Source organism: Apodemus sylvaticus, chromosome 18 (assembly GCF_947179515.1).
Source record: "Apodemus sylvaticus chromosome 18, mApoSyl1.1, whole genome shotgun sequence".
Classification (NCBI taxonomy): Eukaryota; Metazoa; Chordata; class Mammalia; order Rodentia; family Muridae; genus Apodemus; species Apodemus sylvaticus.
The window spans coordinates 44,468,672-44,873,671 of NC_067489.1; the positions used below are offsets into that span (position 1 = coordinate 44,468,672).

Below are 405,000 nucleotides of genomic sequence, written 5' to 3' on the forward strand. Positions count from 1 at the left end.
CTCCCAGGCCCCCTGCATGGCTTCTCCCCTTCAAAATGACTCAATGAAGAGCCATCATTGGTCCACTTACTGTGTCCCTCCAACACTTTGCTCTACTCTGGTTTCTTTTGATCCCTGCTGACAATGCTCTCAAGGCATTTTTTTCCTGTGTCAAGGATCAAGCTCTGTGGCAGGAGACTCCCCACTGTCAGACCAGGGAACCAAGGCTGATGAATTAAGTCTTGTTTTAAAACAAGAAACAGAGTAAGTGTTAGGAGATCTCTTGGGAGTGGGGTATGGTGCACACATACCTAAGTTTAAGACTGCTGCTCTCCAGGGGACTCCTAGGTATTTAGGATGGGAAGCTATTCTTGTTAACATTTTTAAAAAGCAGTGATAGGCTCTCTTTGCTCTCTCTCTGCTCTCCCACATACTCTCACCTCTCTGCCCCTTGGGCTCTCCCCCCCCCCTTCCACATGGTCATGGCTGGCCTCCACTCCACTTCTCTACTCTCTCTCTCTCTCTCTCTCTCTCTCTCTCTCTCTCTCTCTCTCTCTGCCTTTCTCTACCATTAACTCCCATCCTCTACCCTGAATAAACTCTCTTCTATACAAAAAAGGCAGTAATATAAAAACTAAAGAAATGGTTCTGTGTGACTGTCTTAGTTTGGGTTTTACTGCTGTGAAGAGACACCATGACCAAGGCAACTCTTATAAAGACAACATTTAATTGGGGCTGACTTACAGGTTCAGAGGTTCAGTCTATTAAGATCAAGGTGGGAGTATGGCAGCATCCAGGTAGATGTAGGACTGAAGGAGCTGAAGAGTTCTTCATCTTCATCCAAAGGCAGACAGAAGACTGGCTTCCAGGCAGCTAGGACTAGGGTCTTAAAGCCCATGCCCATAGTGGCACACCTACTCCGAAAGACCACACCCCCAAATAGTGCCACTCCCTGGGTCAAACATATTCAAACCACCACAGTGACTTTTCCTCAGATATGAAAAAAAAAATGCCTCTTCATCTCAGACAGGGCCCTGAAAACAGACCAAAGCGAATAATTCCATGAACCATCCAGTTTGTTGATGGTGCTGACGTTAATTACATAGCACATGTAACTCAAGACAGCCTGGAAAGCCCACCCCAGTTTGAGTCAGAGCTCACAGTATCTCTGGAGCCCCATGGACCACTCACAGTCAACTGAGCCCCACCAACAATCTCCACTGACTTGGTAGTCATCATCTGCTTCTACCACCAACCTCTCTGAGCTTCTTAGCCTTGTAAGTGTGGGTAGCTTCTTGAGTCTTACCAGTTCCACTCTTCCCTCTAGGAAGAAATGTTTCAATTTTGTAGCAGTTGTTACAGAATTGTTACAAGGTTAATAAGAGAAAGTATAACTCCTTCTCAATCTTATCACAGGTCGGAGAGTGTGAAACTGCTTGGACTTGGACATCATTATTTCTCTTCTTCTGTTGGAGATGGCACTATGTAACTCTAGTTTCCCTCAGTCCTCAGAAGACACCAGCCTAGGAAAAGATATTATGTTGGTTTTTTATTAGAGTTCTAATGCACCTTAAGTAGGTTTCATATTTTATTTATTTTAATTTAATTTCTATAGCATCCTTCTCCCTACACCAAGATTTTGTTTTCAATAACTTGAGGAGAAAATTTTACACTTGTAGTGGTTTTGTTAGTCTTCTTTCTGCTACTATGGCAAAATAACTGAGTCTATCAACTATAAAAGACAAAAAGGTTTACTTTGGCTCCTGGGAAAGCTGACTGTTGGGTTGTTCCATTGGCTCAAAGCTGATGCTTGATTATGCCATTGGTGAAGGTTTGTGGGCTTTCTGGGAAGGGCTTTCTCAAGCTGTACCCAGAGCCACATGGAAAACACATGATCTGACCTTGGGATGGTAGTCAATACAAACAAGACCTGTCCTCCTGAAATGATAAACTACCGTTTAATGATGCTGGGTGAATGGGCTCCAGTATGGGGAAGATCATTCCCTGATGCACCTACAGAATGCAGGCATCTAAGAGTGGGATACAGGACATGTTCAGGGGAGTCTATATCCAGCCTGGCTTCAGAGCCACTAGTATGAATAGTGAATGTTCCCTTCTAAAGTTGGGAACCACAGCTGTGGCCTCCATGGGAAGGAAAACATACAACCATCAACCAGGAGGAGGATACAGTGAGGCCCCCACTTCAGACCCTCTGGTCAGAGAGAGAATCCATCCTGATAACAGTTCCACATCCTCAGAATTCATTCTCTAATACAGGGCTGGACATAAAAGTCAGATGTCACGCCCTCAACCACTCACCTTCTGCCTCCTCAGGGATATGCTTCTCTGAGACTCAGCAATCAGTCGGGAGAAATGGGAGCAAACAGGTGAGATCCAGATCCTCATGCATCCCAAAACCACAATGGTGAACGAGTGAAAGGAATTCATCAGAGCAAGAATCCCGCCTGTGTGCAAGCAGAAAACAACAAATACACGCTGCTAGGGCTTCTTGTTCTTGTTCTTGTTCTTGTTCTTGTTCTTGTTCTTGTTCTTGTTCTTGTTCTTGTTCTTGTTCTTGTTCTTGTTCTTGTTCTTGTTCTTGTTCTTGTTCTTGTTCTTGTTCTTGTTCTTCTTCTTGTTCTTCTTCTTCTTCTTCTTCTTCTTCTTCTTCTTCTTCTTCTTCTTGTTCTTCTTCTTCTTCTTCTTCTTCTTCTTCTTCTTCTTCTTCTTCTTCTTCTTGTTCTTCTTCTTGTTGTTGTTCTTCTTCTTGTTCTTCTTCTTGTTCTTCTTCTTGTTCTTCTTGTTCTTCTTCTTGTTCTTCTTCTTCTTGTTCTTCTTGTTTGTTCTTCTTGTTCTTGTTGTTCTTCTTGTTCTTCTTGTTCTTGTTCTTCTTGTTCTTGTTCTTGCTCTTCTTGTTCTTCTTGTTCTTCTTGTTCTTCTCGTTCTTCTTCTTCTTGTTCTTCTTGTTCTTCTTGTTCTTCTTGTTCTTCTTGTTCTTCTTGTTCTTGTTCTTCTTGTTCTTCTTGTTCTTCTTCTTGTTCTTGTTCTTGTTGTTGTTGTTGTTCTTCTTGTTCTTCTTCTTGTTCTTCTTCTTGTTGTTCTTCTTCTTCTTCTTCTCCTCCTCCTCCTTCTTCTTGTTTTTGTTGTTGTTGTTCTTCTTCTTCTTCTGCTCCTCCTCCTCCTCTTTCTTCTCCTTCTCTTTCTTCCCCTCCTCCTCCTCCTCTCCCTCCTCCTCTCCTGCTCCTCCTTCTCCTCCTTCTCCTCTTTCATTTCTCCTTCCACCTTTATGGTCACTCCCAGCCTGGCATTTCTAGCCATTCGTTTAGTCCATTGGAGATTAACACCAAGGAGTCCCAAACATTGCCAGTCCTGAACTGGCAAGGCCTGAACAAACCTCCCTTACTGGTTTCTGATTTAAATGTTACTTTTTCTTATTACACTAAGGATGGTTGAGACGAAGCCCTATCTAGAAACCACAAGTCTGATCACTTTTCCTCTGGTACCCCAAATTAAAGTCAGCATCACTTAGCTGTCAGGATGGTGGGCTAGAAACAGAGTACAGGCACCAATGGAAGAAACCAAGTTCAAATCTAAAACCCTCACCCATTTTTTTCCTGAGGCTCCCTTGCAGGGTACTGGCAACTTCTAGTTCCTCCCCACTGGAAATGGTCAGAGGGCTGAGTGGTGTGTGACAGAAAGCTTGGGAGCCTTCCTGTCCATTGCAGCTACCCACGTGCAAGGCAGGGGATGGTGGGGGTTGGGAGGGGGAGAAGTACTGAGGAGATCACACTGTGTGAGGACATTTGACTTTCACACATAGTGTTAAATGCAGAGCCACCAACTGGCCCTGGTTTGCCTGCAGTTGGTCCAGTTTTAAAACCAAAGTCTTGAATCTTACAAGTCCCCCCATGGCTGCCAATTGGGACAGCTGGTGGCCTTCCTGGATTGGCGCTTCCCTGGATGAAAGGAGAACGCCCTATTCCTGGTGCGCTGTGCAGTCTGCTTTCTTCTGGTCTTGTTCTATATGAAGTGAGCAGTGTAGCCATGCTAGTGTGTGTGTGTGTGTGTGTGTGTGTGTGTGTGTGTGTGTGTGTGTATGTGTTTGTGTGTGTGTGTGTGTGTGTTTCTCACCTTTGGCCAGATCTAAAGGATCTGGTTACGTCACTAGGGTGTCACTAAGTGGTACTGTGTGGCAGTCCGCGGTAGAGGTGTGAATAGGATCAACTACTCAACCAGAAGCCTGAAGACCCCAAGACTAGAATGTCCCATTCTGGAATCAGAGAGCTGTGATATACCCTTCCTACTCATAGTTCTGCATATGCGCCTTGAGAAAAGGATGCGGATATAATACGAGGATGCCAAAAGTCACCATTTTGAAATTAAAGGTGTGTTTACATGTCATCTGGTCCACCCATTTCCTTTAAAGAATTAGTTCCCTCCTTACACAATCAGTTCCTTATTATTATTTATATCAGTAAAAAGGGCTTTTGGTTGGGGGGGGCAGTTTCCCATCTCTGGGCAACTTGTCACTTTAATAAATGATGGTGATTTATTTGTGATTTGGCAATTCCCCAGTTACCTCCAGGTCTGAGATTAATGTTGTATTTCTTTGTGCAATAAGAAATGGTAGCCTTTTAGAATGTAGTTTTTAAGTTAAATAGTCTATCTTCATTCCTTGGCTGTGGGGGATAGACACACCACGGGGCCCATCGAAGAATAGAAGTGTTCCACTTAGGGCTCCAGATCCCTGCCTTGAAGACAGAAAACAGGAAAAGCAATGGATTAAGTTTGCTGATGAGGCTAAATTGGAATGTGTTGTGTTCCTCGCCACAGCCTGCTAAAAAAAATAAAACCCCAAAGAGTAGTATGAAGAGCTAGTAAGTTCATAAAGTATGTCCGTGGCAAAATACAAGCTCCAGCTGGAGGAGGAGGGAAAGGGATGACGGAAAGCCAGAAAACAGAGAGTCAATGAAAAAGCGGTCTCTAGACAGCAGAAAGGCCCGGGAGCAATTTATGGGGTGAGAGCGGATGAGGGCGCCATGAGCTACAGCTACACTAGCCAAGGAGGCTCCAATCTCACAACCAGAGTGCCTCACGCCACAGCTGGTAGCATCTGGTGACCAGACCAGCAACTTACTGTGTGCTGGATACTTAGCACACAGTCATCTTATCCTTCCAAACTCCACGAGGTGAGTATCAAGTATCCCCGCATCCCCCCACCCCCCCAGGGACGTGAACTGCAAAGAAGATACAAACATCTAACTGGGATCAGAGACCTGGAGAGGAGAAAGTTAACTTCAGCTCCATAGTCAATCCAAGCTCAGACTCACCTCTTTCTACCCAGTATGGTGGGTGATGAAGACCCGGGGCATGAGAAGACGCTACACGGTCGAGTTTCTCCAGGAGCGCTGCGGCTGTGGGCTGGTAGAACTTGTATGATGATTGGCAGATGGACTCAAGTTCCAGGTCTGGCACTGCCTCCTAATAGCTGTGTGACTCTGAGAGCTTCTTTCTGTGCCATAGTGCTTTAATTACAAATAATAAAGGAGAGATCACAAATAATCGTCCTATCTTTTATCCACTCGCTTGCCAGGTACAAGCCCTACCTCCCCTTGATTTGCCTGATTCAGCTGGATTCTCACTATTTGACTTAAGTTCATTTGGATGAATCCTAGGATTTAGGAACGTGCTGTACTTCTTTCTGTGCTGTAGGATTTGAATTGCAAATGATAAGAGACAGGTTTGCCCATGGTAAGATGTACTGATGATTGTAAACATCAAGACTGGCCCTGTAAATACATACTATATATTAGTTTTGGGGATCAACCCATATATGACTGGTAATTGTGCCGTTTTTTATTTTATTCCTGTGTCTGATATATTTGCAGTGCTGAACCATCAAAAGCACACGTCTGTCTGCGGGGAAGGGGTTAGTGTTGTGTTCAGCAGGCTGTAGGCTCTGCGGGACCCACAAGAGCTTTAAGATCCCTTTCCACCTTGCCTGAGCGTCTGGAGCCTAAGGAAATATAGTCTAGAAATTAATGGGAAAACAGTGGCCTTGACGCTTCCCAGATGAAGAGAGATTGAAGGGAATGAAGCTGTGGGAGACCTGGGAGCCATCTTTAAATGGCTAAATGCAGGGAGCCAAGAAGACTGGGTTTGCTCCTGAGGGTGAGCCTGGAAGGATGGCTAGTGTGTGTGTGTGTGTGTGTGTGTGTTGTGGAAGGGGAGAGACTGTGGAGGTGGGTCTAAGTGGACCTTGCTTTACTACAAAATGAAGTGACTCTATGCATGTCATAATCGCCAACAACCCTTCAACATTTGAGTACCTGAACTTTCAGTTTCATCCCATACCTGGAGTTAGAGCATACATCACAGGCTAAGGAATTCAGTGCTTGCATGAGTCCGCTCGTTTACCAGGTGCAAGTCCTGGCTCCCCCGGCCTCCCACCAACACTCGTGCCTGCTTTGGCTAGGATTCTCACCATCTGACTGACTTTAGTTCCTTAGAATGGATCCTAGGACTCAGGAAAGTGTCATCCTTGTGATTATGGTTTTGTTAAGAAGAACTTGGGAACAGCCAGATGGACACAACTGTGTGGGGCTTGAGGGGCACAAAGCTTTTTTGCCCCCCTTGGAAGGTCTCTGAACCGTGCACAGCAGGCTTGAATCTGGGATGTCATTTGGTGGGGGTGAAATATTGTATTGGTTACATGACAGGACTCCAGAGCCAGCACCTTCACGCTTCCAGTGGTTGGGGATGGGAAACAAACACTTAAACCTAATCAGGAGATTTCCTACTTAGGTGATCCCCCACCCCCACCCTAAAGCTATCTAGTTCCTCAATCCAGTGGCTGTCTCTGCAGAGACTGTGGTATGGGAGACATGGGCTCATTATGAATAACCAAAGTCCCTCTTGTCATCCAGGAAATTCCGAGGGTTTTGAGAGCTCTATGGCAGGAACCTAGGATAAAAAACAAATCTCCTTTGATGCCACAGACAAGTTCTAACATCCTTTCTATTGTTAACATGCTGTGTTTAGTGGTTCTAAACCTTATCACATGATAGAATCCAGCTCAGGTTAAGAAAATGCACCCTTAACTGGAGATATTCGGGAATTTAGGAGGTGTTGCCAAGGGTCAGAGCTGCCGGAAGTAGGAAGTGGTCCAGCTGAAGCTGGATGACTCCAGTCGGTGATACGGATGAGGAAATTGCCACACCGCAGTCACTTTGCCCAGGGGTTACACCTGTCCGGGAGCAATGCGATATCATGGCCATTCTTGATTTCAGAGTCGAGAGATGCTTCCATTTTGGATGAACAGCACGGGCAAGCGTGAAGGCTGGCAGCGAGGATGGCACGGATATGACAATGAGCTCATGGACATGAGAGGCATCTTCCTGGCCATCGGACCTGGTAGGCAAGGAGATGACTGGACACTCGTAGGCAGCGTTCCAAGGAAGCAGCTCTAATAGGGATGGACTGGGCTCACACAAGCTGGAGCCGTTTCTTTATGGACTCTCCTTACGAGCCAAGCTAAGCAAATCCAGCCGCTCTCAGTGAAATATCTTCTGCTGGCTTCCTTTCAAATGCTTCTTTGGCTTGGCAATTGTAGCCAAATAGTTCTCCTTGTAAATTTTAAATCCTGAGTACAGTGAAGAAAATGTATCCCACATGTCTGTGATTCATTTTTTACTTAATTCATTGAAGCGTTTTTTTTCCCCCACAGCTAGCTGATGTCTACCCAGTAAGGTTTATCAGACAGCAGTTTGCTGACAGCTGTGAGTCTCAGGGTTGACACAATTGCTTCCTGGGGGCCGACTCTTAAATGGCCCTACTTTGTCTAGAAATATCCACCCATGTGGGGTCCATTTAAAGTCCAACTAGAAGCTAGGCTTTCAAGGTCAGGCTTGAAATTGACCTAGAAATTGACTTTGAGAATGAGCTAGAATGAGGGGAGATATTTGTATAAGGGTAAATGTACAGAGCCTTCCTTGGTTAGATTATATTCCTCCAAAGGTCTGGAATAAAAGGCAGATGAAGACAGTCTCTTCAGTGGTTTAACGTAATCAACAGGGCACTATGAATCTATACACTGGAAAAATTTCCCTAGTAGTCGAATGAGCACATTTCTAGAAATATACCATTAAACACGGGGGGGGGGGGGACATCAGGGATGAGGGATATGGGAGGGGACTTTCACAGCTATCGGCAGCCATCAGGTGACCAGGTCACAGCCATCCTATCCATTGCTGTCCATCCCTTTATGAAACATAATCATCATGACATTGGTATTCCAAAGGCACATTTCTGCATGTCGATCAAAAAATACTTTTGCTCAAGAAAGTCCACACTTTTATTTCTAATTGTGTGTTGAGTAATCTACTTGTGAGATCCACTTTTCTCATCCATGTGGCAAGATCAATGATGTCACCTCACTCTTATTATTGTGTCTGACTTGGTTTACCCCACTTACCGTGAAATAACTATTAAGAGGCTGAGCTTGGGAAAAGACATTGGTCCAAATCCTTTTCCACATGTGACCCCACAAGTGATTTTCAAACTCCAAAGTCAGTATCAGAATCAGTGAGAACAAATGTTTAAAAAACACTGGAGGGGCTCCTGACACAGGTGTAAGATTAGAGGTGTCAAAGTACGTTACCATTGGCCAGTGAAAGTTAGGAGCATTACCATTGGCCAGAGAAAGTTAGGAGCGTTACCATTGGCCAGTGAAAGTTAGGAACGTTACCATTGGGCAGTAAAAGTTAGGAGCATTACCATTGGCCAGTGAAAGTTAGGAACATTACCATTGGACAGTAAAAGTTAGGAGCGCTCCCTGTTTGCCAAACCCAGGACTTTCAGAGCATCAATGCAAAGGGAATTAAGAATGGGGCTTTTAGGATTATGCTGAAGCCTGTTGTAGATCAGAGAGAAGATATACCGAGGTCATGGCCTTTGTATGGGATAACGTCAATCATCAGGATTTTCAGTCAATAATACCACCACTTTCTTCCCCAGAAGAGGAAAGTTAGGTCAAGAAGGCCAAACAGTTGTTTGTTGGACTGTATGAGGAAGAGTCTCATGTGTGTTTTAAAGCATCAGCCAGTCTAGCCCTGCATCAAAAGTTCTAAACAAAATACTCAGCACTGTGCTTAGAGTTAAATTCACTAGGGATGTTTTGTCCATTAACAGAAGCCTCTGTCATTAGCTCCCTTCAAATGGAAAGGCCTCACTATTTTACAGATAGAGGGACAACCGCTGATGAAAACGGACTGGGCTAATTGTGAAATGTTTCCTTGAGAGCCTCCTGTAAGCCATCACATCCCTGGCTCCAAGTCTCATGAAAGATTAAATAGCTTTACAGACTGACTGTTTACTCAGAAGAAAATTTAAGAGCGAGTCCTTTAATAGCTATCTAGCTGCACTTCGGGGGCGGGGGGTGGGGGGAAGCCATCTCCTTCCTGATCTATTTGTTGCCTGTGCTCCTGGCTTAGGGAGGAAGCTGGGCATCGTTGCGGCTGCCCAGATACCAGCCTTGCAAGCCAGTGAGTCTGACCCAGCAGAGAGGAAGGAATAGAGTTGGGAAGACAGCCTCTCTGTGCTTAATCCCAGTTTCTAAATTCAACCACCTAATCTTGTCCTGGAGAACTCTGCAGAGGCAGGAGTCAGTGGGACGTCACAAGCCAGCAAGTCTCTCTCCGAGCTGCAGCTAGGCACAGCGTGAGCCGTCAGAGCCTTTTCTTTTCGGTAGATACAGTATTAATACCCAAATACAATGATCATGTTTAGGCCCATGCGAGTAACTTGGGCTAAAAATCTTAGGCTCAAAATCTTGGGCTAGTGCAACCTCTACCTTTCCCATCAGACTAGATGTTGTTCAGATGCCTGGGAAGGTTCTAAACGCCTGCCGTTCCTTGACTTGGGCTCAAATTTCCATGCCTTTAGAGCAGAAGCCCTTGAACTACTAGATCAGAGAGAAATCTGAATTCTCCTTCCTGTTCGTAGTCATAGGACACAATTTGGTACTTTTGATCTTATTTCAAGTAAGATCACCCTCTCTAGGGCTTTTGTCAGAGCTTCATCTCCACTGGTCAGAGAAGGGCACCTTACTTGCTCCACCCACCACGCTGGGTGGGGGTGTGGCCTCGAGTGGTGGGGGTGTGGTCTTCATACACATGGCAAGTCAGGAGATGGGGAGTTGCTTAGTTGAGTCTCAGACTTTCCTTTGCTCTCTTAGGTTGTGGTGGGTTCATCTGATGGTGATGAGTTCATCATTCTCATCTAATTATATAATGTGCCTTGACATTGAGAAGTGTCTTCCTTATATTTTACCATGCAGCCATGTTTTCTCTCTCTCTCTCTCTCTCTCTCTCTCTCTCTTTACTTTGAAGCAATGCTGACCCCTATTCTCCCTTCCTCAAAAGAGAATGAGCCCTCTAAGCGATTTATATGGTGGATATTTTCAACCCCAATTTTTCTTGCAGCCACTTAAATATATTTCTTTATGTGTAATATGGCTGCTGGGTTTGGCAGTGTGGTTTGGGTGCTGTTTCCCAAACCTTCTCCCTGAAGAGTGCTGGTGCCTTCTCACACTGAATTCAACTTTAATTCTCCAGGGTAAACAAAACCCATTCCTTGAGACGTTGCTGTAGATCTCATATATTGAATAGCAGGGGCTTCTGTCTATAACAGAACTTTATATAACTCTCTTCCACAATTAGAATTCCAGAGAAAGGGCTAGTGTCAGCTCTGAACTTCCAGAAGATATTTCCTATATATTGTTTGTGTCTTTTTAAATTATGTGTATCTGATCATCGTAGCAAAACACGCGAAATGATTGTTTTCTGAGGTAGGAAGTCTGACTCGGCACCTCTCAAGTTCTCTGTCTCTCCTTTAAAAATCATACATGAGCATTAAAAGCACAGGTCTCTGTGGTTTACTCTGGATGAAAACTCAACCCTGAATTCAGTCATAACATAGCTTGGGGTATTTTGTTGGATGCTTAGGGAAGAGGGTAGAAGCAAAGTTGCCCATATATGTTGTGTTCCAATTGTCATTGTTAACGGATTGTCGTTGATGAAAACAGTGGTTCTCAACTTATGGGTTGAAGTCCCTTAGGGGGTCAAACAACCCTTTCACAGGGGTCACCTAACACCATCTGAAATATTAGAATTCACATCTCAATTCATAACTAGCAAATTTTACAGTTATAATGTAGCAATGGAAATGCTTTCATGGTTAGCGGGGTCACCACAGCGTGAGGAACTGTATTAAAGGGTCGCAGCATCAGGAAGGTTGAAAACCACTGCTCTGAAGGGAAAGGGCTTCATATCCATTGTCTGTCCCACCGAGAAGTAACAGGCATATTGGACTAAAATCCTTCCAACTGCTTAGATGGCAGATGGCTACTTTTTGTGGCCCTTGAGGATAGTACTGTGCCTTACCAGTCCCATGCTTTACACACCTGTGTTTGATACCCAAGGCCAGCACAGATCTGAGTAGAGACTCAATGTCCTGTCCCCCCTCTGTCCCCTGAAGTCTTTCCTGGGATCTCAACTCCAATACTAATCTTCTCATTTTCTCTGTGACTAAATTATTTTTCGGTCCTTGAAAGGCTCCTAAGCAATATTCAGTTAATTCTCTAGATATATTGAGGACAATACTGTCACTGCTGGTGAGCTATCAGTAGCTAAGAGATTATATAGCTTCATGAGCCATCGAGACCTTGCTACGGCAGGAAGAGATGTTTCTACGTTGTTGTGGGTGCTCTGGACAGCACCCTAGCTATGAGCCTTGGCTAGTTAGAAGTTCTAAATGATGTTCATGATGCTTTGAAGGAGCCTGGGGAAAGTCTATGTTCTCTGATCCCTAGTGTTTTAAAGAAACAGAACTGCTGGTGTTGGCCTATTTCTACAGGAGAGCTACATTGTAACATTGTAACAGATGCATAGGCGGCTGATCATGAAGAAAGTGTACCTGTTGACTTGTCTTTTGAAGAGTCTCATCTCTGTGCCCCACAGAAGCGTTCCTTCACAAGCTGTAACCTTCCACATACGCTACGCTACCTCGTTTTTAGCAACCTAGCCACAGTCTAGGATGGAGCTGCCTTTCCCAGAGTCTGTATGGCATTTCTCCATCGTTGAGTCATCAACCGTCCTTTTCTGAGTGACTGGCCATGACCATCTGCCTATCTGTTTTTGCCTTTCAGATTTCAAGTCCAACTTCAGAGCTGCTCCAATCAGATCCGTGGATGTCTACAACATCATGTGCAATGTCGTAGGCCTCACCCCACTGCCCAACAATGGGTCCTGGTCCAGGGTGGTATGCATGCTGAAGGGCCAGACCAGCTCGGCTGCACCCGCCCCGCTGACCAGTTGTGCACTGGTCCTGATTCTCCTCTTATACTTTGTATAGCTGGCTCTATGGCTCATTCCAAAGCACTGTTGCAGTAAAGCCTGTCTCCAACATGGGACAGTTTTCATTTTCTTTATTTTGCCTTATTAACACAATCATTAAAGTTGTGAATATATTATTCTTGGATGATTCTACCCACAAATTCCCTTCTGGAAAAAAAACCAAAAACGAAATTCTTATACTTTCTTTCACCTAAGAAGTTTGAAATTTTTATCTTCTCCTTCACTTCACTACATGGTTTTCTGCTTTATTCACACATCCTTCCTGAAGACGAATGGTGAGGGCCACGGTCTGCCCCTGCCACAGGCCAACATTAAATAGATATCCCATGAGTCGTCCTGGACCCCCTCATCCTGCCTTACCCTGCAAAGCTCTCTGTGATCTGTCCACATCTAAGGGCTCAGGCATGGGGATCTGCAGCCATAATTTTGTACTTTCTTTTCTATTCCAGATAGAGATGGTCTATCTACAGGAAAGCAATATGTGTTGTCTGATTCCACCCCAATGCATGGTGTTTTGTCGTTTTATTGTTTTTTTTTTTTAAATAATACAGTCTCAGAAAGCACACAGGCCAATAGAGATTTCAGCCAATTAAAGTATCAAAAACAATTAGACAACAGGTAGAACTGACAGAGGCCATGACTCCTCTCAAAATCTGAGCACAGAATAGCTTCTACCCCTCACTGAATGCCAAGTTTCAAGGTTCTATGCAACTTAACCCACACCCTCTCATGATATACAGTCTTGTGAACCACAGGCCCTGACCATTAACATCCACTAATCATCTGCCGGCCTGTGACCACTAACATCCCTCAGACATTGTCACTCTTTAGCTCATGAGTCAGGGTGCCTGGTCAGTAAAGACTTGGAAAGGAAGAGCTGTCTTAGCCATCATAATATGAACATCAGAAATTTAACTCATTGTTAGGAATGGTGATATATCAAATGCAAGTTTCATACTGCAGTAATTGAGAAGAAAACTTGTATAACAAGGGCTGATTGTAGTTTTAAACAATTAGAAGGGTACTTACATAAACATACATGCACATGCATACACATATACGCACATAAATAAACACATATACATATGAATATACACATGCACACACGCATATGCACATGCACATACACACATTTACACATAAACATACATACATATGTACACATGCATACACACATGCCATGTATACACACATGTACACACATGCACAGACACAAACATATACATACACATAAACATAAGCATATGCACACACACTTACAGAGTCCTCAACATATGATGGTTAGACTTAGAATTTTTTTATCTTTTTCATGGTGAGGAAGCAGACATACTCAAAAGAATTTGAACTTTGAATTTGTACATTTTCTCAGCTTCCTGCTACGCCATGTGACATTGTCTCAGGAGACTGGCCAGAAGCAGCCACAAGCCACAGCTCCCAGCCAGCCACCAGCCACAAGATCCAGGGTGAAAGCATCGATATCCTAGGGCACATTGCACTGCTAATGTATGAAACTCATGTTGACTAAATAATATTTTCAATTTATGATAGTTTTATTGGCATGCGACCCCGTCATAGATTGAGGAGATTTTGAATCCTGTTGCTTTGCATTTGAAATGAATTGTCACTAAATGGGTCACTAAAAGTGATACTGTGTCAGGAAAATACAAAACATCAGATGGTAAGGGGAAGCCTTCATTTGTTGCTTGCCCTGGAAATAAAAAAAAAAAACAAAAAACAAAAAAAAACTCTCAATAGCATCCCAGTTTGGTAAAGATGGAGTTGCTGTAGTGTCTTGAATTAAGAGAGCAAAAAATCACTGCTTAAAAAAAATGCTGAGTTTATCCTCACAAAAGATTTCTAAGGATTTAGGTAATGTGTCTTTAACCTCCGACAAACCATGGAATCAACCGGGAAGGAGCCGATCAGCCTTTGTTGTGTGGTTGAAAGCAAATTAGTGCTTTCCGAACACAGATAGGAGCTGTTGAAACAGACGGCTATTGTTCAAAGTTTTCTTTTCCCTTTAAGAACGGTGTTTTGTTGAATCCCAGGAAGCGGGCTTGACTTCCTCTTTAGAAGAAGGATTTCTAAGACACATTCAAGCGATTAAATTAAAAGCGAATCTTCAACATCTCGAGGGGATAAGATCAGACACAATGTTGCATCTTTCTTCTGGTTCTTTCCTTCACCCATGGTTAGGCATCCTTAAATTATATAATAAAACCTCAGCTGTCTACCTAACAAAGTATAATTTCTCCATAAATAATGTTAATTAAATGAACGAGAAAGACATGCAAAAGAATCTTGCATAGAGGCAAATAGTACAATTTAAGGTTAAAAAAAAAACCTTTTGCGAAAAAAATAATGCATAGAATCTGATGACATAATTTGTTGGCTGAAATTATCTTCCTTTCGGTTTTGCTTTAAAGTCTAATTCCCCCCAGTTAACATCTCCTATCCACTATTAACCCTGCATAGCCTCTGAGATTCAAGGAGAGACAGTGTGTTCCTAGTGCCATGGCTGTAGACTTTACTTTCTCTAAATGTGATGTGCTCAGTAGAAGTAAGGTGTGTTCGGGATATATGCACACACATGCTTCCTCTTTAAGTTTCCTGAGAATTTCCTGCTAAGCCCAGGAGGAAGATAACTGGGTGGACCTACTGCAGAGAAATGAACGAGATGGTCTTTAAATTAAAGATGAGACTAAGGGCTACTTTCTCTACCCATGTGCCTCATCTCCAGGATCCAATTTAATTAAGTTCTAAAGACCTAACCATAAACTACAAAAGGTCCAGGGAATTCTTGCAAGCCTAGAAGAGTCCTAAATTATAAAAGGCCCAATTCTCTTCACTTTAAAAGAAACTTTGGAAATCCATATCATCCACAGACAGTACCTTGCAACTCCTCCCAGAGTTGCAGAGACAGGGCCTCAGACACCACTTGTAAGTCCTAATAATGAAGGTTTGGGCTTGCTCCAAGGAGACGTGGGGTTTGCTTCAATCCTGGATTATCTGAATCCTCAGAACTCTATTTCATAATTCTCCAGTTCTTTTGGGGCTCATCAGCTGACACTGGCCACTGACCAACCCCATACGGATCAAGCTTCCATCCCTCCAACACCAAAGAAGAGGTCTCAAAGCTCTCGAGGAGGGCGGGTAACCTGCCTTCCACATGACCCTCTCTGCAGCTCTAGGAGTCCCCAAGGTGCTATCAAACCAACCTGGGCATTGGTCAAGAAGCACAGCTCCTCTGGGGAATTTTCTAAGTGTTTCACATTTGTGTGAATGTCAAGAGATTTCCAAGTGTGATTTGCATTTTTACCTTTATAAGCGACTTGTGATGGACCAGAGTCAGCTGCTGCTATAAATTATTTGCTACAGAAAATAAGAGCATTGCCAATGCCCACTGGCTGTTAAACATTTTTGAAACTTGGTTTTCAGTTTATACTAAGGAGAATACGTGTTGCTTAGAAATCATAAAATGTCACCTAGTATGATGTCTTCAATGTTTATATTTTGAATGAAAAAACAGAATAAATGTCAACAGGGAGACTTAAACTCTGACAATCTGTCTGTTTTTATCTGTGGTTATCCAGTTAAGTGAATTCTCCACATTTGTCTTGCTATCTCTTCTTATTTCCCAACTGACAATATCATTACTCCATAATTCAGGGACTAAAGGTGTTCTATCACATGTCTATAATTTAGGTGGAATGAAGGAAGGAGGGAAGGAAGAAGGGAGGGAGGAACAGAAGTGGGAGGGACAAAGAGAGGGAGGGAAGGAGGGAGAGAGGGAGGAAAATGTGACAGTAGGAAGGTAACAGACAGACAGACAAGAAGAAGCGAAGTAGGTAGGGGGCTCTAAAGTGCATTCAGCATATTAATTTTTCTTTGAAAAACATAACATTTTATTAATTCTTTGAGAACTTCATACATGCATACAAAGCATTTTCATCCTAATCACCTCTTAATCTGGTCAAGGTCTGCCCCTACGGCCCCTTCCTCTCCCAATTTCATGGTCTCTTTTTTCCTTTTCATTATGTTTTTAGCACACTGGGCTCAGTAGCTCTGCTCATATTCTTACAGGTGGGGGAATCCACTGAGTGTGATTGACCTATCACCAAGGATCACCTTGAAGAAAACAGTCTCCCTGCCCTAGAATCCATCAACTGTCAACTGCTCTTCAGCTAGGGCTGAGAACTCGTGATCCCTCTCCTTTTCACAGAACACTGACTTTGAAAAATAGATTATCTTTACTGAGATTGATTTCACTGAATGTACCCCTCATCTATTTGAAGCACACATTTCATTAGCTTTTTGGAGGTTCACAGAATTATGCAACTAGTTTTGTCTTTACCAATTAATGATTAGCATAGTGGTTAGCATAAAGATTAGCTCACTAGCATTCATTGCCAACTCATTTCCTGTCTTAGTTAAGGTTTCTGTTGTTATGATAAAACACATTGAGCAAAAGCAACTTGGAGGGTTTATCTAGTTTTATACTTTCAGCTAACAGTCCATCACTGTGGAAGGTAGGCCTGGAACACAGGCAGGAACCTGGAGGCAGAAACTGAAGCAGAAGGCAGGGAGGGATGCTGCTTACTGGCTTGCTCACCCTACTTTCTTAGATATCTCAGGACCACCTGCCTATGGTGGCCACATCACAGCAGGCTAGCTGCCCCCCCCCCCCGACTTATTAATCAAGAAAATGCCCAACAAATCTGCCTATAGGCCAATATTACCCAGGCAATTTCTCAATGGAAATCTCTCTTCCCAAATGACTCTGATTTGTATAAAGCTCACACAAAACCAAATGCTAATTTTGAATTCTTTATAAACAGACTTTGCTAATAGCTTCTTTCACTAAACATAATATTTTGTGGACTGAATCCATGCTTTTTTGTTGCATCTCCTACATACAACATTTCATTGTATGCATAGATACTATTTTATTTATTCATGTGTCCATTGACCAGTATGTTAATTCTCCTTACCATTTAGATATAAACAACACTGTTCTGGATAGCCCTGTGTATGTTTTATCTTCATCTATTTTCATTAGCTTAGAAATATACCTAGTGTTATATGGCAACTTTATGTTAAACTTCTGAGGAACTGTCACATTGTTTCTGAATTGACATCTCCATTTCAAATTCCCACCAATCATTTATAACTTTCTCTGTAGGCTGGTCAGCACTTGTCATTGCCAGTCTTTCAGAATTATAGACATCTTAATAAGTGAGCCATCTCACTGGGCTTATATTTGTGCCTCCTGAATGATGCAGCATGGCGAGTATTTTTTTATATGCGCCTTAGAGAAGTGTCTACTTATCTCTTATGCCTATTTTCCCATTGAATTATTTGTCTTCTTCATATTGAGCTGCAAGTATAACTTATATATTCCACATACCAATTTCCTATCAGATATTGTTTATAAGCCCTTGCTTTTCTAGTCTAGGGTTACACAAACACACACACAGTTCCTTGATGGCATCCCTTGCAGCATGAACATTTTTAATTTTTGGCTTTAGTCAACTGTGGGTTTTTTTTGTGTGTGTGTATTGTATCTAAGAAGGCTTTGTTCAGTCTCAGACTGTGAAGATTTCTTCCTTAAATTCTTCTATGAGTGATTAGTTTTAACCCTGACATTTAGCTCTAAAACCATGTTTAGTCCATGGTTATATATGATGGTGAGGAAGGAGTGCCCCCTCATTCTTTGTGTGCAGATTCAGTGCTGTGTCTTTGCTGCTGAGGATTATCTACTTTCTAGAGAAATGTTAAAGTGATTTTTCCTACTAAACAAAAATATGTATTCTTTTTAAAAGGCCTGAATAACTTCAGAAGTTTGATTAATTTTCTTTTATCTCTAGATGGCCAACCACTGGATATATAACCATTAAATAAATGTCCCATACATTTCAGGAGAGATATTTTCTGCAGAAAGTGAGCATCAGATACTCTGGAAAGCATACACTAGAAACATGTTAGAACAAACAAGTCAGAAAGAGCTTCTGATATCTTTTAGCTATGTCAGTATTGGACCCTGACGTCAATTGGGAAAAAAACAAAAAAAACCAAAAACAAACAAAAAACAAACACAAACAAAAAGCAAAACCCTCATCTCTATCAAGTATACCTTTCAAATCCACCCAATATTTTTGGGGGCACACTTATGGTTTAATAAAAAGAAAACAAAACAAAACAAAAAACAAAAAATCAGCAAGTCCTCCACACCTCTTGTCTCCACTGCCAGCAGTTCTCCTCGGGCAATATCTTCCTTTCACATTTCCTAAAAGCCTTTGAGCTCTTCCTCCTCAACAGCTTCCCAGTGTCTTAATTCAGTACTTCTAGTGTGGTTTATCTGCACCACCCTTAGGAGCCATGCTACCTGCTTGCTGACTCAGTGAATACACAGGAAATGTTCTTGCTTTTTATTGCACTTCCCATTCACCTTTATCTGCTTGTCCATCTCACCCCAGCTCTGATTTACAAAGCCCCTGCCTCTCTATTTGAATCTAATCTCCAGCATCTTCCTATAAACCCACTCCTGTTTATTTCTTCACTTTGTTCTCCTTTAGTGGTGAAAAGTGTTATACCTCACAATTATCTTTATTTCTATTTCTGTCTATTCATGAACAGTTTATTTTACATTAGCTTGTGTTGCCCAATAAATTTGCAAACAATGCACTTTCCTTTTCTAGCTCATCAGATTATAGTTTCCTTGGGAACAGAAGGCTCTCTCTCTCTCTCTCTCTCTCTCTCTCTCTCTCTCTCTCTGTTTAGAATTTTGGGGTCCAATGAATCTCCACACTCTGACTTTTGAACTCACTGAAATAGGCACAGGGTCCAGCAGATTCAGGACCAAAAAACAAAAAAACAAAAAACAAAAAAACAAAAAACAAACAAACAAACAAAAAAACAACAAAAAAACAACAAAAAAAAACCAGTTTATTTCAATAAGTCGGCTAGCTATTGGCAAATACATCTTTTAATGCGTTCGGTTAATCATACACAGTTGCTAAGAAAGGTTCACAGAGGAGCATAGCTTAGTGTACCCAGGTTTTGTGAAGGTGATCTCAAACTCACCAATTACAGAAGTTATTTCTCAGTATGGGGGTGGTGGTGCAAGGGTGCAGAGAAAGAGCGTTCAGATGAATTGGAACTGTTTTGCCTACAAATGGAAGGTGAGACATCTTGAATCATAGAAATATGGCCACACTACATATTTCTACCTGAAAGGGCTGGACATTCGAAGAAAAGATGAAACTATGGTCACAGTATGAGTTACTTTCTTCACTGGAGCAAATGAAGACAAGATGGCGTTCTTTTAGCTTGTGGTTTCAGTGTACTCTCGACAGGGAAGGAACATTTGTGGGAGGGGCTCTACTCAGTGTTGGCTGCATGGTAAGGCATCTGGTCACCAAATATCAGGCAGGGAACAGCAGGCAGGCTGAGCTCCATCTGTCGGAGGCCTGCCCTGCAGTGATTCATTTCCCCTAACTAGGCAACATTCACAAAAATTCCAGGATGTCCCCAAAGACCACCAACTGCTGTGGGCCAAGTGTTTAAACCCATGAGTCTGTGAGTAACCTTTTATATACAAACCCCAATAGTCATGGTGATACGTGTTATGGAAAGGTCAGTGACAGCAGAGTCTAGAGTAAGCTAGACTTCAGAGAGCTGATGGATGTGGGAAGAGCTAATTAGCCATCTATTGATGAATCACAAGTTCCTTCTGGAGGAGAACAACATGGTAGACATGCTTGCCCATCCTGGACACCAGAGGCTTGAAAAGACAAAGGTTTCAGTAGCACGTGTGGGATAGCTGCGGGTCTGTATTTACATGGTGAAACTGAATGTTTATTGTAGTGTTTATTAGGTATTCCCACTTTTTAAACAAAAGTTTCTCAAGGTAGATGAAGTAAAACACCTCCCGGGAGACTGCTAGACTCTCCATGTATATCCTGACTCTCCTGTAGCAGTTTGGTGCTTAAGTGTGTATGATGGCCACTTATGTAAAAGTAGCTTTTATTCTTCTGACGTAATTGTCTTCTTGAATGCTTACTGCATTTGAGTTTAGTACTCTGTCTACTAACCTAGGCTTCATCCTGAAAGCTTCTAGCCTCTGTATAATCTAATCTAGGCCTAGAATGTTTTTAGCCTCTGAGTCTTACTAATGAATAAGCTCACCCTTTCTAGCTCTTTCTGAACTCCAGCTGGCTGGTCAACTCAGCTGTTCTGGCTCAAAACTTTTCTCCACGCTAACTGATTCAATAATGACTACTCTCTCTTGGCCTCTCCTGAGTTTCTCTGCTTGGCCTCATACTAACTTTGGCAATTTGCTCTAATATTCTAGCTCCTTCTCATTCTCTGGCTCATTCTGTCTTTACCCGTGTCCAGCTGTCTAGCCTGTTGCCTCTCTGCAACCTGTATCTGTATAACTGTCCCAGTAAAACCGCCTCTGTCCTCTCTCTCTTTCTCTCTCCCTCTCTGTCCTTAAATAGCTTCCCTTTCCCCTCTCTTCTCGTGAGAGTTGGACAAATTGTATTCTGTCAAATCTTTCTCTGAGTCATCACTTTGTCACTCAATTAGATATCAATGTTCAAACACGGGTGCTTCCTTCTACAAACCAACTTTACCTTCATTGTTTGGGGTTAAAGGTGAATACTATTTCATTTATTGACTATTTATTTATTTCACTTATTTGATATTTACTCATTTCATTTATTGAATATTTAATTTTAACCTGCAGGTTACTGTAGAGATAATCTGCCATGCACTGTGTAAAGCCTCATCAATAGAAATTTGATAGCCAATAAGATGAGACAGGATTAAAAGGTGTGATATTCAGCAGAGAGAAAGAGGAACTCTGGGAGTTAGGCTCTCAGGACTTGGAGGAAGTTGGATGTATGAAACTGAGGAGAGGTAACCAGCCACATGGCAGACATTGAATAGCATAAACAGGTTAATACACGTTAAGAGCTAGTTGGGAAACAAGTCTATCTTAAGGCCTAGGAGTTGATTCATAAGTAAATAAGCCTCTGCATCATTATTCAGGAACTGGGGTGGCCATAGGGGAAAAAACCGAACAGTTACAGTGTAATGAAATCCTAATATGACGGAGGTAACATCTGAAACATTGGACAGGATTTTTTATTGTAAGCATAACATTAGGATAGTGCTTGTAAATTATCTCTAGGAAGCATGATCCCCCAAGAGGCCCCCCACACACACACACACCCCACCCCTACTTCACTGAGACATATTATGTGTCATGCTGTCTGTCTGCTGCATCCCAACTCTTGCCATTTACTGTGCCCTCTGATTGACTCTTCACCTCACCTGGGTAATCCCCTCTGTAAACAAAGGTGACTGTGCTGCTGGCCTTCTTAAACAACACTCTGGCCTTTGTTGTTTCTACAGAATTAAATTCCAAATTCTACCTCCAATATATTTCTTTGATTTGTTTTCTCCCTACGTCTCTCCTCATCCCATATCGAATTCTTCAGTTGCTTGTTGGGAGTGCCATTCTCAACTTCCTTGCCTTGTCCTGGGTGTTTCTTTTTAATCTGTTTAGCAAGCTCTTTTCTATCCTTCAAATTCTTGGTTCTCAAGAAGCTCAGTGGTAGAGTGCTTGCCTACGGTGCACAAGGCTCTGGGTTCAATTCCTACCACTGTACAAACAGAAAAGATCATAGGATCCTAGATTCCTATGAGTCCCTTATGTTTTTATATTCTCTTTATTGTTATGTTTATTACAAAGCAAGCCACACTGTTTTATAATAATTTGTTTTCCCAAACCAGGCTGTAAACTACAAAGAATGATGGCCTAGTGTCTGCTCATGTTGGGTTTGGTTTCAACAATCAGCAAAGTCTGCCACAAAATAGTTGGCAAGACCCATGGAATTTTCTAGTAGAATGCTGGTTAGCAGAGGCCGAGGCATGGACAAGGTGAATAAAGTCTAGGCAATAGGTGCTAAAGTTAGACAGAAGTAAGATTCTGGTGTCCTTGTGCTTTGCAGGACAGTACAAAGCTACTGTACTGAGAATTTTAAAAATGCTTAGAGAAAGAATTCTGAGTTCTCACCATAAAGAAATGATAAAATGTTGGATCAAAGAAATGTGTTTAACCTGGTTTAGATGTTATACTATAGGTACATGCATTGAAACATTACCCCATTAATTCCTACAATCTTCTTATTTGATTAGAAACAAATGATAAGCAACAGTAGTCTTTTGTATGGATGGATGGACAGTGGATGGACAGATGGACAATGGATGGACAGATGGACGGATGGATGGACAGATGGACAATGAATGGACAGATGGATGGATAGGTGGATGGATGATAGATGGATGGATAGATGGATAGACAGACAGACAGAAGGATGGATAGTAGATAGATGCTATGAGAAGATGAGGAGACTCTGAATGGAAAATAACCTGAGTAAGAACAGTGCTTCCTTGGGGAAGCAGTAGGCTGGAGAAGACATGGGCAGAAAATGCTTTATAGAAAGAACATAGAAGATTTGAGAAATGGTAAGCCATGTAACACAGAACAGAGAGCAGGAGGTTCTTCAGCATTTTAGCAGCTCCTCCTCATTAGTCATGTAAAGGAAGTGAAACAGTAGGGAGAAAGGAGGAGGTGATAAATTACCTCTGTCATCACCATATTTAACTCAGCTTTTCAACACATCTCTGGCACAAAGCTATACTGACATTTTCCCCTGACCCAGAGAAGAGACAGTGGAAAGGAGCCCAGAGGCCCAATCACCACATGAGACTTACATACAGAGAGACCCCTAATAGCCATCCCCTTTCTTCTAGGTCCCCAGGGGTAAGGTTTACCTTTAAGTCCCGTTAATAGTCAGAAGGAGTGGGGGTAGTAGTTTGAAGTCTCCTGGCTGTCTTACTACTCTGCTGGTTAGCAAAGTCTGTGATGTCAGCCAGAAGAGCAGGAAGCTAAACTTGCAGTCTATGCTTTCTTCCAGTGGTTGAGGTTGAACTGCAGAAAGAGACGAGAAAGAAGGAAGAAGCCGCTATGTTGCCTTTAAACTTGAAGGGGGAAAGCCAATTCTGGAAGCTCATCCTAGTCCCAGCCATTTCCACAGTGTGAACTGAGGACACAGCATTTCCCAGTAGACTCGGGGAGCTGCACAGTGTGTGTGTGTGTGTGAGGGGGGTGCTTCTGGGAGATCCGAACCTTCCAGAATCCAGGTGGATCTGGGCATCTGAAACTAAAAACTAGCAAAGAGCCCAATCCTCCACCTCACAGTTTCTCTTGCTCATCACAGGCAACGAAGAAGCTTGGCAACTAGAGGACTGACTTGAAGACAGATAGCCCCCAGAAGGGGCACAGAGTATTGACTCTGGGAATGAAAGGAAGCCTTGTAGTGTGGCCTGAAACCATCTCAGCCTCTCCAACCCACTGGCTTTCCCAGAATCTACTTCCCAAATCATCATGTAGAAGTACTAAATCTGAATGTTGATGTCCTTACCAGATGTGTATGTTGTAACTGGCATCAGTTACCCTGATGTTGCTGTGGTGGAGTAGCGTCATCGAGGCACCTTATATATGAAGGAGTTTACTATGGCCCAAGCTCCAGCGGGGTAAGGCTATACCAGGGCAGAGAGACAAGAGACAGGGAGCAGAATTTGTCATAGCAAAGGCCTCAAGTTCTCAAATCTATACCCCAACGGCATACTTCCTTCAGCAAGGCCATACCTCCTAAACCTCCCCAAACAGCACCAACTCAGACCAAATATCCAAACACTGGACCCTACTTATTGGGGAGCATTTCTCATTTAAGCTGTCACACAACCTAATACCTGTATGATCGTATTAAGAACTGGGTCCTTCAGGGAGTGATTTGGTCAAGAGTATTTTCCTCTTGAATGGATTGGTACCTTTATAAAATGTTGGCATTTTTTTGTGGTTATTTTGTTTGTTTGGTTGGTTTTTTTTAAAGCACCATCTATAAGAAATAGCTCATCCCCAAATACCAAACCTGTTATTGTTTTGATGTTAGACTTCCCTGTTTCCAGAAGCGGGAGTGATAAATAATATCCTCAATTATCAAAGCACCTAAAGTTTTGTGACAGCAACCCAAATGCACCGAGATGGGAAGCAGAAGCACGTGGCTTGCTCTGCACAGAGCTTTGGATACCAAACATACCCTTAACATCACCCCCATCCAGCAGTTACCCAAGTTCCTCTACACCGGCGGGTCTCAACTTTCCCAATGCTGTGACCCTTTAACACAGTTCCTCATGTCATGGTGACCCCATTCATAAAATTATTTCATTGCTACTTCATAACTGTAATTTTGCTACTGTTATAAATCATAATGTAAATATTTGTATGTGACCCCCCCTATAAAAGGGATGTTTGGCCACGAAAGGGGTTGTGGCTCAGGGGTTGAGAACCACTGGTCTACACTTTTGGGGGGAGGGTACCCAAAGATCACATGACTTCTATATAAGCTCCTGAGACATGTACTTTTTATTTATGGCATTGTATAGTATTTAAAACAAATCAAAGTATTTGTTTTTAAATTTATTTCTCAGTACCAAGAATTGAACCCTAGATCTAGTGCATGACAGTCAAATGATCTACCAAATTAAAATGTTTTATTTGAGTGCCTGAATGTCAGGACTGGATTTCAAAATGACCTGAGGGAATGGTTTCAAAGTATTGATGTTCAGGCTCCAGTTTACAAGAGTCTGGAGTTATCTAGAGAGGGTCTAGGTGTTACTGTTGCTCCAAAATCTCTCAGATTGTTCTAATGTCAAACAGAAACAAACTTCCTTATAGGGGAAGAAAAGTAATAAAAGAGAAACTAAGACTCATGGCAGAACATTAATAGCTAGTATATTTTTAATATTAGAATTTGTGTCTAGCAGAGACTGTGAGAGGTTTCCCATTTGGGTGCCCATTTGAAGATGAACACTGCGTCTTCACCAAATCAACTCAACTCTTTACTTGTTTGTAGTTCACAGCCTAGTTTGAAGAAACAAATTATCACAAAACAGTGTGGCTGCTTTGTAAATATAGCATAACAGAGATTACTAAGGGTCCTCCCCCAAGGACTATCAGCAAATCAACCTAGTTTAAATGTCCACTGGCCAATCAGAAAAACACTTCATTGGTATACACAAAAACAAAAGATTTGGGTAAAAGATGGGGGGGGGGGAGGGTTGGGTGTTTTCGTCCTGGGTCACAAGATGTGACTGGAGATTTGTCCTTGAGAAACCCTGCCACTTACTTTAAGTCACCAGTTGGACTAAGAAGGTAAATCCAGGACCTGGGAGTATATAGCTCAATACTTGAATACTTACCCAGCATGTTCAAGTCCTGGGTTCGGATTCTAGCACTGCATTAAAAAAAAAAATCTAGTAAATAAATTAGCATTGTCTAGTGTAGGCCAGTCGAGATCTGACAAATGTATAGGGGCTATACATTTTTTAAGTCCAAAGTATAAAAAGTTAAGAAAAATTAAATTAAATTGATTTCTAATTAGCAAAAGACTATATATACACATACACACATATACACATACACATATACATATATGATATATATCTTACTAAATGTTGAATATCCATAACCATCAAAAATGCATATGAAATAAAGGAGAAACTCATCAATGTCCCAATAAACATGTGAATAAAGAACATGGGTAACAATACACAAATATTTAATGATTTTTTTTATTGTACAACATTATGAGTGACCAAAATTATAAGTAAATAAGACTCTATCTGTAAAATTGTTGTAAGTTATTTAAATGGTTGTGGTGGAAGAAGCTAGGGCTATAGTCCAACAGAAACTGAGTGGCCAAAGGACAGGCCAAAAGGGAAAACATGGCCCTATTGAGCTTAAATTATGATCTCTGTTTGATTCTACACTTGATCTTAGCCAAAAGGTCAAGGAGCAATTGTACTCTGTTTGATGACAACTCAGCCTTGGAAAGTCAACATTATTTCAAAATGTTTTCATGAGTACTCATGAAGTAACCATGAACATAATTTCAAGTTCAAATAGAAAGATTAATAATGATAATAATAATAATAATAATAATGCAATATGCAATCCCATATTCTATTTTTTTCAGCCCTTTGGACTCGAAATGCTAACAGTATATTTTTAATATTTATCTCCAGCTTCTGTCCATACTCAGTGTGCTTCTGCCACCACAGGTTAGATGTTTGACAGTAATGGCTCATGTCTCCAGCACACAGCATCCATCTTTTCCTCTCCCCGTGGTGATTTCACAACTTTTAGCAATGCTAATCAGTAATTTAGATAGCACAGCTGTGCCAACATCGCTCACCTTGTCCTGACTATTTCTTCTATGACTATACAGGAGTTTTTCCTGAGTTAACAGTTCATCTGTTTTATTCACTCTTATAGTTGAAAATACTGATCTTTAATAATTTCCAAATGCTCTCTCCAATGTGCCATATGTGAAAACGTGCGGCTATTTCTGTCCTGAGGTCTGTTTTACCAAGAAATCCCCCTATTCCTTAATGTTATATACCAAACATCACAGAGCTCATAGGGAGAAAATGAGGTTGAAGGAGACCTCTCAAAATAGGTACAGTTTTGTAATCAAAACAGTGACCGAAATAACGACGGGCACCTTTAGACATCACCTGGGTCATCCAGGTGGGTAGCACAGTATCACTGGAGTTTGCTTTAAGGAGAGAAGATAAACACTGAGACACTACAGAGGAAGGTGGCGTTCTAAACCATAGAGGAAGAACTCTACAAGGTTAAAGACATGACCAATGGTTAGGCAGCACCCTCAGGTTCAAAGCTCATATTATGAATTTCTCAAAATACAGTTATTTAACAAGAACTCTGGGAGGATGAGTATGATCTCCAAAGCCTTGCATTAAAAGCATTGTCAAGTTGGCTCAGTGGGTAAAAGCCCCAAGTCTGACCAAACCTGAGTTTGGTCCCTGGGACTCACTTCATAAAAGGAGAGAACCTTTTTGTATAGATTATTTTCTGACCTCTACTTGTGTGTACCTCTCAATGAAAAAATAAAATGTAAGAGTTTTAATTGGTCTGCAGCTTTAATACTACATAGGCAACTCCACAGTGAAAACAGGTGTCCAAGTATCTACCAAGAACTGCAGGACACCAGTGGCAGTTGTTGACTATTGGAAGAGAGGAATGCAGCCATACTTCTCAACACTCCAGGTGTCTCTGTTAATGTTCTCACTGCCCAAGCCTTGTCTATTTGAATTCCATTGTTTCTGGACCTATCAAAACCACCCTCACTCTCATGCTCTTCCTCCAGCAGAACTGACATTATATATGACACCTTCATACAGAAACAGGTGCTTTCTTCCAGGACAAATTCAAGGCCAGTCTGTGTAACAGAGAGTTCATGACCATTATGACTAGAGCAGTGGTTCTCAACCTTCCTAAGGCTGCAACCCTTTAATACAGTTTCTGATGTTGTGGTGACTCCCACAAAGTTATTTTTGTTGCTACTTCATAAATGTTTTCCAATGGTATCAGGCAACCCCTGTGGAAAGGTTATTCAACTCTCAGAGGGGTTGCAGTCCACAGGTTGAGAACTGCTGGCCTAATAAATGAGTTTGAAACTAGCCTGGACTGTGGAGGATGACTTTGGGCCAGCACATAAAAAAGAAAAGAATGGTTATTGATCTCTGATATATATATATTACACACATCTGTAATTTTCCATGACTTCTTCACATCAATTTCTACCTGAAAGATGTACAAAATCATGACAGACAATGACATCTTGGCAAAGAATGTTAACTAGAAGTTGTTGACACTATTAACCTGCTTTATTTTCCCTATTTAGCCAGCAGACATGGCTCATAGCTTTAAATATTGTTAAAGTAAGAGGGTAAAGCAAGCAAAGTTTTCTAAAACTAAAAACAAAAATAAGCCTGATACTATATATTCTATGAACACTCTGTATACCTGAGACTGTCAACCAGAATAGTTAATGTAGAAACCAAAACATCCTGGATTTTAAAATGAAGAAAAACAATCCTTGTAAACATTTTAGTAAAAATAAGAAATGAAGTATAAGATTTTAAACACAATACTTTGTGGCAGAAGAACCTGACTAATTAATGTATTTAAAACACTGAAGGAAGGAAAATGTGAGCGAAAGATTTTATACCTAGCAAAACTGACTGTCTCAAATATGAATGTACAAACTACTAAAATTTAGGTAACATAGTTTTATGAGTCTTTCCTGATAAATTTAATAGAAAACAAGATTCATACACAAAGAAAAAACCCAGAGAAATATTATCATAGCTTTAGTAATGAATATAAAATACATGATCACTGTGTAACAAAAGATAGTACAGTATGTAAGGGCTATAGGTTTTGATGATGCAGGTATAACACCAATATTTTCTAATAGGAAGATGACAAAAACCACACATTATATTTTTAAAAAAACTATTTTTAGTGATTATATTGTTGTTATAAATACTTAGCTTAATATCTTCAGACTGTTGTGTAGTATAAAATAAAGCACACCCATTGATACAGGATTATATGGGTAGTGGGCTAAGCCATTTTGGCTCCTGGCAAGTCACACTTGCACACCCAACCAGGAGCTATCTGGATTCACAAATGGAACACACACACACACACACACACACAGAGAGAGAGAGAGAGAGAGAGAGAGAGAGAGAGAGAGAGAGAGAGAGAGAGCAGTTGATTTAAAAATGCCTTGGCTAACTCAAAGGCTGTGTGGTTCTACCTCCCCACAGCCAGCACACATTTCCATCCTGTAATCCTGGTTCAGCGCCCTCTAATTCTATATTTTATCTTTGTTGCTCGGGCTCCTCTGGGTGACTCCCTACTCTTTACTGCCAAAGACACTTTGGGGCAGCCCTTCGGGGGACCACATTCCTTCTCACCTACATTTTGGATGATTTTCCTTCTGCAGCTCTAAATCTGATCCATCTCCCACCAAATCATGGAGATTCTCTGTCTCCTTTATCCCAGTTCCTTGTCTTGGCAGGAATCTAAAGGTCCCCCTCTGTCCAGCCATTGGCTATATAGCAATTCATTATTACCAATCAGAGCCAGCTGAGGGCAGGCTTCCTTCAGCCCACGTGTGTGACACAGCAAACAGGTTTTTTGGTTAATGCAATTAGCACTGGCTAATTGTACAAACATACATAAGATATTGTAATTATTTCTTCTCTGTGTGTCTAAGAACCGATTCCTTGTTACACAAGACAGAAGACACGGATATACAAAATAAAAAGATACAGAAACCTCCTATATGATAACTTTTAAGTAGAAAAGATCAGCTTAAAACTTAGAGACTTTTATCTCTTTTTTCTAACTCAGTTCACAGAAAAGAAAGAAAGAAAGAAAGAAAGAAAGAAAGAAAGAAAGAAAGAAAGAAAGAAAGAAAGAAAGAGAGAAAGAGAGAAAGAGAGAGAGAGAGAGAGAGAAACTAGAACAAAATGTATGCTGTTAGCATTCCTGGTGTCCAGGTTGTGGTTTTCCTTGAAAGAAAACTAGGGCTTTGGGGGGTTGGGAGGGCTGATTTCAAGTCATTATAGTCATTTCAAATATTAAGGGAGGGGTAAAGAAAACACCCCCAAAGAGTTGTGGTTTATAGACAATTTAAAGCTTTTTAAATTTGCAATATTTTAAACATTTTCTACAGTGTATCCATTTGAAGAATTATAAGACCTTTAAACTAAAAAGATGGAGAACAGAAGCATATTATGAAAACACACATGTAAAAATAAATGTATTAAAGTATATCTTTGGAAGCATCATCAGTCACTAAAACAGCAGATTTGAAATACTCTTTAAAGGAATCCTTCTCTGAAGGAGCTGTGTACACATGCGTCTTTCTTGGCAGAGAGATTCTTCAAGACTACAGGCAGAAATGGCCTTGGGACCAAGTTAAGAAATTACAGCCCAGCACGGCCTGTGTGAGACATGAAGCCCTCCCTGAGCCCGCCGCAGCCAGGAATGAATCATATTCAGTCAGCTCTGTCGGAGAGCAAGGGCACACCGCAGAGGCGAGACCTCGGCTTTCATTTCAAATGTGTACCACACACGGCTCCAGGGATTTGGGAGCTATAGATAAATGTGTTCCAGAAGACAGTGTTCTAAGTACAAAATGGGAGAACATACCTCCCACCTGAAGCCTCCCAGCACAGCCACGGTGGAATCCTACCTTCCCCCTTCATCTGAACAGGAAATGGACAACCCACAGCGTCTGCAGTGAAAATGTTTTTACAGGAAGTACTTCCAAGTGGGTTTCAATAACCACAGCAGATTGCATGGTCAGGGCTGTAGAGGGACAGGTGGACAATGGCAAGACGAAGCGATCTAACTCTGCCTTCCACCCAAATTCTCTTTCCAAGTCAACGACTGGGAACCTCTATTTCCTTCCTATAAAAACGAAGCCCATCTCACTTGTGACCTTATTCAGGGGCACAGTGAAGATTAATGAGAGGATGTTTATAAATATCTTTAAAACCCCAGAGTGAAAAGTAGTTGTATACGTGTGAAGTATTGTGTATGGAGAGCTATCTCGGAATTCACAGAAATAGAGGGAAGGGGTTCAAAGAGAAATTTCAACTCTTTAAAATACAGCAGCACGGGTCGGTTTCTCAGTTGCTACCGGTGTTAAGTAGGTCTCTGACTGCAAGCGATTGAGAGGCCAGCAGTTATCAAATGTAGGGCAGGGGCTGATCCCAACCTTCCGGGAAGGTCTTGTCTGCCTTGTCTGCATGCAAATGTGCCTTTTCTGCCACCAGAAGCAGAGCCAAGGACCGAGCAAGTGAAACTCCAGGAGGCCCTCCATGGAGAAATGCTCTCAGTTACTTGAGGGTTCTGGGACGGTTCTCAAACCTAGAATTGCAAGGATATGAAGTTGGATGTGGATGCAAGCTGTAACTCACAAACTCACCTTCTGAAACTACCCTCAGTTGGACTGGAGTTCTACCAGGAAATCTGTATTGTAATATGTTGATTTTATTTGCCCTGGGCTCTAAGAACCAGTTTAAACTTTACAGTCTGGAGGTCGGTAGTGAACTGACAGATCGCGAGCAGAAGGCAAGGAAGCAAGGAGGCTGTCTGAATTTGAACCTCAGTTCTAAGTTTTGCCATACATAGATAGTGGGGAAATAAAATAATAGAAGGGAGAGAAACTAGGCTTCCTGGGACACACTCTGCTTAGTTTCTACACACAGTCATTCATGTACCCAGACTGCCAGATGTGAACCACCTGTGGCTGTGTGCTTAAGTGGCATAAATAAATATTCCATATTCAGGCTAATAGTGTATCCAGAAGACACATGTGGCTAGTGAACATTTAAAACATCACTAATGGGCTGAAGAGATGGCTCAGCAGTTAAGAGCATCAAATGCTCTTCCTAAGGTTCAGAGTTCAAATCCCAGCAACCTCATGATGGCGCACATCTATCCATAATGAGATCTGACACCCTCTTCTGGAGTGTCTGAAGATAGCTACAATGTACTTAGCTTTTATTATATTAACTTAGTATTTATTATACTTACATATAATAAATAAATCTTTAAAAAAATCACGAATTAGAAATATATTTGCACTGCTATATTAGATGATTTTATATAATATATGACATTATATTTTAGGATATTGTATACTACTTCATGTTTTTATATTAGCTACATATTGAAGTGAACATTTTGAAATTATTTTATTTGAGTTATTAAAATTAAATCTACCCATCTTTTTGTAAATATATCTACCTGAGGATTTTTAGTTACTTATGTGGTTTGTGTTGTATTTCTGTTGGAGTCCTGTTCTAGTACAGTATGCCGTCTGAGTCCTACTTTAGAAGACTCTGGATCTTAGAGCGCCCTTTGGTTTATACTAGTGTGCCAAGATCTGACATTGCCACTATCTTAGCAAGGTGACTTCATTGTAATGGGCCCTCAAGAGAGATAAAGAGCAAGGCAGATCATTCGCCAGTACAGAAAGCCTGCTGAATGCAAACTTGACTATAATATAGACAAAATCAAAGCGTGGGAACTGATTAATAACTGTAAAGATAATAAAAACCCAATAGTATCTGGAGCTTGTGATAACTCTGTATCATAGCCTCTGTCTCTCACTGTCTTGCTCCTTCCTACTCACGATGCAGAAGGGAGGAAGGGAAAGGAGTGGAGATAGGGACTGGACCAGGTTCGAACCCTCTGATTTTCTCTTTTACATCTGGGTCTGACAGAAACCTACCCTATCCTATCTGCAGTACCTTCAGAATACACTTTTGAAAAGTGTTCCTTTAACTCAAGGTGTCAAAACTCTGTGCTGTTTAGGTTCTTTTAATGACTGGCCTAGATACCAAGAAAGATACAATTAAAGCATTAGCAGACTTCTTTTTAAATCAGAACAAGTGGGGGAAAGCTTGTGGGTTGTTGAGAGTATGGTAAATTTTACACCTAGAGAGAGGTGTGGGAAAAGAAGGTTCTCACCTTGTTAACTGAGCTAGAACTGAAAATAAAGATTCAGATGAACTCCAGGTGCTTGGCTGCTTGTATGCAATGGTGCCCTAAAAATCCAAAAAAGACTAAAACACTTACCAGCCTCCATTCATCTGGTGGGTCCACTAAAACCACTCCTACTTATGATTTCTGACCCAGAAGTTCCGAGACACCCACAGGGACAGTATCAAGCTCTCTGCTTGAACCTCACAAATGATCAGTTCATCCATACTGAAGTCTTTAGTTAGTGGCCATAGCAACCTTGCTTCATGATCCAAATTAGAGAAGTATCTTTATGCCAAGCAGAGGATAAAATGTATGGTGGGGAAGTACAAAAGACTGACTCTTCAGACATCGTTTGGCTCAGTCACCCAACAGATGGAACTGGCCAAGACTAGAAATTGATATTAGATGATAGAGAGAGGTTTTGCCCGAATGACCTACCTCTCAGCATAGAACCCAAAGGAGCCATTGGGCCCTACTTTTACTATTGTCCTAAGCTGATTGTGGCAGCCTGGGGTAAGCAGAAATCAACAGGAAAAGTTGCAGTTATGTCCCCTAGCCACATAGGCTGTGCGGTGACAAGGTAATCCTCAGCTACACAGGTCAGAGGTCAAAACTCTTCCCCCATTCCGCCATTTTTGTTTTACTTATAGTGACTTTTTCTGACAGGAAATGGGAATTTGGTTGATAATTACCAGGCATACAGATAAGGTTTCCTCATTAAAGTCTCATAAAACCATGAAAATAAATCATTGCAAATGGGGAAAGAAAGACAATCTTCTGTTTAGACTTTTCCATGACCACTCAGACCAATTATTTTTCGTCTTGCAGCCAGCAATTTTATTCTCAGCTAGTGTAGGGTCTGATAATCATAGGAAAGAATTTAGAGACCTCACAGGACTTTTCTGATTTCAAGTTAATGGCTTGGTATGTCAAGGACATGCTGAGCCTGGCAGAATAAATTATGAGACCACAGCTGAAGAAACACAGAGAAGGAAGCCCATGCAATACACATCTGCAGATATGATAGAAACATAAATAAATATGACAGTTTTGAGAAAATCGACGGGGTCCATTTGGTCGGTCCTGGAAAGAAAAGCTGTTTGGAGCTACAGGCACACTGATGGTACCTAATAAGATGCACTTTTTCATTCTTTCTCCGGGGTGGGTTCCTTCCTTGAATAGCTCAGTATTAATACTCTTCATTACTGCCCAACCAAGCCACAGGGCAGGAGATTTCCAGTTTTCCTACTGGTCTAAGCATTACACCAAGTGTTGTTACAGTATCAACAAATATCAGCCATTTCCCTCAAGGTCTTCTGTGTAATCTCCAGAGAAATCCCTGAACCGAAGTATGTTGTGGGCATTCCCACAGGGCATGCCTAGAGCCACTTCCTCAAACTGAGGAGAGCAGGGACAGCAATATACAGTACAGTCGCTTCATAATGCAGAATAAAAGGAGCCGTGTTATTCATAGGAAGTTGTTCGAATGGAAATAACCAAGGCCCACTGGTGGGAGCAAAGGTGACCAAGTCTGCTCAGGACTGACGACTTTCCAGGTGGCAAAGCTTTCAGTACTAAGTCAGAACTGTGGGTGATGGGCAAGCAAGAAGACCAGACACGTCAACTGAGACTGGGCTATTTCTTAAACAGCGACTACAAAGTGCCTGAACATAGGTGTCTTAGGTAGGGTTTTACTGCGGTGAACAGACACCATGATCAAGGCAGCTCTTATAAGGATAACATTTAATTGAGGCTGGCTTACAGGTTCAGAGGTTCAGTCCATTATCATCAAGGTGGGAACATGGCAGCATCCAGGCAGGCATGGTGCAGGAGAAGCTGAGAGTTCTACATCTTCATCTGAAGGCTGCTAGCAGAATCCTGGCTTCCGGGCAGCTAAAATGAGGGTCAACGGTTCGCATCGATGCTTCCACGACACCTGCAACCTTTCTCTCAATACTCAGAGTCTCAATCAAATCATGATTAAAACATCAAATTCCCACAGTGAAGCCTGTTGGTGTTGTGTCTGGACTCCACCCCCCGCAGCTACCTGGTAACAGCCAGGTAGATGGCCCACTATAAGGGGGTTGCTTGCCCCCTCCTCTTTCTCTCTCTCTCCCTTTCCCTCTCTCTCTCTTTCCCTCTCTCTCTCTCTCTCCCTCTCTCTCTCCTTCCCTCTCTCCCTTCCTCTCTCTCTCTTTCCCTCTCTCTCCTTCCCTCTCTCTCCCTCCCTCTCTCCCTCCCTCTCTCTCCCTCCCTCTCTCTCTCTCTCTCTTACTCCTGTTTCCTGCTTGCTTCTCTCTTGCCATCTTGGGCTCTTCTCCCTTCCCCCCTCTCTCCACGTGGTCATGGCCAGCCTCTACTTCTCTCCTCTCTGCCTTTCTCTGCCTCTACTACTCTCTTAACTCCCCTCCCCGTGCCCTAAATAAACTCTATCCTACGTGTGGTTGGTCCCTCAAGGGGGAAAGGATGTCTTGGCATGGGCCCGCTGAGACACCTCCTTCCCCCACACCTTACCACACCCCTATAGAACATATTTTTATAACCGCTTCATCTTTTTATGATCACAACGAAGCCTCCTACAGTGTGTATCTGACCAGTGTTCCCTGGTTCTCCCTGCCCTTGGGGATTGTTGGCCTAGATGCTTTTTGAGGGCAAAAGAAGCAGAAGTGACTAACAGAGCTTTGGAAGCACTTTGAGTACCTATGGTGAAGAGTGACACCGGGACCAGCTGCAGGGAGGCAGAGCAACTTTACTTGGGATAATTCAAGGCTTATGTAATTGGGAGGGGAGGGGAATGGGGCCAAAATATCCAGGTTGAGCAAAGGTCACTGGCTGAAGGTTCAGGGCACTGGAAGGCCTCGTTAGCACAGAGAAGCATTTTAGGAATCTCAGGTACCAGCTGATATGGGCTCTTATTGGGAGAAAGGAAGTTGAAGCTGTGATCTAACCAGGGCTCAGTGACAGTCTGCAGGCCGAGGGTTTTGAATTCCTCAGACAAGGTCAGAGAAGGAGAAGCCATGCCAATGAAGCGAGTCCTCCACATTGCACTGGGCCCCAGAAGGCAGTCCAGTCAATGGTGGGCTTTAATCTTCACTAGCTGCGTTTTCCCACAGTGTTCCTCAAAACTGCCCGGGTCATCATAACAGCGAAAGTCTGAGAAAGTGTCACAGGTAAGAGGACCTTATAATGACAAGATGAATAAACGTAATGTGACATCTTAGAATGGGCAACATTTTAAAGAAAATTAGAATAAAGTATGAATTTAACTTAATAACAATGCATCGGTCTAGTTCATTAATACAACAAAAGTGACATACTGCTCTAAAGTATTAATAATAAGAAAAATTCTGTGAAGGGCTTAGGTATATACTAGGTGTTAGGGTTCTGTCTAAGCTCCGCCCCACAGTTACCTGGCAACAGCCAGGTATGCCCTGCCCTACAGTTACCTGGCAACAGCCAGGTAGGCCTGGCCTACTATAAAGAGGGCTGCTCAGCCCCTCCTCTCTCTCTTATCTCTCTCCTATCTCTCTCACTCTCTTGCCCCCTCTTAAGCTCTCCTCCCCTCCCCACTCTCTCCATGTGGTCATGGCCGGCCTCTCCTTCTCTACTCTCTCCCTCTCTCTGCCTTTCTCTGCCTCAACGACCCTCTTAAGTCCCCTCCTCATGCCCTGAATAAACTCTATTCTGTACTATGCTGGTGTGTCTGGTCCCTCAGGGGGAAGGGATACCTCGGCATGGGCCCACTGAGGCACTCCCTTCCCCCACCCCACCACAGAACATATTCTCTTAAACTCTTTCTCTTTTTATGATCACAACACTAGGATCTCTGAGTTATCTCCTTGATAACTTTCCTTGAACTATTCTGAAAATATTCTAATGATAAAAAGGCAAATACAAAGCACTAATACTAATATATTGAGTAGAAAGCGGCATCAAGAGTAATGTCTACACCCTTGAAACATGAAAACTGACTATTACAGTTAAATATAAATGTTCTCCCACACACTTGTGTATTAAATACTTTAGCCCTGGCTATGGTGATAATTAGGTAGGCTCTGGAAATTATGGCAGGTAGAACCAAGGAGGAGGGAGTGGCATACTTACTATGTGTGGTGAACTGGATAGGAATGACCTCCCCATAGGTTCATATATTTGAATGTTTAGTCACAAGGGAGTAGGACACTTTGGTAGGACTAGGAAGAGTTATGGTCTTGTTGGACGAAAAGTGCCAAGCCCAGTCTCTCTCTTTCTGCCTATAATCAAGATATAGCTCTCAATTACTTCTCTAGCACTATGCCTGCTACCATGTTCCCCACCATGATGATAATGGACTTAGCCTCTGTCACTGTAGGCAAGCCCTTTCTAAAATGGTCTCCTTTATAAGAGTTGCTATGGTCATGGTGCCTCTACATAGCAATAGAACAGTGAATAAGACACTAGGGATGTATAACTGATTCCTAGTCTTTCCCTCTCCCTCTCCCTCCCCAATCCTCCCCCTCCCTATCCCTCCCCCTCCCCCCCCTCCACATCCCTCTCCCTCCCTCTCCTTTTCCCCCTCCCCCTCTCCTTCCCTCTCCCTCTGCCCCTCCCCCATTCCTCTCCCTCTGCCCCTCCCCTTCCCTTTTCCCCTTCCGTCTGTCCCTCTCTCTGTCTCTAACAAGGTAAAGAAACTTACCTCCTTGTATATATTGGATATTAGCCTTCTGTTGGATGTAAGGTTATGTAGGATGAAGATCTTTTCCCAACTTGTTGGGTGCCATTTTGTCCTTTGCCCTACAGAAACTTTGTAATTTTATGAGGTTCCATTTGTCAATTCTTGATCTTAGAGCATAAGCTATTGGTATTCTGTTCAGGAAAATTTCCCCTGTGCCCATGTGCTCAATGCTCTTCCCCAGTTTCTTTTCTATTAGTTTCAGTGTATCTGGTTTTAAAGAACTCAAGAAGTTAGACTCCAGAGAGCCAAATAACCCTATTAAAAATGGGGTACAAAGCTAAACAAAGAATTTTCACCTGAAGAATTTCGAATGGCTGAGAAGCACCTTAAAAAATGTTCAACATCATTAGTCATTAGGGAAATGCAAATCAAAACAACCCTGAGATTTCACCTCACACCAGTCAGAATGGCTAAGATTAAAAACTCAAGAGACAGCAGGTGTTGGAGAGGGTGTGGAGAAAGAGGAAAACTCCTCCACTGCTGGTGAGATTGCAAGCTGGTACAACCACTCTGGAAATCAGTCTGGCAGTTCTCAGAAAACTGGGCAGGACACTTCCAGAGGACCCTGCTATACCATTCCTGGGCATAAAGCCAGAGAATTCTCCAGCATGCAATAAGGACACATGTTCCACTATGTTCATAGCAGCCTTATTTATAATAGCCAGAAGCTGGTAAGAACCCAGATGTCCCTCAATGGAGGAATGGATATAGAAAATGTTGTATATTACACAATGGAATACTACTCAGCAATTAGAAACAATGAATTCATGAAATTCTTAGGCAAATGGCTGGAACTGGAAAATATCATCCTAAGTGAGGTAACTCATTCACAAAAGAACACACATGGAATGCAATCACTGATAAGTGGATATTAGCTCAGAATCTCTGAATACCCAAGACACAATTATCATATCAAATCATTCCCAAGAAGGAAGGAAGGAGAGGGCCCTGGTTCTGGAAAGGCTTGATGTAGCATTGTAGGGGATTACCAGGACAGAGAAGTGAGGGGGGGAGGTTGATTGGGGAATGGGCAGAGGGAAGAGGGCTTATGGGACTTTGGGAGGGAGAACTGGGAAAGGGAAAATCATTTGGAATGTAAACGAAGAATATAGAAAAAAAAAAAAAAGAAGAAGAACCTTACCTCCCAGTCTCTGGCATGATTCTCTGCCAAAGCACATAGGGACAAGCCACCATGAAGTGGAGTGTCTTAAACTCTGAGTTGTAATAAACCCTTCCGCCTGTAACTTGTTTTCACCAGGTCTTTTGTTAGAGCAATGAAACAAAATAACTCACTCAGAAAACTCATACCATAGAAGCAGGGTCTCGGCTGCTATTAAACTGACCTCATGATTCTTAGGTCTTTAGAATTGATTCCTGAGAAGAATTTTAGAGAGTTTGGAGATAGAAGCCAGAGAAGCCCTAGAAATCTGCAAGCAGTGCTTATTAGGGGCTTCTAATAAGAGTTCAGGCGCCAACAGAAAGGCAGAAATTAAGGCTTGTATTCAGGAAGTTTCACTTAAGAACAAGCGCTCTAAGGGGGATAGGAGGAGCCATTTATGTTCCATTTTGAAGAATAACTTATCTATACTTTGTCCTCATCCTGAGAGAGTTTTATATGCGACTGAGTTTAATCTGATAGATGGGTTTTCAAGGGACTTCAGCATTCAGAGAAAAGCACAGTGATGCTACCTGTGTCGGGCCAGATTTATAGTAAGAATCAGGATCTAAAAGTAGAACAGAGAGACTTAAAAGACTTTTAGTTTGGTTAGAAAGTTAGAGCCATGTTGGGGCGAAGAAGGGCATAATTTCTGAAGTGCTTAGAACCATTTTTAAGGAGGTAAATAGTTTGCCAGGAGACAACAGTGAAGATTCTATGTAGTCACCCCAGGGTCTGCTCGGCAGGCTCGCAGCTATGAAGGGATGACACTGTTTCCAAAACAGATAAATCCCTAAAAATAGAAACTGAGGTGGCGTTGGTAGGGAACCACTTAATGGATACTGGTTTGCTTTTGGTGCTGATAAAATAAAATATTTGAGCCTCTGTAGAGAAGGCTGTACTCGTACTGGATGCATGACAGTTTCTAGGTGCTGTGTGGTTTTACCTCAGTTAAAAAATAACTGAAAATGAAATAATTTAATAAATAGAATATATTTATTATTTTTTAGTTGTGAATGAAATATATTCATTAATAATTTTCATTAATAATTTAATAAATAAAATATTTATCAAAATTTATTATATAAATTAAACCTTTATTTTTATTTTTTAATTAATTATTTTATTTATTTACATCCCAAATGTTGCCCCCTCCCTGTCCCCCTTTCCAGAGTTCTTTACCCCATCCCTACTCCCCTTCGTCTCTGAAAGGGTGCACCCTCCACCCTGATACAAGATTAGGTGCATCCTCTCTGACTGAAGCCAGACAAGGCAGCCCACTGCTACATTAGTGCTGGTGCCTTGGACCAGCCCATATATACTTTTTGGTTGGTGGCTCAGGCTCTGGGATCTCCCAGGGGTCCAGGGTAGTTGGGTTTTCTATGGGGTTGCCATGTCCTTCAGTTCCTTCAATCCTTCCCCTAATTCTTTCATAGGGGTCCCTGACCTCAGTCCAGTGATTGGTTCTAAGTATCTGTATCTGTCTGTCAGCTGCTGATAGGGCCTCTCAGAGGACAGCCATGCCAGGTTCCTATCTACAAGCACAACAGGGCATCAGCAATAGTGTCAGGGTTTGGTGCCTGCCCATGGGATGGGTCCCAAGTTAGACAGGTCACTGGATGGCCTTTCCTTCAGTCTCTGCTCCATGTTTGTCCCTGCATTTCTTTTGACAGGAACAATTTTGGGTTGAAAGTTTTCTAAGTAGGTTGATATCCCCATCCCTCCATTGTGGTTCCTGTCTGACTACCTGAGGTGGTTTCTTCAGATTCCATAGCCCCAGTGTTAGGCACTTTTGCTAAGGTCACCCACAATGAATCTTGGGATCCTTCCCTATCCCAGTTCTCTGGGACTTTTTAAAGGTTCCCCTACCCCCTGTGACTGCGTATTTCCATTCATTCTCCTGCCCCTCTGGGTCTCTCTCCTGTCTTCCCCAATACCTGGTCCTGCCCTCCTTATCCTCTAACCCTACCCTCTCCCACCCACATCCCTCCCTCCCTCTGCCTCCCATGACTAAGTTGATCCCCCTTCCAAGTGGGATTGAAACATCCTCAATTGGGCCTTCCTTCTTGCCTAACTTCTTATGGTCTGTGGGGTATATCTTGGGTATTCTGTGCTTTTTGGCTAATATCCACTTATCAGTGAGTACATACCATGCCTGTCTTTTTGGGTCTGGGCTACCTCACTCAGGATGATATTTTTTAGTTTGCCTGCATTGTCATCCATTTGCCTGCAAAATTCATGATGTTCTTGTTTTTAATAGCTGAGTACTATCCCATTGTGTAAATATACCACAACTTTTGTATCCATTCTTCAGTTGAGGGACATCCGGGTTATTTCCAGTTTCTGGCTGTTATAAATAGAGCTGCTATGTACATAGTGGAGCTTGTGTCCTTGTGATATGGTGGAGCATCTTTTGGGTGTGTGTCCAAGAGCAGTATGGCTGGGTCTTCAGGTAGAAGGATTTCAATTTTTCTTAGGAATTGCAAGATTGATTTCCAGAGTGATTGTACAAGTTTACAGTCCCACCAGCAATGGAGGCGTATTCATTCCCCTTGCTTCACATCCTTACCAGCATGTGCTATCACTTGAGTTTTTGATCTTGGCCATTCTGATTGGTGTAAGGCAGAATATCAGGGTTGTTTTGATTTGCATTTCTCTGATGACTAAAGATGTTGAACTTTATGTATATAATATATATATATATATAATTTATTATATAATAAAATTAATTTTTCCTAATAATAATAACAAGCTGATGACCTTTTTTCTGCTATCTTTTTCTCTTTGTCCGATTTCTGGATGTGGATCTTCTGAAGGAGGTAGTAGATGAGAAACTGCCCCCACGGGACCCAGGCAAGGAGAAGAGGCAGCACGAGGAAGAATGAGCTCATTCTGAAGAGACAGTGAGGAAGCCCTTTGGAAACTTGCAAAGGTGTTGGCCGAACATTGAGAAGGGCACAGTTAAGAAGGAATCACTCATCCTAGGGGTGAGTCAAGCCAAACACAACAGGGAGGGGTGGGTCCTGGCAGGGGAGGGGTGTGTCCTAGCAGGGGAGGGGTGGGTCCTGGCAGAGGAGGGGTGTGTCCTGGCAGGGGAGGGGTGAGTCCTGGCAGGAGAGGGGTGTGTCCTGGCAGGGGAGGGGTGTGTCCTGGCAGGGGAGGGGTGAGTCCTGGCAGGGGAGGGGTGAGTCTTGGCAGGGGAGGGGTGAGTCCTGGCAGGGGTGGGGTGAGTCCTGGCAGGGGAGGGGTGAATCCTGGCAGGGGAGGGGCGAGTCCTGGCAGGGGAGGGGAGGCTTCAACCAAAAGTAACATTTTTACTTTGTTGGATCAAAATTTTTTACATATTTATTTCTTTTTGTACACAGGTCTAATTTTGTTATGCATTAATTATTGGGCAAACATTTTCCCATTCATTTTCTATTTAAGTTTCCTTACCTCTTATGCTTCCCCAATTTTCTTCCTTTGGGCTACAGTTTTAGTTGAATGTCTACTTTATCTTCTTGGTTTTGTTTTTTTAAATCTCTTATGTTCATGTCTCTTATTCCTTTCTTTACATTTACCTTGTTTATATATATATAATTTTTTTTCTCATTATGGGAAATTTGGGGGGGCCGGGGTCGAGACAGGGTTTCTCTGTGTATCCCTGGCTGTCCTGGAACTCCCTCTGTAGACCAGACTGACCTGGAACTCAGAAATTTGCCTGCCTAAACCTCTTCTCTAAGATCATCGTCTTTTCTTTCCCCGTCCATAATGCTCTCCTCCGTTCCGTTCCTCTTATTCTCTTCTTCTGTTACTTAACCTGGCTTCTCTTCTATTTTTCTTCTTTCTCTGCCTCCTTCTATCTCAGTCATTCACGCTGTCCACGTTTGCCAGAGGTAATTTTGAACGTCATTACACGCTCTTCGTTTGCTTTGCCGTTTCCTGTTCTGTGCTCCCCGGTGGTGCCTTCGGGGTCTTTCCTCTGTCTGGGTGTATTTCTAGACCTTGTATGGCCGGATGCTCTTGCGGCTCCCATGGCGCTGCTCTCACGGCTGTTTCTCTCACTGGTGGCATTGCTGATCTGAGGAGCAGGCTGCTCAGTCAGGAGAACAGCACACAGGGAGACACCGACATCAACACATGGATGTGCAAATCCCAACACAGAAATGCAAGAAGCAGGAGGAGCAGGGTAACAGGGTTCCTCTAAAGTATCCTAAGTCCTCACTCAGTGATCCTCAACAGGTAAGATGCTGGGTGAAGACTTTAAAAAACTTACTAGTGCTGGGCGGTGGTGGCGCTGTAATCCCAGCACTCCAAGAGGCAGAGGCAGGCGGATTTCTGAGTTTGAGGCCAGCCTGGACTACAGAGTGAGTTCCAGGACAGCCAAGGCTATACAGAGAAACCCTGTCTCGAAAAAAACCAAATCCAAAAAATAAACAAACAAACAAACAAAAAGCTTGCTAGTAAAAATGATCAGTAGCTTCAGAGAAGATGCCAACATGCGTTAATTTAATCCAGGAATTAGAGACAAGTGCCAGAAAGATAGAGGGGAAAAATGGCAAAAATCGTTGAGGAAATTGACAATATAAATCCAATTTAAAAAAATTGGAAATTAAACCACAGTGAGTCAAGGAAAACATAGAATAACGCATCACCAATAAACAGAACTAAGCAGGAAAAGAAATTCAATGGGCGGAGGCAGGATCGAGGAAATGCTACATTATATTCAAGCTCAATAAAAAGTAATAAGAGAGCATGGGCAGTATCAACACTGCGATCCAACCAAGAGACCAAACCTAAGAACCCATAGGCTGTAAAGAACGGAGGTAAAGCACGAAAAACAGAGAATCTATTAAATACAGCAAAAAAAGGAAGCCCTAAAAACTGAGAGCCAAAGATGGAGATTAACTGTAAGCAAATAAAAGCTACCTTAATCAAGCTTGCTATTGCTGTGACGAAACATCACGACCAAGAAGCAATTTGGGGAGGAGAGGGGTTTATTCAGTTTACTCTTGATGTGCTTCATAAAAAAAGATGAAGAGAGGGGGATATGTTTTGATGGATGTGTGGCAAGGTGTGGGGGAAGGGGGAGCCTCAGCGGGTCCATGCCAAGGCATTCCTTCCCCTGAGGGACCAGCCACCGGACGACGGTGTAGTACACGATAGAATTTAGTATAGAAAAGAGATTATCTAGGGCATGGGAAGGGGAGTTGAAAGTGTTGTAGAAAGAGAGAGAGAGAGAGAAGACAGAGCAGGATCAAGTAGGCAAGTTGCCAGGTAACTGTGGGGCGGAGCTTAGACAAAATGCTAACAACTCTTTCAAGTTCATCACCAAAGGAAACAGGACAGGAACTCAAGCAGGGCAGGAACCTAGAGGCAGGAGCTGATGCAGAGGCCATGGAGGGGGGCTGCTTACTGGCTTGCTCTTCTTGGCCGCCTCAGCCTGCTTTCTTATAGAACCTGGGCCACCAGCCCAGGTGTGGTCACCAGGCACAACAGGCTGGGCCCTCCTCCATTGATCACTGATTGAGAAAATACCTTACAGCTGGGTCTTAGGGAGGCACGTTTCTCAACTGAGGCTCCTTCCTTTCTGATGACTCTAGCTTGTGTCAAGTTGACATAAAACCAGCCAGTACAGAAGCCATAGAAAGCTACTGTAGCTATTTCCATATCTAATAAAGGAGACGTCAGACCCAACTAGTCAGAAGGCATAAAGAATGTGAATACTTAAACGGGGAAAGCTCATCAAGAAGATATAACATTTTTCAATATTTATTTTTACTTATGGGTATGTGGGTGGATGTGTGCACATGAATGTGGAAGCCAAAGAAGACATCAGGATTCCTTTGAGCTGGAGTTTCAGGCCTTTGTAAGTCACCCACAGAAGTGCTAGAAAATGAACTCAGGTCATCTGGAGGAGCATTAAGAGCTCCTAACTGCTGAGTCATATCTCTAGTACCCTTAACAGGTTTTAGTTTGTTTAATATGTGCAAGTGTTTTGCTTCTATGTGCTTCTTGAATGCCTGGTTGCCCTGACAACCAAACGAGGGTGTTGAATCCCATCAGAAACTGCAGTTACGGACAGTTACAGTCACTCTCTAGGTGCTGGGAACTGAACTCAAGTCCTCTAGAAGAGCATTCAGTCCTCAAAACTACTGAGCCATCTGTCCAGTCCCAAGGTACAGCAATTTAGCTATTATAAACAGAGTCCTGGAGCTCCCGATTTAATACGACACACAAAGACATGAAAAGACAGGTCCAGGTCCAACTACAGTAGGAGACACTGTACTCTTTTGACACATCTTCAAACTAAAAATTAGCAGCAACAATGAAACTAAGACTTGAAGGAGTTTCTACTGTCATACTGGCAGGACAGACTCAAAGGCACACCTCTGTGGAAGTCACCTCTGCACATACAGGACTCATGGAAGGTGAGGTGCTCATCCTGAGGCCCGCCTACCCCTCTCAAGTTCCTCCTCTGTCCCCTAAAATGTGGAGAACCATCTGAGGCAGAAGTTGAAGGCCAATCGAGGCTTTTGTCTTAGTTTTCTTTCTACCGCTATGGTAAGCAACACATCCTAAAGGCACCTGGGGAGAAGTACGTTTATTTTTCTCAGGCTCGCAGCCCATCATAAGGGGAAATCTGGTCAAGAACTCAAGGCAGGAGCCCAGAAGCAGGAGCTGAATGTTGCTTGCTGGCTTGCTCCTCATGTCTAGCTCAGTCCACTTTTCCCCCACAACCCAGGGCCTCCTGCCTGTGGGAGGCCCTATGCACAGTGGACAGGACCCTTCTGCATCAATTATCAGTCAAGGAAATGTCCCAGTATCTTGTCTAGCAGCCAGCATGATAGGACATTTTCTGGATTGGGGTTTCCTCTTCCCAGATGACCCAGGCTTGTGTCAAGTTGACAAAAGACTAACCATCTCGGGGCTTCCCAACCAACAGCACTGAGTCAGAACTCCGTCGCCAGCATTCCTTCTAAGAACAAAGTTGAGATGGGAACAAGCAAATCCCAAATAAGCAAGCAGAGATTTCAAAGGTTAAGCAGCCCTCAACAAAACGGCCTTTCAGGATGGGTTTCCATCTCTGAGAAGAGGGACAGCCTTCCTAGTTGCCCAGGAATCGTTGATATTTTATAGACTCTGATCCGTGGACACATAGCCTTCCATGAGTGTGTTTAACGAGAAAGACCTTAGTGAGGAAGAAATATAAGAACAAATGAGGTTATTCATTTGTTATGAAGCTAACATAAAATATGTTCCATTTTAGAATTTAGCCTTAACATAGCCTTAATATTCCTCTTTCTGGGAGGAGGCATGTGGCATCCTACGTCCTTTATTTTAAGGAAGGACCATAATAGTAGATGACAAGGTTTTAAAATGCATTTTCTAGCTAAAATTAAGTGTGATAACTTCTGTCAAGCCTTCAGTTTTTACTTTGCCTTAATTGGTCAAGTTTTAGAATCTGAGAATCTTTACATTGTTACTTCCTTAGAAGTGGTAGTACATTAGACCTCCAGTTAAATTCTGGAGAACTTGGGGTGCATTCTCATGGGTGTTTACCAGAATGGGATTAATCTGTCATAGTAACAAATTAGGCTCAAAGTTTTATCACACACACATATATACATATATGTGTGTATATACATGTATATATATAAATGTGTGTGTCTGTATGCATACATATTTATGCATGTAAATATGTGTATATATACATATATGTATATACACAAACATACATACACAAATACATATATATATGAACACATAGACACAAACGCATAGACACAAATGCACAGACACAAAGATATATATATGTATGTATATACATACATACACGTATACACATATATACATATACACATATACACATATACACATATACACATATACACATATACACATATATACATATATATACACACAAATATACACATATACACATATATACATACATATATACACATATATACATATATATACACATCTATACATATATATACATATATACATATATACACATATATACACATATACACATATATATACACACATATACTTACATATATACACATATATACACATATATACATATATACATATACACATATATATACACACACATATATATACATATATATACATATACACATATATATACACACATATATACTTACATATATACACATATATACATATATACATATATACACATTTACACACATATATGCATACATATATGTGTATATGTATATGTATATACATGTATAAATACATGTATACACACATGTATATATAGCTATTCATAGGAAGCTGTACTGCACATAGTCACTCAGAGACTCTAGCTTATGAAGCCTCATCACTGTAGCTTCTTTCACAGAGACTTCATCCCCAAAGTGCTCTAAAGACATGGTGAAACATGAAAAGCCAGAGAGCCACTGAAGGGCCTTCAGGGCAGGGTCTCAAAACAACAAACTTTACTTGTATGTACATTTCTTTAGTTAGAACTTGATTGCCTAGGTCCAAACAGGAAAAACACTGGAAAACATACACAGGATGAATTCTGTGGGGAAGATCAGTTAACAGGTAAGGCAAAATGGTAAAGCACTTTGATATCTAGGTTCAAGTGTTAGCCTGTGACAATATGGACATCAGAGAAATATTAGCAGACCAGCAATATTAAAAGAACTACTCCAGAAAAAGATTAAACTGGTACCAGCAAGAGCAACAGACTAGGGGACGGAGCCAGAGGCAAGGAGGCCAGCCCGCAGATGTGGTCACAGTCTCGGCATTTGGTAATAAGATCTGATTTGAGCAAAGAGAATGAAAAGATGGATGGTAAAACTTCAGTATATTAGTAACATGGAATGTCAGAATTTTCAGTACATTAATTACATAGAATGCCAGGATTGGAAATCCAGATTTTGGAGTGGAGAGGGGTGAAATTGGATACCACGAGAACCCGACAAGGAAAGACAGAGCTGCCTAGTGTTGCTGAGGCTCAGCAGTCAGCAGGGATGGTGAGCAGTCGGCTCCCTAAAGGACAGGGAAGATAGGAAAGGCCAGGTAGCTCTGGCCAGACTGCTGCTTGGAAAGGACTTACACAGTCTCGTGATTAAGAAAAGGAAGGGACCAAAAAATTAAACATCCCTTTTTCTACCCAAGTTTGGGATTTTTTGCATTTTTAAATTTGTGTATAGTTAAGATATCTTATCTTTGTAAAAAGATTATAAAGTAATATTTCAATTTATGAAAAATAAAAGGATTTCTCTTCCTCATCAACTGTAAAAAGCAATATTGCCCCTGAAAATTATAAGGCTTCTAGATCTGTGTCTCCTGTCTCACACGCCTCTCTTGAGATGCAACATGCCACAAGAATTGCTCCTGCAGGTTTTCTGTGGGTAATTACCTACCTCATAGGACACCAATTCAGTGCCACAGCACGCGGCATTGCTCTGGGAAGCTCTCTGATGAATCTGTCAGTCTTTATGAAACCATTCTCTGATAAATCAAAAACTAATAAATTCTATTTATAATAAAAGATGCAGTCTTCTCTGAGTGATATAGGTTTTTTTTTCCCCCCTAAATCTCTTAGGACTCTAAATGCCAAAATTATTCAATGAAGCCACCCTTTAAGAGTAAGCATAACAAGATGTGATGTGATGTGATGTGATGTGATGTGATGTGATGTGATGTGTGTGTGTGTCTCTGTGTGTGTGTGTGTGTGTCTTGGTCAAGGGTAATTTGGGGGGGATGTAAATGAATAAGTACAAATCTCCTACAACCATTTTTAGCAAAATCTGCAAGTATGTATTGTGTGGCGGAAGGACGTTCCATCTGTGTATGAAGAATGACATCCTATTAAACACACACAGTATTTTCACATCTTGTTTGACAGCCACAATCCGCAGGTCACCGTAGTAATCTCCTACATCAACAATGTGATAAAAATTACTTGATTTTAAATATAGCCAGGGAGAACACAGCACGGAGCTTTGGAATTCACCAGATGAGGGTGCAGAAGTTGGGTCAGTCACTCACTCCTGAATGACTCTGGGTGTGTCACTGGGCTGCGTTTGTTCCTCTCCTGTGAAAAGTCACTGATTATTCTCACCTAAATGGATGCGGTGATGACTGACAGATATGAGCAGATATAAGATTTACCCTGTAACCATCTACAGGTCACATGGCTAAGAAGAGAAACTTCTTCAACAAACCAACCTTACAGACAGCAAAGTACAACTCAGATGTTTCTGTATCAGGAAGCAGGGGTGTCACACAGGCAAGGAACACCTCCTGCAGCCCTGAGCCCCAATTTTTTCACTCAGTCACCTCCATCTTGGAAATTCGGAAGGAGAATGACAGCGATTGTTGCAGCTGGTAGCCTTATAGTTTGGTTTTGGTGAGCCCTGGCAGAGAGGCCAGGGAGCAACCATTTTGGAGATGTCATCACCGGGGGCTCTGATGGGATTCACCCATCATGCCCTGCACCGAGAATCTGCCAGTCTGAGACCGTTCACCTTTCTGCCTCTGCATCCCTCCAAACACCCCACTGTCTACAGACTCTGCCACTGCCTCTATTTTGTGGACTTTAGAAGAGATCACTGGCATGAGACACACCCAAGGGCTTGTGCGAGTTGGCTTCATGAAGCAATTAACTTACATGTAGAAAAGGATTATCTAGCTCATAGGTCTACTGGTTGGTTCTTGGTCAAGAGTTACTGGCTCTGTCATTTTGTGCATCTGGTGAGAGCAGAATATGTCGGAACTAGAACACATTCACAGAGCAAACACCTTACACCCTGAGCCAGGAACTGGCAGGGAAGACAGAAGGTTAGCCATCTATAATCCTCTGAGGAACCTGTTCCCAGTAACCTGAGAGCTTCCCTTCAGTTCTGTCATCTCCCAACAGCATCACTCTGAGAAGATAACCTTTAACACACGGACCTGTGAGGGGACACCCATGGAACCACAGTTACATCATCAGTGTGTGGGATGCCCCGTCATCCCCAGACTGCAACCACCTTCCTCTTCCTGATGGTGGCAGGTAAGGGGATGGTTAATGATATGTGTTTTAAAGTGTGGGGCCCTAATAAGAGCCTGAAGTTTCCAAGACTTCCTCTATTCCTCAGTCTGAGGCCACTGATTCAGATGAGAAGATACTGTAAAATTAGCCCCTGACTTCTCATAGCTCACAACAAACAACACTAAATGCAGCAGATCAGAATGTTAACAATTAACCTATCTCAAATTCTGACCAAAGTATTCTTTATAGTTAGGTATGTGAAATAAGACTCTTTTGTAATATAAAATTTTAACAAATGCATGACCCCCTCCCCATGAAGTAAACAATACCTTAAAGATTTTGGAAACAGTCATCACTGGAATCTGGGGGTTTTTTTTCTTACATTTTTTCCACTTAATTTTTTTTTTCAGTTCCAAGACCATGTGCATACAATGTAATCGATCACTCAAGAAGATGAGTTTGAACACGTCTCTGGTATGATTCAAATCAATATGGGAAATCTCAAAGGTGAGGAATGGGGTCTGGGTTAAGGCACATGGAATCCTGTGTGGAGTTTTGACGGAAGAAAGGCAGCAGACCAAGTCTCGTCAGGTAAGAGCTCATTAAATGGTCTCGTGAACCAACTTGGTGAAGACACAGTCCCAGACTCAGACAGAAAGGGTTAGATGGGGGAAATGCAACCCATGCAGAGACATGGGTAAGAGAGAGTATCAGCTGTGGAGATAAGTACTGTGACTCCTTTTGTGGAATACAACCTCTCCAAAAAACAAAACAAAACAAAACAAAACAAAACAAAACAAAACAAAAAAAACCCAAAACCCAAAAAAAACCCTAAAACCCAAAGAACTCATGTATTTGTGCTCCAATTCCTTTGTTCATCAGACTATTACCTGCTTGCTTAAATCTTACTTACTTACTTATTTACTTACTTTGGACATCCTGCACTCACATAAAAGCCATGCAATCATGGTGGCTACTGGAACTGATCTCTTGAGAGGTAGAGACAGGGTGGCCCCCAGGACAAACAAGCTAGCTAGATTGGTAAACTCCTTGTTCCAAAAGATGCCAGGCCTCAGTAAAGTAAAGAGTGATGGCATATGTGCTCTCAGACAAGTGATCTGTCCCTATCCTTGTCTCTCTTCCTCCCCTTGCCCTCATCTCTCTCTCTCTCTCTCTCTCTCTCTCTCTCTCTCTCTCTCTCTCTCTCTCACACACACACACACACACACACACACGTATGTATATGCATTCCACTGCCTGGAGAACTTTATTTGGGGAAGGCTACCCAATGCTGCCCTTGAGAACCTTGTCTCCATTTCTGCTTTCTAGACCAGAGTCCCTGTTGGCTTCAGGACAGCTTGGAACCTTGGGATGCAGTTTGTAGAAGGAGGACCAGCAAGAACAGAAACTGACCCTCCCATCCGAGCCGTTCTTTAAACATTTTATGCTTCTTCTGATTATGGTACAACCTCCCTTAATTCAATTTAAAATCACAGTTTCCTCTCACTTTTCAAAGACTGTATGAACTGAGCATCTAAGCATGTGTGACTGTGTATTCCCGTCTTAAAGCCAAGTCTTGGTGAACAGGCTTCCCACTGTACGGTCGTCTAACTATCCTGTCCTCTGTAGGAGGTACCACAGTGCATATTGTCTTGTGCACTGCACACAGTCTGTCTCTGGTAGAACTTGAATCCCAGGCCATCTATGCGATATGTCATACATAGAGTTGTTGCTTTGGCCCCTTGGGGAGAGCACGAAATGAATTACCTTTCTTCTGGGGGGCTGGAAATGTGAGGAATCTGTGACACTTACAATTAATGCCTGAGATCACGGAACACAAGTTCAGACAGAGCTAATTTAGAAATTATTGTCAATCGCTTCTTGGCCTTTTGGCTAAGATCAAGTGTAGAAATTATTGTCAGAACTCACAGAGGACTGGCCGTAACGGGGGGAGAAAAAAAAGTCTCCAGCAGCAAAAACCCCACAGAGGGACCAAGTTCATGATCTCCACCCCCCCCCCCTTGGAAAATAAGCAGAAAGGTCAAGGGTGATGACTTTGTGTAAACTCAAAGTCGCAAAGATTCAAAGATGTCTATGGATAAGGAGAATTGGCAACAATAGAGCTGTTTGTAGCAATGAGGACCTATATCTTTTTAAAAAAAAATATTATGTGCGTTTTTGCCTGCGTGTATGTCTGAGTCTTTCATGTGTGCAGTGCCCTCAGAGGCCAGAGAGAATGTCAGATCTCCCGGGACTGGAATTACACACAGTTGTGTGGGCCACTGTGTGGGTGTGAGAATGGAGCCTGGGTTCAGGTTCTGTAAAGGAGCAGGACAAAACTTTACATTTCAGAGCTCCCCTCTAGCCATGTGTTTTGATGAAGAAGGAATGTGCCTCTCCCTAACTTCTTTGAATGCCCCGCTGCCATCGCGCCCCTCCCCCGCCCCAAGAAAATGAAATCAAGGCAGGGAATGGTAAAAGGTAAAGAGTCCCAGCTGAGGAAGAAACTAAGATGAATCCTAAAACATATGTGAACGTTCTTGGAGCCTCAAGGACAGACTATGCATCCTTAGTTAAGAAAACAAAAAAACACCAGAGAGGCTTACTAATTAAATGAAGATATTTCCTCCCACACAGCCAATTCAAAGTCCCCAAGCCATTTCAAAGCGAATGTCCGTGTCTATTTGAAATATTTGTATCTGGACCATGAATAACCTAAGTGCTTTTGAACGGGGCGTGACTGATTTGTAAAGCAAAGCAAAGGGGCCGAAAGGAAGATGAATATAAGAATATTGCGTGTGTGCATAAGGACAAACCTAAACAAGACCAGAACCAGACAAACATTCTTAAAGAAAACCATATGCATCGATTGCATCCACCGAGCTGAGATTTCAGTTCAGTAGCTCCCATTTGGACAGTGGGTGTGGTGTCAAAGGAGAAGTTGGTGGGGCTGGAGCGGGAGGGGGGTGGGTGTCGGAGAGGAAAATGTGAAACCGCTTGGCACCTGTGAGCTACTGACTTTTCCACAAAGGCATAGAAAAACAAACAAATAGATTTCCTGTGCAGCGGAAGACAGCCTTGTTTTTGTAGAGTTTTACGACACCAGCTCCCAAAAGAGAACAAAAGAACAGGATCTGATTGCTGTCTGGAGAAAGCTCTTCCTTTGCAGGCAGAAGAGGCGAAACCTGACTCGGGCACAAGGACACACAGGTAGGAGGGGTACTGGCTGGCTGCTTGCCCTTGGCGGGGAAAATCATTAAAATGAAGTTGCTACTAGTTTTTCAGGTACTTGGGAAACTTTCAGAACACAACCTCATGGTTTTTAGGCCTCAGTTTACCAACTCAAGTATCACAAACGCGGAGGACGCCCGGGGCAGTGGTGTGAAGCCATGAGACCACAGTTTCTTGGGTGGCCCACGATTTCTCTGAGGTTTGCCCCCCCCAACCCCATCTCAATCGCCACATTCGTTGATGTCAGTAGGTAATATGTGGAATTGTAGCGGTAACCCTCGTGTGCGTAAGTGATATGCTACGCTTAGCAGCTCCTGTCTTCACAGGGTATATGAGACATATATCATGTCTGGGGGTCAGAGACTCTTTAAGCATGGGAGCATTCAGGGTTCTTAGCCATCTGGGGAAGGAATTCATCGGTCACATTTGGAATTGAAATTTGGAGGGTGAACCTCAGAACATAGAAAGGGGCTTTGATTCTTTTGGCTTTCTCTTTGACAGATGAATGTTCCCTTTAAGAACAAACTAAGAGCTGAACCCCAGCTAAGATATCCTGATTGTACCAGGTCTTTGGCAATAGGAGGTCACTGGTTTAGTCTACACAGAGAGCAATTTTTTAACATAAGTTAAAATTGAATGGAAGAAATAAGACAGTATTCTACTGTGGTGGGATGAATCAGCCATACGTTATTTAGAGAACAAAATCCATTCTTCCCCCATTGGGGTAGTATTGGGGATCAAACCCAGGGCCTTACATATGCCAAGCTACAGCCCTGGCCTGTAGTCAAAACTAAAGTAGTGTTTATTGTGAAATGTGATGAAGAGAAATACGTAGATCCCACCAGGTCACAGCACGAGCAACCCCCAGCACACAAGCGTCCCACCTAGCCATGAGCTTGTATGTTCTGCGTGATAATTAAAAAGAAAGCACAACTTTACAAACAGTTCCGTCTCAATGTTCACACACTCCGTCATGTTCCTCGCCTGCCTCCCTCTCTGAGAGCCATGTTTGAAGAGCCTCCGCCTTCTTCTACAGAGTTTGAAAGCAGACTCGGGCAGGTCCTTTCATGAATGTCCAAGTGACCTTTGGAACCAGGGATCACAGCCAAGCCACAGCCAATGTAAAAACCCCAGGAGATGCTGAAACCCTTGTGTGGGACCATCTTAGAACTGACATTCTCTGTGCTTCTTGACCTTGAGTCTAAGTGTGAGATTCTGCGTTCAGGACTATGCTGGTCTTTGTACCCTCACCTCTTCCCCAATGTCTCTTTACAAAACCTGTGAAGGGGGCTTAAAAAGAGAGAAGGGGGGGGGGTGTTTAGAGAATGTGGCATGGCGGTGTGGGGGAAGGGGGTGCTTAGGCGGGCCGTGCCCAGGCACCTCTTCCCCCTGAGGGACCACACACACAGATATGGTATAGAATAGAGTTTATTCAGGGCAAAGAATGGGAGTTAATGGTATAGTGGAAGTAGAGAAAGGCAGAGAGAGAGAGTAGAGGAATGGAGGAGTGGAGGCCGGCCATGACCACGTGGAGAGAGGGGGGAGGGGAGGAGAGCCCAAGGGGCAGAGAGGTGAGAGTGGGATGAGAGAGTGATGAGAGAGAGGAGGGGCAAGTAGCCACTTTTATAGTGGGCCAGGTCTATGGGGCGGGGCATACCTGCTGATGCCAGGTAAGTGTGGGGTGGAGCTTAGACAGAATACCAACACCTGCTTTTCTCTCAGGCTCCTTTTTCATTGCTGTGACAGTGGCCCTGACAGGACAGAAACTTAAGGGAGGAAGGTTCTCGCTTGGCATACAGCTCTTCACAGCGGGGAAGGTCTGGCAACAGATCTTACCATGTCCATAGTTGGAAAACTGAGAGCAGTAGATGCTGGGGCCCAGGTCACTTTCTCCTTTATAATCATCCAAGGGCTCCAGCCTATGGAACAACGGTGCTGCCTACATTTAATGTGGTCTTTTTGCCTCAGTTAACCTAATCTAGAAAGCTCCCTATCGATATCCCAAAGGTTTGTCTCATAGATGAGTCTATATCCCATAAAGTTGACAATCAATATTAACCATCATCATAGGAAAGGAAAAAAATATCCTAGATCTACTTTTTCAGGAAACATGAGTTAAGGCTGGGGTGGTTCCAAGCTTTGGAAGCCACAAGGCAGATTCTCATTTGTCCTCACAAAGAGTGAGCTGCCTGCTCGGTCATGTTGCTCCCAGTTTCCAGACAGTGTCATCCTGACTGAATGAAGTTGGTTGTCTTCATTTAAAACTAAAGGATGTCACCTGCAGTTGTGTCTCAGTTTTCTGTGTCCTTAGATGTTTACATAGCCAGTTTTGGGTCTATATCTCAACTGTATATAGCCTTTTTCACTGACCGGGGCATGGATCAGGTGATATTATAGTCTGATACATTGACACATAATGACATCTGCTCACCTGTGAGTAATTTGCAAGCTGAAACTTGCCACACCCAACTGGCAGATCCCTCGATGCACTAGGGTAAATCTCCCACCAACTGGCTTCTCCTTTCTCAACTAATGGCCAATTTGCAGAGGGTCGCATAAACAGAAGGCACTTACACAGAGGTTTGGACTACATTAAATGACTTTCCTAGCTACCACAGGAAGGATGAACATGTTGATAAAGCCTGCTTTTCAGAGGAGGGCTAAAAAGTAACACTTCCCACAACCTGCTCTGTAAAGAGATACCCAGACAGGAAGAAAGAGGAAAGGCAGAATCAGGAAGCACAAAGGTATTATCACTAAAGATGCCCATCGAGAGACAGGATACTCCGTCATCCGGCAAGAAAACCTATTCTTCCTTCACTGTCCTCCCTTGACTGTTCTCTACACTAGCCACCATCGATACCCTTCTAGATTTAGACTGAGGGAGTTTCAGGGCTTACAAAATGCTGAGAAACCACAAGAAGAACGTATCAAACTCAAAAGTGAAATGCACTAATTACAACCAATTCAGGATTGTCTCTATATCTGAGATATTAGTTTGGTGGGGCCGGCATACAGAGTACTGCAGAATGAGGAACAAAATGTATTTGTTCTTCAAGTACAAAAATATATTTCTTTGCATATATTTGAAATAAGAAGTGTTAAGGGTGCCTCTCAACCCATGGCTCATGACCCCCAAAGACCATCTTTCACATTGCAGTTCATAACAGTAGCAAAAGTACAGCGGCTATGAAGTAGCAATGAGAGTAATTTTATGCTTGTGGTCACCACAGCACGAGGAACTGTATCCAAGGATCTCAGCATAAGGAAAGTTGAGAACTGTTGTGTTACAGGGTCAACATATGAATTGAGCACCGTCAAAATTCAGCCTACTACTACATGCAATCCTATAAATACAAATTCTATAAATACAAATATAAATTCTATTCTATAAAATAGAAATTTAAGATATATGTCACCTGGATTTCAGAATTTAGAACTCTATTTATAAAAACGATTTATAGGTTGCATTTTCTCAGTGTATAATGAGTTTTGGATGCTAGAAAGGATGACTGCAAATCTTACACTCCATTCTAAGTTAAATACATGACTTGTAGCTATAAGTCTACGGAAGCCATGTGCATATCTAGCCCACAGTTTTGTCTCCTATCCAGTGCATTTCCGCTCTGACTGTCTGCTCCAGACTCCACTGTCTGGCTAACGCCCTGAAGCACAGCAGATGCAAATTCTTTATATGTCCCTGCTTCCTCACTACACCTCTACAGTTATTTAGCCAGGGCAAAAACTGCTGTGTCCAGTTCTAGGATTTCTCAAAACTCCATACAGATAGGTACAAAAATTCTTCCATTCCCACCTTCAAAACATGGCCACGTCTGAACATCATCATTCCTGTGGTACAAGTCGTTGTTGTCTCTTCCCTGTTGTAGCTGAGCTCCCCTGGCCATCTTCCTCCTGCCTTTGGACCTCTGCTCTGTTTAGTAGCAACACTGACTCAGAGCTGGCTTTGTACATGTGAACCAGCCCATGTCCATCTCCATCCTTCATTTCCATCTAACTTGGAGGAAAAGCCAAGGCCTTACCCTAAGCCCACAAACCCCAGCACCTTTGGGCTTCCTTGTCCCCCTCAGGCTCAGAGATCACCCACCCTCCCTCCTGCCCGGTCACTCGGGCCTCCTGGATGCTATTCCTAAATGTCCAGTAAATTCTCCTTTGTCATTGACTTTCCTTGACACCAAAGTAGGGTGAATTCCCTGCTTCTTTCAAGTCCTGGTTCAGATCTAACCTTAACAGGATGACCTTGACCACTACACAGGAAGCAGCTGCTTGTTTTCATCTCTGCTCTGGAAAGTCCTGATTTCTGTTACTTAGTTTAAGACAGGCTGACTCCAGGACAGGCTTCAAATTGGCAGTTCAAGAGACTAGGCTTAAACCTCTGTTTCCAAGAACTGGGCAAGTCCAGGCAAGTCCAGGTCTCAGAATCTGACCTGCTACCTGATCTGAGGCAAGGAAAATAATGGGTTAGTAGCAGTTTCCAGACTTCCTCAGCAACAGTTTCCAGACTTCCCCAGCAACAGTTTCCAGCCCCCCACTCCCCAGCAATGGTTCTGGTGAGTCTCTAGAGATACAGCCAACAGAGTAAGAGGTCACCTACCCTTGCCCAGAATTCCCCTCATGTGCTTTAAAGTCTTCAGAGTCTCCATCTTGGGCTGGAGAGATGGCTCACTGGTTAAGAGCACCAACTGCTCTTCTGAAGGTCATGAGTTCAAATCCCAGCAACCACATGGTGGCTCACAACCATCCATAATGAGATCTGACTCCCTCTTCTGGTGTGTCTGAGGACAGCTACAGTGTACTTACACATAATACTAAACAAATTAAAAAAAAAAAAAAAAAGAACAGAGTCTCCATCTTTGTAGATGGTAGACCCCCAACATGTTGGACTTCTAAAGAATAAAACACTCATTGTGTTTACATACTATTTGAGTCTTGGGTATCATTATTTGATGACTGACTCATGGACCCTTACAGATTTGCATTTCCTCCTTCTGTAGAGCCTGACCTCCATTTGTGAGGCTTATTATTGCTATAGCTGCCCTCATCACCTCCTTGCTCCAGACAACCTTGTTGAGGTGAGAATGTTTTATTCACTGATGTATTTATTGTCTTTACCTAGACTTGAGTTTGTCATACAGTTGATACTCCGTGTATATCTATTAGAATGGGGCATGTTGGCACACAGCTGGCTGAGGCAGGATTTTGAGTTGGAGGCACAATCAGGGCTGCTCAGTACTGTCTCAACAATCAGTAAACGGTTGTCGCACAAATGACTAAATGGATGAATTCAAGTGCAACATTATTTTCATAGTACTGTACATCAGAAAGTGTTGTCAGATTTTGGAAGGGATGAGATTGTAACATGCTTGTGGGGGAGGGGAGGCTCTTCTAACTGGAGGAAAGCCCAGGCTCTTGGCATACTCTGATCTGATGTTTTCTTGTACACCCTACAAAGCTTTTACAAATCCCCAGAAAACTACCCATCATCTCCTGATTGCTGCATTTCCCTGTTCCCAACCTTCGCATCCCAACGCTCATTTCTCCTCATCAGGACCGAGGGTTTTCTGAACAATTTCTGTAAGTAAATAACTTTTTGTAAGAATTTCCACTTGATCTAAAACAATCTGGGTTAGTACTCAGGGCTTGCTTCCCTCATCTGTACAGAAAAGGCAGGGATTATAGATATCCCATGGAGTTACTTAATACAAATTCCAGGTCAGTGGATGTGTAGCAAGTCCTTTCTTTCTAAGTGCTGCCTGTTTTTATTCTGAATTGATTGTATCACAAACAAATATGTTTAATTTAGGTCTGTATTGTATTATTTCACTTTATAAATGGCATCTGTCAATATAATAAATAAAAGAATATTACATAATCACATCTGGATTGAAGAAAATGTGTGCATGTGTTTTCACCAAATTTAGAGTGATCGAACCTAAATATGGAATCAGTGGTGTGGTCAAAATCCACTTTGGAAAAGTTCAAAGAGAGCATCAAAATGATGGGCAGTGAATGCTCAGACCAGCCAAATCTTGAATACAACAAAAGACGTGTAGGAATTGGAACAGAGAGACACAACTTTTAAAATGTCAAAGAAAGGGAAACAGAGTCCTTTTGAACCTGAGTCCTGAGCTGTGAGTTACAAGGACCCACATCCCTTGCTACAGGAACCAACTTGCTCTCGAGTCATTTTTGTATGAGTGCCCTGCATAGGGTGACCCAGGTGAGAGGGGACAGGGAAACCATATTTGATACTGGTCAATGCCTCTTCCAACACCTCTAGCAGATCACGGAGCAGATAAAAACAAACTGGTGTTTTCAGAAGTCTGAAGATGTCTGCTGAGAACTTGTGATATAAAGTCAATTCATAAGGGTGGGAGTATTTAGAATAGACCCTAAACATTATAAACATACTTAGAAATCATTGTTTTACTGCTGAAAAAAACAGTATTGAGAGCTCCAGTTAAAAAAAAAAAGTCCCCTTTGAAATAGCATTCTAAACAAAAGGATGATGGAAGACTGAGACAGAGGAGGAGACAACACTGAGGGGCCCGGGGCCAAAGGACACGTGGGCATGCTCATACAGAAAAAAACAAGACTGCATACAGGTGGATTCCTTAAAGAAGTCACATAAGCAAGAAGGCCTAGTGCATACGAAGGTGATACCTAGCGCTTTAATATTTCCAAAGATGACCAGTCGGTTTCTCTTATTACAAATAAAATATCTACCTTTCCTTCAAAAAGATCTGTATATCTGGTGTTTTGTGGGCTCTCAACATCACCATTGCCTCAACATCACCATTGCTTCCCTGTCCGATTACCTTAAACAAAACCTCTTCAAGTATATGAATATTGCAATCTACTTGGAGAACTTTACTGTTAAGATGAATGGATATTCTGAGATAAATTTAAAAAGGTATAAATGTAGTTTCTATAGCAAGCAAAAGAGGTAATCCCAGAAGGGCTAACAGAGGAACTAAAGCTCAAGCCTCTTAGGCTCCCAGAAATCGAAAATATTGCATCTGCAAAATGCATGGAACACTGATCAGTCAGTAGGAAATAAGATCAGCACTCAAAAGTGTAAAATATGGAAGTCAAGGGCTAGGGGTCTGATTCAGTGGCACAGTGTGCACCTAGCCCAGGAGATGACAAAGGCTCACTATCCCCCAAGATGGAAGTCAAGACAAAACTCTCAACAGAATAATTTGAAGAATAGATCAGGGAAATCATTTCATGATTAAAATGGAAAAAAAAAAACAGATGGCATGGAAGAGACAATGAGAAGCACTAAAGGACAGATAGATCAAATAGCAGTTTGAAAAGAAAAATAGAAGAGCATGAACTTTCAAAGATGCCACGTTTCTGCTTTTGCATTGATGTGACCAAAATATGTTGTGTAAACAACTTAAAGAGAAGAACTATTATATTTGGATCACGGTTTCATCAGTGTCCATCCACCATGGTGGAGAGGAATCGTCAGGACAAAGCAGTTCCCATTACAGTCAGGAAGAGGAAGAAGCCACAGCAGACAGAGGTTCAGGTGTGACTGTCTTCCTGTGACCTCGTTTCTCCAGCTAGCCTCACTGATCTTGGTGGTTTGAATGGTCCCCAAAGAGACTTTGATGCTTAGTTGTCAGGTAGGGTCACTTTTATGAGGTGTGGCTTTGCTGGAGGAAGCATGTCACTGAGGGTGACTCTCTTCCTGCTGCCTGTCAATCTAAGTGTAGAACTCTCAGATCCTTCTCCAGCGCCATGTTGCCTGTGTTCCGCCATGTTCTCTGCCATGATGATAATATAGCCCCAATGAAATGTGTTCCTTGGTAAGAGTTGCTGTGTTCATCTCAGTAATAATAAAATAATATAGAATAAGCCTCTCAACTGTAAGCCAGCCCCAATGAAGTGTGTTCCTTGGTAAGAGTTGCTGTGTTCATCTCAGTAATAATAAAATAATATAGACTAAGCCTCTCAACTGTAAGCCAGCCCCAATGAAGTGTGTTCCTTGGTAAGAGTTGCTGTGTTCATCTCAGTAATAATAAAAACCCTAATCAAGACACCAATCAAAATCTATACAGCATCTCCAAAAAAGGATATCAAGGCATGAGCCTGTGTGTGTGTGTGTGTGTGTGTGTGTGTGTGTGTGTGTGTGTTGGGGGGAGCATTTAAATTTAAATCCTAAGGGATAAAAATATATGAACATTTTTGAACTGGAAAATAGAAATGTCCCCAACTAAAGAGTACACTCCCAAAATACACATGAGCAAATTAATAAGTTAAAAGGACCTAAATGCATCACAAAAGCCCTCAGAATACTAGGAATAATGAGAATTTAATAACATCTTGAGATGAAACTCAAGTACCACACAAAGCATCAGAAACCAAAGCTACACTTCAGCCTAGAAAGCAATGAAGAGGACGGCATTTGGGACTGGAATTGGGCAATGGAGAGTTGGGAGGGTGAACTGTAGATGTTTTAAGAGTACACAGTTACTTGAAGATATGCTACAGTTAAAGGAAAAGTGAAACGGCAGGAAACAGTGAAAGCTCCTGTCATAGTCAGGGTTTCTATTCCTGCACACACATCATGACCAAGAAGCAAGCTGGGGAGGAAAGGGTTTATTGAGCTTACACTTCCCATGTTGCAGTTCATCACTAAAGGAAGTCAGGACAGGAACTCAAGCAGGTCAGGAAGCAGGAGCTGATGCAGAGGCCATGGAGGGATGTTTCTTACTGGCTTGCTTCCCCTGGCTTGCTCAGCCTGCTCTCTTATAAAACCCAAAACTACCAGCCCAGGGCTGGTACCACCCACAAGGGACACTCCCACCTTGATCACTAATTGAGAAAAGGCCCCACAGCTGGATCTCATGGAGGCACTTCCCAAACTGAAGCTCCTTTCTCTGTGATAACTCCAGCCTGTGTCAAGTTGACACACGAAACCAGCCAGTACTTCTCCTTACAGGGAAGCTGCAGAAACACTAGCCCAGCATTTAATAGAATTGACTAAAAAGTTCCCTGGGAGGGCTGGAGAGATGGCTCAGTGGTTAAGATCACTGGCTGCTCTTCCAGAGATCCTGAGTTCTATTCCCAGCAAACACATGGTGGCTCACAACTATCTGTAATAGGATCCGTTGCCCTCCTCTGGTCAGCGACAGCGTACTCATATACAATTAAAACAAAAAGTTTCCTGGGAACATGGCCACAGTAGGATCTGCCGTGCGATAGCACACTTGAAACCTGGAGTTAGTAGAAATAACAACAAAAATTAACCATCACAATAATTGCAAGCCCCAGTAACAGACTGACCACAAGAAGTAGCATATGTGACTGTTGCTGACCTTGTTTTAAACTGTGGCAAACCGCAAAAACAAAATCCACATCTTTCTCATTTTTATTAGTTCTTTGAGAACTTTGTACGAGTTGATGGATCACATTCACACACACCCAGCTCCTTCCAAATCCATGCCGGATTCCCTAGCCAACCAACTTCACGACTTTTTCCCCCTTTACCCATCAAGCACAGTTTGTGTTACTCTTAAACTCTTGGATCTGTGGCCTTCCTGAAATGTCGTCCCCTCACCAGGTGCCCCGCCACAGCTATAACCATTTAAAGATACAATATCAAGTGTTACAATTACATTTTACCATTGAAGCAGGCTCTGTCTCTGACTCGGTTGCCTGGGATTGGATCCCCTGCCCCTAACTGGACTGCCGGGTTGGGCCTCAGTAGGAGAGGATGTGTTTAGTCCATGCTGGGACTGGTACTGTCCCAGGTACTGTGGTACCCAGGGGAGGTGCCCCTTCTGTAAGGAAGAGGAGAAGGTATATTTGTAAGGGTGGGACTTGGAGGAGAGGAGAAGGGAGGTTCAATCTGGATGTAAAGTGAAAACATAAATAAATAAAGGAGTAAAAATGAATAAATGAATAAATAAATAAAACAAACAAAAAGATCCACTGCATATAAAGAAAGGAAGCAATCCACTGAGAAGATGTAATGATTATAAAAATACACACACCAACTATTTGCAAACCCAATTTCATAAAACAAATACTAAGAGCATAAAGGGACAGATAGGTCCAGATACAATAGTAATGATAACTTATAATGACAAGTCTTATCAACAGATAAATAAGTTAAACAAAAAGATTATCAATGAAATCTCAAAATTAAATCGAGCTACAGATCAAATGGATTTAACAGAATATTCCACATGAGAGTCATGGCATATGAATTATTTTCAGCATCTCTTAGATCATTCTTTTTAAAAAAAATCACATTTTTGGCAATAAAGAAAATGTTGGCAATTAAAAGAAACTTTTCTTGTACTTTATCAGTTTATAATGGCATAAAACAGGAGAGCAGCAACAAGTGAAACTACACTAAGCATACAGATCCACAAATATTTAAAAAGTAGACTTGCAGCTTAAAGAAGTGTCTCAATAGTTAAGAGAAGTGGCTGCTCTTCTAGAGGACGAGTCCTAGCACCCACATAGCATTTGAAAGACATCCATAACTACAGTTCCATGCATCCAACACAGTTGTCAGGCCTCAGAGGGCACTACACACATACTATGCACAGATATACATGCAGGCAAAACATCTAGACATACAATTAATTATATATACATATACACAAACATATACACATATACATATACAACTTTTGAGCTCTGGATGTGAAAATTCTCACTTATTCTTTGGTTATTCATGATCTTTTGCAATCTAATACAAATTTTGAGATCGGGTTCTCTAGTTGTAGGAAGGCAATATCGTTTGGATTTTGCTAGGAATTGACTTGAATCCATCCTATTGAATAATACTGCCGTCTTCAGCAATATGAAGATTCCGGCGCATGTCTAAGTGGTCCTTTGGGTCTCCTTTGATTTATTTCAACAGGTTTGTTGTTGTTGTTGTTGTTGTTTTTGTTTTGTTTTTGTTTTTTTTTTGTTTGTTTGTTTTTTAGTGGACACATCTTTGGGCATCCTTAGTTAAACTCATTCTCAAGTATTTTTGTTCTATTTTTGTTATTATAGATGAAATTGTTCCTTAGCTTCCAGATTGTTCCGCAGCTGGTGTACAAACATATGATAGACTTTTATCTTGTTTTCTGTATCTTTGCTGAATCCATTTATTAGTTTTAATTGTAGTGGGGTGGGAGCATGAAAGGTTATGTAATCTGCTAATGGAGGATTTCTCTTTCTTCAATGCATGTGACCTGTGTTCTCCACACTTCTAATGTCTCTGGCCAGAACTCTGGAGACAATGTCAAATGGAAGTAATGAAAGAGCTCTGTCATTGTTTCCTGATAGAAGTTTTCAATGTATCATCATTGAATATGGCATTACTTGTGAATTCTTACAAATACCATTTATTATGTTAAGTAAGTTTGTTCCCTTTCCTTGTGTGCTGAGTGTTCTCTGTTTTGTTTTGTTTTTCCTTGATAGTATTAGAGACTGATTTTATGGTCTTCTGTACACTTGTGTTGCTTATCTAGGAACTGGTGGTCTGATAGAATGAATTAGGCCATTGTCCCCTTTCTGCAATATTTTGGAAGACTTTCAGAGGCACTGATGTAATTTTTCTTTAAATGTTTATTAAAAAAAAATCAGAGAAACCACCTGGACTGAACTCTTCTTTGTAGACAATTCAGCCTCTTTGCTGCAGGTCTGCCCACAGCTTCTATTTCTTTTTGAGTCAGTTTTGGACATTTATGTTCCCAACAATGTATGACTGTATCACTAAGGCTGTGATGTTCTTCATAGGATTAGGAAACATATCCTAAGATTCATATAAGAGCATAAAAGAACAAAAAAACTGTGACTGGAACCTCGAGCAAAACAGAATGCTAAACTGCCACAACACTTCACTTCAAACTATACTACAGAACCATAGTGACAAAAACAACAATGGCTCAGAAGTAACATGTATAAGCCAAATGAAATTGAAGACTCAGTTATAAATTCACACAGCTACAGCCATCTGATTCTTGACAACTGTACCAAAAATATCTGACAGAGAAAAGCATGCCGAGAAAGGTGCAGATTCACACATAGAAGAATAAAGTAAGGCCAAAAATGGGCCAAAATCCTAATTGTAACATTTGAAGCACTAGAATTGCCAGAGAAAACCACTTCAAGGTACAAGCACAGGCAGTATGTTTCCAAATATGACTCTAGTAGGTCAAGAACAGCAAAAGGTGAGTGTATCAGATTCTAAAGTTCACGCACAGCACAAGAGCCAGTGAGTAACCCAAAGAGTCAGTCCGTCTACAGAATGTGAGAAAAAATGTTTAAGCTATTCATTTGACATGGCGTTAGTATCCAGAATATATACAGACCTTAAAATTAAACAACAAAGGAGCCGATGATCAAATTAATAAAACCAAAAAATGAATTTGCCGACTACTTTCCAACAGAATACAAATGGCACATTGGCACATGGAGGATGTTTGACATTTTTAGCTAACAAGGAAATGCAAATCAAAACTACACCAAGGGCAGTGAGATGGCTCAATGGATAGAAGCATTTGCTGTCAGGCTAGATGACCTGAGTCTGCTACCTGGGCCCCACATGGTAGGAAGAATGGAGAGATTCCTCAGATTGTTCTCTGGTCTCCACTCCAGGCACTAACCCCACCTCCCACACACACACAAATAAATAAATAAAGCATAAAAGTATGATTTTAATTACATTGAGATTCTCGCCCAGACAGAATGTCAGTCTTTAAGAAAATAAAACTTATCAACTGCTGTGGAGAATATGGGGTACAAATGTTAACAACGTAAATTAATACAGCTGCTGGGACAGTATGTGAAGAAGGGTCTTTTTTTTTTTTTTATCCCATTTTGTCTCCACTCAGACACTAGGCCATAAGCTGTTTGCTACCCTTCCTGAGTGTCAGGTACTTTGCTTCCACAGCTGATCTGCCTGTCTTGGTTGCTCTGAGGCAAGAAGCTGCGGTCTCCAGTTTAGCACCTCATAGTAAAGCAGGAGGCTAGGTTAAGTGGCCTTTGCTCTGTAGCAGCAGGAATTCCGAGGCTCCATGCTGGAGTCTCAGGAAGAAGAGGGGAGGGAGGCCTGTGTCTGCTCTTTGTCCTCAGCACTATCTACACGTGGTATAAAGTTCACGATGAGTTTGCACATAAATTCAGGTCTTAACTTAAGTAAGAGGTTTGTAATAGAAAATGTCTACATGCATATCCACTAGGAGTAATTATGGCTAAACAGTCATCATTTGTTACCAACTTACAGGTTCATAGAAAGTTAAAAACCATAACTAAGTTGTCCTTGAAGTTTTGTATAGATAAACCCAATCAATATTTATCTCCTGTCCTTGCACCCGTGGTGTATATCTTTAGCTTCTTCTTCATGACCTTTGGTTAATGTTTTTTTATAACATTTTATAATGTGCTCTATGTTTTAGAAGTCTGTTGTTAGCCTGTTATGAAAGGGGCTAAAATGTCATTTGTGTCACTATTCTGAAGCCATGGTGACCCTAGCATGCTGGTTATTTCTGCATGATAAACATACTTTGTTCTTGCACACCGTTTGAGTCTGGGGTCTTCCTACAGTGATTTTTGAACCCTAACAGGAAGTTCTTCAAAACCTAGAAACAGAAATGCCAGCTATAAGTGAGCATATGACAGAGATAGCTACATAGCTAAAATGCAAAAAGAAATTTGGAGTGTCTACAAAATTGATTAAAGTGGAAGACAGATGAAAACAGGTGCTATCATACCCCTAACAAAGAAAAGAGAAACAAGATAGAATTCATCCTCAAAATGATCATCTAATAATAATGTCCAGATATAGAAGAACAATTGAATCTACATAATAAAGAACCTAGTGGTAAGGAAAGATTACCTAAATGACGGAGTCCAAAAGATTATTAGTTCATAAAGATAAGGAAAATGTTCTCAGGGCTTTCAAGTGGGTGAGGGAATAAAATACCTTCAAACCAAAAACAAAACAAAACAAACAAACAAAAAAACCCCAACAAAATAGTACCAAGCTTCAAACACAGACCAGAAAGAAATGGCATCGAGGGAACAGTATTTTCAAGAAACCCAGAAAAGAAACTTGAACGGAGGCTATGATACCTAAACAAGTTGTCCCCTGGGGTAAAGAGAGATAGAAAAGTGGCTTAAAGACACCAGGGTTCAGGAACTGCTGTGCATGGGTTCTTCCTGGGTAGCAAAACAGGGGCCTGCCCCAAGAACTGACAAGAGACAGCATGGGAAAGGCACCCACATGAGATTTCCAGTTAACGTAGACCTAAGGATATGAAAATCTGACAACGTGGATAAAATATAGAAAGTATACATCCTGATAAAGTAAGAAGAATGTAGCAAAAGGATGTCGAAAAACAGTGATACAAACGGCAAAGTAGAATAAAATGAAAGTTCAAGGATGCCGTTTGTCGTAAACAAATAAACAAATAAAAAATAGAGTCGTAAAGTTTTTACACACAGTAACAAGGAAAAGTGAACACTTGAGTAAGAAGATGAACATTCCTAAACATCTTCCACATAAATGAATGAAAATCAAATAAAGCAGATAAAATATAGCATTATAAGATAACATGTCAGAATTGAGATCAAACTTCAAAAAGGCTGATTTTTGGCTTATATTGAAAAATAGTCCCAAATTTTCTTATAATCAAAATTCAATTCCTGGATGTCTGAACAAGGTACTAAAGTACAATGACTCAAAACAATGGAGAGACTGGCTTCCATATATTGTGAATAAAAATAAGACAAGGGCTGGAGCAGCACAACGTTCAGCAGTTCAGAGCATTGCTGCTCTTGTGGAGGACCTGAGTCTGATCCAGGAGGGGTCTTGTGCCCTCTGCTGGTCGTTTCAGGAACTGCACACACTGCCCATGCAAAAGAAGCAGGCATGCACACATAAATAAGTTTAAGATTATACACATAAATAAGTTTAAGATTATTAAAGTAATTAAAGTCACGTCTACCAAAGATTAAACGATTAATAAAACAAAATTTCACTTTAGGTCAAGTGTGGATGAATTCTTTTATATCTTGGTTATTGGGTAAACCATTCTGTGATTAACTGCACACATGAACCTGAAGAAAGACTGATAAACTCATCTACAAATAATTTTAATAAGCATTATGGATGGAAAAAACTCAGAAGAAATATCAGTGACACACTGGGGAAAATAATGCAATACATGTTACAGTTTTGATAGCAAAAAACAAACAACAAAGAACCTTTGTAACCTGGGTGTGGGGGACAAAATCATAAATACGAATAGGAAGAAGACATGAACAAGCAATTTTTAAAAAAGATTTAAAACACCCTAAGCATATGAAAAGATGTATTTTACATGCCCAGTCTGTGAAGAAGCACATTTTCATCCATCACTGATGCTAAAGCAAATGAATATAAATGTTTCAGAAGGAGTTAAGGGAAGATGTAAATATCTAAACAGTTTCCTTCAAATCACCAGTCATACTTTTTAACTATTTATTCTGGAAACATACTTCCGGCAATATAAAAATGTTTGTGATTAAATTATCCACTGGGATAGTATTGGTTAATGGACATTTGAAAAACCCTAGAAGCTATGAGGGCCAGACCGTCATCACACGCCTCTAGCGAGATACTCTTTAAAGGCACACATCTTGGATGTGGCATTCCATCTAAGAATGAGTAACTTGTATTTAACCATCTGACATATCAGACTTTCTTAAAAAAAAAAGAAGATAAATGTTTATTTTAATGAGAAGGTAAGGGGTCTGTGCTCTTCAAAATATATTGATGTCACTAAAGATAACAAGTCTCAAAAGTCTTGAAATATTACTGAGAGACTGGCTATTAAGAGACAAAGAAACAAAACACATTGTGTGACCCTGGACTAGACACTGTAGGAGAGGAAAAATTTGTTAGAATTATTGGATCAACTAGAGACACTGGGAAATGAATGCTTATGTTAGATTGAAAAAAAAAAAACTTTTAAGAGCACTGACTACTCTCCCAGAGGTCCTGAGTTCAGTTCCCAGCAACCCCATGGTGGCTCACAACCATCTGAAATGGGATCCAGTGCCCTCTTCTCATGTGTCTGAAGACAGCTACAGTGTACTCATAGATATAAAGTAAATAAATCTTAAAAAGAAAGAAAGAAAAACGCTTTTCAATGTTAAATTTTAAAGAAGCTTAAAATGAACTCCCCAGTCTTAGACACTATATCCTGCCACGTTTACAGATAAAGGGTCATGACATGTGTAGCTTACATGTCTCAAAGAAACATGTGCTTGGGAATGGAGTAAGGAAGATGGGAAGGGTATCAACAGAGAAGGCGGAGGGAGAGAGAAGAGCCCACGGGATCCGAACCTGGGTAAAGGCTGCATGAGTGTTCTTCATGTTAACCTTTTCTTATAACTTTCTAAGTAAAATTTTATATTACTTTTTGAAAAATGTTAAAAATATTGTAAAATTCATCTAAGAAAGAAATGGATGTGGCATTCCATCTAAGAATGAGTAACTTGTATTCAACCATCTGACATATCAGACAATAAAAAAAAGATAAATGTTAATTTTAAAGAGAAGGTAATAATTCTTAGCTTCTTTAGTCACAGAAAGAGATGCTCCCACATTAAACAGCACTCGGGCCGGGCCAGCACTCTGACCTGGGATCATCCTTCCTGCCTCGCTCTCTCTGTCCCAGAACGGATGAGAAATAAGAATCTTAGAAGTCTGGGATAGTTTACTTGTGTTATAATAAATTTTATCTTCAGTCAAGTTACTTTTATTTGTGAAGACATTAGAAAACTTGTCTTTCCTAGGAAATTTTTTTCTATATATCCTTCAACTTTATCTAATGCTCTGTTACAGCAGATTATAGAGAGAATTATAGTACCATGTCCTGTATCAATGGCTGGTTAAAAAAAAAAACAACAACAACAAAAAACTATCTATTGTCATTAAAGCTGATTCATCTACCAAATCACAAAACACGCTAAGTATGTAAATGCAGATAAAACTTACATTTTAACATGTCAGAAAGATACACAATAGTCTATGATTTAGGAAGCTATAAACCAGAATTTCATGGACAAGGATAATTGCTAAAGTGGATAATGGTGGAGAGGAAACATAAATGAGTTGAATTCTTTCTTCATTTGGATACTGAGGAAATCAGAAAATTATGCACACTCTTGAGTTTGACACTTTGTGGAGGCTAATTAGGAAAATACAAAACAGCTTAAATAAATCTAATTAAACCCCTACCTTTCATGGTGCTATGATGCACTGCTGGCCTCAGGTGAGACGCAGAACCCAAAATGGCTGCTGGGAACCCAAAATGGCTGCTGGGAACCCAAAATGGCTGGCGGGATGGCCTCTGATGGCAAAGCAATAAACAGATGTTGCGGAAAGTAATGTCGTCAGTTAGGGCTTCATTGCTGTGAAAAAACAGCATGACCAAGGTCACTTTTATAAAGGACATTTATTTCAGTCTGGCTTACAGTTTCAGAGGTTCAGTCCCTTATTGTCATGGTGGGAAGCATGGCAGCGTCCAGGCAGATGTGGTGCAGGAGAAGGAGCTGAGAGTTTTAAATCTTGACACTACTCTCTGCAGCTACCCACACTGGGCAGAGCTTGAGCATAGAGATCTCAAAGGCCACCCCCACAGGTGACACACTTCCTCCAACAAGGCCACACCTCCTAACAGTGCCACTCCCCATGGGCTAAGCATTCAAATGCATGAGTCTCTGAGGGTGAACCTATTCAAACCACCACAAGCAAGTAAAAGACTTGGTTAGATCTTTTTCCTCAAAGAAAATATACAAATGTGGTACTGGGTGTGTAGTTCAGGTTGTAGAGTACTTGCCTTGCCTAGCATACACAGAGTCCTGAGTCATGTTCCCTGTGTCACATAAGCCGAATGGGGCGGCCCCCACCTGTAATCACAGTCAGGAGGACCAGACGGTCTAACAAATCATCATTAGTTATCTATACAGGGAGTTTGAGACTGGTCTGGGACACCTCAGATACCATTATTTTAAAAAAGAGAAACAAATGGCTACTAAGCACATCAAAAAAAAAAATGTTCAGTGCCACTAATCACTAGGAAACACAAGCCAAAACTCTAGCAAGGACTGAGGACACAGTTCGGTGGAAGCATGCTTGCCTATCATACACGAGGTCCTAGTTTTGACCTCCAGCCCTATAAAAGAAAGAACATTATAAATGATGGTGGTGTACTCCCCGACCCCACATGAGTGTCTACTCTCATTACAACAGAAAATAAGGTTTGAGAAGGATCTGGGGAAACTGGAATATTCGTGAGGGCTTCGGCGAGAATGTAAAGTGGATTTAGTCAATGCAGACACTGTGCAGCTACTGCTCAAGTAAAACAGGGAATAGCAGATGACTTAAGAATCTCACCTCCGTTATAAAATCCAAAGAATTGAAAGTGGAATTCATGAAGAGACATGTGGATACCCATACTCAAGATATCCAGAAATGGAAGCAACCCAGGCGTCCATCAGCACGCCCCCATACATGCGACAGATCCTTCAAAAAGGAAGGCGCTCTAACACAGGCTACGGCTTGGAGGGCACCGTGTTTCGTGAAATTAGCTGGTCACAGAGTGACACCCTAGGATTCCATTCATGTGTTTAAATCTAGAGACACAGAGCAGAGTGGCATGTGCTGTGGAGGGAGAATGGTGAATTGCTGTTGAATGTAGAGATTTTTCAGTTCTGTAAGATAACGCATTCTGAAAATGAGTGTGGCAGATGGCTATCTAAGACTATAGATGAACTGTTACTGTACATACTCAGGTGATTCAGAGTGGCAACTCTAATATATGTGTGTGTGTGTGTGTGTGTACATACATATACATGTATATACATACATACATACATATGTGTGTATATATATATATATATATATATATATATATATATATAGCCACAATAAAAATGTAAGTAAAAAAACCAGCTAAATACTTTTAAAATTTATGAGAAAACTCATGCTTCTCATGCCTGTCTCTTGAATCCTGGCTAGCTACCAGATCCTGGCTAGATAGATACCACTGCCCATGAAAAAGTTGGTGATGCCCAGTACTTACTGGTCAGAAATTTGGTGTGATCTCACCTATTTGACCATAAAGGTGGAAACCCCAAGAAGGGCTCAACCATTACAAAAGATGATACATGCAGGCCGATAGCTAACAGCCCTTCCAGACATTAAGAAGCACTGAGAGAAAGGCTCACAAGCCCAGAAAGCTACACACACACACACACACACACACACACACACACGCACACCAAGGCCTCATGGCAAACTCCTGGTGACAGGTTGACAAAGGAGACAAGTCTCTGAGGTCAGCTTTACAGATGATTCTGTACCAAGTGCCATGACCAACCCAAAATGAACGGCATGATACCGCCACTTAAGCAGAGCCCTAAACAGGAGAGCAAAGAAATCTTTCGTGTGGGGATATGGTGGTGTAAGAAAAAATGGTCTGAATTCCACAAAGTGATTGACACTTGGTCAGAGATAATGGAATAATTTTTAACTATACCTGTCACACATAAAATATATGTTACATATATGTTTAATGTTAACTTGATTTTATTTAAATACATACATACATGCATACATACATACATACATACAATCCTAAGATTGAAAGTATCAGTACCTTAACATCAGCCCTCTGGGAGTATGTCATTTTTTCCTTGTATTTACCTATGGCTTTTTCCTCTCTCTGATTAGGCATTATTTCTAGAATCAGGTACAACCTGGCAAATGTTATTTGGAAGCATCTTCTTTATGACTTGGAATCAATCTTAGACTCATGCTCAGCATGCTCTGCAGAGGGTGTTTGGCTCGAAAGTCTGCCTTCAGTAAGCAGTGCTGTGGGTGCTGCTCTGTGGACAGTCTGTTAGGCTCTCCCCTTTGAAGGGTGTGTGCCACAGACAGTGGAGTGATCTCTATTTCCTATTCAGTAAGATGATGAAATGCTGCGGGGAGGCTTTCTGCTGCATCGCATTGCACTATCACAGACACACAGGCTTGGGGATAAGATGATTCATGTCTGATCCCTCTCTGTCATCTTTTAGTCAAATGATATTGAGAAGTGCAGCTGACTTCCGAGTTCAAATGTCCTTTATTGGACAAGGGGACATTCCCAACTACCTTCAGTTGTCTTCAGAGTGTGCCCAGAGTTATTCAAAGTGATTCAAAGTCATAGCCAGGACAAAGCTCTTGGTGGGAGGTGCCCATGCATATCACGATCTGGAAGGGAGAGTGAACCACGAGAGTGGACCGAGGAGTTATTCAAATCTTCCCCTACACTGCAAGGCTGTTCAAAAAGAAAACCCAAGGTGTCCATTTATTATCTAGTTCCCATCAACCATGATCCTTGAGGGATGAAATCATGAACAGAGAACAGCTAGTGGAAAGAGAATCCTCTTCTCTGAGCCCCAATTCCTCCATAGGGCTCACTCAAATATGGACGTAATGAATCTCCAGCCATGCCCAAGATTCCTATAACTAGGTGAAAACCCGCAGAGTGGGGAATTAATGTTTCACTCTGGAATGCACTCAATTCCCTCTCAGGTCTCTATGTCACCCTTAATTGGGAATGATCAACTGAAGTGTTTTTAAGGGGGCCCAAGGCTTGAGTGCAAAGAGACAGTATTGGCCATCAGAAAAGGGTTTTTCTAAACTCCACGGCCATAGTAAGTTCAGCGGTCTATTCTGTTTCCACCCGTATTCTTCCCACACACCATAAGGAGTTCTGTGGAATCCAATGGTACATGGACACCCCTAGCCAGTGTCTTCAAACAGACAGATCCCATAGCTACAGTGCAGCCCTGGTGTCTACCCAGATTCACAGCACTGAGTGGTGTCTGGGGGAGAGCCAGAAACCAGCCACATGGGAATGCTGTCAGTCAACATGCTACAGAAGAAACACACACACACACACACAAACACACACACGCATGCAAACACAAATGTACACACACCATTTACACACACATGTGCACACACGCCATACACACAGACATGTATAAAGCACACATACCATACACACACACACCTATGCACACACACAGTACACATAGACACCCCACACATGCACACAAACATACCATATATACACACACATATGCACACACACACACACACACACACACATCAGATTGAGATTCATAGCCTGCTATTATCTTTTTTTTCAGCTACACACTAGTAGGACCAAATGCTGCCCACAACCTTAGGGTTTCTTTGAAGATCCTCTTGCTGGTCATTATCTCTACATTGTGCAAAGTAGGTTACCCTCTCTGCTTCTTGACTGCGGATTCAGGCTGACCAGTTGCCTCCTGATGCTTCCACTATGCCTTTCCCACTGCGATGAACTTACTTACACTACTCAGAACTTACTCTGAGTATCCCTGAAAAGGAGTATAAAAAAGAAGGCCAGACATGATTTAAGGGGGAAAATGGTACCAAAAAGAGGGAAGAAAAGATTTTTTTCTTGAATTCTCAAGTATCCTGGACACAAACGTTCTGATATATGACAAGTAACACCAAGGTGCTTCAAAGTCCAGAAGAGCAAAAGAACTGTTGACACAGTTCACACGTATGTTGAAACTGAGTCTGACCGATGTCACGTGGACATTGCAAGTGCATTTACTGAAAACAATCTGAGCCAAGGGAAACTCACTAGGATACTCCTAGTCTTACCCCTCTGCCAGTGTCAGGGTTCCCATTTCTAGAATGGTCCAAGTGTGTGTGTCAGCTGAAATAGGTCTACCTACCCTGTCGGAGTCCTGCCTTGAAAGCCAGTTGTAGTTACTAAACAGTGATGACTTACTCCATAAAATATGATGTCTGATCAACCCAGAAGGGAAGGGAGATGAGAAAGACAAAAGGAGAGTGGGAGAGAGGAGGGATGGGAGGAAGGACAGGAGGGAGGGGAGGAAGAAGAGGAGGGAGGGGAGGAAGGAGAAGAAGGGGAGGAAGGAGAATATTCAGTTCTGTCCCTTTTTCTCTGATGTAATAATCTATTATGTCTGGGATTGACAGATCCATAGAAACATCTGGGACCCATCGTATGACTTTAGCTGTAGCAGTGAAGGGCTGATTTCTGGGTATTAATCAAACACGGAGACACTCTATATACCCACCAAAGGGAAGCAGGATTTTTCAATATATTGTGTCAGAAGAGAGAATTCAGAAATGGGAGGGAAACATTTCCTTTCGAGGTCAAGGTAGGAGTCCTTGGAACTGTTGCTCATGGATAAACATGCATCCATCTTTTCAGGGACCATGCAAGCAGCAAGAAAACAAACTCCTATTGTATCCTGAACACAATCAAGTAAGCAACATCTCATGTCCTTGGAGCCTCTGGCAGCTAGGGTGAGGTCATCCTCCAGACTCAAGCAAGAATGATTCTCATCTGTAGACATCAGAGATTGCTCATAGCTTAAAAGAGTGTGATATAAAGAAGACCATCATGTGATTGAAGCCTGGCAGAAACAGGTGACTAAGTGGACAGTCACAGGTCAGAAATGGTGACAGGCTCAAGACCATGGTCTGATCATCTCTAATTCACCTCGGTCTCAAAAGATCATGGGGGCAGTCCGGAATGATTTGGACAGATGGGATCTGCAAGTTCAGCTTGCCATAAGGGACGGCCAATGCCATGCACACACACGCTCGATGAACAGTTTGAAACAACATCAGCATTGTTATCAAGAACAATAATATTTATTCCCCGTGTCTACAGAAAAGATGGGTCTGTGTCAAAAAGGCAGTCGAAATAAATGATCTGTTCTTTTTGATGGCTTATAAAAAGAAATATTTACAAGATTTTTAAAATGCAATCATTTGTTTATTGCCAAGAAATTCATCTAAGTGTTATTTTAAATTACGGAAAAAAAGACCCACGGTCTCCATCTTTCATGAGTTCAAAATTGTAACTGTTTATTGGGAGCAGGATGACTAAGACTTCCATTTTATTGCAGCTGATGATATATTCTCAGCTATTAACCTTGAGCAACAAAGCCAGACTGCTCCTCTCAGTTCTAGAATTCTTCAGAAATCTAAACATTTTCCCCCAATATTCTTTTATTACTAACAATTTCTGGTTCAGTAAAAGTGCACCCCATTACAAGACCGCGCTCAAAACTCTGAGAACCGTATTTTAATATCCTCCTGTGGGGTTTTCATTCTCTGTTGTCTGTTAATAAACCAAGAATAGCTTTCTGCGGGGACAGGCTCTTGATGAATAAATAGTCTGTGAACCAGAGCAGCTGGTCTTCATGATAGAGGAGAGTCCATCTTTTTTTTTGACAACCCCCTTTTCAGAAGGAGGTACATTTATACACTGGTACATGCTAAACACATTGCAGCCCAATCATCACCATGAAAGAAAATGTCAAGCAAAAAGCTCTCCTCAGTTTAAGGACCCTTGCTTTCTTCATTATGGACAAATTAGAAAGAAAGAAAGAAAGAAAGAAAGAAAGAAAGAAAGAAAGAAAGAAAGAAAGAAAGAAAGAAAGAAAAGAAAGAAACAGAAAGAAAGAAAGGAAGGAAGGAAGGAAGGAAGAAAGAAAGAAAGAAAGAAAGAAAGAAAGAAAGAAAGAAAGAAAGAAAGAAAGAAAGAAAGAAAGAAAAAGACTGAAATCCTGTTGCATCTTGGGAATTGAATGTAACTGATGGGGCAAACACTTGTCAAGTAGTCTGCAATGTTTCATTCGAGGCTCCAGGATCTTCATGGGAATTAGAGAGACCTTCACTCACCCCACACAGACAGGATGAAAGGGTTGTATTGTCTGTCAGTGCCTCCCTGGCACACTGGGTACCAAATCACACTTTGCATTGTGTTTGAACCTCTGAGAATGAAAATGTAGAAACAATTTTAAATTTGAATATGCTGTTTCTGGCTGCTCAGACCAAAACAAAAGTACATAAGAAAAATTAATTTGTCTCAAAATATCTACAACCAGAAATTCTTGGTTCAGTTTCCCATGGTATTTTCAGAAGTATGAAAGTCAAGAAATCTTTTGTTATAATCCTAGTTTATTAAAACTTAATAAGAGATATGATTTCTTCATGTGTAAATAATTAACACTCAAAATAATGTTTCACAGTATACAACAGCTTAGCCTTCAAATATTAATGGTAAGTGAATGGATACAATTGGTAAAATATCGATATGAAAGTGATCTTATGATCTGGTAGAAAATGTTAATTGCTGGTAAGAATATAGGTGAACCTAACAAATTATTCTGGGTACTTTGACAACATGTTTAAAAAGTCTGCATATGGACAACATTTACATAGCAATTCTAATTCTAGAGTACATTCTTACTTTTCTGGCAGTCTTTGTTGAAGAAAAATTCGACATCAGGGTATGCTTGAAGAAATACCCAGCACTGAGACCTGGAAGGAGAGTGGTCCAGAAGGCCTGGATAGGCAGCCACTGAGAATCCTGTGGTTGAAAGAATGCTTGCAATCAATCACAGGAAATGTCCAGGATGTGTGTGTGGGAGACATGGGTGTCAGGAGAGTTTGGACTTTGTAGTCCCAGTTTTGCTCTAAAGTATGTAAAACTGATCAAAGAAATAGACATACTTAGTCATCTTTGATTGACACAAGGATGGTTCTTTCTTGTTTTCTGGTCCGCTTACCTGTAATTTTCAGGAAGCGTGTAACAAACCAAGCAGCAGTCTTTGATAGAAGCTTTGGTCTCAGTGAAGCACACTTACTATTTTGGAAGTTTACTTCCACCTTGAGCAGTTCTCTGGTCCCTCCCCGTTCGGTGTACTCTTCCTGCATCTCCACATGTGCTTTGGAGCATGTCAGAGCATCTAGAACTCAATGGAAAGTGATCCAGGTGGTTAACAGTTTAAGGACAAGACTAAGACATTCCGGGATAAAATTACATTCTTAGATATGATATATGATATGTCCCAAGAATATAATACAGACAAAAATACAAGGAGATGGTGTTGCCTAAAAACATACAAAATTCTGAAAGTAGAAGCAGGGGACCATCTGGGAAGAGAAAAGGAGTTAGTGGGAGGTTAGTGGTGTCTACACGTGATCAAATATATTACATACATGTATGAAAGTATAATGAAACCTATTATGTATCATTAATATATGCTAGTGAAAAAGACTTAAAGTTCTGCCTCTGCTATTCTTGGTGAAAGTAAGTAGATGGTACATTATAATTTTTAAAGCTTATTCTTATTCTAATTTTGCTGCTCTAGTAGAATTTATGGTGATCCCAATTACAATAAAGCACTTGCTTTACCTACACTGTCTAAATTATCATACAAAGTGATGGGTCATTGGCACTTCCTCTTTACACATCACTATATTTTGTTCTTACTGGCACAAAACCTTGCTCTCCACCGCTGCTACCTCCCTGTCTTAGTTAGGGTTTTACTGCTATGAACAGACACCATGACCAAGGCAACTCTTATAAGGACAACATTTAATTGGGGCTGACTTACAGGTTCAGAGGTTCAGTCCATTATCATCAAGGTGGGAACATGGCAGCATCCAGGCAGGCATGGTGCAGGAGGAGCTGAGAGGTCTACATCTTCATCTGGAGGCTGCTAGCAGAAGACTGGCTTCCAGGCAGCTAGGATGAGGATCTTAAAGCCCACACCCACAGTGACACACCTACTCCAACAAGGCCACACCCTCGAATAGTGCCACTCCCTAGGCCAAGCATATATAAGCCACCACACATCCTAAGCATTAAGGAGAGGAAAAATAATTAATTATATGTACTCCTTCTTACAAAAGTTATCTTTATTGCTCTTTATTCAAAAACCTAATGTGTGTATGTCTGTGTATTTGTATATATGAGTGGGTGTATGCCAAGACATGCACGTGCCCCATAACATAGTCCATGTGGAGGTCAGGGGACAACCTCAGGCGTTGGTCTCCAGTTTCCTTCTCACCTAAGACAGGGTCTCTGTTGAATGTTGCATATGCTGGACTAGCTGGTCCAGAGTTTGGGGTGTGATCCTGTCTCACCTCTCATCCTAGTATAAGGTTTGCTCCTGCTTTTCATTGAACTGTCAAACTTCTCCATCATTGCCAATACCCTGCCTAGCCTGAATCCCAGATATCTGTAAGAACGCCCTTGTCACAATGCAACAAGGAGAGCTCCAATCCCCCCAACGCACACATCAGCACCTTATTTTGGTTTTGAGCCTTACCTGACATGTGTTTTTTCAGGGATATCTTGTGATCCTCCTGAGGGCATTGGGAGGCATAGGAGGCAGGGTCCACAGCTCTTTGGTAACAGGCATTTAGTTACAGCTCTGAGCTTCTGCAGCACAGTGAATGATGCTGGCTGCCAAATCCCTGTTGGAAAGCTAAGCAGGAAAGCTTCAGACTGGGATCGGGTCCAGGCAGGTGTGTTTTGAACACCACTTCACGCTCACCCGGATGGCCTTTTCTTCTGAGTCCCCTGAGAGGTAGTTACTGTATCTTTTACTTGGTTTTTGAAGAACCCACAGGTTCACTCTCTCCTAGGAGGAAAACACTGAACATCTGTTACTTTAAATAGTTATTGTATCAAAATTACTAGTCAAAGGAGGCCTGGTAGTGCATGCCCGTAATCCTAGCCCTTGGAAGACTGAGGCAGCGGGATCTCCAGTTTAAGGTCAATCTGGGTTACTCCTTCTTAAAAATCAAAGGATGTTCAAATTAAATTACAATACAGTACATGAAGCTACCTTTGTATAAACATCCTTCACAGACTGGATTATTCAATTCTAGATTTAGAAAAGCAGCATTCAAGTTACAAGTTGAACTTCTGCCTTGGTTACTTTTTCTACTGCCGAGCAGACACCATGACCTAGGCAACTTCAGGAGAGTTTATTGGGGCTTCCGGTTTCAGAGGGTGAGTCCATGACCGTCATGCCAGGGAGCACGGAAGCAGGCAGACAGGCAGGAGCTGAGAGCTTGCATATAGAAAGGCGACCTTAAGGCAGAGAGAACACTCTGGGAATACCATGGGCTTTTAAAACCCTCAAAGCCACTTCCAATGACATACCTTCTAATCCTTCCCAAAGAGTTCTACTAAGTGGGGATCAATTATTGAAGCAGATGAGTCTTGGGAGGTCCTCATTCAAACCACCATAGCATTCCTAGCCTGGGACCCCCAAATTCTCACGTTTGCTAGCCTCAAGCAATCAGGATAAAGGATATGCAGTTTAAATTATTTTACCTTTTTTTTTTTTTTTTTTTTTTTTTGTCTAGTGTTTGAAGAAAAACCTTAAAGACAAAACAAAACAAAACAAAAAAAACCCTTTGAAACCATTCTAAACATCTATAACCAGTCCCTAAATATTAGAAGGTACCTGTATTAGTGGCCTAGTTTTGGAAACTCTCGCTTTTGGTCAGTGTATTGTAAATTATGATAAGGACAAATTAAGCACAATACTGGTTGTTCAGCAGGTGTACTGGCTGATTTTGTGTATCAACTTGACACAGGCTGGAGTTACCACAAAGAAAGGAGTTCCAGTTGGGGAAGTGCCTCCATGAGATCCAGCTGTGGTGCATTTTCTCAATTAGTGATCAAGGGGGAGGGACCCTTGTGGGTGGTGCCACCACTGGGCTGGTGTTCTTGGGTTCTATAAGAGAGCAGGCTGAGCAAGCCAGGGGAAGCAAGCCAGTAAGAAACATCCCTCCATGGCCACTGCATCAGCTCCTGCTTCCTGACCTGCTTGAGTTCCAGTCCTGACTTCCTTTAGTGTTGAACAGCAACGTGGAAGTGTAAGCTCAATAAACCCTTTCCTCCCCAACTTGCTTCTTGGACATGATGTTTGTGCAGGAATAGAAACCCTGACTAAGAGAGCAGGTGTGTGAAGACAGTTGGAAGATTTTCATATGGACTCTGAGGGGAGATGAATGAGCTCTGACAAATCATTAGGAAAAGAAGTTTAAGCACTAAAGTAAAAACTGTAAAGGCTTTGGCACCATGCTGCACACCTGTAGCTAAAACTTCTCACATGACTTATGCATGAGAATTACTTGAACCCACAGTCTCGAAGCTCAGAGCCAGAGTGGGCAATACGGAAAGACCTTCCACATCAGATAAAGGGCCTCTAACCAACCCAAGGATGGCTCTGGCAGGCCATGCCCTTCTCCCTTATTTTCTCTGCCTTGCTAAAAACTGTTAGATTATATTCCTAAGCCTCTAAGGTCTACTCTCTTATGTGACTACTTCCTCTTCCTGAGGCTGACTACTAAGGTCCAGCTATCAAAGTACTGAAGTCCAGCAATCAAAAGTTCTCCCTGGCTCACCTAATTAACATGCTTAATTGAAATTAAATGCATTAGCCTAACACGGGTTTTTCCCTTTTATCATTATAAACTTTCCTGTGTGTTACTTCTCTATCCAGAGGCAGATTTAGCCTCTAGGACAAATTAAATGCCCCGCCTCCCTCCCCCTTATCCCTTCCTCTTCACCCTCATCCTCTCCTGTCTGTGTCTCTCACTCCCTGCCCTCTGTCCCTCTGGGGCAAAATAATCTCCTTTGTGCTAAGAACTTGGTCTTGGGGGGTTCTGAGCCAATACCAAATCACTTCATCAAACGAATAGATAAGAAAATAAAATTTAAAAAACAGTAAAAAGAGATGACAGGAGAGCATCTACTGGTTTATACTGATTATGAATGGTTCACCTTTCGTACACGGTAGTGTTTCCTCTGACTCTAAAAGAAGAAATATACTTATTTTCAGTCTAGTGTTCTCCCATCTACCTCATGCAGAAACTCTTGGATGACTACAGTTAAGACCATGTGAATGTTTTTGTTCTGTGAAAGAGGAGACGCATCAATTTGCAACTTGAAAAAGATAATCAGGTGGTTTATTTCTATAGTGCTACAGGAGGGTGGCTCCTACACACAGAACTACAAGTTAGCATCCTTTTTATGTGTTTTTATGTGTCTGTGCATGTGTGAATGGGTGTGTGTGTGCGCGTGTGTGCCTGTGTGTTTGTGTGTGTGTGTGTGTATGGGTGTGTGTGCCTGTGTGTGTGTATGTATGTGTGTGTGTGCCTGTGTGTGTGCCTGTGTGTGTGTGCCTGTGTATGTGTGTGTGTGCCTGTGTGTGTGTGCCTCTGTGTGTGTGTGTGCCTGTGTGTGTGTACCTGTGTATGTGTGTGTGTGCCTGTGTGTGTGTGTGCCTCTGTGTGTGTGTGCCTGTGTGTGTGTGTGCCTGTGTGTGTGCCTCTGTGTGTGTGTGCCTGTGTGTGTGTGCCTGTGTATGTGTGTGTGTGTGCCTGTGTGTGTGTGCCTGTGTGTGCCTGTGTGTGTGTGTGCCTGTGTGTGTGCCTGTGTGTGCCTGTGTGTGTGTGTGCCTGTGTGTGTGTGTGCCTCTGTGTGTGTGTGCCTGTGTGTGCCTCTGTGTGTGTGTGTGTGTGTGTGAATGTGGAACCCAGAAGTCAATCTCAGGCGCTGTCCCCACGGCTATTTTGATACAGGGTCTCTCACCAGGCTCACAGATTAGCCCCAACTCCAGGAATGCTCCTGCCTCAGCCTCCCAAGCAGCTGTGATTACAATCCAATGCCACCAAGCCCACAGTAAGCCTTTTTATACTTAAGAAAAGCCAACTCAGCCTTCACCGGGGTGAAGGACCCAGAACATCCGTGGAGAAGGACAGACTCACCAAGGGAAATGCTGTGGGGCTTGAGGACACTACAATAACACGCATGCACATTATCACCATGGCCTTCCTGGTGCCCTTGGTCCTGGAAACCTGACAGGGGTGAAGCTGGAAGGCAGAAATGGCAGAGATGTGCACAGAAAAGCTGGCATCTGGTGGGCTGTGTTCACTCTGATGGAGGGTCCCTACTACGCAACCCAGAGACCCAGCTTGTCTATCATGTTTGGCACAGGGGAAATGGGTGAGACAGTCTCGACTGGTGGGGGGGGGGGGTGCTCTGCAAGGGAGCAGTGCCATTTTGCAGTGTTGCCAATTTTTGCACAGTCTGTCAACATGTAGACACAGACCAGGGCTCCTTGTCTATGACAACAATACCTCCTATTCGACATTTTCTTTGTCCATGGTCTTCTGGCCTTAAAATAAACATGCTTAGTCAAAAATAGTAGCACACCAACAATTAAGCCAAGACTTTGATGAGGTGTGGACATGGATTCTCTCTTCCAAGTATCATTCAGGGATCTGGTCTCCCCCAGGGAACTTGTCACTGTAGACGCTGTCCCTTGACCCAGAAAACAAGCTCAGCGCAGGACAGGAACTATTGTGTCTGAAACCAGGGGTCACTTAAAATGACCTCTTTCTGGTAATGCCTCTAAATACTCCAAATCCAACAGCTCAGGTAAGGTGAAGAGTTGGGAGATCTCTGATAGCATACCAAAGCAAGCCCTAAATAGAGATGGCAGCTTTTTAATTAGAAAAAAGCGATTGAATTTTAGCTAACCTGAATGTCGGAGAGTAACTGCAAGTAATTTACAATAGCTGAACTCTCCGGTTAATCTCTAAAAATCTCCACATTATAGCTACAAAACCAGCTAGTGAGATGATACACACACACACACACACACACACACACACACACAGAGAGAGAGAGAGAGAGAGACAGAGAGAGAGAGAGAGAGAAATGGTTGGTGCAACTCAACTCTTGTAGGACAATAGGAAAAATGCCTTCAGGAAATCAGATTCAAGGACTTGTTTGAAACTGTGCAATGTTCGGAGAGAAATGGGACCATTAAGGTGAAATATTAGCTGGTGGCCAAACTCCCACAGACGCTTGAAGAGAAAGAGTGGGAGGTCAGGAGGAGAGATGACAAGAAACAGAAAGAGAAGCACGTGGCTGAGATGGGAGGGGTGAAATCAAGAGGGAGAGAATAAATTTTTGTTATACTTCTGTGGAGACTTCGCGTAAACAATAGTCAGATGTCTTTAGATGAAAGATACAGCTAAGAGGAGACACGCTGTGCCTGCGCTCATAAATACTCCAACCACGGGGAAGCCCCTCCCCCATCCAGTGCTGCGAATGTGCAGAGCCTTAGATTCCCCTCCCCACTCCACCCCTACACAACCAATGGTCTGCATGGTTCACTAAGCAACATTGGACCCTTCCACAAGTCAACAGCTTCTCTGAAACAGCTGGATCTGTGGGGCTTTGTCACTTTTATTTTATTTTATTCTATTTTATTTATTTTTTGTGTGAGGCAGAGGCTCGCATAGCCCAGGGTAAACCACTTGTGTAGCTGAAGATGATCTCGCATCTGAAGGACTCAGCATCTGCACCTTTGGATTACAAACCTAGTATATGTGGTGGGGGGTGTGGGGGAGTTGAACATTGGAATTGTGGGTAACTAGTGCAAGTGCTCCACCCACTGAGCCACATTCCAGAAATTTCTACATTTATGTTAACATGTCCCTTGCCTAGGTTGCATCACACCCTGCCTTACCCCACCACACACACACACACACACACACACACACTAAGCATAGTAAAATAGTTTTAAAGATCTACTTTAATAGTAATCATTAAAAAATAATTAGTGGTGATCTTTTAAGAGTGAGCAGTGTACCATATTAAAATGAAATGTAGTTAACAGGGAAACTGGACTCAGGACAAGAAAGGACTTTGTGTAATTCGTTTGCAATTCTATGAGCTTAAACTGTTATAAAGTGAAAGGTTTATTATTTTTTAGTACTTTGCTCTAAAACATTCTACAGTCTCTTGGCTGTTGAACTCAGGGAAGCCGCTCCTAACTGTTTATAGTTCTCTCAATTCACAAGAAAATGAACCAGTTGGAAAGCAGGTCCTCTCTCATGCCATTTGTTTGTCTTCTTATGTGGCCCCTTGGGAGGCTCCCTGGTCTACCTCTTTGGTCTCTTTCTAATGACAGAAGGACACATGGAAGGGATACCTGTCTCCAAGATTGGTGTCTTATTCTAGAGACTTTCTGGATTTACCCAGTCTGGATACTGACTCTGATATTCATCTCAGATGCTTCACACAAGCTGACTTCAGTGTCATACGAAGTCCGAAGCATGGGAAAGAAACACTTGTCTTCTCCAGGCTATTTGAAGTGTTCTTGTCCATCACACATGTGCTGCTAATAGTGATATGTGATATGATATTGTCCTGCGCCTGGAGACTGGTGATTTCCTCCATGCGATGACCACAGAGCTATTACTTTACTGTCAAGAAAGAGATAGGGTTCCACACTGATGCTAGGGTAAAGAATGGAAGATACTGGCTTGGAGCTCAGATATTTAAAAGTACAGAATAATTTCCCAAGGTGATGCATGTTTCAGAGTCAGTTATACAGACATCTTTTGTTTCACCACCATTTACAGGCAAAACACAGAGATGATAGACTGATAATAGATAATAGTTGCTACAAAATAGAGAGATATGTAGATAGACAGACAGACAGACAGACAGATAGATGATAGTAGATATACACAGACAGGTAGATAGATGATAGATAGATATATAGATATGATAGATAAATGATTGGTAGATAGATAGAGATGATAGATAAATGATTCATAGATATGATAGATAAATAAGATAGATAGATATGATAGATTGATAAATGAGATAGATAGATAGATGGATAGATAGATGATAGATAGATAGATGCATAGATAGATAGATTAGATAGATAGATAGATAGATAGATAGATTAGATAGATAGATAGATAGATAGATAGATAGATAGATAGATAGATAGATGATTGGCAGGTAAATAGAGGATAGACAAATAGATGATAGATAGTATAAAGAAAGGCAGGAAAGAAGTGACGGTGAGATGACGAAATTAAGGGGTTCATGGAAGAGAGAAGAAGGGAGGGAGGTAAGAAGAGAGAGAAGAAAGGAAGATTTTCTAATGGAAAAAATAATCCCTTCCTCTTGAAACCTTGAAATGCAAACAAATATAAAAATACATTGTTAGCAATTTTGCAGTAGAATTCCTGCTTGCTGATATGTTAAGGATGTCTCTGACTGGATATCCACAGGCCCAGGCTTGTGCTGGCCCAGCGCAGGCAAGTGCAGGGACTGTGCATTCATGATCCAACGGTCCTGTTACATCCCTAAGTCAGCATTCCACTGCCATCTCCGCCCTCCTCCTGTGCTCGTTCATTCTGTCCTCTCTTCCCCAATGTGCCCTAGGCCTTAGAGCATGGTTCCCAACCGTCCTAATGCTGTGACATTTTAATACAGTCCCTCACGCTGGGGTGACCTCCAGCCATACCATTATTCCATTGCTGCTTCATAACTGTGACGTTGCCAACGTTCTGAATCACACTGTAAAAATCTGATATACGTGGTGTCTGATATGTAACCCTACCCCCGAAGGGGTCATGACCTATGATTTTGAGAACTGCTACCTTGAAGGGAGTGATATAAATGTCCTGTTTAGGGCTGGGTCACAAAACAAAATCCAATGGAAAAGCATGAAAATGGGAGACTAATCAGAAGGAGGGGGGATGGGCAAGAGTGGGAGGAGCAAGAGCTCGGGATAGGATTGCAGTGCATTACACACGCCTATGAACTGCCAACGAGTAAGTTTAATATATATACTTTTAAAGGAATCTGTTTGATCTACTGCAATTACTTATCAGTAATCTACCCACATACCTATCTATACATACTTGCACATTGCCGATTAGTTATTGAACCCTTAGTGAACATAGATCGATGATTCCCATCGAAGAACTGGCGGTTAAAATGCTCTTAATGCAAAGGTTAGCAGAAAGAAGATGATTAGATTTGGGCTAAGGCACTATGAGTAGGAATTTTAAACTATAACTGTTCCATTATGGTTAGAAATAATTTAGACCAGTAACAAATTAACATTAACATTTTTTTCTTTTAAAAATGATTTTGGGGAGCTGGAGAGAGTGCTTCCTGCTCTTCCAAGAGACCTGTGTTCAGTTCCTAGTACCCATGTCAGACAGCAAGCAACCAGCTACAACTCTAGGTCCAGGGGTATCTGATGCCTTATTTTGGCCATTATAGGAACATGCACACTGGTACACAAGACACAGACACACACACACACACATACACCACCACCACCACCACCACCAACAACAACAACAACAATGACAATAAATAAATCTTTAAAAACAGTCTTACACATCATGTATTTGAATGTTTATGTGTGTGTGTACATCACATGTGTGGAGGTCAGTGGGCAATCTGCAGGAGTCAGTTCTCTCGGGTGGGTCTCAGGGACCAAGGTCAGGTCATTAGGCTTGGTGACAAAGGTCGTACCTGCTAAGCCATCTCTAGGCCCATGATCCAATTTTAATAGCACAACAGTAATTACAAAAATGCCCTTAGGCAGTCTAATAAAGTCAAAGAAATATGATAATAAAAAATAATGTGTGGAATTTTGCAAGAGAGAGAAACCATGGAGGGGCGTGGCCAAGAAGACACTCGTTTTATGAAACCTGGAGGCTAAAGAACTAATACACCAAGACTAATACACCACCTAAAAGTTCAACCCTGTTATTGAGCTGAGGCTGAACCTGAGGTTGTTCACCTGCTTTGGGGGCATTAGGTGCAGCCCTAAACTCTTAGATATGCCCAAGAAGGAAACAGCAGAGTCACTTTTGTCCTTACGGATCTGAGCTATCTTTCTCCATTTTCATATCTATTGGAAGTATATCTCACGCCGCACGACCTTCCTGGTGTGACTCTTCCAAGATGCATCAATAGCTCCACCCTGCCTATCCTGAGTGTAAACACGTCGATTTTCCTCACTGCCTGGGCCATGTGCTATGTGCACACATCTCACACACACCGCCCCACTGGTTACAAGATGAACTCCTAGCTCGGACAGTAAGAGTCTGGAGCCACTGGGCCTGAAAATAGGCCTATCAGTATATCCAAGTATTCCCACAGTAAGGCTAAGATTTCCCTGTTAAATAAGTTATGGAAGTCAGGTGAATAACTCCTTTTTATTATTCTGTGTTTCTCGAGTTCACAGCAGCCAATGGGGGTGTGAGGCACTTATATTCCACTTGAACTTTTTCTATGGAGAAAAAAAAAACAACTCCCCACTCTAAAATCATACCATTTCCTTTGGAATGAAAAGACGTTTATGAACTGTGACCATTTTTTCTAAAAGCCAAAAGCTTGCTATCAATCTTCTTATGAAATTCCCATATTTCCTCCATGCGTCCAGTTTGCTGGATCATGTTGAAGCACACAGATGGTGCCCTTCCCTGGACCACAGCAGCTGGCAATTCTAAAGCACAGAGAACACCGCACTGGCTCGATCCCATTTCGTGACTCAAAACGCTACTGTGGTGGCTGTGTAGACAAACCTGAAACAGGAGCAACAAAATGAGACTTGTCCCTTGAGGTCATCACCACTTAGGGCTCTTTGAATTAATTCAAAGGACAGGATCATTGTCCAAGGCAATTTTCAGAAGTCTGTGTTAGGTTCTGTTTTTTACAAGAAAATTGGTCCCAACTGTGCAGGTCTAGTTTCCGGGGGTTTATAGGCTGTTTCTTAGCTTAGGTGTTCATTTGACAGAATATCACTTTTAGTTTCAGAAGATGGACTTTATTCTCCAAAGACCCATCACCAAGGAGGGGACCTGTCACCAAGGGGACTCAAAAGAATTTAAAGGCATCTGTTCCAATCCCCAGGAATTGGCTGGCCTCAGGATCCCCATGGATACTCAAACCCTCAACTGTAACAGAAAATGCTTCCATGTTCACATGTAACCGATGCACATCTAAAGATAACATGCTTTAAGCCATATCTTAGTGACTACAATACCGACTGTAACATACGTATTGTGAAAATTATAGTTTGTTGTTTACAGGGAACTGACAAGGAAGAAGTCTATGCATGTTTAATGCAGACACAACTTCATCTGTGCATGTGAGATGTATGCATATATGTCCATGTTTGAGCACATATATGCATGCAGATGTGCTTGTATGTGGAGACTTAAAGTTAATGTAAGGTGTCTTTCTCAGTCCCTCTCTGCCATATTTTTCAAGAAAGACTCTCACTTAACTCAAGTGTTCAACAATTTAGCCAGACTGCTAGCCAGTAAACCCCAGGGATCTTACCTCTGATCCTGTAGACTCAGTACAGAGGAATACTACTACACCCTGAGCTCATGTGGGTGCTGGGAATTTGAACTCAGATCCTCATGTTTGCACAACAAACACTCTATTGAGTCATCTCCTCAACTCTAGGCGCAATTTTAATTTGTTTGAATGCTGTTAGATTCTATGTTAAATTCAAGGTTAAATCCATGGCTAGATCTTGAAGATCACTGTACATGTAGGCATTCCTCCCTTCTGACTACATGGACAAATGTCCCAGTACATGGACTACATGTACTGACTACATGTACAAACCTGAGAGACGTTTAGCTCATGTTACAAGTTTTTAAATGAATGGTTTTATAAGAGGAACCCCCCCCACTAAATAACCACACTGCTGTATAATTTCATACAACGTGAGACCACACACAGTAACCATTGCTCCGTGTTAAACCCACCCCTGAATGTGATCTTCTCCAAGTCCACAGGGAAAGAACTTTGATACAGGACCTCCATGTTTGGTTTTCAATTTAAAAACTGTGATTAAAAAACAAAGTGCAACAGAACTCTGCTACAAAAATCATATTAATCAGAGAGAGAAACTGACCTCGTCTCAATAACTTATCTCTCGAGCACCAAAAAAGAAAGAAATCCACTTACACATATAACCAAATGTTATTTAATATCTTAAAAAGTAACACAATCCAAAATGGATATTTCACACAACGCTACATAAACAACATGAACACAATATTACCATATGGAGGGACTTTCAAATATAGACTTACAAAAATCCCTGTCTCTTTTTTTTTTCCTTTTAACTTATTATACTAAGGATGACAAGGAATCATCATTTACAATATGGTACACAGACACAATAAAAACCATGTTACAAATGTGCTGTTAGAAATCAGTAACATTAGGGAAGACGGTTCATGAACTGCAGTTATTTCTTATGAAATACTATACAATATAAACAGAACATCCATCTTGGATGACCTTCACAGCAACCAGAGACCAAGTCATTTAAAGTTTATTTTTTTCAGTGCAAAAACAATTTTTTTCAAGGCAGTCTTGGCTGCAAAACTCCTTCCTAACATAGTGAATCCCACGCGTACTTCTTAGCTCATTGACCCTAATGTAATCGTCACAGTCAGCCACAGAGAGGGACACCTGCAGAGCCATGGTCCCATGGAACTTGGATGGTCAAAGTGAATTCTCTTCCAGAGAGTATCAATGTCACTGCTCTAAGGACTTTATGTTTGTAGCTGTTGACACTTAGATGAAAGTGACCCTCGGGCAGGTCTACTCCTAACTGGCATGCGTGCACAACACTACACAGTATTCTGTTCTTCCAATGTGGAAGCGGTGATGGTGGGGTAGGTATCTAGGTGGGGCTGGGGAAGGGTAAGGAGGCAGAGAGGTTAACCCTCAGAGGTGAGGAAGTCAGGGCTGCCAACAATGATCTATAGGATGAAGGTCCTGGAGCTGGAGAGGGCTGGGATTGTAGGGGAGTTCAGGTCTCAGATTTGGTACCTCTTTTGGGGAGAGAGCAGGGGAATGGGTAGGTACCAAGGTCAGCCTTTGGACAGGGAGGTAGGCGGGTGCACAAGGACCAGCCTGGCTCGAACCTTCCATTTCTGCCTTTCCAGAGCCATTGGTACCTCACTCGGAAATGCCCTTTTCCTAGTCGGAAGGGTGCGTGTGTTCACAAGTGAAGCCAACAATGGGCCATCAAAGGCCTCTGACTGCCTGCATACAATCACAAGACCGCTTAGTTCCCCTGGAGCTTTGCCGAATTCTCGGTTTTGCAACCGTTAAGCCTGTGCGCCACAATAAGGACACGGGCATATGTACTATAGAAGCTGTCACCGAAGAGCCCCTCTGCATTGCCGATGCAAGCTACAGGGACAGACCCCAATCGGGGAGAAGCCAGTGCCTTTTGCAAACACAGGAGATCTAGTAATAAAATGCCTCCTGTGTGTAATTTATGGAATATATCCTAAGGAAAACTCCATGGGAAAAGTATCACTTGCATCCTTCATACTATAAAACCTTCTTCAAGAAGGATGAGGTGACAGCTGATTCTATTTGTATTTCTTGGCAAAGCTCAGACAATAGCAATCCCTTTCTTCCGCCATGTTTAACTAGCCCAAAGAAAAACAATGCCCCCCATGGCTTTTGCATTAATTTTTCTTGTTTCTAATTTCCCCAAGCCTTAAACATGGGCCAAGGAGTCCCTCGCTCACAGGACGGTATTGGATGGCTTTGACGATGGGTGGGTGGGTGAGTGGGGGAGGGGAGGAAGCAGCATTTCTTGCGTCTACTGTGGTCTGCACTACAGTGCTAGCTGGATGTGGGATTTGTCTGTGGAAAGGAGAAAGCAGATGTCAAAGACCTTCTATCTCATAATGTGACAAAACTCTTGGAACTGGATCAGTTTCCCAGATCCTACAAAGCAGGGCTTGATATGGTGCAGTGAATGGTATATATCTGAGCACTGGGAAGAGTGCTTGATAAATATTTTAAAGGAAAATTAAAACAAAACTGTTTCAGCACCTTCCACTGCCTGGAGCAGCCTCTGTTCCTGGAGGTGGGGTTTTAGCACGGAAATGACAGGAAACCAATGAGAAACTGTAAACAAAGATGGATGTCTGGACTGGCCTCTCATGACAGTGGCACTGGTGTGGACCTGTTCATCTTCCATTTCATAACTCAATACCAGTTAGGGGTGCTGAGGTGCTGAGATTGCAAACACCCACACCTCTTTGAATGAAATGGACAAGGTGTTAAGCTGTAATGTTTTCTTTATTAGCACACATCATAAAAATAGCATTTTAGTGATTTCTCACCATGGCCTATCAAACAGATAGAAAATAGGTCACTGAGAGAGAGAGAGAGAGAGAGAGAGAGAGAGAGAGAGAGAGAGAGCTGCCTCCGTGTTTCTGGGTGATCTTGAGTCACCCCGTTTGTTTGCTCCTGTCGACATGGGTATGACAAATGGGACCTGCTCTGCAATTGTACAGCGAATGCTTTGGAAGCACTTTGAGATTCCCCGGTTGAGCTGCGGAACATTACCATTGGCTGTTAGCGCAAGCTCAGAACACTACCCTTCCCAAATGGTTTTGTGAGAACTGTGCCTATCACTGAAGTTACAAACTTTATCTTCAAATACACTTTGTCATGGCGAGTGGCAAATCCGAGGTCGAACTTTACAAAGCAATGCTAACTTAAAAGAGAAAGGATGCTTTTCTATGTATCGCCATTGCTGTCTTGGTGGTGGTCATAACAGAATTTCAATGTACACTGTAACAATATTGGTTGACTTTTCTGAAAGAGACGTTTAGGGACAGCTGGTGTTCAAATCACTGCTCCTCCACATTCCCTTTCCATTCGTGTTTCCTGAACGTGAATTCTCCAACATCAAATACTCGGGTACTTCTTATTTCTACCCAGCTACTCTCATTTCTGCTTTCCTATTGGTTTTCTTTATTGGGTGTGTAGACACCCTATTCTTGCACTCATTAAGGTCTCCTGAGATGTGTAAGATATATCAAATGGTAGATAAATTACTTAACAGACATCTCAGAATGCACGGCACAGTTCTTTTAATAAAAAGGAAATTTGGGCTCCATAGGATAGCATACGATAAAAGCAGAGAGGTCCAAAGTGCTTCAAAGCTGGCAGACCAAATTTTTCACGTCTTTTGTTACTGAGGGAAAAAAAAATCCTAGCAATCCAGTTCAAATTCTATAGGAATTAATAACTTGCCAAATGTTTACCGAGTAGCTCTTCAGGACTTTTCTCTCTCTCTAATAGCGGGAGTGGAGAAGTGGGGAATTTTAAAAGGTTCATTCATTTGTAACAAATCAAATGTGCTTTCATGGGGGAGAAGGGAGGAGGAAAGGGGACAACAGGCTTACAGTTGGAAGCCAAAGGATGTTGTGAAAGAAACACATGAGTCCAATGGGTAAGTCACCGACACACACGCAACACCATGGCCTACTGCTGAACCATGTTTGAAACATTGCTTTTTTTTTTCTGAAGAACACACTTTACCACTCTGCTGCCATTTCATCAGATTCATGGAGGTAGTTATATGTAAAAATAAAAATTACCATAAAGTAATATGCTGTATCATAATAATACATAAGTGTGCAAAATGCCGACAGATGTGTTGACCCTTTAAAGTTGAATGCCTCACAGAGATTCAACCAGACTCAGTTTTGTAAACCTTTCTGTTGATTAAACTCTAAAACTAGACACGCCGTCCCGGAACACAAAGCTATGGTTCCAGTGGAGAATAATATTGGCAAAGCCTGGAGAGAGCCTCAACCCAAGGCCGTGAGAGTAAGAGTCTCGCCATTTTGATGAGACCATCTTAGACACATGCGCATATCCTATCTGCCATGTGCTTCCCACCACCAATGTTTCCTCTGCTCACGAATCCAGATTAGATTCAGACAAGAGTGTGTCTCCACGGGATGTCTGTTTATGTGGTACATCATCTTTAAAGCCCACCATTCTATGCTAATGGTTGCTGGTCTGAGGGAGGTTCTCTGTCTATTTATTTTTTTAAATCATGTATTCCATAATGATTAGGCGAATAGTGTACACATTTTGTTTGAATAATGCCTTCTGTAAACGTGTTTCTTGTGAACTATCGAAAAATTCCTATTTTAAAGCTTCACTTAGACGTAATTATGTCCTACCTGCTCACACAGCGCTCAGCTCTTTTGATGGCTACGTTCAGAGGGTCAATCAGAGTTGAATGCAGTGTTTTAATGGTCCTATTATTTATGAACTGAGTATGCCAAAAGTTTCAGAGCAGGTTTTCTTTGGGGGGGGGGTGAGGGGATTAATTTAGACCAGATCGAGGAATCATATGGTATATGGCTCCTTAAGCAAACAGACTATGTAGTATACCAGATACATGGTTGCTCTTTCTTGACCTTACGTCATGAGATAAACAATGTGTTTCCGAGCAACTAAGGTGTGTCTGGGAGGAGCAAAGTATGAGAGTCAAAGCCAATTGCCTTAAGCATCTCAGCGATGTAGCAGTATACTGAGAATAGTGCTTGAGCTTTGTTACAATAAGCATAAAAAAAAGATATTTATACCAAACCTAAGGAGCCCAGTTTGAACCAACACAATTTGCAAATAGCAGGCAAAATATGAGTATACGTTTCCAACTATCCATATGATTGTGCTCCCTTAAACACACTGCCAGTGATTAAGCCCGACACGGAAAAAGATGTAGCTCACAAACTTAGGCTTTTTACTGAAATCTTGAGTGAAAATATTTTATATTGATTTTAAGTTGTTTATTTATGAATTCATTATAGTATATGGCTCCAAAACTCATCTGACACTCAACTGAACCTTTATTTCTTTATTTATGACCATTTCCTGGGGTCTGACCTAACCCTTGTGAAGATGGATTTCCAGTACCCACAGCTGTATGCAATGCTTCTCAGAAAATAGGGACTTTGGAAAAGCACCTTTCCTGTAGGAGTGAAGTGTAATGGCTAGTGCTCCCCGTCCTGCAAAGCCTATTGATACTAACCATGGCGTCATAAACCAAAGCATAGTGTGGAGAAATCATTGCAAAAGCTGATGAGCGGATGACCACACAATCCACCCAGAACGCGCCTCCTGAAATCATTACAAAGCATCTGTAAACATTACTCTGGCATAGCTCATGAATGCATAATTGTCATTCTGATAAGGGGAGTACAAATTAATATACCACACCAGCAGAATGAGGCCATTCCGCTGTTCATTATATGGGCCCATGTATATTTCTAATCAAAAGTTACTTTAAATGTTGTCTCTATAGATATCTTCCCAGGAATAAAAGGCCTGAAGTTCAACTCTCCCTAAATTTGCTCTTTCCTACAACCACTAAAAACCATCTCCCACAGCCTAATTTAGGCATTCTATTTAAAACTACATAAAATAGATTTATGTCCCTTCCATTAGAAAGAATAACACCCTCAGGCCACATTCTTCATTTGTATCATAAAGAACATTTTGCTTCCCAACAAACTAATCACTGCATCTAGTACAGTAAGTTCACGCATCCTAAGTGTCCCAAGGAGGAGGGCATCGTTCTCCAGGATCTCATGGTCATCCGAGCACCCTTGTCCAGCACTCAGGGCGGTGCCCCCCACCCCTGTGAGACTGCATTTCCCTTCCTTTGTCCACTTCAAAGGCCTATATTCCTGTTTGTCATTAGGGAAGGTTAAAAAAAAAAAACAAACCAACAAACAAACCTCAAGACAAGCATTGAGCTGGAAAACAGTGAGAACAAACACCCTGACGACTTCCATCCATCGGGACCTCTGACCTGCTTCCATGGGTTCCTGCAAGTGTGTCGTGAAAACTCACAGTGGAAAAATGACTGGTACTTTGAAGGACTCACACACAAAGGGCTGGGGGTCCCTTCTGCCCAGTTTGGCATCGATTTTCCTCACAATGGACACCCCTACATTTACATTTTGTGGCGACTTGGCTTTTTTTTTTGAGGGGGAGCAGGGCTATCAAGGATTAGTTCCTCGGCCCCATTCCCCATAGGCCGGCCGGGAGCAACACATCTCTGTGGCATTTCAGAATGGAATTGGCAACTGTATGACACTGAAAAATGCACGTTCCACTACAGTGTTTAGACTTTCCTATGTGTGCTGAGATACAGTTAGTGAAGCAGAAGAGTACATATCTTCCCTACTGCTATTCGGTTGCTACAGAGCCATACGTGTAAAAAGCAATATTCCGAAATGAAGATTTTTTTTTTTTGCCCTAGCCTACTTAGCAGCACAGTTCAAGTAACCCTCAGCCTGTGCTTGAGATGTTTGTCTTTGCAGAGATGTAAACATCAGTCCCAATCGTCGTAAACGTTGCTGTATCGGATGAGACAGAAGATCTGAGGCAGAAGGATGATCATACACTAGTAACAGAAGCTTGCAAGCAGTTGGAAGGTTTCTGTAATTTCTCAGCTTCGCTGGTCGGGGGATCCGCACTGGCACGGAAGTTGAAGGTTGGACCAGCCCCGCCATGGGCCGGACTCAAAGCAGGATTCTGACGGCGGTTGCTTTCAACAATGCTTGATGTGTTAGAAGCCAGGCTCTCCCGAGTGCTAAAAGAGTAAAAAGGGTTGGTTTTGGTTTTGCTTTGAACAAAAACAATTTTATGTTGATCCCCCGAAGGAAGACCAGGGGACGGAGCTAAGGGATCTCCTCCGTTGGTTGGTGATGTCATAGCAACGTGCATCTCCACGATTACCTGCACATAGCCATCCCGATTACCTGCACATAGCCATCCGGCCTAGCGCTGGGCCTCACAGGAGACGTGAGCCGCAGCTCGCCTGGTTTCTGACTACCAAATGTGGTTTGAAATGGCTTCCCCTGTCTGTTATTTTCAAGAAAACGACTTCAAAAGGTGATGCAGGAGATGCCTAACACACCGGCTTTAACCATGAACACGTGTGCCTGTGATTATTTCCCCAAAAGCTGGGAATTCATAGACACCGCGGCTCTTGACAAAGCTCCACAATTGTACCGAAAGATTCCATTCCTTCTGCTTGCTTTTAATTAGATGCTAATTTCAAGCAAGCCACTAGCTGACTTTGCCACACAAATAGGAATGAAACTACTTGTAAATACTTTATACCTCCGTGTCTATTTTAACACTTCAGTTAATACGTAATTGTATGTTCACATAAAGAACATTTTATTCCTCCTCTCCCATTTATTTGTGAAGCTGCAATTCATGCCTGCCTCCCTTTGGTAGAAATAATTTTATTTCTTAAGGATGAGGTGATTCTAAAACTTTATTACTTCCGTTTAAGTTTTCTAAATCAGAAATACTTGAATGGACTTCACTGCAATAGGAGATTTAAAACATTCGTGTTTGAAAAGTTCAGGACCATAGCAGAAACAAGATCACTCAGCTGGGCCAAAAGGGAGGTTCTATAGTCAAGGTCCTCAAAATGACTTTAAAATTTTTTACTTACTTACCTAGAGCAAAACAACCAGAATTATTCTCAAAATTCCCATCCCACTGGCACGATTCAAAGTTCAAAGCATTTGAAGAGTTGATCTTTATACCTAGTCTTCGCCAGCTAAACCTTGTTATCAGAGCAACAACCGTGATCTAGGCACTATCTCCCCTCTTAGCAGCAAATCCCAACTGGGTATCTAACCCTGATCCCTTAGGAACTTGAGTTTGCATCATCAGGAAGACAAGCAAGAATGAATTGTTTACATGGCAGTATGTTCAAACAAACAGCACAGCCTCCAACACTCCCTTCTGAATGCAGAGGGTCAATGTGCTGAAAGGGTTAAATCATGTTCTTCCATTGAGCCTCCGATAGCATGGACATATCTAAAGAATACTCCACAATGCCACTTAGGATAGAAAGCACTTGGCTTATCTACTTACCTGCCTGACCTCTTTTCCCAGAAAACCCATCAGTAGTTTTTCCAGAGCTGTGACTGAGGTGTGGGGTCAGTGGAGGAAGGCAAAGGACATGTTTCATCCCAAAGATTTTAAGGTACATTCCACTCACTGCACTTTTAATCATGGTAGCTATTTTAAAAAAATGTGTGTGTGTGTGTGTGTGTGTGTGTGTGTGTGTGTAGGTGCACACCATGATACATCTACAGAGATCAAAGGACAACGTGTGGAAGTCGTTTCTGGAAGTCGTCTACCATATGGATCCTGGGATCAACCCGAGGTGTCAGGCTTGGTGGCAAGTGTCTTTTACACAGTAAGCCGTCTCACTGGTCCACGGTAAGAACTCTGAACAGCATCTAACTTCCTCATGTCTGCAGTGGGAGAACTGTGCTATGACTTACCTACCCAAGAGTGGCTGTGAAGAAGAAATAAGCACGGACGTAGTAGCTCATTAAAAAGCTAGGAAGGCGCCATTTCCATTACACATCTGCGATATAACCAGCGAACCAACTACTGTAGACTAGGTTGGGATGCTATGCCTAGTGACGTTAGTCTATGGGAAAATGAACTGTAAGGGCCAAAGGATATATTTTTTAAAATAGCTCTTGAGGAATCAAGTTAACATTTATTGTATACCTGTTGTATTCCAGATAATGTGCTTCAAACTAGAAACAGAAACTGTTCCAACATGACACATTAGTTATGTCTTTGGAATAAGATAGCCTTGATCACCTCTGAGCTGCATTTAATGCATTCTTAGGGATAAACAGGCACAGTACTCCAATGTCTGCAAAGAATGGATTTCATTGCAGCTGTAACCATGAGCAGTTTGTGACATTCATATAGAGAGGTCTGGATATACTGATGAAAATCTAACAGAGATGGCACTTTTTAGTACTAAAAATATTTCTCAAATTTAATTTTGGAAAAAAGAAAGCAAATGGAATACAACCTTTAAAACGAGCTATTTAGGCCAGAAGTAGTGGCACCCAGCTTTAATCTCAGTACTTGGGAGGCAGAGCAGGTAGGTTTCATCAATTTGAGGCCACCCTGGTGTGCGTAGTGAGTTCCAGGGCAGTGGAAAGACTCTGTCTCGAAAGGGGGCCTGTTTAGGGCTTCCTAGGTGGGAGATGCACTAAGGGTTCTGCTGTTCATCCTCCTCCTGGAACAGGGTTTCCAGAGCACATGCCCATGGCCATCTGTGGTTTCTCTGGTAGTTGTGTAGATACTACTCAGCCACTCTGGGGAGGTCTCACATTCGAAACAGTGACCCTTTCTTGGCAAGAAATATTTTTATTTTAAATATTACTTTTCACAGCACAGTTCAAGTTGTGTGTGTGTGTGTGTGTGTGTGTGTGTGTGTGTGTGTGAGCACACGAGTGCACTTGTGTATGCATGCACATTTTAATATTCTTTAGTTTCCACAAACTGGACTGAAAACATGGCTAACCATAACTTCCGGGTAAGCACTAAAGCCTTCAAATGTAGAGCTAAAAACCATTTTTCTTGGTAGAATCATAATCGCTTAATGAGTTATTTCAAGGGAAGAGCCCCATAAGTGGTCTACTTCAAATGCACATTTCTCAGTGATGGTACAACAGACACATGATAGAATTCTCTCACTGGAATACCACTACAGTTGAAAACTCCAGAAGTTCAATAATCTCTTTTTGTACTCTTTCATGCATTAAGAAGGTGAACCTAGAGAGGTGTAGAGAAAGTAAGCTTTATCATCTCACTTCTAACCAAAGGGTCTTAAATATAAAACAGTAAAATTAGGAATTCTTGTATACATTTCCTGCCTAACTTTTTTGGGAGATCCACATGTTCCAGGAGAGGAAATCCAATCGGGTGTTAATAGAAGGACCGATGGTCAGCAGGGAAAAGGGTCTCACTCTTCAGAATGAACTTTTGCTTCTACAGTGACAAGGTAACTTTTAAGTACCTTACATAAAACATAAAAATAATTTTCTAAAAGTCATCCTACTTACAAATCCTATGTTACCCAGGCCATGTTTCATGATAATATATTCTGTGAAGATACTGGTTCAACTATCTCATAGATTATGTCTTTTTACTCCAGAACAAACAAAAGTTTTAATATTATATAAGGCTTTGGGTTAGAACCCACCCACTCCCGACATCTCCTTCAGAGTGGACTTGGGAGTACCACTGTTTACTGCCTACGTCCAGGCGCTGAGGGGACAACGCGAAGGGCTTGAAAATCAAGCAAGAAAGGCATTAGGCAAAGGAGTCTACATGATAATAAACACAAAGACACAGGCAAGTAAGCCATCTTTTCTACAAGCAATGGCTTTTAACTTTTGTCACAAACCATCAGTGATCTGGTTCCTCCTGCTAGGATTTTCAAGAGAGGAAAAAAATGTAGAACAGGAAAACAGATGGGTGAGGACAGAGAAAATTAATTGAAAAATAAAATCTAACTTGGGAAGGAAAAATGATTTGAACAAAATATTCTCTTTAAAAAGACCAGGGTCACTGCTCCCTGGGATTTCTCAAGGACCCTTAAGGTCCCAGGGTGGACGTGGGCTCCGGGACTCCCATGCAGTTTTCCAGAGTTCCAACTCTGATAGATGTCTGTTAAACATGAGAATGTCTCTTGGAAAACAAGGCTATATGACCAAAATAACAACAAATCAAGAGCTGGTCCTTTAAGAAATAGCAAATGCCTAATTGTGAAATTAACATTATAATAATCCCAGTGTCTGACTATGGGATGTGTCCCCAAGATATCCAGAAATGGAGTGAAATGACCACGAACTAAGATCATCGTAATTCTTAGTAACATAAATGAACGAATGAAGTACCTTATGTGGGTACTTATGTGATTATAAATATTATGACGTCTTGGGAACTGGAGATGAGGAGGCTATGTATGTCTGTCAGGAGCATTTCTACATCTTAAGAGTCACCAATCTGGAGCAGGATTTAGAAGCAAGATTTAGATCCCAAGTCGCTGTTAAATGAGAAGAAAAAGTTATGGAGAAAAGCAAGAAGTGTGACATCCCTGTGTGTGTGTGTGACCCCTAAACATTGTCAGTGCATGGAAGGACACCACTGGGTTTTCTACACTCAGAACTGTCATTACACTAAACTGTCAGGGACACTAAAGGGTAGAGTCCACTCAGACAGGATCAGGTCTACAGGTCAGGGGATAAAAGGCGGCCAACTGTTTTGATCCCAAAGAGTTGAGGTCGCTAATTTTTGTGACTGAAACAAGTTTTCATGTCTCTGTCCACACAGAGGTAGAATACATCTAAGCAAGTAGAACAGAGCACACACAGCATAGGAATTAACGTGGTATCAAGTTTCTGGATCCGTTGGAAAGATTGTAAAAATCCATTACTATTTCCTCATTAAACGGGTGGCCATTATCCTGGTACCAAACTCCTTTCCACCGCCTTCCTCCCACTGACTATATTCATCGTACTCAGAACATTACTTTTTTTTTTTTTTGAAGGACTTAAAAAAAAATCCCTTCTCCTGGTTGTCAATACAATAGAAGAAAATCACTGGGATGTGTTGGTCTTAGTCAGATTAGATTCTGATGCAAACTTTAGGGAAGGAACCAACCCACCAGTCCAGATTGGTGATCTCTACAGCTGCAGAAACATTTTTTTTTTCAATTCCTGAAAAAGAAGTTAGAAACAGGCTGTTAACAACACAAGTCACACAGCTCACAGCCCTCGTTCACAATCCGAGACTGTGAAACCAGCCATCTGCTTAAAGCCCCGGGCCCTGGCAGGTGTGTGTATAGACAGGAGGACAGCTCTCCCTACCGTGGAGAGTTGAATCCACTGTCCACCGTGATACTGCTGCTGTCCATGCTGTCCAGCCGGGCTGAGTGCGTGGCTCTCTGGTTGCTGCTGCTATCCGTTTCTTTTGGGGTGAGGAGGGTGAGGTTCTTCTCAAACTTCCTCTGCAAGTCTCTTTCCTTCTCCCTCTCGAGGAGCCACTGCACCGTACCCACATCATCTCTGTTTTTCTCCTCCTCTGTGTTTTTGTTGGCCCCCTCCTCGGAATCATCGTCGTCAGAGACGTTGTAATAGTCAAAAGAAGCCTCCTGGTTTCCTCCAGGCTCCTGTTGACGCTGGGACGGAGGCATGGCTTGGGCCGCGGATGTCCCAAGGGAAGGTTCCAGTTTCTCACATCGGCCCACCAGTGTGTCAACGGGTGACTTCGGGTGGGATTTGAGGAGGGACAAGCTAGATTTGTGATAGCTGTTTACAGACAGGGTGCTGTGGAGAGGTTTGAACAGTGTGTCTTTGCTGAATATTTCTTTCCTTTTGTCCAGGCTGCTGGGTTCTGCACTGTGATGTTGGACAAGGCGGCCATTGGCCAAGCCCTCTACCATACCACCAGAGGCTGCAGGGCCCCCACCTGGCCCTTTCGGTGACTCCTCCTTGTGCCCAACAGGTTCCCTGGAAGAATGGGGGGTCTGCCTCTCAGATGGAGACAGTTTTTTTACCCCCTCCACCAAGGTCAAAGTGTCATGGTCCTCTTTATTCTTCCCTAAAGGGGACGGTGCTGTGAGCACAGTCTCGCTCGAGGTGTTGCACTGAAAATAGTCATCCACAGCTGTTTTCGCCGGGCAAGGGCTGAGTTCCCCGTAGGACGGCACACTCTCAGGGGTTTTGCCTGGCTCCAAAAGGCTACAAGCACTGGAGGGTTCCTTGCTACCACCAACTATTTCTGGAATGCACACCTCTTTATAGCTGGCAGAAGGAATATGAGCCCTTTGATGACCAATCGTTTGCGCAGGCCTTAAAGTACTGTCGTCAATGTACGATTGGCTGGGTGTCTGGTCATCTTGGCTGCAGCCTTCAGCCAGGTCTTCCGGGGTCCCAAGTGAAGAAGCGCCCAGGGGGCCTTTGGAGTTATCCATCGACCTGGATCTCTCCTTGGCCTTGTTGGACCTCTCATTCCTGGACCTCCGGTCCTGGGTATGGCTGTGGCTTCGGTGCACTTTGGAGTGGGAGCTTCCCCTGGAAGGTTCCGGAAAGGGCATCTCCGTTCTCCTTTTGGCCAGTTCGCCAGACACATCCCATTCTGGCGTCATGGGGAAATGGGACTCGATCATGTTGGTGTTGCTGTGCATGATGAAGTTGTCTCCTTTGTGCTCAATGATGAAGCAGCCCTCTCTGGGGGCCCTGGTTAGAGGATCGCAAAATTCATACTCCCTCTCACCGGGGATATCCAGATGCGAGCCATCCGAAGGATCTCCCTTGGACACTCGCGTCTTGCTGTGCGACCGAGACTTCCCGTGGGACTTCCGGTGAGTCCGGCTCTTTTTACTCCTTCCACTGTGGTGGGCGGAGGACCCGGCTTTGCTGCGGTGAGCTTTTTCTTCTTCAAGTTTCTTCATCAGTGCAGTGTGCCTCATGACATTTTCCACCGTCAAGTCCGGGTTGATACGCCGGATGATCTCCATCTCCACTTCGCGAGGGATGGTGGTGGGCGTGTCCTCGTCTCGCAGAGGCCACTCCTCGGGAGGAAACTGGGCAGAGAAATTGGCCAGCTGTTTGGTCTTGTCTTTCTTAAAACTCAGCCGGAATAGCTTGAGGCCGAATTTTTTGGACTGCTTTTCACCATCTTTAGGTTTCGAGAGCGTTTCCGTCTTATAGGAGAAATTTATAGTACTTTTGCTTTTTTCAGTGGGTGGCACCTGGCACAGCGGAGGAGGGCAATAAGGGTCTTTGCAGTCCTTGGCGGGCTTCCTCTGCAGCGTGCAGGCATGCATGCTGTGCATGTCTTCTCGGCAGCAGTGGCAAATCTCGCAGTGCTTTCTGGGTAATGTCCTATCCCTGACACAGCCTGAGGCAGAGGGCGTTATGGTTCCTGGTTGCGGAGAGGTACACTGAGACCTGTCAGGTACCCTCTCGTCCAAGTGGTACCACTTACTGTTAGTTCTTATGAGGGAAGGGGTAATGAAATAAGTCTGTGGGGTCACAATGAAATAGCCATCCGGAGTCGGGTAGATTTTCCTCTCCCGCACCAGTGTGTTTAGGGTATGCCGTAGAATTTCTTGGCTTGGGGTTGGAACACCTAAAAAGCAAAAACAGAGATGCTGGTGAGAGGGAGGCAGAGGCAGGCTGTGGATCCCCAAATGTCCTATTAACATTGCCAAATTTGAAGAATCACCTCATGGCAATGTAAGCTAGCTTCAAAGGTGTTTATTAGGTTTAGTGTGAATCCCAGTTTTCTCTGCTGACTCCTACGAATATTACCACCTAGAGAGTGAAAAGGCGTTAAAACAGGAAGAGGCTTGGGGATGGGGTGGGTGGAAGGACTCTTTGCCCAGCCTGTGTGAGAACTTGTTTGGGTCCCATCCCCAACATTGGGGCAATTGCTGCAAGAGAGGGCTGGAAGTTAGGTAGGTACCTTTCTTGAGCATCATAAAAGAAAGATTGTTTTGTAAAGGACAGGAAAGTGACGAAAAGTGACAAAAAATTTCAGAACATTTTTTTTCCAATGAGATCACCAGAGAAGGGAGGTTAGAACAGCTCAATATCATATATCATATATGTATATATGTGTGTATATATATATGCATGTATGTATATGTGTGTGTATCTCTCTCTCTCTCTCTCTCTCTCTCTATATATATATATATATATATATATATATATATATATATCACAGGCTGAAACCTTTACATGGAATATGTAAACCTTAATATGGAATTACTTTGAAGTTAATTTTTACAAATTTTATAAAAGGGCAACTAGATTTGACCACTCCTTTTCAAAACTTCTTTTAAGTTTGAGATTATAATATATCATTTCCTCCTTTCCTTTCATCCCTCTAAGCCTTTCTGGATACCACACTTTGCTCATTTTTCAAATTCATGGCCTCCGTGGGGGCTTACAGAGATTGAATCACCAACCAAAGAGCACGCATGGGCTGGGCCTCCTCCACAGATGTAGCCGATGTGCACATGGGCTCCCTAACAAATGGAGCAGGGGGCTGACTCTGACTCTGTAGCTTTCTTTTGGATCTCTTTCTGCTAGCTGAGTTGTCTTGTCTGGTTTTAGTGGGAGAGGATGCGTCTAGTCCTGCTGTAACTTGATGTGTCAGGGTGGGTTGATACCCAACGGGGGGGGGGGGGGGGGGCTTCCCCTCTCAGAGAAGAACGGGAAGGGGGAAGAGGGGAGAAGAAGGGTTTGAAGGGTTTGAGGGTAGGACTGGGAGAAGAGGCGGGGCTGCAATCAGGATGTAAAGAGAATAAATAAACGGAGAAAAAGAAACAAACCCATGTCCTCTGTTTTCATCCATTGTTATTGTATATAAGTTTATGCATACTTAAACACTTACTGTAAGATTCCCAGTCTGTAAAATGTTGTCCATATGTATGTTTTCAGAGGTGACATTTAGTATTGGGTAAGCAAATGGTCCCTCTTCCCTTGGGGGACACCATTTCTACCATTCTCAACATTCTTTAGTTACCAGTAACTACACCCATAAGGTCTCACCACCATGCAGTATTACCACCATGTGGTAGCTACACCCGTAGGGTCTCACCACCATGACTACCTAGGCATGAGTTGAACCAACAATAGACATGCCAGAGTGGGTGGGGTAAAAACTACAAGGTCTCAACCCTACACAAAGAACCAGACCACTCCAACAAGCCTTATAACTTTGAAATCCACCACTTTGCATGTTGAAGCTGTCTACTGTGGTAGTAACAGTCAGATACAAACACTGTCCTTAGCAAAAGCCAGCTGATGGAGGTAGGTTTCACAGTGTCTAACTGTTGAGCCCTAATAAGTGTTCCCAATAAGTGTCCCCACATGAAGTGTCCACTAAGACACTATTAGTTTGATCACTAAGTCCCAAACATCTGTATTTGCTAGAACATAAATACAGGGTGGGACACATATCTCATTGCACCATTGTGTACATAGCTTTCTAGGGTATTTGTGTGAACGCTTAGGCCTTCCCGACCTGAACGGAGAGAATCAAGGAGAGAAATCCTCAGGAGAGTACAGATTCTCCAGGCTGCAGGCTACTTACTTTATTCTTTTGGTATTCCTCATGTGTCAGCGTCAGACAGATAGGCCAAGGGTGGTAATATTTACAGAAGTGACTGGAATGGTATAATTTAGAAAGACCAGATCAAATCATATAGATGCTGCCAATAATTGACCCACAGAAATGGTAGTTTACATGGCTCAACCATCACAGTCAAAGCAGTACAATGTGGAGACTGAATGCTTGGGTTCTGAGGCCAGACTGCCAGATCGGAAGCCCAGTCTATCTTCGTAATTGTGTTATTGGTTAGATTGTTCATTTCCCCACCGACCTTACTCCCTACTATGGTTTAGATCTAGAACGTTCCCTAAGACTCATGTATTAAAAGCTTCTTAATGGGAAGAAATGGTACTTTTATACAATGAAGCTTAATGGGAGGTCTTTAGGTCAGTGGGGCCCCTGAAGGGCAGGGTGTGACCCAGGCCCCTTCCTCTGTCTTTTGCTTTCAGGCTGTGAACTTACCATAAAAAGTAGACTCACCACCTTACCACACAGTCCTAAAGGTAATGGGTCTCCCTAACTGCAGGCTGAATCCTCTCCAGTGATGAACCTGAATGAACCTTTTCTTTCTGTAGGCTTTAATTGTAATGCACAGTTGATGCCTCTTCACACCTTAAAATTCTCACGCCCCCAGTGGTCCCCTCCAACTGACCTTTTCCTTTTTTGGAGACAGGGTCTCTGCAGGAGTAGTCAAGTTAAAATGAGGTCATTAGAGTGGGCCATAATCCATTGGGAGTAATGTCCTTCTGGAAAGGGGAAAATGACACAGAGAGAGGCATAGGTGGAAGAGAAGAAGTGAAGAGACACAGGTCAAAGATGGCCGTCTGCAAGTCAGGGAGAGATGCTTGGGTGTAGTCTTCACTCAGCTTTCAGAAGGAAACAGACACCACTGCAGACACCTTGACTTAGGATTTCTGGTTTGCAGAACTGTACACTACAACATTTTTGCTGTTCACCTTGTACTATTGTAGCATCCCCAGGATCTGGTAGCATTAAGGTAGCTGGAAACTTAATCACTGGGGCATCTACTCTCATAGAACTCCTTGGAGTTTACATGACCTTGGTGTATGTACAACAGCGTGTACCAGAGAGCACATGCTCAATAAAAACTAGCCATTAGTAGTCTCAACTTTGGGTCAGGACCTATGGAAACCCAGATTACCTTCCAATGATGTGGTGTAGCAACTGGAACATCTGGGTGCTCTGAGAAGTCTGTGCGCTCTAAGTCTCACCAAACAACGAAAGTTGGATCTAATGAAAGTTGGATCTAATGGTACTTTTATACAATGAAGCTTAATGGGAGGTCTTTAGGTCTCAGTGGGGTCCCTGAAGGGCAGGGTGTGACCCAGGCCCCTTAGCTCCAATAGAGCTAGTCTGACATTCTCAGAGAGAGGAAGTCTGGGCACAATAGAGCATCCACATCTGTTTGTGCTCCATCTTTGGAAGACATCCTAAGCAAGGTAGAAGAGTCTCTCACACACAGCATATTGCTTAATGTAGTTTCTTTTTGACCAACTAATTTACCTTGTGTTACTAAAGGAAGTTGAGCTACTTCTTTTTTTCAGAGAGAGAGAGAGAGAGAGAGAGAGAGAGAGAGAGAGAGAGAGAGAACACCAAGTGTGTAAGAATACCCACAGAGGCCAGAAGAGGACTTCAGATCTCCTGGGACTACATGGGAGGGGCCTAATGTGTGCGGAGAACCTAACTTGGGTCTTTTAGGAGAACAAGCATTTTCAACTGTCAAGCCATCTCCCTAGCCCATGACTCACATTAAGAATAGTCATTACTGTTGGTCTTGGAAAACTCACAGATTCATATATGATCACGAGCAGAACATAATATATACTACTTAGCATTAAGAAAAACATTTCTCTAGTTATTCCCAAATAAAGAGACAAGAACTATCTGTGTTTTATCTATTTTTGTTTTTCAGCTACATCAGTCAATCAACATTTACTTTGAAAACAACAATAACAAAAGCCCCACAAATATCTCCCCCTTGCGATCCAATCTATTTACACACTTCTCCCTTGACTTTTCTGGTTCAACTGAAAGTTGACAATATTTATACTTACGTTACTTTTAAGCCTTAGTATAGTAACTGATATTTCCAGTCATCTCGCTAACCCTGAGTTTGCTGGTTCTTCTGTTAGACACTTGCAGGGTTAACCTGACAAAGGGCTGATCACTTGCACGTGTTATCATTTCCAGATACTACACCTGTAGTTTATCATGAATCAGAGAGGGCCAAGAACAAAAATAAGCTCTGTAATCTACTAGAGCTAAAGCTGCACACACCTAATCTTCCCACACCTTTACAGCTTCCAAAGCCAAGGTGGATAGCTAAAGACACATTGTGACTACACGATATTTCTCAGAACCACATTTTGCTTTAAGCCTGCAAATCTGACTAACTCTCAGAACAGAGGACACACATATGTGTGCTTTAAGGGAAACAGTTCAGATTAAAAGGTGTTTTCATTTTGAGATAGGACCTGTGTCCATTGTTCTGACTGGCGTGGGAGCCATGGGCTCAAGCAATCTTCATCCATGACCTTCGAGAGCACCCGGGACACAGGCATGTGACGTCATGCCCAGCTATAGACTGACATGTTTAATGGCCTTCATTGTGTTATAATTCCTCATTTGTGAGAACACTGGCTGTGTAAGAATTCAGGAAGATGAATCAGAGAGAAAGACATGTTCTGCAGCCAAGGCTAAACCAGTTTCCACCCTGCATCCAGTCTCACGGTCCTCTGTCTGCCTGAAGTGAGTCAGCCTTGCTTCCAGAAAGACCCGACTCTAACAACTTAGCAAGGATTAGCCCAATGCCATTGAGCACTTATCCTGGATGAAAGGGTTCTTTAGAAATCTGAAAAACAAGTATTCTCTTAAGATCTTTATATATATATATATATATATATATATATATATATATATATATATATATATATATTCTTAGGTGGAAGGTGTAGTTCTGTGTTAACACAAGGCCCTGGTTTCAGTCTCCAGCAGGGTCATGTCTCTCACCACACACACACACACACACACACACCACATACACACCAACACATACACACTAACACACACACACACACACACACACACACAAGCAAACATGAACATGCAATTCTGTATTGGAAACTGGTGCATAGAATTTGTTGAATTTCAAAGTTCAGCTCATAGCAGTGGGGTGGGGGGAGGGGGATATGGAGCCTGAAGCGGCCACCTCCTATATCCAGGCAGGACTCCCAAAGGAGGGATGAGGACACCAAATTATGCAGAACCTTCAACCCAAAATTTCTCCTGCCTCAAGAAGTGCAGGGACAAAGATGGAGCAGAGACAGAAGGAATGGCCAACCTTGACTGGCACAACTTGAGATCCATCCCACGGGCAAGAACCAATCCCTAACCCTATTAATGATATTCTGGTTATAATGATATTCTGGTGTGCTTGTAGACATCTGCTATGCTTAGCATAGCTGTCCTCTGAGGCTCCACCCAGCAGCCAGCGGAAACAGAGACAGACAGAGATCCACAGCTAAACATTAGATGGAGCTCCACAGTGTTGGGGGAAGAGTTAGGGGGAGGATTAAGGACCTGGAGTGGATAGGGACTCCACAGGAAAATCAACAGAGTCACCAACCAAAGAACATACAAGGGATGGACTAAGGCAATCACCCAATCCCTGCACATATGTAGCAGATGTGCAGCTTAGTCTTCATGTGGGAACCCCAAAACTGGAGCAGAAGCCCACCCTGACTCTGCTGCCTGCCTTGTAGACTCTGTGCCCTAACTGGGCTGACTTCTCCGGCCTCCATAGGAGAGGATGTTCCTAGCCGTGCAGTGATTTGAGGAGCTAGGGTGAATTGGTACTGGGGGGAGGGGGGTCCTCTTTCTTGGAGGTGCAGGGGAAGAGAGGATAAGGGGAAGGGCCGTATGAAGTGGGGATTGGGAGGAGAGTGGGACTTTGAAAAACAGAAAAGAAACCGTATACTGTCATTTGTTTCAGTATACTGTTTTACTAGTAAACTTTACTCTTTGGAATACAGGCGTCCAAAGTACTGAAAGATTACATAACTATCCCTTTTATTTATTCATAAAACATGCATCAAATATAAGAATTCAAATACTTTAATAACAGTTTGTTAGACTTTAACCTGCCCCCCTTTTTTCAAATAGTGAACTACAAAAGAAGTAAACGGTCTTACCTTTAAAACAAAGAAGGTATTAAAAACCCTCCAAACTTCTAGTATTGTCACTGAAAATAGATTTTTCAAGGAGAATTTAAACAATGTTAAGTTCTCAATGATGTTTTGTCCTGACATAGCTAACTAAAAGCAACAAATGAAAGAAGGAGAAGAAAGAAAAGAGGGCAGGCAAGGTAAGAAAATTGTCATTTTTTTATGAAATACTAGTTATATGTTTAGAGCTATTATGTCATGTACAATGGTGTGCATCTGTATAGGCAGATGATTACGGACATTCAAGGCCAGCCCAGCCTACACAGTGAGACTGTGTCTCAAAAAACAAAAATTTAAAACAAAGCTAAATTTAAAAAAAAAAGATCTATTACTAAAGAAAATTTTAAATAATTATTACTGTGTCCTGGACCTGAGTTTGTCGATGTTCTTCTATGAAGAGCCAATTAGTAAATCTTGTAGACTTTGTGAGCCACGTGACCTCTGTTTGCAACTCCTCTGCTCTACCGCTATGTCCAAGGAGTCAAAAATAATACAGAGACAACTGTGTTCCAATAAAACTTTATTCACAAAGATAGGTGGTGCAGTCCTTCAAGGCCTGCAGGCTGTGCCTTGTAAAATCTACACGGTGTCCTTGCAAATGTCTAGTGTGTCCAATAGTCATCGGTGTGTTGCACGAAGGGAAAGGGTTGGTTGGTGCCTCTTTACCATAGAAGCTGGCACTATTTAAGCATCACTGATTCCTTTTTCTAGGATGTATTATAACTTTGTGGTACTGCTTGTTGCTCAACAGTCATGAGTATTTGACCATCACATACAAGCTCCGCGTTCTCGTCTATTTCTTAGCAATGGGAGGCATGGAACTGCTTCCGAGAAAGGCACGTGGTTTCCTGTGAAGCTGTATAACTAACAATGTGAAGACTTTAAAAGCAGCTGGACTGTTTGACATCTGAAGCAGTAGCTTAGGTATACTACAGGAAGAAGGGTTTTCGAATTCCAGAGGGCAGTGTTGGCTAAGAGCACCCCCCCCCTCTTCCCTGGGGATTGGTACATCTAGGTATCTCACTACCAGTGGGAAAAGGTGTCCGGCTGCTAGAAAAGGAAGAATGTTAGGGCATAATGAAATGCTACAACATGTAAGCTTACTCATAGGTTGAAAGGGTAGGTTGATATTAGTGTTTGAATAGCATAAATAATATAAAAAACAGTGACATTTAAAAAGTGGGGAGGGCATGGTGGTACACACCTTTAATCCCAACACTTGGAAGGCAGAAGCAGGAGGATCTGAGTTCAAGGCCAACCTGGTTTATAACATGAGTTCCAGGAAAGCCAGAGCTACATAGAAAAATCCTGTCCTGAAAAAAAAAAACAAAAAACCCGAAAACAAAACAAAACCAAAAAGAACAATAACAAACCAGGGAATGTAAGTGGGGGAAAAGGCCGGGGGTGGGGGTGGGGAATTAATGGAATGGAAGTGCAAAGTTTCTTTGAGGCAAAAGGTCAAGTATGGAGAGTAATGATGGAGGGCTATGCTATTACTCTTCATAGAGTTGGTTCTTCCACCCTGTGTGTGTGTGTGTGTGTTTGTGTGTGTGTGTGTGTGTGTGTGTGTGTGTGTGTGTGTGTGTGTGCTGGCGCTGCTTTCTACACTTTGACTTCAGCTCAAGGCAAGATTGCTATATCAATGCAATATTAGCAGATATGACCAAAAGGTCTTTTTCCAAGGACAGGCAGTATAGGTAGGATCAGGTCCACCTTCTAAGTCCCAGCTAACTCCAGAGACACCTTCAGACCTAGGACCTAAGTAAATGCTTACTGTTGCCTATCTCTGGCCTCTGGGGTCGCTTATCATGCAGTATTACTGTAGCCAACGCCACTTCAGTCAACAGCTTGTATGTCCTAGAGTCTCTGAAAAGCTGAATGAACATCGAATATACCGCACATTCATTTTTAATGTGATTCTTATTTTAATGTAGAAAGGGAGACAGACAGTAGTCATCGACCTGGCAAACCAGCAGCCCCATAAAGTGCACGCTGCCCATCTAACTATACAGGTGCACACATAGAAAATTGCTTGAGAAATTGCACATCTTATGGGACTCTGAGACTTTTTGTAACATTAGACTTCGCATCTCTGGCGGAGGGCTCTGTACCCAGTGGAATAATGAGGTACCCCCCCCACCCCTGAGCTGGGGCATGGGTTTTCAGTATATTCCACGCCAAACAATTTTCCCTACCGGGATTATCAATGACCAATTGTACTGAAATGGCACTATTGTCTTCGTTTTGTAATATTTAAGGGGGGGAAAGTGGAATAAGATGGCTCTATAGTTAAGAACATTGGCTGCTCATAGAGAGAGCCCAGGTTCGATTCCCAGCCCCCATATGGCAGCACACAACTGTATCCAAGATCTGATACTCTCTCTCACACAGACATAATATGCAGGCAAAACACCAATGCACATAAAATAAAAAATAAATTGAATAAAAAGGAAAAGAAGGATGTTTTTCCTTTTAAAACAAAGTCTCGATTCCTGAAGTAACATTTTATAAGGCTTATTGGTTCATAGCACAAACATGGGAGACATATTTATTTTTGACATTGTTCATTCCTGTAGTTGAACTCTTAGGGCTAAGCACTAAGAGTGCTGTTTCTGAGAACTGTGGGTTTATACATTTAAGGAAAGCTCAACTGAAAATGATGAGTAGATTCTTGGTCATTTTTACCAATTTCTCATGAAACTGACTTAATTTTTTCCCCTTAAGTATCAAGTTAAAAAGTATTATAGCAAATTATAAAAATAAGTTAAAATAAGATAAAAGGTACTATACCTAAGGTAAGATAAAAGATATTATAACTAAAGGACTGACACTGTTATTTTTTAAGTCATAGAAATAAGGTGTCTAGTCAGTTTGGGTGAAGATTTTTTCCCCCTAGTGTTCCTTTAAAGCCCTGGAGCCTACATCCACAGCCCATATTCACAGAACACACCAACAGCCTGCATCCCTAACCCACACCCAGAACCTGCATCCAACAGCCCACACCCACAGCCCACACCCACAGCCTGCATCCAACAGCCCACACCCACAGCCTGCAACCAACAGCCACACCCACAGCCTGCACCCAACAGCCCCCATCCCTTTGGAAAGAGCTCCGTTCTTTCTCCTTACCTGGGAAACACGTGGTCAGGTGTTCCATCAGCGCCTCCTGGGTGACAGGCTTTCTCGCAGAGTTCATTGCAGAGATGGCCAAGCAAAGGATTTCCCCGAGTGGAATAAACTGAGACTGACTGATGGGGGACATACTGATTGGTGACACATCACCTGCGGGAAGACAAATTTGCAAGTGAGCGGGTTCATTAGAACACGCCACCATTTGTCACACACAGGCCTTCACACATGCACGCCCTCCCATGCCTCTCCTCTATTCCTTGCATTAGGAAGTCAATCAGCTTTGAAGACTGAAACGTGCCAGGACCACAGCGCACTCCACTCGGCTGGAAAGACTTCCACACAGAGTGGATACGCAAATAATCCTGGCAAGCAAAACTCCCCTTTAAAAACATGAGATCTCGTAGTAAGGAGAATGCTAACATCTTGTAACAAATGAGGTTCTGAAAAATAATTTTTGACTTTATTAGCATGGGGATGATTTATGAAATGACAAGTGTTCACATTTCAAGAAATGCATTGGTGGTGAGTATCCATGACTTGTTCATTCAAATGTTGATGGTCTTCATGTGTCAGGCATCTGCCAAAGGAACTGGGAGCTCACACAGAAGGAGAAGCACCCCTTCCACAACTGTCTCTGCCTTGGAACAGTTCTATTTGAGTAGAGGAGGCAGCCACAGAGATCAAGGTCACGATGTGTGACAGACACACAGCAGCCAACTGCACAGCCAGCTCAGAAGAGAAGACAGATCAGCAGCATAGCCGCTAACAGCGGGACTCAGTTGTAGGAGGCGCTGGGCCTTCCCTAAGGCTTTGAGATCTGTGTCTGGTGTCAAGGGGCATGAGCTTGGTTGGTACCTGGGTAGTGGGGATGCACCCAGGGCTGCTATAAGCCAGTGCTTTTCTGGGGACCTGTTGAGATGGAGTACAGCTCTCTGGGGACAACCATGGGGCCACAGTTAAGGGCTCGGGACTTTCGTCCTGTGAGGAACAAGGGTCAGTGGAAGAAACTTAAAGAAGAACAAAGCAGATGTGAATTTAAGAAGGCTGTGGCTGCCCTGCAGATGATCCCCTGGATGAGGGCAGTTTACAGTGGAACAGACACCATGACCTTAGTACCTATGTGCCTGCTAGGAGGGATGGGGGAGACAGGGGAGGCTGAAGAGCTGGCACTCAAGGGTGACAGATGCTGATTCCTTAAGTATCAGCCAGTAACATAAACTCTAAAATCTTTACAGTTTGCAGATGGTCCCACTGGGTTCCAAGGATTCCTAGAATGTCCTGGACATTTCTGGGGTGGGGACTGTTTGGTTTTGGATCCAGAGACAAGGCTCTGAGGTGCATATTTTACATACCAAAGCAGACCTGGCCTCAGGGCTTTCCCAGCATCCCTCAGTCTCTACCTGGCATAGCCTGTCCCCAGCCCGGACCTTTCCAGCTCAGGGACTAGGCTGCTCTTCCTCAGAGGCTCTCTCCCCTTCTCCCCTCCCTCCCTTCCTCCCTCTGTCCCTCTGTCCCTCCTTCCCTCCTCCTTCTCTCTCTCTCTCTCTCTCTCTCTCTCTCTCTCTCTCTCTCTCTCTCTCTCTCTCCACCCCCTCCTCCGCCTCTCTTCTCAGTGCATGCAACCTTTCTCTCTCTTCCCCCTCCTCAACCCTTTCTACCCATGGTAACTCCCCTGGCCTCCATCTTTGGGGCCAGTGAACTCACCCTAGAGAAGTTTCCCAATAATCCTGCCTTTAATCTAATCTAATCTGGCTTGAACTAACTCATTTCACCAGCGGAGAAATAACCTATCAGGATGGCCTCGGAAGAGTAGGACACTGGAGAGCAGAGGGGCCAGGTATCTGCTCCTGACACCGGTGTTATACTTAACTCGGTAAGATTTTACCACAAAAGAAGTTCTACAAAAAGGATAAGAACCAGCAGAATAAACTTCCTGTAGCCTCCTAACTTCTGTTACTGATCATAGTCACATAATATGTCCTTTTTCTTTTTTTAAGACTTATTTTATGTATGTATGTGTGTATATGTGCATGCTTGTATATGTGCATGTATATATGCATGTGAGTGCAGCATCTGCAGAGGCCCCGGGAACTGGAGTTACAGGCCACTGTAACCCACTCACTGTGGGTTCTGGGAACAGAATCCAGATCTGCTGGAAGACATTTCCTCAGTCTTAACTGCTGAGCTATCTCTGCAGCCCCACCCTTTCTTTTTATGGTTGCTTCTTGAGCATGCGTTCTCAAGTAATAAGCTAACACAGCTGGCTGGCCCAAGCCAAAGCTCAGCTCAGCCTGTAACACTAAGCGCTAACCTCCCCAGAAGCTAGCTATCTGGGTGCTCGGAGGCAGACCAGCCTCCCCGCTGTCAGAGCGCTTAAAGTGGAGCTGAGCTACATCTTGGAGGTCGTAGAAGAGTACAGAGGACTCCGAGGGAAGAGCTTGACCCAACTTTGAAATAATGTAACGAATGAAATTTAGGCAACGGAGCTGGAGATCCCCGAGTGGGATCTCCAGCAACTGTATTGGTCAGGGCTGCAGAATTACAGTGTCTGACACTTGGGGCTCGTGTTCCTCCCCCAGCCCAGTCCAGTTCAGTCTCCCCTCCCTAGGGCATCACTAGGAGGCTCCATCAGCTTTGCTACGGCTTCAGACAGGCCCGAGAGGAGCAGGTGATAGTACTTACAGACTAAATCTAAATTTGGAAAAGGCCCAAGGAGACTTTTTTAAGAATCAGCAGAATCTAGGAACGGATCTAACATAGAACCCACAGACTCCAGAACTCTCCTAAACCCGAGCCCTCTGAAGAGCTTTTATAATTTCTGGTGGAGTAGCAGCAGTTAGAAACGAATGCAAGGGATTTACAGTTTCTACTAGGAAAGTCAGTTTTGGGCACTGGGTGGGCGGGGACGCTCAGACCACACCTCAGACTCAAAAACAAACAAACAAACAAACAACAAACAAGCCAAAGGCCAACTTGCGCTGAGACCGCAGAGCTTGGGTGGGGGCTGGGCACAGCCAGAGCCCTTCAGGCTCTCTTTAATCTGACTGACTCGAGGTGTTGAAGCTGGAGTGTTCTCAGAGTCTTCTGGAGTGAGTCTAACAGTTGGTGGTAAGGAAGATGGGGGTCTGCCACCACCAAAGGGAAAAAAAATTAAAAGCAGATTTGGCCATCTTTGCATCCTTCAAAAAGTAAAAACTTCTCAGCAGACCAAGCCAGAGAAACACTAAATGTGATTGCTGGAAATGTAGGTTGGAATACTCTGTGATTTTTGTGCAGATTTCGAAAGGCTTCGCTACAGATGCCAATTAGCAACAGCAACTAGTTCCTGCTTGCCCCTCAGCCTTTCAGTCTGTTCCTGTGCATCCTTAGGAGCCGCTTCTATTCGCTGAGTTCCGCCATGAGAGGCAGAAACTGTAAGCGTGCCTCAAGTATTTTTGCAAAAAAAAAAAAAAAGCTCATTTCACTATAACAGTGAATAAGTACAGTAACTTTTAAAGTGGAATACGGAAGAAAATGAAATGGGAAGTTCTAAACATCAGCCACCATCATCTCATCGAGAGCCTGCATTCAGAGCATCGCTCCCCTCTCCTCATCCATTCCCAGGTCAATCCACACCATCACCATCGGACCAGCGCTTCCTCGCCTGGGCCCCTGAACTCCAGCTGCAGAGCCGGCTCCCACATGCCCACTCCTGCTGAAACCTCGCATCCTCTCTCACCTGGTCTGTTATAATAGCTTCACGGTGTTCAGCCTTTCTGCCTTGGTTTTTAATAGCCCCCCCTTTCTACAGAGCAGCCAAGGTCCTCTCGTAAGAAATCATAAATCATGCCGTTGCCCTGCATTAGACCCCACAGTGCATTAAACCCTTTGACACTTGCAGAGAAATCTGATTTCTTATGTGTTCTACAGGATCTGCAGAGTTCCAGCTACCCACCTCTGTGGGATCAATCCTGTCCCCACCCCACCCCCATCCCAGTCATTCACTCACGACCTCCTTTCTCATGACAGGCTCATGACCTCTTGTTCTTGCATCCTGCCAGGGTGGTTCTGAACTCAGGCAAAGTCTCTCTCTCTCTCTCTCTCTCTCTCTCTCTCTCTCTCTCTCTGTGTGTGTGTGTGTGTGTGTGTATGTGTGTTTCTATGTGTCTCTATGTCTGTGTGATTGTGTGTGTGTCTGAGTCTGTATCTGTCTGTGTATCTGGGTATGTCTGTTGTCCGTGTCTATGTGATTGTGTGTATGTGTGTGTGTGTGTCTGTGTACGTTTGTATATGTATGTGTCTACATGTGTCTGTCTGTGTCTGTCTGTCTCTGTGTGTGTGTGTGCATGCATATATGTGTCTGTGTGTGTGTCTGTGTGGGTGTCTTGTGTCTCTATGTCTGTGTGATTGTGTGTGAGTCTGAGTCTGTATCTGTCTGTGTGTCTGTGTATGTGTCTGTGTGTGTATCTGTCTGTGTGTCTGTGTACGTTTGTATATGTATGTGCCTGCACATGTCTGTGTGTTTCTATGTGTGTGTGTGTGTGTGCGCATGCATGCATGTCTATATGTGTCTGTGTGGGTGTCTGTGTTAGCTCGTGCTCTTGACCACAGTTTTGGGGTGGACTTTTCCAGGACTTGCCTCTTGTCATCACATACATCACAAGTAAAAAGCCATCGCCTTGGGAGACCTGCTCAGACCACTCAAGGCAGTGCTGCCTTTGCTTTCTGAACGTGTGTGTGCTCATGTTTCCCGATTACTATCAGCCTCATCCACTAAATACAACTCCACAAGGAAGGAAACATGAACACCCCATTCCCAGTAGCTATAACAACGCATTGCTTACACTAGATGCCCACTACGTGATTAGTAAACCAATACTTATTTAAATAATATAATAGAAGGAGTACTTTTAAAAAAACCAATCTTAATTCGGCTTTTAGTAAGCAATTACAGAACAGAGACCAAATACACTAAACCATTGTTTATTAAGATGCTCCCTAATTAATTTCATGACGGATGGTCCCCAAAACACAGTATTTAATCATAGAAAAATATCATAGATTAGGTGAAGTTTAGAATACGCATTTAAAGAGATCATCAGATCTCAACACAGCAGAGCACCTTCCAAGTTATCAAGATTTTCTGGGGATCTCATATCAACATGATTGATGAGCTAACTAGTCATTCTTAAAATATGCCACTAGGAAATTCCTCCAAGTGCTGGAGAGAGAGAGAGCTTAGCAGTCGGGAGTGCTTGCAACCCTTGCAGTTGATCCAGCTATAATTCCAGACACCCATATGGTGGCTCACAACCATCTTTAACTCACGTTACAAGGGCTCTGACAGCCTCTTCTGTTCTCTGTGAGCACCAGATACATGTGTAGGGTACATTGATAGGTGCAGGCAAAGCACACATACACATAAAATAAAAATAAATCATATTTAAAGGAAAATTCTTTCAATAACTACGCCCCACTTATTTTTTCAAAGAAGACAAGAAACCACAAATACTGTTAAAATGCATGACTCAAAGATACCAGCATTTTGCATAAACTATGAATTGTAGCTTAGTTGTCTGTATTTTCATTTTTACTTTATGCTTTACTTTATTTATGCTTTATATTTCCTTTATTTATGTGTTTGTATGCTACATGAGTGGTTACCCTCAGAGGCCAGAAAAGTGTGTCAGCATCTATGGAGTTGTTAAAAGCAGTTGTGAGCCACCTGACTGGGTGCTAGGAATGGAACTTATATCCTCTGGAAGAGCAGTAAGGGCTCTCTTAACCACTGGGCCATCTCTCCAGAGCCCTACTCGCCTATAATTTGTAGGACAGATTTTTCTGCTATCAGAATGTGTTTGAACGTGTAAGTGAAAGTCAGCCATGAGCTCATTGGTACTTTGTGGGTTAAAGAATTCTTTCTGAGCAGCTACCATTGCACCTCACCATACCAGAAAAACGAAACAAAACAAATTGAGTAACTACGCTTTATCGTAGCTTTATTTTCTTTTTAAAAATAGCTACTTGCATATTTAAACAGTCCTTGGGAGTACAAATGCCCCAACTAGGATAATTCAGATAATATCAAACACAGAGTAAGCATTCAATGTATTTCTCCTAAGCGAACTGATGATGTGCAAAGACAGGAAAAGGTTCCAATAAGGGGAGAAGAGCATTTAACATTTATAGTGGGGTCAGTCAAATTGTGGGTGGTGTTTTCTAATGAATTACTCCGTGAGTTGGTAAGCATGAGAAAGATAAATTAGTGGGATGAATGAGGAGAATCAATAATGATCCCCCTACCATTAGAGACAAGAAAAAAAGCCTGCAGAGCATGAAGGGTCATGCTGACCAAGCATGGGGAGCAGGGGGCTTTGGGGCTCAGCTGAAACAGGCTGAAGCTGGATGAAGAGTAAAGCTGAAACCCGATCCTGGTAGACCAGAAGGCTCAGAACGTATCCTCACTAATCAAGGCAATTCTTGTGTTTCATGGGGTCCTATTGTTCCGTGCATGTGTGAGAGAGTCACTCTCAGGTAACTGCAGAATAAAGTGGTGCTTGACTTCACCCACCCCCACATCAACCAGAAAGGCCTGACACAACAAGACACCCTGGATGCAGGTAGGCTGTATCTTCCGGTTTACCCATCTGGTCTACCCATCTACATTCCTCACTTCTCCCTTGGAGAACATCACTAACTAGCACAGACACTTTTACTCTCTGGTTATCTTCCTACTTCTGGCCAGAAGTATTTTATTTTATTTTAGTTGGGATTATTCCCTCCCCCACCTCTGTCTCTCCTGGCAAGTAACCATCTATTCAAGAACTAAGCAGAGCCTATCAAATACCTTTAAGCACTCAAGCTCCAAAAGTGTTCCTATCAGGGGTTCTCTCTCAGGGGGAGGGGGTACACACTTAAAACTAATACATAACATACTACAATAAAGCCCTGTCTTTTGTGGATGGCATTTTCTTCTTTTGAGTCATTAAGTTTAGCCTTGCCTCACTCATGACCTCTGCATAGGAGAAAGACTACATAACTCTTGGGATATTTATGACAACTTACATTCACACACACCCCCCCACTGGGACAATAGAAAAGGCTTTCTAAAGAATATCTACACCAGAAGCATATACACCTATCTCAATACACCTTTAAAAACCCTTCTCCGTGCCTTTAAAATCCCTTCTCCATTCAACTGTGTAAGACAAGGAAAGTTGTAATTTTTCAAAGAGCATTGTACCATACTAAATGGAAACTTTAAAAATATATATACCAGCACCCATGTTTGTGTATAATCAGTTTGCCACCATGTGTACACTCACAAGTCTGCACATACTCTATTGAGCGCGCACACACACACACACACACACACACACACACACACTATCAATTATTCTGTTTCTCCATGCCCTATTTTTCAGTGTAAATGTTCATTTAATCTCTACTGTGGGTTGAAGCACTACTTCTATCCTTCACGTAATAATTCATATCCCAGATTCTAAATTCACATATCACATTCCAACTCTAAACCATTAGCTGGGAAGCTGGGCTGTTTAGAATTGTGACATTCCTACTTCCTGATGGCATCAGGAGATATACAACTAAGAACTCACTTGCTTTTTTCTTCTTAAATATCATGTGAGTTTTCCTATTTCTCTGATATATGTTGGGAGGGTATTTATGCCACAGTGTACATACACAGTGTACATACATGAGCACAGGACAAACCCCAGGAATCAGTTGTCAACCTTCCACCACGTGCTTCCTGGGATTGAACTCAGACTGGTGGCAAGGGCTTTTACCAACTGAGTCATTTTACTGGCCCAGAATCTAGTCTCTTAAGACCAATATAGTTAATTATCTAGGAACCTGTTTCCTTGTAAAATAAGGGTTGGTTGGAATTATAACAGTGATTTCTTCAGGCTCCAAAGGTCTATGATTCACTATTAATTCAGCAGGATTTTGGCAAAAAAAAAAAAAAAAAAAAATCAAATCACAATACAATTCTCATGCCCAGCTGTGTTTCAAGGTGTTGTAAAAATTACTTCCATACATATCTGACCTGGAAGAGGCTTTCATTCTTAAAGAAATGGCTAAACGTGTCAGCTATCATATTTTTCTCTTGCATAAGAAAGCTTTTATAGTTCTAACTCGGGTCTGACTTAGGTTTGCTCCTCAGGACTAACGTGCTTTCCCCCCACTCCTCCAGTCTGCCAAAATTAACACTGGAGTTAAAATTATGGGTACCAGTAAAATTACAACATGCAGCAGATACACCAGATCCTCATAAAACATTGGAAACGTGCTTCTGGGATGCTCAGAACCTCCAGGGATGAGACAGCTCAACTCCCTTCAGCAAAATGTGCTACCTTTGCCAAGTTTTATTCTAGATGCTCCTAGGTGTGGGGTGGGGTGGGATGGGGGGAATCATCTGCTCTCTGAGATTACAGTTAAGTAAGTGAACAATTTCTCTGATACCACAGCATCAGACAAATCTTGTGTTTTACAATTTAATTCAATTTATTAACTTCAATTTTATGTATAAACACTGCTTGGTTCTTTTAACAGAAGGTCTGCTACACTATTGTCCCCAAAGTTCTTCTGGGAAAACACATACCCCTTTCCTATGCTTGCTCTCAAAGGCCCCAAGCAGCCTTCAGAGGGGATGCACCATATGGCCTGTGATAGTTTGCAGGCTACTAAGAAAGTTTCTTTGAGATCAGATTACTAGACTTGACTTTTCAACTGTTTGTATTGAAATCTGAAAGAAAATGGGCACTGAAAGTGGTACTTTTACTAGTTTAGCCTAAGTTAATTTAAAAAATGCCACCAACTTCAAAACTGTGAGGCTGGGTCCTTCTTGGCAGTAGGCAAGGAAGGTAACTTGGCATTTAACAACAGGGAGAGGCTTAGAGTTTTTAGAACTTCTCTGACAGCCTCTCTAGGGGTTTCTGATGCTTAATTTCAACACTAATCGTTCTTTATTAGACACAAAATCCAAATCTAAGGTTTGAAGAACTCAAAAGGTAATGTAGGGAAGAGACTCCTTATCGCTAAGGCTGCCGTTAATCTTGCCACTGGCTATGACTTCCTTGGACACTTCTAATGAGAGCAGGGGTAGATGCAATCATGGTGACTTTAGAGCACACACACCAAAACGAGTTGATGTCCTCATGCTGCATCTGTCCTCGGAATGTTTGTGTCTCGTGTCTATATGACATAGAAAGTTGTAGTTGGCGGAGAAGATGAATTCAGAGAAACCATGGCCTTCCTGCTTTCTGAGTTTCCATTGGTTACCTTAGTTATCCTCTTGCTACTAAGGCTTGAGTATTGTTGGAAAACGGTCATAGGATACGGAGAGGTTACAGAGAAAGGCAACTAGGGGACAGCAGTGGGTGAAAGCCCTCTCTATATAATGAGAAGCAATGGCTGGCACCTGTCCTCATCCTAACACTTGGACCACTTGGCCATTTGCTACGTAGATTTATAGCCGAAGAACAGGAGCGATCAGAAGCACTCGCTACACGCTCCAGCACATCACATCTTTCTGAAGAGCCCATGCTGGAAGCCAACCACTGAGTACATGGGAGACATTAGGCAGTAGCAGCCGGCAGCCTGCCGCTTACATACCAGGGGCTTGAGTAGTTCGTGAATGAAAGGACCTGTGCGAAAACAAGATCCAGCCTGGTTCTGCTGTCCACCAAGACACTGGTGACAAGAGCCACTCTCCTGTTCTCTACTCCCTGACCCAGAATTAAATTAAAGCCACTCACCACCTGAGATAAAAATCACGCTAAGCTCGCTCACTCCTGCTTCCTGCTTGCTTTTCTCTTGCCCTCTTGGGCTCTTCTCTCTTTCCCCCCTCCTTTCCCCCCTCTCTCCACATGGTCATGGCCGGCCTCTACTTCTCTACTCTCCTTCTCTTTGCCTTTCTCTGCCTCTACTATCTCCTTAACACTCCTCCCCACTAAATAAACTATTCTATACTAAAAAAAAAAAAAAATCATGATAAAACACTAATTTTGGCCAACAATTAATCCATTCTCTTGGATATCATATAGCTCTGTAAGGCCCATAGTTAACGAGTGTCCCCCACAGGAGGTAGAGTCTGCCTCGAGTGACAGTACCTCAATTCCTAGTGGAAGTCACCATCTGTATTTCACCCATTTCCACCATCCAGCCAAACCCTGCCTGTTCATAAAGATAGATACATCAGATGTTCTAATTTCTACTGATGAAAATATTTCAATGATAATTTAATAAAGTGGCACGGCATTTGCAGGGCTGTTCTCAGAGTTAAAATCCCCAGGGCTGTGTCTTAGCCTCTGGCTTCTGGCTTCATCAGCTGAGGTATCAGGACTAAGCTGTGACTGATTTCTGTGAAATACAAGCATACCTCAACAGCCAAGCCTAATTAAATTAATACAGGTCAAATGTGGTCAGAGTAGCAGAACCCAGATTGTAACAACCTTTACTGACCAGCTGCCCGGGGAAACTCTTAAACTGTCACCCTACCACCCCTTCAACAGTCAGGGAGGTTGTTCTGAAGGAACTCTGTGAGAATTCGAGTGGACCTGAACAGCCTCACGAAGAACACTCCGACTTACTGTACTGTGAAGTCGCTCTCCTCCCCTGAATGTGACACGTCAGGACAGAGACAAAACCCAGCAACTTTGTTATTACACCACAAGGTTGAGACCCCCAGCTCTGCACTTCATTAGTGACATCACTGGGGAAAAACAGTTTAAATTTTTGCGTCTCAGTTTCTTCTCTTTGTTTTCATAGTGTCTACAGCAGTAATTCTCAGTCTTTTAAACGCTGCGATCCTCATATTATCGGGACCACCATTCACAAGATCATTTTGTTACTCCTTCATAAGTAATTTTTCTACTGTTATGAATTGTAAAGTAAATGTCTGATACATAGGCTGTCTGATATGTGACTCCCAAAGGTCGTGACCCACCAGTTGAGAACCACTGATCAATAATTATGTCGACCTTAGGGTGACTATGGGAATTAGGTGAGACCATGGATGTACAACATACTGCCTTTGGGACCTAATAGTTAATAAATAGTAGCTAGTATTTAAAATATATAGTCTCCGAGCCTGTCTAGATCCAATCCATTTCTTTTTTTACCAGTACTTAAATTTATTCCAACAGAAAATTTAGTTATAAAAATTATTTATTTAAAAAACTGAATTTAGTTATAAAAGGAAGCCATTTTAAAAAAAAATCTTAGCCCATACTGAGGAGGGAGGTTGTCCTCCTTATACTGGTGACATAGAGTGTCTTCCTGGTACTCAGCCAAGAGCCCCCTTCCCCGAAGGAATGGGATACTTCCATTGAGGTACAGGGGGACTTAACAATTTTGGGCTGAGAAACAAATGCTTTAAAACAGTCATGGATTTTACTGGGGCACTGGAAGATGGGAAAGGCTATGGACAAAGTTATAAGGAAAATTTAAAAAAAGCTGGCCTGGGTGCTCTGGGGGGGGTCTGGTCGGTTGATATTGTTTCTCCTATGGGGTTGCAAAACCCTTCAGCTCCTTCGGTCCTTTTTCTAAGTCCTCCACTGGGGACCCAGTGAGTCGTTCAATGGTTGGCTGCAAGCATCCACCTCTACTACCAACCGTGGCTTCATGGAAGGACCCATTGCTCCAGCTGCATATGTAGCAGAGGATGGCCTTGTCGGGCATTAATAGAAGGAACGGCCCTTGTCCTGTGAAGGCCCCAGTGTAGGGGAATGCCAGGGTGGTGAGGCGTGGATGGGTGGGTGGGTGGGTGGGTGGGAGGGGGAACACCCTTATAGAAGCAGGGAGGATGGGATAAGGGGTTTCTGGGTGGTGGGGACAGGGAAAGGGGATAACATTTTAAATGTAAATAAAGAAAATATCCAATAAAAGAAGAAAGAAAAAGAAAGCTGGCCTGTTTCAAAACTGTGACTGGGCTGTTTCTCACACACACTGCCTAAGAAACACCTCTTAGTACTAAAGAAAGGTAACGCTTATGAGTTAGGGTGATGGGCCCTGGGGTTCTCATTCCTAGGATGAGCATCTCAGGAAAAATGCTCTGCAGGAGCAACCCTAGCATTGGGAATTTTGTTCTCCCCTTACCTAAGGACAGCTTAAATATCCTTAACTATCCCGATAAAATCCAAGTGGGCTGCTACGAAGGCTTGCATTTAAGAGCCACGCGCTCACACTTATTCCTCATGGTAAGCGGACCCCGTGCCAGCAGGCCTGCTCGGCCATCGCAGCTATAACTGCAACTCAGTGTAAAAACAATCAGAATGTCCTGAGCCTCCCATAACCCCCGAGGTTTACCGTAGCACTCACATACCTTGTGAAGATTCATTTTAAAATGTAATCTTTAGACTGTACTGAGCTGTGCAGTCTTTTGAGCACACAGGAGGTTATGAATTTATAATGTGTGATGATCAAATGAAGGCGCTGATAAGCATCGCTTCGAGGCTGTGTCACGTGGATTCTTCTCTTCCAGTTATTTTAGATCTATCATAAAATGTTACGGACTATGTCTCCCAGTCTGTGCTGTAAACACCAGGAATGAGTCCCTTTAACAACTGTATTTTGGTATTTACTGTATGACCTTTCTCATATCCCCTCTCTCTCTCTGCCTTCTCGGTTTCTGGTGATTTTGAGTCCATTCTCTTTCTAAGAGATTGACTCTTTCAGCTTCTACTAATTTATTAGAACATATTTCATTTGTCCTTATGTGAGTGGCTTATTGCATTTAACAAGATTCTGGTTCTATTAAAATTAAGCAGTGTTATTATTTTACATACATGATAAATGAATGCTTTTCAATAAGTTCCCTACTCTCTATTGAGAGCTCTCTGCCTGTGAACAATTAAGAGGAGATGTGAAATACAAAAAAAAACCCCTATACATCTAGTTTTCAATGAGTACAGTTTAGACATAAAATGTGAAAAATTAATAATAAAATATTCCAGTTAATGTTCAAAGCATTCATTGAAAGATTATAGCAAAAAACGATAAACAGAAACACAAAACACATGACTAGCAGATTCCACAACAAGAGTCCAGCCAGGGCAGTGGGCACTCACGCTTGGGAGACAGAGGTAAAAGGTTAGAAGGAGCAGCCTCGGTTACATTGCAAGTTCAAGGCCAGCCTTGGATACATAGGGTGCTGTTTCAAAAGCAAAGAGAAAACAAAACCAAACCCCTCTAAATAAAGCTCCAGTTGCTGACGAAATGATAACTGACAAATGTGGGCCTCGTGATCTTAGAAGCTTCACCATGGCAAAGGGACATTAACGGAAGAAAGAATCATCAGGAAGAAAAGAAAAATCTTTGCTAGCTACACATGTAGCATGGGGTGACTCTCTTCAATATATAACCTCCCCCAAAAACTGAAACAACAAGAAATTAAACAAACTAATCAATAAACGGACCCAAGAGTTCCCCCAAAGAAAAGACACGAACAACCAGTAAACGGTTCCCCCCAAGCCATCAGAGAAATACAAATTAAAACCACATTGAGACTCCCTTTTATTCGATCCAAAATGGCAATTTTAAAAATGCTGGCAAGGCTGTGGACAAAAGTAACTCTTCTACACCACTGCTGGGAATGTAAGCTAGTCTAACTTCTATAGATAAAATAAAAAGAGTTCCTCAAAAAAAAAAAAAAAAAAAACAAAAAACCTAAAACTACTGCATAATTCAAATGTAGCTCCTCTGTGTATTTTTATTCACAGGACGCGAGTCCCACCACAGAGACACTTGCACGATGTTCTGTACCACAGCACTGTTCACTATAGCTAAGTCATGGACCTAAGCTAGGTGTGCAACAACAGAGGAATGGAAACAGAACACACACACACACACACACACACAAGGACATAGAGAATGAAGTTACATCATTTGCAGGAAAATGGATAGATACCCTTGGAGACAATCATATACAATTAAACCAACCTCTGAGAAACATATTTTTTCTCTTACATGGTGGCAAGATTTCATATAGACATGCGAAATCATATACGTGCGTATGACACGACACTAGAAGAAAAACCGAACAAGGACTAATGGTAGGAAGAAGGGTGAGGCTGAGAGAGGTAAGGGTGCACGCGGTGCGTGTAGATAGAGCACACTATTTACTTCTGTATGAAAGTGTCCTTGTGTGATACTGGGCCTGTACAATGACTATTTATAGTGGAAACCAAAAAGAAGGGCGATCAGGTAGAAGAACACACTTCCTGTTCCGATTTTCTCCCCTGGGAGAGAGATTTGCAAGTGGGGTCTCCAAGGATGCACAGTGGCAGTAGGGTGTGGGACTACGGTGACCACAACAGATTCAGCGTGGGCTTTTCCTGGCCTAGCATCCTTTGAAACTGACTTGGTACCCTCAAATGTAAAGTGGCAAAGTCCTATGGACACAATGGACGAAGGAGCTCTGTCCCACAGTGGAACGGGTGACTGTAAGTGTGGATGAAACCATAAAAGAGAGAAGAGGGGTTTGGGGGCCCTGCCAAGGTGGATCCGGAATTATTTTGAAATGCTCCAATTACGCAAATTGCTTGAAGGAGCCAATACTGAGAGATACTATTATTAAACAATACCGACAGTACACTGGGGGAGGTGGTAAAATTGGGGGAGGTGTTCAGATATGCCATTTTCATTTGAATGCAACCTCGACAAGTATTTTGACCATTTTATTATCAGTAAAAAAAGATTTTATGTTATGGATGGTATGATATGGTTTGGTATGGTATGGATGTTGAAAAAAAATTCTGTCATAATCAAAATCCTAGACCAGACCCTAATGAAACACACCTTTTCTTAGTTCACAGAAACAGCGTGCCTCAATGTGATACTCTTCTTAGAGAGTCTCTTACTGTGAGCATGTAAATCGGACACCTTCAGCCGTGAGTGTGACACACGTAGGTTCCCAGGTCAAATTACACGCATTTCATGGACTGTGTATTAATTGAGGAGAAAACAAGTCCAAGGAATACTTTTTCTCTTGGACAAGTGAAAGAGGCACACTGGCGATGGGAAGGCTCTGATTATGGCCTGGCCGTGGTTCTGCAGCTCCGCCCCAGGGCAGTAATGGTTGACGTGGTCACGTGCAATGGGCAGCCTCTACTGGAGCATTTAGACTGCCCGCAATACAGGCCAAGGGCACGCTAACAGCAAGGTCACATATCAAGGGTCCGCTCACCCTGGTGGCGGGTGGCACTGACATGTTTAACATATATATTTTTTTCATTCAACAATTTTTTTTGAAATAAAAGCAGGGGAAACCTACCTGACCCTTTCTGGACTGGCTCCATTCCCCAGATAGCTTTGATGCTAAAGCCTGGTGCATGCTAGGGGAATGCGCCCAAGCACAAGGAGGAGCCAGTAACAGAAATGGACGTCCTAGAATCTGTAATTAAGAAGAAAGAGTAAACGTTCGCGCAATAGTATTCTAAGTGAGCATTTCAGATAAGTTACTGCAGACCTGTGGAATAAAATGACAATCTGGGACTTTACCTCGTAGAAATATATAATATATATGTGTATAACTTAGTGTGTGTGTGTGTGTGTGTGTGTGTGTGCATGCACGCGCTAAGGAATTGCTCTTCTTACAAATCAAGATTTGTGACAATGACACAAGTTCTGTCCAAAGCACCTTAAAATGGCTCTGTGAATGTACTTTGCTAGTGAGCTAGCGATGATTTTACACACAGGGGTGGGGTGGGGTTGTTGTCTTCACCATCCTTTTATCCTGTTTTCAGGAAACATCTGGATCCCGATCACGCCTAGCCCATAGATCACAGCGACGAGGACTGAGCCGACATCCCACTGCAGTGTCTCGGGAATCTGCACCGTCACCCCCCTCCTTCTGATTCTTCTCTGCAAAGTGAAGTCACAGGGACCAATCAGCCAACCTGACTTCTCACTCCCCTGCCCAGAATCCTTTGTGAGACAAAATGAGTCATAGCTCCGAGAAAAGCCACTGCCTGTGTGTGTGTGTGTGTGTGTGTGTGTGTGTGTGTGTGTGTGTGTGTGAGCTCCTTTGTTTGTGCGGTGCGGAGACTTGCAGGGTAGGACAGACCCCAGATGTCGCTAAGGGACCAGGGCACAGTCACATGCATTAGTCCCCTCGCATACATACATATTTTTAAATCACCAAAAGAGTAAAAAGGGCACATACCTCCAAAATGCTTGAAGAAAGAACACACGTTAAATTTGATCTGGCAGCATACACACAAAGCACTGCAATCACAGACCTCATACATTTTCCTTCTTTGAGTTTGTTTTTTAAGGCTGGGCGTTTTATTGTCACGGAGGACGAAGCTCCCACCTACGTGTGGCAGGCAGTTCTAGAGCACACCGGATCAAAGTTTAGCTGCAGTGAGCTATTTATCATGGATGCCAGTTGCCGTGCAAGTCTTTGCAAGCCCAGGGCTCATCAGCCCATCAGGCTGGCATCCCTGGCAGCAGAACAGCCCAGCCACTGCCCGTAAAGGCAGTATGGGGAATGAGGTCACTGTGTCAGGAACTGGCTGTCAGCGTCAGGCTCTCCAGAGCTGATGGCACAACTGGTGGGAGTCACGGGATTTGTGGCTTTATGTTGATGCTTTGTGTGCTTTTTGAAATTTTAGAAAACAAATTCTAGGTCTAAGATCGGCCAGGGAAACAAACAAAAACAAACAAACAAACAAACAAACCAGTTACATATCTATGTAAAAATGTCTTGTTCATTGTACCATCTGTACCAGGCTCATTATTAGCCCACGCTGAACACATCCTACATTTATGTGTATATGTGTTGAATACAAACATACACGAGCACAAATACACACCACACACACACACACACACACACACACACACACACACACACACACACAGACTCCATAGGGCACAAGTACTCAGAAAACATTCAGCTTTGTATTGACAGATGAACCACCACGACATCCTCAGGAAGAAAAGGAAAGAAAGGTTGGCAGAAGACAGAAGACAGAAGACAGGAATGCTAACCATCTCAGAAAGCTGGGAGAAAGACAATAAGGGCGAAACGATTCTAGTGTATTTAAATAGAATCACCCAGTCGTCCCAAGGTAGCACCCAACAGGCAGCCTTACTCTCTCACACCCAAGACCAAACAGGCACACCCACCAGTGACCCACACTCAAACACCAGATAGATCTGGACAGCCGACGGTCTGTGTGCCGCAAGCTCACCACATCCTCCTGAACACTGCAGCCTAAGTCCAAGGGGAAGGCAGAACTGAAGCCAGTTACTATAAACCCAAGAAGATCCTCACCAGGGCTCTTCCTATTTGCAACCATCCTTCTGTAGCCCAGGCTGATCTCCTGCTTTCTGTAATCCTCCTGCCTCAGCCTCAAACATGCTGTGATGGTGAGAATGGTAAGCATCAGTCTCCACCTCTGGCAGCTCGTCTAAAACTGCTGTGTCCGAAGAACTCCTGAGTGGATTACCACCAGGCTCAGGTCTCGACATAGCTTTGACCTCATGCAATTCCTCTGGTTAAGCCTTTTCGAAGACGTGCCACCATGAAACTCAGGCTCTGTCCCAAGCCAGCCCCAGCCCTCTGGCGAGTCCCAATCACCTCCTCCCTGATAGCAATTCACGGTATGGCCTCAGGAAGCCATTAAAATGTCCAAGCACCTTTGGCCTGTCAACACATCCGATAGCCACAAATACACATTAACCTGGTCCCCACGTGCCAGATCACCTCAGCCCTAGAGGCGGGCAGCTTTAGATACCTGGCTAGTGTGCTGATTGTGCACGTGTTTGCTTTTTGATTGGTGGATATGTTTGATTCCAATGTTACAAAACAAAGAAAGACAAACAAACTCCCCTCCAAAACTACCTACAGCTGCTTGGTGCCTGTCATCTGGCTCCTTTCAGTCCCTCAGAACGTGTGTGTTTCTTCTTTTACTGACCTGGATCATCAAGCTCATGCTTGCCATGCTGTGGACACCAGGGTTCTCCTTGTCACACTACTCTGGCTATGTCATCGACTCTGTACCCACTAATCTATGAATGTAGTAGACATTAGCTATTATATATCACTGACGATCCCTCTGTAGCTATTACTAAACCAAGTAATGCTTTGAAAATCATGGCTTCATGCACTTAAAAAAAACAAACAAACAAAAAAAAAACCCAACCCTATAACTTATACCTTTTGTGCTTTTCAAGAAATGGCTTGGATGCGAATTTCCTTTCCAATGCATCCTTAGCTCTCTCCTCATAGTCGGTCATTGTAGAGTGAACTCGTGGCTCAGGAGTGGGGCCTTCTATCGATGCACCCCAAAACGAATCAATTCTCTTTCAATGTGGGCTGGATCCTTGATTATGAATCCACCTAGATCTACCCAATGCGTCCATGAAGGTCAGTCTTCGTTGTCTGGAATCACCTAGGAGACTGGGTGTGTCTGTGGGAGGTTTCCAAAGAGGTTCAACTGAGAAGGGAGGACCACTGAATACGGCAAGCCAGCTGAACGCCAGTATTTCTCTTTCCCCTTTGTGACTACAGATTTGATGTAGCTACCTTCCTTTCTGTCGCCATGACAATATTATTAGCCCTGGCAACTTAAGGCCCTCCAGGGAGGTGCCAGCTTATTGTACTACCTTTAACAGCTAAAGATTTCTGTTCCTCTCATGTATATTAAAGGTTAAATCACTGGATAGGAAGAAATGAAAGCTCAAACATTCAAAGGGCTGGAAAAATGGCAATTAAAGACGTGTCCAAAGTTTCCAATATTTAAACATGCACGTTTCTATCCTGAGACGGGCCTGTTCTATACACAGATACAAGTAGCTAATCCTCACAGTGAACCTCAAAGACAAGTCCCTGCTAAGATTCCCATTTTTAAAAGAATCAACCTTCCTTCGGATGTCACAGCCACTGAATTCAAGACAGGATCCGAATCCCAGAGAGTTGGCTCCATAGTTTGTGCTTAATGCGACACACACACACACACCTCCATCATAATCAACCATGGAAAATAAAAAAATTTAAGAAATAAACACCTCAAATTTTAAATTAATTCAACACCATATGATTACCTAGCACATGAGGCTAAACTGCTGTGGTTAATGCCACAGGTCACATCCCTATGGCACCAGATTGTGCTATCCCGATCTAGAGATTTTGATGAGCTGCCCTCTGCCCTCTGATGGCTAACTTTCATTGAATGCCCATGCAGAAGGATTCAACGCTATAAATACAAATTTCGCCTGCTGCCCTGCCATTAGCAGGATGAATCGTATGGAAGGCATCTACCTATAAGCCTATTCAGAAACAGGCAAGAGAGGAAGGCTGGGGTGGTAGCTCCTCAGAACAAGCACTTGCCTTGCAAACACAAGGCTCCAAGTTCAAGCCCCAGAACCCATTTTACTTTTTATGCTGTGCAAGGTGGTGCGGTCTTGCATCTCTGAAGAGGCAGACACAGGCAGATCTTTGGATTCACTGACCCACTAGCTTTCTTTGTGAACTCTAGACTAACAAACTCTGTCTTAAAAAAAAAATGTTGTTTTGTTAAAATTGCATTATGCCTGAACACAGACACACACACACACACACACACACACATGCACACAAAGAAAAATAACACAGGCAAGAAAGACATTCAAAGTTTTAGACAGCGGTGGGCATGAGGGTCAAAAGTCAGCCCCAGCCATGATGAGCAGTCCCCTCCTCTGCCTGCCTTCAGTTTCTTTCCTATCAGTTTTGGTGACAGGGAAGATTTACAAACATCATGCAGAGGATCCCACAGGTGACCGACCCGCTCAGCTGATGCGGTGTGAAAAAGAGGCTATGCTTGGCCCCCGGAGCGCTCCTTGGCAGAAGACTGGATTGCAGCGTGAGTGACAGAGCCATGCAGAATTGTAATAAATATTTGGATGACTAACAGTCTGGCAAAGTCTTTCGAACTGCTGCATTTGAAACCACAGAGAGCAGAGCCTGCCCTTGAGTCAATTAAAAAAAACATCTACTGGGTGCCTGACGGTAACGTTGTATGGTTACTTGGGATGATTTAAATATGTGTAAATAGTACACATCATTGATGGTGTGTACATGTGTGTGTGTGTGTGTGTGTTTTCCATAAGCAAATGAAATAACTGAATTCTACCTTCGAGAAGTTGAAAACACACAGGAGCATAAAGGGTACTCACACCCCAGTACAAAGAAATACAGGGTGGGGTCTGTGAGGGCGGGGCATCCAGAGAACTTGAGGAGAACTGGGCTTGGAGGAGAAGCGGATGATGTCCAAGGAGGGTGGGACTTCGTTTAGAACCTGACAGGCAAGAGAAGAAAGGTATCTACCCCAGACAAAAAGAAGAGGGATTTTTGAAGGCTTTGTGTTAAAAAGTGTGGTCCCGGGAAGGGCTAGCCCAAAAAGCCTGAGCAGCAGACACTGAAGGAAAGGACGGAGGATCTGGAGACAGGAAGAGGAGCCAAGAAGCAGAGTCACTCAGGGCTGAGGTATCCTTCTGGGGATGAGCATTCATTCTAAGAAGTAAAGATCAGACAGAAAGTGTGGTCCAAGGTCAGGGTAAGCATCCAACGGGGTCAGAAGAGGATTCACCTTACAGCTGCAGGGGCTTCCAGTCAGCCATCAGGCAGGTTTTATCCCTTAGTAATCTTTCACCTACTTGAACCTACATTCTTAAAACAAAATCGGTGCTAAGCATTCAGTTGACAACTGGCTAAAGATAAAGACGGTTGACAATCTCAAAGAGGCTTTCCTAGGGCCACCTTTGTTTCCCTTACCACCCAGGAGTCTTCCATGCCAACACCTGCTGCCTTATGCAAGACTATTCCAATAGGCTGGAAAGAAAACCCCTGGCCTACAATAGCAGTCTGGTTCAAGTCCAGTATTAGCTCAGTGGGGCCCACAAGACACAGTGCTTGTGGCTGAGGTCAACATGAGCTAGGTATAGAGTGCCTTGACTTACAGTTTGGTCATTCAAGAAAGAGGGAAACGGAGCCACGAAAATGAAGGATGGTGATCGCTTCTGATCTGAGAAGACAGCAAAGAAGCGTGGTGAGACCCGGCAAGACCTTCAGGGAGAGTGAGGTGGGAAGGGTGTGGCAGCACAGCAGGCAAGGAATGGGAGAAGAGGAAAGACAGGGATAGCTTACCAGGCAGCAAAGCAAAATTACAGAGGCAATGTGGTTAGAAGTATCATGGAGTTTCAGATAAAGGCTGGATACCTGTCTAGATTGGCTAAGATGGAGTGGTATTTATTCATTTACACATACATACATACATACATACATATATACATAAAAGCATGCATACATGCATGCATACATACATATACACAATTGTGAAAGAGAGATCAACAGAAAGGAGACAGAGAGACAGACAAACAGACAGATGGACAGACAGATGGATGGAAGGAGAGACAGAGACAGAGCCATGCTGCATTTACCTATGGAAGACATTAAACAGACTGATAAAGTCATTGCAGGTTTTTACAGGATTGGTGGAATTGGTGGCTAATGTCAAGGTTTCTTTGTCAGCAAGTAGAAGATATGTTCAAAGAAAGCAAATGACTACTGGGGCATGGCTTTTACTTTCACCTATTTCAAGAGAGCAGAGAAGATGCAGGCTGATTCCCAAAGGGAAAGAGAAACCAATGTATGTAAGAACTGATCTACATTTAATGAAAATATCCAGAATGAAGAAATTAGGAGCTATCAAAAATGAGATTGAACTGCAGTGCCGCTGAAGTGTTTGCCTAGGACGCATGAGGGTCTGGGCTGAGTCTACAGCTCCGGGAAGGAGGGACAGAAACACATTCCTGGAGGGTTTCCCACACACCTTAAAACCGATTGCCGAGACTCCATACAAAAGTCTGGGCCATGGTAGTGCCCAGATACTTGGAATATTGCCCAGAGTGGAATATTAGTCAAAAATATTAGTCAAAAAATGAGAGACAAGCATTACAGAAGAGCATCCTGCAAAGAGCAATAAATCAGATTTCCCTCGATGCACAAAAGCAGATAAAAGCCACAAAGCAAAACAAACAACAACAAACCCCAGAAACTTCCAGAGTTTACAGAGCCTCTCTAGCTCCAGATTTACTGAGTTAAGTTCATTCTAATAATGAGAGAAAAAAAATGTTTTCAATTAAAATCGGATTAGATGCAACAGAGGATGGGCCAGGCAATTAAATAGTTAAAGAACAAACACCCCTGGTGTGGCTCCAGGATGGAGAGGGCTTGACCTGAAGAAGGGGTGGGCACTGTGGTCCTCGCCCCCTCACTCAGCCCAGTGATTGCATTTTTTTCCTGTCTTGTCTTCTGACAGAGGTTAGAGGAACCAAGAGCAGGAAGAGAAAAAAAGAAATTGGCACGCACCATGCTGGACTTTGGAGTTTGCATGTTTTATTTGTATTTTCTTGTAGGACATCTGGAGAAGCCTCAGTGTATAGGTAATAGGTATTACATTTTTTTAAATGTATTTATAAAATAATAGAGTAATGTATGTTCAGGAGCCAGGGGAGCGGCTTAGGCTTAGCTCCTAGCTCTCACCGGACCAAGCCAGCTCTCCCATTTAGGCCGGCATCACCTCATCCAAAGACAATGCACGGAATGACTTCTGCTGTGCCCTAGCTCTGAGCCATCCTCACTCTGGTCTGATGCTGTAGGAACCATTCTGTTGACAGGCAGGCCTGCTGGAAGCAGAGGCAGGAGGATTCTAGGCTCGTGGATAGATGGCTACAAAGGCAAGTTCTGACAAAGAAAACACGGTTTAAAAAGCTAAGAGCCTGTACTTTTTTTTTTTAATTTTTATTTTTGGTGAAAAGGGGGGAAATTCAAGTTTTGTTTTATAATGAAATGTCAAGGAAACACTAGAAAGAGAGAGAAGTTGGACTGCCACTCATCGTGACACTATTACTATACAGGGCTTGGGTGTGTGGGGATTACACCTGTGACCAACTAGGCTAAAACACACCTGAGAATAACTCTCAGACACTCCTACCAACTGTTTCCAGCTGCAATGGGAGTAAGGGCATGGTTTTAGAAGCCTAAAATTTGTAGGGATAAATATGAGATTCTATTGATTTACTAGTGTGTGTGTGTGTGTGTAGGCCAGAGGTCCTGCCAGCCACCTTCCTTGATTCCTCTCCACTGTAACTACTGAGGCAAAATCTCTCACTGAATCTCAAGTTCACTGACTGAAGACTAACTGGCTAGGGCTATTAGCCTAGGAGTCCATGTGTAACGCCGGCACATCGCTGCCAGCTCTTTCTAGGGGGGTAGGGAGACCCTAATTGGAATCCTTATGCCTCCTACTCAGGAAGCGCTTGACCAACTGAGCCCTCTTTCAAGCCCCCAGATTCCATTCTGCAGACTCACTGCCCTTCATAACAGACAGCTGTCTGGATTACAAAATGTTTGAAATTGATTTACACTGGCTTCCAGAATGTGCAGGTGAGCTCCAGTCCGGGAAGCAGCTAAGTTTACCTTGAAGTTACAGCCAAAGCCAGTCCACGTATAATCCCAATCTTGGAGAATTATCCCCGCCCCCCAAATTTGACAAGCAGCAGACCCACCTGAAAGCAGACCTTAGAGAAGGGCGTTGCCCAATTAGTTTCTCTTGCTTTAAAGATATAGATAGCATCGAGGAGACGGGGAGCTCTTTTAGCTGGAATTAGTTATAAGGTCAAAGTACAGAGAGACTAAATTATTTTATCACTGGCTTATTTAATCACGGCTGAGTTACCGCTCCGTGGACGGCATTCCTCGGCTGTGGGGAAGCCGAGAGGGCGCAAAGGCTGCCACGCTTTTGAAAAGAAGACACAGCTATGGAAGCGACCTCTGACTTCAAGGTGCTTCCAATTAAGTGAGGAATGGAAAGTAAGCACTCGCTGAGGAGACATGGGACATTTTCCCACACAGCTCTGGCCAGTGGGGGAAAGAGCATGGGATACCAAGTCCAGGCTAAGAGTGAAGCGTACTGGCCAGAAGGTTCCATCACAAAGTTGAACTTAGCATGAATGGAGTATGCACACTGCATGTTGGTTTTGGGGTTTTTTTTGGTCTTGTTTTGTTTTGTTGTAATTGTATGTGTCTCTCTTCTAGGCAAGGCCTCTCATTGATCTCAGAGCTTGCTGATGGGTTTGTCTACCTGACTCCCCGTCTCTGAGTTCCAAGCATTAAAGGTGAACCCCAACCTGCCTGCATTTACAGGGATCCTGAAAATCCAAACCGCAGTCCCTACCTAGATTTGCACAGCACATGCTTTACCTACTGAGCCGTCTCCCCAAGCCCATGGGACTTCTCTTCGACATTTGTCAAGAAAAGCAAGCCACTATCCACACACTGTCACCTCAGGAGGCTTGAGGTGCCCTCAGCACACTGCCTTCCTCATGTCTCAAGATGCCCTGTGACTAGTGCCTAAAGTCTATCCAGACATTGTGTCTTCTACCTAGAATGACACAGGTTTGCACAGTTGTACCCACCCCTATGTTCTCGCCACCTACCAACAGCCAAAATAGTAGTTAGCATTTATCTTTCGTTTCTTCTTGGGGGTTTCAATTACAGTCAGTCATGATCTGAGAAGAGGAAGTGGAAAATTCCAGAAATGAATGATTTGTAAGTTTTACCCCTCATACTGTTTTATGTAATGTGATGATGTGTTCGCCTGGGATGTGAATCGTCTCTCCGTCTAGTGTTTCCATTCTGTACCTGCCTGTCAAGCACGTAACAGAGGTCTGTTACCAAGGTAATGGACTCTAGACTTGTGTTCAAACCTTGTTTACTTAATAAGTGACCCAAAGAATAAGAATAGGTAGTAATGACTCTTTTTTTTTTTTTCAGATGTGTTAAAGACAAGATGTAAATTGCTCCCTTTGGGTGAAAATACATTAAGATTTTTGAGAAAACCTATAACTGTTCAATCATTGTTGATAAAATATTAATTGTGTCTACCTTATAAATTAAATTTTAACACAGGTAATGTGTAGAAAAAATACAACGCTACCAATCATGTGAGTAGCTTCAATCATCCACTGGGTATCTTTGAAGAGTTCTCCCAGAGATAAGGGGAATCCATTACATTTGTTGACTTAAACTATTATCTGGGTTTGGGTCTGCTGTATGCCCTTGCTAAAACACAGATTACTCACCCAATAACATGTTATGCTGAGGCATTCTCTGTGTTTTCAGCACATACACAAACAAATAATTTAATCAGTTAACTGACTGATTCAAATAAAATTAAAAGCTAGGCATGGCGGTCTACTCAGGATACAGAGGCAGGGGCATCATGAGTTTAGGGCCAAACTAGGTTACTTACAGTAGAAACTTGTCTAAAAAATCCGATTAAATAAATAACAGAATTTCTTTGCTGTCTGGTCTGATGTTAGGATTTGTCTATATTTGTGCTGTCCAGTAGAAAAAGCTAGCGTTCATGTATGGCTAATGCCAACTTAAATATAGGAGATTAAATAGTTAATTCTCTGTTCAAATGCTCAATGGTCACAAGGGCTATTATTTGTAGTACTGGAACATTTTTATCATCTTAGACATTTCTGCTGAACAGCACTGATCTAGTTAATCAACAGGCGATCATAAGAAAACCAGAAACCATTTACTTTCCAACCATGAAAATCTGCATTGCCAAACATAATATTTAAAAAAATAACTGATACAAAATTGAGGTCTTTTGATGTTCGGAGTTCTGCAAATATAAACAAACAAATAGTTATATATACATAACATCACAGCCAAGGAAGGTGCAGTCAGCTATAAAATCATTCCATTACTTTCAAAAGCCTTCCTTATACCGTGTCTAATGCCCTTCTAATCCCTAGAAGCCACCAAGCCATTTTGCCTTTTCTAGAATGGCATATGGGTGTGGTCCTATCTCTTTCAGACTGGCTATTCCCATTGAGCACAGTATAGAAATTCATCCACAACATTGTGTGTAGTCAGAATGATATCTCTGGTTTTTATGGTATGGATACAGTTAGGCTCAAAGGAACTACTGAACTAGTCAGCACACTGAGAGTACAATTTTGTAGTCCAAATAGCAAAGTAGGTCTAGAAGTGTTTTGGTGGATTTCTTGTGAGGTGTCTTCCTAGTCCATCAAGCTATGTTTATATTAACTGTGTCTACCTTATAAATTAAATTTTATTCAGTTAAATTTATTCAGTTTAATTTATCAGTTTATTTAAATGTTCATCCCCTGACTTATTACAATGATTAGGGATTCCAGGACAATGTAGAACATAAGGCTATCTCTGCCCTGTTCTCAATCTTGAAAGTGGGGTATTGAGTCTTTCCTAGTAACTATTCCACTAGTCTCAAACTTGATTATCAAGTCAAGAAACCTGTCTTCTATTCACAAGTTTTTAAAAGCTATTAAATTAATTTTGTTGGTTGCTTTGTCTGGATCCATTATTTGAGTTTTTTCCTTTAGTGTGCTAATGTTTTCACTCGAGTTTTCAAGCACTGAAATAGCTTTCTTCTACTCTAAGGCTTAACCCACGTGGCATATATATATATTGGTATTAAATTTACTAATATTTTGTAGGGGTTTTTTTTCTACCTCTGTTCATAAAGGATATGCATCTATACTTCACAGTGCTGGCTTTGGTTCTGGCAAGAGGGTAGTGATGAGTTTGTAAAATGAGTTGGGACTGACTGCTCCCCCTTCTATTTTTAAAGGAGATCATGCTGAGCCGGCGTTAGTTCTATGAATGTTTATTAGGGTTCTCCAGTGATGTCATCTAGATGTCAGGATGTCTGGAACATCCTGACATCTGAACCTTCTTTAGACAGGAGTCCACTGAGATGACCTGGACGATTCAGGCAACACAGTTCTTCTCCGCTAAGTTTTGGCTGCTCGTTCCTTCTAGGATTTGCTTTGCTTGCTTGTGTTACTGAATTTACAGTTATAGAGCTATTTATTTGCTTATTAAGCTTTCGATGTCTGCGGAGACAGCAGTGTGCTGCCCTCTTTCAGCCCTGGTGTTGGTGATTTGTTTTGTCAGTGTGCCTGGCAATCTCTCAGCTTTATCAATACCTTTAAAGAATCAGCTTTTGATTCCATCAGTTTGTTTGCTCTTTTTGCTCGCAATTAAGCAATTCTTTGCCGTTATCACCTCCTTCCTCGGCTTACGTGGGTTTACTTAGCTCTTTATTTTTTCTGGTTATTTTAAGTGAGAGATTGAGTATCTTAGTTTCTTTCCTTCCCAATATGGGCATTCTGTTTACCTCTACATTTACATCTCCCTCTCTCTCTCCCCCTCCCTCCCTCTCTCTCTCTCTGTCCCCTCTTCCCCCTCCCCCCTTTCCCCCTCTCTCTCCTCCCCCCTCTCCTTCTCTCCCCTCTCCCTCTCTCTTCCTTCCTCCCTCCCTCCCTCCCTCTCTCTCCCTCCCTCTCTGCCTTACTTTGGCTATTCCCATGAATGATCACACAATGTATTTTCATTCCTGTTCATGTCAAAATATTGTCTACCATTCCCGTGACCTCCTCTCTCATCTAAGGGTTACAAAAAGAGTATATTCTAATTGATTTGAATCTGAAGACTTATCGATGACCTTCCTGTGGTTGACTTCAGGTTAAGCCCCATTATGGTAAGAAAACTATTTTGGATAATTTTCTCTCCTTTGTTTTCAGTTTGTTTTCATTTTGAGTTTATTATCGGCAGTCCTTGTGAGTGCTCCCTGAGGATCTGAAAGGGGGTGTGCGTCCTACTGTTCGGAGGAGGGAGCTCAGAGAAGTCACTGTGGTCTCAGAAGGCTGATGGTGTCCTTTGGTTTTCTACATCCTTTCTGGTTTTCTGTCCACTCATTCTTGCTGTCACAGAGGGAGAGTCATTCTGAAGTCCATGTCCTCCCTTCGGCGTTATCCACACGTATGAGTGTGCATGTATAAACCTGGTAAACATTGTTTCTCTGTAATGGTCCTTCATAACGTTTCATACCATGAAGTCTGCTTTTCTTTGACACTAACATGGTTGATCTAGCTTTCTGTTGCATTGTATTTTTAAAAATCTGATGCTTTAAAACTACTTATATAATTATATTTAGAAGATATTACTTATACACGGTGTGTTCAATCATTTAAGAGCAGCCTGATGATTTCTATGAACTGCTAAATAGATAATTAATATTTAATGTAATTAATTATATGATGAGATTTAGATAAACCATTTATTACTTTGGGTTTTTTCCCCCCTTGATTTTTATTACAGCCTATTTTCCTTTCATGGTTTCATCTGGATATCTGGAATGCTTTTATTATTCTATTTACTGAGGTTTTGATATTTTTTGGTACAGTGCTTTTGGTTGCTGCTCTTGACATTTTAATACATGCACTTAATTTTAACAGTTTTTCAGACTGAATATGAAATAGTCGGCGTCTGGTTGATGGCGTTACTTTAGTGTAGAGGCTTTAGAAGGAGAGGTCTGGCTGGAAGGAGGTCTCCCTGGGTGGGTTCTTGAGGATGTATTCTCTCTGACCGCTTTCTGTCTTGTTCACTGTTTTGTGTGCAGCCCCGTGAAAAGCCCTCCTACCACACCGCCATGATTGGGACCCTGTAACCACAATCCAAATTATCTGAAACCAGGAGGCGAAATGAGTTTTGTCTCTGTCAGGTATTATTTCAAAGCAACAGCGAAATGACTACAAGACCTTGTAGACTTAAGACTGGATTTCCGGAATTCCTTTGAGAGGTGAACCCTACGACCACACTTTATCCCTTCTCTCTATGATGGCCATGTGTGCACATAAAGATGGCTGTATTCAACAACACATGTGCTTCCTACTGATGACTCACATGTGAAAGAACCGAAGAACAATTGCATTTACAAAATACTTGCCACCGTTGGGTTTGTCTTCTTTTCGTGATAACCTGTATTATTTTCTGCCATCCATGTGTCTTCTAGAGCAAGTTTTCCCTTAGTGAGTAATTTTTTATTTTCAGAATCTAAGAACGTCATCATGCCGACTTCATGTTTGGAGAGTATGCATATCTCATTCCAGCCTCTGTGGTTTCCAATGAAAAATTCATGCACATGGTTTTCAGCTTGTTTTATTACATATAACTCTTCGTTTTCTATCTAGTTGCTTGTAAGACTGATTTTGTTTTGTTTTGAACCCAGGGATTCTTAAAATTTTTCCCATTCACAGACTTTTGCATGTAAGACATTTTTATATGAACCTAGATACATAAAATAAGTATGCAAATCAAATATGTTCTGAAAATAAGTTTTAGGGGTTGAAGCATCGGCTCAGTGGTGAAGAGCACTGGCTGTTCCCCCAGAGGACCCAGATTTGAGTCCCAAACCCCACAAAACTGTCCACAGTCATAAGTATCTATAAATCCAGATCTAGGGCATCTGACATCATCTTCTGTCCTTGGTAGGCACAATGCAGTGACAAACATGCAGGCAAAACACCTGTATGTGTTAAATTTAATAATGATGATGATGATACTACTACTACTACTACTAATAATAATAATAATAATAATAAATTTAAGGAAATTTATTTTAAAGCAATTAAATCAGTATACACATAATTTTTCATTATTAAGATGAAAACAAATTTGTGTACTAATAAGATGGATGTGCTCACTGATTTTTTAGAAGAAGAATTAAGTACTAGTTTAAGAAGTTGGATTTTAAGTGGTTTATCAAGGGGTCTGGTCCCGATTTCCTTGAGATTCCCCTATTTGAGTTTGTTCAGCTTCTTGAATCGTAAAGTTTATATGTTTTATCAAATTTAATTTTTGTGTATTATTCCTCCCAGTTATACTGTTCTGTCCAAAATGGTGGTCATTTGTTATGTTATCCAACATCTATCCATATCTGTGAGGAGACTCTGCTTACTTTTTAAAACTTTTTTATCTCTTTGGGTAAGCCTGGACAATTTCTATTTTCATATCCACCGTCTCTTTCATTAACTTCACTAGCATTGAGGTCATCCACACATTTCTAATTTTGATTATCATATAATCTCCACTTTGTTCTATTCCCACAGTCCTGGACAGTGGCTGTGATAACTGAGTCTTAATTTGAAAAAAATCCAGTACTGTGTCCCCGCCATGACTGTGACTGTCCACTGTCTCTTTCTATGTGAACAGAGATCATCGTGACTTCCTCAGATGACAAGCAACTGAGTTATGATTATTATAAGACTCTGAGCATTTAAATCCCAAGAGTAGTATTGAATTCATACCATATTTTTAGAAGCAGATGGTCAACATGGTTAAGTTCAGGGTGCAAAGACCCAGACACCTCGCTGGTGTAACTAGAAAGTTAGTTCAGGGCTAAAAGCCATTGTAGCACTGTTGATCCTACCCATGATGTCTATAGGACCCCATGGTCTGTCTAAGGCCTGTGCCGTGGGTCTAGCTCATGTTTCAGCTCTCAGAGTAGAATAACTACTTAGAGTACAGTCTTATCCAAATGAGCACGGTGCAGAAGTGAGGCCAGCCAGATACTCCAGTAACTGCATCCCAGTCTAGTGCCAAGTGATGAGAGAAAACAAAAAAATAAACAAGATGTGTTTCATTGGCACCATAATTGAGTTTATCGATCACAAGAAGCTTTTTAAATTAATTCATTTTTTAAAAAATTTTAGGTACATTGATGTTTTGCCTGCATATATGTCTATAGGAAGAAATCAGATCCCTGGAACAGGAGTTAGACAGTTGTGAGCTGCCATAAGGATGCTGGGAAGTGAACCCAGGTCTTACTGGAAGGGACAACCAGGGCTTTTAACCCCTGAGCACTTCTTCACCCCCCACGATTAGTTTCAATTGTCAACCTGACACAACTTGGAATCACCTGAGAGTCTTAAATGAAGAATTATCTAGATCCGGTTGGCCTGTGGGCATGTCTGTGGGGGATGGTCTCGATTGTTCATTGATGTAGGAAGATCCAGCCACGGCAAGAGGCATCATTTTATGGGCTGGGTCTTGAACTGTTTGTGAGAGCAGGGAGCTAGCTGAGAAGAAGCAGGTGAGCACTGGCTTTCCTGTCTGCTCTTGGCTGTAGATGTGCTACTGCAGGAGATCTAAAGCTACAGCTCTGTGACTTCCCTTCAAGGATGGAATATGGAATTGTAAGCCAAATGAGCCCGTTGTCCCTTAAAGCCAAGGTCTTTCATCATAGCAACAGAAAGGAAACTAAGACACCATCCTTAAGTGCCTGCAACAAGTCTGACCACCAATGTGAGGGAAAACACAGAGACAGACAGACAGACACACAAAGGAACGTGTGCACACACACACACACACACATGTACATGCACATACACAGAAGAACACAAGACACAGCTTGAGCTGGTTCAAAGGCAGTCGTCTCTTTTCCTGCTGTTCAGGTGTGAACCTGTAGGATCCGCTTGGAGATCACTCTGTCCACACCAGTGTGTCCTCTGGGCTTTCCACCTTTCAGTCTACTCTTCATGGAAAAACACTCCACACAAAACACAAGCTAGCTGGGCTGTGCTTCAGATTCTGATTCTCTACCCCACCCCCCACAGGCTAGCAACCACCCACTTTTCAGAAGCCTGGAGTGGCCCAGCACACACTCTGTCCAGGTTTACAGCTGCACTCAGTCACAGGGACAGGGCACAGTGAGCTTGCACTCCTGGACACAGCATCTGCAGGGCCTTTCCCACAGCCCTGTTACTGCTGAGGGGTGTGTGCTCGTCTTGGCCTTTATGTACAGTGAAGGTTAACTTTGACTTAGGGCCACCGTGGCTGAGAGCTCATTTTTGTCTGCTTGTTGAATTTTGTGTGCGTTTTAAAGACTCCACTGCAGTTCACCTGTTTCCCGCATACCAACTGCTTCTTTCCCTGCCTACGAGATGAGGTGGATAGTCCAGCTCACTAAATGTTACCTACTTTGCTGTGATTCTGGCTTCTTTTCCATAATGTGTTCTTTCACAAAACTGATGAGAAGGCCAGACTAATGAACAATATGCCAACCGCCCTGTCCCCGAGCCCAAGCACTGATGAGCTTTGTCATCGGTCGTCGGGTAAATCAGGGTCCCACAAACCTTATCATTAGCCACATCTGTAACCATGGAGCCCATCACATCCTGTCTTAACCTCCCCCTTTCATCTACAGGGCACAGGGGAGAGTCATGTGTGATTTCAAAAACTCCCACCTTCTCCTTCGCTGAGGCCAAGTAGAGGAGAAACAGGTAGGTGCCTAGACTTTCTCCTGGGGATTTCCTGGAGTTATAATGCAAGCAAAAACTCATTTCTAAATCAAAGTCAGGAAAAGGTTGGGTGAATGTATGGTGCATGTGCACATGTATACACAGACACAAACACACAACTCACACCATACAGAGACACAACTCTCACACACACAGGACTCACACACTGTAAACATCACACACACATACCCTCACACACACGCAACTCACACACCACACGCATACCCTTCACATAACTCACATTTCACACACAAAACCCTCAGACACATCCTTCACATACACACCCCTCACACATATAACTCACACCATACACACACACAACTCATCCCCCACACACATTCTACATACACAACCCACACCAGATACACACCCTCATACCACACTCACACATCACACACACAAACACACATCCCCCACACATCACACACCAGACACACACCACACCACACACAAACACACACACACACACACACATACACCATACACACATGCGCACACACACAGACACATCTCCCACACACACCACCCACATACCACCACCCCCCCCACACACACACAGCACACAGGAGTCATGAGTGAAATTCAAGAACCAACAGGAGGATGGAAAACATCTTTACCGGACTAGGAACAATGTGGCACTTAATTCTGCAAGGCGATTGGTCATTGATCTGCAGCCTTGGCTTGATCAGAACTATGGCCACCAATCAATAGTTCCCCAACACCAGATACATCAATTTAACATCCAAGAGCTGCAGACCTACATATTTCAAGACAAGGGTTAATACGAATTAGGAATGAGTACAGAGCACACTGAATTCTCAGAGTAAACTCGTGTAAATACTGAACTGATTCTAAATGTGGCCCAGCCACAGATGTTATGGGAAAGCATCGTATTAGATGGTTTTTCCTCCTAGTTTTATCTTTTGAGCCTTTCTTTGCTAAGTACCAGCCACACCAAGTTTTCAATGTCATTTCAAGCGGCCCATACATTGATGGAGAGACCACAATGGCCTGTGCCCATTAGTAAGTTTTTCTGTTACCTTCTCCAAACTCAGTATGTCTACCACATTCTTATTTTTAATAATAATCAGTCCTCTCTGGAATAACAAAACTGTCCCCTTGAAAGTTCCACACCTCATACGAGACTTGTTTTCAGAACAAACACTGATGAAGGACATTATTCCCAGCAGGATCCTCTATCCTATTTCTCTGTGCTAGAAACAAAACGCCCTTGCCTAATGGTTTAGTCATATGTACTTCTTCATTATACATGTGAGGATGCTCCACTTTCTTATGGTATACTTTTTGCCCTTTATCCCTCCACACCAAGCTACTCTCCAACAAGAAAAGAAGAGAAGAGAGGAGAGGAGAGGAGAGGAGAGGAGAAAAAAGAGAAGGGAGGGAGAGAGGGAGGGAGGGAGGAAGGGAGGGAGAGGGGAGGAGAGGGAGGGAGGGAGAGAGAGAGAGAGAGAGAGAGAGAGAGAGAGAGAGAGAGAAGGACAAGGACAAGGAAAAGGAAAGGGAAAAGGAAAAAGAAAAAGAAAAGAAAAAGTATCCCTATAAAAGATCCTTTCGATAAATTGGCTCTGGGCCACCAAGTGGTCCAGGAAAAAGAGTTGGCCTTTTCATCGCCAAGACTGTTGCATCAGAGGTGACAGGATTTCTGTCTCCTGAGCTGTCCTGTGCTGGCCACCTGGGAGCCAAACTAGAACTTCCCAAATTCTGGTGAATAGATCTGTGCTGTGTGCACAGTTATCTCACCAGTGGGAAAAGGAACCATACGGACAACATAAAAAGTCTTCTCCCAGTATTCCCACTCTTATAATTTTATGCAGGCATGTATGAGTGTATACATGGCTGTAGACGGCACTGTATATATATATATGAATGTATGTGTGTATGTATGTATGCGTGCACACATGCAACACCAGGAGTTGGGTACATGTTCATACATGTGTCATACAGCACTGTGAGCTTATGATGAGTCTCAAACAGCACCTTCAGTTGGATATATCTTGAGTCATACGGCACTATGAGTTAGGCCCACCTTGAGTGGCATTAGGTCATGTGTATCTTGAACATCAAGCATATAACTGATGTGAACCCCAACCCTTGGGTTGACAGTGTATGTTGGAAAGTCTCCTTTCCTTTTCTTCCTTCATCCTTATGGTTCCCCAATATATCCAGGATCCCTTACCACCTCTAACCACATACCCTCCCTTCTCATCCCTACCCAGAACCCGTCATGTCTCCTCCCCCACCATCCTGAACTGAGTGTCAGTGTAAACCAAGCATCGCCCAAGGGGATTGACTCATGCCATTTGCTACTCGGAACAACCTTGTGATGTTCATACCACTGATGCCACATTATGGATGAAATCTAGGCAATTCAGACACCTGTCCAACTCTATTAGCTGGGCACAGTTAACCAACAGTTTAATGGAAGGCTGCTATATCACTACGGTACTGACAGAGTTACGGCAAGGGGGAAAGTTGTCCAATCGAATTTCACAAAGAATAATTAGCTTTTGTGAGCCTCTCTCAAAAGGGCTTGGGGAGTTAAGTCAGATCTGTGTCCTGAGTCATCTCCTTTAATGACAAAATCATTTAAAGAAGTTGTTGGGGACGAAGAAACAACTATTTTCCACTTTGTTACACACACACACACACACACACACACACACACACACACAGCATCCGAGTGCAGAGCAGAGTACCCTTCTCCTACCATGTGGTCCCAGGGATAAACTCATGTCACCAGCCTTGGTAGCAGATGATTTCACTCATTGACCAATCCTGCCACCCTAGTAGCATCTATTTTTTTTAACTCCAGGTTTTTGTTTTGAAACCTATGCTGCTGTGTAGGGGCTGGAAATTGAGCCTGGGTTCTCTTGAGGAATAGTCAGTGAGCGCTCTTAAATGCTGAGCAACTTCTCCAGCTCCTATGGTGGAATCCATGACTAGTTAGAAGCAATGTGTGACACCTCACCTCCACGAAGGCATCCTCCAAAGAAACCGTTGCTAGAGGAGATTGGGAGTGGAAGGCTTTGGGGGACTGGACAGAGTCACCAGCCTGTCAATGAAACACAGAAGCAGGCATGGTACTGTCGTTCTTCTCAGGTAAGGCTCTGAATCCCAGACCATTGACTCACACATTTCTCTGGGGACTATCCATTTTGTATAGATTATGAAATGGACATTTGGAGTCTCCACTCCACACTGAGGTCTGAGTTTCCTCCTCCTGTAACTGTTACTCTGTTCTGCCTCTAAGAAGAAACACTCACAAGGGATCCAACATCAGCCCTGCTGAGCTCCTGAGCTGCGCTATCTTGCCAACTCTCCCGCCACAATCCCAGGTTTTGTCCTAAGCATTAGAGAATTGATGCCCATCGCTGTCTCCCTCCCACGGCCTCAGACTCAACATGTCCTAGGCCAAATTTCTCTTCGCCGTCTGTCCTGTCCCCTCTCCTATCTTCTGGTATGAGCCTGCAGCAGTCCCACCAAGGCGATGATGACAGGACCTACAGATGCAGGATTCCTGCTGTGTCAGCCACATCACTGCCCCTTGGCTTAGTACCTGGCTTTCTGAAAAGCTGTTTGCTAGTCTCTTCCATGGACCACGGTTTCATGGCTGGAATTAGCTCTTCTTCCAAGGCTCCTTTCAAATTGTTGCTGGCTTTCTCCTGGCCAAAACCCTCATGTTATAAATAGATGGACACCAACAGTACCCTTTTATTTCTTCTTAAAAGAGTATCACGTGATAGCCTAGGCTAGCTTCTCACTCACACCCCTCTTGCCTCAATCTCCCAAGTGTTATGATTATACTTGTATCTCATCAGTCTCAACTTACCACCACCACCACCACCATCATCATCATCATCATCATCATTTTGGTTTTTCAAGACAGGACCTCTTTGTGTAGCCCTGGCTGTTCTAGAACTAGCTCTGTAGACCAGGCTAGCCTTGAACTCACAGAGATCTGCCTGCCTCTGCCTCCCGAATGCTGGGATTAAAGGTGTGCACCACCACTGCTAAAGCTTGCACCCTTATTTGGGATCCAATAGAAACATGGCTATTATATGAGAACGGGTAACAAAATGCCCTAACTATATCAGAAAGAACCACCAGAGCTGAAAGAACATTACTCCTAAGCCATCAGTAAAGATATCTCAGGAAGGCTAAAGAATCCGGTTATGTTAGCAACAAAATACAAATGGGATCATCTATTGAACTGCTATCTCATGCCAGGCTCTGTAAAGAGGTCACCTGACTTGATGTCACTCACTCTGTGATGTAAATATAATTCTGATTTCTAGTAGACAGTTATTTGGTCTATGCCTCCAAGCAAGTAAATGACATATCTATGCTACTCAAATGTGACTCTGCTCGTATCCCAAACCCATGTCTCAGCACACTGAGAACATGCTCAACGTGCAAACACAGTGAACGGTCAAGAAAAAAAAAAAGACGAGAAGAACTGTTCAGAATACTAATCAGTCATAACACCTGCCCCCTTTATTTCCTTAATTTCAAATTTCAAGACTCAAATGCTTAGGTAAACCAAAAGAAAGAACGGATAAAAGGTAACACCATGACGTCACAGGGAACTTCAACAGACAACACATCTTAAGACGTCACAAAACACTTCCATTTAGTGTTTCTGAGATCAGAAATAGCTTTCAGGAAGTATTTCAAATAAAAAAGCCTCCTTTTAAAACGATCTATGCTACATATATCAGAATCTGGTTGGCAGTTAATGCTGGTCTCGATGCTTTGAGGACAAAAGAAAGACGAAGACAAGGCACTGTTGACCTAGGAACAAACTTCCAACTCAGTAAAGCACAGACAAAACCTATAATTGACAAAGACAGGACCCATGGGACCACTGTTATAGCATTATGAAATAAATACAACCCCATCATACTGATATAAATAAAATCAGCTCCAAATATAAAAGCACTTGACATATGAAAACCGCTTAAATATATAAGATATAGCATATCTAATGCTAGGTCACGGGGCTCTGGAGATGGGTTCTTTCCAAACCAGGACAATTGAATATTGACCAGCAGCCCAACTAAAATCCCATTCTTTACATTAAGTTCTCTTCCAAGTGTGTGTGAGTGTGTGTGTGTGTGTGTGTGTGTGTGTGTGTGTGAGAGAGAGAGAGAGAGAGAGAGAGAGAGAGAGAGAGAGAGAGAGAGTGTTTTCAGGTCATTCATCAACAACAAAAACAATTTAGAAAAATCCCTCCTTCACAAGTAAACAAGTCTTTCAAACTAGTTCCTGTCTCAATGATTAAGACTCTGGATTGGCACAAAAGTTTGTTTACATTATATCAGAAATATCTTAGCAACGCAGATGCAGATCCTCTTGTGGTGATAATCTAAATTTTTTAGTGTCACCTAAAAAATTCTTTTTTGTCCCACGCATGATGCCATAGGACCATACTCTGAGCATTTGAAAGGCTGAAGCAGGATTGCAAGTTTGGACTACATAATAAAAAACAGAACACACAAACAATCAAAAATACATTTTGCGAATGAAGTTCCCAAATCTGACCTTTGGGTGTCACAATAAAAGTCCATACAAAAATCACCATGATTTTCTCAATAGGGGGGACAGCCACTCTCTACTGCTTACCGCTGTCATGTAAAGGAACTGACTGTAGGGGAATAAATGGTGGGCACTCTGCCCCCAAGTCCCTAGCCACGCCTGAGGTGGTGACTGGAAGGAGAAGGGGAAGAGAGAAAAGGGGGAGGGGAAGGAAGGGGAGGGGGAGGAAAGAATGGGGAGGGGAGGAGGGGAAGGGGGAGAAGGAGGAGAAGGGGAAGAGGGAGAAGGGGAGAAGGGAGAGGGGGAGAAGGGGGAGGAGAGGACAGGAGGGCAGGGGGAGGCAGGGACTGGGGGAGGTGTGGCAGGGAGAGGAGGGGAAAGGGGAGGGGAGGAGGGGAGAAGGGATGGGGGAGAAGGGGGAGGAGAGGATGGGAGGGCAAGGGGAGGCAGGGACTGGGGGAGGTGGGGCAAGAAAAGGAGGGAGAAGGGGAGGGGAGGAGGGGGAAGGGGAGGGGAGGGGAGGAGGGGGAAGGAGAAGAGTTATTGTGGAAATGACAATCTAAAACCAACAAGTGGCCCAGAGCTACACCAAAGAACTTGAGAATTAGTATTTCTGTCTGCCCCCGACGCTTTAATGCTCTCGACATTCTGCCTTCCAGATTCCTTAAGTTTATTCTTTAATTCTCTTTTTTTCACTTTTGCATTTTCCAAAAAGCATTGACTATTACAGCTAAGCCCCTTTTGTAAACATAGGGCAAGGGCTGACACATGTTTCTAATGGGGAATTTGTCATGAAAGGCATTTTTAAAGTCTTGAACGACTCAAATTATCTACAATCCCCCTTTTTTTTTCCCTGCTCCAGACAGCCCTGAAGGATCATGTTTGGGGAGACTTCAGGGCAGAAGCATTAACAAGCATGCATTATCTCCTAGCAAAGCCCTGCACTAAGCTGCTGGGTTCACTTGATGATATTAGTGGGGAGAGAGAAACAGGGCAATGCCGTCTTTACGATTCATCTCCAGGCATCGGGCTCCACATCAATCACAAGTCACTCATTGTGGGACCTGTCACAAGGCATAATGGCTCACACCAGTTGGAACTTGCAGGAACTCCTCCTGAAGAGGGTTTTCAAAATAGTTAAGAACCTTAAAAAAAAAAAAATCCAATACAAGCAATGCAACCTTTCCTAGCCTTCTAGTTCCCTCTGTCTTTACCATATTAACTTTGCATATCTTAAAAGTGCTGGGTGGACTATATAATGACATTTTTTGAGAAGTCAACTGGGACCCACCAGTCATTCAAATATCAAATATTTGAATTGTGTCAGTTGATTAAGGACAACCAGTCAGCCTGTGGTACGAAATGGGACACACCTGCCTGCGATGATAAATATTACTTCTCAAGCTTAAAGCAAAGGAGACTGTGTAGTCTGCACAGGGGTGGACTTCAAGAAAAATCCTGCCTGTACTCACTGGAGTGTGCATTACATAGGATCCAATCTTACATAAACTGAATTATTAATAAACCTCAAAAGTGTTTAAATTAGCAGAACATGTCTGAGATTTGGAAATGCAACTGTCCTCTCCCTGGGGAAAGGCAGGTGACAGAATATTAACATGTTTATAATGTAGAAGGGCCGGTCTTGCCAACAGGTGGCTTTTTTTCCTCTCGAGGTCCCTGCATTCTGCTTTGTGTTAGACAAAGGACTCCAAGCTTGTGTAGCTCGAGGGACTCTCCTCGCCTCATCTAAGAACCTGCTGTCTGGTTCCAGTATCTATACCACTGGAGAGAATCAACACGTTGGGAAAAAAAGTCACATTGCAAGATGGTGCTCTTGCCACTGTATCTTGAATTAATTATTTAAAAAGCCAGTTACAGCATTCCCTCCACTTCTCCTTAGTAAGGTCTATATTTTCAAAGACACATAAACAGAGTGGAGATCAACCAGACTTTCAAGTCGTTAAATGCATAGAGAGGGTCAATATGAGGCACAGCAGAACCTTGTACCGACTGCTTATGGCTGTGAAGGCCCTGAGGTGACAGGCCCCGGTGGAGGATCACCTAGCTTCTGAGACACGCCTGTGACCTGACCTCAGATAAAGCTGGGTAATAGCAGAGTCCGCCATGCTCTGCAGGGGCAGAAAAAGCCATTCCTTGCTGCTGAGGTGGTTTTATTCTGTTCACTTCATTTAAAGACTTAGACCTTTTTTTTTTTTTTTTTTTTTTTTTTTTATGAACAGTTTGCAAGGTAAATACAATACAGCAGCAGCTCGGCCCAAACGCTCGCTCACACACTTCTCACTGGAGCTCGGATGAACCCCATCACCCAGTGCAGATCCCCCCACTAGCTAGGGACACCACCGATGCAGATGCGGCCCCGAGCATCCTATGGCACCAGTTTAGCACCAATGAATCTGACAAAACATTCCCAGACTACCTGAGCAGATCCTGGAGAGGATCTGAGTCATGGTACCACAGAGAAGCAGGCCTAGGGGTTGGCTCCTGTGTCTCGGTCACCAGCGGCCCCATGTTTCACAAACCACCCATCCACAGCCCTCCCTCTTTCCCGCCTGCAAACACGGCTTCCCTTTTTAGATTCCAGTTTGAACTGGTCAAAGCATTACTCAGTAGATCATTCTGAAGCAGTCAGATATTCCATCCGATTAATGAAAAGCCCTGTAGGATAATTATCAGGATAGTAACTGGCCGATCTCAAGGAATCAAAAATGAGCAGAGCTGGCACTTTCTGCAGCGATCATAAACACTAATCATACGAAAGACTTTAAAAAAGCAATCAATGCCAAAATAGTCTCCAGATAGGAACAAGTTTGCTTACCCAACACAAATGCACTTTAATATATCATTTATCCATCAAGAGATACTGTCACTGATGCCAGACATCAAATGAATGTTGACTCTATGCAGAATGAATAACATGGAGGGTTATTTCGTTCTTTGGAATACGCTTGAGATTCTATATGCCACGTCTGCACGTGTTATCTGTAACACACGCAAGCACATATAAAAGAACAAATGAAGGCAGCTGTAAAACTTCCTCACGGGTTACAGTCAGTAATTAACGCAAAGAAAGGAAAGCACTCTCAACTGCGGTCTTTTGGAGGCAGGAGCTCATAATCCCCAAAGATTCAGAAGCATTACCTCATTGCAGCCTTGAGACAAGCTGAGCGTTCACTCTGGGTCCTACCCAGCATCCACCGGTTCACACAAAGACAACAGAGGCGTGACCAATCACATTGTGGCTAGCAGGCACTGTTTCAAAGCCCTCTCCCAATATTACCCATTGACATGCTCGCTGGCAGCCTGCTGAACCTGTCGTCATGGCAACACATCCCAGCTGCTCACCGAGGCTTGTTATATTACTTTTTTTTTTCTTTTCACCGCTCACTTAGCTAATTAAAATTTTAGAACTATGTTTTGCATGTTGGACGCAAATTGAAACAATGCAGGGTCCTTCTCCTTTCTCCCACCCCACCCCACCCCCTTTTTTCTTCAATGGAGCTTTAAAAAATGCTGGGAAAAGCTAACTGAAGGACACTCCCATGAAGTCCCAATATAACCAATCAATGGAGAGACTGCATGTAGCTGTAGCCAGATGGAATTTGTCGTTAAACCTAATCTGCAGCAAAGCAAAACCAAACCATGAACATTGCTAATGACACTCTTCCTGTTTTGAAATCTGCAAGCCAATTTGGCATAGATTATTTATGTTGCAATATTTGCATTGTTCTCGGTCGAAATGTTCTCTTGAATGTTGTTGTTTAACATGGTTCTGACTTAAAACAGCTTTTTACCCAGAATTCCACGGTGCAAGCAGAGTGAGTAAACAAACAAACAAACAAACAACAACAGAGAGGATTGGGGGAGACACTTCCAATATGGCAAGTGCTTAGAGAAGTTCTGGCATGAATCACCACGCTGGCAACCTACCACATGGGTTCCAGTTGACCACCAAACCCTACCAAGGCTGCAGCCCCACCGCTGAGAACCCCGTGGAAAGAAACGCCGTCTTTTGTTTACCAGAGCAAAGAGAAATAAACCGTGCATCCCAAACTGCTTCCAGGATGATGGCTCCTCCCTTCAAGCGTCTTTGTGAAAATTCCCTCTGCGTCCTGAGCCAAACCTTTGTCACTGGGGATGATACCAAAGGCATCTTTGAAGGTAAACATCTCAAATTTGAAGGTATCTGAGCCTGCCACCGGCACAATTAGCTCTGGGCAGGGTGGATGTGCGGAGACTACAAACGTCGTAGTTCAGAAGGTGCGAGTGTCATTGCAAAGGAGGAAAGTCTGCACTGATTTGAATCAAATGGGAAAAGGGGGGAGATGTTCTCTCAACAACAGCCTGGGAACAGTGGCTTGGATTCTGTTTCCTCCGTGGTTGGGCTGTTCATTTTTCTCAGCGTGAAATAATCCACAATGCGGAGATTTGTAGCCCCCGAGTAACACAAAATAAATATCTAATCAGGAAAAAAAACGACGGGGTGGGGGGCGAGGACCTGGCGGGGTGGGGAGGGGTGGACTTGAAGAACCCTCTGCAGTCCGCATCCCTGAAGGTTTACTTCAGGGTCCACCAAAGCCCGGCCCACTGAGATAGCCAAGAAAGGTCAAGGACACTATATAAGCATCTACTTGGTCCTCTGCGAGGAGTAAGGGAGGGACGCAGGATGGGACATCGAGGCAGAGGTGACTGCTGGAGCCATTGCAGCCAGCAGGGGTGAAGGCTGTTTTCTTCCTTCCAAGCTTCGCATTAGCGGACTGTGGAGCTAACAGAAGGCGCACGTAGGACGGATTTCTCAGTTAGCCATGATAAAGTGCAAACAGAACCTCCCAACTCCCACCCAGATGACAGCACGAGGGGTTTTAAAGGGAGAAGAAAACAAAAGAGAAGACGAAAGCAGATGAGACAATCAAATAACTTTGGAGGTTGGGGAAGCAGATGGACGAGAAGGAACGGGAGCTTTAAATATTACAAGTGGAGTCACCGACCATGGGTGGCGGTGTGGGCGTGGCGCTTCTGAGAGAACTCCGTGTGTAAGGTGAAGCCGAGAAACTTAGTAAACACCTTGTGGGAAAGGAAAACAGATTGGGGAGGAGAGGCCTGTAGAGTCCAGATTTATCTCTAAATCCTAGGAACATTTGTGTCTATGCTCACAGTTCTGTCCCCGGAAACCTCAAGTAAAAGGACCCCAGGCAAGATGAACATAGATTACACTCGCCGTCTAGGGTCTTCAATAGTCTCTATTATACGAAACCAGATGTCCTCTGAGACATAAGGTCAGAAGTACAGACAGATGTAAGTGAACCTGGGACTTTATGGGGTGGGGGAGGGACAAAAATCTGGCAGGACCATCTGAAGAGGGTTTCTATGGCTGTGAAGAAACTGAACATAAGCAGGGTGCCTTCAGAAGACTCAGCATCTTGAAATACAAAGAACCCACAAATCCACTGTGGTGTAAAAATAAACAAGGCATCATACGGGCTGTGCTGAAATGGACGGCCCATCAAAAAAGTAGGCCAACAGCAATTCCGAACTTTAGATGAAACTGTGTGATTAGCGCATCCCGCGGAGAGCCAGCCTCTCAGTGAGTGGGACTTAGACGGGACTCACCGATGGATACATGGCTGAAGCAAGAGGTGGGAGATGCTCAGAGAGCAAGGCATCTTACAGACTCAGGACACCCACACATTTCCATTTTATATAAAAGGGAAAGGAATGGAGAAAGCAGGCCAACAGCAGTGCCATGGAATAATCACACTTAGTTACTGCCGGGGAAACAAAGAACCTCCTCAACCCTCCCCAGCAGCGCACCAAAAACTACATAGCATGGTCCCCGTGGTATTCTTATTTTAAGAGCGTTTATTCTAAGCCTAGACAGGAAACAACCACAGATCTTCAAACTGAGAGGGTATTCTATGAAATGACTGATACATTACGTCTGAGAGATCAGAATAATAAAAGACAAATGGGAAATGGGAGTTTGCTATTAAAAAAATTACCAACATGCAAGTGAATACAGTGTAAGACACAAGAGCTTTCTTTTAACTAGAGGATATTGGGATATCAGGAAATTTTATATTTGGACTTTATAGGTATTAGAACAATATTTATTTTCTGACTCTGGTTGCTCATGGGTTCACTATGTAAAGTAATGTCCTTGTCCTCAGGAAATGTACTGCTGACACAAGGATGGGTAGTGATGATGTTGGCCACCACTGTCTAGCGGGACGACATTAGTGAGACCAAGAGAAAGAGCCCACCAATCTGGCCATATGTCAACAGTAAATCTAGGCGCGCTGTCTACTGGTACCATTTTACTTGTGTTGCAAGAAGTAAAACATCAAAGGAGAAGAAACTGATAGCAAGCCTCTAAAATGTAGGTTTCTTTAAAAGTAAGGTATGAGTTGGGACTGGGAACCATATAATGATTGGGAAAAAAATGTGTGTGTGTGTGTGTGTGTGTGTGTGTGTGTGTGTGTGTGTGTGTGTGATGTAACTGTGCAGGTGTAGGCATCCATGGTCTCCCATGAGGAGGCCAGAGAGAGATATCTGATGTCTTCTTCTAACTTTTGTCTTATTCCCTGAAGATAGGGTCTTTTGTTGAATCACAAGCTCGCTGTTTTAAGTAGGCTGGCCAGTAGGCTCTCTGGCCAATCTCCCCCTTTCAGTGCTGAAGTTACAGGCATGTGGAGCGTTTTGTGTAGGCACTGGAGATTTAGATTCAAGTCTTTATGCCTGCAGAGCAACTGTCCTTATCTACTGAGCTTTCATCCTCAGCCCCCTACCCACCCAAAGAAATCATAAAAATGCTTTGCAGACAAACCCCCATTTCTCTACCACAGTGGCTCTCAACAGTCCTAATGCTACGACCCTTTAATACAGTCCCTCGCATTGTGGTGACCACAAGCATAAAATTATTTCATTGCTACTTCATAACTGTAACGTTGCCACTGTTATGAATCATAATGTAAATATCTTTAGAAATAGAGGATTGGTGAACGGGCCATTTTCTGCAGGTTGGGAACCCTTGCTCTAACATAACCACCATCCAACCAGCAAAGGACAGCTTACACTCTGGAGTGGAAATACCAGATAGACTTGGGAATGCCAAGCAGAATTGAAAGGGGAAACCAGGAACTCAGTAGGATTCTGTGAAAAACTAAAACTGCATTCAAACACCTCTTAGGGAAATAAGAGGTCCGGTTAGAACGTTCCCTGTATGAGAACAGAGCAAATTTCACTAGTCCATTAGTGAACTTCATTGAGAACGTCTGGCTCTCCTGCATGTACTAGCTGTGTTAATTTGAGCAACTTTTAAATCCCAAGTGTATGGGTTTTCTTGTATGCGAAATGTCACAATAAGAAAATGCATAGCTCAAAAATTACATGTGCCCTGAGGGGAGGGGGAGGCTCAATTCAGTTAACTATTATTCATACTGTGATTAGCGAGAGCCTAGGATTGCCCGTGAGGTACAGCAGGAGCAAGAGACAGGTTCTTCTCTGTACATAGGTCCTTCTCTCCAAAGCCTCTGGTGACGGGAAAAGATGGCGTAAGTAGATAGTTACAATGCAAAGACTTTTACAAGAGTAAAAGTATGGGGTTAGGAGATACCCAGCACCTGACTTTTCCCAACCTGTTTCACCAAAGAGTAGCATTTCCTAAGTACATTCCTCAAGCAAAAATGGTTCCAGGGACTGGAGAAACAACTCAGTGGTTAGAAGAGTAGTTATGACCTATACTCTTGCATATGACCTGTGCTCCATTCCAGCACCCGCATGACTCACAGCCTTCAATATGAGTTCCAGGGGAATCCAATGCTCTCTTCTGGCCTTTTTTTGGTACTGTACATTTGTGTGTGTGTGTGTGTGTGTATGTGTGTGTGTGTGTGTGTGTGTGTGTGTACATGCACGCATGCGTGGTGACAAAATACTCATGACTTTTTTTTTTTAAATTTAATAGTTCCATAAAATACTTCTTGTATAGTGAAACCAATCTGGAAAACACTCCATGTTTCACCCTCTCAGAGGGTCGCCCCCATGCCAGTGATGTAAGGCTCCTGTCCTGTAGTGAGACAGATGGATTCTGTTTGTGTGACCCAGCACCCCTCCCTAGTCATTTGACCATGAGCCTCCCTTTATGTTTATGAAGCCCAACATCACAAAGCCACTAACATGGTGTTTTCCAAGACTTCGGATATGGAGAGATGTATTTTCTCCCTACACCACAGTTCTTGAAATTCTTTTCCATTTACTCCAGTCAGCCTGACGATTTTAAGGGCCTCCACATTTTGTCAATGAAAATATTATCTAATGGAAAATTCACAACTAAATTACTCTGGTGAAAGGAAACCCAACATAGATGGATGAGATCTGTACGTACCTGTAACATGATCATACTTGATTCAAAACCATTAAATTAAAACTCGAAACTCAAGAATTTTAGGAATAAAAATAACATTAATAAAAGAGGTTTTTGGGTGGGTTTCTTGCTGTTGTTTTTGTTTTTTAAGGGAATACTCTGGACCATGGATAACTCATGGTATTATGGTCTTTAAGATATACCTGGCACACTCTCTCTCATAAGACCACTGTTAGAACACTGTCCTTCTGCAGCGGTGACAGATTCTGTGACATTCACTTGTTTCTTTTGCCTTTAGAGAAAACTCATAAATACATTCTGTATGGTAAAATTCTGAGAAAAAAAATGTCGGGAAGCTCAGTGTTTAGTAATTTGAGGACAAATAATATACATGTCGCTTCAAAATAATGTATTGGATTCTCCTTTTTGAAAAGAAATAAGACTTCATATACCCGCCAACCACCTCTCTCCCTAGCACTCAAAATAAAACAAAACAAACAAGCCAGTTTTGCATATACTAAGATTATCGCAGTCAACCTGCATGGGGACACAGGCTGGGACCACTGCGCTCTGTTTGAAGACTAGGGAAGCACAAGAGTGACAAGGAAGGTATCAGAAGGAGGAAGTAGAAAAGGCCTTCCAAGCCAGGAAACTAGAAAGCTAAGTGAGAAAGGGTGGGGGAGGGGTGGTGATAGAGGGGGAGGGGGATGGAGGGGATGAGGAGCACAGCACTTATTGAAAACTGAACAATGAAGCAGCCATTACTCTTTATCCTCGAGAGACATCTTATGCACTCTTCACAGACAGAACAACAGTGGGACAGAGAAGTCAACACTGGCAGAGGAGAGAAGAGCAGAGCTCTGCCCATAACCAAGGAGCCCACACAGGGCACACCTGGGAGTGTTTTCTCAGATAGGAACACAAGCTCCCCCAACTACTTAACAAATAAGCCAGGAAATGCTGACACCAATCCTTAAGGGTTACTGATTACCAGAGTCCTCCTAAGAGCCGGCACCTTCTGCACGCAAAATCACATTTATTCTTCGTTGGGGAAGTTACTACAAATGGTGGTTGACAAGTGAGAAAACTGAAGTTAAGAGAAATTATGTCATTTAAATAAATGACATTGTGAATGAAGGCTGGATGGGCAACCTGAATCCAAGTAAGTCTGGTGAGAAACTCCAGGATTTTAACCATGACTGTACCATGCTGCTACAGGGAAGTGTTTGAAGATTTGGTGCCCAGTGGGCGGAGCTGTTTTGGAAGGTTGTGGTACCTTTGGGAACAGGGTCTAGCTGATAGACCTTCTTCTAAAGAACAATGAGGGTTGACCTATTTCTTTTCGATCCAGTCTGCCTCTTGATCTACCAAGACTGGAAAAGCCACAGCTGAACATCGCCACCTCACTGAACCAAGGGACCACACCTTCCCACCATGGTGGGTCGTGGACTCTTAACTGTGAGTCAGTGTAAGACTCACCTCCCGTAAGATGATTGTGTCAGGCAATGGGTCAGAGTTACAAGAAAAGCAACTAGCACATCAAAGACTAAATGGCCATCTAAAACTATTAAACACGTGAGTGGGCTTGGGTCCCACCAATATCGTGTATTTCCTTGTTTTATACCAAGACTGGAAATTCCTAGGAAACAGTACCTGGTTCTCTCCAAAACTGACAACCCCAAGCACTCATTTACATTGAAAATGCTTTTTAAAAAAAAAATCAACCACTTAAAATGCTTGTGGGAACTGTTCGGCTACACTCAAAATCATTGTATTTGGATTTAGGACATTAAGCATTTCATGTCTGGAGTTGGTTTGTTTTTTTGTTTGTTTGTTTGGTTGGTTTGGTTTTCTTTTAAGAGTTTGAGGGAATCTCTTCTGCAGGGGGATGACTATAATTTTTTACCAAGAAAAGAGAAAATGTCGTGTCCTAGCGAAGCACACTGAGGAGAAAAGCCCGTTTTGAATGGGGACAAGCGACGTCTTAGTCAGAGCCCACCTGACAAGCATCCTTTGTCTCCAGTGGAATGGTGAGCTCTGGTCTCAAGAATGTAAAATAATGTTGCCATATAGCAGGCTAAATGGAATTGTTCCCTGCTTTATGACATGTATAATCCACCGAGAAAATGGAATTGTTTTGTTTTGTTTTCATTAAAAAAAAAAAAAAATCTTGTTCCCAGGGCTGGAGAGATGATGGCTCAGCAGTTAAGAGCACTGTCTGCTCTTCCAGAGGTCCTGAGTTCAATTCCCAGCCACGACATGGTGGCTCACAACCACTTGTAATAAGATCTGATGCCCTCTTCTGGTGTGTTTGAAGACAACTACAGTGTACTCATATGAACAAAATAAATAATATAAAACAAAAACAAAAACAACAAAAAAACCTCGTTCCCCTGGAGAAAGGCTAAGTCTCTCATACACAAATGTCACCTCCAGGCATTGACACAGACCCAAGCAGCACAGCTGAGTTTTGCTCCTATATGGAGTGGACCTGAAGACAATTCAGAAACTCTGAGGAACAGAGGATTTAGCGCTACAAAGCCAACCAACTGAATCGTGATGATTAATAAGCAGTCTACTTCTCCGTTTGCTTTCTCAGTGCTGAACGACTGTAGCATGGGCTCCTGACTCAAAATGACTGAATGCTAGGATGATGTCTGTCCACGCCTCTCCTAGCTCTGTCACCCAAATTCTACAACTGGGATTCTCATACGTGCTCCACATTTAGGAGAAAATACACAACTATAAAAGCATACAGAAGCCAGGCAGTGGTGCACGCCTTTAATCCTAGCACTTGGGAGGCAGAGGCAGGCGGATTTCTGAGTTCGAGGCCAGCCTGGTCTACAGAGTGAGTTCCAGGACAGCCAGGGCTACACAGAGAAACCCTGTATCAAAAAAAACCAAACAAACAAACAAACAAACAAAAAACAAAACAAACAAACAAACAAAGAACAAAAAAAAGCATACATGATTATTCATAGAAGACACCTGACTAGCCAGTCTGTCAAAACAATTACTGAAATATTTTAATTTTTTTTTATATTAGGAAATGAAAGCTTTGAGGTAAGGCACTGGCACTCACTTCCACAGCCAGAGTCAATCACGCTCGTGAAATGACTGTTGATCTTTCTCATACTTTTTTAAATACTCTGACATTTGCAAAATATGATGTACAAACCGCTTGTGGTGTTTTTATAGTGCACAGATCCAAATGCTAAACTAATGGCATGATATCACACATCCCTGTGTAACTGTAGCAATCTCTTTTTGTTGATGTAGTACTGAGCACAAGGCCTGGACATGGGAGATATTAGATAAATATTTGTTAAATGAATAAAAGATAGGTTTGTGATAGGGAGAAGTCCCATAATTTGCTGAATAAATATATTCCTCCAAATATTCTTTATTACTTGGCATCTTGAGGTGCCCAGATGCAAATAGAGAATTTAAACCCAGAGGGCATCTTCACCTGTATGTTTTAAATGTGTACTCAATAAATATGTGATGAGTAATGATATATTCTTAAGGGTGTGTTGGAATATGCTATTGGGTAGGGTTTGGAGGACTCTGCTACCAGCAAAGGATCCACTATTCCAGCTACAAAGCTGAAAGGCATGGATTGCAGGACATGGACGCTCGCACAGCCCTGTCTTCACTGTGCACCACGAGTATAACGCAATAAGAGTGGGTCGATAAAACAATTATAATTATAATCATACCTCGATTTAGGGCTGGCAACTTTTCTGTCACATGTTCCCAGTCTCCTGTAGAGGCTCACTTCTCTCTGCTTCCTGTATCTGCTTGGAATATATATATATTTAAGATGCACTCACATATTTGTGTTCTGTATATCAGCACATGGGTTTCTCAAGGATTTGAAATGACTTCGAATCTGTAATAGTACAGTGCTCTACAGAAGTAGCCCATGGATAGGGTAAGTGTGTGTGTGTGTGTGTGTGTGTGTGTGTGATGCGTGCACACACGTGTGTGTATGGGTGTATGCAGAAGCACACATGGGCGCTTGCACACTTGGAAGCCAAAGGCTGACATGGGGTATCTCCCTTAACTGCTTCTCCACTTATTTATTTTAGAAAGTATCAGTATCCCTCACTGTCCCTGGACTGTCGAATTTATAAACAGTCCTTATTATAAAATCTCCTACAGTCATAATGGCTGAATGATTTGCTAGTGTAAGATCAGCTTCTCTTCCTGTCTCTGTTTTCATCTGGATTACTGAATTTTAGTAGATTTGTAGTCTCATGGCTTCTCTCATTCTAAAAGCTGACTACATCTTAAAACAATGGTTCTCAACCTTCCTAATACTGCAACCCTTTAATACGGTTCCTAGCGTTGTGGTCACCCCCACAATAACATATGGCTACACATTATTTTTGCTGCTACAGAATAACTGTAATTTTGCTGTGATTTTTTTGATGGGCTTGAGCGACCCCTGTGAAAAGGGTCATGTGATCACCCCTAGGGGTCAAGACCCACAGGTTGAGAACCACTGGCAAACACCACTGTGGTGGCTGAAATTCAAGGGTCCGACAAGGTGATAGGCTGGTGAGTGATGCCTTCCGAGGCCTGCAGAGCACAGGATTCCTTTTCTTATGGCCAGGGGGAAAAGGAGCAAGAAAAACTTCTTACTTTAAATCATACAAGAATACATTTTTTTAAAAAAATTCACACAACAGGCAAAATCTTTGTGAGTGTGATGTATCTGGGTTCCCTATGAACTGGCCCTGGCTTTGCCCTTCTACAAAGGTCCTTTCTAATGGGTCATGTCAATACAGTAATTGTCCCAAATTGTGCAAACAACTACATCTTCCAACCTCTCTTGAGAGTGCCTGTTTACAAAGTACATCATACAACATGAAATGCTTTGTTTTTAAAAGAAAGAACACACCGAAGGGATCCCTAGGGGCCGGAGGAGCTATGTGAGCCTCACGGGAGTCTCCGGAGGGTCGGAGTTTGGACTGATACTTCCATTCCAGAAGGGACACAGAACTGACTTCAGATAACTGGGTGACAAGAGTTCCTCAATGACCCAAGTCTCTTTCTTATCTTCCCTTATTTTGGGTTTTTTCCCCTTCCTTAAGGTGGTCAAAGCAAGAAGCACTGCGCATGCGCATACCATGCATATATGAAATAAGTGTTGGAAATTCACTGGCTGATCAATCAACAGTAAATTGGATTGTGCCTTCGTTGACATGTGTGCACCAAGTGTCAAAGTTTATTTAACTGCTGGCTGCTGATCTCAGGGCTGTTAGCATTAAAATTGCATTGAACCCAAATCAAAGATCCCTCTGCTGTTTACACATTAGGCGTGGAGACTAATTACTTATCAATCCTTGATGGTTTTAAACACTTTTGATGCACTAAATACCCCTGGGACCAGCCATATTTTGTAACGGGTCGGGGACGGAGCATTCAACACATGCAACCTAATAACTTAAGAATAAGAATAGGTTGGTGGGCATCACGCTATACCAACTGTCAATAGGATTTTTCTCTCATCACAGAAATGTCGTACACCTCCCCTAACCAAAGTGTACAAGTGAAAATGCACAATACATTGGTTTACATGTCATCCCCACATTCTTTTCAATGGAGTTGGCATATAGAACATATAAACTTAATGATGCTAACATCACTTCCACATACCAATGGCTTTCTGTATAAAAGGTATTATGCAAATATTTTAACCACATAACACATGTATGATTAACACCTAGCTCATCACTATATCCCCAATCTCCTTAGTGTACCCCCTGGGACATAAATGTGGCATTCAAGAAATATCTTATGTTTCCAGAAGGGTATCACATGCTTTTAATGCCATTACTTCAGAAAAAGAGGCAGGCAGATCTCTGTGAGTTAGAGGCCAGCCTGGTCTACTTTCTACCATAGTGATTTCAGGTCCAGACATAGTCACCTGAAAAAAAAAATAACCTAAATCAATAAAGAAAAACAGAAAGGAAACAAAAAAAAGCAAAGAACTATATCCTATATCTTATGAGCTAATAAAGGACTGAAGAGTGAATTTGGGAATCTGAGGAATGAGTAAGAAGTGCTTATTATGAATGAACGAATGAATGAATGAATGAATGTGTATTACTCAAGACTCTGCCTGCACATGGAATCCCTAAATCAACCATGCCATCTTACATGGTAAAATGAGTTGGAACATGAAAAGATAAAGTAGACCGAATTATTTTTTAGCTAGCTCATTATCCTCATCCATTACCCACGTAGAATAAATTAGATCTAACTTTGTTTTATAAAGTGGCCCGTCAGCCATGCCAGAGACAACACACACACACACACACACACACACACACACATGAACAAGCTTATATCTCCATTTTTATCATTGTGTCAGCCCATGGAATGACATGAGGTTTCTTTGACATCAGCAAGTATTTATTAGATAATTATGAGGGGAAAAGTTGAAAGTATAAAACACTAAGATGAATAGGTTTGACAATTCAGAAAGAGTCGTGGATTTAGAGTAAGATCCAAATAAAAGGGTCTTCATTTTGTTTATTTCTAAGGAAAAAAAAAAGAGTAGCAGGTACTTCTCTTGGTGTGGCAACAAATATACCTAACAAAATCAGTTTAAGGGAGGAGGTGTTCATTTCTGGGAATGGTTTTTAAGGTCTAGTTTGTCATGGCAGGCAGGGCACGGCAGCAGGAACATGAAGCATCTGGTCACACTGTGTCTACCATCAGCAAACAAAAATCAGTGAATACATCCAAGGCAATGGATGCTGGTGCTCCACACACCTTCTTACCATCAGAACCTCAGCCATGGACCACGCCACCATGCTTAACCAGGACTCAGAACCTAATCCAGATAATCCATCACAGGCACACCTCGGCGCATGTCTCCTGGGTAATTCTGGATGCTGTCAGGTTGACGATATCAACCACCAAAAAAAGGGAACCTAGGCTTCTGAATCATTCTGATTAGGAGGTCAGTTAAGGACAAGTAAACCAGAAAAGGAGGTTTGGCCATTGTGTGGCATCAGGAGAATGACCGCCTTGGGTTACCCTGCAGTCTTAAGCACTACGATGAATAGTAGGTGTTTGGGAAGTGTTTGGGAAGAATACTGGGTATAGAGCCTCTTTTGATAGCAATGCCTTTGTGATGTTGGCTGTTAGTGTCTGGGTTAAAAATATACAAATAATTGGGTGGGACAGAGGCAAGGATGGCCATGAACCCTCTAACCCTACATCTGAGGGGCACTGTGTAAGGTGCACACATCCCCATAGTAGGTAATTTATGGACTGGTAACAAAATATTTTCCAAATTACTAGTGGGGAAAAAAGTACTTTTTTTTCATCATTTGGCATTCACTAATAATCAAACAGAGGAATTAAGTATTTCTTCTGTGCAAGTGGCATCATGGACAAAGTCAAAGAGGAGAGATGGATTGCAGAAACATGACATCAGGAATGATTGTAAATGCCCAAATTAGAGCTCATTCCTGATGAAGCCCGCATAGTGTTTTTAACATAATACCTCTTCACCATGATGTCTTTTTGCAAAAGAGGGAACTGAGCAGCCCAGAAACTAAGAAGCACACACGTCCTAGGCCACGGGACGGACGATGAGAAGAGTAGGACCTGAATCCAAGTCCAGGACCATTACTCTGCATGCGGAGTCTTCACACAGTCTATACCCTACCAGCAAGTACAACCGCACATCACAGATAACATTTCAAAGACACTCCGTAATTACACAGCACATGTTCATCCGCAGGGTCTCATAGTGGTGCTCAAATGGATTCCTCTTAAGTCTTAACTCCAGAACCTATGAATGAAGCCTTAACTCAAAGACGGGGTCTTTGCAGATAAGAGATCTCAAGATGGGGGTGTCATCCCAGGTTACCTGGCTAGCTAGGCTCTGGGTCCAGTGACAGTGAGAAGACACAGAAGAGAAACACAACGTGATCTCCCTCACTCAGTCATAATGGTCCTCAACCTTCCTAATGCTGTGACCCTTTAAGACCATAACCATAAATTATGCTGCTACTTCATAACTGTGATTTTGCTACTGTTATGAGGCATTATATAAAATCTGTGTTTTCTAATAGTCGAGCCCCCAAAGGGTCACGACCCACAGGTTGAGAACCTGTGCCCTAAGAGGGACACACCAGGAGCCACAGAAGCTGAGGGCACAGGAAGAATGCTCTCTTCAGGTTTGTTTCCAGAACATCAAGAAAATAAGAAAGCTCCGTGACTGCAGGCCACCTAGATAGCCTGTTATTTTGTCACTTCGTTACTGTGTTATTGTTTATGAAACAATACCCCACCCTTCTGTCCTGCCCACGAAACAAGTTTGTCATAAGTCACTTCAAAATCCAAATTTTCTGATTAACTACTGATGGCTTTTATAAGCCCCAAATGTGAAACCATTCTCTGCACAGTACATCCCAAGGAGCTGCATCATTTGATCAGTTTTCTCTCGTGGCTCTCTCTCTTTTTTTTTTTAAGATTTATTTATTATGAGTACACTGTAGCTGTCTTCAGACACTCCAGAAGAGGGCATCGGATCCCATCACAACCATCAGATGGTTGTGAGCCACCATGTGGTCGCTGGGAATAGAACTCAGGACCTCTGGAAGAGCAGTCAGTTCTTAACCACTGAGCCATCTCTCCAGCCCATGGCTCTCATTTTTAAAACAAGTCACTCAAAGGAAAAAAAAAAAATACTTGAAATGACCAAGTCCTCAGGACGATTGTTTTAATAAGAGCTGATTTCCTGTAACAACTGAGGTTAAAAGTTCAAGGCTAGAGAAAAGAAAGAAGGAAGGAAGGAAGGAAGGAAGGAAGGAAGGAAGGAAGGAAGGAAGGAAGGAAGGAAGGAAGGAAGGAAGGAAGGACCAACAAAGGAAGAATGCATTTAAATTCTGTGTGTGTGTGTGTGTGTGGGAGAGAGAGAGAGAGGGAGAGAGAGAGAGAGAGGGAAGGAGGGAGGGAGAAAGGGAGAGAGAGAGAGAGAGAGAGAGAGAGAGAGAGAGAGAGAGAGAGAGAGAGAACGCTACTCCTGTGGGGATCAAAGAACAACTTTCTGGAGTCAGCTTTGTCCTCCCATGTGGGCTCCAGGATCGAACTCAGCTTCTCAGATTTGGAAGCAAGCACCCTTACCCAGTGAGCCATCTCGCTGACCCAGAAAAGACATTTTTAGAATAATCACTCTGTTGTCTCCAAAACGAATCATGAGTTTAAAAAGACGAAATGATCACACAAAAGCTTTCACATTTGAAAAAGCAAACGTGGGGGGAGGGGGCAGCATAAGATACCTAAACAGCATGAGAGAAAAAGCACAATTTTTTTTCAAAAAAAGTGGAAAAGGGGGGATCATTAAAATCTGCGTATTCCACACAAAGAAATCCACAAGGCACGTACATGTGCTGAAAGCTCACAGCTAAGAAGTGTTTCTAGACTGAGCCTCCAGCCCGGTGGCTTCTTGCTTCATCAACTTTAGATGAAGTCATTTTTCCAACGCGCCTCAAACTGCATGTGAAGAAAGACGTCACTGTAAAATACAACAGAAACTACTCATTAAAGCAAAGATTGAAATGACAAGCCAAAAGAAAAGTGCTCCCCCTGCCCCCCGCTTTTATTTTTTACTATTATGACAATAATGAGCACCTTTAATCCCAGCACTTGAGAGGTAGAGGCAGGGAGATCTCCATGAGTTCAAGGCTAGCCTGGTCTACATAGCAAGTTCCAGCCTGGGTTAACAAAAAGGGAGGGAGGGGCTGGGCATGGTCACATGTTCTGGTAACCCTGGTGCACTGAGGAGACCAGAGGATAGCTAGGGCTTGCTAGTCACCAGACTAGCTCCAGGTTCAGGGAGGGAGGGAGGGAGGAAGGGAGGAAGGGAGGAAGGGAGGGAGGGAGGGAGGGAGGGAAGGAGGGAGGGTGTCTAGGAGCTCTGGGAAAACTTTGTTTGCCTAATCTTGAAGATACGCACACACTTACTGGTGGGTTCCTCATAAAACACTGGGTCACTGCAGTGAAGGTTCCAGATTAAAAGTTACCTACATGTGTATTGCTTGCAGGTCCTAGAATAAATTATTTATTGTGAATTTTTAAAACAGTACACCTTTGTCCTAGATTAAATGTTTCAAAATAGAACTGGACCTGGATCTCAAAGGTGACGGGGCTCATACCAACTGGGATCAGAAGGCACTGAATATAAAGTTTTCTACTTCAAAAACCAAGTACACAGAAGCTTCCCTGAGTTCTCTCCATCCTGACATACCCACATCATCATCATCATCATCATCTGACACACCCACACCATCATAACACAGTCTGTTTAGAAGGGAGAACAAAGCTGCCATTTTGAAGGGTAGTCTTAAGCCCACAATGGACAAGGTATTTAAAACACATCACCATTCCATCTATTTATATGACCCCACACATCAGGCATAAGTATTTATGTTTCCAGGTGAAGAAAGACTCCAAAGATTTAAAAGGCTTTATTCCAAGACCTAGAGGTACAGGGTTGCAACAGACATCGGGCTAGATTCAACATTTGGTCTAATTTCTTCACAGCACTGAATTATTCGTCCCGTGTCCTGTCTCTGATCCTCACAACCACCATCTACCCCGCTCACCTCAGTTTCCCTCCACTTCTGCCACAACAGGGACACAGGATATACCTTACACAGGGAGACAGATAGACCTTACCATTTTCTATTGAGCTGGTTCCCCAACACTACAGGGTAGGCCTAAGGGAAAGGTGACCCTACATAATGAGACTACAGTTAGTTGTATCACCTGCTCAAGGGTCAATGGGATGGCATGTTTTCCCTGAGACTTGGGTGAGCCTTGCCCAGCGTATGAGCCTTGCTTGAAGCTGTCACTAATACTCAGTAGCTCAGGCGCCCAGTTGCTTCAGGTTCTGTTTTGATGGGGACAGACTCATCACCCCTACCATGTGATTTCCTTCTGTTGTTTGCTGTTTGTTTGTTTGTTTGTTTGTTTGTTTGTTTGTTTGAATCCCACTATGCAGCACTGGCTGACCAAGAACTAGACCAAGCTGGCCTTGAACTCAGAGAGTTCCCTCTGCTTCTGACATCAGAGTGCTGGCGTTAAAGCCCCTCCTGTGTGGTTTCTAAGTGGGCTTGCCAGTGTCTTATTGGAAATCTGTGGTTCTCTGATCTTGGAATTCCATTTTCCAGATAAGCAGGAAACTGGCCTGGTTTCAAGGAAGCAGAGCTGTGTAGGGCGATGACTAAACTTGGAAAATGGTTCCTCAAGAGACAGCGCATTTCATCCACTAAAGCCACTAGCAGTAATGGAAAGGACAGGGTACATCCATAACACGTAGCTAGACCAATGCACATGAGCAGTGCTGCTAACAGGGTTACCACAAAGAAACCTCCTTATGACTCCTACGTAAAGTCCTGGCACACAACATGCTAACCGTCTCCAATCACGTGTGTAGGTCTGCTATATGTCAGAACAGGTCATAAGGTATTGCCAGAATGTTTCTGAAAAATAAAAGCTACTTTTTTAAAGGTTTGTTGAGGCCCTCCACACTCCTTCAGTTGAACAGTTAGTTGAATGGAGGCTGGCGAGTTTTTATTTAATTAACTGGCACTAACTGCTGCTGTATTACTGGAGAAGTCAGTGCAAGACACAAGAATAGAAGGCATATAAGGGATAGAAGTCAATGCATATAAAATATAGACTAAAAATGTTATATGTATAGATCAAGGTAGTTGAATGAGTCCTTTTCTCCTGATTTTGAAGACAGGGAAGCCAGCTAGTCAGGAGAAAAAAAGTATGTTCGGTAAAACATTTTATTTATATTTTAATCTTCTAGCTGAAGTCAGATACCTCCCAGTGATCTCTCCCAGCACGCTTTTTAAATGTTTTTGCTTGTTTCTGTTTTAGGACTAAGACTCTAACCTACAGCCTCAAGCATTCCACCGCACACCGCTTTCCAACTGGGTCAGACATGTAGCCCAGGCTGGCCTTTAACCTACTGTGTCTGCCTTCCCAATGCTACAATTACAAGTACTGCCCGTCAAGTCTGGTTCCTAGTTAAAATTATCATTATAATTATTATTTTGTCCTCCATTTTTCACTTAATGCTTGGATTATATAATATTTATGCATCTTTTCCTGAGACATCTTAAATCCTTTTGGAGAACGGACATTGAAGTAGCATATGAGTAAATCATGAATGCTCTTCCTAGCATAAAATACTGTAATTCTAATGACCACATTCAAAATGGAAACACCTGAGTTGGACAGTTATTATACATTGAACTGCCTTGGGGTTTGGGGTGTTTGTTTCATATGAATTTTTATCCAAAACCTTTGGTTTCTACAGAACTTAGACATAACGAAGAAAAGCCACTCCCAATTATGTCCTTTGCGTGACTGCAGTACCAAATTCAATCAGTATCATTGAAAACACTTTGGGGATAGGTATTAACATACTATTTGCATCTGTCCACAAACTCAAATAAACACCAAGTGTGAACCTGATAATCTGCTTGGAAAATTATCCAAGAGCTTAATGAGAATTACTTTCAATTGAACGCACATTAAAAATGTAAACAGTTGGGCTAATATAAACGCTAACTAATAAATCATTCAGAGAGTCATATTCTATTTCAATACTTCCTATTGCCAGTCAGAATAGGCCTCTTAGCCTCTTCCACATATGACCTAAAGGACGGTGGGAAGGCACAGGCTTTAGAATCAGTGTTTCATAAATACAAGCGATTTTCAAGCACTACTTTGCACAAATATTGTCGAGATGCGGAGCCCTCGTGTGGGACATTTCTTGAGGCCCGAAGCTGCAGATCCACCCACACCTTCCATGTTCTGACAAGGAGCCGGGAGACACTGCTGCTGTAGGAGGCTGGCTTCCCCAGAGTCAGAGCCAAATTTAAGCTGCTTCAGGAGAGGCAGCCATACTGCTTTCCCCCCCACACACCCCACCAGGCTCAAAACCGGTAGCTAATTATTCAAGATTGAGCCCTTCAGTGAATCGAAGCAAATCTTTATAGGGATTAAAAGTACTAAGTAACAGTATCGGTATGAGCAAGCAGATTTTCAGATTAACACATCAAGGGAAACAAAACAGCTGGCAGACAGCTCTACCTGTGGACCTGTGGACCTTCAGACTGCATATCCCCAGTGGAGCCCACCAAGGTCTGCCCCACCCCCGCCCCACCCCCCTCCCAGCTACCTACCCTCTCTATTCAGATAATCTGCTTCTCAGTAAATGACAGACTTCTCAGCCAGACTCCTCCCCCTGCCCCACCCCTCTACTAGAGAACTCTCTGTTCTAGAGAACACGTTGGTGTCCACTGTGCTCTCCACTGGTCGGTCACTCTCTCCTGCCCGGACTCCTGGATCTAACTCCTTACTTCTTCTGCACGTTACCTCCTTCTGCCCTCTCCAATTTGGCTGGACATCTACAATAAATCGCTATGTCACTCTCTAGATTTAAAACTTACTCTTTCTTGTTACCGCCCTTTGAGTAACAGGCCCCTGTAGGCAGAGCAATCATATGTCTACCTAAAGGCGCCTCCTGACCGGTCCTCTCCCAGTGCAATTCCAGTTTCCCCTTGCCCTGCACAGCATGACCTTCCAATCACAGTAAATCCCTTTCCAGATCTTTCCCCACTATATGCACACCGCACAGGAACAGAAGACCTTTGTCTTTCATTGTCCCTACAGCAGTGATTGCACACAGGGACCAGACAGCATCAGATCAATCATCAGAAACAAGCACTGCAGAGCTGGTATCTGCACCATGCATTGGTGGGATACAAAAGTCAAGATGCTTGAGAAGTTACAAGGGAAAGTTCCTTAGCAATCCGGAAGGTCGTGACAACTGCAACAGCAGTATCCTGTCATTTCTAGATGAATACCTGTATCAAGGGCTGTTCAGATACTAATAAAACACTTGTATTCACCCTCAAAAGAAAATTCTTCAGCTCATATGGTTTATGCTCAGTCTCTTCTGGGGGAAGACATCTACAGAAGCCACATAAGATGCTGGGATATCGCTGGGCGGTGCTGGCGCACGCCTGTAATCCCAGCACTCTGGGAGGCAGAGGCAGGGGGGTTTCTGAGTTGGAGGCCAGCCTGGTCTACAGAGTGAGTTCCAGAACAGCCAGGGCTATATAAAAAAAAAAAAAGAAAGAAAAGAAAAGATGCTGGGATATCAGGCAAGAAGGAATCAAAGCACTGTAGATCTAGTATTTTATCTAAACAACAGCTTCCCACAAGATAGGAGATGAAATTGCATATTATTCTGGGAAGGTGTGTGTGTGTGTGTGTGTGTGTGTGAGAGAGAGAGAGAGAGAGAGAGAGAGAGAGAGAGAGAGAGAGAGACCATGCATGCACCGGCCAGAGATCACATTTAGTCCCTTTATATTTAGTTCTATGCCCCCCTTTTTTTTGAGGCAGGGTCCCTTATTGGTCCAGAACTGGATTCTAGGACCCAAGAATGGCCCTGTCTCTATCTCTCCAGTGCTGGGATTACAAACCCTCCCATGTTCCCCGTTTCTTACATAGGTTCAAGGACACAAACTCAGGTCTTCATGCTGGGCTTGGGGTACACACATGGCCACTATGCCTGCCCTTCGGGTGTGGGTTCTAGGACTCACACTCAGGCTTCCCGCCAGTGCAGTGGGCACTTAACGTGCTGGGGGGGGGGCACTACCCCTGCTCCCTGCAGTGGGCATTTACACCCGGCATTAGGAAATCGTTTCCATCTTAATAACAGAAGTTACAATCCCTTGTAGCATCTTCTAGCTGTGAGACATAGTCCCAGAGCTCTGAGCCTAAACGCTCTGAGATCTGCTGGATCTCAGAAACACAGAGGACTGCTGCCTTGATCCCGTTTTTGCTTTTTAATATAATCACATCATTTCCCTCCATTCCCTTTCCTTCCTCCAAAGCCTCCCGTGCTCCCCACCCCCACCCCTCACCTCCATCTCCAGTTCTTGGCCTCCTCTTCTCCGTTATTTCGACTTATATCATCAATACAACCTGCTGAGTCCTCTCTCTCTCTCTCTCTCTCTGTGTGTGTGTGTGTGTGTGTGTGTGTGTGTGTGTTTGCATGCTCAGGGGTTCAGGGCTGACCACTTGATGTTGAGAAACCAATTAGGGGCTCCTTTCTTTGGGGAAAGACTACTTCTTGGTCTCTCAGCACCCCTTGGTTACCCACAGTTCTTCGTGTAGGGGTGGGGCCTTGTGAGATTTCTCCCTTTCTTGTTAGCATGCCTATTGTGTGGTCCTAATCTGGCCACACTGATGTGGTGTTATGAGTGAGGATTCCCTGTCATTTTTAGGAGATAGAATTTCACGGTATTCCTGGTCCCCTGTCTGCTATAATATAATCTTTCCATCCCCTCTCCCATGGAGCTCTTTGGGCCTCGGGTGAAGGAGTTGTGCTGCTGTATACAGATGAATCTAATTGATCCTGGATCATAATTAGTTTTTCTCTGTATTTTGACCTCGACCTCTTTTGGTGCTGTGTGAGGGCAGCTGCAGGGCCCGAGAGCTAGGAATTCTTCCAAGGGGCCTCTTTGCCCATTTGATTTTAATATTTATAGACGACTCAGAAGAACCTGGCAGGCTCTATGCCAAAACATCAATCACGTTCTCCGTTTCCCTTACAATACTTGAATTGTACCCAACGATTAATTGGTTATTGATATAAATGAAGTCCTTAAAACACTCAGCTATGGCAACTACCCAACACACAAAACTTTATGTACTATGAGGAGAGAACGTGTATTCCTTCCAAATTCAAAAGACAGATAACCACAATTCCTGAATTCCCAAGACATTTATCTAAATCTGTATCTGATTATTCAAGAGAAGGCCAATGAATCAAAAGTGGGGGGAGCATGCTATATTTGACTTAGCGATTGCTCTGAACGGACTTTGCAGGCAGCTCTAGACAGTCTGGTCCTCATCCTGTATGCAACACAAATCAAACAAGCCATTGGCAACGCAGAGGCCCCAATACCCCTGCCAACTTCTGTACTAGTGATTCTGGCAATATCCTATGGACCTGCCCCATAACTAAAATTTTGAGTTATCCTTTTAGATCTTCAAAGTCTGTGAATATGAAATTTATGACAGCAAGGCGATATATTCACCCGAGGACATTCGGGAAGGTAACATGTTCTCCGGTGGCCCCAGAACTGTCACCAGGTGTTATACTTCACACATTATCAAAGCTTTTTCCGCTCTGGATAAAAACCTAAGATTCTGTCAGGTTTCCTCATTGTCTCTTGGTTCCTATGACCGACAGCAGGAGTTAGTTGCCTTTTGGGGATCATTTTCCAAAAGAAAAACCACTTGACAAAGAAAATGTCCTCCTTTTTCAGAAACAGGCCCTGGGAGCCTCACTGTGTCACAGGCTCAGCGACCAACTGAGTCACTGACCTATGACCACATTGATGGGACACAGAATCAAAATCTTCCTCAGCCAAATTTCACATTTATCCCAGACCTCCTTCCCGGTCACACATAATAAATGAAGTCTCCATCGCATTCTTGAACACGGAGGCTCACGGCGTCCATTTTCTCCGTTGTCCTTTTGAAGTCAGAACAGGAAGAGGAATTCCTCAGGCATCTGGATGAGACAAACTCCTGGAGACACGGAAGTGCCCTTTCATGCATGTCCAGGTTTTGTTTGGTTTTGATCTCAACAACTTAATCTTCTGTCCGGAAAGGCAGCTGTTGAAGCTACACCAATTTGGTAGCTAAAGTGGTAGATTCAGAGATGACCTGGAGGGTAATACAAGACACAGTACTGTCCTAGCACTAGATCTGCCCTGCTTCCTAAGCTCGGTAACAGAAACACGTGCATTCCAGACTCTAGATGACCTGAACTGAAAAACCAACCTTAGAACCAATTAGAAGAAAGCTGCCACAAACCCAGTCAGCAAACTGCATAACAAAGTGACTGCGCTAATTAATACCCTCTGGGCTCCTGAGGACCTGGGAGTGGGTTTTCTCTTCTGTTCTGTCTTGCAGAACATCCTGGCTGCTCTGCTGGCCACCCCAGTGTCTGCAAGAACTTCAGTCTATAGCAAGGAGATGGGGCAGAGCCCCGTCCATACTCAGATGAAACCCAGGTCCTGCTGAGTTCTGCTCACTTCTCCATAGCTAGAAGAGCCTCTCTCTCCTGAAGAGGAGAGACAGCTGACTGATGGCAGCTCCTCACAGATCTAATGCCACAATCTGACTCAGAAAGGGCAAATCAAGACAATAAATTAGGATGGTTCACCAGCGCACACACTCCTACCTGCTCTCAAACACATTGGTTGGGAACCCCCAACTGTTAGTCTTAATTGCTACGTCCAGATCAGCAACACGTGCACTGAAAAATACCATGCCTACCCTGCAAAGCTCATCTATTTTAGACCACCTTTCCGATCCCTCCTCTAGGTCAGGGGCCATCATAATTACAGCCAGTTGAGTCCTAACTCTGAAAAAAAAAGGGGGTTCTCAGAAACAAGTGACCCCTTCTTAGAAACCTAAAACCTCCATTACCAACCTTGGATTATCAGCATATTAATAACAATAACTTTTGACTATGACTAAGCATAAATGGTGCACCAGTTAATGGTCGCAGGTTCTATCTGAAGGGGCTTAAAGAGAGAGCATTGGGGGTTAAGGGAGTGTGGCACGTGGTGTGGGGGAAGGGGGTGCCCAGGTGGGCCCTTGTCCAGGCACCTCTTCCCCCTGAGGGACCACACACACACAGGCATGGTATAGAATAGAGTTTATTCAGGATAAAGGTAGTGGAAGTAGAAAAAGGCAGAGAGAGAGAGAGAGAGAGAGACAGACAGACAGACAGAGGGAGAGAGTGTGTGTAGTGGAGGCCGGCCATAACCACATGGAGAGAGGGGGAGGGGAGGAGAGCCCATGGGGCAGAGAGGTGAGACTGGGATGGAAGAGAAGGGGGGCGGGAGAGAGAGAGGAGGGGCAAGTAGCCCTTTTTATACTGGGCCAGATCTATAGGGCAGGGCATACCTGGCTATTGCCAGGTAGGTGTGGGTTGGCGCTTAGACAGAATACCAACACTATCTACATTTGGGAAGTCATTTAACCATCCGAATAGTCTCATTAAGTAAGTTCTGTTATTGTCCTACTTGACACATGGGACACAGCAAAACCAGGGCTAGGTCAAGCTATAGAGTTGGCTATATGCAGAGCCTGGTACCCCAGCTAAGGTGACCTCCTCTCACATTCCCAGCCCTAGGCGAGGACTCAGCTGACTCAGCGGGGTTTCTGCTAGCAGAATACCAACAGAAGAGGTCTGCGCATGTGCAGAGGATTCATATGGAAGGGGCTGACCAAGCCACTCAAGCTATGAGTGCTGCCCGTGGAATGCACAGTTTGGATTCTCATGGCTTCCGGCTGCCTCCGGGACACCAGCCCTTTCTTCCATGCCGTCCACAGTCAGCCGATCTTTCTGTCACTCACAGCCCAGTTTCCAACCTCTACGATCTCTTAGGGAATCTAGTTAAAAACACCACCTACTCCATCCAAATTCTAAATCAGGGGATGAAGCGCGAACAGTTTATGATAAGAAAACTTAGTTGGCCTCAATTCCAATCCCCACTCCGCTGCGCATCAGAGACGTAAAGTATTCAACCAGAAACTCCTCATCCGTATCCGGACAGGAAGATACTAGCTAGCATCAGCTCCATACTTCTGATTGTGGGGCATATGAAGAAATGTAAATGTTGCCAAATTAGCCCTCTTTACATGGAAGGCGTCGTTACCACAAATTCTAAAATATTCCTTCAGTGGGGAGGGGGGGACCATTTATTAGTTACCTCAGAAACATCTATTATTTAGGGTGCTTATGTTGATTGATCCCTTTAATTATTTATTATTTTATCTTGGTGGTTTTATTATTTGTTTATTTACTTATTTATTCATTTTGTTTTTGAGGCAAGGCCTTCAAACTCTGCACATTGTCTTGAACTCCTAATACTCCTGCCTCCATTTCCTAAGTATGCGCCACCATACCAAGTTTCATATGGTGCTGGGGATCAAACCCAGGGCCCTGTGCATGCTGGGCAAGCACTCTACCAACACGCCATGTCCCCCAACCTGTCTCAAGAATTTTTTTCCTTAAATTTCAATTTTCATTTTGTAACTTACCGTGAATAGTTGGCCTGTTTGCCTTGGATATTTACATAGATATCGTTTCCTCTTAAATTTCAGAAGCGCATCTGTTCTCACACAGACGGTAGGGAACAAAAATATCATAGCCTTGTCTTTAAGAAGGATTACCTGATTGCCTGCAAAGGGTCTTCATATGCAACCTTCCATTTTTGAGTTTAGGGATTATGGGAGAGGGCCAGGCCAACGGTCACGTTTCCTTTGGTTAGTGCAATTAAGCGGTGTAAATAAAATCTGACAGGCCTATATCTATTATTGGGGATGGGAAAAAAAATAACCTGTTTTCAAATGCTAAGCAACTTCCACCACAGCAACAATTGATATGCTAATTATAAATAATTTATCCATTCGTTACATAGCCCAAAGACATAAAAGGAATGGCTTCCTTTCATTAAATATTCCATAACATTTAAATCTTTCACTTCCTTAGACAGGTCTTCCTCCCAATTATCTCAAATTAGAGCGGTTCAGTCCAAGTTAGATGGATTACACTGTCAGTGGAACATTTTATATCTACAGCTAGTCACGCCTGACAAAGGCTTAATTCAATGATCAATTTTTCTTGACTGCAGCTAGCAAGGAGTCCTGACTGTCCTAAAGAAATAACCCTTAGCGATGACAGAGTCTGATTCGAATTATTCTTAAGGCAACATAAGAAGTAAATTCAGGGTGATTTGGTTTGAGAATTTTTACCTTATGTAGATCTAAGTCAGACCCCCTTTCTGGGTATTCAGACTAACTCATACATAGCACCTTGATGATGTTTATCTACCAAGGACAAACCTCCAAAGATAATGTCCCAATGGCTTCATCTACAGGTCATACATTCGAGGAGAAGGACTGTCCATATTACTCGAGGTCCAGCGACATATCAAATGTCTGCTTTTCTACTTTGCCTTCAGGACACTGTGCAGAGATCAACATTCTATCAACACACCTGTTCTTGTCCCTGTCTTGAGAATGTCATAAAAACCCCTAAACTCATACAAGTTGGAGGCCACCAAAATCTCACTGTCTCTCTCTCTCTCTCTCTCTCTCTCTCTCTCTCTCTCTCTCACTCACTCACACACACACACACACACACACACATACGCACACACACACACCCTTAGCTGGCCACTGTCTTCACAGTGATTTTAACACCTTCTCCCGTCTCCGTCTCCTCTTCCCATTCTCCCAGTGGGTAGACATTTTGTGTTTCAGACGCACTGGGCATGGACTGTCCTGTCCTCACACTCATTCTCTGTCTATCAGTTTCTTCCTCTTGGCTATTTGACCTAGCTCCGCCTGCGCCGGGATTACCTTTCCTTAACTGCAAATCCCAGCACGCTATGCCCCTACTTAAAATTCTTGGGTGACATTTTATATTTAGAACAAAATTCCATCTCCCAGCTTAAAATACATGGTCCTCTCAATTCTGGCCTCTCCACCCTTGTGTCTTTCATCTCTCACCACACCTAGCTAGCTTCTGAAGAGACAGACCTGCTCATTGGGTCTCCTGCCCCTCTCCCGCCCTGCTCCGCCCTGACCCGCCCCGACCCACTACGATGCTGCCTCCGACTCCTCTGCACCCCTCCACATCTCTAGTTCTGTTGAGCGCTACAGATCCATGACATCACACGCTCCTAACTCTTCCTCACCCTCGTCCACAGCCCTGCAGTTGTGGGCTTCCAGAATCTAAGTGCAGAAGTTAACCCTCTGGAGGAATGCGCGCACACAAGTCAAGGTCCTCCCCTGCAGGCATTGATACTGGCTTATCCGAAGGTAAAGAAGTAATAAACAAAGACACTGGGAAGCCCGCAGTCTGAGACGATGGCAAAATCAGTGGCTCCCAGACCCAAAATTACCTAGAGAGTGTTTAAAAACATAAAGTTCTGGGCCTCATCCCAAACCTACAAACACTTGGAGAATGAGGCCAAGACGTGCGGCTGCTTTACAAGGTCCCTGGATGACTGTGCAAAAGGAACGAAGCCGACGCCGGTCCCCAGATGGTGTCTAGGAACTGCAGTCTACACACAATGTTCCTGCCACAGCTATTTCCTGCTGCGTGGAGCTAGGGAGGCAAGGACAGTGACAACTCAGTGCTGCCGAACAGAGCCTAAGGATGTCACACCACACCGCCTGAAGGCCCTGGGTGAGGCTTTGGGACTTTGCAGAGTGAAGCGTTTTCTTTTCTCCAGTATACTCTATGGTAATAAACCTATTTCAAGCAACTAGAAGGCAAGGGCTAAAGGAGTTCATATCCTTCCGGTACAACACCATCTCACAGTGCACTGTAAATGGGGATCAAAGTTGAATATTTATAAGTTAATTATGCCTATGGTGGTGTAGTGGCTATTCTTGGTTGTAAACTTGACTATATCTGGAATGAACTACAATCTAGAATTGGAAGGCTCACCTATGATCCTAATCTGGAGGCTCAGAGATATAAGTTTCTGACCTGGATCTTGGCATGGAGATCTTGAAGCATAGTGGCTATGAATTCCAGAAGATTAAGACAAGGAGATCTCCAAATTCAAGATCATCCGGGATTAAAGGCATGGAGCACACGCCTTTAATCTGGGCCACACCCTCTGCTGGAGACCCACAAGCCCGTAATCTGAGCCACACCCTCTGTTGGAGACCTACAGCCTTTAATCTGGGCTACACCCTCTACTGGAGATAAATAAGGACATTGGAAGAAGGAAGATTTACTCACTCTTCCTTGCCTGCTTGCCTCGTGGGACTGAGCAACTGCTAGATCCTTGGACTTCCATCCACAGCTGCTGCTGACCATTGCTGGGGAGTTGGACTAGAGACTATAAGTCATCGACAAATTCCCTAACTATATAAAGACTATCCATACGTTCTGTGACTCTAGAGAACACAAACTAATACAGGTGGTTTGAATAGAAATAACCCCCATAGACTCCATGTGTTTGAATGCTTGGCCCATAGGGAGTGGCACTATTAGGAGGTGTGGCCTTGTTGGTGTGGGTGTGGCCTTGTTGGTATGGGTGTGGCCTTGTTGAAGGATGTGTGTCACTGTGGGGAAGGGCTTTGTGGTCTCTTATACTCAAGCTACACCCAGTGTGGCACACAGTCCCCTTCTGCTGCCTGCAGATTGAGATGTGAAACTCTCAATTCCTTCTCCAGCGCCATGTCTGCCTGCATCCCCCCCCCCCCCCCGCAGCACATGTGAGGAGGTCAGAGGTCAACCTTGCATGTCAGTCCTTGCCTTCCAACTTGATTGAAATAGAGTCTCACCGTTGAGCCTACCAGGCCAGCTTCTGGGGACTTCTGTCTCTGTCTCCCACTCACGGCAGGAGCCCTAGAATCACAGACACTTATTCTACCCTTGTTCCTCCTTGGGTGGGCTCTTGGGATCTAAAGTCAGGTTCTCACATTTGCAGGGTAAAAGCATCCACTCAACCCCAGTCCAAGTATGCATCCTTAAGGTAAGTCTCTGAAACTACACCCCCATCGAAAACATCTAGAGAATATGAGGTACCCAGGTGCTGGAATCTGAATTGTGGATTCGAAGCTGTTGGCTGGAGTACAAAAGGACGCTATAGCTGCAAAAAGTTTGCTGATACCTCCACAAAGATGAAGAGTTTCCTAAGAGCCAACCTTTCTAAGCTATCTGAAAGAATTAGAAGCAAAGTCTTCATATATTACTTTCTTTTTTGTTTGTTTGGTTTTTGTTTTGTTCCGTTTTTTCGAGACAGGGTTTCTCCGTATAGCCCTGGCTGTCCTGGAACTCCCTCTGTAGACCAGGCTGGCCTGGAACTCAGAAATCAGCCTGCCTCTGCCTCCCAAGTGCTGGGATTAAAGGCATGCGCCACCACCGCCCGGCGATATAATACTGTCTTAATAAAAGTGTCTGAGTCAAAACGGTCCCTGGAAGATGAATATTGTGTGCATCCACAATGTAATATAATATGATTTATGCTGAAAAGAGAAAAAACAAAATCTGAGGATATATATAGTCTTTGGACTTTCGGGATATGACACGAAGTGATGTAAACCAGCCACAAATAAATGCTATATGATTCCACACAGAAGTGCTTCCTTCAGTGAGGTATCCAGTTATGCAAACTCACAAAGTCAGAACAGCAGTTGTTAGGGACCGGGAGGAAGAAATGATGGTTAAAAGCATGCTTAAAAATAGGTTTACAAAGGACTGGAGAGATGGCTTAGTGAACCTGGGTTCAGTTCCCGGCACCCGCATGGCAGCTCAGATCTGCCTGTAACTCCAGTTCCATCGGACCGAAACCCACACACAGGCAGACACACACATGCAGGCAAACCACCTATACACATAAAATAAAAATTTAAAACTAGGTTTACAGAATTAAGTATACTTTTACTTTAGGAACAAACTATTTTCTCAAAAGGCAGGGTACAGGGACTTTACATAGTCCTCCTGCTCACAGGGGGAGTTGTAGGTGGGAAGTGGTGGGCGGATATGACAAAATCACGTTGTATAAGGGCAGGGAATGTCCAAAGTGTACAGAAAATATTATTTCTTAAAAAGTGTTCTAATTTGAACATGAGGTGTCCCACACATTGTGTAACTCCCCACCTCACCTCACCCAGCTGAGCCTTGTAAATCACCAACTCCACCTTTTTTAAAAAATCTTTTTTTAGTATTATTTATTTAATGCCTATGAATACACTGTAGCTGGCTTCAGACACACCAGAAGAGGGCATCAGATCCCATTACAGAGGGTTGTGAGCCGCCATGTGGTTGCTGGGAATTGAACTCAGGACCTCTGGAAGAGGTATCTCTCCAACCTCCGGCCTTTCCTTTTTTTTTTTTTTTTTAAGACACAAATTACTAATCAGAGTAGCCCCAGCAAATCATTAGACATAAAATGATAACACAAAGTTCAATGAAGAAACATTTAGAATCTACTCTTGAGAAATGGAGCACAAGTGAAATTGACCTTTATACACAGTGACCCCTTGACCTTAAAGCGTAATTGTTACAAAAAAACTATAAATCACATTTTTCTAGTTAAGTCTTGTCAACTTTGTATTTTATTTCTCTAATATCTTTTGTTTCGAGAACTTAAATGTGAGTAGTAGAAATAAATAATTTCAACTACTTTTAGTAAAAATTTGAGGAATTTTTATTACTTAAAATTTGAAGAATTTTTAGAAAATATGGATTAAAACCTCGTGTCTGTTGTCAGGTTTGCTGAACAGTGGGGGTTTTCAGTATCTGGGTTTACTTTCAGTATTAAATAATTTTGGAGATCTTAAAGGTTCTAGATTTTGCAGAAGTTTTTACCAGTAGGAAAACTAAATAAAGATTATCTCCACACACACACCCATATCCTGTTCTCATTCACCCCGTTACCAAGGGAAACAGAACCCATCCTCCAATTGCAAGAAACTTGGGGGACTTTGAACTAAGAAGAGTTTTCTGTGATGGAATCACTCTCTTACGAAGAGTCACAGGCACAGCCCACCACCCCCCACCCCACCCCCACCCCACCCCCGCCCCAAGTGAGGATTTTATAATACACATTCAGTATAATATATTCTAAGCCAGTTAACTGATTGGCAAAGACATCGTTCATTTATCCAGTTTTAGCCATCTATAACGTTATCATCCTATATCATCTAGAATTCACTCAGATCCCTATTTTATTAACTTCTTGATTACGTTGGATTTAATCTTATCTTACACCTACAGGCCTACACAAGGCCTCCTTTGCCTGATAACGTCATCTTGAATTACAGCATCAGGTCCTGTCAGCTCCCTTAGTGATTTGGCCTGTGGTTATCTTCAGAGTCCTTCAGTCACAGTGCTTCCAAAAACACGCGGCAGAAGCTAAGGCTACGCTCAACCTTTTTCCTCAGTCATTTTCACAGGCAAAAGACTCAAGAAGAATACAGAGAAAAACTACGAAGTAGAGGAAAATGTGTTGCCCAGCCTCAGAAGATGATGGCTTAGAGGCTAAGGGGAACCTACCAGAGCTTAAATCCCCAGTCAGGAGACAGGAGGATCATGGGTGGGTGGGTGATAGTCACAGCTTAGCTCCAAACTCAGTGAAAGAGTCTGACAAAGGAACGAGGAGGAGTGAGAGGGAGCAGGGCGTCCCACCTCAGTGCCTCTTGACCTTCCTGACGCTGTGAGCCTCTCATATGGCCCCGCACGTTGTGGTGACCCTCAACCATGAAATCATTTTTGTTACTACTTCATAACTGCAATTCTGCTACTGTTACGATTCGATATTTAAATATCTGGTATGCTGGATGGTCGTAGGTGACCTCTGTGAAAGGGTCGTTTGACCCCTGATGGGGTACAACCCATAGGTTGAGAACCACTGCCTTACCTCTTCCTGTGGCCTCTGCATGCACACAGGCACAAGCGCTCACAAACAGGAGGGTACACAAACATAACACAACACACAAACACACCACATTCACACATACATACATACATACATATGATATCATATATAATATATAATGAATACAAAGAAGAAAATGCTTTGCGAATGAACAGGATTATGAGTTTACCCCAGAGTATACATTTACATGGAAATGGGAATTCCTTCAGTCAAAGTTGGACATGTGGCTGCCGGGCACCTTTGTGCTAAACGAGTTCAGACCTAGAACTCGAGTGAAGTGATCTCCCCTAAGAATCAGGGCTCTCCCTTGTGAGTGACAACTGTGAGAACATCAAGCTGATTAAGGCATCAGAGGAGCTCAGGAGGGTGTGAAGAAACCCACTCCGGGTGATAAGAAGAGGAAGGGCAAAAAGCAGCTCCCAGCCCACCCCTGACGGCTCTGCCTGGGCTCTGTTACTCTGAACAGAAGACACGATGACCCACAGAACTCCTGTGGGCTGGAGAAAGGTCATTCTCAAATAGGGTACATAATTATTTAAGTTAAAACTCATTAAGACAGGTACAGAACAACCATTTTTTTCTTTCTTTCTTTCTTTTTTTTTTTTTTTTTTTTTTTTTTTTGGTTTTCTTCAAGACGGGGTTTCTCTGTGTAGCCCTGGCTGTCCTGGAACTCACTCTGTAGACCACGCTGGCCTCAAACTCAGAAATCCGCCTGCCTCTACCTCCCAAGTGCTGGGATTACAGGCATGTGCCACCACCGCCCGGCTCAGAACAACCTTAAAATCTGTTCCTCTCAGTTCAACATGGGCTTCTTGAGTACCCCACTTCACCCACCTTAGAGGAAGTACAGAATAAAAAGCTTGGAGAATAAAAAGAGCTTTGTTTACAATAAAATAAATACTTAATTCCAGACTGGGAAGATGGCTCTTAGGGTAATGTGTATGTAGAACAACTAAGAAGACCTGAGTTCAGATCCCCAGAACCCACATAGGAAAGCCCGTGCCTATAGCACCATTGCTGGAATAGGGTGGAGACAGAGGTATCCCAGGGGCTAATCCAAAAGGTAGGTCCCAAATGCAACTAGAGACCTTGTCTCAAAAGAGATGGTGACAGGGCTAGAGAGATGGCTCAGAGTTAGGGGCACTCAGTGCTCTTGCAGAGGAGTAGAATCAGTCGCACCACACACGTCAGCTAACTCAGAACCTCCTGTATGGAACGCCCGCCCAGGGCATCTGATACTTTCTGGCCTCCAAGGGCATCCATATGTATATGTGCACACGTACAACACACATTCATGTGTGCATACACACACACACACACACACACACATACAAACATACACGGAGATATAAATAAATCTTTTTTTCAATATGTCAGATGATAAAGGATGATACTTTGTACCAACTAGCCTGCACATACATGCACAGGGAGGAGGGAACACACCTACACATACGTGGACATACGCACGTACCAAACAAACACACACACTCTTTGAAGTTAATTTTAGCATTGTTTAAACGTAAAGTCTCAGCTGGGCATTCACGATTAAGAGTGTGCTGTGGGCACACTGCAGAGTCGGCACACTATATGCATATGTACAAAGCCTCTCTCTCATTGGTCCTACTTAAAATAGTCACTGGTGGCTGCCGCGCAGGCCTGGTCTGAGGCCTCCATGAGGTAATGGAATTGTACTGCCTGGTGGATGTACGCTGTGCTGTAGACGGGGTAGCAGTAAAAAGTAGGTCACTGTCTTGGGAACAATGTGAATAAAACATGAGGAGTCTGTCTGGACACCTCAACTCCAGGAGCTCTGTTGTTTTATAAGGGATGACGTAGTCAGACTGAAGGAAACCAGAGGAGGCCTTCTGACCCCTGGTGCTGCCAAGACTAGCTATAGCTTCCAAGAACCTGTCTCCCAACAAACTGCCTCCAAGACACTTTGCAGCTGTTAGCCACACCTCTGATAAGCTGACAGCCAAAGGACCAATGCCTAGGAGCCTTCCACATATGTGGCTACAGTTGATGACCGCGGGCAGCCATGTTGTTTTGCCCATAAGGTTGGATGGCATATACCACTCAGCAGCATCTGTCATAGTTTGGATGAGAATGTCCCCCGAAGGTAGGTTCCTGTGTGTCAATACCTGGTCCTCAGCTGAGGCCCTGTTTGGTGAGTTCTCACGGAAGGAAGTAGGTCACTGGAGTAGGCCTTGATGTTTGATATATGACTGGCCCCACTCCCTCTCTTTCTCTGCCTTTTGGTTACTGAAACAAAATGGCCAGCTGCTGTATCCCATGCGAAGCCTTGCCCACTGCTGTGAAAGACTGTATCCCTCCAACTGTGAGACAAAGTAATTCTTCTTCCCTGAAGGTGTTTCTTGTCAGGTTTTTGATCACACAATGAGAAAGAAAATAGCCTAGCATCTCAAGTTCAGGCTCTGACTTCTCCCCCATGAGTAAGTCACACACACACACACACACACACACACACACACACACAGAGAGAGAGAGAGAGAGAGAGAGACTGAGAGGGGGGGGCATTGACACATAGAATGTAGTCTGTATTCTAGAGAAATTAAGCCTTTACTGGCAAAACCTAGACACATTGGCAGCTTCTGAAGTTTAACTACTTGGCCAGGAGCACAGAAAGTAGATTATTTCCATCCTCAGACTCTGCACATCATTCTCTCTGGGTTCGAAGGACAGGACCACTGGGGACCTGATCAGATGATGTACTGAAGGCGCATCGTGAATGGCTCAGGTCAATGCAAAGGGTCTGAAAACTGTACCACAGACAGTGGTTGTTGCATCAGCCTCACAGGCAGAGGCGCTGGCTGCCGTCATCTGGCCCCGAAACCACCCTTTGGTAGATTTCATACTGAACACACTACTTCCTGGTAGAGAATCGGCTGTGTGATTTCAGAGAGGCATCTGCCCAGAGCCAATGCACACACAAGACAGGGAGCTCTTAGGGAGCAAAGGCTGAGTCCTATTTATCTTTCCATACTGGTCAGAACTGGATTTGTCATTGAATTGAGATTTTCTTTCTTTCATTTTTCCTTTTTTTCTTTCTTTTTGTTTTGTTTTGTTTTGTTTTGTTTTGTTTTGTTTTGAGACAGGGTTTCTCTGTATAGCCCTGCTGTCCTGGAACTAACTCTATAGACCAGGCTGGCCTTGAACTCCCAGAGATCTCCACCTGCCTCTGCATCCTGAGTGCTCGGATAAGCTCCCAGACCCCTAGCTTGGAAAGCTAAGCAGGACAGCAAGCACTCACATCCGAGTTCCAAGTCAGGCTACCAACCCACGACTGTGACAAAGCCACAGAGATTCACCCGGGGAAGTGGGCCCAAGCTGTGCGCTACACGCCCAATTCCCCCGCACCATCTCTACTTTGTAAGATGCATCAAAAGTGAGAAAGTGAACTTGGTTTAAAGGAGGGATACCTCTAGACTTTCCCTCCAAGCAGGCCTTGGAAGATAATACCTTTATTTCCTTTTTCAGATTGAGTTTCAGTGAGACCTAATTTTGTTGCGCGCGCGCGTGCGCGCGCACACACACACACACACAGACACACACACACACAGAACCCAGCTCCCACCTCCAAAGAAGCTTTTGCTTGTTTGTTTGCTTGTTTCTTTCTTCTTTCTTTCTTTCTTTCTTTCTTTCTTTCTTTCTTTCTTTCTTTCTTTCTTTCTGTCTGTCTGTATTTATTTATTCGCCTTTAGCTTCTTCTAAAAAGTCATAATAAGCATCTCAGGTTAAACTGCATCTGATTGGATGATTATTAAGTGAAGTGAGTTCCCTTGGATTCGTATTTCACAGGAATGTGGTCTTCACTCTGGATCACTTTTTTCTAAGTTGGAAATCTGAGAACAAGGAGCCGCCTTAGGTAAGTGACTGGTGCTGCGGGCCTCCTCAGATCAGGTATCAAAAATCAATGAAAAATGGAATATTTGATTTCTGATTAAATGCATACTGGGTAAGAGGCTAAGAACCTGATTAAATAGGCCCCTGACCTTGGCCTGACCTTGGTCTGACCTTGGCCTGACCTTGGACACGTTAGCTGCTGTCATTCTCCTGCACCCTCAGTTGTGAAGAAGCAAGGAATTCTCAGGTCTGCATACCTACCTTCCAAAAGATAATCAACAGCAGACCTTACCCTGCACCAGGTTCCCTACCCCCCCTCTCCCATATATCTTCCCCTTTAATCCTCACAGAAACTCACTTAGATATCACTTTATAAATAAAAAGTAAATAAAATAAAAAAGGAAATAAAAAGTAATCTGAACACATACATTGCCAGTTCTATACAGCCAGCCAAGTAAGTGGATGGATACCAGGGCACCCTATGCAATTGTTTGACTTTCTTTTTTATTTCTTTCTCTTTGGTGTGTGCACACGTGTTTCTTTTCCCTCCAATTGGGCCTTGGAAGATAATAGCTTTGTTTCCTTTTTCAGAAGTAATGACTACTGATGAGGGCCTTTTCCTTCAGACACTTTAGGAGCTACAGGGACACAAACTACTAAGGGCCTCCATTACCTTGGGATTGCTACAGGGACACAAACTACTAAGGGCCTCCATTACCTTGGGATTGCTACAGGGACACAAACTACTAAGGGCCACCATTACCTTGGGATTGCTACAGGGACACAAACTACTAAGGGCCTCCATTACCTTGGGATTGCTACAGGGACACAAACTACTAAGGGCCACCATTACCTTGGGATTGCTACAGGGACACAAACTACTAAGGGCCTCCATTACCTTGGGATTGCTACAGGGACACAAACTACTAAGGGCCACCATTACCTTGGGATTGCTACAGGGACACAAACTACTAAGGGCCACCATTACCTTGGGATTGCTACAGGGACACAAACTACTAAGGGCCTCCATTACCTTGAGATTGCTACAGGGACACAAACTACTAAGGGCCACCATTACCTTGGGATTGCTACAGGGACACAAACTACTAAGGGCCTCCATTACCTTGGGATTGCTACAGGGACACAAACTACTAAGGGCCTCCATTACCTTGGGATTGCTACAGGGACACAAACTACTAAGGGCCACCATTACCTTGGGATTGCTACAGGGACACAAACTACTAAGGGCCTCCATTACCTTGGGATTGCTACAGGGACACAAACTACTAAGGGCCACCATTACCTTGGGATTGCTACAGGGACACAAACTACTAAGGGCCACCATTACCTTGGGATTGCTACAGGGACACAAACTACTAAGGGCCTCCATTACCTTGGGATTGCTACAGGGACACAAACTACTAAGGGCCACCATTACCTTGGGATTGCTACAGGGACACAAACTACTAAGGGCCTCCATTACCTTGGGATTGCTACAGGGACACAAACTACTAAGGGCTTCCATTACCTTGGGATTGCTACAGGGACACAAACTACTAAGGGCCTCCATTACCTTGGGATTGCTACAGGGACACAAACTACTAAGGGCCACCATTACCTTGGGATTGCTACAGGGACACAAACTACTAAGGGCCTCCATTACCTTGAGATTGCTACAGGGACACAAACTACTAAGGGCCACCATTACCTTGGGATTGCTACAGGGACACAAACTACTAAGGGCCTCCATTACCTTGGGATTGCTACAGGGACACAAACTACTAAGGGCCTCCATTACCTTGGGATTGCTACAGGGACACAAACTACTAAGGGCCTCCATTACCTTGGGATTGCTACAGGGACACAAACTACTAAGGGCCTCCATTACCTTGGGATTGCTACCCTACATCAAGCCCAATGACTGCATCTCACGGGCCCCACCAGTTTGTCCCAGCAGAGCACGACTCAAAGTCAGGAATGGAAAGGGTATGTGCAACTGGAAAAGAAAAGAAAGAAAAGAAAAGAAAACAAAAGAAAAGAAAAAGGGAGGGAAGTGGAGGGGAGGGAAGTGGAGGGGAGGGAAGTGGAGGGGAGGGAAGTGGAGGGGAGGGAAGTGGAGGGGAGGGAAGTGGAGGGGAGGGAAGTGGAGGGGAGGGAAGTGGAGGGGAGGGAAGTGGAGGGGAGGGAAGTGGAGGGGAAAGGCAGGAAGGGGAAGGGGATGGGGAGGAGAGGGGAAGGGAAGAGAGGGGAGGAGAAGGGAGGAAAGGGGAAAGGAAGGGGCGGGCAAGGGAGGGGAGAAGCAGGAAGGGGGAGGGGATGAAGGGGAGGGGAGGAGAGGGGAGGGGAGAGGAATCATGCAGCCAATGAGCATCTGCATAGAGAGGACAGACTCTGCCTCCCATCAATGGCCCAACCGTGGGAAGATCACATCCTAAAGCCCATCCATGTAACAAGTAACACAAACTGCAGTGCAGAGCAAGAGAAAAAGACTCTGATTACCAAAGTTGGATTACAGACATCTGTAAAGCTAATTCCTTCCAGGACACTGAGGAAGAATATATCCAGACCTCTTTCTAGCTTCCGATCGTGGCTAGCAATCACTTGGCTTATGGATACTCCTCCCTTGGCTTATGGATACTCCTCCCTTGGCTTATGGATACTCCTCCCTTGGCTTATAGATACTCCTCCCTTGACTTATGGATACTCCTCCCTTGGCTTATGGATACTCCTCCCTTGGCTTATGGATACTCCTCCCTTGACTTATGGATACTCCTTCCTTGGCTTATGGATACTCCTTCCTTGGCTTATGGATACTCCTCCCTTAACTTATGGATACTTCTCCCTTGGCTTATGGATACTTCTCCCTTGACTTATGGATACTCCTCCCTTGACTTATGGATACTCCTCCCTTGACTTATGGATACTCCTCCCTTGACTTATGGATACTCCTCCCTTGACTTATGGATACTCCCGCCCCTGCCCCTGGCGGCACACGATGCCCCCTCCCCCTAGAACTCTTTTCTTCTATTTACACATTGGATGCACATAGCCCATCCTGCTCGGGACCTCAACAAAACTACCCCCACGCCTTATCTCCAAATACAGTCATATCCACAGGCACCACAGGCTGGCTGGAGCCTGAATGGGTATTTTGGAGAGATTTGTCAAATGCATAACCACTGGGGGCTATGACAGAGCTGAAAGTGACAGCTCAAAAGCAGGGAAACAAAAATGGCCGATGCACCTGAGTCACCATGATAGGTGTCAGTCATGTCTCCTACTGAGCAAATCATCTCAAAGCAAAAGGTGGGGTGCAAAGCAGTGGAGTTGCTACTGGCCCTCCTAGAGAAAGAGAGCAGACAGGATGTGCATCGGGGCTGAGCTGGGATGTTAATTGCCAGACAGTCCCTCCCTGGGAAACTGTGGCCATCAGGAGGCTGAGGCCAGGCATCCCTCCTCTACCCGAATGCCTGCAGGCATCTGCCAAATATCTCTCTTTTATCTTCAAAAAGAGGAAACTTGGCCTGGAGGAGTCGTCTTGGATTAAAGTAGAAAGATGAATGGAGATTTTTTTTTAAACTGTGAGAGTGAGTTACCTAAGCCGTAATTTTTCCACTGAATAGGTATATGACAGATGTCTGAAACATACATTATTTACATAGCTGGTCTCTTCTTTTGTGCAGTTTCCTTGCGTGGTTCTCCTTCCTTCCAAACCTGCATTACAGATACCCAAGGCATGCTCCTGCTGCCAACAAAGCAGCTACTGGATGCGTGCAAACACCCATAACTCAAGCCTAAGAAGGACAGCAGACTTCAGCTCTTAAGGCCAGGGGAGAGACCTACAAGCAGTCCTAATGAAGATTCTCCAGGCTTTTGAAGAGCTAAGGAGAACTCAGTGTGTGAAAGTCAGTTGACCCTCCATCAGCTGGAAATAAAAATAACCCAAGCCACATAAAAATCAGACCAGAGTGTACACAAAAGCCAGGCTATTCTGGTGTTCTCAACTGCTCCTCGGCACGGGTGACCTCCAAGCCCTCTAACCTCCTCTAGGCGCAAGCGCGCCTGAAGGACCTCCTGGCTTCATGAACACATCTGTTCGTCCAAAATAGAACTCATCGTCTGTTCCACTTTCCCCAACTTCCTGATGGTTCCGATAGTCTTCAGAAACAACATCTCGACTCATCTTTTTAAATTGGTGTGGATTTGTTATACAAAGCAATGGGGGGGGGCGGGGTCTGTGACAGTTTTAATCAAGGATATCATGTTCTTGAACCACATTCGATCATGCTCCTCTCCTGTGACCCCTCTCTCGCTGGTTCCCCATTCCAAATAATCCTTCTATTCTCAGGCCATGTGTGTGTGGGGGGGGGGGGGGATGCGCGTGCTCGCAGAAATCTAGGCTCTACATGTGCCTTTCTAAGTCTGGCTTCTATCACTTATGAGGTAATCTCCAATTCCACCTGAGGTAATCTCCAATTCCACCCATTCTTCAGCAACCCCCTCTTTCTTTACAGCTAGATAAGCCCCCCCACTGCTGTGAGTCTACCTAGCACGTCTTTACCAGTCACGTTGCCAGACAGCTAGGTTGATCCTAGAACGTGGCTACTGTGGACAGTGCTGCACAGAGACAGCCGAGCAGATATCTCTGTGGTATGCTGATCTCGATTCTCTAGGAATGTTCTCAGAAGAGGTATAGTTGGATCATGGGGTTCCACTGCTGGATTTCTGATGGCCCTCCATACTCCTTTCCACAGTGGCTACATTGGTTTACATTCCCACCAGCAAGGTATCAGGTGCCTTTTATTTTCTTTTACTTCTTAAAACCAGCTAGTTCCAAAGAGTAATCCACTCCTCTGTCTGCCAGGTCCTGCCTTGTGTCTTCCTCCCATCCCTCCTCCCTCCTTGGTCTATACAAGGTCCGGTTCAAGTACACAGTTCCAGTGCCAGTCAGGCCTATGAGTTCTTTGCAGCTGGTTATCTGGTTACATGCTTTTAGCAAAATAATAATAATAATAATAATAATAATAATAATGAGGACTAGAAAAAACAAAATTATCAAGCAAAACCTGCAATTTTACAGAAAAGGTGTTTTCTTTTTAATTCACTTAACTAAAGAATGAGTCAAGTTGAAAGGGAGCATGGAAAGTCCAGGTGAGGTAGTTTTGACTGTGCTGAGAGCCGGTTCCCTGTTATAGCAGCACCGTGAGCTAGATAACTAGACAAAGGGGCGCTGCTCTGCAGAGGGGCTCGATGCCCGCTTGGAGGAAGGAAGTTTGGTCGGATGTAACTGGACCAGTTCTCACTACAATGAGCTGTTACACAGTTAAGGCCAGTCTGCATCTTCACTCCCTGCCGCATGTGACCAGCTGCACTGGAGCCCCTGGAAAATGGGGGGTGAAGGGGGTTGACCAATCCCACAAGGACATCTACATTTTTATCCAGACCTCACAGCCACTAGAACTGTGTGTCAAAAAAATAAAAAATAAAAAAAAGCCCCTCAGCCCCAGATAAAGCAGCCTAAGACAAGTTGTATATGGTTAAGACAAAAAAAAAAAAATGGATACAGTGTAGCATGCCAATGAAGGGAAACGTCTTTGATTGTCTACTGCAGGATCACAGCATTATCCCTTCCATGCAGATCTCCAAAGTACTAGACACGCATGGTATACATCTACACTCCCAGCCACCGCAAGGCACCCCTTCTTCAAATCCTTCTTCAGTAGCTCCCTCCAAAAGCCACAGAGCGATTACTTGCCTCATAAACTCAGGATTCACCCAAATTCCAGGCTCCTTCCTCTCCATTATTCACATCCCAAAGTTACAGCACGATCCGCTCCACACAGCTTTGTGCCTGGCTAATACTGTCTCCCCGCCCTTCCCCAATCCTTCTCCTTCTCTGTCTCCTGAAATCCTGGCTACTCCTCAAGACCCTAGCAAGCCCTCCCTCTAAGTGCTAACTGGGATCTTCCTCTTCTCTGTACCCTGGTCAGCCTCCACCAATCCAGACTAACTGTTCTACTTGGCTCCTGACTGCATATTCCATCTAGGGCTTTGTTGGATTTTTCCCCCCATAGAAGGAGATGACTCAAAGGCCAGATCTTAAGATTGTATAGTATATAACAAACATATTTGGTACAATAATATATAGTATATAGAATTCTAACCGTAGTAACTTCCCTGGTTATAAAAGGATGACTCACAACCAGACTTCCAGACATCCTTCCCTTCCTCCTCTTAAGAAAAATCATTCATCTAAAAGACATCCGAGTCCTGATGTGCCCCAAGCTCAAGGATGCTGGCACACGAGGGTTGTGAATGAAACAGGTGCTGTCAGTTAACAGCTGGCTGTCCGGTAGAGGGAGGGGCGGGGCGGGCTGGAGGCGTAGAGCAGAGCTGTTATGACACAAGCCAAAAGCAACTGTCACAGAAAGGATCTGGAGGAAGAGAATCAGAAGGGTGGCAGGCTGGGAAGGAGGCAAGATGGACACACTGGGGTGCCCCTGCACCCTCAGCTATGGTGGAGGCTGGGCCAGGAGGGTTGAATAGTCAAGCCAATCTGAGCTAGGAGACCTAATCCCAAAGCGAACGGGTCAGGCAAGACATGTTGACTCTGGAAGGGGGGGGGGGGGGGATGGAATTCTGCCAGACCGGAAGAGGTGGGGGCGGGGAGAGGGGGCGGGGCACGTTCTAAACAATGTTACAAAAAAGACTGAAACGTACAGAATGGCTGGAGGTGTGAGCTCCCAGGTGGACTGTGAAGCACCGGGTAAGGAGGAGGCTACAAGGATGTGACAACAGTCACGCCTTGAAGACTTCCTGGAGCATGCAGTCCACGCAGGACTCCAGGCCTCGCACGGCTCCACGCGCATGAGAAGCATTAAAAGGAGAAGCAACTTCTCCAGCTTTGCTTTGGGCCAAGTGAAAAAAAATTAACAAAAGTAAACATTTTCTGGGGTCCCAAGAAGAATGGATTGGCCTGGGAAGCTGGTCCCTTTGGACAATAATAGAGAAGAACAGAAGATCTAAAGCGCTGGGGTAAAGAGACAAATTTAAAATATTCAAGTAGGAGAAATAAATAGGACTTTCTGGCCAGTTGGTTACACATTCCAACATCACATAAAAATAGTTTGGGGATTTACTACTTAGGGAAAAGTTTATTACATCCTTTAAAAAAAAATTCACCCGCATCATTTCATTCTCATGTGACTGTGGCCAGAGTAAATTTACACATGAGTAGTCTCTCCTCTCACTACCACAAGAAACCTTCAGGGCCAAGACATCATGAGGTTTCCAGGCTGAGTCACCAAGGCTGCACTAAACTCCAATGTTTGTGTATAATCCCAATAGCAAGAACCTAGCCAGATTTTCCTCTCAAGTCATGCATTTAGCATAAACAATCTTGTACCAAAGAATGCACCATAGTCTAATCTACTCCAAATCTCTGGGGATACAGGGAATTTAAGGCCTCAAATGCCCAGAAGTTATAAACATTCTAAGGTTTGGTACAGCATACTCTTTTTCTTTCTTCTTTTTCTTTTTTTTTTTTTCAAATAAAAAATTTCCCAAAGACTGTAGAAGATATTGAAATACCAGGAGAGGTGGCCTTTGTAAACTGCCGACGTTCCCTTGGGAAACAATGAATAAAGTCATTCGTCTCCGAGTGTGCAAGCCCTCCCTTCCACTAACTTGATGAGAGCAGTCAATATGGGTAGCTGCAAATCAAAACCGTTGGAAGAGAAGAGCCAGAGAGAATGGGGGGGTGGGGAGGACAGGATGCTATTTATTAAAGCTTGTCACCTGGTCACAATGAGGCACACATTTAATGCAGGGCTGAAGGATAGCAGAAAGCAGGGCTCCAACATGAATACAGCTCCTACATGGAGAAGTCCGGGCTCCAGCGTCGGCCAAAGGCTCTCCTAACGATCAGGTGCTAAGTTCAGAAGTCTAGCGCTCACTTGCTCATTATAGGATCTCTATAATGGAGGCATAGGGCCCAAGGACTCATTACAAAGGGAGGCCATCTGACTCGCAGGGGCCACAGCTGGCTCAGGCAGGCCATGATTAGAACCTGCGTGTCTATCGGCCGCTCTCAGGTGTCCTACAATATGAGGGCATAAGGGACTGGTTCATATTAAAGAGCCCAGCCCTAGATTCTGCAAAATGGAAACCAATAAACTAATCAGGTGGTGTGCCAGCCCTGTCTCCCCGCTTAATTAAGACCACTAAATCATCCTCAGACAAAAACTAATCTACATGTTTGAGGGTGTCAGTTTATGCTTTTATTTTGTCTTTCTTTTCAAATTCCTTAGGGCCATAGAATGAAAAATACTGACCTTCTTCCTTAAAGGCATTACTTTAAAAAAAAAAAAAAAGCATAAGAATTGACCTAAAACCTGTCACCAGTCTGCTTTCTCATTTGCATGCAAAGTCTTTTATGGGCATGCTCAGTAGAGCCTGAAGACTAGCCAAGTTAGCTTGCAATCTTGATCAATGGGAACCTCACCACCAAAGTCCTGGCAGCATTATACAGGGAATCTGAAGCACCAGCTACCCTCAGCACGGCCAAGGGGAAAGCAAAAGAAGCAAGGCTTGGCATCACATGAACAAGTGGTTCAAAGATGCTCACACCATATGAACGAGTGGTTGAAAAATGCTCACACGCAAGTACAGAGAAGGCTCTAAAGGTTTCGCCCACAGAACGCTCAAAGCCCGCCAATCATTTCACAGAGGCCCCGGGATCATGGCTGCAAATGGATATTACAGAGTTCCTTTCTCATGGGGAGTTTGACTCCGCTCTCCAGTTAACGTCACAATGTCCAGTGCTAGGAAAAAGAGACAGAATGGTCCCACCGCCATTTGTCCCAACCTCCGTTCTTCTTGGAATGCTGTGCACATTTTATATTTAACTTGGTTTGAACAAAAGGCAAGATTCCCCCACTCCTGCCCAGAAGGCACTGTGGGGAAATGAATATGGAGGAGGAACAGTGAACTCTTGTGCAGCAGGCCTGTGAACTCCCTGGTTGCTAGGAGGCGGGGGACTCTTAGGATTACTTTAGATTTGATAACTGAAAAGAGACAGTGAAAGATCTTCACAACTGAAAGGCTCGGTTTTCTATGCAGCTGTCTTCTTGCAAGACCTGATCAGTACCTGTGTGTCTGCTCTGACCTTGGAAGCCTAAATTTTTCTCCTGGAGGAAGCAGAAAAAAACAAGGCCAAAGGTCAAGCCCCCTGCTATAAATCACATTCAACCCTGGTGATTACTTATTACAGGTGAAAAATGGGGCTGCCTCACCAAAACTTACAAAGGCCTACGCCTCTCCTTGAAGCTCCTACTGTGTGCTAGATAGCTGCACTAAACCTAGGATAGCTATCAGTGTGTGTTTTCTTTTAAAATGTCCTGGGATCATTCTTGTTTCCCAAATGTTAATTTTGTTTGTTTGTTTGGGGTTTTTCTTGTTTTTGTTTTTGTTTTCCGAGACAGGGTTTCTCTGTGTAGCCCTGGCTGTCCTGGGATTCATTCTGTACCTGGCCTCGAACTCAGAAATCCGCCTGCCTCTGCCTCCCAAGTGTTGGCATTAAAGGTGAGCGCCACCACCGCCTGGCTATTAATTTTTTCTAAATTATTTCCCTTAATTTCCATATTTTCAGGAGGGATTTCTAAAAGTCTCTCCAACCTGAAGTTACTGGATATTGTTTAGCACATTTTTTTTTTTGGAAGAGGCTTATCGTATCCTCTGAATTCAAATAATTTACCTACAACAGACTCTCCTTGACTGAAAATGGAGGATGGTAACAGGAAATGGTAAAGCCAATCACCGGGCTAACAGAAGGAAGTGTCAAGGGCCTCAGGTCCCTAAGCAGCTTCATTTCCTAGTTCACGCTATGAGACAGGAAACAAAGGCCCTGCATGCACCCAGGACAACCAACTTGATCCAAGTCCATCCCCTTCCATTTTGTAGGAGGACCCTCCTCCAAACAATCTCCAGGGGTCTCCCACACCGTCAGCCTCCCACATGCTGAAAGGAGCCAAGTTCAGGGAAGGAAATGATAAGATACTGGTCCTCTCATGAAATCAGCACCCCAAAAGTTACATGAGGAGAAATGGCCCACTCCCCTCTCGATGCTCAGAGAGACATTAAGGCGTGCTCAATGCCTTAGTATCCAGTATTTCTTTCAATGAACCCTAGGCCTGCATTTCATTCCATGGACTAGCTGACATTTACAATAAAACAATAAGTAACAGCTCTTCTTCCTAGACAAGGCCATGTTTCTGCCCAACCGTGCATCCTCACGAGAATCTAGCAAGACACTGGCCTCAGAGAACACTCCATCAAACACTGAACGAATGACGCAGCTCTCTCCTTGGGAACCCTCTGTGCTCAGCAGTAACCTGACAATGGATTCGACCACCAACTCAAAATACATCATCCCAGGAACACCACCTGACCATCTGTAGGTCACACAGGGGATGGAATGAGCGAATTGTGTAAAATTGGAAGCCTCTTCCTCGTGCCCTCAAAAAAAAAAAAAAATTGTCTCACAGCACTGGGTAATCATGGACTTCTTTTGCAAAGTCTGAAAATGTGATCACCAGGAAGCGAAGATGAGACAGATTAAAAATAGACTCCCCGGGAGTGTGCCTGACATTATTAAAGAGTCTTGCAGGCTTGTGGGAGAACTGATAGCCACCTGCCCTCCAACAGCTCTGCATTTAGTGTCAGTCCTGATTTCTGGGGTGGGGGGTGGGGGGGTGGAAAGAGAGGCTGGCTAAGGATGCAGTGAAGGCAACGAAAGCCCTAAGTGAGGGAAGCAAGCCTGGGATTAGTGGAACACTGCTGTGTATTCAGGGCTTATGGACCGCTGTTTCCAGGGCAGAGTTGGATCTAGGTGTACAGTGCATTGACTGCCATGAAAGAACAGAGCAAGCACAGCCACGACTGAAATTACTTAAGCATAAACTGTGGTTGTTACCTCCTTTCCAAATCTGGTTTGTCACGAGAGAGAATAGCAGGCGACATCCTCATATTGCCTGATTGTGCAATCAAAGGGGGCTTTTCTGGGAATGGAGACATGGTCACAGTACATTTTTAAAGTGTGAGATAGTGACCTCAATGTAAAAGGATTTGCTGTCTGGGGAGAGAGTAAAGCTTGACTCTTAAGTACCAACCACAAGCTTAAAACAATCTCCCCCAATTAAGACAGGGTTTACAGTGATTTGGTATAGGGACTTGGTTTTAGAATAAAGTCTCCACACTTCCATTACATTGCGTTTAAAAGCAAAGTCTTTCCAGAATGAAAACATTTTCACACCCTTCCTTGTAAGGAACACAGAAACGCAAGGTTCGCAGGATTTCTCCTTTCAGCACCTCCAGTACAGTATCACAAGCTAGTGAACGGCGATTCAAAGAGAACCAGCTCATTCGAGGATGCTCTGAACAATCAACGTCTTTTTCCGAAAGAAACCTATTTTGAAGCCCTCAATTCTAAGACCATTGTGTTCGTCCTTCCCATCCGGCATGCAAAACACGATACAGCCTCCATTCCATCCACAGCACTGAGGCAACCTATGCTAAGTCCACGCACAAGCGTGCGAGCGTTCCATATGCAAACACACCACGACCCCCTCCCCAAGCATTCAATGAGCTCCACATAGCTCCCGCGTACAAATTGAACCAGCCTCAGAGGGACATGGGCAGCGCTTTCCCCTGCCCTGAATCTCCACAACGAGGCAGAGAACCTGTTCCTTTTTTTAAAAAGGGGGGGAGGGGATTGTTTAAATACCCTCTAAGGTAACTAGCCACAATGCAGGCAGGCACAGGCGAACCTGGTACTGCGGGCAACCCTGGACGCAGGCTCGCCTTTCACAAAGCTCAGGGAAGGTTGCAGCCATCCTATCTCCCTGCAGACCAGATGCTCGGCTCGATCCCCCTCCCCGATTTTACCTAACGAATAGCTCTCCAACCCCATATTGAGAGGATCTGCTGTGGATCTTACTGAGGTACAAAATGGTGGATGGGAGCTAATTTTTCCCTGCTCTCCCCATAACTCGGCACATCCATCACCCATCACCGCAGATCCTCCACCCCAAGCCCCCAGCTGGCCGCGGCGCGCCGATCACAGGCGGAGGCTGAACCGTGCTTACCAACCTGATGTCATGTAGCCCCTAGAAGCCTGCGGCGCGAAGGCCGCGGGGAAGCGCTTGTGCAGGCGGTAGTCCTTCTCGCTGCGGGACCTCATGCGGTCCGAGGCCCGGTCCGAGAAATCCGAGCTAGGCCAGGCTCGCCGCAAGGTTGTGCTCCGGGTCTTCTTCATCGTGGGGAAGGGCGACCCTGGTGCCCCGAGAGTGGGGCCTCAGCGCCAGGGCGCAGCGCGCTGCTTCATCCGTCTACCGAGGCCACGACCCGGGAGGACTCTGCGCGCATTTTTTTGCCCCAGCCCCTCTTCTCGTCGGTGTCTACACCGCCGGCGGCAGGTCCGGCCCTCCCCACGCCCCCCCACACCCCCAAGGAGAAGGCTCGGATTTTACACTCGTCCCACAATGCATTCCACTTCATTTGCAATCCGCCGGGCTTCCAGCTTCCAGATTCCTGGGGGGGAAGGCACGTTGGGAGGCTCGGCGGCCGGGAGGGGGCGGCCGGGGTGGGGGCGCCGAGACTTGCAGCGTGGAAGCAATGGGAGCGCAGACAATGGCCCGATTCAGCGCAGGAGTGCTTAGCCAACTGTGCGCCACAGCACAAAAGACCCAAACAAATGAGGAAGCCGAGGCCTCCGGAGGCCGAGCCGGGATCGCACGCCCCGGCAGCTTGACCGGTGGGCGGCAGCCCCAACCGCACTAGGAGGCTTCAGCGCGAGGCGTGGGGATGACAGCGTCCGAGTCGCGTCCCCCCGGACCTCCCAGCTGCGAGGCCCGCAGTCCCCGGCGCCCTCTGCCTCTGCTTCTCTCTCGCAGTCCTCGGGAGGCAGTCTTCATTCCAGAGGCTCGAACGGGGGGCGCGCGGGAGCACCGGGACCGCCGCTGCGACAACGCAGGAAGAGTCCCGTTGGGTGCTGGCGACCGCGGCGCGGCGTCAAGCTTTCTCCTTCCGAGGCTGGCAGGGGCGCGGGAGTGTGGGGGCGCGTGCCGACACGCGTGGGTCCCCCGCCGCAGGCATACTCCTACTCACGGGCCGCGGCGGCTGCGGAGCCCGGCGATCGGCCCCCGCGCGGGGCCATCGCGGCTCGGGGGCTACTAGCGCGATGCGCTCTGGCACCGCCGGAAGCGGGACGGCTACCCAGGGTCATGCTAATCTCGGGGCTGCGCGGAGGCTCAGCGTGGATCCCCGCAGCAAAGCCCCAGCGGCGGCGGCGGCGGCGACGACGGCGGCGGCGGCGGCGGCGCGGGGCCTGGGCCCTGCGGATGACACCGCGCGGATCGTTCCACGTCTTTCCGATGGTCCCTCCCCCTCGCTCCGAGGGCTAGCCTTCGTGGGAACGCGCCGATCTGCGGCGCCCGGCCTGGCCCACCTGCGCCCAGCCGGAGACACGGGGCGCCGCGAACGCGCGGGGACGCCAGGCCCACACCGACTGCTACGCGCCAACGGCCTGCGCCCTCCGCGATCCTGAGTGGAAGTCACTCCCCAGTGGCCTGGCTGCGCTGGCGGGCCCGGGGCCTCTGCACCGCCGGGCCCTGCACAGCTGTTTATGGTCCAAGCACCAATCGCTGCAGGACAGCGGTGCGCGCGGAGGAGGGGGCGCGGGCCAGACGCGAGGTCACGCCGAGTTAAAGGCGCCCGGCCTGGCCGCCAGCCCCGCCACGCGCCGCCACTCCCATTCTTATCCGCCACTCTCACCTCCCCATTTGGGTTGCCAAAAAGGCGTTTTGAGCCATAAACAAGGAGAATAAACCTGATTGCCTCTGGAGGTGATCTGTCATTTCCCGTTTTGAGCTGTTTTTTTTTTTTTTTTTTTTTTTTTTTTTTAATGCATCTGTGACAACGAGACGTTCCCAATCATTTTAAAGGTGGCATTCCACGCTGATGGGTGACAAGATGCAGAGCCAGCAATAGGAAGCCTTCGTGGAGATGAGTGTTCAGCAGTCGGAGGGCCCTAAAGGGTTAAGATTCGGGAAGCCCTGGCATGACAGAAAGGAGATGAGATCTAGAAGAGATCTCCAGGATGCACCTTGGTAATGCACAGCCAGAATCACCTCTCTGTAGATACCAAGAGGGTGGGGATAAAAGGCCACGAGTCGCATATAAAACCTACAACGACATCAAGCAATATAAATTCCTAACTGCAAACCTATTAGCTAATGCTCAACAATCCCCTTTTACATTCAAGACAAGCCCTTAAAAGGTATCCTTTGCTAAAATGGCAAGGAACAGAAAAACGACTAGCTTAGAAGAATCAGTGGGTTAAGGGCCAGAGAGATGTTCACACAAATTTGAGTTATTGACGTTCAGAGAGCTTAAATCAACGAAACAACAATTCTCATGAAACTGGAATGACCACATAAATGTTTGCAGTAATTATGACTTAAGGGTGACTGTGATCATGTGACAACGTTGATATTCATTCACTGGGCAGATGAAGTAGGCAAAATACTAAATAGGCTCCCGTGCAATGAATGGTCTAGCAGAGAAGCAGAAAGCTGAGTTAAAGACAAGAGTTGCGCCACATTTTATGAAGGTGCAATAACCTCTATGGGGCAGGCCAGGAGCTGGGGCCTAGAGCATGAAGAGCCCCCCTCACAGCGCGAAGGATGGTGTCCGGGGCCATGGAAACGGTGCAAAGGTCCTGAAGTCGAAAGGAGTCTTGGCTTCTGTTGGAAGAAATGCAAGAAGGCCAGTACGGCTGGAGTCAGAGCTGAACAAGAAAGCCGTGGACGATGAGGTCAGAGAGAGAGGTAGAGTAGATCATGCTGGGACTTGCTGGTTGTGTTCAAGGTTTTATTTTCCACTCTTGATGGACTGAGGGGGAGGGCAGCCACAGAAGGACTCAAAGCAAAAATCCAGCCATAATTTTATAATTTCTATATAGAGGGTATACTATAAGGCAGGGAGGGCCTGGTTGGTAGTTACATGTAATATGTAAAAAAATAAAAATAAAAAAAAAAAAGGTGATCATGTTCACACTGTGAAAGGATGAGTGGACCGGTGTGTATTGGAGGAGGAGAGCTACCTCTCTGGTCGCAGCCGCTTGTGACAACAGACCTTGCAGGGAACTGAGAGAGCACCCAGTGGCCAAGCAGCCTGACCAGACGCATAAGAAGCAGGCAGTAAATATGCCAGGGCTCTCAGAACCCAGATGCATGAAGCAGGTATGGTGGTCACCGCCACCCACCCACCCCCACCACTGTCAGTCACAGACTCACCCACATCAGCTAACAACGTGTGATGGTCACCCCAGGGGAACTGATGAGCACAGCCACTGTGAAAGTCTGGTTCGGTACATCCATCCATCTGTGTTATGGAAGACACTGCTTTGTTCACGGGATCCCAAGCCACAACTCCTAATCTCCAAGCCCTCCTAAAGGAATAGCATATCCTAGTGATGAACTGTCCACTGTCCGCCAAGTCAGCCCATTCAATCTGGGAAATTCGCAACTAAAATTTAATTGCTGGGGAGACAGTTGGGTCACAAGAATGGGGAGCTGAGTTATACAACCCACAACCCATGTAAAAAGAAGCCAGGCGCATGCTTGTAAACCCAGCACTGGAGGCGCAGAGACTAGAGGATCCCTGTGGTACCCCAGTCAGCCAGTCTGAAATCATCAGAGATCTCCAGACACAGAGATTGTGTCAGATAGAATCCAGGTCAGACCAGAGACACTGTCAAAAAGAAAATCCACAGATAGCACCTGGGGAACAATAAATACCTAAAATGAACCTCTGGCCTCCACCCACATGTACACACTGCGTATGTACTTCCAACCACACACACACACACACAGAGAGAGAGAGACATACACAGACACATATACATAAACACACTGCATACCCAAACACATAGCAATGGCTAAGGAATCCATTTTCTAAAATTAAAGTTTTTAAATCAAGCTTAAGAAGCACTTGCATATTTAGCTTTATGTGTGAGATCATAAATACTAATGAGATCTGTTTTGTGACTTGACTCCGACTGTGTCATTGTTTTTAGACTTGTTAAGATGGAAAATTGTAAGAAGGTTGGCTGAGATTCTCCTTTAAAATTTAAATCATTTAAGATTGTCAGATTTTTTTGCTGTTGAGTGAATTTAAAAGGCACAGAGGTGTGCGCCCCAGACAGTAAAGACATCTTGTTCCAGCCATTGTTGCTCGGTGTTCTAACTAAGTGACTAGGAAAGGTGACTATTAAACACGTGGGAAGATTTGAGCTGAAGTTTTTCCCAGTACGATATGTCAACTGTTTTTAAAATTTTGAATATACCAAATATACAATATTAAAAATAAAAGGAAAAACTCAGATGAATTTTCTGACTTTATATCAAAAGCACTATTGACAGAAAAGAAAATGGCTTCTATTGAATGGGAGAAAAACGCAAACCATAAATCTAATAAGGGATTAATATCCCCAATACAGGGAGAATTGTTAAAACTTAAAGCAACAACAACACACACATACACACACACACATACACACAAACCAAATAACCTAATCCAAAAACGTCAAAGTAGACATACAGGTAGCCCATAAAAAAAAAAGCATGTAAGAGATGGCTCAGCTATTAAACACTAGACTCACAAACAAAAACATAACTATAATCACATAAAAATCCTCAACATCACTAATCATCAGAAAAATCCATGTATTTAGCAAAATACTTATCAAAAGTATTATAAGGTACCCCTTATAACCTTTAGGAAGGCCATTATCAAAAAGAGGCGGAGAGAAGGAAAGAAAGCACTCCAGTATGTAGAGACATTAGAGCCCCTATGTACGGTAGGCAAGATTGAATAAACAGTATATCAATACTTCAAAAAGTTGAAAACAGAATTAAATATGACCCAGTAATTCCACATCTGATTATGCGCCCAAATGAACTGAATGCAAGGTATGAGAAAGCTATTTGCGAGCAATGTACATATCAGCTTTATTCATCGATGTCAAATTGTCAAAGCAACTGGTTTTCCATCAGTGCACAACCAAAATGTAGCTAATCCATACAGTGGAATAGCACTCGGCCTCCAAAAGGAAGGGCATTTTAAATCTCCTATAACCCAGATGAATCTTGAGCACACCATGCTAAAAGATATGTTCAGTCACCACGAGACAAATACAGTCACCCACATACATGAAGTAGAACAATCTACAAACTCCCTAGATCGGATAGAAGGAGAGTGGCTTCTGGGGCTGAGGGGGCAGAGCTAGGGAGGCAGAGGGTTTCATCTTTACAAGAAGAAGATGCCCATGGAAATAGAAAGTGGTAATGATACTAACTCTCTGATGCACCCCATCTTACCGGGCACCTTACAATGGCTAAGATGGAACTTTTATATTACGTGTATCTAGCACAGTAATAATAATTTTATAATATATTTTCTATATTATTTTATAAAGATGCCTGAAAAAGCCACTGGGAGGGTCATATAAATTTATGTCTACCTGAAATTACATACATGTATACGCACATGTAGCGTGTGCGTGTGTGCGTTCGCGTGTTTAACGATGGCACCCAACTAGGGGTGTGTGTGTGTCTGTGTGTGTTTCTGTGTGTGTGTGTGTCTCTGTGTGTGTGTGTGTGTCTCTGTGTGTGTCTGTGTGTCTCTGTGTGTCTGTCTGTCTGTGTGTGTGTGTGTGTGTGCGCGCGTGTCTGTGTGTGTCACAATGGGATGGAAATCATGCCTGGTACTGTAAACCTAGGCAAATTCTCATGACAGGTGAAGCCATGGAACCTAGAGAAGAGCATGCTATAGTCATGGCCTTCAACCAGTGCAACCTCGACCTGCATTCTAAACAGTTATCTTCATGCCCACAGGAGTATGTAAAATGGCATCCTTTATCAAAGAAACCTGTCATGGCAGCAGATAGGGCCATCACAGAGGACCATAGCTGGTCAAAGTGCAGAGAATGAACATCATAGGGCGCACAGCCCCAGTAGAGAACATCCCAGAAAGGAAAGCTACACTCCTGAAATCTTAACAACGGCATTGTCTAAACAAGAGTCGAACAATGAGAACACCCTGACATCATCCCAACAAGGACAGCGGTGGAAGTCTTACAAAGCCCCACCCCTAGAGGAAGAGCCCTAGATAATGCCCGATGAGAGAGGAAGAGCACCAGTCTTCCCCAGGGACGAGCTCCCTAATTCGCTATCCAACACCAGGTGGTCGGACCCAAAACATATACATCCAAGCAGCACTAAATAGGCCCAGCAGGTTGTATTTATATGTTTACTAATTTATATAAATATATGTAATGATAATAACAAAAAAGATGCCAGAAATTTGAGAGGGGAAGACACAGAAAGCACTGGAGGGAAAGGGACAGTATATGGAATGTAATAAATTTAATAATTATTATTATTATTATTATTGTTATTATAACGATAATAATAATAATACTTTCTAATTAAATATACCAAATTTGAAGGTACAAATCAAGTTACAAAAGTGTATTTATTTACCTATGCCCCTACATGGGCCTAACTATTCAATAAAGGAAATTTAGATTTCGATTTAACTTGATCACTTACACCCATACCATTTCTCTCCATGTCATTACAAATGTATTAACCAAATGCTACCCTGAAAAACCAAAACGCACCAGCCATCTTAGAGAAGCAACAAACTCATAAAAACTTTAAAAACTTTAATACACTGTTACTTGATACACTACTATTTTTAAAAACAGAATTAAGTCCAAATCATCATTATCAGGTTTCATTTTTTTTTTAATGGCCCAAATCAAACTTTTCTCCACACTTGGTCAAATTCAACTTGAAAATTTGCGTATGAGGCCACACGTGACCTCTGCAGGTCCAATCAGGTTCTTGTCAAGATTTCACACAGATAAAAAGGGACCGGTGCTTTGCCCTATAAATGACCTCTGACCTGAAGAGGAAGCAGATAAATGACCTCTGACCTGAAGAGGAAGCAGATAAATGATCTCTGACCTGAAGAGGAAGGAGATAAATGACCTCTGACCTGAAGAGGAAGCAGTTCTCTGTGTGTGCCAAGGCTTCACTTCTGGTCAAGCTCTTGCCTTCTTTAGGAATTGTAGAAGTGCAACTCTTTGGGGTGCTAGATGATCCACTAGATGATCGGCTCACTGACGGGTCTCAGTTGGGGGTTCCCAGTGCTGTGAAGAGACACCATGACCACGGGCAACTCTTATAAAGGAAACCATTTAATTGGGGCTGGCTTACAGTTTCAGAGGTGTAGTCCATTATCACATGGCAGAGCACAGGCAGACACAGCACAAGAGAAGGAGCTGAGAGGTCTCTATCTTGATCTGCAGGCAGCAAAAGGAGACTGTGCTGTGTGTCACACTAGGTGTAGCTTGAGCATAGACCTCAAAGCCTACCCACACAGTGACACACTTCCTCCAACAAGGCCACACCTCCTAAGGTGTGGTATTCAACAAAGTCCCACCTCCTAAGAGTGTCACTCCCTATGGGCCAAGCATCCAAAATATGAGTCTATGGGTGTTGTTCCTATTCAAACTACCACATGAGGGGAGAAGAAAGTTGCCCCACCACAGACTTCAGAGAAGACATGGATTTCCATGTGCCAGCACAGAAAATAACAAAACAGAGAGGGCTGGTAAGCAAGGTGGCATCTATGATACCATGTAGCAGCTCCGACTGAGCTGGATAACCGTTATAACCAGGGTCCAGCATTGAAGCAAACTCACAACCTCAGTTCCTTACATGATTTCTTGTTGGCCAGTGTTGTCCACCTCTTCCTCGTGGGCTTGTCCCCATTGTTCCATTACCATTCTCCCCTGGCTCTCTGGCTCCCTGGTGTCACCTCATAATGGAGTGGCACACGCTACTCTCCAATTTTCTTCCAGTCCTTTCTGTAGTCGCAAGCTCACTGGCGGAGCCCAACAACCTCCTCCGCTTCCTTTGAGCCTCCGTAAGTGAATGTTTCCGGAAGCCCACCTTATCACCCCCTCCCTGCCTCCCCTGCCTACAAAAGCTGACATCCCGCTCTCAGGAAATGTCCTTGGATAGTCTGTGGATAACCAGCCCACACTACTCACTACACAAAGCCCACCGCTCTCGTCCTTACGCCCCCAATGCCTCGGGTTACTTTTGCTTTCTTTAAGCATTGTTGTGTGCATGTGTGCTACCTGTGCACGTATGTGGGCATGTGAGCACCCAGAGACCAGAGTAGGGTAGGGTGTCCTGCTCTATCACTCTTCACCTTATGACCTTGAAACAGAGTCTCTCCCTAAACCTGGAGGTAGGCATGGCAGCCAGTCAGCAACAGTGATCCTCCTGTCTCCACTCCTCACATTGCTGGGGGTACTATGTGTATGCACCACCAGTCCCCACTTTACAGGAGAGCAGGGAGATTCGAACGTAGGTACCAACCGCACTTGTAGCAAATGTTCTTACTAAACCATCTTTCCAGCCCCACCTCTACAGTCTTGGTGCATACTTCCAAGCCCGGTGACCATAGTCTTGCCATTGTCAACCTTGACAGGAACTGGGAAGCTGTCTCTGTTTCTTCTCTCTCCCATACTGACTGCTCTCTCCCCCACCTAGACTCCGCCCATAACTCCATTGGGTCACTAGATTCTATGCTTCTACCACTGTCTTATGCCCTGAAGGCTCAAGTCAAGGCTCTCTCTCTCTCTAGCAAAGGCAAGGAAATGGAAGACAGCGCATAAACTGAGAATCAGTTCACTTTCGAAAATATAAGCATTCAATAAAATAACACAATGTTGCAAAATCTAAAAGCTGAAACAAAATATATGAGAGATGGACATGGTGATTCACACCTATAATCCTGGAACTCAGGAATACGAAAGAAAAGAAAGGTCAGCCTGGGCACGGGTGCGCGCACGCGCGCAAACACACACACACACACCATGGGGGAGGGGGGTATGTGGCAAATTTCAGGTAATCATGGGACTAACGTATTTGTTAGAAGAGCTTCCAAACTGAACTTTTTAAATTTGAAAATCAAACTTGAGAATGAGTAATTTGGTTCAATATTAAATAGTTTAAAGCTATCTTTGGACTGTATAGCAAAATAATTAGATATTTTGGTTTGTATATTAACTAGCATGGAGCAGCCCCAATTCATTAGTGAATGCAGCCTGAGATAATGGAAAATATCGAGCCGTCTTCTCTGGCAAGGTTAGGCAGCAATAGCGAAAAGTCCTTAGTTTTGTTCAGTAAACTTTGTTACCAGGAGTTATTCTGCATGGGGCATGTATTTGATAACACCTACACATTCTCCTTTGAGAAAATACACCTAGGGGTTGTATCAAGCTTACTAAATGTTCTTCAACATTATTAACATATATTTTCACTACCAGCAAGATGGCTCAGGTGTAAAGGAGCTTGCCACCAAGCAAGTCTAAGGACACGAGTTCGATCCCTGGCAAAGAAAGAACTGAATCCCCAAAAGTTTCCTTCTCAATAGCACATGTATGCAGTACAGTGGTATGATCCCCTTGTGTCTTGCTCACACACAATAAATAAATGGGTTTTTTTATTTCTAATAAAACCTATAAAGTTCTTAACTATCTTTACTCAAAGACCACAAGCTAAACAAAATTCAGTGTGTGCCCTGTGAGTCCAAGTATAGTTTGATAGTTACTTTTATTTCTTCCAGTGTGTGTGTGTGTGTGTGTGTGTGTGTGTGTGTGTGTGTGTGTGCAGATGCACATGTATGTGTGGGTGCATGTGTATATGTACATACATACCTGTGGAGTCAGAGCTCGACCTCAGGCATTATTCCTCAAGAGTCTCATTTTTGACAAAGTGTCTCTCACTGGGCCCTGATGTTCACACTGGGTCACAGAGCCCCAAAGCTCCTTACCAGTAGTGGAATGTTAACATACCTCTACTCCCATTTTCCCCCCTTGGGTACTGAGGCTCAAACTTGCACAGCAAGCGTGCCATTGACTAAGTCATCATCCCTGCCCCATGAATCACCTTTAAAAAATCTGTCTTGTTTTGAAATATTGTTTTTGTATATTAGCTCACACTGCAGCTACCTCTGCATATTTGAAGAAGCAAAAGTTAACTCAAGCAAGCAAAACTAGCATACGATTTAATCTTTGACCACCCAGGACCCTCCGACGGAGAACAGAGAGCCGTGGTTCGCAACCTGTGGGTAGCAACCCCTTTGTGGGACGAGGGGCACACAACCTTTTCACAGGGGTCACCTACGACCATCCAGCATATCAGACGTTTGCATTACTATTCATAACAGTGGTGAAATTAGTTTCGAACTACCAACGAAAGTAATTTTATGCTTGGGAGGGATCGCCACAGCATGAGGAACTGTATTAAAGGGTTGAAGTGTTAGGAAGGTTGAGAACCACTGCTCTAGAGAGACGCAAAGTTTGTCTGAGACCCAAATGGCTGACACCAGTTCCTCCTGCATGAAATCGAAGCTTGAGAATGAGGCAGACGGAAGCAGAGGTCACGGGCTGGTGTTGGTAGAGGAGGAAGAAATTCAGTTACCCGACATACATGACTAACAATTTTTTTTTCGATTTGGTTTTTTCGAGACAGGGTTTCTCTGTGTAGCCCTGGCTGTCCTGGAACTCACTCTGTAGATCAGGCTGGCCTCAAACTCAGAAATCCACCTGCCTCTGCTTCTCAGAGTGCTGGGATTACAAGCATGCACCACCACCACCGCCCGGCCATGACTGACAATTTAAAAAATCTCCCCCTGCCCCATTTTCCACACACATCTCTGGCTTCTGCTGTGGAAATAAGAGAGATTAGCACTAGCTTCTCCTGCCAGGCTCGAAGAAGCAGAGCAGGACTTTCTCTATAGCCTCTTCACATGTTTCCTATGGCTGCTCACTCGCCAGACCTTCAAAGACTAGTTGAGCTCCCTGGGGTTCTGTGAGTCCCTTGGGCCATCATGACTGACACTGACCTTGATGCATTTAAAAATAAAAATAAGCATGTGTGTAACTCTCACCATCTTGGTTTTTTTTTTAAAAAAAAAATGCATACTTTATATTTATGTTCAGCAAATCCTTGACATATTTTGCTACAACACAGCCAGAGGATTTTTGTGTCGTAGAAAATATATTCATGGCCGCTTCCCTCTCTCATTAAAAAAATCATGACGGGACCTGTGAGATGGCTCAGCAGGTGAAGGAGCCTGCCACCAAGCCTGAAAATCTGAACTTGAGCCCTAGAACTCACAAGGCAGAAGGAGAAACTGACTTCTGAGAATTGACCTCTGACCTCCACTTTTGTCACATGACACATGAGCACTGCCCCCACCCCCCCCCACACACACCACAAACAGAGCTATAAATCCAGAAGTAAATACTGGCAAAACAATAATGGGAAACAGACCACTAAAGTACAAGACAACAATCGGCCCACACAGATACTCCCCAACTCTGTAGAGCACGCTGCCACCAAAGGCCCCTAGCCAGCACCTCTCCCAGTTTCTATTTCAGAGACTTCATGCTTTTTACTTAAAAGATCACTTTAAGCACAGGTTTCCACATGTTTCTTCTCCTGAGATCCCAAGGCAACATCAACCTGGGCTCCTATCACTATGGATACAAAACACAAAATACATCCATCTTCCAACACCGCTTCCTGTCTTTGGTTGCCTTGAAGTCAGAAGACATTGCTATCCTGGTCTATCACCACTCTGTCTTATTCCTTCAGGACGGGATCTCTTCAACGAACCTGACATTTACATCTTTTGGTTAGACTGGTTGGTAAGCAAAGTCCCAAATTCTTCCTGTCTACAGAAACACACACACACACACACACACAAGAATTGGAGGTATAGGCGCATGTGGCCACACCCAACATTTCACACTGCAAATCCAAATTCAGCTCCTCTTGCTCAGAGTAGTGAGTGATCTTACCCATCAACCCCTAAACCTTGTACTTAAGGAAAAAAAAATAACCCTTTATGAAAGCCCCTTGTGAGAGATAGGACAGCCCAGCTGAACAGAGCAGCAAAGGCAGGAGCTACAGCTTGAAGGCTCAGACACTAAACGACTGGTCCAGAGGTTGAAGAACAAGAATCCCTTTCTGGGGATCCCTATTCAGGATGTTTCTCTGCCCTGCCCCCACCGCCTCTGTAATATCTAATATGAGCCGTTACTATGCCCCGTGTGTAACAGGAAGTTCACACAGACCTTGGTCTCAGTAGACCACCTGTCAGTGTTGAAGCGATCTTATGAATGAGTACTTATGAGTACATACAGAGAAGGCTAGGAGATGGATTTACTCAGATGCCTCCAACCCCCACCCCGCCCCCACCCCAGCTTCCCTCCAACCCCCACGCATTTCCACATGTGGAGCACGAGGAAGGAGGAGTTAAGCAGGCATGTTTCCTTCAGACTGGTCAACCTTGAGCATTTTCTGTTCTCATCCTGTTTTTAGAACTCCAGGTGTAGGACAGCACAAGAGCTTCTTCCCTGGCCAACAAAAGCCCCAAACTACTGCTACACTCCTGGACTTGGAAGGACGGATCATCTCTCAGACACGTAGCTTCCAGTGACTGAGGAAGTATTTTTACAGGGACAATTTAAAAGAGGCAAGTTTCAAATACTCCCTGTCTCATCCAATTTCACACATAGTGTTTATGTTTTTGTTTGTTTGCTTGTTTTTAGAACTCCAGGTGTTTACATTTTTAAGACTCAATTATGTAAGAATTCCTAGGGCTGGAGAGGTGGCTCGGTGGTAAGAATGCAAGACCGAAGACATGAGATCGGATCCCCGACCCCCATGTAAAGGCCCAGCGTGGCCTGTAACCTCGGCACTGCTCTGTGGGGGACATAGACAGGAGGAGGCTCACTAGGGCTTGCTGACTGTCAGCTTAGCTGAAGAACAGCTAGCCCCAAGGTTGAGTGAAAGGCCCTGACTCAAGGGAATATGTGGGACAGTGACCTCCACCTGTGCACATCCATATACACACATAACACATATAACACAGACACAAAATAAAAGGGAAATAGAATTTCTTCATTAGTTCCAGTGATGTTCAGATGACGTGGTCATGGCTTTGACTGGCGGCTAACATCCCCACTGCTCACACAAAAAGAAAACTACACACACCATGATTGATAACATCTGCAGAGTTGACTAGAATGGCTTGTTTGAAACTTTGCCCCCATGTTTAACAGTTTAAGTATTAAGTTTCTAGAGTCATATGATATACAGAAGGCATGGTGGAACGTGGATTCTCTAATATTTTTACACAGAAAGTTACTAGTTAATAACGGTCTACAGGAGAATTTGTCAAGTGCCATATTACCACTTATTACTCAAACAGGATAAATAAATATATTTATTTATTTGCATGTGTCTGTATACGTGCAGGAAGACACAGGGCAAATGGTGAGGAATAGGTTTTCTCCTTCTGACATGCGAGTCATGGGATCAATTCAGGTGGTCGGGGCTGGCAGCAAGCACTTTCACATGCTTGTTCCCGACCATGAATGAAAATGAGTCAGATCTCCAGATCCTACATTAAGAACACCTAGAATAATAGTGAATACTACCTTGTGGTAATCCTACCACTAAGAGTGTAGGGCGAGGCAGAAGCTGGAGGATCTGCAGGCTTCTTGACCAGCTGGCCAAATAGGTGAGTTCCAAGAGATCCTATATCCGCAAAACAAGGAGGTTGACATTTGAGTAATGGCACCCAAGGTTGACCTCTGACCTCCACAAGCATGTATACACATAGACACATATATACAGAAACAGACCGAGAAACAGACACAGACACACACAGACACATACACACACACACACACACACACACACAGAGTGGGATGAAAAGACACAAGAGTTCAAAACATATCTTCTGTGAGATAAATACATACATTTAAGTTTTGGACATAAAAGAATGGAATCAGGTGTGTGTGTGTGTGTGTGTGTGTGTGTGTGTGTGTGTGTGTTTGGTAGGTGCATTAACTGCCTGCTGTCACCCCTAAGTAGGTCTCTCTTGTGTTCCTAGCTCCCCTAGGGAACCAGACAGTACAGGTGCAAAGAAGCCACCATCTCTTTTCAGTCCTCCAAGCTACAGGCTCTGGCAGAGCAGAAGAGCAGAGCAGAGAGGCAAGTCAGAACGGCCCTCACGTGAAGGAGCCTCAGCACACAAACCCAGCTAGGTCTGCAACCTATACCTCGCTTCAGCCTGTGAGCAGGTATCCCTGCGGTCACATTCTGCCAGCAAAAGACTGACACCTGCAGGTGTCAGCCTCAGTGGTGAGGAAATGGGAGGCCATAGCAGGAATGGGATAGGACCCAAGGCAACCAAGAAGTCACTAAGACAGGGGTTCTCAACATTGGGAGTTGCATATCACATATTTATATCACCATTCATAACAGTAGCAAAAGTACAGTTATGAAGTAGCAATGAAATAATTTTATGTTCGGAAGGTCACCATGACATGAGAAACTGTATTAAAGTGTTGAAGAATTAGGAAGGTTGAGAACTCCCTGCTCCAGAAAGAGACAGAAAGCAATAAAGGAAACAGAAAGTTGAACTCAGACATTTAATGGGACACAATTTTGTTCCAAAAGAATCTCAGAGAATAATTTCCAAACGATATCTGATCTGGCTTCCTGACTCTACAAAGTCTGTGTTCACACATCTCTAGCTCTCTGGAGGCAAGCTTCCCATAGATTTTTTTTTCCAGAGTCGTGATACATTTTTAAACTCAAACTATTTAAGTTATAGGAATAAGGGAATCCCTCATGGTGGGTTCTGACAAATCAATATATTCCTACAATACTTGGAAGATAGAGGCAGGAGATCAAAAGCTTGGACTATGGGAGACAGACAGTCTGTCTCAAAAATAAACAAATAAGCAGGTAAATAACAACTTAGATTCTGAATCGATCCAAACACAACTGACTAGTACGAGAAGTCCAAGTCTGTGTGGATTAGAGCATCCTTTTCTTGTTGTATTATTACATCTTATTACCCTACCACCAACCTTGGCAACTAAAATGTGAAAGTTTAGTGGAAAGTGACTTGATATACTTGTTGGAATCCATGTGATCGAGGTTGTAGAAAGTCAGGGCTAAGAGCTTCAGGCTTCCCAGAAGTGGCTCAGAACAAGAGAAAGGAACTCCTGAACTGCCCTGGATGGGCACACATCTCTTTAACAACACCTTCAGAATTTTGCTCAGCAAGGGTTGTTTTCTCTACAAAACCTTTGCTAATGCAGTGTAGCTTGGAAGATATAGGGAATGCATTAGAATTAGAATACACCTACCAACATATAAATCCAACTGGTCTACCTCCTAGCCAGATGACCTGGGGTCTGCCCACTCTCTTTTCTCAGCCCTTCTTCCCTGGCTCTAGAAGAAAAATAGTCAACACTTTTTAGGAAACAGTCCTGCTTGGAATAGTGGCCAGGCAATTAGTCCATACTCAGTAAATGGTAAGAAAATTGTTTTTAGGATCCGTGTTTACCTGGTCCAGGACTGAACGTACACCTTTCTGCCTGCCATGCTATCTCACTGAGTAAGTCAAACATTCTGTTTCTTTTCTACACCTGCTCCTCACTGTGCATCTCTCCATCGTTACCCTTCAGAAGCATTCTAACTTTCGAGAATGTAAAATCAAAGCTGGGGAGACAGCTTAGCAGGTGAAGGCACCCACAGTCAACCCTGGCAACCTGAGTGTGACCCCCGGGACCCACAGGGTAGAAGGAGAGAGCCAACTCCTGCAAGGTGTCCTCTGGCCTTGATTCCAGCGTGGTGGCACATGTGAACTCACACACATGCACATAGGGGCACATAATGAATAAACGAAATGTACAAAAAAATTAAAGGAAGTTTAATATTAATCATTATCTCTACAATCTCTCCAGAGTGTTTCAACACTGGGCATGCACACACAGTGCATCTCCGGTTTCAGGCGCCCGGGGTTGTCTTGCCTCTCCCTTTCTGCTTCTTTTCCTTTCTTTCTTCTCTCTTTATCAGTTGTTTTAAGTAGTCAAACCTTGATGTGATTTACCCAAGTTCCCCAGTTGCTTCATTCTGCCTACATAAGTCAGTTCCGATGTATAAAAGTTCACTCAAAAAATTAGTCTCTTTTTACAAATCAAGATGTATGTGGTCTGCTGTGTTGGTGGATAGACACAAACAGTGTGTGAAAGGAACGAGCAAGACTCCATTCACAAAGTGCCCCATTCATGAAGCACCCCATTCACAAGTCCGTTGAACTTGGCTAAGTTCATTACTTAGGTTTTTACAGTTTTGTTTGTTGCAAGTATCTGTGCAAGTTTGCTACGCGTGCTGTAACAAACACCCACAAACTAGAGCGATTCATCAACCGAAGGCATAGTCCAAGATCAAGGGATAATTCCCCTGCAGGTCGTGAGGGAGAATATGTTCACCACTGGCTTCTGGTGGCCACGGGAAGTCTCTGATGTCCACCTGGCCTCTGTTCTGTCGCCTTGCCTTCACATGGTCCTATCCTTGTGTATGTATTTTCATCCAAGTTTCGCCTTTAAGGATACCATTTTAATAGTAGTGACCACCCTTCTCTCCAAGGACTCATCATGATGCAGTTTATGTGCAGTGACCTTCTGCCCACAGAGCAACCTATTCAGAAATACTAAGGTCTAAGACAGCCACATTCAAATCTGCGAGGGATCCAATTCAAATCCCAGCAGTATTACTGAGGACTACCTGTTAGCTCTTCCAAATTCCTAAGGTTGGATTCATTAGAAGAAGAAAAGAAAAGATATTAAGGCCAGGATAGTAGTACTGACCTGGCGTGGCTGAGGTGGAAGGAGAGATCGGAAGTTTCAGGCTAGCCTGGGCTACACAGTACAACACTGTCTCAAAACAAAACTAGGAAATGAATGAACCAAATACCTCAGTAAACAGATGGCCTATCCATATATCAAGTACTTCTTAGCTAAGTCCAAAAAAGTGTAATGTCCCTTTTGGTGAATCTGTGCTTCCTCCATACAGGAGGCAGTCAGTTGGTGTCTGTGCCCAGGAAGAGACGAAGCCTCTACACAGGGTCCAGGAGCCGGTGGCACGGCAATTGTGCCTCATGGTGCTGGCATGGCCACATAGCTTGAGTGTTATCCAAAAGGACAGCATGGGGGAAGGGTAGACAAGAGTAGCGCTTGAGATGCTTAACTCTCATTAACAGGAGCAAGTCTGTCTCGACACTCTGCAGCAGTGTGAACCAACACGATCGCTCACCAAGCCCCGGGGCCCAGAAATCAGCAAGTCAGAATGAGACGCAGCCACAGAGCATGTGGGGACCAGGCAAGAAGATGTGTTCCCAACCCAATTACGCTGTGCTGTCTGAGCGTGGCTGATGGTCTCGCTTGCCCTCACAAGGTTTCCTCCTCCAGGCTGCTTCCAGGCCAGGAAGACATAGGGCAAGGGACTCTGGAGACTGGCCAGCGTTTAGGTGACCAATGTGTGGAGAATCTGCAGCCACGCCTACCCAAGTAAGACGCATGGGCCCTGGGTACCTGAGAGGTCAAGTTCCACAGGAGTGAAAGACAACAGGCCTCTGGGAGCCTCTCTAGTCTCAGTCAGGTTAGGCCTTGTAAACTGATCTTAAACAAAGCCTGGGAAAGAAGAACCATTGCAAATGGGAGCTGGTAGAGGTTGAGGGTTTGTAATCCAAACAAAAACAAAAAAACAAAAGCCCTAAAATCCAAGCAGTTACAAATTTCGAACATTTTTGCCTTCCAGCATTTACCTCCAGAGATGTTGTATGATGAAATTTTAATGCATAAAATTATTAAAAGATAATGTATAAAATGTCCACCCTGCCAAAGCATCTCAAATTCCCCAAATTTCCGGTCCCAAGCATTTGGGATAAGGGTTCTCAGCATTCACGTTCTTTAGGATCAAAGGCGCTTAGAGCCTTGAATGTTCATCCTTCGAAAAATGAAGTCTTATTCTCTCAGAGAATTAAAGACCGGGGTTTGGGGAGATAGCTCAGCCAATAAAGCCACTTTGCATCCATGAGAACCTAAGTCCAACCCACAGAACTCAGGTAGAAAAGATAGGGGTGGTAGAGAGGGCATGCTCGGCTCCCCAACTCCGGGCAGGCAGAGCTTGTCTAAGAGCTTGTCACGGAGCTTGTTACACAGCCGCCAACCTGACCACACAGCCGCCTAACCTGACCACACAGCCGCCTAACCTGACCACACAGCCGCCTAACCTGACCACACAGCCGCCAACCTGACCACACAGCCGCCTAACCTGACCTCATAGCTGCCTAACCTGACCACACAGCTGCCTAACCTGACCTCATAGCTGCCTAACCTGACCACACAGCCGCCTAACCTGACCACACAGCCGCCTAACCTGACCACACAGCCGCCTAACCTGACCTCATAGCTGCCTAACCTGACCACACAGCTGCCTAACCTAACTGGTGGATCCAGGTACCAGGAAAAAAGTCTATCTAAAAGAAACAAATAAACAAATGAAAACAAGCAAAACCAGAGGGCAAGGCTTGAAGATTAATACCTGAGGTTAACCTCTGGTCTACACACACACACACACACACACACACACACACACACTCCTCCCAACCCATACCAAAAACAAGCAAAGAAACAAAGAGTAGAAAAGAGAAGGCACGGAGATAAAACTGTGGTCTCTAGAACCGTATTTCCCTCCCATGAGGCAGGAGGATCTGGACGGGCCCCAGGTACTTGGCTGCTATTCTAGAGTACTTGTCTTAAAACACGGGCTTTGAAGCGTGGATGTACAACCTGGATAAAGCACTTATTAGATGCAAAACCTTGAGCAAAATCCAAAATCTCCATTAAGCCATCCTTCCCTCCAAGGTCAAATGGGGGAAGTGGCTGTCTCCTCACGCCATGTGAGGAATAAATCTGAGCATGAATGTTAGCTACTCAGCAGGGCGCCTGCTAACAATCATTCACTGTTCTATCATTAGTAAGAGCCACAGGATTACTAAGCGGGAAAGGCAGGTAGATGCAGGGCCTCGGGTAGCGAGCTCTTACAGGGCCCTTGTGATAATTAGGGGGAAGCACTGATTCCTTTGTAAGGATGTATTCGTTCCTCTCCACAATAATGATAGAGAAAAGTAAAGATCGACAGAGAAAGGTTTGTCATGAAGGGTGGTTTGTTCTGGCTTCAACCAATAGAATGGGCTGGGCTTTGATAGGAAGTATCTCCCGCAGGTCTGTGTACTGAATACTTGGTCACCATTTGGTATTGCGGTTTTTGAAAGGTTCTGGAAGCTTCAGAAGGTAGAACCTAGCGAGAGGAAGTGGGTCACTGGGACAGGTCCTTCTGAGTGTCCTGTGCCTGATTCTCTTTACCTCCTGCCCTCTATGAAGTGAAGAAGGCCATCCTCCAGAAACTTCCCCCACCATGATGTTTCCATCCAAGTACGCAGGGACAGGGACTGAACACTTCCTCCCTTAAGTTTCTGCTGAGTTTTCAGAGGTGATGATGGTCTGAATAAGGAATGTCCCTGACAGTTTAGGCATTTGTTATGTGGGCTTCCCAGTTGGTGGTGCTATTTAAGGAGGCTTAGGAGGTATGGCCTTGTTAGAAGAAGTACATCACTGGAAGCGGGAGTTAAGAGGTAAAAGATTTAGTTTGCTTTCTTATGAGAGACCCCAACTCAATGTTTTTAGACCCCTAAACAACTAGCCCAGCACAGAGTAACTTGTTTTTCTGCTTTCAGCTTGAAAAAGATAGCCCACCCTGTTCTAGTTCCAATGTTTAACTATACAAAGCCCCAAGGACGTTTGCTCCAGATAATCTCTAACCTCCCTTAAGGCATAAACTATTGCCTGACTTCCTCATTCTGTACTTCCCCATTCCAGTGCAGGTTTTGTCCTCCACCCCTTGCCTTGGGATTTTTATCCTCCACCCCTTGCTTTGTGACCCCTTTAAATACCCCTGACTTCAGTTGCATGGGGTCCCACAGTCCTCTACCCCTGCGCTGTGTATGAATGTGGACCCCAGAGCTCTGGAATAAAAAATCCTCTTGCTATTGCATCAAGACCATTTCTCGTGAGTGATATGGGTGTCGCCTTCCGAGGCGTGGGGCGCTGGGGCACTCTCGGTTTTGGGGAGTCTTACACTTTCTAGTTCATGATTGTGGTTCATGTTTGTGGTTCACGATGTGAGTTTTCAGTGTCTGCTCCAGCTGCTCATTCCTGCTCCTGCTGAATCTGCTTCACCATCATGGACCCACCCTCTGGAATCATGAACCTAAATGAACTCTTTCTTTTATAGCTTGTCTCAGTGATGATGTTTTCTCACATCAATAGAAGAGAAGGAAGCCAATACTTAAGGTCTCTAAGGGGATAGAGGGATTGGAAAGATGCTCAAAAGACAAGGCTGGCTGGGGCTTCTCTTTTCCTGTGGATCTTGCCCTGAAAATGCTTGCTTAGTTTCAGCCTGGAATCTTTTTAGATGCGCATAGAAAGAGCTACAACCATTCCCCATTCCGAGCGCTGCACACATACCCGCTCAAGAATCATCTCTCTCTACTTTCTCTTGTTGCTCTGAGAGTCTCAGTGGCCTCACACTCATGCAAACGGACTTAGTCTTAAGGTCTCTATTACTCAAAAGGTCCCTGTGGTAGGAACATCTTTACAAAGCACCACTTAAAGGCAGGACCTATTCAAGGGCTCCTCCCCTTCTTCCTGCCCGGTCTAGAGCATCTGATGACCGACCCGTGGTCTGAATGCCCTTTTGCTTTTAGACCCTGCAGGTACCTGCCTCTGCTTCCTGTTCTTTACCTCCCTCCAGAGTCCTCTATGTCCACCCTACCTTTATGCCTAAGTTCCTGGGGACACGTGGACTAGAATCCAGAAACAGTTCCTTCTCTCTGACCGGCAATACCACAGGACTGCTGACCCTGAACTCTGAAAGTAGTCATCCACATGAACACAAGTGAAGGGAGGGAAGGTTCTCTGATTCTTTTACACATTTGGCTATCACTCAATTGTAACAAATCAATCTGAAAACACGGGTTTGTTTGTTTTTTAATTTTCTTTTTGTTGTTGTTAATGATTTACTTTTCTTTTTTTAAAATATTTTTTTAAATATTTAATTATTATATGTGAATACACTGTAGATGTCTTCAGACACACCAGAAGAGGGCGTCAGATCTCCTTACAGATGGTCGTGAGTCACCATGTGGGTGCTGGGATTTGAACTCGGGACCTTTGGAAGAGCAGTCAGTGCTCTTAACTGCTGAGCCATCTCTCTAGCCCCATGATTTATTTTTCTAAATGTTATGTGCATTGGCTTTGCCTGCACATTTGTCTGTGTGAGGGTGTCAGATCCCCTGAAGGTGGAGTTACACACAAGACGGTTGTGAGCTGTCATGTGGGTGCTGGGAATTGAACCCACTTCCTCTAGACACAGAGTCAAAGAACAGATCCTAGAATGAATGTACTAATGGCAAAGGAATACACAGATATTAAAAACATCAGGCAGTATCTCCACAACGTATGGCTTCCAGATTTGAGGCATTTCCTCATCCTACTAAAGTATCACTGGCAAAGCAATGCAAGAGAGCTGTCTAGCATGGCCCTGCATGCTGGGGTCAGCTCCAGCAGGGTCAGGTACTGAGATAGGACACAACATGGAAGAAAGGACAAAGGCTGATGACCTCTGGCCTTTTAAATCTCTGACTGTCCTGGGGAGCCAGAAGCTGATGGCCTCTGGGAATTTAACTCTCTCTTCTCTCTCTCTCTCTCTCTCTCTCTCTCTCTCTCTCTCTCTCTCTCTCTCTCTCTCTCTCTCTCGCTATTCTGTGCCTAATAGCTGTTTACTTTAGGTAATTCTTCTGTCGTGAATTCTTTGCTATTCCCTGGCCAAAAGTTGTTGGCTTCTGGTAATTTGACTCCCACTAACAGCAATAGGAGAATTAGAAAAAAAAAAAAAGTGTAGTTTCTCTCTGGATCAACCAGGCACAGGGTTTGGAGTCTGTTAACTCTTCATGGGCCAGAGAGAAAAGAAGACGAAGAAAGGGAAAATTCAAGCATACACATAGACACATACACACACATACTTCAGTCAGGCCCGACCACATAACTCAACAGTTCCACAAGTGTTCATGCCTACTTATATACACATGTATGTATATACATACAATGTACATACATATAGACAGGCACACACACACACACACACACGCACACACACATACACACACACACACACACACACACACACATACACACACACACACACACACACACACACACATACACACACACACAAATTTGGTGGATGGCGCTGAGCCCCAAATGCCACACTTAATTTCTTCTCTCTGGACTTCTTATACCTTCTTAGACAAAAGGTCTTTACACAATTACCTCATAAATGAAATGTTACACAAAAGGGGAGTGACAGCAAGATGTTGATAGTAAATTCAAAGCAGTGCTTCATTCTATAGGCTCATTATAAGTTCAAAGCAACAGTCTCAGACACACACGGTCTTGCTTTATCATAGTGCTCACCTGTGGCTTCATCCTTGCATTTGACCTAGAATCAATGTCAGGCTCTACTCTGGAATTCAGCCTGACCTAGAGAACCAACCAATCCTAAACTGGTTTCCTACAGCATGCTCCTCACTCACTGTTTGAATCTCCAGGGAGCCTGATCACAAGGGAATAGCACACTGGCTATGTGTAGTCAACCCGTTCTCTGGTTCCCATGACAGGATACACTCACAGTATTACGTTCATTAGCAAACTTGAAGGAAAGGCCTCTTTCTCATTTCCAGGACCTACCTCTCTTTTCCTAAGTCTTGGAAGACAATGACAGACATGGCTGTGTTTATAAAAAGATAAAGAGAGAGGGAGATATGTTCTGGTGAATATGTAGTCAGGTGTGGGGGAAGGGGATGTCTCAGGAGGCCCATGTTGAGGCATCCCTGCTCCCTGAGGGACAGCCACATGACAGTGTAGTATAGAATAGAGTTTATTCAGGACATGGGGAGTTAAGAGGATAGTAGAGGCAGAGAAAGGCAGAGAGAGTCGGGTAGGGGAGAGAGTAGAGAAGTAGAAGCCGGCCATGAGCACTTGGAGAGAGAGGGCGATGGGATGAGAGGACAGAACAGGAGCAAGAAGGCAAGAGCAAGAAAGAGAGGAGGGGCAAGCAGCCCTTTTATAGTGTCAGGCCTGTTGCCAGGTAACTGTGGGGCGGAGCTTAAACTAAATGCTAACAGATGCCTGGGTGAACACTCTGCTTTCTGTCATCTTCACAAAGTGCAAAGCTTTCTCATTAAGTTGATGGAGAACAATAAAGTAGTTGATTGACAATGCTGTGGTCTAAAATGTCCCCTGCGGGTCCATCTTCTGAATGCTTGCTGGTCAGCCGGTGTCACCATCTTGGAAGGCTGTGTAACAGTTAGCAGATGTAGGTCACTGGGAACAGGCTCTAAACATCCAGTCTGAGGTCCTAAGGTTCTCTCTGCTTCCTACGCTGTGGCCCTGATAAAGGCAGACACTGCATCATGACCAAAGATGCTTTGCCATGCCTTCCAGACCACGATGCACTAGCTGAAATTCTCAAAACTGTGAGGTGCAATAAATCCTTCCTTAAGTTACTTCAGTCTGGTGTCACAAACACAGTGACACGAAAGTTACTGATGCAGATCCCCAATACTCAGCAGTGCAGAATCGGAAGTGACAGTCATCCACGGCCTGTTCCTGACTGTATTTCAAAAGCAACCAAGAAGGAGAAGTACAAGAGATGAAAACCGCATTACCCATCGTACTTCTTAAAAACGCAGGTTGGCCTTCTGCAAGATGAGTCCCTGGAATACAGAATCTAGTGATGAAACATGGCCCTGAGCACAAGAACTGGTGTTTCTTGTACCAGTGAGCCGGAGTCTAGGAGCATGGGACAGTCATGTCTCCTGGGACAATGAGAAACTCACCAAAGACATTAGAAACAAAAGTCATCTAACCTTTCTCCCTTTCTAGGGTGACAAGTTCTTTACTACATGGGTATGTGACCAACTTCAGGATATACAAAATTAATTAACTCTGGTATTTTACTGGTATGCTAAAACCTATCAAGAGCTGGCTGGTGCAAGGGCCCAGGTAGTAAAATTGCTTACCGGGCAGACTTAAGGACCTGAGTTCCATCCTTAGAAACCAGGGTTAAAGGAGGTAGGCCACTCCTGTTTTCTGTCCTACTTAGCTGTGTCAACTTGACACATTCTGAAACCATCTGAGAAGAAAGCCCCAACCGAGAGATTGCTTCTATCAGACTGAGCTGTGAGCATGTCTATGGGGAACTGTCGTAATTATTAGCTGACGTAGGAGTTCCCAACTCACCATGGCCTGTCCGGTCCCTGAGCAGGTAACTCTGGATTCTGTAAGAAAGCTAGCTAAGCCCGAGCTGGAGACCAAGCCGGGAGCATCGCTTCTCCATGGTTTCTGCTTCAAGCTCCTCTGAGGGTCTGTCTCGGCTTCTACCCTCAGTGATGGCCTTGTGACCTGGAAGTGTGAACCCAAGAAATCTTTCCTTCCCCTAAGCTGGTTTCAGGTAAAGTTTAGATAACTCTCCCCTAAGCAGCATTACCAAAGCAACAGAAAGAAGCCAGAAGTGTGACCGTCACCTCCATACTGGAGCAACGACACATACATACACACAAACTCAAAATATTCACTAATAATAATATTTTTAAATTTGAAAAAAAAATCAGTAAACTCCTTTTAAAAGATTTACCAGTTTAGGTAGAAAGAATTTAAATACTCCAAAACTAACTGATTTAAACTCCTGAGCAATTGTAAAGTTATGGCTTTAAAAAAAAAACTTTATGTTTTTTTTCTATTATACGTTTATTTCATCTTATGTGCATGGGTGTTTTCCTGTTTGTATAGCTGATACGAGTGCCTGGTGATAGAGAAGGCTAGAAGAGGGCATTGTACTTCCTAGGGCTTGAATTACAGGTGGTTGTGAGCCACGGTGCAAGTGCTGGTGCCCTGACCCAGTCCCCCTCAAGAGCAGCCAGCGTTCTTAGCCCTACATCATTCTAGCCCTACATTTGTTTAACTTTTAAGAAATCATGCTTCTGTGCTCATCTGCGTGCGTGGAGTGTGAGCATGCGTATCTGCATGCGTGGAGTGTGGCTGTGTGAATCTGTGTGCATGGAGTGTGGCTGTGTGAACCTGTGTGCATCTGCGGGCATCTGTGTGCATGGAGTGTATATGCATGTGCATACATCTGTGTGTAACCGACACGCGTCTGTGCATGTGCCGTAGCAGGTGTGTGGAGATCGGAGGACGTCCGGAGTTGGTTCTTTTCCTTGTCCTTTTATGTGGGCTCCAGACAAAGAACATATGACACCAGGCTCTCATGGCCTTCACCCACTGAACCACCTTGCCAGCTGGGAATGGATCATTTTACCCGTGATATTGAAAGTCCTTTGTGGAGTCCCCCCCTCTTCCCAGTGACCTAATCCCATCAACATTCTTAGTAGAGTTTGTTTTTCCTTCTACAGAGAAAACATATCTGAAAGTACAAGGACTATGTAATGTTAATATTAACACAAAGAGCAACTCTGGGATATTTAACACAACTGCTAATTTATTTGGGTTATTCAGTTACTAGTATTATGACTATTTTTTAAGTATAAAGATACATTTGGAGATACATGGTAAAATATTTGTGGAGCAAACAATATGACATCTGAGATAGCTTTAAAATTATTGTAGAGATGAGACGTGTGTGGGAATAGAGAGGAAACAGGACGAGTCATGAACTGATGGAGAATTGCTGGCTTTGAGATTGTTTTGCTCCTCGGTCTACTTCTAGGCATGTCAGAAATGGAGCCTAATAAAAAGAAAAAAAGTAATCGCTAAGGGAGGAAAAAATAACCTAAATTTTAAATACCCATAGTACTATAGAGTTCACTTGAAATGTTTCCACTAAGAATGTAGCCAGCCAGGAAGACTGCATAGAGTTCGTCCACAGCAAGATTTAGGTAACTGGGGTCCCCGCCTTGACTGTGCCCTCTCACCTTAAGCCTGTCCCCAAACCTCTATGGGATTCATTGTTTTACTAAAACAGACCAGATGTCCTCCAAGGTCTCGTCCAGCTGTGGGAGTTGATGAAATATGAAGCCTACTTAACCGTCAGCCGCAAAATAGGTCAGACAAGCAGGTTAAAGTCCAACCCAGGCGCAGTAAATCCGACAGCTGCTGAGACTCAACAGTGCAAGTCCTTCAGCTGCAACAACTGAGGGTTGCCCTAAGTGTTGAGGAAGTGCATTTATCTGACCTTGGTCAAGCTCGTGCCTTTGTTCCTCTTTATGAAGGGAGAGGTGTACCCCAGGGCTGGGACAGAATGAAGTGATAGAATTTAATTGAATTAAGCTTCACTGAACTTCTTGCAATAGCCCGACATGAGCTGGCCCGCCAGGAAATAAGAAACAGTTTGACATCTGCGAAGTGCCCTGCTTTCTCTTTGATAGCAGCTTTAAAAGGGGGGAACCCGATAGTTAGGAACCCATAAAGACCACTACATGTTTTAAGTCAAGGGTCAATTCCCAAAACACTCCATATACACAAAGGTAGGCAAGAGTCTCGCTGGGATCAAGGGGATGCCATTTTGTCTCACATATGAGCTTCCGGATTCCGTCTGGAATAACCTCATAAGACTGAGAGGTGGGAAGAAACTGAACAATGAATCCCAACAAACATTCCCACTGTGGAGTTTTTTCAAAAGAGGGAAGCATGTATTTACCTTTTCTAGACTCTAAGTGCTACTGGTTATAACACATACTTTGCAAAGCCTTTGGTTACGAAGCATATTACAGAGTGGTACTGCAGAAGAGACCCTCCTTACATGTAATTAATTCCGTTCTAAGTCAGTTCAAGTTCGAGCCAGTCAAAATAAGTCGTTGCTTCAAATTAATGCCCCTAGGAAAGAGAACACCCAAGGACACTTTGGTGGGCAGTAATTTCCTTCACTTTCTCTCTGTGTTACATACAAAGCCATAGAGATGAGGGCCCATGTACCTGGAAAAGAATTAAATCAGATGAGAAAACTTAAATAATGAATTGAAATAGACATGGGTGGGGTGAGACAGCACAATGAAATAAAGGTGTATAATTCCTTTTCCTGGACACCTCCATCTGAACAGAGGTGGCTAACTCTTTACCAGGAGTTTCTATGTGCTCCAGGTAACACTGCTGAACCATGCTAGGTAATACTGATGAACCATGCTGTCTTCCCCTTAGGCCTAAAGACAAACTTCCACTCATTCCTGTTTATCACTAAACCTTTGTTTCTCAAGGGTTGGGCTGTGCCCCATCTGTAATCCTAACTACAAATGGTTTTGAATCATCTCTTGATTCAAAAAAGGGATGGTTGCAAGAAATGGCAACCATCCCCTTGTTTTGAAAAGTTAATAACCATCTTATAGCCCTACCTTTGTTTCGAAAGGCTGTCATGACTACCTGCTGATATGACCACCTTGTTACAACCACCTCTCGTTCTTGTCTTTGTTTCAGAGGGTTGCTATGACTGTGCTCTGCTCCTGAAACCTCCTCTCTTTTGCCCAATAAGTTCCCCATTTGGATACCCCCTACCCCTAAGCTATAAAAACCTTGTCTTCCTCACATCCGGTGCTGATATATTAAATCCCACTTTTAGGAAGAGACATCCTATGTACTCGAATAAAAAAGCTTGCAATTACTTGCTTGTTTTAATTAATTAAACCAGAATGATTTGCATTGGTGGTCTTTCTCCTCACATCTTTGGAATTAAGCATACATGTTGATTTCTAGTTAAAAATAAAAACCAGGTGAGAGTACGGAAAGAGCCTAAAGCATGTCAGAGTGATGATCTGTTTTCAATGAACTGCCCAAATCTCTTCTTGTTCTCTGCGGTTGAGTCTACTGTTTTCTTGCTCACTTAATACTGAGATGGTACCTTCCTTCCCAGACAACATCTGAAGTTTATGGGTAACTTCAACAACCAATGCACTCTCAAAAAAAAAATTCTGCTGGGCAGTGGTGGCACACGTCTGTAATCCCAGCACTTGGGAGGCAGAGGCAGGCAGATTTCTGAGTTCGATGCCAGCCTGGGCCAACAGAGTGAGTTCCAGGACAGCCAGGGCTACACAGAGAAACCCTGTCTTGAAAAAACAAACAAACAAAGAAAGAAAATTCTATTTATTTGTATGGAAGCAGAAAGTGTCTGGAGACCTGAACCATCCTTTAGTCGTACATGCTGTTCCTATATGTGACTACTCATTCACCTAATATCTGCACCATGAACAAACAACACAGCCAATGAGACAATACTTAACAGCTATATGCGGTGAGCACACATGGAAGTCCGGGTTCAAGCCTCTGCACTACAGTTGCATGGCATGGTGTCTGACACACCCATAATGCTAGCGCTCAGATAAAAGGATCAAGGGGGCCCAGAGCTAGAGTTAAACTATGTAGCGACTGCAAGGCTAGCCTGTCTACATTTCTAAAAAAATAAGGTAAAACCCTCTTTTAGAGGTCTACACACAGGTAGGGAAGAGAAACCTTTAAGTCCTCTTCAAAAATAAACTGTTTTTAGTCAAAACTATTACATCACAATTTTCTCTATGTGTCCAAATTAAGATGCTAAAAGTTCACATGGTAGTTATTCAAGTTTTGAAAAGGAGAAATGCCATAGACTCTTTCCGCCATCTCTTTCACAGTATTATCCAAAGCCTTCTGCTCAGTCTCCCCTTTTAACAGACATAAGCCCCACATGAATCCTAGCCTACAAACTTCAGTCCCATCACCTCCATTTCCTTGACATATAAACAGATTTTTTCCAAACATGTTAAATGTACATTAAAGAGTTATTGCTATCCTTTACCTAACAATGACATCCTCTTTCTAGATTCCTAATAGTTTTGTTCAGTGACTCTGAAATACTAGCACAATGCTTTTAATTCTGAAATACTAGCACAATGCTTTTAATTCTGCACTCCAAGACCAGTTGACTGGTTACTTGATCTATTGCTTGGTTTGTGCTGAGCTAGCATTCTATTAGAAACAAATCCTGTGAGAACTACAAAAAAAAAAAAAGAAAAAAAAAGAAAGAAAGAAAAGGTTTTAAATCTACCTGCCCCTACACTCATATTACATGAATGAAAACCTGAGGCACACAATGGCTTTCTCCAGGCAATAGAGCTAGGACGCAGCACAAGTGGCCCAAGCCCTCCCTTGGTGTCCCACGGCTAAACAGGTGCTGCCTCCACGGTACCATTCCATTATGTTGGCACAGTCCTCATCCCTTCCACTAATCTCAAGTGTTCTTCATTCCTATCCCCTTGAGCAACCACCTGGCTTGTTGGAAATCGGTTATAATGCTTTGATTCAATCAGGAATCTGTGTGTCCAAACGCTGAAGGTCCTTGTCCCCAGTTGGTTTTTGATTGATCAATAAAGATGCCAGTGGTTGGGTAAAGGGAGATGGAGTGGGACCCTTAGAATTGCACAGGCGAGGACACAGAGGGAGGAGAAGGAGAAATCGCATGAAGCAGTGGGTTACAGATGGACATGGGAGCTGCGGGGGATAAAGCCAAGCAGCCATGTGAGATTTCAGATAAGAGGCCAGGGGCCACTTCCCCGATTGGACCTAGAGGAGCAGGCAGAGGATTAGAAGTGCCCAGCCTTTGAGGTAGCCCATGCATTTTAAAATTAACTGGTGTGTGTGTGTGTGTGTGTGTGTGTGTGTGTGTGTGTGTGTGTGTGTGTCTGTCTGACTGCCTGTCTGCCTGTCTGTCTTCCATTCGAGAATCCAAATAGCTCCTGGGCGGGCGCACCCGCTGGAAGACAAAGTGATGTAGCATTGAGGTAGTAATGCTACACTGGCTCCCATCTCAAAAGCTTTCCCTCAATAAATCAGCGGCCAATCAATGATGCCACCACAGGCAGCCAAACCTGCACTCCAGATTTCTCCTAGAAAGTGTAGAGAGGACTACCTACGTGCTGAGAAGTAGACGAAGATGCCACACAAGAGACCCCATGTCACCATGACACAGTATGTGAAAGAATAGAAAATACAGCCTAACTCCAGCCTTCTAAAGAGCCCCAAACACTTCCTATTCCAGAGCCCGCTCTTTGTGCTCTTTGTTAGAAACTAGGTAAAAGGTCACAGTCCAGAGTCTGCCCTTTAAGACCTAGGCAAAAAGGCCTTGAATAGGTGATGCTGGCCCCACAAGGTTGCTGGAAATGAGCTAAGCTTATCTTGCTTCTGTAAACTGCTTACGCCATTACCCCCATCCAGGAGTTCACGCAGCTATAGACTCCAAGAAAATAAGAAACTAATTGGTCCACTGAGCGCGTGCTCCAATAATTTAAACTGATTGGCCTAAAAACTATGGAGTGGTACAAATCGATTGACTCGAATTTCGCAGACTCTAGATACTAAGGAATGATTGGTTGGTGATTCGCGGGCTCTCGATGCTAAGGAATAATTGGTTGGTGATTCGCGGGCTTTGTTGTGAACTTATAAAAGCTGTCCTAATTCTGCACTTGGGTCCACAGTCCTCTAGCCCTGCACTGTGTACGGCTGTGGAACCCAGAATTCTGGAATGAAGAAATCCTCATGCTATTGCATCGAGACCGTTTCTTGAGAGTGATTTGGGTGCTGCCTTCTGGGGCATGGGGTGCTGGGGCATCCTCGGTTTTTGGGGGGTCTTACAGATGCAGCTGAGATGTATCTAACCTTAACTTGTCTGTCTGACCTCGGCAGACATTAGAAAAGAAAATTAGTTGTTCCTGCTCCTACTATTTTTGTTGGTGGTGGGTTTTTTTTTTTTTTTTTTTTTTGTTTTTTTTTTTTTCAGGACAAACTCTATGTCGCCCTGGCTGTCCTAGAACTTGCTGTATACACCACACTGGCCTCAACCTCAGAGATTTGAGTCCCTCTGCCTTCTGCATCCTGGGATTAAGGGAGTGAGTGGGTCACCAACACTTGGCTGCTCTTTCTGCCCACAGGTTCCATCTCAACCAACTGCAGGCTTTAACATGAAAAACTTCACATCCTTATTGACTATAGAGAGACTTCTTTCCCACTCTCCTCCCCTTCTCCTCTGAGAAGGGGGAGCCCCCCACCCCGGTACCAACCCACCCTGGCACATCAAGGAGAGCTTGTTCTTATTCCTGTTCCCTTGGGCAACCCCTTGGCTCCCACCTCAGAAGCCTTTCTTCAGTCAATCAGTAACCATGATACCACCATGGACCACCAAATCTACACTGCAGATTTCTTCTAGAAAGTGGTGTAGAGGATTACCTGCTATCTGTCATCAAAACGTACAGTTTAACTACGGTGTGGATATAAAAGGTAACCCCAAAGGCTCAGTAGATCCAGGCACTGATAGGTAACCTTGAGGGCTCTGACCTTTCAGTGGAACAGTTAGGGGCAGGCACTTCCAACTTGAAGGATTCTTCTTGGCAGGCAATAGAAGCTTTCAGCGTAGGGGTCTACGTGGATGAAGGAGGTTCCTTGAGGGGTGTGCAGCTACAACTCGTTATGGGCCCTTCTCTATCTTTCTCTCCGCCCTGCCTCACCATGAAGTTTTGCCTCACCACCCAGACACAACCAGCACTGACCAAAACCTTCCAAAGTAAGCTTTCCTCCTTTAAGTTGTGTTTGTCATATATTTGTGTGCCCATAATGACAAACATGATACCATAGTGATGTATAGCGCTCAAGAAAACATACGTGATGTGTGCAGATGACTTAAAATACAAGCAGAGAACCACATGGATTACCTGTGAATAATACATACACTTTTTGATAAGACATTTGACTGAGCATCCTCAAGGAGTGGTTCCTAGAGGGGCCTGGAGCACTCCTCTATAGATACAGAAGGATGACTAAACCATTTATATAGCGCTAACTAGCCACTGTCCTGACGCACACAAAATGTACAAGTACTTGGGAACCCCTCTACTGAGGCAGTTGTATGGCTTCCCCTTGGAGGGCTCTGGGAATTTTCTTCTGGATACTAAGGCATCCACATGTGGCCCCTCATCAGAGTAGGAAGGGGTTGTGGTGTCCTATGGAAGTGGGGGGAGGGGTGGTGAGGAAGAACTGAAAGCGGTCAGTCATCCCAGGGCCGTCCCTTAGCCAAGCACGGTAGCCTGCAGCTGCACGAGGTACAATCCACCCACCCCGACATTAAAACCATGGCACATGTCATATGACCTGGGTGAGCTTCCTGGCTCCTTATGTCTTACAGAAACAGGCTGTGGGCCCAGGAAGTTGATCTGTAACTGCCAAGTTCTCCCATTACTGCAGCTATTTCTTTTAATATTTCTTTTAACCGGGCGGTGGTGGCGCATGCCTTTAATCCCAGCACTTGGGAGGCAGAGGCAGGTGGATTTCTGAGTTCAAGGCCAGCCTGGTCTACAGAATGAGTTCCAGGACAGTCAGGGCTACACAGAGAAACCCTGTCTTGAAAAACCACAATAAATAAATAAATAAATAAATAAATAAATAATAAATAAATAAATAAATAAATAAATAAATAAATAAATAAATAAGAATCTATCAGTGGGTAAAAGACAATTCCAGGGAACAAGCTTGAACAGTAACTTTTCCCAGGAAAGAAAAACAAAGCAAAACAGACACACTCAGTTTATCCCCCGCCCTCCCCCAGGGGAGGCTGTCTTTTGTGTCTCTAATCTCAAAACAAAGGTTAGAATTAAAAAAAACCTTGGTATGAAAACAGCCCAAGGTTTTTGTTGTTGTTGTTCTGAAGACTAATGAAGCCTGGAGCTTAAAAATCTCCCTGACTTTAGAGAAGACAGAGTCCTTCAAAATCCTTAGAAATGTTAAATACCAAATTGAAGAGGTCATCTCTTGGGGGACCTTTATTGTGTGTTATTTTCCTGTGTGTCCCTAAAAGTCATGCCAGGAGCCTGCTTTTTAAAAGCACTCAACCCTTACATCTACGGTCTCAATTTGCTCGAGCCTGCAATTCAAAATCAAAATCAGGAACCAACACCCTGCACTAAGTACAGGAAACAACCGTTAAAACAGAATAATTGGCCCTTAGGATGTGACAAATATTTCCTTTTATAACTGCTCTTTCACGTGTGTGTGTGTGTGTGTGTGTGTGTGTGTGTGTGTGTGTGTGTGTGTGTGTGTGTGTATGTGTATGTGTGTGTCTGTGTGTGTGTGTGTGCAAAAAATCAGAATTGAATATCTAAAAGATAGCTATTCCGAAAGAAAAGACCAACCCCAAAACAAAACAAAATGAAGAAACTCCATCAAGTGTGAGTCCTTAGTGCCAGCCGTCAGGTTATTTTTCCTTCTCCTTTCGTGATACTGAGGATTAGAACACAGGACCTCGAGCTGGCAAAGCCCATGCTCCGCCACTGAGCTACAAACATTCTACAAGTAGCAACTTTACCAGTACCTCTTTCACTGTATTCAAAAATGTCCCCAGCCAAGACATGCCATGGCTGTTTTGAAAATGACAGAAAATGAAGAGGCTGGCTCTTCTGAGATCGCCCCCTCTGGAGTGTGAATCCCAGCCTTGCCCCTCTGCAGATGGGTTAACCTAGGCTTTGCCTAAACTGATTTTAAGCCGGATTTCCTCTTCTAAAATATTCAGACCGTAATTCTTACCTCAGAAGACAGCTGTCAGGACTTCAGTGTGCTGTGGGCTAGGTGCTTTAACGTTCTTCATAGCACGGACAAGTCTAGCTCTCACTCCACAGCTCAAGGCTTCCTTAGCCCCAGCTTGCTACGCAGAGAGTACAAACAATATTGAAATGGAAAGCACAGACCTGATTGTTCTCCGATCATCGAAATTAATCTCCATGCCTTCTGAACTAATCATGTTTTTTTTTTTGTTTTTTTTTTTGTTTTTTTTTTGTCTTTTTATTTGTCAGTGAACTGGTCTGAAGACGGGATATATACTAACATACAGCGGGGATTCACGTTGTCCAGTGTTCTGGAACATTCTGGTAGGGTCTGTTATGGAATGTTGGAGACCCTGCTGCCCTTCAGGTAGGTGCTGGAAGTCTATCTGGAGCCTAGAGTGGTTCCTTTCTCTCAGCTTGCAGAAGATGCTGACATGCTGGTCCATGGGTCACACAGTGAGGATGGGGTCTGCGGGTGGCGGCGGCTCTAGAAAGACCACACCAGGCCAAACAGTTCCACGTGAGGTTTATTGAGAAGGGAAAGGGCAAAGGTGAGGATGGAAAGAGAAGAAGAGAAGAGAGAGGTGTGGGGGTGTTCCTCTTATATATACACAGATGGTAATGTGGTCATAGGTAAAGGTGAGTCCAATGGATTCTGGGAATATGGTGGCTGTTGCCTTGGCAACAGGTGTACAAGTCGCAGCCTCACCTATGTGATGTCACAGGTTTTGGAGGTCCTAGTACCAACATTCTAGTTGGAGAACACACAAAAAAGAGACTTACAGAAGTTTACATTTTAAAAATGGGCTGGAGATAGGCCAGAAAGCCAAGTGTTTGCCATATAATCTTAAGGAGCTGCGTTAAAAACCCCAGGATACAGGTAAAACCAGACACCATACTAAATGTCTGTGTTCCCAACGCTTCTGTAGTGAGATTAGATGCAAAGGTAGGAGGGAGTCCTGCATGCACTGGCAAACGTGTGACCCCCACCTACATAAAATGAGAAGTGATACCCCCAAACCCATTTTGGTTTATTTTTGTCATTGTTGCTGCTGGTGGTTGCAGTGGTGACAGCTGCGGCGGTGGCAGAGGTGGCTGTTGCAGTGCTGGTAGTAAGTGTGTGTGTGTGTGTGTGTGTGTGCGCGCGCGCGCATACACGCTTTGGATCTATAATGGGCAGGACCACACCCCTTGACCAAAACGTCTTCATTGTGTGTGTCTCTCATCCTCTAAGTCAGAGGTTCTCAACCTTCCCAATACTTCGAGCCTTTAATACAGTTCCTCATGTCATAGTGACCCCCAACCATAAAATAATTTCCGTTGCTACTTCATAGCTGTAATTTTGCTACTGTTATGAATCATGATGCATTTATAAAAAGATAAAGAGGGGATATGTTCTAGTGGATGTGTGGTGAGGTGTGGGGGAGGAGATGTTTCAGGGGACCCATGCCAAGGCATCCCTTCCCCCTGAGGGACCAGCCACAGTATAGAATAAAGTTTATTTAGGGCATGGGGAGCAGAGTTAAGAGGGTAGTAGAGGCAGAGAAAAGTAGAAAGAGAGAGAGTAAAGGAGAAGAGGAGGAGAGGCCGGCCATGGGCACATGAAGAGAGATGGGGGAAGGGAATGGGAAGTGGGGGTAAGGGACAGAGCAAGAGAACAAGAGAGGGAGGAGGGGGCGAGCAGCCCCTTTTATAGTGGGTCAGGCACACCTGGCTGTTGCCAGGTAACTGTGGGGTAGAGTTTATATAGAATCCTAACAGATCACAATGTAGATAGCTGTTTCTTCCTGATGGTCTTAGGTGAAGAAAGGGTTGGTTGCTCACCATCCCCCACCCAAAGGCGTGAGTCCCACAGGTTGAGAACCACTGCTGTAAACTCTTGTGAGGACCCTAACCTAAATATGCTCACTGCACAGCCTTATTTGGTCCCCTTCCCCCATCAAATAATCTTTCTCTGCTTTCTATTTGTGTGTTCTTTGTTTCTCTTGAGACCTGGTCTCACTACATAGCCTTGGCTGGCCTGGAACTCACCCTGTTAACCAGACTTGAACACATAGGCATCCACCTGCTTCTGCTTCCTGATGCTGGGATTTGTGTGGTGTCAGACCCAGAGAGGGACTGAGGTTCATATGTTACATACCAAGCAGAGCTGGCTTCCATGTTCTCCCAGCATCCCTCAGTCCTACCTGGCTTACCCTGCGCCCAACCCTGAACTTTCCAGCTCAAGGGGCTGGGCTGCCCTTCCCCCTGAGGCTCCTCCCTATATAAGCCAAACATTGTGTGTTCTCTCCTCCTCCTCCTCCTCCTCCTCCTCCTCCTCCTCCTCCTCCTCCTCCTCTTCCTCCTCCTCTTCCTCCTCCTCCTCCTCCTCTTCCTCCTCTTCCTCTTCCTCCTTCTCCACCTCGTCTTCCCTCTCTCTTTGCCCCCCTTTGTCTCTCACTCCCTCCCCTCCCACCTCCACCTCTTTTCCCATGGCGACTTCCCTGGCCTTGGTCCTTGGGGTCAGTGAACTCGCCCAGTGCAATTTCTCAATAAACCTGCCTTTAATATAATCGAATCTGCTTTAGATTGGTTCATTTCACCGGAGGCGGAGAAATAACCTATCAGGATTAAAGGCGTGCACCACCATGCCCCGCCTTTCTCCGCTTTGTATTACCATGTATCCGTTCAGTTTGCCTGTGGGGAGCAGATGGATAAACCCTATAGGATAGTCAGGGCCCAGGCTCTCACCCTAACACTTCCAGTAACAATCTTACCATGAAAGCAGTCGCTCCTTTCCAGCTAAATCATGAACGCCGGAATGCGATGACTCAGCAGAGCCAATTAAACTAAGCATCGCCCTGGAGCTGCCTCCTAAACTCAGCTCTTCCCCTCAGCTGAACATCGGCCAGCCAGGACAGTCCTCATTTGCATGCTGGGAATTGCAAGGTGGGACCCCAGAAAGGAGGAGAGCTCCTGAATAAGACCCGTCACAGCCCACCTCAGAGCAGACAGCTCTTTTATGACTGCCTTGCCTGCTCCTCCCTCTGCGGGAGATGCAATAAACTTGTCTTCTTCTACTCAAGAAAATTCTTTACACCACCCCTCCACAGGCCTTTTTGTTGCTGTCTTCTGAAAGTCCATGAAAGGTGAAGCAACAGTGGCCATACAGAGGCAGCACAATCCGAGACTCCTCCCCCATACGTGCCCCACCCTCCTCATACGTGCTCCCCCCTCCCGCACACGGGCTCCACGATCCTCTCCACGGTCATTGCTTTTCTGCTCCGTCACTTTGAACACTTGTCATAAACTCACAGTTTCCAAGGGCTCATTTAGTCCCTCACAACAGAACAGACAGAGTAAGGAACTCATATCATGATAGGCAGGAAGCAGAGAGATGGAGGAATGCTCCGGTGGTGGTGGGGGGGGGGGTAGGGGGTAATAGGAGGGGTTGGGGGGGTACAGCCCAAAGGTCACACTTCCTAAGTCAACTGTCTGGGGACGCAGGCTTCACCTCAGAGCCTGTGAGTGCCCTCTCATCATCTACATCACTGTACTCAACACCGAGGCTGGGCCTGAGAGACGGAGCCTTCCCCAACAACAACACACACACACACACACACACACACACACACTTTTTTCTGACAGGAAAGTGTGAATGCAGTGGTCCAGTGACATAGCTCAGGTCTCAAGACCTATCCGTCTGAAGAAGGCAGGCTCTGGGCCTCAACAGCCCAGCAGATAAGGCATGTCCTTCAACATCTTTGAAATCACAAGAGGGTGGTGATGTCTCCTCCTAGTTTAACATGACTACATTCGTGTTAATTTGTAAAAATGTCCTTTATGGAGGCTGGAGAGATGGCAGTTAGGAGCACTGACTGCTCTTCCGAAGGTCCTGAGTTCAAATCCCAGCAATCACATGGTGGCTCACAACCATTCATAAAGAGATCCCGATGCCCTCCTCTGGTGTGTCTGAGGACAGCTACAGTGTACTTAGATATAATAAATAAATCTTTAAAAAATTTTTTTCCTTTCTGGTGAGGCTCTGTTTCTAGCTATTAAGATTATACTAAACCTAGAAGACTGTTAGTCATGGTCAGAGCCAACCAGGACACTGCACACACACACACACACACACACACACACACCACATGCACACACACTGCCTGAAGAAAACTCAGCCACGCAGACTTCCCAGGCCTGCTATGCACTCTTCAGACATCCACCATGCACAGCTTCACAGCCCACTGGGAGACTAGGGCCTCGCCAAGGTTGGGTCAGTGCACTAACCTGCTCAGGGTCTCCTCTCAAGTCCAGGTGCTGGACAAGAGTCTCTCTGTCAAAGAACAGTGTATGTCTGAGACAGAGCTCAGGTGTCCTCAGTATCTAGAACTTGAGTCCTGCAGAGATCTGGACGGTTTTGGGGGGGGGGGGTAACTCCTTGGTTCCCACATAAACATCAGCAAAATGCTGTCAACTGAAGCTGGTCCTCTGAGGCAACAGGGTTCAGGAGGAATGACTAGAAGCAGAATTTGGGCTGATGTCGATGATTGTTCAGTCAGTAAATTCTTCCCACGCAAGTACAAGGACCCAGGTTTGATCCTCAGAGCCCGTGTAAGAAGTCAGGTGTGGTGATGTGTGCTTACAGTGCCAGTACTAGGGAGACAGAGACCGGAGGATCTCTGTAGTTTTCTGGCCAGCCAGCCTAGCCTACTTGATGAACTCCAAGCAAAGCAAGAGAGTCAAACAAACAAACAAACAAACAGAAAAACAACAAGGCAGACAAGACCTTAGAAACCACACCTAAGACTGACCTCCGTCTCATGAGCATGCAGTAACTGCTTGAATGCACACACACACACACACTCCCCCATCTCTCTTAAGGGACAGGCTTTAAGTCCGCCCCATTCCTCACTTCACTTTTGAGGGTACGCATACACACACTGAATTTCTCAGAGGCCTTGCAGATGGAGACACTATCCCTACTGTGTGACAGGAAATGAGGCAAAGAGTTGTGGCTCTGACCCTGTGGCTTCAGAAAGGCTCTGGGTCCTACCCAGGTAACAAAAGTGACAGAGGGACTCCTAGGTGACAGAGGCCCCTGGTCATCTCTCCAAAGTGAAAGGGCCTCCTTAGTTTACCATAACTGTCCACTTAGCGTTGGCTTTATGGGAGCCACAGGAAAAGCATCCCAGACATCCAGCCCACGTCGGGAAAAGGGCTCACATTCATCCCAGGAAGGATGATGACAGTAGGTTTCCAGGAATCAGGGGGCACCACCTCCACCTCAAAAAAGGGAATCTCCCGCATCTCTCAGACTGAGTCATTGGGAAGAGCAGAGATTTCTTTGGTTTGTGGTCACAGGAGCCAGGAAGCCTAAGAATGTGAAGCTGGCCCGGAGCCAGACCCTTTTCTGCTGTTTAGTGAAAGCCAAAGGGGGAGGAGCCACACTCCCTCAGCAATGGCATTAAACATTCCTGAAGGTGGCTCTTTCCGATCCCAGCAACCACATAACACTCTGGGGCTTAATACCTTCCCAGTGGCAATCAAATCTCAACTTGACTTTTGGAGAGACCATTCCAACCACAGTCCACACCCGTCACTGTTTCTTCTTCCAGCTCTCGGCAATCTGTTTCCTGCTATCTGCTGGGATACCGCACAGCCACGTTTGAATCAAGATATCCTTTCTCACTGGGTACGAGGTTCTTAGTCGAATTAGAGTCCGTTCGCCATTGACCTCCTGGAGGTCACAACAAAGGTCCCTCCGATACCCAAAGAGCGGACTTCTGAGCGGCTACAGGACCCAGACTTTTGTGAGAGAAAAAAGCAGGTCTAGAGAGATGTTCATCTCTCCCGACTTTAAGGAGACCTCAGTGCACAGTAACCACAGGGCTCTGGAGCTCCTCTTGGAAAATCAATACTACTGACTTGTAGGGCAACCCTGGCAGCCTCATGCTGGTACAACCCCAACAATGCCTCCTGGATGATTTGCAATACCCTGAGGGTAATGGTGACGAGCTGATTATATGCCCCATGTAAATAGCTCCCTTCCAAAGAATGTCAAGCAACAAGGTCTCATAGACATTTCCAGCTCTCCTGTTAGCTAGTAAAAGTGACGCCACCGGCCTCACGGTACCTACAGCCAAAAGAGGTGGTTCAGTGGCAGACAATGTGCCTAGCATGTGTGAGGCCCTAGGTTCAATCTCTAGTCCTGAGAAAAGAAATTGAAACGAAAGAACAGTTCTCAAATCTTAATATTCCAAGAGCTTGACGGTACTGTGTGTTATCAGCACAGTCCGACATTTGCAAGTTGTCAAAGCACTTGTGAACACTCTGCTAAAAACCCTGAATACAACACCCAAGGATGTCCGCCAACCCTACACTTTCATATGTGTACAATAAAAAAGGGGAAAAAAAAAACCTTACAGGGACTTTAGACTATCTTTATATTAAAAACAAAGTGACGGCTTCTGAAAAATAGGTAACACTTTACAGATCTGAGACGTGTTATTCACAGCTTTTACCCAAGGCTCGGAACGTGACTTTGTGAAAACGTTCTGTCTCATTGATTCTACAGTCTTCGCGGTTTTTCACACTTTGACTAAGAAGCGAACAGGAGAAGCACAGAGAGGACTGAAGACGAATCCCTTACAGCTGATCTGAATTCCGAGTGTCAGATACATAGATAAGATGGGGTGAGAAAACACAGGATTAATTAAAAAAAAAATACCAATAAGCAGATGGCCAGCGTATTCTACCACCGAAGCCACCAATTTCTGTGGGTTTCTCCTGCTTGTTTATTCAGTTACTGTCACAGAGCAGCATACAACCCTAGCAACCACGATAGCATACACTTTTTAGGTTGCAACATAGCTGGCTTCTAATTTTAAGCTTCTTCCAACTTTACAATCTGCAAGAAGTCCTTGTGGTTATTGGTGTTAAATGGGCTATTTCAAGTCTTTGACACAGTAGGCTTATATTTCTTCCTCATATTTAAACCTTTTCACACATTTGTAACTTTTTTTTTAATACATGCGTTTGTATCCCTTTTGGAATCTGCCTATACTTTCCTTTCAAGTCTATGGCACAAGAGTGATTGTGAAAGGAAGGCACCTCAATGGAGCCCATCTTAAAATACGCCTGGCTCTGCCCCATGCCAGGATGTCTCGGGACAAGATTCCGTTTGTCCAGTGGTAGAACTTTGGTTAGTCGGTTGGTTTTAACGTCGGCTACGCTTCTTATTAAATGACTGCATTAATCTAGAAAGTACAAATTTTCATCCTCACAAAAATCAACTAACTTGGGTACACAGGAGCCACCATCTTTCTATTATAAATCCAGATCTCTGTTTTGAATTATTGCTGCAATATTTTTTTTCTTGCATTGAATGTTTTGTAAGACGTGCTCATGGCCTGTCAGAGAAATTTTCCAAACTATAACTTATTACATAAGGAATTCATAGCTTCCCCGTCCCACCACAAAAAAAAAAAAAAAAGAACTAGGCTCGAGGAGGTAGTTACAAGGCAAAATAATCACAAGCAGATGTAAAAGTACTCACACAATGCAGAAAAAATAATAATAAAATAAATTTCATGTGTTTTCCTCCCTTTTTAAAAAATCCAGAAACAGCTGGCAGGGAGCTGGACCCTGATTACTATTAATTACCGTTATTACGTGCTGTTGATGACTCGTAATGCACTAGTCTTCTGAGCAAAGGTTTTGTGTTATTTTTCTCGCACAAACACCCATTCACAAGTCAGACAATGTTCTCATACCAAAACTGAAGTGACTAAGAGATTAAAAGCAATTAGTGTCACTTAACTCGCAGCCCTTAGTGGCAAAAGCAGATCGAGGTATGTGCTTCATAAGGTTTAAAACCCGTCTCGAGCTCGGAGGGATTTGAAAACAGAACAGAAAATGCCTATTACAAAAAAGCAAAAAACAAACAAAAACCACTTTCTGAAGGCTGGCCAAAAAAGAATACAAAATAGTTACTTTCTGGAGAGACTTCTCAGTATTTAAAGAAAGAAGAGAAAAATGAGAGAGGGGCGTAGGGAAGGGAAGGGAAGGGAAAGGGAAAGGGAAAGGGAAAGGGAAAGGGAAAGGGAAAGGGAAAGGGAAAGGGAAAGGGAAGGAAAGGGAAAGGGAAGGGAAGGAAAGGAAAGGAAAGGGAAGGGAAAGGGAAAGGGAAAGGGAAAGGGAAGGAAAGGGAAAGGGAAGGGAAGGAAAGGAAAGGAAAGGGAAGGGAAGGGAAGGAAAGGGAAAGGGAAGGGAAGGGAAGGGAAAGGGAAGGGAAGGGAAGGGAAGGGAAGGAAAGGGGAAGGGAAGGGAAGGGAAGGGAAGGAAAGGGGAAGGGAGGGGAGGGGAGGGGAGGGGAGGGGAGGGGAAGGGAAGGGAAGGGAAGGGAAGGGAAGGGAAGGGGAGGGGAGGGGAGGGGAGGGAAGGGAAGGGAAGGGGAGGGAAGGGAAGGGAAAGGGAAGGAAAGGAAAGGAAAGGAAAGGAAAGGAAAGGAAAGGAAAGGAAAGGAAAGGAAAGGAAAGGAAAGGAAAGGAAAGGAAAGGAAAGGAAACAGGAATAGATCTGACCTCTGACCTCCCAGACATAGGACAAAGGTTCCCATGTAAAGATGGCATCCTTCTGCTGCCTCCAGAAGGCAGGATTCTTACCCACAAAAACAATCCCTGCTGTCCTCCATATCTCTTATATGTGGGAGTCAAAAAGAACCCCATAAATAACTACCACACAAGCCACACAGGACCAATATCTGCCGGATTTCTGAACCTCCTAAAGCTGAACTTTGTGGCTAGGAAAACATGATCTCACACAGGGCATCTTTCATGCTCCGTAGACCCTGTGCAGTGCAGACCGTGAAGAATTCTCTTAGCGGCACACATCCATCGCAGAGTTCTCTCAAAGGACAGGGTCCTCCAAGTACCACTTCTACCACGTTCAGTGTTGGAATAACTGGAGTTCCCACTACCCTCTTCAATGTGACAAAAGTTATAACTGTGACTCTAAAGCGCATCTGAGGACGGGCGTGCAGGAAAAATCAGCCAAAATGAGTTTTAGATATGAAGACCTTTATTACTAGCTACAGCTCACTCTTCCTTTTCCTGGTGGCTTATGTAAATGTCCCCTGGAGGACCCCTGTGCTGTAGGCACTATTGGGGGATAGACTGATGGATCCTTTGGGAACTGGGGTCTAGAGGGAGGATGAGAACTCACTGTGGATATACTTGGTTCTTTTTTTAAAGATTTATTTATTTTGTATATGTGAGTACACTGTCGCTGTCTTCAGACACACCAGAAGAAGACATCAGATCCCATTACAGATGGTTGTGAGCCACTGTGTGGTTGCTGGGAATTGAACTGAACTCAGGATCTCTGGAAGAGCAGTCAGTGCTCTTAACCACTGAGCCATCTCTCTTGTGGATATATTCTTAAAGGTGACATTTGAATACTGACACCCTCTCTCTCCTCTTTTTCCCCCTCTTTTCTGTCCCTGCTTTTTCTCCTCTCCCAACTCAGTGTGTGCTTTCTGGAGACCATGGACATCTTCTGCATTATATACTTATGTGTACCACAGACCCAAAGCAAGAGGGACAGACAGCCATAACCTAGAAGGACTGAATGAACTAAAATAAACCTTCCTTTCTTTCAAGTTGGTCTTTCTACAATATCTTGTAGCAATGACAGAAAGCTTACTAACAGTCTTATTTAAATTTATGGGGCTAGAGAGGTAGCTCAGAAGAGCACTTGTCTCTCTTGCAGAGGACCTGAGTTCCACTCCTAGCACCTACATGTTTCAGGGACCTGAGCCCCTCCTCTGGCCTCTGAAGGCACCAGGCATGCATATGACATGCATGCAGATACGTAGGCAAACATTTATATGCATAATAAATAAATATTTTTAAAGACTCGAATTTATACATAAGTTCTCTCAAACTAAAAGTTAGCAAGCCACATTCATTTGTAGAATACACTGCCCCAAGAAATGATATTATAAATGATAATCCACGTTGCACTCCAGGGTACAAAAAGCCAAGGCAAGACTTAATGTGGAGGAAATTAGTAACAGTACAAAATGATTAAAATATTAAAATGCTTTAAAACAATATCCTTGTAAACCATAACTTATGACTGGAAAGAAATGGAAAGACAGCTGCACATGCTTGTGGATAGTAAAACAGCCACTCACTCACAGATAACCCTTGGAAGCCAACCAGGCTTTATTCAGAACAGATGCACGCACACGCGGCCTTAAAGGTATTTATTATACATGTGCCCAAGGCAGCCCACCAAGGTCACTGTACGCATCCTAGAGCTTTACTACGTTAGTACTAGCGTGGAGGAACAAAAGGACAGTAAAAATAAGGAGACGCAGAAGGAGACAGGCACCCTCACCCCAGAATCCAGCAAAAGTCTCTTGCTAGCTGTAAAGCAAGGATCCCACCACACTGAAGAAGATTTGCTGTGAACCAGTAGAGTGACAGCATCCCTTTATATAGAAATGTTTCAAAAGGGAATTTTAAAGCAACGGTGAATCACACTCAAGACCTAAAGCATGTAATGACCAGGCAAGGGCGTTTTCTTCCCAGACATAAATCTACAGTTGTCTAGGAGTCTCACAAAACTCCACTTACACTAAAAGATGTATCTTAAACCCCTTCTGTGACTATGTGATCAATGGTTGTACTTTGATTATAACCTTGTGCAGGGCAAATCTAAATGACTATAGTCTGAATTATCAAAAAGAAGGGGGAAAGGGAAGGGGGAAAGATTCTTTAGGGACTGTTTGAGACAGTGGATCTCCACCTTCCTAATGCTGTGACCTTTTAATAAATAGAGTTCCTCATGTTGTAGACACCCCCCAACCATAAAGTTATTTTCATTCTACTTCATAACTGTAATTTTGCTGCTGTTATGATTCCCAGTATCTGTATTTTCCAGAAGACTTAGGCAACCCTTGTGAAAGGTAGTTTGACGCCACCTCTAGAGGGATGGTGACCTACAGATTGAGGGCCATAGTTTAACCTAAGAGCCACCAAAATTGCATGCATGGCTGCTGCTCCTACACTTAAACAGGCCTCTCTCTCAATATGCCCACAGCCACTCTTGGGTGTGTCCTACCCTTCCCCTTCCAACAGCTTTCTTCCTAATAATCCCCATGTTGTATCATTGCTAATATCGCTTCAATATAAACCCTGCCTCTGTCTTACTGTAAAATTTTAAGTAATCAACCCCATCATCATCTGTGTGTAGGTCACTACATCTGCCTTCGGAGAAGTTTCTAACACCTGCCTGGACTGGCCAAGGACTCAAGTAAGACCCACATTGTTTCCACCAGGCCACCCACAGAGCAGGTGTCCTTTGCCACCTGGAGATGTCACCAAGGCTCTCGAACCAATGGTTTCTCTGACTTCTTGAATCTGAGGTTCAAACATTTTCCTACCATCTGCCCTCAAATACCACCAAGAAGAGTCAACATTGGGGGTGGGGATGGGGGGTAAAGACTTACGAATCTTAGATTTAGAAAGGTCTGGGTTTAATTGGCATTTTAACATGCTTCCTTCTCATGTGAATTTGACACCACTCTGATCAAAAGCTAAAGGTGATTTCAATAAAAATGGTCCCCATAGGGAGTGGCACTATTAGGAGGCGTGACCTTATTGGAGTGGGTGTGGCCTTGTTGGAGTGGGTGTGGCCTTGTTGGAGTGGGTGTGGCCTTGGAGGAAGTATGTCACTGGGACATGGGCTTTGAGATTACAAATGCTCAAGCCAGGCCCAGCGTCTCTCTTTCACCCTCTCTGCCTGCTGCGTGCAGACCCGGATGTTGAACTCTCTCAGTTACTTCTCCAATTCTCCATCTGCCTTCGTGCCACCACGCTTCCTGCCAATATGATAATGAACTAAACCTCCGAACTGTAAGCCAGCCCTATCAAGTGCTTTGTTTTATATAAGAGTTGCCATGGTATAATGTCTCTTCATAGCAATAAAAACACTAAGACAAGGTCTGTCCCGCTGGACTCACGGCTCTTTGTCTGTCTGTCCCTAGCTCCCTCTCTGCTCTAGATCTGCTCTGATCCTCTGTGCTCTGGAAAGGGCTGGCAGGCTTGCTCACTTCCTGCCCCTCCCCCTTTACCCACTGTGGGAGATAAGTCACGCACCATCTAAAGAGAAGCCACCGACCTTCCTACCTGCTAAGCCCAGCGCAGAACCAACAGACCGTTCCGATGGATACCAAAAAGGAGCGACTGTGCGGGGCGAGCATCAATTACAGGACAGGCTGGCACGGGAAATGCATGTGAAGGCTCTAAAAGGAACACCTCCTCAGCACGCTATAAAAGGACAGAGTCACCATCTCTGTCCCATGTCCCGCAATAAAGCACCAGGGGAATAAGGCTGTCCTGAAAGACTACGACATTTTGTATATGCTTTTAATAACGAAGTGACCAAGACCAGGAGACTAAACACCCACTGGAGGTTCACATGTCACGACCTCCCCGGGTATCCCCGGGCATCCCCGGGCATCCCCAGGCGTCCCCGGACCAGAGCCCGCTTACCTGACCCTTCTCTGCTTTGCCCTTGTGCTGCAGACTTCCGGCTTTCTCGGTGCGATCCTTTTACCTCCCTCCTTGCAACATTTTTGATTATTGTTTTTATTCATTCCAATTTCATACATGTTATGCATAATGGATTGGGGGTTTTGTTTTTATATTTTAAAGATATCGATCTAACCCTGCCATCAAATAGTCTCAAGAGGGAGATCTGAGAGTGTCAAGGTTACAGCTGTCGTGAAATTTCCTAGACTTCTGTGAGCAAATGGAAATGGAGACTTTTGAGAAAGATCACACACACACACGCGCACGCACACGTTCCAGGCATTGTATACAATGGATGTAAGCAGCATACACACACCTGCTTCCATCTACTCTGAAACCTATCGGGCTGCTTTTCCTCCATCCTAGACCAGAAACAGTCACCAAAAGTCTAGCCACCAAAACAGGTGAAATAAGGCTTGCCCATAAAAAAATATAAACAAAAGAGGGGCTTTTTTCTCTAATGTGTACCAGAGTATAAAGACAAACTTCTTGTCATGTTAACTTACAAGATAGGAGTCACTGTTCCCCCCGTCTCTAATCACCTAATGTTTTACATACTCCAAGTGCAGAGTTTTGAATTTATCGAAAAGGCCACATTAAGAGTTTCATTGGTATATGATTAAACAAATAAGTTCAGCGATACCTATAACTGTACTTGAGTAGCACATCTTGTCCCAAAGCAGCCTCCCAACATCTATGAAAGTATAATGCCTAACCTAAGAGTGTACCTCTGTAACCAAGCAACTAGGTTTCAGCCAATCACAGCCGTCAAGCTTTTCCCAGTCCTCACTGCTGCTGATCAGGGCCATGCCCATATAAGGTGAAAGCTGTTTGTGGCCAATCAGGTTGCTTCTCTATGTCACTTCCTCTCTCTTGCTATAACTCTAACCTGTTCGGTGCTGACACAGAAGTGGGTTCCTCGGAAGCTTTCCAGCCCCCTCTGACGACGCTTGACAGCATCACAGAGGAGGGATTTGCATTTCTTTACTGTCGATTTTCTTCCCTCTGGGTGACAAACTGTATCTTAAGATAGCGCACTGGGCTGGATTGGTTCTGCCCAGTGTACAGAAGACAGGCTAGATCCTGCAGGACTAGGAAGCAAATATCTGCACAATCGATGCTTATCTGGTTGCTTAAAGCTACAGAAATAGCCTGAGCTTGGGGAGACAGCAAAAATCAGTAGATTGCCCTGGTGCGGAATACTCAGAAACATCTGGGAAGGTTTTGGTTCTACAGCCTTTCCTCTTCCTCCTCCCTGTCTTCCTCTTCCTCCTCCCTGTCTTCCCCTTCCTTTTCCTCCTCCCTGTCTTCCCCTTCCTCTTCCTCCTCCCTGTCTTCCCCTTCCTCTTCCTCTTCCCTCTCTTCCCCTTCGTCTTTCTCCTCCCTCTTCCCCCTCCTCACACACCTTCTCATTTCATTTTTTGATGATGTAGGTTTCTTTGATTTTATTTTGCTTTTGTTTTTCTCTGTCTGTCTATTGAATCAGCATCTCACTGTGCTGTATGAATGTCTAGAATTCTCTGTGTAGCCCAGGCTGGCCCTGAACTTTTGATCCTCACTGAATAATGAGAGTATAGCCTGTGCCTAGAACCTACTACGTGCTCAAGTAAAAAATTAACTTAAATCGGTCTCTGTTTCCCATCAATATGACAAAATTGCCCGTCCAGCTGCACAGGTAGGAAACAAACTATACGAGATGCCGCTGGTGTCACACAGAAGGCCAGGAGGATGAAAGGCTTCACACATGGCTAAATTTTACTCTAGTTCTAGACTCTTTAAACAAATATTAAAGAAATGTTAGTTTAAACTTTCAGCAAGAGGGATACAAAGGAGATCTCAAAGAAGATACTCGAAATGCCGTGATTCGTGCTTTTTTCCCAGGGAAAAAAAGCATCTTAGACCCCATATCCTTTCTGGGGAATAGAGTGTTGCATTAACAGATTTTTTAAAAGTTATTAAAATTTTTTAGTTGGAAGAGAAATAGAATTCTGCCTTAAGTACCAGTACTGAGCGAGTGAGCAAGCGAGCAAGCGAGGGAGACGGCCTGGAGGTCAGGAGCACCTGGTGCTCTTCCAGAGGACTGGAACTCGGTTCTCAAGACCCACAGCAGGCGGCTTACAAACACCTGCAGCTCAAGCTCCAGTCGATCCAATACTTCTGGCATCCTCAAGCACTAGCACATGAAACACACACACACACACACACACACTTTTTTAAAGTCAGAATTATAACAATACTGTCATAAAGCACAGTGAGTATTGCCTAACCCTGAGGTACAGTCAAGGTGCTGGGCTGCATTCAAATTTGGATTTCACAACAAAATTAATAAGTCAAACTGTGTGTGTGTGTGTGTGTGTGTGTGTGTGTGTGTGTGTGTGTGTACACCTGCGTGCAAGTGCCCTCAGAGGTCAGAAGATGCTAAAAATCTAACTCTCATCGGTGGCCCATGTCTTTAATCCCAGCACTTGGGAGGCAGAGGCAGGCAGATTTCTGAGTTCTAGGCCAGCCTGGTCTACAGAGTAAGTTCCCGGGCAGCCAGGTCTACACAGAGAAACCCTGGAGAGAGAGAGAGAGAGAGAGAGAGAGAGAGAGAGTTCTTAACTGCTGAGCCATCTCTCATCCCCTCCACCTAACCTTCTTTTAGGCAGGGTCTCTCTTTGAACCTGGAGCTTACTGATTGGCTAGACTAGCTAGCCAATGAGCTCCAGGAATTAGCTTGCCCCACCCCTCCTAGTACTGAGGTCATATCCTCCACTCCCAGCGTTTACTTGGGCTGGAGCTCAGACAGGTGCCCGTGTTTGCACAGAAGACACTTAACCGATAGAACTCTGTCCCCAGCCCCAATTTTTAAAACGCAAACTTCTTTTAACCTTTGTTCCTTCTGGGAGTGATGGCTCCAGTATTGCTAACAGGAAACAATTGACAAATCCAAATGGCAGTGGTTTAGAATCTGGGAAAGAAAATGCCATGACAGAAGGCAGGGATTGCCACAACGGTGATGTCTCCGAGCTATATTTTGTGGTCCCGGTGTTCTGCTCTCCTCTGGCGGTATCCAGACGCCATCCCTACACCAGCTCAGAGGACAGGTCAAAGTCTAAGACAGTGAGGGCAGGGAGGCCAGGGGTGGGCGGGTCCACATGTCCCTAGAGGCATCAGAGTGGGAACACATACCAGGTCAGAACCATCAGGATCCGGGTCTGGCTGGGAGTGAGCGCTGAGTGTCAGAGCGAGAGGAGAGAAGGCCTTCTTCTGGAGTATTAGTGTTCATGACTCATGTAGGAGAAGGCCTTCCCGGTGGCCATCTTTAATGAAACATCTCTCTCTGAAACAATCTTAGCTTATTGGTATTTCTTTATTGGGGAGAATTTGGATGCATACACTATATTGGGGTGAACTAGGCCACTTTTGAGAAGAGAGTGAGACTACTCAGGAAAGGAAGATCATTGCTGAAAGCTAGGGCTATTGAGATGCCTCATTAGCATGAAGAGGCGGTCCAGGTGCCTTGGTACAGGACTGACTGCCCGTGGTCACCTCAGCTGAGGGTCGTGGTTGTATGCTCCACAACAGCCCTACTCCCACTGTGATGGTTTGTAGGTGTGGCCCAGGGAGTGGCACTATTAGAAGATGTGGCTCTGTTGAAGTAGGTGTGTCCACTGTGGGTATGAGCTTGAAAACCCTCATCCTAGCTGCCTGGAAGCGAGTATTCTGCTATCAGCCTTCAGATGGAGATGTAGAACTCTCAGCTTGTCCTGCACCATGCCTGCCTGGATGCTGCCATGCTCCTGCCTTGATGATAATGGACTGAACCTCTGAACCTGTGAGCCAGCCCCAATTAAATGTGGTTCTTCTAAGAGTTGTCTTGGTCATGGTGTCTGTTCATGGCAGTAAACCCTAACTAAGAGACACACACCATCTCGGATCTCTGCAATTCCAGGGATTTGGGCATGTTCCACATCAGCAGTCCTATGCCCATCTAGTGGCACGATCCATATGCCCTGTAGTCTTTTGTTTGAAGGGTGTATTTAAATTTTTCTTGTGCATGTGTGTATGCCGTTTGTATGCTATAGGTTGCTTTCTTCAAACACACCAGAAGAAGCCTCTGGATCCCATTACAGATGGTTGTGAGCCGCCATGTGGTTGCTGGGAATTGAACTCAGGACCTCTGTTAGAGCTCTTAACTGCTGAGCCATCTCTCCAGCCCTTCATGACCTTTCTTTAAGCCTTGAGTCCTCATCTTCCCCACAGTCCACCAAGACTCCCTCCCTCCCTCCCTCCTTTCCTCTCTCCCTCCCTTCCTCTCTCCTTTCCCTCCCTTTCCCTTCTTCTTTTTCCTCCCCTCCCTCCACTCAGCAACATTAAAACCCAAGTCATTTTATACACGAGGAACAGACAGAATTTATAAGTAACTTGTGCAAGTCCAAGCACACCTTGCAACTTCTAGGTGGTCAGGGTTTGGGAGGAGAAGAATGAGGTAGTAAGGACAGAGCCTGAGCATAAGGCCGCCTGTAACAGACAAAGATACAAAGTATCTGTGTGCACAGCCTGTGTATCCAGACTTCAAGTCCGGCTCCCTATATTTTGATGCCAGGTGGATCATACCTGGCTCTATTACAGCTCAAATATGTGCAATCTGAAAACCTGAGATGCAAACTTCTCTAAAATCCAAAAGCTCGAATGTTTAAGCAACAAGTAGAAAACTCCATACCCAGCTTGCATGTCCCCAAACACAGGTGCTTTTTAAAGAATATGGCACAAAAATTGCATCATATAATACAGGTAAAACATGGGTTTATATTTGGTTCCCACTTCTAAGACACCTCATTTGTATAGATACATGTTTCCAAATATGATATCTAAGATACTTCTGGTAGGAAGCATGTTTTGTTGTTGCTTTGTTTTGTCTTGGCAAGTATTTTAAGTGGGTGTGTTTGTGTGTGCATGCGTGTGCCTGTGTGTTCATAGTTATATTTATATTTCTTCTTCCTACTGATACTAAAGTGATACTAATAACAGGACCTTCTTGGGTGGGTTACTAAAGAAATTAGTTGAATTTTCATATGCATGGTATGTAGAACAATTCCCAGAATACAGCAAATACTGTCAACTGATAACTATTTTTATCAGGTAAGGAAGTAGTAGTGTACAAAAAATATATAGATTTTTTTGTTTGTTTTTTTGTTTTTCAAGACAGGGTTTCTCTATATAGCTCCTGCTGTCCTGGAACTCACTCTGTAGAACAGGCTGGTCTCGAACTCAGAAATCCTCCTACCTCTGCCTCCCAAGTGCTGGGATTAAAGGCGAGCGCCACCACTGCACAGCAAATATACAGATTTTTAAATCCAGCAACTTTTATGTTTAGAAAGACCTGAACGTTTCAAAAATAAATGCTGTTAGTCTGCGAAACACTAACAAAAAGTTTTCATCTTGAGAGCAATTAGGAGAAACAATGACATCAAGTAATGCAACCCCTTCTGTGTCTGGGCCTGTGGCGCAATCATCCTGATCTAATGAGGTCAAGGTCACCCGGTCTACACTAGCTCTCTCCCACCATCTTCCTCCTCTTCATAAATCAGTTAAAACACCTCGAGAAAGCAAGTGCTCTTAGGTCAGACACTCCATAGCTGGGAAGGCTAAAGTGTCCCCATCTTCACGTGGGGAAACAGGATCTTCAGGGTGTCTGGGCCAGGTTTTGAGCAGGAGTCAGGGTGGGGCAGAATGGGGGGGGGGGCAAGGACATTGCTTCCTCGATGCTGATAATACAATGCCTAGAGGCTCCACCTAGAGAAACTAGAGAGAGAAAAAAAAAACAGAGCGGGGGGGGGGGGGGGGGGGGGGGTGAGGGGGTGGGGGGGGATCAACAAGCTGGCTCTCAGGCAACTAAGTTCCAGGTTTGGGGTCAGCTGATGTTTTTGAAACCAGTCCAGCATCTGCTGCCTGAAATCCCACAGTGCCAAGGTCTTTAGGGAAGGAGACCTAAGGGCACCAATCACTGTCTCTTTCATCAAAAGAAGCTAAATTTACATGGCAAGTCAGGAGTCACCACATAGAGTCTTCTAGTACCTTGTGGTTTCCTCTACATAAGCGGTTCGCAACCTGTGCATCAGGACCCCTTTGGGGGTCGAATGACCCTTCACAGGGGTCGCCTAAGAGCATCAGAAAACACGGAGATGTACATGATTATTCATAACAGTAGCAAAATTACAGTTATGAAGTAGTAACAAAAATCATCTTATGCTTGGGGGGAGTCACCACATGAGGCACTATATTAAAGGATCGCAGCCTTAGGAAAGGTGAGAACCTCTGCCCTCTATGCACCTGGGTCTGCTGGGAACAGTCCAGTCAGAGGGTCCAAGAGGAGCTCATGTCCCTGCTCAGGAGATAGCTCCCTCTTCCCTTTTCCTAAAGCATGAACTGCAACAGCATTCTTCACTGGCTTGAACATTAATGGGCCCTGAGTGATTCGGTAGCAAAAGTCCTGACCACCAAGTAAATTCCTGTCTGGTCTCTGCCCTGATTCCCCAAGAAATTTGTCTTGCCTTCAAGCCTCCGTCACACACTGTTTCTTTCTTCTGCTTACAACATCCTTTATTGCATCGCCCTCTTCCAAACTCCAGCTTCCATCTTCTTGCTGCCCCGCCCCCCATCACTCTCCTCTTTGGGAAGCTTTTCTTTTCAACCTTTTGATTCGTTCTATCAGCCGGCCTGCAGACCTCCACACTTAAATTAACCAGCCTCGTGTCTGGATTCTCTCAATGCCTTTGGACACTTCTAACGTGGCCTTTTTTATTAAACCGTATAGTAATATTTATCTCCCCAAACAGGCTGTAAGTTCATTTAGTGCAGATAAGAATGCCTTTTTATTCACAGGACCTGGTGCCCTCCGCATGCTGAATGTGTTGGTTTGGTGCAATTCTTACAGCAATTATTCAGTTGGCTTTGATACCCTGTGTCCACTTCAAGGACCAAATACTAGGTATACCCAGGACCCCGCCTGTCCCGGCCACTTTTCAAAGGAGACAGGGAACCAATTGTCAGTCTTCAAAGTGAGACATAGACTGTCCCCTCCCTCTTCATTCAGTGATGTTCCCATGGTGTGTGCGGAGCTCATCTAGAAAATGCACACATTGAGGTGGGCAGGGAATGCACACATAGGTTTTTAACTTTAAGTAACAAAGATGTATATATGTGATTAAAACACAAAAACACTGCAGCAAACAGGCATAACACTGTTACAATGTTACAACTTTTTTTGTTGTTTGTTTTTTTGGTTTTTTGGTTTTTTTGTTTTGATTTGGTTTTTTTCAAGACAGGGTTTCTCTGTGTAGCCCTGGCTGTCCTGGAACTAACTCACTCTGTAGACCAGGTTGGCCTCAAACTCAGAAATCCACCTGCCTCTGCCTCTCAGAGTGCTGGAATTACAGGCGTGTGCACCACCACCACCCGGCGCAATATTACTCCTAAAGACTCCTTGAAGGTTGGTGTAGCTGTGGGTCAGATAACAGCCCTAGGTTGGGGTTGCTGTGATAGAGCAAACAGCTCTAAGAGACAATCTTTAGGGGTCTTGATGGTCATGGCAACCTTTCTAGAGGAACTGGCAAATAGGTGCCGAGTCTTAGAGAAACATTCCAGGTATTTTCTGGGAAAGAAGCCCATCGTGAGAAAAGACACCAAGCAGGGAAAATGCAGAGTGATTTAGGTGTGTTATAAAAGGATCAGTTTTTCTGGGACAGTTAATGCGAGGGTAAAGAGACGGAGTGTTGGAGGAGTGACAAGAGAAATCCAGGCAGCCAGGCTCCCTGATCCTGCTGCAGCCTTCCCCAAAGAGGGCTTTACAGACCACCTATGCAGTTGCTCTGGAGGGAGGGGAGGCATCAAGGGGTTGAATCCATTTCAAAACCACTAACTGTTCTACACCTCCTGGGGAGTAACAATACCTATTGGAGCTTTAAATGCCCTGAGAAATTGCAGTAAAGAGCAAATTTTTTTTCCCCATATTCCATGATGAATCATTTTTAAAAGTTTGAAAAATGCAAAACTCCAGGCAACAGCATTTTAAAAAATAAAGTAAGCCGATCATTTTAAGAAGTGTGGACCACATGAAGAGGATGACAGAGGTAAGGCTGGAGCTGGGAGGGGTAGTGATGTAAACCCTTGAAGGGACGATACAGCTGGCGCTATAAACAAACCGTGTCTACAAACTTCGTCAAGAGTCCAGTAGGGTTTCTGTGAACATCTATCAAAAGCATCTCCTGCATGCTCAGATATGGCCACATAAATCTCAGTAAGAACAAGGTGGGTGTCGGGGCGGGGTGGGGGCAATCTGGATAGAAGCAGGCTAAGATCTCTAAAGGAACTCTGCCTTACGTGAGTGAAATAGTTCTTGGTACTGAATAATCCAGAATCAAGCCATGCCTAGTTTTGAACATTCATCTTTGTAGCCAGGTAAGCCTGGTCCTTGTTTGGAGATTTTGGAAGTCTGAGCCAGTCACTGGGCCTCTCTCATGGAAACGCTGTGAGTTCAAAGGGCACAGTAATTAACGCGTGTGTAGCAGAGTAGATGTACGGCTTTCAGCGCAGCGAGTCCCCATTCCTCCGGGTTCTTCCCTGTGCACATGTGGAAGCACTTTACAGACGGTTCAGCTCCCTTCACATGGGCAGAGTTTCAGGCTCAGAAAGCATGACCTCCTTCAAGACACCATTCCGTAAGCACTTAATCGCCACGCTCTGGGGCCCATATGCTCCAAATGGCATTCTGGAATTCTCCTTTCCTGAGAGGTCACTGGGAGCCTCGTCTGAAAGGAGGGCCTGCAGTGGGAATCATCAGCACTGACATATTTCTCCCCTGCCGAGTGTCTCCGAACCTTTGCAGTATTTGTCATGGGAACTTTCTAGGGCAGGGTGACAGCTATTTGTATATACTCGGCCCAGAACACCTTCTCTCCTGTGCACTGAGGATGCCCAGTTGTTGTTTCTCTCTCTCTCTCTCTCTCTCTCTCTCTCTCTCTCTCTCTCTCTCTCTCTCTCTGCTATAAGAAAATATCTAAGTTTGAACAACATGTTCAGGAAAAGGGTTCATTAGCTTACAGTTCCGAATGTGGAATGCCTATACACCATGGCCTCTGCTCTATCAGGCGCCCCACCCACCCCACCCGATTATATCACATCATGGTCCACAGCATTACAGAGGAAGCATGAATGACAGGGACGAAACGTGGGGTCACAAGCCAGAGAAAGGGAGGCGCAACTTTCAGTAAGACAAGAAGCCTGCACTCCTGTCTCAGCATTAATTCCCTCTGGGAGTCATATGTTATAAGTGAGCATGAATTCTCTTCTGGATCTTGTCTCAAAATGAATTAACATTTCCAGTCACAATCGAACAGTTCTACTCTGCTCTTCGTTTTATAGCACCCCCAGACCACGCCTACTGTGACCCATTTCACAGATGAGGACGTTGAGGCATCGAGAGTAAGCATCCTGTTCACAAACCAGTGAGCAAAACCAGGATCCAGAGCCAGATAGTGATCCTAACCCCAAAAAGCACATCTACCATACCATGTCAAAATGAATGGCAATTTAAACTGCTAACTCAGAGGAGGGGCTTGTGTTGTTTATAGGAGGATCAGGAGGATTGCAACAGGGTCTCATGTAACCTCCACTGGCCCCTAACTCAATATATAGCCATGGACGCTCTCCCTAATCTTGTACCACTATGTCTAGACCCAGCAGATGCTGGGAACCAGAACCAGGGCTTTCTGTGTGCTAGTCAAGAGCTCTACCAACTGAACCACATGCCCAGCACCTACTTTGAAGGGTTCTTTTCTGTCCCCATACTGTCCTTGAAATGGCACTGTCACCTGCTAAGCAACGCAATTCTGCCATTATGCTCCATCTGTTCCATACCAAGAACATCACAGTGGGATAAACCTCCCTGGTGCTGACAGGAAACACACAGACAAGAGCAGGGTAGCCTGGCAGGAAGACAGTGGGCACAAAGGCTGTCACCTGCTCTGAAGCATCAAGGCAGTGAGGTGGCCCCCTCCTCCCTGGGAGTTCTTCCTACTCCGTGAGGAGTCCAAAACTCACCCTATGCCATCCTCTGAAGGGGTGAGAGACTACTGTCTTTTACATTTGAAGTTTGACCAGGTTCAGGTTGGGTTTTTCCAAGTCAGTTAGAAATCTCTGGAAGAGCCCCCTCAGAGGACAGGGATGCTAGGTTCCTGCCTGTAAGCATGATGGACTTATATTAATAGGGTCAAGGATTGGTTCTTGTCCATGGGATGGGTCTCAATCTGGGGCAGTCCTCGGTTGGCCATTCCCTCAGTCTCTGCTCTATCTTTGTCCCTGCACCTCTCGTAGGCAGGACATGTTTTGGATTGAAGGCTTTGTAGGTGGTTTATTGTCCTTATCCTTCCGCTGGGAGTCCTCCCTGGTTACAGGAAGTGACCCCTTCAGCAGCCATAACCCCCACTGCTAGAATCTCAGCTAGAGTCACCCATACACCCAGCAGCCAATGGAAAGCGACGCAGAGACTCACACCCAAACATTAGATGGAGCTCTGGGAGTCTTACGGAAGGGTTGGGAGAAAGACTGAGGACTCCAAAGAGGACAGGGACTCCACAGGAAGACCAACAGAGGCACCTAACCTGGACCCCTGGGGACTCCCAGAGACTGAATCACCAACCAAAGAGCAAGAACGGACTAGACCTAGGCTCCCTGCACGTATGTAGCAGATGAGCAGTGTAGTCTTCATGAGGGTCCCCCAATTGCCTGCCTGCCTGTGGACCCCACCCCATGCCTCTAAATGGATAGCCTTGCCTGGCCTCAGTAGCAGAGGATGGGCCTAGTACCGCAGCAACTTAATGTGTGTGTGTGTGTGTGTGTTGGTGGGATGGGGTGGGGGTGGAGATAGGGGCTTGCCCCTTTCAAAAGAGAAGGGGGAACTAGAATGAGGACTTAGATGAGGGGGTACTGGGAGGAGAGGAAGAGGTAATATTGGGTTGTATAGAAAATTAATTCATTAGATTACAATTTTTCAAAAAAGTAAAAAAAAAAAATTCTTTTCTAGTTTCGATAAAGTATAATTGACAAAATGGAAAACTCTGAAAGAAACACTATTTCCAGTTCTAGAATGATCTGGAAGCAGTTGTGGAGAGAAATTTGCTTTATAATATCGCCCCCCCCCAAAAAAAAATATGACTTCCATGGTAGATTAGCACACCACAACAACAAATGAAAAGGATTTGTTTCTTGAAACAGGAGGTCACCTTAGAGTGATTGACATGGCTGCCAAAGTAAGTTCCCAATCCAGACAACCAGTAGTGGCAGGGACGAGTCTCCACAGGAGGAAGGCTGGCAGTCAAGAAAAGACCCATCTTCTACCCTAGGAGCCTGGGATAGCAATGAAAACCTCTGCTCCCTTCCAAGTGTCTGACAGGTTCCCCCAGTTTCCCCGGGGTTCATTATAGAAGTGTCAGAGCCTACCAGAAATGTGGTGGCAGCCACACATTATCAAATAAATAAAAAGAACACTCCTTTTATCCCACCTTTGAAGTTACTCTGAATAGTGTCGCCCTCTGCCAAGTTTCCAGTCTCCTGCATAATGAGATACTTTCCAATTAGCATATCACAAATATTCCCAGTCTTACTTTTCATCACTGCCCTAATACGTTTTTTAAATGTTTCCTTTATAGTACGCTGGGATTTTCCCTGCTCTATAACGAGATGTGAGAAGGAAGGCATTATGTCCCCCCCAAGCCCCTAAGTTTTTTTCTTTTTTTTTCAGTCTTCGCTCTTACCCCCTCCCCCCATTCTCTTTTTTTTTTCTTACAAACTAGCAGGCTGCGTGGGATGGTGGGAAGGTCACCGGAATGAAAGCCAGAAGTCCTGGATTTGAGTTTTGCCTGTGCCGCTAATTAGTTGTGTCATTTTAGGCAAATTGCTTCACCTTTGAGCGCCTCTGGGTCATTTTCTATATAATGATGAGGCCTGGCGGAATGGAAGGTCCCCCGTGGCTTCAAACACCGGGATACTGTTTGTGAAGCTTGAGTAATTCCTTGTGTCCTCATTCAAAGGCTGGAGCAAGTTATTTTCCCTGATTGGAAAGCACAGCCAAAGTGGGTGAAGACGTCAGCAAATAGGAATGTGGCTTTAAAGGGACACCAATATTTAATTGCAGAATTATAGACTATTCTTAAACAGCCAAAGGCTTCCACAATATCACCATACATACGCCATTACATTCAGTAGTGTTTTTAGTGGCTTCAAGGCATGCACACATAACAAATGAATACACGCATGCGCATTCAGGAATAGACGCATGCGCATACACTGGAGCTTGCAATTTTTGCCGGCACGAACTAATCCTGTCTGTGAAGAATACTCAGATGAGGAAAAGAAAGTTCTGGATATCAACAGGTTCAGAATATTTAAAAAAAAAAAGTCAGCTTAATAATTGGGATTGTCCCAATGACACCTGAGTTTTAAGATTTGCCTAGTAGTATCATAGGCATAAAAATGTGGAAATTGATTAGCGTTTCAACTGTGAATCCCTAGGGACAAAGGCCAAGCTAGTCATGTGGGCCCTGCCATTTAGTTTGCTTAACTGACTCTGTCTGAAGAAAAGGAAGGGGGCAGCCTTGTGAGGCCTTTGACCTGCGGACCTTCCAGTTTATCCCCCACTTTGAGCAACAGTGACAAAACTGCTTCTGCTTTCAGAGGACTTCTACCACATCACATCTTCTGTAAGGGGGAGGGGGAGGGGACGTGCGTACATGCTCGTCTGTGCATGTCCATAATGTGTATATGTGTATGTGCAGGTATGGGTGCATATGAAGACTAGGGAACAACTTTGGGGTTCATTCCTCAGACTCTCTCTTTCTCTCTCTCTCTCTCCATATATGTGTGTGTGTGTGTGTGTGTGTGTGTGTGTGTGAATACTATATACACATATACGTATGTGTATACATACAATATATATATTCATGTATATTCACAATACATATTCATATGAATATATACTATATATATGTATATGTGTATACACACAATATATATTCATATATATTCACATATATATTCACAATATACATTCATATATATTCACATATATATTCACAATATACATTCATATATTCATATATATATATGTATACACACACACACATGTATATGTGTATACACACAATATATATTCATATATATTCACACATATATTCACAATATACATTCATATATATTCACATATATATTCACAATATATATTCATATATATTCATATATATATGTATACACACACACACACACACACACATATATATATATACACACAGAGAGAGAGAAGTTCCTTTGGTAAACCTAGAGCCCAGCCAGTAGGTGGGCTGCCCCCCACTTCTCAGCTCTGGCTTGCAAGCATGAGCCCCTCACCTAGCTTTTTAAACTGTGGCTTCTGTGAACTAACCTCAGGACTCAGGCAACCCCGTTTGCTACCATGCAAGCTACCCCTCCCTGGCCATGCCCCCTCTTAAGACTTCAGTTCTGCTTCTCTGGTCTCCTCTGCCCCCGGGGCCACCCTGCACACATGCCCCTGGCAGGCTTCCCTACGGATCTTCAGCTAACCGTGGTGAATCTGAGCCGCTTGTCACACCGCACTCTGGGCTCTCTCACCACTTCTCTGGCTCTGGTGGCGGTGGGGACTGCAGGGAGACACTTAGGTCACATGGTAGCCCCGGGAGTAAGAGCACCCAGGACTCTTGGATGGGAATGAATCCGGGAGAGTGAGTTCAGGAGAGTCCCGCCACACCCCCACCTTCCTGAGCTATTGCAGTACCAGGGGAAGTAAGGGTAGCATAATTAGCAATTGTACACTAAGAATAGATTTTCTTCGGACTGAGCAAAGCCATGATGAAGACTGTTGAAGGTCAGCAGCGTCCTGCACAGGAGAGGCAAGGGAGCCGCCTACATTTGGTTTTTATTAGAAGAGAGGCAAGAATAATGAAGTTTTAAGACTCGCTGGCGCTGCTCTATAGAATACTCTGGAACAGCACACGGGTCAAGAGATCAAATCACCACACAGTCATGAAAAGCCATAACAATTACAGTTACAGAAGCAGACAAACAAAATCTAACAAAAGAAGACTACAAATAACATAGGAGACATAGGTTGCGGTTCCTAAGATTGTATATATGAGAATATAGAAGTAGGTAGATACCACGGAAAGGTCTAGAAGAATAACTATCAAAGCACCAACAGGATTTTATCTGAACTGTCAACTAGGTGATTTTTCCCTCCGGTCTCTTCCTCCTGCCCACCCTCCCTTCCATTCTTTCACTGTCACCCCTTTTCCTTTCTTCTTTTTTGTTTATCCGCACTTAACAATTTTTCCCCACCACTCCCATGAACATGAACTGCCTGGATAACTTTTAAAAAATCTCCCCTGAATAAGTAAACAGCCCATTTATAAATATTAAACGGTTTGGGAATGAAGCCGTGAGGATTAGGCCACAGGCAACGGTGGGAAGGGAGAGTAAGAGGCAGGACTGAAGGTAATTACAGAGGAAGAGGACAGAGGTGGGGGGCTGAGTGAGGAACTGAAGGGGAAATCAGAAATCCAGGGTACCGCCCAGCTGGAATGCAGGTCAGTGTGGGGAGTAATTAGCATGGAGGGGAAAAGCCTGCATACTCTACACCTGGCTTCTTAGACATAGCAACACATCACCAGGGTGCCAGAGAGAGGGGAGGGGCCAAAGGGGCTGAAGAGTCCGGTGCTAGGTTAGGCAACTGTCCACCAGTCTCCAGAGGAGGCCATACTTCACCTAGAGGGCCCCTTCAGCCTGTGCTGAGATGGTCCCTTGTCTCTGGTGGGAGGCAAGGACCTCCTTCCATCATGGTACTCCAACAGCCTGCATGGGTGGCACTCAGTCCTGATTGAGAACCGAGTTGCAGAACCCTCTCAGCAAGGACTGACACAGCAAGAGGAGATGGGTTGTCACCATCTGCGGCATACAACCCGGACGTAAGTGAGACTGAATCTGGGGAATAAAGATGTGTGGAAGTAACCAAACTGACAACGGTACAGATGCGAATGAGAAAAGTGTGACTTTCCTCAGGTCAGAGGAGGGGATCCTTGAAAGGGAAATAGATGGTACCGATAGCCACTGTGGAAGACAGGCTGGAGGAGGCAGGGCCAGGAAAACAGCTTATGATTTCAAGGGGTGTCCACAGGCAGGAGAGAACCATCAGAGGAGAATATCGCTCTCTAGCTCGGTGCCTAGAAGATTTAACAGAGTCGAGATGGATGAGAGAAAAAGTCGTCTTCAAGGTTGTGTGGTGAAGAGATAAGAAGCGGTATATATGTCTCAGAGAAGGTCAGTCAGGGCAAAGGTTAGTCAGGCTCCCAGCACTAGGGCAAGAAACCTGAGGCAAATGACTGGGAAGAAGAAAGAAACTGACCAGAACCCCAGAACCCCGGCTGGTGGTTTCAGGGTTCACATCACATTCAGTTGGTCCTCGATTGCTCTGGGGCCTGTGGTGAAGCAGAACGTCATGGCGGGAAATGTGAAATAAAGTGAAATAGTGTGAAATAAAGTCTGATGAAATAAAGTGCCCGGGAAACAAGCAAACAAGGAAAAACAGGAGAGGGAAGGGACAGGGGTCCTATTGCTTTTTTAGGGCGCGCCCCCAATGATCTAACTTCCTTCCCCAATGCTTCACTTCCCAAGCATCCTGCCACATGCCGGGAGCACCAGGGACTGATGACCAAGCCTTTAACAAGTAGGCCTTATCTAAAGCATGACCAGTCAGAACTCCAAACAAAGAAAGCAGTTACTAACAAGCCACTAACGAGGTCTTGAGGTTACAGCCCTTGTCTGGCTTGCACTGGCTACCACCAAAACGAGCAGAACTACTTCAGGGAGAGCAGCCTGTCTGTGCTCACTGTCCTCAGAGCTACAGAGTTCAGCTCTAATTACAGCCTCCTCTAATTACACTCTGTGCAGTTTAACCCCCACCTCCCTCAGGAGAACAAGGCCACTTCAGGACTTCCCATGGAAAATCCTTGATAAATATCGGTCTGATATTTTCCCTGTCAGCCTGACAGGGCTTAGGATCACCACCGAAGCAAACTTCCGGCTTGGCCTATGAGGATGTTTCTAGAAAATTTTAACTGAAAAGTGGCCTGTTGTGACCATGGGTGGCACCATTCCATGGGCTGGAGTCAAGACTAAGTAGCAAACGGGCAATGGAGCTGTGCAAAAGTGCGACCAGCAGGCTGGTGTTCCGCTGCTGCTGCTGCTGCTGCGGCGGCGCCTTCCCCGGCATGATGCGCCGTCTCTCCGTGATGTATGAGCTGAAATGTGTCCTTCCTCCCTTGAACTGCTACATGTCAGGGATTTTTGTCAGAGCCTAAAGAAACATCCTAGCTCCACCTTCCATTATTCTTAGGAATATCTCAATCCACAGCAGTCACCCCACCGTTAACCAGTGGGGGACAGGGATTGGGGTATTATGGATGGCTTTTAGACAAGGAATTTGCAGGGAGATAGATCCCCAGACTGTCCTTCAGTTGAGACGAAGGATGAGACCCGTGACTAGCCTGTGGGGATCCCCCGGGATTCACATTTAGGGTCTCTCCACGGGGTATATCCTTATAGCAAAACTCTCCTGAGTTTTGTCGGGGTGACGCGGTAAAGACCGAGGATGGACCCCGGGACTCGCGGCTGACTCACCGAAGCTGCCCCCAAAGCATCCCTAGGATGCGTGTGACAAGCTGAAGATTCATATCACAGCTGCACCAATAGACAGCTACAAGTGCCCCGTGTCACCTCAAGGAGGCCTCGGGATGGAGAGGAAGGGGCAGCGTCTGTTCCCTGTAAGACGACCCTGATCAGCACCTTCCGCTGCGCTTCTACAGACAATGTTTTCAAACATGTGAACACGTTCATTATAAACCGTGCGAAAGATTTTCCTGCGCTGAGGCAGGTTCATAATGGAATCCTGCAGATGTAAGCCACTCCATTTTCTACAAGAACGAGCTCGCATTTCCAAGATACTCTTACTTTAAATTTCCATTTCAGCAAGGAAAAACTGAATATGTGGAACTTACATGAATATTTTTAGCGCACGAGAGTCCATTTCATGCACTGAAGTAATAATTTATTCACTAGAACCCAAGTGTCCAGAGAGGGCCCAGGTACATCTGCACAATCTCCCCAGAGATTAGTCCATGAACTTGAAGGATCTGCATTGAGCATTAAGAAACCAGAATGGCTGCCTGAAGCCAGCAGATCCCCCCCCCCCCCCAACACAGGAGAGATTTGAATTCACAGTCGTGCGCATGCGCGGACCACTCCTTTACAGAATCAACCCCTTAAACCAAATGCATACGATTCAAGTCACAGTTCCACGGGAGGTGGGACTCCATTGTGATTCCCACCTCTCCTCATTGGTCACATCGTCTACGTCAGATTACATCGTAAAATCTGAGATGCCAGAAAACAACATTGTGGTTAAGCACTTCAAGCTTAAACTCTGAGATTCTTGGGTTCAGAGGCAGAGTGGATGTCTTCGGGAACACGCCGTACGCGGGAGCAAGTCAAACCACGGAAGGTCTCGGGCGTGCCAAGCAGGACACCGCGTTGACATCCGCTTTCAGAAGACACTCCCTGTTTATAAACCATCTCCAGTGTGCGTTGGACTGGAAAGCACGCTGACAGTTAACTAGCTGGCTTCTGCAACCTGCCATTAATTGCCCTTTTCAAGTGAAAATGGTTCCATTAGCTTTATGTGCCCGTCTCTACAGCAAACCCCCTTCCAAGAAAGTTTCCATTTCTCACCGAGCAGTCAAATAATTTACCTAAGAGTCCCATTCGCACAGGATTTAACTCTAATTTTATATAAACATCTTAGATAAATGGCCCTCTTTTATTTACTACTTTTAAATATACATTCACTTTTTATTTAAAAAAAAAAAAAGTAAGAAGCCCATTCCCTTGCCCCTCCCCCGCCCCACCTCCAGCTGTTGCTGCCAGTAATCTAGTTTTTCCAGGCTGAGTTTATAAATTCGGATCTAATATCTCCGAACAAATATAAGTCATGACAAACACAGGCAGGCAATCTAAAAGTCTTGCATTTTATATATCAACTTTAATCTATAGGACTCGACCACACAGAAACCAAGAATTGGCCCATGTTACATTGACAATCAGAGGACAAAAAAATAAAAAATAAATTAAAAAAAAATTTTAAAAAGCACCTAGTGACATTTATGCTGAGCTCAGCAAAAGAACTTTCTCTTGCATACTTAATAGAAAACAGACATGCTAAGTGACATACGACAGTTATTCACCAAGTCACTATTACAAATGATCCCTGTCACAGTGACCTTTCCAAACGTTTCTCCAACAAGCACAAAAACACACCCAAAACAGAATGCAACTGGAGAGCAACTTCCAAATAATTTTACATGTATCTGGAACGGTGAAAGCAGGGAAGCCCGGGTATAAACATTTATAAGCAACGATACCCTCACTCCACACGAGGCACAGAAATAATGCCTCCTGTTGTCCAGATAAAACATCAGTGCCCCTGTCACCAGCAAGGAAAGAGGGAGTGGGGGCAAGGAGGGGGTGGTTGTGAAGTATTATATTTAAATGGAGTCTCCTCTGTCTGGCAATTCACCCTAGAGTTCAATATACTCACTCGGAGGCCTCGGTCCAGGGTTTCTGGTTTTTGCAAGCGGTCTGTGAGATGTACAGATGGAAGTAATCTGAGGCTTACTCCGAATCCTGAGGAGGGACGCTTTTACTGCCCTGATTTCCTTCAGTGCTGCAGTCCTGGAATTACCGCACGTTGTTGCACGTTGGTTGTGACTGCTGTCAACATTTTATGACTCTCTGCTTTTCAGGTCTTCCGAGAGCTAATTGGAACATTCTAGAGAGCTGGGCTCAGTATAAGTCTCCATCCTGTTTCTATTCCCCAGCCCAGGAAAGGCTCCCGCTTTCCTTATGTAGTCCAGAGATTTAAAGTTGTTCTTTTCCGGAGTGCATGCAAATAAATCCTGAAGTAATTGGTTTCTACCTTCAGACAGCTTTCCCTCCCAGTTGCTTGGGCAGTCTTGCTTTTCCCACACACTTCTGGAGTGGTGAGCGGCTTGTCTGGACAAGTATGATAACGCTTGGCCAGGAGATGAAAAACCCACACTGAAGTCATTAAGGACCTGTAGGACTGGGCCCTGAATCTGCTTGGCACAGTCCCCAGGCCCCATCACCCCAGCCTGGAAAGAGGAACCATGAAGACAAGTTCATCGGGCCTTTCCAGGACCTACAACCCCCTGTGTTTTACAGAACAAAACAGCACTTCATCTTGGTCACCAGACCTCTCTCACCATCGACCCCCACACACAACCCCTCCAACCAAGGATCACTGGGGGCGGGGGTGTGTGTGTGTGGCAAGGACCTCAGTGATTGGCCTGAAATTCTGGTGTTTCCCCAGAATAATGCCAGTGTAGTTAGCATTATCAGTGCCCTCTCAGTAGTTCTCTGGCCTCATCAGTAAGCTACTTCATTACCTATCTAGAGCTTTTACCTAAGTTCTGGAGAGGTCTATGTATGTGTATTCTTGAAAGAACTATATGAGACCTAAACCCCAAATCAGAGTTTCAAACCATGACAGAGCAAGAGCTTTGGGCTTTCTCCTGCTCATGGGTTGCCTACACAATTTATAAGTCCATTCACTTTTCGAGAGACTTGAGTTCATTTGCTTCTGCTTTTGCGTATAAGTCATAAACATTCTATGTCCAAATCCAAGAGACAAAGAAGCGATCATAGCTTAAAGACATATTCCATCCAAGACACAGGGGGCGGGGATTGGATTATCCAATGGTAATATTTCTCCTGTTGTATTTCCCTTATGGCTCAAGAACAAAGGGGCAGCCATATTCATCTTTTAACTTTCTATTAAGGAAATTTCACTAAAGAACGCTGTTGGGCAGGCAGGCTGCAGATCGCAGGCAGAGCACCTGCCCAGCATATGTGAGTCTTCAGGTTCCATTGTTGGCACTGAGGAAAGCCCACCAGCGGATAGCCTGTAGGTTACCACAAACGGAAATCATATATAGTAGGCCGACATGTTTTTCTGGGGGATGAAGAAGGTAGAAAAAAATCACTTCAGGAATACTAAGAAAATGCGTATGTTTGGCAGAAACTCTGAGAAACCCAACAGAAAGATAAGAGAGCTGGGAAAATTACTCCTGGGCCTATAGCATGCATTGGAAGAAGGCATATGATTGGGGGGGGGGGTACAGCTTCTGCATTGTGGAGCACAGACAGACAGACAGACAGACAGAAGCACTATGCAGAGAGGGGCCTCCTGAGAGCCACTCCACCACTTACATTGTCCCCTGACCAGTGCTTTGGTCTCTCCAGCCACGCCCCATCTCCTGGGACCAGTCACTAACAGCCTCTTGTCCATATCTTTCTTATGTCCATCTCACACTCAAGACTTTAGCTTCAAAAATCATGGCCGCTTCAATAGTCCTTGTCTTTTTGCTGCTTTTGTTCTATACAAACATGTAGCCATGGCAGACTTGAAATGTTCCTTCTTCACCTACTAAGAGCTGGTATTACAGGTAGGAGCCACCACACTTGGTTAATATTCTTTTTTTTTTTAAAAACGGATTTCTCTGTGCAGCTCTGGATGTCCTGAAACTTGCTCTGTAGACAAGACTGGCCTCAAATTCACAGAGATGCCTCTGCCTCTCTGCCTCTCTGCCTCCCAAGTGCTGGGATTAAAGGCATGTGCCACCAGCAGAAGTTCTATTTTTTTAAAGATATATTAATTTTTGTTTAGGGTGTATGAATGTATGTATGGATACCATGTGCCTGTCTGATACCCTCAAAGGCCAGAAGGCAACATCACATCCTCTGGAATAGGAGTTATAGGCCATCTTAGAGCCACCTTCTGGGTGCTGAAGGCTGAACCCTAGACATCTCTACAAGATCAATGAGTGTTCTTACCCACCAACTGATCCATCTCTCCAGACTTAATAAGATCAACCACATAGGCTCAAAATGCAACATCTTATTTTGCCAAGTCCTATAAACTATCTCTCTCAGACAGTTCTTATAAGTAGCCCCTGAGAAATCATATCCCATCTTCTTCTGCCTGACACAGACCACAGGGTGTGTCTGTGGTTGGTTCAGTCTGACTTGATTCTCAAGACCAACCTATTCCCAGGCTAGAGGCCTTTAACCTGGACCAATTCTGCCCTGGGGTCCGACACCAAGTAGTTCTGGCTGTTCCTTATTCCCTAACACCCGAACTTTAATCAAAAGGCTGCCATTCCCTAATTCCAGCCTTCATTCAACCCTCAAATAACAGGGCTGAGCCTTGTTCCCAAGCTCCTGTTTTGGTAACTGCCCAGTAAATCTGGCTCCTCCTAGGCCTGGGACTCAGGCCAAATTCCTAACTTGGAATCAAAAGAATCTTCTCCAATCTCCAGCTTACTGTTAGAATCTGCTATCTCCCCACCCCAAACCCATCACGCCACATCCACACTTAACTAGCTGTCTAAGGTCTAGAGATGCCCATATCTACTCGAAGCTGCTGGCCAGCTCTCAATGAAACCTAAACTTCCACCAGGCCAGAACCGCAGCAAAAAAAAAAAAAAAAAAAAACAAAAAAAACTGCCCCTCAGGATCCCACAAGCTCCACACAGGGCCTGCCACAGGCTTGGGCTCCTGCTCCGGTATCAGCAGCTACTGGCTTCAGTTCACCTTGACTCTGAATTGACAGTTCTGGTTTAATCCCTACTGTGTGATGCTCCTACTATGCGCAACAACTGTTAGGACAGTCTGTACCTTCTTTAAAATGATACTACTTATTATTATCGGTGTGTGTGTGTGTGTGTGTGTGCGTGTGTGTGTGTGTGTGTTTGTAATGGGGGGGGTTGCCATAGCCTTTGAGTTGAGATCAGAGGACAATTTTGTGGAGTGGGCACCAAAGATTGAATTTAGGGTCTAACACTAGCATAGCCAGGCCCCTTGCCCACTGACTGAGCCATTTCACAGGCCCGAGGCCTGAGTTTTTATCATTATGTCGACTGTCTGGCTCTTGCAGATCCCCTCCCTGCCCCCACCCCCCGGGTTTCTTGTTGCATGAGTCACATGGAATCTCATTTGCATAAGCTGGAATTAATCAAGTAATTAATTGCCTACATTTTCTGTTATAGCCAGCCAAGCGCCAGCCTGTCAGGGAGTAGACAGGGAGCCGTATACCCTCTAGGAAGAGGTTTTACCCTCAGGCCTGAAACCGGATCACTTGGTATCATTCTGTTTTTTTAAAAAAACGGTTTTAAAAATTCTCTGTCTCTCTGCTCTGTGTGTGTGTGTGTGTGTGTGTGTGTGTTTGCATGTGTGTGTGCATGTGTATGCAGACAGAAAGGATTCTGAATTTTGTTGACCAGCCAGCCAGTCAGTACCTCTGTCTCTGTTTCGCTGTCTCTATTGTCTGTTTCTCTCTGTCTCTGTCTGTCTGTCTGTCTTTGTCTCTCTCTTTCTCTGTCTGTCTGTCTCTCTCTCTCTCTCTCTCTCTCTCTGTGTGTGTGTGTGTGTGTGTGTGTGTGTGTGTGTGTGTGTGTGTGTGTGTATGTTATATGCCAGTGTGGACAAGGTCTAGAAGAGAAGGTTGGGTCCCTGAGGCAGGAGTTACCATGTGAGTGCTGGGAATGAAACTGTCCCCGGGAGAGCAGAAATCACTCTTCACCAATGAGCCAACTGCCCAGCCCCACAACCCTTCCACTTTGACTCCCTTCTGCTCACTAGAGCTCTTTCTTGGAGCTGGAGAGGTGGCTCAGTGGTTAAGAGCACTGACTGCTCCTCCAGAGGTCCTGAGTTCAAATTGCAGCAACCACATGGTGGCTTGTAGCCATTTGTAATGGGATCTGATGCCCTCTTCTGGTGTGTCTAAGGACAATGACAGTGTATTCACATACATGAAATAAATAAATCTTTTTTTTTTAATGCTCTTTCTTCTGACTCCTTCCTCACAGCAGTTCCAGGAAGCTTCTGAGCTCTGTGCACATTTCCTTTTTATGCCTCGTGTTTTCTGAGGCACACACGGGGACAGCAATGAAAATCCAAACACAAAGTTCCAAACGCCAGTTCCGCCACAGAAACATCTAATAAGTGAGGGTTGTCTGTTAGAATCAACTTCATCTGAACTCTGGAACAACAACCAGATTCGCACACAGGAAGACGGTCAGCAATCTCAGTAGGCAAGACTTATGGAAGGTTAACCACCTCTGGCCCCACGCCCCCACTGCGGTTTTTCAGACAGCATCCTGTATCCTAGGAGGATTTCTGAGCCTGGAAGGATCAGAGCATGCTGTCTTCAAGCAACTGTGGTTGTTTGTTTTAAACTGTCTGATGACTCCCCGAAGGACTGGACGCAAAGGGCTTGTGTTTCTTTAGCCTAATTCCCAACTCTCCCTGGGTGGAAATAACGACCCAAGAATCATTTGTCTGGAATATTTAAAAGTACGGGCATCAGTTGGTGTCATCTGGGGCTTGGGATCCGGTACAGGCGAGTGGCAAACCAGCCAGGAGGGAAAGGTTAAGGAGTGAGGCTACCTTGTCAAAGACCGGAAACTCCCACACACTGGATTTCGGAGACTCTAGAAGCCCACGCACGTGCTAAAGGCAGGGGACAGGCTCAGAAGGTGTGCCGGACCCGAACTTATCGTCACTTCCGGGTGAGTCTCGGGCAGGGACTAAAGGAAAGGCGGGCGGTGGCATAGAACAGCACTGAAGGTGTCGGCCACGCTCACCCACCCATCCCTGGGGTTCATCTTTGGTCCTCTCTTCCTTCACTCCTTTAGGACTCCCTTCTCTCCGTCCTGTGTTCTCAGGGACGGAAAGAAACCTCTGCATCTGGTATATCCAAACTATATCCAGGAATATTTCTTAAGATTTGAATGTATAGGTATAGGTATATATACACATATATAACATATAAATATATATTTGTATAGTGTTATATGTAACAATTTCATTTAGGAAAGTAATGGCGATTGTACTGCAAAATTAATTTAAAAAATTAATTAAAGCTGGGCAGTGGTGGCGCCAGGTGGAGTTCGAGGCCAGCCTGGTCTACAGAGTGAGTTCCAGAACAGCCAGGGCTATATAGAGAAACCCTGTCTCGGAAAAAAAAAATCCAAAAATCCCCCCAAAAAATTAATTAATTAAAAAAATAAACTAACCGCTCACCACGGTTTTTCACGTACAAATGGCAAGAAGCTTAAAGACGGAACTGAGTTCCTGAGTTCGCTTTCCCAGCAAGTTTCTTTCCAGAAACTTCCCGTTGAGAAGACATTCAGTCAGACCCTGGGAACTCTCTGTGACAATTAGATGTCAGAGGAAAAAAATAATTATTCATGATGACGTCTCCGATTTGAGAAATTTGCATTGCAGAATACCAGCAAATACAGGTGCCCACATGGAAGAGTTTGTTTTATATTTTTACTCCTCATGTGTATGTATGCATGTTCACATGTGTACATATATGTCTGAGTGTTCGTGTGTGTACGTGTGTATGCATGTGCATGCATGTGTGCTTGTGAGTGCACGTGTGTGCGTGTGCGTGTGCATGTGAATATGTGTATGCATGTGTATGCGTGTGCCTGTGTGTAGTCCGGAGGCTGATGCTGGAGTCTTCTTCAGTCACTTCTGCTTTAGTTTTCGAGACAAGATCTCTTGCTAAATCTGGAACTCATTGATTCTGCCAGAGCTGCGGGCCAGTAGGGCCCAGAGATGCTCTGACCTGCACCTCCCTCCTGCTGGGATTACCAGTGCTCGAAGCCATGTCCAGGATGGACATGTGAACACCAGGATCCAAATTCAGGTCATGGTGCTTGCACAGCAGGGTTCTACCAGAACATCTATCCCCTCCCACCCCACCCACACATGATTTAGGGTTGTTGTTTTTTTTTTAATGGCATTGGTTTAAGATTTGAAATTAAGGTGAGGGTGTGAGAAAGCTGTGCATATATGAGTGTTTAAAAACTAACAATTTCTCCTCAGAACTCTATACCTATATTCTATAATTGTGATGTACATATCAAGAAATCAACCCAAAAGAATCTAAACAGAGAGCTGTGGGTCAGTTAAAATTGAAATTATTAGAAAATGCCCATATACACCAAGAAGAGAATATGAAATAATAGATTACAGAGTTTAAGGGGTTTTTTTTCTGTCAAAATATTCTCTCATGTTATCTTTAAAATAGAAACAACCCAGGGAATAAGGAAAATATAGGTGCTTTTACCAATTTCATTTTTAAAAATTAAAATCTGAAGCATCAGAGTTAGTTTCATCTGCTACCGATTTTGAGTACAAGCAAAACGAGGGTGTTTGTTGGGGACCATCACAAAGATCCCCGCTAATGCTGCAGTCAGCACTCAAGACTTATCTTCACTGTTTTTGTTTAAACTCTTCCTAAAACTGAAATTTAAAAAGTGTGAAAATAGCTGACAATTTGTGCATGCATGTGTGTGTGTGTCTGTGTGTTTAATCTGGAACAGAAAAATGCTTCAGCACCAAGTACCAATTTTGAAACAACTAAAAATTCCTGGTTTTGAAGTAGAATTTCAAATAAAACATTGGGCAATAAGTCTTTCAGGTTTTTAAATATTGATGTTTTTATACTTAAAAATAAAATATTATAAACGGGTTTTGCTTAAGCCCTCCCCCTGTCTAAGGTTACTCAAGGCTACAATGTGTGCTTGCTATAAATAGAAGAGAAAGATATTGATTGCTTTTATCACGGTTATGAGATTCTCAGTAGGCAATACCAACTAGTAAGAGATTCGGAACTTTCCTGTAACCTGCATAAACATCTCTCCCCAAGGCCCTCAAGAACCAGAAAAGACTGTTTTAGCTGTTAGCCTCACACTAATGTCCCGCGAGATTTCTCTGTCACTCAATATGTAATGGTTTCTATTGCATCCTTTACTTTAATACCAAAAAAGATGGTCAAAATTCAAAATGAACTCAGTGGTATCTCTCTGGGCTGTGTGAGTTTTGTCTTGTAGGTCTTTTGCTTGCTTTGAGTTTGATTGTTGTAGGATTCTCTCTCTCTCTCTCTTTCTCTCTCTCTCTCTCTCTCTCTCTCTCTCACACACACACACACACACACACACACAGCCCATTTTGAGTTTTTTGTTGTTTTTTGAAAGAGAGGAAAAGAAAACAGAGAGATCATAAAGTTGGGTGGGTAGAGAAATGGGGAGAGTTTGGCAAGACTTGACCAAACATATTGTATTTAAAAAAAAATGAATCAAAAAAGAAATTAAGAAAGAAAGAAAGAAACAATTGGTCAAAGTAGTCACAAATATCCAAATCCTAAAGACTCCCATAGGAAGAGGGGGACAAGGGGAAGAGACAGAGGAAAGGAGAGGAGGGGAAGGGGGAGAGGGAGAGAGGGAGAGAGAGAGAGAGAAAGGGAGAGAGAGACAGAGAGAGACAGAGAGAGAGGGGGAGAGAGAGAGAGAATGCTTCTACAAAACAGACAGTGACACGCTCTGGGCAAGGGTTCATTTTTCTCACGTTTAGTTTTCTCAGATCCCCACCCCCATGGAAGGGGACTTTATTTGGTCCCGGGGTCACAGGCCAGGTATGGCCCGAGCTTTATTTGGCCTTCTCCTTGGGGCGCAGGTGGTCGGTATGGCCGCACTTCTGCAGCAGTTGACTGCATGAGGATGCAGGCGTGCGCAGCACTTGTGGCTGATCACCTTGTCACAGTTGTACTTCCGGGCAAGCTGACGTGACGCAGGGACGGCTCGATGATGTCCCCGCGCAGACGCAGCACCAGGTGCAAGGTGGACTCTTTCCAGACGGACGGACGCTGTCACTGGGCTCGACCTCAAGAGCGATGGTCTTGCCCGGCAGCGTGTTCACGAAGATCTGCATGTCGGCGTCTGCCGCTCAGCCGCCTCGTTGGAGAGAGAGCCCTTTCTCAGATTTCCTGAAAATCACCTGAAAATTCACCTGCAGGCCAACTGGATGCACCGGATGCTTGTGCTTTCTGAAGCTAGGATTTTCTTTCTATTTATCCGATTTGTTTAATTATACTTTGTTTTTGTTTGTTTGTTTGTTTTGCCAGTGCAGAGGACTGAATATCCAGGATCTTTGGCATGCTAAGCAAACCTTCTACCACTGAGCTATATACCAAGCCCTTAAGAGAAAATCCTGGCTGGGCTGTGGTGGCGCACGCCTGTAATCCCAGCATTCTGGGAGGCAGAGGCAGGTGGATTTCTGAGTTCGAGGCCAGCCTGGTCTACAGAGTGAGTTCCAGGACAGCCAGGGCTGTACAGAGAAACCCTGTCTCGAAAAAACCAAATCCAAAAAACCAAAAAAAAAAAAAAAAAAAAAAGAATAGAGAGAGAAATCCTGTCAGTGAAACTGTGGGAAAATTTGAAATTACTGCACAATAATGAAACTTCCTTGAGGGCCAGGAAATTTCACAGTTCTGATCATTGCTGTATCTCTGGTTCACAGTATAATGCCTGGCACAGAGTTGGTACTCTATTAATAAATTATTATATTAATATATTTGTTGATACGTTACTAAATCTCCATCACCTATTGATTTGTTTTGATTTTACCGCTGTAACAGTTTTTGTTTCTGTGTGACCAACAGTGACTTAGGGAAGAAAAAGGTTATTTTGGCTTACAGTCCCAGAGGAAGGCTGTAAGAGTGTGGAGAGACAGAACAGCAGGCATCAGAAGCAATCAGGAGATGCGTGGACCGGAGGACACATCTTCAACCAGGAACGTGAAGCAAAGAGAAGCAGAACTTGAGACAGGGTTTCTCTGCATAGCCCTGGCTGTGCTGGAACTCGCGCTGTAGACCAGGCTGGCCTCGAACTCAGAAATCCGCCTGCCTCTGCCTCCCAAAGCCAGCTCCTAGTGATATGCTTCCTCCCGCAAGGCTCCCCGCCTATCCCCCACCTCATAAATAGCAGCCAAGTGGGGATCAAGTGTTCAGATACATGCGCCGATGGGGGACATCTCTCATGCGAACCGCCACAGTTGAGTTGGTTTTGCTCTTGTGGGTTTTTTGAGACAGCATCTCATGTAGACGGGGCCAGCCTGGAACTTTCTATGATCACTGATGTGCACCACCATATACTCTCCATGCCCGCCCCTTGTATGCCCGCCCCCACCATGCCACGCCCCCACCGTGCCACGCCCCCACCGTGCCACGCCCCCATCTGTTGGTTTTACAGAAAGAAATCATGGTCAAATAATTGTGGTTAGAAGCATTTCAGACTTGGCTCGAGAACAAAAACAACTAGTTTTCGTGACTCCGCTCAGATTTAAATATTTGCTCTGAGTTTTTTTAAAGTCCTACTAGAGCACACTTTAGTCGGGTGGGGCAGCTCGCCTTGTCGGTGTTGAGACGGCTGGGAGCACGATTTTCTTACCTGGTAGGGTCCATTTAGAAAATTGTCAGTTATCTGACTTAATGACAACCTGCTTACCTATGGGAGCGGTTTCTGAACAACAGTGCTCTCTCGCTCCTGGCTGGTAGAAATCAGTTCAAGCCGGGTGAGACCCGTTTACACTTCGGAATCCCCTCAGCTTGCACCCCGTGGCTGGGGCACTGGAGGTGCAGCTATGACTGCAGCCCTTGTGCCCCGTCTCAGTCTCTGCACACAATCCTTGCAGGTCCCACTTTAAACATCCTATATTCAGAGTCCTACCGTCTACCGTCCTATGGCCCTAACCCCAGTGGGACTCCAATGTCCCCAACTCTCCCTCCCTTCCCGGCATCTGTTTCCAGGGTTGGTCTGACAGATTAAAGAAAGCAAGTTCATTTTTTTAGCTCTGTACCCCACTTTTTTAATAGGGTTATTTGATTTTTCAGGGGTCTAACTTCTTGAGTTCTTTATATATATTGGATATTAGCCCTCTGTCAGATGTAGGGTTGGTGAAGATCTTTTCCCAATTTTGTTGGCTGCCGATTTGTCCTTTTGATGGTGTCCTTTGCCTTACATAAACTTTGCAATTTTATGAGGTCCCAGTTGTCAATTCTTGATCTTATAGCAAAAGCTATTGGTGTTCTGTTCAGGAACTTTTCCCCTGTGCCCATGTCCTCAAGGGTCTTCCCCAGTTTCTTTTCTATTAGTTTCAGTGTGTCTGGTTTTACATGGAGGTCCTTGATCCACTTGGAGTGGAGTTTAGTACAAGGAGATAAGAATGGATCAATTCGAATTCTTCTGCATGCTGACCTCCAATTGAACCAGCACCATTTGTTGAAAAGGCTAGCTTTTTTCCACTGGATGTTTTCAGCTCCTTTGTTGAAGATCAAGTGACCATAGGTGTGTGGGTTCATTTCTGGGTCTTCAGTCCTATTCCATTGATCCACCTGCCTGTCACTGCAAGCTCAAAACTCTTTATTTGGGGTAAATGAAACCCAGAGCAGGGAGAAGGTAAGAGGCCCTTAAAGTGTGTGCGCACCACCTCTCCAAGAAGACCTCTCATGCATGCGCCCCTTACCCAGGGCGGTGATCCCCCATCCTCACTACCCTCCTGCTGTGCATGTGCTAGGATGGTCAGGGTGTGGTGTGTGTGTGTGTGTGTGTGTGTGTGTGTGTGTATGAGAGAGACAGAGAAGAGACACAGTATGCTTAGGTTCCCTATCTGTATAAGAATCAAAGACACACCTGCACTTTGCAGATGTCTTTCTTACTGCTATTCCCTAAAGAACACAATCTAACTACTATTTACATGGCATTAGGTGTGCAAAAAAAATCTAGATATGATGTAAAGTACACAGAAGGATGTTTTGCAGGCTGAATGCAAATCCTGGGATGTCTGATATAAGTGGTTTGAATATCTATGGCTTTGGAATTCTACACAAAAGTTTTGGAATCATCTCTCCATGAATAGGAATGCTGAACCCTTCAGAGATTTGCAACAACAGCTGTCAGGGGGTATATTGACCCTCTGTTTGGATCCGGAATCTTCAAGAAAAGGGACACTGCACTCCTGCCTCCCAGCCCAGGAAGACTGAAAGGTGCTTATTCCCCTCTGCTACACACACACAGACACACACACACACACACACACAAGTATGCACACATATATATACACACACACATGCACCCACGCGCACACACAGACACTGCGCTAGAGGAGCCAGCATTGTCCCAGGTTCGGATGCTTGTATCCCTGTATCCCCTGGAGATAAGTGGATTTGCCAGAAGGAAGCCACTCTGCAATTAATTCCCAAACTCCAAGTGCCACCGGGAAGACAGAACTGAGGAACATGACTTTTCTTCATCCCTGGGAGAGAGTCCTGGGAGAACCACTGTGCTTATCCTGAAATTCACCAACACTAGGCAGCGAAGGTTCATTTCTTGTTTCATTGTTTGTGTGTGCCTAATCAGACAATTTCCCTTTTGTAGTGTTAAATAATTATAAAATTGTACCACCCCGCCAGGCCTCTGCTTCAAGTCCGGGCGCGACCAGCTAAGGGTGACTCTCACTGACGCCACTGAGCCAATCTCTTCCGGCTAGCTCTCACAGCATCCCAGCTGTGTTTCCTCCCCACCATAGACTCTGGAGTCCTGTGCACTCCGCTCTGCACCCAAATACCTGGTAAAGGATGGCTCTTAAACTTGAATAGTTAACCAAATATTTTTATGTATATAAACTCCCAATTACATAACTCCAATTTACAATGATAAAGTCTTATCCCAATATTTCTAACTTCTCCAAAATGCCAGAAATATGACTGAAGCCATCTGGATATCCGCATCTCCCTCTCACTGCTCAGCTAGTCCTGTCCTCTCCTGCGCTCTCTCTCTCTCTCTCTCTCTCTCTCTCTCCACCCCCTCTCTCTCTGCCCCTCACTTCTCTTAGCTCCTCCTCTCTCCCCTCCAATCACTGGCCTCTCAGTGTGAATGGATAGGAAATATCTTGCAACACCCTTCCACTATCTTGTTCAAGTTGCTGTTTCAAACTTCATTTCAAAGAAACAAAATTTACATTTTAGACACATTCAGCCAACACATTAAAGAACTGCCTTGTTTGCTTTTTTTAAATTTCCTAATCAATATCAGCTTGTCGCTAACATCCTAGAGGATTTAGTCTTAAGTGACAGTGACAGAAGGTGACACATCCCTAGAAAAGGGGAAAGGATACATGGGCCTTCTTCCCAAACTTTCTGAACACTTAAGAAGGTCGAACAGGCCAGGCACTGGCAGGACACAGGACACTGAGACAGGAAGCTCTGTCACGGGCCTTGGAGATAAGTTAGACAGCGCTGTTCACCACCCGGAGGCTGCAGAAAGCTGTATACTGCGACAGTTACACAAGCCGTCAGCCCTCAGCTACAGGCCTGGACTTCATCTTGGCTGCCGCTATGTTGTGATATGATATGGTCCTGGCCCACGCTCCCCAACTCAGCACAAGTCTGCTACTGCTCTCTAAAGTGGAGGTCACGGACAGCCACGTCTAACATGACAGGATTGCTGTAAGTGGTTATGAAGTGGGGGATGGTGTGTGTGTGTGTGTGTGTGTACATACCTATTGCCTGAGTTCTCATAAGTTTCCAAACTACGCATTCTGGAGAGAAGAGAGCTCTCATCTAACCTAGACATTTCTGTGTGCACTACATTTTATTATTATACGTGTGTCCACATATACACACATACACATATTAATGCATGCATGCACACACAGACATATACAGACACATACATGTACATGCATGCACATACACAGTACACCCATACACACATATGAACACACACTAATGCATGCATGCATGCATGCACACACATACATGCACACACATGCACACACACAAACATGAGGTATATAACTACCACCAGTTGTGAAATATTACATCATGTTTGGGGTGCGAAGGTGACAGGAACAGAGAGACACCACCTGTGCACTGCACCGAACTCACACCTCACCGCTTCAACCACATAGTGTCGAAAACACATAAAAAAAAAATAAGCTCACTGAACTGTGTGCCGTGACCCCTTAGAAACCGTGTGGCCTTTAGTGGGTTGGCGGTTAGCGATAATGAAGATCACCATGTGCACCCGTGTGCGGGATCCACGTGGACAGGTTCTCCCATCTCTAGACCATGATAAAGAGCAATCCGGACACTGGTGCCAAAGACACTGAAGTGACCCTAACTACAGTGCACCTCCCAACGCACTTGGGAGCCACTGCCTCCCCTGGCATCCCTTTCTCCCCACGCCCATCCCCTCTGTGGCTCAACTCGTTCAGGGACCCGCACTCAAGCCTTAGTGCCCCACCCCCACCCCCGTCTGAGGCCTTCGCCTGAGGCCTTCGACATTCCCGTTCCGCACGCCTCTGTGACTCTGCTACTCTGTACGTTGCAAGCACATAGCACCCGCCTTGCCACTGCTTGCCCACCCCCACAAACGTCAGCTCTCGTCAGCTCTCAGAGGGCAGCCCAGGCCCTGCTGCACCCCTCAGAGGTCCAGCCCTTATAACAGTGAGTGCTCTGAAAGCTTCCTGCCGGGTCTGTCTGGATGAGTGAATGAATGAATGAATGAATGAATGAACAAATGAACCACTTAAGGTCTGGGAAACCGTAGCAGAGACATTGTCCTAACTTCACAGACAAAGCCCCTTCTAGAAAGTTCAGCTGTTTCACTTAGAATAGAGAGCACCTTGGAATCACCCCAGGCCAGCTCCTCCTCCTCCTCCTCCTCCTCCTCCTCCTCCTCACTCAGCCCTGTCAGGTCAGTGTCTCTTGCCTATTTCCTCTCTAGCACCACAGACCACCTTCCTAATGTAGCTCTAGATGGTGGAAGTATCTTCCTCCATTTCCCACTCCCTGCTTTAGTTCTCCAATTTCCCCACCCAGTTTCTCACACTGCTTCCGCCCACACCGAGGAACCTGTAGCCCCACCTGTCAATCATTTCCACTCCAAAGTCCAAAACCCCCAGTCAGCATCCACCCGATTCCCCTCAGTCTACTCACTTCCGCCTGTCTTGGCTCGGGGAGTAAGTCCCCAAGGCAGGCACAAGCCTGTGGTCTATTTGGGGGCTGCCCCGCCCCAGGATCTCCAAGGGCACTGCACTGATCAATGCCCACCCCGTTCCCAGACTCTGATCAATGCCCACCCCTTTCCCAGACTCCTCTTTTCCAGAGCTAGCATCTGAACGACGAGGAGAAAGTGAGGAACATGAAGGAGGCTTGATAGGCTCTCCTCGGCTTGCCATCTCCCTCACAATTCTAAATCCAGGACAGGAGGCCAGGGATGGTGGAGAGGATGGCAGCAAGAGAAAGAGCGCCAGAGACGGCTCCTCTGGTGGGAAGATTTCCACATTAGTTGTTCTTATTTCTTTTTTTAGATTTCTTTTTTGTTTGTTTGTGTTTGTTTGTTTTGTTTTGTTTTGTTTTTCCAGACAGGGTTTCTCTGTGTAGCCCTGGCTGTCCTGGAATTCACTCTGTAGACCAGGCTGGCCTCAAACTCAGAAATCCACCTGCCTCTGCCTCCCAAGTGCTGGGATTATAGGTGTGCGCCACCACCGCCCGGCAGTTGGGCAGTTGTTCTTATTTCTTAGGCACCTGTTAACCATAACTCTGACACTTCTTCAACTCAGGTCATGGCATGAGTGGATGGGGCAGGCAGTGGAACCGCAACTCAAACGTGCACGTTTCCATGAACCGAGTTTGGCAGTCCTTAGAATCTGTCTTCCAGAAGGGACGACGACGAGGTGCTGGGGCAAAAGTCAAACATTGCGTCTGAAATGACAGCCGCCACGGCTTGAATATAAAATGCCTGCCCCCCGCCCCCAGCTTGTATATTTGAGACTTTTGGTTCCTAGCCGGTGGAATCTGTTGAGACTGAAGCTTAAGGCAGAAGTAGGTCTCTGGAGACAAGCTGGTGTCAGCCTGGCCTTGTTCCATCCCAGCCAACTGCTGTGCCACTAACTCCATAACTAACAGAGCCACCAAGGCCCCAAGCCACTCCAGATGCCGCAACTGCGAACCACGCCCATGACGGGCCACATTCCCTTAAGCCGTGAGCCAAAATCAGCCCTCCCTCCCTTAAGTTGCTTTTGTCAGATATTCTGCCCGAGCTCGGAGGGATGTAGCCAAGACAAAGACTTTGCAATCTTTCCCACTAGAACCTGTCCAGTTCGTAACCAAGGCCAGTCTGCATTTTACTGTCTTTGAGCACGGTTTACCTCGGGAAGCATTTGTGTCCAGGATGAACAGACTCTGCGACACAAGGCGGGCATAGTCAGCTGTGGCTGTGTCTTGAGAAAGGAAAAGACCTTGTCAGAGTAGCCAAAATGAATTTCAAAAGTCTTCTTCTGAAAACCAGAGAAGCACAGCCATTTACTTCATCTGCAAAAGTACTGCCCGCAGAGGCTAAAGCAAGAATCCCCAAACCATGGCCGCAGACCAAACCACACCCAGAAATTACAACCCATTTGCCCATTTTTAGACAACAAGCAAAACTCAGAACAATTGCTCACCCTGTAGAAAATAGTGGGAAATGCACATCGCGGCACCCACGGCTTCTATGGAAGGCACCAGGCCCTCTCAGTGCGGGTCCCACTGCCCACGGCAGAGCTGGCCAGTCATGTCTCAGACTGTCTGACCCAAAAAGCCAAAAACAGTCACTTTACTATCTGACCATTGTCAAGCTCTGTTCTAAATGTCAGTTCCCAGGATGTCACACATCTCTCCCTACAGGTGTGACAGCACAAGACTAAAGGGTGAAAACTTTAGAGAAATAAATATGAAAGCCATTTAATCTACCACTTTAATGGGTTTTTTTTTTTCATCCTAAATTCTGAGCATCCCTACAGGTTGATGTGACTTTGGGAGATAAATTGTTCTTAGTCCTCTGTCCTTAAAAAAAGCATTCTCATCCTCATAGGCTAAGATACCATATAAAATTGTATTTGAAAAACAAAGAAAGGGCTGGGCTATAGTGACTCATGCCTTCAATGCCAGCACTCAGGGGGCAGAGGCAGGTGGATCTCTGAGTTCAAGGCCAGTCTGGTCTACAGAATGAGTTTCAGGACAGTCAGGGATACACAGAGAAACACTGTCTCAAAAAACCATAATGAGGAGGAGGAAGAAGAGGAAGAGGAGGAAGAGAAGGAGGAGGAAGAGGAGGAGAAGAAGAAGGAAAAGGAAGAGGAGGGGAAGAGGAGGAGGAGGAAAAGGAGGAGGAGGAGAAGGAGAAGGAAGAAGAAGAAGAAGAAGAAGAAGAAGAAGAAGAAGAAGAAGAAGAAGAAGAAGAAGAAGAAGAAGAAGAAGAAGAAGAAGAAGAAGAAGAAGAAAGAAGAAGGAGGAGGAGGAGGAGAAGGAGGAGGAGGGAAGGAAGGAAGGAAGGAAGGAAGGAAGGAAGGAAGGAAGGAAGGAAGGAAGGAAGGAAGAAAGGAAGGAAGAAAACACATGGAAATATTTTTTCCTCCACTCTCCATCCCCCAAAATCTTGAAATTCACTGTGACCTGTTTCACCTACAAGCAGTGACACAGCCTCAAGTATGTTTCAGAAACCATGTCTGAAAAGAAGCCATCATGTATTTACAACCACACAGAACAGAACGGGGCTAGTTAGTTTTTGTCACCTGGACACAGACCACAGTCATGTAGGAAGAGGAAACCTCAGGTGACAAATTGTCTCCATTGGACTGGCCTATGGGAGTGTCTGTGGGCATTTTCTTGATTAATGACTGATGGAGAGGGCCTGGTCCTCAGTACCATCCCTGACTGATGGAGGAGGGCCTGGTCCTCAATACCACCCCTGACTGATGGAGAGGGCCTGGTCCTCAGTACCATCCCTGACTGATGGAGGAGGGCCTGGTCCACAGTACCAGCCCTGACTGATGGAGGAGGGCCTGGTCCTCAGTACCAGCCCTGACTGATGGAGGAGGGCCTGGTCCTCAGTATCACCCCTGACTGATGGAGGAGGGCCTGGTCCTCAGTACCAGTCCTGACTGATGGAGGAGGGCCTGGTCCACAGTACCAGCCCTGACTGATGGAGGAGGGCCTGGTCCTCAGTACCAGCCCTGACTGATGGAGGAGGGCCTGGTCCTCAGTACCAGCCCTGACTGATGGAGGAGGGCCTGGTCCTCAGTACCAGCCCTGACTGATGGAGGAGGGCCTGGTCCTCAGTACCAGCCCTGACTGATGGAGGAGGGCCTGGTCCTCAGTACCAGCCCTGACTGATGGAGGAGGGTCTGGTCCTCAGTACCAGCCCTGGGCAGGTGGACAGGCCTTGGCAAGCACACCACCAAGCTGCCTTTCCTCTCTGGCTCCTCTTGTCTCTGCTCCTGCTTGAGTTCCTGCCCTGACTTCCTCCAGTGATGGACTAGGGCCGGGACACATAAGGCAAATGGGCCCCTTTCTCCCCGAGTCACACTGCCTTGTGGTGTTCATCATAGCGACACAGAACAAACCAGCGCACAGACGGAGAACCTTCTCGTGGCTGATATGCAGTTTGCAACAGAATGCTTCTGTCCGCTCCGGACGCCACAAGAAGCCAAGATTTTTTTTTTTGTCCTAAAGCGACTCCCTCCATGCCAGCCTAACCCTGTTTAGACACAGCCTTGCTCTACCTTTATTAAATCTATAAAATTACCAGCAATTTGAGTCACACCACTGTTATACCCCCGCACGTACCTCTTCGCCTGGCGGTAGCCAGTTCAAAAGGTCAAAAGAAACTGCAAACGGAGTTAGAGAGTGCCTATAATTTATTTTTATAACTAATGAATCATTAACGGGTACTTCTGGAGGTAATTAAAGGGAAATGGATAGGCCTTGGCTCTAAGGTTGGGAGTTTGCACGTTTGCTCTTAACAGTGAAGCAATAGTCTGCTCTACGCCATTCACAGCATCTGAAAAATTAGTCCAGTCATGTCGCAGGGAGCTAGAAAGGCGATACAGCCCGGGCAGTTCTCGTACATGCTCGGGGAGGCTGGGTTTGGCTCAGCGCCTGCCTGAGGCAGCCAATAACCAAGTCAGATTCCTAAATACCCAAGTCAAGAAAGGCAGTAACAGCAAAGGAAGTGGGGAATTACCTGGGCCTGAGATTTTAATGACTATGTCTTGTAATGGGCACGAAAGGATCAAGTGGCTCCGTTAATCATCTATCTTCTTGAACAGGGATTACATAAGGAAATTAATTACCTAGGCTACATTCTGGCAAGCACGCAGCAAAAGCAGGCTGAGGGCAAAGCCAGGATTCATTTTCCCCGTAGAAATGGTTTCTTTGAGATGGTTCGACTCCATGGGAAACTGAAGCCAGCGCCACAGGAGCAGGGTTGCCTTACCCACTGCTGTCTCTCTCCCCAGGACTGCAGAGTGACATCGTCCGTCCGTCCGTCCGCCCTACGTCCTTAGCACAGCCCCGTCGCCCCGGTCACATGGGATGTGTTTCCAAATGTCTTTAAGATGGTCTTTGTTTTTCCTGCCTCCTTTTCTAAACATCTCTTGGACTCAGAAAAGTCATTGTGACAGCCAAACAAACTTCATTTTAAAAACAGAAGTAGACTGACATCAGAGGCGAGGCAGGGGCCTACAGACCGCAGACAGTTCCGATGATCTAATTACGCAAGGTGACTATTTCAAATCCAAAAATACAAAACCCCAAATGCTCTAAAATCCAAAACCTTCTGAACACTGAAAAGAAGCTGGGGGCTGGAGCGATGGCTCAGTGGTTAAGGGCACTGACTGCTCTTTCAGAGGTCCTGAGTTCAATTCCCAGCAACCACATGGTGGCTCACAACCAACTGTCATGAGATCCGATGCCCTCTTCTGGTGTGTCTAAGAGAGCAAAAGTGTACTCATATGAATAAAATAAATAAATCTTTTTAAAAAGAAAAGAAGCCACACATCTAAGACACCACACCTGACCTCATAAAAAGCATTGACATCCGGACAGAGGCACACTAAAAATACCATCTAAGATCACCTCCGGGCTACACACGTTAGTACAGGAAACACAGGTGAATTCCATGTTTAGATTTGGGTCCAGTCCTCAAGACATCTCATTATGTTTATTAAAATATTCCAAAGTCCAAAGACATCCAAAACTACAAGCATTTCTGGTCCCTAGCACTTGCAGTAGAGGACACTCAATACCAGGATAATGATGAAAACTCTCCGGGCCCCACGGCTGTGAGTCTCTCAGAGCAGAGTAACCACATTGGTAAGCGTTCACCTATATCAGACAAAGCAGAGCAAACTCAGCGGCGAGGAGAGGGTCTGGCCCGAGGTAGGCCTATCGTACTAAGTGCCCATTGACGTTACTTCTTGGGTTTTAATCATTGCCTGACGATTTGTATAGTCAACATACGGGAAATGGCCACCCGGCATGCAGTGCCCCAACTACAACCACAGGTGAGTGAGTCCTCAGCCTGCTGTCCCTGGAGCAGCAAATGGGCCTGCGAACCGGTTCTGCCTGTCTTCCATTGCCCCCTAGTGGGGAGACGACGCCTGAGGCGGCAGCTCAAAATGGGAAAATAGCCAGGAGAAGGGTGTCCTCTGACAGGGAGACTGGCTGCAACAGGAGAAAGGAAGGGTATTTAAGACAAAACTCGGCATTTTCCAAATTAAATGTAAATTTTTATTTTAAATTATACACGCATTCTCAAAAAAAAATTAGCCCTTCATCCATCCACCTGTTGGAACTAACGTGCTAGAGTTCTCAAATTTAGACTCGATTCCTAAATAAAAGGAACCAATTCTTTTTTTTTCCAATAGAACAAAGAAAAATTATATATGTTCTTTGATGGGACATCCTTTTCACCGAATACCCCAACACTGCCCGCCAACTAACACATAAGCACATCTCTCTCTCTCTCTCCCTCTTCCTCTCTCTCTCTCTCTCTCTCTCTCTCTCTCACACACACACACACACACTATGGAAAGATGTTTGCACACCCAGACTGTGTGTGCAGCAAGCCTCCCTGGTATCACGTGAAGCCAGTATTTTACAAAGCCAACTAAGAAAACCTTTAGCGTGTTCAGCCAACCCATTTCCGGGACAATACCAAGGAAGGGTGGGGGCTCTGAGCAGCTGCCCTGCCACCGTAGCTCCTGCTGACCGCTCCCGTAGACTCTGCACCTACACTGTTTTTACAAGAGGAGGCCTCTTCCTCTGATGTAGCTTATAACAAACAAAACAAGCCCCGCATTGCAAGCAACCGCCATTGAATCACTAACAAAACTGGGTGCGGCGGAAATCACGAGAAGCCAAGGCCAAAGGCCGTGGGTCTAACTCTAGCCTCGGACTTTAAATTTCCCGCATAGCCCTATAGTGTAGCTATTCATAAGGTCACAACTTTCCCAGCTACAAAAGTAGAGACTTGAATGGAAAGCAAAATTCCTGCCCTGGCTTTGGTTATCCTAAAAGAAAGTGAGGACACTGTGGCTGCCATTTCCTATGATCATGGTGCCCTCTAGTGGCTCACTGGAGAGATGACAGATGTAGGTCTTTTAGGTTTGTTTTTTCTTTTCTTTCTTTCTTTCTTTCTTTCTTTCTTTCTTTCTTTCTTTCTTTCTTTCTTTCTTTCTTTCTTTCTTTCTTTCTTTCTTCCTTCCTTCCTTCCTTCCTTCCTTCCTTCCTTCCTTCCTTTCTTTCTTTCTTTCTTTCTTTTCTTTTCTTTTCTTTTCTTTTTTCTTTTTCGAGACAGGGTTTCTCTGTGTAGCCCTGGCTGTCCTGGAACTCACTCTGTAGACCAGGCTGGCCTCGGACTCAGAAATCCTCCTGACTCTGCCTCCCAAGTGCTGGGATTAAAGTCGTGCACCACCAATGCCAGGCACATGTGTAGGTCTTAATGATTGCCCTTTTTCCCCCCCATGGGAGAATGGTACAACCTTTCTGTATGTCAACTTGTCTGACCATGGTAACCAGGCGTCTGGTCAAATATCCATCTAGATGCCATTGTGTGTGTTTTACATGAGAATAACACTCTTAACACTCAGTAAACTCTGAGTAAGGCAGAGTACTTTACAGATGGCCACGGGAACTCAGGGAGCCTTCAGAATCTCCAGCCCCAATCCTCACCCTGTCTACCGTCCAGTTTGGCCTGCTCTGGATGTGGCTGTGTGTCTGTGGAGGGGAAATATGTGTGGCGGGGAAGTTCATGGAGAGGGTGCACGTCAGTGGGTCTACATCCTAAGACTCTGGAGAACTTTAACAGGTAAAAACGATTCTGAGGGGTTCCTCAGAGAATTTCCGTGGGCTTCTGTCTCCAAAGTGATGAATTCTGCAAGGAATGAATCAGCCTAGGAAGGAGCGAGTGTAACTTGTGAGACAGAGGCGGTGGCGGATAAAGGACAGGAAGGCCCCCTGGTCCTACAGTTCACAGCCCCCCACCCATATTATCAGTCAGCTGCACCTCACCCACAACGGCAGCCCTCAGTGAGGCAGGCATCCTGCTCTGTATGTGCCTATGTGTCTGGGAAGGAGGAATATGTGTGGAGGGGGCATCTGCAGAGGGGCAGAGGGCAAACCTAGGACACTTTCCCGTGGACACAATGGCACTTGGATGGAGAGGTTCCCTCAGCTTTTCTGCCCTGGAGCGGGGACTATGGCACAGTTTTGAGAGAATTGCAAGGCCATTTTAACAAGTCAGGATCTCACACACGAGGCCTCGGCTGTGACAACGCTCCTATGAAATAAGTCGGCCACTCATGACAGACATACTGGGCTGCTCACAGCTATGAGGCAGTGATTTCAGCTCAACAAGAGATTTATCAGACTGATCAGCAAAAACTAGTATGTATATAGTCATCTCGATCTAATTTATGATAAATCTCAAGACGATCCAAAGGAGTAGTGAAACAAATTCCCATACATAAACATAACAAATTATCATACACAAATGTATTCTTCCTGGCCATCAAAAACACTTTAATAACTTTAATGACCATAAAAATTATATTAAAATAAAAATGACCCAAAATCTAGTATGTAGTTTCATTCATGTAAAAATTTTATCTAAATGTGAAAAGTGATTCTCTTTTAAAAGTGATTTTAGTTTTAATTTTGTGTGATCTGAAGGATCATAATTTAATTTAATCTCAAAATGTAAAGTAAAAATTTTAATGAAGATATGGACAGGTGTGGTGGGCCTTTAGCCCCAGTACTCTAGAGGCAGATGCATCTAGATCTCCGTGAGTTCAAAGCCAGCCTACTCTGCATAGTGAGTTCCAGGCTAGCCAAAGCTACACAGTGACAACTACCCTGTCTCAATTAATTAAAACATCAAACAGGTATTTGGATCTTAATTTTATGACAGCACTAGTTACAATAGCCACAGGTAGAATTAAACCAGGTAAACATTAGCAACAAATTCATAAACGAAGCATGCTCTAATCATATAAAGAACTATATTATTCAGCCACCAAATGAAATTTTGAATCTGCCACAACATGAGCATATCCTAAAATTATTATTTTGAAGACTTACTTTTACTTATATGAGTGGATTGCCTGAATGTTTGTACACCACATGCATGCATGTACTCTAGATATGTACCTGGTATCTATGAAGGCCAGAAGAAGGCATCAGATCCCTGAAACTAGAGTTGTGGGTGTTTGTGAACCACCATGTAGGTACTGAGAGCAGAAATTAAGTCCTCTGCTCTTAACTACCCAGACAACTCTCCAGGCCCCTGAAAACGTTATTCTTAATGAGATATGCTAGGTACAGAAAGATAATTATTTCGTGATAACGCTTATTAAAAAGGAACCAAAAGTAGACAAATGTGTAAAGACAGAAAGTAGAACAGAACCTAGCTGGGCTGGGGAAAGGGATTTACTACTTAGTAAGTTCAGAGTTTGAGGGCTTGATGAAAAATGTTTTGTTTCAGAAGGAGTGACAGTGGATGGTTACTGACCTGTGTGATCAAACCGATAAACGGTATGCATGTGGACCACAGTGTTAGAAGATGCTTTCTCCTTCTCTGTGAGGCACCCAGCCCTATTATCACGAGCCCTCCCTCTGCAGCTGAGGGACACAGACTTCCCTCAGAGTTGTGACTGACATCTGTACTCTATCTGTGTTGTACACAAGGAGTTGGGAGCTCTGGGTAATGTCATAGTCCCAGCACTTGGCACAACATTTGGCCCATAGTAAGAACTTTTTAAGGAATGATAATGAAGGCTATAAAAGCTGCCCCACCCAAAGTTTTAACTGAACCTGCTTGGTCAGGATAGAAGCACACATCCCAGGCCTGTTTACATCTCTCCAAGAAAACTGTGGGAGTTTGAACTATTAAAGTTTCTTGTTTTTTCCTTTGGCTTTTTGTTTGTTTGTTGGGGTTTTTGTTTGTTTATATGTTTGGTTGGATTGGTTTAGTTGGTTAGTTGATTGGGTTTTGGTATTTCAAAACAAAGTATCTCTGTGTAGCCCTGGCTGTCCTGGAACTCACTGTATAGACCAGGCTGGCCTCAGAGATCTGCCTGCCTCTGCCTCCCAAGTGCTGGATTAAAGGCTTGCGCCACCACGCCTGGAAAAGGATTGTAGTTTCAGGAAACAACTGAGGCATTCTCCTGAAGCACGAGAATGTCATGTTGACATCCATCTCAGGTTTCACACTCATGAGACTGTCACAGTGACACCCTGAGAGGTGTTGACTACGGCGGACATCCCTGGTGCTCTCTGAATCCTCCTCCATTACAAGGACCAGGTGACCAGGTCGTGCCAGCGACTGGCGCCATGACAATCCCCCTAACAACTTCTCAGCCATGCTCCTCATAGAAAACAGACAAGAGCCCTGGGCCGAAACATCCTCAGACAACGACGACAACGACGACGTTTATGTGACAAAGAAATAAGTTTCCATGTGCACAGCCACTGAGATGCATGGGCTGACTGATCAGGCTAGCTCAGTCCCGTTGGTCCAGGACACTGCCGCCGCTGGGAACTCCCATGCTGTCACCATATTCATTGATCTGAAGAACAGGAGCTGCCGTGCAGCTTCAGAGCGTAAAGGCATCAAAAGGTGTGGACCTTAAAAATGGGTAAAGGCGGGCTGCGGGCCGGCTCAACTCATGATGCGCTTCCCTTGCCAGCACGGGACCTCTGTTCAGTATCCAAAACGTTAAAAGGGGGTGAGTGGACAGAGTGTGTGTGTGTGTGTGTGTGTGTGTGTGTGTGTGTGTGTGTGTGTTGGGCAGGGTGGCACACTTGTACACCAAGCTCTGGAGAGGCAGAGTCAGGCAGATCCCTGGAGGTCACTGCCTGCAGGCCTGGGTGAGAAACCCTGCCTCAGGGTGGGGGAGGGGGGTGGATGGAACCTGAGGATGACACCTGGGGTTGAGGTTGACCTCTGACCTCCACCTGCACCTGCACCCCCCTCACACGTGTGCACACACACACACGCACACACACACATATACAGAAGAAAAAAAACGATGGGCAAAAGATTTGAATTAACATTTCTTCAGGGACTATACAGCTGATAAATATATTCAGCATCCTTTGCAGCGGGAGAAACGCAAATCAAGACCACAGGAAGTACTCCTTCATGCTGCTGAGATGGTTAAAATAAAAGGGAGGACAATAAGAAGTGTCAGTAAGGAGGAGGAAGGATCTGAACACACACACACACACACAGACACACACACACACACACACACACGCTGGGGAGATTAGAAAACGGTGCAGCCACTTTGCAAAATCCAGTCCAGCTGTTCTTCAAATGGTTAAAGGAAAGTTACCACATGACCCAGTAATTCTGCTTCTAGAATACACCCCGCAGAACACATGCAAACACAGGTCCACACAGACATGTACATGAGCGTTTAGAGCAGCATTACTCACGGGGAGCCAACAAGTAGAAACAGCTCAACTCAGATGTTGCCTGTCTGGGATCCCATATAAGGTCTACAGACGGGCATGGGTAGCCTCACCCCAGTGGCGCTTGGGAGGTTGGTGGCAGAGCCAGAACTGCTCATCCAAGGGATGCTCTGTCTAGACAATCCTTTGTCTCCAATAACAATGTAAAAAACAATAAGAGGAAGCAGTAGCTGATACATTGGAAACTGGTTGCTATGCATTGTGCCATGGGTTGGTTGGTTGGTTGGTGGATTGGTTAGTTGGTTGATGGGTGGATTGGTTGGTTGGTTGGTTGGTTGGTTGGTTGGTTGGTGGGTGGATTGTTTGGTTGGTTGGTGGGTGGGTTGATTGGTTGGTTGGTAGATTGGTTGGTTGGTTGGTTGGTTGGTTACTTAGTTTGTTGGTGGATTGGTTAGTTGGTTGATTGTTTGGTGGTTGGTTGGTTGATTGGTTGGTTGGTTGGTTGGTTAGCTGGTTGGTTGGTTGGTTGGTTGGTTGGTGGATTGGTTAGTTGGTTGGTTGGTTGGTTGGTTGGCTGGTTGGTAGATTGGTTAGTTGGTTGGTTTGGTCTGTGTATGCATGTACATTTGAGTGAGTTCATATGCATGACACAAGACAATAAGAGATCAAAGGACAACCCCAGGAACGAGTCCTCACCTTCTTCCTTATCCAAGACAGCCTTTACCCCAGCACACACCAGTCTAGAGGCCCATGACAATTGTTTCCTACTCCCATCTCACCATTACCGACAAGTACTACCATGTCCTCCTGCTTTTGCACAGATCCGAAATCAGGTCAGAAACCACTTTAACCACTAATCCATGTCCCTAGCCCTGTGCCAAGGTTTTTAGACACTATTTAGACTCTTTTAATACTCAGATGAAAAGTTGGAATTGAAAAAAAAAATCCCTTGCCTTGGGGCCACATAGTGGTCAGGGAAAGAGCTGGAATGAATGTTCTGTTCCAAGGCCACGGGCCTTCTCTCCCAAGCTTTGCTGCATCAGACGGTAAAGCTCATCTGCTCCATACCATGACCTGTGCATCAGAAGATTCATGGTCAGTCATGGTTCCCAGAGGCACCTGGCCTGCATCTCCCTGCCTCGGCAACTCTAGATCATAAGAATAATACATCCCAGGGCTGAAGAGATGGCTCAGCGGTTAAGAGCACTGACTGCTCTTCCAGAGGTCCTGAGTTCAATTCCCAGGAACCACATGTTGGCTCACAACCATCTGTAATTGGGTCCGATGCCCTCTTCTGGTGTGTCTGAAAACAGTTACAGTGTACTCATATAAAAAAATAAATTATTAAAAAAAAAAAAAGAATACTATATTCCTTCCACCAAGAGCTAAGAACACATCAAAACGATCATCCACCATGATCAAGTAGGCTTTATCCCGGGAATGCAGGGTTGGTTCAATATACGGAAATCCATCAATACAATCCACTACATAAACAAACTCAAAGAACAAAACCACATGGTCATTTCATTGGATGCTGAAAAAGCATTTGACAAAATTCAGCATCCTTTCATGCTTAAAGTCTTGGAGAGAACAGGAATTCAAGGCCCATACCTAAACATAGTAAAAGCAATATACAGCAAACCGGTAGCCAGCATCAAACTAAACGGAGAGAAACTTGAAGCAATCCCACTGAAATCAGGGACCAGACAAGGCTGCCCCCTTTCTCCTTATCTTTTCAATATTGTACTTGAGGTACTAGCTCGGGCAATTCGACAACATAAGGAGGTCAAAGGGATACAAATTGGAAAGGAGGAAGTCAAACTATCATTATTTGCAGACGACATGATCGTCTACCTAAGTGACCCAAAGAACTCCACTAGAGAGCTCCTACAGCTGATAAACAACTTCAGCAAAGTGGCAGGTTACAAAATCAACTCAAGCAAATCAGTGGCCTTCCTATACTCAAAGGATAAGCAGGCTGAGAAAGAAATTAGGGAAATGACCCCCTTCACAATAGCCACAAACAGTATAAAGTATCTTGGGGTGACTCTTACCAAACATGCGAAAGATCTGTATGGCAAGAACTTCAAGACTCTGAAGAAGGAAATGGAAGAAGACCTCAAAAAATGGGAAAACCTCCCATGCTCATGGATCGGTAGAATCAATATAGCTAAAATGGCCATTTTGCCTAAAGCACTATACAGATTCAATGCAATACCCATCAAAATCCCAACTCAATTCTTCACAGAGTTAGAAAGAGCAATTATCAAATTCATCTGGAACAACAAAAAACCCAGGATAGCTAAAACTATTCTCAGCAACAAAAGAAAATCTGGGGGAATCAGTATCCCTGACCTCAAGCAATACTACAGAGCAATAGTGTTAAAAACTGCATGGTATTGGTACAGTGACAGGCAGGAGGATCAATGGAACAGGATTGAAGATCCAGAAATGAACCCACACACCTATGGCCACTTGATCCTCGACAAAGAGGCTGAAAACATCCAATGGAAAAAAGATAGCCTTTTCAACAAATGGTGCTGGTTCAACTGGAGGTCAGCATGCAGAAGAATGCGAATTGATCCATCCTTGTCTCCTTGTACTAAGCTCAAATCCAAATGGATCAAGGACCTCCACATAAAGCCAGACACTCTGAAGCTAATAGAAAAGAAACTGGGGAAGACCCTTGAGGACATCGGTACAGGGAGAAAGTTTCTGAACAGAACACCAATAGCGTATGCTCTAAGAGCAAGAATTGACAAATGGGACCTCATAAGGTTACAGAGTTTCTGTAAGGCAAAGGACACCATCAAGAGGACAGATCGGCAACCAACAAATTGGGAAAAGATCTTCACCAATCCTACATCAGATAGAGGGCTAATATCCAATATATATAAAGAACTCAAGAAGTTAGACTCCAGAAAACCAAACAACCCTATTAAAAAATGGGGTACAGAGTTAAACAAAGAATTCTCACCTGAAGAACTTCGGATGGCGGAGAAGCATCTTAAAAAATGCTCCACTTCATTAGTCATTAGGGAAATGCAAATCAAAACAACCCTAAGATTTCATCTTACACCAGTCAGAATGGCTAAGATTAAAAATTCAGGAGACAGCAGGTGTTGGAGAGGGTGCGGAGAAAGAGGAACACTCCTCCACTGCTGGTGGGGTTGCAAATTGGTACAACCACTCTGGAAAGCAGTCTGGCGGTTCCTCCGAAAACTGGGCACCTCACTTCCAGAAGATCCTGCTATACCACTCCTGGGCATATACCCAGAGGATTCCCCACCATGTAATAAGGATACATGCTCTACTATGTTCATAGCAGCCCTATTTATAATTGCCAGATGCTGGAAAGAACCCAGGTATCCCTCAACAGAAGAGTGGATACAAAAAATGTGGTATATCTACACAATGGAGTACTATTCAGCCATTAGAAACAATGAATTCATGAAATTCTTAGGCAAATGGATGGAGCTAGAGAACATCATACTAAGTGAGGTAACCCAGACTCAAAAGGTGAATCATGGTATGCACTCACTAATAAGTGGTTATTAACCTAGAAAACTGGAATACCCAAAACATAATCCACACATCAAATGAGATACAAGAAGAAAGCAGGAGTGGTCCCTGGTTCTGGAAAGACTCAGTGAAACAGTATTTGGCAAAACCAGAACGGGGAACTGGGAAGGGGTGGGAGGGAGGACAGGGGAAGAGAAGGGGGCTTACGGGACTTTCGGGGAGTGGGGGGGGGGCTAGAAAAGGGGAAATCATTTGAAATGTAAATAAATTATATCAAATAAAAAAAAAAGACAAAAAAAAATAATGAGATACAATAAAAAAAAAAAAGAATACTATATTCCTTCCACCAAGAGCTAAAAGCTTCTTAAGAGAGAAGTAGTACCCAGCACAGAATAAAAGGTAAATGTGCTTGAATGAATGAATGAATGAATGAATGAATTGCTGCCTTAGTCAGTGTTAAAGTGTGGTGAAGAGGCACCATGACCATGACAACTCTTATAAATTGCCACATCTCCTAATCCTTCCAAATGGTACCACTCTCTAAGCATTCAAATATATGAACCTATTGGGTGGCGGTGGGGGGTGCTTTCTTACTCAAAGCACCACAATCTCAAATGGAAATACAAGGCAAGTAGCAAAGGACAGCATTTAGTGGGGGCTGGCTTACAGTTTCAGAGGTTTGGTCCACTGTCCTCATGCCAGGAAGCATGGCGGCTTGGGAGTAGACGTTGTACTAAAGGAGAAGGAGCTCTGCATCGGAATCCCCAGACAGCAGAAGAGAGACACCCACCGGGTCTGGCTTGAGCTTTTGAAACCTCAAAGCCGTGACACGCTTCCTCTAACAAGGCCACACCTCCTGATCCTTCCAGACAGTAGCACGGCCTAAGCATTCAATTATCTGAACCTATAGAGGCCATTCCTATTCAAACCACCACACTCTCAAGCCGAGAGTCAAAGCAAGCAGCAAATAAGTATGACTGGGTTTTCCTTACTTTGTATTAACGGATAGCATTAACCGCCTGCCACCAAATCTGACGACCTGAGTTCAATCCCAGGGCTCGCATGGTGATAGGAGAGAACCAGTTTCTGCAAGTTGACCTCTGACCGACCTCCACATGCATTTGGTAGTGCATGCACACACACAAAATAATAAATAAATAATATATTTAATATATAAATATTTAATAATATAAATAAAATTATAGATAAGTACATAAATAAAATGCGAAAGGAAATCTTTAAAACAACATTGTAAGAACACTGCCCTGATGTGGGTGTGGATCTTGGTGATGATTCTGAAAGACCTCTATTTTCCCAACTGCTCGCTTACGCATGGGAAGCTAGGAGTCTGGAGCAGTGTGGGCTCAACCATCTCTCCGCGCTCCATGTCACCCATCTGTGGGACTATAAGAAGCAAGTCAACAAGCCATCCCAAAGATGTCCACCTCTCAACTGACCCAGATTGTTCTAGCACAAAGCCACAAACGAGATGGTCACAGAGTGACCAACTGACCAACAGCTCTTACTGTCTAAGCCACGGGGATCCGAGCGGCCCCTGTGAAGTACCTCAGGTGCTAGAAAAGCAGCACATCCTGATGCACTATTCTACTGCCATGCTAGGCTGAGGCAGGGAAATTAATCCAAGACTGGGAACAGTCCGTGTCTCTCCCTGAAGCAAACAACACCCCCATCTTCCAGTTGTTGGTTCTCCATTTTGTCCACCTAGAATAATCTTGGCCTCGTTAGACCATTGAGTCTGCACTTCTCCAGATGATATCATCTGAAGCCGACTTCTTTGTTGTATGGTGTTTTGTTTTATTGAAGGATGGGTTAGGAATATTTGACATTTTCTTTGTTATAATATCCCTTCTATAAGATTCCCATGGAAACATCTTACTAATAATTTAACAAACCCCACTAGTTTAAAGAGTGTATTTAGAAACAATCCCAGAACTTGGGGAAGTAGAGACTGGAAAATCTCTGGGGTTCGATGATCAACTAGTCTAGAATACTTGGCATTTCGTGGCTTGACTGAGAAATGCACATGTATCTGGACGCTTGGTCTCCAGTTGGTGGCGCTGTTTGGGGAGGTGATGGCACCTTCAGGAAGTAGAGGTTTACTGGAGGCAGTGTGTCACTAGGATGAGCTTACAGCTTCATCCCACTTCCTGATATTGCCCCTCCCCCTGTGTGTGAAGGAAAGATGCGAGGGGCCAACTTCCTGTTCCTAGCGCACCAGGCTGTACCCGCCCATGTTGGATCTATCCCTCTGGCAGTGGAAACCAAAATAAACTCTCTTCCTTAAATTGCTTTTGGTCATGGTATTTTATCATAACAACAGAAGAGTTATTAATACAGAAATCACCCCCTTAACACCGGGTGCGGCGGGCAGGTTTTGCTCTCCCGGAGCTTGGAGGAGGTGGAGTCGGGAGGGTCCCTGAGACTCCTGGTCAAGCAGCTTCATGCCAGAGAGAGATTCTGTCTCAAAAAGAAAATGTTGGATGGCCCCTGAGAAATGAGATTTGGCCTCTACATACATGCAAATACATGAACATGCATGTGTATGCACATGCGCGTACACACACAGACACACACACACACACACCAGCATCATCATCACCAAGCAGAGTAGCATTCTGGACCCACTCTAAAGGCAAAGCACAAAAGTCCCCAGAAAATCAGCTGTAGACGCTAGACTTTTAGTCTGGACTAAACGTTTCTCTTTTGTTTTGAGCTACTGGTATGACACCCGTTTTTGTTTTTTGTTTTGTTTTGTTTTGTTTTTTGCTTTTGTCTTTTTTAATAGAGTTTCCTTATACTAGCATGGTCTTGAACTCCAGTTGTTTCTGCCTCTGGGGTTTCACACGTTCTGGATTACAAGCGTGTATTGCCATGCCCAGGTTGGATCAAACTACCTCCAGGCAGTTATTAGATATGGGGCGGGGGGGGGGGGGGGGGGCGGGGGGAGGCTGTAGGTAAATTTAGAAGGATTATTAAAAACTTTGCTCAACGATATTAAAATCTGACTGAATCATTCCTGCCCCAGGGGAGGAATCTGAGGGGAAGCAGTACCTTGGATAATCTAAATTCAGTAACAAGTTAGTGAAATACAGACAGACAGCTGATCCTCCAGGGTCGCTTAAGAGAGGTGCGTGCCATTACCCAAAGCTCTAAACTGCAGCGTGGGGCTGCAGAGGCCTCGGTGCAATGGGAGCATCCTGTCTGACATTTGACCTCATCCTCGTTTTAATTGAGGGAAGTACGGGGCGGGGGAGGGGGAAATTGCATAGAGACAAGTTGCAGAATCTAGTTTTCTGGAATTTTGAAGAGGCAGATAATATCTACTTGGATCTGACAATCTTCCCTAGATAATTTTAATCAAGTCCTTAATGAGATGTGATAAGGGTTGAAAAGGGAGCCAGGGTGGAGGATAATGGGAATATTTAAAAATCACCGCTCTTAGAAATGTACATGAACTAGGGCCAGGTCTGTGAAACCTCTGGATGGTGAGAGAACGGAACACACCTTGGAAAGGGGGCCGAGTGGCCCAAAGCTGTCGTAGTAAAGAAAATAGCAAGAGCTGGGTCCTGGAGACATGGGACAGAGGGTCTCAGGTTCCAGGCCTGCCTGCGCTGAAGACTGGGTTAAGACCAGCCGCAACATTGTAGCAAGGCTCCATATCCCCACCGCCAGGAAGAGCCAGTTGGTGCAGAATCAGCACTTAACAGAGTGGTTCTCACCCCGTGGGTCGGTGGGTCGTGACCCCCTTGGGATCTGAACATCTTTGTCACAAGAGTCGCACGCATATCAGACGCCCTGCATAGCAGATATTTACATTACAATTCATAACAGTAGCAAAATTACTTATGAAGTAGCGACAAAGTCACCTTCTGGTTGGGCATCGCCACAGCATGAGGAAATGCACCAAAGAGTCACAGTGTCAGGGAGGGTGAGAACCACTGTCCTAACACGCACAAACCACAAGTTCAGACCTCAGATGTCAAAAAAAAAAAAAAAAAAAAAAAAAAAAAACACAAAACAGAAAAACAAGAACAGGCAAGGAGACCAACGGAAACCACCAGAAGGCCTGATTTGAGTCACAGAAAAGAGTAGAGGGGGACAGGCTTAACGTGTTGTTTTAATTTTATGGTTTTTTAATGAATTCATAGATTAATTCTTTACTGCCTCACAAAATTCTGACAGCTCACAAAGAACGTGGAGGCTTTTCCTTCTCCCCCTATAATTAAGTCTCATAGTCACAAAACGTTTCCATATCTCCAAATTTTCCACCAGGGTTTTTTAACTGCTAATCCCCCCCGGGGAGTAGTATGTGCCTCTTCAGGAACTGTCTTAGCAACCTGTTTCCTGGCAGGAGCTGCAATATGCCAATACTGGGGAGGGCAGGTTCCAAGTTCAAGGCCAAATTAGGGGGTAGAGCAGTGAAGAAAGAGAGGGTGGGGCCTCTTTCCTGCCAAACATTTTCCTGCGCGCATGCGATTTCAGTGGGTGTGATTTTTGACAGGACAACCTTTTAAACTTCAGTATCCTGCCTTTCAAATTCTCTCCTGTCCCAGAGCCCTCCCACGGCAGCTCCAGCTGATGTTCCCACCCCCACATCCCCTACACCCCCACCCCCACCAACTGCCTACCCTCAGCAGGGAGGACAGATAAAGCCAGTCCCCAACTCCAGGCCTAAAGGTCAGCCTAGTCCCCAGACAGCTCTAGAAGGAGATTTGACTAAGCTATCAGGCCATACTCTAGACCTTAAAAAGAGGGTATAACCCTGAAATACAGAACGACCTTATTACACGCCACCAGCGACACAATTTTCTAAAAATGTTGCCCACCCTAAAACAAACTGCGAAGGATTCATATCCAGTCACCCTTGCTATTGTGAATTTCCCAGATGAACTAACAATGAATCAAATAATGTGAGAGCCATAACAAATTTCTTACCCTTGGAGGAGGCCCCCCTAATTATTGCTGTTGAGAGTGAAGTTCATGACTAATTTCTTGTCAACGAGTCACTCGACAATGGTAAATGATCTAGTTTCCGCCTCAACTGATTTCAGCGCACACACATACCCTGCATGACCCCGGTTAACCTCATCTAAGGTGACCGGTGGTGGACCAGCCTTTTCACATCAGGAAAGCAGGACAGGCAGGGAAGGGAAGTTGGCCCCTGTTCAGAGAGGGATGACCCTCCTTCCCAGACCCATGTTAGCGCTGGCCCCAGAGCCTCATTGGATACTGTGTTTTCTTTTTTTTCTTTTTCTTTTTTTAAAGGACCAGTGTCCATGGATACCAACCACCTCTTTGTTTTATTTTTTTCTTTTTAAGATTTATTTATTTATTATATATAAGTACACTGTAGCTGTCTTCAGACACTCCAGAAGGGGGGTCAGATCTCGTTATGGATGGTTGTGAGCCATCATGTGGTTGCTGGGATTTGAACTCAGGACCTTCGGAAGAGCAGTCGGTGCTCTTATCCACTGAGCCAACTCTCCAGCCCGGATACTGTGTTTTCTACAAAGGAAAAAGACTGTAGCATCACAGGATCCTGGGGATTCAGAAAACAACACATCCACCTTTGTTGTCTCTCGGCATCTGGAATGTAATACAGACAATTGTGCTAAAACTAAAGTCTCCTCAAATTTGTGAGGCATGAAAACTGAGTTTGCAAAATGGAGTCCTTTTTGTCACACACAAATAAAACATCCAGAGAAGAAAAAAGTCACAAACACTTGCTGTAAGAATCGTCTCCCAAGACCAATTCGAAACCTCAGTGGCCTGCTGTCACTTTAAGACGGGCTTTCCCTAGGAACTGCGGCCACTCGCCAGACTCCCAAGCTCCCACAGGACACTGCCAGCAACAGTTTCAAAACAGCCTGCACAACCTTTGTCTTTTCCTAACAGAACTTCAGGCTTTCTCTGGCTTCTGACACATTAAAAGTCACCCTGGTCTCTATGAGTCTCATATTGTGATTCTATTCTGTGTACGATTCCCAAATCAAACCTTAGCTTGGAGATCATCACATATATTTAAGCGATACTGACTTTTAATTAAGGCTAAAACAACAAAAATAAATCTTTTAATTAAATTACAGTTAGAGTGTGAAATTGCAGCTGAGCTGCAACAACAACAACAACAACAACAACAACAACAACAACAAAAAAAAACAGATCTGCAAAAAAAGCAAACAAGAAATCCTGGCCTCAGATCCTTCATTGGGGCAGAATGAGGTTAGTTCTCGGAAGGTGGGAACAGTAAAAACCCACTGAAACCCACACTAACCCACCCGCGCTTAGTGTGACGCCAGCACCGCCATATGTGACAGACACGGGTGGTGGTGTTGGCTAATCTTATTTCAATCATTTACGATTTGCACGAACTGGTTAAACGCACACAGTAGGTGCTCAATGGTTGCTCGTTCTTTTTCATGTCTCTTTGAGGGTACGTTTCTAAGAAGATCTGGTTCTGGTTGGTGTTTTTGTTTTTGTTTTTGAGGATTTCTCTGTATAGCCCTGACTGTCCTGGAACTCACTTTGTAGACCAGGCTGGCCTCGAACTCAGAAATCTGCCTGCCTCTGCCTCCCAAGTGCTGGGATTTTAAAGGCGTGCTCCACCACCACCAGGCAGAAGATCTGGTTCTAAAATCTATTTACAGTTAGGATCAGTTGGGTGCCTTTGGTTGCAACTAACACGATTCCCCCACATTAAGCTGGCTTAAAATTAAAGAGAATTTTATGGGCTCACATAACCACAAGAATTTCTAAAGTAGGACTAAATCTGCAGAGATTTGCCCCGGTGACTCAGAAAATATGATTCACACCTGGCTGGTTTTGATTTTTTTGTTTGTTTGTTTCTTTGTTTCATTTTGTTTTTCGAGACAGGTGGTGTTTGTCTGTGTCTCCCTGGCCATCCTGGAACTCGCTTTGTAGACCAGGCTGGCCTTGAACTCAGAGATCCGCCTGCCTCTGCCTCTCAAGTGCTGGGATTAAAGGCATGCACCTCCATGCCTACATCATATGAAATTTTAAATGTGTTATGTACTATACTTTATTTTATGCTATTATGACAAAATATATGAATCTGGATAATTTATAAAGGAAAGAGGTTTACTTAGCTTATAGTTTTGGAGGTAGAAAGTCCAAGCATCACAGATTGGGTTCTGTCAAAAGCCCTGTGGCTGAATCACCTCATGGTGGATGGCATCATGACAGTAGACAAATAGACAGACAGATAGATGATAGATAGATAGATAGATAGATAGATAGATAGATAGATAGATAGATATAGACAGATAATAGATAGATATAGACAGATGATAGATAGATAGATAGATAGACAGATAGATGATAGATAGATAGACAGATAGATAGATAGATGATAGATAGAGACAGACAGATAGATGCATAGAGACAGATATAGATATGAATGATATAGATATATAGATGCAGATATAGATGATATGGATGTAGACAGAGATGAGGAAGAGGCCGTGTGGTAAGAAAGGAAGCTGGCAGTGCTAGGGTCTCCTGAGCACAGCCATGATCTTCCCCAAGAGCACACCCCGCAATGATATAGCACAAGGAAGAGTCATCTCCACCACTCTTCCTTTCTAACTGACAGACAATAATTGTACATATTTGTGGAAGACAGTATAATTACTCAATATATATAACGTTATATGTAATATATATGTATATATGTATATATAATATTATTATGTGGTAGAAATTTTAGTAAATGGGGCCTGCGTTTTTAAAAATGCAATCCTGTTATTTACAGCAAAATGGGTGGAATTGTTAGACGCCGTATTAAGTAAAGGCAGACAAAGGAAGACTTTCTCCCACATGTGGGTGCTGAAGAAACTGACCTCAAATGTGCAACATTGGTCCCGGAGGCTGGAGAGGATGGGGAGGAGGGATGGAGGCAGGTTGGAGAATGGGGGTCAAGGTGTGAGCGGAGGAGGAGTAAGGCTCAGTTCTACAGCAGAGCAGAGTGACCGAGACCTCTACTCACAAAGAGGGAAGGCAGCTTGCCCTGACCAGGAAGGACTACAGTCGAACACAAGAACTTCCGGAAACCCGCCTTCTCTAAACCCCAGTCATCAGTCAGGACCCTGGGGAAGCCTGCCGTCAGATTCAAGCAGGTAGATGGATGCTAAATAACTGCTTAGTTACAGATGTTCTCCAGGAACACACAAACACACCGAGAAGCACAAGAGAAATAGTGCTGAGCTGAAAGCTTTGGCTGAAAAGAACGACAACTTCCTTTTCCCACGCTCTCCAACCTCTGGTAGTTACGTACATCACACAATTGCACCACCATTTAAAAGACTATTGAACAGAGGTTCATGCTTTTAATTTTTCAAAAAGAAATCAAAGTATGTTGGAAGACAAGTTTTAGAATGTAACAGACTCACAAAGTATCTCACCAAAGACAACGTTGTCAACTCCTGACTTGGTTTTGATAGTAGTTTGTAATGAGCATGAAAGTCATCAGGACAGGAATCAAGCTTAATTTCTGTCACCAAACAGAAAAATGAATACAGACTTAACAGAGGGTTACTACGTCTTTGGGCAAGACAAGAGTAAATGTTTATTTTTATAAAATCTCCCATTTCTTAATTCTAGCTGGCAGGATAAGTCTGGAGAGTTTCAGTCAGCTTTAGAAATGCCCTTAGAGAAGGGCGGAGTAAGCAGTGCTGTTCTAATCCTCTGGCTGGCTCCAAAGCAGAGCTGTTTCCCTTCTCAAGCCTGGTATAGATTAAATGAACGCGACGGAACTCATGTATGCAGTAGCAGATTGGGTTCCAGAGGTGTGTGTGTGTGTGTGTGTGTGTGTGTGATCTACCCAGGATTCTCTGTCTAGTTTTAAAAGGTAGTCTCAGTTAAATATAACATATATATATATATATATATATATATATATAATATATTATAAATATATATATATATTTATATGTCATAATATTATGTTATATATGTTATATATCATATGTTATATATCATATTATATATTGTACATGTGTGTGTATATATATGTATATATATATATATATATATATATATATATATATATATATACAATCCATTAAGATGAAGGCACATCCCAGTACTCTTCACTGAAACTTGCAAGCAAGATTCCCTCCCACAGAGTGTATGATCTTAAGGCAAGCAGAAATATCTCACTAAACTTCATTTTTCCAGTCATTGAACAACTGCTCAGTTGACAAGTTTTCAGTGTGTAGGGCCAGACTGAATAATAGACACACATATCAAAAAACTGAACTACTGGGGCTGGAGAAATAGATCAGTCCCTGTGATCCAGGGAACCCAACACCCTCTTCCGCTGTCTGTGCACCGGGTTCATGTGGTACACATACACAGGCAGGCAGACACTCATAAAATATAAATAAATAAGTCACTTAGAACAGCACCCTGAGACCTGTCAGCCATTGGGTTGTCTCCAGTGCATACACAGCTCACCGCACCACCCTCATTCCACTTAGGCAAAGAAATGGTCATCATCGTAGCACAACAAAGCACACTCTCGAGTTTCTATGACCCTTCCTTTAAAGGAACAAGTCAACAGGGTGCCGCTCCAGACGTCATTCAAAGAAGCAGCGAGTGGAAGGGGTGGAGACAATGAGAGAGGGGGAGAAAGAAGGCACCCATGACAGCTCAGCAAGAAGATGCCCAGCTCATGCCACACACCAGCCCCGGGCTCCTCCCTACAGCGGTTTCTTCCTCCTTCCCCATCTCCATCTCTCAGTAGTTTTATCTTGCGTCAATCACCTAGACATAACTTTAGAGATAAAAGGAGCCAGGAAAAGTTGTTTTTCTGAGTCCAATCAATCACCATAGCCAGATGACAGCACCTGGAAATTATCTCTCGCCACCCTCTGTGTCTTGCAAAACAGACACATGGGCTAAAGAATTAAATGGAGTACAATAACGCACAAAACCCCCAGGCACGCTGCTTTAAAAAACCACTGCTATGGGCTGGAGTGAGGGCTCCTTGTCTAAGAGTGCACACCGTTCTTCCATTAGATGGAGACAGGTTGCCAGCAGACGCATCGAGCCGCTCACAACTGCCTGTAGGACCAGCTCAAAGGGATCCAATTAACTCCTCAGGCCTCCACAGACACCTGCATCCGTGAGCCATCCGCTCACACAGACATACACACATGCACATCAATAAAACTAAGAAGAAATCTTTCGGGGTCTGTATGTTTGTTTCTGAGACGGTATCTCACTATGTACCCCTGACTGTCCTATGTATTCCAGACTGGCCTTGAACTCACAGAGATCTACCTGCCTAGTTCCAAAGTTCTGGAATAAAAGGCATGAACCCCTAACCCTGGCTCAAGCAAAAATCTCTTTTAAAAAAAAATTATGAGAATCAAATAGTGGTTATTGGTCAAACCAATCTACTTGGATAGTTTTTTGGGGTTTTTTTTGTTTTTGTTTTTTGTTTTGGTTTTTTTTTTTTTTTTTTTTTTTTGGATTTTGGTTTTTTCGAGACAGAGTTTCTCTGTGTAACCCTGGCTGTCCTGGAACTCACTCTGTAGACCAGGCTGGCCTTGAACTCAAAAATCCACCTGCCTCTGCCTCCCAGAGTGCTGGTATTACAGGCGTGTTTTTGTTTTTTAAGATTTATCTATTATATGTAAGTACTGTCTTAAGACACACCAGAAGAGGGCATCTGATCTCATGGTTGTGAGCTACCATGTGGTTGCTGGGACTTGAACTCAGGACCTCTGGAAGAGCAGCCAGTGCCCTTAACCACTGAGCTATCTCACCAACCCAATAGCTCAATTTTAATGCTTTTTAAAAACTATTTTTCGTACTGGAGAGATGTTCTAATTTGAACAAATAAACGACCAAAATAAATGTTTAAACACTGAATAGTTTATATTAAAGATAATACTTTTACGTGTAATGACAGCATGAACATGAAGTAAAAAGTTACATGGTATTTATGATTTTTTTTTAAGATTCATGAGACTAATTCTACTAAAGACTAAAGAATGGAGACAAAGGAATAGGAGGCAGTGCCTAGAACAAAGATGTGCGGTCCTGGAAAGTGAGGAAGGTGACACCGTGGAAGTTCGTTATGCTCTATGTCCATTTATCCTGGTTAGTTTTGTCGTCAACTCGATACCCCTTGGAAGAGGCACCCTCATTTGAGAACTGCCTATATCCTTGTCTGTGGGAGCAGTTTCTTCATGTAGGAGGACCTAGCCCACTGTGGGCGGTGCTATCCCTTAGGCAGGCGAGCCTGAGATGAATAAGAAAGGGAGGAGAGGGGAGTGGGGAGTATGTCTGGGAGCAAGCCAGTGAGCAGGGTTCCTGTGTTCCTGTCTCCAGCTCGCTCGCTGCTGCGCTCCTGCTGAGCTCCTGCACTGCCGCCGCGCGTGGGACTTGAACTCAGGACCTCTGGAAGAGCAGCCAGTGCCCTTAACCACTGAGCTATCTCACCAACCCAATAGCTCAATTTTAATGCTTTTTAAAAACTATTTTTCGTACTGGAGAGATGTTCTAATTTGAACAAATAAACGACCAAAATAAATGTTTAAACACTGAATAGTTTATATTAAAGATAATACTTTTACGTGTAATGACAGCATGAACATGAAGTAAAAAGTTACATGGTATTTATGATTTTTTTTTAAGATTCATGAGACTAATTCTACTAAAGACTAAAGAATGGAGACAAAGGAATAGGAGGCAGTGCCTAGAACAAAGATGTGCGGTCCTGGAAAGTGAGGAAGGTGACACCGTGGAAGTTCGTTATGCTCTATGTCCATTTATCCTGGTTAGTTTTGTCGTCAACTCGATACCCCTTGGAAGAGGCACCCTCATTTGAGAACTGCCTATATCCTTGTCTGTGGGAGCAGTTTCTTCATGTAGGAGGACCTAGCCCACTGTGGGCGGTGCTATCCCTTAGGCAGGCGAGCCTGAGATGAATAAGAAAGGGAGGAGAGGGGAGTGGGGAGTATGTCTGGGAGCAAGCCAGTGAGCAGGGTTCCTGTGTTCCTGTCTCCAGCTCGCTCGCTGCTGCGCTCCTGCTGAGCTCCTGCACTGCCGCCGCGCGTCCCCCCCTCCCCCCCCCACCCCCCCCACCCCCCCACCCCCCCACCCCCCCCACCCCCCCCACCCCCCCCCACCCCCCACCCCCCCCCACCCCCCCCCCCCGTAGAGGCAGCTTTTCACAAATTGAAAAAAACCCTTGCCTCCCGGAAGTTGGTTTTGATCGATGCTTCATCCCAGCAACGACAGGCAAACCTGCTCACAGTGATATTTCTCATAACAATGCACTATTTTTAGCATTAATTTAAAACAGATTTTTAATTTTAATGCAAGTACAGGTTGCGGCAGGCTTTCCATGCTCGAATGCCAGATGTGTGAGGAGGAATGAGGCGAGGCTTCCTTTACTACTCTGCCTCAGTTTCCGCTTCTGGTGCTGATCCTGGCACCTGCGCCAGCTTTGCTGAGAGGGCCAGACGAGTCGTGTCATCTGAAACTCCGGGTTGTTTGTAAACCACTGCCTCTCTTGCATTCCGGCACCACTACTGTGCTTGCTGAAAACTCAACACTAAGAACGCAGAGGGTTAGAAAGCATCCGTTCTCCTGCGACGATCTTTTGGTCCTGTTGCGGTATGCATCATTTGGGGGTTTCCACCCCATCTTAGATCATTTAGTTCCCAGTTAAAAAACACGACGTTTTTATACTTATAATAAGCCTTAAAGAATTAGGGCTTTAGAGAGTCAACCCTCTAGTCTGTGTTGGTTTCTGCGGCTGTTGGTTTCTGCGTTGACTTCTGTGGCTGCCGCTGCTGGCCGAGTCACACGTGCGCACCCCGGGCGCCGGGCCGCGGGCTGCGGTGGAACCGTGAACCGCAATGAGGCACGCTAGACCAAATAGCTCCACGTGGACTTTATTTAAGAAGGGGGGGGGGGGTAGCCGGCGGGAAAGGAAGTGGGACGAGAAAGAAAAAGAGAGAGGAAAGGAGCGCTGCCCAGTTATATATTGGTGGTGACGTAATTACAGGTAAAGGTGGGCTATGGAATTCTGGGTAGATGGCAGCCGTTGCCTAGGCAACAGACCTATACATTGCTTTGCATGGCGTCGCAGACCTCAGGTACCTACAGTCTGTCTGCTTCCCTGTCAGTGGGCTCAAGATAACACGCGCCACGCTCTGCCTGGGCCAGTCCTCCTCCTGCAGGCCGACCTCACGGCCACGCGCTCATGTGCCACCTATGTCATGGCGTCTTCTTCTTCCTCTCCCTCTCCCTCTCCTCAGACCACAAGCCCAGAACTGAAGCCCGAAAGTGCCATCTCCCTCTCTTCTTCAGCGTTACCAGCTACAGGCATTTTTATTAACCAATAGTTTTAAATTAAGGAGCAAAGTTTGCACAACAAAATTCTTGAGAATCCACTCCTCTTGAGGGCACTAGACCCTGGGGTACAGAATTTAGCATTACAATACATAGCAAACCTTAACATGGTCTATTGGTGAGCTACAAATAGGAAGGAGAAAAATAAAGTTGAGTTACGCAAATACTGAGTGGCCGGAAAGGCTGTCGGTTTTCAGCTCAGTCAAAGCCTCACTGTTTCACCTTCTACTATCTGAATTACTGCAATTCTTGCTCCCAGAGAATCTTCTAGAACAACTGTTCTCAACCCTGTGGGTCTCAACCCCAGTGGCAAATCTCCATCTCCAAAACGATTTACGTTATGATTCAGAACAGTAGCAAAATCACAGTCACAAAGTAACAACACAATAACTTCATGGTTGGGGTTCAGCACAGCATGCAGAACCGTAGTGAGGGGTCACAGCCTTAGGAAGGTTGAGACCCTTCTGCTCTAGCACAAGGCTTTGCTAAGGAGACCACAGCTTTCTGAGGCTTACTGCATCCAGCCCAACCCCCTCTGCCTACTTTCCTCCCGATGGCCTTGTGTCCCCATCCTACCTACTAAACCTGATGGAAGCAGCAGTTGGAGCTACACAGCCCCAGCCCTGGGGGGAGGGGAGACCAGGAGGATGGAGATAGCCATGCCCAGCCTGTGCTTGTGCAATAGAGAGCTTCTTATACGCACACTGATAAAATGCAAACAGTTGCCTAGAATCAGCTCCCTGCGAAAGCTGCGCTGGACTTGAGGTGACCCCCCCCCAATCCAAAGCTCAGTGTGAGCTCACTTGACTATCCCAGGGGTGCTAGGAAATGGGGTGATCTGAATGGTGTCCCGGGAGATGATGCAACCTTTAGGAGCAGGTCATTCTGAAAGGATAGAAAATAATACAGCCTAACTCTAATGACCCCAAGAAGTCAGAAGTTTAAAATGCTATCTCGCTTTGTTAGAAACTAGGTAAAAGGCCACATTCCAGAGCCCACCCTTTGTTTAGAGCTAGCAGAAAGGCCTTGAACAGGTGATCCTGGCCCCACAAGGTAACTGGAAATGGGCTAAGCTTATCTTGCTTCTGTAAATTGCTTACGCCATCCGTATGCAGGAGGAGTTCACACAGCTATAGACATTCAAGAAAATAGGAAACTAATTGGTCCATTGAGCGTGGGTTCTGATAATTTAAATTGATTGGCTCACATTTTGCGGGCTCTCCATGCTAAGAAATAATTGGTTTGTGATTCCAGGGCTTTGTTGTAAACTTATAAAAGCTGTCGCAATTCGGCACTCGTGGTCCACAGTCCTCTAGCCCTACACGGTGTACGGCTGTGGAACGCAGAATTCTGGAATAAAGAAACCCTCATGTTATTGCATCGAGACCGTTTCTCGAGAGTGATTTGGGTGTCGCCTTCCGGGACGTGGGGTGCTGGGGCACCCTCGATTTTGGGGGGTCATACAATTCGGGACTTGTCCCTGAAGGAGATACTGGGAGGCTCACCCTGTCCTTTCTCCCCTTACTTCCTGGACTCTAGGAGAGAAGCACCTTTGCCCCCATATTCGTCCCATTGTGATGTGCTGCCCCCACCGCAGGCCTAAAGCAGCGAAGAAGACGAAGAAGACGTGTGTCCATTTCACGCCTTTCACACGAGAGTCAGTTGAACTCTTTGCTCCTGACAAGATGCGCATCTCAGGTCCTCTATCACAGAAGCAGAAACCTAGCTTAGCTCTTAGTCCCTTCTGCCACTCCTTTTGATGTCCAACCACCTGCGACAGCCTACTGTTACCTGAGTTCCCAAGTGAAGCCACGCACACTGTGCTAGGCCCACATGCGTATAATATGCACTCAGTTGCTCCAGTACCTCAAATACTGTCACAGTCATAAAAAAAAACAAAAATGCACATTTCTACTCTCTCTCACACACACACACATACACACACACATACACACACATACACACACATACACACACATACACACACATATGTGCACACACACATATACATACAACACATACACACACATACACACACACATATACACACAACACATACACACACATACACACACATATACTCTCTCACATACACACACATACACATAAGAACATATACACACACATACACACATACATGCACACATACATACACACACGCATATATACACAACACACATACACACACATACACTCTCTCTCACACACATACACATATGCACACATACACACATACACACACATATACACACACACATACACATATACACTCTCTCTCACACACACACATACACACACATACACACACATATACACACATATACACACATACACACACACACATACACACACATACACACACACATACACCTGCATACAGGAACACAAACTCACACATGTGCATGCAGGAACACACACATGTACATACAGGAATGCATACACATGTGTGTATAAGGAACATACATGTGCATAAAGAAAAAGACACACATATGTGCATACAGGAACACAAACACATATACCCTAATCAGTTGATTAAAATTAAATGAGAGAAGCATTGGGAGATCAGAATATTTTATTTGCTCTGTGACCCAGAAAAAAATAAAGTCTTAGCTATGACAGGACCAACTGCTCAGTTCTCCTGTTCTAGCCAGTCTCGGTGCCGCGTCAGAATGCCCACGTTACAAAATGATGCTGACAGTTTATGTGATGGAGTCCAACGACATGGTTACATAAAGCTGCTAAATTACCTTAAGACTCAATGCTTTCCCCAGTTTGCTGAGCCACAGCAAAGAGGATCTTGTAAAAAGCACTCCCCATAGAAAGTCGGTAGCAGTTTTACAAGATGCATGGCCGTGCACGTCTGTCTGCCTATCTGGGAATGCAATCAAGTCCCAGGCAGGGCTGCATGTGAGGGACAATGGTGGATTAGTGTTACACCATTTTTAACATACAGCCTACATCATCCCATAGAGTCATTTAAAATATGCCCAGGGATTGATTGCATCCCTGTCTTAAAGCATCTAGACTCAAGAATTAAGGATGAGAAGGGCCAAGGAAAAGCCCAGGAGGTTCTGGAAGTCACAGGAATCTAAAAGCCTGATCCTTGGTGAAGACTCCTGCCAAGCTGTGTGCCAAGTGGACTGGGGAGGGGACATACCTCTGGGTGTGGCTGTCTCTGCTAAGACTCTAGACCTGCTTTCCTGTCTCCTCTTGTGGCCCCATGTGGTGACTCAGCACATCCATTCCTTTGCCTCTTTTCCTGAAGCTGTGGTGAAAGCAACTTAAGAGATAAGGCGATTGGTTCTGCATCCCAGTTCCAAGGTCCTCTGTCATGGAGAGGATGTCTAGGCAGCAGACATGCAAAGGAACAGGTCAGACTTCCTCCACAATCAGGAAACAGGGATGCATACACGCAAACCCTGATGGATTGTATATGCTTGACCCAGGGAGTGGCACTTTTAGAAGGTGTACCCCTGTTGGAGTGGGTGTGGCCTTGTTGGAGTGGGTGTGGCCTTGTTGGAGTGGGTGTGGCCTTGTTGGAGTAGGTGTGTCACTGTGGGTGTGGGCTTTAAGATCCTCATCCTAGCTACCTAGAAGCCAGTATTTTCCTAGCAGCCTTCAGATGAAGATGTAGAACTCTCAGCTCCTTCTGCACCATGTCTGCCTGGATGCTGCCATGCTCCTGCCTTGATGGTAATGGACTGAACCTCTGAACCTGTAAGCCAGCCCCAGTTAAATGTTGTCCTTATTAGAGTCGCCCTTGGTCGTGGTGTCTGTTCACAGTAGTGAAACCCTAACTAAGACACACGCCTGGGCTCAGCTCCCTTTCTCCATTAATACAGTGCAGGATCCCAGCCTGAGAAGGTGACGCTCACAATAGACAGGTCCTCCCACCTCAGTCAATGGCTTTAAGAAGATTCCCCATAGCCACGCCCAGCCTTCATGTCCACCAGGCAGCAAAAGACAGAGCAGAATTCCGTGTGCCTTGGTTTTCAGATTCTTGGACTAAAACATAAGGCAGGATGAGGGAGAGGAAGCTGTCCGTCACACAGTCTGTCTCGGATCACCCACTTCCGGACAGCCGTGGACTGCAGATGACAGTCTGTAAGAGGCAGAGCGCCATTGATGGGTCTTTGTAGTTACCTTTTCCTTCCAAGAGAAACACCAGACGTGAAGGTTGCCAGGGTCACGGGAGTGAAAGGACCAGATAAGGGGGCCACTTATGACCCCCCCCCATGGAAGGCAAAGCTGGGGCCTGGGCCAGGGGCTGTGGAGCAGGGTTATCTCCTCAGGACTATTCTGCTTAGCTCCCTGTGGATAAGAACCCTGTTCACTGCTGTTTCAGCTTCCCAGAAAATGGGGCTATGAGGAAGCCCACTAAATTGCAGCAAAGATTAAATACATCCTCAACAATCACCAGCAACCACTTCTGGCACTGTGCACACATCAGAGTGTACTTACATTAACCAAGATGGTGCAGGCTACGCGGCACACTCAGGCTGTGGGGACCTTCATCATCTGCGCAGTGTGGTGCTGACTGGAATCGCAGCTTATTGCTGCATAGGAACGGATCTAGCAGACTCAAGCACAGCCGCTATACTGTAAATGGCTTTCAGGGGCTCACTCTCAGGCAACAGTGGAAGGCAAAGACTGCTTCCAGGCTCGTGGTTTATGGGAGTTGGCTTTCCATGGCCAAGCAGTAGACAGATAAAATCTCCCAAGCTGTATTCTGGGCTGCGGACCCCAGCAGACACACTAAGCGAACCCAGAGGCAAAGATCAGACTGTAGCCCGGGATCAGACTGTAGCCCGGCAGTCGGAAGGGCAAGGGGCTTTGCTTCAAAGTGGGGAGTGGGAGCCCCCTGGGTGATAAGGGCTCCCGTTCTTCCTCCAGGCAGGGCACAGGCGGTGGAGAGGGGCAGGGAACCTGGAGCTCTCCCTGCAGAGCAGCCTCTGCAAAGCCACCTGCCCGCCCACCAGGGCTCGGTCAGGCGACATGACTTTTACAGAAGGTATTACCCATTTACTTAGGGTCACGCGTTAACATGTCCCGCCGAGAGCAGGAAGGACGGTGAGGTTTTCTGGAAAGAGTCCTGGGGCTGGCTGCGCTCTGGCACGAAGAACGGCGGCATAATGCTTTAGTTCGTCCGTTCGTACTTTATGGAAGGTCTACCTGCTTGCACAGGTTTCTGCTGATTAAAACACAGGAGGAAACGAAGCCATTATCTGCATTCCGGGAGGAGCCATTGGGTTCTGCTTAGGCATTCAGCCAAGGGAGGGTCCCAAGCCAGTCTCTGGGTACAATTCAAGGGCAAAATAAAGTCTTTAAACTACAATGAATTAACAGCAGGGAAGGAGGGCCAGGAAGGAATGAACAGATCCGTGACCGGGAGTTAAAAAAAAAAAAAAAAGAATCACACGTGAACTTCGGTGTTTTCTTTTCTGTTCACAGTTACCTTGGGTGTCTCAAACACCACACAGGCAATCCACCAGCTTGGTCTCGGCAGCCAGCCTACGGTGTTCAGTCAGCGTATTTTGAAACTAAGAAGAAAAATGCCAAGCCTTTATGAGACACACACCTAATACTATTCAATAACCGTACTCTGCCCGGCATATACAAACAGACCAAAAATAAACAAAAAGCAAGACAACCCGCTTCGTGTTTTCAGAATCCAAAGCTTTGACAGGCCTGAGGAGGGTGGGGTAATGGCTACATTTGGAATTTGTATTTCGCTGAAGCAGGGCACGCCGAGGCATGTCTAAGCCTGCAGAGCCGGCAGAGAGTGCCCACGTCCACAACGAGCGTTCCTGATGGGCAACCAGCTTTATTGGCAGGAGAATTAGAAGCAGGTGTCACAGAGGGACAGCCACAGCCAGTGACACCTGGAGTCTCTCTCTCTCCTCAGAAGTCAAGAACAAATGCTGAGGCGTGGAAGGGAGAGTGTGAATCCTCCCTACATAGGCCCCCCATAATAGGACCCCTCTGTACACAACAGAGTGGCATACATGCATACAGGGTTTCAGGCCTGCAGACACAGAACACTTCTGTCACAAAATAAAAAATATTCAAGGGCCAGGCAGATGCTCAGCTGATAAAAGACTCGGTGAGCACTATCAAGCCCGCCCACCTGAGATCAATTCCTAAGACCCACTGAAAGGATAGAAAATACAGCCTAACTCTCTAATGACCCCAAGAAGTCAGAAGTTTAAAACGCTATCTTACTCCAAAGAAGCTCTAACTCTAGCTTTCTAAGGAGCCCCAAACACTTCATATTCCAGAGCCAGCCCTTTGTTAGAAACTAGGCAAAAAGGCCTTGATTAGGTGATCCTGGCCCCGTAAGGTAACTGGAAATGAGATAATTATCTGCTTATCTTGCTTCTGTAAACTACTTATGCCATTACCCCCACCCAGGAGTTCACACAGCTATAGACCTCTACGAAAATAGGAAACTAATTGGTCCACAGAGATAGGGGTCTGATAATTTAAACTGATTGGCCTAAAAACTATGGAGAGGTACAAATCGATTGGCTCGCACTACGTGGGCTTTCGATGCTAAGGAATGATTGGTTTGTGCTTCTCGGGCTTTGTTGTAAACTTATAAAAGCAGTCCCAATTCTGCACTCGGGGTCCCACAGTCCTCTACCCCTGCGCAGTGTACGACTGTGGACCCCAGAGCCTCTGGAATAAAAATCCTCTTGCTTATTGCATCAAGAACGTTTCTCACAAATGATATGGGTGTCCTCGTTTATCGGGTCTTACACCACATGGTAGAAAAAGAGACTTGGCTAGCTGTCCTCCAACCTCCACACATATGCTACCTGTGAGTACCTGACCACACATGTTAATTAATTAGTTAATAAGGTAATTAAAAACTAAATGATCTGAAAAATGTAACCACCTGGATTTGAGATCTTTTTAAAACATTGAAACAAAGTCACACGTCAAATAAGAGGGCAAAAAATAACTACTTTAAACATTAATATCTAATGGTTTTCTTTAACATTGTGATAGAGGCTAGGTGTCTTGAAATGACTCGGTTTAGGGGTCCAGATCAAGTGCTTTTTCTCTGTCAGTCTGGGTGGTGGTGGTTCACTCAAGAGGCAGAGGCAGGGAGAATCTTTAAGTTCGAGGCCAGCCTGGTCTACAGAGTGAGTTCCAGGACAGCCAGGACTTCACAGAAAAACCCCATCTCAAAAAAGCATTTAAAGAATAAAATAATAGTAATATAATAGCAACAACAAAAACAACAATAAAGAACTAAAAGGCTGGACAAATCTGAATCACAACAGGTGGCACTGGAGAACTGTCAAATACCACGGACAGAATCAGCAGGTGAAGAAAGACGTTTCTTGGGGGTGTGAAGACACACACATGCAGCAGACACACACATGTGCCAGACACACACACACGTGCCAGACACACACATGCAGCAGACACACACATGTGCCAGACACACATGTGCCAGACATATACATGTAGCAGACATACACATGCAGCAGACACGCATGTAACAGACACATACATGTAGCAGACACATACATGCAGCAGACACATACATGTAGCAGACACACACATGTAGCAGACATACACATGCAGCACACATACACGCAGCACACACGCACGCAGCACACACATGCAGCAGACATACACATGCAGCAGACACACACATGTACCAGACACATGCATGCAACAGACACACATGCAACAGACACACATGGAGCAGATACACATGCAGCAGACACACAGAGAAAAAGACCCTTTGTAGCAATACTGAGGGGGGACTTGAGAAACCGAAAAATCCAGTCTCTTCTAGAGGCTGTGGGTTTTAAAGCTCCTGAAGAATTTTCCTCCCCTGGTTTAGGGTTGGTCAGCTTGAAGGAAGCTAGGGTGGTTGATTGGCCCAGATCAACATACACATTTTTATTTTAAAACTATTTTTAAAACTTTTGTTGCGGTATATGAGTGATTCGTCTACAAGTATTGTGTACACCACTTGCATGCCTGGTGCCCACAGAGACAAGCAGAGGGTGTCTGTCAGATCCCCTGGAACTGGAGTTACCGACAGTTCTGAGCTGCTACGCAGGTGCTGGGAACTGAACCCAGGTCCCTGGGAAGAGTGGCCAGTGATCTCAGCCACTGAGCCATCTCTCCAGCCCGGTCAGCATTTAAAAGGAAAAGTACTGTGAAGAATATTTTTATTGTTGACACGTGTATTTTCTCTTAAAGTATCGTCATTTTAATATTTGCCTCTGACACTTGTGTGTTTAAAACCTCAAGAAAAAGTAACCGAGGCCAGGAGACCTCGAAGAGCCAAACCCCAAGTGGGAAAGGAAGTGTTCTTCCTTGCTTGGCTTGCTGGTTCAGTGTGGTTTTTTCCCCCATGCAAAACACCTCTGGAAGAAAAGGTAGTGGCACCATGTTCTTAGAAGGGAATGTTCTAGATGGTTTACCTCGTCATTAGGGCTTGAAAGCTTAGAAGATGTGAATGATTTGTGGCATGAAACTTTTAGCAGAGAGCTCACACCTTCGAAAATCAGCATTCTCTTTCCTTCTAAAATGACATTAGGTGTACCCTACACCCAGACTGTCAGAACACAATTACAGTTTGTCATAACTAACAGCAAAAGCGCTAACTATTCCACAGCAACCCCGAATCAGCCCATGAGGGTAGAACTGAGGGTAGAACTCACCTCTAGGTGAAAGCTGGCCCCGTCTTATTGGTTAATCCAACAGGGCGGGGCGAGGAACCCCAGGGGTTCCTAGGGGTTTGACTAGGAACCACCCGAGATGGAGGGCCTGAAGGCAATTGGCTTCTTCCCAGAATTCCCAGCCCCTAGGGCAGTCCTTACCAGCTGAGTCACCTCGCGATCCTGCTGGATCTGCCAGTCTTCCTAAGGCCTGACTCAGAAAGACATAACTCTTTCTTCTCTCCCATCTTTTACTTTTGGATGCTGGCTAGAGCCTTTAATGTGCTTTTAAATGCCCTAATTAACATTTTGGGCTTCCTTACTCCCTTTCTAAAAGTTCCCCTTCCCGGCACGGGCATGTGGATGCCTGCCGCCTGGGGCTGGAGAGTTCACGGCTTGCCTGCCCTGGAGTTCTCTTTTTAAACTCTTATAAAGTGTTCCCAAGCTTCTGCTTGGGTTTGCTCTTGTCCCCCACCTCCCATGTGTGCCTGTTCTTAGGATTTTTTTATTAATGAGACTCGTCAAGGTTTGTTTGGGGTGTTTTATTTTGGTTTGGTTTGGTTTTGTTGCGTGTGTTCTGGGGTGTTTTGTTTTGTTTTGCATGCATGTTTATGTGTGTTTGAACGTGTGCAGGTTCACATGTATTCTGGTGCATATGCAGTTGTGTGCAGGCCAGAAATTAACACTGGGTTTCTTTCTCACCATCCATTTCATGTATTTAGATAGAGTCTCTCACTAAACCCAGACCTGGCCAATTCACCTAGTCAAGGGATCCACTATCTCTGCCTCTCCTCCATTGGAATTACAGATGGACGGCTGTACTGGCTGGTATTGTGTCCACTTGACACAGGCTGGAGTTATCACAGAGAAAGGAGCTTCAGTTGGGGAAGTGCCTCCATGAGATCCAGCTGTGGGGCATTTTCTCAATAAGTGACCAAGTCGGGAGGACCCCTTGTGGGCGGTGCCATCCCTGGGCTGGTAGTCTTGGGTTCTATAAGAAAGCAAGCTGAGCAAGCCAGGGGAAGCAAACCAGTAAGGAACATCCCTCCATGGCCTCTGCATTAGCCTCTGCTTCCTGCCCTGCTTGAGTTCCAGTCCTGACTTCCTTTGATGATGAACAGCAGCAGTATGGAAGTGTAAACTGAATAAACCCTTTCCTCCCCAACTTGCTTCTTGGTGATGTTTGTGCAGGACTAGAAACCCTGACTAAGACAGCTGGCTTACCTGCCCAGTTTTTTATGTGGGTACCGGAGATGCAGGCTTCTCATGATCACATGACAAATGCTCTTAATCTATGGTGTCATCTCCAGAGCCCCTCATGAGACTTATCTTAGTGGGGACATATTAACCTTTTCAATTAAAGAATAATGTAATGTAAAAATCTTCATAGGTTGTGTAGACTACTGGTGATGTGTCTTCATTCCATTGGAATTCATATACAAAAGAAAAGTGAATTTTCAGGAAAAATAAGTAATATTTTTAATATGTTTTAAAAAGTTGTCTAGTTTTCTGTTGTCTGTTTGTTTTGGCTGTGTACAGGGTTCTTGGGCCTTCGCCGCTAGACAATACCCACAGCTAAGAAGTCTCTATGATGGGGTGAACAGCAGCACTGCTCCGCTGTTATTTCACATCTTTTGGAGGGGACCTAAATTATGGCACATGTGCAGGGGTCAGGAAACAACGGCTAAGTACCCCTTCTCTCCCTCTGTTCTGGGTCCCTAAGCACCCGTCACCTGAGCCACCCCAGAGCCCGGTGGTGAACTTTTCAAACTAAATACGGTGTTCGTGCTTCCATTGCAATGTACACATGAGAATCCACGTGTGGCATAAACCTTGTGAAATTGCTCAAGAGTTCTGATGCTTGTCTGCCCTGAGCCAGAAGGTGTTGCTGTTGGATACTGGAGACCAATGATACCTCAGACATCCAATCAATTCAGAAAAAAAAAAAAAACAAAAACAAAAACAACTGATCATATGTCCAGAGATAGACAATAGAAGTGTGTTTCTGAACATCTGCATAACATATTATGGAAATTTTACATCTTCTTCTGTCTTCTCCCTACAAACAGAGATTTTTCAGTCTCTTATTTGTTCTACAGAAGGCTCCATGTTCCACTCCCCATCAGGGTGACACAAAGTGGCAACCTACAGTATCAAAGAGCACAATGGAAAGGATCCTGTGTTCGCTCCACTGAATGTCATTTGGTTCAGCATCAACAGCTGGACCCTGATGTCCTGTCACAATGTATCACTTCACCCCCTTTCCTCTCAATCATCAGAAAAATAACTTCCTCCTTAACAAAAATGCTGTGCAGCCACAGTGCAAAGGCAAGCTTGCCCACAGGAGAAACAGACTAGGCTCTCAGGCAGTCCTTAACTATCCACTATTTTACTTTTGATTAAGACATGATTCTAACACTGCTTAACTTACAAACCTACATCCCAAGTCTTACTTTCTAAAGCTATATTATAACACAGGCAGATTTATGACATGCTGGTCACAGTAACAGTTGGACTGATACACCCTGTAGAATTTTGCCAAGGCTAAGTCTCTTTCGGGTTTAATTCCATTTTCTCCACTTGGGGACCTTCCTGTGGGTTGTTTAAAAGCAGCATCCCAGGAGATAGCTCAGCTGGTAAAGGCACTTACTGCCAAGTCTGACAACTTAGAGTTCAGTCCCTGGCACTCACACAGTAGAGGGGGAACACAGATCGCCATGAGTGATCCTCTGACCCCACATGTGCACCATGGCATGGCACATGTATGTACACACACATGCAGACACACACACACACACACACAGAGAGAGAGAGAGAGAGAGAGAGAGAGAGAGACATACACACCATCACATATAAATAAGTGTATTTTTACCATTAAAAATTCTTTTGGGGGCTGGAGAGATGCCTCAGCGGTTAAAAGCACTGACTGTTCTTCCAGACGTCCTGAGTTCAAATCCCAGCAACCACATGGTGGCTCACAACCATCTGGAATGAGATCGGATGCCCTCCTCTGGTGTATCTGAAGACAGCTACAGTGCACTTGCATATAATAAATATTAAAGCTTAAAAAAACCTTTTAAAGTAACATAGGATGCCCCAAGAGAGCTCCTAAAATCTTTTATTTAACTGTTACTTGGTTGTATGCCCAAAGTGACATCACTTCTTGATAAAGAAAATCTGAGCCGGGCGGTGGTGGCACACGCCTGTAATCCCAGCACTCTGGGTGGCAGAGGCAGGCGGATTTCTGAGTTCGAGGCCAGCCTGGTCTACAGAGTGAGTTCCAGGACAGCCAGGGCTACACAGAGAAACCCTGTCTCGGAAAAAAAAAGAAAGAAAAAGAAAATCTGAAAAGTGGAGACAAAAAAAAAATCTTTATTTCTAACACCTACATCCAAGCATGATCAGCATCCGTGAGGGTGATAGCTGGTATGTATTTTGTGTTTATTTACTAAGAACATCAATGGGCTGTTGAACAGATCCTCAGTGTTGCCCACAGACTGACAACGGAGCCAGCCCCTGCATCTTTACCAGGTGACCGGAATCCAGAGGAGGCTGCTGGGTGCTTACTTATTTACGCAGTCTTCCCTATGTTTAAAGCTCTCCCGTGAGCCTGAGATGGACAAATCTGAGCCACCAGTCGCAGGCCTAGGGTCCCAGTCACACCACTCAACACAGCTGTACCTCTAGCTGGGGTACGTCATCTCAGAAAGATGCCTGGGGGTGGCCCAAAGCGCAAAAGTGGTGTGCAGTGGTGTGCTAGTGTCGTTGTTAATTCTTATGAACCTGATTTAAGTTCTGCGCTGATGAGATCAGCTACCAAATAGTAAATGCACCTCAAGGAACGTCATAGAACATAAGTATCTCTCAATGTTGCTTCATGATGTTTTTGAGACAGGGTCTCCCTATATAGCCCAGGGTGGCCTTGAACTTGCTATGTTGCCCAGGCTAAATTCTACTGCACAATCCTCCTGCCTCTGTCTCCAGAATCAGGATTTCGAGTGTGTATCATCACACTGACCCTCAGTGACATGTTCAAAACTACCAAGTATTCTACCCAACTCATAGAAACAGAATATCCATAACCAGTTCCCAGTCAGGGCATTTAGAGTGCAGGCAAGTATTTTTTTTTTCCATATACGTTGTATATGGAAAGGCCTAGGGCTGGAGAGATGGATCAGGGGTCAAGAGCACTGACTGACTGCTCTTCCAGAGGTCCTGAGTTCAATTCCCAGAAACCACAAGATGGCTAGCAACCATCTGTAATGGGATCTGACTCCCTCTTCTGGTGTGTCTGAAGATAGCAATGTACTCACATTAAATAAATAAATAAATAAATAAATAAATAAATAAATAAATCTTAAAAAAAAAAAAAGGAAAGGCCTACACACTACACAAAGGCCTTTATGGGATCCATTATTATTTTATATCTAGTCCTACAGATAAAATAACCACACCAAACCATGTGAACATCTGGGTGGCTTTTTGACACACATTGCAAAAATACTTTTGGAAAAAAAATTTGCAATATCACTGCCAGTGCATTAAGCCATCATACTTATTTCATCTTTACCCACATTCAGTTTTTTTTTCCCAGTCTAAAAATCATACTTTGGAGCTGCCACCGCTGCCGGCATCAGTTTAGTATTAACAATACTTTTAAGGGCGCCTACACTCCTACGCTGTACCTACACTGACGCTTATGTATCACCCCAGAAAAGTGAATTAGAAAATATAAACCAAAGTTTGCAATCTCTACCCTCAAAATGATTACAGTCTGATGGGAAAGAAAACACATTCAAAATAACCTGTTAACATGAGCAAGCAGGCCGGGTGGTGGTGGCGCACGCCTTTAATCCCAGCACTCTGGGAGGTAGAGGCAGTCGGATTTCTAAGCTCGAGGTCTTCTACAGAGTGAGTTCCAGGACAGCCAGGGCTACACAGAGAAACCAGAAACTGTGTCTCAAAAAAAAAAAAAAGCAAAAAACAAAACAAAACAAAACAAAAAAAAAGAGCAAGCCGGATATAATATAACTTAAACAAGGAGAATGAAAATGTAATAACAGACATATAAATGGGAATTTTTTGAAACTTTATGACTGGAGAAGGCAGAGTCTTAATTGAGATGCCTGGATGATCTCTCTTGGTATAAGTCAGCACAAAGGTGCTCTACTTGAGAAATTAAGTGTGTGTGTTCACAGTGCTGCAAGGAGCTCCCCACAACTCATGCTGTATCATCAGCGCTTATGAGAAGAATGTGAACTCTCTCTCTCTCCTGACACAGTCAGACTGGAAATCCCTTCCTTGAAAACAAAAGCACTTTCAGCGTAGGTCATGCTCTTGACCTTGGTTGGCCAGTGTAGACTCCCGTCGTGACAGAGGAGCTACCCTGAGGAACGTGAACGGGACGATTCACAGTCAACCGTTCTCGGAAGCAGCTAGGATCACTCTGCTGGCTGGAAACTGCTCTTCCACTATTAAACTTTCAGACAAGTTAATGGAAGGAAGAATATTTGCTTCAAAGTGCCATACTTAATTAACTTTTTTTTTTTTTGGTTTTCATTTCCAACTGACATTTTAAAAGGTATCACACACAAATGTGACTTTATGAAGCAATCTGAGTATGTAAGTTTCAGGTATGGCTTATTCGTACTGTATGTAAGTTTGCTGGCTAAACCCACTTCTGAATTCTCACCATGAACAGAAAGACACAGAGCTGGACCTTAGGAGGGCGAGCTCCGTTCCTTTTGGCCACACTCCTAAAAACAAAGGAATTCACGCTGTTTTAAGAATCTCAGTGTTAGCCGGGCGGTGGTGGCACATGCCTGTAATCCCAGCACTCTGGGAGGCAGAGGCAGGCGGATTTCTGAGTTCGAGGCCAGCCTGGTCTACAGAGTGAGTTCCAGGACAGCCAGGGCTACACAGAGAAACTCTGTCTCGAAAAAAAAACCAAATACAGACAAACAAACAAACAATCTCAGTGTTTTCTAAGGTTTTCTTATTTCACCCAAAGAAACTTGTTTATCAATGAGATATATTAAGGTTCTGTTTGTTTGGTTTGGTTTTGGTTTTGTTGCGACCCAGTCTCTTCACATAGCTCTGGTTGGCTATCCTGGTCTCGCTATGTAGACCAGGCTGGCCTCTGGCTCCAGGGCACTAAGATTAAAGGCATGCTCCACCGTGCCAAGCTATTCTCACCAAGCCCGGTTCTTACGTTAATTTTAAACGTGGAAAGTGATCATAGAAGGAATGTATCAAGTAAAGATTTCAGGGAAAGGGTGTCTAGGTGATCTGTTATCTATCGGTAGGTTAATCTCATCATCAGCCATGTGGCTCTCTCTCCATGGTGCTCTCTAAGCCAAAGATCCGCCTGTCCTGAGACACAGCTTCCCTGTCTCCATTTCCTTCTTGATTTGGAATCATTAGCAGTGTCTATGGTTACTGCTACACAGAGACAGAGGATGAGTTCAAATGAGAAGAAAGATAAGAACAAAAGCTTACCACCCACAGGGGCAGCACGCCACCCTGGACCTCAGGCCAGAATCAGGAAGCGGGGGTTACATCTCCCCAAGGTCTCTAGAATTCCTGGAGGAGTCTTATGGCTTTGAAACCAGGGTGATCCAGAAATAAGGCCGACATCCTCCTTACCCTGTGATGTGTGAGCCCTGCAACTAGATACTCAAACATTGGACGTCTTACAAACATTGGACATCTTATGCAGTATGAACTGGCAAAACAAGCAAAAACAATTCTGATCTCCAATAGCACTGACTGTGGCCCTCCTCCTATCAAATGGCTGCCTCTGCCCACGTGCCCTCCATTGCCCCACCCTGACCTGTGAGCCCTGATCAGTGCTTTGTTTTCTTGGCTTAGCCAGACTTTACTCAAGGTCCTGAACTGTATGCATTTCCATCTCTCTCTCTCTCTCTCTCTCTCTCTCTCTCTCTCTCTCTCTCTCTCTCTGTGTGTGTGTGTGTGTGTGTGTGTGTGCGTGTGCGCGCGCACACGCGCGCGCGTGTAGTTTCTACAGAGACTGATGCTAAGCTAGTTTAGCAGAATCCTCATCCTTGACAGCTGATCGGTTTCTCCTCCTCTACTATGCCCAAGTGAATCCAAGCAACCTGATCTGTGCACAGGGAGAACCCTGTGACAGGGATCTGTCCGGAGCCCCAATCTCCCCTCCACTTCCTTGAGTAATGCCCCATCCTTTCCCCTCCACTCTGATCCTCAGTTACCAATCTGCCGCTTGCTCAGGCCGTAAACCTCGGTATTCAACTCTGTGAGTCTGTTACACGTTCAGGTCAGAACCTGTGTCCTGGTCTCCCTAACAAACTAGGCTCAGGCACTAAACAGTAAGCTGGTTACAACGGTAAAGTAAAGCTGGCTGCAGTAGGGTGTGCTGTTAGCCCAGCCCAGGAGGCAGGGGGAGCTGGATTTTGTGAGCTGGAGACCAGGTTGGTCTACATGATGTGTTCTAGGCCAGCCGAGGCTACACAGTGAGGCAGAGAGAAGGAGACAGACAGACAGAGACAGAGACAGAGACAGAGACAGAGAGAGAATATATAGATGGCCACATCACATTGGAAAGAGGAACAAAGAAAGATCTCCAGGGTTCATCCCAAAGCTATCTTCAAAGTCCTAATATGATGTTAAAGTTTAAATAGACGACCATGAGGTATGCCTAACAAAGCAGTTCCAGTCCAGGTCCTGCCCATCCATCCTTCTCTCCGCTCCAGTCTCCGGCAACTGGGCTGACAAGTTGTCAGAACTATGTAAACCTCCTCCTCTGGCTGCTCCTGGCCACTGACATTCAGTCTTTTTCTTCTTCCAACGTGATAGATACTTCTAGAGCAATTCCACTTTCTTGGAGTCCCCTGTTTCAACAGTCTGACATCCAAAGTGATGGCATGCACTTTTCCCTAGAATATCTTATTCTAGGGAAACAAGGTTACAAGTTCAGCCCCTCCTCCCAACCCAGGGTACCATTGCCATGACCCCTATACCTACTGCACTGGTCCCCCAATAAAATTTCCTTCCTGCATCTTAATGATGTCACTGCATATTATCAAGCAGGAGAATGTTCCTAAGAATCTCTAATCCAAGGCCAGTAAGTGGTGGTGCACACCTTTAGTCCCAGCACTTGGGAGGCAGAGGCAGGCGGATTTCTGAGTTCGAGGCCAGCCTGGTCTACAGAGTGAGTTCCAGGACAGCTAGGACCAGGGCTATACAGAGAAAACCTGTCTCAGAAAACCAAAAGAAAAAAGAAAAAGGAAAAGAAAAAGAAAAAGAAAAAGGAAAAGGAAAAGGAAAAGAAAAAGAAAAAGAAAAAGGGAAAGGAAAAGGAAAAGAAAAAGAAAAGGGGAAAGGAAAAGGAAAAGGAAAAGGAAAAGGAAAAGAAAAAGAAAAAGAAAAAGGAAAAGAAAAAGAAAAAGGAAAAGAAAAAGAAAAAGGAAAAGAAAAAGAAAAAGGAAAAGGAAAAGGAAAAAGAAAAAGAGAATCTGTAGTCCAGGGCTGGGCAGTTGCAGCGGCTCGTGCCTTTAATCCCAGCACTCGGGAGGCAGCACTCACACCCACAGCTACGCTTTCCCTGCAGCTGTCGGTCAGCAGCTATTGGGGACCCCTCTCCCACCTCACTTCCTTACAACCCCTGACCCAGAGCTCAGTATCCAAGGAATAATCAGGTTTGCAAATCAACGCTGGAGTCGTGAGGTTAAAGGGGAAGAAATCAAAGATGGCATTTAAATGCTCCCTGGTTCGCATGGCCGTGGCCGGGAGGGCTGAGCTATTTCAGTTCAGCATGAATGATTTACAAAGAGCTGATGTTTGACTATCACCCATGGAAAAATCTATTACTTTTTGGAGGATAAAAGATGTTCAGGGGCTAGGACGATGGTTTGGTTGGCAAAGTATTTGCATCCTGAGTATGGCAAACCTGAGTTTGGATCCACGGAGCTGACATAACAGGTCAGGCTAGGGGTGGTAGTGTGTGCCTGTAATCCCAGTGACATCAAAGTGGACACACACACTTCTCTGAAAGCTCATGGGCCACTGGACCTGACCTATGTAGAGAGTGCCGGGTCAATTAGAAACCTGGTCTCAAAAAAAAAAAAAAAAGACGACTCACACCCGAGATTGCCGTATAGGCCTGTGCATATCCACAGAGACACAAATAATAGTACATTTTAGATGTATCTCAGAGAGAAAAAAGTGGTTAAAATGTCTTATCAACAGTGGTGAATGGAAAGTAAAGGTTCTGAAAGAAAAGGTATTTTTCCATTTTGCTTTCTAGAAAGTGAAGTTTGTATTATATCATTCTGTATAAACTATAGAAATGTATATTATATGCTTATATAAAAGGGAAAAATCTATACTATATGAATGAGGTGTTAAAATGTCAAAATATAGCTGGGCATGGTAGTGTATACCTTTAATTCCAGCACACAGGAGTCAGACAGGAGGTAATACAGAGAGGAGGTATAGTTTTTAGAAAATTACTTTAGTGCCCACATTCTTTAATAAAACATACAAAAATAAAAGTAGATTTGAATATAATATACTTAATATATAAACATTTAGTAAGAAAACGAATCCAATAAAATTACCATTTTTTCCCAGGTAATTTTGTAGAACATTGTGATGGTTTGAATATGTCATTGTGATGACTCATATGTCTGAATACCACATTGGACATATAGAGACAATGGTTTTCTTGGCTGTATTCCCTAAACAATACACTTGTACTGTGTGACTTTATTACACGAGTGATGTGTGTAGTTTACTATCCTGCTCAATCGGCAGGGGCTGGAGAGGTGGCTCAGTGGTTAAGAGCACTGACTGCTTTTCCAAAGGTCCTGAGTTCAAACCCCAGCAATCACGTGATGGCTCACAACCATCCATAATGAGATCTGATGCCCTCTTCTGGTGTGTCTGAAGACAGCAACAGTGTTTTTAGATATAATAAATAAATCTTTAAAAAAAATCAGCACGCTGGGCGGTGGTGGCACACGCCTGTAATTCCAGCACTCTGGGAGGCAGAGGTAGGTGGATTTCTGAGTTCGAGGCCAGCCGGTTTACAAAGTGAGTTCCAGGACAGCCAGGGCTACACAGAGAAACCCTGTCTCGAGAAAACCAAATCAAAAAAAAACAAAAAAAAAAAACAAAAAAAAAAAAACAAAAAAAACAACCCCCCCAAAAAAATCAGCACAAAGGACTTGATCGTCTGTAGGTGTCCATATTTACAGAAGATTCTAGAACCACTCCTCTGCCAGCATGGATGAAGACATGACTATTGCAGTGCTGCAATTTCTAAACGTTGATGCTAACAGTTTAGACTTGATGCTTTTCTCACTCTTAATTTTTGCTTCTCCTCTGCAATTACGGAATGTTACAGAGTCAACACTGACTCTGCAAAATAGGAATAACCAATGACGACAGTTTGTTTGAAGCATCAACTTCTAAGGGTGAGGTAAGAAAAACTAATCTAGGATAATTACTAGGTCAAAGAGGAAATCAAAACAGTAGTTATCCACCTAACAGAAACAATGCAAAGTGTGTAGGTCAGAGCTTATGGGGCTGACCCTACATATTATAGTATTTACACAATCTGTATGTGCTGAAGCGGTCATGAGACTAAAAAGATGCTTCATCAGTTAAGCCCACTTGCTGCTCTTGCAGAAGACCCAAGTTCAGTTCCCAGCACCCACGACAGGCTGCTCACGACTGCCTGTAACTCCAGCTCTAAGGGATCCGACGCCCTCTTCTGGCCTCCATGGGCACTGCACTCACATGCACATACCTACACACAGACTTACACATAAATAAATAAATGTTTTTTTTATTCCACTAAAGGAAGCCATACAGCCCAATGTATTCCTTTTGTAAAACCTGTATCTTCAGGTGTTATTTTACATATTCATGTGTCACTGTGCTGTAAATGAATTCTTTTTTAAATGAGAGAAATTATTTCACATCTTAAAGTTTTATACACGTTTACACAAATAATAATAATAATAATAATAATAAGGAAGTGGTGGCACACACCTTTAATCCCAGCACTTGGGAGGCAGAGGGAGGTGTATTTCTGAGTTCAAGGACAGCCTGGTCTACAGAGTGAGTTCCAGGACAGCCAGGGCTACACAGAGAAACCCTGTCTCAAAAAAAAACAAAATAAATAAATAAATAAATACACTAAACTAGGCACACCGCATTGGATAGCTCGGAACAGTTCGTAGCTCAAGCTCTGGGAGATCTGATGCTCTCTTCTGGCATCAGGCAGTGCACGCAAACGATAACAAAAAATTTTTAAAGCAAACCCCATCACCAATGCCTCTTTCAAGTTTAGACCAGACAAGGTATGCAAAGTGTCTGCAGCACTGACTGACACACAGGAACCATTGACAAGAGTCCATCTTTCTCCCCTCACCCTTTATTCCACTGTCGAGCAGGCCCACAACCACTCAACAAAATAAAGGCAGAAATGGTGACTGGCCTATCTTATAGAATATTCCTTTTTCCATGGAAGAAGAGATGTAGAAGATAGAGATGATGATGGTGATGATGATGATGATGGTGATGATGATGATGATCATCATCATCATCATAATAATAATAATACAAGGGGAGCCAAGATTATCTGGGGGCAGACACAGTTCCTAAGGTCTCCCTTTCATGTTCCCATATTCACATTTCACAGTTAACTATTAAAGACTTTTCCTTAAACCAAGATGTTTTAATAAATTAATAACTAGGCTGTGGTGAAAGGAAATCAACCTAGACAAATTAGACCATGAGACGTTGCTCACAGAGTCTCCGCTATCAACAAAAGTTACTCAAGTCTCCCCCAGTTCCATATTAACTCTAAAGTTGGCAGGCTTTCCAAGCTTACACAGACCAGAGGAAAAAAGAGGCAGGGGGAAGGAGTCACCATCGGAACCTGCAAGACAGTAAGTTTCCTTGGAGAAAGAGCCAAGAATCTGCATGAATACTGACAGTGGGGTACAACTGTAGGATCGATGTTACTGTGAGCAGTCAGATAAAGAATGTCTCTGTGTATACATGTTGTGTGTACATGTATACGTGGGTGCATGTTGTATTGGCTAGTTTCGTGTGTCAACTTGACACAGGCTGGAGTTATCACAGAGAAAGGAGCTTCAGTTGGGGAAGTGCCTCCATGAGATCCAGCTGTGGGGCATTTTCTCAATTAGTGATCAAGTGGGGAGGGCCTCTTGTGGGTGGTACCACCTTTGGGCTGGTGCTCTTGGGTTCTATAAGAGAGCAGGATGAGCAAGCCAGGGGAAGCAAGCCAGTAAGAAACATCCCTCCATGGCCTCTGCATCAGCTCCTGCTTCCTGACCTGCTTGAGTTCCAGTCCTGACTTCCTTTAGTGATGAACTGCAACGTGGCAGTGTAAGCCCAATAAACCCTTTCCTTCCCAACTTGCTTCTTGGTCATGATGTTTGTGCAGGAATAGAAACCCTGACTAAGACACATGTATACGTGTGTGCACATGTATGTAGACGCCAGAGGACAACCTGCGATGTCATCTCTTCTTATATCTATGTACCTTATTTCTTGAGACAAATTCTCTCGCTGGTACCCAAAGCTCACCAATTCTGCTAGATGGCCATGGAGTCCTAGATATGTTCCTGACTTTGCCTCCTAGGAGCTGGTGTTACAAGTACACATGCCACCACCACAAGGACACATGCCACCACCACAAGTACACATGCCACCACCACAAGGACATGCTACCACCATGCCCAGCTTTTGACATGAACTCTGGGAACCAACCTTGGCCATGCACTAAACACAAAGTCCTGCAGCCTATTCCATGAGGATACCAAGAGACGGACAGGTTAGCTCCCTTAACCTTCCTCGTTGCCTTGGAGACTGAGAAGGCACTTGGTTAGAAAGTCTGTGAAAACTGGAAAGGATCTGCCGGACTCATCTCTTCCAACCTGAAGTCCTCCTACAAGGTGACATAGCAGGGCACAGTTCCGCAGGCAGCTGGTGTCCCCTGCTCCCTCCTCCTCTCTGTCAATCTTCACCCTTGATGTTTTTCATAGTGTTACAGGGACACCATGACATCATAGGCCGCTCTAGCTCTCTCACCTCCCCCACCCCGCCCCACCCCTCACACCCTGTGTCTTAGGAACAGAGGGCACGAAGTATTTGCTTCTGCAGCAACCCAGCACCTTTTCCATTTTACAATCCCTCAACCATCCTAATGCTGCAACCCTTTAAATACAGTTCCTCATATCGTGGTAACAGCCCCCAATCATAAAGTTATTTTGTTGCTACTTCGTAACTGTAATTTTGCTACTGATCTGAATCATAATGTAAGAGCTGATATTCAGGATGCTTGATGTGCAACCTCAAAGGGGTCGTGACCTAAGGGTTGAGAACCACTTCCGTAAATTAAGTTAATAGTGACCAATAAGTTCTTCTCTCCATGCACTTTCTTTCCAAATTCAAAACAAACTCACAAGGAAACAAATGCATGCTTGAGATAGTAAGTAAACCACGGTATAATAATAAGTAAACAATAGGCACTAAAATGCACAAGACTTCATAAAAGTCTCTCGCTGATCCTAGGCACGGCCGGCAAGCTCAGAAGTTCACTTTAAGTTTTTCCTCCTATAGAAGCAGACACACCTCTGCTTAGAGGGTCAGGGAGCTTAAGCGAGATAGATGGCTCATAAAAAATGTTTTTATGACTGACTGGACGTTAATGAACCCTAAATTACATCACAGTTCCGTATTTAGACTAATCCTGACGTTTTAATATGACAGGTAAACATATTCAAGAAATAAGATTATATCTGAAATTCTTTTGGATTTTTTTACAAATCTAATCCAACATTCTGTACTTAAATATTCCTATGCCCTCACTGCAGATAGCCTCCACTGGGATAGCCTGGGCCAACCCCTCTGGCTTTCTCTTCTGTTTCTCAAGTATTTCAGGCTAACCTGTGTAACGCTGTCACTATTGCTTCTGCCTACCTGCCTCGTCATGCAAGCGTCGCCCACAATGAGGCGCTAGAGCAGAGAGACCTTGCGCACATGCGCTTTAGCATCCAGCCAGCCTTTCTGCACATGCGCCTTAGCATCTAGCTGCCCGGGCCAGGTTCTAGCTGCCATATTCCTATTTCAGTGACTGGGGATATGGCTCAGTGGCGGAGTACTAACCAAATCTACACAAGGTCCAGGGTTCAATCATTAACACAGCAAACCCAAAACCAAATGCATATTTTTCTCTTTAAATTTCTGAATGTTGGTCCAGAAGACTAGAACTGATTAAATCTGATTCATTCTTTACCTCCCCACTCAGAAACAGGTAAGAAAATATGTGTCCCAGTTGTTAGATGAATAAAAGAAAAATGTCCCCAGACTTTATTTATTTCTTTATTTACTTTTCTTTTATGTGTATTGGGTATTTTGCCTGCATTAATCTGCATGAGGCTGTCGGGTTCTCTTGGACATCGGACAGCTGGTAATGTGGGTGCTGGGAATTGAACCCGGATCATCTGGAAAAGCAAGCACTGCTCTTAACTAACCACTGAGCCAACTGAATCAAAGAAGTTTAAAGGAAGTGACTCGATTAATTAAGCAAATTTGAGTTGATCTAAAGCACTTGAGCTATGGATAGCTTCTATTTTGGTTTTCAAGCGTGTAAGCATTTTTTGGAGGATGCAACTTTTATCATTTATTTATGTACTTAATGCGCATGGTATTTTGTCTGCATATATATGCCTGTAGAGGGCATCAGATCCTCTGCAACTGGAGTTATAGACAGTTGTGAGCTACCCTTTGGGTGTTGGGAATTGAGCCCAGGTCCTCTGGAAGAGTAGCCAGTGCTCCTAACCACTGAGACACATCTCCAGTCCAGAGTATGCAACATTTAAAAACATATTTGTTAGGCTGGAACCCCTGCTCATCCCCAGTACAACCTGGGAAACCCTGGCTGCTTTCCTTCCCCAAACTCCCCCTGCACAGAGCAAAGTCCCCCTGCACAGAGCAAACTCCCCTACCCGATTGGAGAAAGCTCCAGGCTAACGTGTATCACCCTTCATCTCTGAGTTTCCAACAACCCACCCAAGAACGCTCGCCCAGGGGCTCAGCTTTTGACCATGCATGGACACAATCCCAGCTCCTGGCCCATCACTCCTCGTATAAGCTCTAGAAAAAACCCTACTTTAACCTGGATGTGGTACTTCACTGACCTCCACCTGTGAGATCATAGAACCTACCAGAGAACTGCCTCCTACTAAACCTGCCTTTATCTACTTTTAATCTGGTCTAACCTGGCCTATATCCCTGTCACCAGGGGAGAAAAAAATGCCTATCAATTTTATCTTGATAATTTACTTCTTGAAGTAGCTTCTTTAAGAAATCAACTCTTGGGGCTGGAGAGATAGCTCAGCAGTTAAGAGTTAAGAGTTAAGAGACTGCTCTTCTGAAGGTCCTGAGTTCAAATCCCAGAAACCACATGGCAGCTCACAAACATCCATAACAAGATCTGACGCCCTCTTCTGGTGTGTCTGAATACAGTCACAGTGTACTTACATATAATAAATAAATAAATCTTAAAAAGAAAGAAAGGAAGGAAGGAAGGAAGGAAAGAAAGAAAGAAAGAAAGAAAGAAAGAAAGAAAGAAAGAAAGAAAGAAAGAAAGAAAGAAAGAAAGAAAGAAAGAAAGAAAGAAAGAGAAAGAAAGAAAATCTTGGGGCTGGAGAGATGACTCGTGGTTAACAGCACAGACTGCTCTTCCAGAAGTCCTGAGTTCAATTCCCAGCAACCACATGGTGGCTCACAACCATCTGTAATGAGATCCGATGTCCTCTTCAGGTGTGTCTGAAGACAGCTACAGTGTACTGGTATACATAAAATATATAAATCTTTAAATTAAAAAAAAAGTAACTCTTAGCTGCCAGTCCTTGAACAAAATAATGACTAATTCAAGGCCACTGTCAGCTATGTAGCAAGTCTAAGGCTAGCCTGGGCTGCATAAAATGCAGTTTTGTAAAAGAAGGGAAAGAAGGAGGGCGGAAAAAAAATCTTCCTGAGATCACCAATTGAAATTTTCCAAATGAAATAACACCAGCATAGTCTAAACTTATTTAATGTGAAGGACTAGCCTTAACTACACTCTAAAATGTACATTTAGGTCTTAAAAGTCTACTTGATCACAACCATCTGAATATCTAAGAACCCAATGGAGCAGTGTAAGAAGTCACTGCAGAGGACAGGGACAGTAACTTGGCGTCCCTGGGGTCTGAAGTTAGAGGAACCCGTGAGCACTAACAGGTGGGGGAAACCCAGGAGCCCAGTGCCAGGGAATAGAGACCCAAAGTGGGCTCTACCCAAAGCTGCAAGAGTCTACAGCTAAGACAGACAGGTCCCTAGACTCAGACAGACTGATAGCAGGCATCTTTTTGAAGGCAAGGACTGTGGACAGTGCACCGTAAGAGAAATAATATGGGACCCGTTAGTCCCCATGACTGCAGGTAACAGTAAACATACCCGTTAATGCCCTCCAGCCCATCTGTCACCTCTGACTCTAGGAACTTTATTAACACATACATCAAACGGTATCACTCCTCTCGGCATAAAATCCCGTGCTTGCCCTTCCCACGCCTTACGACACTCTCCACCGCGAGCATCCACTTCCAAACAGAGCATGGATTCTGCAGCCCCTGCACCTGAGCTCCTGCAAGCCCCGGCTCCCAGCCGGCAGCTCTGAAGCTTTCCTAGGCCAGCACACCCCCCACACACACACACACAAAGCCTGGCCTCCTCTCACCCCAGGAAACCTCTCCTGCCTGCTTACAAAGCTAAGGTAACTTCTTGCTCATCGGAAGCACACAACAAAAGCCCCGGGAAGCACCCAGACTGCTCAGTGCCTGCAGTCGGAGCCCCAGCCCCCAAACTGCATGTCTTATCAGCCCTTGTATCTTCAGGAAGTGTCAAGGGATCCGTAATGGGAAACCCCAGAAAACATGTACGGAACTTAATGTAACGTGTTTTACAGGACGGTTTTAAAACATGTTATACATGTTTGAAATTCTCAGTCAGTTAAAAATAATTACTAGTTTCTTGCATACACATATAAGTCTCCTTTGAGGTGGGGGGGGGCGTGTCTTAGAGATAAAAGTGACCTTTCAATTCTATTTGCACGCCATGGGATATTTCTAAGAATATTCACGTGGGTTGTTTCTAAGTGGTGGATTTGGATATGCCAAATTGAAACTACGTGTCCTTTGAGCTATTTAATTCCCTCCTTTTTGGCTGATCCTGTAATCACCACTTGGGTGTCCAAACCCTCACCGGAAAATTTTACAGCTGGTGAGAACCGTATACTTTTGGGATTACTGACACCGAAACGATTGCAGTTCCCAATGTAGATGTTTTCCCACTTTCCAGTAAGCCATGAAATAAAATATGAACTCATGGGGTAGCCCCAACTATAGTGGGGCAAAGCTAGATAAAAGCTTCTAGGGACTGTCTAGGCAGTCTCTCATCCAGCGTGACACAGGAGCACTGGCCCAGGAGAGGAGCACCTGAGACTGACAACAAAGCCTTTCTTTCTGTTCTTCACTGGGAGAATCTGAGAGGACAAGTTCATTACAAGTTCACTGTCCCTGGTGGCATCTAAGGAACCATCTAGAAAACGATCCCTTGTGTGAACGTCATTAGGTACTACAAGAATAATAAACCGTGAGCTAGCAATCGGCTGTCGGATACTTCAGAGCCACGCCTGGCTCATGTTCAGCAAGTAGGAATTGCAGGCTCCCTGCAGCCTTCCCTGGTGTCTCTGCTTCCGTGGCTAACCCACGTGAAGTAATTAACTAAGATCACAAAAGAATGCAGGTATCTGACAACAGGCTTAAGTGCAAACTAGAAGACCAGACGAAGGCTCACTACAAGGTATGCATTAACATTAAAATATAAACCAAAAAAAAAATCAGATTACTAAAAGATCAAAGGCACTGTTTGCTCCCTAGTCTTGTACATAGGTTAAGTAAGTCTCGGGGTATTCCTAAAATGTCAATCAGACTTTTCAAAATAAAGTTTCACCTCTTATGGTGTGATTGTTTTTGTTTGTTTGTTTGTTTGTTTGGATTTGATCTGTCAGCAGTAGTAACATTGTGGTTCTGAATGAAAGGCTGTGAGCCAGTCCCCAGCCGCTCCAAGAAAATGAGGAGACCCGCCTCAGACATTGTCATTCCCTTAGAGAAAGAATTTTATAGTACATCCTAATCTCTCAAACAGCCCACCATTACAGCCACCCTTAGAGAAGAGAAAGTGAAGCACTAGCAGACATCTTGACCTCCAAGAGGGTTCAAAAGGCAGTTGCCACCTGCATATCAGCAGGCACCACCCCCACGCACTCCCCCCACCCGGGCTCTTTTATCCGATGCCTCCCGCTTTAAGAAGCCTCTGCCTCCAACCCACGGCCCTAAGTTAAGGGCTGAGCCCAGTCCTGCAGCGGCCATAGCAGACGGCCAGCTGGAGGAGGTCAGCCTGGGCAGGCAATATTCATAATTAGGGCAATAATCAAGCGTCTTCAGTAATGGATTTGGAACCTTTCAAATTTGTCAAAATGCTTCTCTTTGGTGAATATGACAGACCACAAGTTACTATCTGTTTATAAATTCTCATAAAATAAAATTTTAAAAAAATGAATATACTAAAATGTTTTCAAACGGAACTATGTTGCTGTTCATTAGATCCCACGGCCAAATTGTAATGGTGGGGCGGAAAGGGCTCTGAATGAAACAAGTACAGAGGCCATTGTCAAACTTTGGAGTTTTACGGGGGGAGGGGGCATTAGACTATAAAGTACATAGATGAAAACTCCAAATTAAAAAACAAAAACAGCCTGGGATCAAGTTTCAAAGGAAACTATCAAAATACTGAAGAAAAGTCTTGAAGGTGCGTGCATAAACTTAAGGATGACGATTGTCCTCCAAATGTTCAAGTCCTTCACTGTAAAAGACGTGAAGGCAAACCGACCCCTCAGAGGCGTTCATCTTGGCCCCTTCAGTAATGCAGGCAGCTTAATTACAGGGGCAGAGCTAGGGGGTTGCGGGCGCGGGGGGAGGGCGGGGAGGATCAAGATTGATCTTTGAGACACAGCAAGAAGCAAACTTTCACTGGATGTTTGTCTGCTCGGTTCAAAAGAACCTTCGCAAAAACAAATCTCTGCTACGTAAAATAAATAAATAAATAAATAAATAAATAAATAAATAAATAAATAAATAAAGCTATCTGTTTTCCAACCGTATAGAAAACACATTAGTAGGTAAAAGCTAACCAACCCTTCAGGGGAGGCGCCGGGACCACAGAAGGCCGCTTTACAGGCTTTTACAGTTTGAACTTTTGACCTCCTCCCAAAATGTCATAAAAGAATGTTTAAGCCCTGGAACTAGAAAGAATGCTTTCTTCATCGGATCGTTTCATAAAACATCGCGAAGTGCTGTATTTGCTCTTAGGCACCCGGCCCACGGTCCAAAACTAAAGTTTTCTAAGCGCGAGGTTGCCCGGGATTAAGAAAAACATATCAAGTAGGTTTTGCAATAAAAACACAAAGTCAATACAACGCTGAGTTTTGGCCACGAAAACCCCTCTCCAACTACTTTGCTCAGTATTTTCTTTTCTCCTTCGCCACCAACAAACTAAAAGATCAAGTTCCCTAGCTCCTCTCTGTTGTCTTTTTTTTTTTCTCTACCTTCGATCACATAATACTGTTTGGAAGTTGCCACAATCAAAAAAATTTTGTCTTGTACGGAAATGCGGGAGAGTGAGAACGGCGCCAACACACCTGAGCAGAGCGACGCGCCCCACGAGGTCGCCACCCTGGAAAAGGATGTCGCAGGGACTGAGGCGCAGCTGAAGGGCGGGCCACGCAGACCTGGTACCACTGGAATCCCGACTCTCCGCTCCTTCCCTCGGCCTGGCCGGCACTCCCCAGGCCCGCGAGGCGTGAAAAAGCTGACACCCGCAGCCACGACCGGTGCGCACCCCAGTGCTGCCGCGCCGCCTACCTGGCCAGCCCCAGGCGCCGCCCCGCAGGGCGCGCCACCGCCGCCGCCAGGAGGCTCCCCCTGACGCCTGGCCGCCCCTGACGCGCGTGGTGAAAGGCGCAGTCCACGTTCCAAGTGCCCTAAAGTCCCCCGATTCCACGCTCCCGACGCCCCGCGGACCCCTCCCCGACCGAGATGCGCGCGAGGATCTTGAGACCCCCCGGAACTCGGCCTAAGTGCGGGCTCAGCACCCTCCGGAGCCGGGGACAGGGCAGGGACCCCGCAGCTCGACGGGGTGGCGACACTCACCCAGGCAGCGGATCTGGAAGCCAGAAGGGGGTCGCAGAGCCCTGCGCGTCCAGCCCTCCCGCAGCGCCTCAAGATGCTCCTCCTTGCCCTGGATCAGCAAGACCTGCTCGTCGATCCAGCCTAGGAAAAAAGTCTCGGCAACCGCGGCTGTGACCTTCTTGTTCCAGAAGTGTTGCATGTTCTCCGCTTTGAAATCTGCGAAGATCTCGTACCCGATGTGGTGTCGGGCGAGCTGCCGGGGTTGGGTGGGAACTGGAGGCGAGGGCTGAACCGTCCCCGGCTTCTCCTCGGCAGGGCTTTCGGCCGGGCCCAGGACGATGGCCAAAGAGTGTGGCGCGATCTGCAGAAACTTCTCCATCTTACCAAAGGCATCCGCCGCGCGGACTGCACTCACCGGTGCCGCCGCTGCAGGCGGCTGGAGGGAACCGGCACCGGACAGTGGCTGTGGGACGAGCGGGGAGAGTCAGAGTCTCACCCGAGGTTGGGGGTCCGCACCCTTCCCCGCCCCGCCGGGCCCCCGCGGGAGCCGGGTAGTGCCAAGGTGCAGCCCGCGGGAGGGCGCAGCAGGTCACCGCGCGGTAGTGCCGGAAAGGGACAGCGACGCGACCAGTTACCTGCAGCCCCGGGCCACCCTCCGGGCACCGCTCATTTTCCAGCCGTGGCACCCAAGCCTCCCTTGGCACCCGGCAGCCCCAGCGGGGGCGGAGAGCCGGAGGAGGGGTGCCGAGGGGGCGGGCAGTTTGCCGCGATCCGGGGAATTCCCTTGGCTGGACGCGGCCGGAGGAATTCCAGGAAGGCCGGTACCGGAGACCGTGAAGGCGGCGGCGCCGGCTGGGAGAGTTGAGTTTAAGCGCCCAGCTCCGGGCCGATCCGGAGGGGGGAGGGGGACGCGCGGCGCCACTGTGCAGGCACCGATTCCGGAGCTGCGAAATGTCGCTCCGCCCCACGCTCCGCCCCCGCCCCCACCTCCCACCTCCCCTCAGAAACAAGTGGTTTCGCTGGCTTGGTTAATGTACCCTTAGAAGAGGCTTTTTAAAAAACCTAGTCAAGCACGAAAAATTGTCATCGGTCCCTCCTCCCAACTCCTGTGGACCCTCTTCTGTTTCCTCTCCAGCTTGTACGCGAGCCTATCCTGGAAGAAACCCAGCAATTCCTGAGGTTGGCTATGCAGCGGGGACGGAGATTATTATCCCCTTTGAAAAACTTTAACCTTGTTTCTATGCAAAGTTCTGACTTGCAGTCTTATCTAAAGAGACGATTGCCACGAGAAGCGTTAGGGTACAGTGAGTGAGCCTCAAGATCACCAGGAACACTTGTTTTAAAACCCAGATTATGGTCAAGATAAAGGCGTTTGCTGCCAAGCCTGACTTACTGGAGTCTGAGCTCTGGAACCTACATGGTGGAAGAAGAGAACTGACTTTCGAAATTTGTTCTCTGAGGCACACACACACACACACACACACACACACATCTTTTTTAAAATAGATAATTGGGCACCACCCCTAGGTTCTAACTCAAAAGATTGAGTTAGTGTGGAACTATAAATCTTACTCATTTGTAATTTTGTTTGTTTTTGTTTCTTGGATTTGGTTTTTTTGAGACAGGGTTTCTCTGTGTAGCCCTGGCTGTCCTGGAACTCACTCTGCAGACCAGGCTGGCCTTGAACTCAGAAATCTGCCTGCCTCTGCCTTTCATTTGTAACTTTTAAAAACATATTAATCACATGTACTTATTTTGTGTGGATGTGCAGGAACGTGGAAATCAGAAGGAATCAGAAGACAGCTTCCGCTCTCCACACAGGTCTGGAGAACTGAACCAGGTGATAGGCTTGTCCGCAAACACCCTTATCCACTGAGCTGTCACTAATTTCTAGGAACTATCTAGGCACTGCTGTTGTTGGTTCTGGACCATCCTCTTTAAAAACACTGACTTAGGAAAAAAAACACTCGGGTGAGGGAGGAAGGGGGGGTTCAGTTGGGGGTTGGGGACTAAACTGTTCTATGATGGCTTCCAAGAATTTAAATCAAGAATTTAAAAATCAATCGCAAGCGGGCTGTGGTGGCACATGCCTGTGATCCTAGCACTCTGGGAGGCATAGGCAGGCAGATTTCTGAGTTTGAGGCCAGCCTGGTCTACAGAGTGAGTTCCAAGACAGCCAGGGCTACACAGAGAAATCCTTACTCGAAAAAAACAAGTCCAGGGCTGGAGAGATGGCTCAGTGGTTGAGAGCACTGACTGCTCTTCCAAAGGTCCTGAGTTCAATTCCCAGCAACCACATGGTGGCTCACAGCCATCTGTAATAACACTCTTCTGATGTCTGAAGACAGCTACTCACAGAAATAAAATAAGTAAATAAATATTTAAAAAAGAAAAAACCAAATCCAAAAAAAAGACAATCAATCGCAAAAGTCACACACTTTGTCTAACTGAAGAACAGCCTTGGAAACCTCACTGAACCTTGGTTTCTTATGTGTATAATGGGGGTGTGTGCCACCTTGCCCTCACAGCTTGCCTGAGAAAAGACTCCAGCAAGGGGCTAGATCTTGTGTTTGCATTTAGCATGGTTCACAGGCTCCAGGTGCTCCTTGAACCCCAACAAGCCATCCATCCATCCAGGGACCGCAGCTGGGGCTCTGAATTCTCCCTCGGAGTTTCCCAGGCGCCCACTGCCTGGTGAGACCTATTATTTTCTTGCCTGGATGGTAATGTTCTTCTCTGAGCCTCAATTTGCTAAACTCTTCAGTCTGTTCTCTGGGCCTGGGTCTGGGTAGCAGCAGCTGGAAAACAAAGGACAGAAGGCACACTTGCGACTTTATTCTTGCTTTACATTTCTGCCTTTGTTATTTTTTGCATGGTTTCAAACAAAGCTGCAAGAATTATACAAAAAACAACAACAACAACAACATATTTTCAACCAGATTCTGAAATCATTAAAATTCTATTATCTCTGCATCCATCCAAGTTCTTTTTCTAAACTTTTAAAAATCTCTTTACTATTCCTATTTTATTCTTTGCAATTGGCAAGTATCTTCTTAAGAATTATTTTTAATCATGTGTAAGTGTGAGTGTCAGTATGTGGGTATAACACATAAGTGTAGGTGCCCACAGAGACCAGAAAAAAAATGGTTTCAGATTCTCTGGAGTTTGAGTTAACAGACAGCTATGTGTTGCCTAACATGAATTCTGGGAGTCAAACTCTGGACCTTTGCAAGAGCAGTCCACATCTCTGCAACCCCTGAAGTATCTTAAAAAGAAAAAGAAAAAAGAAAACAAAGATCTACTTTCTGGGTGCCGATGGTGCACACATTTAGTCCCTACTCTCGGGAGAACCAGGCAAGCGGAATTCTCTGTAACTCTGAGGCAAGCCTGGTCTACAAATCAAGTTCTAGGTCAGGCAAGGCTAGGCAGAGAAACCCTGTCTGGAAAACCCAAAAAGAAAAGAAAGATCGACCTACTTTATGTGTGTCGTTACTGGTCTGCATGTCTGCAGGTGTATATGCGTCAGATAAATGCCTAGTGACACAGAGACCAGGAAAACGTGTCAGATGCCCTACAACTAGAGTTATAAATGGCTGTGAGCATATGGATGCTGAGAACTGAACTCAGGTCCTCTGCAAGAGCAGCAAGTATTGACCACTGAGCTGTCTCTCCAGCTCCTCAAGAAGAGTATTTTTGAAAGACCCTTTGAGACTGTGTAAGCATCATGCCACTGCTCCCCAACATTATAACTCGGGCTATTGATTATGGATTGGTTATGACGATGCCTGCTAAGGCCTAGCATTGCAGGTTTAGGCCACCATTCCGATACTTTGCTTCCCTTTCTCCTCTGTTCAGTCTGGAGCCATAAGGACTACTGGAGCCTAGAAGACAAGGTGTGTACTACAAAGGGCAGAGCGAGAGAAGTGACCCAAGCCCTCGGAGGAGCCCAGAAGATCGTGAGTTGGATCCCAGACATTGAGCCACTGGAGTTTGAATTTTGCTTTTGATTGTGACTGTGCCCTGATATTTTTCCCTCTTGAAAGAAGAAAGCATTTTAGTGGAGCCCACAGTTAAGAGACTTTGAATTTTTAAAAGACTTTGAATTTTAAAAGATATTGGACATTTTTAAAGGGATTGAACTTTTAATATGTAAAGACTGTGGGACTTTTAAAGTTATTTAGAACTTGGTGATGAATAAGAAAGTAAGGGTTGAGGCTTAATAGTGATGTGTTTGTGTGCCAAGTTGACAAGGGGTCAATTATACTGGCCGGTTTTGTGTGTCAACTTGACACAGGCTGGAGTTATCACAGAGAAAGGAGCTTCAGTGGGGGAGGTGCCTCCATGAGATCCAGCTGTGGGGCATTTTCTCAATTAGTGATCAAGTGGGGAGTGCCCCTGGTGGGTGGTACCATCCCTGGGCTGGTGCTCTTGGGTTCTATAAGAGAGCAGGCTGAGCAAGCCAGGGGAAGCAAGCCAGTAAGGAACATCCATCCCTCCATGGCCTCTGCATCAGCTCCTGCTTTCTGCCCTGCTTGAGTTCCAGTCCTGACTTCTTTTAGTGATGAACAACAATGCAGAAGTGTAAACTGAATAAACCCTTTCCTCCCCAACTTGCTTCTTGGTCATGATGTTTGTGCAGGAATAGAAACCCTAAGACAACTGCACATTCTTACTTAGTAGATTATAAAACTTAACTCTCATAATATTTAGCTCATGCTCCACACAAAGCAAGACCACAGAATCCTCTAACGCTGGCCAGCTCCAGGGCCCTTTTATATTGAGCTTATCATTCCCTGAGAACTTTCTTACTTTTTGACATTTCCAGGATCTTTTTGCTCCAACCAAGGGACCAGCCATTTTTCCATGGAGTGCTGCTTCTTTTTAATGTAGAATGATAGTCGGGCCGGGCAGTGGTGGCACACGCCTGTAATCCCAGCACTCTGGGAGGCAGAGGCAGGTGGATTTCTGAGTTTGAGGCCAGCCTGCTCTACAGAGTGAGTTCCAGGACAGCCAGGGCTATACAGAGACACCCTGTCTTGAAAAAACCAAATCCAAAAAACCAAAAAAAAAAAAAAAAGAAAAGAAAAGATAATCAGGAACCAGCATCTTGCTACCAAATGTACTCATTGTTGTTGAGATAGTATTTGTCTTTGACTAGTCAACCTCTCAAGATTCTGAACTCCCTGCTTCATGCTATGATGCCCTTGTTCATCCATATTGCAGCAGTAGGCATAGTGGAGGGGCGCCTCTGTTCATTCAACCAACTGTTCATTCAAATAGTTGGTGTGGAGTGGAGCCTAAGATGGGTGCAGGATCTGAAGCAGGCAACCTCTCTGAAGCAAAGAACTGTTACAAGAAGAGGGATGTTGGGGTAAAGTGCCTGACACATGCTGGGGATACAGCAGAACATTTGTCCCCCACGCTCTCTAGTCCTACACGTGTGGATATAAGTACTATTGCCATGCACATACTGTCTGCTTCTTATAGAACCCGGAATAGGACTGTATTGTAATACTTAGCTTTTCCCCACCACTGAACAAAATAATCTACTACTAGATGTGTGGATTCCGATTCAGAACATTATCACATCTTGCTTTGCTTAAAATGTCTATTATCACAGGAAAGAAGGGATCTTAAAAGTCCCCTGAACACATTTTCCTTCCAGCAACTGACTCCCTTCCAGAACTTTCTGAAATGACTGCTGTGTACATCTAGACCACTCTGGGATCAGTCTTTTCCACCTGAGTACTTCCAAACTACTATGCTAGGAGAAGACACCATAGGCCTGGATAGGGTTTCCATCAGGGCTTCCCTCTGCCCTGATCCTTAGGCATGAGACCCCTTAGAGGCTGCCTGTCCACATCCTAAGTGTCTCTTGGGTCTCTCTAAATCTTAGCGTTTCCAGGTGCCAAAGAAAGCCATGTTCTGTGATTTCGGCCTTTGTCCTGCTTTGTTCTCTATTGCTGTGATAAAGGCCAGGACCCAAAGCAACTTGGGGAGAAATGAGTTTAATTTTCTCTTGTAGTCAGTCATGAAAAATAGCCAGAGCAGGAACTCAGGGCAGGAACCCCGAGGCAGGAACCAGGAGGCAGGAACCGAGAGGCAGGAACTGGGAGGCAGGAACTGGGAGGCAGGAACAGGAGGCAGGAACCCAGAGGCAGGAACCCAGAGGCAGGAACCAGGAGGCAGGAGCTGAAGCAGAGACCATGAGAGCTACAGGCTGCCTTGCTGTCCCTGCCTGTTTGCTTTCCCATACAACCTAGGAACACCAGTCCTTGGTGGTACCCTCCCATATCGATCACTGATCAGGAATTACCTAAGGGTCAATCTGATGCAAACATTTTCCCAATTGAGATTCCTCTTCCCAAATGTCCCTGACTTTGACCAAGTTGAAAAACAAACAAACAAACAAATCAAAACAAAACAAAAACAACCTTATCCAATATGGATTTCTTCACCCAGGGACACTTTTGGTCACCTTGCCTTAAAGCAGCCATATTTGTTCCCAGACTCTTGCACAGTGTGCACATATGGATGGCTTGGACACTAGACATAGAAAGTTTATTTTCAAAAAGAAAGGAAGGAAGGAAGGAAGGAAGGAAGGAAGGAAGGAAGGAAGGAAGGAAGGAAGGAAGTTAGTTTATTTTCTTTTTATTGTTGTTGCTTTTCTTCATTGGTGTTTTTTTTTTTTAAGGAAGATACTTTGTTTCATTCCAGGCCTTGAACTCGATACTAGACCAGGCTAACCTCCCACTCACAGGTCTCCTTGCTTCTGCCTCTCAAGTGCGGGGATTAAAGGCCTGTGCCACTGTGTTTCTTTTGCATAAGTGGTTTTTGAGCAAAAGTATTCTAACGTCCACTGTAAGTGAGATGCATGCTTTTCCCTGGAAAAATAAGTCCTGCTTTCAAGGCATGCTGCCTTCCTGCTCTGAACCAGATATTTCGTTTTGGAACTTCATTTCAAATATCTCCTATCCAAATGTAGGCTGGTGTGAATTTGTGTGACTCAATGACCTGTTTGAACGATTACCCCAAAGCAACAACAAAACAGCCATTTTCTAGACTGCTCAAAGAACCATGCTTTAAAACAGATGGTTCTTAAAAGCGGAATTCACTCGTTGAAAAAAAACTAATCAGAGTTTCTACATCCTACAGTTCCTATCAAGGCCCTGAGGTCTGCAAGCCATGTTTTAGGCAAGACTAACACTCCTCAACCTTGCCTCATCTGGTCCTAAGTCTTCAGAGAGGAAGACTTTCTCCAAAACAGATGACTCAGCCTTCAAGGTCTGGGTGAGTCTAATCCACATTCTATTTTACATCATGATCCAGATGTCTTTAATAGACTTTCTTCAGTAATATCTTTTATTATGATATAGTAAGATTTATTCCAGCATTTAAGGGTATGTAAAGGTTTTTCATTCTTGTAACTGTCCTTCAAGGTAATTACTAACCATTCCTGCTATGTTAGGGAGCCTGGGGCATAGAGAAGGTAAGTCATTTGTCTGAATTGCACAGCAATGAGGCTCTAAAGCTAGAATCTAAACCTACAGTCCTGTTCCATCCCACACCATACAGTCAGTTTAGCTGACCAACAGCCGGCAGGCTCTCTCCACAAAGATTCAACAGTGGCACATGAATAAGTTGTGTTTGACATCTGTGTAAGTTATCTGTTATTATGTGACAAATTACCTTCAACCTTTTGAGCTTAAACAGCAGATACTTATCATCCCTCAACATTGTTGGTCAGGAATCCAAGCCTGGCCTCCCTGGATGTGTTGGCTCACGGTCTCTCAGGAGGTTGCATTGAAGCCAGGGCTGTGGCCCCAGCTGAGGGCTCGCTAAGGTATGGGTTCACCTCCAGGCCACTCACGTGGTTGTTAGCAAGGTCTCAGGTAGGAAGTCCTCTCTGCTTCTGGTCACATGAACCTCCCTCCCTAGGGTACCAACAGCATGCCAAATGGCTTTCTTATCACACACTTCACCACTTTGCTGTGGATAGTTTCCAAGAAGGAAGCCACTAAATCCCAGGCCATACCCAAGAGAACTAAATGAAAGTATCAGTACCAAAAGGAGAAGCCATGGGGGGGGGGGGGGGATGTCTTATAAGATGTGTTTAACACTTAGAAATTGCCTATGGCATTCATAATGAACTATGTAGTCATAAATTAAAAGAACCTTCTAAACAGAATTGGCCACTCACAAGGTAAACCCCTGGTAGAATATTTGCAGGAGCTCTTGCTCCTGTCTTTCTGTTCTCACTCTGTCCTCTTGTCCCTGTCCCTTCCCCCCCTCTCCCCATTCCCCTCCCCCCTCTCTCTCCACATGCTCATACTGGCCTCTCCCCCCCCCTTCCTTTCTCTGTCTCTACTACCCCCTCCCCTCCCCTTCCCATGCCCCGAATAAACTCTATTCTACACACACACACACACACACAAGAATATGTAGAAGAAATTCAACAAAGAAAGTCCTGGAAAACCTAATCCCATAATCCTCAGAGCCATCACAAAAGCTTACAGAGAGCTTTTACCTCCCTGTTCTCAAGTTTGAGGTAACAAGATGTGGTTAATGAAATTGTCATCCTGCAGTCCACTGCAGTCTTGCTGGCAAAAGAAGGCTTCCCTGAAGTCCCGCCTTCTTCTTTTCCATGGTACTAGAACAGAAGTCCAAAGAATCTTCACTCAGGGAGGCACGTTCCAGCCAAGTGCCTTCAGTTTGGAGTTGATGGTGCAGGCTGATGCTGTTTTCTAAAGATGGCTGCCGCTCTATCTCCTGTTCGCATGCACTTCTGTGATAAAACCTCATCACCTCCATCAGGAGGTACAGTCTATCTCTTTGCTCCCTTCACTCTTTAGCCAACAGACTAGAGCTGATGGCACACTGACCCAGATCTGGGCACAGGCCTCCCACAGTGATTCCAGGGCTCTGGCTTGTCCTCCCTTAGAAGGCAGCTACCATGTAACAAGCAACCAGTATGAGACTACCAGGTAAGGATGCTCGAACCAGCCTTAAGGAGCCTGTGTTTAGACCGAGCCACTGGCTGTCCATGGCTGTTCTTACTGTCTTAGAGCAGGCACTAGATTCTTGAATGTAGAAGACATTCCAGCCCCAGCAGACACCTGATACAGAATTGTGCCTGAGATTGATTGGCCCCCAATGAACTTCCCCATAAACCTCCAGATAACCCACCCTGGCTAAAGCTTTGATACTGGAGTAGCAGAACTGAGCTGTCCTCTCTGTGTCTTGCGTAGATTCCTTTTCTACAGAATCATGATCATAATACAGTGGTGGCCATTATATATCACAAAGTTTATAGTGACTGGTTCCGTAGAAATCTATCACCAAGGCCTGGGGGAAAACAGCTCGGTTGGTAAAGTGTTGCCGTGTATGAGGATCTGAGGTTGAATCTCTAGAACCATATGAAAAACCTGGTGCACTGGTGTACACCCAGTGGTGGTAACAGCAGAGACAGAGACAGGAAGAAGCAAGAAGCCCACAAGTCACCTAACATGGTGAAACCCTAACCAACAAGAAACACTGTGTCAGCCAAGAGGCAGAAAGCACCTGAGGACCAACACCCAAGGCTGTCCTCTGATGACACATGCCCTATGCACGCTGGCGCCAGCACCCACCCACCTACACACTCAGACACTAAGAATTCCACTGTGCAACACTTTTGCCTTGGCAATATGTAAATGCCTCATGTAGAGCTACAACTTATGCAAATCCGGGCAGGAAGTAATATTTCAATGATACATTAATTATGGCATCTATGAAAAGTCAATTTTTTAGCAGTGGTGGCACACGCCTTTAATCCCAGCACTCTGGGAGGCAGAGGCAGGCAGATTTCTGAGTTTGAGGCCAACCTGGTCTACAGAGTGAGTTCCAGGACAGTCAGGGCTATACAGAGAAACCCTGTCTCAGAAAAAAAAGAAAAAAGAAAAAAAAGAAAGAAAGAAAGAAAGAAAAAAAAGAAAAAAAGAAAAGTCCATTTTTATAAAGAAAACTTATGGTGTGTGATAATGCTTTTATAACGCAAGCGTTTGAATCTGAATACCTATGTCTGTGATTCTAAGTACCATTTGAGTTTGCATCAAAAACAATGTTGTTCAAACAAACCACTCACTAAGATCTTACCACAGTAGGTGTCTTAGTCACTAATCTATTATGTGAAGAGACACCATGGTCATGGCAAGTCTTATAAAAGAAAGTATTTAAATGGGGGCTTGCTTACAGTTTTGGAGGGTTAGTTCATTAACATCACGATGGGGAGCACGATGGGGAGCACGGTACCAGGCTGTCAGGCATGGTGCTGGGGAAGTAGTTGAGAGTTCACAAGTTACAGGCTGATGATGGTGATTTGAATAAGTTTGGCCCCCATAGACTCACGTGTTCGAATGCTTGGTCCATGGGAAGTGGCATTATTAGGAAGTGTGGCCTTGTTAGAAGAAGTGTGTCACTGTGTACGTGGGCTTTGAGGTCTCCTCCCATGCTCAGGCTCCACCCAGTAAGGATGATAGTCTCCCTTCAGATCAGGATGTAGAATGCCCAGATCCTTCTCCAGCATCAAGTCTGCCTGCACGTTGCTACGCTCCTCACCGCGCCCAAGCAGATGAGTCCGGGTTCTATAACGAAGCTAGCAGAAAGAGAGAGCCACACAAGGATTCGAGACAGAGAACAATCCAAAGAGAAGGCCCAAAGCAGCTCTCCTCCGTGGTCTCTGCTCCCGTTCTTGCTAGCTCTCCTGCCCTGACTTCCTCAATGATGTATTGTGACCCGGAAGTAAAAACACCCAAACAGCCTCTTTCCCTATTCCTCTTTACCGCCATCCCCAACACAGTTGCTTTGGCTCAGAATTTTTTGTTGTTGTTATAGCAACAGAAATTAACCAGAACAGGACCAAATGCTTCACATAGGCCTTTGAAGAATAGCGACCTCTTCTGCCGTCTCCAGGCTGTGTGACTCTTGTCCGCCCCAGCACAAGGTTCACCCCAGACTACCATCAATCTCCAAAGAGCAGTGTACCAACTCTATCTTTCTTTGCCTCATTTTCTGTTATTGGTTTGCTCTCGTTCACTCCCTGACCTTTGCAAAACGATAACCTAGAGAAGAAAGCAGCATAGGGTAACACATTTCCCCCAAAAGTATTTCACTTTCTTTCTGCATGGTAGCATAAGCCTAATTCATGCTTCAGACTTTTATTTCAGTAAAAATGCCGCCAATTGGTAAAATACTCAGCATCCCTACAGTCACGTCCTTGGTTTGTCAACGATGTCTTGGGTGACGAGAAATGAGTAACTCTTGCCGCCGTTTATAAACAATCACAAGGTAAGCAACTGTTATCTTCTAACCTGTGTAGTATACCCTAGATATCTTAATGAATATGCTGTCTCTTATCTGCTGATCACTTAAGGAGAAGTCTTATTGTTTGTAAGAGAAGACTCACAAATACTCCTTCTAAGATGAAACCCAGCAGGCTGGAGAGATGGTTCAGAGGTTAAGAGTGCTGACTGCTCTTCTAGAGGTCCTGAGTTCAATTCCCAGAAACCACATGGTGGCTCACAACCATCTGTAATGAGATCTGATGCCCACTTCTGGGGTGTCTGAAGACAGCTACAGTGTACTCACATACATTAAATAAATAAATCTTTAAAAAAAAAAAAAAGAAAAGAAAAAGATGAAACCCAGCCTTAGTGTGGCCATCGTAGAAGCGTGTATATACTGTGGAAGGAAGAGAGAAGAAAGAGGGAGAGAAAAGAGAGGTGTAGTCAGTTAGAATGAGAAATAAGAAAGAGGAGGCTTCACACAGTGGGGGATGCCGGGCTGACCTGGGGTGGTAAATGGTTGTTGCTGCTGTGAACAGACACCATGACCGAAGCAACTCTTATAAGGAGTACCATATTTTTGTACTCCAAAATATTTAATCAGGGCTGGCTTACAGGTTCAGAGGTTCAGTCCATTCTCATCAAGATGGAAACATGGTAGTACCCAGGCGGGCAAGGTGCAGGAGGAGCTGAGAGTTCTACATCGTCATCTGGAGGCTGCTAGCCTCTGGGCTAGCTAGGACGAGGGTCTTAAAGCCCATACCCACAGTGACACAACTACTCCAACAAGGCTACACCTATTCAAACAGGGCCACACCTTCTAATCGTGCCACTCCCTGGGCCGAGCATATACAAACCATCACATGTCTAAGGTCCTGAAGTCATGGACTTGCTGTGAGATCATGTATAGCTATGCAGTCCAGTTGATTCCCAGCGAAGGGCTGTGAGGCCCCCACTGAAGAGTATATTTTAAAGAGTTAATAAGATGGGGCTGTCACATTGGCGGTTGGTGCTTTTTAAATGGGGGCAGATGTCAAGTTCTTCCCACTGACAATTCTGCTCTTTGTTCTTGTGTACATACTGCTTGGCTTCCTTAAGGAATAAACAAAGGAATAATGTGCAGCCACCATGTGTCATTGATAGTCCAACATGGCTGTGTCCTATCTAGGCTATTCAGGGAAGGAGGACTGACCTGGCTACTACTACAATCAATTTTACGCTGCTATCTTCTTCCCGGTTAGATAGATGGCAGTGTATGCTACCTCGGTGCTGCTTGGTGTGGAATAGCTGATAGAAACCACAGAGCCATCTGGTAGACCAAGCGCGACTCTCATAAATTTTCTTCTGCTCACTGCGACACCAACAGTTCACTTAGCTGTTCTGTTTTTAAGGCAGTTGCCAAATCCTTGATTATATTTCCCTCTAAAACCAAAGTCAACCCTGAATGTCCGAGATCTCCAACAGGGGAAATCATAGCCTGCCATCTTACCCTCAGCATATATTCCCCAGTAAAGGAGCCCTCCCTCCCCTGAGATCCCTGCACATGGCAGATTGCCAAGGAAAAGAATGGGCCTAAAGAAAATAGACTGATTTAGGAAAAATTCTATGGTTAATCAGATAACTGGCATCGGAAACATGCAGATATCAAAACATTCCAGAGGAAGAAACATAGTCATTCATAAAGGAACAGGGTCTCATTCATGACGATTTACTAGAAAATACAACTTCTGAAGCATTTGCACTGGATGTTCAAGTATAGAAAAAGCCAGAATCTCTTATGCTGTTCTAGGCAAGTACTCTACCACTAACTTCACCCTACACCCAACTCTCAAGAGGTTTTAGACTTTTAATTTATGTGTGACTGACAACATATACTTGCCCTGAAAATTGAGACAAAGTTATTAACTTCTAAATATTTATCACTTCTATTCTAGATGGAAAAACTAGTATGTCCAATTTCAAAATCAAAGTACTTGGTGCTAGAGAGATGGATCAAAGGTAAAAGGAACTTGCTGCTCTTGCAGACGACCCCAGTTGGTTCCCAGCCTCTTCGTGAAATGGGCTCACAATTGCCTCTAGCTCCAACTCCAGGGATCCAGCGCCTTGACTGTCCTTTATGAGCACAGGGCATACGTGTAGTGCACACACACATGCTTATAGGCGTTCACACATTCACATAAAATAAAAATAAATAAATCAAAGTGAAAGTAGTTTAATGTCTAATTTATTCATAGTTCTTTTATGCAATCCTTCCGAGCTGACTCTAAAGGTTTTGACATCGACTTAAGCCCAGAGAACAAGGAGAGAGGAGAGAAGGATAACAGTGCATCCCGAGTCAGAGTGCACTTCCTAGAGCCCCGCCTTCTGTGCGCCTCTAACGAGAACGTTTTGATAATCCAAGAATGAAAAATGAGGACAAGGGGCTGGAGAGATGGCTCAGAGGCTTAGCGCTCCTACTATTCTGTCAGAGGACATGAACTCGCTTCCCCGCACTCAGGTTGGATGGCTAACAACTGCCTGTGACTCCAGCTCCAGGGACTGGCATCCTGACTTCTGCAAGCACCTGAAATCATGCACAGATATACACAGAGAGAAGGTAAGATCTAAGACAAAGAAAGAAAAATGGGACAAAAAGGAAGATTTTATTTATTTATTTATTTATTTATTTATTTATTTATTTATTTATTTATCTTTTTATTTATAAAGAAAATGAATGGCGTGTGAGTGAGATTGGTCCACTCCTGGAAAAGGTGTTGCTACATCTACTTCATTCTATTTATATCAATTTAAATATTTTGAAAATCTTTCTTTTTTTCACTTTCTACTTAGATTGTTTCTTTTTGAGTTTTGAGCATATTGTCTTTTCCATATTGATCAGACACCACACGGTTTGCAAGTAATTTCTTACCTTTCCTCTTTTCTTTTCTTTTCTTTCTTTCTTTCTTCCTTTTTTTAAAAATTTATTTATTTATTTATTTATTTATTTATTTATTTTGGACAGAGTCCACTATGTCTCCTTGGTTTTCCTGTGGCTTGTGCTTCTGGGTAAAAGCTTGAGAATTTGTCTACCAGATGCCATATGATCTTTTCCTTAAGATTTTCCACCTTATATTTAAACCATCCTGTTTTGGGGTGCTTTAAATTTTTCTATTGTTGGCCTGTGGAGGGTCAGTTTGTCACAATGACTGTCCTTTCTTCATGGGATCACGTTCACACTTTGTCAAAATTAGTCAGACACATCGAGGGTTTGTTTCCAGTTTATCTTTTCTATTCCACTGATCTACATGCTTATCTTTTGTGGATACCATAGTATCTTGATTACTGTGCCTTTATATAGTACGTCTGAATATTCTGTAATTTGAGCTTTCCGGTTTCATCTTTGAAATTCATGTCATTGGATAAATTGAATGCCAGGTGTTTTCATCTGCCTTGATTTTTGTTCTGCTTTGTTCTAGGGAAGACGGCGCTATCATAAGGGTTTTGTTTTTTTTTGTTTGTTTGTTTGTTTTTGTTTTTTCATGTTGCAGATCCTGCAAATGCTGCTGGGTTTGCTCCGGTCTGTCCTCCAACCACTGCAGTAGAGGCCTACTGACTGCTGACACCAGATGCACAAGGCCTGATAAACACAGAGTCCCTGTGACGTCAACTTAGCTGAGTCCAGATGTGCAAGGCTGAGAGTCTCCTACATATTAGCTGAGTCCAGATGTGCAAGGCCGTGAGTCTCCTACATATCTCCTAGTCTTCCTGACACAGGATCCCTGAGTCCAGATGTGTGAGGCCATGAGTCTCCTACATATCTCCTAGTCTTCCTGACGCAGGGTTCCTGGCAGCTCAAGCACTCAAGACTTACATTTCCAATGGTGATTGGAGGTACAGTAGGGTTTGGGACTTCAATTCTCTCACACACCGAGCTCTTTTCAGTCTGTATGGTGTCTTAGGGTCCTATTGCTGTGAAGAGACACTATAACCATGGCAACTCTTCTAAAGGACAGCATTTAATTGGGACTGTCTCACAGTTTCAGAGGTTTAGTCCATTATTATCTTGGTAGGAAGCATGGCAGCTGGAGAAGGAGCTGAGAGTTCTACATCTAGATTGGCAGGGAGCAGGAAGAAACAGTGAGACACTAGGCCTGACTTCAGTTTCTGAGACCTCAAAGCCTGTTCCAGTGACATGCTTCCTCCAACAAGACCATGCCTATTCCAACAAGGCCACACCTCCTGATGGTGCCAACTCCTATGGGCCTATGGGGTATGGGGGACATTTTTATTCAAACCACCACATATAGATTAGAAACAAATGTAGGGTAGACAACCAGTCTTTGTGGTTGTGTCCTCTATTAAAAAAAAACAACAAAAAACAAGCCTGGTACATACCTTGGGTACAAACATTAACATGGCAAGACCATATAGTTATGTGACGGTAGAAATGAGCAGCTGACAAATCTCGTGGCACACTCGTTAGCCCCGCCAACCTTTCTATGTGGTTGAAGCTGCAGATAGCTGGCTCCTCTGTGAAGATTTCTTTTTTTCTTTTTTTTTTTTTTTTTGGCTTTTTCGAGACAGGGTTTCTCTGTGTAGCCCTGGCTGTACTGGAACTCACTCTGTAGACCAGGCTGGCCTTGAACTCAGAAATCCACCTGCCTCTGCCTCCCAGAGTGCTGGGATTGCAGGCATGTGCCACCGCTCAATCCTTTCTCTTGTCAGAATGCCTCAGACGATGACAGAATGAATGAGTGATTCTGATGGTTTCCACCTTTTCCTCCATGGTGTGCATGTCTGTCCTGGTATATGTAAATTGAGAGTCAATTCTTGTGTCATCGTTCAATTCCTCTACAGACCCATTGCCTCCCCCTTTTCTGCGCTCAGGGCAGGGTTGAGACAAAGCAGGAAAGCGTCAGACTCAGATGAGCTGCCTGTACCACCTGCACCCACTTGCTCTGCTTGTGCCTGCCTACACTGCATGCACCACCTGTACCTAACTGCACTGCCTGCACCTGCCTGTACCACCTGCACTGTTTGTACCACCTGTACTGCATGCATTGCCTGCACCACCTGTACCATTTGGAGCACTAGTACCATCTGCACTGCCTGCACCCTCTGCACCTGCATGCACCACCTGTCCTACATTCACCTCCTGCACTGCATGCACCTCCTGCACTGCATGCACCACTTGCACTGCATGTACCACCTGCACTGCATGCACCACCTGTACTGCATGCACCTCCCACAATGCATGCACCACCTGCACTGCATGCACCACCTGCACTGAATGTACCACCTGCACTACATGCACCACCTGTACTGCATGCACCTCCTACACTGCATGCACCACCTGCACTGCATGCACCACCTGCACTGCATGCACCTCCTACGCTGCATACACCTCCTGCACTACCTTCTTGGTCGGCTCCACTTTCGTCCTCCTTGGGCCCACTGCAGCATAGCCAAAGCTCAGACACAGGCCCCCTAGCCAGACACTCAGAGCTCCACCCAGGCCTGGCCTCAAGGCATGAGTTTATTTTGAGAATCTTTTTTTTTATTTCTTTTTTTTTTATTTATTTTCTATATTCTTAAAAACTTTCCCCTTTCCTAGTTCCCCCCTCTCCTATTTTGAGAATCTTAAACATAACTTGAAAAGGTAATTAGGCTCGTACTTTATGTCTAAAAACTGTATTTCTACCAGAATTAAACATATGTAGCTGGTAAAGGCAGCATGTTTTATAGGGAACAACAAGAAAAAATGTGCATTTTGACCTTCCATTTCTGACAACAGAGCACATTAGCTCTTAAAAGAAAATCTTGTCTTAATAAGCACTCAAAATCAAATATATGTGCTGAGGCTGGTGGGATGTTCCACAATCCCAGCACTCGGGACTCAGGCATGTAACGAGTCTCCAGCCAACCTAGATTAGGTAAGGATTCCAAGGCCATCGTGAGATACACCCAGAGGCTCTGTTTCAGAAGACAGTGGAAGGACAGAAGGAGGGAACCCTAGAACTGGCCGGGTGCTTCTAGATAGAAGGGAGTTACATATCAGACCCCTGTACTTCCAAGAACACCCAGGAAAGCTAGGTAAACTATAAACGTGTGCTGGAAGACGTCATACAGTTGCAAAGGAAGGAACAGAGAGAGAGGGTAATAAAAGCCAAAGGAGAGAACTGGAGAGATGGCTCAGCAGTTCAGAGCACTGGCTGCTCTTCTAGAGGTCCTGAGTTCAATTCCCAGCAACCACATGGTGGCTCACAACCACCTGTATTGGAATCTGATCCTCTCTACTGGTGTGTCTGAAGCTATAGTGTACTCAAATACATAAAATAAATCTTAAAAAAATAAAAAATTCAGAGGAGTGAAACATAAAGCAAGGGTCTGAACTTCTGTGTTCTTTGTGGGTGTGGGGAAGAGTGGGGGTGAGGGTGGGTGTGGGGAAGGATTAATCCTGACGGATCCAGCTTTTGCCTGAGGAGAGGGCTGTTTTTTTTGGATTGGTTTTTTCAAGACAGGGTTTCTCTGTGTAGCCCTGGCTGTCCTCCAGGACTCACTCTGTAGACCAGGCTGGCCTCGAACTCGGGAATCCGCCTGCCTCTGCCTCCCAGAGTGCTGGGATTACAGGCGTGCACCACCACTGCCTGGCTAACCAATAGTTTTAAATTAAGGAGCAAGGTTTGCCCAACAAAAGATGGCATGCATAAGAATTCTCGAAACTTGACCCTGGGATACAGAATTTAGCATTACAATACACAGCAATAGATCAAACCTCCACACTTATTAAGTACCATTTCAGGCTTGTCTGAATACCCAAAATAATATCCTGTTTTCCCACTAAAAGCAGAAGAAAGGTGACGAAAGAGGAAGTCGGAAGAGGCTGGAATGGGTTTGACAGATCTGCTAGGTGTGATAGCACACATCCTTATTCCCAGCAGAGGTTAGGGGATCATTGAGTACAACACCAGCCTGGCCTCATAGTGAGTTCTAAGACAGGCAAGGTTACTTGGTGAGACACTGTCTCAAAAGAAAATCAAATCTGATGGATTGTCGCAGCCCTGAACCTGTGAAACCCACATCCAAGAACCAGAGAAAAGGCTCTGGAATCTAAGGGCGGCTCCAGGGAGAGCTAGTGAGGACAGAGAATGTTTTTCTTATGACTGAGAACTGGGTTATCTGATGAACATGGAGAGTAACATTGTGAACTAAACCAGGGTGTCCAGGCCAGGTCCGGGGGGTACCGTTCAATATTCTAAGGCAAATGTCCAAGGGATCAAATGGTTCTAAATTAATAAATAGGCTATTTTTCAAAATAAAAAGATTTTATGTGTATATATGTATATTGTATAGCTACAATATATAATATATAAATATGTAATATATAAAAATATAGACACATATATATGCTAAAGTCATTAGGACTGTATTACTCAGAGATGAAAAGGCTTACTGCATGATAGAGAAAATTGGAAAACTCAGAGACAAACACTTTGACCAACGACCATAATAAAAAATACCTATAAATTAAAGTCGGCAAGAAGTAGTCCTTTGAATGACTAGTGCTGGCACAACTGGGTATGTACAAGGAAGACTCCCTCACATAGAGGGTTTGCAAAGACATACTGATCTAACTGGTCTAACCCACAGGTCAGTCAAAACTGTCCGTTCTTAAGAGAGTGATTAAAGTAAGCCTTCCCAATCTCAGACATGCCGCTGCAATCCAAAGACACTTTCAAGCCATTTGCACATGCCTGTGATCCCAGAACTAACCAGGCTGACACACCAAGACCCTGGATCCCAAGGCTGTAAAAATGCAACCAAAAACATAACTAACTAGGGGACATACGTTCAAATTACATACAGGATGAGGAACTTATATCCACAATATATAAAGAACTCCCAAAAGTCAATGATTCAAGCACAACTAACTTGTAAGACAAATCAAAATTAAAACAACAAAAAATATGTTTACAGAACTCATGTTAACTGCTGGTGGACTTGTCTGAAGGCTGTCTCTGTTTAGACACGCCCGGTGGTTCTCCATTTAGCCTGTATTGTCACTAGCAGGTGTGGACAAGGTGTTAGGTTCACACACAGAACTGACTCCAGAGCAGCAGGTGACAGACAGCTTGGTTACCCCAGGACAGCAGAGGAAATGTAGACCATCTAGAAAGGTTCTAATTATGCTCACACAGACTGTGTTACGCCTTACCACGGCAAAATGTTCAGGGCTATCATTTAGCCAACTTTCTTCTAATCACTACCCAGCTGAAAGAATCAACTCTAAACTGTAACATCTGGCAACAAATTTACTTCCTGTCACTGTCTTGAGGCCTCTTCTAAACCAGTGTGGATGTGTCGCCTCCAAAATTCAGGGCCAATGTGGAAGTATGAAGAGATGGGATTATATGTCCTTATGCAGGGGCTTCTGGGAATTCATTCCTTTACCCTTCTGTCCTCTCTGCCAGGAGAGGGCACAATGCCCTTCCCCTCTAGAGGATGCAGTGTTTAAAGCATTAGCTTGGAAACAGAGATCAGACCTTCATCAGGGAACCCACTGGTACCTTGACCTTGGGCTTCTCAGCCTTCGAAACTCTAATAAAGTAGGGCAGTGGTGGCCCATGGTGACCCATGCCTTTAATCCCAGCTCTTGAGAGGCAGGCAGATCTCTGGGAGTTTAAAGTCAGTCTGGTCTACAGGCTGAGTTTCAGGACAGCCAGGGCTATACAAAAAATCCTGTCTCGAAAAAACAAATCAATCAATCCACCCATCCATCCATCAATTAATAAATATTAACAACAAAACCTCTGATAAAGAAGTTTTAAAGATTTGTTCATTTTTAATGCTCTCTGTGTGCGTGTATGTGTGTGTGACAGAGAGACAGAGACAGAGACAGAGAGACAGAGTGATAGAGAGACAGAGGGAGGGAGGGAAGGAGGGAGGGGGAGAAAGAGGGAGAGAGAGAGAGAGACACAGAGAGACAGAGAGATAGAGAGAGGAGGAAAGGAGGGAGGGAGGGGGAGAAAGAGGGAGAGAGAGAAAGAGACAGAGACAGAGAGACAGAAACAGACACGGAGAGACAGAGGGAGAGGGAGAGACAGAGGGAGAGGGAGAGACGGAGAGGGAGAGGGAGAGGGAGAGGGAGATGAATTCTGGTGCCCAGAGGTCAAAAGACCCTGGAGTTGGAGGAACTGAACTCTAGTTTTCTGCAAGAACAGCAAGTGTAATTAACCGCTGAGCTAGCTCTCCAATCCCCCGACAAACAAACATTGTTATTCTTATGAATTATGTTTCTTATAGAAGAAACATATGTTTCTGCAGAAGATTTCAGGCAGAGTGTCACTCTCTCCTGAGGAGTCTGGTGCTTTTGACTGCAAAGCAGTTTCTCTGTGCCGCACGCACGGCTCTCCTAACTCCTAGCACTCAACCTCAGAGCTCTGTGGTCCACTCTGTAAATCTCTGGCCCCTGTGGGTCCACCCTAACCACTCCCGTGTCTAAACGTAAAGAACAATGAGCTGAAAACGCAAAACTCTCCAAAACTTACTTGGTCATAGTGTTTATATAATTCCATATCTTTTTGGTGGGTTGTTTGGTTGTTTGGTTGGAGGTTTGTTTTTTTGTTGTTTTGTTTCATTTTGTTTCCTTTTGTTTTGTTGTTTGTTTTTTTTTGTTTGTTTGTTTGGGGTGGAAGTTGGTTATTGGGAGTTGGCTTGGCTTTGGGGTTTTGGTTTGTTTGGGGGTTTTTGTTTTGTCTTGTGTATGTGGTTTTGTTTTTGTTTGTTTATTTTTGGTTGTTTTTATTTTTGAGACAGCATTTCTCTGTATAGCCCTGGCTGTCCTAGAACTCTCTGTAGACCAGGCTGGCCTTAAACATACAAAGATCCCCTTTGCCTCAGCCTCCCAAGTGCTGGGATTAAAGGTGTGTGCCAGGGCTGGAGAGATGGCTCAGCGGGTAAGAGCACCGACTGTTCTTCCAAAGGTCATGAGTTCAAATCCCAGCATCCACATGGTGGCTCACAACCATCCGTAAAGAGATCTGACACCCTATTCTGGTGTCTGAAGACAGCTACAGTGTACTTACATATAATAAATAAATAAATATTTAAAAAAAAAAAAGGTGTGTGCCAACACTTCTGGGCTATATTCAGTATTTTGCAACCCCAAACTTTGGCATATAAATGACTGTACTCAGTTTCCTGCTGTCTAACTAGTTGGTTAATTATCATCACACAATACAAGTTGGGGAAGGGCTTATGGCTGAACAATCCTGCAGTAGTGTGGGTTCGATATATGGTCAAAGTGCTGTATTTCCAGGAAGGAGGAATGCCTCTATGTGTTACCTTGCATTAATTAAGAGTGAGGTGTCCTTTCATAATAATCGGCTTGGTGGCCCAAGGAGCTAACTGATTACCACTTAGATTTCATGAGTCAGACTCAAAGTATTAAAGTGTCCCTCCAGGCCATGTCTGTCTCTTAGATCTGCCCTTTTGTGGTATCCTGGCTACAGAGAGCCATTGAGAGCCTCTTGCTGCTCCAGCGCTCCCCTTTAAGGGATCACCCTACACTGAGGCAGACAGACTTCTCTGACCTAAGAGGACAGCCAAGGAAACCTGCAAGTGACATGCGTTGTGGGCGACCTGATGATCAGAGACTGGAACCTCGGAGGCTGCAGGAGGACTGCCTGCCTGCCTACCTGGAGTTCTGCCATCTTTCTTCCCATCCCCCACTTTCCAGCTCTCCACCGAGGAGCTACCCTGCCAAGGACTGTACCAATCAGCTCTCCTGCCCTGTTCCAGCTGGATCTGGATGAAGGAGTTGTTAGAGGCCAGGAGGAGAGAGAGAGAGAGAGACAATGGGGTATTTACTCTCATGCTTTTCCTGGTTAGGCCAGCACTTGGCAGTTGTGGTGTTCCTATGCCTGAGACAGTGGCCTGTTTAGGGACTTTTTCTATGGTGGTTGCTCTTGCTGGGGGGATGGGAGTGGGGAAAGGTTGCCACTCATTTTTCTCTCTCCTTCAGGCCAGCGAGTGACAAGGGAGTATCTGCTGCTTCCATCCCCCTGTTTCTTGGCCTTGACCACACCTTTTAAAATATATACTCGATGAACAGTCTTCTGTGCCCCTTTTCTGGGTACCGTCCATTGCCTGCCAGGCCAAAAGCAATGGACAGTGGTGGCAGTCAGCCAGGGGAGCCAGCAGCATGGGCAAAGCATTTAATCTGCCATTCCATCCTGATCTGTGCTTTTATAATATTTAAAAATGTAATTAAACCCATCACACTGGTGCTCCCCCAAATTAAAAAAAGAGTAAAATTAAATAAACACATTATACACAATGAGACGTGTTCTACTCTCATTTTGTTGCTCGAATAACATATTCTTACCAAAAAAGCAAACTGAGGGGGGAAAGGGCGTTTACTTCAGCTTATAATGTCTGCTTGCAGTTCAGCATTATAGGGAAGTCATTGTCAGAGTTTAAAGCTGATAATTAGCTCATATCCACAGCCAAGAGCAGAGATTTAGAACGCATGAGACCCACAGACCCAGAATAAACAAAAAACAGCAACAGCAAAATTAAAGATGATGAAGTGGCCTCTCAATCAAGTGGAAGTGAGTTCTGCCATTTTGCAGTTTTTGAATAAGAGCAGTTAAGAGTTAACGTCACCAGAGAAGTGTCTGTAATAAAGAGAGATATTTACTGGCTGCTGGGATCTGAGAGTTGATATCTCCCAAAGTTCAAGTGCTAAAACCATAGATGCTAGTGTGGCAACATTTAAGAATATATTAGAAAATGGTTGGTCCATGAGCTGGGGAATGGATCCTCACCAGACAGTGATCTACTACCATAAACTGACCTGTAGCAGGAAATATTAAAAACTAAACCGGCATGTTCTTGTGCTTGTGCCTCTAACTCTTAGCCCCAGCAGCCTGGCTGGCCATGCACTGGTAGGCAATGGCCGACCTGTTTTTGTCTCGTGGAGATTCACTGGTCTGGAGCTTCCTAATCATCTACCCAGCTCGCTAGGTTCCCATTGGAGTGTACCTTTCTCTCTTGAACCCAGGTGAGACGCCACGTGAAGGAAAACGGAACACAAACTTAGTTCAGGAAACAATGGTAACTCAATCTCTGGGTGCAACAACTAAAACCTAATCTTGTAAGCCTTATTAAAATCTGATTCCTCCTGTGGCGAATCCTTGCAGATCCGCCATGATACCGTGAAACTCCAGCAGCTACATCTTACCCCTCTGCTGTCCCAGTTCTAAGGAACTCACTCTCTCCTGCTTCCTCTCTTCTGCCATTCAACCCGGAAGTGCCCCCTACTCGCCCAGTGATTGGCTCCTTTATTCATTAGTGAGTTGGTTCACAAGAACATCTCTGGGTCCATCCACAACATCGACCTTGGACTCCCGGTGACCAGAACTGTGAAAAGTCCTAGTGTTTATAGACACAGCCTCTGGGGTCCCATTCTAGAAACTCAGCAGACTGCTCACAGTGTGTAAGAGCAAGGCAATTTTCATAAAGGAGGAACAATAAATAGGAATGCTGCTCACTGCTGCCCGGATGAGGAGATGAGCTCATGGCGTTGGAGAACGAGCAACCCGTGCTATGCCTCTGCAATCGGCATACCCACCCAACACCCACCAGCACCTGGCAGTTTATAGACCTTAGCTAATGTGTTCCGAAACGTAACGCAAGCCAGGAATTACATTTGCAGCTACACTACAGAAGGTCTTGGAAGGCAGGTAGAAGATTCTAGAATCCATAAATACTTCATCAACTGGAACCGAATGATGTTCTGTGACTACAAACGATCTTTGGGGAAAGTCAGTCTACAACATTCTCACAAAACAGAAGGGGGAAACATCGCGGTAAAAACCACCCACCTACAGAGAGGCCTCTGCTGAAGTAAGCATCGGTAGAAAGGGGCAGGGAATCTACTCAGCACATGAACACAGCAGTTGCATGGAACTCACAGAGCATCCTCACCAGGGTCTCAGAGATCCTGAAGCCAGCGTTCTTCCATGGGCAGGAGCACAGTCGGTCCATGCTCACAGAATTACCAAAGCGCCCACCTATTATGAATGCTCCTATAGAGAAAGCAACTGTTTATCTTAAATTGTAAACATCTTCACTTGTGACAGAAATACCATGCTGTTTCTGATCGGTCAGATATTGGGAGTATTGACTGTACTGTATTTGTACTTTTTCCCTGGCAGCTTTTCATAACTACAATGAAATGGTCGATGCATGTTCAAACTCTATAACCTCTCCTGAGTGAGTCTAAGATTGTATAAGGCTCTTCTGGCTTGGGTGTCTGTCTGGTGACACACCTCTTCAGGTGTGAGAAGTTCTTGCCAGCATCTCTTTTTCCACCACCCTGAGAGGTTCAAGCATGACATCTGGGAGTGCTTCTAATTATATTGCCCAGACGCCTGTCTAACACAAGGTACTTTGTCGCTTCGAGACCTAATCATCAATCTCTAATTTGACAAAGTTACTCGAGGCTCCTTCAAAGTTATTCATGCTTCCTGCATGACAAGGGAACAGCCGTGGCAGAGATCCGTGCGCAGTAAACAGTTTCACCCGAGGCAGACCAGCTCACCGGCTTACAGATTCCAAAACATAAAACTGTTTTATTGTTGGTTTCGCTGTGTCTAACCAAATACTCAGGTCTTAACCGGCAGCACAAGACGGAAACAACTTTTGAACCTCTGAGTTCAGCTAACAGCTAACTTGAAGCCATGGCCAGTCCGGCCCTTGCTAATTGAACTTAAAGACATTTCGACCATGCATTTGACTCTGCAGGCTTTGGAGGCCTACCTTGTGTTCAGCTGGAAACCAGTCTGGGCTGCTCTCTGATGGCTGAAGGAACCTCAGCTAACTGGCTCCTTTTTAGTTCCTGAAATGGTAGAAACCCACCCACAAGTTTCTCATTCAGCCTTTGGCTGAGATTGTTGTATCTAGGATTTTGTGGAGGGAGCAGACTCAAGTGAATATTTGCAAATGAATAAGAGTGTCCTGAACGGGTGATGTCCAAAACAGATGAATAATACAGCGTGTGTCTTCCCATAATGTAAGAACTTACTAAATAGCAATAAATTCACAAGGTGCGTCAGCTTTGTGTGCCGTAATTTGCCAAATAGTCTCACTTTCCTTGCTAGCCCTGGCCAAGACAAACCCAATTTCTTACTAATCTTAATTAGTAATTAATGTTAGTTAATTATACACAAGTCACACAATGTTTATACTACATCAAGTAACATAATGACTGCAGAGACCCAAAGAGGCCACAGTGGAGTTCAAGAAGTTTTAAAGAACTCTGGGGATCAGAGAAGATGACCGAGATGCAAAGAGTCTCCTGGGGTTCCCAGGAGGCCCTGCTATCAAAGTCGAGCTTCAACATCAGCTATGTAGATCAAACCTAGAGCCTACTAATGCATTCGAGGCAAACCCTGTAGCACTGAGCCACACGCCAGCTTCCATGTTTCCAAAGTTCTAACGGATGTCTTCTTAGCATTGGTCAAGGGTTACCCTTCCAATTAGATATATTCATTTTTTTTCTGTTTGCCCAAAGGACAAGTTCATGCTTATCAGTGTGACAAATTCCAGCCACCTGTGTCCCATGCTCCGTGTGCACACACTTGAAAAAGAACAAGTAGACCGAAGAACTGTGCCTGGCATGACCAGTGTAGATTAAAGAGCAATAGCAGACAGGGAAATTCATGGTGCGTTGATGCTCATGTAGATAATTGCACAGAGGCCTGGGTAGGGGCATTCTTGGGATCAGGCTGGCCCCACCCAAAGTGACTCCATATTGTTTAAAATGGCGGTTTTCCTAACTGTGCCTGGCCATGAGAGACTCCACTTCACAAGCAGCTTTTGACTTCCTTTGGAGGATGGGGGATGGCTGTTCGGTCATGTAGTAGCTTCTGAACAGCACCACGCAATGGCACAGGCTGATAAGTGATTTATCCCTGGAGCTTAAAAGGTTCCACGCTATACATTTATCGGGGTAAACTGAGCTTACAAGCTCATGGCCATATTAACGTCTTAACATCTTCTCAAAAAAGCCAGGCCTGGGAACTTATCAGATGAAAGGAAAGGGTGCACCTCCTTCATCTGGACTCCATCAAGAGGAGGACACCTAACACCAATGACAATGACTGTGACCTGTTGGTCATGTGACCATTGAATGTGTATGTCAAGGGACTGGCAGTCAGAGACTCTCTGTTATAGGGGAACTCAGCTATTAATGGGCGGTTGCTCCCTGCTGTTAATGTGCCTGTTCATATTTCAGTCTATTTTTTACCCATACTTCCATCTGGGCCTGATGCCTATCTGTCTGTCTGTTCTTTGACCAGACCCAATCCTCTTGCCCTAAGCATGAAGTTCACTTCCTGTGGCTGCCGAGGCAGCAGTGGGGTTAGGTTCGTTTTCTGTTCCTGTCCCTGGCATCTCCCTCCAGCTGTTCTATTGCACCACGTTCCCAGGCTGACTACGGCAGAAGTCAATAAAGTCTTTGTTTGAAAAATTTCATATACTCTATCCTCAACACTGGGCCATCAGCTCTGCAAATATCCCCTTGGGCTGCCGTCCAACCTGCTTAAGTCTGTCTTAACGACATTGAAGTCTGTTTCTCCTAGCCCTCAGCACTGGCCAAACACTCTCACTTGCCTTAGAAAGTAAAGAAATCTCCAAATAAATAAATACAAAACAAAAACAAATCCCGGTGCATTTGATTCCGTGTGGATTTAAACCACATGGTCACAAGAAGTAAAAATTTCAAATCCTTTGAAGTTCATGTTGTCTGGTCATCCAACCAATATTATTGATCGCATGTTGACTAGTAACAGGGATGAATATTAGTGCTGAGGCTGCATGAAAGCTAGCAGGACCGGGCTGCAGTCATGGAGAAGTCTGTGCTCCAAGGAGAAAACAATAAGTGAGCAGGAAATTACAGCCCAGAGGGAAAAGAGCAGCTGCAGGAGAAAGATCTCGATGGGCTGGAGTATACAGGCTGGGGTGGGGTGAAGTATACAGGCTGGAGTATACAGGCTGGGGTGGGGTGAAGTATACAGGCTGGGGGTGGGGTGGAGTATACAGGCTGGGGGTGGGTGGAGTATACAGGCTGAGGGCAGATTTGGGTGCCTTCAGGAAGAAGCCGGGCGGTGGTGGCGCACGCCTGTAATCCCAGCACTCTGGGAGGCAAAGGCAGGCAAATTTCTGAGTTTAAGGCCAGCCTGGTCTACAAAGTGAGTTTCATGACAGGCAGGGCTATGGAGAAACCCTCTCTCAGGAAAAAAAAAATCCAAAAAACAAAACAAAAACAAAAAACAAAACAAAAAAAAAAATTTAGAAAGACAGGAAGAAGAATATTCCAGAAAGAACACAGTAGCATAGCGGAGACAGCTGTCAGAACTCAGACCAAGAGCCATTGGCGTTGCTCAAGACTCCCCTGCACGGAGAGGTGAGCCCGGACACCAGGCCAGTGCTTCGTGACTTTCCAGCCAGGCTGGCTCTTCCTTACAAGTCAAACTGAACACGAGAAAAGCACCGCCCAAGTTGGGGACCTCAGCTGCTTGGAAACGCTGTGCCTTCTGGTGCTGCCATTCCCTGTGGGGCCTCCCCTTCTGGGCCATTGTCCCTTCTCCTGAACTGTAGATGGGTGGCTGGAATACTATGCATCTTGTCAAAGCAACCTGAGCACTCAGTAGTGTGATGGGGACGTCAGGAGTGCACCTCCCAAAGCCAAGACTCACTGTGCAGGGCACACAACAGTCCGAGATCCTGCACACCTTGCGTCTCACTGTCTTCTCTGGCCTTGTGACTTGGAGCAAATCCTAATCTTCTTTCACTGGATCTTGTCACTTTCCCTTGTTAAACACTGGATCGTGACTATACACATGTGTAAACATACAAACATATACACACTCATATATGCAAGCATACATTGATGCACCTGTGGATACATGGTTCAAATGTGTGCACAGTTAAGTTTTTAATATAAATGACAGGTAAGTGTGGGATCAACACTGTGCGTGTGTGTGTGTGTGTGTGTGTGTGTGTGTGTCTGTCTGTCTGTCTGTCTGTCTGTCTATATGTATGTATGTGTCTGTGTGTCTGTGTGTCTGTCTTTCTGTGTGTGTGTGTCTGTCTGTGTCTCTTTGTGTATGTGTGTCCCTCTGTCTGTGTATCTGTGTGTTTGTGTATGTGTCTGTGTGTGTGTGTGTGTGGTTTCTTTCGAGACAGTCTCACTTTGCAGCTCTAGCTGGTGTTAAGTTTGCAGCAATCCTCCTGACTCTTGCTTCAGCCCTTGTACTACAGGCATAAACCACCACACCCAGCTTTTCTCCTTAACGAACACCAATTTCATACCATCCACTGTGATATTTTCATGCACGTATAAGATGAACTTGCACTTTAATTTAAATTTTGGGAGTGTTTAAAAATGCTCACAGTAAACCTAGTACACAATATTCCCGCCTTCTATCCACTCCCGAATCTGTAGTCTGTCTTCTCGTTCAGGCAGCTTTGGGGGCTCTGTGCAATTTCATGCCACCTGCCACCTCTTCCCGCCCTGGAGAAGCGTGCTCAGGACTGACGGCTGTTCACGATGGTGCTCAGCTCCGCGGCTTTGCGTGTAGCCTGTCGCCGCCCCGAGAAGCATTCACGTTGTCTCACCGTGACAGGTTCCGCATCAGTGAACTTCAAGACCAGTAAACAATCGAGGACTGGAAGGCGTGGGATGTCTCAGGGACACACGAAGGAAGCCACAGAAATAGCCCTTGAGCCACACAAAGTGAGCCACACAAAGAGAGCCACGGAAGTTCTTCTGGCAACAACTAGTTTAGTCAGTAAAGTGCTTTTGTTTTTTTTTTTGTTTGTTTGTTTGTTTGTTTGTATTTGATTTTTTGAGACAGGGTTTCTCTGTGTAGCCCTGGCTGTCCTGGAACTCACTCTGTAGACCAGGCTGGCCTCAAACTCAGAAATCCGCCTGCCTCTACCTCCCAGAGTGCTGGGATTACAGGCGTGGGTCCAGCGGTTTTTTTGTTTGTTTGTTTGTTTGTTTCAGTAAAGTGCTTGAAGCCACGGGTCTCAGACTGATTCTAAGTTAAATGGCAGTTGCCCTCTAGAGCTCGGAATACTCTTGGGAAACATGGCCCCAGCGCCAGCTGGTGGCTAGAACAGCTCACCAGGGCTGCAAGCCAAACGCAGAGGGTCCTAGCCACTCCTGCATACGATGGCGCTGGGCTGGGTGACTCCAGGGCTCGAGCGATAGGTGAGGCCCCACATAATTGTGACCAAACCATGTGAACTGAGTTGTGCCCCTGCCCTTTCTCCACACTGGGCCCTGGCATTCCCAAAGGAGGAACACTGCTGGACTCTGCCGCTGAGGGAGCCCAAAAGAAGCAGAGTGGGCGGGGCATGGTCGAGGTTTGGTGTTTGGTCCATTGCTGTGTGTTGTAATGCTGAATTCTGTACGGAAGGCCTAGGCCTACAATTCTCACAAGCTTTTGTTGTGCAAACCTTGTTCCTTGATTTAAAATTATTGGTTAAATAAAATTGCCTACAGCCAATTACAGGAGGGATTAGAGGTAGGTGGATTTTGAATTACCAAGTTGGGGGTGGAGAAGAGAAGGAGAGAGGAGAGGAGGAGACAGGAGAAGAATGTGAAGAGAGGAGGAAGCAGCCGTGAGGGGAGATGGACCGTGAGCACGTGGGCAGGAGAAACAGCAAGTATTTGAGGTACACGGGTGGGGAGGCAGCCAGGCCAACAGTTAGAAAAATAGATTAGGGCTTGACCCCAGTAATTGCCAAAGCCAAGTAAGATAACCGTCGTCTGAGTTTCATTTATTTGTAGGTTAGTTGGGGATAAGTTTAAATTAGTTGTACAACTGGACATGGGTCAGTGGGTAAAGAGCTCACTGTGTAGCGTCAGGAGGTGAACTTGGTCCCCAATACCCACATAGAGACAGGCATGTGACACGTGCTGTAATCCCAACGCTGGGGAAGCCAATACAGGCACATCCTGACAGCCTACTGACTAGCCACAGATTCAGAGAGACTCTGTGTTGTTAAACACAGTGGAGCGGGGCAGAAGAAGATACTCACAGTTGTGTTCTGTCCTCTACACATGCGCACACTGGCAAGCTCAACACACACACACACACACACACACACACACACACACGAAAGAAAAAGGTAGGAGAGTACTCTAAAATCAAGAAGCATTTAAAAAAATTTGCTTAGCCGTTGAAACAAAGCAACGTGTTCACCCCTCCCTCGTTGTCTAAGTGAAATCAGCTGCAGTTTAAGATGTAAAATACTTCTCACCTATGTGTTTTCGGAGAAAAGCATTGTAAATGCATATTTCGGTCTAAAAATACAGATGCTATCCTTTCGGAAGTGGCCACTCCCTTCCTCTCAGATGTGAGGAAACCCTGCTGCTGCTACTGTGGTAGGGTTTCAAAGAGACGGGTGGGAAGGAGGTCTAGGGCCAAAAAGCTGTAGGGCAGGTGGGGTAGCTTTCCTCAAAGTCGTGTCCTTCTGTGGGCCAGACATTCAATAAATCTAAGCAAACGTCAACAAAAGGCTTTTTCACTCCGGGACTTGCAAACGCACAGCCTTTGCGTCTGAAGCCTTGAGTCTCTCCGTTCCAGCAACTGAATCAGCTTCTGGAATTTGCTTAATAATCCTATGGAATGACTTTCTTCACAGAAAATCTAAACATGAGCCCCATCTGTCCTCCTTCAGAGGCTGACCCTTCTTTCTTTCTTCTTCCCTGGGCCCAGGCCTGGACTTGTCTGGAGTATGTGATTAGCAGGAGACCAGAGCAAAGCCCCTTGCCGGGGCTCTGATTGTCTTTCAAAGACTTGACAAGAGCATTTGATAGGCGCATCTGAAAGAAGCTCTTTCAGAATTAGCGTTGTTCAGGCAGGAAGACCTATGTGTAGAACTCCCCTCACTCTGAGGGTCAAAGGCAGAAAGTCAGCAAGCGCAACATGAATTAATAAAGTGCCAGGTGAATGCGTAGCACGGTCAGCAGTGACCTCGAGCATGCAACTCATGGACCAAAGAGTTTTATATCTAGTTAGGAAGGAGCACTATCAATACACACAATTGTCAGCCACGGAAGCCCATGCCTGTTAAGTCCAGCTCTTAGGGGCTAGAGGCAGAAGGATGAAAGTTCGAAGCCACCCTTAGGTACCTAGGGGGATTGGGCTACATGAGACTGTGCCAAAAGTGGAGAGAGAGAGAGAGAGAGAGAGAGAGAGAGAGAGAGAGAGAGAGAGAGAGAGAGAGAGAGAGAGTCATTTAAGCCGAACAGGTCCTTCCCTCATGGGGCTCTGGTACACACCGCCTACGGGCAGCCATCTTGGTAGTGGATGAGGCCTGTTGCTTCTAAGGGCTGTACTAAGGACCTTGGAGACAGATGTCGGGTAGATACTCCTATCTCTTTATATTTCCTGCTCTTCACAGTCTAGGTTCCAGACAGGTGTTGTGGTACCTTGGGAAGCCTGGAGCACGGTGGCCATGCTCCCCTGGCCAAGTCACCGTGTCCATCAGCACTAGCTGCAGACATGCACAGGCACATGACTGGGGCCAGTCATAACGGCAAGTGCGAGTTCTCAGGCCACCAGAAGACCCACGTTGCAAAGAAGTAGGGCTTCAACAAGGTTAATACAGACGAGTTAGAAGACCGGAAGCTGGGAATCGGTGTGTTCCTGACGGCCTCAGGTCACACACATCCCCCAGCTGTGGCCCACTGGACAAGTGGCGAGCTCTGCGCTCCTGAGGATTTTCATTGTGCTGAGTCCTACACTCCGCCATGTTTGAAATAAATCTCACATCCAGTCTAGAAAAAAAAAAAAAGACAGAATGGGCAATTGCAATAAACAATTCAAATATTTTCTCCCTAGCTGGAGAGAGGGGTCAGTTTGAGTGTGAGGGAGACTTTGTGCAGAATGAAGAAGTAGCAGTTAATGTCAAGGGCTTTGACTGCCACCGGCCTGGCTCCTCCATCTCCTGGGAGCTAGGACAAATACATAATCTGTCTCTGCCTTAGTTTCTTCATCTGTAAAATGGGTGTATTCCAAGTCTATCTCTTAGGAGGCTGCTATGAGGAATTGTTCATTTCTTTAATTGTTATTGTTTGGTTCTCACTGGCATGCGACTACTGTGACAACAGGAAGGTTCTTTGCTGTTCCACTGACTCTGTACCCGCAGCCTGGTTAGCCTGGAACTGCATCCCCATTGCTGTCTTTCCCGTATGTTACTGGATTAGACTTGACCACATGAGAATCGTACATGTTTGGGAAAGAAAAGCAAAGCTTTAGCCATACCTATATGCTCCCAGGCCAGTGTAGGTTTGGGGTACATGCCAGTTCATAATGTCACTGATACCTCTGGTCTAGCAGCCAGGGTGACACTTCCCCGGTTCTCTTCAGAACTCTTCTATTGATATTGCTGGGTTCCGGGCCATGGGGATATCCACGCAGTTGCTCTGGTGACCTGTGGTGTCAGGGTTAGAGGCAGTGGGGTAGACGTCAGACATAAATTCAGGTTTGTTCTCGAGTTTCTCAGTCTGTCTATGTTGACCCCATTTGATATCTACCTCTCCTTCCCCTCCTGGTCTAGGTAACCTATAGATATGTCATTGTCAGATGGAGAAGCACCAGCCTTGCATAGACTCTTCCAGAAACTCCCACAAGCGGGCAACGGCTGCTCCCTATTTATTCTATATCTTTTGCAGCTTCTCTGATGGAGCCTTGATCTTCTGATAGAAGTCAGGACCGGAAGTAGTTCTAGATGACGTGTCGTCTGAACCATTTTTAGGCTGTGTGAAATTAGCCCCCTGGTTTGATCTTACAGACGGTGATGACCTTATTCCCACTTATAGAGAAGAACGCATAGAGCTTGAGAAGTGACAGTTAATGTCCAACGTCAGCTTGACTGAATTTAGAATCACTCTGGAGAAATATTTTTGGGTATGCCTTTGAGGACATTTGCAGAGAGCCGATGGAGGGGGGAAGACCCACCCTGAACATGGCCGGCCCCGTTCTAAACTGACTGGAAAGAACCAATGAGCGGGGCACAGTATCCATCTCTCTGTCCTTCCAGGCTGTAGACCAATAGGAAGGACCAGCTTCCGCGACCTTCCTGCTGCTGTGCCTTCACCGTGATGGGCAGTACCCTCAAGCCAGGAGCCCAAACAAGCACTTCTTCCTTAACTTGCTCCTGGTAAGATATCTGGCCACAGCAATGAGGAAATAAATAAATAAATAAATAAATAAATAAATAAATAAATAAATAATACAGATGTGGAAAAGTATCTTCAACACTCCTCTTTACATATGTCATCATGTCTAAAGAAAATAGGAATATGACTGAGTAAGTAAGTGTCTGTCACAGAACGCACATCAGTATCTAGACAGGCAAACAAGCTGTTTCTGTGGTTGCTTCTGGGTGTGCTTCCAGTCCTTGGGAGAAGGACCCAACGAGCTCAGAGCTTTCAACAGGCCTGGCTAAAGGACCAGAAAGCATCTGTGACTGTCCCCTCAAGTCACCTCCACCACCACTTTTTTTTTTTTGTAGTGACAGAGCTAAGATTTCTAAAATCCGAACCAAAAATCCAATCCAAAAAAAAAAAAAAAAAAAACCGACCAAAATGTTTTTTTCGTAAAAGTTAGGGCTTTAGCTGGAAAATGGGCCCCCAAATTTGGCAAAAATACATATATGTGTCATCAGTGCAGCCAGAGACCTTAAGTCCCCAAATTCTATCAAATGACCGTTTTGGTTTGCTTGTGTTTGTTTTGTTTTGAGACAGGGTTTCTCTGTGTAGCCCTGGCTGTCATGAAGCTCACAGGCCACCCTCAAACTCAGAGATCCACCTACCTCTGCCTCCCGAGGACTGGAATCCAAGGCTCTCACCACCTCATGCCTATCAAAAGATGCTTAGCAGAAGTCGTGGTTCTTTCTCTCCTGTCTAATGCTTGTCAACAATGCGAGATCGTTCACTAGTCTATTCCAGGACTACTGGCCATTGGCCACCTTACAGAGCTGAGGCTCCTTCTCACTGTCAGACACGCACCCGCCCTTACAGTTCATTGTCAGACTCAAACTGTTCCCAGCATAAATATGACCCATGGAGTTGCAATATATAACAGAAGACACACAAGATGGTATTAATTAATTCCAACAGGAGCGAAGAGGAAATATGAAACTCGAGTAGGGTGTTGGATCTATGTGTTAAGAATATACTGTTGGATTGCATTAACTTACATATATAACTATAATAACGTGTTTTGTAAAAGAGATTCATGATTTGTTGTGTGTACTGAAGTAGCCAGTGGTTCTTGTATTTTCTTTCTTTCTATTTTTTAAAGAATTACTTATTTAAGCCCGGCGGTGGTGGCACACACCTTTAATCCCAGTGCTTTGGAGGCAGAGTTAGGCGGATTTGTGAGTTCGAGGCCAGCCTGGTCTACAAAGTGAGTTCCAGGACAGCCAGGGCTACACAAAAAAAAAATAAAATAAAATAAAAAGAAGTATTTATTTTATGTGTGTGAGTACACTGTAACTGTCTTCAGACACACCAGAAGAGGGCATCAGATCTCATTACAGATGGTTGTGAGCCACCATGTGGTTGCTGGGAATTGAACTCAGGACCTCTGGAAGAGCAGAGAGTGCTCTTAACTGCTGAGCCATTTCTCCAGCCCATTGTATTTTCTGTTTTAAAGACTTGTCTATTTTAATGAGTTTGGGTCTCTGACTGTATGTGTACTACCTGTGTGCCTGGTACCCATGTAGATCAGAAGAGGGCACGGGATCTTATGAAACTGGAGTCGTGAAATATGATGTTGGGACCTGAACCCATCCTCTTGTTGTAGAGCAACAAGTGCTTTTAGCAACTGAGCCAACTCCCCAGTCCCTCTCTTAGCTTTCTTATTTGGTTGAGACAATCTGAACCCTAAGAGGCTTCATTCAAACTTTACGCAGCAAGGAGAAGGCTTCTCGTACAGAATGAACAGAAAGAGCAAATGGAAATACTAGTTTCAAATATGCTCAGTCTTTCAGACATATTGGAAGCCTGGGATAGTGACTCATGCCTTTCATCCCAGTGCTTGAAAGGGAGAAGCCAGCAGATCTCTGTGGAGTTTGAAGCCAGCCTGATGGAGGAGCTTCAGAACGGCCTGAGCTACGTGCTGAGAGCCTGTCTTAGAGAGAGAGAAAAAAAAAGTGGAAATAAATTGGTTCTTTTCTCACTTGTATCTAAAAACTTTAGTGTTTGTGAAGTTGGTCTCACTTTTCCTTCTGAGTATGAAAGGCACATCCTTGCACACCATTTGTAATTGTCAAATATTCTCTCCTAGTAAGGTCTGGACCATGAGGTTAATATTAATGAGAGTGTCTAGCTGGCTCGCTTAACCATCCAAGCACAACGCCGCCCTCCCTTTGCAGTTGTTCTCTCTCCTTTGGAATTTACCCCCTGGGCTAAAGTGAGCACAGCAATTAATCCCATGCCAATCACGGCCCGAGAGCTGTGACTTTGCTGCTTATGACCCCAGGTATGGAATTGTGGGATCCATTTGCATGTTAGTTTTATTGACATAGCAGCAGACCCCAGGAGCCAACCCTATACCAGGAAGGACAGTGTGCCAGCTCTGGGGTTTTCTCTGTTCCTGTCTCCAGAAATGCTCAGTCAAAAAGCCCTTGTGAACCTAACAACACCATTGGTCGCCTGAGTGCTTTTTAAAGGAGGATTGGGCCTTGGATGCTCTTCAGACTCTTCAACTGAGTTTTAAAATAAACTTAAAAAATGTATTTCCAGGGCTGGTGAGATGGCTTAGCGGTTAATAACATAGTCTGTTCTTCTGAAGGTCCTGAGTTCAAATCCCAGCAACCACATGGTGGCTCACCACCATCCTTAATGAGATCTGGCGCCCTTTTCTGGTGTGTCTGAAGACAGATACAGTGTATTTACATATAAAAAATAAATAAATAAATCTTTGAAAAAAAAGTACATACTCCTCTTGCAGAAAATCTGGGTTCAGTTGCCTATACCCGTAGGGCAGTTCATAATTACCTGTAGTTCCAGTTCTGGCCTCTGCAATCACCAAGCACACATGCTGTACATGTAGGTTAAAAAAAAAAAAATGTATTTTCAACCCCAGAATTTCCTATGTAAAAATTTTAAAGTTGGGGCATGGAGTAAAATTTATGTTTCAATTAAATACTTAATATATTTTTGGTTCAAATGTGTTCCAATTTTTTGTGACTGATGGCTATTACTGAATTTTTGTTTAAGGTTTCTCTAAAATTCACTTTTAACTTTATCACACATTCTCAAGTGTAAATCACTGAGGGTTAGCACAATCATGCCCCTACACAATAGAGTTTTGATCAGCAATGGAGCCCATGCAAGACATCGGTCCTATGAGACTGAGTGAGCTGGGGACATTATAGCTGTCTTTGTAACGATGGTTGTGTATATGTCATGATGTTTGTTCAAAGATTAAATCACCTAGTGGTACATTTCACAGTAAGTGGCCCACTTGTTAAGCAGCCCATGATTGCCCATCCAAAGGCTGACACAATTCAAGCCCCAGCCTGATTTTTAGTCATTCTTAGCACCCTGAAAGGAAGCATTGCTATTAGCTGTTACAGTACAATACGGCTCCTTCATTCTGTTGTCCTGGATTATAATTAACTCACTTCTTCCTATATCTTTCCCTTTTTTGGACATTCATGTACAAGGCATTATGCCGTATGTGGTGTTCCATGCCCGGCTTCATCTACTTAGCAAAGTTTCCAGACTACATCATATATTGGTGAGTTCTAAACCTTCCTTGGAATCAGGGGAGTTGATGTGGAATAAGTCCGTTTTGCCACACCAAAGATCAGAGGACTGAGTCCTAACAGACTCAGATCTAGCCTGGATTTTTGCCTCTCTTGACTCCCTTGGCTTTCAAGGTTTGTTCGTCTAGGTTTGGATATTTGGAATCAGAACAAACCTTCTAGGATTAGGATAATGGCAGCCGATGAAGTCCCCAGAGGCAGAGGGAAAGAGATAGATAAATACATAGAGTTCTAAATCTGTGACCTGAAGAAATACATAGGCCTATCTTCTCTTTTAGGCTGGTTAGCTTTTATCGTCAGCTTGACACGATCTTGAGTCACCTGGGAAGAGGGAACTCAGCTGAGGAATTGGTCAGAGCAGACTGAACTGTGGTCATGTCTGTGAGGGACTGACAGAAGGGTCTCTGGTCCACTGTGGGCGTTACCATCCCTAGGCAGGTGAGCCTGGGCAAGCTGAGGAAGCTAACTGAGACTAGTGAGGCAGTGAGTGGGCCCGAGAACCAACTCTGAGGAACACTGAGGAACTCTGCTCACAAGCAGTGTTCCCCACGGTTTCTGCTTTAAGCTGCGGCCTTAAATTCCTGCCCTGAATTCCTTCGGTGAGGGAAGCAGGAGCTAAGTAAACCCTTTCCTCTCCTGATGGCTTTTGGTCAGAGTATAGACACAGCAACCAGAAGCAAACTAGACATCTCTGTCCTCTAGTCTTTCCGTTTGTTTGCTGTTTGATTGTAGTTCCATCTTATCTTGGATGCCCCCCAATTTTTTCTTTCTTGAAACATCAGGGAAGAAAGGTAAGGAAGGTCGTGCAATTCCACAACAATGTGCTCTTGATATCACTCCAAGGGGGCTGTTACCTCTGACCCCTGCAGATCCTAGCCGACGCTGCCCAGGAGAGCCTGCTTTCTCTACAACCATCCTCATTCCCAGGCTCAGGACTTACTCCTCTCCACAACACAGCAATCCCAAAGCCACGGTCCCGACAATTCATAATACTCATGGCCGCAAATGATGTTTCTGTTGGATTATGGAGGAGAAAACCTTTAACAGTTCAGCCAAATCTCCCCGCTCCCTCCGCTCCTTGTACAGCTACTTTTCGGCCTTCCTCGGCATTCTAGAATTTTACCCTCTCAGTTACGTCATGCAACTTTGCTGCTGAGGAGCAGACATCCCGCAGGAGGGATCAGAGCGGCGAGCGAGCCTCCCCCTCTGCCTTGCGTGACAGGATGCCGTGTGCATGCCTGACAGAATCCAGGACACCGTCCCTCACCCTCTGCTTGTTAAATATGCATTTTGAACTCGATGTAGCTTTCAACTTAAGCTTTCGGCACAGCTGTGGCCAGCATCAAGAACCGCCCCAGAGGGCCTTCGCCTCACACTTCCCTCTCCCGCAGAGAAACCTGCTCTAACCCCGCAGAACGAACACACTCAGCGGGCAGAGGCAATTTTTATCACACAGAAAGAAGAAAAGTGCTAACAGCCACCTTTCCCCATCAGCCCCGGAAGAGAGGTCAACTCAAATGTAGTGTTTGTTCATCAAACACACTTCTGAGGTGCCAAGCTAGGCTAACTTGTTCCAAAAGTTGAGTTTCTTGAAGCGTTTTATTTTGGGGGTGTTCAATCAACTTCGGATTCCAAATATTTATGGTTCCTGACAGCTGGCTGTCTGCTTTGCAACGTGGTTGCCCTGGGGCAGCGTTCTTGCCTGTCTGAAGTCTAGCGCCAGGATGACAGATGAGACTCCTTTGGTGCTGTAGGAACAAGGAGCCACCTTCCTCCTCTGAGGGGGCCGGAACAGCAATGGCTTCCAGAAAGAAGCCGCCGGCCCAGGTGTGGGCGACCACACCTGTAATCTCAGCTCTAGGGAGCAGGGCCCCCCCCCCCCCCCCCCCCCCGAGAATCAGCCTGGACTTGGAAGTCAGCCTGGACTCCGCAGAGAGAGCCTGGCTAAAATATTTTCTAAGAAAATGAAAGAGGGGCCTGGAGGGGTGGCTCAGCGGTTAAGAGCACTGGTTGCTCTTCCAGAGGTCCTGAGTTCAATTCCCAGCAACCACGTGGTAGATCACAACCATCTGTAATGGGGTCCAATGCACTCTTCTGGTATGTCTGAAGAGAGCGACAGTGTACTCATATAAACAAAAATAAATAAATCTAAAAAGGAAAGAAAGAAAAAAAGAATAAAAATGAGCAAGAGCCCGCCCTCAGAGCCCTCTCCTCAGACTTCTGCTTGAACCCTTGACCGATTTAAAGAGGAAACATTAGCATTGTAAAAAATTAGATTTTGATCATGCTAAAAAAAAAAAACCTACAAACGAGAATGAGATTGTTTGTTATACGGTAAAAAATAAAAAAGAACTGTGTTAAAAATGAGGAATACAGCAGCCGGGCGGTGGTGGCGCACGCCTGTAATCCCAGCACTCTGGGAGGCAGAGGCAGGCAGATTTCTGAGTTCAAGGCCAGCCTGGTCTACAGAGTGAGCTCCAGGACAGCCAGGGCTATACAGAGAAACCCTGTCTCGAAAAAAAACCAAATCTAAAAAACCAAAAAATAAATTTAAAAAAAAAAAAAGAGGAATACAGAGCTAGTGAAATGCCTTAGGGGCTGCCAAGCCTGACTGATTTCAATCTCCAGAACCCACATGGTGGAAGAAAAGAGACCCAGCTCTGACCTCTGCCTATATACACTTGCCATGTGGACAACCTCCCCTCCACCAGCACACACATACACACACACACACACACACATACGCAGAGAGTTAGATAAATACATAATTTAAAAGGTGAGAAACCTACAGGAAACAAATTATGTGTTCTCTTGTGTTGGATGAGGAAAGGAGTGGGGTAGGAATATACCCCAGGATTCAATCAACATTTGTTAGCTAGTCCATACATATTATTATTGCTAAATTTCATTTCCCTCAAGAGGCTTCTTGTGAGGCACAACCAACAGTTGTCTTAACAACCTGTGCATTCACTGTGTGCTGGCCACACCCACAGGAAGCCATGCTCTGAGAAGCTAGCAGCTGAAGGCAATGTATTGAATGCATTTCTTGCCAGTGCACAGGACTTCATAAAGTACAAAAATGCTAATTAAGGGGAGAGGTGAGGAAGGGGAACTGCATTCAGGATGTAATGTATACGAGAAGAATAAATAAAGGGAAATGCTAATAAAGATATAATTATAAGACTCTAAAGAGCCTTATAAGCAAACAGTAAACTCTGATAGCAACTATTCCTGCAGACAATGGGCTCTCTAAGCCCTTCCAGTATAATGCAGTCCTGGGTTCAGCTCGTGGAACCAAAGTAATAGGATCCTTTCCTCTGTGGACTAGTCACTGAGCTGGTGTCAGGATGGAGCAGCTGGGGGACTCTTCCCAACCTCCTCTGTTGCACACCCTCTGTATATCTGAGCGTATATTTGCCGCTGTGCAATGCTGTTCCTGGGCAGTCGTGAACATTCGTCTGCTCATGCCAGATAAGGAAGCAATGACAACTGAAGTTGTCATGGCAACAGCCATCCAACACAGTGAACCAAAGCGTTGTATTGGGGTTACTTAATAGATGAGGGGTAACTTACAGGAGCAGAGAAGACTCAAAGACCGCAACATCACCACAGCCCACCATAACATGAGTGACAGGTCATCAACTGGAAACCTGGGGCTCACTCTACATCCTGCCGGCAGCTCAGCGGGTTGGAGGGTGTATTAGTCAGGGTTCTCTAGAGTCACAGAGTTTATGGAATGGCTCCCTATATTGAGAGAACCTATTGGGATGGCTTACAGTCTGTAGTCCAACTACCCCAACAACGGTCACTGTGAATGGGAATCTAGTAGTTGCTCAGCCCCATGAGACCAGTTGTTTCAGCTGGTCTTCTGTAGAAGTAGGTTCCAATAGATGTGCTGGCAAGTGAGTGCAAGCAGGTGAAGAGCGAACCTTCCTTCTTCCAATGTCCTTAGGTAGGTCTCCAGCAGAAGGTGTGGTCCAGATTAAAGGCATGTACCACCATGCCTGGATCTGGGACTTACTTTGTCCCAGGATGACCTTGAACTCAGAGATCTCCTTGTCTTAGTCTCCTGGGATTAAAGGACTGTACTACCTTGCCTGGGCCTAAGCTTTTCACGGCCACTGTGCCTCAAGATCTCCACTCCAAGATCCAAGTTAGACACTTGTGTCTTCCAGCCTTAAGATCTGGATCACAGCCGGGCGGTGGTGGGGCACGCCTGTGATTCCAGCACTTTGGGAGGCAGAGGCAGGAGGATTTCTGAGTTCGAGGCCGGCCTGGTCCACAGAGTGAGTTCCAGGACAGCCAGGGCTACACAGAGAAACCCTGTCTCAAAAAAACCAAATCCAAAAACACCAAAAAAAAAAAAAAAAAAAAAAAAAAAAAAAAAAAAAAAGATCTGGATCACAGGCGTGCCCTCCAATTCTCAATTATAGCTCATTCCAGATGTAGTCAAGGCGACAACCAGGAGTAGCCACTAGAGAGGGTTTTCTGTCCCAGTGGTTCAGTTAGCCTGGGCTTCTTCCAGGAGGTTCAGTCGGTCACTCGTCTAAGCAGTTGTTTGTCTGAGATCGTCCCCAGCAGTCCTTATGGTTTATATATGCTTGGGAGGAATGGGGACTAAAGCGTAGCTCACTGCCGATCCTGTCGGATGCAATGCCTCATCTCCCTTAGAAAACCCCGGGGCTTCACCTGCCTTTTACCATGCTGCTTCTTAACCAGCTTGTCTCCAAGATGACAAGTTATCCTGAAAGAAATGGCTACATAGCAGGTGTCCGTGTGTGCACACATATTTACTAAAACAAACCTGTCTTCTTTTCTATAGTCACTGAAGATTCTATAATCCTGTGTTGAGTTAGTCGGTATCTGGATAGGCTTTGACAGAACCTGGGACAGAACAGATGTCTTTAGAGATGGAAGGTTCTAGGGCTTCAGATTCAACTGGAGAGAAAGAGCAACCAAAAGAAAAATAATAATAATAATAATAACGTTATGGCTGAGGGCAGGAGGTCACCACAACATGAGGGACTGTATTAAGGGGTTGCAGCATTAAGAAGGTCTACATGGTTTTCTGTCTCTTAGCCAAGCATGCTTTTACTAATACCCTAATTTCAGCTGCTTAGGAGACCCTTTGTATTTCCCTAATCCCTACATACACAGTTGCTGGATAGGTGGGCTGCAGATGTGACAGATGTGACTGTTTGTGTTTGATGATGTGTGGGAGCTCAAGGGATCAGGGAAGAGACAGTCCTTGTGTAACTGAGGCTCAAGTCTCTAATTTATTTTTAAAGATTTATTTGTGGGTGGTGGTGGCGCAAGCCTGTAATTCAGGCACTTGGGAGGCAGAGGCAGGCAGATTTCTGAGTTTGAGGCCAGCCTGGTCTAGAGTAAGTTCCAGGACAGCCAGGGCTGCACAGAGAAACCCTGTCTCAAAAAAAACAAAAAACAAACCAAAAAAAAAAAAAAAAAAGATTGATTTATTTATTATATGTAAGTACACTGTAGCTGTCCTTGCATACCCCAGAAGAGGGCATCAGATCTCATTACAGATGGTTGTGAGCCACCATGTGGTTGCTGGGATTTGAACTCAGGACCTTTGGAAGAGCAGTCAGTGCTCTTAGCCAGTGAGTCATCTCTCCAGCCCAAGGCTCAGTTCCCAAGAGCATTGACCTCTGGCCCTTTTCTGCCAGGATTTGACAAAGGGGAAATCACAAGTTTAAACTCTCAGTGAGGAAGAGAGCCAAAAGTGTAAATACAGATTTTTCTAGGCATTAAGGTGCAGACTTCATGTTGGCCTCGTGTCCCGCAATCGTTTCTTCCAAGGAAAAGGCTGGGAGAAACCGGTTTCATGGAGTGTAGTCATAGGTACTTTGCTATTAAATTCAACTTCCCACCTTCAGGCCCAGTGCTGCTAAAATGATAATTCTGCCTCTTTACCTTCCACATGATTCCCTCCTGCTATTGGATATTTCCTCTCTGTGTCAGATATTTTTTGTTGCTACTTCATAACTGTAGTTTTGCTACTGTTATGAATCATAGTGTAAATATCTGATATGTGACCCCCTCACAGGGGTCATGACCCAGGTAGACAGACTTGAAGACCATGCTTCCCAAAGCCAAAGAACAGTTAGACACCGTTGAGGGAAGGTCCTTCCCTAGAGCATCAGAGAAAGAGCGGAGTCTAGTACAAAAACATAGACTTCTAGTCTCTAGACGTGGGGTCAAATGGTCTTCTTTGGTTACGGCCACCCAGTTTGTGGTTCTTAGTTTTAACATTCCCTGGAAACCAACACAAGGTCTTATTCTGCCTGTTTCATTCCATTAATTCAGGTCGTTGCGTTTGGAATAGATTTTGGTTGTTGAGTGATTGCCTTGTATTAAATACCCTTCTTCATGGGTCAATTCATGTAATCCTCACCATGACCCTCTGCGGTGGGTATTGTTATCGGATGAGGAAACATTCCTGTTTTGAGCACCTTTGTCACAGATGGGGTCGAAATGATGAGGAAACAGAGACATGTTCATGGGATAAGAAACCGGACCTAGCTAACTGGCTCTGGAATCTTGCCTACAGAGGGACATGCTGGAGCCTAAAGAAGACCTCTCAGAGCAAAAGAGCCTGATGATTTGCTTATCTGCTTGGGGATTATTCAGGTTAAAGGTCAGCACAATAATAATTGTGTGGCTCCTCTATGGTTCCCTGGGTTGTTTGTTTGTTTGCAAGACAGGGTTTCTCTGTATAGCCCTGGCTGTCCTGGAACTCACTCTGTAGACCAGGCTGGCCTTGAACTCAGAAATCCACCTGCCTCTGCCTCCCAAGTGCTGGGATTAAAGGCGTGCACCACCACGCCCGATGGTTCTCTGGGTTGTAACACTTGTCTTTCATTCACTGGTCCCACAGGACGTTCTCAGTCACTGGCAAATTGAGGTAACTATTTCCTGCAACATTCTTCCTAATTCAGGCATTTGAAGAGTTGCACTTGGGGGGCTGAAAGATGGTTCTGCAGTTAACTACATACTGTTCCTGCAGAGGACCTGCAGTCCAGTCCCACGTGCGTTGAACAGCTCACACAGTGCCATAGGTTACTTCAGCTCTAGGGGACCCAATGCTCGATCAGTTCCCTACACTCGTGTGCCCATAGCCCACACAGAGTCACAGACACAGTCATAAGTAAAATGAATCTTCAACACAAATAATGTTTTAAAAATGCCGCTTATCTCTCACGCCACCTCCCACATACAGTACCATGGTTAAAGGCACGTGCGTGTATGCTCAGAATTCCATGAAACAGACATGGAAAACAACGTGGCTTTCAGGAGATTTGGGGAATTTATAGGTATACCTGGAGTTTTCACACTACAGCTCCCGCAACAGAGAGAACTATGAGGCAAGCAGAAATATTCCAGGAAGAATCTGGAAGAATTTGAACAGCATCACCATCCACTGGGTCTATAGGACACTCCCAGAACACTGTACCAATGATAAAATATGCAATCTTTTCAGCAAGGAGAAAGAGTAGGGAATGTTTACCAAGACAGGCTAGCCCTGGGTCTTGACTTAAGCCTCCACGGTTCAAAGGAACACACAAACTACATTCCTGGTTTATAACAGAATTGAGCTGAACAAGAAATTCAGGCTGTGTATTTTAAATGCTTGGGACCAAAAATGTTTCAAATTTCATCTTTTTTTTTTCCAGTTTGGAGCTTGCCTTTGCATAATGAAATCTTTTGGTGTAAGATCCAAGTCTATACATGAAATAGCCCATGTTACATTTATATAAGCACTGCCTAACACCAAGGTTATATAATATATTAATAATGTTATGTCTTAAACAGTTTTACAGGGTGGAGTTTTTCATTTTAGCACTGTGTCAGTGTTCAAAAAAAAAATCAGGACCTGGAGATATTTGGGTGTTTCAGGTATTTTAACCTGAAAGAAAGCTGGGAAATCCCCAGACGGCTGGAAATTAAACACAGCACTAATCTCTCTGTAAGAACCATGTCGAGTAAACGTTATTATCCTCCTCGTTTTACAATCCAGAAAGGGAGACAGAGAGAAAATATAGAAGCCCAGGCAACTAAGAGGTTAGTCAAGAGCTGACCTCAGAGACTGGCTGTGGACTTAAAACTCAACTTCCCACAGGACACACTGGGAAGCTTCAATTATCCAGAACCATGTGACTTAATTACTTATCTATTGTTGTGCTAAAATACCAAGACCAAATCTGCTTATAAAAGAAAGCATTGAATTTAGGAGTCACAGCTCCTGAGAGATTGAGTTCATGAATAATCCTGGTGGGGAATCTGGCAGCTTGCAGGCAGGCATGGCATTTGCACAGTGGCTGAGAGCTCACATTTTGATCCACAATTCTTACAGAAAACAGAAACAGAGTGCATCAAGAATCCATGGAACCCCCTGAAACCTCGAACCCCAGCCCCAGTGGCACACCTTCTCTAAACAAGGCCACACCTCCTAATCCTTCCCAAACAGTTCCACTAGCTAGGGACCAAGTACCCAAACATATGAACTAGTGAAACACCTCCTCTAAACAAGGCCACACCTCCTAATCCTTCCCAAACAGTTCCACCAGCTAGGGACCAAGCACCCAAACATATGAACTAGTGAAACACCTCCTCCAAACGAGGCCACATCTCCTAATCCTTCCCAAACAGTTCCACCAGCTAGGGACCAAGCACCCAAACATATGAATTAGTGATCACCTCCTCCAAACAAGGCTACACCTCCTAATGCTTCCCAAACAGTTCCACTAGCTAGGGACCAAGCACTCAAACATATGAGCCAATGGGACCGTTCTCATTCAAGCCACCACACCAGGCTTCCACCAGTTTAGATCTGTGAGCGTCATTTTAGATAATGTAGGACCCCTTAACATTGTTATATAATTCTAAGATGACAGATTGTTTTTCCCTTTCGTATGCATTTTAAAGTTTTTTTCCCTGTTATTTTCTTGTTTCTTTTTTTGTTTTGTTTTGTTTTGGTTTGGTTTGGTTTGGTTTGGTTTTGGTTTTGGAGACAGGGTTTCTCTGTATAGCCCTGGCTGTCCTGGAACTCACTCTGTAGACCAGGCTGGCCTCGAACTCAGAAATCCACCTGCCTCTGCCTCCCAGAGTGCTGGGATTACAGGCGTGCACCACCACCGCCTGGCTATTTTCTTGTTTCTGATAGCTAACGTAGTTTTTCTCTTGATTGTTTTATAACTTGTTTTGGTAGTGCTTTGCCTAATAGAGTTTTTCTTTTATCTTTTTTATTAATTAATTAATTAACTTTACATTTCTATTGAAGCTTCCCCTCCCTCCTTTCCTCCATCTCACCTCCTCTCAGCTCCCACATCCCTCTCTCTCTTTTCCCTCAGACAAGAGGGGCCCTTGGCATATCAAATCGCAGCAGGACTAAGTGCATCTTCTCCTATTGATCCCAGTCAAGGCAGCCCAGTCCGGGGGAAAGGATCCAAAGTCAGGTAACAGAGTCAAAGACAAACCCTGTTCCAGCTGTTAGGGGTCCCCAGTGAAGACCTGCTACACATACATCTGCTACATATACATAGGGTCCTACCTAGGTCCAGCTCCTGTGTGCTCTCTGGTTCGTGGTTCAGGCTTCATGAACCCCTGTGAGTCCAGGATAGTATTTTTTTTCTTTGCATTTATCCTGGTTGAGACTTTGTAAACATCTTTAATGATTCAACTGAAATAGGTTTTGGAGTTTTTATTTCATATTTGGAAGTCATAGAGGTCATCATCCTCTTCAAATTTACAGCCTACTATATACACACTCTCTCTTTCCTGCTCTGAGACTCTATCTACACAGCAGCCTGTCAGACATTGCTCATAACCACTGAGATATTTTGTTTCCTGTTGCTGTTTGAGTTGGGTCAAATGGAGCCCAGGGTGTCCTTGAACTCACTGCATAGTTGATAATAACCTTAAACTCTTGATCTTCCTGACTCTACGTCCCAAGTTCTAGGATTGTAGAAATCAACTACCACACCCAGATAAGCGCTGTTTCTTTTTTTTTTTTTTTAATTTTTTTTTTCTGTAAGTGTTTTAGGCTGATTTCTCTCCATTTGTCTTCAGTTTCACAGGACCTTCTACAAAGTTAAACTATCTTAAAATTTCTGATTAGTATCAATTCTAAAATATCCATTCATTTATTTATTTATCTATTTATTTATTTGTTTTTTTCGAGACAGGTTTCTCTCTGTAGCCCTGTAGCTGTCCTAGAACTCACTGTGTAGACCAGACTGGCCTCGAACTCAGAAATCCTCCTGCCTCTACCTCCCAAGTGCTGGGATCAAAGGCGTGCACCACAACTGCCGGGCAGATATCCATTTTTTAAAAAAAAGATTTATTTTATACATTTGAGTGCACTGTCACAGTCTTCAGACACACCAGAAGAGGTCACTGGCTCCCATTACAGATGGTTGTGAGCCGCCATGGGGTTGTTGGGAATTGAACTCAGGATCTTTGTAAGAGCAGTCAGTGCTGTGAACCACTGAGCCATTTCTCCAGTCCCAGAATATCCATTATTAAGCTCTCACACATTTATCTTCTTACACATTTCCATGTCCTTTTTACCTGAACATTTTTTACAGGGCCTCGGGTAAATAGATGCATAAAGCAAACATTTACTGAAAATAAACCATATGGAAATTCATTTTAAGCCAGGCGGTGGTGGTGCAGCCTGGGTCTACAGAGTGAGTTCCAGGACAGCCAGGGCTACACAGAGAAACCCTGTCTCAAAAAAGAAAACAAAACAAAACCCAAAAAAAACAAACAAACAAAAAAACCCAGAAAATCGTTTTAACACAATTTTTTTGCTATATATACATATTTAAACAAATTTACTCTTTATTTATTATTTGTAGGCAGGAATAGTTGTATATACCTTTAATCACAGCATTGTGGAGGCAGAAGCAGATAGTTCTCTATGAGTTTGAGACTAGCCTAGGCAAGGTCCAGGACAGCCAGAAATAGAGAGATTCTATCTTAAAAAGAAAGAAAGAAAGAAAGAAAGAAAGAAAGAAAGAAAGAAAGAAAGAAAGAAAGAAAGAAAGAAAGAAAGAAAGAAAGAAAGAAAGAAAGAAGAAAGAAAGAAAGAAAAAAAGAAAAGAAAAGAAAGAAAAGGGAAAAATTATTTGTACTTATTTTTATTTAAAAGACTTATTTTATTTGCGTTTGTCTATATTTGTGCACATTTGTATACAGGTGCCCATGGAGATCAGAAGTGGTCACAGGATTGTAGTGGGTAGCTTCTACTACCCCACCTTAAACTCTAGGTGGACTGCACTACCAGCCCCACCCAGGTTCCCTTGGATAAAAGACACACACACAATATGAGCTTATTTTTTTATGAGTTTATTTTTAAATGGGTTTTTAGTTCAACGGTGGGGCTCTTCTAAGCCTTCCTTGGCTAGCTTGCCCTTCTTTTGACTCCCAGCTCAACACCTCTAAATCTGCCTTCAACTTCAGTTGCCTGGTTACCTTCTCCTGCCAAGCACTCTAAGTCTACCCTCAACTTAGTCTTGTTTCTAATCTCCTACTTGCTACCCAAGGCCCAGCTTGGGAAGAGGACAATGGCTATGCTACCTGAGATCTCACGTGGCTGGTAGCTCTCTCTCCCTCTGCAGCACGGTGAATCTTTTTTCTTCCTCCTATGCTGCTAGCCTGTCTGTGGGAACTTCCATCTCTTCCACCCAGCCATTGGCTGGTAACATCTTTATTGATCAATCAAGAACAAATCGGGGAACAGGACCTTCAGCAAGCATTCCTGATCAGAGCATCAGAACCACCCCCTACACTGGATCACTTGAAACTGGAGTTACTAATGATCGTGAGTCACTTGATATAGGTACTAGGAGCTTTGATTTTTACACACATTTCCATCAGTCATTAGTTCCTGGAGTTGGAGTTAGAGATGGATTCTTCCCTACTTTTAGTCTGTAGTACCAACTTTCTTGGGAAAAGTAGACTTTGGAGTCAATGACCTCAGGCAGTCTGAAGTCCTTTAGGATGTGTGACAAAGAGCAGCCAGAACATCATAGGGTGGGGCGATTTCATCAGGCTACGCTTGTTTACACTGAGAATAAGTCTGAGTTCAGATACACATCTGATAAAAATGCCAGGTTCACATAAATATTAGCCTTTAGTAATAGATAAATCACAGAATCTGGAGTCAATCCAGCTTGGCCTACTTATAACCCCTTCTAGCTATTTTGTGACCCTGAAAAAGATTACTAAACATCTCAGTTCCCTTCATTTATAAGAAGGTGCAAGGCATAAGGCTGATGGGAATATAAACAAGACTGTGCCAGGCACACGTCAGGCAAAGCTGACTTAGCATCCCTTCTTCTGGCTTCAAGCCAAAACAATAAATTACAGAATTTCAAACATCAGTGAACAGGAAGGAATTTGTGTAGAAGGCAGAGAAAAGGGAAGATGACTTTCTGGCAACTTAGCCTGGATAGACACTCTTTCCCCCTTCTCTCTGGTTGCGTGCTCAGGGACGTAAGGTGGCATTAGCCTGAGGAGCAACACTAGAAAGAGAGGTCATTCCACTGCAAGGACAATGAAGCAACTCAACCACATATCTGGATAAGATGATAAAAATCTAAATATTGGGGGGCTGGTAAGATGGCTCAGCAAGTAAGAGCACTGACCACTCTTCCGAAGGTCCTGAGTTCAAATCCCAGCAACCACATGGTGGCTCACAGGCATCCATAATGAGATCTGATGGCCTCTCCTGGTGTGTCTAAAGACAACTGCAGTATACTTACATATAATAAATAAATCTTTTTTTAAAAAAATCTAAATATTGCCTTCCAAGCTGGGTGGTGGTGGTGCACACCTTTCATCCCAAAAGAGGCAGGTAGATCTCTGTGAGTTTGAGGCTAGCCTGTCTACAGAGAGTTCCAGGACACCCAAGACTACATAGAAAATCCCTATCCTGAAAAAGAAAATCTAAATATTGTCTTCAATATTAGTTAATAATATTAGACAACCTATTGGTTCAAAGGAAGCATTTTCTTAGAAATGAATTTATTTTTTTTTTATGTAGCTCACTAGATCTGAACTAGAAAATGATTGAGACTTTAGCTTTACCTTTGCCACTTAACTACAAATGGGCAAAGCATCCGATCCTTGTTGGCCTCCGTGTTCTGTTCGGCTTCATAAGAGGATCAAGTGAAAGCCACATTCGGTGTGAACTGCTGTCACAGCCTGCACATCTGCACAAGATGAAGCCAACCCATACCCCAGCACACAGGGAAAGAAGGTCTCTGGTCCTCGCCCCTTACAGAGGAGCTGCTGGCAGCTGATAGGTGCTGGAGGAGGGAGAATTGCTCTCTTTTAAGGATGCGGCCACTGGTAGATTCTCCAGGCTCCTGCAGATGGCCCCAAACTAAACACATACGGGTGATGCTAACTGGACTTGCTAGGTTATTAAAAACATGAAGTTGAAGGGAGAGCTTGCCAAAGGGAATATGGGTGGGAAGGTGTTGGAGGGAGAACTGAGAGTAGTTATACTCGATTTCATTGTATATTTGTGTGAAATTCTCAAAAATAAGGAGAAACTATAAATATGGACATGTTAAAGACAATAACATTAGAAAACACTTCCGGGGACTTTCAAACCTTTCAAGACCATTATAAAATTTTGGAAATATTTCTAGAAATAGGATTACAATATTTACGTAATTCTCAATGCTTTCCATTCAAGAAAGTGACTGAGTTTCCCTCCATGGACCTCAGGATAATTTTGAGTAGAGTCTCAATTGTCCAAAACCTGTGCAGAACCTTTGTGGGCTAACAGCTGGGTGAGGAGCCCAGGAAAGGGGGGACAGGGAAGGGAGAGCAAAGGGGAAGGGCAAGACATTGGGGAAAGGCAGAAGAGGGGGGAGAGGGAGGTGAAGGGAGGGGGGAAGGGAAGAGAGATCAACTATGGCACAGAAATCGTGTTACCATGGTGATAAATCAGCTCTCTGAAACAGTGAACCAAAGCAAACCTTGGCTGTCTTGTGGTGCTCCTGTGCTGTCTTTTTTTTTTTTTTAGATTTATTTATTTATTTATTTTTGTGTATATGAATCCACTGTAGACGTACAGATGGTTGTGAGCCACCACGTGGTTGCTGAGAATTGAACTCAGGGCCTTCTGAGTCATTCCCTGCAGCCCCTGTGCTGTCTTTTGCTTTGCTTCCTTGTTGGTAGCCGTGAGGTTTTTGTTTGTTTTTTTTGTTTTGTTTTGGGGGGGGGGGTGTTTGTTTTGTGTGTTTGGGTTTTTGTCAATTCATCAAAAAGGGTCTTCTGGGAAGAGGATACCTCAACTGAGAAAATGCCTCCAGCAAACTGGTGTACAGGCTGAAGATGAAGTAAACCCTTTCCTCCCCACGTTTTGAGTCCTGCACAGTGTTTACCACATCGATAGAAAGTGAACTGGGGCTCCTCCCAGCACAGGCACCACCACTGGCCGCTAATTGGCAAGAGTTGCAGTTTGCTAAGTTTTATGTACCAAAGTTAACCCAGAGGTTTAGAAACAAAGTTGCTGAGAACCTTAGATAACAGACTTTGCCATCAAAAACTAATCCTCAGACTGACAGGGCGGCTCAGCAGTTAGAACACTGGCTGCTCTTCCAGAGGACCCCGGGGTTGAATTCCCAGGACCAAGATGATGGCTCACAACCATATGTAGTTCAAGTTCTAGGGGACCAAATGCCCTCTTCTGATGGCGGTGGGCACTGTATTCATGTAGTGGTGCACTTAAACACATTCAGGGTAAAACACTCATATACATAAAATAAAAATAAAACAACCTTTAAATTTAAAAATAGCCATTGTGACAAAGACAGGATGTAAGAATCGGCAAGCCAGCTTAAAGCAGAGACCTTAAAAAATAGTACGTTCAGGAATGGCCTTTGATTCTCAGGCCAGGAATGCCAGAAGCAGAACTCTGGTTTCTTATCCTAAGTCAACACCCTTGAATTTGATTCTCAGCACCAGGAATAAGCAAAACTATAGCATTTAAATAACAGCCAAAGGTCAAACACCAGACAAATGGGAAAGTCAGGGTTGGCTCACCACGGCCCTGTGGGACTGGGAACTGTATTAGTCTCCCAAAGTGCTGATGCCGGGTGCTGCTTCCAGAGCCAACGCTGATATTCTGTTTTAGCCATCTTCACCCCAGCAACGAGCATCGCTCAGTGCTGAGGGCTTCCTGACAGTTCTTATTTCAGCGTGTATTTATAGTGGTGCCTCATCAGCTCTTCCCCCATGCCTATTGTTCTCAGAACACACCCGGGAGATTATTATTAGCACCATCAAATGTGAAGGGAGGAACAGTAGTCACGTGTGCTCGGAAAATCTACCCAAGACCGAGGCATTTTAAAAAGCATGTTGAGGATGCTGAGAAACTCTAACAGCTGCTGGCACTACACTTGGGGACTCTTGCCTATCTGTTAATATTATTCTTATTCTCGTCGTATTTATTTATTTACAGGATATTTATTTCCATGCACAAGTGGTCCACACACAAATCCACAGATGGCCTGCTGTGGGCCCGAGAGAGCTTAGAAATAATACATCTGACTGTATTGTGGAAAGACAGCAGAAAATAAACACACAGGAGCGGGAGAGATAATTGAGCGGCGGAGAGCTTGCTTCGCGTGGGTTAGCCCCTCGGCCCTGAGAAGCACCGCAAAACAGAACCAAGCACAGCAACGGCCGGCAAACTACTAACAGTCAACTTTTGTAAAGAGTAAAAGCCATGAAAGAAATACACAAATAAATGTGCTTACTCTAAAAAAGAAGAAAAAGAGGAGGAGGAGGAAGAGGAAAACTTTCTGGCATGCCCAAGGTTTTTATCATTTAGTAATTGTTTTGATATCTTTGAGTTTTTTTTTTCTTCCTTTTTCCAAATTTTCTACAATACCTATCCATGGCTTTTAGAAATAACATAATAAAAATAAGAAAATAACGGTCTAGGTCTAAACCTCTCCCCAGGGGGCTGGAAAGATGGCTGCCCGGTGTTAAGAGCACTGGTTGCTCTTACAAAGGACCCAGGTTCTAGTCCCAGCCCCTACGTGGCAGCTCGCAGCTCCTACAATCTGATACTGTCTTCTGACTTCCGTGCCCACCAGGCACACATGTGGGAGACGTGAAGGCAAAACATTCATCCAACAAAAAGAAATAAGAACATTTTAGGGAGCTGGAGAGATATCTCTGTGGTTAGAGACAACACTGGCCGCTCTTCCAGAGGGTCCAAGTTTGATTAGAAGCACTCACATGGTAGCCAGTAAGCAAATATCTGCTTCCACGGGCCCAGTCATGCAAGTGATACAGAGACAGACATACAGGCAGGCAAAATGCTAATACACATCTTAAAAAGAGAGAGGGGGGGGGAGAATGGGGAAGGGGAAGGAAAGGAGGGAGGGAGGGAGGAGGGGGAAAGAACTTTTACAAGCTTTTAAATTGAGAAAAGAATTCAAGCTATTCTGGAATAAGCCTTTCCTAGTCCAGGTCTGAAAACCAGAAACAATGTCAAAGCAAGCAAACTAACACTTTATTGAGAGAGTGATCCCAGGCAGTACAGGCGGAGAAGGAGGAAAGAAGGGCAAATATTTGCACATCTCTGAGCTGCTGGAAGCACAGCGAACTCCTTGTATTTCTATTATTATTATTATTATTAGTTTTAACATAATTTCATCACTTCCCTCTTCCTCTTCCCTTCCACTACCTCCAATATCCCCCTCCTCGCTTCAAACCTATCACCTCTTTTTCATTAAATTTTAAGTGTAGCACGCGTGCGCATGCATGTGTGCTTGCATGCGTGTGTTTCTAAATACACCCTGCTTGGTCTGTACAGCGTTACTTCCTGGTTATGTCTCTATGGGCGAGCATTTGTTACGAGGTCACCAACTGGTGTACTCTTCCCTGGGGAGGACAATTTCTCCGGCTCTCCATATTTCGTAGTTGCCTGAGGAGCACTGCAGCCTCACGAGCTTTAGGCAGCCACGTTGGTGAGACATCACGGGCCTAGCTTCTGACATTTCTGTGAGACGCAATCTCACCGCAAGCTCCCTGTTCCTCTGGCTCTTACAGTCTTTCCGCAGTGGTCCCTGAGCCTTAGCCCGGGAGCTGTTCTGAATGAGCACTAATGGACTCTGGGCTCCGCACTCTCGGCCTCCTAGGCTCCGCCCCTTCCATGCCCTGAATTAACTCTATTCTATACTATGCCGTCCTGGGGCTGGTACCTCAGGGGGAAGGGATACCTCAGGATGGGCCCGCAGAGGCCATACCGCGCCGCCACCAAACGTATGCCTTCTCTCCATCTTTTCATAAAACAAAACAATTCTGCATCATGGTGGCTGTGGTTTTGTGCCGTGGTCCCCATCTATTGCAGAGACGTTTCCTCTATGAAAAATGAGGACTACACTTGGCTGGAGCATAAGGGACAAATGCAGAGAATGTTGTTAGGGGCTGCGCTGGTGTAAAGTGGCAGTTGTAGGTCCTCCTCCAAGATCCATGACTTCACTAGGTGTGGGTCTCCCTGTTCTCACAGATAGACCGCCATTGGGTCCATGAAAGCAGTGGGGGCGAAGACTTCGAAGAGGGGGCTGGGAGCCCTATGAGTACATCCCGTGAACCACCACCATCCGGGGGCCGCCTGTCAGTAGGCAGATCAACTTTATTTAGGGTGACTGGAGGCTTATAAACTTTTGGGCAAAGGTTGGGCATTGGCTGGGGGCTTAGGGTACCGGGAAGGCTTCTTTAGCATTTCAGGAATCTCGGGATGGCTGAACAGGTTTTGTCAGGGGAAAGGAAACTGATCCTATCTTCAGGTAACTTCAGCAAGTGTGGGGGCTTAGAATACCCCAGGCAAGGTCAGAGAAGGAGAAACTCTGTTATAAAGGGGATCTCTGGCTGGAGAGATGGCTTAGTGGTTAAGAGCCCTGACTGTTCTTCCAGAGGTCCTGAGTTCAATTCCCACTGACCACATGGTGGCTCACAACCATCTGTAACAGGGATTCAATACTGTGTTCTGACGTGTCTGAAGACAGCTATAGTGTACTCATATAAATAAAATAAATATTTTTAAAGAGGGGGTCCCCATTACAGGCAGAAGCTCAGCAGGCTATCTGGTCAGTGGTAGACTTCCATCTTAATTAGCAGTTTCCCCACAACTAGCTCTGAAGAGAAATAGTTAATATGATTCCTTATACCTTTTTCCAGATTCCTATTCTTTTATCTTCCTACCTGCTTCTTCTGTATGTCTCCCCCCCAAATTCAGCCCCTCCCCTTTTCTTAAAAGAGTCCAAGTGAAGAAGAAAGACTTTACCATGATCCTCCAGCTGCTGATCTGGAAGATAGATTCAGATCCTGGGTTCTTTTCTTTTCTTTTTTTTTAAGATTTATTTATTATATTATTTTATGTGTATGTGCACCACACAAGTGCCTGGTGCCCCCCCAAAGAGCAGAAGAGGGCATCAGAGTCCCTGAAACTGGAGTCACAGATGGTCGTTAGCCATTATGTGGGTGCTGGGAATCACACCTGGGGCCTTTGCAAGAAGAAGAGCTGTGAACTGCTGCACTAATTCTCCAGCTCAGGGGGTCCCACATTCCTCACTCAGTTTCTCAGTGGGGTTCTTCAGGGAGACTTCAGGAGGCCTGATACCCAGGCAGGATTGCCAAAATTCCCTTGCTCACCTGCAAGCTTGTCTTCAGGAGCCTGGCCAGCAAGTATGGGTCCCAGGAGGTTTCCAGGAGTCGTCTGACTGCATAATAGAGACTTGTGAATGCTGTATGGTGTGCCCCGGAGTGACAGCAATGCCAACAGCACCATGACAACCAATGGAATGTGAGGAGGGAGAACCTCTTAGGGTTCAAGACAGTGTTGGCATCACTAAGCCCAGCATGTCACTTTCCAGTGGAAACCAAGCCATCTATCTCCTTGGATGTGGGGGCTGTTTAGGGGTTTGGGCCAGGGCAGCTCTCCGGTGTGTGTTCACAGTGTGCCAGACACACCTTCAGTGTGCTGTCAACAGCAATCCTTCCCCAGGCTGCAGCGGAGTACTTGGAACATGGAGGAATCCCAGCTACCTCTGACATTTCAGCCTTCTTTGTCGTTTTCACTGAGATGACTGACGTACGCTTTATTGGTTGTGGAAGAGAAAATGAGTGCGCAGAACCTTACAGGACACTTTCACCGAGACGTTGAAAGTATAACCTGGACTCGATGGCGTAGATAGGTGTGGCTCTGATGCAGTAGAGACACTGTGACTTTTGTCCAGCCCAGGCCTTCACCAATTCAAACAGTCAATGTGATGGGTCAGGTCGGGATGCGGTGCGATATGTGGTGTGCGCGTGCGCATGCGCGTGCTGCTGGCATGACTCAGTTCCTAACTTGGTTGATGAACACACTGAAGAGGTTTCTAAGAAGCAGAACATCACCTGCACTACATTTCTTCCTCTTTAACCCATCCTCCCAGGACACGCCCCTCTGTTCAAGGGCGGGCGGGGCACAGCTCGGTGACAGGAGGATTGCTGCAGAGGGAAGTGGGATTAGTCAGCGTGTGGGGTCTGAATTACATAGGAACGTGTCTGCCCGCCCGAGAAGACTTCTACTCGTGTCTTGACAGAAATCACTGGTGTCTTTAAGGCACATTACATATGCCACAGTCTCAAACTCACACATGACTGGCAACAGCATAAAGGGTGCACTCGAAATCCTTTGTGTGTTGTTTCCTGCTCTGAAAGCCTCGGGAAGGGCGGTGGGATGGTTCAGTCAGCAAAACGCTTGCTTTATAAGCACAAGGTCTCACATAAAAAAAAAAAAAAGTCAGGTATGAAGGTATGATTGCGTCACCCTCAGACGCAAGTGAAACTCCGTGAATTCAAGGTCAGTCTGGTCTACATAGAAAGTTCCAGATCATCCGGGACTTGTATAGACCCTGTCTTAAAAACAAAATAAGAAGCACACTCTTGGGCTGGAGAGATGGCTCAGTGGTAAGAGCACTGATTGCTCTTCCAGAGGTCCTGAGTTCATTTCCCAGCAATCACGTGGCGGCTCACAGCCATCTGTAATTGGGTCCAATGCCCTCTTCTGGTGCGTCGGGAGAGGCAGTGTTACTTACATATATAAGATAAATACATCTTTAAAAAAAAAAAGGCACTCCCTTTCTCGTTTCTAAATATATTTTCTTTAACTCTTTAAGTTTCCCCAACATTTTGGGCTCGTTTACTCTTCTCTTCATTTGGTGGCTTGTGTCCCATGGGTCCGTCCTCCCTGGCGGCTTAAACGAATAGCTTTTTCTTTCTCTCTTCCATTCTCTTCTGCATTCGATTTTGTTTTCCTTTTAAATCTAATAAAAATTGCCCTTGACCATTCATTCAGAGTCACTGTGATGTGTCCTGATGTGGTGCGGTGGGTGTGTTGTGCATGCATGCAGCAGGCCTCCCCGCTGACTGTTTTCTCAGTCAACAGAGGAGGAGAGACGGCCTCCACTATGAAACACAAACCTTAAACTCTTTTATCAATAAGACTAAGAATTCCAAGAGGAGAGCCTGACTTCCTGTGTTATCCGGTGACCACGAAGGACCTCAGAATTACACACTGATATACTACGCTGGAGTTATAGGAATTTGGGGGGCCCTTTGCAGTCACCAGAGTGGAGGAGGCCAGGTCCATTCAGGAGCTCCTCACAGAAGCCAGGAGGGAAACACAGAAGGGGTGTGGCTCCAATAGCCATGTCGACGGCACTCCCACAGGACTCTGGGGGTTCAAGCATTTCAGAGGACTTTCTAAATCCGAATCATAGCCACCTCTTGAGGCAGCTTGGCAACCCCCCCTGTAGGACATTCTGCAGCATCGCCTCACAAATGCAAGACTCTCTGGCGCCTGCAGCAGCGTGTGTGAAGGGTATATTCAAATAGGTTGCCATACCATTGCCCGTGAAGGCAGTTCTGGCCAGTCCTTAGGGAAGGATGGCTTTCCCAGGGGGTCCAGGACATCCCCTAGGGATGCTTCTTCACCCCACCGCCTTCCTGGTGTCCCCCACTCTCGCAGAATTCCGTCCTTGCAGGTTTGACTTGCAGCTGGAGATACTGCGAACCCCTGACGCTACACAGCAGATAATCCTTTCACTCGGCTGCTTTGGTTTCTGCGGCAACCCCCCTCCCCCCCCCCAAGCGCACTGGAGAACAAGAAAACCTTGGCGGCCTGTCACAGCTGGGGTCCCATTTTTACACATAAAAGCTCATTGTCCTAAACTCACCCGGCTGGTCTGACCACTTTGGAGATTTCATTATGCACCACTGAACTTGAACCGGTCACTCCACACCGGCCTGCTCCTGCCTAGGGAGACTCACAGTTATTTGTTTAAAAAAGCAAACCTCTGAAAAAAGAAAGACCACTCTAGTTTAATTTTCAGTGAATGGAAAGGGAAGCAATGTTAAAATGCTCTTCCCAACCCCCACACCTGGGCAAAGGGGACTGGAACTACAGTATGCACCTGAGGAGCGGATTACCCCAAAATAAAACTGCAGGTAGCAGTCTGCATGTGGTTAGGACTCCTGTGTGTGCGTGTGTGTATGTGTGTGTGAATGTGTGTATGTGTGTGTGTGAGTGTGTGTGTATGTGTGTGTGACTGTGTGTGTGTGTGAGTGTGTGTATGTGTGTACGTGTATGTATGTGTGTGTGAATGTGTGTGTGTGTATGTGTGTGTGTGAATGTGTGTGTATGTGTGTGTGTATGTGAATGTGTATGTGTGTATGTATGTGTGTGTATGTGTGTGTGAATGTGTGTATGTGCATATGTGTGTGAATGTGTATGTGTGCGTGTGTGTGTGTGTGTGTGTGAATGTGTGTGTATGTGTGCATGTGTGTATGTGTGTGTGAATGTGTATGTGCATGTGAATGTGTGTGAATATGTATGTATGTGTGCGTGTGTGTACGTGTATGTGTGTGTGAATGTGTATGTATGTGTGCATGTGTGTGTATGTGTGCATGTGTGTGTGAATGTGTGTGTGAATGTGTATGTGTGAATATGTATGTATGTGTGCGTGTGTGTATGTGTGTATGAATGTGTATGTGTGTACGTGTATGTGTATGTGTGTATGAATGTGTATGTGTGTACGTGTATGTGTATGTGAATGTGTATGTGTGCATGTGTGTATGTGTGTGTGAATGTGTATGTATGTGTGCGTGTGTGTGTGTGTGTGTGTGTGTGTGTGTGTGTGTGTGTGTGTATGTATGGCAGAAGTTCTATTCCTGAGAGATAAACATAAAATGTGTTATTTGCAACCTCCTCACAGGGCCAGCTCCTGCGCCCATTTCTCAAGGTTGTCCTCGGAATGGCACAGGTTAAAATTGACTCTGGGTGTGTCATTAATAAAGGTTTGTGTTTGTAGCTGTCTTGATTCTTCCACAGCTGAAGATTCCTTGTTTACTTTTCAAAACGGAAGAAAACTGAAGAGAGTTAGAGCTCACGCCCAAACGCCAGAAAGCCACCACAACCAGTCCGAGCTGCTTGTCTGCCGGCCTGTCTCTTGCTTACTGTCTTACTTCACAGAATAAAATATTTCTTAGAGAAAGGAGCGTGTACACCAGAAGCTGAAGGACCTCTCTCTTTCCTCGTTGAAGAGACAATGTCTGACTGGGTAGCCTTGGCAGGTCTGAAGCTCACAGTGTAGAAGACCAGGCTGACCTTGAACTCACAGAGATCCCTCCCAAGTGGTGGAATTAAAGGCTTGAAGCTTTTAATAGTTTTGGAGATCACATAAGCACCAATATTCATTCTCTTCCTCTCCCTCTCTCGTTCCTCCCCTTCCTCTTCTCCCTGTCCTGAGGTGACAGAAAATTTGTCTCCCATAGGAAATGTATTTCAAGACAAGTGACTATATTTAGTAATCGAGGGGGAAAAAAAGGTTCTATATAGAATTCTAGCTGAGCTTAAGAAAATGTCTTTGTTTTGGGGGTACAGGATCTGGTGTGGTCCAGGCTGGCTTTGGACTGGCTGTGTAGCCAAAGATGACTTTAATCTTCACCATCACACGGCCTCCACCTCCCGAGTGCTGGGACCACAGAGGTTACTAACCACTTCAGACTTGCAAACTTAGAACTTTCTCTCCCAGTCTACTGGAAATACTGGAGATAAAGAAGCCTGTCATATTACCAGGCTGGCATAGCAACTAGCCAAATCCACAATGCTGAGTGCTCTACGAGTGACTCCATTTCTTCAACTGGGTTGATGCTCTGGGTGGAGGGGGAGTCGGGCCACTGATGACCAAGCCATGAGGACTACAAAGGACTAACTTAGGTGCAGTGCCTGCCAAGCCTTCCATGGCTAAGTATGACTGAACTCAAAGCTAAGTATGACTGAACTCAATGCTAAGTATGACTGAACTCCAAGCTAAGTATGACTGAACTCAAAGCTAAGTATGACTGAACTCAAAGCTAAGTATGACTGAACTCAAAGCTAAGTATGACTGAACTCAAAGCTAAGTATGACTGAACTCAAAGTAGCTTTGATTTACCAAATCTAGCTGTGAAAACACAGCTTCATCAATCGGGAAAAACCATGTATATTGTGTATTAGACAATTTCAAGGGATTACTGATTTATTAGCTATAATAACACATGATTATATTGAAATATTTATAAGTGATTTAATAAGGAGATGGGTGTGATAAATGGCAACATATTAATGGCTAAAGCTGACTACAAGTGTATTTAGAGACACTCACATTAAATAAAATAAAAATGATGGGAATCTGCAGGAGAGAAATATTGTAAATGTCGTGTGACCACCCAATGGCCTTAAACGCTGGTGCTCACTTCTAGACATTGTCACCTATGCCGCCTGTGATCCCGGCACGAGGCAGGTGGACGCAGGTCTGGACGCTCTGTAGCAAGTTCCAGGCCAGTCTAAGCACACGGTGAGCCCTGAGCACAGACTGCTCCACCAGAGGTCGAGTTCAGTTCCCAGCAACCACACCACACGGTGGCTCACAACCATCTGCAATGGGATCTGACGCCCTCTTCTGGTGTGAGCGAAGACAGCTGCAGTGTACTCACATACATACAATAAATAAATCCTAAAAAACAAAACATACCACCCCACCATATTAAAAAAAATCAGAAAACAAACAAACAAACAAACAAAACCTCAAAGCAGCTGACTCCTCTCCTACCCTGAGCTTAAATCATTCAACAAACATTTCACCTAAACAGTCGGCTTCTTGGCTTTTTTATTTCCTGTTAGGGATAGCGTATGATTCAATCCTTTTGTCCATTCAATGATCAACCAAGATCAGATATCTTGCAAAATAAAAACTCATGTCTTACTTCAAGCTACTTACTTACTTTAGACAAACCATGACTGAAACCAGGCACCATGACCTTCAGCTGTGGTGTCGGGGGACATGGCGGTAGGGTGGGTACAGGTGGTGGTGGGGACCACAAAGACTGCCAGAGCTCTGGGTTTCAGGTGACTTTCAGCTTCCCGGTCCGACTGGCTTTTCAGGGACCGTGAATCTCTGGGGGAGGAAACCCTGGCCTTCATCAACAGTGGAGCCCACACTGGAAGCTCTTGCGTGCCCTGGTGTTGCCAGGGGTGGGTGCCTGCCCTCCTTCTCATCGCCTGGAATGTTCTCCCTTGCTCCATCTGTCTCACACATCTTTCCATGTGCTTCAAACCTTGCACGGTACCATCTGTCCATGGAGGATGGAGATGAATTCTCATACGACAAAAACATGCAATAATTTTCTTATGAACGTCAAGACTAAAACAGCTCCCCTGTCACTCCTTGAAGAAGCCCTACTCCTCGGTTGGCTACTCACTCTCCCCCTGGCCTTCCTTCCTGACTTTTATTTTTATTACGAAAGCATCAAACAACCCCAAAGGAATCTGACTAGTTTAATGAGCCCCCATGTACCCTCCCCTATATAACACTGCCCCTATATAACAGCATCTTCCATATTTTACAATCTCCTTCTAACTAGTTTTCAGTCTTGTTTTGTTGGGTTTTGGTTTTTTGTTTGTTTGTTTAGACAAGGACTCACTGTACAGTGCCACCTGTCTGGAGATGCCTGTGTAGACCAGGCTAACCTCAAACTTGTAGTGATCCTCCTGCCTCTGCCTGGCAAGAGAGGCACCATACCTAATTTTTGGTTTTGTTTTTGGAAGTACTTTAAAGCAGTTCTCCCATCGGCTTGCTGGTCCTGCTCCCACGTGGGACTGGCATTTTCTCCTTCTGGCCACAGCTCCTCGAGAATGCAGCCTCCTCTATGGCTTAGGAATCAGCACAGAACAACACTTCAAAGCACAATTAGGAGTAACAAACTTACTACCAGTCTTTTCTTTTCTTCTTTTGTTAAAGATTTATTATATATAAGTACACTCTTGCTATCTTCAGACACACCAGAAGAGGGCATTGGATCCCATTACAGATCGTTGTGAGCCACCATGTGGCTGCTAGGATTTGAACTCAGGACCTCTGGAAGAGCAATCAGTGCTCTTAAACACTGAGCCATCTGTCCAGGCCATGACCACAGTCTTAAGGCCAGTTCTGCACTCAGAGTGCATAGCCCTTTGGTCATCAGATGAATATTTAACACAGAACAATTTAGAACTGAGCAGGAGGCTGAAGCATGAGACTCACTGTGGCCAGGCGGTGGTGGCCAGGCTGTAATCCCAGCACTTGGGAGGCAGAGGCAGAGGCAGAAGCAGAGGCAGGCAGATTTCTGAGTTTGAGGCCAGCCTGGTCTACAGAGTGAGTTCCAGGACAGGCAGGGCTACATAGAGAAACCCTGTCTCAAAAAACAAAATAACAAACAAACAAACAAACAAACAAAGAGAGAGAGAGATTCACTGTGCATTCACGGCAACCAATTAGGCATTAAGGTGAGTTCTAAGACAGCCAGAGCCACACCTGAGAACTGAAAGCCAAGCCATAAACCATATACCATATACCATATACCACATACCACATACTATATACCATATACTATATACCATACTGAGTTCTTACTTAGGGTTTTACTGCTGTGAATAGACACCATGACCAAGGCATGTCTTATAAAGGACAACATTTAACTGGGGCTGGCTTACAGGTTCAGAGGTTCAGTCCATTATCATCAAGGTAGGAGGAGGGCAGCATCCAGGCAGGCACAGTGCAGGAGGAGCTGAGAGTTCTACATCTTCATCTGAAGGCTACTAGTCAAAGACTGACTTCCAGGCAGCTAGGATGAGGGTCTCAAGGCCACACCCACAGTGACACACCTACTCCAACAAGACCACACCTCCTAATAGTGCCACTCTGTGGGCCAAGCATATACAAACTGTTAGGGTCCACTCCACTGTCTAAGCTCCACCCCACAATTACCACAACAGCCAGGTATGCCCCTCCCCACTATTACTTGGCAACAGTCAGGTAGGCCTGGCCCACTATAAAAAGGGCTGCTTGCCCCTCCTCTCTCTCTTACCCTCTTCTTACCTCTCTCACTCTCAGCTTCTCTCTTGCCCCTCTTGGGCTCTCCTCCCCCTCCCCCCTCTCCACATGGTCATGGCCGGCCTCTGCTTCTCTCCTCTCTCCTCTCTGCCTTTCTCCGCCTCAACTACCCTCTTAACTCCCCTCCCCATGCCCTGAATAAACTCTATCCTATACTATGCCTCCGCACGGGCCCGCTGGGGTGCCCCCTTCCCCCACACCGTCGTATACCATATTCTCTAACCTCTTTCTCTTTTTATGATCACAACACAAACCATCACACTAAGTAAGGTTTTGAAAGAGCTGGGCCTGGAGATATGCACCTGCAATTGCTAAGGCTGAGAGAGAGAGAAAAAAGAACACTGTAGGGTTCAGTCAGTATTAGCAATTATCACTTAGGCAAGATACACAACTTTAGTAATATTTTGATCTGAGTGTTGATTCATTTCTGTGTGGGTGTTCTTCCTGCATTTATGTATGAAGCCAGAAGAGGGCATCATAGCCCCAAAACAGGAATCACAGATGGCTGTGACCTGACATGTGGGTGCTGGGATCCCAACAGAGGTTCTGTGGAAGAGCAGCCAGTGCTTCTAACCACTGACCCATCTGTCCAGTCCAACTGTAGGACATCTTCACTAGCCTACCAAAGCTGTTTGTCATGCATGCTGAAACATCCCGGGCAAGGCTGTGCTCTAAAGACAGGGCACCAGTCTCAAGGTTGCTCGCTCTGAGTTTCACATTCTTCCAGTGACTGAGACAAGAAAACTCAAGGCATTGCTCAGGGTGCAGCTGCATGGCACAGACCCTGAAATGCAGGGCCTTGGCACTGTGAGTGGATCTTTCCCTCTGGTAAATGTGTTTCAGAAAACAGAGGCGATAAAGCCCCGTGACAGCCGGCTCTTACACTCAGCTTAGGCAAACTGAACAGAAAGGAAAGCTGTTCACAAGTATGGTCTTCATTATCGAGGGATAGTGAACATAACTAAGTTTTTTTTTTTTTTTCTGAGACAGGGTTTCTCTATGTAGTCCTAGCTGTCCTGGAACTCACTCTGTAGACCAGGCTGGCCTCAAACTCAGAAATCCTCCTGCCTCTGCCTCCCAAGTGCTGGGATTACAGGTACGTACCACCACTGCCTGGATTACTAATGTGTTGTTTAAAAAATCAGGATATGTTTTAGAGAGAGGGGAAGGCTGAGGTGGGAGGGGTGCCTCAGTGGGCCCACGCCAGGAACCAGCCATACAGCGGTCTAGTACCGGATGGAGTTTATTTGGGGGCCTGGAGGGGAGCTGAGAAGGGGATACATATGGGGGGGAGGGAGTTGGAGACAGAGACACAGACAGAGAGACACGAGGCCAGCCAGGAACGCATGGAGAGAGAGGGGGAGAAGGAAGGGGTGAGGGAAAAGAAATGGAAAGGAGTTAGGGAGAGCAGAAGGGGGTATCAGAGAGAAAAAAGGGGCAGAGAGAGCAAGGAGGGACCAAACAGTACCTTTCAGAGCAAGCCAGGCCTCCGTGGCTGTGGCCAGGGAACTGCTGGGCAGAGCCTAGAAGGAATGCCAACAATCACAGTCATTATTACCACTTAATTAAGTAATATAACCCACCACTAAGCCGTTTTCAAACTAAGAATTGAACTGCTTGGTGATTTTTCTGGGTTTTGAGGTCAAGAGAGGGAGCTATAGAAAGGTATTTCTGGGAACAGATGCTGACTAGTTTTATGTCAACTTGAGGGGAGAGAACTTCAAGTGAGAAAACGCCTCCAGAAGAGGGCTACAGGGAAGCCTGTAGAGCATTTTCTTAATTAGTAATGTGCAAAGGCCCAGCCTGTTGTGATTGGGCCACCCCTGGGCTGGTGGGCCTGGGTTCTACCAGAAAGCAGGCTGAGCTAGCCAGGAGGAGCAAGCCAGTAAGCCCCACTCCACCATGGCCTCTGCATCAGCTCCTGCCTCCAGGTTCCTGCCCTGCAGGAGTTCCTGCTCTTAAGTTATTCTCAGCTAGTGAAAGAAGCCAATTCAAGCAGAATTGACACATATATAGGGAAGAGCTTCTGGGGGAGGGGAAGCTCAGGACAGAGGGCGGGTATGCCTTGTAACAGGTAGGGCCCGAGGGCTGCTGGGAGAGGGAGGAGGCTGGAGGCCCTGTATGTACCAGGTTTTGGTATGTAAAATATGCACCTCAGCTGTTTGTTCTCGGTCTGAATTCCTGTCTTGGCTTCCCAAGAAGGTTAGGTTTTAGGATATGTAAGCCTAATAAAGCCTTACCTTGCCCCAAGTTGCTTTTGGTCATGGTGTTTCATTACAGCAACAGAAACCCTGAAACAGACTACATGGACTCGCCTGTTTAAAGGGTTTGCCTTCCAGCTGCCAGTTTTTGCTTTGAAAGCATCACCCACCTCTCCTCTGCAATGCTGATGATGTGGAAAGCACAGCTCAGAACTGTCACTGTTGTGAGGAGTCCTCACAGGAGGGGGAGTCCTCACAGGAGGGGGAGTCCTCACAGGATGGGGACCCTCAGAGGACGGGGAGTCCTCACAGGAGGGGGAGTCCTCACAGGAGGGGGAGTCCTCACAGGAGGGGGAGTCCTCACAGGATGGGGACCCTCAGAGGACGGGGAATCCTCACAGGATGGGGACCCTCAGAGGATGGGGAGTCCTCACAGGATGGGGACCCTCAGAGGACGGGGAGTCCTCACAGGAGGGGGAGTCCTCACAGGATAGTCATCCTCACAAGATGGGGAGTCCTCACAGGATGGTCATCCTCACAGGAGGGGGAGTCCTCACAGGATGGTCATCCTCACAGGATGGGAACCCTCACAGGAGGGGGAGTCCTCACAGGAGGGGGGAGTCCTCACAGAATGAGGATCCTCACAGGAGGGGGAGTCCTCACAGGACAGGGACCCTCACAGGATGGGGGAATCCTCACAGGAAGGAATTCTAGGTGGTGATTATGTGGGCTGTGAAGTGACTAAATTAAAACAAAACCAACCTTCCCTTCAATTAACAGACCTTTTTAAAACCTCAACACAGTAGTCATGCTACTTAAAATGCTTTAATTCAATGGTTCTCGACCTTCCTAATGCTGCGGGCCCCTTAATACAGTCCCTCGTGCTGTGGTGACCCCCAACCACAAAAATATTTTTGTTGCTATCTTTTAACTGTAATTTTGCTAATATTAATGAATCATAATGTAAATATCTGTGTTTTCCAATGGTCTTAGGAGACCCCTGTGGAAGGGTTCGTTTGACCCTTGAAGGGGTCGTGACCAACAGGGTGAAAAACCACTGCTCTAAGAATTTGAGGACAAGGAGCCCACGTGGTACAGAGAATCAGAGCTGAGGATTCAAGGCTGAATGTGTGGCTCTGAAGGAGCCACGTGGTAACATCTGGGTCTTGGGCTGGTGCTCACAAATCTCCTAATACACTCCGTCCTGGTTAAAAACCACCACACACAAAGTACGCCTGGGTAAACAGCAATGCCGGGTATTGAACTGTGTGCTGAACGGAACACATTACAAAGACAAGAAAGCAGACATCCTCACAAGGGCAGAGGTCCCAGGCGACCCGAGGAAGGGAGGAAAGACAGGAAGCTGGTGAAGTGACAGCTCTCATGCTATTATGCCAGATTTGCTTTTGTTTTTTGTTTTTTTTAACCCAAGATAAGTCTGTTTTTTTCAATAAAGAGAATTCAGTTTCAATACAGGGCAACAGAATATATTCACAGCAGAATTTACACTGTGGGGGATTTTCTTGGCTGTGGGTGATAAATTTTTTATCATGGAAAAATTTTAAAAATGTATGGAAAATTAAAAAAAAACAACAGACTTGTTTATTTGGCCAAGCTAACACAGTTAAGATGTCACGCTAACATCAAGGCCACATTGAGGTGTGAACACCAGTGTCTGTCTGGTAAGAGCACAAATTTTACACTTGAAAACATCAGTGTCAACGCATGGGACTTTATGGTTAGTGCATCATGTCCAAGTATCATAGTGTCCACAGCGACCTTAAAGACCTTCATCTGGAAGTTTTCAAGTTTCCAGTTACATCTTACCAGAGGCAGGGATCAACTTGGCAGGTGACAATGAAGAATGAAAACAAGACACCAGCATACAAAACAGGGGCTGAGGAAGAGTGTAGGCATTTCATGGACCATGGCTATGGTTTATATTAAGTATGTGTGTTTATATACATGCATGTACTCACTTCCATATTGCATTATGTACATTGCAGGTCAAATGCACTAACGGTCCTCAGCCTTCCTGGGACAGCAGGAGGGTAATCTAGCTAAGCATGGTCCCGGGCTCTGGCAGAGGCAGGCTGTCCTCACCTGTTAGCTGACATCCTCACAGCAAGCCAAAGGGAACAGGTCTTGGCAGCTTCTCTTTGGGAAACTCAGTACACTGAGGCAAACCGCCACTAGCCAGCTAGCCAGACAGAGGAGGAGATCTAGTCACTCCAGAGCCATACTCCGATGGCCTCTCCCTGAAACCAGTGACACAGGAGCTCATGCCCCCACACAGCCCTGTGCTGCCTGAGCAAGTCCTTGAACACAGAGACCTCCCTGTGCTCTGAAGTCACCCTGCAAAGGGTTCCTGGTAAAGGCTGCTTCATACACCGAGATCCAACCACAAAAAAGAAATCAAAGCTATTTACAAGCAGATGTGAAAGAGAACATATTTTATTTACATCACTATTTCCTTTTTACAATATGCCCACAGTCTGCATAATACAGATTACCAAGAAATTAT

At 44.5% G+C, this 405,000-nt stretch overlaps 3 protein-coding genes, 1 non-coding gene and 1 pseudogene across 5 annotated transcripts in view; 2 read left to right on the forward strand and 3 right to left on the reverse strand.

The window, feature by feature from the left end:
- The window catches only part of Enpp6 (ectonucleotide pyrophosphatase/phosphodiesterase 6), a 104,345-nt gene extending 91,887 nt beyond the window's left edge, over positions 1–12,458 (forward strand). Inside the window, exons 7-8 of the mRNA XM_052162694.1 lie at positions 7,269–7,392; positions 12,185–12,458. Of these exons, the coding sequence (XP_052018654.1) occupies positions 7,269–7,392; positions 12,185–12,390 (330 nt within the window). The 3' untranslated portion in view covers positions 12,391–12,458. The remainder of the gene's footprint in view (positions 1–7,268; positions 7,393–12,184) is intronic.
- Positions 12,459–89,759: 77,301 nt separating this feature from the next.
- Positions 89,760–337,136, reverse strand: Stox2 (storkhead box 2). 2 transcript variants are annotated; one of them, XM_052162680.1, is made up of 4 exons: positions 336,624–337,136; positions 112,979–113,131; positions 101,351–103,616; positions 89,760–96,231 (listed from the first exon to the last, which is right to left on the reverse strand). In XM_052162680.1, exons 1-4 carry the CDS (start codon positions 336,979–336,981, stop codon positions 96,036–96,038), a joined length of 2,973 nt encoding a protein of 990 aa, XP_052018640.1. In that variant the 5' UTR covers positions 336,982–337,136; the 3' UTR covers positions 89,760–96,035. The 2 variants fall into 2 exon arrangements, with proteins under 2 accessions (XP_052018640.1, XP_052018641.1); XM_052162681.1 differs by lacking the exon at positions 336,624–337,136 and adding an exon at positions 200,660–200,976.
- LOC127668866 (ubiquitin-60S ribosomal protein L40-like) lies at positions 273,529–273,821 on the reverse strand (annotated as a pseudogene).
- Positions 337,137–368,211: 31,075 nt separating the features above from the next.
- LOC127669069 (small nucleolar RNA SNORA70) lies at positions 368,212–368,341 on the forward strand. Its single transcript, XR_007974277.1, has one exon. It is a non-coding gene; the product is annotated as a small nucleolar RNA SNORA70 (small nucleolar RNA).
- Positions 368,342–404,914: 36,573 nt separating this feature from the next.
- Positions 404,915–405,000, reverse strand: part of Trappc11 (trafficking protein particle complex subunit 11) — a 42,908-nt gene continuing 42,822 nt past the window's right edge. Inside the window, 1 exon segment of the mRNA XM_052162679.1 lies at positions 404,915–405,000. This exon segment is cut by the window's right edge and continues 733 nt beyond it. The gene's annotated coding sequence lies outside the window, so the exon portion shown is untranslated.

Bases quoted from the DNA above. Each gene is read 5' to 3' on its own strand.
- Stox2 (XM_052162680.1), bottom strand. From the start codon at position 336,981: ATGGAGAAGTTTCTGCAGATCGCGCCACACTCTTTGGCCATCGTCCTG. The intron at 113,132-336,623 runs GTGAGTGTCGCC...GTCTTCCCGCAG, and splicing joins CTTCCAGATCCGCTGCCTGG to GTGATGTGTCACCAATCAGT. The intron at 96,232-101,350 runs GTAGGGAGAGCT...TTACTCTTTTAG, and splicing joins AGTGGATTCAACTCTCCACG to CACTCGGGAGAGCCTGGCTT.